The following is a 575,676-nucleotide window of genomic DNA, read 5'->3' as shown; positions in this document are numbered from 1 at the left end:
CAAAGCGGAAGCAGTGGGGACAGTGGGGTGCTTGAAACCAAGGACCCCATAGATAAGATGAATGCAGCTAAGTCAGCTGAAAGCCTAAACCAGCATGTTTGAAAGCCATCTATCTTTTATATCTGTAGTAGCAATTCTCTCACAAGCAGCAGAATAGGACTTTTTATAAGTTCAGTACTTACTGCTATAGTCACCATATCCATAGTAGTTGTTGTAACCAGTGTAGTCATAGCCTCCATAACCTCCATACCCTTGGCTGTTGTAGCCATAGTTCCCATACCCCTGATTCCAGTAGTTGCTGTATCCCTGGTTCCAGTTTTGACTGGGGCCTGCAATACAACGTGCCAAAACTCAGAGCTGCAGGAGACTTGCCTTCTTCATTCAGCTGAGCCCCTCACCTTCCGATACCACGGCAGCGCAAGCTTACCTCCACCTCTTCCTCGAGCTCTTCCCACAAATCCTCCTCGACTCCCCCACTGCTGCTGCTGCTGGTACTGTTCCTTTGACATGGCTACTTTTATTTCACACTGGAAACGTAAAGTCAAATCCAATTAGCAAAGATAACCCCCACAAACCATTCTTAAACTCACAGAACACTAGCAGAAAATACAATTTGGTCATCCTAGTGCTTTTCCTGAAAAAAAAACGGGCAGCTTACTCTCTCCAATGTGAAAAACCGTTCTAAGACACTGGCATTACAAAACATTTTAAGTTTCCTAATTTTCCACCAGTAGAACCAATTCTGATACGAATGCTTGTTTCTTTGCACGTCTTTCTGTTTTCCCTTTGAAACAGACCTCCAAGGTCTATTTATCTGGGAAAAGTGAAATCAGATCTGAGTTACAATAGTATGGTCAACATTTTTACTCAACTCTGTTTTGAAGCTTCCACTACATATTCATCCAATGAAGAAGAGGCCAGCTACAATTTGAGCTTCTGCTACTAGGTTGAATTTCAAACAGGTTTCCGAAAGGAACCTAGCTTCCAACAGGAAAGCCTAACTTCCCATTTCATTTCAGTTTTGGAAGCACTCTAAGAGAAACTGACAGTTTGCTTATAACAACAAAATACTTCCATATTAAACACACAAAGATCCAGCTACCAGGAAAACATGGTGCAGGCCGATAGAGTGGGTCAGTGACACACACTGTGACCACACAGTTAGAGCATGTGGGAGCTTCACAACGAACAAATATGCCGTGGCCCAGCCCTCTTCTCTACAGAGGGTGCAGTACAAAACCTCAATGGGAACCCCCTCAGCTCAGAAATTAAGATTACAGGATCCTATTCCTAGCACCTATATAAATACTTCATAGGCTTAATGCCTACATATGAGAAATAATGCTCACAGGTATTTTCAGACTATTAATCCCCAAACAGATGCAACTAATAATGTTACTCCCTCTATTGCCATTGTTCAGTTTCTCTAGGAAAAACTCCACCTACTTTACTAAGCCCAACATTGTGGTATTTCTTTTCCATTATTTTCTTCACCGGTTCCTCCTCCTTGAAAGTAATGAAGCAAAATCCACGCCTCTTGTTAGTTTTGTTGTCCATGGGGAGCTCTATCGATTCAACCTGGTAGAATACAGTGATTTTATCTTTTATCCTGCAATTCATGGCACTTAAAAATGTTAATTCTAGCAGGTCGTATTTGTTAACTGAAATTATTCAGACTTGAATAGGATAACATGCCTCCTTTGTAGCGCTTTACATCACTAGAAACCATCACCATCAGCATCACAAACATCACCTTCCCTAGAAGTAAGTGTTCATAATTGTGTAAAATACTTGTTTCCTCTAACTCATAGTATCATCTGCCCATTCAGGAACTCATACAAAATATGGCGCACACAGAATATTTCAGCTGTGGTGGATAAATAGTCTAACTTTCAGTTTTAAGTTGGTTAAGACTGAAGTAACTAGGCATTTCAAACCCTGAGCAGGCCTAAACCTTCATGTTTCATATGAAAGAGATGTAGCTTTGTCCAAGTGCATAGTTCTGTTCATCCACAACGCTACTAAAATCGTACGTGAAACAGGACAAATCTTACACCTAACTACAAAGGGTAAAGTTCTCCTTACATATGGCACACGAGACTTCAGTCTAGGCAAAGAGTAGTTAAAGTCTATAGTGAACTGTCTGTAAGGTACTAAGATGGCAGGTATTTGACAACCAAATTTCCCAACAACAGGGTTGCCACGACCGATGCTGGCAACATCTGAGAACTAACAGGGAAGCAGCAGCTGTACCAAGCTCATACAAGGCCAGCTTTTAAGGACCGCAGTGATACTTTGTTCATCTGCACCACCAAAAACTGGGGACAGCAAGAGGTAGACTGTAAATTACATAATTCAGGCAAACTGTCTGAACCTGTGCCACAGCAGATCAGCTGGGGTGGCTGAAGAACATCTCACACAACTGACCAAAGCAGCATGCTCAAAAACATTGTCTCCTGTGCCCGTCTCAGTCCAGACTGTCAGACATCCCATGAATCAGTTCCTGACCCTCTGACCTACCCCAGCTCCTCCTTCTATTAACCCAGTTTATGCAACCCAAAGCCTGTAATTAATACCCTTATCATTAAAATTCTGACTACTAAGACACATGGAGCTACACTGGCCATTAAGCTTAGAGTAGCATCCATGCCAGGTTGCTTTTGGGGGCTGATTTTTGTTACTAAATTTGCAAAGACAGAACAAGTTCTACAAATATAAGCAGTTTATTTCATCACGTACCTCACCAAAACCTCCAAAATACTCCCTTATCTTCTCCTCAGGCGTGTCTGGAGATAAGCCCCCAACAAAAATCTTTTTAACAGGTTCTTTTGTTTTCATGGCTTTAGCTCTTTTTGGATCAATGACCTTTCCATTCAGCTTGTGTTCCTTCTGGTCCATGACCTGTAGAAAAATCAAAACATGATCTTAGTTGCAGTCCAAGCTAAATGTTTCACTAATGTTTTGAGCAAGGCCCAGTTATTTTATACTTTGTTTTTGTTAATGCTATCGCTTCAATTCCAATACTTTCATTACAGCAATAATTTCTTGCACAAACCCAAACAGTTCCATGATTTTGATGGCTATCCACTGACACAGACAGTTCTGACAAAGCCTTTCAGGAGTCACCTGGAGCCAAGTATCACCCAAGGGAAGTTAAGAGTGTAATGCTTCTGAGAAAGTAGGCTACAATCCCATCCTCAAACCTGATGAAGAATCCATACTTCAGATACCACCAAAGGTCAACAAAGGTGAAAACTCTTCAGTGTGCTGTGTCAACAGCATTTTAGAAAGGTTAACAGCAAATTTTTGCTTGGATAAAGCCCAAATCTATCAAAGCCACTGGCTCTATTCTAGGGGTTCATGTTGCAGCTCTAGAATGCAAACACTGTAAGTGCTTAGTTTAGACTGTTTTCACAGTAGTAGGCAGCAGACATTTATATACAGTATTTTTGAAGTGCTCAAGTCCAGTGGCTTACAGCGCACTCCCCTCTAAGTAGCCAAAGCCACACTTTGGGAATCATTGCTGGTCCTGGCCACTGCATCACGAGTAAGATGGTTTAGGAAAAAAAAAATTTCAATAAGCATCTTAAATATACTGTATCCCAGAATCATCTTTAACAGATCATATACAAGCAACTAAGCACACAATCATCTGAGTGCTGTATCTTGGCTACCTAAAATTGAACATGTTGTTTCATTACATTAATACTACCTTATCTACGCTCTCCGATTCCTTGAAGAGTACAAAGCCGAAACCTCTTGATCGCCCAGTGATGGGATCTAACTTCAGAGTGCAGTCTACAACTTCACCAAATTTAGAGAAATAGTCCTTCAGATCTTTCTTTGTAGTGTCCCAGCTAAGGCCACCAATAAACATTTTCCTGTTGAGACAAGATGGTTTATCTGTTAATGTGTCTTACCCAAAGTCCTGTACTGTCAAGTTTTATGAGCTCAGTTACCTAATGTAAAGAATAGCAGAATTTTATCAGTGACACTACACATAGGCCTGCACTTTCTGATAACTTGCTTAAATGATCCTGTACAGATTAGATAGAGACTTACATGCACGTAAAAGTTTTGCACCATCTTCCACTGCAGCTGCTTACTCTGCTATCCCAAGAAACTACAAAGAGTGACAAAAAGATATTTTACTACTTCCTTGCATCCCCACCACAGGCTTAATTCCATTTAGTTATCTGCAGAGCCTCCACACAACTGCTTATGAAACAAACACAGGCAGAATAGATTTATAAGGCAGTTGCAGTTAAACAGAAGCATTTGTGTACTAGGTTGGACTACACATATGCCAATATTAATAAACAAATAAAGTTTTGTTAAGTCCCCTTCCCCAGAAAGCAGTAAAAAAAGAGAAGTATTGGATGGTCAAAACTTATCTTTCCCCTCAAACACATGATATAAACACCTGGCATAACTTGATACGATCACGAGAACATCTTCCCAACATACTACCTATAGGAGTAGCGTTGGTGTGCAAACGTGTATAGCAGATAAATCCCATCATGACTTGTATTTTCAAAAGCACACTGGAAGCTTGGAATCAAATCACGACCATCCCATCGCATTAGTAAACACAAAAGAACCAGAAAAATCAAGCAGCACCACGTCTCGAGAGGAAACACTTCATGATTTGCATCAACTAAAAAAATGAGCCAGTATGCACACAAATGAAACATTGCTAGTTATTAGGCAGAGGGCTTATGCATCCATTCAAAAGAGGATTTGATTTGAGATCATCTCTTCTAATACTGATGAAGAAGATTTTACAGCCGGCTCAAAACAAAAGGTATGATCCATTACAATCTATAAAAATGCTTTCTACAAAGCTTTGTCCATTTTCACCGTACCAGCTTACTCCACAATCACAGGCAGAGTTATCAGAAAACCGGAAAAAAACACTGTAGCACGTTTCCAACTCCTTCACTTTCCACACACAAATATTTCTGCCAATCATGTACAATCATGTTGTACTTCCACAAGTCAAACTCTCTCAAATCAAAAGCTGCTCATGTGCACTAACTCTGTTGAATTAGCTGTGCTCTTACAGAATTAAGGAGCGCACTCAGCTTCTGACAAAGATATCCAACCTCCATACAGGTTCAGGAGCTTCAGATGTTTCTGTAGTAAGTCTTGAAGTCTATAAACAGGAGTACCAATTCCCCATCCCTTTATCCACTTTTCCCATTAGTTCCAGATCTCTCTTCAACAAAACACCAAAAGCCCTTTCTAGCGTGACATCCTATTGTCTTCAGGATCAATATGGAAAAAATGGTCCATCCTGGTAAACCATCAGCCTCATACCAGTATGGATAGTTTTTCAAAGGATGCTTTGTGCCCTTGCGTTCATCCATCTTTTTTGTTTTGTGGGTTTTAAGCAGCAAAACGGAACACATACAAAGGATGCAGCATTGTATTTCTAACACATGGGGAATAATGAAACTGTAGCAGTTACTACCGAATGTATACTTGCTACATGACATATAAAACACCTGATTTACAGTTATCAGCAAACCATTAACATAAACATAGAAAACCTGGTTTACAGTTCTAACAAACAATCAACATTAACATACAAAACCCTGCTTTTTATCACTAAGCACATGACAGACCAAGAACAGGTCTGAAAACTGACAGCCCTCCGAAGGATTTTCTTCCCACCATGCAATAATTGCATCTGAGTCCAGTTACAGAGCGGCAAAGCACAACTGCTTCAGCTTGCCACCACAGAAGTTGACAAACTACTGCTCCACTGCAAACCTGAGGTCAGATCAAGGATACAACACAAATGTGAACACAACAAACAATTAAAGTGCAACCTCACAGTGCTGTCAAAAGCTTGTAAAATACGTACATTTCCCAAACCACAGCCTGCCTGGTGTAAGTCACATCAGTATATAGTTTTCTAAAATAAGTTACCAGAAGTATACTGGGAAAGTTGTCAAACTTCAGACTTAGCTAAACAGAGTACAGACACTACCATGACTAGTGGCTTTGGTCTTCCTCCAACAGACTAGTCAGGAAGTTGACATGACAACACATGGATTTCTCAAGTCTACAGTTCCAACTGAGGAGATCTGAGGATACGAGAACCTGCACACTGTTTTTCCTGAAGACATTGTCTCTAATTCCTAATGCAAAGGAAACACCAATGTACCTGCATCCAGCGGCTACCAAGGATGTGCTATTTTCCCTCTACTACCACGAGAGCTGTGAAAACACTTTGTTTCCGTACAGCATCACCCATAAGAACTGACAGGTCAAAAAAACAATTGAACTAAACTAAAAGTCAATGTATGCTACATGTAATCAATGCCCAATGTCACTGCGCCACTCAGTGACGACTTTTTCTAGGCTGTGTTGACTCAAAAGAAGGTGTGCTTCCTCCTGAAAACTCTTTAATAGGTGTGTATTCACGGGCAAAAAGTAAAACAAATATGCAAACTGCAAAGGTACTTAAAGCCATTAAGAGCAGGCACAAAGTAACAAAAACATTCTAAATTTTCACTAACACTAGCAAAACACTCAAAAAAGGTTCCTGTTCTCTCTCCCTGCTCTCAGTAATATCCCTGGTTATTACAGGAGGAGGAAGACACTCAGGAAGGTTTTGCAGCAAGTCTCTACAGGACACAGTAGCTAGTGTTCCTTTATCCAGTTTATTTTTTATCTTGATCAAAAACAGACCTGCAGCTTGAGTTTCTTATTGGCCTGACAGGAGACAGCATACAGCAGCAGCCCATCTTGTAACTGGATTTATTGTAAGTGAATTTTACCTACTATATGAAAGCAACGCTGTCCCACGCCAAGCATTAGGCAGAGACCCTTCAAAAATTAAAAGCAGCCTTCATTCTTAAGCTGCCACCTAAAGCAATCTTTCTCGCAGCAAGTTTCATGAGGAGGAATGGTTTAGGATGGGAAGAAGTCAACGCTTCTTGCGGACACACAACTGACATACCGTTTGTTTGCCACACAGAGCAACACTGAGCGACCGCAACCTGAGCGTTCTGCTATATTGAGTTATGGTCCTTGACACACACACTGCATGCTAACTTTTAGAAAAGACACCCTCAAAACCAATAAAAAAGTTTGTAGTTTATTACGCGTCACACCAGATGTCCCCCTCAGGACCTGTCACTGCCAACTGCCATGGGATTGAGGTTGACAGGGGCATGAAACTTTCCCCGCTTGACAGCAGCCTTCGGAACCCCATGACAGAGCTACTCCCGCTGATTTCGAAACCGAACCAGGGCACAAAATCCCCCCCGACTCCCTACAATGCTGAAGAGCAAACCAGCTACCGCCCCGGCTTGCACCTTCCAAGCGCACGCCAGGCCCCTAGGCCGCGTTGAGGCTTGCAGCTCCGCTACGGGGCGACCAGCGGCCCGGCTCGCCTCCCTCCCTACCGCGCCGCGGGGGCCCCTCTCCCGCTCCTCACGCCCCGCTGCTGCCGGCGAAGAGGGAGGCGGAGGTGCCCCAGCAGCAGCGGCGCCGCCCGCCCGACCCCCGCCGGCGGCCCGCCCCCGCCGGCCCGGCCCGGTACGTGACGTCGCCGCGGCGCCAAGTAAACAAACAGGGCGGCGAGCGGGGCCGCGCCGGGCCAGGCCGAGCCGGAGGAGACAACCGCCGCCAAGGAGACAAAAGCCGCGGGGCGCCCGCGCCGCCCCCACTGCTCACCCCTCGTCCTCCTCGTTCTTGCTGGCGTCGATCTTGGCTCCCTCCGACTCGATCCCGCCGCTGCAGCCGCCTCCCCCGTCAGCGCCCCCCGCCCCAGCCCCCGCCAGCCCCTCAGGCTGCTCCGCCGGCTCCGCCGAGCTGCCTCCGGCGCCCGCCGCCGCCGAGTCTATGGCGAACTGCTGCTCCGACATGGCGCCGCTGCAGCTGGTCCCGCTGCCGCTTACCCCGCCGAGGCCCCGGCCCCGGCGACGGCACAAACGCACCGAGCCCTCCCCTCCCTGCGCTCGCTTGTTTTAATGGCGCCGCCACCGACCCAACCTAAAATGGCGGACGGAAGGAGGGCGGCGGGCACGGTCATGTGACTCGGCTGCCCGGGGAGGCCGCGCGGCGGGGCGCGCCCCGCTGCCTGCTCCCGCCGGTCGGGGCCCGGGGCCGCAGCGCTGGCGGGGGGGCTGGCGGGTGGCCGCAGGTACCTCACACCCTGTGCCCACCGCCCGGAGCATCCGGGGCCTGAGAGTGCCGACAGAAAGCTTTCACCAAAAAAAAAAAAAAAGCCGCTTTTAAATTTAAAACAAATTTCTACAGATTGAAGTAAAACTTGACTTTTAAACAAGTGAGTTTTTGTATATTAACAAAAAAGTGCAACAGCAAAGCCCTGTCCTAGTGGCTTTACTGTGCTCACAGCCATCTGGAGGCACTGCTCACTACTGGCTCCTGCATCCGGCTGCACTTGGAAAAGTTGGGAATAAAGTCACATACATACCGCTGCAGCTTCTCCACGGCCAGGCACCGGTCTCTTTAGTTTGTAGCCAGCGATGTCAGAGTCTTCTCTCATCCAACCTAATTGCTAAGGTGACAGGAACCTCTCCAGGTCTAGGAACTGCTTAACCCATAGCAGTTTTGGCATGTAGCACTCCTGTACAACAGGAGAACAAAATAAAATACCCAGCTGCCTGAGAGAGAAATAAACACCAAAATTACACTTTGGAAACTTTCAGAGAAACCCCTACCCAGACTACTCCCTTCAAGTTTGCAAGGCATCTCCCCTGTGAAGTAGCTCCCCACATTTCACTTTTCTAACAAGCCAGGTTTATTTCAGATGCACATCTAGATACTTGTGCTGAGAAAAAAACCCAACAAACTTAAGTCTTTTGGCCTCAGACAGAATGTGTATGTCCACTTACCCACTGCAACTGTTCTCTTCAGGAGACAACCTGCTGGTTAGTTTCCCTTCAACAATCATTTGTTCACATTTTTGTTACATTGCTTATCAGTATACACAACATGGGAAAGCTGTTTTCTGATTCAGTTGTCCAGCACAGAATCCAACTTGAAGGAATAGATCCCAACTTGTACAGAAACTAGGTGCTGACCCTGAAGTTCAGGAACTTGTAATCTCCTGCTTGGAATTGGAATAGATGGGGAGCAATTGCTCTAGGGAAGTAGTTAAGTTATAGCCTTGAGTATTCTAGAACCTACATGCTTGAAAAAACCTAGAAATGCAATATAGATCTCACCCTCCAACCCCTCAAACACTGCTATCAGCATTAAAACAGTGCTGCTGTAGTTTTAGGTCCCTCCCTTGAGATGCAGGAAATGGGTATTGTGCCACACACACACACCCCCCTCCTCTTTTCTGCAGACTTTGTCATCTTCCACAGTGCTGTTAACTCAAGGCACTATAGTGTGCTCTTAGGACAGGTCAGGAGGAGGGCGTTGTACTGACCTGCATACGCAGCAACCTTGTCTTGAGTCATTTATGATCTCCAGAAAGGTACCTGCCCTTCTATACAAGTAAAAGTATAGTTATACCGCTGAACTGACAGCAAACAGCAGGACTACACATTCACTTAAGTAAGCATTTATTAGAGAATCCTTTAACATGAAATTATACAAATAAATTTTGTATAAACACAAGTCCACATTGTCTCATAACATGAATGGCAAAAAGAAAAAGTAAAAACCATAAAAGAAAACTAGTCAGCCGCTATGTACAGTTGGACACAGTTGTGTCATACACTAAAAGTCTTTTACAAAATAGCCATTTCCTCTCATGAAGACCACCATTCACGATGCGCTGCAAGATGGCTTTGTTGCAGTATCTCTACCTAAAAATCAAGACAAAATATATGTCAGGTCTGTGCAAGTTACTACAAGAATCGTTAAAAGGTCCATTTTCATGAACTGCTTTAAGTCTTCTATATATTCCTTTCTTCACTGTTAAAGATCATATGCATATTTATGAAGGTAACACAAGAGGTTTTGTTACCCATCAGTAATTTTGACTTCCCAAATATATCCATTCAGCCCATTTAGGAAGCTGCTCCAGAACACAACACACATCCAATTTAGACTATTAATCAGGCTCTGGATCAGTTTTTTTCCCCCACTGGAAACACTGCCAAAAGGGTTTCTGATTATTTATCCCATTTAAATGACTGCTGTGCAAACACAAGGCAGGTTGATTTAGTTCAAACAGTCCACATGCGTATGATCTTTAATGTTTTTCCAGATTTAAAAGTTCGTTTTGGTTTGCAGATTTCACTATTAGCTATAAAAAGAAAAAAGCAAGCATTAAATCTTAAAGAATGCACACTTAAAATGAGGTTCCACAATTGAAATACAACACTAAACAGAAGACCAAATGATTAAGCTGTAAAGGCATTTATGTACTTTAACTCCTGTAAAAAACCATTTAAGTTAAGACACTTAATCTCCAAAAAGATTAAAAAAAAGAAGCCAAAGTCTGAAGTTTTCCACTTTAATCTTTACGCTGGTACATGAAGTTGGAAGAGACCATACCACAGGACAGCGTTTTCTGGTGTATGCCTTGCGCTCTGCCTGCAACGTGCGACCCCAGAGATAGACGTGGTCAGGGTGACACACGGCCTGCAATGAAGTTCCCGCTGGCGGGTACAAACAAGGTATAATGTCAGAGTTAGAAGACAACATTCTTGTTTTCCTTAAGTTGTACCCATTTCAGTACTTTACCTGTTAATACTTCTAATAAGTTTAATTATTCCTCTAGACCACCTGGTACACAACGCAAAACAGAAAAACTCTTATGTTTTTCTGAAGTACTAAAGAAGATAAAGTCACATTTTTACAAAGTTAAAGATCTATAGACACTGTAGGCAAAGCTGGTTTTAAAAAAAAGTATTTTTTTAAGTTAACAAAAGCTTAATTAAAGGAAAAGTCATGCTACACAAGTTTTTACTCTTCATTTGTCTATTGATCTTTAAATTAGATTAGACATACTCAGAGTGGACCTTGCACTCATGTACACACCTGTTTCCTCAAGTACTAGGTACTGCTTTAGTACGGCTGGTAGTTGTTTTGGTGATTGCCGCCACCACGGGATGCCTTTCCATATGTGCTTTGTTGACCTGCAGATAACACAGGGTGGGGGGAAAAAGCAAAAGCATTAACATCCAACACTCTGAAGGAGATTGTTCCCATACAGTACACCAACAGGACTACTCTTTAGAGCCGTGTATTAGGAGTAAGAGGTGTTACAGAACAAGTTACTAAGGGCATCCCCTGTTTAAAGATGCATGCTATTCTTATCTGGAATGAGATCAAAACCACTTACCACTGTAATCTGTGTATCCTGGCCCATATCCGTAATTGGGATAGTTGTACCCAGAGTAGTCATATCCTCCATAGCCACTGTAGCTTTGATCACTGTAAGCACTATTGTAGTTTCCGTATCCTTGATCATAGTAGTTATTAAATCCTTGATTCCAGTTTTGTCCCTGACCTGAAACCAAGTAGAGCATTTATAAGTTACAGAACATTATTTCACTCCTCTCCTGTGCCACTTGATCTAACTTTCTACAGCAATTTTTCTATGCCAGAACTATTACCTGGAAGAATCCTCTTACCTTCCCAAGAATCTAAGAAAAATAATAGTCTAAAAACAACTGAGGAATCTCATTTGGATATGAGTCATAAGATCCTATTACCCACAACAATGTTAGAGAAAGATAGCAGGTAGTTCTGGTCATAAAACAGTCAGGAAAAACAAAACACAACACTGAAGGCATGCACTACAGCAGCTCCTGCTGTTTTCCTTTAACTTCCATTTTGGATCATTAATTGTCTGAAAACCAAGTTACAGCACAGGATCAGTTTTACTGCTTTGTGTTGGTTCTGACTGCTTGACTTTAAGACTGAGATGCATTAACCTGTAACACGACAGCTGCCTGCTTTTCATCTATTTGCAAGGTGTAGCAAAGTGACTGTCTTCCTCTTCAGTGAGCAGCTTGTGGCTTCTCAACCACGAGCCAAATAGCAGTGTATCCCTTCACGTGGAAGATTAACTGCCCTATACATGTAGCTATGCTGTCAGCTGTGGGTATACAGAAGCACCCTACACCCAGCTTGCCACTTCACCACTTGAATGCAAGCAGAGATTCTGAAGCTTCCACAAGCAGTCACAACCACCAAAATACCATTTACTAACAGGCTACTTTCCATGTTCAATTTAAACATGAGATTTGCACACAGCTCAAAACTTGAGAGTATCAACCAAGACCTCAGTGTTTGGTACAGACACTTAAGCGTTTAGATTAATTTCAACATCCAAAACACTCACCCCGTCCACGCCCCCTTCCGCCTCCTCGTCCACCAGCTGCATTGTTTTTTCCTCCTTTCTGCTGCTGCTGCTGTTGCCTGTATACCTCTTTCGGCTGTGCTACTTTGATCTCACACTGTAAAGAGAGAGAGAATTGTTAACTCGCCAAAATTTCAAGACCATTTTCTGAGTTGCTTTCACAGAAGTCTACAGAAATAGTCTATTTCACATGCCAAGAACAAGAGCCTCCATACCTTGCCTGAACCAATTTGATGGTATCTGCTCTCTAATAACTTCTTTACTGGCTCTTCATCTGTGTAAGTGATAAAACAGAAGCCCCTCCTTTCATTCGTCTTTGTGTCCATGGGAAGCTCAATGTTTTCAATCTGAAATCAAAAGTAACTATAATGCATGAAATCCGTAAGCAATTTTTAATGCTACCAGAACTACTCAGCAGCCCAACATCTTTGCCGACTGCAAATCAGCCCATTGCAACGCTACGGAATCATCAATACACCTACAGTTTCAACAATCCCTAGTTTTATGTAAGTCTGACCCAGCTCTCTCCTCAAAAATTATTCCATCTTAAGACAGAGGCAACACTGCACTTGAAAACCAGAACTGTTCTTATATGCCATTATACTATACCTCGCCAAAAGCTCCAAAGTACTCTTTAATCTGTTCTTCAGATGTATCTGGACTCAGCCCACCAACAAACACTTTTTTTGGTGGCTCCTTCCCTTTTAGGGCTTTTGCCCTTTTAGGATCTATTAGCTTCCCATCCAGTTTGTGTTCCTTCAGTTCCAACACCTAAGAAGCACACAAGGAAACAAAGTCTCAGATCGCTACGGTGACACAGGCAGGCTCTGTGCCATCGATCCAGCAGAAATCCACCCACCTTCTCCACACTGGCAGCATCCTTGAAGAGCACGAACCCAAACCCCCTCGACCTCCCAGTGACCGGGTCTGTTTTAATCGTACAGTCCACAACCTCGCCAAAACGAGAGAGGTACTCTGTCAAGTCTTTCTTGCTAGTGTCCCAGCTGAGGCCTCCAATAAACATTTTCCTGGAACGCAAGAAGTACATACGAATACATGTAAACACACGTGTGTACACACGCAGATAGGTGCAAATGCTCGCGGGGAGCATGGAGCAAGCCCGCTCGCGGCCGCCGCAAGCCAAAGGCGATCGGGAAGCCGCCACCGCCCGGCTCGCCTCGCAGAGGCAACCAGCCGCCGCAGGGGCAGCCCCGGGGAGCTGCTGCCGCTGGCCCGGCCTCACCGTTACAGGCTGTCCGAGCAGCGCAGGCCCACAGAGCCTGCCGGTGACGTCACGCCCCGGATCGGCAGCCCTCCCCCCCTCCCCTCCCCGCCCCGCCCGACGGAAACTGGGTCACCAGCCCGGGACACAAAAGCGGGCTGGGCTACCGGCGTGGGAAGGGGGAGGGCCCGGCCCGCCCGGCCCCGCCTCCCCCGAGCCGCCCCCTTCCCCCCTCCCCCGGCGCGGCCCAAGACTGAGAGAGATGGAGGCGCGGCCCCCCCCCCCCCCCCCCCCCCTCCCCTCCCCCTCCCCAGCCATACCCGTCGTCCTGCTGGTTCTTGCTCGCATTGATCTTGGAGCCCTCGGCGAACTCCTCCGGGCCGCCGCTCATCTCGGTCGCGTCCTCCATGGCGGGGCGAGGGCAGCGGGGCTGCTCCGAGCGAGCGGCGGAGACCTACGCGGCAGAGAAAATGGCGGCGGAAGAGATCCGGGCACCGCCTGCGCCGCCCTTATATATGCGCACCGGCAGCCAATCAGCGCCTCGCTCTCGCCCGCCGCCGCAGCGCCCCTGGCGGCCGCCGCCGGGACTGCAGCACCCGCCCGCCGCCGGGCCGCTGCCGCGCCCCCCCCCCCCCGGCCCCGAGCCCCCGGGCCGCGGCGCCGGTCGGTCCAGCCGGGCCGGTCCAGCCGGGCCCCGCCGAGGGGCCCGGAGCGCGGCCGCCGTCCCCGCACGCCTCGGCCCTCCGCGGTGCTCAGCGCTCCCCGCCGCGGGCCCTGGGGCGAGGCGGCGGCGGTATGTGGGGGGTGTCGCTGCCCTGGGTGGGGACAGCGACCGGGGGACCGGGACAGGCGGGCGCTGGGGGGGGTGGGGGGTGACGTCCGACCCAGCAGCCCCGTTCAGGGGGCGGTGGGGCGGGGCGGGCGCTCCGAGGGCGGGCACAGCCGGCGCGGCACTCCCGCCGCCGGGGTCCTGCCGTCGCCGCACTCGCCTGCCGTGATCCGCGGCGGCTCGGCCCGGCCCGGCGCGGCCCGGCCCGGCCCCCCGCGCAGCCGCAGGGCGGAGCGCCCGCCGCCGCCGCCGCCGCACTCCTCCGGTGTGCCCCGCGCCCCACGTGCCGCTGCCGCCATGGGCGTGCTGCCGGTGCCGGCAGAGGTGCGCGCCATCCTGCTGGACATCGAGGGCACCATCACCCCCATCGCCTTCGTCCAGGTGAGACCCGGCGGGGCGGGCGGCAGCGAACTACCCCCCCCCCCCCCCCCCCCCGCGGCCGGGACCCCGCTGGCACTGCCGGGGGCTCCGCTACCATCGCCGTTATTATCGTCATACCCCGCCCCAGCCCGGGCAGCCGGCGGACGGGGAAGAGCCTCTCCCAGGGCTGCAGCTTCACCGAGGGCGGGCCTGAGTTTCCTCCAGAACCGTAAAACCGTGACACATTTTCTGCCTTTTTTTCTTTTTTTTTTTTTTCTGAATAATGCTCACGAGAAAACACGCCTAGTTTTACCGATCGCCTGCCTCTTTTGTGGGCAGGAGAACAGGGAATTATTCAGATCAAGGGCAGTTCAGTAAATTATTTTTTTCATGAATATGGGGCACTTGAAGCCTCATTTAGGAAAAGCCCTCAAGCGTCAGTGTTGCTCGGAGCTGCAGCACCCCACCCGAATTTGCAGAGAGCCTCAAATACTATCTTGGGGTTGCTCGCTGCCTTTTCCCTTCAAAAGGGTGGGACAGTCAGATGCCTCCAGTGTCACCAGAGCTGTAGTGTGGCTTTTAGACTGGCTCTTAGGAAGTATTTCTGTCCAGAAGGGGTTGTTGGGCGTTGGAATGGGCTGCCCAGGGCAGGCGGGGAGTCCCCATCCCTGGAGGGGTTGAAGAGTCGGGTTGACCCTGCGCTGAGGGATCTGGTGCAGTTGGGAACGGTCAGGGTGAGGTTCATGGTTGGACTAGAGGAGCTTCAAGGGTTTTTCCAACCGAGATGGTTCTGTGATTCTGTGTATCCTTCCTCCAGCATGCACAGGACCAGTCCAGGGGAAGGACAGCAGAGAGATCGTGTCAAGCGTACATGAGGAAGACTGTACTAACAGCAAATGTGTACGAGTGGCTTCCCTTGCCTAGGAGAAAGCTTGAGGCTATTGAAAATGTTGGTCTAGGTGCAGAAGCTGGGGCACTGGGAAGTCTGGGAGGCCAGCAGGAGGCGTCGGGACAAAAGCCATAAATATGCTATTAAAATTTTCAGGACCCTCCTCTCTGAGAGGTTTTGGTCCCCAATCAAGCTCGTGTCCTCACAGGAGGGAGCAATTTCCTTGTATTTAAGACACAAAACGGAATTATCCCTGCTCCTGCCATTAGCCTGTATTTCTCCACGAGACATTATAGGATTTGGTGGATGTTTTTTGCTGGTAGTTTATGAAGGTGCTTTGTGACCCACACAGTGCGTGGAGGGGTGAATGAAGGCTCTTGTCAGGCTTTCTAGGTGTTTCTGCTAACACAGTTTAACAGATGAACGTGACCTACATCTTTCCTGTCACTGTTCTTCCAGTGCTCTTGAAGAAACATCAGGTCTAGATGACATTACAGCTGCCTCCCTCGCCTCGATATCTTTCAATTTAAATAGATTTTTTACTAAACATCTAACAGAGCAATGAAGTTGACTATATCCACCTTGAATCCATTTTGCTGTTGTGCGAATAACATGCAATACACCTGAGATGGTTTCCTACCCAAAGTCTTTCTGTTGCAGGAAAGCCGAATAAGTTACGGTTTTCAATTAAAAGTTTGCTGGATATCCTGAAAATGCTTGAAACAGGTTATTTCACTTGGACTTCCACTTAACCTCCATAATTTCTATTTCCCTTTAAAAGGTCCACTGCTGGTTTTGCAGGCCTTTTATTCTTTAATATTGAAGGATTTTATTTAATCCTTTCTTTAGTATTAGAATTACTGAATACACGAAGTAAGGAAATAGTATAAGCCGGTTGATGGGTGGATTAAGGAAAGATACCGGAAAAGAGAATATTTGGTGGCCCTGTGTTAGAGGTCACCAAGTTTTCTGTTTTGCTGAGTCCACCCTGGCAGAGAAGAGTAGATGGCAGGGGAGAGAGGTAATTTGTTAGACTACATCCTCTGGGATTTGTCAGATCTCCTGTAAAAGAGCAGATTGTCACTGAACTTTGTGACAGCTTGCATGGACATCGAGAGGAAAATTGACCCTGGTTGCTCGAAATCCTGCAAGCGCTAATTACAGCGTGCTACGTGGGTGTCTACTGACGGTAAAAATACCGTCCTTTCTATACTGGGTTTAACATTGCTGTGAACCCCTCTTAAATCACAGACGGATGCGTTTGCCAGTGGGCCAAGGCTTCTACCCTTTTAAAACCCACTGAATCACTGAATACACCATGCTTTCAGAGCCTATTTGGAAGTTTTTATTTGCAAGCACTGCTTTTGGAAAGCAGTTAGGACCTTTTGACATCTGAGTTGTAAGGGAAGTTAAACCAAGTCAGCAGGTCAGTTGCATTTCCCAGTGGATACTCATTAATTTCCTCCATGATTTAAAAGATAGTTTGAAAGCAGCTAAGCTCAAATAAAGGAGAAGAGAGAGTAACTGGGGGTATTACAAGGCTGTTAATTTTCCTAGACAAGTTTGTGGTAATTTTCTACGCATTTAAGAGATTTTCCTTTCCCCTAAATGTACACTGTTTTTAAAATATACAACGTGGAAAACACCATATTGGAGCAATAGAAAACCCTGCAGTTCTGCTGCCACATCATGCTCTCAGGGCCACCATTTTCTTAATTCAGTAACAACTTAAAGGTGACATACAGTGAGGAGAAAAATATCACTGGCCGTTTTTTGAGGAGAGATGAGCTCAGGCTGGTTTCCTCCCATCTCCTCCCCATCCCAAATTTTCCCCCATTAGGAAAAGCTCAGTTCTGTACCTGAAGGAAGAAGCTCCCTGCCCTCCCCTTGTCCTGAGGCTCTTCCCGCACCCAGAGATGCTGTCGCGGTGGCTGCTTGTGGCTTCTCACTTGCGAAATTCCACTGATGAGAGCGATTTGTAATTATTTATGGTTGCCCTTGGGATCTCTGGGAAGGTTTGTAATTCTCCTGTGGCACTTTTCCCTAACCCTGTTTCATTTCATTTGCAAGACTGTCCTGTAGAGCTCAGTGTCACTGGACTAGACTTTTCTTTTTAAAAAAGTCTTCTAGCTCTGGTGAGAAGTTGAGATGTGTTTTCGGAACAACCTTCATTAGGACAAGAGCCCCATTAAAAATAGAGTAGTATAACTTCTCAGTTCACAGTACAGTCAGTCTTGTACTCCTCAGCTGATGGGAATTTGGGGTCATATATGCCATTTGAGACATTTTTTGGCAAGCCCAGAAGAAGTTATCACCCACCTTACCATCCTGGGATTTAAGTTGCAGCAACATAAGCATTTGTGCAAAAAATCCGCCTGTGCTAATCTTGGCCCGAGGTTGGCTCTGGCCTGTGACCAGGCAGCCCACCCTTGGCAGGCAGTTTCACAAGCTGCAGTACTGTAGGGAAAGCTGGAGCGGGGAAAATAACTGTACACACCAGCATGTGCACACAGTTGCTTTAAAAACAAGTCAGCCTTACCTCTGCCAGGTTCAAGGAGCTGCCTGTTTTTCTTGTGTGCTGCCAGGAGACCTTGTTCCCTTACATCAAAGACAACGTGAAGGAGTATCTGCGCGCTCACTGGGAGGAGGAGGAGTGCCAGCGGGACGTCGGGCTTCTGAGGAAACAGGTTAAGTAATGGAGCTACACTGTCTCTGGGTTTTCACGGCATGCCAGAGACTTTAGGCCACTGGGACTCCCCCAGTCACCCAACATGAGCCCATACCTCTCTTTGGCCCCCGCAGAGGCTGGTTGTCTTGATGGGCAAAAGCCTGGGGTTGTGCTCAGGAAGGGCTGGTGCTTGGTAGGCAGCAGCTCAGCTGCTTCCCTCAGCTTGCCTTGGTCTTCATGGCCCCTGAGCAGGTGTCGAACCACAGCTTTCCAGCTTTGTGCCTGCATTGTGCCCTTCTCTTGCCGAATCTGCCACCTTTGGCTTCCAGGTGCCTGTTTGGGAAGCAGCACGGAGGGGTGGCAGAGTACTTGTCCTGCACAGGGCAGCGTATTCTGCCTCCGTACAGGGACACAGCATCAGTTGGAGACCTGTGGCTGTCTAAAGCCAACAGATGCATTTGCTTCCTTGCCTTAATTTCAATAATTAAATACTTAAGCAAGTATAATTCTCATTAGAGTATTTACAGTACACCTACAATAGTGCTAATTGTTGGGTTTGGAAAGTACAATCCAAGCAAGTGTTTCTAAGCACTACTGAAGTCTGAATTTCCCATTGAGAAAAGCATTCAAACAGTGTTGTAACCCTTCACGTCAAGAGCAGTTCAAGCTGTGTCCTGCACAGAGGTGTGTGGATGCAGGTGTTAGACCCCTTTCCTAAACTGAGATGTTGAGACCGCTCCACCTCTTCCCTCACCTCTTTTTATCACGGATGATTCCCAGGCTCAGGAGGACTCGAGCTTGGATGGGGCTGTGCCAATCCCTTTGGAGAGCGGCAGCGGGGAAGAGGAGCTGGAGCAGGTCATCCAGGCTGTCGTAGACAACGTGCACTGGCAGATGTCTTTGGACAGGAAGACCACGGCACTGAAGCAGCTGCAGGGCCACATGTGGAGGGCAGCCTATGCAACTGGACACATCAAAGGAGAGTGAGTAATTGGGGGTGTGAGTAATTGTGTGCCCCTTTCCCTGGGGCGGGTACGGGGTGCATCTTTCCTAGACTTCTGTTAGCAGAATAGCTGCATAAGCTATTCCTGGAAGCAGCCCCACGTACAAGTGCAAATAGGATTACTACCTTGGTGGAGAAGACAATGTATTTACGCTCAGTCATGGCTTAAGCCAGGCCGCTGCTGTTGTGGAACCAACGGCAGACACTTCATTTCAAACTTGATCATGCAGTGAAACACAACTCCATTGAGCTTAATCTTTGAATCGGGGGACCCAAAAGCTTACGGTAAACTTGGGACTGACCAAGTTGTCTCAGTCCCCACTGGGAAGATGACAAGTGGGTGAGAGTGTTTCTCCTTAAGGAATAATCGGCAGGTACATGCTGGGGAACAGCCAGTTCTCTGGCCACCTGGACAGAGTCTGTAAAGGAGACAAGGTCTGAGAAACAGAATGAGGTAATGGAGGTGTCACACAGGGCGGTTCTGCTCCCACGACTGGTAGAACATTCATCTGGGACAACTATCTTTTACATTAAAAATTCAGAAAATGTCTCAATATTTCTCTATAGAGATTTCTTGGTAAACCAAGAGACTGAGGCAGAAATATGAACTTCTTACAGTTCTCCATTTTGCATTTTTTATCCCTGAATTGCACTCACGTTTTGGAACAAGGCTAAACAAGCCGGGGTTGCAGGGTCAGGTCCTTTCAGTTGTTTCCTCCTGTGTTGTCTCTTTACGTGAGCGTTTCCTGCCTTTCCACTTCTTTTTGTCTTCAGGCTCCTCTTCAGCTACAATGCGAGTGTGCATAAGTAGGAACGACTGGAGTTAAGCCTGATTTTCTTACTTAGGTCAAGAGATACTTGGTTAAACTATGCATTTCAAGTTTCTAAGGAAGTAAAACAAACCCTAAGTTCACGAAGTGTTTTGCCAAAGGAAGAATGAGGAAGAAGAAAAAGAACTCACAGAAAAATGTAAACATCCACTAGAGAAAGCAACAAAACCCAAAAGCAAAGCAAGAGGGACAACCATCCTGTTGGTTTTCTTTTTAAAAACAGGGCTAATTGTCTTATAGTGGCCCAAAAACTGTGGAGCTAGCCTTGCTGCTTGGCAGCATTCAAGGAGTGAGATCTTCAAAGTCACCCCCTTGCCCAACTGTACCTGGCACATCCGTGTCTGAAATCCAGGCACTGAACTCAGCATGTGAAAACACGGGGGTGGCTGGGAGTTTCTGCAGGTGCTGTACAACCTCAAAGTCTTTTCATCTGACACCAGAGACATTTAATAAATAACCATGAAAAAAAGTGAACTTTTTTTTTTTTGTAAATACATAACGAGGCCCTGAGCAGATAGCCAAGAAACTGGAGATGAAGAAAGGGCCAACTGATGGCTACAAGTCTGCAAAATTCAGTCTAACACCTCCTTTTGCATCTATTTGGAGTCCTCTTTCTTCAGGTGTTCAGGGGCTCAGATCCCCTTTTCAGGGCAGTACCTCTGGGCCTTGGCCCAAGTGGCCACGCAGAGCTGGTACATGGTGGGAAGGCTGCAATTTGGACTGGGATGAAAACTTGGTTCCCTGGGGATCACGTCTTCTCCAGCTCCTCTCTCCATCCTTTTGCCATATCAAACTCAAACCCCCTCCCTGCCCTTCTGAGACTGTTTGTGGCCTTACCTTATCAACCATCACATGTATTACTGAGGGACTTAATGTCAGCCTCACTTTGTCCCTCTTGAGCATCCTCTAGTCTTCGGTTTCCCCCACTACATGGGTAATCTTGTAAATGTCCTTTGCATACAAAGAGCTTTTACATACATGTAAGTGCAGCACTGGAGAGGACACGTGGTACAAATGAGAAGGCTATGAGGGAACTGACAGACATGTCCATTAGCAGTTACACAGCAGTTGCCTTGGCTTTGGTCTTCCTTCCGTCTCTCACAGCTTTACTCCCTGCTGCCGGGCTTGTCTTTACGCAGCTACTACCCAGGAGTTAGATGGAGCTCACATTTTGAGACTCATCAGCTCGTTGCTAGACTGGTATCTTGTCTTTGCAGCGCTCTTCAAGGCTGGAAGAATAAGGGGAGAGACTGCTGCCTAGTGAACAGGAACTGGTTCACCCTTTGCAGTGCAGTTAAGCCAGGGATGCATCTGGCCCACGGGTAGTACTGTATAACCTGACTGAGTCACTGAATAGAGTAGCTCTGACCTCAGTCCCTTAGGGGACACTCCTTTCCCGAGTAGTTGTCTGGCTTCAAACACAGAATTACAGAATCATCCAGGGTGGAAAAGCCCTTGAAGCTCCTCCAGTCCAACCATGAACCTCACCCTGACCGTTCCCAACTCCACCAGATCCCTCAGCGCTGGGTCAACCTGACTCTTCAACCCCTCCAGGGATGGGGACTCCCCGCCTGCCCTGGGCAGCCCATTCCAACGCCCAACAACCCCTTCTGGAAAGAAATACTTCCTGATATCCAGTCTAATAAACAGTTCGTACAGTGCTGCTCGTTTAGCTCCTGCGGGCTGCAGCCTCCTCTCAGCTCCTCCCTACACACAGTCAGAGCCTGAGCCTGCGGGCTGCGTTTGCCCCGTGTGGGTGCAGCTTACAGCCGTAGCTCTTAGCAACAGGGGAACCTTAGTAGCTTGCAAGACAGGGGGGACTCAGGATGCAAGAGCCTGTGCTCCCCTTATTCTTCCATCTCAGAGGAAAGTGGCAGGATGCCATCTTCCCTAACCTTTCCTCCCGTCTCTAAATTGATGGGGCTGGAGAAACTCCTGGAGAAACGTAGCACTGAGGGATCTGGTGGAGTTGAGAACTGTCAGTATGAGGTTAATGGTTGGACTGGAGGATCTTCAAGGTCTTTTCCAACTGAGATGATTCTGTGATTCCTGCCAAATGTCTGAGACAGCTCATTAGAGCTGCTGTCCGTGACTGCATAGCAGTCAGTGAGCTGCTTGGTTGGCTGGAGCTAAGGATATATCACCCACTGCTGAAATAGACTCCCCAGCTGCAGAAGCCCTGAGCAGATTGAGAACAAAGTCCTCTTGCAAACTAATGGGACAGTTGTTACAGTGCCTGGCTAAAGGTGTCCTGGCTCAGGTGCCTCTGGCTTTGCCCTTACCTGCTGCCCTGTTTTGCTCCAGAATCTTCGAGGACGTGGTTCCAGCCATCCGGAAGTGGCGGGAAGCGGGGATGAAGGTCTATATCTACTCCTCAGGCAGCATTGAGGCCCAGAAGCTTCTGTTCGGATATTCTACAGAAGGTGATATCCTAGAGGTAGATAACCTTATCACCTTCCTTACAGCTCCTCCCTCTGCAGAGCACTTCCCTCCCACAACTGCCTTTGCCTTAATGCGTTGTGAATAGAGTCTGGGACAGGAAGGTGGGGCGGTGGGTTTGGCCCTCGGGAGTTAAGCTCAGCCAGTGGCGTATGCTAGCATGGCTGCATCAGCCCCCCGTTACTGTGGGAGAAAGGAAAGGGGATGTCTTGCATGGGAGCGAAGTTTAGCCCTGCTCTTCAGGTGGCACTGAGCAACTGCCTTTGCTTTTCTCTCTCTTTCAGCTCTTTGATGGCCACTTTGATACCAAAATAGGCCCCAAGGTAGAAAGTGAGAGCTACAGAAGGATTGCTGCCAGTATCGGGTGCACCACCACCAACATCCTCTTCCTGACGGATGTCCCTCGAGGTAGGTGGCCTGCCAGTCCTGCTGGCTCTCACCTGTGCTCTTTGAACACGTGCTGCTGACTTGTCACAAGCACCCCAGAAATGCTGCAGACCACCTTGCTTCAGTGGCATCCCCCTAACTGCTGCCACGCTTCTTCCCTACACATCCAGGCTCTCACACAGCGGTGGGATATCTGTGAGCAGTGCTGCCATGAGGGAAAGTAGGTCAAGTAGAAAACCTGCCCTTGCTCCAGCAAGCAAGGAGACTGTTAAAGCAGAGTGGAGTGTTTGCTGAAGCGGTTGGCGTGCCCCATTTACAAACAGGGTCAGTGGTTTTCATGACCCGTGCTCAGGGGAACAGACAATGTCCGCTGTGCACATGCGGTGGCTGGTTCTTTGTGCCACTTGCTCTTAGGTTGTGTTCAGCAGCAGGAAAACATTGCTCCTGGTCACCAGGACTTGACCCCTGGAAAGCCAGGCTCAGGAAGCTAATTTAATTGCCTGCCATTGCTGGGAACATCTTTCTGGCAGAAATGACACCGGGTTGTGATCTCAATCTAAGCCAGCTCAGTCCCCAGGAGTTAGGCCTTACCTCCTCCCCAGCCCTGGCAGCAGAGCTGGTGGGAACTTGCAGTTTTCCCTGTGTTGTCTTCCTGTAGCCTCCTGCTGTGCTTGGGGAGCGAAGGAAGCTGGTGAGAAGGGACTCCTGGCAGGGGGTGTTGGACTCGCTAATGCCACAGTCCGACCACAGCCCAGCTTCTTTGTGACAGGAGCTGGTCCCTCTCTAGAGCCCTGCACTGCTCTCTCAGTCTCAACGTTTAAAAGCACTTCAGTGTTTTGGGGCACCTTCAAGCCAAGAAGACCCTCATGTGGGGAGGTCAGTAATCACATCTCATCTCCATTCTCCCTGCCTGTTTCAGAAGCCAACGCGGCCGAGGAAGCAGATACTCACGTGGCTGTGGTGATCAGACCGGGCAATGCAGGACTGACAGATGATGAGAAATCATATTACAGCCTCATCTCATCTTTCACCGAACTTTTCCTGCCTTCCTCCACTTAGGGAAAGTGGTGCATGCACGAAAGACACTGCTTCATCTGAATTGTCCTTGTGTAACATTAGGTAACTTTGTCCATAATCAGAATTGAAAACCAAACCCGCATCATGTCTTGGACCCGTGACTAGTGCAGGCAGGTATGGATGGAGCGTGTGGTGTGGGGTCCCTCGTGCAGTAGGACAGAGGACCGCAGCAGCCAGCTGGAGCTGGGAACAGCGTGAGGAGCAGCACCCGTAAGCCCTGCTGTTCCTCTCCTTTCCCGGCTAGCAATGAGCTCAGGGGATACTTCCTTCAGACACACCCATTGAAATCTGGGGCTGAGACGCCCCACCACCAGCTCCGTCATTTTTAGAAACAGTCTGCAAACAAGGTGTATGATGTCCCCCTGTCCCAGAGGGACCTCCAGGGACCATTAGGGGATAGGAGCTTCTTTCTGCAGACAGGGTTGCCGGCTAAGTCAAAACTTTTGAAGTTAAGAGGGGTTAGGATGCCCTCAGGAAAGTGCTGAATGGGGGCTATAATACAGTAGGTTTGGACTGCCACAGAAAAAGCCAGCCCTTGCTGCAGGCAAGCTCTTTAGACCAGGAACAACTTAAATCTTGGTTGTATCCACTGCAGGTGTAGGTACCAAACAGTACAACTTGCAGATGGAAGCTGCTTAGAGCTACACAGCCAGCCTACCACAATGAAGTAGAATATATATAAATATAGCTTTAAAAATTAAATTCTAGACCCACCTCACTGCTGCATCGTGGTGCTGGGCTATGGGATCCAACTGACTGATCACCAAAGTCAGCTTGACCGCATTTCTGAAGTATCTCCCTTAGCACTAACCCGTGGAGCTCCTTCTTGGTAGCCAACATCAGTCACCCTGTCACACGTTCGTAGCACTGGTCAGCTGACAAACAACTGCTCCCGAGGGACACATCCTGCTGCATTTAAGGAGAATTAAAACCCTGATCTTTTCACCCACCCTACCTAAATTGTGCCAATTTCTATCAGATGGTCATGGAACTTTTCCTAATGTAGTAAATAAAAACACAACTTTGCTTTCATGTGTTCACTCCATCCCACTATTTAGCTTTCCTGTCTATCACCAGTGATCCCAGCACCTAAAGGCAAAAGTCTTTTTTTTGAACCCGTGCACACTTTATTTTCCTGCTTTCGCCCTCCCCGGTCCTTTCTTTAAGGCAGACAACCCTGTCCTGCCAAGGAAGCTGTATTACCTCCCTGACCGTCTTATGATTTCAGTATGGGTGCAGGAGGGAGAGCCACAGCTAGGTTATACCTAGTAATAGTGGAGGCAGAGGCAGTTTGACACCCCAGTTCCCTGCCTTCGTGCATGAGTGTCACTTGCTCCTTAAGCATTCCTGCGTGGCTGCGCTTGAGCTTGCCCTCACGGCCAGCCAACGTAGAATACTAACGTGCGTGTTGCCTTCCTGAGCTCTGATCTACAGCTGTCCCTGATGAGGGAGGCTGCTGTGTAGAGAAGAAGGAAGAGACGGGCATTTTGAGAGCACACCACATCATGCCAGCATTGCCCTTCTAAAACTTTGATGGTAGCAGGTAAGGCTGTGAGGCAGCTAGTCTGGATGCCTTTCTGAGCTGCATAATTAGTCTGATCCTAGAAAGAACCTGCACTGTTAGAATAAGTGTATCTGCATGGCTGAATAGTCCCTGGCTTCCTTAAGTGTTAATTTTAATCATGACACTGTAAATACTCACCTTTTGTTTTGCCTTTGCCATCAGAAAGCTATGCATGGGGTAGGGGACAAAAATAAAACTCACTTTCTCCATAAAAGCACTTTATTTAGTGGTCGTGTTTCAGTGTTTATCAGTTGTCATTTAGTTGTACTGAAATGTGTTGTTAGAAATACTCTAAGAAATGTACAAAGTTATCACCAAAACCTGAAGTTCAGTTTGGATTGCATATAGGAAAAGGAGAGAAAGAAAAAAAAAATCACAAACATCTTTTTTTTTCCTTTCGCAAAATTACAAACTATAAAATGATAAACTGAAAGTACTAACTGATTTTTAAAAAGTCACATTGGACTATTTACAGTAAAACACCCTTAAAACAAGTTGCTGTTTTGTGCTCCATATGTACTGAGCGTGCGTGCCCGTGTAAGAGGATCCCCACCTGCATCTTCTCCCGGCTGTCCCCTCCTGCCCTTGCCCAGGAGCTCCCCAGAGGGGCTGCTGGGGAGCCCTGAGCCTTACGCTGCGGTGCCTTTGGGCCACCTGCAGCACAGCCCTCTGGGGAAGCTTCCTACTAATGTCACAGCTACAAAGGAGGCCTTCAGCAGTTCAGCGACAACCCTCCGTTGGCTGGAGATGCTCTGGATTTGTAGCAGCTGCCTGAGAACAAATACTGGCCCAAAGAAGATAAAGGGCTGGCTGAAAGCTTTCAACTTACACTAGTTTTGACAGAAGTTTTTCTCAACTTTTTCTTCTTTCAGGAGAGGCCTCTGACCTTTACAGAAGACTGAATACCATACCCTCATGCCTTTTCCCTCACTGTCAGAAATGCCACAGCACAATACAAGTTCCCCTTCACCGTGCCTTTTGCCACCATTTTCATTTCTGTTTATTTTCCTGCAGCTCAGACAAGATGCAAATCTAAGCTGAGCCTGACCCATGGAGGACAACAGGAGCCATGTCCGTGAGACAACTGCCCAGCCAATACATCACCCTTCCCAAAATCATTTTCAAACGGGGTTTGAGCTCCTGCTTTTTCTCTGAAAACAGACCTGTTTGAAAACCTCCCATCAGGGAGGACAAGCCCTTCTGGTTTTGCTATTTCCTTCCTGCACCTCCAGCCCTCAGGCCACATCACCCAACCTCTGGGGCTGAACTGCCTCCCCGCACCTTGGAAGGCCACTTAAACCTGTAACAGACAGGACAACAAGCCACACTGAGGGGTCTGGAGCTCAGGCCTAGTGTCAGAGTGTCTAAAGTTTGACTTCTAAGTGCCCAAGGAACAAAACCAAACCCTATGCCCAGAACCACCTGCATCAGTTCTGTTCTCATGGCAGGCAAGCCCAATGTCTCTAACACAATGTCTTCCCCCTCAGTGAACAAAAAAAAGCTTCTGAAATATTACACACAATAATGTGGTGGAAGCACTACACACATACGAAGAGCAGCCTTTCCTGGGTCATCTTCAGAGCACACAGGCATTCCCATCCTCATGCAGCACCTCGCTTCCACCAGTCCCTACCACTGAGTCTGAAACACGAAGCTGAGCAAGCACCCCACTGTGCCATCTCCTCTGACCTGGGGACAGCCTGCCCAGACACAAGGCAGCATCAGCAAAGTCTCCCTTCCTGATCACAGCAGTTTCTCCCAAACCCAGCTTTATCGTCAGCTGCTTTCCAGGCTGGAAGAAATGCTTGCCTGCTTGCCATAAAACCCAGTCAGTTGGAGCCTTCCACGGCTCGATTCCAAGTCCAGAAGAAAGAGACGCTCTTTCTCACCCTACCAAGGTACACCAGTTGGCAGCAAAGAAAACAACACAAGTAACACACAGAAGATGCAGTCTGGTGACACGGGAACCTCCTGAAGACTCTTGGTGCCCAAAGAATTCTGATTTCTTCATCTCCTCCTCTGCAGAACAGGCTGAGGAGTGCCTGTGTTGAAGGGGCATGGCGAGGACTGGCTGTTGAATGTTTTGAACAACAGGAGTGTGACAGAGCCACTCAGAAAGAGTCACTGGTAGCACAAGCTAAACAGCTTGTGCTCTCATGCTGCTGCTGAGAACAATCCACTCCTCTTCCAGCAGACAGCTATTTTTGTTTGGCTCTTAATGAGACAGCCACCCCCAGAGCCCTTTGGCAATACGGTCATGATTGCACATGAAAACAAACTCATCAAAAAAGTGTAAATGAGGTCATGTTTAACCCATGAGACCACACCTGTCCCCTTCCTACCCGTCCCTCCCCCCCCTGCCCCCGCCAGAGGACAAGCTACACCTGATCTGTCTGGTACTCAGAGGCTTCCGATAAGCTTTCGGAAAAGCTCAGAAAATTTTCTTGGTACTCAGAGCAAACGATCTCAAATCTGTAGTGCCTGAACTCCACTGCAAAGGTGCCAAAGTAGCACAGGAAGCACATCACCAGGCCCCACTGGATTCTGGAAGCATGCATGTGAATGCCCTGTGCCATGAGGATGAAATCTGGAAGAGGAAAGTCAAGGAGAACTAGTGGGAGCAGAGACACCGACCAGGACGAGAGAAAGCCAACAGGGAAGACAATAAAATCCTAACAATCAAAGTCACCCGGATGACAGTCAACTCAGCCAGCCATCATCAGGAAAGCGTGAACGTGGTGCCAGTGCCAGAGATGTAAGGTATCCAGTGATGTCCACGGAGCACAGCAGGTCTCCTGTACAGACCAGAGCTTCCTGACCCCAAGTCAGGCTGATAAACACGTAGAGAGGGAAAGATTTAGGTGCGGAGAAGTCCACAACTTGCTTGAACATCCGACTAGGCAGTGACAGAGCCTGCAAGCTGGGGATCTGGCTGTGGGCTCCTACCTGCCAGGAGCCTCCCAGCAGGAACTGGATCAGATCTCTGCACCACGGGCAATGGGAACACCTTTCAACCTACACTGTGCAATCTTTCATTCTCTTTAGATCACCTGCAAAATCATTGCTTTCTGTGAAATCTGGAAACATCAGGCTATGCAGTACGGCATGTTATACTGAAAGGAAAAAGAATGTTGTCAGAGCCAGGAAACTGTCCTCCAGGCTCATGTACCCACGTGCTTGGACTGCATATTGCCTGGCGTTGGGGTCTCACTGCTGTGCCTCAGGTTGTGCTGGGGTACTCCATAAAAGCCATTCTCAGCTCCCCTAAAGCAGAGGGCACCCTCCTGAGCTGGGGACCTGCCCTAGCCCAGTGTACACCTCTAAACCTACTGGCTCTCCTGTCTTTCAGGATGTCTTCTGCACTCCAGGAACGCAGGATCACAGATCTTCACAGGTAAAACAAACAAACAAGCAGCCTCTCCCATGCTTTAACTACCCAAAGCAGGTAATCAGAAACACTTCATCTTGGGCTTAGTGTAAGCAACCACAGCTTCACTCAGCAAACAGCATTCTGTGTCTGGCTTTAAGGATCTTCTACTTTCCCTGTAGTGCAAGGGTTATGCATAAGCTGCATGGGATGGGGTGCCAGCCCCAAACCTTTGCAAAGCTGGGGAGGGGGGTGGTGGAGGGGAATGGGACTTCTGCCTCAGCCTGCTCCCCTTCACAGAGGGCCCAAGCAGCGCCAAGCAGCAGGCTGGGGCAGACTGGGCTGGGAGCACCCAGCGTGTCACTACAGGAGCAGCTACACCCTGGCTTACCCGGCTGCTCCTGCTTCCAGATGGGCAGAAACCTCCAAAGGTGGCAGCACAGCAGGAGCTCAGCGGGCCCAGCTCCTCGCAGGCAGCCCTGCCCCAGACACCTTGCGGGAGCTACGAGCTGGTGGCAAGGCAAGGCGGGGAGCACAAGAACCGGGCAAACTCCCGGACTGTGTACACCAAAGCGTTGTGCTCAGCTACAAATTTTTCCAGGGAAGCTTAAGAGGGGACTGACAATACATCTCCAATCTGTTATTCCACTGGACACTGGCTGAAATGTTCAAAACCAGCCAAGTGACTAAAGAATTGTTTAGTCCCCCTCCGAAGAGGGGGATTAGTTTATTCCTCGCCAATTATTCCTGCTCTCTTGCTTACCCCAGCACTAACATTGATGCAGCCATGCAGTGAATGGATCCACCCTAAATACCAAGAGCGCTGGTGTGAACAGAAGGGCTGGAGTGGGGCTGACAGACATGAGGTGGAGAGAAAGGCACATGGACATCCAGTCTGAGTGACCACAGATCCCACAGCCCAAATCCCATATGTAAAGTACCTAGTCTTACTCGAAGTTCACATGACCCATCAGCTCTTGACTGTAATAACTGTCTTAAAAGGCAGAGCTGGATGTAGCACCCTGGAGCATTTCAACAAACACATTGAAATCTCCTCAACTTCAGAAACCCGATTTCTTCCTTTGTTCCTTTGTTCTCCTGAGAACTTTTATCTCAATATTTTGCATAATCTTAAATGCTACTGTGTAGGTAACCAGTGGTGTCATTAAACCACACAGATACTATTCAATATTGCAACCACTTTGAATACCACTGAGAAGTTTTAGAAACATTTATGAAGTAGGTGAGCCCATCTGTGAAGCAGTGCATCCTGGCAGATCACAAAATGAGCCAATCATACGATCATGCCATGAAGACAAGCTGAGTTGTATTTCTAAATGCTTTGAGATCCTAGGACAGCGTTCCCTGCTGCAGAGAGTGTCAGGCATGGATGATACCTGGCTTCCCAAGGAGCAGGACAAAAGGATACAGAGCACCACGCAGAGGGTGATGCTGGCTGACAGGGTGACTCGTGGAATCCCAACTTTCCGTCCCTCATTCTTCAGGTTGATCTTGAGAGTGAGGGCAGACTGGATCCAGCACGCCAAGGTCCCAAACCCAAAGGTCAGCGACGTGCCCACATTGTGGATCTCTTCATCACTGGAAAGCTAGGAACAAACAAAACAGTGATTGTTTGGATGCAACAGGAATTATCTGCTATACCTTGGATTGCTGCTGGGGTGGGATAGAAGAGAGTGGGAATCACTGGGGTGTGAGACAGAAATGCTGTACCATTTCTTCTGGCAGAGGTGTAAGGTGTAACATAACCAAGGTGAGTGACAGCTGTCACAGACAAGCAGATCTCGTGCCCAAAGCCCAAGCACAGTGGAAAATGCAGGTGCTTGGGGACTGTCCTCCCTCACAAGACACACCAACGCAGAGCTCAGAAATCAATCCTTTCCTGGCTCGATGTGATGGCCAGGGCCGGCAAGGACAACCTGCTGGGTACGGCTCCCTCCAATGGAAGCAAGCTGTGCAACCTTCAGTGCCAGCTTCATGGAGCAGTGCTGCCAGAGCCCTGACACCTCCACTGAGCTAGCGCAAGCCAAAAGACAGACACATGCTCCTGGTTTGGCAAGTTTCTCCCACCAAAAAGCTTGACTGCCTGTTCCCTCTTCTGCCCATCCTCGAGGTCTGAGGCAATACGGACCCCTCTCTGGAGTGCAAGTGCTTCTCTGCTCCCTGGGCTGCCCTGTCTCACGGGGCTCAGGGACTGTGCAATCCTGCAAGGCAAAAGGGTAGCCAGGTTCAATGAGCAAGAATCTGCAAAGAAACCTTGAGGCTGCAAATCCATCCAGAAAGCCCAGCATGGACAAGACTTAAGACAAACAATTTCCCTTTTCCCTCTGCCTCCCAGGCTTTTCTAGAAAAGAAACCAGCAGTCTGTAACTCCTCCCTGCAGCTCCGATTCCTGTTCAGTGATTTAACCAATTCCCATCAAACAAGATGCAATCTACAAGGTAACAGTCTAGTTACTGTGTCTCCATTGATCTCTCCCCTCTCCACTCCCTACCTTGAGGGTTTTTTTCAAGGGTAGGTCCAAATCATAGTACAGGCAAAAACGGGATTGAGTTGCCTTTCTCAAGGTAGCCTGCACTGCAAGGGACTCACAGCCATAATGTCCCTCTAATACAGTTAATCTGTAATTTTCCAGAAATACTATTTAATGCCACATTCAGTTTAGCAGGCAGGCAGGGAAAAGCATGGTCTCACTACCCCATGCTTTCATGGTTTGGCAAAAGATCTAAGCGAGGATACAGGTAACTAACAAGGAGTGGATAATTGGCTCAGAATTTATAACTAGGCATGATTCAAAGTATCCACTTCTAAATAACAAGCATTTGCTTTGAGGAGCAAAGGAAGGAGAGGTTGAAACTACTTCCTAGTGCCTGCCCTGTACTAGCAATACTCACACCTAGACGAGGCTGTTACAAAAGCCTCATATTTCCTAGCTGGGAAGCTCTCATGAAAAAACAAGACTCAAAAAAAATGTGTTTTGCTTGGAGTTAGAAGACCAGGTCCAAAACAGTCAAATTACCTCATACCTCATTCAAAAAAAACCAAAACCTCCAAACAAAAAAACAAACAAAAAACAACAAAAACCCCCAACTGTAAAGGACACAAAGTTCCTGCAATTGCTCCACAACCCAAACAGGTGCTCACCCTTTACAAAACAAGTACCTTGTCTATATTGGAAAAGCAGCTCCTTGCCTACAAAGCCAAGAAAGAAGCCAGCCTACACTGACCTTCTCAGTTCCTGCCATTATAGGGGGTCATCACTTGCACCCCAGTGAGAGACAGAGCATCAGAGACTGCAAAGGGATGGGAAAACCCAAGTGCCACTGACTCTAATGCCTTGATTTTCACTGCAGGCCTAACAGACACACTCGTGATCACAGTGGACACCCAACCCTACAGAGCAATGTTGTGACACTGAAAAAAGTTTCTTGTTTGTATAATGTTGCAGAACAGATGGAGAATCGGAGGGACCTCATCCAGGCACCCGTCCCATCAGGAGAAGTCGTGGCACTCCTCTGCTGCATCCCTCTTGGGCCCAGTCGGAGGACAAGCAGGAGGTAGATCTGAACAACATATGTTTTAAACGAAGGACACTGAATTGTCTGCTAAATCTGTTCACACAGATGTGTACATGAACTTCCAGCTCAATCCTTTTATCCAGGACCATCTGTGCCAACCCCCGAGGCTCAAGAGAATCAGTAGGTTCCTGGCTCTGTCTCTCGGCAGGTCAAGTGTAAGCACGCAGGTGCAAATCCTGCTAGGAATATGCAAAAAATGATTGAGGCCCTTCATCTCAGCATGTCACTGGAACCACGGCAGCAGCAGATAGAAGTGGCAGAGCAGGTACAAGGAGGGCTGGGGCACAGCCAGACGCGTTATCTCCTGAGCTCACATCACAGGTGGTTCAAAGACCTAAGCAGATCTGCTAGAAAAGCAGGAACCTGACAGCAGAGACACGGTGGTCCAAGCCTGGAGTCCAGTACCTGAAAGTTGCCAAGTAGGGTCATCCCAAAAGAGGCCAAGCATAATGCCACCAGGCCGCTGACATTCAGCCAAGGGTTTAGCACCTTGGGCTTCAGCTGAATGAAGCGCAGGACAGCCACAACAAGCGCTGAGAAGAAAACAGAATGCAAGGTGCATCATTAGGTAGAACATGCTGCAGCAACCACCTGGCTAGGGGCTCAGGGACCCCTCACCCCCTTTCCACCCAGAGGGGAGAGCTCACTGCAGGCTGGCTAGCTTAGAACTTCTGCATGGCTCCCTCCCACTTAGTCATCGACGAGAGTAAGCACAGGAAGCATTTTTCTTTAATCCAGTTACACTGAGCTCCCACACTCCCTCTTCTCATGATGCCTTGTCTAGGAGCTGGGTTGCAAATTTTTGGTGGGAAAGAAGAGCACCTTCCTATTTGCCCATGAAGCTCCCAGCACACAGTCTATCACATACACACCATGCGTTCACATCGTGGCAGCTGGGCTTGCAGCAAGTTTCACTCCACTCACGAGCACTGAGCTCTCTTGGAGGAGGTATGTCAAACCCTACCTGTGTTAGAAAATGTATGAACAGCACAAAAATATTTCTGCAGCTTTTACCGTAATGCCTGCTGCCTCTTCTCCTCCTCTGGAACAAGTTGCTGGTGCCACAAACATGAGCCAAAATATTGCACTATTTTCTGCAAAGACTGGAAGAGCAGTCCTTCCAAGCTTACAATCATCCCAAGCGCTATGCTATATGATACATGATATATATATATATATATCATATGATATAACATAACCACAGGAGATATGCACATCGTATATTCTTGCCCTCCCTAGGGAATCAATTGGCCTTCAAGGTGGGGTTCAAACCAGACCACTAAAAAGCAATTTAGTTGAACAGGGAAATTTGCTGGTTGCTGCTGAACACCTTCTTATGCTTATGCCCAAACTGATAGCATGCAGGTCATATGGATCTGCATTAGCAAATCAGATCTATATTTTCCACAAAATGCCTGGTATAATACCAAAAACATTGTTTAGAAAAATAAGGGCATTGTAAGTGAAAAATATCCACTTTTATCCAAACTGCAAAATATGTTTGAATTTACTCTCTCACAATTTGCTTTAGTGAATCAATCCACTCCAAATCCTTGAAGAAAAGAGAATTTTGTTCCCCCAAAAAAGAAAATTTCTGTTTTCCATCCCCAGGTAATTGTTTGGGACAGCCACCCTGTGACTACTTGAGCTCACATGAAGGAACTTTTTCATTTCTATTTCTACAGGACAGGACCCTGCAATTATGTGATCTTTTCCTAAAACACTGATGGGAATGACAAAAGGGAATTAAAAGGTCACCTTTCAGCATTACATGCAAAACAATGTAATTTTCAGCATTTGGTAATGCCTATGTTTCTAGCAGGTTGTTGTAGTTTTCTTCCACTATAGCAAAAGCTTTGGCACAACTAAGGTGGCCAGAGGTACGAGCTAAAAGCAGTTCTCAGAAACACCCAATACAGCAGAGGAAAGCTTGGCTTTATCCACAAAACAGAGATAGGATAGGATAGGATAGGATAGGATAGGATAGGATAGGATAGGATAGGATAGGATAGGATAGGGCAGGGCAGGCTAGGCTAGGCTAGGCTAGGCTAGGCTAGGCTAGGCTAGGGCAGGGCAGGGCAGGATAGGCTAGGCTAGGGTAGGCTAAGATAGGATAGGATAGGATAGGATAGGATAGGATAGGATAGGATAGGATAGGATAGGATAGGATAGGATAGGATAGGATAGGATAGGATAGGATAGGATAGGATAGGATAGGATAGGATAGGATCATTTCATTTGGAAGGGACCTACAACAATCCTCTAGTCCAACTGTCTGACCACTTCAGGGCTGACCAAAAGTTAAAGCATATTGTTAATGGCATTGTCCAAATGCCTCTTGAACACTGACAGGCTTGGGCCATCAACCACCTCTCTCGGAAGCCTGTCTCAGTGTTTGACCACCCTCTTGGTAAAGAAATGCTTCCTAATGTCCAGTCTAAACCTCGCTTGGAGCAGCTTTGAACCATTCCCACACGTCCTATCCCTGGATACCAGGGTGAAGAGCTCAGCACCTCCCTCTCCACCTCTCCTCCTCAGATCGCCCCTTGGCCTCCTTTTTTCCGAACTACACAAACCAAAAGTCCTCAGCCACTCCCCACAGGACACGCCTTCCAGCCCTTTCACCAGCTTTGCTGTCCTCTGGACACATTCAAGGACCTTCACATCCTTCTTAAATTATGGGGCCCAGAACTGCACACAATATTCAGGGTGAGGCCGCACCAGCGCTGAACGCCTCTCTTGCCCGGTTGTTCTGCTGTGCTGGATGCACCCCAGGAGGTGCTTTGCCCTCCTGGCCGCCGGGGCACACACTGCTGACTGCTATTGAGCTGCTGCCAACCAGCACCCCCAGAGCCCTTCTGCAGGGCTGCCCTCCAGCCACTCCTCTCCCAGTTTATACTTGTGCCCAGCGTTACCCCATCCCAGGTGCAGAATCCGGCACTTGCGCTTGTTAAATTTCATGACTGCCCAATGCTCCAAATCAATCTAGATCCCGCTGCAAGGCCTCTCATCCCTCAAAAGCATCAACAGCACCTCCCAGTTCGGTATGATCAGCAAACTTGCTAATGGTGCATTCAACTCCTGCATCCAGACTGTTGATAAATATATTGAACAGCACTGGCCCTAGAATTGAACCCTGAGGAACACCACTGGTGACTGCTCACCAGCCAGATGTAGCCCCATTCACTACAACCCTTTGAACCCTGCCCTTCTTCAGCCAGTTCTTCATCCAGCACACCATGAATCCGCTCAGCCCACAGTTGGACAAAATGCCAGTAAACTTCCACAGGTTTAGTAATGGAGTTTAGGAAAAGGTGGGGTAGGGGGACTTCAGCACAGATGATATTTTGCATAATCAGTTGCTGCATTTGCCAATATTCCCATGCAATTATCTCACATTTACAGCATATATCCCACCATACATTGAAAAAGAGTCACACAGATTCAAGGCTAAGATGAGACAATTAAAAACATGAGAATAAATCAGAAACCAATAAAGTTCAAATGCATCCAGCTTCATTCCATCTTTCTACAAATGAAGACAAAATAATACTGTCTTAATCAGCAGCAATCACAGTTTAAATGATTTCACACCATCAGATTCAAGAACAACACGTATGGGGTATTACTTACGCTTCAGTGACTTCTTAAAACAAATTATGAGAGAGAAAGAAACATTCCCCTCACGTTTCCTACCTAGAAATGCCGCCATGTTCATGACTTGGCTAAACACGCAGCTTGCAGGAGGTGCATCACCTGCAATACTTGGAAAATATAAAGTGTATCACTGTAACTCTGAGGTGGCAAAGACACATAAATAACAACCATTAATCAGAACAGTAGTTGGAAGAAAAGCATTCACTTACCTTATATAAGGTGGTCTTTTGGAACCAGGTGTCCTAAGAGACATAAATGCATAGGAATAAAGATTCAAGAGTTTCTTTCCCATTTAGCTTTCACCGTTTTATTATTTTAAAGAAACAAGTGATTGAACGTAAAGCCTGCAACCAGCTCTTACCTATCTGGCACATTTAGTGGGAGAATTTTGTTATCTTCCACTGCTATAAAGTACCTGTCAAAAAAACCCAAACAAACATGAAAATGGTGTAAAACCTCATCCTGGCTTCAATTCCAAGTATCACTCAAACAACGCATTAAGTGTCTCAAAGGTCGCTGGCAGGATCTGCTGGAGGCAACCTGTGTTTCTCTCTGCTCAAGCAGGCAGTTTTGCTCACTTCCCGGCCTAACTATTTGCCTTCCTTTGTGTGGCATGGTCAGGTAGACAGACAGGGTCAGTGAATTGAGCTGCCTTAAAAATAACCAACTGGGGCAATATTTTAATTTTTAATCTGAATAATTTGATTCATCTGGTTTACCATGGTCCCACCTTTGCAAAAGCTGTTCTAATACAAACAGAGTGGATAGGACAAGAAGAACCACAAGCAATAGGGGTCAGACAAAGGACTTAAGCTGCCTCTGCTGCTGAGAAACAACATCCACAGACCATGGCCAAAGCCATATCCTACAATATAACTGCTTCTCAGGCTGAGCATGGCTGCTGATCACACATTTATTGCTCAAAAATTCATGCTGCAGTCATCTGCCTGCATGCTTGGAGAAAGCCCAGCTCAGGGAAATGCATGTCCCATGTACGTTTTGGTAAGAATTTAGTGAGAAAGTGAGGTGTCAGCATTAAACCACTGGCAGGTTGTCAGTGTGGTGCTGGATGCTGCAGATTTTGAGTCTGCACCCCAAAACAGGGCCTAAGTGCTTCTCCAAGAGCTCTGCTGAGTCACTCGAAGAAAATGTAACGAAAGGGAATTTTTGCATTTTTGTCTGTCTCTTTTCAGGCAGCTCCCAGTAACACGTACCAGGAAGAAGGCAAGGTCAGAAACTCGGCCTGGGGAGCGCATAAACTCAGGGATAAAAATGTGATCCTCCAAGTCATGAACTGGCACGGACTGGCCCCTGCCCCTACCATGTGCCTTCCCAGCCCCACGGTAACTCAAGGACAGAGCATCTCCAAAAGACTCTCTGGACTAAGATGCAGCCCACACCACAGCGGTACTTCCAACTTCCCCAGCCTAACCTGCCCTCCCGAGTAACCAGCAAGAGATAACTTACACTATCCATAATCCAGCTGATGTAAACAGGGTAAACACAAGAGGTAAAAACATCCACACGCTGCATTTCTTCCCATCCATACCTGCTAGAAACAAAGAACAAAGTAAAAACAAAAGAAAGAGGGCAGAGGTACCCACCTGCCTCGGCCCCCCTCTTTCGAAAGCATGAAGAGCATTCACACAGAGGTGCTGAAGCACCCCAGGATCAAGCTCCTAATGGCCAGGCAGCAGGCGCTGCAAACCTTTCATACTGTCATCACTGGCATAAGGGGTTAAGCTGCTGCACAGAGGCAGCATCATCCACAATGTGAATAAAAAACAAGGCACAAAGAGCCTGGAGTTGTAGAGGGGGAGACTCTTCAGACATACCTACAGAATTTGAGCAGTTTTCAAAGTATTTTTCTCAAGCGTTTTGCACAAGGTGACACCGCAAGACCTGCAGCCCTAATTCCCTGCTCCTGCCCATAGGCACAAAGCAAGGTAGCCTCCTTCCCAGGATCATTACCAATTCCACACATGCTGCCTCAGCAAAGCCTGCAGCACTAAGGGAGAAGGATGCACAGGCTGTCTCCTCCTCTCCACAAAGCACACAACCATCTCCCATCCTGGCCGCAGCAATCAGCTAAAAATAGCATTCGGCCGCACCCAGAGCAGAGCCCAGCTCAAGTGCCCACACCCAGAGTACTGTCAGGATGAGGCGTTACAAACGGGATCAGCTCTTGACGTGTAGGCACTGTGAGATCCTGCACGGGGTGTAAGGATGCTGCGTGCACCACCTCCTAAGGAAGCATTTGTCCTCCAGGCAAGATCATGCTGGATGAGCATCTGAGATGTTGGGGCTGTTCCTGTAACACACACAGTTCAGAAACGCTGCCGTGTTGCTGGGCTCTGGAGATAGTCCTATGTCTCCCCGTGAGTCCGTTGACAACAGATCAAATATTTCCTCATGCTCTGTCCTCCTCCAGAAATGTTCCTCCAGGCGCCAGCGCAGCTGAGAGCCCCAGAGTGCAAACAACACGAGGCTCACAGCTCCAGCACCTGCCTTACTTTCACCAGGGCAGCGGCACCTGCACCCCTGCTCTCTGCCTCCTCCTCCTCCTGCCTCCTCCAGCCTGCTGCAGGGCAGCATTTCCTGGGGTCACGGAGGTTCCTACGGGACAGGGCAGCTCGGTTGTGATGGCCTTTCACTAGAGCCTGCTGGCATTTGCAGCTCAGTCACCTCATCTATATCCTTAAAGCAATGACTCTTCCCTTTGCTCCAGAGAAGAAAGCACTCACGTTGTCATCCTCCTCCTCTCAGCTCCCCTGACCTTCCTACATCTGCAGCACAGGAGCCATGGTCTCTCTGGGCTGCTGCCCTGCTCTCCCTCCTCTGTAAGGATCCACAGAGCAGAGCAAGCACCCTCACTGTGTCACAGCCAGCCCCCAGCTCACCCATCCCACAAGAGGGGTCCGAAGGCAACAGTGGCCAGACACTGCTTGAGGCCCCAGCCACTGACTCCCACCCTGTGGCAGAGGCTGAAGGAATTGAGGTGAGGCTCCCCAGACCCTGCAAGAAGGCATAGCAGCCTCATACGTGCCTCTGCAGGTCAGCTGTCCTGTCTTCCCTGCACGTCGCCTGGCAGGGGTACAAAACAACACCCTGGCGGTACCCTGAGCCATGCCACACTTGCACAAAACCACGAGGCTCTGCTTTGGTGCTGTCTGTACAGACAGCCTTGAGCGAGGCTGAACTGCAAACCTTAAAAGACAGAAAAGCAATCAGATAAGGTCTCTTCCCTGACCTGGGAGCAGAGAGAACTACAGACAGGGAGCATGAAGCAATCTACGTATTAAGTATGTCAATTTAAAAGGCAGTCAGCTCCAGCACATATACAGATCTTTAGCATGGTGTATTTCAGAAGAAATCGTCAATGAGGGTGGACTAGATTTCCCCACCCATCTCATCTCTATTCCTCCTGCACAGGAGACACCAAGCGTTTGACGGCTCTGCTCCCCGCACAGCCCCTGCTGTAGTGGTTGCAACTGTTCTGTGAAGCCCTGCCCTTGCCTTTTCCTCCTGCAGCTCACCAACACGCAGCAGCATCCCTTAGCCGGTGCTGGCCGTGGCTCCGGTGCTGGCAGACCCATACCAACAATGTCAGGGACCGCTTCCAGGTGGCAGCTGCCTGTCCCTGCCAGGCCCTGGCAGCACAGTGCCCAAGTGATCACTGCTGTAGCTGAGGTACCCGCTCCTGCCCTGGTTGAAGGGAAGCAGGCAGGTAATGTCACCTCCTGTCCTCTGCAAGGTAGTTGCACAGTGCTTGACTCTCCTCTTTTCTCTGGTGGTGGCTGGACTAAGCCAAGGTAACACAATTCTTTCAGGTCAGGGGATGGCAGATCTTATTATTTACCCTTCCCCTTTGGAAAGGTATAAAGAATTCATTTACACAATAAAAGCAATACTAGCCATAACACTTGTCTTCATTAATGGGGTTGCCACAGCTCCTCCACCTTCTGGCATGTCGCCCAGCCAAGAAAGAGCAGCCTTCACAAGCTGTGTCAGCATTGTCTGTCATGCAGAGAGGGAGGTGGCACTGGGCTTCTCCCCCAGGCAGAGCAGCGAGGCAGCACACAGGGACGGGGACTCCCGGCCCAGATGAGGTGGGGAAATATGAAAATGCTGTCAGGATAACCATAACTCTGTGCTGAGCTCTGCAACAGAGCCGGGGCAGGACTGGTGCCCAGCCTCATCAAAGTCAGCGTGACATGGCTACAGATTCGCTCCCTTGGAAAACAGCCCTGTGTTTAATATTTACTGTGCCAGAGTCCCCTTCTATCCACCACTAACAGAAAACGACATCCAAAATCACTGCACATTAAATGAACAACCAGCTAGAGTACAGTGTCCCAATGGGAAGATAGGCCCATTGTTCAGAGGAACATGCTCATTTCAGCTGGATAAAAAGAAACACCTAGAGAACATAGCTCCCGCACACCTCTCATCATGGCTGGTTGGGTTCACAATGAGGAGGAAGGACAATGCTCCCACAGAGTACAACAACGACCTGCACGGGGTCAGGTCTTCACCAGAGCTCAGTGCAGCCAGGGCTGGACCTTTTGGAAAGTAAAGCTGCCAGTCAGAGAGGGACCTGGGGGTGTTGATTGACAGCTGGCTGAACAGGAGCCAGCAGTGTGCCCAGGTGGCCAAGAAGGCCAATGGCATCCTGGCTTGTATTAGCAATAGGGTGGCCAGCAGGGACAGGGAAGGGATCTTACCCCTGGACTCGGCACTGGTGAGGCTGCCCCTCAATGACTGTGTTCAGTTTTGGGCCCCTCACTCCAAAAAGGCCATTGAATGACTCGAGCGTGTCCAGAGAAGGGCAACAAAGCTGGTGCAGGGTCTGGAGCACAGGTCTGATGGGGAGCGGCTGAGGGAACTGGGGGAGTTTAGTCTGGAGAAGAGGAGGCTGAGGGGAGACCTCATCGCCCTCTACAACTCCCTGAAAGGAGGGTGCAGAGAGGGGGGATGAGTCTCTTGACCCAAGGAACCAGCACCAGGACAAGAGGGAATGGCCTCAAGCTGCACCAGGGCAGGGTCAGACTGGCTCTTAGGGAGTATTTCTTTGCAGAAGGGGTTGTTGGGCGTTGGAATGGGCTGCCCAGGGCAGGGGGGGAGTCCCCATCCCTGGAAGGGTTGAAGAGTCAGGTTGACCCAGCGCTGAGGGATCTGGTGGAGTTGGGAACGGTCAGTGTGAGGTTCATGGTTGGACTGGAGGAGCTTCAAGGGCTTTTCCAACCGAGATGATTCTGTGATTCTGTAAGCACCCCACATCAGACTGGCCAGCCTCACAGGGTGCGAAGCTCTGTGTCAGCTTGCCTCTCAGGGCAGGCAGCAAGAATTGACCAGGAAAGGATGTTGCCACTGTGCACCTTCCTCTGACAGGCTCCACACCGAGGCATGGGTGTGGGACAGCAGGAGCAAGTACTCTCTAGCACACCCTTGGAATGAGAGCAGGGGGCAATGGCTGGACCAGCAGTGTTGGTGGCCCCTGCCAGCCCACACAGGAGGAGTGAGCTGCCTGTGTCTGACACATGAAATACCAAAAGCAGGAAAGAATGGTCCCTTTCCCCAAAGTCCCCACATGGCAACACCTTTTAATGCTGTCCATTGGCACATCCCACACGTGCTTGAAGATGTTTCAGCATCCCCATGTGTGCAGAGGATGGTTTAAAACCAGGACTCAGCTCCTGCACATTCCTCATTTACTCCCTGCTGTGTTATTTGGGTGCCAGGAACAAAATTACATGTAACCTCACTTCCTCCCAAAGGAGAAACCCCAAGCATGTGCGAGGCTGCCTAGCTTTGCTGTAGTGTTCAGCAGATATCCCTCTCAGCAGCTGCCTCTAGGTTAGCCTGTCCTCTTCAGGGATGGCCCCAGTGCTTGTGCCTTCAAGCTGGGAAACTTCTGTGCACCCTAAGACTTCAGCAGCAGCCAGAACAAGAGAACAAGGAACCCAAATGACTTACCCAAAATAAAATGGCAAGAGTGATAGGAACAATAACCTAAATTCTCTGTGGAAAATGTAGAAATGATTTCTTTGACAGCTAATTGCTCCACAGGGATGACATAAAGCCAACCTTCCTCTCCACAGCTCTGTTCTGTACCACTGCCGTGACCAGTGATGCCAAACTCAAGCAGTCGACTCCACCTGGCGACAGCAGCCATCTCCGCTGGCCCTTATTTTCCCAAATAAACACACTGCATCCATGAGGCAGCTGATAATTGCACACACCTGGTTGCCTTCCATTTTTAAGGCTTGCACAGGAAGGCCTTCAGCGACAGAAAGCCCTCACGCTGCAATGGATTCACAAGGCTAGTAACAACATGTTTTCAGCTTTGCAGCTGACCCCAGCTGGAGTCAGCCCACCTTCCCAAAACCACACGCTGTGGTTTTCCACTCCCTTGACTCACGGTCTCACACCAGCACCATAAAACCCCATCAAGGTGTGCTCCTGCCACCAGCTACCATGGCTCAGGGTTCAGAACTGCAAAGGGTTTCACAGTAGCACTGCCACAGGGTGTGGGTTACTCCCTTATCTCCATTCCCATTTTTATGTCTAATCTACTAAGACTGTCAGCTGTTTGCTCTGCTTTTATTACGATTGCCCCACTCTACCCTCTCAACCAATTAAGCTCCCATTCCTCTAATGTACACACTTCAATTCCAGCAGACTGCTGTAATATATACTGCTGCTTGCTCAAGGTTCATTTAATGTGGCCATCTTAATTTCATCTGCCAAACAAAGTTACAGGCTCTTCCTGAAGTTGCTTTTGCCAGATAACATGAATGCAAGAAAGGAAAATATTAGCATGTTAACAGAGTTGTACATCTTTTTTAAGACTGGAGCATGCAGATGCATTTCAAGGGCCCATACACAAGCCGCATAATAAGCCAGAGCAACGCTCCTGCGTTTCACAGCACCAGGCCATCGAGTCACGTCGGAGAATAAGTACAGAGCCAGAAGCACTGGGAGAAGGAGGACACAGTTCAAAACATATGGCAAGTCATAAAGAATTGCTGCCAGTCAGCAACAATCAAAGGAGAAAAAACCACAATTTGTCTTTTAGGGGAGCCCACTATAACTCTCGGTCACTTTTAAAAGAAAAACTAACCACAGTCACTTGATACCTAATCACTGTAACTGAGCTGATACAAACCAGCACATTACACAACCTGCCACCTGCAAGTCACAAAGGCCAACATAAAAAGCAGAGTGTTTTCAGGCTTATCTCAAGGTTCCCAGCCTGAGTGCACAATCAGAGAGATAAGGCACGCCAGAGATTTGTAAATACATAACAAAATAGTGGGGTAACAGGAAAAGAAGCCATCCCCTTCCTCAACAGGCTATGATGCTCTTCTTGCTCCAGGTACCTACCTACCATCTCAAGGGTGTGCAGAAACACCATTTTCATTTATTTATATAAGAGAGGAATGTGAAAAGGTAAAGACATCTCCAGGTTGCACGTGGGGGAAGTGGGAGATGCTTCGGTAACCCTACAATGATGTTGAGAGTCAATGCTTTCATCCACAGAAACATCTGTACATGTTTCTTGTCTCCTTTCAGCCTGTAAATGCATTCAGCATGCTAACGAAATGCTCTGGCCAGCACAAACCTAACAGAGATGGGTGAAGCACACCAAAGGAATGAAACCTTCTAGTCACCAAAAAACAGGGGCAGAAATTAGTATTAGTATCTGCTTGTCCACACCATCCCTCCAAGTTTCCCCAGGAAGCTGTCTCCTGGGATTGTGTAAAGTTAATTTGTTATCAGTTCTGCAAAAATACATATATATATATATATGAATATATATATGGAAAAAAATATATATGTATTCAGTCTTTTCTGAGTGCCTTGGGAAGAAGATCATGCAACCGACAGCATGTCCTACCCAGAGATACTCCTGCAGCACCACTGGGTCCCGAGGCCAGCATCACCCCTCTGCACCCTACTGTCTTTCAAAGGGTGCCCTTGGTATGCTGCTTCCTGCTGCTGCACAGCCTTCACCCTCAATTGCACATGAGTACTTACAGGCCATTTAGGAACCAGTGTTGAGCTGCTGTGTTACGGCCAGAGACGTCGACTGTCAAAGCTTCTGGGCTGTGTCTGCCTTCCTCACATTTGGCGTTGTACAAACGAGGCGCGTCCTGCTTCAAGACCAGGTTCCTGGATCTTATAAAAGAAAAAATAATGTAATTTGACACATTAGGACCAAAGAGGTATTTTGCGGGCTTTGACAGCACAGAATCACAGAATCATCTCGGTTGGAAAAGCCCTTGAAGCTCCTCCAGTCCAACCATGAACCTCACACTGACTGTTCCCAACTCCACCAGATCCCTCAGCGCTGGGTCAACCTGACTCTTCAACCCCTCCAGGGATGGGGACTCCCCCCCTGCCCTGGGCAGCCCATTCCAACGCCCAACAGCCCCTTCTGCAAAGAAATACTTCCTAAGAGTCAGTCTGACCCTGCCCTGGTGCAGCCTGAGGCCATTCCCTCTTGTCCTGGCGCTTGTTCCTTGGGTCAAGAGACTCATCCCCCCTCTCTGCACCCTCCTTTCAGGGAGTTGTAGAGGGCGATGAGGTCTCCCCTCAGTCTCCTCTTCTCCAGACTAAACCCACCCAGTTCCCTCAGCCGCTCCCCATCAGACCTGTGCTCCAGACCCTGCACCAGCTGTGCTCTGATCTGTGCACCTACATTGGCCCGCAGTGACTTCCATGAGGTCCCACTCGTACTCCAAGCAGGGCTTGGGCAGTCATGGCCCTCAGCCTGCAGTAGGCAGAGGGGGATCAGGCAGAGGCAGGAGCGGGGTCAGGCAGAAGGTACACATCCAGTTCAGAGAAAAAGAGCTGGGTCAGCAGGCAGTGAAACCAGCTGGGAGCAGCCAGGGCTTAGAGCAACCCTCACAGTGAGCATTTAGCAGGTGCTATGTGCTTGTTTGCCCCGAGGACCCCATTCTGCTTGGGAGCACCCATTGCAAGATTCAGCCCTCCTGGCTCCTCGCAACCTCAGGAGCTGCGCGAGCCAGGCAGCAACCAGCCCCCAGCGAGAGCATTGGACTGCCCACACCCCAGAACAGATGGGTTACCATCTCTCCAAGAGCAGAGGAGCTCAAGACTGAGGCCACTTCAGCCAGACCTCTCCTGAGATGCAAGGGACATCTCTAGCAGAGAGTCTCAACACAGACCCAGCCCCAGAGTCCCATCCCATTGCCACAAGGGCGTATTTTCCCCTTCCACAATCAGCCAACCCTTTGGTCTGGGATGCTTGTGAGAATGGCACTTCCCCCAAGTCTCAGCCAAACCCCAAAAGCGAAGAGTTGCTGGAGAATTACGAGGGCTGTTTTTCTCCTCATAAAATAAAAGACAGCAAAGCTCTCCCTGCTTCAGCTATGCTGTGAGGAAAGAGTCTCGGAAACCATCTCCTTGCTCTGCAAGCAATACACAGACGCAGGCTGATGTTCTGGCAAAGCCCAGAAAGTCTGAGGCACTGCGCAGACAGCCTGTCCGGTGATCATCCTCCACCTTAACCACCCCAACCTAATGACCATGGCCTGAACCAGCAACGAGCATAGTGGGTGTTTCTCCTCCCGTAAGGTATAGTGACAGTGTATTAATAGACTGATAGAGGTCTGCGGAGCTGTTTTATTTGCTCCTCAGTTCCAAAACCACGAATGCCTTCAAGCATTTCCAATGTGCGTAAGCAGCAAAGCCAAGAAAAACATTACAACGGAAGGGGGTAGGAAGCCTGCCCGAAAGGTTTGTCCCTTTATCGGGAAAACAATGTAAGTGTTGGGAGTGGCAAAGAACAGGCAAGGGAGGTGAAACCTGGCAAAGAAAGAGGCAGATATGTCACGTTGACTTACAGATAGCTTTGAAGGTAAGGAAACAGATTAAGCCCAAAGGAGCAGACTTTGCAGAGCAGTTATTCCTGGTTATATTGTCTCCTTCTGTTGGTTATGGATGGCAGAGTGCCTGCTCTGGAAGGCCAGAACAGTTCCAGGTTTCCCTCCCTTTGCTACCTTGCCGCAGTTTTTTTCCCAACAAACACAAAACCTACACTCAAGCTACAGAGCTTCCCACGCAGTGTAAGCAGGGCTTTCCCCACCCATTCACCTCGTCTTTCACCTCTCTTGTCCCTTCTACCCCTCTTTTATTCACTATTTGGAAGCACAAGCTCCTTTTCTCACTGCACTTCGCAGCTCTACAGTTTTGAAGAGATGTGCGCTGCCCCAAAGCAGCATTTCCTTCGGTTACACCAGTGGGCACCATCACCAGAAGCATAAATACCGAGCAGTCTGTCAGCCATGGGGAAAACACGCAAGGCCCGTGAGCTTTTAGGGAGTGTGGTATAGCACACTGAGCTTTCTCGGGACATTTTTGCCTCACCAACCTCTTCAGCCTGAGGACTTAGGCCACCTCCACTACTCACGTGGAAAACTGAGGTCCTTTTCCCCTCTTATTAACCACCAAAGCCCCAGAGAAGCAGCAATGAGATGATGGGCCAGATGACAGGCTACAAGGAATGGACATTCAGTACTCATGACTTGGCTTTCGTCATTGCTCTAAGGTAGCCCTCTCTGGCATGGAGATTGTCAAGGGTACAAACTATCATATCAGTCTTTTAGCTTTGTTTAGACCTGTGGAAATCATTTTTCCTGAGACAATTACAAGGTAAGCAACTGTACATAGGCATTTCTGTGGTGTTCATCACTGCCTTGCCAGCGTTCCATCTTCTGGAGGAACTTACTTGTTTATTTACCAGTCCCCCAGGCTGCTGCAACCATAAATTGCTGTTTGCAGGGTGCTCAGGTGAGCCACAGGAGGAAGGTACCACACAGCATTTCACTTCATGCAAACCAACACAATGGACAGACGGGACCAGGGAACAGCCTCCTCCTGTTAAAGCCTGCGAGCCTGCTGTGAGCAGCCTCTCCATCACATCTGGAGGGCTTAAAACTTTTGCTCCTTTTTGAAGTATTTTCAAAGACAGACTTTTCTGTGGTGCAAGAGACCACATTAAACCACCCTCTAAGAGCATTCAGCTGGGCCAAGACCACACTGGGGAAGCTCTCCCTGGCAAAGCTGTGGCCATCTCCAGTGGCTTGACCAGGCAAAATCCACTCCCGCAGTCCTGTGGTGCCAAAGCTGACAGGCCACTGGCTCTCCTGGCTCAGGTAGCCACACAGCGATTCCTCATGGGGAGCAGGAAATCAGACCAGGAGGGCAGAAGTTCACTCCCCAACTACCTGGATCTGCCCCAGCTCAGAAAATCGAGCGGAGGATGCTGAGCACCTGCCCCCCATTGCAAGTCCCCCGGGCTTTTTCTCCCTTCCTGCTGTTTCTCACATTCTCCTACCAGCACCAGGCAGCACCCCAACCTCCCCTCCCACCAGACTTGCAGAACATGCCCCCTGTTCCACAGGGGAGCACAGCTCACCAGCTCCCGGGTGCTGGGGAGGAGGCCTCTGCTTTTCTGTGTAGCAGGCAGGGTGGAGAGGGGGCTTCCCTCCTGCCCCACACATGGGACCAGCCCTCCCTGAGAGAGCCAGGTCTGCACGCCTGCCAAAGGCAAACACTTCTCCACTGAGCAAACAGCAACCTGACAGAGAGACTGCTGCTCTAGTAAGCACCTCTCCCTTGCAGGCACAACCATCCAGAGGCAACCTCAGCATTAAAAATTTGCGTTAAACACCATGCAAGGTATAGCTGTTTTAACAGCTGCTTTCATAGCTTTTGAAGCTTCATCAGTCTTCTTGTCCTTTCTGCCCTCCCACTGTTCACTCCACCCTTCTCTCTTCACCTGTTCCCAAGGCACTTTGCTTCCCTTTCACCCCTCTCATCCCACTTTCAGGTGACTGCTTCTGCAACCTGCGGGGACCCAAGGTGAGGGGACCGAGGCACCTAGAGACCTTTGCAAGTCTTCTCAAGACAGCAAAAAATATCATTATTCCCATTTTAGACAACGGGGCCAGTAAGCTGATCTCTGAGAGGTCACACGGGAAATCGGTGGCACAGAGGAGTGTGCATTCAGAGTCCTGGTCCAAGCCTTCTACCACAGCAGCAGCCTCCTCAGCTGCCAGCCTTCCCCCCTCACAGTTTATTCCTCCCAATATACTGCTTAAGATCATCTCTCTCATTTCCCACATACCTTTCTCTGCCTCTTCGCTCCCACTTATCCTGCAGAGCTCATTGTTTCAGCTTGGACTGCAGGATTGGGACCTTAAAGGGTCTCTGTTGGGCCAAACCGCAACCTTGTGATCCCAGGCTGCTCAGAAATGGCTGGGGGAGGAGAGGAAATCGCGGACATGGCGTTTCTTCCAAGAAAAAACAATCGAAAATGTTGGTGTTCATACAAGCACACATCCCTGCTCTGCATCTGAAAAGCAAACACTGCAGCACAAGGAATCTTAAAAAGGGAAATGAAACAACTGCACTGACTTCCACCGCCCTGGCTCAGAAAATGCTGATGGCTGGGCATGAGGAGCAGCACAAGAAAATAATTTGACTTTTAACAGTACAACAGTGAAAACAGGAGCCAGATGTTTGTCAAGCAAATATGAGTCCCCATTCTTTACCCTGCTACCCAAAGACACAAAGTCACCAAGAATCAAGTCCCCTTCTTTTAGGCAGTTTTATCCATTTGAGCAAGACACAAGAGGCAGTCAGTGTGCTGCGATATACCTTTCACACGCTTCCCTCCTCCATATTGAGTTGCTATTCATAATTAAGCATACATGTGTACATTGTTATGGCGTAAGGACTGTGTGAACATTCACAGAATCCCAGAATCATCTCGGTTGGGAAAGACCTTGAAGATCCTCCAGTCCAACCATGAACTTCACCCTGACCGTTCTCAACTCCACCAGATCCCTCAGCGCTGGGTCAACCCGAAGATTGTCCTTAAGGTCACTTTTCCGAGAAGCTTTGTTTAAAAAGAGAAGATGAAAAAGCAGAAGGGAAGATTAGCTCAGAATTTCTCCAACCTTTACAGCCTGAGCGCTCTGAACCAAAGGTCTGGCACAAGCCTGCTGCTGTAAGAAAAAGCCAAGGCTGAGATCGCGAGTGACCCCGTCAGCATCCCGGGAGATCAGCACCCAGCTCGGCTCAGAGGCAGAACCTTGCCCTTCCTTCCCTGAGGGTCCCCAGCAGAGCCGAATGCGGGCCCTTTCTGGAAAGCTCTTGCCCTCCCGGGGATGTAGCCGGACCCGCATGCCAGGCACCCTGAGAGCATCTGGGGAAGGCAGGACCTGTCCCACCCCACAGCCCCTGTGCCCAGAGGTGCCGGCAGCGGTCTGGCAGAGGGCCCTACCGAGTTCTGTCACCATCGCACCCCTCAGCCCCCCCAGGGTACCACGGAGGGGCAGGAGGATGCCGGCAGGACCGCCTGGGGCATCTCCCCCAGAGCTCGGTCCGCCGGGCCCCGGGCCGAGCGCGGTGCCTACCTGCCGCGGATCGGGCGGCGCTGGGGTCTCGGCTCCTCCCGGGGAGAGCGGGATGCCCTCGGGGAGGGGGCAGCGCCCGCCGCCCGCAGCCCCCCCGCACGCCGCCACGGGGCCCGGAGCCCCAGACCGCGGCCGGGCAGGGAAGCGACTGCGCGGGGGGGGGGAAGGGGGGGATCGACGAGTCGCAGGGCGGTGCGACAGGGCGGCGACAGCGCGACAGGAGGGGCCGGAGGGTTTGGCGCTCCCAGCGGGGGCGGCTCCTACCTGCGGGCGGCTCCGGCGGCGCCTCCGCCCCCGGCCCCGGCGGCGGCGAGCGGCGGGCGGGCGGCGGGGCCGAGGGGGCCGGGCCGGGCCGGGGAGGTGCCCTGGCATCGGCCCCCGCCCCGGACGGGCGGGGATTACGCCGGGAGAACGCGCTCTGCGGCCTGAGCGCCGGCTTTGGGTTGGTGGGGGGCGAGCACAGCCCCACCGGGAACCCAGAGCACCCCCCGGCCGCGGCTGGGCCGTGGCGAACAAAAACAAGCCCCCGTGGTCAGCGCCAGCACCGGGCATGGACCCTCTGGCGGCACCTCCACAGCCACCAGCTGGGCTGTGAACCGGCTGGAAAGGGGGTCTCCTACTCTGTCCCCTCCCTGCCCAGGCCCACAGCACCTGCCCGGCGTGCGGCTCTGGGTCACACCTGCTGCTCCAGAGCCCCCAGGAGCACTGAAGGGGGGGCACCACCCAAAACGGGCCGTGACATCTTCACAGTCACACAGAATCACACAGAATCATCTCGGTTGGAAAAGCCCTTGAAGCTCCTCCAGTCCAACCATGAACCTCACCCTGACCGTTCCCAACTCCACCAGATCCTTCAGTGCCAGGTCAACCCGACTCTTCAACCCCTCCAGGGATGGGGACTCCCCCCCTGCCCTGGGCAGCCCATTCCAACGCCCAACAGCCCCTTCTGCAAAGAAATACTTCCTAAGAGCCAGTCTGACCCTGCCCTGGTGCAGCTTGAGGCCATTCCCTCTTGTCCTGGCGCTTGTTCCTTGGGTCAAGAGACTCATCCCCAGCTCTCTGCAACCTCCTTTCAGGTCCTCCTGGGGTGTCAGGCCCATTCACTAAGTGCTTCAGCAGACCTGAAAGAAGCAGCGACCCAGCAAGAGACCCCAGCGACAGCCCCTTTCCACCCCCTTTCCCTTACTGGATGGTGGGCTTTGAGTCTCCATAAAGCATCAACTATGTTTGGGAATTTGAGACATTCCCAGCAAAACAGCTCGTCGATAACCATTTGGGAATGTTTCCTGGGGTGGAAACATCCCTTCGCTCTTTTGACCTTTGTGGGATTAAGTCAGCATGAACGCTACCACTTCTGTCTCCCGTCCCTCCCCTCTCTCTCTGCCAGGATGCAGTATGACCGATGTTATTCATTGACTGTCTTGTTTCTTCTCCTAAAACCCAAATAAGGTGGCACTTATCCAAAGTTTTGCCCTGGTGCTATGACTTATGAGCCAACACAAGACCTGCCTAAACCCACGCCAGCCCCACAACTGAGCCGAGTTATACATCAGCAGTTTATCAGTATTTTATGCACTGTCTTTCTAATCATCAGGCAACACCCCGCCCTGCAGCTTTAGCCCTCGTGGCACACCCTGGAGAGATTTCATCACTTCCACCCCCGGGGATTACGAACCCCTCAAAGCACAGGTCCTCAGAGCAGGCACAGCACCAGCAGGTCCCCTGAGCCCTCACCAAAGTGGCTGCATCTCTGCGGCGGCAGCGCTGCCGAGGGAGAGGGCAGCCACTCTCGCAGAAAGGCAACTGCTACGTACACTTCTCGCTCTTCTAAAGGCTGAGGGAGCTATTTTTAGTGCTGAAATAACGTTCTTCCTGCTCTGGTATTTCAAATCTTGTGTCATCCTGGACTAAGAAACAGCTCCTCGCAGCATTTTCTTTTTGCAGCCCCACAAAATCCAGAGATCTTGGCCAGGTTTTCCTTCTGTGCGCACCTGATGCTGCCCCATGGCGCTGCCACACTATGGAGCTGCAGGCCAAGACAGGTGACTGCTGGGCATGGCTTTCCTTGGGCAAGGAGTTGCTATTGCCCCCATGTCACCAAGACAGGCTGCAAAATCAGGTGCCTGGAAAAAAGTATGCCTGAAGTATCAGAATTAACCCCAACCCTGACTGCAAGGCTTCCTGCGATAGCAGAAGTCAAGCAAGCTCACTTCAAAAATAACAGAGGGGAGATCTTTGAGTTCAGTAACCTCTGGCTTTCAGCAGCAGAGCCTGAAGAAAACCTTCTGACAAACAGGTGGGAAGTGACAGCACTCAGCCCCAGTGATTTTGGCCAGAAAAGAAAACACAGTGACTAATCAGAAACTGCCTTAGACACTTCACCTCTGCTGTCAGCCCAAGCTGGAAAGAAAACAATGCAGCATATGGGATTTTAAAGCAACTTCATTTTTGGTAAACTCTGAGCATCTGAGACATTTTGTTCACAGCTCTTTTTTGAGCAGATGGTGTCCCTTTGAGTGCTGGAAAATGCACGATGCTGACAGGCCCACCAAAGACCTCTCATAAATTAAAAAATCATGGCTTAAAAGAAAGAGTGCAGCCTGGGGACAGCAAGCATGTGCTGGAGCCCACCCAGTGTAGGATATAACAGAGGTGCAGGGAGGCACCAGCCATCAAGGGGTGGTGTTATGTGGGCCCGCGGGGGTATTTCCCACAATCTTTTCTGCACAGGACACCAGTCCCATGGAGGAGCAGCCCCTCTCCCGTGAACCTTGTCCTGCAGCATTCCTCTGCCAAGGGGGTGTAAGGAACTGAAGGAGAAATGCCTCAAACATTCATCAACACAGAAAACCTCAAGGACAGGCTGTGGCCTTTGTCTTAGTCTAAGGAATGTCACCCAAGGAAGTGGGAGTGTATTGAAGGCTGCCCCCACCGCCCCCCACCCCCCACCCCCCCCCCACCCGCGCTCCCTTGCAGTTGCATTGACAAACTCCTTAGATAAGCCCCAGAGGGGGAGACATGGACTGAGGGAAACCAGGTTGTTTCCCCTCAAGCACAAGTACCGCTAAGTCCGATACTATGTGGCTCTGTTGTGCAACCCAGACACCATGCTTGCCTTGCCTAATGACATGTTAATTACTAACGGCCCCTTCGCCATTGAGGTGGTAACAAGAACTGCTAAGAGGGGATCATTTCTGGGACGACTGATAAGGTCTCTGGGAACAGAGGAGAAACCAAAGCTGGGCAGCGACCACCAGCTCAACTGGAACCCATGCTCCACCTTTTTCCTCGTCTCTCATGGAAATGAATTTGTGGAATACCTGCCCCTCCTCGTCTAGTATGCTAATCAGCTAATAAGATGAACTTAAAAGGGCAACAGAAACTTTGCTGAACCACATCCCACAATAACACATCCCTCGCAGTGATGCTGCGCATCCCAAAGCCTGCTGCAAACTCACCTTGACCTGTGGAAAGAGCCTTTCCTCTCACATCTGTGCCAACGCTGCCTTGGCAAAGAGGAGTAGCCACAGGTACATTCCCCCAACTGGCTTCCCCAGGGGTGGGTGTGCCAGAGGCTGACACTGAGGTCTCTCCCCACTCAGCCCACGTCTTCAAATTGCAACGACACTGGTGCCCAGACATGGCAATGCTCCTGGGATGCTGAGAGCAGCGCGTGACTTCCCTGCCCCAGTCCTCACTGAGTTTTCCTGCTGGGCCACTGGGACCCACTGGGGATCTGCCTGGCAGTTCAACTGGCCTGGAAAGCGGACCTGCTCCAAAGCAAGCAAATATTCAAAATGATGGCTTTGCTTTGCTGTCTGTTAATTCGTATTTCCTCCACCTGATGTCTTACAGCACGTGCATGTTCCCTCTCCAAATTTCACCACTTCGGTGCTCTTCGTGGGGCCCACACTGCACACCATCTCCACATCTGCTTTCTTCCAGCAACAGAGAAGTGGGAAAGCTGGGCCCCGGTGTCCTGACATGAAGTAGCAGGATCAGGCCTCGAAGGTATTTTATTTGTCATGTAAAAGAGAGGACTACCACAGAGCTAACCCTTGCCCTTGCAGACCTCACTTGTGGCTCAGGAAGAAACAAAGCAAACTGATTTCCCTCTAATTACAGTCGTCTCCAGGCTGACATTACCACCTAAGAGTGGCTAAGGGTTTACTGGGCTGTTTTTTTTTGCGGGGGGGAAGGTATACAGAGGCGAGGAAAACAGAAAAGGGAATTGCTTTGGGTTTGCTTTCATTCCTGGGAAATATATATCTTCTGTAAATAGATTTACCACCTGGTTTTCCTGTTCTGCTCCTTTCTGCTCCAAAGCTGGAGCAAGGCCTGGCAAGGAACGTCACCCAGCCAGAAATGGGAGCAGCGGGGGAAAGGGGCCAGGGATCGCTCAATGGCAGCCAGCAGAGCTGCTCCATACCCCGTGCATGGGCTAAATACAGCACCCAAGCAACTGTTTCTCAGCTTAAGCGTTAACCCTCATTTCATTAGCCAAATCATCTCTCGTCAAAGCCATCTGTTCTTTTATCCAGCTTTTAAAATATTGTGATAGACTTCGTTCCTCCAAATGCCCCACTGCTAAACAGACACCATCTGAGCGTGCGCACCCTTGGCTCGGCATTAACATTTGTGCTCAGAATTTGCTGGAGAGGCAGTCACCTGCAAAGTGCTCTCTCTCACCCTAAGAAATATCCCCAGATCCGGCCCTCTGAGATGAGGCACTCCTTCTTCCTATCTCACCCACGTGATGCCAGCTGAGAAAAATTCACCTGGATTTGGGATTGGAGCAGCAAATTGAAGTGACCCGCCCCATCTCTCTGCAAGAAAGTGACACCATTTACGTGGTAGTAAAGGAAATGAAGAAAATGGATATAAAACCTCATTTTTTTTTCCATAAAAAGAGAAATCCAAAAAATTCCATGAGATAAACAGCACTTGCCTGCGAGATGGTCAGGGTCCAGACTCTGGGAAGGAAACCCTTAAGTGCTGGTGTGTGCGGATGAGAGCTGCAGGCTGGTGTGCCCTGGCCCCGATGGGCGTGTGTTCTGGCCTGGCAGGAGGACAGGCCTATATGAAGCACTGAAAACACTGTAAAAAAGACTTTTTTTTTTTTTTCTGAGAATAATGAGATTTAGTAAAATAATAATTTCCTATTATTATGCTATAAATGCTAATGGAATTATGTCAGCCACTGAGGTTAGGCATTACTGCACAGGGATGGCAAGCACCATTTCACCTACAGTTTTTATCTGTGCTGCTCACTGGAGCTTTTCTCCTGGGCATCTTCCAAGACCTGCAAAAGGGGATTTTTTTGGTTTTTTTGTCCTGCTTGAAGGGTTTGCTGCTTATCTGCTTCTCTTGGGCAGTAGATTTATCTTTACAGATGCATCTGGTGGGGGGCAGGGCCCCACTTTTACCTTTTACCTTTGCTCCCTGCCCTTTTGGCTTTAATCCCAGCTTGGCCATGGTGGGTGCAAGAAGCGGGGTGGGCCAGCAGCACCACTCCCGGTGCAGGGCTGCAAACCGTTCACCTCCCTGGGACTCGCTACGGCTGCCACCAAAGCCAGCAGGACAGGATGGGTATGGTGGCAGCCAGGGCACAGAGCAGCTGGACAGGCCTACTGGGGTCAGCTGGCTGCAGATTTGCAAAACCAGGGTGGGAATTCTGCTATTATTTTCTCAGAAAAAGCCTATATCAGGGTTTAACTCTCCAGGAAGCGGGACAGCAGGAGATGCACTCAGTAAACACAACGCGTCCCATATGCGAGGGGTGGTTTAAACAGCAAAAGCCTCCAAACCATCCAGTGAGCAGCTCTGCCCATGTGAGGGCACCCCTGGCTCCTCCACAGACTCAGCACTTTGCTGGGTTTCACAGAATCATCTCGGTTGGAAAAGACCCTGAAGCTCCTGCAGTCCAACCATGAACCTCACCCTGACCGTTCTCAACTCCACCAGATCCCTCAGCGCTGGGTCAACCTGACTCTTCAACCCCTCCAGGGATGGGGACTCCCCCTCTGCTCTGGGCAGCCCATTCCAACGCCCAACAACCCCTTCTGGACAGAAATACTTCCTAAGAGCCAGCCTAAATGCTCCCTGGAAAGGGAAGTTTCAGGGCGTTTGTTTCCCCCCGCTCCTCATTCGCCCCTGTCTAGTGGGGCTGGTGTTGCTGGATATGCGCCCCTGGATGTCCGAGGTTTCAGCTCCCAGACTGGGCACCACCGAAGCAGAGCCACTGTGGGAGCTGTGGCACACGGGCCGTGTTAGCAAATGCCTCCTTTCCGTCTGGGCTCTGCTTTCTGTTTTCCTTTTCATTCTTCATTTAAGAGAAGATCTTAAAGGAAGTTGTACCTTGATTCACAGAAGCTATGCCTGCCCTGGGACTTGGCACAATCACTAAAGGAGGATTTCAACTGGAAAGCTGGTGGCAGTCGTCACATGCAAATACCTCTTGTTCTCAGTCTTACGTGGTGTTATTCCTGAGTTCAACTTGCTGAGAACAGGGTTAGACACAACAGATCAGGCACTGTCAGACCATCAGGTCTCTGCGAAGCTTGACAGTCACTGTATCCTTGGTTTAGCCTACTTGCAATCTGTGAAGGGAGATAAGGATGCATACATCACCCAGGGTCACCAAGCACCTCTTCTACATCCCTGTAGCCCCCCAGAAATCCCCCACTTTCACCAGGTATTTTTAAACTGGCCCAAAGCTGACCACACACCCTTTTCCCATCGCAGGCCCCATGCTAAAGCTCTGCATCAGAGTGCCAAAGGGCTGAGTGAAGTTTTAGTGCTGCCATGCAGGACCCCAGCACAGAACTCTGCCCGACAGCACAGAGCAGAACTGCCACCAGCTCTGGGGAGCACAGCAGTGGGGCTGCCGGGCAGGAGGTGGCACAGGAGATGTCTGCTCCACTTTGCTGCTTTTCAGGCACTGCAAATCCTGACACATTTCTTTAGAGCCAGCACTCACCCTCTCACTGCAGCCCCTTTCTCGAGTCATAACTCCAGCACCAGCAGGTTTTGCTCATGCTTACCCTCCGCTCTGGGGGATTACCCAAATGCAGCCCAACCCAGAGATGGGTTAGATGGAGCCTGGAATCTCCTCTGTAGTTAGCTATCACAACCTTGGCCTCAAACCGCACCCTGACATTGTGTTTATACACAGCCCTGATGGGGTTTTGTCAATGTTTGCATAGCCATGTACACGCTATAGCTTACAGCTGGAATCCTCCTCTAGTGATTGTGCCAGGTCCCAGGACAGGCGTAGCGTTTCTTCAAGCCACCCCACTACCAAAAGCAGGGGACCTGCTCGGGGGTTTCTGCTGTGGAAGGAGCACACGACTCCTGAGCCAACATTGCATTTCCTAAGGACCCCACCAGTTCTGTGAAAGGCATCAAAAAAGATCCAGTCCCTGCTCTGTGCCAAAGCTGAGAGCCTGGAAACACTCAGTGCAACACTGCATGAGACAGCGTACAAATACCTCTTCTTCCCAGTCCTATGTGGGCAACAGAGCTGGTGCAGGGTCTGGAGCACAGGTCTGATGGGGAGCGGCTGAGGGAGCTGGCGGGGTTTAGTCTGGAGAAGAGGAGGCTGAGGGGAGACCTCATCGCCCTCTACAACTCCCTGAAAGGAGGGTGCAGAGAGGGGGGATGAGTCTCTTGACCCAAGGAACAAGCGCCAGGACAAGAGGGAATGGCCTCAAGCTGCGCCAGGGCAGGGTCAGACTGGCTCTTAGGAAGTATTTCTTTGCAGAAGGGGCTGCTGGGCGTTGGAATGGGCTGCCCAGGGCAGGGGGGGAGTCCCCATCCCTGGAGGGGTTGAAGAGTCAGGTTGACCCGGCGCTGAAGGATCTGGTGGAGTTGGGAACGGTCAGGGTGAGGTTCATGGTTGGACTGGAGGAGCTTCAAGGGCTTTTCCAACCAAGATGATTCTGTGAAGCAACAGTGCAGTCTTTCTAACCAGCAGATCAGAAACTTCCAGCCCATTTCCACCCCCTCCCGCAGGCACTGTAGGGGATGGGGGGTAGATGTCTCCTACTCCCGTGCGTGTAATTCCCATCTCTGTCAAACAGCCCCAAGTCCGGATCAATGCACATCAAGACACAACTTCTGGCTCGCCCAGGTCTTCAGGCACATCTCAGCAGAAACAAGGAGAACTTACAGCAAAATCTTAACAAAATAATTAATATTTACAGTCAAAGTATTGTCCTGCAGTCACACTGGGTATTTTTCTATTAAAGTGGGATTTTCACATGCGAGGACTTGCCCCGGTCTCCTTTCAAGCTTACGTCAGCTTGAATTTCCTTTTCCCCCCCTATCAGCTTGGCCAGTAAGCCTGAAGTTATGAAATCTCTTGACGCCCTTCCGTTTGACAACATTCCTCTTCCACTGATGAGGAAGCCAGAAATGCTGAGGGAGTAGGTGTTTTGGAAACACCGCGCAAAACACCGCTGTAATTCTGGTGTGTGATGCACAAAGCCTTTTGCTTTGGGAGACGTTTCAAAATAAAACACAGCAGCCAGTCTAACTCATAACTGTTTATTGTAAATCACTCAAGAGTTTACACATCATTAATGGCAAAGTAACACTGTTAAAACACCTGCTGGATGAAATACAGAATAAAGACAACTCTTTTATATTATATGGCATCATTTAAAAAACAAGAAACAGAACAAAGAAGAAACCATTTTAGTTTGTTTTTTGTTTTTTTTTTTTTTCCAGTTCTACATCTTTGCTGAAAATATCTGGGCCTGAGTCTCAGTTATCTCAAGATCCCTGCCTTGCCCAGGTTATGGGGCTGCACAGCTGGAAAACGGGCACTCCTTCGCCAAGGGGCAAGGTGGTGATCTTCTTTATAAATGAAAGTCATGCCCTCTATCTTCAAAAGTGCTCCAGTGCTGACAGTACAAAGCCTCTCTCATGCACTGGCTAACATCTAACACAAACAGCTATATGACCCATTAATTCCACATGCTTTTTTTTTTTTTCTTTCTTCATATTTTTGCTTTTTTTTTGTATTTTTTTTTAAACAAGGCAACTGTTAAAATTCAGACGCTACGTAACTGTCTTTATATTTTGCTCAGAAATCAATGGATGTTGCATGCAGCTGAAATACTGGTAGAGACTCTGACTTTGATAAAGATCAGTTTTCTAAGATACGCTAGTCAAAGGCAGAAAAAGAAATTAAGAGGCCTCTTGTGCAAAAGGAGCTAAAATATGCATGCATTGATGGCCATGACCAATTAGAATATAACTCAGGTCTCCAAATATCGAAACTGAAGCTTTATTTGGCTTAAGACATGGTTGAGCTCTGTACCTTTACAATTTACAATGCGACAATAAAGGAATCATCTCAACACAGCATCAGTTGGTGTTTTGGCCTGTATAGAGACTAATCTTCAACACAAAAGCCTGCTCAGCAATAAATGGTTTTCGTATGTAGCAAAGACAGCAGCGCACTGGGCTGGCTAACAGGGCTAACGAAAAGAAGAAAGCAGGTTTTCAAACTAACATCTAACTGAATTTAGGCCAATTTTTCCCCTTGGACATCCTGTTTTTCATCAGGGCTGTTACTGTCCTTTCCATTAGTCTGTAGTTGAAACAGCACATTGGGCCGTGCCCCATCCCCTCCAAGAGAGGCATCTCAAAAGCGTTATTTGATTAACAGTAGAAACAAAAATCTCCCCTAACTGCACTTGGAAAGGATAGTTAGTTCCTCCAACCTGCCAACATTTACCATGAACAAGCAAATTCCAATGTATTTCAGACATGAACTACAGTGACTAAAATCAAGTCTCTCTTCTGTTTAACTATAATATTAAATAATATGTAACATTTTTACACTTAATAGTCTGAAGTTTGGACATAAGACAGCTAATAAGGAAAAAAAGCTGGGGCCAAATCTGTTCCTGGGGAAATAATTTGGCCCCACTGATCTGAAAAGAAAAAAAAAAAAAAAAATCTAGTTTTACCCAGAGGAAAATAAATCCTCCACCACAGGCATGGGGGTGTGCACACACCCACCCACCCCCAGGTACGACAGCGCTGGCCCAGCAAAGCGTTACTTTTCAAGCACTGCCATCTCCAGTCCTTTCCTTGCGAGACTGGATCACCTCCTTTGGAACCTGCCTGCGGTCAGTGACCAACCCCAACCAAAACATGAAGTCAATGAACCAGGTGGTCGGGTTGAACTTCAGGCCCAGCTCGCTGGCCGAGTAGTCGAATGGGAAGGTGTGGTGGTAGTTGTGGAAACCCTCACCTGAAAAACAGAGAGCGAGTTTCAAGACCATGCAGCCAGCATATTTATGAACTTAGGAACACGCTCGGGTGGGGCACCCCAATGCCCATTTCCCCAGTCCTGAATCCAGTGCAGGTTGTGGTCCACCCCTGGCTATAGGAAACCTCTGGGGCAGACCCACACAGACTCCATTTCAGTGCTCTGGATTTTCCTCCTCAGTAGGAAAGGGCATGTCCCACCCCTTATGCTCATGGAAGAAAACCATAAGTGCTTCAAGAGGGGAGAGGCACAGCCAAGTAAGAAGCAGAAGCACTTACTTCTGCTGCACTGTCCCCAGCTGACTGCTGAGAAGAGAGGATTGCTACTGTGAACATGTCTCTGCCCAGAGACTACATGGCGTTATTTCAACGTGGGCACCATCAGTGGAACAAGGGAGCCTTCCTCTAGGATGCGCAAGCTCCGGCCTCCTCCAAGCCCTGGCTCCGAGTGGTGTCCAGTTGTAGGTACCCAAAGTCCCAACCGGGGTGAAACAGGCTGTGATGTCACTCTGAATTTGCGAAGCTCTACCTGGGGCTACAGCACTTACCGATGGCTCCCACAGTGACAAGGGTGTTCTGCCTGGGGCTGATGTACTTGTCGTAAGGGCGGTTGCCGTACATGTGAGCGGCGCTGTTGACCAGCCAGGCGACGTTGAGGGAGATGGTGTACCTTAGGATGGAGGCAAGGAAGTAGGCGTTCCACAGGCTCTCGCCCCAGACGTACCACGGCACAAAGGTAGGGATCACAAAGCACATCAGCACAACTGAACTCTTGTAATACCTGTGGGGAAAGAAAAGGACACCATTACCATGGTGGGAATGGCAACTGGGGTGAAATGGGGTTGGATCTCTGGAGACACAGCTCTGCTAGAAAGCACTGGCATAACCTGGGCTGGCCCCATCACTGGGGCAGCAGGGAACATTTCAGACATCCACAATCCCAGAACCATCTCGGTTGGAAAAGCCCTTGAAGATCCTCCAGTCCAACCATGAACCTCACACTGACCATTCCCAACTCCACCAGATCCCTCAGCGCTGGGTCAACCCGGCTCTTCAACCCCTCCAGGGATGGGGACTCCACCCCTGCCCTGGGCAGCCCATTCCAATGCCCAACAACCCCTTCTGCAAAGAAATACTTCCTAAGAGCCAGTCTGACCCTGCCCTGGGGCGGCTTGAGGCCATTCCCTCTTGTCCTGGCACTTGTTCCTTGGCTTAAGAGACTCATCCCCCCTCTCTGCACCCTCCTTTCAGGGAGTTGTAGAGGGCAATGAGGTCTCCCCTCAGCCTCCTCTTCTCCAGACTAAACCCCCCCAGTTCCCTCAGCCGCTCCTTGTAAGACATGTGCATGACATAATTTTGCCAAGTGCAATTCAAAATGCCAAGACAACTCGAAACCCCGAAGCAGCAGGTAACGCTGGAGCTGAACTGATGAGACCCAGTCCCAAAGCAAACCTCCCAAGCTGAGCACCTTTAAACCCAGGGAGGCGTAGAGTTGGCTGCACACCCTGCACCTAGGGTCCAGCTCTGGGACTGGAAAAGCTCAGGGTTTGGTGTGGCACTGGTGATGCTGTGTCTGAAACACATTCACTGCTAAGAGCTGGCAAAGATTTCCCCCGTGCTCAGATCAGAAGGGAACCTGCAACATAGGGTAGGAGCAGCTCCTTTCTGTACCACTGCTGCTGCGTGAGCTCCAACAGTGGCAGCAGACCATGGGCACCCCTCCAAGGGTAAGAAATATGCATCCTGGCCTAGGGGCCAGGGTTACTGCTTCTCTCACAGCCCACTGGCTGGCTCGAGCCTTGCCACATACCGGAGAAAATCAGCGTTAAGTGCAAAATGGGGAAGGAGGAAGCCAAACAGTCTGAGAACAAACAGAAACGCTTTATAGTACAGCTAAAGCCACATGCCCAGGAAAGGCAGGGAAGAGAGAGTGTAGGATGCAGGGAGCACAGAAGTGAAAAGCAGAGACCACAGCGGAATTAAAAAAAGAGAAAAGTCATGCTGGGGCAATTAATCCAAGGCAAGTGGAGAAAGGGAGCAGCTCAGCAAGAAGTGGGGAGACAAAGCCAAAAGTGAGATAGGAAATAAATGACTAAATGGAGAACGGGCTGGCTAATGGCGCTCAGAAGCAGAGAGCGGCAAGACAGTGCAGCTCGGGAGCCACCCATGGTGTGTCCCCAGCTCGAGAGGAAACAAGGCCCCATGTTCCCCGTGGAGCCCTTCCACCTCCCCAAAGCCCAGATTTACTACAGCCCACAGTGATCCCCGGGTATCATCATCAAAGCAAGCTGACACATGAAAGTGGAGCGGTAGGCTGAGGTGACAGGATTTTGAAGGGTGCAGAAAGAAAAAGAAACACGAAGTAAGACCCATCTTATTTGTGCCCATACGACAGGTTTAAAATAGACCCCTGCTTCTGTCGAGTTTTCTGGAAGGGATGAGGAAGAACAGAGTCTGGATTTATTAAACAGTTATTAAAACTTTCCATTTGCTGAAAGTTTTTCAGATAGGAAGAATGGTCAATTTGGTTTGACAAAAACAAACAAACAATCAATTTTCAATTCAAACCCCCAGAGGATTAGAAAAACGTTAATATTAGCAGTATTTTTGGAAGGAAGAAAGTTTCCATGAGCATAGTTCTCATCTATAGCACACCAGCTAGTTTTTATCATCTTGTATATGAAATAAATTAGGCTGCAAGTTCTTTGTTTGATATTTTTTGTTGTTGTTTGGAGGGTGTGCCTCACACGCTGGGCTCCAGAAGGAGATCTGCAGCAATCCAGCAACACCAACCATGGTGACAACAGAGCATCTCCTCAGCTCTCTCACAGAACTCTACCTTCACTTACCTGAGCCAAGGCTCTCCAAAGGAAACAGTCCCCATTCTTTGTTCCACCAAAGATAACAGATAATTTCCCACTCATCTGTCTGAGCTCTGAATCAGGCTGTGGATAAGGTTTGCAAACCTCATCAATTCAAGGCCAGGATTTAAGTAGAGCTGGAGGAGAAAAATATTTTCCAGTCCAGAAAACTCCTTCAAAGTTCAAAGCCTCTCCTGCTTCAGGAAAATAAAATATGAAAACAGCTTAGCAGGCACCAGTTAAAACCATTCTGTGAGATGCAAGCAGCCCAGACTGAAGTCTTTGATGGAGACAGGCTATCTTACATTCAGACAAGTACCCGACTAAGTTTTCTCCATCTCCCATTGACTGAAACATCCACCCTGGAATGAGAAACCTCCTTACCTGGAGTTCAGGGGAACCAGTGCCTCAGTACATGCTTGGGGAACACAGTGCTGCCTTCACCACATGAACACTTTGTCATGAAGAGAGCGCACCTGCGTGCCCCTCTCACATCACATGCAGGATTATTGCTCTGTCATTCACAATTCTGCTGTCCATCATGCCTGGAGCAGTACTGTGATTTCAGCTAAAGTGATGTGGTTGGATTGAGTGGTACCTCATCCACAGCTCACCAGCACCACTAAACTCAGCAAAGCTAACAGCCTGGCCTTAAAACAAAACATGACAAAGAAGGGTTTATTATGATTCTTACTGATCTGACCTGCCAGGTTTCCTATGCTGTCAAAAAACCCAACACTTCAACCTTATAGAAAGGAGAAACCTGAATTTTTCTTCCCAGATAAGGGAAGGTAAAGCCCAACGTTCTAAATTCAAATCCAGAGCACTTTTGCTAAGATATAACTTCCCTGAAGAAAACATACTTCTTCACCACACAACATTTGCAGCATAACAAAAGCAGCAGAGCCTCTTTCTCATGGGATGCTATTGTCTTGGAAAAGGTAGTAACACAACCAAGAGGAGCTGCAGCAAACTGAAAGGGAGCCTTTGCGAACAGGCCCTGCCAACTGAGGAACCAATAAAAGCAACAATATGCATGTCCTCGTTTTGGCTGGGACAGAGTTAATTTTTCTTCTTAGTATCTAGAATAGGGCTGTGTTTTGGATTTAGTGTGGGATTTGGTATGAGAAGAATGTTGATAATACACTGGTATTTTCAGCTGTTGATGACAGATCAAGAACTCTCCAACTCCCCACGTCCTGTCTGTGCGCAGGGGTACAAGAAGCTGGGAGGGAGCACAGCCAGAGCACCAGACCCAAACTGGCCAATTCCATATCCTGTAACATCATGCCCAGTATATAAAGGAGGGGTGGCTGGGAAGGAGGTGGGTTCTTTCTTGCTTCTGGGATTGCAATTGCGGGATCTTGGTATTTCGGGATTACTGGCCCGGAGCGGGCTGGGTATCGGTCAATGGATGGTGAGCAATCGCATTGTGCATTACCCATTTATACTTTCTATTATTGCTATTGCTTTATTTTATTACAATTATTAAACTGTTTTTATCTCAAACTACCAGTCTCCTTACCTTTACCCCTCCAATTCAGCGAGCAGCTGCGCGGTGTTTGGCTGCCACCTGGGTTTAAACCACGACAAGGTGGAAGGCACTGAACTCCTCACTCCTGGATGCAGGGCTAATTCTGCTAGTGCATGGATTTCTCTAATGCAAAAAAAGCAACTGATTTCTGGACTCAACTGACTGCTCCCCTCACCCAGCTTATGTGGTTTGCTGAAGTACCTGGATGAAATGCTTGCAGACAGAGACAGTCCCCTTGTGCCTAAAATACATGTACTTATATAGAGGACAAAGCACGTTGCTCGGTTTCCACCTCTTGCAGAGTGTATAGCAAACAAAACTAGGTCTGTGCTAATTCTCAAGGGAGATAATTAATCCTGTGGAGAACGGCAGTCTTGAGAGAGGAAGCGCTTGGTTTGGCTGGCCCACAGGTGCCAAAGATGAGTTTATAGAGTGAAATGTGCACTTCTGCATTAAGGCCGTTAGTGATGACAGCATGTGCTTCAGTGACCAGAGGAGAAGGCCACGATCCCAGCAACTTCTGCTGGGGCTGTTTTAACAGCCAGCCCTGGCATTTTGGAAAAGCAGAGGGACAAGGACAGGGCTCACTGCTTATGCAGCAGAGCCTGCAAGAACAGTCAGCAAGTGTCAGCCACGTGGCAATAGTGAGGGCCAGAGGGATGGCAGTCCTGATGCCTGCAATCAGGGTGGCAGAGATATCTTGGGGGAGAAAAGGGAGCTGGGAGCTTGTTTTTGTCTTAAATAAGGAAAGAACCACAACTAGGCAAGCAGGCAGAGGGATCCCTCCGCCCTGCCTCGCACAAGGGCCCAGCGTTCCCACTTACTTTCTTTGGAATCGGACGACGGGGTCATCCAGCAGGTCAGTGAAATCCAGTTTCCTCCCCTTCTCTATGACATCCCGGTGCTTGCGCATGAAGAGCCAGCCAATGTGGGCGAAGAAGAAGCCACGGCGGGCGTTGTGTGGGTCCGCATCTGTCTCGGAGTACTTGTGGTGAACACGGTGGTCTCTGCTCCACTCGTAGATGTCGTTCTGCACAGAAAGCACGGTGGGGTGAGAGGAGAGAAGGCTGGGCGCTGCCCCAGCAGTACTACCTTCAGCTCCTTCCCCACACAGTAGCAGCAACAAGCCCCTCTCTGACGCTTCTCAAAAAAGGTTATGGACTGAAGACATCCTGAGGGACCTCAGCTTTGCAGCAGCCAGCCCATCAGGCTGCTTCTGTCAGTGCCCACACAGAACGGGATGTGCTCAGAGAACCGGTGACACAGACCGGACACATCTCAGGGCTGGGGATGGCTGGAAGCCAACAGCCTCTTGGGAGTTACCATCATCAGTCTGACCTGGTCTTGTGTCCTCTCTGGGTGTTTGCTATCTGAGGATGGACACTGGGCTGGAGGGACCACATACATACATGTTTACTTTGTTATTTTATGACCCTGTCACAGGGGAAATTGCATATTTATTTTCAGGGTACTGCTGTGCAGAGGCACTCAGTTCTGGCATCCTTTTTCTAAGCTGGTTGCAGCTGGTTACCACTGATGCTCTCCAGGCACAAATGCGGCGCTGAAAATGGGACAGAGCTTGTGAAACACTACACGTGCCTTTTCCTGACCTGAACAGGAGCTGAACTTGCTCAGCACCTCCATTTAAATTACCGTTCTGTCTGAGGGGATGTGTACAAGACCATGGCCTTCCAGTGCTTCAAGGGGGCTGACAGGAGAGATGGGGAGTGACTCTTGATCAGGAGGTGTAGGGATAGGATGAAGGGTAACAGTTTTAAACTGAAAGAGGGCAGAGTTAGATTAGATATCAGGAAGAAATTCTTCCCTGTGAGGGTGGTGAGGCCCTGGCACAGGTTGCCCAGAGAAGCTGTGGCTGCCCCCTCCCTGGAAGGGTTCAAGGCCAAGTTGGACGGGGCTTTGGGCAACCTGGGCTAGTGGAAGGTGTCCCTGCCCAGGGCAGGGGGGTGGGACTTTAAGGTCACTTCCAACCCAAACCATTCTATGATTCTGTGATTAAGATATCAAAAGGAGACGTGCCTATTTTATGGGCAATCAAGACTTGCATTTGTGGCCAGGCTGGAATAAAAGTCTCAGACCCATAACATCAGCTCAGCATTGGATGCAGATCAGATACACAGCAAGTTCAGTCCTGTCTCTGCTCAGGCTGTCAGCAGATATGGGTCACTGGAACGCCTTATGGATGTAAACGGGATTATGGGGATTGCAGGGAGGAAGGGATGGCCCAAAATTTCAGACTTGGCTCTGTAAAGTGAGAGTTTCTGAGTTTGCTCAGCCAAAGGAATACTCAGCCTCCCAGTTTGCTCTGCAGGACACATGGGCTATTGGACCAAACCAGTGATTTTTGCAGTGGTGCTGAGCTATTAGTGCAGGGCACTGTAAGCATGTACAACACTTGCAAAACTCAAGCCACACACTCATCTATGAATTAAATTGCCCAACACCAGCACCAAAACAGAAATGTTAGTTAATGCCCAGATCCACAACACTGCAAACTTTAATCAGAAAATGCTTAGTGGAGTGTGCTTTCCTCTGCTATTTCCATCTTTGCACAGCCAGGGAGGTACCCAAACAGTAATACCCAAAGGAAGGACAGGCTTGGGTTACTTTTAGGAAGAGGAGTAGCACCCACAAACACAGCAGCTCTGTGCCCAGCAGAACTGAGCAAACCATTTGCAGTGTCTGGGAAGTAACCTCCGCGCAGCAGCCATCATGGTGCTGAATATGCTGCAGGACACAGTAAGCACAGGCTGATGACAACTGTGTATATCTACAGCCTGTGAGACAAAAGCCCTATGTCGAAAGCATCGTGGAAATTATTGCTCTTTCTCTCAGCTGCCAACATTTGAGATAAAGCACTGAGGCTGTCTGTGCTGCTGAGGGGACCCCAAGAACAACTGCAAAGAGCAACTAAAGAATCCAGCTCAAATGCCTCCATGTTTGATTTCAGCCTTGCAGAGATGCTCTCCGTTTGCAAGAGCCCACAAGGGACAAGTGAAGAACAAAAGCCTCAGAAAGCCTCAGCTCCGCGGCTGTCAGCCGCACTCAGCCCTGTGCTGTTGTCACGCTGTGGCCACAGTGACCCTGGGAGCGGGCCAGGGAGGAGGGGAACGTTTTCCTGCAGCACTAACTCATCGAAGCCATTGAGACGAGGCAGCAAATATCAGCCCCTTACTAGCGCTCCAGTACGTTACATCTTAACTATCCTATTGCACAAAAGAACAAAGTCAATGGAGTGAAGCAAAGGAAGTCACCAAACTCCTCAGTGAGAACAAGGGGAGATCTTTACCTTGCTGCCATTTTTTTCCTGCAGAGAAATCAAAGGGAATGAAAGCCTCTCCACTGCTTCAATTGGTTTCAGCAGGAATTTCCAGAAGACTGGAAAATGCCAAGACTAAGTCATTTAAAAATAAAACGGGTTATGCAAGAAGCACACCTAGGAAAGGTCCTCTTTCTTAACCAGAAATAACTTTTCAATTGAGACTATTGATCAGTTTGTCACTAGAGCTTTTGATAAAATTATTTGTGGGACAGCAGATAACCAGGTCAAAGCAATGGTACTGTGAGAAATTAACTTGGCTTTTCATACCACAGCAAACACCTGCAGGGCTGGCAAAAAAACCTAAGATTCCCCAGATGAACAGGTTAGGAAGCTGTGAAACAAGTGAATTGCATCTAATTAAAACCCACAAAGGCTAAGAGGAAATAAAGGCCAGAACTGTTGGCAATAAATATACCAAGAACCAGAGTACAGCACGTGTAAATATGCTCCAAGCATATTATTAATAGCAACCATTTTTCAGGAATGCATCACTTTTGATCAAATTTCAGGTAAACACAGAAGCGAAATCCCTTCCACAGCAGAGTGATGGCATCATGCTGTGACAGTGATGCAGACATGAGGTTTCCTGCAGCCCAAAACAACTGTGGCAACAAACTGGGCTATGTAACAACATCAGTATGCTGACATGAATATCCATACAGCTACAACCGCAGCGGAACAACACCGCTTGTTTCACTGAGATGGCCAGGAGCAACAGTAAAGGCAGTAAAGGCAGAGAAGAGCACGTCCCAACTGAGATGCAGAAACAAACACTAGGAGATCAGGTAGACATAAGCCAGGTATTACCTATTTCTCAAACAGACATGTGACAGCAAGCAGCACAGTCTTTCAAAATTGTGAGAGCTTCACTCTCAATGGAGAGAAGAAACATTGCTCAGCCTGCTCCGATCATAAAAAATGCACTGGGCAACAGGGCAAAAATAGCTACATCTGATGGTATTTCAGAGGAAGTGCAGCATGTCACAGCCTGTGCAACATCAAGTTAAAACTCTTTAGCAGAGCCTTCCCTGCCCTTCGAGAAGTCTGAATATTCCCTCAGTATTCAGCATCCAGGGAGGTTGTAGGTATCTCCAATCTACCTCTTTCTCCCAAAGCCAACATGAGGGACATAGACCTGAAAACTCATTCACTGTCTGCTTGTGGTGGTGAAAAAAGCCTCTAGCAGGCAATCGATGTCACAGTAATTAGGGGCAGGCTTCAGACTACTTAAAGTTTAGAGTGGGTGATCTGGCCTTTCATTTTCTTTCCAACACAAAGGACACAAAGGTGGCTTGAAGCTACTTTGAAGTACTTCCCTGCCTCAGAATCACACCATGTCCTCAGCCAAAAGCAGTGATGAGGCCAACGCAGCTGAGAGCAAAATCCATAGCAACAGCAATGAAATCCCACCGTGCGGGCTCACTAGAACCAGCTCGACACATTCATTTAAATTACTTGTGAAAGATAAGATCAGCTGTAAAACAGGAGGACAGTACCAGGGGGTTCTCAAAATTCAAACTGGTTGTTTAACAGGCTGAGCAAAGAGCTTGTAAAGCTCTGCAAGGAACCAGGCAGCACAAAGCAGCTGGAATATGGTTCACAAGAAAGGAAGGTTATAGTCAAAATGGACACATTCCCACATTCAAGCAAAAGCATTGTGTTCTTTGTAATGTCTAGAGGGATTAACAAGATTAATTCTTTCCACCTTAGAAAAAAAAAAGATAAATTGGTGATGATAAATGAATAGTAGAGAAGCAGATAAAGGGACTCTTTTCATCCTCCGTCAAGGTACATGAATGAGAAGTCAATCAAACAGACTTAAGGGAAAAAGCTGAAAACTCAAGGCACAACACACATGTGGTGCCACAAGGGCTTATAGTAGCCAAGCTCGGTAAGTTTAGTGTTAGTACAAGTTCGTATCTCTATTTTGAACAGCCAAATGAATAACTAAATTCACACCAAGAAGATCCTGGTTCTGGGCTAACTCCTACCACCAGTTGGGTGTTACACAAACATAGGAGGTCTAAGATTGCCTATCAGTAAGCACAGAGCTAGTAATACGCTTCTTGCAAATGTATTTTAATTTTATTGGTGAAAAATGCTGCATAAAACAGAGATAAATTAAGATTGTGAAAGGATGCCTGCTCTCCTTTCTGGGCACATCAAAATCTCCAACTGCCTGGATGGACAAAGAGACTTGATTACGCAGACATACTTGCACCAAGCTGGCCCTTACAAAAGTTTCCATGTGAAGCGTGGGGCCCAATCTGTGGCACAGGTAGGTTGCTGAGCCCCTGATTTGGGCATGTTCAACCTGGTCCTTAAGTAATTCTTGCTCCTGGACTGTCTAATGCATACTGTTATGTGGGTGGTGAGAGGGGCTCTGCATCCCCTGAGCCAGCAGAGTATGTTATCAGCAAATGTCTTTCTGACAGTACTTTTTTTTTCTTTTGCTGTCTCTAAGTTGAGGGGATCCCTGCACAGGAGAGAAAGCTGCCTGGAGGCCAAGAATCTAGACAGGCAACCACAATCCAACCTGGAAAGCCATGGAGTTAGCTGTAGCCAGAAAGATCCGCAAAGGCAGCTTGGCTTTGTAGGAACGGTGGCTCCACAGGCGATGCGCACCAGCTGTCACACCCAGAGCCGACATCAGGAAGCAGAAATACGCTGAAAGACACAAAAACAGAACACACAGGATGTGCCAGGGGCCAACTGCCATTTTTGCTTTCTTTGACGTAAAGATGATCCTTGCCCCTGCCCGCTGACGCCTGCAGGATCACTCGGAAGGTGAGGCTGGGCAGACAGGAGGTGAGTTCTCAGCCCCCCCTTTGCCCTGTGGCCCCAGGGACATGTCGTTCCACTTCCCACCCCTCCCCATTTAGCCAGGGCGTTGCTCAGGAGAGTCTGTCAGCACTGAAGCACCATGTCATGACATGTCTACGCAGCGTGCCTTCACCAAGTACAGTGGAGTTAAAGCTCATCACTGTGTCAGAACAGCAGCAACAACTCTTCTAACAGGACACTGTCAGCCTCCTCCAGACAGGTCTTTGCTTGAGTCCAATCAGTCAGCAATGTCCCAGCCCTCGAGATATGAGCTGTGTCAGAGTTTCCACAATCAAAACTTCTCTTATCATCGGGAGCTCGTGACTCGGTAATAAAAACGTGCCAGGAAGCAGAGCATTCACCATCTCCCTCAGTTTCAGGAACTGCTTTTCCCTCCCTTAAGTAAAAAATTGGCCAAGTGAACTCGTTTTGAGAATTTTTTCAGGTGGCCAACATGGCACGCGGGCAGGTCTGGAGAAAGACTGAAGGGAAAATGTGAACAAGTATTATATAAGTACCAAATAAACTGGACCACTTCAAACCACTCACATTCAAGCTACCCAGTTGTCATGATATAGACTCTTATGTCTCCCTCCCATAGGTGTTCATTTCTCATACTGTGCCTAAAGAGTACAGGCTCATTTTACAAGTGTGAAATTAAAACAAGAGTGGATTCAAACAATAAGAATATTACAGGACAACCTCAAATGAGTTTGTACAGTCTGAGCGATGTGCTGTTTATCCTGCCACCATACACACACAGAAGCATGTTTTGGTTAAAACAGCATATTTCAAATTCCTAAACGAGTTACTGGCACAAAAAGGGAAAACCCCACGCCCAAAAGAGAGTTTTCCACTTGTGTCTGTCTCTGCACAACAGTCTGTCCAGCAGGGAACCCTGTTAGACATGCAGTGGCTAGAAAGGAATTCACAATCAGCTTTTCCCAGTATGTAATATCTATCTTTTCAAACAGAAAACAAAAATATGTATATGTAGGTGGGTGTCTGTGTGTCTCCATCAACTCCCAACTCACAGTGCTTGGAATTACAGCATGTAACAGAAAATATATAGGAAGATATTTGGTAAAATAACAGCAACCCTATTTCATGTTGATTGTCACCTCTGTGGACTGAAGGAGTAAATGAACCTTATCCGCTCCACTGGTGGATCCATCAAAACCAGATTTACCCAGACTGTTTCCTTTATGTACATGGCCCAAATTCCTGTCATCTCCTGCACAGCAAACCAAAGCCTTTCGCACAAAATGCAACAGACAAACGGAGTCAGAATGGTCCTAGTAAAGACGACGAATCTCTAAAACCCTCTTTGGACACCATCACTACAGAGGCATCTCTCCTTTTCAGCAGGCTGCAGCGTTCAAGCTACTCCCAGAAAAGGCTCATCTGTGCAGTTACGTCCAGTGCTCTGATGTCTGTCGCCAAATTCAGACTTCCGCCTGCTTCCCGAAAGGATGTACAGAAATGAACTGAACATCATGCATCCTCTCTGCACGTTATTTTCAGTTGTTGTTGAATTTACAGATTACTCTCAGATCAGTAAAAATGATGACACCACAACTCACACTCCAGTCTCCACTGTTGCTGTTCTTGCACATGCCTTGTCAGTGCACGGACTTGGACTTCTGTGAAATTAGGGAAAACCCATCCTGTCATTTTCTGTACGTGATAGTGATGTTTCTGCACAGCTCAACAAGTAAGGTCTTCCAAATCACTCAAATGACTGTAATTGTGAAAACAGATCTGTGACAGACAGAATGCTGGCATTGCTCAGCTAACAAAAATATTAAGGTTAAAGTCCTGAATCATTACAAGAACATATTGCCTGTGGGCTTTATGACTAGTTAACCTCACGCTAGTCACGAGGGCTAAAATCTCCCATCTTCACCAGTCTCTTTGCCTCCTTAAAGCATAAAGAGGGGCCTTTCTCCCACTTCAAAGCAACAGGTCACTTAGTTGACCAAGCGCTTCCCAAGCCATCCATCCATCCTTAATCATGATCAATTGCTTAAAACCAGAATTCAAGATCAATGGGTAGAATGAGACACATGCAACATTAAGGTTGATTTTGCTTTCCTTCTCTGTCCAGCGCAAGAAAGAGGTGAGCGGTAGGTAACATACAGACCACATGGAATAGCTGCACTGAACAGAAGGGATCTGTGCCACTTGATGATTCAGCTCTTACAGAGCTCAGCTTAACAGAGAGCCTTTCATTCAGCCCGCTCCACACCACCAGCATTGCAGCAGAATAAACAACAGTACCTTGGGAGTCTGGGGGCTGCTCTAGGGTCTACATGCCACACTGTGCACCTACACGCACCTCCCTGCGTCATTCCCGATTCACACTTGCTGGGAAGCCCCGGACTACAAATGGGAGGAGGATTTAGCGGAAACAAGCCGGCTCTCACCTGTGTGGCTCAGCAAGGGGAGAGGCAAGAAAGGCCAACCGACAACAAGCGCCAGGCTGAGGAAATACCCTCAGAGACTCCCAGAAACATGCTGCCCTGACCAAACGGGGCTTCCCTGGGCCATGCCCACAAGCTCCATCCTCCTGCCCTCTCCAGCCTTCCAGGGACTTGCCAGCTCCAGCCACTACTGCATTATCAAGCTAAAATGGCTGGGGCTTATACCCATGGAACACACGTATTTTTTGACTTTACAGAGGAGGAATCCTAACAGCAGGAATCTTCCCAATATAAATCCTGAGGGCTGAAACATCCCCAGAAACAAACAAACAAAAATTACTCAGGATTTTGGTGACCAGAGCAGAAACAAATTATGTCAGACAAATGCACTGTACAGTGATATCAACTGTTTGTGGTTCTTACAGGAATTAGGGTGCCTGAAAATATTATTTGGATACTAATTCCCAATGTATAAATAGCCAAGATGATAAATATTTGCTGTGTAAAGATAGGTCTCAAGCCTTCCTTTTCAGAATAAATTATGAACTCAAAAAAAAAAATCAGACTATAAACTGTTTGATTTGACATTAATTATGCACAGCTACAGTAACTACATGAGAAGAGAGCCACTACTTACCTACCTGGCTCATTTCTGGGGAGTGTGGAGTGTGTGTGTGGGGTGAACATCTCCATACAAAACCACAAAAGGACTACACTGTGAAGCAAAGCAGCTCAGTTAATAGCAACTTCCCCTTATACTGAAAACTCCCTCTTAGACCTGTAACTAAACAGGTCTCCTAAGTTATACAGAGTAAAAAACATAGTTATTGCAGAAAAAGGGGAAAAAAGGAAAAACACAAGAAAAGTACCCATAAACAACCTGGAAACAGTTAACGATACAGTTCTTTTTAATTTAGTGAGGTGCTTAATGTACAAAGAAGTTGCTAAATTAGCCACATGAGTCTTCTTCATGTTTCATGAGCTAACTCTGCAACCAGGACATCCCAGAGCCATCACAGAATCACCTCGGTTGGAAAAGACCTTGGAGATCATCTAGTCCAACCATGAACCTAACACACAGTTCCATGGGGCTGTCCTCACCAGGAGGCCAAGCTGGCCTCAGCACTAACTGCACAGCGAGGGCTGCTTGTGAAATGAGAGGTGCTTGAGGGATAAGGAAGAGAAAGGGCTGGGAGAGAGGATTTGCTAGCCACAAGTCTGGGGATAGAGCACAGAGAGCTGCTGGGCAGTCAGGGCCAGTGTCTAAGAGAGCCAGGGCATGGGAGTTCTGCCAACAGCACCGCAGGCTGAGAAGGAGCTCTGTAGCCACCTAACAAAAGGTTGTCATGCTAATACCAAAGTAAAAGAAAGAAGAAAAAAAAAAGTGGAATGAGGACTTCAAGAGGAAAAAAAAAAAAGAAAAAGCAAAGCTAACACAGCAGAAAAAAAACTGTCTTGAGAGACCTGAGATGAGAGAGGAGAGCAGCCAAAGAACAGATCTGTGAAAGACAGTGGGTTTAAGGCTGGTATTTCTGGTGTCCTGAAAAGCAAGCTAGAGCTGCGCAGTTCAGTTTCATACTAAAGCCAGAGGGAGAGGAGGAAGACCCTTTCAAGCCATTTTCTGACTGTTTATTCAGTTCTGCCTTACTCAGTGACTGAAGGGAACGTGGACTGTCTGCTTCACAGAGCCACTGGCAGGGAGCCATCTGCCTGGCATGGAGCTGAAGTGTGCCACTGGGCTGGGAAAACATCCCAGCACTGACTCCACGGCTATATATCCCAGTGCTGATGGACTCCACGGGTCCGACTCCTGCAGTAGGGTTCTTCTGCCACATGCGGACCCAAAAGCAGCTCCTTCTCAGCATCAGTTCCCAATTACCATGCTCAGTGTGAGAGTTCAGATCTACTCTGTTAATGCAGATACCCGTGTCAGTCACGTGTCATCCTCACATCCCTCTGCACCTTCTGGATACCGTGGCATTGCATGGCAAGGAGCTCCACAGGTCTGCAGGGCCCTCTTGGGCCTTTACTCCTGCTTCTCCTATTGTAAAATTGTTTCTTTTGAAAATTTACTCAGAACAAGAGCTGAATTATCTTCCTTCAACCCTAGGATGGTGCGGGAATGCTGTGTGCCACGCCTGCTGCTCCCCAGAACAATAGCTATCTTGGCCTAGACAGGTGGTGAAGCCCCAGGTTTACAGTTTTAGAGGATTTCATTCAGCTGTGGTTTGCTTTGAATTGCTGTCTGCTCAAAGCAATGATTACAGGAGCTTTAGCTTTCTGTAAGCTCACTTTTCTCCCCTTTATCTGAACATGCTGGCTTCAGGACAATTCCCTAGAAATGTGGCCTCTGGACCTCCTTTTACAGTAGTGGTCACAGACATGCCCCCAACTGTCCTCAGCTATGCCTGTCGCAGCCAGGAGGGAGCCCGTCGCTGTGCAGAAAGGCCCAGGCACTTGCTCTGATCTCACTGCCCCACCAGATGGATGCTGGAGCACTGGCCAGAGCCCTCTGCCAGGGCCAGAGCTCTACCCCCAACACCTACAAAACAAGTGTCCCCAGCTAACAGCTCTAGCTGCCATCCCAACTAGGACCCAAACCTCCGCAGGGAGGGTTAGGGCTTGCTGCCAGTCCGGGAGAAGTCTGAGACCTGAGTGCAAGTACCTGAAACAGCAGAGCTGTGCCAAGAGCTCTGGGCTCTGCACAACTCAAACACCAAGCCCAGAGCTGCCTTTGACTGGATGGTAAACCAGGATCTGTTTCAAAGAAGGATGATTTAATCTGGCAGAGCAGAGGTTTTAAGAGGGTTCCTCCTTGTTTCTCCCTACTTCTCAAGACCTGAAGGCAGAATTACTCTCAAACATAGGAATTTTACTTCCTCCTTCTCCCTCACCCTGCAAGCTCTGCAATACACAAACCACGCTTAATGGAGTAAGGTGGTGTGAAATGCCTCCACGGTGAGCAAGACCCCAACGCATCACTCCCTTGGACAGGTAGCACACTGTCCCCCCTAAAGCCCTGCAGAAGAACAAGGTCTGACAGGAGCATTTCCAACCGCGAGCTCACTTGATAGAGCACAGCAAAGTACTTCTGAACGGGAGCAGTGGGAGAAGCATTTAAGAGAGGGAACAGAAAACAACAAGTAAGCCTGTGTAAAAGGACAAAAAGAGAGAACCAGTGCACGGGGACAAAGAGAGGATGCAAGAGAGACCAGATACATGAGGTTAAACTACTGTACAAACGAGGAGCCGGCGGGTTGCTAGGCTTCCAAGTACACTGTGCCTGCGCACAGATGCTATTTATGGGAACATGCCAGAATCAATAGGCAGATGATCTTTATTCAACATCCTTATTAATGACCTGAAACAAAGGCAAGCAGCATATTAATTACAACTGCAGATGATGCTAAATTTGGAGCAGCAGTAAGAGAGCTAAGAAACACAAAACGATCTATGCAGAAACAGGGAAAGTAAGGTTCAAAATAAAGATCTGCCTAGATAGAAAAAGCAAAGTAATGTAGTTCAGGGGGCGATAACTGCAGACAGGGATCTGCAGTGAGGATGAAATGCCTGGGGAAGCACGAGCCTGCAAGGAAGATCACTGACAGCTCATAAAATATTCTCAGTGTGCAATATGATAAGGCAGCAAGACATCGGTGTGATTTTGAACTGCAGGCACAAAGGTATCATCTCACTGCCAGAGAGAAGCAATGAAAACTATACCTGGCAAACCATTTAAAAATGGATGGGATGGGAGATCAACAGCATAAAACATCTGAGCCATCTTTTTCAGAACAGCTCATTACTCCCATGGCTGGATTTGCAGAAAACCTTTGTTATGTCCAGTGCCAAGCTCTTCTGAAAACCTGAGTGTCCAGGGGACCGACCTCTTACGATGATATGGAGAGATATTGCCACAACCTGTAGCTACTTCACAGGCATTGGGAAACCATCCTCTGCTCTACATAGTTGCTTAAATTGGAGCAGGTATTCCCCCCCCCCCCCAAACATTTCAACTCTGTTGTTATGCTGAATATCAAAATTAGAAACTCTTCAGTTTCTGAAACCTGGGACCACATTAGAAACATTGTACTACTGTTTGTGAATCCAGCAGATTCCAGATTGCTTTTGACTTTTATCTGGTTATTAAAAAAACCCAAATCAACCAAAACAAGTCCAACAAGCACTGGGTTCATTCTGCACATCTGACCAGACAATGCTGGCTGCTGAAAGAGACTGACATCCTTCTTAGGCACAGATTACAAGGAGACACTGTGTCTGATAGCAACTATCCACACATTAACAATGTCAAACATAACCTAGTTACATGGAGCAAATCACAATTATCCGCGAGGAACAAAACATGAAACACAAAAATAGTAGTGGTGAAACAAAATCAATTGCACATTCACAATGGCACTACTGTCAATACATAAAACATGAAGATGTTTTATACAGAATAACGTCATGACTGTTCCCGTGGGGTGACGACAGGCGGAGCCTGGCACCGACTCACACTCCGTGCCTGCAATCCCTGCCTGCACAGGGGTGGTGAGGGAGAGGAGGGCCGAAGGCAGAGAAAGGAATAACCGCTTGCCAGTTTCACTGCTGGCATCTCTCATACATGACTAAAAACCTCACGGTCCCTTGCAGAAATAAGGGATTTGGACACTAGTCAACCGGTTGTTGGACGTTGGAATGGGCTGCCCAGGGCAGGGGGGGAGTCCCCATCCCTGGAGGGATTGAAGAGTCGGGTTGACCCAGCACTGAGGGATCTGGTGGAGTTGAGAACGGTCAGTGTGAGGTTCATGGTTGGACTGGAGGAGCTTCAAGGGCTTTTCCAACCCAGATGATTCTGGGATTCTGTAGCAAGGTGACTACTTTGAACCTGACACAAGCCTGGAGAGCCATTATCCTCACAGTTTGATCTAGGTGAGTTGTACCAAACAGATCCCACCACACCCCCATTTTCCAAACAGACCTTGGGACTAGGCAAGTTTTGTGAACATTTGAGCTTTTTTTGCGTGTTACAAAATGCAACAAATGTTTTTCTGGTCCTGATGTAGCAAATCACTGACTGGGTTTTAAGTCAAGTGTTTACAAATCCTAGGTCAGCCACCATGGGGTTGTACTACATCAAGTGCCAGGAAGCAGGGCAGGAACTCCCAGACCACCTCTGTCTCAGCAGTACCAATGATGGGGAAAAAACACATGGGAGAAAGAGCTAGCTACTCCAAACAAGACATGATAGAATCCCAGAATCATCTTGGTTGGAAAAGACCTTAAATATCCTCCAGTCCAACCATGAACCTCACACTGACTGTTCCCAACTCCACCACATCCCTCAGCGCTGGGTCAACCCGGCTCTTCAACCCCTCCAGGGATGGGGACTCCCCCCCTGCCCTGGGCAGCCCATTCCAATGCCCAACAACCCCTTCTGCAAAGAAATACTTCCTAAGAGTCAGTCTGACCCTGCCCTGGCGCAGCTTGAGGCCATTCCCTCTTGTCCTGGCGCTTGTTCCTTGGGTCAAGAGACTCATCCCCCCTCTCTGCACCCTCCTCTCAGGGAGTTGTAGAGGGCAATGAGGTCTCCCCTCAGCCTCCTCTTCTCCAGACTAAATCCCCCCAATTCCCTCATAAGACATGTGCTCCAGACTCTGCACCAACTTCATTGCCAAGCCTTATGACACCAGAACAGTGGCTTACCTAGCCAAATACTTTTTCCCAACAGGGGTCAGAGGAGTTGCTATTCAGAGGAGACAAAAGGAAAAAAAAAAAAAATTTAAAAGGGAGGAAAAAAGATGACACAGCCCAGTAACTGTTGCACTAGCAGCACCTGCACACTGGTGGACTTCAAGATGTGGCATTTCACAGAGTATGTGGAAAGTAATTACCAAGGCTGGAGGCTGTCCCAGAGTTGTTATCACACTTGCTCTTACCAGAATGGTGACAGATCTTGGATCAAGATAGCCACCAAGGGTCAGGGCCTTGGTTTTATGTCTCATTCTGATGACGTCAGCCTCATTTAGTCCCGAGCTGGTGCAAAGCCCAGTGCAGAGAGCTCAGAACAAGCTGCATGAGCTCTGCTCTCTCCTAGGACTAGCCACAACCACTGACAGCTATAGCCCTATAGCTCAGGTGAGCAGGTAGGGGACCCCCAGCTGGGGCTGCCAGATCTCTCTTCGGGCTGCTGAGCGCTTCCTCTGTCTCCCCACAGCATCCCACTCAGTGGAGATGGAGACTCTGGCAGAAGGAAAGATCACAAGCCAGCAAAGAAAGCCAGGAGCACCAACAATGAAACACAGACCAGAAAAAACATCCAGCGCACTCATTGTGGTGAGAAACACAGGGGAAGAAATCTGCATACTCCAGCCACAAAACCAGACCCTGTTTGAACCTCTTGTTGGAGTCCATTTGATTTCTGGTTGCGGGGGCCTTTCTCCCAAACTCTGTGTCACAGCCTCTACCCACAGCCACTCCCTGCCAGCCCCACAGTGCAAAACCCCACTCACAACTGCCATGCAGCTTTATTTTGTATCTGCTCAGGGAGCTGTTCCTCAAGTGGCATCTTCAGCTTTCAGTTGCTATCCTGGAGAAACCTTAGCTCTCCTACTGCTATCATTCTGAGAACAGTTTCAGAACCCTATAGCACCCTGGTTCTGCTGGAGGTCTCACTGCTGGGCAACAACGTTGCCAACACTGCTTAAAAGCCTACAAGGTCTGATGGGTTCCTAGCCCCAGGTGGGAGTGCTTGAAGTGACATTCAGCAAAGGTTTATAGATTTTGGCACACACACACAGTGTCTCTGGCAGTTCAAGGGTCAGAAGGCAAGATCCCATGGATACAGGAGGGAGTAATTTCTTAAGACAACGTGAATTCTAGTGACACTAATGATCAAGAAAGCACATCTTTTGCTTTGGAAAGAAAAATTAACCAACCTAAGGGCTGTGCTTCACCCGTAGACATATGTTACCTCTTCAACAATAGGGCAGCTGAACATAACTGACCTTAAAAAATGCTGTTGCATGATGAAGACATCTTGCAAAAGGATACCATTTGGTGGAAATACTCTCTCCACTGCTGGAATAGCCAGCAAAGTCTCACGCAAACCTCTGTAACAAAGCCTAGCAACAAATTTCCACCTCAGCACAGGCCTTTCTTTTTTTTTTTTTCATCCCTGTATATAAAGGGATACCACAACTTGACTTATTTGTCTAAATAACAATTTGAGGATTAAAAATAACAGGGATGGACACACAACATTTGTCCATTTCCACACCAGCATTTTACCTCTGCTTATTCAGCCAGATCAAAATTGCCTGCTAGGGAATTTTAATAACTGAACGCATAAAACACAAGGTCTTCCATCAGGCTACAAGAACTGAATGAGAAATACAGACTCAAGTACAAAGCGAGCATTGCAAAGCTGACTGACTGCCATAAATATGTAACACTTCTGTATTTTATGGTTCAGATCTTTTCCTTTCTAAAAATTAAATTACATCTGCATATCCTGTATCTGCCTTCTCTTCCTCAACTTGTAGGTTTTTGCTGTTATTCAGTGGCAGATTTAGGACTAAACAACCACATCAGCTAATCTGACCAAAGCAGGGAAAGCACTTCCAGTAGCCTTGAGTGGTGCCTAACTCCATTCCCACTGAAATTAAGGGCAGCACTGCCATCCATTTCAGTAGCTGCACCATGCTTGGCCTCTTCTGAACACCTCAGAGATCCTCCACTTCACTATGCACACAGATAGCAGTAGAAGATTCTCTCCTGATTCAACATCAAGGCTCAGACCAGAAATACAGCCAATAATTTCATGATGCCTGGTACAACAACACTTTTTTGCACTATCATTAGAAACACCAAGTTTGGGGATATATTTTCTTAAAATGCCATGTCTGCCCTCAGAAAGGAAAGTTTTCCCATGCCAAATTAGACCAACACTTGGTCTATCCAAATATCTCATTTAAAAACACTGGTTGCTGTCATGCACTGCATTAACAAGAGGGCCAGAGCCAACACGCAGCATTATTAGATCTGGATTAGATACCAAGTCTCCAGTACACGTCTCTACTTCTGTCACCCTCCAAGGCAACCTTGGAGATCTCCTCCTCCACACCGGAGAGATGTGAACAGTAACACAGCACTTAATCCACATCATTCTACCAAAAAAGTCTTATTTCCTGACCTGGAACTACGTTTACTAAGGAGGGAGAAATTTTCCACCTTAGTCCCTAAATTGCTGCCAGGAAATGCTGAATTAGTGCTCTGGCCCTGGGATCTCTGGGAAGGAAAAACTTCTCTGCTAGCAGACGGAGTCAATTGGCCAACGCACTGTTCGCTGAGCCCTGCTAACTACCAAAGGCTGGCATCAGAAGCACCTTGGGCTGGAGTCAAACTAGCAACTGAGAATTAAAAAGCACCAGTGGAGAATTAAAAAGTAGCACCAATTCCCTGAGCTGCCCACTGTATAGCTCATGACAGCTCTCACGGGAAGCCATGCATTCCTGTGAAGAACCAAACATGTGAAATCTCAGGCCAGAAGCAGGTTCATCTAAAATTAGATCTACACCTTCTCTGAGCTACTCTAAATTGAACCAAGAGAGAAAGAGATAAGAGGAAGCACATCAAAGGCAAAGGGAAAGTGGAGTTTTAGAGCTGCAGAGAAGATGAGTTCAGACGAGGCCCTTCTCCTGCCCCTCTGTAGTGTAGTGAAGGAGCCCCAGGAAGAGCCATCTGTCACATTTTCTTGGCCCTGCCATCACCAGTTCATGAAATCCAGGTTGTCTCTGCCTGGATGCACATGCCTGCGTACACATTTTCAGGAACATTCCCCAGAGCCACCCTTTTGGCTGAGTATACAAAAGACTTTATTCCGGCTGGAATAGCAGAAACTTTCATATTGACAACTGCAGCCAATGTGACATAAGTAAAGCCAAGAGAGCAATGGAAATCATGGCTGACAGCAAGGATTCCAGTGAATGCCAAAATTCCCCTAGGAAGCAAATACAGATTCCCTGAACTCACCAGCAACTGAAGATTGCCTTAAGATGCTGAACAGTTTATACATATTTTTAGATCAAAAGAGAAGGCTGGAAGATGCTCTGGTTTCTCTGAAATTTTTGATGCTTGTGTGTAGCTTCTCTCAGCTCAGCCAAACCCTGCATTATACAAAACCACAGGCAGATTTCAATTCTCTCCCAGTGACCTCGCCGCTGTCCTCAATGTACACACCAGCTAGGGCTCTGGTGGTTTTTAAGTGCTCTATAAATGCCGAGAAAGAATTCATGACAATTTTGTCTTTTTTTTTTTTTCCCAAGGATGGAGCAAAGAAATAGTGCGTTTAAGCCATTAGCACGGCACTCCAGAGCCCTTCATTCAGCAGGCAGCTCTGCCCCAGCGAAGGACTGGTTATTTAGCAGCCCTGCCCATCACTGCCCAAAGCCTGCCCCTTAGGCAGCTGGGTACCTGGCAGGGGAATGGCTTCAGCCTGCCGCTCACACTGTGCACACTGGCAAGACCACCCAAAGCACAGAGCCAGGGAACAGCAGGTTCTCAGCTATTAGAAACAAAGAAGTGTTGTGCTACATACTTGTGATCTGGGCAAACTGAAAGCTTTGACCTTTTATGAACTCCAGGCATGGGGCACAGGAAAGGAGCAGGGATCAGCAGGAAGCAATCCCCTTCTGAACTGCTGGGCGTCCAGGCACGATTTATGGCCTCAAGTTGCACCAGGGAAGGTTTAGACTGGCTCTGAGGAAGTATTTCTTTCCAGAAGGGGTTGTTGGGCGTTGGAATGGGCTGCCCAGGGCAGGGGTGGAGTCCCCATCCCTGGAGGGGTTGAAGAGTCAGGTTGACCCAGTGCTGAGGGATCTGGTGGAGTTGGGAATGGTCAGTGTGAGGTTCATGGTTGGACTGGAGGATCTTCAAGGTCTTTTCCAACCTTGATGATTCTGTGATTCCCTGGGGAGGCAGCAGCACCCCTGTGTCCCAGGTCCCTGCTGAACGAGATCCACCAGATCACAGGATCCATGCACAGGACAGACCCTGCTCCAACCCGGTGCCCTCCCAGGCCAGCTAGCAGTTGCCAAAGCAGAGCTCTGATGGTTTTGGCTTCTCAGGACTTCAGACTCTGGGCGACATTACCATCCCTCTGTATCACCGCATCTTGCCCAGATGCTTTGGGCCTACTTCACTTGTATGCTGTCAGCTCCTACACCTTTTCCTCCCTTTTCCAAAGCCAAACAGAGCTCAGAGAAAAACCTGTTGCAAAAAACCAGCCTCTACCAGTTTTCTCTCCTTCTGGCAGTTTGAGCCTCAGAGATGGGCTATAAGCGCTCACCTCATTAAAGTCAGAAGGCATGGGGGTCTCTTGCATCCAGCTGAACACGTGGGCAGTTGCCCAGAGCCATCAGGTTAGAGGATGGTGCCAGGGGAGAGGAGGACACCTTTGCCTGCAGTGCAGTGAGCAGGCTGATGCTGCCAGCTCTCCGGGGGCACTCGCTGGATGACTGCTCACCACGCTCCCTGAACAACTACCCACTGCGCCCAGCCAGCCCAAACAGCCCTAGCCAAGCCCCCACAGCGAGCTCTGGCACAGGGAGAAGGCCCACACACTGGGTCTCTGCCGCCAGCAGGATGTTTTTTGTATTTCCCCCCTCCCCACTTCCCCAGCACCACCTGTGTTTACACTGCACAAGGAGACCGGCTTTCATCTGCCTGCTGTATAGTGGCCAGGCAGTTTTCGGCCAACTCAAGCACACAAGTCTATCCCTGTGCATCAAAGGTAGGAGCCAAAGCCAACGGAAAACAAGGAGAGCCTTGCTATGGCTCCTGCGAGGAAGTCTGGCCACACTTGCATGCCTGCCTCACTGCGGCCAAGTCCAACTGACTGCAGCAGAGGAAGAAGCGGCTCAGAATGAAAATAATCATCTATGACTATTCCAACTGATTGCTTCAGTTGACCATAAAGGTCCTATTTTCCACACCTACAACCAAACGCTCCTGGAAAGGAGTTATAACTTCAGGGTGCTGGCCAAAAAAATTATTAAAAGGCAAACCCCCTTTTTATACCCTCAATCCCCTATAAAATACAGAGTTTCTGACATGTTCACAAGACATGCTGCCATTTCCAACCTGCGCTGTTCCCACACCCATACATTTCCCTTCTCCAGTGCCCTGGTAGTGGCCCTGCCTGAAGGATCACCCAAAGAGAGCAAGCAATAGGCACCAAGTGGGAGCCCAGGACTGCTCTCCCTCCACCCCATGTGCTGCCAGGGCTCAGAGCACCTATTTCCAGACTTTCCCACCAGGATCTGCTTTTACTGCTCTGCCCAAGCACTTCTCTACAAGAGCTGCAGCCCTTCTGCATCCCCATTCCTCTCCCTCCATTTATGAAGAACATGAAATAAGCCTCAGAAACACCTTGTCTTACCTTGGCCTCCAGTTTCACTCCAAGCTCACGGGTGTCCACGAGGACACAGCAAGCTTCTATGTCCACTCCAGCCCTGGACTGCAGCAACTGCTGCTGGTTAGAGCAGCACAAACCCCTTCCAGGTGCCTTCTCCCTTGCTTCTGCAATGCCACCTAAGGGCCCAGGCAGAAGTCTCTTCGCAGATTCAGCTGTGTGGCCGTGATAGGAGACATCCTAGGAACTACTCCAGATGCAGAGGGCAAGGTAGGAGCAGCCAAACACTGCAACCCCTTCCACTGACACAGCAGGATCCCACAGGCACAGGGAAGGCTGGATTGGGGAGGATATGAAACACTCAAAAATACAAAGTCAGCCAAAGAACAGAGCTGAAGAGCCAGGCGAAGAAAGAGTCCAGTCAAGAAGAGCTCCCCCAATTGCCAAGGCCAGGTTATTTTATTCCGAGCTGCTCAGAACATCATCTGAGGAGCCTGTGGCCAAAAATGGGTCAAGAAAGATCCTCACTTCAGTCTCCCTCCAGAAATTTCCATCCTGGTGCTGAGGTTCCTGCACAAGAGGGATGGCACGCAGGATTCCAGATGTCAGCATGTGACAAACAGCCCTCCCCTCTCTTTTATATCAGCCTTGCTTTCCTTAGCATAGTAATTGTCAATGTTTCAGCTCTCCAGTGGGGCAGGACATTTTATTGTTAGCCTACGTGGCAAAAAAAATCCGATTGCAATAAATTGCTTGGTTTCAATTATAACATCAGTGTTAATTACAAGTGCAACTGTAATTGTAGGGAGGGAAGGCAGAGTGGCAGTGATGAGGATGCATACTAAATTCTGGTGGGCGAGCCGACATTTTCCAGCCCAGCCCTCCCAGGGGAGAGCAAGGCTTTTGCCTCCTTGACAGCAGTTGCAGCAGTCCCAGACAAGCAGGTCTGCACGGCTCACACCATTCTGCCTGGAAGCACCTCCTGGAGAAGAGGCATCTGATCTGCTCCCAGCCCCAGAGAATTCGATGCTGACACACCTCTGACATGCATTCCCTCTACCTGGAGCAAAGTCCATCCCGACTTATCCACAGAAGCTCCTCAGAGCCTGTATACTGCCATCCCCACCTCTGCATGTAACCAGAGACCAAAAGCTAGAGCCACCAACCTCTGTTGCCTCCCCAGAGCCTGCCTGCACACTCTCAAGAGCTGGGGGCCAGGGTCACAGAGGGCTGCTGCAGCCCTTGGCTGGGCTTCTACGTGTTTGACACAGCCAGCTCTGGGGGTGCTGAGAAACCTCCCCTGCTCTTTCCTTCACAGGGCTGCTTCAAAGGGATGCTTCTCCCAGGTCCCCAATGTTGGGGGCAGCCTGGAAGCCAACAATCCCTGTCAGATTCAGTAGGAGTAGAGATGGGGATTTCTACCTTTCCTGGATCCAGCTCTCCTCTCCGTCCTCATCACACAGGTCAAACGGAAAGAGTATTTCATATATATATTCTGGTTTGCCTGGAGCATGGCTCAGAGCAGCCAAGGGCCTGGCAGTGCTTTATGTGGGGGGAACATCCTAGCGTCTAAACATGAACAGCTTCACTACTCACTCACACATTCATGCTGCCCAACTTGCAAGAACTCGTTAGCAGTGACTTGAACCCACCTCCTGAGAACAACAGGACCGAAAGGCCATCACACGCATCCAGGGCTCAGCACACACACACTCCGCACCCACATGGCCATTAGGGGTTTTTTCCTCCATTTCTTTATCGTGCTCATGGTGACCACGTGACACACAGCATGCAAGCAAGAAGGAAACAAAACAGAGCGCCACCAATGCACTGGGGAGTAAATGAAGACAGGGAACAAAAATATGTACTTACAGCAGAACAACGTGAAGTTCACAGACAAGACCTTAAGGAATCATCTCCAGCAGCAGATAAAACAAGAGAGGCTTCAATGCTAGGGAAGGGAGAACATCTGACAGGCAGGAGTGTCCTCTATAGCACAGCATCTCCGAGCAGGATCTGGAACAGGCCCAAGACCGCTCTCATGTGTGTGCATCGCTAGGAGGAGGGTATGTTCCCCAGCTCTGCAGCGGACACAGGGCTCAGACCATTCCCAGACGCAAAAGGCCGGGAAACAGAACCTTACAGCCACAGCCAGCTCCAGGGCACTTAATATTTTTAAGGAGAGAAGTACTGTTTGAGAAAAGACTCTGTTCTGGTCAGAGATGATGGGAGTTCAGCTCTTGATGCTAGCAGGGAAGGAACAAGCCAAGAACTTGTCTATTAAGACAGACAGCTGTAAAACAACGCTTTCAAACAGGGCAGGGGAGGAAAAGCCAGTCCAAACCCACTCTGGGGATAAGCAGGGCTATTCCCCGATGCTGATGTGCATCTCAGAGATGCAGTTCCTGTTCTGAAGGTCAGCCTGTTCTCCACTCATCTAGTGGTCCAGCTGCTAGCTTGAACTGCTGAAAGCACAACGGAGCTAGGGGTTGATGGACAACAAGGCTGGCCTCCTGCATGCCACAGAAACCTCCCAGAGCTGCTCACAGACAAGAAGGACCGTTCTGTGAGCTGGCAGATGGGAGATCTCTCGTGGGAGTAAGGCAAGGGAAGGTCCTTCTGCTCATTAAGCCCCTCCCACCAAGATGGCCAGACACCTCTGTAGAGGTATCCAAGAGGAAAAGATTCACTACCTGTTTCCTGACCCAAAACCTTGCCTACAGAAACCACCTGAGCATAACCACTTTGCAGGACCCAGAGGGTGCTCCTGCCAGTGGCAGCAGGAGTGACAGTAAGAGAAGTTTCATTTCCACTCTCCTTCATCTACAGAGGTCTCAGAGGCACTGAGTAGAACTTCCTCAGAGCTAGGACTTTTTATTGACAGCTACCTGTGCAGTTTCTAACACTGCGTGTAGAAAAGGTTAATGAATAAAACCAGTTAATAACCAAAAAGCCAGCAGATGGCACTCAAGAATATACAAGACTTCCAAAATGTGCAAGACCAGTAAAACTTGCATCTGCGGTGCACAACAGCAACATGTGCCTCATTACAAAGACATGCTACCAGAAAGGCTGAGAAAGATGATGATCTCAGCGATGGCCTCCAGGCACCACAGTAACCCGAAGTGCTAAAACCACAACTGCTTTAATCTCTTATCTAAGGGATCCAGGCAGCAGGATTTGGATCTAGAGCCGTGCCTGGGAGCAGCTTGCGTTTTGGCAGGGATGCAGCTGGGCAGCACCGCCACTCCGTCTGTGCTCTCAGCCAGCCAGCACTCAAGCACAGGGGAAAGCCGTGGGTAAAGCGTGGCATGGGGCCCACCACGGCTGAACATGATCAATCTGGCATTCTCAAGAGTACTAAAACGTCTCCTAAACACTGCAAAATAACAGCAACGAGCCTCCCCTCCCATATAAACACCATTAGAGCAAGGCCATCCTCCTCCCCAACCCCAGGCTCTGGCACGGCGTATCAGCAAGTGAACCGACATCTGCTCAGCTCTCAGGCGAAGCACATCCCAATGATACAGGGTTTCTGGGTGGCCATGCCTGTGCCGGTTTTTAAAGTTGTTAGTATTAGTAATGCTTGGCAGCCTGGAAAAAAAGGTTTTAAAACAGGTAAACAGCTTAATCTTTCGTGGGGTTTTTCTATATCCTATAATGCATTTGGCTACTTTAAGTGCTTCCTCACAAGCCCCCTGTGAAGGCTAAAAAGCATCTTTTTCCAAACAGAATTTGAGATCCTTATGCATCATGTGATCCCCCAGAATGGTGTCTTTAAGAAAAAGTCTTCATCAAAAAAGCCTGTTAGCTGTGGAAATGTTAGATCCTGTAGTGAAACGTGCTGGTAATTTTCTCTGTACAGGGATTTCAGAGTTTTTAGCTTTGCTTTCCTAACCCAAACAGATAATCTCGCTGGGACTGCAACTGGCTGGAGCAAAGAGGTTTGTGCTTAAGAAGCATCAATTTAATGGACAAACTTATACGGGTGAGCTGCACACAGTTTCCTACCAAGTGGTCTGTGAAAGGAGGTGCAGCCAGTCCGGCCCAAAAGAGGCCACAGGCGAACCACAGCCACATCCACAGTCCCAGCTTGCCACAAAGACCCCTTTGCACGAGTTCATTCCTGGGGAACCTCCGTGCCCCACCCAGCTGGCAGACCCATCACGCCACTGCCTGGTTTCTGGCCCCACTAATAGCAAGGTGCTCCCACCCTGCTTCGGTTCCCGAGGCGAGTCTGCAGAGAATTATGATCCCTCCCCTCAAACCTCTCTACAGGGGCTGCTAAGCACCAGGAGCCCAAAGCCCTGCAAAAGTAGGAGGACCAAAAATAGACCTGAAGGGGAAATCCCACATCCTTGGGACCTGGGCTGCGCCATGCTCTGGGCTTTGCTGAGTGCCTACTGGTGGGACTGGGGGCAGACAAGCCTCGAAGCACATTTCCTCAACAGTTCCCATCCCTTTCCAATGCTGGGAACCTGGAGCGCAGGGATGCCCCAAAGCAGCAAGTGTCAGCTACAGAACGGCACGAACATGGACAGTAAAGCACCACAGGGAAGGAGGGACCATGTATCGCAAGCTGTCTGGCTGTGGATCAGGGGGAAAAAAGGGAAGGTGACTGGGTCTTCACACCCTCCTGCACCAAACCACAGGTCAGGCTGGCAAACAGAAAGGCAAGAGGGCTCCCTGTGAGTGCGGTCAGGCTGGTGGAGCAAGAGACATTTCAAAGGCACATTGCTGGCTACACGGCTGTCCCATGGGCACAGCCCAGGGCTGCTCAATGCCTCGCACATACCATCTGCTGCCTCTTGGGTCAAGGCAGTTCCCAGCTCATGGAAAATTCTGACATGAGCAATTTTATTGGTTTTGTTCAGCTTGGACTGAAACCAAATTCCACCAAGGCATGGGGATGGCCCCGAAAGCCTATATTTTTAAACAGTTTATCTGTACATCCCTTGAAAGATAACTCAATTCCCAGTGGTCCCTGGGTGAGGTGGTTGCACCACCCAGAATGCTGTTTGGGGATCCCTTGTGCAACTCCGGCTCCTTGTGGGGTGTGGGAAGCTGTAACATGGGCCTCAAGGTGCTGGTGCGGGAGGCGATGGGAACAGGATAGCTCAGATAATCCTGAGTAAACAACCAGCTGAGCCTTCACTTGGCAGCATTTTTCCATTGTCTATTATGTACAGCTGGACAAATGTCAATAAATTACCAATGGAAATGAGCCCTGCTGAGCTGGCAGTTTCGCTTTATCAGCTGTTTTTGAGGTGGCACAGTGGCATTTCAGCTCTAAGCTTAACAAGCGGCAGTGAATCAGGGATTACCAACTGCCTTCAGGGGTGGGAAGGAGGAAAGCAAACCCTGCGCGGAGGGAGGGAAGCACCCAGTCAGCCCTGGCCAAGAACCCACCAACCGAACTGAGAGATGTTCATATCTCCGGTGAAAGAGAAAGTAAAAAGCCAAGCAGGCAGTGGTGAGTCATAAGAAGCTGCCCGCTTCCTGCCAGACCCCACGGCGGTCACACCCAGCACCACAAGCCAACCTCCACACACTTGCTCCTGCAGCTTCTCCACAGGGGAGCACGGGACAGAGCAAGGCAAGGGCTTGCATAAGATCACTGGGAAGCTTCCCAAGCCCCAGGCAAGCTTGAGAAGAAAAAGCAGACCACGGATGAATGCAACGAGGGCTGCAGCTCCTCCATCCGCACCCTTCAGCGTACCTGTGTCTCTGCACTACCCAACACTACACTGTTACCTGCCACCCAACTTCCATGCTGTGCCAGCCCTGCTCCAGAGGCTGGCTGGCAGCCACGGCCCCCAGAAAGGCAGTCCCACAGCTGGTCTGTGCAGGGAAGATGATGTGGAAAACTGGAGAGGGCAAGGGACACCTCTGATGGACGTTTCTTCCTTCCACCATTCCACTGGTTGGCCCCTTCCAGAGCGGAGCAAGGTGGGTTTGTTAACTTCAGCAACAGCAACCCCAAGAGAGTCTCTCAGAGGGACCCTGGACACGGGTCTCCAGCATGACAGCAAGCTACTTTTGTCTTGACATACTCTGCAGGAGATCCTGTGTTTTTGCCTTGCCCACCATCTCTGAGGGTGGACAGACCTCGCAGCAGGCAGCTGCAAGAGTGGCCCGTAGTGTCCAGCTGGCCAGGGCAGTCGGAGCCCACGCACTCACCCCCTGCAAAAACCACCAGGCAAACTCCTGGGAAAAATTTGCGGTCTGTTAAAAATAACGATGTTGAGAAATGGAAGGCTCTCACTCTCAGAAAGAAAGGCATTAAAGTTGCAAAGTCGTTGAGACCCGTTTACTATTTAGCATCTGTTTAATCTCGACTAGGAAAAAATACCTTGGAGGATGGAGGGCTGAATTGGTAATTCAACCCTTCGGCTCCCAGCCTTAGGGAGTTGTGTAATTAAGACACAGTGAAATCAGAGATGATTTCAATTTGTCTTCTTGGAAAGGCAAAACAGATAAGAACAAAGCCCACCTGCCCACAAGCTACAGGACCTAAAAGGGTTGAAAACAGACTGCAGGCTATGTGTTCTGGTCATGCAGCTCCCACAGGCTCTCCTGGTCTCCCCAGTCATCAAGCTACAGCCAAGGTAAACTATGAAATCAGCCTAAACTGGACCAGGAATAGGCAGGGGAGAGAAGTAGTGCTCACAGAAGGAAACTAGGCAAAACACGACCACCCTCCAAACCTCAAACCTTTTCTGGTCACAAGCAAGGCAGGTAATGGCTTGTGCAAACCAGCCAGCCAGTCAAATATCAGGTCCCCAGCAACAGAACTTGTCAGAGGATGCTGACAGAAGGGTTCCTTTCCCAAGGGTTCATTTCCCAACTGCAAACAGCAATGGTGGCTATTTCAAAGACAGAGTGAGTATCAAAAGCTGAAACAGTGAAAAAACAGATTTAGGAATTCCTCAAACAGAAGAAATAAACGTGATTTCTAAAGCATTTGGCTGGGGCTGAGAGTCACCTCAACGCTACTGATGGCATCCTAACAACTCAAATTCCCTGCGAGTTCCACGCAGCATCCTTCTTTCCTCTATTTGTATAAAAGATTGCCAGGCCATCACATTCTCCATTCACTGAAAAACTCCCCAAAGTAGGTCTTTTACCCAAGAAATTGCATTACTGTAGGTAGCATTCAAGTTTTTATCCTCTTGGCCACCCACATTTACATGACTCAAGACACCATTCTGCCCAGCGAGGGATGATACTGATGTCCACCATCCATCAGTCTCACAAACCCCGAGAAACCTTGCACGATGCTGCAGCGCTTCTACATGGCTCTCCTCCCAGCATTGTTCTCTTGTGAAGAAATGGAGGACTTCACCACAGATTGGAAGCAAAGATGCTGTATTTCACATTCTCTTTCCCAAACCGCATCCTCAGCTTTTCACAGCGAGCAAGGAGACAGCCGCAGCAAGCCACCTCACCTCGGAAAGCACCGCTGGACTTATTTTCTCCTTCCCAAGTCTTACAGCTCATCCTCGACTTTTAAATATTCCCTAACAAGAAGAGGTATCGCCTTCCCCAAGAGACAAAGGACGGGGTGATTTCCTACTCCCAACCGGAGCAGAAAGACGCGTGTGTTCACAAAGTAACACGAGGAAGCAGCAAAGGGAAGACAAACGCGTTCGCTATCAGACTTTTAAACCGAAGTATCAGCTGCTTGACTGTTTCAACCGAAAATCCTGATCAATGGAACAGGAGAGTGCCTCCTGTTTCTACAGCAACGGAGGGCCCGGCGCGGCGCTGGCAGTGGCGCCTCGGGCGGGGCACGGGAACAAAAGCGGCGGAGGCTGCCTGGCCTCGCCGGGGGTCCGCCCGCCCCCCCGGGGGTCCGCCCGTACCCCCGTCCCCCCGTCCCGGCGCTCGGCCCACGCCTGCCCGCCGCCCCGCCAGACACGGCGGAACGACCGCACAAAGAAACGGCGGAGAAAGACACAGAAACCAAGGCGCGGCTCGCACCCCCACCGCCAGCCCCGGGCGGGGGGCACCCTCCGCGCTGAGCCGAGCCGAGCCGAGCCGAGCCAAGCCAAGCCGAGCGGGGACTGCGCCGTGGTCCCGGCCGCCGGGAAGCCGCCGCCGCCGCCCCGCACTCACCCCAGAGGAGGGTGAGGAGCTGCGCCCTCGGCACCAGGCTGAGCGCGTAGACGGCGCCGAGGTGAAGCAGCCCCATCAGCACCACGTTGCGCCAGACGATAGCCTGCCTGCAGCCCGCCGGGCCGCTCGCCACCCGCCGGGCTGCCGCCATCCCGCCGGCGGGGCGCTGCGCGGCCAAAGGAGCGGCCGGGCCGGGCCAGGCCGCGCCGCCGCTACTGCCCCCACAGAGCTCCCGCGCCGCCGGCTACGCCCCGCACCGCGGTGGGGGAGGGGCGGGGCGAGGCAGCGGCCGCCGGCCCTGCGTGGCGACAGCCAATGGCGGCCACGGCCTGAGCGGAGACAGCCAATGGCGGCCAGGGCCTGCACTGCCCCGGCTCCGCCCCCGCCCCCGGCTCCGCCCAGCGGCCGCGCGGGAGCTCGCGGCGGTCTCCAACAGCGGTCACGGAACCCCAGAAGCATCCAGGTTGGAAAAGCCCTTGAAGCACCTCCAGTCCAACCATGAACCTCACACTGACCGTTGCCAACTCCACCACATCCCTCAGCGCTGGGTCAACCTGACTCTTCAACCCCTCCAGGGATGGGGACTCCCCCCCTGCCCTGGGCAGCCCATTCCAACGCCCAACAACCCCTTCTGGAAAGAAATACTTCCTAAGAGCCAGTCTGACCCTGCCCTGGCACAGCTTGAGGCCATTCCCTCTTGTCCTGGCGCTGGTTCCTTGGGTCAAGAGACTCATCCCCCCTCTCTGCACCCTCCTCTCAGGGAGTTGTAGAGGGCGATGAGGTCTCCCCTCAGCCTCCTCTTCTCCAGACTAAACCCCCCCAGTTCCCTCAGCCGCTCCCCATCAGACCTGTGCTCCAGACCCTGCACCAGCTTCGTTGCCCTTCTCTGGACACGCTCGAGTCATTCAATGGCCTTTTTGTAGTGAGGGGCCCAAAACTGAACCCAGTCATCGAGGTGCGGCCTCACCAGTGCCGAGTCCAGGGGTAAGATCCCTTCCCTGTCCCTGCTGGCCACGCTATTGCTGATACAAGCCAGGAGGCCATTGGCCTTCTTGGCCACCTGGGCACACTGCTGGCTCATGTTCAGCCGGCTGTCAATCAACCCTCCCAGGTCCCTCTCTGACTGGCAGCTCTCCAGCCAGTCCTCCCCAAGCCTGTAGGCTGCTGGGGGTTGTTGTGGCCAAAGTGCAGCACCCGATATGTGGCCTTAGTGAAACCCCTACAGTTTACTTGTCCTTCCTTAGTTATTCGACCTGAAAGCGTTACCCCTTTCAGCCTTCAGAAAGCCGCACAAAGTTGTTCAGAGTGAGGCTCTTGCCAGAGTCTCAGAGCGGCGTGGTGGGGGGTGGCAGGCAGACACCAACTCACCTCCGCCCCGAAGAGCTCCCAGTGCAGCACTGGCCACCACTCCTGGATGCAGGGGAGAGCAGCTCTATGAGTGATGTTGGTGCAAAGTGCATCAGTCTGATGGGCTAATTAATTACTAACTACACCTCCTGAGGCAAGTGAATTAGCAGAGAGTATATAATTAAACCCAAGACTGGTTTTGATATATTTGAAACATTTTTTTAGAATTCTTCACCTGGAAGAAAGAAAGAGGGCAGTGACAGTGAAAGGTAGAGAATAGCTCATGAGAATACAGTATCATTTTAATGTTACTGCTGCCTGCTACCATCATTTCAGCACAGAGCTATTTAAAATGTTGGCAAGAGTGGCCTTTTTTTTCTTGTCTCTTGCCATGAAAAATGAAGTAATGACCCCAAAGCATTGTTCAAATGGAGGCCTTAAGTGGTAAAGAAGGAAACAAAGCCTAAAACATCAGAGGGACAAGAAATATGTGCTAAATGTTTATGTATTGAAGTGCTTCTTGTGCACCCGGCAAAGAAGTTGAGCAACAGGTTCCCAAGAAGTGTCCCTTGTGCTGTCCAGGCAGGCACAGACTTACTGGTGAGGTCAGCTGCAGTTGCCTTTTTAGGGTGCTCCTTAATAAATCCTCTGTTAATTAGACTCTTCTGCCTAACTTGCAGCTCTAAAGCTGGTAGGAATTTTAATCGGTTTAGCTTCTTTTGAGTGGGGGTTGCATGAAATGTATCCATATGTCCAGCTTGGCCATTTGGTGATGTGTCTGTCTGATCTGCAGGACTGACAGAGGAAACATGGGAATGACTGGCTCAGCATGCAGCAAGTCAAGGCTGGGAGATTACCCTGAGCTTCTGCATTTAAGATTGGGCACGTTGAAAGCGTTCGTGGTATCAGTACATTATTTATTACACTCCTCTGTATAACCTGACAGTGGTCTTGGCTCCTCAGCTTGACACCAGGCACCCTGGTGGGATTCTCAGCATCCCCTGCAGGGTAGGCACAATCAGTTAGCAGCAGACATTTGGCCATATGAAACCTGTTTTTCCCTTTAGTTTTGAGCCATGCCTGGCTCTATACATGCTGCCCTGACTTTGCAATGGGTGCTTAATGCAGCTCTGAACAGTGAATGAACCCTTACGGGTTTGCAGATATGGTGGGGAGGACAGAGGAGGGAAATATCTGCCCCAGGGACGCCTTTTTTTTCCCCTCTCAGGCATAACAGAGTGTCCAGCCAGGCTAATGACACGGTGGGATTTGTGCTGCTGAAGCAAAGGACCAGCATGATGGAGAGGGTGAGCATGGAGCTGAGGGGAGTCTGCAGGACTCTGCGGAATGGTGCCACTGCTCTGCACGCTGTCCCTGCCATGCTTCCCAAAACACGCCCTCTCCCCTCCGTAGTTTTGGGGAGAAACGTCCATAGCAGCAAGAACTCCCTCCCTTCCCTCTCAGTAGCCCAGTCAATCTAGCATACGCTCCTTCCTGTTGGAGAAAACATGGTTACTAAACAGTAAACCCATATTCCCAATCTGTACGTCAGGGAACTATGTTATCTGAAAGGCACAACACAGAACAAATTTGATTCAAACATTGCACAGGCTAGAAACGCTGCAGTGATTAAAAGACGCTGAACTTGGACTTCTGCCAGCAAAACCAAGGTAAATCCATTACAGAGCCTTACAGGCAGAAAAAGGGTTTCACTCAAGTACTTAAGTTAGAGGTTCTGCGCATAGCCAGCCTGCTGTGCAGTACTGCCCCCATTACACCCCCTCTGCAGCAGGACAGAACTGCATTACCCCAGCCCTTTCCCACAAACTCTCCTGCTGGTGCTCTTGCCTGGATGGCAATAGCTGAGGTAGTGAGACGCCTCCTCGTGTCACCTGCCATTGGACAACACCCATGCTGCCACAGCTTACATCTTAGAATTTCCTTCCATCCCTTTCTCTTATAATCCCACAGCCTTGGGAGCCCGCAAAGAGGAGTAGCTCAGTTGGTGCTAATGTCATGGCATAAATCTCTTTTTGCTCAGTGAGATCAAAATTAGGCTATTTGGGGCCAAATTCCTTTACCAGCGTAAATTGGCAGGGCTTCGTTGCCTTCTGTAAATGAAGATGGCCATTTGTATTTATAACATCAGATGGGTGGCTAATTGCTTGGCATTCCTTGAAGATATGAACAGACGGCAGCATAACTAATTAGCTTTTATTATTCATCTTGGCCACTGTCAGGAGAGAAGTAGCAGATTTTCGCATCCACTCCTGTTATGTGCTTGGGCAGTGCAGTTTGCCAGTCCTGAGCTCCTGAGGATGGCTGAGGTGGAGGACAGCTTTCATAGAATCACAGCATCCCAGAACCATCTCAGTTGGAAAAGCCCTTGAAGCTCCTCTAGTCCAACCATGAACCTCACACTGACCGTTCCCAACTCCACCAGATCCCTCAGTGCTGGGTCAACCCGACTCTTCAACCCCTCCAGGGATGGGGACTCCCCCCCTGCTCTGGGCAGCCCATTCCAACGCCCGACAACCCCTTCTGCAAAGAAATACTTCCTAATACTTTCTTTTCAGCAAGGAGAGCAAGATTACTCCGTTCCTGGCGTACAGTGTCCAGGTTGGTGGTGCAGCATCACAGTACCCAAAGATACTTTCACCTCCAAAAAACCCCAGTGTTTCTCTCTGATCTGGTGGTCTCATTTTTTGAGCACTTCAATTTCCAAACCAAGCTTACTCATGGTCAGCTCATACCACATTTGTTCTCATGCTAACACTGCTCTTTCCAATCAACCTGATTCCCTCGTGCTCTTTACTAGGTGAACAAGCAAAGTTTATTTAGTCTCTTCCAGTTAAACAAACTCCTTGGTCCCTGAAGTCTGCATGTCTTGCTGAGTCCCTTCTCACTTGGCATCCTCTTTTACAAGGACGGCAGTCTCGCAGAGGCTCGTGCAAAGCCAATTAAACATTCCTTGGCTTTTATAAAGCTTCTGCCACCGCTGCCTGTCTGGTTGTTACCTCCAGGAACAGCCAGCTTCACAAACAAACTGCAGACCATCTGCATGTCCATCACGAGTGCCACTTGCCACCGCTCCTGCTTCTTGTCCAGGAGTACTCCCAAAAATGCTCAGGGAGAGCATATGCAAGACCAGCTTCTGAATTCCCCTTCCAGCCTTTTCGCAGCACCTCCCATCCGCCAGTTTGGTCCCAAAGCACTGACATTCTCTTTTACTTTCCGTGCTGAACATCAGGCCAGGCCAGCACACCTGCTTTTCACACTACTAAGGTTTTTTTTATTCCCATTTACCTTTGAATGTGCTCTTTCTTTTAAAACTTGTTCTTTCTCACCTTGACTCAAGACACAGGGGTCTGTGTTTCTCTGGCCAGACTGTGTCGTTTGCTCTGAGTGAGGCATCAATCCTGAAGTTCAGCGCCGCTGTCCTTTCCACATGTGCAGAGATCCTGCGGTGCTAAGCTGTCCGAATTCTGCTTTTGCTGCAGGTGGCAACATTTCTGATTCTGTGCAGCCCCTTTCCTCCTGCCTTCCCCACTGTCAGGGCCCCAGCCTTTCATTCCAAGCTTGCAGAAAGCATTCTCAGGAGAGGAAAGGTGGAGCACACAGAGCTGTTGCCATTCTCATTTGCCTCAGGAAGTGCTGCAAAATATTTACTAAATAGCGTGGGCCCAACAATCAGGAGTGGGGCTGGTGACCTGAATGGTTTTCGCACTGAGGTTGATGGCCATTTCCTTATTACCAGTTTCTGGCAGCCCTAACATACTTCATGTTTTTGATGTGATTCAGTGAATGCCAGAGCCTGCTGGGCAAGGAGTTTTTATTAAGGGCATGGATGGATAAAGGATACCTGCAAACCTTCCAAATGACAGGAGCAGAATACAATCCACTGCTTAGAAACCTGTCACCTAGATCAAGGGGAAGAAAATTACTCCAATTGTTTTTTAAATTCCTGAAACAAAGCAACTCCCAAATTGATGCTTTATGTTCACCAACTATAAAAGCTTATAAGGTCAGAAAATGTTTGAAAGGAAGTAAAATAAAGCTCAATGGAGCTGTTTTGCCTGACTTCTGGCTTTTGAGTGTGTGGCAGAGTTTATGGTAGTGGGCTACAGCGGTGGCCCCTGTGAGAAGCTTCTCGCAGCTCCCTCGCCCCCATGTTGGACCCTCCTCTGGCCAAGGCTGAGCCAGTTAGTGATGGTGGCCATGCCTCTCAGATAACGTATTTAAGAAGGGGAGTTGTGAGAACATCTGTGTGAGCACTGGCGTCAGTTGAAGAAAGGATGAGGAAGCAGGGGAGCAGCGCTGGAGCAACCTCCCCCTTGGATCCTGTGCTGGGAGGGCAGGGGCCCCCCCGCCACCCATGGAGGTCACCAGGGGAGCAGAGACCCACCCACAGCCCGTGGAGGACCCCACACCAGAGCAGGTGTCTGTGCCCAAAGAAAACCAGGCCTGTGAGGGAAGCAGCAGCCCCTGCTGTTGTAGTTCAGCGCTGGGAGGACTGGAACACGGGGGGGTGACCCACATCAGAGCAGCTCAGGAAGGGCTGTGACCCGTGGGAAGGACTCACAGGGCAGGAAGTTCATGGGGGACTGTCTCCTGTGAGAGGGGGACTGCACCGGAGCGGGGGAAGAATGCCTGAGTCATCCTCCCCACCTCCCGAGGTGGAAGAAGCAGCAGGAGTGACCACAGCCCCCATTCCCTGCCCCCTGCACTGCTGGGGGGTGCAGGGAGAGACAGGAGCAAAGCTGAGCCCGGGAAGAAGGGAGGGGTGGGGGGAAGGTGTTTTTCAAGCTGTAGTAATGCTTCGCGCAGCCCTACTCTGTCTGTTAAGTGTTGGTGTTGTTAGTGTCTATTAAATTGATGTTTTTATTCTTGATGTTCTTTTATTCTTCCTCTAACAGGTCTGTCTTTTGCCCATGATTGTAACAGGTGAATCACCCCTCCCTGTCCTTATCCCAATTCCCAAGGCTTTTGCTTTATTTTCCCTTCCCAGCACTAGGCGGGGGGGGAGCGAGCAGCTGCATGGTGCTCAGTTGCCCTCTGAGCTCACACCACGACACTGACAAATCTGTAACTCATCAGCACTGATTTGCCTTGTTATTTATATTCCTTGCACTATGTCGGGCCAAACCTACATTCCACAGGCACCAGTATTAGAGTAGTTCCCAGGCAAAATGCCTTTTTTTTTTTTTTTTTTTTAAATGTGGACATTTCTTCCACCTGCTGTTCTTCTTAGACATACTTGCTATTCATGGCGCACCGCTTCAAATTTTTAAAACTTCAAGACAACTCCAGCTGTGCCCTGGGAAAGGACAGGATGCTGCTGGGAGACTCCCCTGACCCAACCCGCAGTCTCCCAGAGCAGCAGAGGCAACAATCTCCAGGGTCAGGAGAGTGGAAGAAACAATTTGCAACTTGTTTACACACTAAATACCTGTGTCTCTGTGTGGGTGGCTTAAACCACTCTGCATTATTTCTGCTCTTAGCTTGTAAAAATATACACAGATGTGTTCAGAATCCTTGCTAAACTTTTCCTGGAAATGTACATCAATAGAAATGTTTAACAGAGCTTTTAGTGATGAGCATGGAGAAAAAAAACATCCTCACGCCTAGGACACAACAGAAAGCCACCCCACTGTACTCCACTAAGCTGCACTTCATAAAGACACATTTTAATAAATTAACATTTATTGAAAAAAATCACATTAGCCTTTATTTTGCTTATTTGCCCCAGTGCAAAATTAAGCTATTTAACATGTAAATTGTAATAAAAGAACTGCAAGCAGCTTCATAAAATGAAACACCAAATACACTTAAGAGTACGATCAGACTCTTTAATCTGGTGAATAAGGAACAGTGGGGTGGAAGGGAATAATCTGTTTTAGGGTCTGATACACAACCTATCTTGTTGTTTTAATGCATATATCTGTTATTAAAAGCCACCGTTTAGCTGTATAACATGCATCTAAAAATTGACAATATGGGGCATCAACCATTAAATATACTATTTGTAGACAAGAATAATTAGGGATGGGAAAAGGATTAAAATAAAAAGGAAAGCACCAGGGCTCCAGGGCCCTCCTAGAACAAAGTATTTTGCAGGGAGAGTGTAATGCCATTTGTCAGCGCTCTACTGTGACATGCCATCAGGACTAGGATTTGGTCCATTTCCTGCATGTTTGCTGTAGAAATGCACTTCTTTGGAAAAGCAACTGTCAAGGCTTTGCAGAGTGGAGGGTTACGTCAGACACCCAGCTTGTTGGCCTGGGTGAGGACAACTTTCAGAACAGGCATGAAAGCGGAGGTCTCGCTGAAGTTGCTGGTGCTGACGATGTGCGTGTGGATGTTCAGTCCTTCCTGGTAGTTACGGGTTTCGATGCTCTTCACAATGTTGTGCAAACCGCTAATTATGGTTGGGGAGAGCTGCAAGGAAGCCAGGCAAGGTGGGTCAGCAGAAAGAAAAACCAGCACGTACGCTAGTGCTAGAAAAACAGAAATCCTGAGGGTAACACCTGGCTCTCAGGAAGGGGCAGCCGCCCCTGGATGCCGTTCCCCAAGGTGGCAGATCTGCTGTGGCACATGAAAAATGTACCGGGCCTTTATGCCCTTGGGGTAAAGCTAATTGCTCAGCAAAGGTGGCCTGCAACGACAGGACTAGACCACTCTAATCCTGAAGTACTAAGGGATCTAAGCCCAGTCCTTTATTCTGCCACAGACTTCCTGGAAGGCTTTGGAAAAACTGCCAGATCTTCAAAAAGTACTTGCACATCTGCCTTCCAGTGAAGTCAGTGAGCCTCCAACATCTACATCTTCTGGGCTTTTTTGGACCCCAGGCTGCATGTGTCTGGCCTCCTGCTGGGAGTGGGGGAAAGGGACCCTCCTGGTGCTTTCACCCAGCGCCTCTGAACAGCCAAGGCTTGGACAACAGCCCCAAGCCAGAGCTGACCTGTAGATGAACTCTGTATATTTTATAACTGATAACCATTGTGCTAGTGGGTATTGTGCTAAGTTATAACAAGCCACCTATGCTGATGTACAAAGTGCTAAAGTGTTGAAGTATTGAAGCCTGAACAACAGGCCCCGAGCCGAAGCTGCTGACTTGGTATGTAGTCATTAGTGAAGTATGTATGCTCGTTAATGGAAGATGTAGCTTAGATATCATAAAACATGTCTATCCTGAGTATATGTTTATCCTTCTTTGTGTGGGGGCAAGTTAACAAGGCCATGGAGCCAGTTGTCTGGCCTCGGGACCAGATGTGTGACCTTGCTCGTAAATCAATTAGATAAGCAGGGAAACTCCCTTCGCTTCCTCCTTGAGCCCTGGACAGGCTCTGGGAGGAATCTAATGTGAGAGTGAAACCAGATGTTTCAGCTTAAAACAAAGGTGCCAGCTATTCTGGCTTGCTGATTTTTGGTCCATAAGGCTGGACCCTCTTGCAGCGGCTCTGGATGCCTCAGCTACGGGTGGACGCACCGCGTAGGATTTCCCACTCGCCGGGAAAGACTCAACAAATCCTCGCTGTAACCGGGGCTGCCCAGCACCTGCAGGTCTGCATGTTGGAAACGTATGCAAGTGGTGAGGTGTCTTTCTTAATCACTGTTCTCCCCGTCGTGTAGTAATGATTTGATGTATTACTCTGTATTTTCCTATTTGCTTTAAGTGCATTATTCTGTCTTCTCTTACTGTATGTTTTCTGTATTACTCTGGTCCATTATTTAGCTATCCCCAGTAAAATACACCTACTCTTTTCACTCTGGCGTCCGGGTTTAATTGGTATCCCTAATCAGCAAAACAGCCTCCCGCAAGGAGCTCTGCTCTACAGCTCCATGCGGTCCCTGCACAGCACCATAAAACTCATGACACAGCCCCAAAACACTGTAAAGCCCGCACAGGCACTTGGGGCCAAGCACTCTACCCAGCCACTCCTGGGAAATGCCTGCAAACATACAATAAATGGGTTTGAAGCATGCTTTCAAAGAGCAAGCACCTGTTACATATTGCAGGGCCCACACACTGATGGGAGTTCTTGGCCATACCTGCAATATTTGACAGGGGGGAAAAAACCCAGTAAAACAGAACTTACTGTCTGTTCCCTAAGTTTGTCATACAGAAACTCCAGGCGTTTATTTGCATCATCTAGTTTCCTCTTGGTTTGCTGCAAGAGAAACAAATATATTAACACACAATGATTTAAGACGACCATACTGATCTGGTATCATTGGAAAGGAGGTTCACGCAGCACGTGAAATTCCTTTCTCAAGAACATCTTCCTAACACACCATTTGAATTCTTTGCTCTGTACTTTTCTCCTCTGATTTTGCTAGGAAAAACCACGTGGTGTGACTGTAGCTCTCCACATGTAACTGCTTTATTGAGCTACAGAGAGGAGTAAACTGTAGAGGGGCATCCCAAAAGCCACCGGTCATTTGCAAAACCCACTGGTGCAGCTGATACAGAAAGTGACAATCCTGAGTTGCAGCACGATTTTTTTTTTTCTGCAGTTCACTGGCAAAGTATAATGATAACTTTATCCAGCTATTACTGGAATCAAGTATGCAGCAACATCAATGAGAGCTTAAGGGCACACGCAATCACTGAAGTCTAAGTGTGCATCACTCACTCATCATTTATGGCAAGTCCTAACGATATTTTTCATTATGCGATGAGTAAAACCCCAATTGAGTTTGTAAGTTTTTACTGGCAACAGAAAAACTAATAGCCTAACCCAAACTGTCCTTATAGATCCTTTGTGCTTCCATGGTTTTATACAGAGTAAACCACTCACTGATGTGTCTGGAATTATTTTGCCACCAAAGGCTCTTAAAATAACCTCAGTATATTCCACCTGGAGTGCCCACAGTGGCTGCTGGAAAAAAAGCTTGCTTTTTTTTTTTTTTTTAAACAGCTACAGAAAATGAAGATTTTAATCCAGAATAATAAAAGCAGTAATAAAGCATCAAGGTTAAAATTACAGAAGCACAGAAAAGGTGGTGGTCAACAGCAGTAGAAATGGCATCAGTGCACAAGAGTGATGGAACTTCCTCCTAAATCAGTACGCACATCAATCCATCTTCAGTCAGGATAGTGCCATTTCCCCTGACAACTGGAAATGTTTCCCTGGATTAAGTAATTGCCCAGAGAGAAAATAAAAAAGCCTGTGGGAATGCTCTGTCTTACAGGTAAAGACAGAGTGGTGGCTGCCTGCTGTGCTAGAAATTCGGGAAAGCTGCTTAGATGGCAAAGGGCATGAAGAAGAACGTAGCATGTGGATCTCAGGCCACATGTGGAAAACCCCTCAGGAGTAGTTATGTTGTCAAGGAACCGAGACAAGGTAAAAGTACCCCAGGAGGAGCAGATAAGAAACTGGCTAATTCTTTTGGACTGGCTAACACTCTCAGATACATGACTTCAGAACATTTGTTTCCAAGCCTGTGAAAAAGCATACATACTATTTTCATTTTACAGATGGCCAACTAGGGCAAGGAGGAATAAACCGTGTTCAGTAAACAGCAGAACATCTCTCCAGGCAAAGGACATTAGGTGGAAGAGGTGCAAACTGGTTCTCCTCACTCTTTGCTTCCTGTTACTGCATTCTGAAGGGGAAAACAGGAACTGAGTAGTGTCTGTGTTGTTCTGACAATAACTGATGTATACAGTCAGGGTAGTGTCTTAGCACTGTGTGCTGGAAACGCTTGCGCTGCCTAAGAAAATCAGAGAGACTTAAGAAGCAAGCAAAATGTGTTGGCAGAGCAGAAAAGCAATCCCTGGGTGCAGATGTGAACTGAAGGGTTTTGCTTTCTTTGTGTCTGGGAGGGGCACTCAGAGAAAGAAAAGGTCAAGGGGTCTGGGTAGTGTATGACTTCTGTCCCTGCACTCTACAGCCTAACCTTTAAAGAAAGGATTTTGAGCTGACTGAACCTTATGAGGTCTGCCCAAAGAAAGGTCTATGGCCTCGAAAAGCTTCTGTAAAGGAGTGCGTGGGGGAATACATGCAAATGCCAAGTCTAAACTACAGAGCCAGCTGAAATTGTCCAGCAGATGTGAGACAGGAGTGACACCGAACACCCAATATACTCCACAGCCGCTGCCACGGAGCCCTCGGACAGCTCAGCAAACAGTCACTCTAACGGGAGCCCCAGTCTGTGCTGCTGACCAAGCATGTTTAGCACACCAACTCCTCTGCATACTACGTCCTTCACCATCCACCTCTCAGCATGTGGCAGGCACGAGCTGAACAGTCAGCACCTGGGCGTTGGGGTAGCATGTTATTTACCGACCGCTGGAAATAAATGAGAAGCGTTGAGACAGATGGCTCATTTACAAACTACTGACTGCCAGAGGGAATGATCTCCCTGTCCAGCTCCAGCGGTCACGTTAAAGCTCATAACCTTCCACTTCTTTGCTACCTGTTGTTTCCTTTTGAAATGAGCTTCTCATCAGAAATCACAAATAACACATCAAAATCTGAGGCGTGTACTCATGTATGTGAGCTTTGGCTCAGACCCGGCATAATATCAGCTGCTTCCTGCTCTGAATTATAAGTAGTAGTTAAGCAAATATACAGGGCATGCCTCTGCAGCGATGACCTGACAAAAGGAAGGGCAGCCCTTTCCGAAGGTTTCATAAATAAGTGAGCAAAATGAAAAATTCTAAGAATCAACATTAAAACCTCAACTGTAACCAATTCCAACCCTCTTCCTCAGAGAAGAGCAGCAGAGGGGGCTGCAGTGGGTTAATTCCCTGACCATAAACAGCACCATCACAGGGCTGTAGGGACAGACAAGAGTCAAAGCGCTTAGGCAGCTGCGCTCTGGCCCCAGATTGCCACATCCTGTGGCTTTTCTACACGTTGCTGCTCGAAGCAGCCTTTAGGAAGACAAAACTGTGAGGAGAGGCTGTGATGTCTATCCGTGGCTGCAGGTACCAGCGCATCCACCCAAACACGCTCTGGGAACCCCACAGAGCCCTACCGGATCGGAGGCAGACAGCAGGCACCGCTGGATAAGAGCTTCAAACGTAGTCTTCAGAATAAGGTGCTCCTCAGGAATGGGTTTCTTGGTAATCTTCTCTGTTGGTAGTGCCTGCACATGCTGAGAAACAGAGAGTGGATGAGGCTTCTCCAGGTTGCTGTGACCACACCTTGTTTTCAACTAAACCAAGCATCATTATTAGCCAGCTTGACACAACTATTTCTTCCCTGTAGGCATGTGAAGGTGACATGATCAGCATCTGCTGTCACTCCCTCTGGAGAGCTGTGAGGTCGCAGCTCGTTGGTCCATACTGGGTATTAACTGCAAAGAGGCAGCATCTCGCTGGAGGTGACAGTAGCAAAGTGCCATCATGGCGCAAAGCTCGTGACTAAACTCTGCAGTATGCTTTGGAGGTACAAGAAACGTCTGGCCAACAGGATCCCAGCCTGCAAACCAACCCCACATGGCACTGGGGCTACGTTACCTGGATGGCGTTGCCGATTGGGGCCCCAGGAGCCCCCTCCGTGCTGGGTTTGGAGGCAGCGGGTGGCCCGATGCAGGGCCCCAGAGGCTGGGGAGCAGTGGGGTAGCCCCCCTGCAGCACCGGCGGCCCGGCAGGGAGGTGTGGCTGGAAGCTGGGTGCACCCATGGGTGCTGCTGGAGCTGGGGGCTGCTGCACCTGAGACTGCGGGTCCGCCAGCAGGTTCATGATGGGGGAGGTGATGGGAACCGGGGGCAGGAAGTTATCGGGGACCTGGGGAAGAAACAAATGGTGTGTGGAGGCTGTTGTCGCTGCCACAGGCAGAGCACAACACCCAGTTCCTACTCCCCAACCCACATCGACTGAGAGCTCTGGCAAGCAGAGTGCTGAGCCCCCAGGACACCAAAGTAACAGGGGCAGGCAATACAGGATTTCACTCTGCCTAAACAAACCATTCCTCTGGCTGCAGCTACTCATGTGGCAAGAAGTGCCCTGGAGCAGTAATATCCTCCAGGGTTTCCAGCCCAGGGCGCTCTGCCTGTCATCCTGCCTGCACAGGGCAGGAGCAGCCCCTGGCCACAAGTACAGGCACCATCAGAGCAACTCTGCCTCTGCTGAGAGCACAAAACAGAGGTTTGGCAGATCAGCACTAACAGAAGAAGAGTTGCACTAATGAAAACTAACCCATGGCTACATATGCTTACATTATATTTAGACTTTTGTGTCTCACTTTGAAGTGTACATTTTTGTCTATGCAGTATAAAGGTCACAGCAAGCAACACACACCAACAAAGCTCCTGAAAGCCCTTCAAGCTTCTGGCAAACACATTTGTGCTAAAACAGATTATGAGTGCATTTGAGATTCATCCCTAATCATCTGTCAGTCTTTATAAAGGGGCATTTTGGAAACATTTAGTAGAGAGAAGAAACCACAAAATGAGCTACTGGCCTCTGCTACTCATCATACAGGAATCCAAACAAAAGAAAGAGCTCCCTTGGGAACACACACATTTCTTTTGGTGTGCATGGAATAAAGGAAAGATGACAGAACTCTGAATGAATGATGCCAGAATTAAGCTAGTGGTTTGGGACAGCAAGAAAATATATTCCCAATCCAGCACCAAAGTCAGTTATAAAAGCAATGAATCACAATGGTGGGTAAGTTCTTCGGTGGAAAACAGTTGCAAATTATGCCGTGGCTTGAAATGCCACATGGTTCTTCTATTTTATAACAACCCATGTGGTGAGTCATTTTACAATATCCTAAACCACCCCCTCATACAGCGGACATAAGGGAAACAAACATAGAAACATTTCTGACAGATAGATACCTGACTGGGAATGCAACAAACATGACTCCTTGTTTAGAAGGGAGCCAACCCTCAGAGACCTGGCTATGGCAGAAGTTCTGGCTGTGACACACACACAGACTAGTTTTGCAGAAGGTTGCTTCTTGAGCTCTCAGGTCCAGTAGTTAATTCTCACTGACAACTCCTCCTAGTCCAGAGCCTGAAGCCCCAAATGGCAGCACGCCAGCTGCTGTGCAACAAACGCCTCAGCACTGGGGCAGTCAGGAGCAGACAAAGCATCCCCTATCCATCCTCCAAAAGCTTCTCAACCTTGAACTGCAGAGACCAAACCCCAAAGGGTAAGGGAGACTTCTGCCTTCACCTTTACCCCAGACCTTCTCTTGCCTGCTCCAACGTCCCCCCCAGCCCTGCTTTACACACTCCAGACTGACTCTTGCCTCCCAAATGTGCCAGGCTCAGAGAGCAGCGGATGGCACTGACTGCTGAAGAGCCACACGAGGCTACAGCAGTCACAGGGGATGAAAAGGCTCACTGTGCTCTGTGCCAAGTGTCCCCAGTCATTCTGCCTTGCTGCAATTTAAATCCATTCTACAAAACTACGATGTCTCCATCATGAAAATTGTCTTACTCTCAGCAGACCTCTCAGGGTCAGGCCCTTAATCAGGATAAATTGCTTTCAGCTCCAGCAAAGTCAGTAACCTATAACAATTTGCACAGCCTCATCATTTCGCGTAAGTATCATCTCCTGCAAAACTCATCTGCTTTACTGCAGATGAAAATAGTCTGAGGTAGTTTCTTCTCTCAAACCAGGATCAATGTTGTTATTAACAACCACAACTTTAGCAAAAAGTCACTATCTCTTTAGGGGCTTAAAGATTTTGAGAGAGATGATGATATTGGAGAGGCGTAAGGGCCATTTCTGCTCACGAGGTGCAGCTTTTGTTTGCTGCTAACCCTTCTTTTTCCCTTCTCCTGCCAACAAGTTTCCCAGGAGCCACCTAAGTTACTGCTTTTCCAGTGGCCAGCACTCCATGGTGTCGAGACAACATTTCCTAGAGTACCTTCTTCTTCTTGGCAGCTCTGTTCAGGGCAGGAGGGTCATTCCAGCCATTCTGAGGCCCTGGGACAGAAAGAAAACAGAGACTAAGTACCTCAGAAGAGGGCAGCGATGCCTTCTTGAGCTCAGCTGGACCAGCTCCCCGCCATGGCTCTACTGGCAGCGGCTTGGAAGAGCCTGCCCTCGCCTGCCTGCTCCCCTGCCCTTCACTGGAGCCAGGACAGTGCCTGCACCAAGCAGAGCCTCCCAACACCCCAGCCCTCAGACCCTCTGGGCTCTGCACCGGTTTGGAATCTCGACCAACTGTTCTCAAGTTTGACAGAAGTTGATTTTTATTTTTATTTTTACAATTAACTTTTTCTTCTCTCATGAGAAAAAAAAAAAAACCACTGTGCAGACACGCCCTTTGAAAAGGCAGGCAGTTGCCTACTAACCCCAAAGCACAGCTCTGCTACACAGACTATGTGAAGCCAGCTTCGATTACTGGTGAAAGTTTCTCCCATCTGCATCATACAAGAAGAAATGAGAATTTGAGAATTGGTTTTGAACTTCTTTTCCCCCCACGATCACCACAACATTATTATAAACATTAATCAGCAGCAGAGATGTGAGAAACCACGGGTGAATAAGAACACCAGTTAAGCTGCATTCACTTCCCAAGAGCTGCTGCTGCGATTGTGTACTGGGATGGATTTATACATGACAGTCAAGACATGTTCCCCAGCAACACAACACAGAAAGAAGCAGCGTAAGAGGCAACAGGAGCCTTAAACATTTTAGGCCAGATTCACCCAGCCACCCTGGAGACACAAGAGAACCATAAAACCTGGTTTCCACTGCCAGCTACAGCATGTTTTATGGGTGTTTTGTGTGCCAAAAGCAGAGCAGAGCTGCTGGGGCAAGGTGGCAAAATCTAGCTTTTTGCACCAAGGGCAATTTGTTTGAAACTGGAAGCAGCACAGCAGATTCACTCTGAGACTGGGGTGTTGTTCTATACCAAAGCTTCTGCTCTTCCAAGAAAGCACATTCCGCGCAGCTGCAGGATTTGGACACCAAAGCTCACATTAGTGCATTAGAAATCGTTTTCCCATCTCATCACCAGGCGCATATAATCGGGACCACAGCATTATACCTCAGCATTACTGCGGCCTCAGCGAGTAATCAGGATTTATTGCACAAAGCCACAAAAAGCCAACAAAACCAAATCCCTTCTCAATGGACTTTTTCACCACAGTGTTTTTCACTTAGCAGATGATGAATTCACCTTCGACAGCAGAGCTTAACATCACTGCAGAATTCGCGCATTTTATCTGAAATTTCAGTTCCTCCTGAGCTTTTGTTAAACAAGTTTGACATCCAGAGCATGGATGGGGAAGGGGTACAACGAAAACCAATCTAAAACCCCTTTCACATCTGCTTTCTCTTTAACCAAAGATAGTGCCATCTCCTGACAGCCATGTGCCCAAGGGGCTTCTCCATTCCTCCCTATCCAGAAAATCCCAAAGTATTTCTGATATAGGAAGTCCAACTTCTGCAGTGCTGATAGTGGTAACACGTTAAAGAAAATCTTCCAGACTGATACTGCTGTTAATTTCTGGAAATAACTTGCTTTAAAAAAGGAAAACTAGCATTTGTTTCTGTGGTTAAAAACTCCAGATATGTTGTTATTGGTCTTAATCAAGGAATTAAAAATTGATTTAAGTCTAATTGGCAAACAGCATCACACTTAATGCTCTCTGAAGGACATATGCATTATTGATGTCTGTTCAGTTATTTAATGTAGTGGCTGCAATTATTTTCAGGTTAGTTGATACCTAGTTCACCTGCAAGGGGAAAGGCCTGGTCTTGAGTTGGTAGGCTTTCTGCAGATAAAATGCAAAGAGAACTAAAAAAAGATTTTCTTCAAAAATAATAAAACAATTGGTCTGTAATTTTTGATTAGCAATGTAGTTTCAATAAGCATGAGAAATCAGGAGAAAAAAAACGCCTAGTCTAATTACAATGCCAGTTTAGAGACCAGTCATTTATCCAAACCACCCTGTGGAACTGCTTTTGTCTGCCTTCCCTGGAAACAAGGCTGTTGCTCTTTCCCTGCAGTAAATCAGGGTTTCTAGTTGTTTCTAACAAATCTTGCAGAGTCCTGGCCCACTTTCTTATCTCTTCTGGTGTTCTCATTTTCTATTCGTGCCAGCCAGTGCAGCCGACAGACCATTACTCTTAGCAACAGTCTTCTCACCATGGTTTTATTATTCTAGAAAGCTTTTCAGGAGATGCTTAAAGTACTTGATTTCAAGGTGGATGTCAAGCATTTTCCCAAATCAAGGTGTGGTCTCAACTGCATCCAGCCCAGCAAAAATAAAATAAAAGTATGTTCACACAGCAGCTTTACAGCCATGTGAAAGGACACGTTGCCTGCTCAGACTGAGCAACAAATCCAAATGGCAAAACACAGCCAATAAAGCCTTTGCCATTTCAGAGGGAAGAGGAACATTGGGGATAGCTCCTGGCCCTGGGGTTGGTCTTGATGCGCTTCTAGTTCTGGTGCAAACCCTTCCCTTAGCTCAGAATTGCTCTATCGCAATTTCAAACAAGATTCAAGGCTCTGAAAATTAAAACTCCCTTGAAAGCAGGTTCAAAGATCTATCACAGAACAAAGTGAGATAGGTTGAAAATTAAATTAAATGTGGGCTTTCCTTGCTTACTGGAGCTCCCAGCACAGCTTCACACACTGCTGTTACATGCATTTGCAAAAAACCAGAAAATATGTATAGAACTGTTTCTTTAAGTGCATCTTTAAATCCAAGCCAGTTCAAAGGTCAGGTGCTTTTCAAGACTTCAAATTTGAGATGTTTTTTCCTTCCTCCCTTACCCCTGCCTTTAAATGAATCACATTTGCAAAGTGAAACGTGATGTTCCCAGATCAGGTCACCACCACAGACAAAAGCACACCGCTTCAAAGCCAAGACCAGCATCTTTATACGCTCTGCTCTGGAACATTCAGAGTTACAGGTGAGATCTACTCCTGGCTGCAGATTTCTGTGGTTCTGCAGGATTTCATGCCAGGGCATCCTTCACTAAGCAATGCAGCTACTCTGAAAAATATGTTGGTGGTTAAGCATATTAAGCATGTACACTGTCAGTCATTTCCACATTTACAAAGCAAGGTTTTTTTCCTTTTTGTTTATATACTTTTTGAAAGACATAATCTAAAAATTGGAAGAGGACAGAGTGTGCTCTTCAGATACCTATTATCTTTTTTCCTGCAGTTGCATGCTGCAGCCCACACGCAGGAGCCGCTCAGCCTTGGCACCTCACTGTGCCCTGGAGTCTACCTCTGCATTTCAGCCCAAGGCTGGCGTTGATGACGCCCAAGTTTGGGCTCCTGAAGGTTTGACACTTTGTATTGGCTGCCTTCTCACCACAGCTGCTGGGAAAAAACACAAGCAGCACTGACAGTTCTCAGAAAGTTTTATAAAAAGCCTAGTATTGACAACTTTTAATTTTGAAAGGAAATCTGGCAAGGCAATGAAGATAATGACTGCTTCAGTTCCCCTTATATTAAAATGATGTAGGCAAGATGTGTTAGACTACTATGTGAATTACACAATTTTACAAATTGACTGATATTGTCATTAATGTCTCTAATTTCTATTGTTCAGAATACAGAGCTCCACCCACCCTGAGCACACCACACAGACTTCGACACTTCACTGTTAACACCAGAAACTTAGCAAGTGACAGATCTGAAATGCCTGCTAGTGACGCAAGCAGAGTAGTAAATGGATAAGAACAAACAATTTTCTTGTTCCTTGAATTTATTTGGAGGTGTGGAAGCTGTGCTGTCTGCATTATAATGTGCTGCTTCACATCCCAGGCCTAGAACCCAATCCAACACCTCTTCCTCTGTTCAATTTAGTAATTCCTCAGGTTTAGACATAAGTTTGACATGCCCTGTAACGTGGGGTCAGGAGAGGTCACGGTACAGCATCTCCAAGAACAGAGAGGACACCAAATCTGGCTGTAGGATGGAGGGAAAAGGCCTCTTCTCCCCTTGCAGTCCTGACCGCTGCCCTACACCAGTCCTCTCCATTTTCTGACAGAACAAAATACCATTTCTCCCCAAAACAAGTATGTGAAGGTAATGCCATGAGAGGAGCGGGCTCCCAGCCTTACAGATGCCAGGAGCACCTACTCATACGGCTGCTCCTGCCAAGACAAAGGCAACGTGTCTCTTCTGCACCGCATCACCCCTAACAGACTTTTAAAGTGAGAGAGGGAGTCACAGTGGTGTCCTTAAGGCCTGTCAGCAGACTCAGCCTCCCTGGAACATCCCTCAAATCCTGCCTAATATTCCCTCTGCTCCCTGCTTCCCAGATTTGGTCCTTGAGTCTCCAGCTGGACCACCTGGATGTGAAGTATGTTTATGGCCAGGTTTAGAAAAGGACCGCTCATATTTCCCACACAGTCTGATGTATGCAAAGCTGCTAAGTGAAGAGACAGGTTTGTTATCACAAGTGAGGTCACTGTCCCATGGCAAACAGTTAGGTGCGGGCAGTCACAAGGAGACACTGAGCCTCACCTCAGCGCATGCTGTCTCACCATGTGTGCTCAAACATGCTCCTGTGTCAGCCACACACACATGCTTTTAATTAACATTCAGGAAAGAGACATGTAAAAGCATTTCTAAATCACTTCTGATTATCTTTTAAGGTATTCACAGTTCCAGTAAATCCCATCGCACTAAGTGGTTAGGAAGAAAAATAATGGAAGTGAGCTGATGCCCCAGGAAATGCTGCTTGAATTAAATACGCTGCCAATCCCCGGCTTGAAATGCCACTCACAAACCAGGGACACAGGGACAAATTACATTAGCAAAACTGTTCTCCAGCGAGAATTAGGATTGTCGTCTCCGCATCGATTACAAAAACGAGCAAGTTTTCCTATTTTGCTCTCCAGCCACATAGCAGGTTTCGATGCCAGCCTCCCAAAGTTAAAACTCTGCCACCATCCGTCCACAGCATACGACAGTTTTATATCAAGACGATGCTGTAGCACCCTGTCTCGGGCAAGACAAAAGCTCTGTACATCTGACTCGCAGGAGAACGACAACTGCTCGCGCTGCTCAGCAAGTGCTCACTGCAGCAACATAGCTGTATCATCGCCAGGCGCACAGGGAAGATGAGGTGTTTTAGAAATGCTTTGACCTGACCTCTGAGCAAAAGCAAACTTCGTACGGAGCATTCACAAGAAAAAGTTGCCCACTTAACTGAGGAAATAATAAAGCAGAACCCTCCCTCTCCCTGTCTGCCCCCCAATCCGAGCGCAGACCTGTTCTCTGGGATGCAGGAAGGTCACTGGTTGCAGGCAGAGTACCTGTTGGTCCAGTAGGTAATGCATAAGCCACAGAAGTTGCTGGAGGTCCTGGCCTGCCATGCTGAAAGGATGCACCGAGAGGAAGAGGGAAGGAACAGACGGGATTCAGGCTCGTTGGGGAGGGTTGAGGCTGCCCGGGGTACAGCGGGGAGGGAAGGGAGTGGGCAGGGGCAGAGGGCAAGTAGGGAGGGGTGGTGTTAGGGGCAGGGTTTGTGTAAGAGGCTGAAGCAGGAACAGTGATAGGCTGCTGAGGCTGATAGAGAGCTGGTCCCCCTGTTCCACAGGAGTACTGCTGCGTGGCCTGATATGCTACAAACAGGGAGAAAAGACATTCAGTCAGTGAGTTCACCACAGAAGAGCAGGTTTGAGCTGCCTCCTTCTCCACCTGCCTCTTCCCCCTCAAACCACTTACCTGCCCAGCCAAATCCTGGGTCCCACAACTCTGCCTGTGCGTGCAGGACTGCTAAGAACCTCAACCCGACACATCATAGCCAGGGAAAGGACTGCCTTGGACTCCTGTTCTCCTCCTAGACTCTCCTGCCCAGAGCCACCGTGCCATTTGGGGTGGGGCTGGGGCACAGAGATGCTGCTGCTCTGGCTGTTTTCCAGACCACTGCAATCCTCGTGGTGCCTCTCAGGGAAGGGAAACCCTGCCCAAGGTTTGCACAGAGGGAAAGTCTAGGCCAAGGACGAGAACAGCAGCCTCTGGACGTGAATGCAAGCTCTTAGCCTTTCACCGCGGGCCCTGCAGCTTAACTTCACTGCCTCTCCTCTGCCCATCTACGCCCATTTTTTCCTGTACTTTCAGTCCCCTGATTTGAGTGAGTCAGTGCTCTGCCCCCTTCCTCACTCACCTCTACTACTGCCCTTGTCTCCTCCTCCCCTTTCCCATCTTCATGGGGTCCCAATGAGAACTGGATGGTCCAGCTGCACACAAGATGAGTTGGGTCCCTCTTTGTGCTGCTTCTCCAGGACTCACACCTGGGGGGCTTCTGACCCCAGCACACCCTTGGGAAGGGCCAGCTGAGGAGTGAGTCTAAGCGCTGAGGGCAGACACCTCAGCAGAGGAGACAGTGTGTGACAGAGGGTGCCTGATGGCTGGATCCCACTAAGAAATAACAACCTGCAGATGTCATCTCAGAAGGGTGACACTGGCTTGGTCTGAACCCTCCCAACCCCAAGGAGGGAACTGGTTATCCCCAGGTAAATGCTGGCCCACCTGGGAGGGAGAGGGGAGCCGCTGCTACTCACTCTGGGGATATGCTGCCCGGGTCCCTCCTTGTGAGTACATGCTGTAATTGGAAGGTGTGACTTGCTGTGGTGGCATGTTGGGGTTAACGGCACCTGGCATGATAAACCCTGGAGGAGGTGGGTTGTCTCCCTGTAAAAAAAGATTGCAGGAAAAAGGGTAGGGGGAGATAGAATTTAGTCAGCAATGGTAATGCAGTGCTGAAGCAGAAATGTAACAAAACGATCAGTTCACATGGCAAGGCCTGAAACCACATTCCCTGGAAGAGCCACCAGCACAGGGGCAAATGCCTCCAACCACCCCAGTGGCTTAGGGCGCCCAGCGTAACACTGAAAGCACAGCCTGTCTATGCAGTGACTTCGACAGCAGCGGAGCAGCAGGTACCTTCCTGCACAAGTAAGAGGTACTTGACACCGCTGCCAGTTATTCAGGCTGTCCAAGAGCACCCTGACATCCACAGCTTTCAATTAAACAACTTAAACGTTAACTCTGACGCTTCTACTTTCCATGGAAAACAGGGAAAGGAAAAATATCATCACACTTCAAATATTCCAGTGTGGGGGGAAGGGCTGGGGGGGATCAGGTCACACTGAGCTCCCACTCAAAGCTTTCCAGAACCACTCATCTGGGTGTTGGTGAAAAAAAGGTGTAACACGAGATGCAGAGGAGCAAAACCAGAGCACACGTGGATGCTGCTCCTCCTGCCTATCTGTACCAGACTGTGTCAAGCACAGAGACTACACCAGGGGACATAACTGGGGTGGAGCAGGGGCTCAGAGAGGAATAATGAAGGTTATACCTGTGTGTCAGAGGGACAGCCTGCAGGAGGATGGCTGGGAAGGGCAGTAGGAGTTTTGTTACTCCAGGTAGTGACAGTAGGGGCAATTCTAACCTGAATCGAACAAAGAAATACCAATCATGGAAAACAAAACAATAAAAAAGTCTAAAGGGTTTCACAAAACGAGATGCAAAGAAGTGAACATGAAAAGGTTTGCATGCTGGCACTTGTAACGCAGCTGTAAAATCTCAGGAAGAAGGAAAAGTGCATTCCAGACAGATGAAATCACTGTGCACTGGAGCCAAAGTGAATTGCAGCGGAGTGAAGATGAAGCACAGTGGAGACGCAGCTACAATAGGCTGTGGAGCAAGTGCGGTGTTACACATGACAGTGAGCCAGGTCTGTCTCTTCTACCATATTTTCCTACTGCAGAAGCTCCCCCCAGGCTACTGCACAACACCAAGCAGCACTAACCACAGCTGGAAGTCCCAAGTTCCATGTTAAATTCAAACATATCGCCTCACACAAAAGCAGTCTGTTTAAACCGAGCTTAAGATGAATTAAAAGAGGTTAACATCTGATATTCGGCTCTTGCACATGCACAAACACACATCTTAATGCTAACTGCTTCCCAGCCAGTCTCCCACAGCTCCCTTCCTCTATCTTCCTTTGCCACCCTAAAGCTCTTTGGTTCCATATGACCACTACTACCTTTCTGATGGCACAGAAACCCAGAGATAGGCCTGCAATGTCCCTGAGCAAGGAGATGGTGTGCTGCCCAGCAGCGAGATGCACAGCCAGGAGCCCAATGTCCCACTGAGCACAGGCAGAGGGAAAGCCGTGGCCTCGGACTCCTGGCTGGCTCAGTCTGTCGGTCTCTAATCCTGTGCAGTGCTGGGCTAGCGGTGCAGTCAGCCGTACACCCCACTGTTAATGTCTGCATAACTCATCACTGGAGTCATCTAAAAGACTTTTCCATCCCCTTTCATGCATTTTTTTTTTCATACAAAAGAGGGTTCAAAAATCTATGCTGAAAGAAAACCGAGTTTTAAGTATGTGTTCCTATTTGGGATAGCAATCGCACAAAGGTTGCCTCAAGCTTGAACAAGTCCTATGTACAGACTTTCTTAAAAGAAGTCAAACACAACAAGTGTCCTAAGACTGAAATATGTAATTTCTTCCCATTCTGATTCATCAGCACCTTTCTGACATGGCACCCGTTCCCTTCAAACCCTTCCTGCTGAGCACGAGCTCCCTGGAAAGCCAAGAACACAGGGGGTAACTCACTTGCAGTGTGCTCATGGGGTTGTGATACACCCAGCCTTCTATTAATGAGCAGGGCTGGCTTAAATAATACCTTGAGGCACTCTGAAACAGTAGGAGAAAGAGGGAACTTGGGTTTAAAAAGCGTTGCTAAGATCTCGCCATCTAGAGGACAGCTGCTATTTTTGACAGCCAAACGGGAAATACACAACACTGCTTCTCAAGAAATTTCAGTGGTTACACGGAGGAAGGTCAAAGAGACAGGAAAGAATAGTAAAGCTAATTATTGTCAATGATGCATTTCAAATGATCCACAACGGCGTTAGCGAGGTAATCTTGTATGAACAGGATGAAGGCTTTATCCCTTCCAAAATCTACCTTGTTAACACCCTGGAGAGAAGGCGAAGGCACACACAATTGTTGAGCGAGAGAACAAAGCCCAACCCCCTCCCCACTTCTCAGCCCTTTTTCCTTCCTGCCCCCGTTTTTCTGTCAGGCAGCGCCTGAAGGGCAGCATTGACAGAGGCACGCCTCTGCTTGTGTAAACCTCCTCTGTGGAAGTAGAACACCCACAGCACTGACACGGCTCCACTCTCAGAAAAGCCCAGCCCAGAGCCCCGATGTAGAGCAGGGCCAGTGGAGCTCCAGCACCGTGCTGAGGGATTAGGGACTTGGTGATGCTCTTCAAGCATGCACGCAGCCAGGGCTGCCCACCACACCATGCTCTGGGAATGGCTGACGTGGCCTGATGCAGCGTCATCCGCCAGCTAGAGATAAAACCACAGCATCTGCCTCCCCCATTTCTCCTCTTCCTCCCTGCACAGCCCCCAGCTCCATATTAGTCCCATACTCACTGGGTCTTTCTTTTGGCACATTTCACTCTCAGCCCAGACCTGCCTCATACACCCCCTTGCCCATGCTCCCTATGCCCCCTTACGCCCGGCTGGGAGGGTGTTTTCAGAGCAGGCTGTATCCACAACTGCTGAAACAGACCCTCTGTTTGCTATTGCCACTGCTCAGCAACTTCTGCAGCTAACATCAGAGCTGGGGGTGGAAATAATCAGCCCCAGAAGAGGCTGGTGAGCAGCATGAGCAAGCCCCAAGGCCTGCAGGGATGGGATGACATCTTGGACTATGAGAGCAAGCACAGAAAAATCCTGCAGTGCTCTCCCACACAGTCATTTTTGGCACTGAAGCACATTTTCAAAAAGGGGGCAAAACACCTAATCTTCAGAAGCAGGCTACCTGACAAGGTGTTGAACAGATGTTTCCAGACAAGGAGTAAAGGAAGCATCTGTACTGACTGAAAAGCAGCACCAAGGACTTCTACCACAAGGTTCTTGTACGTCATACAGCCCCAACTCAGACCAAGAAAAAGAAAAAAAATTCCTCTATCCATATCCATTACCCTCCAGAACTTAAGCATCACATGTCCCTCCCTGACTGACAAAACCTCCCTGACTGCCGAACCCCTGATTACCAAAACCATTACCTGTTGGTAATACTGCTGAGCTGGAGCCTGGGGCCCTTGCATCTGTTCAGCCACAGGGCCAGCTCGTCCTTTGGGCACGGGCTGTCTCTCATATGGTGCCTTAAGTGCCTCCTGTCCTACTGGGAGCTCCCCTCGGGCTCTGCAAAGCCTGTCCCGTAACAGCATGATGTTGGGCTGCAATCACAAAAGGACAGCGAAGGAAAAGTTAACTGCATGGCCTGTCATCCAGTACATCACACCAAGAGGCTGACTGACCACAGGCTGATGAGTTCAAAAGAAAACCATCAACCAAGTGTCAAGGTACACGTTTCACTGTGTCTGGCTTGCAGGAGGGACAGCTGCCCTTTTGGCAGCCACTGGCTGCAAGGACAAGGATGTGAAAGGAAGAGGGAGAAGAACAAAGCTATGTACTTCTGCCAGCTCAGCGAGGCCAACACAGGGAGAAGGGAAACATCCTGAGGTGCATTTCAAAGGGCAGCTGTGCTGGCTAACTGCAGCAGGCAGAGACCTTTCCTCAGAGTACACCTGTTCACACAGAGAGAGGGAGGAAAAACCCTGAAGGCTCCGTACCTGGTTGGTGTTCGCAGGGAGGAAGGTCAAAGCTGCAGCAATGCTGCCCTGGGCTGCCAGGAGGTTGGCGTACTGGCTCATCTTCTCGGCCAAAAGGGCCCCCACAACATTAGGGTCCACGGTCTGGCTGAGCTGCACGGCTTTGCGCAGGATTACGACTTTCTCTATTAAATCCTGGAAGATCGGGGTAAAAAAAAAAAAAACAACCCACAAATGAGAACAATGGGGTGAAGTAAGCCCTGGCTAATGACTGTCACGGAGGGCTGTTCCTCAGGGCAGCCCTGCAGAACCCCTCGACCCGATGCGAGGCTCAAGCCAAGTGCAGATTTCCCAGGCAGTTAGAGTTGCACCAAAGGCACGACCGTACTAGCACATGAGACAACACAACAGCAACCGCACACCACGTGGCTTCTAACAGCAGAGCCAGCAGCAGCATATCAGGTAGAGTTCAAAGCCAAAAGAACTACTTTTATTAAATGAGATTTCAGGGCCCTATCAGCACTGAGCACATCCACCAAAAGAGTACACTTTCATACAAATATCTGGTGAGAGCCACGACAGCAATCTGAAAACATCACACCCATCACCACTATCAGTGCTGGGGTGCTGCACATTCATTTGCAGCATTTTAGTAAGTCAGTTCTTAACCATCTTAATCAAAAGGGTCTGATAACTCCTTTGGGAGAGTTGTCCATGGTTTTCTCGTTGTTACTGCAAAGATGATATTCACCAGGAATACTCCATATCCTGCCTTCCTTGCACATCCCCAAATACCAGAGCTGGTCTTGGTTGGATTTTCTCCTAGTGCTAAGTTCCAGGAACATTTTCTGGTCAGTTTTCTCATGTTTTTCTTACTGTGCTATACTGGAAGACACTACAAATATTCATTTGCCAATATTAATATGCAACCCCCTTTAAAATCTTATTATAGATTTAATGAGGTTGCCACACACACGATTTCAACCATATATCACTAATAAGGACTACTACTGACTGTTCAATAATACATTTTTGTTTTTCCCAACAAATCAGGACTTCAAAAGAGACAAGGGGGAAAAAAAAAAAAAAAACAAAACCACCAAGAAAACCAACAGCTTCTACAAGTTTCAGCAATTTCACATCATAGTAAACAAGCAGCCTCATTACGACTTCAGCAATATTTTTTAATTTTAGTGTCTGAGAGAGCAAAGCAATGCAATCAAAATGCAAATTTAAACAGAAGGTGAATCTGTAAATGAAGCCCTCACAATCAAGAGACTGGAAAGTAATTCTGATAATTCAAAACTGGAATTATTAGACTTCTTCCCCTGAACATCCAAGCCATGTCTTCCAAAAGCAAACATGTCCAAGTGTTCCCCTATTGCAAGAGATACAAGCATTCAAAGCCCGTTCTTTACCAAAATACTCGAAGCCCTACACCTACCTTCTTAAACAAGCATATTAGCAGGACTGCCCAAGGAACAGAGGAGACACGAGGGCCATAGTGCTTCACAACACACTTCCCAGTATCATATTTGTGTGTTATTTCTATGGAAGCCACCCATTCCAGAAGGAAAAAGCTTGCACCCTGAGATTCATGCAGCTGTCAAGACAGCAAAGCTCTGCACTAGATTATTTAAGTGCCAAATGACTGCAGTGTGTTACTTCCAACGTCTTTAACAGAATCACCAACCTGAAGGGACAAGGGGCTGTTTCCATCCTGAGCTTTGGTCCAACAAGCAATGAGTTTTTCCACGTTGCCAGCACAAATGTAACAGAGACAAGCCTGTGTCTGCAGAAGGCTGTCCCCCTCGCTCTCCAGCCTGTTACCCAGGAGATCTAGAGAAAATATGAACAAAGAAGATGCTGGTGAATCACTTCAGTGATCCCTCCACCACTGCCCAGGCTGGGGAAGCCTGCAACGCCCGTTGTGTCTCTGCTCAGCACAGCGAGAAGGGATATTGCCTCTGGGCTCCGCTGGTAAGGACATACACTGGTGTCCAGCACAGATTGTCTCCTGGGAGCCCAGCGCACTTCAGAGACAGTTAATGTCATAGCAGCAAGGACTTGTCAAATGCCTGCAAACCTGAGACAGGTCAGAGGGGACAGTCCATCTGCCGACATGACAAAAGACAAGAAGCCAGGGCTCGATTCTCCCCTCTGCCACCCGTTTTCTGCAGTCTCTCATTTCAGGAGCATGACCTGAATGTGCAACCAGCCAAGGAACTGTGAGAAACAAAGCTGTGATACTGCTCCAGGCTGTCATTTGCTGAAGTACACCTCCCTACACACCATGGCTGGCATCTGAGCGGCCCAGGGTGTCAGGCACACAGCTGTTAAGAGCGAAGCGTTTCCCTGAAACTTTTCCACTTGTGTCCCATGCACAAACACTCCAAGACACTGGTCCCTTGGCTGAGACACCTGTCACATCATCATCACCATCACCCATCTAGAAATGGTAAAAGACCACCACCTGTGCACTACACAGGTGATGCCAGGACACAGCTGCTCACAAGGGTCTCGGTTCATGTGCCCAGAAAATCAGGGAACAAACTGGGAACACAGCACCCCAGAGGTTCCTCTCCTCTCCTCTGCAACAGGACCAAAGAACTGTATTAACCATCAAAGCAGCTAGCGAGGCATTACAATAGTTTACTGGAAGGAAAACAACTGTGGTAAAGTATAGTTTTGCTGTAAGTGGAATAAATGACATCCAGTCTGTAAAAGTATCCTTACCACAAAGGGCTGCAAACTCATCTGGCCTGGCGTACGTGAGGACAGCAGCCAAAGCCTCTCTCCAATTCTGCAGATCACAAGACTGCACAATCTCTTTCCAGTTCTTTGTTACCACTGCAGTGATGAGCTGGACCAGGAGAGACCACAGTTAAGATCTTGGTAGGATTTCCTCAGGATACAGTATAATTTGTATCTATTCAGGCGTACTCATCCCCGCTGCATCCAGGGTCATGGCAGATACTGCACTGCAATTAAACAGCTCCACAAGAGTACATTTTACTTCAAAAGGAGTTCAGTGAAAAAAATCACAAGACAAGCTCAGATAACACAGACAGGCCAATTATTCTTGCTACAAAACGTGCAAGAAAAGAATGCACAAGAAAAGAATCTGCAAGCTGGGATTGCTGCAGATGGCTTTCAGGACTGTTTTTGCAAAGATAACATACCAAGTGTTTAGCTACAAATCTTCTGCACAATGCCCAGCAAGGGCTATGAATTTTGTTTGTCAAACTGTTTAATTCGGTTTTAAGCTCTTGGCCTCAGGCTGACCAGTGAGGGGCAGCTGAAAAGGCTGCTCAAAGGAAAGAGCAAGTGGCCTGCAGTATCCCTACCCTGTACCCACACACAGGCTGCCTGTCCACAAGCCTTCAGAACGAAATTTAGTGAACAAAGCCTTTGTCATGCTAAGACTTCAAGCTCAGAAACAGCTGAACAAGCAGTAAGCGTGCAGTTTGGGACCAGAAAAGAAAAAACCCACACCTGAACAACAAATGCAAGGTCTTAACAAGGTCAGCACTCACTTGTTAGCACAAACTAACTGTTCATAATAATAACTGGTCAGCTTTCCATAAAAATACCTTTTCCAAAAGGATGAGCTACAGTGAAGAAATTTCCCACGCACTACAAAATTCTCCTTTCTCTGATTAGACCAGAGGCAGAAAAGGAGCTGGGGAAGAAATCCTGCAGTCTTAATACTTCAGGTTTTCCTCTTTTTGCTTGTCCACTACTAGAAATGCAAATTGTTCCTATCTCAAACTGGATCACAGGCAATGACCAGCAAAATCCCACTTACAGATCCTTGCCTGCGGTGCTCATATGCCCCAACTCCCCAGGTGACTGTGCTTTGCAGCCTTCAGCCTTGCTCCAGGAAAGAACATGACCATTTTATAGGCTGCCTCCTGCTACTATATAAAATGCCCTTCTCCGAGCTAAGAAGTGACCATGATCAACTTTCTCCTGTCCCCTAGAAGTGGCCATCCTTGCCAGACTAACTGTCCTGTGCTCTTTTAAGGCCACTTCTTCTGTTTCATCTTCCTGTTGCTACTTTCTCATGTCAGTAGTAAAGAAGAAAGATTTGAATGAGCAGCATCAGCAATCCCTAGCATTGCAAAAACCTGAAAAGAATAACAACCAGCTGGCCATACATGCTGCCTCCTAGACAAAGGATGATTGATCTACCCTGGGCGTACTTCACTCTTCCGTGTGTGCAGTGAAACAAAGCATTGGCAAAATCTGTTAAGACTGATCACAGGCAGAAATCACCATAATGCTGCTGGCACTGAGCATGGGTCATGTGCAACTCCTGAAAAATGTGACGAGATAATAGACTGAAACGTGTGCTGCTTAAGATATTTATCAGTGAGAATCTACTAGTGTATATGCAACTCAGAGACACTGGAGACAAAGTAAAGAATACTTTTCTTGTGTACTGATATCCAAGTAGTGCGCTGTTTCTCTCCTTATCAGTGCATTAAAAAAAGACTAACAGAAATCCTTCTGCTCTGAGATCTTGTGGATGACCTGAATACTTAATAGCTTCTCACAGAAATAAACCTATGAAATGGCAAGAAAACTTTTAAGGTGAAAAAGGGAGTTTGCAAAGGCCTACATGCATGTTGTTTCTTAACGAAAAAACATACCCTGGTAATTTTGCTCTGCATCTTAGCAAAGTACTTTTCCTGTGTCCTAGAAAGCAGCTCTCGTCCGCCTGAGATGGCCAAGATAATGGCGTCAGCCATGCGGTTATCGTGCAAGCAGAGATCTACGGCGCTCTCAAAGTTCCCTGTCAGCAAAGCCTGGGTAATCAAACCGTCCACATCTGCAACGACAGAGGAGTGCATTTTCAAAGGATGGCATAAAAGTCACTTCAACAGGCAACAGCAGGTGATTCTGTCCAAATGTACAACACTGCGCAAAGCTCTCTGCAAACTAGCCTGTTCCAAGCAGGTACTCACAGGAATGGTCAATTGCATCTCCAGCCTCAAACACACTATGGTCATAGCCACATCGGGCTAAACGACCTCTGAAACAAACACCCTGTGTACAGTGCCAGAAACAAAGTCAAACCTAGACAGGAGTCAATGGTTTCTGTGTTATTCAAGAACCCCAGGAGTTTCTGAACAAACAGCGACATTAGCACTTCATTCCCGATCAGGTGTGCTCTTTTATATCAGGAAATCACTCCGAGTAGCTGCATTTCAGCAACGGGGTATACAAGTGCTTCCCTAAAGAAGCTGTATTTTCAAGTGTCTCAAGACTGCTGTGAAATGGATGGAGTTAGAAGCAAGTTATGACAATCCTTCACAAAATGTGCAGAAATTGCCTTCTCACGGGAACACCAGTATCAACATCAGTATTTATAAATATCATCACACACAATGAAATCACTATCAAGGTTACCTCCACTAACAGAGATGTTAAATGTCTTCTTTGCAGATCCTAAATCTTCAGTTTCTTGCTTATGGTCCTTCACCCTCTAAGAGAAAGTAAAAACATAATTTTTGAGGATATGTAAACACTTGGAATATACACATTTAAAAAAAAATGGCTCTCGCATTACAAGTTAAAGATAGACCTTCAACTACCAGTCACCTAAGAGATCATTAACTTAGAAGGAAAGAGTATCTCTGTCATTTAAAACACTGTTTCAGCACAGGATAATCAACCTCCCCTGGCACCTGCACAAAGTCACCTCCTAAGCACACTGAGAAAGGCCTGGGCTTGTCAAAGGATGTCCAGTACATGTAAACACACCATTATTCACACAATTATTCATTGTTCTGGGAGATCAGAGTGGATCATTTTTGAAAATGGACGCCAAGGGGAAAAAGCACTGGAAGCCCCAGATTTCTAACAACCAGGGATCACAAATACCAGCAACCAGGTACCTGGATCCTGGGTACTGACTTGTACACGTACATCCGTGCCTATATACACACAACCCCCTCAGAGCAAAACAGCAGCCACAACCACAAAATCAGAAATCTTCTCCCTTCCGTCCTCTTTCAGCTTCAACCCCTACCAAGAACAGTCTACCATAATGCTACCTAGGTTTCATTTAGCTCCACTTAGACTTTCAGCTCATCTTTGAAACACTCTGTAGCAGGCATACACCCTAGTTTAATTAAGCGAAACATGGGAACACATGCTTAATTTTCAACACAGAAGTCCAGCATGGTCCACACAGACTGAAGCGCTTTGCACTCAGTACAGGAGTGCTCAGCGGACAGAAGCTAAAACTCCCCCAGGAGTTAAAGATAGAGAGCATTTCCTGCAAGCACTTGGATTCTGGGATTTCAAACAAAAAATTTCAATAATAATATCATCAAGAGGGAAGTGTCTCCACCACCCATTTTCACAGCACAGCTTAAGAGCAGCACAGAAATTGTCCCACAAACTGCCTTCTCTGTCATAAGCCAGTGAGCTAGTACATGGAGTTCAAGTGTCTGCTGAGAACACCCTGCTTATATGCTGATCATTGTGAAAGTGTACTTCAGAGGATGAAGAACAAGTACACAGTTGACCAAGAACAGGCATTTGGGATGGGGAGATAAGTCTGAAACAAGCTTTATGTTTGGTTCATGAAAGGAGGCAGTGTCTGGAAACTTATTTTGCTGTCAGATAACGAGTAATGTGCATTTGGTATTTTGGTATCAGTTGAGAGCACATTGTGACTGTCTCAGGAATAATGTGCCCATCCAGTTACTTTATGTATGTGAAAGCACTCCTCAATGCATCATCAGTGGCTTCAGGTCAACCTCACAAATATTTACCACCATGTGGGTAAGCTAAGGTCATGTTTGGCTGTGAATTCTCTTCCAGAAGAGACATTTGTTATGAGACATCTTCATGACTGCATACAGCAAAATCCTTACGCAGTCAGATATATGTGTCTGCCACTACAGCATCTAACAAATTAACAAGCAATCAAGCACCTAACCTAAGGAAAGCTCTCTGTTTTGGTGTTCTTCACAGGCTGTCATATGGAGCCAACAAGTGCACCACTATGACATGCATGAGCCATGAACCACCTTCCTCATCCTCACAGACAACTGCAGACAGGCAGGTCTGAGCACAGGGAGCACAGGCAGTTTTGGGCTAACAGCTCAAATTCTAACCCAAAAGGGAGACTGAGGGAACGGGAGAGAATGAAGCTGGCCTGTTCACACAGCGATACCAGCATTTTCAGTGCTATCACATGGCAGAGGCTGGGTCCTTATATTTAAGACACAGGGATCCAAACAATACTGCTCAAATGGACAGAAATCAATAAAAGTCCCAAAGGCAGATGTGGCAGAGCACAAACTGCCAGCGATAAACCTGCCTGAACTGTTGCAACAGACATTCAGTGAGGCAGCTAGCTGTCAAAGCCCTGATACTCGCTGTTCAGGTGCAAAGGGGAGGGATGGCTCTGATGTTGGTGGGAGCAATGCAGGGAAGAAATGTTCCCCCTTTCCCCCAGCACCACAGCTGCATCTCTGCAAAAGGTGATACCTCGAAACAGGGCAGCAAAAAGCTGACACCTTGGTAGTAATCGAGCAGAGGAAGGGAAGCAAGGAGTGAGGAAACAGAAGGGCGGGGGGTGGGGGAATGGAATGCATTAGAGTTGTGGCAGCAGATCATTTAGTACATGTTAGGGAATTGTCAGAGTGAAAATTATGGCAGAATAAAGTCCTTGAGTCTGGTGCCAACTGGACTGTTACAAAAGAAGCTTGTTCTTCATTGCCACCAAAATCTATTCACATGAAGTCTGAGGCTGATGAGAAAGTCTCAAGCAACTTAACAAGAGCCCACATTTTACTCTTCTAAATAACTTCTTGTATTTCCATATACTCTCAGTGCTAGGAAAAGCCAACATAATAAAATGCTCAATAGTAACAAAGTAAACATGCAGGAGGTCAACAGGGTTAGTCTAGAGGGCAACAGATACCTCTCCCAAGAGCTGCTCCTCTGTAGCCTGGCCTTCATCCCCCTCATTCGGCACAGATTCATCAGATTCTGCGAGAGTCTTCAGCAGAGAGATGTCATTAAAAAAAAAGCCATCAAGAGGAAGAAATACTTTGCAATGTAGAGTATAGCCACCAACAATAGCCAGAATCAGGCTGCAAGTAACAGAAATGCATTGGCAATATGTGCTTGAGTACAACAAACATGGTAGAGGCCCTCCACTTCCTCGCTCTTTGCCATTACACAGTATGTTGTGCTGTTTGCATCTCAGCTGCCTGAAAACATGCTGCAAAACTTCTCTTCCCCATTAGGCAACTACCGATAACATCCGAAATGTCTATGGCACAAAAAGCAATGCAGTTCCCCTCTGTTGTTCAGGCAATGCCTGAACTGTATTTATCACTCTTGCAGGGAAGTGTTATGGGACCATATTCAGCCCTCCTTCCTTTTTTAAAGTCTGGAGAAGGTGCTGCTTTTGAAACCAGCTGCCAGGCAGCAAGGCTCTGGCCTACCTCACAAGCAGCACAAAGTGGCACAGTGGGCAAAGACACAGGCAGCAAAAAGGAAAGGTGGAGGGACATCACCCGACTCTGAATTAAAACATGTGAGTGAGAGCCCTTCAGTGGGAAAGGGGGAGACATTTGAGTGGAAAAAGGTGGTTGTTTTTACAAATAAGTACCTTCATCCTACTGAATGGAGGAACTTGTCATATGCTGGGTTATTTGTGACTTACTTTGGGACAGCTACCAAGCAGAAAGAAAAATTATTCTCACTTTGCACATTACCATGGCATTACAAAACTTAACAATTGTACACATGTGTTTGCTTACCTCTCCCAGGTCACCATCTGCAAGACCCTCTTTATTCAGAGCTGATACAATCTAGAAGACAACCAAGATTTAAGTTAGTGCCCTTTTATTTTGGAGAGGCAGACTTCTCACTGATCTCTTGGATTGCAGAACTGGCACATGTAGCCAATACATTGTTTGCAGAACAGTTAACGTGAAAATAAAGCCATTTCCTTTCCCAGCCTGGCAATGGATTTAGTGCTAAGCCCCCTGCACCCCAAGCTCTGATGGAAACAACAGCTGCTCTATGCCTTTAAACCTTTAATTGTTAACTCAAGAGCCTCAAACCTCACTAGAGCTGCTGGAAGCCACAGTAATAAAAATAGTATCAGAGCATGCAGGACAAAACCATCTCTCTGCTCTGGTTAGGGAAAATGAAGCGGTGACAATCCTTGTGGAGCAGGAAGCTGTGGTTTCAAGCACAGCACGTATATGGCTACAGGCTAGGATTTTCCAGGGTATGGAAGAGTTAAAATGCCCAGTTTTTACTGCTTTGCAAAGCAAATCTGGAGTCATGATTTAATTAGGGCACTTAAAAACACTGATTTAATGTATAGAGTTTAGAATACATTCAGAAAATGTATTAGTCAAGCATCTGGGAGACTGGGTTTCCTAATGCTGCTAATGTTATCTACTGCTTTTATTGCAGTATTTTATTGCAGGCTTGATTTTGTCCTTTAGGCTGGTTTTCACAAAAAGCTGAGCTCAAATTGCTGGAGATAGCCTTCTCTTTCTTTTTTAATCATTAGTTTACAGTAGAAAGGAGAAATCCAGGACTTGACTGGCATATGAGAATCGCAGGTTTTAAGAAGATAAAAACAAACCACCATGCTCTTAACAGCTTATTCCAAGAAGCTGAAATCTGTGACTCTCTTTCACTTTCTTTACCCTATCAGTAACATGAAACCCACGTTGTAATTTAGTGAGTTTATCATCTGGGTATCACAAATTTTCAGACGAGCTGTCCTGTATTGTTTTTTGACACTAAAAAACACAGATTCAACTTCAACATGGAATGCTTTGTTGAGAAACAGCTAGATGAAAACATGGCCTTGCAGCTCCCCTCACCTGTTCCTCAAATACCAAAATAACAGGGTAGGCCCAGCATTTCAGGACACTCAATTCAGCTATGCCCATTTTCCCAGCTTCTCCCCATGCACAGGGCATATCAAGCCCAGAGCAACAGTGGCAGAGGGCTCCAGTCTGCAGGAGGCTGCTCTGCAGGACCACTACTAAATTTTAACTGGATTTTCTAATCAAGATCTGCTTTTCAAAAACAGGATTTCCATTGCTGTGCTTGCCTTTGACTCATGCAACAGAAACTTAGAAGCTGAGGACAGACTTAGCAAAACCATGATTTTTTTGGGTAGTCATAAGGTTGCCCTGGAGGCCATTTAATTTGTAACCATAATGACATTTTTATGGAGCCAGTCTTTGAAAATTAAACGTTAGTTTGATATAATGAAAATGAATCAAACATTTAAGTCCACTGAATCAGAACTGAAGAAATACTAGACAGTTCCTGGGTACAGCACTGAAAGCAACAAAGAGCTAAAACACACAGCAGATATTGCCCTGTAACACTGAGGTAAGAATCTTCTTCCCACTTGGAAGAAAGCTCTATACCTCAGATGTGCAAGTTGCTTCCCAGGAATCCAAATTTTGCCTTTCTAAATGTAACCAGGTTTGATGTTTGCTTTCTTTTTTTTGGTAAAAACAAATGGCATCCTCCACACAAAAAAAGGACCATTCTAGGTTTTCCAAGGTACCCAATGAAACCCTGAAGACTGCTTACATGTTATTCAACCAGAAAGCATAAAATCAGACCAGATTCCATGATGCTTCAATAGAAGGATGGCACAAAGTTACATGAATAGCTTGAACCAACAAATATCAAAGCTTCTTGATGGTTGAGAATTTCAGATCAACACTGGACAGTCAGATGCAGACACGCCTCTGAAGTCTGTTGCCTGCTTTGAAACTTTCATTGAACATCCATATTGCAGGAAGATGACATAGCTAATAGGAAAACCCAACCAAACAAACTGCTTGCTGTAAGAATTTGGAAGTTACTCATGAGTAGTTTATCTAGACAAAATTTAAAGAGCAGAGGAAGATTTCTAGCATCCTTTAGAACAAAGACATTCCTTAAATAACACAACTATTCAAGTCAGCCGTGTTTAAACAGAGGCCCCGGCACGATGGGTAACAGTTGTATTATGGCTATCAGGAGAGCTGCAGCACTGACAAATACTATCTGCTGGGAAACACACCAAAAATAACGTTGTATAAAAATGTTTATTGTATTGAATAGCCTGTGGATACTGGTAATTGCTCTTCCAGTGCCACAGGTGAAGGAGTACTTCAACCATACATGGCATTGTCAACATATTAGGCTGTACTCTGTGGATACATCCATCAGGAAAGCATTTAACACAAGCCCAGCTTCCAGGAACATTTACCTTCTTCCTCAGATCATCTTTCCTGTATCCTAAGAGTTCGAGGTATTTAACACGTGAATCTTCTTCAAAATTCACCTTTAAAAAACAAAAGTTAAAAAATATATCGCAATTCACAATTTTCCATTTTCTCCCTCACTGGCTTTTTACTTGACTGGCACAAATCACCTAGTAAGAGCTACTGACTGTGTAGACTGAGGGTAATAAAAGGGAACTGAAAAGGTCTTCATTGACTTGGGCATCCAAGTAGTTAGGCAAGGCTTCAATCTGGTTATTGCAGGTGAGCATTCTGCTTATCCACTTCACTCGGAAAGCTCTCAATGTTCATAGTGAGCAGTGAAAAGCACATCTAAAGCTATTTCAAAGCTTTATCCCTTCTCACCAGTTCCCTGTACAAAGATGTACTGATGAGGGATATTAAAAAAAAACACCAACCCACAGGATACCTTCCCCCAAGACTTCGCTCTGCCAAGATTTCTCACGAACCCCACAAGCACCCCTGGCCCTAAGGACCCTCTCTCTTCTGGTGAGCCACCTCCAGGGAAGGCTTATGGGCACTATTCCCACAGCCTTTTTGTTCCCAGCACCTCTCCTGCTAAAACACCATCCCGTGCAGAAGGAACCATTTCTGTACTTGCTTTCCAAGTCAGTGGGGGACTCTTGAACCCCTGTTATTCTGTTACCTTTAAGAAGGCCCACACGTTTTTCTCAAAGTCAGCCTGGGCCATGTCGATTTTCGTCTGGCAGTAGCTGACAAAGCCTTCAGACTGCACAGCCTCCTGCAGCTGGTTTGAGCGGGCCAGGAACTCCTTCTCTGTAACAACCTGGCTCACGTAGACATGGTGACGCTGCTGCTCCTGCTGCTGCTGCTGCTGGATGCCTGGCTGCTGCTGAGACTTGGCATTCTCAAAGGTAACCAGCTTGCCTCCAAACTGCAATTGAGGCACACATGTAGCATGCAAAAGTAGAATCATACACTGGAGCGTGTATGGAAAAATATGCACATACACATATGTACGTACATGATTTTATATAGTGCATATATGCTTATGGTCCAAAGGACAAACGTTCCAGACACTGACTCATCGATTTTTTTTTTTTCACCACCCCCTATTTCTATGCACGTAAGGAGCTTGCTGGGTAAGTGGGAGCACATTTAATAAGACTAATGAGAACAGCTACTCCTGTACCTGTTTTTTCTCAGGCAAAAGATCCACTAGAAACTGAGAATTAGAGCTGTGGGTCTGTACAGTGCCCAGCATAAATGGAGCACCTCATGATATCGCAATGTAATTACCACAGAAACCCATGCATCATTAAATAAATGCTCAAGCATGATGCTTGCCCTCCTCTTGGCAGGCTGTTTACCAGTTACAAGCCTACTGATAGATGGGCAGTAAGTTGTGTCATCGTTTGGAGAGAAGTAAAATCAACAGAAGAAAAAAAAAATTAGAAAGGGCTTATAATATTTCATTCTGTAGCTCAGTTAATTTACACAGGCCAGTCCAATAAACAAGAAGGTCAGCATTACAAAAAGCAAGACTGACAAGGACTGACAGGACAAATAAGGGAATAAACACCATTATAAAATGACACATCAGTCAGCGGCTAGGCATCCCATCATTTGTTGGGAGAAAATTACATTTAATTTGTGCATCAGATCATGAGTAAGCAGACAATACAACGCTGAAAACTGAGGAGTATTTTGGCAAATAAATCCATTTCAAGTGGACAGGCTGAAATCTTCAGGAGATCCCAAAAAATGGCCTGTGAGTCTAGAAAATAAGCCAAAGGTGGAGCTAAAAAGCAGGTGACTCTGCTTTCACAAAAAGCAGAGCCTTGCCACCCTCTCACCTGGCTCCTCTGCAAATCAACCAACCATGGAGAGCCTAGCCGTGTGCTGCCACAGCAACTCCTGCGACCTTGATCAGAGCTAACCTGAGTGTTCTCCACCACACCAACTCACGTAATAGCTTCACACTGCACTAAAGTCTCAGATACTTGCCCAGTTTGATCCCATTCCCCCCCTCCCAATGTATATTTATTTACTCCAAAGTAAGCACAGCACATAAAAGCAAAGCCCTAATCCCAAAACAGAAAGAAACAAGTGCCTGCGGCAACACACCACCTCCTTGTTTTTTTCCCCAAGCATTTTTGTTACACTTTTGCTGGCTTGCTGTCCCAGGTGCCTGGTCTGGAAGCTGCTGCAAGCATCTCCTGCCACGATGACAAACAGGGGAAGCTCTTCCAAGTCTGAGCATGACACTGAACTCCCCTCTTCCTAAATTGTTTTGCAGATGCCACCACTACCTCCCTCCCTGCCTGGCCATCCACGCCGAGCCTAGTCTCCTGCTTACCGAGAACGATGCTCCCACAGGCCGCCGGATCCATTTGGGTGGTTTCTTTAGGGGCAAAACAACACTCTGTGGGACAGTCTGCTGGGGAAGCTGCAGGGGTGGGAGGGGCTGTCCTGTACCAAATGGATCGAGGTTCCCAAAAGACGATGAAAGCTGTGATAACAAAAGGGGGAAAAAGCAAAAGTGACATATCTCCAATAAAACTAAACATAAGCATTTATTTGTACCAGATAAGTACTCCTGCAAGCAGGGCTGCAGACAGCCACTGAAAACTTCCCATGAGCCCTATTCCCCCGCCCCCCCCCCCCCCCCCCCCTTTCAGTCCATATTCTTAGCTGAACATTTTTCAAAACCTGGTCAACTTGCTTCTGCCTCAAGCCATCTGTGCTGCCTCCCATGATGGAGTAAATGCTGATCCGCCCATCGAACGAAGCCGCAGACAAGACAGCGGGGTTCCTGGGACACCACTGGATATCGAAGCACCACTGTGTGTTCGTGGGCAACTCATACAGCACCTGGGCAGCAAAAACAAGTCCAATAAATCAGGGCTTTTATGGAGCACCACATCCAACAGCAACAACTCTCCTGCCTGCCCTGAGACTGACATGCTCTTCTTGCTCCCCAGCAGCCTCCACATTACCGTACATACTAACAGTGGAGAAACCCTGACAAATCACCAAACGAGATTATCACACTGCTTAATTTCCTTCTCCTCCTATTATATCTTCTGTTTAATCCACACAGGACAAACTATGCAGGCATATGTCTGTGCTGTTCCACTGGAGGCTGTGAGCTGCCGCTGATATTCATGCTAGCTCAGTGCTAATCTGGGTATCTCTACACACTACATGGAGACATGTTCAGGCTCCAAAGGAAGTCTGTTTTCACAGAAAAACTGGAAAAGTTAAAACCTGCACTCTGGGCAGACAGACTCTCCTGCCCTGGAACAGACAAGCCCACCACTGCAGCAGACATTTAACCATAAACTAGGAGAAGCTCAAAGAGCAAAATGCAAACTGCCTTGCTGTCTCCCAGGAAACTGTTTTTTATTTTTAGTAAAAACATGTAGTATGATTCATTCACATATAAAGTCTTCCTAACAGCACAGGATCCAGCTCAGATAACTAATTTACCACCCCACAGCTTTTTCACTTTTGGGCCAACGTTTGAATTTTACAAACACTACTCAAGTCCTCCAAGATTATTGCCCACTGCAGGCAAGGAGCACCAGGGTGTGCCTGAAGCCCTTCTCATGCTCTAGGGGCAAACACTCAACTTGTCTGAAAAAAGGATCTGCACCTCCTTTGAAAGGTATCCCCAGGCCCAAAAGCGTGGGGTCGGAACACATTTAAGTGCCTATCACTGACCTGTCACTATTGTAGTAACCTACAAAATCCCTCTTGTCTGGATAAAAGTTCTTATGCTTACAGAAGGTAAAAGGCAATTGCAACAGCAATCCAGCCACATCAGGCCCAAAGCAAAAGAGCAGGAAGCAAATACTTAGTTTAAGTGTGGCCGTTTCTATTCCTTTCAATTATCAGGGACTTTACTACTTGGCAGGAGCGAAGCAGTAAGGACAAATGGATAATATCAGCAACACTAGGAAAGAATCCTGCATCACCAGAACAATTTCAGAAGGCACATGTAGCAGCTGCAAGTACATGGGATATGGAGAAACATCCCATAGAAGCATCATTCCTAGGAATGCAAGCACAAAACACCTGCTTTGCCACTGTGCCACCTCTGAACAGAGATTTTAAGCAGTGTGTGTACAATACCTCGCCCGTGTTAGGACTGGAGCACAGAATTTTAGCATCCTTCCCACAGCTAAGCAGCAGCTCCGAATCTGCCATACTCCAAGCAATGGCCAATATACCCCTGTGTGAAAAGTCACAACCAAAACAAGTTTAACGTAAATGCAAAATGCTGAGAAATAAAGCATATTTATAAGCCAAGTTTCTGCATTAGCTGAGCATTCCACCTCTCCACTCCTTCTTATGAAAGAAGAAATTTTTCAGTGTTATCAGCACTTCATTCAAATAGACGCTTTCTATTTTCTGCATGAAGAGGTGAAGCCATCGTATATGAAAATGAAATGCAACAGTCACGCGGGAGAACCTGGACACCAGTGTAACAAAATGGTTTGTTTGCCTGCAGCATCATCAACATACAGTGTGCAAACCTGTAGGAAAGGTCGGTGACTACAAAGTTTGTCAGCTTCTTTTTATTAGCAGGAGGTTCCAGTCAGCAGAACCACTGGCAACAGCTTTGGTAGCAGCTACAACACAGACTTATTGCTGTTCTCTCTCCCCTTAAAACAAGTGGCAGTTTTGGACAATAAGGAAAGTTTCACTAACAACTGAGGAGGGAGAAGAATTTAACAAACTCTTTTCTTGTACCCAAATTTAAGGCATTTAGGGGACTGAGGGGCAGAGAGACTGTCTGCATGTGAGGATGCGCTCAGGCGCACCTTCAGTCCATTATCCAGACAAAATCTACTACTACTACTACTACTACTACTAACTCTTTGCACCTCAGCTACCGCCTCTCAAAAAGCACAGAAACAAACAAGCAACTTCAGTGTTCCAGCAGGATGGGGTTTTTTTTTGGAGGGGTCTTGTTCCCCTCAAACCAGCAGGCCCCAAAAAGGCAAGCCTTTCCGGACACAGGGTTGGCTAGTCAGCAAGCCAGCATATAACACTGTCTGCTGCTGGAATCACCTCCGCCAACTCAGTGAACCCTCACAGGAAACTGAACAACAAGTGAGACATACAAACTGGGATGCAGTCACCAACTGTGTAAACACCATGGAGCAGCAGGTTACATAAGACTCATACCTTGTATGGCTTTCTAGAACACGAAGTGGTGAGGAGGCAAATCTTAGGTCCCACATCTGAATCACAGGCAACCTGTCATCCTCCGAGGCCAAAACCATCTGGGTAGCAACATCAGGGTGCCATGCCAGGCCCGAGCAGTGCATCTGAGGGAAAACATTGTGCCACAGCATAAAATAACTAAGCAGCACCAAAGGACAAAAGACAACTAGCCTAACAGGCTAACAGACAACTAGTACTACAGGCTTGGGGAGGAGTGGCTGGAGAGCTGCCAGTCAGAGAGGGACCTGGGGGGGTTGATTTACAGCCAGCTGAACATGAGCCAGCAGTGTGCCCAGGTGGCCAAAAGGCCAATGGCATCCTGGCTTGTATCAGCAATAGCGTGGCCAGCAGGGACAGGGAAGGGATCTTACCCCTGGACTCGGCACTGGTGAGGCCACCCCTCGATGACTGGGTTCAGTTTTGGGCCCCTCACTACAAAAAGGCCATTGAAGGACTCGAGTGTGTCCAGAGAAGGGCAACAAAGCTGGTGCAGGGTCTGGAGCACAGGTCTGATGGGGAGCGGCTGAGGGAACTGGGGGGGGTTAGTCTGGAGAAGAGGAGGCTGAGGGGAGACCTCATCGCCCTCTACAACTCCCTGAAAGGAGGGTGCAGAGAGGGGGGATGAGTCTCTTGACCCAAGGAACAAGCGCCAGGACAAGAGGGAATGGCCTCAAGCTGCGCCAGGGCAGGGTCAGACTGGCTCTTAGGGAGTATTTCTTTGCAGAAGGGGTTGTTGGGCGTTGGAATGGGCTGCCCAGGGCAGGGGGGGAGTCCCCATCCCTGGAGGGGTTGAAGAGTCAGGTTGACCCAGCGCTGAGGGATCTGGTGGAGTTGGGAACGGTCAGTGTGAGGTTCATGGTTGGACTGGAAGAGCTTCAAGGGCTTTTCCAACCGAGATGGTTCTGGGATTCTGTAAATATGTCTACATGCTGTGACTGTTGTGAGGAAATTTGCAGCTGTGTTTCTGGGACTATTTCTGACTGCATTCAGACTGGGATACTCTCCTCATTTCCATGAGTGAGGAGACTTGCAGTTAGGTTTCCCAAGGTCCTCTCAAAGAGATGACTTTGTGCTGTCTTGTTCACAGTCTTATGTTTTAATGTAAGAAAACTGTAAAGCCCTCTGTACAAACCTTCTTCTCTAACATTTTTATTAATATTTTAATAAAAGCCATCATTAGGCAGAGGTTATTGTCATGTGAACATTGTATCACTCGCCTCCAATCACATCCTGAAGACAGCCTACTGTGCTGCTGTTATGTTAGGCAAGAAATACGAAAAACATTGAGAGTTACAGTTTATCAGAAAAAGAGTGCAGTGACCAAGCAGCTACTTCAGGAGCACCCACCTGTAAATTTTGTTTTGAACTCTTGCCACATCTTCAAAGTTGTTATAAGCAATATTCCATTTAAAATATACAGAATTATACAAATATGTCACTCTCCACCAGTTCAATGGTTTTTTCACATTTTTCACATTTGCACTGCCTGAGGAGCAGGCATGGTGGTTGTAAGTCTACAAGGCAGCGTCCCCTGTAATCTGCTCAACAGCAATGCTCTGTGGTGCGCTCTACCACAGACCCTGCCCTCTCCAAGCTGAGCTGCAGCCTGCTCTCATTTCCACGTCCAGACCAGCAGAAGCACAAGCCCCAGGCTCCACCAGCTGTCAGCGTCCTGCCAGGGTTCAGCCCTTGTGGTCATCCCACCCCGTGACGCTGAGGAGCCTGAGCACTAAGTCATGATGTCACCTGCTCTGAGAAACTAAATGTGCCACACAGAGCACGTGAGCATCAACTTCATCTCTCCAGTACACAAAACATGTTATTTCTGACTAGCTGAATAAAAATCTTTCTGTGGTAGCCCCAAACAGATCAGTAATGGCTTTCTCCAAACTAACTTGTCACTCTGACAGGAAATCTGACTGCCTTGCTTCAATGTGCATCTGCTCATTTTAGTTTAAAATGCTGATAATCCCTCTGCATATACTTTTAAGAGAAAGCATTAGATATTTAGCACGTCATAGAAAACTGGCCCAGGCACCAGTATCTTTCTGTCATGTAAGAAGGGGTGTTATGACCTGTCCCCACATGCCAAGAGGCACCCACACTTCTCCACAAGTGCCCACGCAGCCGCATGAGAGCCAACTCACCCGGTTATTATGGTCACTGACTTTGATGATGGGCTCGTTCTTCCTGAGATCCCACACGGTAGCTCGGCCGCTTGGGCTGGCGGACGCCAGGATGTGCTGGACTTGCCTGTTCCATGCAATACAGCTGATGTCCTCGAGAGGCTGTCGCACACACAGAACAGCCTGTCACAACCTTCCCAAATTGAAGACTCAAAACCTGCTATTTTCAGGACTTGTTAAATGACAGTTGCAAGGAGACTCATCCCAGGTACTCTGTGTGTTCTGGTTTCCTACGTACAGGGGTAGCCTGAAAACCCTGATTTATAAGCTGCTAGTATTTCTCTGTAATATTTGCATTTTCTGCTTTACAATATAATACATTAGTTGCTTAAAGAAGACTAAGTACAACTGTCTTCAGGAACAGAAAATTGCTCCATAAAAGTGTATCCAGGTATATGAACTGCCCTTTTGCCTTGGATTATTACGTTTTGCCTTACAAAAAAAATATGTCTGGTTGGAGGAATTTTGTGGGGTATTTTTATTGCCCCCAACTGCTTATTTTTAGTCCAAGAATTAAAAGCAATGTTATCCCAGTGTTTGTTGCACTATTATTTCCAGCTGTCATTAAGCATATGGACTAAAAAACTTCCCAGCCTAAAAAATTACTATTAGACATAAAAAAATTCTATACAGGGATCTTTAAGGTGAGTGTCCTCCAAAACGCCCACATGATAATAAATGACTCAGACTAAACAAAGTATCTAAACTCAGAGAGTTTAAACTAAAAATCTTGAAACAGAAGATTACTTCTCATCCCATTTCCTCACTCTGTTGTCTCCAAATTATCATGCAGTAATAAACCCATTTTCCAGTAACCACAAACTTCTTGTACAATTTTGTAACAGCTACAGAAATGTACACGCATCGAAACAACTTCCTCCTATTCTATCTCCTTCACAAGGTACCAAGTACTACTTTTTCTTCCCATATATCTTCTTTAAGAGAGACAGGCTAAACACTGGCTCTTAAGTACAGCAATTAAACACTCCCTGAAGCCCATGAAGGTAACTGTCAAACCTACCGCCTCATCTTCTGACTTCTCAGTAGCTGCTTTTTATCTTCCTCCTACTTCCCTCAATCTGCACCCTCACGATCTTCAGATTCACGCATGCAGCGGAAGACCAGAAGACATGCAATGGTTACGGATATTTAAAAAGTGGTGTAACCTGAGAGACTTGGCTTGTTATTATTTGTGGCTTGATAAAATGCAACATTTCTCAAAGACTACGGGGATACTTCAGCTTCCCCTGGCCAAATACAATTTTTTAAAAAATAAAATCCCACCACATGAAGACATGAATCAACTGCTTGTGCAGCCAGTCAAAACCACCAGTCTGTTGTGGATGAACATGGCTGCATATCCAGGGTTGCTGCACAGGAAGCAGAGCAAACTACTCCTCGCGTGGACCTTTGCACTTAAAGGCACAGCCAGGGAACTGCACTCCAGGGGCTAGAAAAGGAGCAGCATCCAGTCACCCTTGTACGGAGCTGGGCAAAAAAATCACAAAGGGTGGCAAAATAGTGCTGTCGTGACTGACTTCATACCACTGAAAGCTACCTACGCTGTCACTCAGACACTTAAGGACACGGGCTCCTGCCACGCGCTTTTGGTCACAGCTACGTCACTGAAGTGCTAAGGCTTGGACACAGGCCCAAGCCAGAGTTGACCTATAGATGAATCCTGTGTATTTTATAACTGATAACCATTGTGCTAGTGGGTATTGCACTAAGTTATAACAAATCACTTATGCTGGTGTAAAAAGTGCTAAAGTGTTGAAGTACTGAAGTCTGAACAACAGGCCCCGAGCTGAAGCTGCTGACTTAGTATGTAATCATTAACAAAGTGTGTATGCTCACTAGTGAAGGATGCAGCTTAGACAGAATATAATCAGTACTGAGGATGAAATGCTGAGAGAATGTATCCAACTTCCCGATTTAGCCTTGTTCAAGGCTGAGAACACAAGTGTTTGGCCTTGTTAGAAACTCCCTTGGTTCTCCCCCCGAGCCCTGGCCAGGCTTTGGGTGGAATCCAACAGGAGGATGAAACCAGATGTTTCCGCTCAAAACAAAGGTGCCAGCTATTCTGGCTTGCTGATTTTTGGTCCATAAGGCTGGACCCGCTCACAGCGACTTTGGAAGCCTCAGCTACGGGTGGACGCACCGCGTAGGATTTCCCACTCGCCGGGAAAGACTCAACAAATCCTCGCTGTAACCAGGGCTGCCCAGCACCTGCAGGTCTGCATGTTGGAAACGTATGCAAGTGGTGAGGTGTCTTTCTTAATCACTGTTCTCCCCGTCGTGTAGTAATGATTTGATGTATTACTCTGTATTTTCCTATTTGCTTTAAGTGCATTATTCTGTCTTCTCTTACTGTATGTTTTCTGTATTACTCTGGTCCATTATTTAGCTATCCCCAGTAAAATACACCTACTCTTTTCACTCTGGCGTCCGGGTTTAATTGGTATCCTTAATCAGCAAAAGTCACGAAGAGAACATTACAAAAATTAAGTGCCAATAGGCGGCCTATTTTTGTTGGCCTTCGGGAAAGCCACTGGAGAACAACATGCAGGAACACGTTTTTCTTTATTTTGATACAGAGAGATACATTGTACCACCCCTTAAGGACTGTATCTAACGTTGCCAGAAATGTGGCTCATGGCTAACTACAATTAACAGCTACCAGAGTTAGACTTCAACTGGGTTTTTTTCCATCCCCTCCTCCTTGAGACAGCTTTAAAACTGTACGTTTCAATGAGCTCTCAACTTAAGTGACATGCATATTTTTTACTAGTCTGCTCTGCAGTATTTAACAAATACAAATCTGGTACCTGCGTCTTCACTCCTGGTGTCATTGGCGTGGCAAAATTGTTCAAGTCCCAGATATAGATTTCAGACTCATTAGCACCAGAGGCCACCAGATTAGTCTGTAAGACACATTAATAGATGCTAAGAGTATTTTCAGCATCAGCTTTCACAGTTTTAGATGCTGGGAGGCATCAGATTCACAGAACTGTGCCAATTTCTCCTATCAGCTCAGCATATAGCCTTTGGCTCACACAGAGCAGCTTTGGGAAAGAAGGAAGTTTTTTTGAGATTGAAAGTAAGACTAAGTCAATGAAAAAAAAAATCCATTTGGTGCACTAGACTGGCGCATGCCAAGACCAAAATTCCTGGTTTGTGGAGTGTTTCTCCACTGCACAGCAAACACCCATGAGGAGGCTGCAGGGGCGCAGCCACGGGCAGGTGAGTTGGGCAGCAGTGACACTTCTGGGAGGGAGCAGACGAAGTGGTGCTGCAGAGCAGACAATGACACGTGGGGTCGGCTGGAAGGAGCGTGGTGTTTGTGCCTCCAGCAGCAGAGAGCACTCGGCCCACAGCAAGTGCAATCATCCAGAGCAATCCTGCGTCCGGGCTGCAAAAGTCCAGGCAGGGTGACACGAGCAGAGGGCACCGAGCATCCTTTGATCACATCCAACAAGCCGGTGACAAGCAAGTCCCGACTTCGTAACAGGCAGAAAGGGAAAGGAAGCTATTCAGAGAAGACACAATGAACACAGGGTGGCCTGGCTGAAAGCAAGTGTGCAGGCACAGAAGCGCTATTTAAGAAACGAATTCAACTGAATTCTCGCACAGCTGGTGGGGACAAGGAAAAATCAACACACTGTATCTAAAAGGAAGTAAATGCTCATTAGTGACGGAGGAAAGCTTGTTGGTTTTGAGAGCTCTTCTGCTAAAGAGGCCATGTCACTGTGTTTCCTGTTCTGTCTCCTCTTTGTGAGTAACAATACTTACAGGTCTTGAGGACGGATCCTACCCAACCCCCAAAGGAGATACCTAAAATCTGATGTCACCAGAAACGTAAGAGCATGTAAATACTCCCTGTGTGATGAGAACAATATTGGCACAGTATGTGGGAGCTAAAAAGGAGACTGGGTAAAAAGACCACAGGAGACCACCTCTACTTTACATGTAAGCTGAGCTAAAATGACCCCCTAAACTGACAACATAAACTGATGAGGGGGAAGGAACGAACCAGGCACTTAAAACTCTTTTATTCCCCATTCTGAAATACCTTCAAGGAATTTCTTTAAATCACAGAAACTTGAGCATAAAATACATACTGCATCAAGCTACACAGAGAGCATACTGGGTGAGAAATACTGTAAAACCCAAGTGCTCTGTCTCCTAGTGCAGTGTTCAGATTACAGTGGGGGTTCACCGAAGAACGATACCACAAACTGAAATTGGTCTGTGATATCAGACAGACCCTTTCCCTGGGTATGGTTTTTATACTTCTGCACCCCAGTAACAGGGTAGGTTCTTCCTATTAAATACACAGACACTCAAACAGCAAATTTAGTTCACGCTTTTCAGGAGAGGCGAAAGGGACAGAAACATTTGAGGTTACAAGTTAAGACAGGCCACTGATGTGATGAAGGACAGCAGAAAACCGACCTGGAACATGTTGACATCGAGTGCTCTTACTGGTCCTGTGTGCTTGTCTTTCTGGGCAATTATTACTTCAGCATCTCCAGCTATGATTTTAGCTGGGTCATACAGAATGACATTTCCGTTTTCACCCCCAGCAATCAGGACTCCAGAGACTCTCTCCTCTGAGGTCATGCTGTGCGGCCCCCAGATCAGCTTGTGGTACCTGTAAGACACAGAGGTCCCTGGGATAGTCCCTCTACAACTATCCACCATTGGTTCCATACACACCGATGCACCTCGTTTTGCTCACCCCAGCTAAAGCCTCCAGACTGCTGCTAACAGACAGAGCAGACACGTCAGAGAAAAGCACTGCCCGCATTTCTCCTTAAGGATGAGTTTTTGCACTTACAACTCCTTCTGTCAGAAAGACAACATGTCCCCGTTCTGCTTGTTATCAAGATGAAGGGTCACAACATCTACAACTGATAACCTGGTGACTGATAACATCTCTCATCTCCTGGCTGCAAAATCAGGGAAGTGCTCCCAACTGCACCCAATTTTGAGCTCACCTTTGCAAAACAATAGAAGTAAAGGACTGTAAGCCCATCCAACCACAGCCTGGAGGTAAGCCTCTGCTGTTTGTGAGCAACTCTTCATACAAGAGAGGAAAAAGGTGGAACTAGAAAAAATTCCAAATCCATTTCCATATCTGTGTTTCTGGGTGAGCAACTGTTTCATCTGCTGTACTGGAGGCTCAGCAAGTAGTTCATTCACATCACAGACACTTGTCTCTTGGACCACAATCTATTTTCCAGGCTAAATCAAGAGGAATTAAACATACTTCCAGAAACGATGTATTTTCACACCACTGTGCCCATCTGCAAATACCCAGATTTCCTTCAACTCAATGAACTTGCTGCACAAGCAAAACAGCATTCCTGTGCTTCAGCCAAACAAGGAATGAATTTCTTCTATATAAAATGACACACTGCCATATATCAGCTCTGAGGCAAGCAGAAAGCAAACCCACATTGACCAAAAGGTGTCAAGGAATTATTTTAGCATTCACTGTGTTATTACTAATCTTTTCGTTATTCCTGGACAAGTAATTTCTTTAAATCACAGAAACTTGAGCATAAAATACATACTGTATCAAGCTACACAAAGAGCATACTGGGTGAGAAATACTGTAAAACCCAAGTGCTCTGTCTCCTAGTGCAGTGTTCAGATTACAGTGGGGGTTCACCGAAGAACAGAACACAAACAGAAATTGGTCTGTGATATCAGACAGACCCTTTCCCTGGGTATGATTGCTTCTGCACCTAACTATGCAAGGTTACGAGAAATGGAGTGACCCACAGGGTTGTTTGGGCACTAGTATTACACCACGAGCAAGATTCAACAGGACTTAAGATAACCCTAAATGAAGGCAGAAAACAGTCAAGAATGAAAACCAGAGTTAACCATGCAATTACTTTCCTCTTGCCCTTTTCTTTTTCCAGGATAAAGAATGGCTCTGTAAAAGCAGTGCAAAACTTTCCTCGGAGGACAATTAACAAAGCCTTTTGCAGGATTTATCTTTTGTGGGTTTAATCACCCAGACATTTTCATTTGCTGCAAACCAAAATAAAACCTGCAGTATATATTGCTAGCCTGGGCACTTCTTGTTATCTTTAATAAAAAACAAACAAACAATCTACCTCCTTTGTAATGCATTTTCTGGAGCCAAGTCAAATTCTTGTGTTGCTCACCAAGGGAAGTACTTTCAAAGAAGCACGGCATCCTGGCTATAATGAGTGTTTTTTGAAATTCAGTAAACAAATGTCACTTGACAAGCCCTGAAAAATTTCAGTCATGGTGAAAACAAGGTAAAACAAGGAAACTGTAAAAGATCAAACACCTCATCCTGCTCTCAGCAGGTCAGCAGGACATGTTAACATCAGCTTTGCTCACAGTGCAGGGCATTAAACAGACTCTGGCTTTCTCACAAGTCCCACGTACTAAAATGTGGACAATTGCAGGGCACAGATCGCAAGCTGCCTGCCAGCACGACTGCTCTGCCAGCCCACGGGTCATTACAGCAAACCTGACATGGCACAAAGCCAGCAGCCTAACACCTTGTACTTCCTCCTGCAAAAGCTACTGCAACTGTTCTTTACTCAAATCAGAAAAGCATTCCCAAGCTACTGTGTGCAAACACACACAGTTTCAACCCCTCTCAAGTTGTTTATAGGCAACACAACCTCTAGGAAGCCAGCAAACGACATTTGATCAAAAACTTTAGGAAAGAGTTGTAGGTCCTTTAGGTCTTGAAGTTACAGCTTTACAACACATAGTGAAGACTCAAATCCAAATATTTTCTACTCATGTCGGAGGTGGTGGTGATGGCAATTACTTCTCTAGAAGTGTCAGATTCTCACTGGAACATACTCCTGAAATGCTGTAATTGCCCCCACCTCCAGTCATGTTGTTTCAGGTCACCAGGGGGAAAAGTGGTTCTGCTGACACTGTAGCCGGTATGAAAAAAATCATGGATCCAATCCAACGGCAACAAAAATTTTCACCTCTTCCTCTACCCACAGCAACATCCTGCACTTCCATCTATGTTTTTTCAGCTCACCCACAACAAGCAGCAGCCACTGGACCAGACACCAGAGAGCCGCTACAAATGCTGCTGAGATGGAAACCGGACGCTCTGACGCTAACAATGTTTCTTTGGACAAGCGCACGGTATGGAACTAAGAATTAAACAGAGTTGTACAGTCCAGAACTGGGCTTCCCAGCTGCGGGGTGAGGTATGATACTACACACACAACATGACCCAGTTTAGCTCTGTTGCAGGACTCTCCCTGAAACACCTAAATGCAAACAGGACGGGGTAATGTGAAAAGCTGACTCGCATTTTCAAAATTTCACATTTCCTTCTGTTGTCTGGAGAATTCCAGAAGCTCCCCAAGATAAATTGTCTGCATGCATATTCAAACCTACCAGCCAATGACAGATTTTTTAGGTTTATGTCAGAGCATGAGCTGCTTGCGACTCCTTGGAGTCCAAGCTCATTGCCTTCACAATGACACCTCACTGTCCCACAACATCACTGGCACTTGCGCCTTCATCCTTCAGTGCTGAATTTCTGCTCCTCTCCTTAACAACTGCAGATAAACCTCACGAAGTGGCCTTTCCACACACACCACGTGCAACACTTCCACAGCCGTTACTTTTCCCTTACAACCTCACTGCTTACCTGTGAGAGGAGGAGAAGGTGGCGCTAGACTTCATATTCAGCGAAGGGTCTGATAAGTCCAACTCAAATATTTCTAGAGAAGCACTTGTACTGAAGGTTGCATCCAGCTGCTGAGCTGATGTACCTGCGAAGAAGCATGCCTGGCAGTGAGAAAGCCACGACATACAGAAGAGCAACTGCAAAAGCAGCACAAGGAGGGGCATAAAAACATCATCCTTGCAAAAAGGACCCCGAGACAGGGTCAGGTTTCTGTTATTTAGATGTATTTCTATGTAATTCTCCTCCCCGTGATTCCCCCTTTGGGGGTTTCTTAACCAAGATGAACAGGAAAAGCTTCGGGCAAGCGCCACTCTCCCTGACAATGCTCAGAAAGTGATCAAAGTTACAAACAAGCAGCAAGGGAAAGTGAACCAGTGGTTAGGATTGCTGTCACTCTACCCCAGCAGAAAGAGGATGCTTGCTGTCACCTGCAGAACGCAAAGTGTGTTTGCACGCACAGCACAACTGGAGATCTCCACCAAAGGGACTACACCATATACCCCGCTCCAGCCTTCAGAACAGGAAATAACTCCTACAACTTTCACAGAATCACAGAATCATCTAGGCTGGAAAAGACCTTGAAGATCATCCAGTCCAACCATGAACCTCACACTGACCGTTCCCAACTCCACCAGATCCCTCAGCGCTGGGTCAACCCGACTCTTCAACCCCTCCAGGGATGGGGACTCCACCCATGCCCTGGGCAGTCCAAAATTATGACTGCTTCACGGCAGCCACCACACACAGCCTGAGGCCTGCTAGCACATGCTTCCCAGAAACTCACCTGTGGCCAGGTAAATGGGGTGCTGCTGGGCAGGGCTCCAGGTCTGCATGGCAGTACGATCAACTTCCTTCAGCTTCATTTTGCTAAAAAATAAAACCAAGAAAGCTAATGCTTAAATGGAGCACGGGGAGACTGCGCTGCCACGGATACAGCAGCTGCATTAGGACTTGGCAAAAGCTGCCAGGGGGATCGTTTTCCTAAAGAAGTCCCACAGATGGACAGACACCTAAGCCATCCTTTCCAGAGCAGACCCAGGGGGAAGAGAAGGAATAATTCTCTGTTGGCAGAATAACATTGACACTTAGAGGAAACTGATAGCTGCTGAACAGACCATAAAACAGGACAACGTGAGCAAAGCTTCAACTGCTCTGAAAAATCGTCTTCTAGCTGCATCGCGGCACACATCGGGCACCCTACGGCAGCTTCCAGTCTTAACCCATAAAACAAACCCATCCTCGAGAAAACCCTCGTTAGACCCCTGCCGCCAAATACCCTCCGCAACCAGCCAGATCAGAGAACGGAAAACGGTTCACGAGCCTCCACCGTCTCCTTTCTGGGTCTTTTTTTCAACACCCTGGGGCTCCCCCCGCCTCGGAAACACCGTGCGCGGCCAGCGCCCGCCGGTCGCCTCGTCAACCAGCGCCTACGCCCTGTTTCCGACAGGAACTGAAGGAAAAAAGGTGTTAAACGACGGTTTCCCTCGCTCCCCCCGCACCTCACCGCCGCGTCCCCGTCCCGTCCCGTTCCAACGTGGCAGCCGCGTCCCCGCCTCCCGCTCGCCGCCGGTTTCCGGGCGCGCCCCGCGTCTTCCGGGCGGCGGGGAGCGGGGCTCCACCTTTCCCTGCGCGGGAAGCGAGGGGGGGGCGGGCCACGAGTGGGGGGAAGTGGTGGGGCAGCGTCCTCCTCCTTCGGGGTCTCCTCGGGGTTTCTCGGGGCAGGAGCAGCGATCGGCCCTAGGGAAGAGGGAAACAGGCATTAGGGGCGGCCGCCCCGCTGGGGTTTAGGGGAACGGGGAGAAAGCGCCGGCAAGGCGGCGGGGGGGGTGTGTGGGGTGTCTGGTGCCGCCTGTCCTCCTCAGCTCAACGGCAGTAATCACGGCGCCATCATGATGTGAACAGCAGTGAGGCTCATCATCGGACAGCGGCCAGACCCACGAGCGGCGGCGGGGCGGGGTGTGCGGGCACCCACACGCGGGAGCTAAAGGGCTCAGCCGCCGCGGCCCGACGGCTTCCACAGCCCGGCTCGGGGGGCGCTTCAGGACGCGGCTCCCCCCACCCACCCACCTCTCAGAGCACAGCCCCACCGCTACCGCCTCCCGCCGCCAGACTCCGCTGCCGCTCAGCAGCGGGCAGACGCTGCGCCTGCGGCGGGCGCTGCCCCAGCCCCATGGTGCGGCTGCGGCTCCCGCCCGGACGAGGCTGCGGGCGAGCAGCGGCCCCGCCACCGGACACCCCTGGGCCGCTGCAGATACCCCTCACGGCGCGGCGGGAAAGACAACCCTGGCTACCCGCCCCACCCCCCCATAGGTACAGGCTGGGAGCGCTGCTCCCATTGGCTGCGAGGATCGCCGCTTGTCATTGGCTGCTTCTCCCCTCATCCCTGCTAGCGGTTGGCTGGGTTCCCTGCCCGTTCCGGCCACGCTTCTCTGCTTACGTCAGCCGAGGCGGAAGTGCAGCACTGCCTCAAGGCCATGGGCGGCCGCCGCGCCCAATGGGGAAGCAGTTCCCAACGGGAAGGCCCGGGAGTGGCAGCTCGCGAGCCAATGGGAAAGGAGGAAGCGAGCGGGCGGTGGTAGCCAATGGGCGGGCGCAGTTCCGGGGCGGGGCGTCGCGGCGGGCCGCGGCGGCGGGGCGGCCATGACGCGGAGCTGCTCGGCCCTGGGCTGCACCGCTCGCGACAACGGGCGGAGCCGGGAGCGTGGTATTTCCTTCCACCAGTGAGTGCGGCCGGCCCCCGCACCCCGCCCGCGCCTCCCGCTCCCGCCTCCCACTCCCTTCTCTCCGCAGGTTCCCGGTGGACGCCGTGCAGCGCCGCGAGTGGATCCGCGCCGTGAACCGCGTAGACCCGCGGAGCCGCCGGGCGTGGCGGCCGGGCCCCGGGGCCATCCTCTGCTCGCGGCACTTCGCCGAGACCGACTTCGAGCGCTACGGGCTGCGGCGGAAGCTGCGCCGGGGGGCCGTGCCCTCCCGCTTCTCCCCCCCGGTGCGTGCGGGGATCACCCTCGCTCCGCCCGACCCCCCCCTCGGCCGGGCCGCGCCGGTGTGCGGTGACCGGCTGCCCCCCGCCTCCCCTTCTCTCTTCCCCGCCAGGAGCCGCTGGGCGCCGGCCGGAGGAGCGGCCCCCCCGGCCGGGCGTTGAAGCAGCCCCTCGCCAGCGCCCCCGCCGGGGACCACAACTACAGCCTGAGGGGACAGCGGGCGGCGGGCGGCGAGGCGCGGCCGGTGCCGGAGGCCGCGCAGCAGCAGCAGCTCCCCGCGGCCGGGCCGTGCTCCCCCGCCGCCCCCCGGCCCAGAACGGTGACGACCGTCCTCCGGGAGCTGGCGGACAAGCAGCAGCTTTCTGAGGAAACCGTGAGTTTGCTGCAGGCCCAGTTCTCAGGTACTGCTGGGGGCGGTTGCTAAGGCAGAGCGCTTCGGGGTGCGTGCTTCCCCCACCCCGTTTTAGGTACTTGTTTGACTTCACGGTACACAGAACCCCTCATTCCTAGGTCTGGGGCTGGAGCGTGGAGGCCGTGTGATTTGAAGCTCTGGGACACAGCAGCCAATTCGGAAAAGAATTAAAATCTCCTTGAAAAAACTCAATTCCTTGAGGCTGGTTATGGTGCTCAGGTCAGACCTGTAACCAAGGCTGTTGAACCAAACCGTGCCACCCTTCAGCTGATAGAGGACTCAAGAAAATATTCCCCTTGTCTTTTGTGCTGTCCAGAAGCAAGCTCTGTTCACATGAGTAATAGAACCCGAAGAAGCCATTTCAAATTGCAGGGTCAACCATAAGTTAATGGCTTCTCTCCTGTCATGTCAATTTTTAAGCAGAACCCCCATCTAAAACACAGTCTTTACTCAAAACTGTGGAATAACATCAGATAGGAAAAGAGGATAGTGTTGAACAGTGATAGTATTGCTGAGCTGTACGCTTTATGCAACTCAGGACTGTGATTCCAGAGCCCACACTGCTGTCTTGTATTCTGCATCCCTCTGGTATCACCTATTTATTTGCTTCACTGAACTGACCTACTTTTTTTTTTTTAAGCAGATTTGCCTTGCGACTTGCACAGGTGGAGGCAGATGACAGAATATTCACCAGAAATGAAGCAATTTGCTTGTATTCTACACCTCTACCATGTTAAGGCCTATGATTATCTACAGAAGATTTTTCCCCTCCCTCATCCTTACAGCCTGACAAAGCAAGTTTTTATTCATTCATTTTGAATGTATTTTTAAGTACTCATGTAAAAATCGGTGTAACGTATGTCCTGAAAACGTTCAGCGTTAGTAGTTTCTCCCTGCTTTGTTTTAGTAACGGAAGCAGAGTGGGAAGCAAATGTCAAGAAATATTGTTACCCCTCATCTCAGAGAGCTGGTATATGTGGGTCACAGCATAAGAATAACACATTCCTCACAGTAACAATTTTAGAGTGAGTGTGGAGTTTGCCAAGTACTGCCATCTTTTTTTGAAAAAAGCTACATTTCAGGGCCTCAGTTGCTGTGTTTTACTGTTTGCTGGAGAGGCAGGGGGAATATAAAAAAGCAGAGGTGCTTTAACCTCCTGGCACATGGTCTTGCCCTGTGTGCAGCATAGACTTGTGAGAGGGGAGGGATGAGACAAATAGTGGAAGGGCGGGCAAATACAAGTACGTCATCTAAAAAGCAGCAGCAGGAAGGCAGGGATAAGGGAGCATCTGCAGTACTCCAGCAGCAGTCTAAATCAAAGGAGGAGAGAGGGGCAGGAATAAGAAGCAGTAGAGGAAATCAAAACCAATAGGACTACACATGGAAAACTTTGGGGCTGTTTTCTGGGAAAGGGAAAAGTCAAGAAGGGAACATGAGAACGTGAAGGACTGCATGAAGCAGAGTAGAGCTTTGGTTTTTCTCACCTTACCTCACAAAGAATCTTGACAAGTGCATGTTTCAAAGTTACGGAAGGGAGATACTTCTGTATCACATAACTCAATTGTGTCACTCACTGCAAGTAGTTACATAGACTCAGAATTTACTACCTGCAGCGCTATCAGACCCATTATCAAGGAGTGAAGTTCTAATAGCACACAGAAGCTGAAGAAAGTCATCCCCCCCTGCCAGGTTTTGAGTCTCAAACTCCTGTAGCGTAGTTGGAGGATGCCCAACAGACACCCACTGTCCATGCCAGCCTGTGGGGTCTTCACACAGCTTCTTCCAAAGGATCTGCTCAAAGGGGTGCAAGAGGTAGTGGATGGAGAGTATGTTCCTCATGGGCTGCCGAGGCTTTCACATCTAAACTGGATTATGATGCGTGGGGCAGAAAAAGCCAGTTGGGAAGGAGAGCAGTCTGGTGTTGGTGGCCCTCTGCATACTCTGATCTGCTCTGCAGCTCCAGACACAGCTGACCACAGGCTAAGTGGTAAAAGGTGCTGACTTGCTTCAGTTTTCTCAGAATCACATGTAATTGTATCCTCCCTTTTTTCCCAGTTGGCTGTCTAATGATGAGGCTGCTGCAGGCTTCAGCAACGACATTTTTCTCCGCCTTCAGGAAAAGGTGGAGAGAGGGGAACAGGCCTACCGCTACTGTGCCCTGATGGTACAGGACATGTCCCTGCAGAAGCAGCGGGAGTGGGACCTGCACACCCAGCACCCGACAGGCTTTATTGACTTGGGAGCAGGCGCGCTCGATGCTGACGAAACTCCGCTGGCCTCGGAAGCCCTAATTCTCATGGCAGTCGGCATTTCGAGTCCCTGGACAGCTCCACTTGGCTACTTCTTTGTGAACAGCACAACTGGCCACTTCCTTGCTCAGCTGCTTCGTCACACCATTAATAAGCTGAACAACATCGGCATCGTGGTGCTGGCTGTGACGTCGGGTGCCACCGGTCGCGGTGCCGAGACTGCCAGAGCTCTGGGGATCAGGATAGATCCCGAAAGGATTCAGTGCACTTTCCAGCATCCGCCTGGCTCTGCTCACAGCATCACGTACTTTTTCGACGTCTGCCACGCGCTCCAGCTGATACGGAATGCTCTGCAGTGCTTCCAGAAGATAGAGTGGCTCAGCGACACCGCGCAGTGGCAGCATGTGGTGGAGCTGGCGGCTTTGCAGGAGCGGAGGGTGTTAGAGCCACGCAGTCCCAAGTCGGGCGGACCTGGGAATAAGGAGAGTTACCACCTGAAGATTAACCTTGCTACCCTGTTGTTCAGCGAGGGTGCTGCTGATGCACTGGAACACCTCCAGAAGCTGGGCCTGGCCTCGTTCCAGAACTGCAGCGGTACCGTCAAGTTTGTGCGCTTGATGAGCCGGCTGTGTGATGTATTTCACAGCGGAGGTCCCTGGAGAAGGGGACTGAAGGGGCCTTTGCTAGCTGGAAATTACACCAAAATAAGCCACCTCTTTAACGAGGCCAAGAGCTTCTTCACCACCTTAACGGACTCTATGGGGAGATATATTATTAAGAGCAAATGCAAGTTAGGATTTCTGAGTTTCTTGCTCAACGCCGAAAGCCTCAAGTGGCTTTACACCAACTATGTGTGTCCAGAAGACGCTCCTTCCCGTCACCTCCTGACCTACGCCCTCAGCCTCAACCCGCTGGAGCTGTTCCTCGGGGCCCTCCAGCAAGCCTGTGAGGGCAGCGGGAGCCCCACCTGCACCGTGTTCCGGGCCGCGTATCACAAACTGCTGGCCAGCTGCAGCCTGGCACCGGCCTCACCCCACAGCTGTGGCTCAGGCAGCACAAACTCCTGGGACGTAGCTCTGTCTCGTAGGAGAGATCTGACCCTCGGCAGCGTGCGTGCTCAGTATAACCCAGCTCGGGGGAGGACCCCGTCCCAGTACCCCTATTGCGCCGGCCTGCTCTTGCGCGGCACCGCGCTGAGTAACGCGCTGACAGACCTCTCGCTGCACGCACAGAGCCTCACCTGCGCCGCGGGCTTCGTTGCTGAGCAATTAGCCTCCGACTTGCAATGCGAGGCTTGTCTTGCTTCCCTTTTTGAGTTAGATGAGAGCAGGCTGAGGTGCAGGTCTGTGCTCTATGTAAAAAAGTTTGGTGGAGTGACTCTGCCCTCGGCAAGTGTACACTACATCACAAGCATTTCGGAGCAAGTCCTAAACCAGTGTGACAAAGTAGGAGATGCCAACAAAAACACTAAGCTGTGGCATTTGTCTCTAGAACAGAAAGTCTTCCAGGAGCTTCTGGGAGAAAGTCCCCTCTTCCCCACCCTCACGAACCATTTGTTTGATGGCGAGTTGTGCGTCAACAACCACTACACCATCTTGGTAAAGGAAATAACACGATGTTACTTAAACATCAGAACAAACCATGCCAAACACCTGAACTTGACCTGCCGTTGTGGAAAGCACAGATTGAAGAAACTGAAGGGAAAACATGGGTTTCCATCACCGCTGGGTAGCTGTCAGTCAAGCCAAACCCACTGGGGTCATGAGTCCTCACTGCTATTCCAAGGATGGCTGGCCCCTGCTGAGGTTCCGTGATGGCCAGATTAGGCGACACGCGTGAGGAAATGATATGTTTTCCCATGATTTGGCCAGCAAAAGTAGTGTTGGTAAGCAGTGATGTGTTGGACTGCTGCAAACAATCCGATCAGAGCTTCACTGAGCAAAGCAAGGGAGTTCATCTGATCCTGCGTTCCATCAGGTGATCCTGCAAAGCGGCCACGTATTTCACGAGAGACATGTGGCAGTCAGGATGAGCAATGGTTGCTCAGGATGTCTGGGGAGGGGTTAGGGGACACTCTGCAGTGTCCCCTGGAGGTGCTGGGTGGCTTAGTGCTGTGAGTGCTCTTGCCAGGAGAAAATTAATGTGTCTTCCACGTGGGTGGGGGGCATGCATGTGTGCTGGCACTTTGTTGTCACCAAAGCAGATACGCTTTCGAAAAGCTGGAGGTAAGAAAGCTTACAGAACTTTTACTTGAAAAGGAAAATAAAGACGTGAAAACAGCACTCAAGTTGTATACAAGCTCTAATCTCCACTCCAACACATCTCATCAAACACATAACAGGCTGTGTAAGTCTAGATCCCTTGAAGGGGGGAGTACAATATCAAACTGTACCCCTAAAGCCCCACATTTTACAGGTGAGGTAGTGGATCCATGGCTGTTGTCCACGAAGGCGAGGGTGCAGCGCTGAGGCTGCGACTGGGCTGTCGTGCCCAGCAGTACCCGTGGGCACTGACACCCTCCTCTCGGGGCAGGAGCCCCAGGGTGTGCTGTGTTCTGGGTCTCATTAGATGGCCCCATGAGGTCACCCACATGCCACATGGCCCCATCCTTGCGGAGCTGGCGTGTGCCCTGCAGCCCAAGGCACGAGGCAGTCTCCTGTTCAGATCTTGTTTCCACCAGTGACGAATCACAGGTTTGATGCCACCGAGTAGGACAGGCTTCTTCAGTCAGTTCACTTTCCCAGCAAGGAAGCTGCCTTGGTGTGCAGTGCTTCAGCTGGAATAGCAAAGTTTGGCATAATTGCTACTAAATGGCTTCCCTCTGCTATGCAGAACAGCAGGTCAAGATGGAAGGCAAGTATTTCCCACAACACTGGCTGTTCAGTTACTTTCGAGCTGCGTTTTGGAGATGGGATGAAAAATGGTGATCCACCATATCCCAGGAAGAACATTCAAGGTGCCATTCTGCCTACCAGTGACTTGACAAAGCTGTCCCTTGTCAGTTTGGGTTCTTTCTCTTCCCCTAGTCCTCACTCATGGTAGGTAAATGGTCAGTGTGAGGTTCACGGGTGGACTGGAGGATCTTCAAGGTCTTTTCCAACCGTGATGATTCTGTGATTCTGTAAAGAGCTGCTGCACTCAATTCCTCAAACTCTGAGAGCAGCAGCACTGCAGAACTTCACGCATTCTCTGCTGGGAGTAGCAAACCAAAACATGTAGACTTTATTTTTCTAGTCCAATTATCTGTGCAAAAAGCCATGTTGAAGCTGTCGCTGCCACGGAGCCATTCCAGCTACAAGAGACTGCGGGAAACGATTTCCCTCCCATATACATGCGAGACATGATTTTTAGGACAACTGGCAAAACGCTGATGAAAATCCCAGTGGTAGGCTGGTTGCACTCACATAATGTAATATTTGCGTTTTCTGAACCTCCAGCCCCAATATGAGCTGAGCCATAGGGAACAGGCACTTCCTCGCTGGGCATTTTTGATGGCTGCGTGTCAGCCTGCTGCAACCTCGTGTTTACACCTGAGGGAGCTTGTCTAGCTCAGGTCTTTCTGAGCCTCCTCCCAAACGGGAAGCTCTTGCACGAAGATGTACGAGGGTTCCTGGCCGCAGCACCAAGCTGTGAACACGGCGGGTGTGCCACGCACAGGGCTTCCCCATCTGAATTTCTCTGAATTTCAGTTGAGCTGTGCAGACAGGCTGGGCTCTGGGTGTTTCTGTGGCTGACCTGCCTGTACCCGTGACCATCACAATTCACACATCCTTTTGTAATTCGCTGAAATACTGGTGACAGGTTTTCAAGAGATGTTGAGGAAACTTTACAGGGCTTGGTAGGATGAGGTTTGAGCAAAAGCACATTATTAGAAGAAAGTGTGGCTGTTATCTAGTTAACAAAGCTATCCAATATTATAAAAAAGCTTGACAGTTGTAATATAGGAACCCTGTACCAATTGCCATTATTTTCCAAAAATACAGTCCTGCTGTGCCCACCACAGATACTGCTGGCTGTACTCACACCACAGGAACTGTCACGTTTCAGTGGAATTTTTCAGCATTCCTAACTCCACAATTGCGACCAAGTGCTTTTCTGCACCACTCCTTTTCCCACAGTGTCTTTTGGACACTGTTTTCCCAGCAACTCCTTGCTCAGACATTCACCTTTTCTCTGAAACAGGCTCCCTCTTGCCCTCCATGAGGTCCATACAGACCCACCCCTAAGTCACTCTGAGCACCTCCTTCCTTCTCTCATCCTCTGTTGCAGCCTCCTCTCACAGCAGCTGGTGTGCTAAGGGGGAAAAGCTCAGTTCAGTAACATCTTTTGTTCACTCAACATCCTAACAACACTCTCAAGACTCCCTGAGCATTGCTCATATACTACCTTTACCAAGCTGCTAAAAAAGCTGAATGTAGAAATTGGATGCACAAATAAAACCAGGTTTTGCTTCATAGAAACAAACCACAAGCTCTCTTAACTGACTTGTATTCCTCAGTGCAACTGAGTAATACAGCTTTGCAAGAGCTGCTCACAAGCCCCCTCCCCAAGAAACATATAAAAAGACACAAACACTGCAAGAAAACAGTGCATTGCATCCTGCTAACAAGCAGTCTAAGGCTCTCAACAAAGCTTTGCCTCAAAGTTCTGCCTGGGGTCCTCAATGAGCTCTGTGTAGCACCCTGCTGTCTTCAAGGGTGCTGCAGAATGGCCTTGAGCATTATGCTGAGCAGGAGGAGGTTCGTCTAGCCACTGCATGTGAAAAAAAAAAAAAAAAAATCTATGCTTTCTCATTAAAGAATTTAAAAGAAATTGAGAAATTAATGTGCTGGCTTGGTTGACACATTTTGGCCCTTTATGAACTCTGCCACAACGTGTCACGAATCGCTACGCAAGACAGCATGCTAGTAACCATGGTTTATCTCTGGTAGGATTTGATCTCATACTGAAAATCCAAGCCAGTACTTGCATCAGAAGTGGGCCTAGTGTTAACAGATTTATTTTGTTATTTCAGTGAAAATCTGTATGTATTTGTCAGTGCTGAAGGAAAGGAGTGCAAAAAAAAAAAATCGTATTTACAGAATAGTATAAATGTTTATTTTTCTTTGTGATTTATCTGACTGTTTTATTTGTACAATATAGAAAAGTGTACTCTTTGAATAGGTCTAGTAAATATAAATTTAATTTTCCTACTTTCCAATGTAAACAGAACTAGAAAATGAATCCTTGCCCCACTCCCAATTATTTTTATGTAACTGGATGAACTTGACTGTGAATCTCGTCCAGCAGTTTGATGCAAATGGCTAAGGAAGTACAAAAACCAATTCACACATTCTACACCAGGGAGAGGGGAGAGAGGAATTCAAGCTTAATATCTGAGAAAGCTTGTTCAAAACAAAATAGAAGAACCAAGAGCATTTGATTGCACCTTCAAAGTCTTTACAAGCAAAATATTCTCAAGCAATGCCATCATACATAATTACAACTGTAATCTAAATTTCACAAGTGTTTTTGCACACTGTATATAAATACACATCACAAAAGGTGCAATTTAGAGTAAGACAGATTATATACAAAATTAACATGGATTGAAGTCTAAACAAAAGAAGGCATATTGCAATCTGTTTGAAAAATACGTAAGTAGGTATTACTTTATTCACTTACTCTAATTTACATTTATACAAATCTTACTGGACATACTATGGTCACTAGAAGTAAACTGAATATCCGCACTATCTACATGTAAAGTTACTGCACTGAGTTTTTAGTAAATCCAAGTCCTAATTATGAAAAAAATGGCATTTACTTACACAAGAGGTGGGTTCCCTTTTCAGAGATCTGCACAAATACACTTGCTATTTATGCTCAAAGAGATGTTAATAGCAGACAGGGCCCTTCAGACAGCGACTGGCAGGTCAGACCTTGTCTGCAGTGGGCACTCAACAGGCCTACCACCACAGCTGGCCACCTCCCAGGCCCTTTTTGCCCCCCTGAGGCATTTTGAGGAGGGTCCAGAGAAGGGTCAGGGAGAAAGGGCCTTCTGCTCGGTGCGCAGGATCACGGGGTGAAGACGAGAGCGGAAGCATCCCCCCATCCTATTGCCATCACGCGTCCAGGCACTTCGCTCTGCTGCCGGCTTGCCTAGCCCCTACCTTTCGCCAGCATCGCCCTGCTAGAAAAGCTGGAGGAAGAGCTCTGCTGCACTTCTCTGTATTTATAGCTTTACAGGAGGAATACAAAACCCCTTTTGGAAAAACCTAGCTAGTTCAGGCTGCAGTGAGACAGGTAATAAAAATGCTTGCGATTAAACACGGTTATTGATGTTCACAGTAGCTTAGTAACCTACCAGGTTAATTGTGCCAACACTATCAAAAATGTGATCTGAGATTGCCCGTAACAAATACTGAAAAAATCTCCTGCCCTAGTCTAATACACAGCTATAGTTGATTCCCCCTGCCCCCCAGCTTTGTATAAAAGGATCCGTGCATCTGTTTTGGTAGCAATCCTGATTCTGTGCTAGCACCCTCTCAGATCATGGCTTTCACAGTCATTCTAAACAACATGAAAAAAAGCGTACACTAATTGCCAACATACAGAGAAGCAGCATCCTGAAGACCCACAACCAGGCTGAACATGATCCCTACCTGTGTTTGCAAGTCAATTTGGATGCAGATTGTCTCGAGTCCTTGTTAAGACAACTGTGGTTCCACCATCTCCCGTGACCTCAGCTTCTCAGACTTTTCCAGGGTGACAACTCCATCCTAGAAAACACAACGGGCTGCACAGCCCTTCCTCCAGTGAGGGATTAGGCTGCTGCAGACCTCTGAAAAACCAAGCTTCACCCAAGCAACAGCATCCACCTGCTGCACGCTTAGGTAACAGTGCACACTGGGCAGACAGTCTGGCATTGTGGCACAGCTGCTCTTCCTCACTTCTGAGAATAGGCCACTGTTTTAGCCTTCAAGTTCCAGCTTAAGAGATATCTGAGCTCTCAGTCACGTTTCTATAAAAAAATTCCCATTAATTCCATTCACCTCTAAACTCCTTGGGCCCTGCTCCAGCGAGATTCTCCACCACTTGCCCAGCGCTGAATCTGCAAGCAACCCCTCTGTATTATTGCCTATGTATTTCACAGTGCTCCGTGCACTAAAGGAACATGCTGTGTCAAGTCCTAAATATGAGTCCTACCTTCCATTTAGATGATCATTTTTACACAATTCCTTTCAGAGCTATCTTGGATACACTGATACTTCCTTATTATTGGCCTGTTGACAAAAGCATCACCTGGCTGTTGACATCACCTGTGTTTTCCTGTATGCACAAAGTGATGCAACTCCATACACTGTAAATAATATATATTATAATAATTTATATATGCCCTTCAGGCAATTATTCTGGGGGAAAGGGGAGAACACATCTAATGTTTAAGAAACCCAACGTAAAAGCTGTACATCAGCAAGAAGATTTGACCTTTAGGCATTGTCTTAAGTAGAAGAGGATTTAGCTAAGATTTAAAAGGCTCTGCATCTTGTTATAAAAGATTTTCTTGTTTCAATCTTATACAAGTCAATTTACAACAAGCACCAAATTAACAAATATTATTAAATCCTCTATGCCAAACAAAAGTGTCCCTGTGCCTTAAGTGTTCTGTTCAGTCCGCTTCATGGTGGCTCATGTGCACGAGTCAGCAGTTCATGGCACAAGGGTCACTTTTGGACTTCCCTGCAGAGTTAATAACTCTCATCAAACAGCGTCCAAACTCCTCCAGGATCATGCGCTCTGCTGCAGCTTTTGACTTGCCCATCTTCTCTGCTTGCTCTGCCTGGGCGAGAAGGCATTCGCAGGTCGCATCGGCTACCTCCTTGGTTACAAACGTAAAGGGCAGCCTGAAACAAAGATAGAGCCACTCACTTTCAGCAAAAACACAGTGCACTGAACTCCAGAGCTGGGCAACTTTTTAGTACAAGGACTGATGAGATTTCATCTGTCCCATTGCTTCCAAGAGCCTTTAGACAACCAGCAGGGAGTGGATAAGCCACAGTTAGTGTCACATGAATTGGTGGGCCGTTGCGCTTTGGGGCCTGCCTCCATCCACGTACATTTTGAAACAGCCTTTGAAATGCCCACATACATAGAACAATTCTCCAGATTTCACTGTAAGGGCAGCTCAAGGATTACATCCTTTAGTAAATGGAACACTTGTACTTCATGCTTTCTGTGAGCACACGGGCAACCATGAGAAGAGAATGCTTAGTGACACGCTGAGGCACAGCTAAGCTTGGCATACCCTAGGTCCCACAGAAAGCACGGTTGTGTGAACATAAAGCTCCATTCACCTGAGCGCTCCTGCTTCTACAGCTTACGCAGATAACATTCAAAGGTGACAGGGACATACCTGTCACATACATCAGAAAAAAAACATGTCAGAAGCAACCGAAACAGGGTGCTGCATTAACTTACTTCCCGCCACCACTGCTGAGCGCTGGTGTTGGCCTTGTCAGCAGATCTGAGATCTGGGAAGATAACTTGGTCTTTGCAGCGGTCTGCTGCTGCACCCTAACTTCTGCAGCGTCTGCTAAATGCATCAGTGTCTTTCGCTCTGGGCTTTCTTCAAAATTTTTACAGCCAATGCATTTGCATATGGAAGAACACATGATTTTTGCCTGAAACAAACAAGCAAAACATGAGAAACCTGTAGCAACCTTGACTCCCTTTAAGACAAACCAGAATGAAAAGGAGATCTTGTTTTAATCTCTTATTAATTAGTCACTAGAAGAAACTCTCAAGTAGTAGTTTTCTCTCCAAATTCTCACCTCAAACTGAGATGCCTTTCCAGAAAGTATACCTGAATCAAATGCAAATCAGTGGTTTCCCACTCATCCCTTTCTTCACCAACCTACTATTAACAGTGGAATTTAGGTGGTTGAACTGTGAGAGAGGTCAGTCTGACATACCTCTATATCCACAGACCCATCAGTTAGCTGACAACAACTTTTGTTTTTGTCTTCCACAGACATGTTCTATCCCAGAACATCTGTGGGATGCTGCTTCAACTCCTCCTAGGGACTTGGTACGGCAGATTTCTTTAGGAAATACCACTCTTCAGTAAAGGACAAATCCAAGCCTAAGTTTGAAGCTGCTACATGGTTTAAAATTAAACTTATAGAAGTGATCAATTCTGCCATATACATGGCTTTCTGTGTGCAAATTGCTGGAAGAAGAGATAGCATTATTGCAATAGAAAAGAATAGAAAACATTATAGCAATCAGTACAAAGAAGAGACAAAGCAAATCAGAGAAGCTACAGCACTAAAAGGGAAAAAGACGGTATCTTCAAGATGAGATAATGCTTCGTACCTCATAACATTCGCAGTAGTTTTTGAGACATCCTGAGCGTTTACAGTTACACCCTTTGCTGTGTCTCCGATCCGATTCTCCTTCCTTTCCTTTCCCTATTTTGGGCTTGAAGGCTTCAGGGTTTCTGTCAAGGCAGGCCTGTCAATGGACACCCAAAGGGTAAGTCACTGCATGCAGGGACCAGAATTTAGAGGTGTGATAAAGAACTTAAGCCTTGCACATGTGGGAGGAGGTCAGGGCATTACACACCCACTCTGCCCCACGCCGTAGCTTCAGAAGACGGAAGCTAAATGGCTTTGATCCCAGGGACAGGGGAAGAGGCCCCTCACCTTTATTGCTTTTTGTCTATCATTTTCATGGTCCAGGTTGTTGTAACAATTTGTACAGTTGCAGTTATTGCAGAATTCACCATTTGCGAAACAATCGCAATACCTGAAACAGAAGATGCAGAAGGCATTTGTAAACACGACCATTACAGTGGTGTTAGTACCGATGGCAGTAGCAGAAGGTCCTAGTCTGACGATACACACACACAGTAGGTGTAAGGGTCACCCTATGCTCAACTCCAGGTGTACGAGTGGTATCAAGCCTCACCGCAAGGCCTAAATCCTCTAGCGCAGGTCTAGTTGCTGTCTAAAGACACAGGTATAGCTCCAGGCTGTCTGTTGGAGCTATGTGTTCACATAGCACAGGTCCCCACAGCAGCAAGAGAAGCTCATGAGACTTATTTCTAGGGTGACTCTGGGGTGGCTGACCCACACATTGAGGGCCATCCTGCCACAGCCACCTCATCGCCAGTTCCTGGCCCAGCCACTTCATCAAGTCAGCCTTCAAGAGCTCTCCTACAGCCAAAACAAAAGGCAAGCCATTGGAGTGCTAATCAACAGGCAAACTGACTAACACAGCAACCAGTCTTTTTTTGTTAATTTTGCCCCTAAACTGTTTACAGCTGTGAACTGAGGCAGAGTTTGCCATAGCAGGGATGGAATAGAAGAGGAACTTGTTAGTGGTACACCTCATAGGCTTTGGAGCACAGGTAAAATAGGAGAGGATCTGGATGAGGATAAAGCTGTAGTTATCTGAGATTTTTTAAAGGGACAAGTGTGTGAATAAAAAGCAGCAAAACATTGACAGGAAAAGCCAATCACATTGCCATGCCTCTTATGTACCTCTGCTACCTCCCACCAAACCAAGATCTCATGACACCATCCCACAGATCTGATACATGGAAGCACCACATTCATTGTCAGCTCAAACATGGCTTTGGGCCACGACAAACTCTGGCATGTTTCAATGCGTCCAGTACCACCTCCACGTATAGCTGATGGAAACTGCTGATCCTCTTCAGTTACCTTTGAAATCCTGGGAGCACATCTTTAGGAGCCTGAACCCCTTGCAAAACTGGCTTCCCGTGGCTAGCCCAGGGTTACACCACAAGAACTAGATTAGGGTTGGCCCAGAGTCCCTTCGTCTGGTTGAACTGCATTTTGGTGATTTTTAGCAACCTGAATGGTCCCAGGGACAAACTATATCAAAAGCTTTTACAATCTGTAATAGCTCTCCTTTCTGTCCTGTATAAAATTCAGTAGTGGAATGGTCCTGGTTTCCAAAACAAACAGCGCCAACATCAACCCAGAGCATCAGTGAGCAAATAACTTCTCTGAGTTTTCTTCTTTCAGGCTATGTGCCTACCTTCAACATTCATTTGGGAAAAAGGAACTCCCCTTCCAGATGGGAAAAAGTTTTACTAGGGAGAAAGCACCTTTGCCGGAGTGAATTAGCCATTTGCTCCACACCTAGCCCTTATATATATATAATGCCATTTTATATATGCCTAGCCATTGTATATATATATAAATTACAGTAACTTACAAGAAAAGTTTGTTTCCAAACAGCATTCTGAAGGTGCAAAGCATCACCAGTGACGCCATTATTCTCCTAGAATTTCTAGAGCATTCAGGTGCCAAAGTGGAAAACCCTAAGCATCTAACATACATTTGGCACTATGAAGCCAGTCACATATGTTGTAAAACATCTGAAAAACCAGCTATGCATCTTCCTGTTTACCATGTCTTCTGTGCAACAGACAATTTTGAGGCTAGGAAGCACAGGGCACACCTCCCCACACAGAGGTAGGGTGTATTACATGAAAAGAAACCCAAGCTGAAAAGTTTAAACACACTTCTTAACTTGGGTTCAGATACTGTTGCATCACTTTCCCTTTGAGTAGCACACCATCAATTTCCTCTTCATCGTCCACGATTCTGGGAACCACAGATTAATTTCACTATCTCCTCCTGCTATTGTCCCAAAACTGTTAAACTGACTTTAACTTGAGACAAAGAAACATAGCATCTCCTCAGCTTAAAATGCTTTTATGTCAAATTCTTACAAAGACACTGAATGGAGTAGCAAAATATCTCATGAGGATGAGCAGGACTCAGACCTATCAGTGAAGAATCACTTGTCTATTCAGTCATTTAAGAAGACACACAGCCCAATTTTTCTGAAGTACTTGATACAACATGGTATCACCAAAGTATAGTAGTTACCCACTGATGATACCAAGGGATGTCATTTCACTCATAGCAACAACAACACAACTACAGCTGCTGAGTGGAATTGCCTTCACCACACCACAAAGCTGCGAAATCAGGAATTTATAAAATGTTAGGGTCTATATAGCTCACAGGAGTTACAAAATTACACAGGCACTGCAACATCTCCACCAATATCAACAGCAACCTTCAATTAGCATCGAGACATAACATTTCTGATATACTTAAAAACATTATATTCCGATACTCAGCATAAATTTGTGATGTCAAAAATAAGGCTTAAAAAACCCCCAAGTTGTACTTACAATTTCAAACATAGAGACTTAGTACAATTGCAAGGCTTCCTGGGACGGTTTGCAGATTCAGAAGGAATTATTCTGGGGGGGGAAAAAAGTGCATTTATATACACGCACACTGTTTTATCAGTTTCTTCCTACTTTAAATTCAAGTAAATCACTCATAAGAAAAACTCAGAAAAGAATCTTTATATTGCCCTTGCATTAGGTTTTTGGCTGACTGCGTTTAAGTAACGCAGTTAGCCTATAGTGCCTTTATATAGTGCCTTTGCAACCCAGAAAGAGATGGGTTATTTGCTGCAAGTCTGGCTGCAGGCCTAAAGTAGAAATGACGCTTAAAGCTAGAGGAAGCATCATAACTGAAAACTAGAATCAGGGAAAACTGCCCCAGAACAGCTATACATGCAAGGGGACTAGATCCAACCCAGGTTCACACAACATGACTGTGTCTCTCCTTTTGTTCTAGTTGGAATTTAAAAAAAACCGAACAAAGCAGCTCCGGAATAATAGGAAAGCAAGCCAAAACATGGTGTTCAGTTTCTAGATAAATTTTATATCAGACACAGTCTTTAATGGCTCTTAAAACTCCGATTTTGTGTCACTAATCGCTTTTGATGAAATTCATTCCATTCCTATCCAGCACTTTCAGCATGTAATGCCAGGGAGATTAAATCAAACCCATTTGTTTGAATAGCTGCATCTAGGTTTTGGATTAGTTTCTATCAGTTGAGGTTGCAAGCAACAAAATGCACCTTGGCCTTCCAGCAAACAATAACACAAAAGGACTGTGCAGAACAGCTGAGCCTGCTGGATTGGCAAAGGGAAGATAATACATGTTAGCTGTTATTTTTATCCTTAAAGAAAAAAATACAAGACTGAAAAAAAATCAAAGCCTCCTATGAGGATTTATTTTGGGCTTTAGTTCCATTTTGCCATTCGGCTGGATTTCTGCACATGCTAAGCATCTAGCTCTTATATTGTCCAGCACCTCTTTCCAGCAATGTCAAGAAATAATTGAGGCTGGTAGCTCCCAGGTGCTGATGCAAAAAGAAGAATGAGCAACAGGAAGCTTTCAGGTCATCTTCCTGCTACATGAGTTTAAAAAACAGAAAGGAAAACACAGCTCTGATGATGAGACCACCTCAATTGTCAGACAGATCCATGTCCTTTAGTCAGAGGTAATAACCATACCACAGTATACTAGATTTTCTTGGAATACCCCCCAAACCAAACTCCAATACCTAAGCTCCCACTCTTCCTTATAATGGGTCTGACAGATGTTAATTCAGCAGCCTATACAGGTTTTTTTGGTTTTTCTTTGCAAAACACTCACCCGTTGAATGGCAGCCGTGCTTGTGACTGGATACTAGATGTCCCTGTAAAGCCAGTGTTGCTTGCTATAGATACATATGATGATTGTTGTAGCTAACAAAACAAAAACGTTAATGTGTAACAAAATAGATTAAAGTATACACAAGAGGAGGTGTAGCTAGGTTTCTTCAATTAGTTTTCCAGATATTGTTATAAAAATAATATGCTTGCACAGTTTTAGACATTTATAGAACTTGGACCAGGTGGCAACCTCCTGTCTCCACACTTAGCATAAAAAAATTATTTTAGAAGGTCTTTTTGTTCTCTATTACAGTTCCTACAGCCATACAGATAACAGACTACACACAAGTGTTCAGAGTACAAACTGTTCCAGCTCCTAAAAACATGGTCATTTTCCCGCTTCTTTTCCTAAGCAAACCTGCCCCTAATAGAGCAGGATTGCTTCCTGCAGAAATTACTTTAGTGACTTCCTTAATATACAAGCCACTTAATATGGAATCAAATAAAAGCAAGTGAAATTATTTCCATTTCAACTTCTCTGCATATCTGGACCCCACGGTTTGTTTTTCACATTAAAAAACCAAAACCTCCTAAAAACCTGCTAAATGACACTGTTTTGGGCTCCCTTCTTTTGTATTACCCATACACAGCCATTTGCTCCCGCTGGGACAGGTTCTGAAGACAGATTGGTACATAACAAGATATGGACCTACTGGGACCAGGCCAAAGGGGACAGATTGGGTTCGGAAGAAAACCTCTGAGAAGAGGTCCAACAAATGGTATTATTTAGTTTAAGGTAAGATTTGTGAAAGTGGACTGGAAGGACACAGCAAGAGTCTTCAGGGTTAAACTGCAGCTGTGACAAAACCAGAAGGGAACCCAAAATGAGGTACCAGTAATGCCATGAGCTGACAGAGTCCTTGTTTGTACAGACTGGCTGGTCAGCCTTCAACAGAATGTTTCATTTATTTTCCTTTTCATTCTGAATGTTGGTCAGATCTTGGCAAAGAGCAAAAAACCTAATCCCTAGACCTGGGTTGGTGTGACCAGTACCCCCTGCTCCTGACTGCTGGTAATGTGGTTAGCATAACGAACACCATTTTATAATGCCAGCACCATTCTCTGTGACCGAGCGGTTGCATATTCATTCCCTTTCTCCTCATTATCTGGCCACGAAGGTCCTGTGAACCTGAAGCAGACAAACCAAACAGATTTCTTCCCCTCACTACTGGCCTCAAGATTCCTGGGCACCAGGCCGATTCCTTACTGTCCATGGAGGTCTGAGGCACCCAGATAACCAGGTGGTGGCGATGACCCTGTCACAGAACGGGGAAGTGTAACAGCACACATTGTACACAGTCTGTACAATCAAGCAGTTACAAGTTCTAAGTGAGGAACCTGGGCCAGAACTGCTGCTGGACAGCAAGACTTGTGATGTCCTGATGGCCAAGGATGCCTCCACTGACATCTGCTTCCCCCAAGGATAGAGTGACTCATAGACTTTTATGTGATTTTTGAGTCTAGATTATGATTGTTATATCGATAAAGCAAACCATGTATTAAGAATCTGACCTGATCTTCAGAGGGTCTAGGCGATTAGAAATTCTAAGTTAAGTTGTATTATAAATTACGTACTACGCTATTTATAAAATTGTATTACACTGATTCTGCTTATAGAAACCCTGTGCTATTCTGGTTATAAATTCTATGCTATGCTAAGCAAAAAATCCTGTTAAGAAAATAAAGTTTTAATTGTAACTACAATTTAGTTCTGTCATCATTGTGCCAAGGATCCCTGAAAGAAACTGTGTCCCCTTATTGTCAGGTAACAGGTGGTGAGCACGAACGTTTAAGAGGAAAGCAGTATGTTCCACAACAGCTCTACTTTCTTATTTATCTCTGGGTTAACACCATACCTGTGTGACATACTGAGCTGGAAGGACTGCATAGCCAACGTTTCCTGTACCCGGTGCTGGTGCCAGCACAGTGCCCGGCGGGAGGTTGGTGAGGTTGGGCTGTATCTGTGGCAGTGGAGTGGCTGGCATAATAAGTCTTTGTTGGGGCTGACTAGTAGTAACTATCTGGGAAGTTGGGTTAATCGGTTTGGGCACCACCTGGAGAGAGAAGAGGTTTTTATGAAATCATTGTTTTGTTGATTCCAAATGCACTTTTATTACTAGAACATTTCATTACAGTGCTGAAACCAGACTTTTTTTTCCCCTATCCAGTCAAAATAAGTCAGGAATATGCCTTTCACATTTAGCTCACCTGTTTCACAGTCTGTGCTGGCACTATGGGAACAGACATCCGCACTGGGGTCGCGTTCACCACCACTGGCTTCGCTAGTATCGAGAAACAACATCGCATTAACACACATTATTCCCTCAAAGCCCACAGTTGAGTCCTCCAGACTTTCACATGCACGTAATGCAAAGGTACTTAATACTGCAACTATGCACTGAGATTAACTGACCAAACTCACAGCACGTAACATTTATGTCTAAAGAACACCTTTGTAAACAGGTACTTGGCACAAGATTGTGTGCACATTTCACAGAAATGGCTTAAAAACCATCTTGGGTACACAGCTCCTCTGGACCTGGATTTCCCTTGGCAAGAGGAGAATACAAACCCCACAGCTTAGTTTGAAATCTTTTATTCCATCACAGCTTTGGAAAGCATGGACAGAAACATCTGGTGCTCCTAAAGCATTTTACATGGAAGGATCTTGACGTTGCAGGGGTTTTGGCAATATGTTGGTGGGCTATCCTGGCTTCATACTTTTCATACAGAGGATCTGGGACTTGCTACATGTCACCCACAACACTGGGAAACTAGGGGAAAGCAACCTCAAATGCTTCAAGGATTCAGACTCCACTATAGAGCAATTTGACAACTAGGAGAGTTTCCACATACAAACCAGAGTAACAATAGAATATGAAATTTATAGGAGTCTACCACAAAACCAAGCACATCTGGCGGTCTTGATAGATCTCTTATGTATTCATTTTAATGCTTACAAAACAAAAACATGAAAAAACCCACGAAAAACTTCAGACAGTACATTAAGCACCAGCACTTACCCTGTTGAAGAGGCTGTGTATTTGTACTGGGATTTTGACTGGCTGATTGGGTTGAACTATTGGCTGTTGTGGCTGTAACAAGTCTGACATAATGGAACTTGCTTCCAGGTACCTGAATCTGCTGAACATTGGGTGCAGTTGCCAAGGGAATAATTGTCTTAAATTGAGATGTACCCACTCCTCCTACAGTAATGGTCTGCACTGCTGATTTCACACCCTGTTAAGCCAACACAGAGGGCACAAAGTTACTTGTACAAAGGCAGAAAGAACATCAGCATGTTTTGTTTACTCAATTTGTCAGTGAGCAACTCTTTAATCCATTCATATCCTTGAAAAGCATGTCAGTTATTCCCATTTTTGCTTTCAAAAGTAAAACGGATGCAAAGAGATTAAATGCCTCTCAACAGCTCAGAGCAAACTCAGTTCCATTTTCAATGCTCTATACCAAACACCAGAGTAAACCAATATTTACATGAGTAGGGTCACTCAGTCCACCTCCCCAGATACAATGTCTGTCAAAACCACTTCAGGTGACTACAGAGAACATTGCTCGATTTGTATTCAAAAAAATCAAGCAACAAACCAACCTAGAAATATTCCTACTAATACAACACATGGTAAAAACTTGCAGAACTGTTTGTGCTGGACCGTGGCATGATTTATCTCCGTGTGTAGAGGTATGTCCTGTTAAGACACTTTGCAATTAATACACAGAAATCACTGCGCAGCCCTTGAGAAGGGAACGGAACAGAGTCCATAAACTGATAGCTAAAGATATAAGAAAGAGGGCACAAGCTGAGACACTAAAGAAGCAACAACAATGAAAAGCAGCAAAACAAATTTATTAGGAAAAAAAAAACAAAAAGGGGAAAGAAAGGGAGTTAGGCAGACCTGTGCTACCTCACAGCTGGAATAATGGTACATCTGGAATTTGCAGGACTTCGTATTTCCAATTTATCTCAAACTACAAACTGGTAACAAGCAAGTATTTATTTTATTTATACACTTCCATAAGTCTACTGGCTTGATAATGATCTCTTTTCCAGTCTCGCTGGCAAACTCAAACCTTGGTTTTCTTTCTCCTTTTTGTCCTTCCATCTAACTTCTTTTGGAGCTCAGCTTTTTATTCTCAGGATTTTTAATTTAAGAATCAATATTAAACGTATCATTGTCCTTGGCATTAAGTTTTAGTATTATATTTGGTTGATAGTATGATGTGGCTTCTTAGAAGACTTTCCCAGCTCCTCAGCTTTCAGCAACCTCACAAATGAAATCTCACTTTGTACATATTTCATTAGAAATAAGTTCAGGCTTTTAAAATAAGATGTTTTCTTGGGATTTTTTTTTTTAAATATACTGAAACATCAACAACCCGGAGTGATTCAAAATAAGAACTATCTGCAAGCACAGTCACAGCCTAGGTGTTATCACAGGGACACCAGCATGGGCAAAGTTGCCGCTAACACACAAATTAGTGGTTTCCATCCAAGGACAACTGGGAAAATTGTAAAATTCAAGTGACGGCTCTTCTAAGGGCATGTTCTTGATCTGAATGAAGACAGGTGAAACCCTTGTGTTGTGTTAGATAGCTCTGGATCAGAACTCAGTACGCATACCACACAGCCAACTCCGTTTTGTCACTTAGGGTGCTTGAGTTAGAGTGACTTGTCTTTTTGAAACAGTTGTTAAAAGGTTAACTTTTCCAGTTTTACTATGAAAAAAAAAGAAATATTCAAATCATGCTGGTGTCCACATCCCCGTATCAGCATTCCAATTATCACCTGTATCAGTAAGATGAGACTGGCAAAATCTGTCCAAGTCTCTGGTCTCCTTGTTGTACATGCAACCGTGTCCACTCCCTGCTATATTACATCCTCTCTGGTTATTTACACTCATACGCACTCCTTCATGTTTACCAAAACAGACGTCAAGATAGAAAAAGATTCACCCAAGATTACAAAAGAGTAAACTAGTTTGTAAGAATGGTCAGTTTTGTCTTGATATTCATTAATGCAAATTTATCAAAGCTATTATAGAAACCCTGATATTTTTCTAGAAATGGGACACAGGAAAGTAGTAATTTCTAATTCTGTAGGTCTCAAGACCACGGTGTCTTGCGTATGCAGACCTCTACCACAAGAACATGAACTCCACTGTTGCAAACCTCAGAAACACCTGGAAAGCAGCCCTAGCCACTGGCACAGAAACACTGGTAGAAGAGATAGAACAACCCAAAAAACTCATCCTTGTGTCAGAGGGAGCCTTTCAGATTTGGGAGATTCAGTATACAGAGACAAGAACTTGGACCAAGTAGGGCTTTCCAGGTTGGAAAGCTGTTTTCTAAAAGCATGCCCTCGTGTATGGGGTTACAATGGCTTGTACCCCTTCACTGAAGAAGCACATGCTCCTCAGGGCAATGCTTTTGTCAATTCTTAAGCAAGCACTACTACAAGAACACCTTGGGACTGACCACTGCCAATTTGCAGTTCAACACTTCAGTTTCCCTCAAGCGATGAGACAGAGACATGCTAGAAGACAAAGGAAAGTCAGTCTGTACCTGGGCAGTTGTGTGGTTGACTATAGCCTTCCCAGGGGAGGAGGGTGCTGACTGCTGCACTGTGAGGATCTGCTGTCCTAACGCTACATTCAGTGGGACACCCACCGTCTTCTGGGGTGAGTTGGGAGGCTGGGAGGCCACTGACACCACTGTTAGCTGCTTGGCAAAACAAAGAAGCAGTTTAAATGTCTGCGCAGGATAGAAGACCCTGTACATATACATTCTCCTCCTCATGAAAGAACAGTCCTCCACCAGTACAAAGAGTTCTTTCTGTCAACAAGGGTGCTGTATTTAATCACAACTCACGTGGGTCCAACGTGCAACAGCAACACATAGACACAGTAGAAACTTCAAGGCATTGCTGGTTTCCAGCATCAAAAGGCCCCTGCAGAAAGCTAGCACAGCTTCTGTTTTTTGGTTTGGTTTTTCCGTTTGTTTTTAGGGAAACTAGCCTACCAAAGCCTGAGCATTGTCAGGATGGATTTTCTGAGTAACAGCTTTACAATCGGTACCATGACTATTTCATCAGAAAATGAAATTTTAAAGGAGAGCTGTGGAAAGGCACAACAAAATAATCTCACCTCATACTACTGATTCAGCCAAAGTACAAGAACAAAAGTATTTTTCAAATCTACTTTCCAGATTCCTGTAAAGATCCAGTCTTCTGACTACATTTCTGCAAAGTGCAGTGTTTGAATACTCTATTCTATATATAGTCACACCCTTCCCAGGGTTGGTTTTCTACTTCTTGTTCTAAACTTCATTTGTTATGTTTTAAGAAAACTCCCAATTTTTGAAACTATTTGCTTTTAAAAGATATTTAGAATTACTTATCTACAGTAAATTCAAGATGCCTAAGGAATCTTTTTACCCCACTCATTGTTAGCTTTGCTTCTAGATTTATATTTTGTTTACTTCTTCCTCATGTTGCTTTCCTAATAATTGTCAAACACAAGTCCTTCACTCCATTTGTTTACATTTACATATGTAAAGCACAGCCAAACTAAGAGAATTCTTTACTCTTATGCTAGTTTTTATACACGATACTTCGTTTGCATGCACTATGCATCTTGCCTCACCCCTTAACTCTTCCTTTCTCCAGCAACATTTCTCTTCTCAAGACAATTTTATGAAGTCTAAAATACAAGCATCACCATGACGCTCGTCTGCAACACAGCTTACGATGGACGAGTTACCTTTTTATTGCCCTCCTGTGCCAATCTCCAGCTCTGGATTTGTCAAGGACCACTGCAAATCTCATTTACTTCAGACATCATTAGGGAAGACTAAATTATCTATGCGGTAGCAGGCAACAGTTAGTAAGTGCTGACCTATTAACATCATTGAGGTCTCCTCATTAAACAACCTGATGACATTTTATGAAGGCATTAAAAAAAATACTGTTTGAGCACTTGGCTAAGAGAGAACAGCCGCTCTCGGAATGGATACTTAGGGAATGGCAAGAAACAGCAGGAATAGGAAACTAATGCAGTAATGCTTATTTACTTAAACCACAGTAAGGGAGCCAATTGGAAAAAATCTAGCTTAGGCCGTTACCGCAGAGCATCACGATGCACAGTGGAGCCTCTGCACTGGCGGGATCATAGACAGCTTGCAGCAAAGGCCGAGAGCGCTCCGTTCAGACCACTGTGCAGGAGGGACAGAAGGTTGCAGCTAGAATCAGGTCCTTACCTTATTAGGGGATTTGAGTGGTGAGATCGCTATTTTATTTGGTGTCTGTTGTGTTGTTGTACTCAGAGATGATCCAATGACTCCACTCTCAGAGATCGTTATTGTCTTTGGTGGTGTTCCTGGAGCAGACTGCGAAAGAACCCTACCTACAAAACGAAGATACCATCAGCTCAAGTTATTCTTGTTTATATTAACTTTTAAAGCAATGTTTTCTCTGCATATCCTGCAATTGATCCCTACTTCTGAGAGTGTATTACCTGGTAGGAAGGACATCAGCATTCTTTAAGTTAGATTTATCAACAAAGAAGAAAATAATTGGCATCATTGCAAACAAAAAGACTTGGGCTTAAAAAAGCTAAAATAGACGTTGAGCATTCCATGACATTCAGCTGAAAGTTTTTTAAAGCCAGGACAGCATCCTGAGGCATGCAGCACTCCAATACACCTGCGCTGAGCACAAACACCCAGCTCGCAGTTTCCCAAGAACTCCCTGGGCTGCTGCAATGTACAGAGAAACTGAGCATCTGTGGGGGACTATTTCCTTTTAAAATCTCAGCCATCAGAAACAAGCGGTGTTACAGTGACTAAGAAAAAGGTCTTTGGTCTGTCTATGTTCAACTCTAAGTTTGTTTGGGTTTTTTTTCCTCTGTGTTGGTGGTGGTTTTTTTCACTGCCTAACAGAATATATGTCAATATGGGTGGTGTAACTCCTCAAACTATCTGCTTTTAGAGTAGCAAAAAAGGTTAAACAGCAAAACCAGCAGCTCCAAATCATGAAACTGGTCTTAGGAATATTGCAAAACTCCTAGAGTGGAAAACAGATTTTTTGGTTTTTTTTTTTTTTTTTTGGTTTTTTTTTTTTTTTTTTTTTCATACTTCTAAGTTTCTTTCCAAAGAGTGCTTGACCACTGAGCTTTCCTCTGCTGCACTTTGGCTCAGACTCATTTCTGTCATCCATTCTCTTGTACTACCTTTATCAAAATAAGAAACAAACACACACCAGAATAACTTTTCCATCCAAAACCAACTAGTGGCATGACAATTAAAGAAACTGGAACTAATAAGAAAAAGCATCATCCTCATGGAAAGCTGCCTTCCTTACACGCTCTAAAATTACCTTCACTTTTGTGCAGCCTAAGTAACAGCGAGCAGCTGCTAAAGCACATTGCAACCTGAAAAATGTCAGAGTCTCTGGGAATTTTACCATCTACAGTATTCAGGGCTTTGAGTTTGTTTTTCCTTGATGACAGCTTTCCCTTTCTCACTACATCCCTTTAGCATCAGCTTCCTAAACAGAAATCTGGCTGCTTGTATTGACAAGTATTCCAAATTTACAACTTCCACCTCAGTTTGCAGAAATTCTCAAGCAATTAAAAATATTTATCAGATTCATAAAAACAGGCATACAAGATCAAAAGACAACACACAAATGTTACACTTTCCCCCAAGTGGTACCAGCCTCTCAAAGCTGTCAAGCTGTAGTGGCTGTTTGGGATGGCAAGAAGAAAGGCAGATGTTTAAAGAGATTTCCATATCAATTAGCATCACCTCCCTGTGATTCTTCTCTCACAGGCTTAGGGACAGGTACTACTGATTTTCCAACACATTGATTTAAAAGCTGGAAGTTTGTTTATTTTGTAACATAGCCGCTTGTCAATATTACGTAGGTATGTTTGGATTTGGACATTTCCCTTCATTCTGGAGGCAGCAAACTTAAAAATTCTTGTATTATTTTTTTTTGGGGCTCCTTACTGATCACTGGTTTTCACGTGTTGCCAGATGAAAATGTATGGCAGCTTGAAGTGGATCGTTTCAGGGATTGTAATGTTTTTGAGTTTTTAAATTTTTTTATTTTTTTTTGTTTAAAACACAAACAGCTAACTCAAATATTTATAAACATAGTGAAGCAATCTTCTTATTCACGGGCCTGTACATTTGGTAGGGAAATGTTTAAGAAAGAGAAAAAACTGGGGACTGGGATGGGGAATCCATCTTTCACACAAAACATGAGTCAGGCTTCAGGGTGCAGGCAGCCTGACAACTCAAGGAAGAGATTATGTTTCAGTTACGTGCCATTCACTTGTATCTATCAAACTTCTGAATACAGGAGACAGTTGCAATCTTTTTAAAACCAGCTCAAGTCCCAGTTCTGTAAAGGCTTAACAAATTCGCTTAAATATGTGGAAAAGATTTTAGGCCGACTTGGGTTGGTCAATTTGGAAGCAGTTGAAAACATCCTTCAAAGCTCTGAAGATGCCTCTGGTTTCCTACATTTGTCCTTTTGAGATAATTTACATGTCTCCGATGTTACTGGCATAAATGCAATAATCCATCAGTCCCACTTCCATAATAAAAAATGATTACAATGCAAGTTTCTTTAATTTTTTTTGGTTTGTTGTTTTCCTTTTCTTAAAAGGACACAAACATAGATTTGTTTTCCAAAGAGACAAACCATTTCTTATGTGCCCTAATTACTTTCTTAGACTCTTCTGTGATGCTTATTTCTGAAGTAGGTGAGCAACAGAAACAACACAGCTTTATTCACTTTTTTCAATCAAACATTCTTCCTGTTATTTGCATCTATTATATTTAAGTCCAACTATAAGCAGATTAAAGTAATACAAGAGCATGTGCCTCCTTTTTGCCCTGTGTATTTATAGAATGCATCTACAAATACCTTGTATTTATCAAGTAGCCTTTTCTCTAGCTGTGAGGTATTTTTTTTCTCCTCCCCAAAATCCAGACAGTAAAAGCATCTTACAGTAAAAGCTAAATGATCAAACTCTGCAGTCCCAAAGATAATTCTAAACGAGCAAAGTGTAAAGGTACCAACAACTGAATTTATCTGCTTCTACCCACAAAATTTTCTGCTGATATTTTGTTTTCAATTGCTTGAGGTACTTCAACAGAAACTACAGTAAAATCGAGACAGACAAATTTCTACTATCACCATCTCTTTGAACAGCCTTTAAGAAAAAGGTAAAGCAAAACAAGTCAAAGTAGTACAACCTGCAATGACTGGTGACACTTGAGTGGTCTGCCCTGTAACTGCTTTGCTATTGATTGGTTTTGCAAAGATCAGCTTGGTGATCACTGGGCCTGAAGTTGGGGTTCGGGTCTTCTTTGCAATCTGAAAGATGAAGGAAAAAAGATCTAATGTAACTTGAGCATTTTGGATCTAAATTACTGTATTGTTAAGTACATTAGAAAATAAAAAGGGCAATACTCACACACATAATTAGAAGAATAGTTGCTTATCTCGCATTTCACCCCCATTTCTCACTATGGAGAGAACTAGGATATCATCCCTGTCACTTCAGAAAACCAGCCACCAGAGCACGACAGCCAAATCCCTTACAGCTTTTTCGTAAGATATTGCTCTGTGTAAATATACTTCATCTTCAAGATGTGAAATTATTTCTTATTGCCATTGGTCTATATAAAAATTAAAATTAAATGCACAACTCTCAATATTTGAAGCTTTAAAAAAGTTTCTTCTTTTTCAGCCAATCATGACAAAACTAGTTCCTTGAGTGATTTGAAAACTACTGCTCTGAAACATCTCTTGACCTATTCTGACATAGCAGCACACTTTTATTCTGCAAATAGGGAAACAGCCTTCTTCAACAGTTCTCAAAAAGTACGTGGACCATCAGTCCCCGAAAGTTTTGGGTACTCACTAGCCAAGAACAATTTAGCTACATCCAGGCACAAGGGAGTCTTTTTTCCTTCCGTGATCCAGTCTCCTGAAACATAACTGGACCAGGAACATGTATGTGCAATCTGATGAGACAGATCACTTGAAATCTTTATAAACAGGGTTTTATAGTCTTCAAAGTCTTAAACAAGACTCTTTCCCCTTTTCCACACTGACAGAAGTTAACTACCAGGTGCTTTTATCCTAATAGTTTCTATACACCAGCATCCAGCTGGTGAATTGTTCAATTAAGAGGTTGACTTCTTTCAAAGACTATTTTAACCTGCTGACTGCAGAGGCTGCCTGCAGATGCGGACTATCACTAGAATCTTCCCCAAGTCCGAGTGAGCACGCTGCAAGGCACTACTCAAGCCCTTACCACCCACCCAACAGCCAGTTGGTGGGCACCAGCCACCAACTCCATCAATATCAGAGGTGCACCACATGGGCATCCATGTGGGGAGCCACCTCTCAAAGGCACAGAGCCACCTTCGTTACTCAAGCAGCTAACTGGAGAAATCTCACTGAGATGCAAAGATACAGAGATGACAGCTACTTTTAACAGCCTGAGAAAGTTGTGAGTGCTTAAATGAAGCAATTGAGTAGGCTGAATATTATGGTTTCCTAGACAAAACACTATTTATAGAATTTGCTGACTGAAAACACCTCCTTTACAGTGCAGTAATGCCAAAACATTCGAAGTGTTCAGTAGCACATAATGAATTCCCCAGCTGCCCCACAAAGAGCACGTGTGAGGCTGTTTCAGCTCCCAGCTGCACACACACAGCACGGCCAGGGAAGCCAGGGCTTCCCACTGCTATGAAACTGGAGCCCTCCAGCCCCCCACGGAAAGCAAACTCTGACTCTGTGTGCCAGAGCGGTGCCCAGCCAAGGGAAGCTGGCAATGAGCAGGTCTGACACCCAGCAGTGCCCAAAACCAGACCTCATTTAAAGGAAGCCATGTGCTGCTCCATAGTTACTGTACAAGTGTTCCTCAGAGACCTTCCCCTCTTGCAGGTGAAGGTCATTTGCCCAAATATGCTGCACCCAGGCCATGGGTAGCTGCTTTATAGGTGGCATACAACAGTCAAGGCTTAAAATGAAACAGAAGAAAAAAAAACCCACCTCCTCTTTTTGGAGATATATTAACTAAAACCTTGAAACATAAGTTGTTTAAAGAAGGAAGCTTTATTCAAAGCTCAGTTTAGAAATTTAACTTAAAGCCATTTTAACATTTCAAGGATTCAGTTGCCTTAGCACATACACAGCTAACAGATGAGCAGGCATTTTATCAGTAAATTTGTTTGCAAATTAGCACACATTTTAATTTCTCTTAAATTCTCCACATTTCATCTACTTGATTTGAGATTTCTGTTCTGCTGAAATTAATCTTATCCTGCCATAAGGTATTACTGTAACTCAACTGCTATTGCTTTTACTCTCTGAAGCGAGGGCAAAGTCTGTCTTAGAACGTGATCAACATCCAGTAGGAACACACAGCTCTAGACAACAACAGTTGTTTCCCAGTAGCGGTCAATAAATATGCTTAAATGACTTACATGAATACACATAAAATACTACCTTCCCTGTTAACAAGAAATATTTCAGAAAAAAAATGTAAAAATCCCAAAACTATAGCTGGTCAACACAAGTTGCCCTGCTTCCCTCAGACTCAATTTGAAACACCCTCCTCAGATAAATTTCTCCCTGCTTTTTGGGTGAACTGTTGGTCTACAAAGAAGGAGGTCTAACAAACAAATGAACCCCCCCAAGGCTTAGGAAACATGGCAAAACTCAAATGTGGTTGGTTATAGGTGAGCAACAGATGTTGGTCCCCAAAGTGCTGGCAGAGTACTCCTGCCCGTACTTGCTGGATTTTGCCATTGGAGCTGATAACCCCAGCCACCTGTGAGAGCCTTCTAGGCAACAGTGGGAAACTCACTACCCATTTCATTAGTGACTGGAGAAGCCAGAGGAAATAATCAAGATGACAGACTGCCTGTTTGATGCTTCAGAAAAAGCAAGCTCTTTGGAGCCCTTGCCATTACTTGTACTAATCACAAGAAGCTTAACATTGTTCCTCTGCCTACGTGGGCTAAGCATGCTCCCTGCAAGTTACTTTGAATTAGACTGCAAAAATATTTCCTGGGGCAACAAGCTCTTCCATAAGAAAATTATTGTATTTAGAAGGACACACCAACCACCTTCCCCCTACAGAAGTAAAGAGATTTATCTGCCAGCATCTTTATTTAAAGGGTCAGTTTGTGTCTTCCTAAGCACTCTCCACTAAACAAGATGAACTAGCAAGTTTCTGAGGCCCAACTTTGCTTTCAGCTGTCAAACTCTGTTCTATTCATACAGAAAAAGGGCACACGCACACCTCGCATTTACTGCTGGACTGCATACTCCCATAGTCAGCTACCACAAAGGAGCTAACATACTACATATACAATCCACTCTCTAGATAAACTCATGGGAGCCTGTCCAGGTAGCCAAGCTCTATGTAATTTTTATTTGATATAGTATGAAAAATCAGGGACTCTAGAAATAGAAGAAGAGAACAGTGTACTTCAGAGGAGATGAAGAAACTGAGCTAGGAATGGGAGCTTGCTCTGAGGTTCGGGAGTGCACAAGGGCACTTTTCCATTATGAGATGAAGTCACAATGATGGCTTCGCAGTTGTCTTGCCGTGGTAGCAATGATGCTATGGACACATAGATTTAACTGCTGAAATGCAGAACCAGTTACCACATCAAGACAAGCTTAGCGACAGCAATGGTGATGTTTCTGGACATCTGGCTGAGAGTCATCTGCAAGGCCAAACTCCTGCTTAACACACTTAGACTAAAGTAGTACACCAGCAGACACAGCGGGGAGCTAGATTCCAAGGAACATTTTGCTCAACTCTATCAATTATGCCTTTTCTCAAGTGCTGAGATTTCAAATGTCACAACTGGATTACAGCAAGGTTAATTGAGTTTCTCTGATGACCTGCAAAGCCCCTATGACAGTGAGAATGTAAGGAGAACTGAAGAGAGCTCTTTGTCAACTAATCTTTTATCAATTCACTTTTCAGTACCAAACTGCTGTGCTGCCTTGCATGTGAAATACTCGGTTCACAAGCCCAGAAAGAGATAAGTTACACAAGACCGTTGGGAGGCAGGGAGGCATTCACAGCTTCCTTTTCTCTTACTGAAAGGTTAAGAGGCTTGTTCAGGATAATGGGGTAAATGCATGACTTCATTTTCTAAGCTAGGGACTCAAGGCATGGGCTGCCTCCTATTCAGGATAGGGTAGACCATGAATATCTTGCCTAGCCTCATATACCCCTCTGATACTTCACTGATTTCCTACAGGGAAAAGCACTGTCTGGGAAGTGCTAATGTAATTATCTTCCTTGCAGTACCAGGTACTTAGAACCACTAAATGCTGCCTTCTTGCTTTGCATTTCTATTTCCTCCTCTCCTTATAGGAAAAAAGGAATGCCAAGTATTAACAATTCAATCTGTTGTGCAAATAAAAGCAAAGGTTTAATAAAGAGACCACAACAAAACAAATTTACTCAAACTGCAATTAACTAGATTTACAAATGGATGCAAGTCCGTTTGTAACAGCTTCTATTAAGGAACCTGTAGAATTCCTAATGACAAACGGCAAAGGTCAATTGCCAAGTCACTGTATTTCAGTCATTGAAGGCACAGGTCATCTCATTCAAGAAAAAGCAAATCACAGCTAAGTAATTCTCCTCAGTTTCCAGTATCTGTCACTTGGCAGTAAGTGACTGAAGCCAATTAACAGGAACTGATACACTCTTAAAACATTTCTGTTCCGAGTCAAGAGCAAAGGCTTTTTTTGAAAGCTATAATGACAACCATATCATTAATGATCAAGGCACAAAAATAAAAGTCACTTAAGAAAATTGGCATGTTTCAAACAGCTATTATTAAACACATTTTCCACTGGTATGACATAGCAACAAAAAAGGAGAAAGAAATCAGTGCAGGGATCATCTGCAGCTTTAAAACATCTTGAGAGTAGCTCACATTTGCTTGCCACGAAATACTAGTTGGGAAACTTACCATTCAGCTAAGTTTGTCATTTTTCACATGCAGCAAATTATTTTTTATAAGCATACTTAAATTTCTCATTTTGTTTAGACTGTAAAATAAACACCCTGCATTGAGTTCTACTTTTCCTTCACTGTCATGAGGTCTTATTTCTGCCTCACTGCCAACTAGCACAAAATCACTCACATTTAGTTCTGCCATATACCAGATGAAAATCAGACCCTTTGGGTCATAACCCAAGTCTTTTCAACACATTTTCAGATCCCAGTAGATTCTCTATGGGTTCAAATATCTTGAGATTCACGCCAGAGATTGGGAACAAGACCTTCAAGCGTCCAGCTTACGATAGCGTCTAGTCTATCAGTATCTATTAACAAGCTTAATTATATTTGAGGCACATAAGATATACCTTTCTGTTCTTTTTGAAATGATGGAAGGTTTTTTTCAGAGAGTTTATTTTAATAGCTCACTTTCTCTGAGGCAAATCCCAAGTTTCTAGACAGTAGCTAGAGGTAAAGGGCATAAAATGGTAAATGCATCCACAGGTGAAAGCATGGGCTAAGAGCAGCGTTGTATTTTTAATCCAAGGAATAAATGCAAAGGCTAAAAGCAACCGTGTGTCAATCAGTGAAGGAAATGGACAACAGTTGAAGCAACAAAATTGTTTTTAAGATGTCTCATCAGTATAACTCACTTTACCTGTACTGCTTTTAATTGCTGGGTCTGCAAAACAGAAGGTTGAGCCGCAGTGTTTATCAGCTGACTTCCTTGTGTCAAAGCTGAGACACCAACAACAGGTTTCACTTCTGACCGACCTCCAATAACAACTTTGATCTGCTGGCCTTGTACCTTGGAGTCTCCACCTTGGGCTTGGGATGTGGCCTTCTGCGCCTGCGGGAGTTGGCTGTGGGGTAACGCTAAAACAATAGGTTGGCCAGACTTGCCCAAAGTTGTCACAATTAGCTTTTGCCCATCCGGTTTAATACTCTGATTGCCTATTTTAATATCGGCGGTCTTGTTCAGAATAATCTGATTGGCTGATATAGTGACAGGGGTCTGAGCACCAAGTTTATGGAGGCCGCTTGGAAAGGTAGGCTTTACTACTGCATTCACATCAGCTTTTGGGGTTGTGGCGTTCACTGTTGCGTCGTCTGAGTGATTGCTGGGTGCCGTAACCGATTCTGTGGCGACTGTGACTGTAGTCGTAGCTGAGGAGTCGCTGGTGGAGCTTATGTTCACTATTTCTTCCAGTTCTGTTTCCATGGGAATAGAATCTCCCATAGGCGATGACACGATAACTGCCTCGATGCTGTCGTCTTCCACCAGAGTTATACCGGTGTCCATTATTTCCTCAGGGAGCAAGTTGTTGACTTCTGCTGAAACCACCTCCATTTTAGCAGTTGTGGCAGTGATGATGGGAGCAGGTACTGCAATAATATTTAAAAAAGTTATTGGCTTCCAAAAAAACATAATTTTCAAAGCTTTATGAATAATATTACCAAATAAGAAAATGTAGCTGCAGAAACTTTTTCATACTGAAGGTATTGTGCATGCACAGAAGGGATATAATGAAAAAAACTGTTATCCAAACCTAACACATTAAGTTAAATTTACTCTCAGTAAGAATTTATATCAAACCTCTTCAACACCACCCACTGAAGTCAAATCAAGGCACTGACTTGCTGCTGATTACCAGTCCACTCTTGACAACACAGTACACAAAGCAGTAGTGTTCCCTCCCAAAGATGCAGGCACCTTGTTCACAGACATTTAAGCTTACTGAAATATAAAGCGAGAGTTAAACAGCTTTAAAAATTCAACAGATGATAATGGCTTTTCTCATACATGTCAACATTGATTAGCAGGCTATCTTGCCTCAAGAGGCTTTTTATCCATACCACATGTAACAGGTGTTCATTTTTGCCAAATCCTCATTTTAGAAATCTCAGAAAAACAAACAGCTGTCTAGTAACAGGCAGCTCACAGTTGAGTTAACCCTACAAACTCAATCAACAGCCACTGACCAAGCCAAAGTCTTGCCTTTCCAAGATGAACAGATAGTTCCTCTATGCTGGCCGTGAAAAGAGCAGGTCAATATTTTCTTCCTCAATACTCACAAGAAAATATAATTCATGATTAATTTGAAACTTGTCCTAAACACAAAAGAACAAACACGCCATCTGAAAGAAAACAGAATTTTTTAAGCTGACTAGTAAGAGTGACCAATTTATATAAAAAAAACCTACAATGAGATTCAAAGCCAGAGTCACTTCCCACTTGAGAAACCTTAAAGACATTGGTGGAAATGGTTACGTCTAGCATTCCCATTAAAACTGTATCACTGTCAGAGGAGGAAAACAGATCAGCTTAATAAGGCTTTTTCCCCACTTCCTGACCCCATCAGCATGCTTGGGCACTGGACAGGCAAGCACACTGTGTGGGTATGTGTACACACTCTCGAGTACTCATTATAAGCTCAAGAGGATGGGATCCTTGGAAATTCAGTTTACTGCTTGCTAGGAAAAGCAGAGCTGAGGTATTTGTACTAAGTGACATTCATAATTATGAAACTGTGCCACTAAAAACCACTGACCAAATGCTGAGATGACATTGATTCCTCTGAAGTCACTGTGGTTACACTTTGCAAAGCAGCTAACTACAGAAAAACTGCATTTTGCCCACAAGGTAGGAGGATGGGGAAAAAACCTCTGCTATAATTTACCCAGTTTCCATGCCAAGCTTGACCTGCTCCAGCACAGCCTCCTACAGCCTTCCTGATCATGAAGGGTGCCATCCTGATTCCCCTCACCTCCAGGATACAAGCCATACCAAACTGTCACGATACTCAAGAAGCCCGAGCTGTGAAAGAACTTGTTCAGATGACTGATGGTCAAACTCACACAGAGCTCACTTATTGGCAGGCATTTAAAGATACAACGTTATCTGATGTCACTGCCAGAAATACCTCCTTTGGAAAGCATTTCTTCCAAAGTAATGCCAGTACAGCTTGCAGTGATGCCAGTCCTGGTAACCAGTGCTAGACAAAACAGCTTACCCCTAAGGACACATTAGTAATAGTATCATATTGTTGTCTTAAAGTCAAATTGGTTAACTGCATACGAGATTACACAAAAAGATTACACAAAAATAGGATTAGTAAAAGCAGACTGTTTCGGCATATGCTAAGGCCACTAACTCTCCTGAGTTTTGTTGCTTCATCATCTCCTCAACCACCTCCATGGGCTTGTGTCTTAGATCTTACAACTTTGAACTATTTCAGACAAAAAAAACCCAACAACCACATCATCCTGTTCAATACTGACAAGCACAAGGGGCTTGAATCCAGAAGTTAGACTCCTAAGGTCAACTGTAATCCAAATACTGACTGCCTCCACGTTTGAAAAGGAGGGAATCATCTAAGTCAGACAGTGGAAAAATCAACAGATTCAGTAATGACAAATAATTTTAAATTATTTGCTTCTGGTTTGCATCTGTACATGTTATTCCTGGAAAGAAAGGTCATTCTTAGTATCTTTTAACAGTATTTACATATATTTAAGTAGTTATACTGTTCAACAGTTATTTATATTCTTCATTCTCACACTTGGTTATGTTACAAAGCAGTAAATGGTTATTAAATAGTTGAAATGGTTATTAAATCTAGTTGAAAGGATATTTATATTAAAATGCACAGAGTCAGGGTTTTAAACAGCTTTCTGACTTCAAACAAACCACTTCCAAGTCAGAATGCAGAAGGAATAGAAATACATTACATTGAGTCTGGAGTCAGTAACTGACAAGTTACATTCTGTGGTTACTGGATTAACAGCTTACGGCCACCACATTGGAAGATTTCACAGTTATTAGGTCTCATCATTTTACAGTATTCAGGCTAGTGTCATCAACAACAGCAAGAAAAGAACCACAACACAACCCACTTACTGTATTTCTTCATTGCTTATTGGATATGATTGAAATAGATACATGAAATGCAACAATGAAAGTCTCATCCTAGCTGCTGTCGTCAAAGGCAGGTTCAGCATCCCAGCAGATTTTACTTCTGAGTATTTAGCCAGGATTTCTGAACCATTCAGCTGTTCATTTTTTTCTAATGCTTTTACACCAAACACACAGTTTCCATTTTTCCAGCTCCTCTACTGAAGTGATTTCCAAAAGTAAAAACATGCCAATTTCTTTTAAGATTTTAACAGCTTTGAGGTCTTTGGGACAGGGTAGAGAATTATTTTAACTATTTAAGAAGACTTGAAAGTTTCCTTCACTTCAGCAATTATGCTTTGAGTCACTTGATAATGCAAGAGATGTACTGACAACCCCCCCAAAAAGATGCATCAGTAAGTGTTTACACTTATTTAGCTCAAAACTTTAAGAAAAAGATAATCTAAACCAAGGAAGTGGATAAGCACACTATCAGACTGGGAAACTCCACAAAAATTGTAGGATCGGATTACTAAATAAAATAATTTTAGCCTACAAAATAACATCCAGACAACTAAATTAAAAGCTCAAGAAGAAATTAATTTAATGAAGATTTGTTTATAAAAAGACAGTCCCAGCATAGCTCAGGACACCGGCCCAGACAAACACATATAAAAAACATTAGGGACTAAAGCATATCATCAGCAAAGACTCGGAGCAGCAACTTTGCAAAATGCTGAGTACTGTTAGGAGGACAGGGACAAAAGCGCAGCTTGAGTGAACCACCTCTGATCATCTTATCCATAGCACAGATTTCTATACTTGATATTCACAAAGAATAATATATATATAAAACACGTCATAAAGGGTAAAGGAGATTTATAAGGAAGAGGATAAAGAATGCCATCACTGTTGGCAAAAATACAGAATGGTGCCTGACAGATACCTGTGAACTTTGACCTGTTTTTTCCTTTTCTGTCACTAGTATGTCTGCAGAATCTTGAAGAAACTAATACTGTTAAAGTGTTGAGATCGATTTTGTCCATACCTTTCTTGATAAAACATGCAAAGCAGCCACACTAAACAGCAAAATCAAGAGAATCAATAAAGCACATTAGCCTGCAAACAACTAAACAAAATGCACGACATAACGCCTGTACTTTACAGTAACTAATCTTATTACATCTCCAGAAATGCCTCCATTTCACTAAGATAAGAATAGCTAACCTTCCAGTCTGCAACCATGAGCAGTTCGAGTGCAGCACTTACATGAGCACATGTTACAGTATCACCAGTGCAGCTACATACTGCAAGGAAAACTGTTCAGAAATTCCAATTACTTGAAAATAAGGCTGCTGAGACCACCTTTACAGGATGTCCTGGGATGGTACTGCATGTTAGCAAGATCACCACAGTGAAGCAGTGGACCAAGGGACTCATCACCATTGTGGTCCCCTTCCCCTTCTCAGTACAGCACAAGCTGGTGGTGCTCAGCCATGGGAAGATTGTGGTATAACTTGACAGCTTCAAGAACATTGGCCAGACCTGCCTTAAGTCATCGGTAGTGTGAATTTTAAACTAAACTCTGAAGTGTTACTTTCACCAGAATATAGGGAAATCAAATCAGTAACCGTTTTTGCATGAGGACCTATCTCAAAGTGGAAAAAACCCCACCCCAAAATCAAAAGCTTTGTAAATGCTTTAAGTCCAGCATAGCTCCTAAAAATAGCAGGGATTCTCTTGGGATCACTAAAACTGTTGACGCGTGCTAAGCAAATGCTACCTGAAACCAAGTATCCTTGCCAGATACAGCAACAGGTAGTTCTTTAAAGCTGGGATAGATGCACAAACTTAAGTGTAGCATTATTAAGAGCCAGCAAGGGCAAATAGTTTCAACTTCCTGACTTAGGAACTGCAAAACCCCTTAAAATAAATATGAAGAGGAACAATGAAACACCACAAAAAAATTCCTACCCACAAGAGGTCACCACTGGGGTGACTGTCCAGGAGACAAATCACATGGACATACCTAGCACATGTGAAAGTAGTTACTACATCACTAACCACAAGAAGGTGGAAATATGACCATATATTCATTATTACAATTTTCTTCCTGAGGGATGTAATGCAGAACAGCTTTGCAGCTCCCCAAACCCAGAAAATCATAATCCATGCATTAAGGGACTTAGAAGTGTCTCCACACACCTTTGGTGTTGCAAAAGGCCAAGTCTTTCCCAAAGATCAATAAAGTTAAGATGATGTTATTAGGTTTTAAGAGAATCAAGGCATATGCCTAATAATTTGCGAAGTGTAAGGGAGAACACCAATAGCTGCACCATCTCTCAAGGAATTTATCAAGCTGGGGGGGACAAGGCTGGAAACTAGGGTCAGATGAATGGCAGAAAAGTGATAGTGGACAACATAACAAGGAATTCTTCACTGCAAGTACAATGGACTCTAAGCACAAAGGTGGGGGGAAAGCCCAAAAGAATACAGTATCACCAGTTAGCCAATACAAAAGGGGTAGCAGAGACAAAAATGTGACACCACCATCACTTCTCTTTCAAATAAAGGTGGAGCAGGAGACTGTCGGCAGGCCATGGCTCAGATTTGATGATTTTAAAACTCAAAAATCCCACAATATTCGTAGGATGTTATATTCATAAAACCAGAATATTTCTCTTAACTAGTAAAGGTTTAAAAACAACTTATTTAATTCCTAAATCCACCCATTAGGACAAAGGCAAGAGCAGGAGGAAGTAGGGGAAATATGGAATGGATCCTTGAAGATATCTCTGAGAAGCATGAGATGCTGTCAGCCACATGCAGTCAGTTTAGGCACTTAAATGCTTTACAAATTTTTCAGCTTCTGCTTATCTGCCCTCTCCAACAGTGGCGATATGTAAACTCCTGAAGGCTGCAGAGCTGAAAAAATGAATTTTTTTTTGCCTTAACACTTAGAGATTAAGCAGTTTAAAGTTACCCAGCCTCAAGTTGGTAGCTGCAGCAAAAGAGATCCAAGTACGATCCAGTGGGAACGCTGCAGGAGCAATTCATTCACCTGCTCCCATTCCCTTTGCTAACCTTCCAGCTCTTGGGATGGGCGGAAAAAAGAAAAGCATCCTGCAATTATTCAACCATAGAACAGTCACTAAGCTCTCCATGCAGCTATGATTGATGTTATAACACTACAAAATATTGACAATAAGTCAAAAAAAAAAGGAACAAAAGATGCTTTGTAGACATGCTGTAAACATCTTTTACTTAAGTTTTCAAAAAATTGTGTCCCCTTGTCTTCAAAACAGAATTTTTTTACCAACATATTGATATGAAATACACTGCCTTCACCACAAAAATCTTTAGCTGACCATACACAAAGCTTTAGAAGCGATGCACGCAACATGACCACATCTTCTTCCTTCACCACAACCGCTGTTACAAATATACTTTAAGACTCAGGTATCCTTTGACCTGTAACTGTTTTCTTCACACCAAAATTAATTCTCACATACAAGGAATCACAGCATGCTGCCACAGAAATTAGATTACACACGTCGAGTACAAAATCAATGTTTACAATCAAACTAACCAAGACCTTAGATATAGCAGAGAACCAAAAATCCTTAGTCAGAGAACCTTTCAGGCAAAATGGAAGCTAGAGAGAAAGAGAAAAAAATGCCACAACTAAGTTTTTGATGAAAGCAGCATGTCATACAAATTGTAAATGGTTGAATTACTTTACACGTACATGTGAGTGCACTGCTTGCTGAAAAAACAGCATTTTAAACCACTCAGATATCTAACTCTGGACTCAACAACCCCCTTTTCATCACAAGAAGAAAAATACTACATTGCCAAATGTACCATCAATTACAAAACAAGATTAGTAAGGAAGAACATTCTAGCCATTGTGAGGTACTGAGCAGCGTTACTGAAAAAAACTCAACAAAACTCCAAGCACTTGCCCAGAATCATTAGTATCTAGAAAACTAAACCATTTAAAGGTCAAATTACTCTCCCATGCATGGCTCACAGCTGTTACCTAGCTCTCCCATGCTAGTTAAATGTCCATTAATAGGGGGGTAAAACCATACCATTTTACTAATATTAGTCTGCATTTCAAGCCATGTCTACATTTCAAATTTGCATAGACATCTATCTATCCCATAACCACCAGTTGACACTTTCAGCATTTGCTATTTGTGGCTCACAGCAAGCCGAAAACTTAAGACTTCCATGTCGTTCTGAAGAGGGACCAGGATCAGCAAGCTGATGATAAATTTGCTTCTCAAGAACAACGTAGTGCCTTTAAGGGTCTAATCCTCACCGGTGTTAATTAAATTCCAGAGCGCACTGAAGAGCAAAGGCATTACTATTATGTGAACACCGCTGGCTGATCTAACACTGCAGTGTTCTGCACAAATAAAACAACATCGATACACATAGATTTTTCAAATCACTGGCATGTCCAGCCTAAGAAGGCAGAACTAGAGAAGTAATGAAGATAGCAATTTATGCTTTGACTACCAACAAATGCACACTGTTGACCACGGAAAGATATTCCATACACATCTGTATGTCCTCCTTTTCTCTTAAAAAGGACAAGCTATCATGGTAAGGTTAAAGTCTTAAACACTGCTTGTTTAGCACACACCTTACTTTTAGCAACTTTCCAGGAAAGAATTGGAAATAACATTCATTGCAGCAAAACACTTCAAAGCAGTTCAGTTTGCTTTCTGTAACTGGAAACAACGTTCTACTTTCAAGCAGAGTTTCGTGCAAACTAAAAATAAAATAGAAATCAAAAATCAGAACATTTCCCTTTACCATGCCCTTGGCTTGCATGCCAGTTTCAGTCATTTTCACAACACACTGTAGCACAAAAGCTGAAAAATAAAACTGCACAGGTGTTATGATCATTAAACACATTCTGAAGGTGTTCACTGCCATGAACAATCCAGTATTTGAGTCTGTAGATTCCAGGGCCTTCACATTTAATGAAGCATTTCTGACCTTATGTTCTATGCAAATTTTGTGGTGAGACCAAAAGAAATAACCCCTAAAATAACTTCAAATTATTTTATTTTCTGCAGTGTTTAGGAGACCAAAACTAAAGCATTAAGAATCTGAAGTTAAAATGAATATATATGTAGTGACCTTAGCATGACTGAAAAAAAACCCCCACCTTAATAGATGTGAAGAATACTTATGACCAGGCCCAAGAAATGCAGGTTTCAGTCTTCTAAATATAGCTTGAAATAAAGGTCTTGCTTTCTAAATTCCAGAAGCCTCTTGAATGTGGGGCTACTGAAGAATTCAGAACACACAGCGATATCACACCAAGAACACTCTTAAAACAAGCTTGAAAACTGCCATCATAGGCTTGATATAGAGTTCCCGGCAGACTTTTAACAGGTGTTATCATACTGGGCACCTTTTAAGGTTAGGCTTGCTGCCAGCAATTTCGGGCAAGAGTGCATATTAGTGCTGTATTTATGAGCAAAGGTTCATCACAACAGAATTGTAACCTACCAATTTTATTGAGACTTTGCAAATCAGGAAGCACAATGATTATGCGGTGCATTACACACATACTTCGGCAGCACTGCTCAGTCAGAAGGTACAATACAAAGTTCATTCTAACTGAAACAAAACCACATGCAACACTGATTTCAGTGGGGTATTTAATTTCCAAAAATATGCTAATATGGCACAGAAAAGCATTTTGTCCAGAAAAGTTAATTTCTTACGCATCTTACAGAATCATATGATTCTTTTCAAAGTCAGGAGAACGCAGAGATAAAACCAGATAAAAATCTAAGAGCATAAACTGCACTGCTTTCAGGCTAGTGCTGTTAAGATTTGGATAGCAGTGAACTATGTTATGGCCACTATTGCTTTTTAAGCTTATCCTAGAAGTTTAAATTGGCTTTCTTCATTTTTTAGTCCAATGGAACATTGAAAGAAAAGCAAGAATAGATCAACAGTTATATTGCAGTGATTCACCAGAAAACATGCTTCTAGCTGCAGATCTCAGTAGCCCTACCAGCCTTAAACATCACAACACTTAAGAAGTACAGAATATATTTACTTGCAGAAGGACTGAGTTGAAGATAAATAGCTTGCCTACAGGCAAACCGTGACATGGTTCAGATGCCAAAACACACTATTACTCCCTCCCCCTTTATCTCTAGATAAAGCACCTCCATATTCCTTTTGGGGAAAACTTATTTAAATAACCAGGATTGTACAATAGCTGACTGGCCTTTGTGTAATTAAATTCCACATTAAGATTTTGAGTTAAGAGATCAATTCAATAGAAGAAGTGGGAATTTCAGTGAAATCTTCATCTCTGCTCCAGAACCATGTGGGCCACTTTAAGCGCAGGCTTCTCAGTCCTCTGAAGTCTCACTTATAACAACAAAAAAGGTTGAAGAGCTTCTGAAACACAAACGGGGAAGTTCCATTAGGTGTACATAAGAAAACCAACAGTTAAGCTTTTCGATAAGCACCTCAAAAAAAAAAAAAAAAAAAAAGTCTTACAGACAAGACTAGCCAGAGACACGCCTTTCAGTGATTAGGACCACGAGTTACTCTTACAACCTTTGTTTTCAATATCCCAAAAGAAACATGGAGAGACATTTACTGTATCTTACTCTATCCCTGGAGATGCTTTATTCCAGAGAGCATACCAAGGCCACCTGGACGGAAGAGTTCTTTGTATGCACCCCCTGTGCTGCTCAATATATCCCTTTCTGTCCTTACAGGTTACCCTACCCAGTTTAACTTCCATGACAAACATGCTTTACCACCAGTCAGAAAAATCACCACTACACTGTGTGAGTTGAAATGAATGCAGAAGGTTCTTCTCATTCTCAGAATCAGTAAGAGAAGAAACCATTATATTCAAAGCCTTAATTGTGTTTCTCCACGGAAACAGGGGTGTTTTGGTTTTTTTTTTATGTTGCAAGATCACCTAGCTCATAGATTCCCTCTTTACTACATGTAAGACAACTCTGTATACACAAAGGAAGCTTTTGCTAACTGTCAGTTTATAATTTGGGGGATTGGAGATTAAGAGTGTTGATTTATGATGGGATATTGAAGCTGACTGTAGCCTCAGCAGGTTATCTGCTGCGACTCAGCTGTCCCAGTCTACCGCTACACTGTGTTAAAGCGCCACATATCCCCCAGTGAGATAGACACGCCCAAATCAGAGGGTGTCTCAGCACCTCAGTAAGTTCCCCAAGAATTTGTCTAAGGACATGCACCCAAATAGCTCTGTGTCAAACTGTACAGTCTATCAAAACCAATGGAACATCAGCTATATAACTTATAAGTGACAATGGCATGAGTTGGTGCAAAATTGTATAGCATCTGCATTGTTGAGTGTTCTTATTATCTGGACAACTAAGAGATAACTCTCTTCCAAGGACAAAGCTTATTTTGCAGCCATAAACAAATATTAGAAGCAGAAGCAAGTATCAACTCATGATAACAATGCCATTGAGAATTTTTCTTAAGAATTCAGGACAACCAACTCGTCAAAGCTTTTTATTCAACCTATGTCTTTGTGCTGATACAACACCAAAACTCACCTTCCCATTCAACAAAGAGAATGCGCTCTTATTTTCCCCAGGCATTCCTGTAGCAATGGTAAAAATTCGCTAGTAGCCTCCCTCTTTCATGTTTTCTGCTTCCCTCCTGGGAGAATCTATAGCTCATATGCAATCGTTATTTCTTTTTCTTCACAGGAAACAGAAGTGACAGTCTTTGTAGGTGCTAAGTTGACTACAGCCTTGTTGGTCCCTTTGCTGCAGCCAGCTCGCAGCACTGGCACCAGAACTATTCCTTGCAAGCAGAAAAATACCCACTCTTCATTTAATCTTCTGGATATTAAACAAGAAAAGAGAAGAAACTTCTTTCAAGAAAAGACTGGATAACTACATAAACATACAAGGCTCATAGTTCCCACAGATTCTTGACTGCCTGCTAGCGCAAGCAACATAGAACACCTACCTAGGCAAAGCAGGAACAAGCTACGGTGAAGAAAGTGAAGGTCACTTCTTTGCCTAAGTTGATAACCAGAACAAAATAAAGAACGTGCTAGTTCATCTCCTTGTTTGCTATGTTCTCCTATACCTTTTTGCCAAGTACATACAAGCACACATCAACTATTCCAGGCAACTGAAATTCACAAATATCAATGGCACAAAAATATAGGAAACACAGTTCTTGAGGAACTCTTGACACTGGACATGTTTTCACTCATTTGCTAGAAAAACCTTCACAGAAGCACGTGTATACCCAAGATTTGTCCCATACTGCTGGCATATTATCAAATGAAAGACCACAACTGCGTGTAGGCGATCTTACCATACTGCAATTCTCCTAATTAATTGCCATCCTTCAATTTTGCTACCATATCAATAATGGTTAAAATAGTGTAATTCGTTTTATGCATTCCCTATTTTCATACTCTTGACACTCTACGTTTTGTCTCTAAAATGGAAAGGTTTGTCGTAAAGCAAAGAGTTACAAAATCACTCAGCACTACATTTTTTCAACAGTCTTTTGTTTAAGCTTACTGAGCTACAGATTGTCTTAAGAAATACATGTCATGAAACCAAAAAAAGATTAATCTGTAAGAAAGCTACGATTAACACCGGTAAGTGGAAAAATTAATCATCTAAGACTGCAAACTCACCATGTTTGCATATGTAACAGCAGAGTGAAAGCATATAATACAGTAACAAAATATGTACGTGGAACACAGTCAAAATAATTTCCATCCTCTTTTCTATTCTCTACAGAGGGGACAAGATGTGGAGGCAGTTTGTCTGCATGGTTCCCAGAGGATCATGGTTTGAGATTTATCAAATACAATACCAAAGGCAGACTATAGCAAGGAAAAAACCCCAACCTTACTCCTTATCAAATGTTGTAAGTATCCAGTCTTTTTGCATCGGTCACAAGGAATACTAAGAAAGTATCAGGTGTTCTTCACCACAAATTTAACCGCCTGTAGTTTCAAAATTCAAAATAATAGTTCCCAAGGCAACCATAATTCACTCAACCAATGCATACCACTCCCTTCCCATTACTCTGCATTCTGTCAGGTGAACACTCCGTATGTGACACACCATACATACAACTGTGTGCAGCATATCAGAGGAAGAGGCAAGGTACACAAATTAGCAACTCCTATGTGTTTAAAGCAACAGTTATCAAGTGATATGGACATTATATTACACAGTTAAGGTTTTTTGGGGTTTGGTTTTGGCTTTTTTCATGGGAAGAAAGATTAAGCTTATGTCACCACTGACATGTTTATAATAGAGGTGCTAGTTATTTCCTTTTTAAGAATGGCTGGAAGAAAAAAACACCAAACAAACCAACCACTTGCCCACATACCAGTTATGAGGAGATCCTTCTTCCCTTGGCAAGTTCTGGGTAATTTAAGCTTCCATTATAATTTAAAAAGGAAAACCAACAGCTAAAAAACCTTATCTGTCAACAAAGTGGTAATTAAATACTAATAAAACAAGCACCTTCTACAACTCTTTAGGATTTACTGTGAAAAACATCATAGTAGTATCTTTATTGCACTGTTATTTCAGATAGCATCCTTTGCTACTCTGACCACTGTGTGGACGTCATCAGCGGCCTTACTTTCGTTACATTCCAATTCCCTGCGCATACTAAGCCAGCACTACTGCTAAATCTCTCCTGTGCTCCTTTAGCATCTGCCTATTCATTTCTATACAAACATTTTCCCTCCTCCGTCTGCTAGCAAACGTTTATGTAGCTGCAAGGGCAGCCCAGATGAAGGAACCAAGCCGGGTTACAGCTAGCCACCCAAACCAAACCGTGGCCCTGTCACAGTCCCCCTTTCTCCACGCTGCTGACGCTGCTGTTCAACCCAAGAAGAAAACTACTCCACAGAGTAGTGAACAAATTCTGGTGGGTCAGTGTGCTGAGACAGCTCAGTTCAAAGCCTGTGAGCACCAGAACAGCACCAACAATCCAGTTGGGTCAGGGGGCTGTGGAAACCCAGGAACCCCCCTCCCCTCCCAGCTTGGCATCTATACTCCCTGCACAGAGGGAAAGAGAAGAGTATAACCAACTCCTTCAGTGGTGGCAGAATACTAGACTACAGCAGGCCACGTAGCTGCTTAAGTGCTTACAAAGCACAAAAAACCGGGAAAGCATAGAAGAGAAAGAAGCTGCCAAGGAAGAGCAGAGCCATCTTCCCTGCCAGCAAAGCAGCAACAAGCACTCATAGGATTATAGCAGTGCATAGCCACATCTCCCAAATAAATGGAAAAAAACACTGAAAGGAAGTACGAAATTACAAAAGCCATTAGGAAAGTTCTGCCCAGACACTACAATATTAACAATTAACTAGATTTTAAACCAGAAAGCTTTCACCTGTTTGCAGATTGTGTCTCCTGTTTCATTCAAATATTTGGGGGGGAGAACAGATTTAGCAATGTAGGCAGACCTGAGACCACTGGGAACTTTCTGATAAAAATAATATAGAAAAAAAGCGAACCCTGAAAAACTTTTCACAGGAACAACAGATTCATCTAAAGAAGTTTCTAAATCATTCTTCAGATAGGCTTCTCAAGTCCATAGCAGAAACTGCTGTTACCCCAAAGAAAGAAAAAACAACCCACAAAAACCAAACAGCCAGACTATAGAGATAGATGGAGATTGGGTATGTGCCTGGTACTCACAGGACAGATCAGAGCAGAGCCCAAAACTAAGGATATAACCCTCACGTGGCTAGCAACATGTTTGATTGCAGAAGTACAGCTTGTGAAGAGGAACAACACACAAGCTGGAAGAGTGAAGTAGCCACTAATCTACATCCTGATCAGGAATATGAGAAACTTGAATCTCTTGCATCATGTAGCTATGCACCCCATCACTGATCAAGGGATTATTCCAGCATTCTCATTCTTTCTTCTGCAAGAAAATCTTTCATGTTTTCTAACGCTGTCAAGTGAGCAAGCCTAGTCATGGGCTGTACTGAAAGTCACACGCTGCTTACCGGTTTTCTAAGCAACTGAGGAAACCAAGCTACTTAAGGCCTGGCAAAATACAAACCCTTGAATCAAGAGTTCAGGAAACGTTTTCCACTTCTTACTGGGAGCTCCTGCAGATAAGAATAAAAAAAACCCAAACCAACCATGAGTTTGCCTCCTAAGTACTCGTTATGAATACCACCATTGTAGCATACAAATTCTGGAGGACATTAAGATGCGCTTCTAACAGCATGTGAAATAAAAAAGCGCTACTCCTGTAGCACAGGAAGGGAAGAGAAGCACAAGCAGACCAAGTGAGAGATAACCAAGCACAGTTTGTTACTGAAGCAGAAATCAAAACACACACCCCAATCTACCTTACTTCCCTCCCCCAAATATTTTTCAAACAAGTGTAAGGGAAAAGAATCTAAGGGGCTTTGACTGCTTTTCAAAACCTAAGATAAAAGATATGCCAATGTATGAGATAATGTCTCTAAGGCTGAAATCTGACAGCACTCTTCATTGCCATAACTTCAAATTTACCTGTGGTTAGCAGATACTCAACCTGAAACCACTAAAGCTTTTCGAGAATTCTAGCTGAACAAACTTTTGAACCTTACCACATTACAACAAGCATTAAGCACCTTTTAAACCCACTCCAGAAGCTGGGCTGTATTTTCTAACATACTCTCCAAGCTAGCCTTTAAGAGTGCTCAGCCTACAGAGCAATACAGTCGTACATATCTCTGTAGGTTGATACATGTCTGTGCGAGGCATGTAACCAACAGTTACTCCTTGCTGACGCATATGTAAACTGGATGTCTTGGGGGAAAAAAAAAAAGGACTAGTCTAACGCATTTTATTTTACAAAAGGATTCCCCTGACAGAAGAAATATTCTCAGCTGATAACCCACTATTCTTCTTGCCTCCAATAAGCCAAAAAGCTATTGTGCATCAGCTAACCACATGCACAAGGCAATTGCCTGTTATTGCCAGCTTTATGTAAACATTGTAAAGAATATTCCAAACTATTTTGCATATTCAGTCTTTTCTACAAGAACTGTAATAGATTTCAAGCAACTGTTCAGAAGGATGAACCTAATGAAAGACCATTTAAATACCTGTTCTTTCTTCACTTGAAATCTGAAGTCTGAGAGCTTTCCTCCTGTTCACACTATGTTCCAGTAGATAATTTCACATGCTCAATGCCTCAGTGCTTTCCAGAACTCAAAACTTCCACACCAAACATTACTTAATTAGTACACGATGTGCTTCAAAGTCAAAGCCACAAATAATTAATAACACATTCTGACTGCCAATATAACAAGCGAGAGCGATGGAGAGAAGCTGGGACTGTACTGAAGGATGGTCCAGTTAAACTGCCGTCGAGCTCGGAGCTGCCCGCAGCCGCGCAGCAGCACGCTGACAGCCCAGATACACCCTCGCACTTGGGGGAGTTTAAGGAGCACGGAAAACACTCTCCGCCGTTTCCACCGCCCCCCACTCCGCAGGGCAGAGCCCAGCGAACATCCCCGCAAACAAAGGCAGAACGTCCTCAGGCCGGCCCCAGCCCGGCGCGGCCCCTGCGGGTCCGCAGGGGCCAGCCCGGTCCCCTCCGCCGGCCCACGCCGGCCACTTTGGCGAGCAGGGCGTCCCCGGGCCTAACCCACCCGCCGCTGCCTCCTGCCGCCGCCACGGCCGGGGACCCGGCACCGGCCGACCCCGAGGGCTCCAACCACCGATGCGGTGTCCCGCGGACCGGAGGAGCCGGGCCCCGCCGGCTCCAGGCCCAGCGAGGCGAGCCCCGGCGGCCACGACCGTTAGCATGGAGCGACGCCGGCAACGGCGGCCCCCGCCCACCCCCCGGCGACCGTTCCCCCCGCGCGCCCCCCGGGGCCTCACCTCACCGGCGGGCGGCGCGAGGGCGGCCGGGAGCCGCCGGGCTCCGTCAGCGGCCGCCACCGTATTTCGAAAGATCCGCCATTTTCACCCCGTCACCGCCACCCCCCGCGGCCCGCCCCCGCCGCACCTGCCCCCGCCCGCGGGGCGCCCCCCACCCCCGAGCCGCCCCGCCGCCAAACCCCAACTGCTTCCGGACCGGCAGCGAAGGGGACGGCGGCGGGGGCCCGCGCAGCCCCCGCCCCGGCCTGCGGAGGAAGCCTCCCCGCCGCTCCCCGGGTCCGTTTGAACCCCGCCGCTCCGCTGCGGCTCGGGGCGGCACTGATCCCGGCGAGCAGCGGCGATAAGCCGCGCCGAGAGGACATCCCCGGCGGCGGACGGGCGACCGGGACGGCTAACCCCCGCAAGCCCGGGGAGGTCGGCGGGGCCGCCCGGGAGCCCGCCCCACCGCGGGGAGAGCGCCCAGCGGGGCCGGGCCTGTGCCTTCGCAGCGGGAGGCGACTGTCAGCGTTCCGCCGCTCCCTCCCGGCTTCCGCCACTGCCTCCCCGCCAGCGGGGCCGTGCCCGCACCCCTTTCTGCGTCCTCCCGCCGCCGTTTTCCCGCCCCTCGCACTCACCGGGCGGGTGGGCGCTCTTGCTCTTCCTCCTCCTCCTCCGCAGCTCCCGATGCCTCTCTCCGCCGGCGTCACCGAACGCTCTCCACGCCTCGCTCCGCCGCCGGCCCCCTTCCCTCCGTTACCGCGCCCGGCGGCCGCGGCAGCGGCAGCGCCCGCGACGAAGCCGCCGTGTTTGTTCAAAATCACGCGCCCCGCGCCATTCCCCCGCCGCATCCCATAATACTGAGCCGCGCCGCCCTGGCAACGGCCGGCGCAGCGCCCCTCGCGCGCGCGCGCCGCCCCGCCCCGCGCTTCCGGGACCGCCCCCCGCCCGCTTCCGGGGCCGCCCGCTTCCGGGGCCGCGCGCGCCGCTCGACCGGGATCTGGCCCTGGGCCGGGGGGAGGCCGCCGCCGCGCGCGCGCGCCCGCACGTGATTTTACACGTATATAATTCTATACGTGCCGCCCTTGGGGGGGGGGCGGTGTATGTCGGGCCCGCCCGAGAGTGATGCCCTCGGCCGGGCTCTGCCCGCGGCGACGCTCGCCGTCACGTGACCCTGCGGCGCGGCGGCCCCTCTAGCCCGCTGGGGGCGCGGCTCTATGGTAGGAGGTCCGCCCCGCGCGCCAGGGACACGGCGGCGGATTGGCGAAGATGGCGGCCGCGGTGAGGCAGGACCTGGCGCAGCTGATGAACTCCAGCGGCTCTCACAAGGACCTGGCGGGCAAGTGAGTGCCGATGCCGGCCTCCCCGTAGCGGGGCGAGGAGGGGAAGCGGCCTTTGGGTTTACGGCCGTTGAGGGAGGCGGGGAGCGATAGGAGGCTGCCGGGCCTGGGCAGGGGAGGCGGCTCTTGCTTAACGGCCGCGCTTCTTTAAATAAAAAGAAGAAAGAGTTCACCTCACGATTCTGTCTTTTTTATTTTGGTTTGGGTTTTTTTTGTTTCAAACGACGGCTTGCTCTGTGCTGGTGGTGCCCTAGCATCTCAGTGGGGCCTTAGCCCTTCGCCGTAGCTCCCTCGTGTCTGCCTGCCGCCCCTCAGAGGTCGGCTGCGCCAGACTGATAAGTCGGGGAATTTATTTTTCTCCACTGCTATCGCTAACGTAACTCCGTTGTTATTATTTTCCTTAGTTGGATATTTTGGATGGCAAACCTTGGGGTTTGAGCTACGCACAGTGCAGTGTGTCACATAGATTTTTCTCTCCCCGAGGGTTCAGTCAAATGTAAATTCTTTGAGTCCCAGTAGAGTTGCTTATTTTTTAGAGGAATTGCTTCACTTTTAGGACTTTCATGTACAACTTGGAAACGTTCCCCTCAAAATGTGACTTCAGTGTGAACGTAGTACTTCATCACTATTACAGACACTGAGGTTTTGGCCCAGGCAAAATTTAATTAGCTTTGTGAAGCACAAAACCTGGAATTTCTGTTTTTGCAGGAATAAACGCCTAAAAATGCATAGTCGGTGCCAGTGCTAATGTCAAATGACCGTAACATACTATTTGCCTCCCACTCCCAACGCTGTTTCTCATTGAATATGGCATTTTGAACATTTTACTAACTTTATTAACTTCAATCCATGAGCATTACAGTTTTCGTTACTTTTTCTGTGCGCTATCCTAGGGGTGTAATTTTTTTTTTTTTTTTTTTTACCTTCAGAATTGCGCATATGTTCTCAGATAACAACATGGTAAGCTGTATTATCTGAGAATCTAGTCCTGGGCTTTAAAAAGAGCCAGATACCAATTCTAGATGAATGTTCCTGATGTTTGAGCACAAACACTTTGGAAAATTGTCACCTGAAAGGTGTAGAAAATACAAGCAAAAGCAAGGCTCTGACATTGAAAATAAGCAGAGAAACAGAGTATGTTAGTGAAAAAATGTGCCCTATGAGTGATTTTTTTTTTTTTTTTTTTTTTTAATCTGTGGACAGATATCGTCAAATATTGGAAAAAGCCATTCAGCTGTCGGGTGTAGAACAACTTGAAGCTTTGAAAGCTTTTGTAGAAGCAAGTAAGTGCATCTGGCATAATTGGTTGCACGCTGAGTGAAGGCCAGAGGTCTGTGGGACTGCATGTTGGTTAGGGGTGCGTGAGGCTACATAAATACATGTTATTGTGGTCCTGTTGGATCTCAAACACAGCTAGAAGAGGGATCATCATCGCCACGTTCAAAAGTTACGGGAGAATAGACTTGTAAGCTTTGTAAGTTGTTTTAACTTTCCAGCCTGTCAGTGTGACAGTGTTGGAAGGTGAAAACAAAGTAGCATCTGTTGTATGCTAAAATTGATGCTGGATGCCCAGTGGTATTTAAACTAACAATCCCCTTCTTCCCCTGTCTCAAGTTTGAAAAACTGTCAAGAAGAGACGGTTAGGGTTTTTTTGTGTTACGTTTACCTCTATAAATTACACCTATTTTAATTTTTTTAAGTTGAGAATAAACTTAGTGAAATTTAGCCTAAAGGTTTACTTTGTCCAAAATATTTCAGCAAATGAGAACAGTGATTCATAATGAAACTGTAAATCAAAGTGAGAAATTCATTATTATCTCTCAGGGGTTAGAACTCGGGTGACCTCTAGTGTAAACAAACTTTCTGAGAGGAAAAAAAATTCACCTTTTAAAAACAAAGAAAAAAAACCCCTTCACTTGGATACGGTTTTAAAAACGTGAACTATTCAAATTTACTACAAAAGCAAATTATCACTTACAGTGAAGGCACTGACGAGCACTGCATCCATCTTGTGTTTTTCTTCCATGCGTAACTGAACCAGTGGTGAACGAGAATGTCAGTCTAGTGATCTCACGTCAGCTACTGACAGATTTCTGTACCCATCTTCCAAGTCTTCCTGACAGCACAGCCAAAGAAATTTACCACTTCACCTTGGAAAAGATACAACCTAGAGTTATTTCATTTGAAGAGCAGGTGAGCGATCAATGACAAGGGGTTTTGGTTTGCAGGCTTGGCTTTGGGGTTTTTTTCCCTTATCTGCTGAGTATTTTAAGTCTTTAAAAAGCTGTTCAAAACATGTACCTGCTCAGAGTCCAATTTTGCATTCCTGTACATGCAAAACCAGAGCTAAATGCAGAGGGTATTTAGGACCATGCAAAGAATACAGACTCTGTCTCGTCATCAAGATTCTGGGCATGTAATTCCTCCGCTACCAGAAAATGGCTTCTTACAATGAAACAATACTTGTGCTACTGGAGGTAATGTTGAGAGACAGACTGGTACTCATTGTATTGCATTTTACCCAATTACTGAAACAGGCAGGTGATGTAAAGAGCATCTTGACAAATAGCTTTTGTTTCAGAATAAATACCTCTGTGTTTGTATTTTAGCCATAATCATTTTAGCAGGATAAAAAAAGTTTTTTTGAAATCACAATTCTACTTAACTACTGAATGTGCTGCAGTCCTTTTTCAGTTCAGTTCTTGGTTTTGTTGTATGAGTATTCAACATTATCTGAGAGTTCTTATAGAAGATGTTTATATAAAAAGCCTTTAGGATCTAGTATTTGAGAAGAAAAGCAAGGCAGTTTCTGTCATGATTTGTATTTGCTTCTTTTTGTCTTTTTAAGCAGCTTTTACTCTATGGCTTAACCAAACATGCTTGCCTATATGTAATAATAATTATGCATGAATTAAATCCAAGACATCAGATAATTTCTTTTTTTACCCACACTTCTGCTTATAAAACCCAGATTGTAAGCACTGGTATTTTACCTGCTGACAGCTGCTCTACAAAGTAGAAGTTTCTGCATTAGGCTCTATTCATAGTTCACCTCACTCCTATCTCACAGGCATGATGTGAGGTACAACTGTAGGAAATGGCTTGTGAATCTCGGTGCTCCAGTTCTTGAAAGTCTTGTTTCATGTTTTTAAAAGCTTTATAAAAGGTTGCTACTTAATCGTTCCCTGAAGATAAACTCCTTTTATCTTGTCACAAGCTTAAGTGGAAATGCTTCAAATCAGCACTGGTATTTAAGAAGCTTGATAGTAAAGCTTGACCCAGGAGTCCCACGTGGGACTCCTGACATGGGAAGAGTTGCGTGCATGCACGTTACTGTGTTTGTGAAGCTGGGGTATCAGTTGAGGGGGTTCATGAACAAGAACAAGTATTGTGAAAGTTAATACAGAACCATTCATCTTTTATAGTGTTTGCTATTGATTTTATTATTGTTTAGGTTGCTTCAATAAGGCAACATCTTGCATCAATCTATGAGAAAGAAGAAGACTGGAGAAATGCAGCACAAGTACTGGTGGGGATCCCTTTGGAAACGGGGCAAAAGTAAGTACTGTGCTAGATACAGTTATGTGTTGTTGAATATACTTGCTCCCTTTGTATTTGACTAGACCAGTGAGTGAGAATTTTGAGGTTGCATATTTTCCCAGAGTTTCAGTAGTTTAGGCCAGAACTACTGCCAGATGACAGAAGTATAGTTTGATGACTACACATTACAGTAAACAGTTTAGTGGGTCAAAATACTGCACCAGGAGTTTTGCAGTATTTTTTAGTCTTGTTGATAAAGCAGCCTTTTTGATAATATTTTACAAAAGTGCTCCTAAGGTTATTGAAAGGTTCTTGTAAGGTGGCAGTTCTTCCATGTGTTCACCTTTACAGTTCAAAATGAAGACGTAGTTTGAAATTGAATATTAACAAATACAGCTGAGGGTTTTTTTGTGGGGTTTTATTTGTTTGTGTTTTTTTAATTCTAGAACCCTTGCTGTTACTTTTCTCTGGCTGCCCTTTCTATCCTCTTTCTCTGTATGCACGTAGAAGGAATTGCTGTAGGTTTTGCTTATTTAGCATCTATTTGTTCCTCTGCAAGTTTGCTGCTTAACTCAACTGGCTCACCACTTATGGCAAACTTCCAATCCACTAAAACCAGATCATTAGAGTGTACATTTGTGTCTTGGTGGACAGCATTGTTTCTACCGGTGTTTGTAGGAGCCAGTTCTGTATTGGCATTCATCTCAAATTTCCTTGCCCTGAGCAGAGAACACAAATTTTGGTGTAAGGAAGAAAAAAGCAGGGTAAAGCAAACATTGACAAGTGCTTAAGAATCATAATACATGTTTAGAACAACTAGAGCAAGGGTAGTTGTGGAGCAACTCTGAGCACTTGCTTTTCTGTTTCTCTACAGGCAATACAATGTAGATTATAAACTGGAGACCTACCTGAAAATTGCCAGGCTGTATCTGGAGGATGATGACCCAGTTCAAGCAGAAGCTTATATTAATCGAGCTTCCCTGCTTCAGAATGAATCAACTAATGAACAGCTGCAAATCCATTACAAGGTTGCCTAACTTGCTGTATCGTTTTCTCTTTCTGAAGGGAGATGATTCCACACTGAGATGTTTTTATTCAATGCTACTAAAAAATTCAAAGTGAGAAAAGTGACAAAGGGAAAAGCTTCTAAATGATTTTGGGAGCTTGAGAGCCACATCTTAGCAATAATTAAACAGCTCCTTCCTTATGATTTGGAGATAAGTCTGTAAAGGTTCCTTAAATGCCAGCTTTACTGATTGAAAATAAAACTCAGGCTTCAAAGCTTCTGAAATATTGAAAATATTGCCTCCACCTTTGTCTGTAAATCTAAGAGGGGAAAAAAATTCACATCCAATCTTAGGGACAATGGAAGCCCCTGCCTCCAGTAATTAAATAGTAAAAGTAGCTTTAAGCCTCAAGTAGTAAAGTAACTGCTGATATTTCCACTTATTTGTGGGTTTACTGTGTACATAGTTCGTACACTAATTAGTCAAATTGTTTAATAATTGGGACAAATTATGATAACTGTAGTGTGACTATCAATCAAGTGTGGCGGTGTTTAAAATTCACCAACACAAAGCAGATGTGCCATGAGCTGCAACTCAGGGTATGGTGGTTTTGGTTTGTTGGTTTTCCCTTTTCTTTTTTTCTTCCTCCATGCGATGTTTTAAAGTGTGCACTCAGTTGGAAGTGTACATATTTTCTGTAAGCGTTAGAAAAGCACAAAGAAAGGGAGAGAAGAAATATCAGATGCTGTTACAGTGCTGAAAGGGAAAAGCAAACACTTGAAAGGTATAAATTGCTACATAAGAGCTAGTTGTCAATGTCAGTAGTGAAGGGGAAGCTTACATAAGTACAATATCAGCTGTACAATATGTCATTTACTTAGCTTCTGGCATTTAGACATTTGCAGTGTTTAACATATGAATAGTGCTAGGAAATGCTCTTTCAGTTGCTTTCCATTATATTTTAGCAAGGGCTTTACAAGTCAAGCTAATCCTTTGAGGACACGTAGAGCAATATTTAGGGGAGCTGTCATCTGATAATGTGGCAATTTATAAACACCTTTATTATGCAGCCACCCCAGTTAGTTTTCTTTTTCTGACATGTACTTTCGTTCTAGGTTTGCTATGCTCGAGTTCTTGATTACAGAAGAAAGTTCATTGAGGCTGCCCAAAGATACAACGAGCTCTCCTATAAGAGCATAGTCCATGAAACTGAGCGATTGGAGGCGCTGAAGCATGCTTTGCATTGTACTATTTTGGCATCAGCAGGTAAAATACACGTTACATTTTTGTATAGAAGACCCGACATGGGTATTTCATATCCCCTGAAGCAAGTCAACTTGTGCATTACTTGTGGGGAGGGATCCAAAATTGTGAACTCCGTGACAAAATTACCTGTTGGCATGCTGTTAATTCAGAGTTGGGTTACTTCTGTGTCTTTGCCAGTGGTAAGGTGGCATCTTGGCTAAAGATGCAAAAGATAGTCAGTGGCAAACAGTGTTTTGGAACTGAACACAACCAAGTTCCTTCTTTGGTAGAGCTTTGTTGGTTAATTGCATGTCTTGAGAAAAAAGATTCTGTTTATTTCTGTTTACCTCTTTACCTTATCTTTGGTGATCATTTATGAGGATTCTTCTTGACTCCTAGGGCAACAGCGTTCTCGCATGCTTGCTACACTCTTCAAAGATGAGAGATGCCAGCAGCTTGCAGCCTATGGGATCTTGGAGAAAATGTATCTCGACAGAATTATCCGTGGAAATCAACTGCAAGAGTTTGCAGCTATGCTGATGCCTCACCAGAAAGCAACTACAGCCGACGGTGCGTATTTCTCTAAAGCCTTGTGATGCTAAGTGTTCATCCACAGGAGTTAGACTTGCCCAGGGCAGTCAAGGAGTGTGATGAAAAAGAATTTAGGATTGCTTATATGATTATTGTAAAATTATTTCCCAGCATGTTATCCTCATGAGTATAGTTTAATAGCAAAGCTTCTTAAGCCATAGTTCATCTTTCTGATGGGCTATTAAGGTTTTGAAATATTCTTGTAGAAGATAACTTGTAAAAACCTTGTTTCTCTGTCCATGCAGTGTCCTCTTCACTGACAGCCTCCCAGTATTTCTAACCTTGCCTCGTACATTGAGCCTCTGGCCTTTTGAACTTCTCCAGTCCCTAAGTCACTGTTATAAATAGGATACCTAGAAACATGTGACATGCATGTAGGCTGTAAATGGTTTGTGTGGATGATTAATTTATTTGAACTGCTTTGTGACTTGACAGGAAGATGACAGATAGTGAGGGGATGACTTGGACCAACTCACACTGTCTCCAAATTGTTTTCTGATCCATCTCACTGACATCTTATTAGCTCTCTTCTTCCTGGAACTGCTGAACAGTGAGAAATAATGTGAAGTAACGAATATAGAACTGGAATCCTAAACACACTCATCTCAATTTTCTGTATTAGAAGAATATTGAAGTGGAAAAATACATAAGCATGAAATACCTCTTAATCAGGAAAACCTTCCTAGTGAACAATGCTTGTTGATTAAGGACAAATAAACAACTGTGTAATCACAGAGGTGAAAACTGGTTAAAGATACTTTGCTAACAGTAAGCTGCAGTCCTTTCCTTGGGTCAATTGTTGTTTATTTATAACCTGTACTGTTTGTCCGTGTAAATTAAAGAATGCAGGTTAGTTGGTATTTAATAATGTGCTTATCTTCAACTAGAGGTTAACGGGCAAATGAGTTAAATTGTTAAGAAGAGAGAAATTAGATGAGGGTTTATCACTGTACAAGCACAGTAAGAGAGAGGTTAATTGTACTAAGAGCTATAATGAATAATAATAAAAAGCAATGGTCTTTCCATTTGGCAAGCTGGGAACTGATCGCAGGAGGTCAATCTCCCTCAATTCAGATGTTGAGTCTTGTAGCAAAATGAAAGGCTCCACTTGATTATTCTAGAAATCAAATAAAAGGGTTTAAGCTACCTGTCTTAAACCATGTGCCATCCGTTTCTTTTTGTTTGCTTTCTTCTGTGTATCATAACACTGATGCAAGGCAGATGCATCTGGACCTTCTGCACATGTAACCCATGGGGAAAAAAGCATTACTTATCTGCTCTACAATATAAACCAAGTATTTCAGTCTTACAGCAATGGATTTTTTTTTCTCATCTGACCCCTAAGGTTCAAGTATCCTGGACAGAGCTGTTATTGAACACAACTTACTATCTGCAAGCAAACTTTACAACAACATTACTTTTGAAGAGCTTGGAGCGTTACTAGAGATCCCTGCAGCTAAGGTATCAGTTTTCTACATCTTTTGTGAAAACAAGGAACATCAGAGACATGAAGAAAATAGCTGTGGTAAATATTAGAAAAATTAGGTCAATATTAAGAAATAATTAAATATTCCATATTATGAGGAAGGTTAAATATCTAGCACATCTTTTGAGAAGGAAGGGTACACAGTGTGGAATGAACAATAATGGAATTACATGCCACTGATACTGTGTCTAATCATTTCATAATTAGTGTTGTCTGTAGGTTCCTCCCCCCAGTGGGTGGAGATGTTGAAAAACCCATAAGGAGTATAAAGTCTTAATAATTTTTAACTTCTTTCAGAATGGAAGAAGTTTGTAACATCTTTCTCTCTTCGTTATTTCAGGCAGAAAAGATAGCTTCTCAGATGATAACTGAGGGTCGCATGAATGGATTCATTGATCAGATTGACGGAATTGTTCATTTTGAGAGTAAGTTCGACCACAGTAATTTTTTTTTTTTTAGCACCATTCAGAGTGAGCTTTTTGAGTTGCCTTACACGATAAGGAAATGAAGTTTCTTAATGTGTTCCGTCTGAAGTGAGCTTGCTGCCTCTTGCTGTGGCCAGGAGGTGGCAGAGTTTGCCGCAATGGGGGACCACACTTCACGCACCCTCCCTATCACCGGGAAAGCCTCTGTTCATTTCTACTTTGCAGTGCGGGAGTTAGGCTTGTAACAGACAAAATCATTGTAGCTTCTGAATGAGCATGATGTAGCTGCAAGGAAGGCTTCCTCTGTGAGGTGGGTGAGGGCAGTGGCAGAAGAAAAGATTGCAGTTGAAAAGGCAAGGGAATTGCTAAGACTCACTTTGTTTTGTATTGGTTTTTTTTTTTTTGTGTGTGGTTGTGTTTTTTGCAGCTCGTGAAGCTTTGCCAACTTGGGACAAGCAGATTCAGTCGCTGTGTTTCCAGGTTAACAACCTGCTGGAGAAGATAAGTCAGACAGCCCCAGAATGGACAGCGCAGGCCATGGAGGCCCAGATGGCTCAGTGACTGTGCAGCCATTGTCTGAGTGGAGACAATCAACTGCCTGCTGTGCTGGAAGAAGGGAACTGAGTAGGACTGTGAGCCAAATGAATAACCCACCTTCATTTCCCCACCTTCTGCTTTCACTCTGGCTTAGGGCACAGTTAGGTGATACCCTGTTTGGTGTGACAGTTCCCCAGTTCTCTGAGCATAGAATGATGCTGTTGCTGCCTCTGCGTTGCACCCTGCTATCCTGAGAGGTGTGGTTTCTACGTAGAAAAAGCTGCAATGTCTGCAGCAAGTTTTGGTTTTGATTTATTTAATTTTATTTTTTTTCCATTGTATTGCTATAGCTTTGTAGCACATTACTTGCTATGGTGCTTGTCCTGCTGTGAAAATATAAGTGCCATGTTTCTTTTAGTTGTAATTATTCTAATAAAGGCTGGAATGAGCCACTTGATTTAAGTGTTGCGAAGACCTGTTCGTTTTTTCTCTTGGGCAGTAACTTGAAATAATTTGAATTTTTGGAATTGCCAATTTCAGCCCCTGAAAATGTTGAATGAAAACCAGCTTTTTTCCTTCTCTGTTTATAAAACGCAAGTTTGAAATCTTAACTGAAGGAAATACTGACCCTTCTCCTGGGTTGGTACAGCAGAGCACAGAGTTGGCTGTGCTGAGAGATGGTGGTAAAGACCGGTGTTCCCAAGAGCGTTTGTTGCAGTGGTATGCTAAGTGATGAGAACATAGCACATGCCAAGTCAGGTAAGCCAAGCACTCTCTTTGTTTTATTTTCTAGGTCAGCATGAATTGGTAATTTTACAAAAGTATCCATAGTGGTTTTTTGGAACTGGAGGTGTAACAAGAGACTGTGACAGGTAGGGATTCTGCACTACAAAAGATTAAACGCCTTTTGAAACGAGTGGCTGGAGAATACTGTGCAAATTACTTACATAATGAGATAAAAGGGCTAAGTAGAGGTGTCATGTGATAAGCAGGACTAACTTGAAATGGTTATGCACAGCAATGAGGTATTGAAGAATATTGAAGTATTCGGTGCCCGGGAAGCTGATGGAGCAGCTCATCCTGAGTACCATCATACAACATGTGCGGGACAACCAGATGATCAGGCCCAGTCAGCATGGGTTTATGAAAGGCAGGTCCTGCTTGACAAACCTGATCTCCTTCTACGACAGGGCGACCTGCTTATTGGATGAGGGAAAGGCTGTGGATGTTCTTTACCTTGACTTCAGTAAGGCCTTTGACACCGTTTCCCACAGCATTCTCCTGGCGAAAATGGCTGCTTGCGGCTTAGATGGGCACACGCTTTGCTGGGTAAAGAACTGGCTGGATGGCTGGGCCCAAAGAGTGGTGGTGAACGGAGTTAAATCCAGTTGGCAGCCGGTCACGAGTGGTGTCCCCCAGGGCTCTGTTTTGGGGCCACTCCTGTTTAACATTTTTATTGATGATCTAGACGAGGGGATCGAGTGCACCCTCATTAAGTTTGCAGATGACACCAAGTTGGGTGGGAGTGTTGATCTGCTCGAGGGTAGGGAGGCTCTGCAGAGAGAGCTGGACAGGCTGGAGCGATGGGCTGAGGCCAACTGGAGGAGTTTAAATAAGGCCAAATGCCGGGTGCTGCACTTGGGCCACAACAACCCCCAGCAGCACTACAGGCTTGGGGAGGAGTGGCTGGAGAGCTGCCAGTCAGAGAGGGACCTGGGGGCGTGGATTGACAGCCGGCTGAACATGAGCCAGCAGTGTGCCCAGGTGGCCAAGAAGGCCAATGGCATCCTGGCTTGTATCAGCAATAGGGTGGCCAGCAGGGACAGGCAAGTGATCTTACCCCTGTACTCAGCACTGGTGAGGCTGCCCCTCGATGACTGGGTTCACTTTTGGGCCCCTCACTACAAAAAGAATGACTCGAGTGTGTCCAGAGAAGGGCAACGAAGCTGGTGCAGGGTCTGGAGCACAGGTCTGATGGGGAGCGGCTGAGGGAACTGGGGGGGTTTAGTCTGGAGAAGAGGAGGCTGAGGGGAGACCTCATCGCCCTCTACAACTCCCTGAAAGGAGGGTGCAGAGAGGGGGGATGAGTCTCTTGAACCAAGGAACAAGCGCCAGGACAAGAGGGAATGGCCTCAAGCTGCACCAGGGCAGGGTTAGACTGGCTCTTAGGGAGTATTTCTTTGCAGAAGGGGTTGTTGGGCGTTGGAATGGGCTGCCCAGGGCAGGGGGGGAGTCCCCACCCCTGGAGGGGTTGAAGAGTTGGGTTGACCCAGTGCTGAGGGATGTGGTGGAGTTGGGAACAGTCAGTGTGAGGTTCATGGTTGGACTGGAGGAGCTTCAAGGTCTTTTCCAACCAAGATGGTTCTGGGATTCTGTGAAGTGGACCTTCTGATGTTTATCACTGGAGTTGTGTTCTCTTCTTACAGTCTGCCAGATGCACAAGTCTTTCTGTGCGATTTGCTGCAGAGGTTTTCAGAGAGAGGTCTTTTGGTGATGGAGAGCCAAGGTGGAGTTTCATCAATAGCTGTTTCTGACCAGAGGTTGTGTTTTAATTTGAGGTGTTCTCATTCAGGTTGTTCCAGCTTTGATATGGATTGTCTTGGCTCCTTTTTCATTTCAGTCAGGTAGTAATACTATTAATGAGTTTTCAGTCTATGTTCATCCTAGTCTTTTTGTCTTAAAATCTTGAGGATGTTGATGTCTTCTTGAGTCAAATATTTTGACTTAATCCACAACTCTAATGCGTTGATTTTTGTTTTGGCTTTCTTTTTAAATGTGTTTCTGTGTTTAGATTTGTAGTGCTGTTACATTTTTAGAAAAGCCAGGAGTCTAGTGAAGGGTGGTTCATCCATAAATAGGGTGGACTTTGTCAACCTGGTAGATAATATTTCTGAGCCTCAAAACAACTGGCCAAGTGGCAGCAGAGAAGCTGTGGAAGCAGGAGGGAGCTGACTACCTCTTGACAAGTTTACTGTAAAAGAGCAGAAGTGGAAGGTTTTCCAGGTCCTTGTTACAGATAGAGCTTGGGCTGTCCTTCAGTGTGGGCTGCCGTGCTCCAGTAGAAGGGTTTCTGTCTACCAAGGGTGTCTGGCACTCTGGATGCTCATCTCCAATACCCACAAGGGTCTCACTAAATAACCTCCTGCATTACCCTCTAACACAGCAGATGTAAAGAATTTACTGGCTGCAGGAGAGGTTCTGATGTTCCTGTACACGTCAGTAAAAGCTGTGCTGACCATGAGCAAGTCCTGAGTGCACTGTATACATCTTTGCTGTACTGCTTTTTCCAAGTTGACAGTGTCAGAACTCAGAGCTGGCTTTGACTATTCATTGGATAGCTTCTTGTAGTTCCAGATAACCTTTTTTCCTCTCAACTCTCCCTGTTACTTTAAAGGCAGCTATAGTGTCAAAAAATGTATGTAGACAGTGTAAGACAGTTACACAGTATTGGTAATTACTTGAGTAGTAATCTAGTATCAGCAGAAAAAAGCCATTCAAAATTTGTGATGAGGCTTTTGATAGTGCATTGAAGTGCAGGGACTTCATAATTAAAATAGAAACTTAAGTGATGTGGTAAATTCACTCAACCAGTCATACCATTACAGCTTGAGGTTTGCAGTGTAACCTTGGTTAATGGCTGTTCTACAGAGGATCAGACATTCGGTCTCATTTCTTTAGAGCAACTTCATTGTTGGCCTGGCTTATCCAGAAATTCCCTCTTACATTTTGACTTCTTTTATATTCTCTTTTGCCCTGGAATGCTTCTGTGACCCCTGAAACTTGTGTTACTTAGGGATTTGGGATTAAGCTGGATGCCCAAAGCTCTTATCTGTTGAATCCTACAAGAAGTTGAATTTGTGGTTTTGCAGTAACAAAACTTTAGCCCTATTGCAACAAAATATTCACTGCTAAGATTTTACTCATTTCACTGTTCCAATCTGGGAGAAAAAACTATTTCAGAACCATCTAGATATGAAAACAATAGTTGTAGAGAAAGCTACCATTTCCCCAAAACAACAAGGGTTTGCCTAGTACTGGAACTGACATAGGCAATCTGAAAATTGTATTTGCTATTGGTAAATATCTTATGTAACTTGCTTTAAAAAAAAAAAAAAAAAAGCCACATTTGGTGATATTGGCCTTCACAGAATTCTAACACTTAGCTACTCTTTTTCCATTTCTGCTGTTGATGTTTAGAAAGGATGACGAGCATTTGAGTCTTCAGAGGCTTTTACGCTTTATCTCCATTCCTTTGGAAACGTCATTCACTCTAGCTGCATGCCTAGGATCCAAGCAACTTCATACTTTCCAATTCTTTAACTGCTTACAGAAACAAAACAGAGCTGCGTGACAAGGCAAACGTCCCTCAAGAAAAGAATTCACAAGGTTTCAGGAGGTCAAGCTCAGGGTGACAGCACATCACTGCTCTTTCAAATTTTACAGCAGCAAGTACTTGCTATCAAATCAAATTCCCTAATACAGGAAAGAACATAGAGAGCATGCACGCTTGTTGTACTTATTACACGTTTCTAGATTCATAAAGCGGTGTCTTGTTTCAAGGCATATTGCCACTACTACTCAGTAAGAAACTGTCACGTGAGTTTAGACCCAGTTACAACGTTATTCACTACGCAGGTATTCTTGCACATCTTATCCAACAGCATCAGAAAAGGAAGAGCAAAACGGTGACATAAATGGTGTTCGTGTTCAAGGCTGAAGAGTATTTTGACCACATATTTTCAAGCAAAATTACTTGTAACTTGTTCAAAGTGGCTGAGAATTTTGTCTCACTTCAAAAGAAATGTGGGCAGTTGCTTTTAGTCTGGAGCCTGTTGGTTTTCTTACTTGTCTTACAGATTATTTTTTTTATGTTGAAAAGTCAACTCACAATGACTTCTGCACAGAGCTCTTTTCTTGGGAACATGCCTTTTGCAGATTAAGGTGTGCTATGTATGCTGTTCATATCCATCCCCAATTCAGGGCATTTCCTGCTTCCCTCTGCTACCTAGGGAGAAGACAGTTCTAAAAAAGCTGTAACAGGATGTGTTCACAGCTGCTTTGTGGAGCATCTTTTCTCCCCGTGAGCCAGGAGTAACTGATCCAGTAAACGGATCTACTTCACCCTCAGTAAGTTTGCAGATGACACCAAGTTGGGTGGGAGTGTTGATCTGCTCGAGGGTAGGGAGGCTCTGCAGAGAGAGCTGGACAGGCTGGAGCGATGGGCTGAAGCCAGCTGGAGAAGTTTAAATAAGTCCAAAAATGCCGGGTGCTGCACTTGGGCCACAACAACCCCCAGCAGCACTACAGGCTTGGGGAGGAGTGGCTGGAGAGCTGCTAGTCAGAGAGGGACCTGGGGGCGTGGATTGACAGCCGGCTGAACATGAGCCAGCAGTGTGCCCAGGTGGCCAAGAAGGCCAATGGCATCCTGGCTTGTATCAGCAATAGGGTGGCCAGCAGGGACAGGCAAGTGATCTTACCCCTGTACTCAGCACTGGTGAGGCCGCCCCTCGATGACTGGGTTCACTTTTGGGCCCCTCACTACAAAAAGGACATTGAATGACTCGAGTGTGTCCAGAGAAGGGCAACGAAGCTGGTGCAGGGTCTGGAGCACAGGTCTGATGGGGAGCGGCTGAGGGAACTGGGGGGGTTTAGTCTGGAGAAGAGGAGGCTGAGGGGAGACCTCATCGCCCTCTACAACTCCCTGAAAGGAGGGTGCAGAGAGGGGGGATGAGTCTCTTGAACCAAGGAACAAGCGCCAGGACAAGAGGGAATGGCCTCAAGCTGCACCAGGGCAGGGTTAGACTGGCTCTTAGGAAGTATTTCTTTGCAGAAGGGGTTGTTGGGCGTTGGAATGGGCTGCCCAGGGCAGGGGGGGAGTCCCCACCCCTGGAGGGGTTGAAGAGTTGGGTTGACCCAGTGCTGAGGGATGTGGTGGAGTTGGGAACAGTCAGTGTGAGGTTCATGGTTGGACTGGAGGAGCTTCAAGGTCTTTTCCAACCGAGATGATTCTGGAATTTCTGAGAGGAGAAATCCAAGTGGCCAACTCTAGCCTCAAAACCAAGATGATCTTTGGTGATCAGATGCTAAGCCCTCTGAGCCCAGGCCCCGCTGCCGGCCCGGGTATTCCTCTCCACTTCAGCCAGCGCCTGCCCTCATCCAGGAGCCAACACCAGTTTCCCACTAGATGGAGAGCGAAGCACATGTAACCAATCTAGAGGCCTGGGCTCTTGTGGAAGACTTACCAGTACATTCCCAGTTCTATTTTGTGATTGAATGTGTTCACCTGTAGCGTGCACAGAAGAACAAATTAATCAGCCACTGAGGTTTTTAGATTTCTGAGCCTTTGCCTGCACTCAAACCATGTTACAAAACTTGCTTACCATGTGCATGGCTTAGGTTGTACTTCTGTACTGCAACTAAAGCATCTCTTGGTACCTGAAAGTTTTCTCTCCACCAGAGGAAAAAAATTACAATAGGACTTAACTCAGACTAAGGGAGTAAACACTACCACTAGGCTTTGCAGACTGATTGAAAACAATATATAATATGTTTTTAAGTTCAGCGTGGGACTGAACTTGGGATTCATGACATCTTGGTGGTTTTACAATTTTTTTCAATAGTTAGTACCCTGATTTTCTAGTATCTAGTAAAAAGGACTTCTATGAAGAAACCTGGAAACAGTGTAAGTCATTGTTAGGGAGACAACACCCGTGCAAAATCCTCTCCATTTTTTTTAAAGCTTGGAGATTTTGCTTTACACAGGATAAATGACTTCTATGTGAAATTATGTTTTTATTCTTTGCAGTAGTTACTACTCAAACTTCGTTATTCATTACAAAACAATCTAAAAGCAAAGTAAAACAATTTATCTGACTAAGAATATTAGACTAAAAAATAAGTAGTCAGCCTTGATTGATTCTTAATAAGTGTACAGCATTCATTTTATTAGGACAGCATAAACTTGAAATTATGATTGTTTATTAAATAAAAACAAAACCGGGACACTTCCAGAAAACAGCTTGTATGTTTGGTTTTTTTACCACAGTGCTAAAAACCAACCTGGACAGCTAATCTAATAGTAAGGCGCTCTGTGCTGTTTTGCTAAAAAGTTTTTACTGCCTGAGTAACTAGGCATATTCCTGTCACACTTAAAATATTTTATTCAATAGAAAAATAAAAAGATATATTCAAGTAGCCTAGAGTTTCACTGCCAGCTGTGAATGTTTTTTTGTTACTTCAAATCTTCTTAACAATCTCAGACACCTAATATAAAATCCAAAACATATAAACTGAGAAACAAAGTTGAGTATTTACCTAGAACATGCTACTTTTATGTGCTGCATACTAATAAAACAACAATATTCATATTTACATTCTTTCTCCCTGTTCTACTATTTATAAATCTAAATCAAATATCTGTAAATGAATTCTTCCTCTTATAACAAGATTGAGTTTTTATCCACTGTATCAAAAAAACCCAACCTCACACATCGTAACAACCTTAGCAATAGTTGACTACTTGAATAAACTGTAGCTTTGTTCAAATTTTATCATAGGTTAAACTATAACAACATATCACTCACCTCTTTAAAACCTGTAAAATCATAACATGACCTAAGCATTTGCTTTTCAAACAACTTATTTGGGTCTTTCTCCATCTGCTTTTAACTGAAGTGCTCCTCCTGTTAATCAGCGCCTTGGCTTTGGGCCAAATTTCTCTTAAGTTTATGTAAGTTTGCAGCGTAGGCTAGGTAGAGTTTTTCTTAGATTGGTTAGTATATTGTTCTTTTTTCTGTTTTAGAAAGAGGATAACTGGTATTTTTTGAAGTATTTTTTCGTTGTTTTTTTAGGGTTTTCTATGTCACCTTAAGCTACTTAGTCATTTTTCCTAAAACTCTAGGAAGAAGATTTTTTTCCTAGTTCTCTCTGTACATTGTTTCTTATATTGCTAAGTGCTGGATTTTTTAAGAGAGGGGAACTTCTGAGTCTGGAGCGTTTTATGGTGGAGCTTCAATGTAGAGTAGAGTGCTGAATAGCTTTAGGCTTGCTTTTAGTTACCAGCATCTTTATCAGTGCATTCATTCTGTTTGTGGGAGAACTGATAACATGTGACTGATGTATTTGTCCATGATAAGGGGAGGTCTGAAAGATGACTTTGCACATAGTGAGGGAAGGTCTAAGGTATTCAACCTATTTCACTCTTGTTTTTATTTAAGGAACAGTTTCTTTTATCAACTGTGCTGAGTTGATTCAAGCGCGTTTTAATTACATTGTTTGGCAGAAATGATGCAGTAAGCTGACTGACCACGTGTTGTCACAAGCTTGGTGGCTTCTGCTAAACTTTGATGTTAAAGAGCGAAGAAAGCTGTCCTTTTTTTTATATATGCAGCATTTGCTGTTTCTTGCTTTCATTAATGCAAAATTTGTTTAGTTTCATTTTTTTGTTAAATGGAAAGAGAAATTTTTTGCTCTAATATTACTACCATGGCACTCTCAATTCCCATTTTTCCAGGACAGCTAGTCTGCCAGTGTGTTTATTCTGGGCTAAATCAGAAGTGCTTCAGAATTTCCTTTTTGCTTGTTACCATGCTCTAAAGCAAGCAATTGATAAAATATTTTACAGCATAGCCTGTGTGGAATGTTTTTGGGAATGGTCGAGGAAAACCTGTCTTAACAGTTACCACATAACGTGGGGTGAGGCGTCGTGTGGTTATCAACAAAATGTTGGCTTTCAAACGTTGCTATCGTTGTTGCAACTTCTACACTTGAGGGTACATACATGCTTCCATTTTTGTCTGTATGGGACTTCAGAGAATGATATCGGGGTACCTGATCATTTCTGGATACAAAACACTACACTGCTGCTGTGATTTTCCTTTCAAAACATGCACTGCGGTTACACACCTGAGCACCATGAAAGCATCATGTCATGATTTGCAGTAGTTGTTACTGAGTGTTTTCAAAAGTGAGGAAGCATGAAGACTGCATTCTCCTGCACATTCTGCCTAGCTGGATCCCACTACATAGGGACAGTCCCAAGTTACTGCACGAACTATAAAATTAGAGGGAAATGGTAAGGTGTAGTATTCAGTAACTGTTTCATATGCTCAAAATCTGTTACCAGGTATAATTCTCTGCTCTGAAGAATGGGGGAGTAGTCACTTTCTATAGTTACTACTGCCTTGTGTAGCTATGCTGGGTATGGCATTTCATTGTGACTGCTCATAGCCTCCAGCATTGTAGGCAATAATACGACTAGGTTTTTGTTCTTTGAACTAGTGTATTAATTATCTGGAAACAGATAATTGTGGTTATGTATTTTTGCTTTACAATAATGGATAAAAGCAGGACCAACTGGCGTTTTTTTTCAAGTACTACAGTCTTTGTAAGATGTCTTGTCACTTGAATGTGCTCCAAATCTGTGCTGTTTCCTTTTTTGTCATCTCTTCTTCGAAACTGAAGTATATCCTAAGACAGAAGTCCCGTCAATCCCCCGGTGAGGTGCCAGGCCTCTTGTAAAGCCTATACTTGCAAAAGTATATACATTGAGTAGTCATAGAGACTCAGAATAAGATTTAGAAAAATGGTGGATTAAAAATGGAAAAAGGTAGTGCTTGTCTGTTCTCACCTGTGTTGTATTACTCTGTTCACATCCATTTTGCAGCACTGTGGGAACATAAAGCCCTGACATGGTGTGATACAGTTTTAGGTTTAAATGAAGACGAGTATAGAAATAAGAGGAGGCAACAACATTCAAGAGTATATTGTAGCGGGAGGCTGGATGCTGAAACACAATTCAAAGTCTTCCATATAAAGAAGATCTTAGAGCTCTTTTTCAAAGCTTGAGTTCAGATTTTTTCTGTGCTAAAAAGTTTAAAATCTTCAAAACCAAACATAGCCAAACTTGATCCTTTTTCATAAGTCTTGTTTTGTACAGAGAAAAGATGATTACAAAAACGTGTGTGTGTATAGAATAAAGAGTTACTGAATGTAACCCTTCACTAAACGCTTTTTTCCAAAATTTTAAGAACAGAAGTTATATATATAACTGAGCTGTAGCTTGATATAAGACTTGTGCTTAAAGCAGTGCTGAGAGATGGGGCTGGAAATCTAGCCCTACCTTTGTAAGCCTCCTTTACCAGCTGCTGACTAATAGCTTTGACCTATGGGGTTTTGCTAATGGAGCTCCATACCTGTTCCCCTAACTTGAGGGCATCTTCTCTGATCAGACCCTTTTTCCTTCCATGCAGAATAAAGATTAACAGACAGGAGAGGATTAGCAGAGAGGAGAAGATGATGACTTCCCTGAAGGCTCTGTGTAGGTAGAGGCTGGTTGGGAATTCAGGATGCACACCCAGCCAGTGGGGCTAATACAATATGCATGGCCTGAGAAGGTACGTTTGTACTGTAGGGGCAACTGAAGACCCAAAACAGGATCACAAAGACACTTGCTGGTCGGTGCAAAAGGTGCTACAACTTCTACAGCAAAAAACCTTGTTATCTATTCCAGGTTTGATTTGTTTTTTGTAAGTATTGTTTTTAGCTAAAATTTGGATCGTAAGTGATGTTTCGTTTCTCCTCTTTGTGGCATATGTGAAGAGCCAAGCGGAATTGATCACTGGGCTAGGAGCTGATATGAGTTTAGGGCTCATCAGCAGGCTTGCTATCCTGTTAGTAGTTCCAGGGAAAATATATCAAAAGTGAAATGAGATTCACTCAAAGTATTACAGGATAGGAATGTATTAGTGTAAGAATGGCTTAAAGGAAAACAGATGCTAGCAAACAAGCCACGTGGTGATTCTCGACTAGAAGCCCTAGGGTTGGAAAAAGTAACTGTGCAAGTGTAGTAGATTTGCAGGACAAGAGGTAGTGAACTTCACAGGAGTTTGTGATTTGCAAGTTAGCTGTTCAGAGCTGATAGAATAAGAGTTCGTGAACTGATCTCATTCTAGCTATTGATTAAGCCCTATCTGCTGAGGGCTTTTGTTAGAAACAGCCACAACTCAGCATTTCTATTTACAGTCTGCAAGTAAATAGGTAGTAGAATGATATTTGTGCATGCTGCATTACAGTGAGAACAGACAGATAAGGCAAGACATTCTGGATGGAGGGGAGTCATTAATGCAAAATAGACCTTGAAATGGCTGCATGCAAATTAGATATAGGTATGTTAGTATTTTATTGCTTTTTAACTTGCATATTGACACTGGCAAAACCATTAAGAGAAATAAGCCTGAAATGTCGATACACGTGTTTTAAAAGAGGTGTTAAAGCATTGGGGTAATACAGCAAAGCATTGTCAGACTGATTTTAAAAAAGGCAAATGCCATGCTGGAGGTTTTAATTATTTTTATTCTGTGGTGCTTGTATTTGAGGCAGAGCAGCATCAGAAATTTATGGTCAGACAACAAAGCAAGCAAGCCCATCAAGTAATATCTGCGTTGACTTCTGGGTCTGAGTGGAAGGTTACATTTCATTTTCCAATCAGGTAATCATACTTTATCTGAAAGTTTGAATTTAACTAATGATTACATGTTTAAATTCCTTGATCAAAAAGTGAGCTGCTAGAGTACATATTGCCACATGTGAAACACTTTTTTTTTTTTTTTTTCCTGTTGTTGTTTGCTATAGTAGAGTGAGGAAAATGTTTCCCACCTCTGGATAGCTTTATGCCCCGTGCTTGCTTAGAAGTGATCTTACAGTTTCTAGTTTTTCACTAGTTGAGGAAGTCTGTGGGCCTGGGCAAAAAGAGGTACCTGGCTTCTCAGTGGGGCTGTTGGTGTATGATTTTCTGTGGGAAGATGTGGACTATCCCAAATACATGGGGCATTGCAGGCAATGTGGAGGTTGGGCTTTCTGGAAAGAAGCTATTCTTGTGAAGAACAGACATAGTTTCAAGCACTGGCATTGCAAGGAGTTAAGCAGCCTTGGTGAACACAGGTCCCAGGTGATGCCCTGGGAGGGTTATGCTGTATTAAGCCACTGTCAAGTACAAATGAACAAACAGAAGCAATGTGGCACTTGCATTAGGTTCCAGGCTAAGGAGAGAAAATGAAAGGGGAGCCAGAATAAAGCTTGTGGTGTGCTTGTGCCAGAAGCTTGGCAAATAGAATCCTAGAATGGTTTGGTCTGGAAGGGACCATCTAGTTCCAACTCCCCTGCCATGGGCAGGGACACCTTCCACTAGCCCAGGTTGCCCAAAGCCCCGTCCAGCCTGGCCTTGAACCCTTCCAGGGAGGGGGCAGCCACAGCTTCTCTGCGCAACCTGTGCCAGGGCCTCACCACCCTCAGATTAAAAGATTTCTTCCTCATATCTAATCTAAATCTCCCCTCTTTCAGTTTAAAACTGTTCCCCCTCATCCTATCTCTACACCCCCTGATCAAGAGTCCCTCCCCATCTTTCCTGTAGCCCCTTTCAGTACTGGGAGGCTGCTCCAAGGTCTCCCCGGAGCCTTCTCTTCTCCAGCTGAACCCCCCCAACTCTCTCAGCCTGTCCTCACAGGGGACATGCTCCAGCGCCCCGATCATCTTTGTGGCCTCCTCTGGCCCCACTCGAGCAGGTCCATGTCCTTCTGATGTTGGTGCCCCCAGAGCTGGACACAGCACTTCAGAGAGGGTCTCACAGGAGCGAAGTGGAGGGGGAGAATTCTGTCCCTTGACCTGCTGGCCACACTTCTCTGGATGCAGCCCAGCACACGATTTGCTTTCTGGGCTGCGAGCGCACATTTCTGGCTCACAGTCAGTTTTCCATCCACCAACACCCCCCAAGTCCTTCTCCTTGGGGCTGCTCTCAATCCACTCCTTGCCCAGCCTGTATTTGTGCTTGGGATTGCCCCGACTCATGTGCAGGACCTTGCACTTGGCCTTGTTAAATTTCATGAGGTTTGCACAGGCCCACCTCTCAAACCTTCCATCCTCCAGCGGCAGTGGGATGTGTTCCTCTAGTTGGAGATGGGATCATCCCTGTTGTTTTCACTTTACTCCACTGATAGTTGGAGAGTGGTGTTAGCTAAATCTGTAGGAGTTTGGCCTCAGCAAATAATTAATTTCTTGCTGGGTGTATGGTCTCTTGGTTTCAAAGCCCTTTCAGGATGGCCAAGCCTTTGGCTGAAGCTGTAGGGCTGTCATCAAATGACTGGGCACCTCTGGACGTGCTTTCAGACACTAGCCGTGGCTAACCATGGAGTGCAGGTACCTTTGGGCGGGTTGGGCAATAGCTGAATGATGGCACTCAGGGTGTCAGTGGTTTCTGGCTGCTGACCTTGGATACCTGAAGAGGCAGAATAACTTGAAGAATTAAATGTGTCAGATGAGGAGACTCATGTAGCTATAGGAGCCTTTGAATCTTCTAATCACCTGGCTTTTTGGTTTTTTCATTTCCTGAGTTGCCTCTTGGAAGAGAATTATCAAAGATAGGTGAGAAGCTAATAATAATTGTGCCTTGCCTGCTAGTGAGGACTAGTGAGTGACACTGGCATCTTAGTGCGGATGAGTGACGGAGCTGGGTACTTGGGGAGAAGGAAAAGGCAGGTGGCTGATTTTTCAAATCAGTCTTCCCTACCTTGCATGTGTGGGGGCTGTTGCTAGCAGAATGGTGGGGTTGTTGGGAAATGCCTTCTGCTGTCAGCTAGAGCCTGTGGCATTGGGCTTACTCTTAACATAATTTACAGATAGTGATGCCGGTCATGAAACTGTGCAGCTGCTTTTTGAAATCCTGACAGTCTACGGCCTCCTGGCATGAATATGGATAGCCTTTGGGAGCCAGATTGGTAAAAGACCACTGAAAGAGAGAAATTGGATTATCACTTGTAATACTTCATCAGGCTGGACTCTTGTGTACTTCTCAATTAAAAAAAAGGTGACTGACAATTCAATTACATGTCCTGATGTGCAGATAGTCAATTTTATAGCTGATTGTTCCGCCTCTCTCTGCCCAAGGGCTGACCTGTTTTTACTCTGATCTTGCTTTTGATGCCTTGTGACCATTAATCTCTCGGAGACAATCTACTGCGTGGACCAGCCTGTGTTGAGGAATCCTACTGCAGCTCATGGGGCAGTCAGCTTGGAGCTGCTGCTGGTAGGAAGAGGTCTGGCAGAAAACTGTCTGGCTTGTGCTGAAGGGTTATTACGAGCCCACCACCTGTCCATCCTGTGCTCACACCAGGCATTGGGGATGTTTAGGTGTGTTTATGCATGCAGGTAACTGGGAGGAAAGTAAGGTCGTGGGCAGAATTGCATGAGATTAAAGAGAAAGTTGGGTTTGCTTTGCATATATACTGTATTTAATGGTTTTAGGTAAGGCTGTTGAGGACAGATTCTGTACTCTAGTGTGCACTGAGTAGATGGCTTGATTCCCACAGGTGGCAATTTCTGGGCTTTTCTTTCACTAATGTTGGTTTCTGATGACTTATTTTTGCTCAAATGTCTCTGTAGGAGACAGGTACCAGCCAGCTGCTACCTGTTCCTGAGGGTCTAAAACAATTATAATAGTTAAAGGAGAAGATGGTTAAAGATGTTCCATGTGCTGCTCCAAGCTAGTTATTTTGGTTTTGTTTTCCACACTTGTAGAGTTGGCAGCTGTCTTCTTCCTTTGTTGACATATTGCGGTTGCTTCTTGCCGCTATCAGCCTCAATTGTGGTATTACCTTGCATTACAATAGGAGAGAATCTATGCAAATGGTTGGCTCTTCTTTCTCACCAATACATAACAATCAATTCCTAAGCTGCTGGGGCAGCAGAACAAATGATTGCATTCTCACAAATTGAGATATATTCAGTTTTGGTGGGAAGCCCCTTGCACTTAGCTGCATTGATTTTCCTGAGAACACCACAAAGTTGACTTAGGATTTCTGCAAGGTAGATGCGGTACATGGGAAGGGAGCCTGTTGCCTCCCATTTTAAGGGCTTCAGAAATTAAACATTGATTCTGTCTCACAGCAAGTATAACTAGGTTGTAGTGGGTGTACGGGCCTTCTGTTAGCACCTGCACATCTCAGGCAGGTAACCAGTCTTACTGTTCTTCTACACTAAGCATGGACACTTCATGCAATTTGAAGTCAGTGTTGTTCAGTAAATTTAATACAAATCATAATTGCTTTCTGAGCAGTTGTTGCAGACTTTGCCCTTAAAGAAATGTATCTGGGGGAGCTGAAGAGTGACCCTCATCTTCTGACTGGAAGGTAATCTTTTAAGCTAATTCTTTGATATACAGAATCACAGAATCATCTAGGTTGGAAAGGACCTTGAAGATCATCTAGTCCAACCGTTAACCTAGCACTGACAGTTCCCAACTACACCAGATCCCTCAGCGCTATGTCGACCCTACTCTTAAACACCTCCAGGGATGGAGACTCCACCACCTCCCTGGGCACCCCATTCCAACGCCCAACAACCCCTTCTGCAAAGAAATACTTCCTAAGAGCCAGTCTAAACCTTCCCTGGCGCAGCTTGAGGCCATTCCCTCTTGTCCTGGCGCTTGTTCCTTGGTTCAAGAGACTCATCCCCCCTCTCTGCACCCTCCTTTCAGGGAGTTGTAGAGGGCGATGAGGTCTCCCCTCAGCCTCCTCTTCTCCAGACTAAACCCCCCCAGTTCCCTCAGCCGCTCCCCATCAGACCTGTGCTCCAGACCCTGCACCAGCTTCGTTGCCCTTCTCTGGACACTCTTGAGTCATTCCATGTGCTTTTTGTAGTGAGGGGCCCAAAACTGAAGCCAGTCATCAAGGGGCGGCCTCACCAGTGCTGAGTACAGGGGTAAGATCACTTCCCTGTACCTTCCAAAGTGGACAATTGATTAAAAAAACCTGAGAACAATGAAAATGAGGTCATCTGGGACTGTACAGTGACTGTACAGTGCAAGAGTTTTTCTGTAATTGACTATTTGTTCTCCTGGTGGTGACTAGAGGTTTTCACAAAGGGTAGCTCTGCTTTACAGGCAGTTTGATCTTCTGTGCTAGCCTCATGGCAGACAGAAAACTGGTTCGGGTCCACTGGTGCTGGACACAGATGACAATTGCTGGACTCAGACTGTTTCAGCCAGGTGAATAGCCTTTTGTGAAAACAGCATGTTCTCAGTTGCTAGTTTTGGGTGTTCGCCAACCGTTTTGTATGCTAGGTACAGTTATAAACTGTCCTTCCTGTTAAACGGAGTCTGGTGAGCTGCACGTGGCTGGGACACGTGCCCTGAACGGGCTGGAGTTACAGCTCCGGCAGCTCAGTGTGCTGCGTTTTCCCCAGTAACAGTCATAGAATTGTAAAGATGTCCTAAAGTGCTACAGATGTGCAAGAGTAGCTTAGCCTTTGTTTCCAAGAGGTAGCCCATGAAGAGGAGAGAGCCCAGCTTGAGTTAGCAGAACTGTACTTCTGAAAGCTTGCATAAAAAGGGGGCATATTCTGGCACTATTTCCACAGAAGTATGTCGGCATGGACCGAATTCTGAGCAAGTGAATAATCTCTGAATGAAATGGATCACAAGATTAAAGCACGTGTGGCAGAAGCTAGTTAGGAAACCAAGTGAAAATATCCCATCAGATTACCTAGTAGTACAAATGGCTGATGTGAAATGGCATCGGTCTCAGTACCAAAAATGTTATCTGATCCCATTAAAAAGTTACTCTTTAAACCACTTAGTTGTTTTGGGGGCATGTCTTAAAGAATCAATCATGTGCAGCGTTGTTTTAGCTTGTGATAAAGGCTTTTCTTTACTGCTGTGTGCAGGATATGTTTTGTTCATGTTTTCCATACAGTTGTTTTTTTGTTCCCTGGAGATGACTGCTATGCGTGGTGACCTGGAGAGCCACTGAAGGTCTAAACAGTGTCTCCACACCTGTGAGGGTGAAATAACTGGTTAATTTTCCTTAATGAGCAGCTGAGTCCCACAGCAGAAGTTTCCACTGCAAGGTGAAGGATGCAGCAAGCTGCTCTTGCACTTTATTCTTGTCCATCAGACAGTGACTCCCATGGGACCTGCAAGTGGAAGAGCAAGAGAGGGCCAACCCTCGCTGCAAGGCACTTTCTTTGGGTTTTGCCTTACGGAAGTTGGGTGGCAGAATGTGGATTTCTGTTTCAAGCTCACGTTCACCTGCTGTGTCCATTCTGCAAAGGGTTTGTAGCACAGACACGTCCAAGCTACTTAACGAAGACAAGCAGGACAAGCCAGACTGCCCTGAGTTCTGAGCTTTTGTACCTAACCTCTTGTAGGCTCTCAGTTCAGCTCAGTCTCTAGATTGTGCTATGCTATAATTAGTCTGTGCATGGTTAACAGGGGCTTTAGTTGCTTTAAAATGTATGAGCTGCCACCTTCAAAGATAGTTGTGGCCTTATGGCAGTTGGCTAGTAAAAGCCTGAATGAGATCAGCACAAGTGGTTCTAAAAGCAGAAAGAACAGCACCCAGCACAGGGGAATATGCTAAAGAGTATATGAAAATTTATCTAGAGAACATCCTGTGGTTAAGACCTTTTAAAAATTGCCTTCAGATTCTCATATGACTGCATTGCTTCCTGCTACCAGCAGTTTGTGTGCTTTGCAGGAGCTAAACTCCTTTCTCATTAGTGACAGTAGGAATCTGTTCAAGAAAGGGTTCTCTCCAGGACATCCCTCCTCTTGAAATCCTTTTTGTGTTCCTACAACACTGAACAACTTACCTGCTGCCGTAAAAACCTGAGTGCTAGCCGTATATTTGGTTAATTCTCAAACACTTGCCACTTTGTCACATGGATCATTCTTGATGTACTCTGCAGCTGGTCTCCTTTGCTGCTCCTAATCTCTGCTGAAACATTTTAAGCTCCTAAGGACACACAGTGATTCACAGTGGTGTCATGGTTTATTTTCAGTATTAACATAGAGGAAGCACCATCTCACTGAACCCAAGAGCCTCCAGGCTAGTGCATTAGGGAATCTCCAGAAAAGCCTAACAATTGCTGAGCTGAGACTATAAAAATCCTTTCTTAAACACAGTAAATTAAGAACTTTTTTAAAAAACCTGATTTCTCCTCTATCAGAGGTTTTGCTGGTGGCTTGTGTAAATGTCTGCATATAACATGTTAGCCAGGGATTTATTTTTGTTAGATGAAAAATGCCCTACAGGGATTTCTCTAGCATTTGGAGGGCAAAGTGTTGAATTATGCTGGTCCCTGGTGGCACCTTCTAGATTTAAAATTCCTCAGAAGAAGGCTTGAGAGCAGGCTCAGCCAGATCACTTTTGTTCTAATACCTGGAGGCAGAAATTAGTCTTTGCTCTTCCATTGGCTACTCTCTAGGAAAGAATAAGCAGCAGTGTATTTCTAAGATCTGTTTAGACAAGGAAAATTACCAAATGCAGCCAAGAGTTATGTAAAAGTTTAGGATCCCTTGGGGGTTTGAATTTTTCAGGTTCACTAGGTTTGGAGATGAATCTTGGAAGAAGTAGCCTGAAGCTGTGATGGGAGGCCACACAAAGCCCTTGCGTGTCCAGGCAAATGAGTCCCATAGTATTTCTCGGAGGGAAAATGCAACTCCATCCGAAACTCCCTTAATGCCAGTGGTTCAGGTAAGGGAGGACATGGACCCTTGTCCCGTACCTTTAATTTACAAACAAGCTAATACTAGCCTACCTGAATTAGGGTTTCTGAGTACCAGAGAGGACAGCCAAATGTGAGTTGTCCCAAACTATCTTAGTGTGGCCCGCAAGGTGGTCAGGGAGTAAAGGACACTTCTCATGCAGTGTTACATGTTGCACTCGGTGGATAACTAATCATCCAGCCTCCCCTAGTTGAGAGACACCAGAGGAGAGTGGTTTACCTTTTAAGATAAACGTCTCATGCCCAGGAGAGCACTGTTTTTCCCGCTTGCCTATGTAGGGAGCCAGCATGCCTTGGATGTTACATGCCTACACCACCTTTAGACAACATTCATTGGGCAGGACAAATGGTATTCAGAACACTCTCTCTGTTACCATGACTGTTTAGCTGCATGATCCACCCCAACTGGCTAACCGCTTCTGTAGAGATCAAAATGAGCCACAGGTAAGATCACATGAATGGAAAAGATGCTTATGTTGATGGTAACAGAATCAGTGTAACTAATGTGACAGTATGTTAGTGTTGTCACTTCAAACTGAAAGGGAAAAAAACCTAGGTTATATATGTCAAGACAGAGGTAAAGGGACTATTCTCCTCTTGACTGAGTATGTTTCTGTGTGTGATTTTCTGGGGTTGTCCCAGTCATTCCTTTAACTTGTGAGTGATAACAATTTTCTTGACAATGCTTCCCTTGTTATCCGAGCTTGCACTTGGAAGGATGGAGAACTGCCATTTCAGCTTTTACAGCCAGCTGACCTACTGGAATAAATGCACTTTAGCCAATTAGTCATGGTGGTTTTTTCCTCTTAATTGACATCACAGAATCATTGAGGTTGGAAAAGCCCTTGAAGCTCCTCCAGTCCAACCATGAACCTCACACTGACCGTTCCCAACTCCACCACATCCCTCAGCACTGGGTCAACCCGACTCTTCAACCCCTCCAGGGATGGGGACTCCCCCCCTGCCCTGGGCAGCCCATTCCAACGCCAACAACCCCTTCTGCAAAGAAATACTTCCTAAGAGCCAGTCTAACCCTGCCCTGGCGCAGCTTGAGGCCATTCCCTCTTGTCCTGGCGCTTGTTCCTTGGGTCAAGAGACTCATCCCCCCTCTCTGCACCCTCCTTTCAGGGAGTTGTAGAGGGTGATGAGGTCTCCCCTCAGCCTCCTCTTCTCCAGACTAAACCCTCCCAGTTCCCTCAGCCGCTCCCCATCAGACCTGTGCTCCAGACCCTGCACCAGCTTCGTTGCCCTTCTCTGGACACTCTTGAGTCATTCCATGTGCTTTTTGTAGTGAGGGGCCCAAAACTGAAGCCAGTCATCGAGGTGCGGCCTCACCAGTGCTGAGTCCAGGGATGAGATCCCTTCCCTGTCCCTGCTGGCCATGCTATTGCTGATACAAGCCAGGATAGATGGCTGATAGATGGCAGGGGAGATGGCTGGCTGTTTGGAGCAGTCTTACCTTCTACTATGCAATGCATTTAGTAAAAAGCAGTTAAATGTTACTACGTTTGGTGCTGTCTTCTAAGAAAGAGTGCAGCAAGGGAAGCTAGCTTCTGTTGATGTGTATATGCCCTCTTGACTGCACAGGTGTGGAAGCAGCTGCGTTGCAAGATGCTGATTCTTGAATTGGGATTGCTTCATGTTCAGTCCTTATTTCTCAGTTAGTTTCCTGTGGCTGCATGAACATCCAGTAGATTGTTAATCCTAAGGGGGAAGTGGAAGAAATGCCTTCTCTTCAGTGCATACAATCTCATAAATCATGTGCATGATAGCTTCATATTCATCTAGAGAAGTTACTTTGGCTCCTGTCTGCAATAAACACTTTATTGAGAAAGCAGAGCCACCGGTGCTCAGTGATTCCCAGGACTGTGCTTTAGTGCAAATAAGTTTTGCTAAAGGACTATTGGTCCTTCCAGATGACATAAATATCCCTCCTCCCCTCACATGTTTGGTGATAGAACGTGACAAGAGTGCTGACAGTGTCAGAGCTGAAAAGTCCTTCTCTGTAAGGAGATCTTTGAGGTAGCAATATAGAAAATCTACAAAATCTAGCCTGAAGCAAGTGCTCGTTTTCAGCTGAAATCTTCCCAGTAGCTCCTTGTCAAAGGGAAGATGAAAGATGTATAACAGGCTCTAACCCCTGGCTGTGAGCTGAGCTGTCTTGGGTTTGTGGGGGCAACGTTAATACAAATATTGTCACACAGGAACAATAGGAAAATATCTTCTCTTCTTACTGTAATACAGACTTTCCTCAAGTCATGGAGTAGCAGGTAATAGGCAGTGCTGAGGGCAGCTGTAATGAAGATGATGACGGGATATTTTGGGATTACAGTTTTCTTTTCTTTGCAGAAACTATCTCAGTGCTTGTAGTTGGAGAAACTCTTGTGTTATTCTTTCAAAATGTGCCACAATGAGCATCGCCTGTGATTGAGGAAAGTAGAACAGAGTGGTTCTGGCTATGGTGGAATGGGAGCCACAGAAAAGGGGTGAAGATGTGCAGAGACTATTCCCCCTTGTCTTGTACCTTCCATCAAATGCACTGGCTTAATTATGTAGCTATAGGATAATGGATGGAATTGGCACTGCTAGAGTTGAGGTGGTACGGAATGATTCAGTGTGCCTTCAACATTTATGCTGTCTAAATCGGATGGGTGGAGCAAGGAAATAAACTCACAGGGGAGTAGAAAGTGAGCCAGATAGTTTAGTGATGCCTCTGAAATTCTGTGAGTTTGAGGGGAGGATTTGTGTTGGTGGGGTGTATGATTGCGTGTACATACTTGAGACACAGATCAGCAACGTTATGGATATGTCTGGTAATCCCACCTGGTACAAAACCCTGTGCTTACAAGGGTCAGGGTTGTTGGGCTTCTCATTTCGATGTTAACTATCAAACTTGCTCTGTTAACACCATGTTGACCCTGAGCGCAGGAGTTTTCAGTCACAGGTTGGAATGGAGTAATTCAAACAAGGTAAAGGCTGTTTCTTAATGAGATGGTGCTAATGAAGTGTCCTGCTGGTCTCTGCTACACTTCTGTTTACACAAATGCCATTTACTATCATGTTTTCTTGACTTGCCTGTGTGAAAGTTGAGTAGGGACTGTCTGTGCCCCTTAAGACTGCTACAGATCTGTTAAGACTGTACACATGATGTATCTAAATATACATTTAGGTAAATTATATAATGCAGCTGCTAGGCAGTTTATTTTCACCAATGGAAAGACTATATTTCAAGACAGTGGTGAAATGTCAAGTGAATTATGGGGTTTGCCATCTTACTTGTGAAAATAAATTGTATATTCTATAATCTGAACCAGACTAGTTTTTAATTATGCGCTGTTTTGCTTTGATTTACTAGGCAGGTTATCTAGAGGCCAAAACACTAGCAGATTTACCGTAGTCAGTCTGGAATGACTTAAAGGGCAAACATTAGACCAAGTATTTCATTTTTAACAAGGTACCATAGTTTTTTGCTAGGCTTTCTTTCATCTTTTGCCTACAAGATTAACTGTTTTGTGGATTAATATCAGCTCTCCTTTCTGTTTTATGTTTTGACTATTAATTATCAACGCCGTAGATTTTGCATATAGCTTATGTCCTTATGTTTCTGGAGAAATAGATGTAACTTGAACTTGTCTATGCAGGGCTTTTAGCTAATTGACTGCTCTTTCTTGTGGAGATCTGAGACTGGAAATATAAGATAGAGGCACTTGGTGGTTCAGGGAGATGTGTACGTCTTTGTGCTTGGGCAGTGGTCCTCTGTCTGTGGCTGTCGGTCCTGCACCTGGGACCTTGGGCAAGACCTGGAGCTGCAGGAAATTAAAGCAGAAACCGACACAGCTGCTGCTGCTATGGAGCAGGTTGTCTGGGAGAGCAAAGAGTGGTGCTGCGGGTAGGCCTTAATTTCTTGGTACTACTGCCCAGAGATAAGCAAAGCTTGGGAGCCACAGTCAGTGCTGCTGTTAGACCCCTGCCAATGGTTTCTGAGGGGTAAGGGTGTCCAGTCTGGTGAAGCACTGGAGTGCACCCCACTGCTGGGATGCCTGTGCACAGCCACCTGGGTGCTGGGTAGCTTGGGGAGGATAGATAGGTGCTGTGCAGTTTGGGCATGGTCGGAGAAAGGCACCTGGGATGCAGAAGCAGCCAGGACCCAATGGCATCTGGTTAACTGGAGCCTTGTGGAACTCTTGGAGCAGCTCTGGTTAGCAGCGCGCGATGGGAGATGATATCCCTACATGCTCCCTACAGTCCCGCGCTACTGATAGCAGCACTGATGTCCAATCTTCCTAAACGTATGGCGGTCCAGATAAAAACCAGTGAGATTTTACCCTCTTGCTCTGGTCTGATGCTTGAATTTTGTGTTCAAATCAAATGCTAAAAGTTTCTGCAGAGAGGAGTTTTGAGTCAGACAAGCATTTCTTATCAATGGGTTGAGTGCTTGGTCAGCAATATAAATCCAACATAAAAGTCTTTGACTTTTTCCTGTGTGCTGGTCATGGATAAGTCTGTTCTGACAGCACATTGAGAGGTGCGGTGGGTAGACTTCCAATGTTACAGTAATGTGTCAGCCTCTACAACAGCCAATTGAAATGGTTACTTTGGATTTGTAAAGATAAGAGCTGAGAAAAGCTAATTACAAGGACCATGTGTTAACATCCCAGTCTGCACGTGATTCATCTAGTAGATTTGATAAAACTCATAATATACTGAGGCTGCAAAACTGTCATTAGGCCCTGTGTAAAGTACCTAGTAAGTTTACCTAGTGTAAAGTAACCCAATAGCAACATGAGACTGTTTTGGTCTGCTGTTGTCTTGGAAGTTTTTTTGAAGGGCCGTTATGTGAAAATAAGGAGATGCTAACCTTTAGTTGAAAGTATTTTAGAGAAAATGTTACATGAATAATTTGGCAGCAGGAGTTCAAAAGGGACACTGCAGGCAGGCCAACTGACAAAAGTCAGTGAGCGCTGATATTGTACTGGAAGAATGACTGCTGTTTTCATACCTACTGATGCTCTAGCCTGACCCTGCTTCCTTCTGGGATCTTAAGTTCTTTAGCCTCTTTGATGCCTTAGATAACTCAGCTATAAAATGGACATGTGGGCATTCAACTTATGTGATGGGAAGTGATTCCTTGACATGTGATCAAGTGTTGCAAAGCAAGCTGGTATTTGTGAGTGAGCAGTGGAATTGTATTTGTTCACTTGGATTTGTAATACTAGTTACTTAAGTTAGATTTTGAGTTGCTTTTAGGCTATTCTTATATCAGTACAAAATTTATAAAAAGGCAACAAATCTATCTGAAGAATTATGTGAGTAGAAAGACAGCTATTCAGTAGCCATATTCTATACTCTGTATAATTGCTCCCAAAGTGTATAGTGCCCATTACTAGTTGTTTACAATAGGGGATAGAACAGCATCTGCCTCTCACATAGCCATGACTGTGGTTTCTAAATTAAGTTGGGGAAGAAAATTTGGCCCAACTCCACAAATAGCCTTTTTCTTTTTTACAGTTTTAAAGAAACTCCATAACCAGCAAAACTGGGTGGAACACTTCATTCAGCAGCTTTGCCTAACAGTAAGTACTGAATGTATGTATTGACCAGAGCCTACTCTGACCAGCCCAAAGCAAAGACCGTGTTTTTTTCATCATGCAGTTAGCATGCACTGGCAAGGTTATGGAGAGCTAGGTGAATTCCTTGATGTATATTGGAAGCCAGGTAGTGTCTCAAACGGAATTCTCCCCAGAGCTAGAGCTGCACTTGATTATTTTTAAACAGTAAGTTTTTAATTATTTTGTCACTTACGTACACCAAATTGACAGGCAGGCTTCAGTGAGTCTGCATATTGCAGTACAGCTACAACATGGATGATGTGCTTTATCTGGTAGGTCTGTCAAGGGTTTTTTAATTCTTTGTATTAATATCAAGTTATTATATAGACAACTTCACAGGTGTGCATTTTTTATTTTTTTCTCTTGTAAAACATCTTTAGGAAAAAGAAAAACTACCAGTTAAGAAACACCTTTTAGCATCAAGAAGCAATGCTGTGTTCACTGCCTCTTAGTGTCAGGGTAGCTTCATAAAATTTTTTTGCTCTTGTGGTGGATGTTTGCTGCTAGAACCATGTGACTAACTGCAGCTTAGGCAAATTACAGACAGATATAGAAGGAATGGTTGCACTTCTCAGAAAAGCAGGAAACAGCAGCAGGGTAGCTAATTAAAGTGATGATCTTGTCAAGGGAAAGACATTGAAAGCTGAAGTACAAAGAAGTGGTTATGGGAAACAGGAGAAAAGCAATACAGCCTCGTGATGCAGTTGCCTTCTGCCTGGTGACTAAAAAATTATCTGCAGTTGTCTGTGTAATACTACCCTGGCTGAGGTCTGACAATCACCATTTGTTCCCAAGCAATCTATTTTTCTCATGGAATTTGTTCTCCTGAAGTAAATCTGAGAGAATATTTATATATCTGTCTACATCATGAATTGATTTTCATGCCATAAACAAGTATCTAAGGCAAACTTGTAGACAGTGTTAAAGCACAGCAATTGAACAGGAAGTAGAAATTCACTCTGTAGAGAGAGCTATCTTATAAAGAAACAATTTATAAGTTGTAAACACTTCAGCTGTAATTTGCACTTCCTTTTTTGCTTCCCATGTCTGTGCCCACTACTTTTTCCTGGACATAATTTTATACATTAAAAAACAGCATAAGGTTTTCACAGCAAATGGCATTTCTTAACTACACTTGTTAAACTTTAAGGTCAGTGAAGCTCCTCTGGATCACAGCAGAATCAGATCCTGCACAGTACACCACCGAGGTTTGCTCTTTGCTTGAGACTAGATATGAAGGAGTAAACCAGGTAGTGAGTGCAAATGGTAATTCTGTGCTTCTGGCGATACTTTGCCTGTTGTTGGCATGTGGGAGGTCAGGTGACATGATCAGATTTGTTCCTTTTAGATTTGAAATCAAGGAATTCATAAACTGGAGGAAATGGAAACATTTTACCTGCCCATCAAGATCTATATTTCAAATGTGCGTATTGAAATGTAGCCATTGAAATTCTCCTTTTTGTGGTCGTGGTTTCAGAGAATGAAATATTTAACACCTGTTAACTTGAATGCAAGTTAAGCCTCTGCACAGCTGGGGATCAAGCCATATATGAAACTTGGGTGTAATCTTGAAGAAAAGAAAGCAGATAATCTCCACAAAAAAAAAAATAATCCTATTTTCAGTACTTGTGTAGTATATTTCCAAGTGTTGCTAGGTTGTTGGATGTGTGGCTGTTCCTTGGATCCCTTTATAGATGGCTGAGTTGTATGCTCCTGAACACATCTATTAACCTTCATCTGATAGAATAACTAAATAAAGTATTAAAAAGCTGTATTACAAAAATAGATATCTGTATAGGCTGGTTGCTTCATGTTCTGGTTTACTTGAACACTTCTGGATAACACCAATATAGTGTTACTTGTGGCTTATCTGAATAGGATTATCAGGGTTTTCCAGAAATTGCTTCTAGCTGTTTCAAAGATAAGTGTGAGAAATGGAAGGTGTTGTGGAGAAGGGCTGTGTGCAGATAGGCAAACTCTTCAGACCCGCTGTGATAAATAACATGTGAATATAAACAGTGCTGTTTTGATGATGTGTAACAAAGATTTTGGGGATGGTGCCATGTGACAGATATACTGAGCGCAGACATGGAAAAGATTAATTATCTCATGTAAAAGTAATAATAACAGTATCAGAAAAAATAGTTGTAGCACTTTGTAATTGTAAGATTTCCTGATGATTTGGTAATGCATGGTAGAGTGACACACAGAATCCAATTTCTCATTTGCTGTTGCATTTCCTAAGGATAGAAAAAGTATTTCATCACTTTTTGCAAGTAATACTTTCCTGTCTAAAGCAATTGGTTGGGCTGGATGTTTCACTGAGTCCCTGTCTTGATCCCTGATAGGTGGGAACTAAGCCATGGATACTACCAAAAGTGAAGTGAAGTAGTAGTGAGCACCACTCATACAGCCAGGGACAGCATCTTTACAGAATCATTGAGGTTGGAAAAGCCCTTGAAGCTCCTCCAGTCCAACCATGAACCTCACCCTGACCGTTCCCAACTCCAGCAGATCCCTCAGCGCTGGGTCAACCCAACTCTTCAACCCCTCCAGGGATGGGGACTCCCCCCCTGCCCTGGGCAGCCCATTCCAATGCCCAACAACCCCTTCTGCAAAGAAATACTTCCTAAGAGTCAGTCTAACCCTGCCCTGGCGCGGCTTGAGGCCATTCTTTCTTGTCCTGGCGCTTGTTCCTTGGTTCAAGAGACTCATCCCCCCTCTCTGCACCCTCCTTTCAGGTAGCTGTAGAGGGCGATGAGGTCTCCCCTCAGCTTCCTCTTCTCCAGACTAAACCCCCCCAGTTCCCTCAGCCGCTCCCCATCAGACCTGTGCTCCAGACTCTGCACCAGCTTCGTTGCCCTTCTCTGGACATTCTTGAGTCATTCCATGTGCTTTTTGTAGTGAGGGGCCCAAAATTGAACCCAGTAATCAAGGTGCGGCCTCACCAGTGTCAAGTCCAGGGGTAAAAAATGTTTTTCACAATAGGTAAAAAAAAAAAAAAATTCAGAATAAATATATATTATTGATAGACTAATAGCTAAGTTTGTACCTTCTGTATGCTCATGTGCTAAATTACAAATGTCTTCACAAATGACTTGGCCATAGAGATTTCATAAAATACCTCCTCTGCACTCAGTCAAGTTCATAAAATATGGTAAGCAGAAGTAGTTCTTATTTAAATGAAAAACATTTGATGTCAAACGGGGGCATGGCTAAGGGTGTGTGCTTCAGACAATTTTTTTACTATTCTGCTTGACTGAGATGTCTGAAGCAAAATTATGGTTTTCCCACATAAAAAAAGCTTTGAGCAACCTTTCAAGTGGTGATTTTCTGTGGAAATGCTATAGTATAGCAAAAGGATGCACTGGTCTGCAATATCATCTGCAGTTCTAATGTCAATTCAGCTGTAAGCTATGGAGTCGTAACTGTAGGTTCCCATGGCTTTAATGACCACATTCCTGATTCCAGGAAATGCTGATTGGTATTTTTCCCTACACTTTTCCTTACCCAACAAGGCAATTAAACAAATACTTGTGCTTCCCTTCCCTCTCCTAGAACGTAAGGTTATTTCTAGGAGGTTTAAATGTTTGTAAAGGCAGGTATGAATATATGGATTTTCCATCAGAATGATATATCTGCTCCCACTAGAATGGTCAGGTGATCAGGGAAACAGTTAAATTTGTGTCAGATTTCATTCTGTTTGTAAGATTTCCTCACTGCGTATCTTTGAGCTTCACTTGATTGATGCAGGCTTAATGCAGCAAATGTAAGTTAATAAAGGATTAAGCACTTTGATCTATCACTAGCATGTGACAGCAACTGCCTTGTGTTGATGAATGTACAATAATTGATAGAGTGCTCTGGGGTGTCTTTAGTATAGCAAAGCCAGAGAAGTTTGAATGCTGGCACCGGTTGCACTCAGATGACACTCCTTCTGCAGGGCTGCATTGCACTCTGTTAAAACATATGCATTTTTATCTCATTTTTCACTGCAAGTGACAGGGAAATAATCTATCTGACATTTGCGTTCTACCAACTGCATTGCTCATCAGCTACACTCCTCCTTTTGGTACTGGAGTTTTCACTTCAAGCCCCTTAAAGATGGTCTCTATGACTTCAGGCACTGCTGTTAAGACTAGGTGCCACAGATGGGCTTGGTGATGGAGGAGATCTGTGGCATGGTGGTAGTTGGGGTCATTCCCTCTTTGCTCTGTCACCTTCCATCTAAGGAGGCACTTGGATGCCAGGCCATTGCCACTAATGTACAATCCTAGTGAAGGAAAGCAAGGATTTTGGTATAAAACAGTTGGCCAGGACACAGCCACAGATGCCTCTTCAGTGGCTGGACATGGCTGTGTAAGTGCTTAGCCATGGAAATTACTCAGTAATTTATACAAAGCATCATCTCAGACTTGATTTTGTAGTATGATCATGGGCCAGTGTTTGTGCCAGATGATAAAGTCTGGCTGAGTGCTATGGTGAATGAGCCTTAAATTCTCCCATTAATTGTCAGCAGTAATTAATCCCTTCAGCCCCTTCGCTCCCATTCGTATTTTGGATGCTTCACAGCACTTCAGAACAGAGCTCTTGAATAAGGGGTGTATAGGCACAGGGAAAACTGAATCTAAACTGTTCTGTGCTAGATCTAGGAGGGGACCTACAGGTATCAAGACCTGAGGAGATTCTCTGCCAGCCTTGATAGGAAAAAATTTGACACATCCTCCTTTATCTGGGGCTGAGGTATCTCAGGCATTTATTTATTCAGACTGAGGTAGGATTTTGATTACTGCTGCTTTATCTGTTTGATGTCCAAGTACTCTCACGTTTAAATGCTGTGTGCTTTCCCTGTGCTCTTCAGATGTCTCCAAGACTCTAGCTGAGACAAATACTTGACCTGAATCATAGGCCTGGAGAAAGTTGTTGGCTTTCAGGTGGGTTAAATAAAAAAAGTGCTCCTAAATGTCAAAGGAATGCAATAGTTGCTAGGCAGGATTACCAACTATATCTTCGTGTCCTGTTAACTTGTTGGTGCCCCAGACACTGTAGCAGTAGAGCAACATGAGTAGTGCAGTGCTGGAACTGGACTGAGGCTGCCTGGGCAATGGTGTGCAGAGCCAGCACAAGGTTTCTGTACTGTTCAAGCAAAATTTATTGTCTCTGTCTCTAGAACAAGCATGAAGAGAAAAGAGGGAGAGGGTGAGGATCCTTGCTACTTCTCAAACTACAGACCCCTGATCTGAAATGCCAATTAGAGAAAGCTGTAGGTTTCTGGACAGTAGAAACTGCTTCACAATTGAAGTTGAAACTGACTTTTTTATAAACCCCTCCTTTATCCCACCTTACAGGAATTTTCGCAAGAGAAACCACTGTGTTTGCCTTCAGGTGTGACAGGTTAATGCTTAGATTTCCTTTCCCCACCTCTGGTGCCAATGTGGTTTCCCAGCCAAAAAGGAGGTCCTGCCAGCACCATGCTGCTGAGCACCCTTGTCTCAGCTTTTGTGCAGTAGTGAACTTCATAAGGAGAAGTTAAAAGTGGAGTAAAAATGTAATGGAGACAAAAAAATGAAATAAAACAGGAGAGATGAGTTCTTAGGTCAGATGCAGCACTTTGACAAATGGTTGCCTCTGTGCAGAAGAGGCGGGGTGGGCGAGAGCTAAAATTTGAAGGTCAGACCATCTCTTTTACTTTGGTACAGGCCTAAACTGATGATGAAAACATAGCTCAAGTTTGGTCAGCTCAGCCTGTGCAGATAAGTTGAAGGAGCTGAATTGTGAGAAGGGCCACATGGTTTATTGACATACATTTTTCCCTTAAGTCTTGCTTTTCCAGATTATTAAAATAAGATGCATGCTGCTTTTAAAGCCAGAGTTTGAAGCTGCAAAATGCCTAGTGTTGTAGGTATGTGACATAGCAAGGAAAAATCTGACACCAATATGTGTCTGTGTGTGGAGCAGTGATCCAAGGCCCCGAGCTTCATCTCTCCAAAACAGATTTTCTAAACGAAGGCATGCATCTCAGTTACTGACCAGTCTCAAGGCTGTAAGAAATGTCTAACCTGTAGAGTCAGATGCTGTGTGCTCATCCTTGGTTTTGCTAATGCTGAATGCAAGCACTGAGTTTGAGAGGGTGCTGACATTTAGTGGTGGATGAAATGAGTGCTAAAGCTGTTCATGTAATCAGCGGTCCCCAAGGATGAGCATGATTTGTCCTGCAGAAGCCACTGATCCTGTGGTCATGCCTCAGCTGAACGATGGTCAGAATGGCTTGCAAAAGGAGAAGGGGTTATCTATGCAAAGGGCTCATGCCTTGCTCCCTGCTGTGGAAAGGTGGGTCAGATGATTTTGGAAATTCAAGGTATTTGCAAAGAGAACAGATGAAAAAAGGAATATACTTGAGAAGGGAACAGTCACACAGTTCATGTTCCTGCTAGGACAAATTTGTATTGTTCTGTTAATAAAAGTCATTTCTTAAGAGGGCTGGGAAAGCAGACAGGCAAAAATGTTGACACCTAAGAATATTTGCCCAAGTTTTTTTCCTTAGAGGTTATCTTTTATGAGACTGATTCTGATAAAGGAAAACCTTTGTGCGTTGTTCAAAGTAGGAAGTGACCTAGCAGTTAAACCAACTTTGACTTTTGTTACTCACTCAGATCTCTGTTGCATGGCTTAGTATTTTAGAAAGTTGGCTAATCAACTGTAGTATTTATGTAAGCTTTTTTGTCCTGTTTGGCTATTCTTCTGCTTGGAGAGACTTGCTGTTTTTTCACTAAGTATTGGCTGGAATACACTTAAAGGGCTTTGTTGTTCATAAAGGACTTTAATCAGTTTGGAACAAGATATGTGTAGAGAGGTTGGTGCTGGTCTCTTCTCACAGGTAATTAGTGACAGAACAAGAGGGAACGGCTTTAAACTGCAACAGGGGAGGTTCAGATTGGACATTAGGGAAAAATGTTTCCCAGAAAGAGTGATCAGACAGTGGAATAGGCTGCCCAGGGACGGGGTGGACTCACCATCCCTGGATGTGTTTAAGGGTCGTTTGGATGAGATGTTGGGGGATGTGGTGTAGGGGAGAACTTTGTAGAGTAGGGCTGATGGTTGGACTCGATGATCCCAAGGGTCTTTTCCAACCTGAATGATTCTGTGATTCTGTGATCTGTGAGGCATGCTTGTATCCAACAGGAAGAGTACCGTAAGAGAGTGTCTTGTGTGTATGTTCCCAACAATGCCCCGTGTATGTCAGTTTTGCTGTTGACACAATTGTGTACGAAAGAGGGCTCTGGTGATCTAAGTTAATCTGACACACTCTTATAGCTTAGGAGAGCTTATTTTACATGAAAATCAAGTGTTTGAAAATGAAGGTTTTACTCTTCAGCACGATCAGGAAAGGGAGACATTGTGGTGGTCAATGAATATAAAGCATCACTCTGATATTGTGTGGTCTAGTGATAGTGCCAGCTCTTCTACTGACTGGCCACACCACCCAAAGCAAATCGTGTGCCAAGCCTGTCTCAGTTCTGCTACCTAACAGGGAGAGTCGCTGCTTGCCTTCTAATACTTTCACATCTGTGGGGGAGAGCATGGTGTAAATACTAGCAATAAAAATATTTTTCTCTTGAGTCTCAAAACTGCTGTTGTCACAGTCCTTAGAAACTTGAAAGTTTGCTATATGTGGAAATAAGCAGATCTGCACTCTGGTTAAGGTTTCTGGCCTGTGAAGAACAAAAGTTAGCACTAATTCTGTTTTTTACTGGGAAGAAATCTTTCCCCTTTTCTTTGCAGGAGGCTACGTTCACTTGTGGAGACAATGGACAAAAATGACTGCTGTGGTGCTAAAGTGAATTTGAAATTTCAAACTATTTCTTTTCAGAGTTGGTATCATTCATCTGAGCAGAGCAGTTCTGAAATTGGAACCTGTTCAGGGAGCACCTGGCTTCGACTCAAGAAATAATAAAGGAGAAGAAGAATAAAAAGAATAATTTGTATAATATATGGAGCAATGGCACTTTGAGATGCTTCAGTAGACTTCTGTATCTTGAGTGCAGCCTTCCATGTTACCTTTGGCCGCACTTGCATAGCTGCAGCCTCTACCTCTTCATCTTGTTTGGCTATTCTTCTCTTTGAAAGGATTTAATATTTTTTTTTCCCTGTATGAATTGGCTGGAATCCACTTCAAGGGCTTATTGATCATGATGGAGTTTACTTGCTTTGGAACAAGCCTCTGATGAGGCATGCTTGTAAGGTGCTTCCTACAGTTTACGGTCTATAGATCATAACTTTCTTTAATCTGCTTCCTCTGTAAACTTGCTGTGGCCAGGTTTTTCCCAGTCTCAGCTTGCTCCTACACCTCCAGTGAAGTGTGAGGATGCAGTGAACCCTGTCCCCTCTTGAAGGTGACTGATGAGCGAGGCTTGTTTAAAAAGGAGTTGTGCCAAGTTCCCCAAGATGTGTGAGTTTTGGAAACTATGCAGAAATGCCTCTTGCGACTTAGTACTGTGCCAGTACTAAGCTCAAATCAGTTCAAGATTTTTTTTTTTCCTGCTAAAGAACATGGAAAGACAAGTTTCTGCTCATCCGTTGCCTCTTGTTGAATTTCTGAGAGATTTCACTAACTTCGCAATTAAGAGAAAGCTGTTTGGTAATTTATTGAGCATTTAAAGAAATGTGACATGCGGTGGTGGATCCCAACCTTGGAGTCGTGCAATTTCTTGTTAGAAGGAAAACAGGTTTCACAGTAAATATTCAGAGGCTGATAGATCCCAAACCTAAACTTCCGAGCTCCAGTTCATAACTGTGCCCCGGCTGGGCTGCGGCACAACCTCCGTGCCATGGGGAGGACGGAGGCACCCTTCCTGTCACAACCCATCTTGGAAGCCACCAGTGAGGCTGGGTGAGGGCATTTGTGGGACCAAGGGCGCTTTTGGGGATCCCTGCCACTGCCCAGGAGCAGACAGGACGGGGCCAGGTTGAGGAAGAGAGTCCCCAACCAAATGAATACATCCCTGCTGTTTGAGTGGCTCCTTTTTAGGCTCCCTACCATTCATGGCCTTTGAAGGTTGAGAGACAATTTCACAGTATAGAGCTGGAGGTGGACGAGCAGTCTGGCACCTCAGAAAGATTTCTGTGGTTGATTTCCTTACAATGAGCACGTATTTTATATGTTGCTCGTTATTGAACTTCTGAAAGAAGTTATAATTAATATATGTGTATGATAAAGGTAGTTAAACAAGGAATAATAGTATTTCTGTCGCATTGTTATTTCTGGTATTGATAAGCAACTTAGGAAGTCTGCTAAGCTTGTCCTAATTCCCTTTTTACAATAGGATAAACAGCTTCTTGGGGTGGTTTAATTCATCACCATTTTCATGACTAAAATACATAAAATGCTACTGTATAGTAGGGAAACGTGGATGACTGTGGGCATGCTGGCTGACCTTAGAACAATTCCATCAGTTGAAGGTCCTACTTAAGCTTTTGTTCTCTGTGACTAACAATGTTTGGGTCTCAGAGGCGCAAATAATAAGTTCTTTGGTTGTGATTTGCAGAGGATGACTCATTTGTGATCAGTCGAGAAGGCATGGGTAAATATGTACTCTGTTATGTTGCACTACTGCGATCTTATCTGACATGCCTGAGCGACATGTGCCAGATGGAAAAATCTGATGCTATAAGAGATGAGTTCATCCCTTTCTTGCTGTTGCTCACACTTTGCTACTGAAATACAATATTCAGAGTTTTTCTCATCACTAATCTACAACTTTTCTTTTTTGCATCACTTTACATATTGAAGAAAATTAGCTGTTACCTAAAAAATGTCTTCAAATATTTCTGCTTCTTAAATACTTGAGTTCTTGCCATTCATTTTTTCACTGGTACTAAGCCTGTTCAATGGGAATTCAACAATTTCTGTACCATCTGGAAAATTCAATTTCTTTGGCTAACCAGAATTGAGCTTTATTACTCTCCTTATGTTTATACATGCGTTAGTTTGAAGCATCAATATTCGTAATGGTTTGGCTGAAAGTCACTTCTGTACCTTCTGGGAACAGAAGACAGTTGATCTTCATAAACACCACCAGCAGCTGCTGGTGTCTTATTACTGAGCTTGCCTGTACAGTTTTTCTTCCCTTGGATAACAGAATTGGTATTTCTTACCTCACTGAACTGTCCTTAAGTTTTGGATCTTAGGCTGCAATGCTGGTTGTGCCCTGCTGAGTTACTCATATTTTTGCTGTGAGGTGACATTGTCTAATCAGGACTTATCAGGATCAGGGGGTTACTGACTTCTGGAGGACAAGTAGTATTTTGTGGGGTTTTCACTTGTTTTTTTTAAAAAAATATGTTTATGGCAATATTGTGACACAGCATTGTGGCAGTTGTTTGGGAGACAGGGGGAGGTCCCTAGTGTTCCAGTCACCAATTTTGCTTTGCCACCTTTATCTCAAGCTGTACCTGCATGAATTGAGCCAAAACGTTTTTGGTACTTGCACTTATTGCAAAGATTTCCTGTCCTGGAAGTCTGGATGCTTAGCTGATGTTCTGTGCAGCTGCTCACCAATCTGATTTCAGCTTTGTGGCTTCCGTTATGTCTAATTATCACTGATCTGGTCAGAGGTTGTTGGGAAAACCTCCGACAGCTGTTGCCTAGCCAGTGGCTACTGTTGGTGTGGAGAAGACTGATCTTCCTGGCAGCGTGAAGGTCCTTGAGGAATCCTACACCGTGACATGCTCTTGCCTTGACTTCTGCTGTGTGTGTGTTTTAGCTGTTAGCACAGCACTAAGGGAGAGTAGAATAACAGAGATGGCTCATGCACACGGGGTATGTGCAGCGTAGTGGAAAAGGGAAAGTAGCAGGAGGGGAAAAAGCGTGGAAAACTTGAGTAAGGCAGGGCTTCTGGCCTGGGCATCTGGGCACCTTGTCTTTAGTGTATAGGTGTGTTGTAGCTTTCTCTGAGTCTAGAAGAAAGTAAATTTTTAACATAAACCACCATCTTGTCCTCTGTGTAATGGAATTTTCCTGAAAATGTTGCGCTCATCACCATTGTGCACTCTCCCATTTCCAACCTCTGGACTTGGAAGTTTCAATGTACCTCACATACTGAAGAACAAATAGATCAGGAAAGACTAATTGAACTGATATATTTTTATTTCTTTACATGTATATTTTACCAGTGTAATAAATGAAGTATTGCAAATAGACGCTTCAGATCTTTGCTTCATTAATACCGTAACTTTATCTCTTGGTCCCTAATGTCAGGCTACTTTGAGAGAGTGCAGACAAGAATGGAGAACCTTCATCCCACTATGCCTCCAACATGTTCACAACAGAACACACTTGTGTTTTGGGAATCTAGGTTTGGGGATATTAATCTTCAGTGTGTCTCTGCAGTACTTAACATGCTTTAGGTGGTCCACTTCGGAACGTTCTGTTATTTTTCAATATCATGTTAGAGTTAAAGATATTTTATTACTCAATTGACTTGGTCACCTGAGCAATATCAAACCCAAGTTAGCTTTACCTGTCTGCACTATAAATAATCTTAATACCATATATTTTACATATATAAAAAAAGCATTTCTGTTAGTGTCATAGCATCTACATCTACAGTCATCTACAGGAGGTAGATAGTTGACTTCAAAGCTAAATTATAGAAAATTTAATTGATGAAAAACACAGCTATTGTCAGTAATTCATATAGTAAGGCAACTGTTTGATACCTTTTTTTTTTTTTTCTGCAAAGCAGAAGTTATATGTATGATGGCCAGTGCAAGACTACAAATCCCACTGAGCTCAGAATTGTTTTATTGGCACATTTCATGAATGGAAGTAAGAGATCAGGTGTAATCCTACAATTATATATTTCTTGCAGTAGGCAAACTGATGGGGGGAATATAGGCTGTTTCACAGATAATCAGTTCTTAAGTTTTTACATGTGTAAAATACCAGATAAGCATGGATTTAGTGTGGTGGGTATTTAGCTATATGTAAATATCCTTAATACCTGTGCAATGGTCATATCAGTAGGAGGAAATCATTCTGCAAAACTCAGTGACATCTAGAACTGTCCTTAAAGCCCCAATCTGGCTAAAGGGTCTCTGTGTAAAAAGTCTTTCAGCTATGTGGAGAATGAGTTATCAAATCACCCATGTGTTATAAGAGCAGAATCATGACTGAACTCTTTTCAGATGAACTGCAATTGTTGTGTGTCCCCTCTAATATTTGTGTGAGTTTGGGCTTCCCCAATATAAATCCTTAATCTGTCTCTAAAAGCACATCTTCAGGTGGATGTGTGGAATTTGAGGGACCTTTGTGTTAAGGCATCAAAACTAGCTGTCTTCTTTGCACATAGTGCATTTATTAATGCAGTTTTGAATTCTCATTGCTTTTTGCCTTGTATTTATGTATATTCAACACTTATCAGAAACTGATCAGCATGTTTTGGGGGCCTTAAACAGGGTTGCACGGAATAACAAAGAAAGTAGATTGAAAAAGCTTTTGTTCTAGAAAAAAGTATGTGAAATAATATCTTTACATGTGTTTTTAAGAGTGCATCAAAAGCCAGAGTGCCATTAGCTCTATTAAATCTGTAAGTGCTAGAAATTAACAGAGCTGAATTTGTCCTTCAGCTCTAACATATGGACAAAAAATTATGACCGAATGAACATTTTTAGATTAAAGGTTTGAGGTATTTTTAGAATTGAAGCAAATCCTTTTAATGGAAATCTTCACATATTAACTGTGACATTTGATTGTTTTTGGCTGTGAGGTCTGCGGAAATGTAAGAGCCTCCTAAAGTTCAAGTGTGGGATTTTTGGTGAAGTCAGAAACCTTTCTCTTCATAGTTAGACGAGCAAAAAAACCCAAAAAGCTTCAAACACTTTACAGACAAAAATGAAATTTTGGAGCATACCTACAACTAAAAATGCTGTTTTACTCAGTATAGCATTTTATACATTTCACCTTAATATAATTTGTTAAGTGATAGTTCTATTTTCCTTGATGTTTTGAAAATTGTCTTAGCATCGTAATATCAGAAGATTTGTTTTGCTTGAAGAAACCAATTTGAATTGGAAAAAACGCATCTTTATCCTGTGGATCTTCTCCAAGGTGGAGGCTTTGTGGCTTGTTCTGCATAGCTGCAGAGTTAGTCAAGCAGGACTTGCCTTTCATAAACCCCTCCTGACTGGGTCTGATCACCTGTTTGTCCTATACATGCCACATGATGGCACTCAAGATGATCTGCTCCGTAACCTTCCCCAGCACTGAGGTCAGACTGACAGGCCTGTAGTTCCCCAGATCCTCCTTCTGACTGTTCTTGTAGATGGGCATCACATTTGCTAACCTTCAGTCAACTGGGATCTCCCCGGTTAGCCAGGACCACTGATAAATAATGGAAAGTGGCTTGGTGAACACTTCCGTCAGCTTCCTCAGTACCCTTGGATGGATCCCATCCAGCCCCATAGACCTGTGTGTGTCTAAGTGGTGTAGCAGGTCACTAACACTTTCCCCTTGGATTATGGGAGCTTCATTCTCCTCCCCATCCCTGTCTCCCAGCACAGGATGCTGGTACCCTGAGAACAATTGGTCTTACCATTAAAAACTGAGGCAAAGAAAGCATTAAGTACCTCAGCCTTTTCCTCATCCTTTGTCACTGTGTTCCCCCCCACATCCAGTAAAGGATGGAGATTCTCCTTAGCCCTCCTTTTGTTGTGAATGTATTTATAGAAACATTTTTTATTGTCTTTTACAGCAATAGCCAGATTAAGTTCTAGCTGGGCTTTGGCCCTTCTAATGTTCTCCCTGCATAACCTCACAACATCCTTGCAGTCCTCCTGAATTGCCTTCCCCTTCTTTCAAAGGTCATAAACTCTCTGTTTTTTCCCGAGTTTCAGCCAAAGCTCTCTGTTCAGCCAGGCCAGTGGTCTTTCCTCGCAGGCTTGTCTTTCAGCACATGGGGACAGGCAGCTCCCGTGCCTTTAAGATTTCCTTCTTGAAGAATGTCCAGCCTTCCTGGACTCCTTTGCCCTTCAGGACTGCCTCCCAAGGGACTCAGGCAACCAGGCTCCTAAACAGGCCAAAATTTGCCCTCCGGAAGTCCAAGGTGGCAGTTCTGCTAATCCCCCTCCTTCTCCAAGAACTGAAAACTTTATCATTTTGTGATCACTATGCCCTGGACATCTTCAAACGGTCACATCACCCACAAGTCCTTCTCTGCTCACAAACAGGAGTTTCAGCGGGGCATCTTCCCTAGTTGGCTCACTCACCAGCTGTGTCAGGAATTTATCTTCCACACACTCTAGGAACCTCCTAGACTGTTTCCTCTCTGCTGTATTTTATTTCCAGCAGACATGGTAAATTGAAATCCCCCATGAGAACAAGGGCTAGCAATCATGAGACTTCTTCCAGTTGCTTATAGAATATTTCATCTGTCTCTTCATCCTGGTTGGGTCGTCTATAACAGACTCCCACCATGCCTTGTTGGCCTTCTCCTGATTCTTACCCATAAACACTTGACCCTTTCATCACCATCATCAAGCTGTTTGACTATGACAGTCAAAACACTCCCTAACATACAGGGCTACCCCACTGCCTCTCCTTCCTTGCCAATCCCTTCTGAAGGGTTTATAGCCACTTGTTGCAGCACTCCAGTTGTGTGAGTCATCCCACTATGTTTCCGTGGTTGCAACTATATCATAGTTTTCCAGCTGCACAATGGCTTCCAGCTCCTCCTGTTTGTTGCCCATGTTGCTTGCGCTGGTGTAGATGCACTTCATTTGGGCTATTGATCCTGTCACCTTTTTGGGGGGAGGAGCCCTAATCCCTGTGTGACCATTCTCAAGCACTTCTGTGATTTCTAACATATAAATAACCCTTGTGTGTTTGCTGCCACGTGGATCTCCATCCCCTACCTCCACTGAGATGGCAGACTGAAGAACACTGCCCCCAGGCTTATCTCCAATGAGCCTGGTTTTATCCCTTTCCCCCTTTAAATCTATTTCAAAGCTCTTCTAATGAGCCCTGCTAACTCCTGTGCAAAGATCTGTTTCCTCCTTTGAGACAAGTGTGCCCCGTCTGTCACCAGCAGGCCTGGTGTCATGTAGACAGACCCATGATCAAAAACCTCAAAATTCTGCCAGTGACACCAGGCTTGGAGCCAGATATTGATCTGCTGTCTTTTAAACCATAACAGAGCATGCTGAAAAAACTGGACTATCATAAAGACAGTGGAAATTTTGGTAGTCTGAGGGTGAGTGGCAACTCTCCGCTTGGGAAGGAGCTTGCAGAACAACCAAGTTAGTGCACACAAAATCATCAAGTAAATGAAAGGTTTCTAAGTTGGACTAGGTTTTAATGGTTGGACTAGATGATCTTCAAGGTATTTTCCAACCTAGATGATTCTGCAATTCTGTAAGTGAGTCTGAATTGGAGTGTGTGCCCAGGAGCTAGGTTGTGCTTCCAAATTGCTGGGGGTGATATGTAAATAAGCTTATCGGGGTGGGGTGGAGAGCAGTGCTGAAGGTGCTGCACCCTGCATTTCTAACTCAGGTTTTGAATTTGCGCTGGGACTATGTGATGTAATTATGCATTAACCTTGCGGTGAAGAAGGCAACAAAACATTGTTTTACCTTGCCTACCAGCCCGTCAGGTTCTTGATGTGCAGGAATTCACCAACTGGTGCATTTCTGAAGTGCTAAGGCTTCATTTTCTAGCCTTTGGAATATAGTTATTGCTTGGAATGAATGAAGCTAATCCTTAATGAGTGAAGATGTTGGAGAGTGATTTGTCTCATTCTCTTGCACGTCCTGTAAAGCATGCTGTTTTCCCAGTGCAGTATGATACTGAAAGTTCAGGTGAAAGGTGCTCATTTCCTGAGTGCAGCTGTCTGCAACTGAGTGTTGTCAGAGATCCCCTGAGAATTCCTGAGCAGTTCATCTCTCAGGATTTAGTACCTTTCTGGGGACATCTGACATGGTGTGCTCTTTTGTCTTCACCTAAAATAATGCCAGAACAGCATCATTCTCTTCTGTTGAACATCAGCTAATGCTGACAGTACTGTGAGAAAGTACAAAGAAGAAACCCAACCCTTTCTTTTGGATTTTACTGTTTTCCATATGACTATGAGTGGAACTGTATATCTGAAGTGTTCTTGTACCTTACAAAAAAATCTACTGCAGCTAGTGAACTATAAATATGAAGAATCATAACCAACTCAACTTTTCCTGGTGGTTGACATATAGTATATACCATTTCTAATAACTTTGTAAAATTGTTCAGACAAAACCAAACCATTCTTTCTGTAGATTATATATACACCTCTCATAGTAGATACTCAGCATTTTGATTGAGATTTGGCTCATAACACCATTATTCTTTTACCAATGTAGCACTTGGTTTAATTTCTTGTTCTGTAGCTTCCAGGAAGCCTTTTTCCCTTTAGTCATCCAGTGCAAGCGTGTCTTAAATAACTCATGGTGTGCGTCTTATGGTAAGAATTAGAAATGGGAGAACTGCTTTGGATGAAATAGGAAATGATCAAGCTTTAATCTCAAAATGGGGTTAAATTTCTGTTAGGTTGTGGACCCCATAACTTCTCATTGCATGTTGCTCTGTAATGTGCTTTACTTTGCCGCTTTCTCTTCTGTTCTAGCTGGTCTAAAATGGACTGAATGGGTAGTAGGACAACAGGACTACTTCGGTTATTTTACTCATCAAATATAAATCAAGTTTAGGAATTCTAGGAAAAATGATGTCCAGGATTGGGATGAGCATCTGACCAAACTGAATCTCTGAGTCCAAGGGTGTGCTCAGTGCTCATCCATACAAGTTGATGGATTCTTCAAATCTGAAAGTTTGAAAGCTGTAGTGAAACCAGAATATTGCATGGAGAGTTTCCATTCAATGGACGTATAGTATTACACATAACATTCCAAAAGAGATTTCTATTAAAATTTCTGCAGAGGTTTCAACAAGCTGCCTGTCAGCTTTGTAGAGTTGTATTTGCAGAAACAGTAGCACCACATGATTTTTTGAAATACCTGCTGGTATAAATAATAAAAAAATCTGTTAGGTGGAAAAGACTTAAGGAGCCATGAGATTTTGGGCACTGGAATTCCATGACTCCTCTTGCCATATGCTTACTTGAGCTTATCTGTTACAGGAGAGGTATTGCTGTGGATCCTGAAGTGCTTGCTAAGTCATATGCTGGCAAAAGTAGATTATTCTCTGGCAGTTGTCATTCATTAATAATTGTGAACCCTGTCAGGAAGAGCTGTGAATTTCGATGCTGCTCTTCCAAGGTAGCGTAGTGAGAATAAAGGAGCAGCAGAGGCCAACAGCTGTGAATGGATTTCCTTAGAGAGCAGCTCAATTTATGCAGAGATAACTTATCTTTGTTCCTTTTATCTGAGCCTACAGGGAAGACTGAAGGTAAGTGCTTTTCTAGGGGAGTTGAGTAAGTGGCAGTAGGAGACTGACTTTTTTTCATATCATCTTTATTCCCTCACCCTTTCCTAGATATGAGAGCTCTACAGAGGCAGGGAACTGAGGAAACAGGAGATAATGTCCACTGGGCAAGAGATCATTTTCAAGAGGAAGAAATAGGAGAGCCTGCACAGAAGGTGCGTTGCACAAATAGAAATAGCTTGTGACATTGGCTTGCTGCTGTGTTTCTTTCCCTTTCTCACAAGGATTGGGTAAGTATGCGTTATGGGTTGGGAGACCAGAAGTTTTTCTAATATGGTTGGTTTGCACTGTCCCTGAAATAATGCTGATAATGTTAAACTTGTAATAACTACACTTCCTTTTTGATTCCTAGAAAACCATACCTTCACTTAAATATTTTGTCTCTCTGACCTTAGCATGTTTGATATGTCAGTAACCTGTTGCAGTAATTTGTGTATTGTAAACCTGTATTTATGTGTAGAAATAGAAATGCATGTCCAGCACCAACAGATGGATGCTGGCCTGTGTTTCTGAACTACGATACCATCTGTTCCACTTGCCATGGTTTGGAAACCAGCGTTCAGTGAGCTACTGGCATGTCCTCTGCTTGCCTGAGGAAGATGCTGAAGACTGCAGATGGGCAATACTTAGAGGTGGCCGTGAACCATTTTAAGGGAGAAAAAGAGGGAAGGAGGGGTATACGAGTCTTGATTCAACAATTCCTTCCCTCCCTGGAGGGAGACAAGTTGCTGAGAAGGATGAGAAGTTTGGGAAACTAGAGGGAAGTAAGAGATGTTGCTGGTTGGTTTTCTTTCTTATTAGCAAGATCCTGGTGCAAGGGGACTGAACACTTGCCACGTGGTTTTTTTTGAGCTGATTGAATGATATAGCACCATCACATGCATTTAGGAGAACAGCAAACCTCTGCAATTGCATGACACTATCTGTCTGAAAGGACTTAATGGAATTGAGTCTTATTGCCCGATATTATGTGGGATTTATGTCACTAGCTTGCACCGAGGCAAACCACAGGTGGACATCCAGGCAGCAGAACCTGTGTCCCAGGTCCTGCGTTTCTAGTCTATCTAGGAGCAAGTCTGTCTTGTGCCTGAATTTGGCTGGCAAAGGTAACTCTGCTCAGAATGTGAGAGTTTGAACACTAAGTGGGATTTCAGAGCTGATTTCAGACGTCATGCCATTGTTAGTACTGGAGCTGGGATGCCTGTGTTCAGTAAGGATAGAAACCCACCAGAACTAATGTGTGGTAAGAACAGTTTGTCCGGCTGATTGCTTGCAGCTATTAAATACTTTCAAAAGTTCTTACATCCTTCATCAGCCACAGTATTTGAGTGTACCAGTGGTCTGCGTCTGGAGTGTGGCTCAACTTGCATCTTACCCTTATGGTCGCTCTTTGTGAGAAAGAAGAATGTTATTCCTGCTTTAGAGATGGGAAACTGAGAGAGAGTAACTGGTCTCTCGAGTCATATAAGAAGCAGCCAGTGGAGACAACTGATTTCTAAGGATGCCAAATATTGGTTTTGCAAGTTGACCATGGGCTGCCTTTCATTTCACAAAGACCGAAGATCTAAGTCATGCTACAGTACTTGAACTGTATGGTTACAGAGCTTCAAGATACACTGATGGTGGTGTTTGGAAATGTGGGACACCAATGGTTTCTAGTAACAGAGCTGGCTGAATTGTCTCTATTTTTGTCAGGCCAAAAGTTTTTTTTTCCTCTTAAAATCCATTTAACACTCAAAAAAAAAGAAAGAAGACCCAAAAAAACCCCAAACACCCCCCCCCTCCTCCAATAAAAACATGATTTAAAAGTGCATTTTAAAAAACTTAATGTGTTAAGGGAGTTAAAAAACCAGCATTCTAAGTGGTGCGCTTGACTCTAAGAATAGCATTGAGAACAAGTGTCATTAGCCACTGTGAAGATGCTGAGTTTATGTGATCCTTGCACACAGAATATGACTCCTTGGACTCTTCTAGCACTTTCTGCTACAGGCAACAGTTTTGCCTGGGAAACTTATTTTTTTGTCCTCTACAGAAGCTTGTGAAAATCAGCGTTACAGGACAAAGACATATCAGTTTCAAAGCTTATTTGAGTTGGGTAGCAAACCACCTGTAAGACATTCAAATATAAGTAGCTATTTGCATGGTTTTGCAGATGCGTATTTGAAAGCTCATTTCCCCACAAACTATTTGTACTTGAAATGATGGAAGTGTATTTATTACTGGCATTGTACTACTGTTAAATTGCATCATTGCCTCTTTTTACGAGCTCTGCTTAAAAAGTTCAGAGCTGATGTGGAGAAAAAAGTTATGATAATTGATGTTTTACCCCCTTTTTTTTTATTAAGCTAGAGAATAATTATAATTTAAAAATAAAATAATTATCTTGGTTTTTAACTAAAATGTGTCTATATTCCATTAAGAAGTGCAACTTGTCACTAGAAATTACACTTTTGATCTACTGCTGTAAAATGTAAAGTTAATAACAAGGAAGATAAATTGGTGACAAAATAAAATTAGGTTATATAACATAAGGGAGGACTGCAAAAACAGAAGGGAGCATGATGGTAAAATAAAATGCAGCATAGGCAAGTTTAGTTTCAATTTTTGCTGATATTGGCACTTTATTTTTGCGAATAATGAAAGGAATCTCCTTAGTGTATACTTAGTATGAAAATTCTGAGATTGCTTTTAATAACACAATACAAGTTCACATGGATATATAAAACTGCGTACTGCTAATACCAAGGAAACCTTTCCGTTTAGTCTAACTTTATGAAGTTTTTGTCATCAAAGAGGAGCAATAAATGCCTTCTAGGCCTGAACAAAATTTTTGTCTTTTGCTATGAGCAAGGTTGGACTGAACATGTGCTGGCAACACTTTTGAATTTCTCCTCTAAAAAGAAGGGAGGGGGGAGTAGCTGTATTCACAAGGTTCCTTGGAAACAGTGTGTGTGTATGTGTTAGTGTCAGAAAACTGTGTCTCGTGATAGTGCTGGCTGGGATGTCTCTCCATGTTTCAAATGACTAGACTTTCACTGAATGTTTCAGTGATGGATGCAGCTTTTCACTGTATCTTGTTTTCTCACCATTGTTTCTGCTTGGTCAAAAGTAGATCAAAGCCTGAGGAGAAATAACATGGAAAATTGGGACATTTGAACAGGAACCACAGAAAAGAGGCAGAAGATTCATGGGAAGTGCCTTGGGGATCATGTCTGGACAGCAAGCTACAGCAAACATTTTGGGGCTGGAACTGAATGTGAAGAATGGGGACAATGGTATTGTTGTCTCCCAGCTACTCCAGGAAGCAGTGGGAGAAGAGGCGTTTAGGGTGTAGAGTACAGCAACCCCTAGTACCAGTCAAACTGTCTCCAGACAGAAGCAGGACTGGAGAGAAGCAAACCACGTCTCCATGGGCTCTGCTTGCTGCTCGGATAGGACAGGCCTGGGAGATTCCAAAGGAGCTCTTGGAGGGAAGGCAGCCTCTCCAGCAAGGAGAGCTTCTCCCAAAACCTGTTCTTGGTGCAGATGCATCCTGGTGGGCTGTGTCCTGGGGTGGGGGACTGTGGGAAGATGAACCCTCCAACTTCATACCCCAAGAGGTATTTAGCCCAGGAGAGCTTGTGTCATGCTGGAACCTGAGACAGCCTGCCCCATGAACTGTCTGCTAAACCGACATTTCTGTTGGTGATAAAGTTTGATAAAGAACAGCAAGAGAAGACAGATCCCTTGAGGGTTTGTATATGTGACAGCTGATATATCTTGTAGCAGAGACTGAGCTGAGTGGTTGTCCTCAGGGCAAAATGATAGACTACTTCAGATGCTCTGTAGCTCATCCTGTGCAATGAATAAGACTTAGAAAATTGAGCTCTCTGCTAGACTAGAACACAAGAGCCCTGGTTATTAAGCTGCTGAAGTCAACTGTACAGCTAAAGCTCTAGCGAATGAGCAGTTTAAAATTATTTTATGCACCTAAAGGTAGAATATAATTCTCCTAGTGGAAGTGGGAGACAGGATTAAAAATAGGCTTGCAAGATTATCAGCAACGTGTTAATTGCTTCTGTTGCCTGCTTTGGGGTGTGGGACACTGACAAATGAACTGCAGACGTCGTTTGTCTGAAGTGCTCAGACTCTGATTTAGTCTGAAAGAGTTTGTCAGTTTAATGTTGTGTGTGATCATAATGGTTGTCAGACATAAATTGAACGGATTGGGTAGAAAAAAAATTTGCTATTTAAATGTGAGTCCTGGCTCTAGGAAGGTACCTTTCTCTAAAGTTTGCAATAATATCTTAACATTTGTAACAGAGATGTTAATTGCATTGCAGTCAAGTGCACCTGATTATTTTCACCTTTGATCTCTGGCATGCTGTTTTGGTGTGGGCTGAAGGTCCAAAATATGACTCAGTCTGGATTTTGTATGCTGCATTTCAGGGACACTGAAGTCTGAGACTTGGCTGTTCAGCAAACAGCGGACACCATTTAATCATTCCTGGTGGTACTTAAGTTTTTGTCCAGTTAGCTGTCCAATTTAATGCGTAGGACCTGACTGCTCCTTCACGCTGACATTTTTGATGGCTCCGTTAGCTCCAAAAGTCATACGTGTGCCACCTAAGCTTGAGGACCCAGGGCACTGTTATCAGTTACAAGGCTGTCTGGTCTGAATACAGGTTGTCACTTAAAATCCTAGCAGACATGGGGTCTCAGTTCAGTCATTCCACCCAGCTGTTCACAAAGGAGGGCTGGTCTTATTTGCTTAAATGTGGAGGGGCAGGGTAGCAAAGAAGGAAATCAATCTGTTGTCTAAAAAATAGCTTGACTTTCATATTTTTAAGGTGCTTCAAGCTGTACTGAGGCAAAGGCAGGATCTCCAGTAATGAATTTCACAAGGACAATTGGGTTCAGTTCACCCTTCTGTCTTAGTTATGTAATTGGTTTTCATTGCTTTGTTTCCTGGGTGCTTGTGGGCTGGTTACTGGTCAGATTAGTGGAAGTGTCCATTCTTTCCAAGTCAAATACAAGGTAAAAGTTCAGACAAAAGGCAGAACTTTTAAGGCAGGTAGGTCCTGTAGGCTGTATTTGCTTCATATTCAAGCAAATGTCCTGTTGATATTCAAGTTTTGCCAAAATAAGTATAATGGGATTTTGGTATTAGGGGTGCCAAATTAAAGAATTGGGAAAAATATTGAATGATATGACCAAGGGAGCAATGTTTTCTCAGAATATGTGACAATAGGCAAAGAAATGTTCCCTCCAGTAGAGCTTACTAATTATCTGTCCAGGAAGCAGAAGCTACTCATCTCAGAAGAACAAAAGAGAAGTAAGTTTGTCAGAAGTTGCTAAGAACCTCATGCTTAAGCTTATTTATTTAGGTAGCTACCTGTCCTACACAGTCATAATATCTACATTAAAACCCTAACATAATTAGGAAATATAATGGGGTTTATATCTTATCCTTCCATCCTATCATGTCCTTCACTTTGCCAGACCATAAATGAATGTTACACAATGTTTTCTTTAGCTTACTCAGTCTAGTTTAAAATGCCCAAGGTGTGGGAGTTTGTGCTAATATACCTGCAGGTAGCATCTGGCAAAGTGCGTGAGAAGATGGTGTGAGTATTTTAGTCTCGTCACTTAATATGACAGTTGAAAAACAATGCTGCTTGCGTTATCTCATGCTTTTCTGTATTAAGTCCCTTGTTGGCTCCTTATTCTTATTCGTAGTGGTATGGTAACATTATGGTACTTGCTGATAATGAGCATGCCTCAACCTGTTGGAATATGTCCATTTTATTCTTAAAAAAAAAAAGCTTTTACTCTCTCTTTTGATGGAAGGATTCGGATTTAGCAATAGAGTAGGGGAGCTGCTAATTGAACAGAGACATATCTAGTTTTCCCTGTCTCCACATCAGAGTTCTGGTTAGTTTCATTAGTGTTTCTAACCCCAGAGTATTCAAATTCAAGTCTTTGGTAAATCCTGTGGTACTAATCCTAAAGTTGTGGCCACACTGTTGAACATTACTAGCTGAGAAATGGGAATTAGCCTAGTTACCAAAATAAAAAGTCTGTCTGGAGTGAGCTTCCATCAGAAGGCAAGAGCTGAAAAGCAAGTTAGGCCAAAAACCTAAAAATTACTTTAATTCTAGATATGCTTCTGGGAATTTCTTTTTCTCTTATGGCCATATCTAGGGCCAGGACTGAAACTTCTTTATACTATGTGATGGTTTAGCCCCTGCCGGGGTCTGAGACCACGCGGCTGCTGCCCCTCCCCCACAAAGGGAGTGAAATACAAAGCCCCAAGACTGAAATAAGGAAAGGTTTAATACAACAATACAATAGCAACACAACCAACAACAACAATAACAATAACAGTAATAGTGATAGCAATGAACAGAGCAAAATAGCTACCAAGTACAGCAGTGGAAAGCACGATGTACAAAACCACGAGTGCACCGCGCTCCGCGCCAGGAAAATGTGACCTGCCAGGATGTGACGTCTGCATGGTATCTGAATAACCCGGCTAGAGCTCCCCCCCACTGCTGGGGAAACTTAACCCTATCCTGGTTAAACCAGGACATAATCCACCCCTTTATTCTATACCATGTGCGTCACATCCAGCTGCCACTTAGCAATTAGCATTGACAAAGAAAAATTAACAAAAGCACAGTATAACTCACGGTGTGTTTTCACCCACAATCAAGTCCCCTTGTGGCACGCATCGGACCTCTCCATCCTTCTGCATCACCCACCAGGTGCACCCAGGTCCTTGAGCAAAAACAATCCCGTGGATGGGTTTGCCTTTGCCCGGCGCAGGACTAACCCAGACCATTTTTCCCAGCAGGTCCCTCATGCGCACCACAGGGACTCTATCCCCGTCCACAACACGTGGAAGTTTTGACTGAGCCGGGCCAGCTCGACTGGCAGATCCTCTTGTGTTGACTAACCAAGTGGCCTTTGTCAGATGTGTGTCCCAGTGTTTGAAGGTTCCACCCCCCATTGCTCTCAATGTAGTTTTTAACAGTCCATTGTAGCGCTCGATCTTCCCGGAGGCTGGTGCGTGGTAGGGGATGTGGTAGACCCACTCGATGCCGTGTTCTTCTGCCCAGGCATCTATGAGGTTATTTCGGAAGTGAGTCCCGTTGTCCGACTCAATCCTCTCTGGGGTGCCGTGTCGCCACAGGACTCGCTCTTCAAGGCCCAGGATGGTATTTCGGGCGGTGGCGTGGGACACTGGATAAGTTTCGAGCCACCCAGTGGTTGCTTCCACCATTGTGAGCACATGGCGCTTGCCTCGGCGGGTCTGTGGCAGTGTGATGTAGTCGATCTGCCAGGCCTCTCCATACTTATATTTCATCCATCGATCTTCATTCCGCTGGGGCTTCACCCGTTTGGCTTGTTTGATTGCAGCACACGTCTCACATCCGTGGATGATCTCTGCGATGGTGTCAATGGTGAGGTCCACCCCTCGATCTCGAGCCCACCTCTATGTTGCATTTCTGCCTTGGTGGCCCGAGGTCTCATGGGCCCACCGGGCTATGAACAGTTCACCTTTACGCTGCCAGTCCAAGTCCACCTGAGCCACCTCAATCTTAGCAGCTTGGTCCGCCTGCTGGTTATGCTGATGTTCATCAGTGGCTCGACTCTTGGGTATATGGGCGTCCACATGGCGCACCTTCACAACGAGGTTCTCCACCCGGGCTGCAATGTCCTGCCATACTTCAGCGGCCCAGATGGGTTTGCCCTTGCGTTGCCAGTTGTTCTGTTTCCATTGCTGCAACCACATCCACAGGGCACTTGCCATCACCCACGAGTCAGTGTAGATATAGAGCCTCGGCCACTTTTCTCGCTCAGCAATCTCCAAAGCCAATTGGATGGCTTTCACCTCTGCGAACTGGCTCGATTCACCTTGTCCCTCAACAGCTTCAGTGGTTTCTCGTGTGGGATGCCACACTGCAGCCTTCCATCGTCGGTGTTTTCCCACAATGCGGCAAGACCCATCAGTGAACAGGGCATATTGTTTTTCTTCCTCTGGCAGCTCGTTATATGGTGGGGCCTCCTCAGCACGTTTCACCTCTTGTTCTGGTGACATCCCAGCATCTTTGCTCTCTGGCCAGTTCATGATCATTTCCACTAATCCTGGGGGGGTCGCGGTTCCCTATTCGAGCCCGTTGTGTTATCAACGCAACCCATTTACTCCACGTGGCATCTGTTGCATGATGTGTGGAGGGAGCCTTTCCTTTGAACATCCATCCCAGCACCGGCAGTCGAGGTGCCAGGAGGAGCTGTGTCTCAGTGCCGACCACTTCTGAGGCAGCTCGAATTCCTTCGTACGCTGCCAGTATCTCCTTCTCAGTCAGGGTATAGTTAGCTTCAGAGCCTTTGTATCCCCGGCTCCAAAAGCCTAGAGGCCGGCCTCGGGATTCCCCATCTGCTCTCTGCCAAAGGCTCCAGGAAGGGCCATTCTCCCCGGCTGTGGTGTAGAGCACGTTCTTAATCTCCTGCCCTGTCCGGACTGGCCCGAGAGCCACTGCCTGGGTAATCTCCTGCTTAATTTGTTCAAAGGCTTGTTGTTGCTCTGGGCCCCATTTAAAATCGTTCTTCTTGCGGGTTACGTGGTAGAGAGGGCTCACAATCAGCCTGTAGTTTGGGATGTGCATCCTCCAGAACCCCACAGCGCCCAGGAAAGACTGAGTCTCTTTTTTGGTGGTTGGTGGGGCCATGGCTGTTATCTTGTTTATCACCTCCATTGGGATGTGGCGACGCCCATCTTGCCATTTTATTCCTAGGAACTGAATCTCCCTTCCAGGCCCCTTAACCTTCTGTTGCTTGATGGCAAAACCAGCCTTCAGAAGGATTTCAATTACCTTCTTTCCTTTCTCAAAGACTTCCTCAGCTGTGTCCCCCCATACAATGATATCATCAATGAACTGCAGGTGTTCCGGAGCCCCACCTTTCTCCAGTGCAGTATGGACCAGTCTATGGCAAATGGTGGAGCTGTGTTTCCACCCCTGGGGCAATCGATTCCAGGTGTACTGGATACCCCTCCAAGTGAACGCAAACTGTGGCCTGCACTCTGGTGATATTGGAATGGAGAAAAACGCGTTAGCGATGTCAATCGTGGCGTACCACTTGGCTGCCTTCGACTCCAGCTCATACTGGAGCTCTAGCATGTCTGGCACTGCAGCACTCATCGCTGGCGTAACTTCATTCAGGCCGCGGTAGTCCACGGTCAGTCTCCATTCGCCATTAGGTTTTCTCACTGGCCATATAGGGCTGTTGAAAGGTGAGTGAGTCTTGCTGATCACCTCCTGGCTTTCTAGTCGACGGATCAGCTGATGGATGGGGACTAGAGAATCTCGGTTAGTACGGTACTGCCGCCGGTGCACCGTCTTGGTAGCAATTGGCACTCGCTGCTCTTCGACCTTAAGCGACCCCACCACCAAGGGGTCCTCTGAGAGGCCGGGTAAAGTGGACAATTGCTCAACCTCCTCCAGGGCAGCTATACCAAAGGCCCACCGGTACCCTTTTGGGTCTTTAAAGTACCCTCTCCTGAGGTAATCTATACCTAGGATGCACGGGGCATCTGGGCCAGTCACAATGGGATGCTTATGCCAGTCCTTCCCAGTTAAGCTTACTTCAGCTTCTAATAGGGTCAGCTGTTGGGACCCCCCTGTCACTCCAGAGATGCAGATGGATTCAACCCCACTGTGGCTTGATGGCATCAAGGTGCACTGTGTGCCAGTGTCTACCAAGGCCTTATATTCTTGTGGTTCTGATGTGCCAGGCCATCGGATCCACACCTTCCAGTAAATCCGATTATCCCTTTCCTCCACCTGGCTGGAGGCAGGGCCCCCTCTAATCCTGCTCACCATCACTCACTTGATCTAAGAGTGACTCCTGCAGGAATGATTTCCTGGTCCCCTCAAGAGGGTCAAGCATACTGTTGGCCATTCTATTCTGTCTGGGGGGTTTCTGACTAGACACTGGAGCTGCATCTCTCTTGGAAGACTCCCCTTTCATGGTGGTCTTCCCTTTCAGTTGCTGTACTCGTGCAGCTAGGGCGGAAGTGGGCTGTCCATGCCACCTTCTCATGTTCTCCCCATTGTCGCGGAGGAAGAACCACAGGGTGCCCCGTGGTGTGTACCTTCTACCGCCCTTCTCTTGGGTGGGGAAACGCCTGCTTCTAATGGCTGAGACATTGGCCTGTGCAGGCGGAACATAGGACATGTCCTGTTCCATTTTTTGGAGCCTCTGAGACAGTTCCTCTATGGCTGAAACCAAAGCATGTTGGGACGAAGGGAGACTTCCCTCATAGTGCCGGAGCTGCATAGTCACTTCATCCACTGTCTGATTGTCTCGCCACCAGGATGCTGCTGCTAATGCTTTGGAATGTCCCTCTGGTCCACTTTGCAGGAACTTCCGCCACATCAGCTGTGTACAAGGGACCTGATCTGGATCCAATGGTGACTGCTCATCATTCAGATCACCATAGATCATATCAAACACAGCCATTTCCCTGAGGTTTTGGATGCCTTTCTCCATGTCGGTCCATTTGCCTAACCGACATAGAGAATCATCCTTGTAGGGGTACCTCTCCCTCACAGCGAGCAGGAGTCGCTTCCAAAGGCTGAGGGTTTGAGCCTGTTTCCCTATTGCCTTGTCAATACCAACCTGCTTGGCTAAATGTCCCACCTGCTTGGCCTCTCTCCCCTCCAATTCCAAACCAGCAGCTCCAGTATCCCAGCACCGGAGCAACCAGGTGCAAATTTGCTCGCCTGCAATGCGGCTGTAATCCTTCCGCATATCTCGCAACTCACTGAGGGATAGAGATCGAATGATTACCTCCGGCTCTTCCTCCTGCTCTCGTGATGGGCCTGGTTCATTATCACCCTGTGCACTGCGAGGGGATTTTTTGGTATATTTGGTTTTCCGTATCGGGGCAACTGATACTGGCACTGCTTGTCCCTCCGGCTCAGCTGCTGTGCTGGTGGAGGCGACCGGTATTGGCGCTGCCTGTCCCCCTGGCCCAGCTGCTGTACCAGCAGGCTCACTTTCAGACCCTGCAGCTCTTTCGCCCCCTTGGGGGCAGTGAACAGTGTTAAAGATGACACGGTAAGCATGGGCAAGCCCCCAGCACATCGCAAGGATTTGTGTCTCCCGGCATTTGTCAGATTGGCAGCACACCTTTTCCAAACACTCCACCAGTTTATCAGGACTCTGCACTTGTTCGACAGTGAGATCCCAAAGCATTGGGGGTGACCACTTACTCAGGCACTTGCCCATCTTCTCCCACACACCTTGCCATTTATAACTATCTGCCCCCGGGGCAGGTTTCCGGGTGGTGCTATTGTTGGAGAAGTACCGCATGGCCCAAAACAAGATCAGGCAGACATTTAGAAAGCATTGTGCCGCGAACACAGTGGCCAGGAGGCTCCAGGGATAGCTAAAACTCTCAAAAACTGAGAGAATCTCCTCCCCTGGCTCACCCATAGAGGGGGTGAGACCCCAAACAAAAGACCAGGCAACAAACAGGTAGCGGTGCACCCCCACAAGCAGCGAAACGAGCCCATTATAAGCAGACAGTAACCAGTAGAGCAAAATACAGCCCTTGCCACATTTTCCACCGACAATAAATGCCACTACTAGGAGCACAGAGTGGACATGAGGATTAATCCAGCCCCACCACGCAAGCAAATTGCCCAGCATTGCAAACATTTCTTATTAAACAATACAAGTAAAACAGAAAAATTACACCTAACAGATTGCTCTAACACACTTCTCCTTTTGTCCTTATTTCAGTCTTCTCCAGCCCCACGTTGGGCGCCAAAGTTGTGATGGTTTAGCTCCTGCTGGGGTCTGAGACCACGCGGCCGCTGCCCCTCCCCCACAAAGGGAGTGAAATACAAAGCCCCAAGACTGAAATAAGGAAAGGTTTAATACAACAGTGCAATAGCAACACAACCAACAACAACAATAACAATAACAGTAATAGTGATAGCAATGAACAGAGCAAAATAGCTACCAAATACAGCAGTTTGAAGCACGATGTACAAAACCACGAGTGCACCGTGCTCCCGCGCCAGGAAAAATGTGACCTGCCAGGATGTGACGTCCGCATGGTATCTGAATAACCCGGCTAGAGCTCCCCCCCACTGCTGGGGAAACTTAACCCTATCCTGGTTAAACCAGGACATACTACAAGAAAGTTTGAAAGAGAAGCCCATGTCTGTGTTGTCTGGATAGCCTGTGAGGCAGACTGCTATCTCCTAGGAATTCACTAAGCTCAGGTTTGCTTTAAGGCTAAACCAGAATTTTGGAGCTTCAGGCTATCTGTTTTCATACCCACTGCTTGGTCTGTGCCTGTTTCTAGCAATTGCAGATTCTCTTTACCTTTATATCAAATGAGTCAATTGTGCAGTTCTTGAAAAGAAGCTAGAAGTGCTGCTTACTCACCCGTGCAAAGACTTTCTGAGCTGAGACTTGCAGAAGTTGAGTCATCTGACTGATCCTGAATTTCACTGACTGATCCTGAATGCCTTAAATACTCTTCCCGCCGCTGTAGCTTGCTTACAGTTGATTGTGGTCAAAAAGAGCTATGCAAACTTTTTTCAAAGCTAAATTTCAGTAGTATTTACACATTTGTTTCATACACCATTCCCCCAGACAGGGAGGAACTGTGCTGTTGGAAGGTGGAAATACTTCTCTCTTTAGCTAACCACTTAGAAGGCAGTGTGGTTTTTAGGGAACTTGTAGGTTCCTTTTGCCTGCTAGACTCTAGTAACAGTGCTTCAATACCTTGCGATATAAGAGTAGCAATGAATCCTCATCGAAGGTGAGATAAAAATAGAGCTTGCTGGAGATTACTGAAGGTCGGCATCAGGTCTGATTGGCTTCAAGACGTAAGAGTGTGCCATGTGCTTTACAGTCAGTCAGCATTACGCTGCTCTGGACATGCCAGGATACCCCTATCTTCATGTTGCCTTCATCTGAAAGACCGACTGATGCTCTACACTATGAGTCATGTTTGTAGTAGCTTGCTCCTGGTCTCTCTTGAAGTGGAGTTTGAGGTTGTGAGGCTTTCACTTACGTAGAGAACTAATGCTTGCTTTTATGAACTATTCAGCCTTTTAAGAAGGAACTATCTTATGTGATGGCAAGAAATAAACCAGATATACATTTCTGTCGCCCTGAGCAAAAAGCAAAATTGTGTAAGAAAATGACTGTTTTATTCAGATGGGGTTTTAATCTACTAGCTTCCTTATTGAGCTTGCCTTCAATTTCAGTCACCGTTTTTTATTTAGGCAGTTAAACTTGGACTCAGTGGCAACTCTTCTGAGTAAAAGAAAACTTGACCATTCACAGGAAGTAAAGATGACAGAGCTCTTGGATTGCTAAGATTGCTGTTAGTCTTACACCAGTGAAAGGGCAAATGGCAATGGCCACAGCCAGAATACCAAGAAACCCTGTTTTAACATAAGAAATATTGCTCCTGTGAAGGTGGTGAAGTGGGATCAGAAATTGCCCGGAGAGGCTGTGAAATCTCCATTCTTGGGGGTATTCAAAACCCAAATGATCCTGGTCCTGGACAGCCAGTTCTAGCTGACCTGTGTTAGATAGGGGCATTGGACTAGATGATTTCCAGAGGTCTCTTCCAATTCAGTCCTCTGGTGGTTTGTGTGCAGGCTAAAACCTTTCCCTCTGTAAGCATCTATGTGAGGCAGAAAGCTGATCATTTTACCACAGTAAGATAAAGAAAAGCTTTGTTCAGCCATGCAAGGAAAAAAAAGACACAGGAGTGCTGCCCTTTTTGCAGAAATTCGTAATAATGAATTTCCTGTTCTAGCCTATAAAATGTGTTGAGGAATTCTAGTCTTTATAGTATTCCCTGTAAAAAAATAATAGGCTGATTTGGTTATTTTCTGCATCTGCATGAAAAAGTCTATTAAGCACTGTTGTGATCTGCCACAGCCAGATTCATGATGCATTTATTTGGTCTTCAGTTTTAAACTTGTATGCTTTTAGCATCTTCTTACACTGACAATCCTCTTAAAATATATATATAAAAGCAGGTGCAACACTTGATTTGATAGTGTTTTAGATGCATGTCTTTGAAATGGCAGCCTCAGCTAAAACCTATGGGTTGCCTTAAGAGAAAGCTGACGCCCTCTAATATCACACCTTTTATCTTTATATAACACATATAATATGCATTAAATTAAGGTACTTTACAGAGGGGGAAAGCCAGACTATTTCAGGGATGCTTTGGGTTACTTTTACAGGCTAGTCATTGTATCTTTTCACCTGTAAAGCCATGTGTCCTGTAGTTCAGAAATCTAACTATGTACACATTGGAGGGAGAAGGAAAAAATAATGTAAAATAGCTTTCTTGGACATGAAAATCTGAGCTCTGTTGTTTTAGAACACACTAATGTTAAAGATCAAATGTTGATAGTTGGAGCACTGGTAGAAACCTTCCAACTTCCAGGAGACTGCATCTCTCTCTGAGCCTTTGCAGGAGTGTAACACATGTCCTTCAGGCATCCCTCTATGAATAGATGTGCTGCCATGGACATGGCCTAGCCTGAACCATGGAGCAGCTTGGGGAAGGGAGGGGGTACTTCACGTACAGTGCTTTTAAGGGAGGAAAACTAGTGTCTGGGAAGTTCTGATAAATGATAGAGGTTGAGTGGGCAGCCTGCAAGCAAACAGAGTACAGTGCAATACTTGCAGTGTTGTGTTTTGTAAATATAAACAATTTGATTTGCATCCGTGGTTAGAATATAATCATACCAGCAAAGCCTGCTGCAGAGTTGATGCCTTTATACCTGAAATTTCCCCTAATGGAGTTAAAATTCCCTTAATGCTGACTTGCAACTTGTTTAACTTGGCCTATCACTAGGCTTTAACTCCAGGGGTTAAAATTAGCATTGATAGGTTTTTTGCTTCATTGGCAACATGTGTTAGAGATACTTAAAATCGTTGCTTCTTTATCAGTGCTATCAGAAGATTGTGTGTTGTAACAGTGATTTTTGTCCTACTGCAAGATGAATTGAGGAGTCTTAGTTTAGTGGCTTATGGAAGCGACAAGCAGACAGTCTACACTTCATGGTTTACTGTGGAGTAGAATTTAAAATACATTGGAATACTATTATTCTCAAAATAGAAAGCTATTGTAATTGTCAGCTGATATGTGCCACTATTATTGGACTGGTATAACAGTGGTATTCCCATATCCTGGAGACAGTTTTCCTTCTGTTCTGCTTGGTTTTGAAAACAGTACAGAAACAGAGAAATTAATGTTTCTCAGAGTTCACAATTGTGTGCCTACTACATGGAAGACTAATACTGCCTATTATGTCAAGTGTAAGTTAAGGGGCTGTGTGGTTTTTAAAATAAGTGAAAAGAACAAAAGTAATTAAAGGTGATACTTTTATATCTTTAGTGCTGCTCCAAGTGAGGTGGGGTGGACATTAAGGTTTGGCTCTGAGTATATTTTTAACAAACTTGGTAAATTAATGTGATAAACACGTGTAAATAATTACTTTTACATGCTTTCTGTTAGGGACCAAGCTATTCCTAAGAATTTTAGGGTCTGAGGGTTGGAGTTGTTTCTTAGTGTGGATAAAGAAAGTTTTTGCCTTTACAGAACACTGCATGGGGCTGTCGTTCTCTATATTAATGCCTCTTGCTAGAGTTCTGCTTTGGCAGAGATCTTGTAATTAATATAATGTGCTACAGTATCAGACTATGGCAAGGTTCAATTAAAGGTCCTCTGGCAGCACTGGCACAAAATGATCTTTTTCTCTGAGTTAATTTTATAACTTCAAAATGTTATTTTTAAGATTGTTGCCTTTGGGATTAAATTACTATGTTGAAGTTGAGTATCTGGGAATGTTTTTAGTAGCCAGCTGCAAGAAATAGTATGATGTCAAAAGCACTCTTCAGCTACTTAGTTTTCAGAAGTCAGTAGACATCTTTTTTGGGAAATGGATGAATTTTATTTTTCTTAGGAAAGCGGCAGAAAGGTGTCACAAACCTGGCCGTAAGCAGTGTCATAGTTATGTGTACACAACCAAGTTATCATGATTTCCAAGGAAAAATCTTGTGGAATTGTTTATAAAGAGGTTTTTTTTTAAGAGATAAACTCAGGACACATAGAATTCTCTTTTGAACTAAGCAAGAGTCTTCAAAATAATTAAATGCTGAATTGTGAATAACTTAAGCAGTGATTTAAAGTTATAAACAGAAAGTGTATTTGCAAGGAAGTTGACTTTATCACATGAGGCAGGTTGAACAAAATGCTACTTAGGCAGGGGTAAGATGAGAGAGAACTGAGATTCTGAGCAACCAGCTGTGTATATTTACTGGTGTTTTGTTTGTTATAGCTACTTCATTCTGTTATGACTTGTCTTAAAGGTATCTTGTCTAATGTTTTCAGAGCCACAGATGTTAGGAGTAAACATGCAACTGATGAAGGCCTGGACTTGTGCAAAAGTTGCCCACAAAAGCAATTTTCAGAAAGCATCATACTGTGTTTCAAAGGGTGTGATCTGGATTTAGTGTTCTGTAAGTCAACATTAAATATTCATAGTTCCATAAAATAAGACTGAAACCAAAATTAGATCACAGCTGTTGCAGCTGTTCTATGTATTCCTAAAGCCTGCAGGATACCTTCTTTTCACTTGGATAGCTGTGGCTGTCAAGAATCCTTGCTGCTCTTTCTGCAGAGTAGAAACACGACTCTATAGGGGGGTTATGCTTCGCCTGTAGGTCTCTACATAAATGGAGTGGTTTTCTTTAAAACTGGGAACACTGAAGTTTCTTTGAATCTGGGCTTTGATATGATTTCCCTTTGGAATATATATAGCATAAGGGGTTTGTACCAGCCATAGTACAAACCTCTCAAACCAGGAATAACACCTGCAAAGAAAATCTAAAGTGGGGTCTTCTGTATTGTTTCTGAATTTCCATCCAGAAAATTAAGCTATTGGTTTTGAACTGCCTAGCAGTGTAGATTTGTAAGCTTGCTGGCACTGAAGAGATGCTCTTCTGTCAGACAACTAGAGAGAAAACATTGTGTAGGAAGAGTTTTCTGTTACCTAAGTCGTCAGTGTTTAGACTCAGAAACTAAACCTTTGAGAACACCCATTCCTTTCCACTCCAGTTCCTCTGGAAGTCTTGATTCTAAAAAGCCTCTGGCTTGGGTGACTGTCAGGGAAGGTGTTAGCTGAAAAGGTTGATGTTTCTCTCAGTCATCTCTTCTAAACCTGTCCGTATCAGTTTGACCTGTCTAGCGCTGGATTGGCAGTTAAAGCAGCTGGAAGGGTGGTTCAAATGAAATTTAGAATAGCAAAATTCCCCAGTAAGCAGAGCCATTATGCTAGTTACTCTGTCACTAAATCCAGCAGTGACAGTTGTACTAGATGGGCTGTAAAAGTAAGCGTCTGTATAGCATAACTTCTACTTTATTGGTCTTTTTCTTCAGTGATATTTTAAGTTTTATGATGGATAAAGAAGTTTATGGCATTGGCTGAAATGAATTATCCTCTTAGCTTTTTCAACTACTTATTCCTTTTTGATGCAAACATGAAGGATAAGGTGTGTTTTGAGCTGATAATTAAAAAAAAGGCACTGAGAAAATTGATAAATGCCTCTTTGCTTTTTTTTTTTTAATCCGTATAATCGCATAGATAGTATATACCATTAAATCGTCTCATTATTTAAAACATGGAATGATGCAAAGATGGAAAGAAAACTTTGCAGGCCTTTTTAGGTCTGGTATTACTCAGATCCATTTTAGGTCAGTAATGACTGAGAGGCATTTTCATATTATGTCCTGATGATTTGTTTTACAGCAGCTTGTGCCAGACGCAGGTGACGATGTCAAAGAGGAGGTATCTTTCAGCCTATTGTGGACAATATAGCCAGACTTTGTCAAAAGGAATAGGAGATATGACAAAAGAAGAAGGTACTTTGCTCCTTCTGTCAAGTAATTTTCCTCAAGCTGCTGTTATGGAACTCGTTTGGATGTCTGTGCCTGCCTTTAGAAGACAGGGTTAGAATCTTGCACATCAACCCTCTTCTGGGGTTGAAGTGGGACAATTAAGAAAACAGTAAGCTAGGGTTCACTGGTGCAGAGCATGTGGGCAGCTGCCTACCTTGAGTGAGAGAAAAGAAACATGGCTTGTGTTTATAAAGCAAATACATGCAGGTGCTATAGAATTCATGGTGTGGTGGGTGATGGATTTCAATGGGATGGAGAGGACTGTTGACATTAGGAGGAGGGTGAAAATGCTGGAGGAGAGATCAGAGAGAGATCAGCTCACTTTATTCCCCCTGTTTGATATTGTTTAAAAGATGACAATCATATCCTTCCTTCGATCCTAAATAAGGATTAGGGACACTTTTTTTTTTTTTTTTTACATTCCAGCACTTGTGACATATTTGAAGTGATCCATCTGACCCATGAGATTGGGGTTTTAGACAGATTTTTCCAGAGAGGGGGCATGATTCACTTGTTGGTTGGTTGGCCTTAGACCAAAGGGCTGAGAAATGAAACTAAAGAACAGTTGCAGTGTTTGATTTACACTGCAAAGACAAGGTTCACCTTTCCAGCTGGAAGTTCCTTTTTTATGTGTCTTAGTAGGTTTTATTTTTTATTTTTCTCAACACAGAGCTAAGCTGCCCCCTCTAGCATCTGTTCTCCAGAGGTCTTCCTGTTGAGAAAACTTGTTTATGTTAAGTCATTACCTCTGAGAATGGAAATTCTGTGTTCCCATTAGTATTCATGTTTCTTGTGTGTGTCAATGTATATATAAGAAGCGAGCAAATGTTCCCTTTATACTGTTGGTTTTAATTGTTGCCCGTTCATACTTTTCAATGCTCTAGGTTAAGTAGTTGAATGATCTGGTGTTCTTCATTGTCTGTTAAAGAGCCCTAACATCAAATATTACTCTTTCACAGCACTTTACCAATGATCTTGAGATATATATAAAAAAAATAATCTCTTGAGATCTAGAAAAAAACCCTTGAGAAATGAAGCCTGTGTACTTCATAATGTGATATGCTCTCCCAGAAACATATTTCCAGTCTTAGAAGTCATACTAATTTAAGAGTTTGGCATCTGTAGTACTAGATTCTGAGGCTGTAAAATCCACAGATTCAGCTTAGTCCAGGCCCAGCTCTCTGAGGAACTTGAATAACAGGCCGTTATGTCTGCAGATTGTTGCTTATCTACTTGGCTTGTGTCAGAACTGATGGTTCACTGATTCAGGTGGTGCGAACTGAACCTGCTCAGAAAACATTTTGTATGATCTTGCATTACTAGTTCAAATGATTGAGTTGCTAGCTGTTCAATTTTGTGGCGGTAGTACGTTTATTAGTCTTAAGTTTCAAACACTTTGAATTCAACTACAAATAGGAGCTATTTGTTTTTAAATGCCTTCATTAGCTAATTACTTTCAGTTATTTTAAGCTTCTTGCATAAAATTCAGTTAGTTGAATGCCTGGCAAAATCAACACTTCTGCATACAGTTATTTGCTCACTAAATGTGCTGCTCAGTGGATTTTTTTTGTCTGCTCTTTGGGTTGGTATTTCAGCCCTGCAAGGTCAGTTTTGTCTTACCAGGATTCACCAAAGCAGTAATAAATCAGGGAAAAGCCCGGTCCAGGAGTTAAAGCACAGGACTGCTGAATTCCAGGCTGCAGTGCAGCACAGGTGTTCTTCCCATGGTAACTTTTTTAAAATCAAAAATATATGTGGGTGCACAAATTTCCCCAACAGAAACTTGGGAGACAATTAGTTCTGTCCATGTGAGATACAGGCTCTAAGCTGTATTGCAACTGGACTTCTCACTGAAAGCCAGGAGAATTAGGGGCTAAATGAGCATTTGAAAAGTTAATTCATTAATAACACTTATGTTCTGAGCAGTTACCTGCAAGTGGATTGAATAGTATGTGTAAGGGTGACATGATCTGTTCTTAACTAAAATAACAGTGGGCAAAGCAATTATTTAGGGGCATGACCTGAGGGTTTAATTGTTCAATTGCCTCTGTATTCCAAGTTATTTCTATTCCAAACATATTTCTTGAAAACTTCCTGAAGTGACAGCTGTTAAGGGAGGAGTGAATGTTTCCAAACCTATGCTATGGAGGAGATTTGTGGGCTACCCAGGCTGGCTTTCAGTCTGTTTTCACTGTGGTGTCAAGCAGACTTGACAGAGGATGTGGATGGCTGATGGGATGGGGCAGCACATCTGTCTTCTGCTGACTTTAACCCTGTAAACTGTTTGTTTCTAGAGCAATATGAGACTCCTGGCAGATCAAACTTGTGTTTGCTTTCCCAGAACACAGGAAAGCTGGCTCCCTGGTAACTGCTATGGTTTCATTAAGATTTGAGATTTTTATGGGGTAGAACATTTTGTACCAGTTTCACTGTCACTTGACACCCTGGTGATGAGACTGATGAAATCCAATTCTATTTGTATGTACGTACATCCTGTCCTAAACTGAGATTGCGAGGATTATTTCCTTCAATGTAGCAGCTGGCTGTTAAGAAACTCTTTTCAAAGAGACCACTTCTGTAAATGTTCCCACAGGCCTTCTCATGTGCCCTCCCCATGCAGTGCTCCCCAAAGGCACTCTCTAAAGCAAGCATAGCTGGTGTTGGAATAATACCTAGGCTTTTCACTGGTACTTGAAAGAGGATTTACTGTAGTCTCCCTCCTAAACAGAGGTCAGAACAAGTGAAATCCATAGAGGGATTATTAATGACACTTGCTAGGAGAGAGCAGAAGAGGAGAACAGAGGAGACAAAAGGACACAAAGTCCCCTTACATGAACTATCTGTCAGGCCAATGAATGCAAATGGTCAGTGATGTGTCAGGAGGCTGAGTAATAAATGGTATGTTTTCAGTTGTTCCATCCTTCTAGAACAGCCACATGAAACTGCCACTGTAGAAACAACCTCTGTCCAGACACCCAGAGAGACCAATACAAATTAGTCACAAGTCAGAAGTTACCTCTGCAAACCCCATGGGAGAGGCTTTATAGTACTTCGGGCTGGTGAGCTCATCAGGTGAACTGGAGATGGCTGTCGCTCGCTGTTTGCTGGTCACCTCTAGTACATCCTCCAACCCTTCCCCTTCCCCTTCAAGACTCCCACATCAAATATCAAGGGAGCACTTTACAGCTCAGAGCTTTTTTTGACTATGCTGATGCAAAATTGTTGTGTATTGAAATCTGCTGCGTACTGGTCCCGGGACTTGATTTTTGCCTTGAGTTCCGGATCTGGTTGCTTGCAAGTGACACAAACTCTGAAACAAAGAAAATGAAATGATGCGCAGTGTCTTTAAGGCACTGATACCTTTTTAGGGTATGTAAGAAGAGGTTATAGAAGAGAAGAAACAGATTTAAGGCTAGGGTATTTCAGGTTATATAGCCAGCTCTAGATTAAGACTCTTATGCATGTTTTGGTAAAAGATTCAAGCATTGCTGTTCCTTTATTAATTACCATCTGAGTTCTCTATACCAGTTCTGTGTACTTTATTTCAAGTGTCAGTTCACAGATAAGGTTTGTTTGCATTCATACTCATGCTTGCTCTGTGTCATAATTTTCATACAGTTATAAGAATGAACTTGTTTGGACATTCCTAGTGAAAAAAAAAAGAAATCCCACGAATACCATCTTTTTGGCAAACATTTATGCAAAAAGGACCTGCTGTAGAAACTGTTTTGTGGTCTTGGAAGATCTTACTTTGAAATCCCTTCATGTTGCTGAAAAGAAAGTTTCAGTATCAGTCATTGCACAGAAGGCCTGCAGAAATACAAATTTCATTCCACTGTCTGTGATATCGATAAAGAACACTGTAGTCCCTAAAAGATTCTTGGGGATGGAGCTAAAGTTAAGGGCCACATTTTCAACAGTATCTGAGGAAACCTTACACCCTGTTTAAGCAATCAGGACATGCTTCTTGTTTTCGCATGTGCAAGTTGCATCTTGTGTTGCGAGGATTTAGTAACTGGGAAAATTTCATATTGATTTCTTGGGATAGAAACAATTCTGACAGGCTAAATTTTTATATGCTAATTTTGTTATGTGACCACTGTTTTAATGATACTCTAAGTGTGTGATGCTGTGCCTGTATCTGAAAACTTCTAGCATATTATGTTCTTGATTTGTTTTCAGTTTGTCAGGTAACACCATTATACTGAGGGAGAACTGCATTTTGTCTGGGTTCCCGAATGCAGTTCTCTCCTCTTTGTTTTTGGTCTGAGGTCTGTCGGAGGTCACTGGAGATGATAGCTGGGAACAAATGAAAGTGTGCTAGTACAGAAAGCTACAATGCCATAATCGAGCATCTGTTGCTATAATGCGTGTATGTTTGGCATTCTGGGAGCTGGGACACGGATTGTTAGTAGCTCCTTTCTGAGGTTATTTCAGAAGCACATAGACCAGCTGGCAAGGTCTGGGGCAGGTTTAACTCACTAGTGGCTTCCGAGTGCATGCTGCATTAAAAGTTAAGCATGCATCAAGAAGCAGCTTTTCTCAGCATAAGTTCTCTCCTGTAACTTATTCTTGACCTCAATACTAAACCCCTTGTTTACCATCCAAATGAATTACATAGTGTAGGACATGTAAAAACAAAAAATAGAAACCTGCAATAGGTTTTGATGTTGGGTGATTGTTTTTGAAACTGAAGGGCTGAGCAGAACTGAGAAAAATAATGATCTGTTTCTTGGGAGCTGACATTACAGTATAGCCAGACATTAACTGCCCTAGTATGACCTGTAGGATGTAAGGACACATTCTTTCATTAGTCATCACTGTGCTATCCGACTAGGTAACTGAGGTTACAGTTTGCCATTCTTCCTACAAAAGGTTTACTGCACAACTGGACACTGGCAGCTAATAAATTGTAGACTGTAACATCTTTCTTCTTTCACATTTGATCTGAGCTTCTTAGTTGTTTGGTAAAAGAGTTTAGACTCAGTATAGTGAAATAATAGCAGGAGAAAGTACTATTCATATCACAGAATCCCAGAATCATCTGGTTGGGAAAGCCCTTGAAGCTCCTCCAGTCCAACCATTAACCTCACCCTGACCATTCCCAACTCCACCAGATCCCTCAGCGCTGGGTCAACCCAACTCTTCAACCCCTCCAGGGATGGGGACTCCCCCCCTGCCCTGGGCAGCCCATTCCAACGCCCAACAACCCCTTCTGGAAAGAAATACTTCCTAAGAGCCAGTCTGACCCTGCCCTGGTGCAGCTTGAGGCCATTAAATATGGGAAATGAAGTTCCATTGCTACTCAATGTGCTACTACACCTAGCTTGTTCCTCTACAATTCAAATGTGGTTGTAGGATTAGTTTTGGAAAACCTATAATGTGAAGTCATGGAGACAGATGAGCAAGTCAAGTGAAATGCAAAAAGGAATCATGACAGTATTTTTCTTGGCGTCTTAAGACCTTATACTTCATAGCATCTTTGAAACTTGAAATTGATCACTTTTAAAAAGATGTTTTGCAAATAGTTAAAGAATATACTCACTGTGTGATCATGCTTTACTTCCCTGAATGTACATTGATTGAATGCCTGTTCATTCTTGAGCTGTCACAAAAAAAGATTTTTTTAGTGATTTAAGCAATGAATCATTTGAGTTTTGAAGGTTTGGGGGGGACCTGTTTCTTTTGTTTTGGACTTTTTACAATGACTTAAGATTTAACATACTTAAGATATAATCTTCTTTAATCTTAAAATAATCAAAGTGTATTCAGAAAAATGGTGTTTCCCAGTTTTGAGGCATGTTATTATCAAGGCAGTGAAAAATGGATGAGTACTTGGTGGTGCACTAAGGCTGCTTGCTGTGCCCAACAAAGAAGTTTCTCAAGGATGTCCTCACTTTGTTGCCCTCTCAGATGGCTTGTAATGGTTAGTGTGCACGGAGTGGTCATTAGGTTATAAAAAAACCTAAACAGGTGAGCAAATCAAGGCATCCAGGTATATACAGCAGCTGAGAGTCACTATATAAAAGAGGTAAGGCAGTCTTTCAGCACTGTCAGGGGGTGAGTGGTTTTTATCAGTGCTTATTACATGGCATCTTCTATTGTTTAATTTGGTTTGAGGTGCTTCAGTATGGTTTACAAGGGAAAATGTGGGAAAGCTTCTGAGGCATATCTGTTACAGAAACTGCATTGTAGTCTTCAGTTTGTAATAAATTGCTATTTAATTCACTGTACAAAAGTGCTGTTTACACTGTTCATCTTCTAGTCTAATATTGAATATGATCTTACTTGCAATGTGATTTTTTTAAAATTTTTTTTTTAATCCTTAGATAAGTTTCCTGTCTTCTGATAGTAGCTGTTTGAAATGTTGCTTGAGGGAATGGAATGAATCTTGGCTGGTAATTAATCTGTTAGCTGTGGGTCTTGTACCTCTTACAGCAATCAAGACTGATTTCCTCTACAGATGTTCCATAAACAACACTGGCCACAGCAGAGCTCAATTTCCCCATGACCTACTTCATTCTACTTGTCCTGGAGGCATTCCTGTATCTGATGGAAGGGCTTAGATCCCACTATTCTTCATTTCCCTTGTGTCTCCATTGAGATTGGTGGTGTCCGATAAGAAGTGTGAGAATAGCGTAGCACTGCGAATACTTTTGTAGTAGCACTGCTTATTTTGTACTCTTTCTATCTCTAGAAGACTAAGTTCCTTTCAATGCTGTATATAGAAGTGTCATATGTTCATTTTATGTCAAGAGATTTTTCTTTCCTAGGTACCTGTCCTTGACTTGTAGACATAAGGAATTAGAGCCCCACATGAGGAATGAGTTGAAAGCATAAATCAAATTGTTCAGTCAATCCAGGCTATGATTTCTAAAGCAACCTGAAACATGGTGATGGTTCTCTGGTGGTTGATGAAGGTTTGTTTGCATGTTTGTTTTGCTGTTGTAGAGTCTATTTCTCCCTGCTTTCCCTGTTCTTAAAGATTGTCCACAAGTGTTTTTCCATGAATAAATTGTAGGTTTGGGGAAAAAAAAAAAAGAAACATAGTTCCTGTTGGTTTTCACGCTGCCTCTGCCACAAGGGAAATATAAGCAAAACACACATTTTCAGGTCACAGAGATGTGGAAATTGTTGGCATGTGGTGTCCAGCACCTCCTGTAATGAGCAACTCTGCTTCTTTGGCCTTCCATTTCTCCTCAGGGAGTCTCAGGTCTCCCTTGCCAAACACTGAAAACTGTTAGGTGCACGTGTGATATGTAAACATTTTGTATCAATATTCTTCCATAAATCTGGAACTAAAACAAATGCTGTATTATTGACATGTCTCAGAAGAAATTCCTATTTTGACTTCATGCCTTGCTTATTGATGTAGAAATATTTCCATAATCTTCCATAATTTAGAAATGATGTGAAACTCTATACTTGATTTCTTTCCGTATGAACGTGATAGAAGAGGAGAGTTTTTGTTTGCTAGAGGACAGATTATATGAAAAGGTTATGCTGTTTTGGGGAGATTCTTCTTGCACATATGCATGTTTACTGGGTCAGATGTGGGTGGCCTGCTCCAATAAAATCTAATATCCGAGTAAGCTGCTTGTGGACTGCTCAGTGAACAGCTTAAGTACTGTGTCTAGAAGTGTCTTAAAAGGCAGTCACGTATTCTGCTCAGTATATTGCAAAATCTATGGGAGTTCCTTTTCAATAATCCGCTTGCATTTACCATACTGTTACATCTCTGAAGCGTTATTGGAACTAGTAACACCTAAAGTATTTCTTGTCTCTTGATTGACTTTTCCTTTCATCTTGTGTATCAAAAACCGTGACCCATCTTCACCTTAAAGGGCTAGCATAAGCCAGGTTACCAGGCTATTAATGCAGTGCTCCCCCCTATACTATCTGCTTCACATACATAATTTTCCTTTCAGCATTCCCTGCACGCGTACAGAATGTTGCAAGCAACGGAGAGATGTATTTTCAGATGCTGAAAGGCTTCACTGTTTACACATCTTTGGTGATTGACATGATGATAATTTCATGGTTTCAGGATAGGTCATAACACAGGTAACTTGGTAAGCACCTTTTTTAGTGACGGAGGTGAGTACAAAGATGGTGTTTCATGAAACTCTGTGAGAACACCTGAAATTACTTTTATATGTATTGGGCATGTCTCTTCTGTGTTGATAAACCCATGGGCAGGGTTTGCCTACACTGTGTTTGACTCACCTTTGCCAAGCTACGTGGGTTGGTTCAGATCTCAGGATTTTGGGGACGTGGCTTGGGTTTGAACTGTAAATGTCTGAATATGACTTAGATGCAGAAATTACAGAAGGCCGCCATAGCTCCCCAAGCTTATGGGATGCTCTTTGAGAGGGTTGCCAAACCTTTCTCAGTGAGTTGGCTGGATAAATTGGAGTCTTTACCTTCTGTGGGTCTCGTTGTTGATTTGTTCCATAGATAGTTTGTTCTCTTCTGGTGTCCTGGCAAGGAGGTCTGTTATATTTTTCTGGCTAAGTTTGCCTGTAGCTCCTGTCCTGCATTCCTTTTCTTCAGCCTTCTTTTCCTAAAAAGAGCCTTCTGAAAAAGTTCTTGTGCAGGTGTTCCTTGTGGGTTGTTTGGTTTTTTTGTTTTTTTTTTTTTTTTAAAGGCACCTGGAGTTCATAAAACAGGGCTGAAATGTGACTTTTAGCTCTGTGTATTTGACAAGCTGCTCCTCCATAGTGATATTAACATGCTGGTGAAGAAAGGAAGCAGAACTTTTCCTTCCTGGTACATCAGTCCAGTCCAGATTGCCAGAACTTTTTTTTGCCTGCCACAATTTGGCACCTCAGTTAATACTGGGTGTGGGGGAGAACTGTTGCTTGTTGTTACATGTTATCAAGTTTAATATTTAATGAATTAACTTGATAGCTTACCTGCTTTTTCTGCACACCTACAACTGAGATGTTTGATTATGAAGTATTACCACAAAACTGAAATAAAATATTCATATCTAGTTGGTGAAGAATAATCTGTGTGAATCCCTGGTTGCTAGCAGACCTGATGATGGCTTCCTTGTGCATGAGAGATATGGTCTTCCAAAACTGCAGCGTGTAGGTTCTGCTCCACTTCAGCACGTTCTCTCATACAGCTTGGGGTATCAGGATGTCCCAGTGTCCAGCTGGTCCTCAAACAGCCAAATAAGGGGTGGAGCTGGTTCACCCAGCAGTTAAGGTAGGAGGTCTGATGTTTGTGTAGCTACAGGGTAAAAATGATGCCTCTTGCTGGGTCTTCTACTGCATGGCTCCTTGCCATGACTTTTTTTGGTACACTGTCTGGGGCAGGCAGATGGAAGACTAAAAGCAGGTGTAAAGTTTGATGCAGAGTTTTGAGGCAACAGGTGGGAGGGAACCTCCCAAACTGTGTTCAGTGTCTTTCCCTTTGGGCCTCATCTCTCTGCTGCCTTGTAGGCACTGCAGTTACTTACCCGTGTTCTGGCTGAAGATCAAGTGCTCAGTTTTGTTTCCTGGTACAACTCTAAACAGTGACACAACGATAGGAGTAGAAAGTTGGGACTGAAAGGAAAGTTCTGTATTCCAGCAGTGTAAGCCATGTGACAGCCAGGTGAGAGAAACTAAATACAAACCAAAAGCTGTTCTGTGAGAAAACAGATGCAGATCATATCAATTTAATGGTACCAGCTGAAAATTGTTTTAAACCAATGCAGTTTAAACTGATTTTCAATGGATTTAAGCATACTGATTATAAGCGGAGATCAAAACGCTCTATGTCACACTATGGTAAAGTTGGAACAGTTTATCTAGGTGCTTTTTTGTTTGGTCAGCACGGTGTTTCCAGCTGTTCTTGCTTTGCTTTATTTTATAAGAAGACTTGTATCCAGGCTACTGTAACAAACTGTCATTTTTTCAGTGCTGGTTTTCACCTTTTCTTTCGTTCACACTGGTCTTATGATTGCCTCAGAAGCCTGGGTCAACTGGGGCTGTCCAGAAGATGCTGTGAGCCACCAAGCCTGCACAGGCAGGGGGAGCCTCTAAGAGGCAGGTGAAAAAACAAAAATTGAATTTTTTGAGTTTAAAAAGCTCATGGGAGGCAAAAGTTTGGACTGAGCATGAAGCTCTGTCTGGTCCAGGATCACATCACATTTTGAACACATTTAATCTGTCATTCATTGAAAACTCCTTTCAGAGAGAAAAAAGTTTGTTAATAAAAAGAAGGTTTCGGGAGATGTACCCTGGAGCTACCACGTGTTAAAGATTTAAAAGGCCCCGGCAAAAACCCAAACCAATTTGCAGGTACTTCTGGAATAAAAGCAATGAAACCAAACCAAACCCATTCTCTTTGAGGTAAAGTTATCTGAGGCTTAGGTATGGTATGGCTTAGTATCATTCATGGAAATAAATAGGAACTATACCTGTTTACATCATTTGGGAAGTGGATGTTATCATCTCTGATTTTTCAGATTTCTTGCTCATCAAACACTGAGGCAGGAGCCAGGATTAAAATCTAACTTACTGCTTACAGCAGCAATAAGCCTCCCCATAGCTGTAATAACAAAGTTCTTTTTTGATTTAAAACAACAGCATGTTGAAACATTAGAGCATATGAAACACTTCCAGATGAAGGAAATAAATGAAACTAACTTAGAAGCTTCTGATTTATAGTACCAGTGCATACAAAGCTTTACAAGATTGTCTCATTCAGAAGCTTATAATTAGAGTATCAGTTTTCTTGTGGGAAAATGTTTCTTTGTCTAACTGAAAGGACAAATTCCTTACTAGTTCTATCATCTATTTTTTATTTATTTTTCATGTTATGATTCAGAAAGAAGTATTTTTCAAAGGTTAAAGAGTCAGCAATTCATATTTGACAATCTGTGACTCAAATCCATTAAACAAATCATACATTAAATGAGAAATAGCACTTTAGACAGTCTTTATTGCACAGAAGTCTTAAGAATTGTTTTTTTGAAATACCTTAACCCTGAAATTAAGTTGACTGAATCTGTTTTAAAGACTGATCTGTCTAAGCTGTCTAGTGAAGAAGAGGAGAGATTGTCAGTCATTTGCCTAAGGACATGGTGCTGTTGAATACCTGGATAGGATCCTGTGGCTCTTTCTTTAGCCTCGTTGGCATAGCAAATGGGAATGATAACCTAATTAAGAGTCATAGGCTTCGCAACAAAAACATGTACATGCTCTGTCACTGTTCTGCCTGAACCTTTTGTAGGTATATCAAGAACAAGTGGTGATTTCTTCACAGCTGAGAGATTATAGAGCTCCTATAGCCTTCGGTTATCTCCCGTTTCTAAACGTCTGATTTGTTTTGCTATTTGTTCAAGGTTTCTTCCTGTAGTCAAAAAGTCTCCAGTTTAGAAGCTTTTGAAAGTCAGGTGTTTAATTAACTGACAATATTAAGTATTGCCACGCCTCCAAAAATCTACAGGATTGTTCAGTAGCCAGAATGAGAAAATACCAGACAAAAAGAGTAGGTGTTAAGAATTATAACTTGATGAAAAATAGTTTTCCCACTTGAACTGCAGGATAATGGAAAAGAGCTTTAGTACTAAGGAAAAGGAGCTATTGAAGGTTTGGACACACATGAAGATTTATCAGCTGGTATTTGCTGCTGCCTTCCTTCCAAGCCTTACTGCTCCCCAGGTGGGTGCCAATGAGAGGGAACCTCTGAGTGCTCCAGGACTGTTCTACACTGAAGTCCTGGGCCTGAGCTAAAGCTGTGTCCTCTGTGCTTGAGTGTGGCAAGAGGGCTTGGATTAACTTTTCCCACAAAAAAGAGTTGTGGGGCGGTAGGGCCTGCCTTAGTGCTAGGAAGGGTGTTGTCAGTCTTTTACTAAGTAAATGCGTGTTTAAACCTTGGCACGTTTGCAAAGGGATCTATAGGAAACGTACAGCACCTATTAATGGTATTTAGCAATAACTGCTTTCTAAAGAAATTTTCAAATTAATTTTCCCCTGCAATCAGTTTCTCCATTGTACTTGTTAGTAACATATCTGATTGCTTTGAATGAAACAGTAACCATGTTTTCTTCCATTTATGATATAGAGTTCATAGTATTTTGTTAGTGAGTAGTTTACCATTTCCCTCCAAAAGGAATCATATTTTCCTTGTCCCTTTATTCATGTGGGTTTGCTACCATAAAAAAAAGAGGGGATGGAGGTTGTTTTTTTTTAACTGGAACAGCTGATGCTACACAAGACCAATTATAAATGTAATTTGGTGATATCTGAAATGGCTAACAATCTTTTAACAGAAGTTCTAACAAGATGTTTGAACATTTGCGGTTGCATTAGGGTACTGTAACTCTACGCAGCATCATTTGTCACTTAGATTTTAGGTAACTTTGAGTGATAATGAAGTTGACATACAATATTTGGTAATATTGCTCAGTATCTAGAATTAAATTTAAAGGTATTTGATATGCTGGATTCCCTGGCATGCAAATTTCTGTGTAATGGAAATAAGGTTAAATATTTTCTTTAGTAAAGGACAACTGAGTAGTTGCATGTGTTTTACAAACAAACCTATTCAATTCCACTGACATAGAGATTGCACTGCTGCAGCATAATTAATTCTCCTGTGTTGAACGTTGCTGGAATTTAGCCTGTAGAGGTTTAAGTGGGATTTCAGATAAGTTGTGTGATCTCACCAGCATTGTGCTTACACTGGAAAGTGTAATTTTGTTTATTTCAAAATAATGTGCAATTTTAAAATCTAAAAATATTAGTTGGGATGCAAAATACCACTTTTAATTTTTAAAAGAATTTACACCTCTGAGCTGTTTTGGTCAGGCCTCATCTACATTTTCTTCACTTCTATTTGTACAGGTAAAATGACAATATTAAAAGTCTAAGGAAAAAAAACTTGATAAATTTCCTTTGTAAAGGTAAGGTGACTTAAGTAATTGGAAAACAGAAAATAAATATTCTGCCTAGTTTGTGATGAGTCCAAATGTACAACTTAAATATTTAAAACTCAGCATTATTTGATGACAGTGATGTATACTTACAAAGTCTGCATACCTATTAGAAATAACGGAGTGCAGAGCTCTTTATATCCTTTCTGAGTTGTTTCAGAAATTGAGGCAGCTCTGGGATCACAGTATAACTCAGGATGTAAATTAGTAATTAATCAAAGTATAGTTCAAACGTTTCCCTAGATTAAGTAGAGAGTGAATATTGTCCCATCTTGGCATACCCAGAGAACGTTCCTGAGTTGAGTGCTTCAGTACCTGAGGGTGGATTGCTGAGGTGTCACAGGAGAAGGTTTTTAGCAGAAATGCCAGCTTTGTGCCTGTTCCCAGCTTGACTTGTGACCCTTTGTCTTCTGCATTCTCCTCTTTCTGTCTTATACCTGGAGAGTGCTTTGTTTGTCTGTACTTACCAGGATGTCTTATTTGGTGCAGATGTTTCATGTCTGAAAGTCAATTTTGTAGAAAAGTTTGACTGAGAAAGGGGTTGAGGAGAGTCTGCTTGAGTTTATGGCTGAGTTAGGTCAGTTGTCACACATTTGGGAGCACAAGCGCTAGCCAAGAGGAGTAAACAGTCTTTTTTTGCTACCTTGCCACTCTGATAAACTTAAGTACCTCCCACTGAACTTCAGTTAACTCTTGCATCTTACTTATCTGCCCCCTGTGAGTTTGGCTAAGTCAAGACTGCCCTTTCTATAACAGCTTGTGATCTAAGCTCCAGACACTGCAGTAAAAAGAAAAACAACTGGACAAGCGGATGATGGATCCTGAGATGAGATCATTGTGCGAAATAATGAACAACTGCTTTCAGAGAGGAAATACTACTGTAATTCCAGCTATGTTCTGGCTATCATAGTAGCGTTACTCTTGCCCTGGAGGTTTTCTAATCAGTCTACTGGAGTGCAGTCTCATGTCTGCTAAAACACTCCAGTTAAGTGACCATACTGATTCAGTTATGCTCATTTATTACGCGCTTACATTCACCGTATGCAGAGACATAAGAGGGCAATCTTCTTAGAGGAGACCAATAAATGTGGAAGGGCCAAAACTAGTTTCTTATGAGAGTCTGGCTGAGCAGCAGTGCAGGACATGAGAAGGGGCTCACTGCTGAGGCCTCAGTTTTCCCTGTGCCAAGAATGTGCCTGCTTACAGTTCTGCATGAACCAAAGTTCTGGCAGACCAGGCTCTCAAAGCATGCTATGGTTATATTGTTTTAACTACTATTTCTTCTGTGATAACTCAGAAGATAATAAACATGAGGTTATTCCTGTCAAGTGTTTTCAGAAGTTTGGTTGGAAACCTGAACAAGGTGTGGGCTTCCCAGTTCCTGGGTTTGGCCTTGCTCAGATGACTACCTTCTGTATTTTGGAAGGAAAAGCACAGGTTTTGCAACAGTGAGTATCTTTTGTACACTTTGTGCCTTAGCATAGAGCCTGATTTGTGGGTCTGAAACAACAGCAACATGCCAAGTTGGCACTGCTGCACATACCCGAGGGCTTAGCAAAGCAACATCTTGAGAAAAGTAAAAGGTCCTCTGAGGGTAGTAGGTGAGTGAAACAGATTGTCTGCAGGGATGAAGTTGGTCCTGGGCCCTGATACTGTTCTTCATTGAAAAGCTGAGTGATCTGACAGATTCTCTCTTGCATAGAGTAGCAAAGGGACTTGAGTTGGTGGGAGAACAGGTGGTGGTGTGTCCCCCTTGGCCTCGCAGCATCGAGCACCTGCCACAATCCCTCTTACTTGGCCAACAGCTGGTCTTGTAATAGTTCACTTGGAAAGAAGATGTTTCCTAAATACAGCTGTAATTCATACAGATGTGTCTGCTCACTTAATGACTGTTTTTCAAGAAATACTGGACACCTGTCTGGTCTTGTGAAATCCATTAAAGCTGCAGGTGCTATGCATCAGTGAAAATCTGTGAGCCTGTGCATGAAATACTCATTTTTCCTCACCTAAAAAACCAATGTTTTATATATGGTTTTGTACTCATCTTATGTTTTGTACTTGTGCTTTGGTACTGTGGGATGCTCTAACTGTAGCCCTCATTAACTCTAAAGCAGCAACCATTATCTGTATATATGCTCACATAAGATTAAGAAAGTCAGACTACTAATCTAGAAAAGGTTGAGAAAGAATAATTTGAAAATAACCTTGTTAACTAGTGAAGTTGCTGCTTTTTTCTGTGCATTTTGGGATGAAGGACAAACAGTGCTTGGTAGGGCCAGACCAGACCTGTAATAGAATCATAGAATATCTCAAGTTGGAAGGGACCCATAAGGATCATCAAGTCCAACTCCCTGCTCCTCACAGGACTGCCTAAAACTAAACCATATGACTAAGAGCGTTGTCCAGATGCTCCTCGAACTCTGACAGGCTTGGTGACCTGACCACTTCCCTGGGGAGTCTGTTCCAGTGACCGACCACTCTCTCAGAACCTTTTCCCAATGTCCAATCGGAACTTCCCATGATGCTTCTTCATTCCATTCCCTCGTGTTCTGTCGCTTGTCACCAGAGAGGAGATCAGCATCTCCCACTCTGCTGCCCTGCTTGAGGAAGTTGTAGACTGCGATGAGGTCACCCCTCACTCAGCCTTCTCTTCTCCAAGCTGAACAAACCACATGACCTCAGCTGCTCCTCATCAGTCTTGCCTTTGAGGCCTTTCACCATCTTGGTCACCCTCCTCTGGACATACTTCAGTAGTTCAATGTCCTTCTTACGTTGAGGCACCCAAAACTGCACACAGTACTAGAGGTGGGGCTGCACCAGTGCAGCGTAGACTGGGACAATCACCTCCCTCAACCAGCTAGCTGTGCTGTGCTTGATGGTGGTACATTTAAAGGGACTCTTCTAGCAAGCTTCCAAAGCAGCATGTTGTTCTTTGGCATGGCAATCCCTTCCCCAGTGAGATGCAAATGGCTGACAACCAACCCTTTTTCTCTGAATAAGATACTTCCACTCTAGTGAAAAACAGTCAACTTTTAAGCTATGTTGCCCAGTGTTCAGCAGGCAAGATAGGCTTGGCTAGTGTTTGAGCAAAACAACTGTTAAGACACGGCTTCTACCTAATTTAAAACACTCCTGTGGGTAGCATACACACCTGTTGGGTTGCAGGAATTTGTCTAGTTATACTTGATAAGTCTGTCTTGTCTTCATGAAACACTACCAGTTGCTGCAAGCTTCTTGGTAAATATTTTCTCTGATGAAATAGTTTAGTCTTGACTGGATGTTGCTTAGTGTTTCTGCTCAGCATGCTTTACCGAACATGTTTCAGCTATACATTGTCTCCACTGCATTCTATTATTAATATAATTCTTGTGTGAGATGGTATTTTTTTTGCCAGCAAGTTGCTGACCCTTTTTCCATTATTTTCTGGTCTTATTTCTCTCATAGGCTGTACTTTAGAGACTGCAAGAAATTCCTAATTACAGTTTGACATAGCATGGAGTAGTTCTTTGGAAGCTTCCAGAGACAGCTTGGATGACTTTCAGCCATGCTCTGAAACATTTTCTACATTTTCAGGCTTCACTTCCTTTACCAGTTACTTATACTTGCTTTATTTTGTAGATTTAATCCAAAGATTACCATGAATGAAAGAGCAGTGACAGACTTCTGTCATAGGAATGGGACGAGCAACAATGTGAGGTGAGCAGTTCAGATATTCACAATGCAGGTTTACCTAAAACTATTTGCTTGTGTGAATACCAGTCTTAGTGTAGCATTTTGTAAAGGATAAATCAAAAGGAAATAATTCAACATACTTCAGCAAATTCTAATATCTGCATTTTACTGTCACCTTTCAGAACTGTGGATGATCTGGCCTCTATCTGGCTGATGTATTGGCACAAATGTGCTACCAACTACTGAGGAAAATGAATGTCAGTGCATTGTCATGATACTGGTTGTCTTGCACCACAGGCTAGCAAGGCTTTCAGAAGTAAAGCTTTGAACTATAGGTTCTTTTAAAAAGATTCGGCTTACCCTTCTCTTTTTTTTTAAAGCTGAGGTCAAATTTTACCTGTTTGGAGACTGATACAAAGCAAAATCAAGCTGTAACTCTGATATTGATGTTTTGTCAGTCTTGCAGTGAAAATTGCAGTAGAGATAATACTCAATACAGGTAAAAAGAGAATTTCCAAAATTTTACACAGAAGATGGTTGAATGCTGGCTTTGCAGGCCACTGTTGCTGTACAGCTTAAGATGTGTTTCACTGTCCCGCTCTCTTTGTGCTGGTTTCCTTTCTTGGTCTGTCTGCCCTCCTGATGTTACTCAGCATAAAATGGTCAGCCTGATTGTGAATCTGCCAATTGATTCTGTTAGTGAGGTCATTGTAAAGCAGATGAATGGCAGTATCACATCCATACGTGTGCCAGCAGCTCAGCTGAAATACCAGGCATCAGTGACAGCTCTTAAAAGCAGAGCTCTGGAGATGCTCTGTGTGATGGTGGCAATGGAGGGAGGCTTTCTCATTGTAGAAATAGTGGATCATAAAAATTACACATGACAGCTAGTAGGGAAACTTAGCTACTGCAGAGGCCCTGTGCAAGGCTGAGTAATGCTACGCAACACTGGTGAAATATTGCTGCTGCTAAAAACAAGAGGCTTGGAGGCTGATCCTGCTGCTATTTGTATATTCTTTCTAATGTGAAAAGTCATTTATCAACAGGAGTAGCTGCAAACATAGCTAGGAGACCTCTGCCACAAATGACTCAGAATTGGTGTACTGATGTGAATGTATGCATGGAGTTTGATTTAATTAGCAAATACACAGTGTAGCGTGTTAGTGCAATTATTGCATGTAAAGGAAACCATGGCCATGGAACTTGGTTTTTCACCCTCTGGAAGGCGAAGTCATAACTCGATCTATTGTTTTGCTAATACCTGTGAAAGCTAAGACAAAACAGAAAAGAGTTTGTGGGAGTCTTGCCAATGGTTTCTGTCCTTTGGAAAAGGGCAAAGAAGAGTCTGTTTACTTTTTTGGTAAGGCACTTTGGGCTGGGAGGAGCTGTAATTTTCCATTAAACATGACTTGAAGTGGAAGAGCAAAGAAAATGGAGAGTCCTAACATGAAGGAATGCCCAGATCATACCATGAAAACAGTAAAGCCAGAGGTATTTTTATTCTACATTGCATAGAAATGTTTTGTTTTCATGCAAGCATTTGTTGATGAACCGAAGAAAATGTTAGTCAATTTTACTAAGCTGCCCTACTTTTAATGATTTCTGACAAGTATTTGTATGCCTCATCAGAACATGCTTGGCTTGACAAAAGCACCTGAGGAGGAAAGAAACTTTAAGCATTAATTCTCTTTAGAGGTTTGGAGGGTTATTATAAGTACATAAAAATATGTTCTAGGTAAACCATCGACATTGTCTGTTGAACAGGCTACTGCTGTGTTCCCACTGATGGGGTAATTTCCATTGTAGGAATCCATATTAATTAAAGGTGAAAGGAGCTCTGTAACATACTGTGTTTGGAAGGGAGCTTACATGTGGTAGATTAGAGATCACTTAGAAGAACTCCAAGTAAGATGATACTGATGGATCTAGAAATATGCTGATGAAGAATGAAGAACAGGTGGAAATAAACTTCCAGGGATATTTTTTGATGGATGTCTGAAACATTAGATCATAGTTGTAAAAAAAAAAAAAAAGGGGGGGGGGGGCAGGGGGGAAATGCATATTGAAGAAATCTTTTATTCATCTAAAATAAAAATGTGTACGTTGGAGTGGGCAAAATTTGGAGTGTTGGCTTTTCATCCTAGCTGTAAGTTAGATGAAAGGCCAAGTTTGAAATTGCTGTCAGTGCTATCAGAACTGTGAATTTTTGGCCCATCAGTGAAAGACTGTGTTGAATGCTCCTCCTGACTATCCCAGACATACCTTGATGTTTGGCAGAGAAGAGCTTGCACGCTGCCCCAGTTGCACAGTGGCCCTGGGCTCTGGGAAAAGACTAAGATCCAGGTTGCATTTTCTTCAAGCAACACTGCATGTTTAGAGTGAACAAGAGTGATGAACCCTTTGTCACTGAGTAAACGGGCAACAAAATTATGTGCAGAATATAATTACATTGTTATAAAATATGCTTTTATTTCAATAATGGCCTTTTACCTGTGCTGCTCTTGCCATAACTCACAGAATCACAGAATCACAGAATCAACTAGGTTGGAAAGGACCTTGAAGATCATCTAGTCCAACCATTAACCTAACACTGACCGTTCCCATCTACACCATATCTCTCAGCGCTATGTCGACCCTACTCTTAAACACCTCCAGGGAAGAGGACTCTACCACCTCCCTGGGCAATCCATTCCACTGCCTAATAACCCGTTCTGTAAAGAAATACTTCCTGACATCTAGTCTAAACCTTCCCTGGTGCAACTTGAGGCCATTCCCTCTTGTCCTATCGCTTGTTACTTGATTAAAGAGGCTCATCCCCAGCTCTCTGCACCCTCCTTTCAGACAGCTGTAGAGGGCGATGAGGTCTCCCCTCAGCCTCCTCTTCTCCAGACTAAACAACCCCAGTTCCCTCAGCCGCTCCCCATCAGACCTGTGCTCCAGACCCTGCACCAGCTTCGTTGCCCTTCTCTGGACACTCTCGAGTCATTCCATGTGCTTTTTGTAGTGAGGGGCCCAAAAGTGAACCCAGTCATCGAGGGGCGGCCTCACCAGTGCTGAGTACAGGGGTAAGATCACTTCCCTGTCCCTGCTGGCCACCCTATTGCTGATACAGGCCAGGATGCCATTGGCCTTCTTGGCCACCTGGGCACACTGCTGGCTCATGTTCAGCCGGCTGTCAATCAACTCAAGCAGTAGTGAAATTTATCTGAAAAGTAAGTCCAGAAAGTCTATTTGCTGCACTGAATTGTTTAACCCATTTTAGAGTAAGGGCAGAATTGTTGTGTAGAGCATTATTTCAGCATGTTGCACAGAGCGTATGTATTGTCTTTATAGTTTCTGTTGTAAGCATTTTGCTTGTTTGTACGTTGTCGCAGGGTGGCATGTGGGTAAGAGGGCAATATACATGTCTAGGAAATAATCATTTCCTATTTCCAAAAATCCAAAAAGCAGAAAACTGAAATAGTCTTTACTGAAAAATCATAGTCACATTTGTATTGGATTTTAAAGTTGACTTTTGTGTGTGTCTCTAACAAAATAAATACATCGCCTCTGTTGACAAGGTGGCTATAGCATTCAGGAGGAATGCTGGGCCACTATATTGTGTGAGTGAGTAATGGCTTGCAACAGTTGGCCTTGACAGTCTCATGCTTTCTTAAGCGGATTTATAATCATCTAATATTTGCACAACTTTTGCATCACCATTAATCTAGGGCTACTCTTTCAAGGAGGCAGTTTCTATCCAGTGTGACAATTTTCCCCCAAATAATTTCAGTCTTCTGGAATGCTAAGTAAGATGGCTGCCGCTTTAATGAGAGGGACATTTCTTAGTTCATCACTGCTTCTGTCATAAGAGGACGTTTGCACTCTTGTTTGGCCACCAAGAGTCTCACTATAACATTTTTTCAGATAGAAAAGAGTTGAATGCTGAAGCTCAGCTTTAATTAAGTGTGCTATATATAGCTTAGCTTATTTAAAAGGCTTAGATGATGAAATACCAAATAATTAAAAGGATAATGTAGACTAATGACTAGGAGCTGTAACAAAGAACCAAGTCCGGTTTCTTTTAATCATGAAATGGTTTTTTTGTGGACTTGAACATCTCAGCCCTCATGACTCAGTTCACCTAGCTGAAGGAAGAAATGATTATAATGCTCCTGAAAAAGTTGTTAGTGAAAAATAGTTGACAGCAACCTTACAAGAGCTGTTACTTCTCTAGGTATTGCCACAGAGGAAAACATGACAGTGTGATGGGTATGGATGAACTCTTCAGACAATTAGCACTTTGGCTGCTGCAAAGACAATTACAGTTACTGTGGCTTTGGTCAGACACGTTAGCTTTGCTTGGTCGTGATGTACTGGTGCTTTTTAAAACAAGCAAAAAACCCACTAGTACTAGTATCTCAGACCTGTTGTCTGAGTTGGCTGAGTAAACAGTGAAGCTTATCTGATAGTTTACAACACTGAGGCTATTCTTGTGAGCAAAGAATTGCTGGATTTAGAAAATAAGGAGCGCTGATGTTCTGGATACGTTGTGATATTTTTGTTGAAGTGTGGCAGAATTTGAAGAGCATTTTGCCAGTACTGCTATCTTTTAGGACAGAGTTACATTAAGAATAATATTCATGATCCTTTAAATCTGGAAATTTGTTAAGTTCTGTGATTTGCTATTTGTATTGTCAAAGGCTGTAGCAAAGTTTCCCTTTTCACCGTGTTTCATGAAAAAAATCTGTTTTCTGTGCATTTTACTTTGGACGTACACTTTGAAGTTAGCTGTCACAGTAGAACCTGGACATAACTTAAGAAAGTTAAAACCATACAGTATTTCTGTATCAATACTGCAGCAATTTTTTGATGTTGTTTATTAAAGCTATTAATCAAAATGAGCAGATCTTAACCACACTTTGTTTTTTTTTTCCTTTTAAGGAGACCTCTTTCTCTGCGTATGAGTAGCAAAATATTGTAGTTTGTGGAAAATGTGTAAGAAACAGTTGCCATATCTGATAAGATGATGATTTTTATTATTTTGGCATGAGTCTTCCTATATTCTGTGACATAATCTTTTAAATGATAGTGCTGATGCTGTTATTTCAGAAGGCTAAGTTTACTACAAATTACATGTAGTAAAAAAAAGTGGGGTTCATGAAAAATGACATCTCTTGGAAGCAGCCATTTTGTGAGATACAATCTCTCCTTTTTTTTTTTTTTAATTGTATGGAAGTTTTCCTTCCAAGAGGTTCCCAGGAAAGCCTCAGAAGGGTGGAAAGACACTTTGCTGTTTCTAGGACAGTGTTTCACAGATGGGTCTTTCTCATCTCCTACAACCACAGCAGATCTAATATTCTCCACAAAAATTTTCATGCCAGTATTGTCTGTGCTTTCCTAACCAATGAAGAAGCTAAAGATGATGTTAAGGAATGGAAGGTATGAACAGTCCATGGTGAGAGATCAATTTTCAAGATCAGAGTGGGGGTGCTTTTTGGTAGGTAACTAACCCTTTCCCTTTTTGTATAAATAGCTAAGTTTCAGGAGGTGTTCAGAGGGCAGGGAAACACCAAATATTCATAAAGCTGAGCTTGTTGAACTCAACCAAAGTATGCTCAAGACTTGCTGAAAAGAGCAAGTCCAGAAAACAAAACCAAATTTTATTTTGAACATGTATAAAAAGTAAAAATTGCTATAGCTTGGATGGAACAAATTCCATGGAAGATACTCTAGTCCTTTTTTCCATCAAATTAAGTTCTTACAAGGAACACATCCTCATGTTATTGCTCACATTGTATTATTGTATTCTTAGAAAAAAATTCCCAAAGGCAAGCCACACTTTGAAGAAGCTGAGCAAGGGAGTTGAAACACAGATGCTATTGTAGGACAAGAGTTCATTGAAGAAAAGAGAACACCACCATCAAGAGAAGTTCAGCAGTGTGGATTCAGACTTTCTCTTAGTTTTCCATTCTCCTGGTAGTGAAATAATTGTCGTAGCTATTTAGGTCTGCACATGTCCTGAGGAAATTGGAAAAGGGTAAGAAACAGAGAGGGATAGTCCAGAGGAAAATGAATGATGGGAATAGCCCAGAGGAAAGTCACTGTCTACTTAATTCCACCCTGCTACAAACTGTTGAGAGCTTCATAGTTTGACAATGATGCCAGAGTTGTGATCAGTCCCCACTGTCAAACTTTAGACTTGTGTTTTAGTTAGTTCACCTCTGGCAACATAAACTGGAGGACGTGATCAGGCAATAAGTTATGCATTGTGGTGAAGCTAAGGTACGCAGATCAGCACTGAGCGTAGGCCTTCCAGAAGAGAGAATTCATAACATGTGCTAGGCAGAGAATACTTTGCAATTGTACAAAGAAACATTAAAATATAAAGAAAAGGATCCCAGATGAAAACAAGGCCATACATTTTTATTTGCCTGGAATCTAACTGTGGTCTGGACTTTTGCATATGACTGAATTTAAATGCCCTTAAACACCAGCAATTTGCTCAATTTATGGATCTGGGAAATTTACCTGTGTGTGGAGTTTGGTGCAACCTATTTAGGTTAGCAATAGGAAGGGAAACTGCAGTCTGAGGTTTTTCAGTGCCTCAGGCTGTAACTGTCACTGGTGTGTATTCTCAGTTAATGAGGCCTTCAGTACTTTATCACAGAAATGGAAGACTCATAGTTTGCACAACTGAAATAATTCTCAAACATGTTCGTGCTCGGCAGCTGAATACTAGTGGTGACCTGTCCTGATGAAGCAAACAGCTGGCTTTGCTTGAGATTCTGGAAAAGAATATTTTATTTTCTTTCACAGGTTCAGAAATACCAGCTAAGTGTTGGAAACATGCTCGAGGCTATGAAATGGTCACTTTGATCCAAGATTGCTTGGTGTTTGGACTTGTTTAAATGTTAGAGTTTGGTTTGGTCACTTGTAGGAATATTCCAAGCAGAAAATAACTGTATTTTAGATAACAATTACTATTTGCTGCAGTGCACCTGATCATGGAGGCACAGGTTTTTGCTTAAGTTCATTTCAGTGCTTGTCCTTCTTGCTTAATCACATTTTGTGAGGCAGAAATGGTAAAATACTTCTAGAAGGTGATGTTACAAGAAGTTTTGGCCAAACTGAAAGCATGAGTTGCGTGAAAAAAGGCAGGACCTGATTCCAAGTTGGCCTATGAATGTTTGGTTTGGTGGAGGGAGGGTGATGAGAGTTGGGCAACCTCAAGCCTTGGAAGAAATGGTGTCTAGGTCATTAAGATTTCTGCAGAAGGGCACAACACTGCAGTTTTTCTTCCTATATTTGAAGAATAACATAACCCTACTATTTGGCTTCCCTTTCTGCCTAAAAATACTAGCATGAGCATAGGTTGGTGTGTAGTGCTGCCCCAGCAGGCACCCTTGTCATCCATCACCACATGGAGAAATGTTAGTCATGCCTTAATATGTTTATTTTTCAGGGTGGGAGGTAGGCATAATGCTTTTTCTTTGTTTGCCTAAAAGTGCCTATAGCATATGCTGTTCATTCATGTGTGGACTGTGAGTGCATTCAGTGCTGAAGGAGCTGGTCTCTTTACATCTGAAGTTAAGATTTGCTTAAGACATGCTGACACATAAGTTTGGGACCAGCTGATAGGCCTGAATGATTTTCATGCAATTTGGGAGACTGTAGGTACATGAGTTCTACCAATGAATTATATGATTTCCTGGAATTGCTGCTTCTCTAATGCAGCAAACTTGTAATTTCAGGAGAGAATAATGGTATTTAGAGAGAATAACGAACAGGACTGCAGTGAGGTGTGAAGGGAAAAAACACTAAAATGGTCCTGGTGACATTATAAACCATAAGAGTATGGTCTGAGTGCTTTATCATGTCACTAAAAACTCCCCCTTTCTAGATTACTGTTTATATGCTTAATGGAAACAACAAATTTGTCTTTAAAAGTTTTTTAGAAATATTTCAGGATTTCTTGTCCAACATTACAGTAATGTTTTTTTTCCTGGGCTTGACAAACGCCTCCAAAAAAACCCCCAAACTACCAACCCCCAAACCACTGGAGTCTTTCCATCATGTTCTTGTCAGTGAAATAAAATCCATTTATTTGATGGAAAAGCCGCTAAGTAAAATGCCCAAAGCAAATAAATTCTTCCTAAAAATTCTGGAAACAAAATGGAATTGGATATAAAGGCACTGCTTATTATTGAATTGTGGCCATCCTGAACATATTAGAAAATCAGTTACAGCTTTTCAGGAGGCACTCTATTTAGAAGTGAATTAAATGAAGTTGTTCACTTTTCTATCCAGGTGATCTTTTTTCTGTCCATTGCATTCTGTCGCAGTTATGACTGGTTGCACCTCATTCACCCCATGCTTATCCCAAAATATGCCATACACTTCCTCATACACAAAATGTTAGGATTTTTGGTTAAAACTGAATAGCCACTATAAACCAACGTAAATGCTTGCCTTCAGCCTGTAAAGGATATAAACGTTTACTATTTGACAATAATATTCACAAAAGCAGCCACGCAAAATTACTGATTTCTCAGCCTGTGCCATCAAGGGACACCTGCAAAATACTTGCAAAATAAGACTGTGAACTAAAATTCCATAATGGTAAACTGAAAAGACAAGACTCAATCAGCTTATTTTATGATCTGTTACAGTTTTCCTGTTGACTGCTCCTGGTAACATGAATGCTAATGGCTGTTTTTTTACCTTTGAGATGGACAAAAGCTTCCCCTCATTCCGCTAACAAGATTTTTCTACTCTGTGATGATACTGTGGCTTGTTTGTTGGTTTTTTGGTTTTGTTTTTTTTTTCCCCCCAGGAAATGTCCAACTGATTAATGTAATTACATTTTACTAAACCCAACTGTGATTCACTTGTATTAGATTTTTGCTTTGCTACTGCATCATATGAAGTCAAAGCTTATAATTCACCCTCTTGGTTATTCTCTTCACAAGTCCTGTATTTCTTAATCCTGGTGATGACACATGTTAACAGTGTAATTCATAGAAAGATTTCCTGCTACACAGAAAGGTCTTCAGCTGGTGTACAAGAGCATTTAACCTTTTGACTTCACTGAAGCCACAATGATGGATAAAGTGATCTAAAATATTTGTAAAAACAGTATTTAAAGCAGCAACAGTGAAGTGCAGTTTGGCAGGAGACACAGCAGTCCTATCTAGCACTATGTATCTGACTACAGTACTGTTCCACAGTAATAGGAGTGCAGAAATAATAGGCATAATATGAGAAACAAAGTGGTTAGCACTGTGTACTTGAGTCAAATGCCAGAAGAAATCCTCCCATTTCTCGTCTGCACTCCCGTGGAGTGTGTAAATACCCACTGAGATCTGCTGTAGAGCAGACACGGTCATCAGGTGTAGCAATGTAGTGGGGAATAGGTAGAGAAGGTGGTATGTGAGGAGGGTATGTCTGAGCTTCAGGAATAGTCAGAAAAGGCATTTCAGTCTGTCCTCTCATCCTCTGTCTTGAAAAATGATCTAAACAGCTCAAAGGTACAGATGATAGACGGCAGTCTGCATAGTGCAGTCCTCTCAGAAGGTAAGTTACACTTATCAGTGGTGGCAATGGAGTGCCCATGATAGTTAAAGCTGAGACCCTCTGTGCACTAGGGTGTAACGGGCACCTTCAAATCGTGTTGTGGACTTCAGCAATTAACATGCTAATGTGCTTTTGTCTCTTCTTTAGTGCATCTTAAAGCTGGTTTTGCCCAATGGATAGATTTATCTTGGGCCTGTCTGTGTGTTATGCACAATTTGGTATAGATCTAACTTGGATCCTTAACTTCCCAATGTCCTTATTAATTTTTTCGTTCTCTTATTTCTTGAGGGTGCTTTGGCCACATACAGTGAGTCTAACTTACTGAAATGGAAGGTATTCTAGAATTTCTTATGTAACTAATATCTTCTTGGATGTTGCTTGGGTTGAGTGACTTAGACTGTGTTATAAATGTGTTTTTCCTCTTTGTCTTTCCCAGTAACAGTGGGATGTAGTGGCTGGTTGGCAGAGGTGATGGCTTCATGAGTGCAGTACAATGCAGATGGCTTTGGGGAGGAATTGAGCAGAAGTATCAGCACTGGGATATTACCATCAAAGCACCTGTGAAATGGAATGTTTCTTGCCTTTAGCTAAATTCTGAAAGGTATTTAATGTATGCGACTGAGTAGTAGTAAAAATGGTTCTAGTTTCTCCTCTAAACCATGGTCTGTGTTGTGCATATCTGTTCCTCCTTTGGGAGCCCCTTGCCACGTCCCAGTTGTCAGTATCATTTTAGTAATCAGGATGTTGCTGCAGGTAGATGCCCACAAAGAGGTCAGTATAACAGCAGTGTGTCTGCTTGGGATTTTCTGTCCTGCTGCAAGATATAGCTGGCCCTGCGTGTGCGAGATTTGGAGAAGCTAAATTATTGAGTCCTGGTATTCATATTAGTGCGTGTCTCAAAACAAGAGACGTGTCTAAAGGTGGTTTATTTTACTGAAGCAATTTCCAGCCCATGGTTCATACAAGCAAAATGATGCCCATTTCTCACTTGCTCTTTTGAGACTGTTTACCCCTCTCAGTGGGACCAATACTGGGCTACTTTTCCCTCCCCTCTTCCAGGTCATCTACATACCACCCAATATGGAAAAAATTGAGGGCCTGCCCAGAATTTTCATGTGCCAGAAAAAGTCCTAGAATCAGTGAGTTCTCTCTGATTTTTAGGGTTTGTGTAAAAATTGTCAAGGCATTATTTACTCATGCTCTATACAGTTACTTGAAGTGATATTAGATGTGTTTCCTGACCCGTTGAGATGGGATTCACAATCCAAATTCCTCTTTACTTTGCTTGCAGTGCAATGAGTGGGTGACTTCATCCTGTTCCTCTGCAGCAGAGAATACAGAAAAAGAAAATCTTGTGCCAGAATCTTTGGCAACTGAGCCTGGGTATCCAACAGTCACCTTATGCATATAAGGTTTTTGTTGCTTCCTAATGGAAGCACAGCATGTTGGGCATTGTAGCAACAGAGAGTCATTGTCCTGGAGAGCTTAAGTTGAAACAGATGTGTTTGAAGTGGGGGAGAAAGACAGACATAGAAAAGCAGCATGGGTTGCCCAGATTTGCTTGGCTGGCAGAGACTTGGGCTAGAACACAAATCTCATGGCCCCTAGCTCATTGCTTTTTTTGGGCTGGATCCTGTTCACTGTTTATATCACTCATGACATCTGTCTCATTTCTGAGACTTGCCAGGTAAGTTGAAGAGAAGTTAACAAGACATTACCACGGCAGTATGGATTTCCAGAAGTTCCCAATATCACAATTACATTTTTGGAAGGGGGAAAGTAATACTGACAGGGGTGGGGTTTAGCATCCAGATTTGCTGAAATACTCCATTTACAAGACTGAGTTGTGCATGATTTCTATGCAAGGATCAGTAGGAATGGTTTTACAGTCTGGGACGCATTTTCCTACTCTGAATTTTTTAGCTCCATTGTCATATTAGCAGGGTAGCAACTTGCTGCTGTATGGGGAACTGGCATGGCTATGCCAAACATTCATGCCATTGTAATTCTGCAGATGGGCCAGGGATGATTGTGGCTTTTTTTTTTTTTTTTTTCTGGTTTTGAGCAGGGAGTGGTGGGGAAGCTAGTCAGAGACTATTGCATTTTCTCTTGCATCTGGTCCCCAAGGTCTGGCACGTAGGAAGGCCTGGGTTGCTATAAAGCTCTGGTCTGTGTTTGACAGCTAGGTTCTGGCTGAGAACTGGCAAGGTTTCTGGCAGCCTCTCTGAAAGGGATTTGAGTCCCACTGTGGGCTTAGGGCTTAATGGTAGATGCAGTGTGATCTGGTTCCACAGAAAGTTTCATTTCTTGTGTAGCCAGTTACATTCTCCTCCTGCTCTACAGTCTGTATTGTATGGTCACAACTAGATGGGTGAGGGGGGGCTTGGGTGGGCAAGGCAAGCTTGGATGAAGTAGACATCAATAAGTATTATCATCACACAGATTCTCTGTCAGTTACAGAAAGAAGGTTGTCATTTTTTGCCTGATAGCAAAAGTTTTACCTCAAAAAGTCAAAGAGATTCACAAAATAAATGTATTGGAGCATCAGGTTGAGACTTCCTAGCCTGGGGTAAGGGGAGGAAAGTCACTTATCAGGAACAAGAGTTAAAAAGAGAGAAGCTTTTAACTTGTTAGGGCTTGGAACTTCCTGTGAAACACTTGGTGGAGATGAGCCAGATGAAGTTATTCCTCTATCAGCCACTATATGCACTGCAGATGATCCTTGCTGGTCTCCTGGTAAGTGGAGAATTTCTGGTTATTTGGTGTTGCCTTAAAGTCTTTCAGAACTGCTTCTCTGTAAATGGAGATAAGCAGATCTCTAGCAGCAAAGATAGAGTGTCAGAAGGGACAATGTGAGACTGTGGAGATGGTCAGGTGCATAACAGACCCTGAGGGAAACCTGGTATCAAATGATGGGAAGCCTGTAATTTGTGTTTTGGTATATCACAGAATCATAGAATAGTTTGGGTTGGAAGGTACCTTAAAGACCATCTAGTTCCACCCCTCCTGCCACAAGCAGGGACCCCTTCCAAAGCCCCGTCCTGCCCAAAGCCCCGTCCAACCTGGCCTTGAACCCTCCCAGGGAGGGGACAGCCACAGCTTCTCTGGGCAACCTGTGCCAGTGTCTCACACTACCTTCACATTAAAAGATTTCTTCCTCATATCTAATCTAAATCTCCCCTCTTTCAGTTTAAAACCGTTACCCCTCATCCTATCCCTACACCCCTGATCAAGAGTCCCTCCCCATCTCTCCTGTAGCCCCTTTCAGTACTGGGAGGCCGCTCTAAGGTCTCCCCGGAGCCTTCTCTTCTCCAGCTGAACCCCCCCAACTCTCTCAGCCTGTCCTCACAGGGGAGGTGCTCCAGCCCCCCGATCATCTTCGTGGCCTCCTCTGGCCCCACTCGAGCAGGTCCATGTCCTTCTGATGTTGGTGCCCCCAGAGCTGGACACAGCACTGCAGGGGGGGTCTCAGAGCGAAGTGGAGGGGGAGAATTCTGTCCCTTGACCTGCTGGTCACGCTTCTCTGGATGCAGCCCAGCACACGGTTGGCTTTCTGGGTTGCGAGCGCACATTGCTGGGTCACAGTCAGTTTTCCATCCACTAGTACCCCCAAGTCCCTTCTCCTTGGGGAGAATCTCAATCCACTCCTCGCCCAGCCTGTATTTGTGCTTGGGATTGCCCTGACCCATGTGTGGGACCTTGCACTTGGCCTTGTTGAACTCCATGAGGTTTGCATGGTCCCACCTCTCCAGTCTGTCCAGGTCCCTCTGGATGGCACATCCCTTCCCTCCAGCCTGTCGGCTGCACCACAGACCTTGGTGTTGGTGACAAACTTGCTGAGGGTGCACTCGATCCCACTGCCCATGTCGCCAACAAAGATGTGAAACAGCACTGGTCCCAACATTAACCCTTGAGGAACGCCACTCATCAATTCTCTCCACTCAGACATCGAGCTGTGACTGCAAGTCTTTGAGTGCAACCAGCCAGTCAATTCCTTATCCACCGAGTGGTCCATCCATCAAATCCATGTCTCTCCAATTTAGAGACAAGGGTGTTGTGCAGGACAGTGTCAAAAGCTTTGCACAAGTCCAGGTAGATGACATAATTTGCTCTTCCCTTATCCACCAATGCTGTAACCCCATCAGAGAAGGCCACCAAATTCATCAGGCACGATCTGTCCCTAGTGAAGCCATGTTGGCTGTCACCAATCACCTTCTTATTTTCCATGTGCATAGTTTCCAGGAGGATCCGCTCCATAATCTTGCTGGGCACAGAGGTGAGACTGACTGGCCTGTAGTTCCTCGAGTCTTCCTTCTTTCCCTTTTTAAAAATGGGGGTTGTTTTTCCCCTTTTCCAGTTAGTGGGAACTTCACTGGACTGCCACGACTTCTCAAATATGGTGGACAGTGGCTTGGCCACTTCATTTGCCAGTTCCTTCAGGACCTGCAGATGCATCTCATCAGGTCCCATGGACTTGTGCACCTTCACGTTCCTTAGATGCTCTCGAACCGGATCTTCTCCTACAGTGGGTGGTTCTTCCGTCTCCCAGTCCCTGCCTTTGCCTTCTGTGACTTGAACGGTGTGGCTGGAGCCCGGGTTGGTGAAGACTGAGGCAAAAAGGTTGTTGAGTACCTCAGCCTTCTCTATATCCTGGGTGACCAGGTCTCCCATTTCCTTCCAGAGAGGGCCCGCGTTTTCCGTAGTCTTCCTTTATCACCGATCTGCCTGTAGAAACTTTTTTTGTTGCCCTTGATGTCCCTGGCCAGATTTAATTCTGTCAGGGCTTTGGCCTTCCTAACTTGATCCCTGGCTGCTTGGACAGTTTCTCTATACTCCTCCGGCTACCTGTCCTTGCTTCCACCCTCCATAGGCTTCCCTTTTGTGTTTGAGCTTGTCCAGGAGCTCCTTGTTCATCCCTGCAGGCCTCCTGGCAGATTTATTGACTTCCTCTTTGACGGGATGCATCGCTCCTGAGCTTGGAGGAGCTGACCCTTGAATATTAACCAGCTTTCTTGGTCCTCTCTTCCCTCCAGGGCTTTATCCCATCTTACCCTGCCAAGCAGACCCCTGAAGAGGCCAAAGTCTGCTCTCCTGAAGTCCAGGGTAGCGAGCCTGTATCCTTCCATTCCAAAACTCCAGTCATAGAAGCCATCCCACCATGTCTCTGTGATGCCAACCACCTCAAAGTTTTAAAGAGTTCCAGTGATGGAGAGTCAAGCACAACTGTTGGAAAGTTATCCCACGGATAGTTACCCATAAAGGTAAATATTATTTCTAATCTGAAGTTTTTAGGTTTTTAGTCTCAATGGCTAGCTGCTGAGATTTAGTATACATTTTTATTCACTAGTTTCTGTTCCCTGATGCAGTGATGCACAGTGTGAGGCAGGTGTGAATCACAGGTAGCCTCTGTCAGATCACTCCCTTGGTTTTCAGCATTTGTTGTAGAGTCGGAATGCTGGAATTGTGTACTGACTTAGAAACGCTCCTGTCTACAAAGGATGAAAGGTGGCAGCTTCCACCGTGATGAGGAAAACTGCATGACCAAGGCCTTCCAGGGAGCAGCTGGTGAGGTTCGTAATTCTGGAAATACCAGGTGCAGTCTTAGTTTCTCCATCTTTGGATCTGGATGTCTGTCACAGGAGGCTTCTTCCACAGCCTTGAAGAAGCTGGGGAGCAGTGACTATTGATTCCCATGCATAGCCTGCCTGTGAGGGGCAACTGATAATCTCTGTGTTTGCAGTATGTACTGCAAAAATGAGACTGTATTTAAAAAAAACCAAACCACACAACACAACCTGTACGCCACGTCCTTTATATATGCATTTAATACAAATTTTACCAGCTCTGGCTAAATTGCTTGATGAAATAGTGGGGTCGAAAACTGAGAGGTCTGTATGTCATCCATGCTGGATTATACTTCACAAAGTAATAATCCCCACCGTTTTACTTTGATGACTTGAAGGCATTACTCAGAGTACATAAGGAAGGGAAGCTTTTTTTCTTCTTGAAGTAATAGCTGTAATTATCTCATTTTTGCAAGAAGTGACCCTTTTCATTTCTGTGGCTGCTTGCCTAGAGGAGGAGGTCATTTGCCATGGCACCTCGATAAAATCTCTGGAATTAAAAACTTTGACTACACAGGTCATCAGACATACATTAGGTTCTGGAAAATACTCGTAAACTAAATGAGGCATGTGGAGATGAGTGCAGCAGCCTTTATTGCCATGATTAAGGTATCCAATTATGTTGCTTCATTTGAATATCCGATCCCATGCAGCTTCCGCTCATGGCATCACCTCTGCACACTGCATCTGTTTTGCGTAATGTTGGGGAAACTGTGACAGGGGCTTGAGATATTATGCTTGTGTCAAGCATAATAGAGATGCTATAAAATACTCAGATGTAAAAATCCTGTTCTTGTGGACAGGGTTCTTCTGGGGTAAAGGGTCTTGATGAAGAGTGGAGTATTCATTGACAGCTCTAAGGGGAGGAAGAACAGATGACAATGACACTGCAAGAGAAAAACCCAGGAGCTAGTTGAAATTTTTTCTGTTGAAAGATTTTTATTAAGCTCCTGGAAGGCATAAAATACGTAGTGGAAGTATGAGTCAGTTGAGTGGCCTTGAAAACAGCTTGTATGTGGGAGAAAAATGGACAGATGCTGGAGTGGCATTCATGTATGAGATAGGAGGAAGAGGTCCCTATTCATGTTTGATTAAAAGGAAGTATGCAGAGTGGCAAATGGGGCTTTTGGACTATGCAGATAAAAGCCTTATTTTGCTGTACCATTAAAATTAAATGACTCAAGAGCTCTCTAGTATTTTGAAGTAGGTGCCACTGTTTGAGATGGAGGATTGTCTGTCAGCCATGCCTCAGGATGCATCCAAAAGAATGGAAGAGAAAGGACCTTGGACTGCTGTGTTTTGTTTTAACATTGAATCTGTTGCTAGAACTATCTGTCACTTGAATCCCCTGTTGGAATTTGAAGAGCTTAATTGGGAGATCCTGAAAGCTCCTGAAGCAAATAGTGAAGCAGAGTAAATGTTAGGCAGCTGTCAGTTAGTGCTTAAAAACTCAACCGGCTCTCCAGATGAAGCAGGGAGCTGTAGCTGTGTTTGTTCTAGCTCTCAGCTCTGTTCTACAGTGCAGCAAATAGTTCGTGCTTATCCCCAAAATCTCTGGTCATGCTTTAAGAGCTCCTAGGTGACTTAGTGCAGAGTGATACCGAGGACTGCATGCCATCTGTCTTTAAATTCATGTGATTTCACGTTGTTCTCGATGCCTTTCTGAATGCTGTTTTTAGAGAAAGAGGGACAAACATAGCAGGGCAAACATGGCTGGAGAAAGTCTTGTAGAAAGATGCTATGCTAATGAGTTTGGGAAATGATGGATATCTTACTACTTAACTGTCTGCTTTCATAGTGTCCTCATAGTGTCCAAACATGAGAAGGTTTTCTCTTGGAGTCAGGCAGAGCTTTACAATGACCCATCAGACAGCTGTACTGCACCACTGCTGGACTGAAGTAGCACTCAGGTTTTCCTTATCTCCAGTTCATGTGAAATGCATGATGGAGAATGGCAAACACCGCTGCAGGTTTGAGTGCTCAGGTTCTTACTGCTACTCAAGGTGTAACCACGCTTACAATGAAGATGTGATGAAAGTAGTTGGGATTAGCAATCAGCAAATATGAGTGGGATTGCATCTCATCTTTTCTGATTTTGTTTTTTGGCTTTACTCCGCTAATGTAAATCATCATATAATGGACACAGTAGGACCTGATTTACAGAACTGAGAAATAATGCATCATGCATTAATGCTGAAGTGCAGCAAGAACTGTTAGTGAGACTTGGTGGAAAGCAAACACTCCACTAGCAAAAGGCATCTGAGCTTTAACGGTCTGAACTTTTCTTTCAGTTTCATCTAGTCAGGACCACAGTTGAAGGGAAGCAGTAGATAACCAAGACCAAGTGATCCGTAATGTTGGTGAGGCACTGAACAGTTCTTAACCGTTTTTGACCTGGGGTGTCTTAAGTAGACTAACTGCAGAGATACACCTTCATATGTGGTTGAAAGAAGCCCAGTCATTTAGTGCTATCACCAATAAAAATTTTAAAAAGCAAAATGAAAGAAAGCAACAGTAGCCTTAATAAAAGCATTTTCAGTGCTAGGTTAATAGGAATGCATTCATAAGATTAACAAAAAGATGGTGAGTCTCCTACAAGGATTTCGAGGAAATGAACAAATACTGTCTCCACTGTAGATGCAAATCAGTAGTATTAATACACCTTGATATATTAGTCATTGGCACCCCGACAGGGTAAGCTATTCAGAGGGGTAGGAAACAATAACATATTTGGAAATATTTCTCGAAGTAGTAAGATGGCGGATGTTATCAGCCCCTGATGTAGCCTACATGCATCTGTCCTTGAAGGAGGTGGTGATGCATATTCCAGGAATGCACTTAAATTATTGCAATATAGATTTTGCAGGCAACATCCTGCAAGCAGATTGTCTGTGGCTTTACCAAAGCTCTTTGAAAATGACTGAGGTTCCCCTAGCATACAATGTGTTGGTGATAGTAGGTCCAGATTTCATGCAAGTATTATATATTCATGGCACCTAATGTGTGACAATTGCTACCATGATGATGTAATGAGATAAGACTACAAAGGATACTTGCATGTGGAAGAATATTTGTGAAAAGATGAGATTTGCACAACCTGGGAAACGGTGTGCTTAATTTGTAAGGCATTGTGCAAGTCCTGATAGTAGTAGTCTTGACACAGTAACTTTACTGGATGAATTCAAGGCATTTTAGTGGTTCTCTTTGACACACTCTTTAAAATAATCCTTCAGTAATACAGAACTGAGTCGTTTGTTTCCATCACGCTTGCTCACTAATGAAAGCTGACCAAGAAACACTATACGTGGGTTTTTGACTGCCCTATGCAAGTCTTCAGAACCAAAAGTTCTGATTTGTTCTTGGTGACTAAGTCTGCTGTCTTGTGCAGGAGAGTGTTTTGTGGACAAATTGTGTAACAGATCTGTTTAGTTTTTGTTCTCTTGTTTTTTGTTGTGATCTGGTCATGTTTGTCTTACCTCTGTTTCCCTTTGCATCTTAATTTATGTAGTTCCTGTGATAAGGCTTGTCACTCTTCAGAGCTGCAGTCCAACAGGTCGGGTCTGTCCTTGGGGAATCTGTGTCGATGTTAAACATTGGTTCTGTTAGATCCCTCCTTTTCATGTGCCACCAGGGTAAAATACAATGCAATGGTTGTGTTTGTTTTCTCAACTAAAAAATACAGACATTTCTTAATGAAAGCTGTTTGAGACACTGACTTCCCACCCCTCTATGCTTGTTCTTTACTGATGTAACTCTAGCAGCGACTGACTCAGAAGGTGATGTTTTGCTGCACATGTCAGCAGAAGTCATTCCTGTGATAGATTTGGACTTGGGGATTTTTAAATTGTGCCTCGTGCAATAACTGTACCTGTACACTTGCTGTAAAAGCTTTCTGCTACAAGAAATCATAGGAAGAAGTACAATATCACCCCAGGAGGATGTTCTCTGTGGTGTTTTCATATTTCTCCTCAGAGATGAGTCTTGACAGTTAGGTGAATGAGTGCCCTCTGGACAGGGTGTGCAAGACAGCTCAGTAGAAGTCCCAGGGATTGTGAAATATAGACACAGTGACACATAGCTTAATTGTTGAGGGTTTTCTGAATTCTTTACCTGTTGACTTAATTGTGTTAAATTCATCACATCTGATGCATTTATTCCTGCAGTCAGGATCACTGTGGGGTGCTGCTTTTTCCTTGTAAATTTACTGCTGCTTTATGGGGTGGACGTTTCCATTTTTCCATCCAGCCTGCTGAGAAGCAATGTAAACTGGACATCTTGTTTACTGTTGATGAATAACATTCCTCTCCTAGTGACTGGAGATGATTGCTTGGCTAGTGGTGAGATCCTCTGAGGTCTTACAGCTTGGGTTTTCTCTATTGCCTAAGCTTGTACGATGCTTATGAAAGTGGAGTTACTCAGAGTCTCCATCTATGAGAAGAAGGTGAGACTATGCATTTAAACACCAGTTAGCAGGAACATAACTATACTATTAAGTTCTGCTTGCGTTCTTGTATATATACGTTTTAAGTGTATCACCAAAATAAATCCTGACACATTATATTTTTGGTTTTGCTAATTTCAACTAGGCTGCTGCAGCTGCTAAATGGACAACTGAGGGATTTTATGTAATGTATGGCAGAATATAAGCATCGATGTTAATTTTTAAGGGGAAGAAATCTTTTTTTGCAATGTCAGTGTTCCCAAGAGGGATGGGCTAAAAAGCTTTTTTTCCATGTGAATTTCAGCTTCTAGGAAGATCCTGTTCTTTGGTGTTTTTAATGTATTTTAACCCCCCCTCCCCCCCAACATTATTTTTCCATGGCACTAAGGACTCTGTGAAATGTCCATTATTAAACTGGATAGAAACCCCATGCTATCTGTATATTTGAAGGTTTTACTCTCTATATAGAAAGGAACAGAAGTAAAACTTTCTGTTCTAAGCTGTCCTGTGCAAACAGGATTCAGAATTTGCTGGTTTGAGCTTTGATTTATAATAGTAAATGAAGATTCACTGTTGAAATGGCCACATCAGAAAGGGGATTTTTATTTTTATTCCTTCCTACCTGATGCCATTCCTTGTAGGGATGCATATGCTTGTGTTCTGTGCTTCTGACCAAAGACAAGGTCAGTTACCTTCCACCTGTAGACTCCAAATGAAATTTGCTTTATGTCTGGGAAAAAATAGTATGTTTATGCTAGTAAATCCCAAAGTAATCATGGAGCAATACCGGAAGTTGTTTAGGAAATTGAAGCCAAGTGGTATAAAACCAGATCTAATCTGAGATCCTGGCAACAGGCATGTGAAAGAGTCAAATTTTGTAGTTACTGAATGCTTAAACAAAAACATTAGTTTTAAAGCTTTCTGTTGATGTTCCTGATCTTGGTTGTCTTCTTTCTACATTTCTGCATTGATTTGTCACACTATAAGCAATCACTATTTCTACTGAAGATCTTTCTGTGTCTTCTGACACTTTTTCAGTTCTAAGGAATTGGTATAATTTGAAGCATATATTACATGGGTGGCCATGTTTTCCTCAGTCAGAACACAGTTGAATTGGCTTCCTTCTGTGTGCCCAGGATAACCAAGTTTTGTTTTTCATAATGTTTTTTAGTACAACTCTAGACTCAATAATCTGGACTTGAAGGAAGTAGACCAGATAAAATTGTTTGGACTTTTATAAGAGGAGTAGAAATTCTGTGCTGAATACTGACATCCAACCTAAACACTGGGTTATTCTGTGCACTTGCACAGAAAGGAAGAGGGAAGTGATGCAAACCCTTTTTTTATAAATTGAATATTATGGTTCTCCCATGTGACTTGATGTATGACATTTGCCCACTTTGCTTACCAGGCTGCAGTGATACCTGCAGAGAAGCCCTGTTCCAAAGATTGTGTGTGTATATACATACATGAACACACAGAGGAAGAGCGAGTCTTGCTAGATCAGAAAATGCCTGTAAAATAAGTCTGACTTTATGAGTGAATTTTTTTTTTTTTTTTTCTGTTTGGGTTCCTGTGGGTCAGAACTCTTTAGCATATATCTTCAGGTGTTAACAGCCGCACAGTTAACTTAGTTAACACAGTTAGCAGTAGATTTAGAACAATTAACCTGTTATACCTTCTGCAGTGACCAGGTGGGGAGGTGAGGCTCTGTACAGAGTAACAAAGTCAATTTGCCACTTCCACTGGTATAAAAGGCTTTAAGGGCAGGAGGCTTAGTAGTGGACTCAGAGTAGTTCAGTCGTGGTAGTAATCACAGATCCATTTCTGCATAAGATGAGCAAGGAAGAGGGAACTTGACTAAGGTACTTTGTGACCCCTAACTAAGTGACCCCACTTGCCAAAGGCGCACATTTGCCCAGAGGGGCAGAATTACCTTTGGAACTGCCTGCACTTGGCCATTGGTATTCCATGCTTGAGCAGGCCCAAACTGTCCCATCCAAATACAGATTTCATCCTTCCCCTTTGTTTGATGTCTTGGCAAAGTGTTTCTGGTTTGTCCCATTAGATGTTTTGTAAAAAAAACAATGTTTTTCGTCCAGAGGGAAAGATTAAAAATCTTAGTTCCCTGCCAGGCAAAGGTCAAATCTTTGAAGCATTTTAACCTGCTCAGGTTTGGCTGGTATCCAGAGAGCTAGATAGGAGCAGTCTTGGCATGGAAAACTAGCTGGGTACCTACCAGCACCAAACCAGGCTTTTCTTAGCCTTAATTGTGTAAGTTGGATAAACTGTTTCCAGTTATAGACCTGTTCCTACTGGCCTTTCCCTACTGTAGCTAATGAAAGACTGGATATTGGTGACACACACGTAGAAAAGACAACTCAGGCTGAAGGATTTCAATGTGTCTTACAAATGAGCCCATAAAGCTGCAAATATGAATTGTTTTACAGTCTGAAACTCAGCTTTAGAAGGGTATCAGCTAGCAAACCATAACAGCCGCAGAGAGAAAGAGCAATAGCAAAGGGCCACCACTGAGCGAAGTAAGGAAGGAAAACTGACTACAAAGGGTCTTCTCGTTGTTCTTGTTGTAATTATGTATTAACAGACAGACTTCAAATGCGCAGTTCTTCAAGGATGTGAAGGGTTTTTTCGCTGGGTTTTTGAAAGCACCTGCGTTGCGGGCACAAGGCTGTGTGAGCTTTGTACTGCTGGTGAGCTGGCCTGGCACGGGCCCGGGGGTCTGTACGTACCCACTGCCGCAGCCGGCAGCTCCAGCCTGCCCTGCAGCTCGCTTCCTGGGTCTTGCCGCTCTTAGGAAGTACATTGTACCCCTCTCCTTTCTCTCTGCTAGCTGGAAATTCCCCTGGGGTTACTTCTGTCTTAAGAGAACAGTACAGTAACAGAACAGTAATTTCCTATAATTTAAACAAGAGATCTTGTGTGTTAATATGGCTGTTGTTCAAATAAAGGCGCAGAGCTGCAGAGATGAAAGTTACAGAAGTGCCTGAGTTAAGTTTTTATATAATGTCGATTACTGTGGTGCATAAAGTGAGGCTCCCATATGTACAGGCACCTCATCAGAGCAGGCACAGTCCTTGATGGTGAAAGGCTTTCCAGCCCATTAAAAAATGTTTTTTCTAGTATGTCATTCTGGCTGTTCTCCCTGTGAGCCTGCATTTGGCAGCTAACCAAACTGAAGGCCAGCACAGGTATCCTGCTGTGTGTGTGTTTAATTCTGTCCTCCTCCACGCCGTCTAAAGCTTTTGCATGTTTACTTTCTCTTCTTGAGCAGCCATGTATCTGTATACCCTGTTTACTCTTTGAAAAAAAAAAAAAATTACAATGGCGTGGTGTCAGCAAGACTGAGCGGTTTTTTCAAACCGGTGTGGTTGTTGGGACAAGCTGCATTTTGGTGGGGTGCAGCATGCTGTCCCTGATGCTGATGACCTCTGTTGGCCTCATCTCTGAATTTGGCAGAGAGATGATAGGAATGGCTTTGCTCTGCTTCCTCCTTGTTTTATCTCTCTGGACTTTTTCTCCAGTGACAGGATCAGGGACCAGCCCTCATGCTGAGTGGCTTGCTTAGTTCTCTTCTCTGGCTGGCTATCCCACGACAAGCTGGGAAGGTGAGGAAAGCCTCTTGGGTATTCCCCTCATTCATGCACTGGTGACTGGGCACAAGGCTGCTGCATTTCTCAACCTTCTTGCAGCATCAGTGAGAGGCAGAGTTCAGAGATTTGATTCAGTATGGATAACAGGGCGGCTGGATGACTTTTTTTCTGTTAAAAGTAGAAGCTGCTTCAGTGCAGTCAGTGATATCCCATCATCACTTCTGCAGATTATAACATGTCATTATGTTACAGTATGTAAATGTTCTTCAGACCTCATCTACTGAAAAAGCTTCATAGATCTCATGAATTTGTTAGAAAACTGGTTGCTTTCAAAAGGCTGTAACTAATTCTTGTAGTACTGAGGATTTTTTAGCGCTGTCACATTGGGTGGAGCTGGAACCAGCAAACGCAGAATTGTGAGAAATGGGTCATGGGAGGGAAGTTGGTGGGAGTGTGTCTAGGTCTGTCCAAGCCGCACACTCATCAGATGCTGAGATTCTGGGTCATGCAAAGCACTTTTCCAGCTTCTACAGATTTGCCGGCTCCAGCCATTAGAGGAACACCACGTGCCTGGTACATGTAGCTGAAAATGGGCAGGATTTTGTTAGTGTGTACGGTGTGCAGAACTCTGCTTGGGCTTTAAAGTGTAGTGCTGTGCTGTTTCCAACTATTATCAGTAGTAATTTTTTCTTATGATCTCATTGTTGTATAGTATCAGAAACTGCTTTTTGTCTCCCGACGGGAATCTGGAAGAAGAGACCAGTAACACATAGATATTGGATTTTCCAAGAGCGGTTGTGTTTCCACCTAAAACCAGTACTGTGGGGTCTGGTGTGGTGGGAAGGAGGATGGAGGTTACACGTCATTCATTGCCCTCTCTGCGTTTGGGGAAAAGAAAGAGTGCAGCCTCGCGCTCACTGAGTCACCCAGGAGCAGTCGACAGTCGTGCCATTCAGAGAGGGAAGGGCAGCTCCTCAAACCCAATTACAGCTGCAGTTTCCATCATAATTCCCATTCTGATTTCTGCTGGGCTACTTGAGTCAGCGCAGGGCCTGCAGAGAGGGCACGCAGCCCTCCCTGGGCGGGTCCCATGGAGACCCCCAGCACCTCCACACGAGGTAAAACCCTTTGTCCTCCTTGTGCGAAGTTGCGGGGATGCAGGCAACAGCAAGGAGATGAGTCAGGACCGCTCTGAGTGTGTTTAGCTGCCTAAAGGGGCAAAAATAGAGAAGGGGAAGGGGGGGGGGGTGGCCAGCACTTGCGCTGGGTGACAGGGTGTGTGTCGGTGGGGGTGTGCAGCAGGAGAGGAGCCCCTTGCCCCCAGGGCAGGACGAGGGTGCTGCTGGGTGCCGGGTGGGAGACATCACCCCTCCGCGGGCGCGGGCCCGCCTCGGTAGCACCTAACGGCGGCCAGGCAAGGTGACACACTCCCCGGAGGCTTTCCAGGCGCTGCCGGGGCGGCGGGTGCCGTGGCGCTGGGATTTGCAGAGGGGGCTGGGAATTCCGGGAGCCCGGATTCCGCCCCGCCGCCGTGCTCCGGAGCCGCCGCTGAAACCCGAAACCCGGCGCTGCGGCTGAGGGCTGGCCCTGGGCGGCCCCGCACGGTTTTTCCTACCCTGCATTGGCACATCTCGAGGCTCCGAGCGGCTCTTCCCCACTTCTGGGGCGGCGGGAGCGCGGCCGGGCTGCGGGAGCGCGGCGGGGGCAGCGCCGGGTGCGCGCAGGGCGGGGGGGGGTGGGGGGGGTGGGGGCGGAGGAAAAGAAACTTCGAAGTGCAGTCAAGCTGCAACAAGCTGTCACTGGTTCCGAATTTGGGGTGAGAAGCCGCTGCTTTATGGGTGAGAACCCCGGCCGGGCTCGTGGAGGGTAGGAGCGCCGGCCCGGGGCCGCTCCGCAGCTCCCAGCGGATCGGGGCAGCCTGAGCACCAGGTGAGGTGGCATCCATGCGGGTTTTATCCGGGGGACAAAACCGGCTGGTTTTTCGCCGGACAAATAATTGCAGCCGACCAGGGAGCAGCGGCAGCAGCTGTCTGTGTGTGTTAGGGCTGTTCTTGTCTGCCGGGGGTGTGTGGAGGCATCTGTTATTTCTTAACAGTGTTAAATAATGTATAACAAGATTCCTTTTCGTTGGTTTTTCAGGCGTACAAAGCAGGGTATGTGTCATCTGACTACTTGTGGCTTAAATATAAGTAAAAGCCCTTTGTGTTTTCTGCAGTCTCCATGTTAATGTTCATCTTTGGATTTGTGGTCTCAAAATCTTCCTTCCACACAAATACCTGTAGCAGGCTTTCAGAGAGAGGGTCCTCCCTGGGACAGATTCTACAGTAAGGACTTTGATTGTAATCACAAGAGTTAGGGAACCTTCAGTGGATTTTTAGCGCTACTGAGTGATTTCTTTTTGAGATAAGGAAGTAATTGTCTTTTCTTTTTATCCTCCATTGGGCTCGTATGGAATATTTAACTACCTCTCTTAGCAGTAACATGCATGTATGTTGTCAGTTTGGGGGTTTTCTTCTTTCAGCAGAGTGGAGAGTAGTAAATAATCCATGTTGGATGATTTTAGAAGCGTCTTTACTACAGATGATTGGAAATAAGCAGCAGGGTTTTTTTAGATAGGTACCCTTGTCCTTTATAAGCAGAAATAAGAAACCAAATGAATTCCCTGTGTAGCACAGTGACTTCATAACACTGAATTTATCTAATATTAATCTGCATTCTGTTTGTCTGTGTTAGGTAGCATGGTTGCTGGGAGAGGGTGATAACTCTTTCTAGATCAGCAGGTATTAAGATGCTGTTAGTTTAAGTTTTTCTGTTGTGGAGTAGTTCTATACCTGGAAGGTGGCAATAACTTCTGTATGTTCAGGGGAAAAGGATTCCCCGTGAGGTAAGAATTAAGGGAGAGTGGTTTATCAATGCAAGGGGCAAAGTCTCTTGTCCTAGCTAAAAATCATTTAATTGTCATCTCATTCTCACAGGAGGCATGCAGAGTTACAAGCAGAGATAGAGAGAAGGAAGGACTGAGAGTCAAGTGCTTGTTTCCAGCCCCATGAAATTTTCATGTTGTGGCAGGTTTTGTTATTGCAAAAGGCATCTTCTAGTACGTGATACAGAGACTTGGATTAAAAATAAATGTGCTTAGAACTCGTGCTTCTTTGTGCATGTTGTCTAAAGTTATTTGTCTGCCTCTTCTTTGATGATTGTCCTGTCTCTCAGCTGCTTTTTTCTTCTCTCGTTCTTTACTTGGCTTGCTTTCTTTAATGAAATTAGATAGATTTAGTTTGCAATAAATAGTGTGCCCACCCAAAAAGAAAAAATAAAGCCCCACAGTAAGTAAAAATTGTAAAGCCATGTAGAAAATTCAGCTAATGACATGAATCTGTGTGGAAGGCATGGCTTCTCACTGTATGGCAATGCGCTTCTGGGCACAAGTGAGAGGGAGGCTGTGGGTTATTATTCCTCTAAGACACGTGCGTCTCCTGTATTTGCAGGCTGATGAAGATCGCTTTTATTAGTGGTCCTATAGCTAGGTTCAGTTTTCTGAAGATGGAGTTTAGAAAGCTAGAAATTAAGATCCCTTAAAGGAAATTGCCTCACAACTAACAGTTTGAACTCCTGATAAGGTCATGTCTTCAGAAGAAACTAGAATAGAAAACCCCTGTGAGCTCCGTGTGCAGCTGTAGCACACAGGCATCTCTCAGGACCTTTACATCTCTTCCTGCTTGATTTAATATCTGATGTTTTTAACACAGGGGGTGGAAAAAAAAGGAAAAGGGAGTTGAAATTTGTGGTGAGTAGTTTGAAGTGACTTGCATCCTATTACCTTTAGTTGTCTTCTCTGCAGGCTGTTTGGTGTTTATTGTGACCTACTGGCCTTTGGAAGTACGCTTTATTCCTGGAGCTATTACTTACTGGCTTTATCTATATTGGGCAGAGGGAATGCTTGACATGATTTTCTTAACTTTTTTTAAATAACCTCCTGGAACAGAGTGTGACACTTTATCATATTAGGGTGACATTTGTGTTGTAAACTGTCTTGCGGGTGAACAAAGTATATGTTAGCTTTCCCCCAGGAAGAAGAAAAGGTTGTCTTCTCTTGGCATTCTAAAACAAGAAAAACACTGAAGGAGAATACCTGGTATAGGTTTTCATTGTTCATCATCTGGAACTTGGCTTTCTGTACTGCTAAGGACTCCAGGTAAGATGAGTGGCTGAGATTGTTGAACGATAAGGAAACACACTGCTTTTTATGAAACTTGTTACTCCACTGCCAGTCTTGAGAGGAATAGAAGCTTAAAAAGACAACAGAGGCTGAATTTCCAGTTTAGGTTCTCTTCTTACATGTAAGACTGCAGAAAGTGCTTGTGTTAACATTTGGTCTATGTTAGTTTCTATTATTATGCTGAAAGCAAAGATTTCAAGTTAGAATTGTCTTTTATAGTTGTTGCCTGCATTTCTTTAGAAAACCTTGATTAGGTTGCTTTTTTTTTTTTTTTTTTAAATTGGGGGAGAGAAGGTGGTTCAGTTCTTTAGAAATCAAAAGTGAAAATACCAGACGTCTCAAGGATGGGTGTACTTTAGCTTCAGCAGTAGCAGACGTCGGCAAGCCTTGATAAAGACTCTTTACCTGCAGAGATGTAACCAAATGCTGCTGAAATCCCAGCCTTATAGCAGCAGGGAGGGCACACGGCCTTCGGTGTCAGCGGTACGGTACTGTGGGAGCCAGGAGAGGCTGCCTTGCTGGAGCACTGTGCCTGAGCTCCCAGGAGCAGCGGAATGGTGTTGGGAAGCAGTTTGTTTTGGTCCCTGCGGTGTCCCAACCTCATGAGGACAGCCAGGAGCTGATTTGTCATTTTCACTTTCAAGAGGGACCCCCAGGATGCCACTGCAAGCCACCTGTGGCAGCCAGGCTGTAGGTGGCTTATCCTGGTGTGAGGAATAGCTTGATGAGAAACTTCCTCCTATTCTGCAGCTTCTTGACATTTCCTGACTCTTTCCTTCTACTTCACCATTTTGCCAGTGGCATTTATTATGTCCTGGTTTAACCAGGATAGGGTTAAGTTTCCCCAGCAGTGGGGGGGAGCTCTAGCCGGGTTATTCAGATACCATGCAGACGTCACATCCTGGCAGGTCACATTTTCCTGGCGCGGGAGCAGGGTGCACTCGTGGTTTTGTACATCGTGCTTCAAACTGCTGTATTTGGTAGCTATTTTGCTCTGTTCATTGCTATCACTATTACTGTTATTGTTATTGTTGTTGTTGGTTGTGTTGCTATTGCACTGTTGTATTAAACCTTTCCTTATTTCAGTCTTGGGGCTTTGTATTTTCACTCCCTTTGTGGAGGAGGGGTAACGGCCGCATGGTCTCAGACCCCGGCAGGGGCTAAACCACCACAGGGTGATCACAGAATCACAGAATCAACTAGGTTGGAAAGGACCTTGAAGATCATCTAGTCCAACCATTAACCTAACACTGCCAGTTCCCATCTACACCATATCTCTCAGTGCTATGTCGACCCTACTCTTAAACACTCCAGGGATGGGGACTCCACCACCTCCCTGGGCAATCCATTCCACTGTTCTGTAAAGAAATACTTCCTGACATCTAGTCTAAACCTTCCCTGGCGCAACTTGAGGCCATTCCCTCTTGTCCTATCGCTTGTTACTTGGTTAAAGAGGCTCATCCCCAGCTCTCTGCACCCTCCTTTCAGACAGCTGTAGAGGGCGATGAGGTCTCCCCTCAGCCTCCTCTTCTCCAGACTAAACAACCCCAGTTCCCTCAGCCGCTCCTCGTATGACATGTGCTCCAGACCCTTCACCAGCTTCATTGCCCTTTTCTGGACATGCTCGAGTAATTCAATGTCCTTTTTGTGGTGAGGGGCCCAAAACTGAACACAGTAATCGAGGTGCGGCCTCACCAGTGCCGAGTACAGGGGTAAGATCACTTCCCTGTCCCTGCTGGCCACGCTATTGCTGATACAGGCCAGGATGCCATTGGCCTTCTTGGCCACCTGGGCACACTGCTGGCTCATGTTCAGCCGGCTGTCAATCAACACCCCCAGGTCCCTCTCTGACTGGCAACTCTCCAGCCAGTCCTCCCCAAGCCTGTAGTACTGCTGGGGGTTGTTTTGACCCAAGTGCAGCACCCGGCATTTAGCCCTATTGAACCTCATACAGTTGGCCTTAGCTCATTCCTCCAGCCTGTCCAGATCTCTCTGCAGAGCCTCCCTACCCTCGAGCAGATCAACACTCCCACCCAGCTTGGTGTCGTCTGCAAACTTACAGAGGGTGCATTCGATCCCCTCGTCTAGATCATCAATAAAGATGTTAAACAAGAGTGGCCCCAAAACCGAGCCCTGGGGGACACCACTCGTGACCGGCCGCCAACTGGATTTAACTCCATTCACCACAACTCTTTGGGCCCAGCCATCCAGCCAGTTTTTTACCCAGCAAAGCGTGCGATCATCTAAGCCTCGAGCAGCCAGTTTTGCCAGGAGGATGTTGTGGGAAACGGTGTCAAAGGCCTTACTAAAGTCAAGGTAAACTACATCCACAGTCTTTCCCTCATCCAATAAGCAGGTCACTCTGTCGTAGAAGGAGATCAGGTTTGTCAAGCATGACCTGCCTTTCATAAACCCATGCTGACTGGGCCTGATCCCCTGGTTGTCCTGGATGTGTTGTGTGATGGTACTCTGGATGAGCTGCTCCATCAGCTTCCCGGGTACCGAAGTCAAGCTGACAGGCCTGTAATTTCCTGGATCATCCTTCCGACCCTTCTTATAGATGGGCGTCACATTGGCCAATTTCCCATTTGTCGGGACCTCCCTGGTCAGCCAGGACTGCTGGTAAATGATGGAAAGTGGCTTGGCGAGCACCCCAGCCAGCTTCTTCAGCACTCTTGAGTGTATCCCATCCGGTCCCATAGACTTGTGTGTGTCTACATCAAAGTGTGGATGATAAGGACTGGAGTGAAGCTGTAAATTTATTTTGTATTTAACTGATTATGAGTCCAAAATGAGCTATAAGGGTCCTTCATTTAGTTCCCATGATAAACTAGATCATTTATTTTCAAAAAATATCCCATTTTCCTAACAGAAAGTCACTTGATACGCTCACTCTCAATAGTCTGCAATATATTCACTTTGTGTAATTATCATCAGTCTTTGATTATGTGCTTTACTGATTGTTTTATTTGACTGTCTTTAACTACCAGCTTTGTTAGCTCTGGTTCTTACTAGCTCTTTGTATGTTTAATAGCATTCTCTATCCAAATTTCTGCTCCATCTAGAGTTACTATCTTATTCTTTACCTTCTCTTTGTAAAAGTGGAAAGTAGAGTTCCTTCATTACGTTCTGTTCTTTAATTATTCCAACCTTTTAAAAACTGTTTCCAGTTTTTCAAAATGCTTCTAGTTGTTTGAATACCAGCACTGGAGATAATACTTAGGGTGCAGTCCTGTGAAATCCAGAGACACAGTGATCTTTATACTTTCTTTTTCCTGGTTAAATAGTTTTGTGACAACAGTAGACAACACCACTGTTGTGGTGAACAGGAATCTCATTTTTTCCTTCAGGAGGATGCTCTCAGGTACTGTCAGTTCTTCACAACTTGTGCATCTGCTGAGCAAAAACCACACAGGCTGGTGGAAAAACACACAGGCTGGTGCACAGACGGCTGTCTGTCTGTCAGTTGCCTTTCCTCTTTGTAATTAAGGGCTTCCTTGGTACTTGTCACCTGCACAGTTTTTCAGTCACAATCTTTTTTTTTCTCTTTTTTCTTCCAAGTCATTGGCTAAACTGCAAAGTAAGATAGTTCTGCTGAGACTAGAAACCACCTGCAGCATGATGCTTTTTTTGTTTATGGTCATGGTTTTTGACTTACCTGTTAATACTTTGAATTAATTTTGTCTGCCTGGCTCAGCTCTTGTTTCATTGGGGTTTCGTAATGAAAATTTCATGCCTCCACCAAGCCAGAGGCCTTGAAGGAGCATACAAGTTTAGTGCTTTTAACTTTAACAAACTGCTGCTGTACTGGTTAGTTTGGAGGGGCTTTCACGCTCTATGGCTCAATGAGACAAACTTCAGCAACATGTGTTGAATTCCTTGGCAGTGTTTATATAGTTTCTTGTAATGAAATACCTTTCATTTTCCTATAGTTCTGTGCAGTTTTGTGTAATAACAATTATCATTAGTAGCTCTTTAGTGAAGATGTTTTTCATGACTCTTACTTCCAAGAAGTAACTGGTGGTTCCTGTCATCTTTTTCCCACATCTGCCTTTGCTTTCAGAGCAGCTTAAATTTTAACTGGACTGGTGTTCTTGGCCTGCCAAATTGAACAATCATGAGGTGTTATAAAAAGTAAAATGCAAAAACACAGCAATTTGCCTGTATCTGGGAGGCAGTAAGATCCCTCTAGATGTCACTAATTGGGAGAACCAAATGTGCTTTTTCCTGGGTTAGTGTGGTCTGGTCCAAAATGTGTTGGCTATTTCTATATTTTGAGCTATTTTCCTGTTTTGCCAGGAGGTAAAGTGCTCCTTCAGTAGGAGAGAAAGTAGCCTTCCAGTTAATTCTTACTCATATGGCCTGACCTCGACTCCAGCAGAAAATCATGCATTTTTCGTAAGCTGCCTTTCTAGCTGTTTCTTTAACCTCCCCCAGGTATACATCCTCTGTTGTGAGAAGAAAATGTGAAGCAGGACAGAGGTGACACCAGGGGAGTTCCTTGCTGCCCGAAAATGTTAGTAGTTTGCAGCTTAAGCTAGAAAAGGTTTTAAAAAGGACGACGAGAATGGTCAAGGACACAGCACAGCTTCTGTCCAGCAAACAGTGAAGCAGGAAGGAACTTCTCAGCCTGCTGATGAGGAGGTGACTGAGAAAACTGCATTAATGAGTGGCAGGGAAAGGAGAAGCAGAGTCCAACTCTTCCCTTATTTTCCAGTACCGGAATCCCAGGGTGTATCCAGGAGTGATGACAGGCTCAAAACAAATGAAAGGAGGTAGTGCTGTGCACAAGATGTAAATAAGGTTTAATTAAGATGCATAAGTACTTGCCAGAAAATGTTGTGGTTAGTAAAGGGAAAACCCAGTTTTAAGGGGTAGCTAGCTGAAAGGATTGTGTGCTTGTCTTAGTTATCCTGCTTGTCCCTGAGGTTTTACTTTAGTCACAGTTGGAGATGGGAGATGCTGGGCTGGGTGGACTCTTTCCATTCCACTGTAGACATCTGTTCAGTTTTGTCCCTCTTTTCTTTGGATGCTACTTATGTAGGGGAAAAAAGCCCATCTCACTCTGTTTGTGGCTTGGCGGAAAGGAGCTGCATGACCACAGCAGACCATTGCTATACATAACAGCTTTCCTTCTTCAGTTGGAAATGTGTGGGCATGAGGAAGGGAAAGAGCAAAGCAAGTTGTGATGAATCTTTGTGCTTTTGTTTTTTAAAGATCACAACCTTGTTTCCAAGTAGTGCTGTGGGGATGTGTGGGCACAGTCTTACGGGATGAGTATTTAGAAAATGAATCACGAGAGTGGATCACATGAATTCAAGCAGAGCAGACACTCTGAAGCATGCCGGAGCTTACTCAAGTAGGGAGTCCTTTTCTACATACCCTGCTTGACAGATGAAAGCACTGTAGAGGTGGAAAAAGAAGAAGCTGAAGTGCAACTGTGCTCCAACAGTCCCAGCGTGCTAAATGACTGTTTATCAAATGGGAAAACACTACAGTCAAGAGTGACTTCACGTATGCTTAAGGTCCCTCTTGAGTTGCTTGAGAAAGAAAAATGAAGCAGAGTCTGCAGACAATTAGCTTTGCTTCTCATTCTTCAAATCCTCCTCTGTGGATCAGCTCGATGTGGCGACTGCCCCCCACAGCCAAAATGGCTGATAATTCTTTCACTATTTTGGAAAGAAAAATAGTGTCAGTAAACCCCTAAACCTTGAGGAACTCTGCATTCTACAATAGCTCCAAGATCTTGTTGCCATGGTGGCGGTGTGTATTTAGAACTGGCTACTTTAATTTAGTTGATTATTACTGTAATGGAGTGCCAGTCATGTCCACCTTACCTACTTGGGCTTGGACTGGGAAATAAGAATTGCAGTAATCAATATATAGCACAGAGCCTGATAAAAGTCATTCTTAATGCTTCCTGTTGGAGCATAACAGATCATTGCAATTTGAATACAAGTATGTGAATGCAGACATGTATCGAGGAGATGAAGGCAGACTTCTGGAAATCTATTTATTTAATGATATCATTGCCTAATTATCAAAGTAGTGTCTTGGAAAGTGTGCTGAATAATTTGGGGTCTTAGTGTTGTTGTTACATGTGAGATCATGATGAAGGAAAAAGCCGTACTGTACATCTGCTTATAATCATAAACTACTTCCCATGGTATTTTGATTGTCCACAAGAAGCCAGAGCAAGCAGCCTATTTGCTGTATAAGCTTTTATATGGTGGAGCCTCTAGACACTTTCTACAAGGGTTTGGGTTCCTGGTTGTTTTCTCTGGGTGTGTGTTTGTGTGTCTCTATGGTGGGTTTGTGTTGAGCTTTTACTTCTTATCTGTGATTGAGATCAAAATTGCATGTCGGATGCATGGATGGTCACTGTGGCTATCCATTACTCAGTGGTCTTGCAAAACACAAAACAAGAAATTCTGGATGCTGGAAAGAAATCTTATCTCTGGCAGACACAGTATTTGTGCAGCTGTTCCCACAGATGTTTCTTTTTTCTTATTTTTTTTTTAAATTTCTCCTAAGAAGCAAGCAAACTGATGGAGAAATGTTAAAGGGCCTGCCTGGAGAAAGAGAAAACTTGCAATGCCTTTTAGTTTGGAGATAGTGATGTACCTTGTTTTAAAACAACTGTGAGTTCTTACTTGATGTCGGTAAGTACAAAGCCTGCTTAGGCTATGTACTCGGTAGAGCTAAATGAAAGTGTCCTAAAATGTGAGCTTTGCAAATAGGCTTTGAGAGTCAGGATCTGGATGTAGTAATTGTGGATCTTAATAGCATTGCTGGAACCCAAATGGATTCGATCTCAGCAACTTCAATGTAAAATTTGCTGAGTTTAGAAGTGAATAGGAAAAGTCCTGGTCAAGAAGCTTGTTCTGACAGGGTTCTTCAGTGTGGCTAGAGGTTTCAGAATGAAAGCATACTAGCAACCACTCCCTCTCCCCCAATCAATAACTGGTTTCAAGGTTGTGGACTAGTTTTGTTCATATGGATTGCAAAATATCATTCAGCATCCCCTGTAAGACAGGTTTATTCACCATTTTTTTTAAAAAAAAGCAAATATAATTCTCTTATATGGCAATGGGAAGTCTTGAAGGTGCCATTTTAAATACAGTTGGAGTAAAAATTCATCAGAAGTCAATAAATTAATTGTAGTGTAAAACATTATTAACATTTGATGCATGATGCTGAAACCCCTTCTTGTAGGAGGAGAGTACAGGGCTCAAACTGGAGTCAATTAACTTAATCCTCCAGAAATGTATAATAAATGATCTGTAGAAAAGCATACATTTGTATAAATAGGGGTCCATGTCTTGATGCAGCAGGCTTTCTGAGGTTGTTTCTTTCTCTCGGTGGACACAACTAAGTAAGCAGCAAGAAGCTGTAAGAAGGCATGTTGTAAGTAGTGGTTTTGAGTATTGAAAGTTTATAGAAAACAATATATATCTGTCCATAAGCAAAAGAGAACTGATGCTTCTGTGTTGTTTAGTTTTCCGTGTAACCTGGTATGTGTGTGATGTCTGCTGCCTAGACTTAATCAGCCATGCTTTAGTCTTCTTTAAGAGAAAAATCAGACCTGGCTTTGTGTATTCTAGTGAAAATGAGAGAGCAGCCTTAATCTCTGCACATAAATATATCAGGTGGGTAAACACCAGGGAGGGAGCAGAACTATTTTGGGTGATAACGCAGGACTAAATTGGTGTAGACTGTCCCTGAGTGTGCTGGGATGAAAAAGAAATTTCTGACAGAGTTCTTGGCTAGCATTGGGACTGCTGGGTTGGTGGTGAGGGGAAATATTAAAATAGCTGTTTTGATGATGCTTTTTCACTATCTGAGAGTAACTTTGTTGCTGGCTGAAGCCCCATAGGGCTTCAGGAGCTGGGTTTAATGATGAATTGGGAGGTCCTTTCCTGTCCTGCCTGTTTGTCATGTGTGAACAGTTGTAAAAGAATAGTCTAGCCCCTAACCATAGGAATATTTTACATGTACTATAAGACGTGCCAGGGCAAAAATATAATCAACAGCAAATCAACATGCGCACAGTAGGACCCTTATTATTTTCACTGTGATGATTCTGTCCTGTAAGGAGCTGACAATTAATTTTTGTTAACTTCACTGATTTTGGAGAATTTACTAGGTTTTAGCATTGATGTTACAAACAATTTTGGTTACTTGACATGGGGATTTGACCCCTGATTTGGTCAGCTGTTACTAGTAGCCTTTACCACATTTAGAAACAGTTGTTGACTCTGCCCTTTGCAGTGGTCTGTGGGTCTTTGTATGGGAGTAGCCTCGTTAGTCCCTTCAAATGCTGCCTTCTGCCAGGCATGAGGGGACAGGGAAACTTCTGGGAAGGAGCAGGGGACAACTGTGATGATGACTGTAAACTGGGGAGCTTGGCACAGTTTCTTACGCACAGCACTTGTGTCTTGCGGTTGGCTGTCGAGTCCTCTCCTGTTGAATATGTGCTGAATTTCCATGTGTACCTCTTGCGATCCTGCTGTCAGCCTGGGCTCACAGAGCTCGCAGTGCTCTCAGCTGACATAAGGAAAGGACTAAAGCAGACGGTTGAGTGTGCACCACATGGCACATTCAGTGTCAAGACTATTTATCATGTAACGAGATTAAGCCATCCTGCAGCACTGCCGTACAATGCAGGCTCACACAGCTCCTGATACCTTTCTTTGGCAGCTGGAAAAGTGCAGAACAGGAGTTATGCGTAGGGGTGATCCTCTGCTAGCCTTAGAAATAAACCCTTAAATGCTGAGACTCCCTTCAGATGTTTGCATTTGGTTTGATGGTGTCACTCCTGGGACACTGCTTCAGAGATCTTCATCTCCCAGCATGAACAAGAAGGCTGTGAAACGTGAGTTTTACCATTTCTTACTTCCACAGGGACCAATAGAAAATGGTATCTTAGCCAAAAGAACATATTAATTATTGTTAGTCTATATATGACTATGCAGTAAGTATTTTGCACCTTACTTAGGTATCCAGTAAGTAATGATAAATTACTGTGCAATAGCTGGTGGAAATACGCAGTGAAGAAAATAATTTCTAGTCTGTGCTGTTACACCAAACGCTGAATGAACCCAGGACAGTGAAACAACAAAGAAAAGGTCACGCTACTACAGTGCTGGGGGAAAAACTGGAATAATGACATAGAAGCAGTGCTACTGAGAGATTTCAGAGGGACATGCCTTTGTGGTATTTCAGTTTCTTTTCTGAGGATGTGGAAAAAGAGGCAGTTATTACTGAGGTATTGTTGTGGACAGGTAGGTGTGACAGGGAGTAGATCTGTTTTCACTTGCAGACTGATTGTCTGATAGTGTTGCTGGAGTGCTAAATTGTAGACGGAGCAATTGGGATGTGTTGATAGATGTGGAAATGTGTCATGAGGAGCTAATTATTTCTCAAATGACTAGTCAGAAAATTTGTGCTTCTTTTTGCCTCAGAGTTCATAAAAAACTTTCACCTGCCATTCAGCTCTCCCTTGTAAATCATTATTACCTTGAGACAAGAAGGATCCTTAGGTGGTTTCTTCGTAAAAACAGCTGCTTATGCCTCCTCTGACAAGGGCAGGTCTGTGCTGCTGGGCTATGTGCTGAACCTCCAGCCTTGTTGGAGGGGAAAGGAAGGGTCTGTGTGGAAGCACTGGTAGTTCGTGACAGATGTTTTGTAGGAGGTGATGCTGCTCAAAGCGTACAGCGGGGCTGCAAGCCCATGGTGTCCCATGAACTTAGACTTCTGAGGAAAAGTTAAATTTGGTAACTTTGCTCAGCATTGTGCCACTACGACATACATTGTTAAGGAGCTGAATACCTTCCTCTGCTTTAGGCTGATGGGATTGTCTGGGTATAGACAAAACCGAGTGTCTGCAACTTGCGATACCACTCAGTTATGAAGATATTTTAAGTTGGGTCATACTTATTTTCTAATGCCATAAAATATCTAACACATCTCCATACAACGTGGCTCTCTGGAGAAAAAGAGTATGGTAGCTGTCATAACATTTTTTCACTCAGTGGTTTGATTTTTGAGCTGCAGGAACATTGCTCTTCTTTTTGTACTTTCTTCTTGGAGACAACGTTGAGCATTTTTTCTTCTGAATCTTGGAGGTGCCCCATGATGGACTACTGTGTGTGTAACAAGTCAGTGGGCTGTTCGGTTTCCTCTGTTGCATGCCTTAAGTAGAAAGCTCTGATGTGAATACAGTGTCACGTACCTTACTGATTCATAGCCTCATTGCTTCTTTCATCCCTAGCTGGGGATCAGAGGTTCATCACGAGATACGGTGTGTACGCATCTTATTCAAAGTAGTCTTGAAGTACTCAAAAAGTCCCATCATACTTCTGTTAAATCTACACCTTTCTCTCATGGAAAAACTTCTCTTTGCATGTTACTGAGCTTTATGAAGTCCTGTTCTTTAATATGTGTGATGTGCACCTCCTCTACATCTTTATGTATTGAAAGACAGTGTTTGTTTTCCATTTTCAGTTCTCTAACTTATTAAGTCTGGGATGGGAAGGCAGGCAAGACAAAGAAGAAACCTATTTTTCTTGAAGAATGGTCCCTGTCTGCCCATTTTTACTGTTACAGCATGCTCGCATAAAAGAAAGGGTGGGCCATTAGCCAGATCTTCTACCGAAGGAATATTTAGCAATATCAGCAAGGTGAGGTAGTCTGGGATTTCCAGAAATAACTGCTCTTCTGCCCATCTCTTCTACCTATGTAGATTTTCTGATATTTAGAGATGGTGACTTGTGGTGCCTATAGCTGAAGATCTTGCGTTTACCCACCCCAGTGCTTTTGAGAATAAGTAAGCAGGATATAGTAGGTTTTCTTTTATATCCATAGATAAGATTTATTCTTGCCTTTGATCCACCCTTTAATGATTTCAAGCAGTAAAGAGGTAATGTTGCCCTGGAGAATAACCAAAGGTATTAGGGAATTGCCTAGAAAACATGGAAACTAAATAGCAAGCATGTCTAAAATCTCTCTGTATGGGGAGGTTACTGATAACTTTCAACCAGTATGTGTTGAATATTGGCTGTGAAATGACAGTTCAGCTGAAAGGATACATGTAGCCTTATGGATGCTAATTTGTGTGGAGCTGGTAGTAGCAAGGTCCTTTTTAGATTAGTGTGAAGTTAATGTCTCTGGTTAAAAAACAGGATGAAAACCTGAGCTCAGAAACGAGCTGTGTGCGCTGCTGGAGGTCTGGAAAAAGTAGATTGTGTGTGTGTGTGTGTGTTTTCAGAAGCATGCAGAAGCACAGCTTTTTGGCATCATTGTAGATGACTAGCAATGAAAAGATTGAGGTCTTATTGCAAAAACAAAAAGATGATTTATTGGAAACGTCAAGAAATAAATCACAGAGCCTAATAGGCCTGTTAAACAAGCTTCTTGGTTTGGGTATGTTTAAAAGCAAGGAGGTTTGAATGGTTCTTCTAGTTTATAAACTTGGATGCCTAGACAGATTGCTTGGAAACTGATATGAGCAAATAGTTTGCTCTGAGACTCATTGGAAGTGGAACAAAAAGAAACCGTGTTTTTTTAGCTAGTCTGTCATTTGCAGAATTTTTGAGGCTAATAAGCTAGGAAAAAGTAAAGTAGTGTGAAAATCGTGACATGATCCTGTAATTTCTCCTCCTTTAACCAGCCTATTAAAATTTTACAGAGCTCTTCAGAGAGTGTTTTTAAGTTGCAACTTGTCATACTTGTGGTGGTGGTGGTGCTGAAACACCTCTGCAGAAGGACTGGGTGTTTTAGCTGAAAGCTTATGTGAAAATATATTAGTTTTGACCAAGTTGTCATCAAAAGGTCACTGAATTCCAAGATGGCATAGGCAAGAGAAAAGATATTCATTTGCCATACTGGGACAAAAGAGCACAGCGTAGAATTGATGTTTGGTTAGAATATATTTTTTATTACAGGATTTTTACTGACCCTGTTTAGTATATATATGTTAAGTCATATAGTATAATAAAACTGTCAGTTCCATTGGTTTAAATTACATTTGGAATGAAAAACAAATAATGCTTTACTATTAAGTAGTATCTCTCATTAAGGCCTTGGTGCTCCATTGCAGCATTAGAATGGCTGATTGTTTTGGTTATGACTTTTGTGAAACAGTAAAAGAAGGTGCAGAGGTTGAAAAAATTTCTCATGGTAGGTGTTGCAGAGATGGGAGAATAATGCTAAAACCTCTGAAGTTGGGAAATGGGGAAGAAAGTCTTGATCTTAACACTAGTACGCTTAGGACAGGTTGAATTGACTTGATAATCAGCTGGTGTTCAGACGAGTCCATGGTCAAAGAGGCAGTGAGTTTTCTTGCATGTTTTGTGTCTTTGTAGATATATCCAAGCTACTTTGTCTTAGAGATCCTGAAAACATAGTCCTAAATCCATTGCTGCCAGTTTCTGCTAGTGGCATCTAGGCTTAAATTTGACCTTGTGAGTGAATTACAACTTTTTTGTTTGACTTGGCAACATTTCAACAACTAACAAATTAAATTCAAATGTGTGTGATTGATTCTTGATGCCACATTGCTATTTTTTAGCATTACATATTTCATTATGGACTGTCTAAAAGCGCTTAATTTTCTAGTTGTAGTGTTTCTATTGTTTTGTCTTTTGTCTTTCATATGCTATCCTAGTTTACTCTGAGAAAATCTTGTAGTATTACCTTGATTTGCAGGGAGATAAGTGAAGCTGGTTGTCTGTAAAATGATGTGTAGAGTGGAGATCAACAAAATTCTCTGCTGAAAATTGTGGAATCTGGATTGTGGAATCTGGAAAGCATGTTACAGGACAAATAAGACACTTCAGCCTGTCTTCTGAGAAGTGCCATTGAATTGTTATAAACATTGTTATTCTTGTTGTCCATTCAGATGAGAAATCTAAGTGTAATGGTATCATTCACAGAGCTGGGGATAAAAAATCTCTGTGGTAGAAAATCAATAATTGCCATGGCTCTCCTGGCTTTTGCACTGCTTCACTTTACCCAAGCTGGCACTTACTCAGTGTATTTGCCTCTTGTTAATAGTCATGCTTTATGTCATTTAGTAGCACAAATCTGTGCCTCTACACAGCTGTTAAACTAAGGCATTTGTGAAGAGGAAATACTAAACGTGAACAGTTTGCAAGTGTTCCACTGCAAGAAATAAATTCTTTCCATCAGTCAGGACACAGACACTGTGTCGTGTTATTGATCACAAACATCAAGCACAACCAAGCAAAATACTGGGTTTTGTCTTGCTGTAGAATTCAGGAAAACTTTGAATAGTTTAGGGTGGCATTTTACAAAAATGCTGCATAAATTTGGGCATTTGAGATGGGGGAACAAAAAGTTAGATTAAGTGATTACAAATGATTTTAAGTGTTTTAGTGCCTTGAGAATTGTTCTAAATCTAATGGTGGACTTGAAACTGCTGCTTTTTTTGTGCAGTGATGAAAACAAATCCCCCATCATTTCAGTTAGCTGTCCCTAATTTCATGTTCTCACTTAGGATATGTTGCAACGTTTTAAAAGCCACATAAATAGGCTTAAGCATCAGAAAATTATAAAGGATGTTATGAATGATTCAATCATTTCCCCATAATTAATTTAGAGCAAAGGTCTTCAGGATAACTTATATTTTTATTTGCATAGTTACGCTGATTTTGCTGTGGGTTTTTTTGCAGTTAAAATGGAGAAGCTGTTTATCAGAAAAGTTTTAGTTGTTACAATGAACTCTTCTAAGTTTGTATGATGGCTGAGTACAAATATGCTATAATAAGAGCAAATTTTAATCATTCTTCTTGACAGCCAGATTTTGACTGGCCCCTTTGTGGGTGCGCAGGGCTGGCAAATTAATAAAAAAGTGCTCTGGAGACAACAGAAGACAAGCTTCCAAGTGTCTTTGTGTTTGTAACCTACCTGAGAGCTGGCTGTAATTGCAGCCTCTGTGTACAGTGAACCAGAAGGAATAATATTTTATTACTGTGTGCATTTGTTCAGGTAACGTACATGGCACATGTGTAACACAGGAGAGGGCTCTGAGAATTTCACGGACAGGTTTAGGGTGAATATGTTCCTCATATGTGGTGAATTTGTGGGTCATTTCCACTGAGCATCTCCTGTCCTCTTGACATAGCAGGATAATTTGCAGTTTGCCATGTTTGCTTTCAGACAGGTTCTTAAAAATTGCCAGAGACCTTAGAAAACCCAGCAACTGCTGTGCAGGAAGCTGGGAACAGTTAGGTGTGGATACTAATGTGCCTTCAGTGCTTTTTGGACTTACTGTTGTATGTCAACCTGCTGTAGAGGTTAGTGTCGGCAGCTTCACGATCCACACTATTTTACCAATATAGTTTGACACACCTTTCTTTCAAAAAAAGCTATTACCATTGGACGTAGCACTGTTGTTGTTACCTGAAGCATTGCTGACAATATCTTGGCATTCTGTTTGCATGAGGTATCTCAAGATACATCTGCTGTGAGCTTTTGACAGCTGACGTAATTTTTCCCCAAACAAAGGCTTCCATTTATATTGTGTTCAGTATCTCCTGAAACGCAGTAAAAAGGGCAGAAAAAGTATTGCTGAGAATAATGCAACACATACCAATAAATCAAGAATCAGGTAAACATAGTATAAGAAACAAATATAAAGCCAGCATTGAGTTGAAAAATGTGGAATGTAGTTTCATGGTTATTCCAGTTGTTTGTGTCAATATACAAACTGAAACAGGAAAACCTCCTGCAAACAAAGTCGTGTAGTTCATGGAATAAAAATTACTTTAATTGTTCACAGGTAAAAATGTTTCATCATTGATATTGTTTTGCCCATCACACATCCACAGGTTTGTTCATATGCTTAAATCCTTCGTTTTGACCTGTACAGGGTAGATGCTGTCATAATACAAAACACTGTAAAAATGGGATGATTTCTTCACATATGGTGGAAATAATTAGCAGTGAGGGATCCTAAGGTGTGTTTTCCTGAACTGCTGTATTTTCATAAACTCAGAACCGCATTTAACATTTTGAGCTTGATGTGAAATCATGCAAACCTCAAAACATGGAAAAATCTGAAACAATTGGTGGTAGCAATACTGAGAAATCTTTTGGCTAAACACTAAAATAAGAATGTCTTCAGTATATACGTTTTGTGTTTATGTATAAGGTCCTCATGAACAGCTTCTGGTTTGTGGAATCAGAGTCATTGGGATGATGAAGACGTTTGAATACTCTTTAGCGGATCTTTTTTCAGTACGAATTTGGAGGGAGGTGTAGAGCATGGAAAAACTGGACTTGTACCAAATGGTGTAGATGCATTTCTGTCTCTGAAGAAACGGTTTGATACAGGAGTAGCCTTCACTGAACACTTGAAGGCTTTTGCTGGGCAGTGGAAAGGTGGTGCTTGTCTTTGTTCTCCAAACAAGGGACCATTTACTTACTTGAGTGTGCCTGCGGGAAGGTGACCTTGATGGTTTATGTTGCTGCTCGTGGATATTGCTTATGTACTTCCCCAGCCACCGATTTGCTTGCCTTAGTGAGCCAATATTTATCATCTTCCCTGTTAAGTTGTTTTTCTCCTTGGTGTTTGCACCCTTCAAACATTTGTGGAATGTTTTGTGTTGTTTTCTTGGCTGTCACAGGTCAGTCCAACCAAATGCTCATCTTCGTTCCTTTGCTCCGAATGTCTTGCAAGTTGTCTTTGTTGTTTCCAGTGGAGAAAAATCGAACTTGGTAAACAAGCTGATGATATGTTGATATGATGTATTATTTTCCATATTGAATTGGAAGTCAAGCTTGCAAATAATTTGTTATATATGACCACTGTTAGGGAGCTGTGATGAAGAAAGAGATCTAGTTTACTCTGTATTCCTTTCAGGCTATTTTAATCAGGAAAGGCAAATTGTATTTTTCAAATGTGAATCTTGCAAGAAATAGGCCAGAGTTGCAGTGTCTTCTCTGTTCTTTGTCCATCAAATGTGATTCTTGCCGTTCTCATGAGGATCAAATCATCTTATAAATCTTAAAGGCAGGTTTCTGTCCAAGAGCAACCACTTCATTGCCTTAGGATAGGAAGCAAAAATTCAGAATAGCTTTAAAACTGAGCTGTGTACATTGTTCCGTCACTTCCAAATTACCACTATCTAAACCTTTTTTTCAGGGATGCTAGGACTGCGTGCTAAGGTCTTGCTTTGCAGATTCAAGCTTTAAATACTTCTTTGGGAGAAGGTTTGTCTCAGGGCTGATTGAATGGTAGGTTCTTAGGAAAATCTGGACCATGAGGTGAATTATGCCAGAACGCTCCCTAAGTCCCAGATATGAGATATCATTTGGGGTACCCCAGATTCCTCAGAAGTCTCTCAGGAGATGTCACACTGCTATGACAGCTGCTTTATGTCCTTCCTTCCTTAACAGTAAACATGAAGTAAAATTCCCCAGTGAACCATAATAAAGATGATAAAGTAGCTTTGTTCTGGAAGACTTTGTTGAAATCCGTTCCTCTTAGAATTGATTTTGATTTTTTCATTCCATTGTGTGCTATGCTGCTTACTGGCTTTTTGGGTTTGCCAGCAGAAATTTGCTCCTTCTGTTTTTTTTTTTCGTTGTTTTTTTTGTTGTATTTCTAAACTGCAATTCAACCTCAGCTTGGGGTTAGAGTTTAGCATATCTAATGCATATTTGTCAGAGAGATCTGGAAGTCTTGTTTAAAATACTTTGCTTTCATAATATCCAGATGTGTCTGGACTTCCTTTGTCTGTCAGTTGTGGTGATGACATCTCAGTTTTCTTCTTTTCCTTTCACTTTTTGTTCTTCACAACTGAGTAATTCAAAGGATAAACTGTGGCTTAGTCCTCCATGTAAAGTGTGACACAGGAGTGTGATCAGGTTCCCCCTCAGCATCTGTTCTGAATTGAAGTCGTGTTCTGTCTGCACAGAAGAGCTTTTGTTAAGTGTGTGCGTGTCACCTTTTCATACTACTGGATTCCTATTTCTAGGAGTTGTGCAACACTTCAGTCGGGTATTGTTTTCAACAGGGCTGGTCAACAACTTCCCAAAACACTTTCCCACCAGAAAGCACTCATTCACGTAATTGTAACCATTAGTGGGAGCTTATCACTTGCATGGTTTTTTTTTAAATTGAAATACTGCTTTGCTTGATTTTGAGAGCATATTGTAAACTAGCGTCTAATATAACAAATCATATACTGTGTATTGACTTTTAAGATATTAGGATATTTCTGAAATGTTGAGTTTCAATGAAAAGTAGGGCTCAGATTCAAGTTTGAGATGAGAAAATGTTTAGAAAGGTGTGGGGGGGTTCTTGAAAATATGAAGTCTAAGGTTCAGTACTGTCTGGTAGGAGTGTGGTCATAATTGCACTTTTAACAATCTTAAAATGATGCTATTCATCTTCTTAGGAGCCATTATGCATACTTGAGCTTGTACATGGATTTGGCAGTAAATCACATACAAAGATTGATTACTAGGTATCAACTTAGTGATCACCATGATAAATGTCTACTTCTTTGTTTATATTGTTTTTCATTTAAAATTCTATATAAATCTTACCTCTGTAATGCTGTTAAAGGGCTGTCATCTGACAACTCTTTTTTTTTTTTTTTTTTTTCCTACCAGTATCTAATTATCTTCTAGATGCAAAGATCTGGTTGCGATGTTTTCTTCAGACTTTGAATTGTTTCTTGTAATTTCTGTGTGAGGGCACAATAGCCGTAGGCCCTGGATATACAGCATCATATATAGTGATATGTTGGTCACTAGGTTCATTTGTCCCCCTGACAAAAAGAGATTTCTTTGGAGATGGTCTCATCCTTGCTTTATGATGGATTTGGGATTGAAAAGATTATAATTGGACCCTAAAGTTAGCACTCAGGTTTTGGTTCCCAGTTCCTTTTCTGTCCTCGTACTCTGGTTATATCTTGCTGAATTAGTTGTCTGGAACAGATATCACTGGGAGAGTTAGATGCTTCTCTTGAATGCCTTTTTCAGACTCCTTCGACAGAGTAGTTGGTAAATGTTTCAGGGTTGCAAAACCAAGTAAAATAGAGAGGTTATGGCTGTACTGCTTTGTGTGATCTGTTCTCCTCCTTCTGTGCACTGTTTTTTGGTGAAAACTCCTTCACAAAATACTCTGATGTGGACCTCTGTTGTGCAATTTTCTGCAAAGATTTGTGTACCCATGGCTGTGGTAGATACTGTCAGTTTTCTTTCAGGACTGGCAAATCAAAATGCCCCGTTGGTACAGCGGATGGGTCTTTTTTGGTTGCCAAAAATGTGCATTTTTAGCACATTACCCTTCTTGGGAAAAAATGAACCCTTTAGTATGGACAGGAGCATTTTCTCACTGTTCTTTACAGTGTACAGGTCTGTGTAGGAAATGAAGGGGCAGTAGGTGGAGACTGGTTTTAGCTTCGCTGCCATTTTAGAGAGGCAAGTGGAGTTTTTCATGACTGCCTATGCCCTACCTCCCTTACATTTCTCAACTGTTGAACCAGGTGTGGAGCTGTTAAAGGCTCAGCACAGCTGCACAGCTGTGCTAGTGTTATGCTTGGATCACCTGTACAGGTGTTTGTGCAGGAAAAGCTCTGTGACTGAGCTGGATAAAAGTAGTAGTGACTAAATCATTGCCTAGTAAATTCCTGGGAAAGTATTTTGGTTGTCCCAAAATATTTACAGAGGGAATGTTCATTTGCCAATTTTGAGCAGAAGAAAATAAATTGTGGTGAATTTACAAAAGTACTGTTTAAGGAGGAGGCAGGAGGAAAGGAGATGGTTTAAAATCAATGGTTTTAGCATACACACTCCTCCACCTGCAGTTTTTTGGATCCAGAAAATGAACCCAGGCCTCTTTCCCATTCATACTGGTTATTCAAAATAAGAAGCTTTCTACGTTGTTCAAAAAGCTTTAAAGAACAATGTGAATTGTTGCAAGTGGAATTTTTCAGTTATTTGCTTAGTAAGTAACAGTAAAAGGCATGTCAGAGTCTTTTTTAAAAAAGTAAAACTACTTACTAGATCTTGTCCCATTCTGCCAAAAGAAAACGTTGGTTGGTGTCATCCTTAGGGATAACTTTGGTGCAATCTACAGTGATCTGATAATAGTGATGAAAATTAAGTAGAAGTAGTTCTCTTGGTGATTTAGCTCTACGTGTCTTGCACTTAGGTTTAAAACTGTATTCTGTATTCTTCAGCCAGTCACAGTAATTAATAATTTTGAAAAATATGGGCTGTACAGGTTTTTGGATGCTCAGATGCTGAAAAGAATCTCATCTGCTCAGTTTTAGTGAAAGATTAGCCAGATCCTTAACTTGTTACTGGGGTGGGGGAGGATTTCAAGGTCAAAGAGGTGGTGTGTCTCAAGAACTTGTTTCTCTTTAAGATTTTGTCAGGAATGGATTCCTGTATTTCCCTGTCTTACCAACTAGTAAAGCAGCTTGCACAGTTGCAAGCCAGGTTAGCTACAAATACCTGTTTGTAATTTGTCATCTGAGCCATGAATTCCCTATAAGGGCAAACCTGAAAAAGTGAAATGATTGACCTTGTTTTGATTCAGACCAGTTCTGTATGAAAATTAATTTATCTAAAATGTATGAATGAAACAAGTTATAGGTTAGCTGAGCTGTATTTCCTGCACAAACAGTAACATTGTACTGGACCAATTAATTAACAAATTTACTTGCTGAATGCATCCTAATCTGCCCAACCTGAAGGCATTACTTGATAGACAAACTATTTTAAAGTATGGTTTCTGACACCATCTGACAATCCTATAATCCTTGATCGGGTCTTATTGTTACTTTTTTATTTTATCCATTGCAAAGTTATGTAGGGCTGAGCATTGCTTTTTAATGCATTGTCATGGTTTAAGCCCAAACGGCAACTGCTTGCTCATTCCTTTCCCCTCAGGGATGGGGAGTAGAAATTAAAACAAAAGGCTCAGGAATCGAGATAAGGATAGGGAGAGATGACTCACCTGTTAACAGTCATGGGCAAAAGACAGACTTATTGGGGGAAGAAAAAGAACTTCAATTTAGTTTAAACACCACCACCACCACCATTTAATCTAACAGTCAAACAGAGTAGGACAGTGAGAAGTATTACCTTATCTTAAAAACACCTTCCCCCCACCCCTCCCTTCGTCCCGGGCTCAGCTTTGCTCCCGATTTCTCTCCCTTCTCCCCCCACAGTGGCACAATGGGGCAGGGAATGGGGGTTGTCTCTGCTGCTCCTTCCTCCTCACATCCTTCCCCTGCTCCAGCGTGGGGTCCCTCCCACAGTAGACAGTCCTCCAGGAACTTCCTCCTATGTGAGTCCTTCCCTTGGGCTGCAGCTCTTCAAGAACCACTCAAGCGTGGGTCCCTGCCGCATGTTGCAGCCCTCCCAGTGACGAATTGCCCCAGTGTGGGCTGCCCTCAGAGTCTTGGCCTTCTCCAGGCACAGCCCCCTGCTCCAGCGTGGGGTCCCCCATGGGCTGCAGGTGGCATCTGCTCCCCCGGTGACCTCCATGGGTGCAGGGCACAGCCGGCCTTCTCACCACAGGCTGCAGGGGGGATCTCTGCTCTGGCACACCTCCCTGTCCTCCTCCTTTCTTCCACTGACCTCGGTGTTTGCAGAGGTGTCTCCCTCACAACTCCTTCTCCTCTCCAGTTCCCCTTCTTAAACACGTTATCGCAGAGGTGCAGCCACCGTCGCTAATTGGCTCATCCTTGGCCAGAGGTGGGTCCGACTTGGAGCCGGGGGAGCTTCGAGAAGCTTCTCACAGGGGCCACCTCTGTAGCCCCTCCCCTGCTACCAAAACCCCACCACACACACACAAACCCAACATATGCACTTGTAAGTTGTAGTTCGCACCTGCTTTATAGACCAAGGAATGTTATAAAGTTCATGTGTCTGTTTGAAAACAGAGTATTCCCGAAACAGAGATGTAAAGCAATAACTTTTTGACCATAAGTGAAAAATTCACCTGTAGTAAAATTTATGCTACTATGAAGCATAGTCTTGAAACTCTTTTGTAAAAACTCATCTTAGAGCAACTTTCTGCTTCCACCCCAAAAGGCTAAAGCTTACCTGGGCTTAAATTGAACTTAACTTCTCACAGTACCTTGCAGGCTGGCTATCTTCTCAGAGTTTGTATTTTTGCTGTTACATGCACAAGCTTGAGCATGTGTGAATTTCCACCACAGCAGCTGGGTGTGCTGTCATTTGGAGCAGTAAATACTGACAGTTAAGATAGATACACTATTGATAGGACAATGCTTCAGTCATGTTCAATACTATAGACGACGTAAGAGTGGAACAGATATACAATGGATTTGTGGTTTTCTTTTTCTGAAGCCAGCCAATACTGGTTGTACTCACTGCCTTCATAGCAAATTTATTTCAGAACATGTTCATAATAGAGATAGTTGCAAGAACCCACCTTCCCTGCATAGGCAAAATCTCAAAAAAAAAAAAAAATCCAGTGGAAATGGTGAGTTTTGGTGAAGGTTCCAGCTGAATTCATTCATATGTGTCTTGCAACTGCAGTTGCAAGAAAAGGAGGAAGAATTGACAATGGGCAGATAAGTTTTCAACAGTAGTAGAACTGAAGGATTTTGGAAATATAACTTCTTTGGTACCTATACAGAATCTCTATCAATGTGAACAGGGTATCTGTATGGCTAGATCAGTAATACTAGCCATACGATGTGTTTTACTCATGTGAATAGTCCCAGTGAAGTGTATATATGTCTGAAATATTTGACACTACTTCAACACCAAAGTGTGTATGCTTGGAAATGCAGCAGTAATGGTTGAACTTTTAGGCTCTTCACATAATTTTTGCAGCACCTACGCCAGAAATATCTGCTCTTTTGGAGGAGTTTCACACATATTCTGTGTAAAGACTAAAGCATCAACTTGTAGCATGGATAGACAATTTTCTGAATAATCAGCAAGTTATTAGAGAAAGGTATCGTGAAAAATTTACATCCTACTCCCAAATGTTAAAACTACTTACTTCAGAGTTTACAGATCAAACTAATTCCTGTCAAACTATGTACCAAAGAATGGAGCTTTGGAAGAAGAATTCGTTCACCATTAAATAACTTTTAATGTGCAGAAATATTTTGAGAATGGGAAAAAACCCTGGGAAGTTGGGATTTAACTGCGTGCTTTTAATGTTTTGGATTCAGTCACTGTTATGTTAATATTTGAGGACAAACTAAACATTGAGGAAGCTAAACGTATACCATGGTTAAACTTGTATTTGCTGCCTGCAACGCCGATTAAAAGAACAAAACCACCTACACATGACAGAGGGAATGGCTTCTTTTCACAGCAAACCCCAGAAGTTATATTAGCAATGAATGCACAGAAATGTTCTTTCTGAAAGATATTTCAAATGTTCATTTGAATGTGACTATTCAAATAATAAAATGAGCAAAGTTTATATACTGGTGGTTGAGATGGAGGCCTGCAAGTGCTTGTGCTTTCAATTTCTCTCTCGGTGAAATATCTTGTAGGCTTTGGTCTATCTTGGGGGTGTTGGGAAAGTGATGCATTTAATCCTTTGCTCTTGGGTTTCCTGGGGCTGCCAGTACTGAGAGGTGTACATTCTTTCCCCTTTTGTCTAATTTCCTCCCTTTGAAGTGGAGATCAGACTTCCATTGAAAGCAGAGGTTGTCCAGATACATGACACGTGAACATCTGACTTTATTTGAGGGTACATGAAAGGCTTTTATTACTTTTTTTTAACCTTTCTGTCTCATAATATCATCCTAAATCACACTATGAAATAAAATCATAGTAATTATGACCTATATACCCTGTGTGTTGTAGAAAGCTTAATGCTTTATGTACAGGATCTTTCAATGCCTAGCTGAGATTTCAGCTGCATTGTCTTCCATATGTTTGGAAAAAACCCTTCATCATCTGCATCTAATTTAGCAGAGAGCTGGAATGCCGGAAAAATATTTTTGTTCCTGATGAAATATAACTGCAAGTACTTTGTGAGTGAAAGCATCAAATTGGAGTTGTTCCTCTATTTGTGTGAAGCGGAGAGGATTTCTAATTTCTAGCTGCTTTTACCTATTTATAGGTTATGGTCCATATCTCTTTGGTGTGGCTTGAGCCTAGAGGGCTGCAATGAGCCAATGACAAAGTCATTAGGTCAGCTGTGGTTTGACTTAGCTCTTGGTGTAGGGTAGACGAGCCCTGCTGCTGCTCAGCTCTTGCTGCATGTCTTTGTGTGATGATCTAAAGCCCTCAGTGAGCTGGCTGTCTCTGTAGGTTTCTCACACATCCTAACAAAAGACTCTTGTTGATGTTTGATATCTTAACATCTTGGACTTAGACCCTTCCGCTGGCCTTGATGCAGAAGGTAGGTAGCTGATACTGCTCTATTACAATGCCTGCTCACAAATAGCAACTGAATTAACAATTTTATTTTTTGTTTTGATGAAGTGTGTGGCAAATTTTGTCATCCTAAGAGGCAGAGTGAGTTGGTGCTTCTAAGTATTGGTGTGTTTTGTATGTATTTCATCCAAATTCCTTTACCAGCTTATTGCCGGGGAAGCTGAATGCCTCCCACAAACAAAGTAAGTCTAACATCTGTTAGCTGTGATTGATTGTTCTTCTCTCTGTCGATTCTGAAAATTTTATGTATAAAGCTATTTTTTATTTCTTTGAAACGTCCAGAGCATTTGACTTTTGTTAGGAAACACAGGGTCAAAGAATTGTTTTTGATGAGTCTTGCTGTTTACTCTAACAGTTCTGAAGTGGCACCAACAGTCTTATGTCTTCTGAAAGACAAAAGCCTTAGGAATAATTGAAAACAAAGTGAAGAATTAGAAAAGCTTTTCCAGAGCTAATGTAAAAAGAGAATTCATGTCACAAGACAATAATCAGCACATCTGTTCTGCAAACTCCCTAAGTACGAAGTTCTTTGTGTTTTCTAGAAAACTGAATTGTTGCTGCAATGTCTTCCATTATTTACACTGGCTAATCTGTTTTTTTTTAAAAAAGTTAATTATATTTTTCCATTTGTAAAGGTTGAAATACTGTCTTGAGAACCATTGTATATATTGGAAGATAAGTTGAAAAATCTTACGCAGTCTGCATCTGTTCTAACTTGCTTCCTAAATTTAGTTAAGTGATGAATCAAACTGATATAAAACAGACAAGTTTGAACAGAAGTTACTTCCTATGGGGTTGATATCTAGAAATTTTACCTTCCAACTAGGAAGAACAGAGTTAACTTTCAAATCATTATCTTATCAAGAGTAGATGAAAAAGTAAAAGTGCAGATGCAGAGAAAAGGGAAGTCAGGTATGAAGTTGCTAGAAGAATAGATTAATTGCTTTACATTGGCTTTTCTGCAATGTCTGTTCTAGAGGTTCGTTGTAAGTATAATTCCTTGGGAAAAATTGTATGTAACTGATAGTTTTAAAATAATGTAAGTCACACTCTACTAGCTTGCATATAGAATAAACTCTGGTGCTGATTACTGTATTTTTCTTATCTTACATAATTCACAATTTCTGGAATGCACCTTATTCTGCTCAAACAATCTGTGCTTAGGCAAGTAAGGAGCTGCTTGAATTTGTGAGGCACTGATTTAAACTTCTGTTGGTTTCCTGCACTGATAAAACATGTTGCTTTTGAAAAGCAGGATGGTGTTGGTATAGGTTATAGATAACCTGAAGGTTACAAGTGAGGAAAAAAAGGCATCCCTTCCTTCTTTCTAAGAATTAGTATTTTTGAAATGACTATTTTGACACCTGCTGTAGATGACAGAGGAAAAAAAACTCTGTGGAAGGAATTTGGTTTTGTCCTGTTTTCCTTAACCTGTAGCCACCAAAAAGAAGGGAAAGATTAGAAGACTTGCATATGCATTACTCAGGGCTACTGAAACTCCTGGAAGAGCAAAACTGCAGGAACGTGAGGATGAATTGGTCCTTGAACAAAGCTTGAACAGGATATGGTAAGTACTGTGTACAAGTTGCATGAAATACAAGAAAGGAACTAAACAGTTCAGCTAGTAATAAAAGATTAATAATATGGGTAGGAATTCTTGTGAGATAGCGCTTGGGAATCCTGACATCTCTCTTCATGAGGGCAATAGTGTATAGAAGTGCAAGGAGTTACATTGCATTGTATTTCTGTTACTCTTCTCCCTTTTTTTGTCTATTCAAGTCCTGGACTGGAGTATGAATTAGATCAGTGCAATTTTATTTTCTGTCCTTTTAAAATATGAATCCTTGTTCATACCGTTTGATTAGTGATCAAGCTTCCTTAATTTTTATTGTTACAGGCATTGCAGAGCAAGTATGTCCCTCCCAGCTTTATAGTGAGTTTATTAGGCTGGGAAGGCCCTGTTCATTCTGATGTAGAAGTGATGTTGTACATGTTGGAAGGCCTTTCCGTTGTATTTCCTTCTTTATTATTTTGTGTTGTTTACTTATTAACATTGGCTGGCTGATTGTATGTATCACAGAGCTGTTGTGGTTTCTCATCTCATGATGACAATTTTTAAAGGACTGGTGTCAGCGAAGGGGTGAAGATTAAAGAGCCCAAAGGAGAGTTACTGGGAGAGGAATGCCTGTTTGTCATGTCGCATGAAACTACTTTTCCACTTGAGGTGCAGAAGGACGAGCAGTCTGCATCGAGACCAAGAATGTACTTTCCTGCTAGTCAGGAACAAGCTAACCCTGTGCTACCACAGAGGCAAGGACCTCAACCGGCAGCTTTGGTAGAGCCATTACCACAGCAAAATGAGCAGATCAGGCTGGTGATCTTAGTCCTCAAACCATGCCTGCTTGGCAAGTCGAGGACTGTTGTCTGCTGTTAACTTGTATCTGTAATATCCATGTGAACGTGGTTACTTTCTCCTGTCCTGTAAGTTACTGCTTCTGATGGCATGCTGCAAATGGGGATGAGTTCTATTCAGTCATGATTGAGGATGTAATTTGGATGGAGGCAGGGGCCAGGGATGGCGATGACATACTGTTATTAGCTAGCTGAGCAAACTAGTAGGTAATTTACAGAGACTGTCTTGACATTAAGAGCGCAATATTATGTAACTTGGTCACCAAGCATGTTGATGTGTTAGCATGATGACTGGTGGCTTTTGGCAACTCCCCAAGAAACTAGTATTGTTCAAGAGTTATCCTAGCATTGATTAGTTACAATCGGCACATTTTTGAAAGATGAAAATAAAGCTGAAGTGTGACGAGTAACCCACATCATCACAAAAAGCAAATGTGTATCTTGGAGATAAGCTGGCATTGTTTTCAGAGCTAGTGCAGATAACATTTCAGAGTTAAGCACCAGGTGTTGTAAGTATAGGTGTGAAGAAAAGGAAGCCTGTCTTAACTGAGGAAGAAACATGCTTTGTTTAATACAGCGCTGTATCTTTCTGGTAGTGCTACAGAGGTGACTCAGATCCGGGTCCTTGAGACTTCATGCTGGAAGGGATGAGCTCAGTTAAAATAAGTGGTAACATGAGTCACGCTGAAGTAAATTCTGCACGTTTAGGTTTGTAAAAAGAAAAGCCCCAACAATGAAGGTTTGTTTTGTTTTTTTTTTCCCCGTTCACACACAAGCTAGAGAAATCTGTTCATGGGGTTCACGTTTCAAGGTATACTTCTCCAAGGCAGTAGTTGCAACCATTTAAATGGGGAGAGAAAGAAAAATCAGGAAAGCAGCAGTGCAGAGTAATGATGTCCATATAGAGGGATGGGCTATTTTCTGGGGGAGGGCAGCAAGGCTTCTCTGTTGCTTTGAGTACAGTAACATGAAAAAGTAAGGCCCTCTGCATGTAGGTGATAGGCTCTTTTTCCTTGGGCATATGGATATTCAGCTCTGCAGATACTGACTTACATAAAACACACTCTCCTTACTGTGAAGGGATTTAATAAGAGAAGGTAGATCTTGCTGCTTTGTTCTTAACATTATTTTATGCTGTTAATGAGCTGTCATTCATAGCAGGAGGAATTTATATTCTCAGGATACCTTGCCCCTCTTGAAGGAGATGCTGAATAAACTGAACTATGTAAACATGAACATAGCACAGTTTCAAAGTGGCTGCAGATTCAGGACCTGCCATCTTTGGATTGTTTCTCTTCTGCTTTTGTGGCTGTTTCTCTGAAGTGTTAATCTTAGTTAATGCAACTGTCTCTCTTTTTGTAGACTACTTAAAACCTGGAGAGTGCCTGATGTTGCTTTGCTACTAGCTGGTACTTTCTTTTAAGTAAACAAAACAAGAAATGTTTACCTTAAGTTTTGTGTAGGCAAGTAACATGTGCATGTCTCCTGTTTCTGAATCATTTACTGGGTGAATAACTTAACTTGGTTTACAGTTTTTAAATTTTTTTTTGGGTGCAGCAATGCCAGAAACAGATGTTTACATGGTTTTAGCTAGCTTTCAGGTTGCTGCAGATAATCAGTTGCTTCCTAAAGTGCTCTTGACTTTAGTTCAGCTTCTCACTCAATTGACATAGCAGACAAGTGTGAGGAGAAAGCCTACCCACTGTGGCAGCATGCAGTTATGTTGTGCGGATTTCAAATGCATTTTATGTCATGACCAGAAAGACACGTGTGAACACAGAATGCTTTTAAAGAAGGTGTGTTCACCTTTTAACTGTGGATTATAGTAACAGAGCCTGAAGACAGTGGGTGCAATGCAGTAGATAGTTGCATCTTTGGCTTTAATGGTTCCTTCAGTACAAACTGGTTGACCTTTTAAAAGATAAGGACCACATGAATTTATACCATGCCTCCATATGAATTAATGTCAGAGTCAAGGGGTAGCGTCTTGGTGCTGGTTTAGGAACTTGGGAACAGTATTTGCTTAGAGCTTTACTGCAAAGGGCAGTGCCACAATGGCTTTATTGGCATAGTATAGCATAGTTTTTCATTTAATAAAACAATTTAGATGGCATAACATACTATAGCTTTCTGAAATATATAGGAAGGATTGTGGACTCTCTTTTTCTGATGCAAACTTGGTTTTAAAACAGTGAAATGTTAAGTCCATAAGTATGAATTAATACTTTTTCTGGGCAGAAGATGGAAATGTCAACTACAAAGTAATAGGGCTTATTTTGAGTTGGCTTTTTCCATGGAAAGACACACATCTGCTTTTAAAAATTTTGACTATATCGTCTCCAGGATTCTGACATGGAAATTTATGTCAGTATGGTTAATGTTTTTAAGTGACAGAGGCAATTACCATTTATATAAAACATTTCTGAACAGCATTAAAACTACACTGATTTCTTTTTAGAAGTAGATCTATTTTAAGTTTAGGTCCTGCTGGGGTTGGCATGCAGAGAGGACACAAGTCTGGGCTCTAGTGCTGAGTTTAGTAGGAGTGGAAGTGGATGCACCCTTGAGTATGCCAAGTTTAAGTCTTTGGTTCTGACTTGCCTGTGTTTATTTCAGTTGGGATGGTGCCAGGATACTCGCTGAAGCTGGGTGGCTGCTCACTACCCGTGTACAGTACGTGCCTACCTGTTTACTATCCCTGTGCCCATTTGGATGCATACAGTACATGTGTAACATGAACACCCACACCATTACAGTTACCCCCAGTGCTGCACTGGCCACGAGCCTCTGGAGCGGCTAAGAAATGGACGTGGTAAATCTGAATTTCACTGCAGGCAGGTGCTGTAATTCAGTCAGTTTGTCGAGACACTGGGGTGGGATGCTCCCAAGTACATATTTCTGTGATGCCGTGGTCCTTCTGGGGAACACATTTCCAAGTGTGAGATGTCTGCTTCAGAGGATCTCTCAGCAGAATACCAAATGCTGCTGTTACTTGAACTTCTTTGAACTGAAAAGGAAACACATTACATTGTACTTAACAAAGCAGAAGGAAGTAATTTTTCATGAAATGTTAATATTAAATATGTAAAAATTAACTCCATGGACTTCTCTTTATCAAATGTGAATTACTGTAAGACTTAAAAGGTAGTTATGGGGTGGCTAGAGGTGGGTTGAACCTTCCTTTGTTTCCACTGTGGCTTCTACAGAGGCACTCAGAAATAAGGTTCCTGCTGCTCTGAACATATCAAGAGAGATGTTGCCAGCCAGTACTTGCTGTGCTTGCCTCTTGTTGCCGGAGTTGGGACTTTGCTGGGGCCGTACTTGCTCTGAGCAACAGATGAATTTGAAGTGCGGTGCAGGCAGCAAATGTTCCTCTTCCTTCCTCCCACTCTCCAACAACCACAAGCCCTTTGTGCAGAACCCATGTGTTTCTTTGATTTACAAGAATTGCAGAAGGTTTGGAAGGAGGCTTTTGCTGCCATAGGCAAACTAGAATGTATTTTTCCTGCCTGTCAGCATACATATTAGTGAATGTAACTTGTAACATCTTAATTCTCTTGGTCAGTTTTACAAAGAATGTGGAATGCCTGAACTGCTGTGAACAGGACAACGTGGAAAGTTCTGTTGTGTTGGATTTCCTAAGGAGCATGCAGCCTCGTTCCATTCTCAGTGATTCACTGTCAGAGAGCTGCTGACATCCCTACTTGGGTGCCTTTTGCCATCAGTCTTTGAGAACAAAGAGTAGTGCCAGAGATTATTTTTATACTTTGAGAGGTCATCTGTTGAGATCATGCTTGGATACAACTCTTAATCAATTTTTTTTGTAAATGAAGCCAGTAAGTGCTGAAGTATTCACCACTCATGTGTGGGAATTATTTAGAAAATACTTCTATTTATTTATCTATCTAATTATTTAGAAAATACTTCTAGTTACTTTTAAGCTGTCCTTACGATCACTGTTCTTCATGTAAAATATGAAGCTGTAAATGGGATTTGAGATTTTTCAGTCATATATTCAGAAGCAGCATAACCCATTGGTTGAGAGAGACATCTGGGACTTGGAATATCTTTTTGCTGTTCCAGATGCTGCTTTTGACTCGCTCCCTGACCTTTTCACTGCTCAGTATTTCAGCTTGTGAGACTTGCCAGCTGTTCTGCCTTTCCTTGTCCATCTTGCATCACTTGACCCTTCAGCTACCAGAGGCTCTTTTCTGTCTTGTCTGCAGTTTTGTGTGCTTCTCCAGATAGTTACTGCTGATTTTCTGCTGCATGCAATTTCTCTCTAGCATTGCCAGTTTTACAGAATAAGACACTTGAAGTGGAAGCCTGGGCATAAACCTGGAAGATGAGGGACAGTTCCGTTCTAATCACATCTTCACTTTTCCAGTCGCATTGGTAGCAGCAACCTTGTCTTGCAACCGTGTGCTACCATGTCAGGAAAAAGCTGACATGTGCATAATAAGTAATATGCAAAAGCCTAACAGTCTTATCCTTTTAAGTTGCTCCTTAAGCCTTCAAACCCTTTTTTCGCAGTGTGATAGTTCGTAGTTGCTGCTAAATCAGACGTGGTATATCTGCACTTGAGACAAGATAGCCAGAAGGATTGTCTGTACATGTCTATCAGTTACACAGGTCTTCTACAGTTGGAATCCATTTTGACTCAGAACAGGCCGAGGGATTAGGAAATGATGGAGAGAACAAAGGGTCATTTCTAGGTTTCAGATGAGAGTCTGTAATGGACAAAGTTCTCTTAGCTGTGCAACTTCATTGTGCCTCCTGCTGCCGCGACACAGTAGTGGAAGTACGAGAAAGGGTTTGTCTGAATGTTGCTGCATGGATTTAAGCAGAGTAGGACCTAATGGCAAAGGCAGCAAAAGTTAGCCTGTGACAATCACCCAAAATACTGATCTGACAGCATGATGCTGTAGTCACAGAACTGCTGCAGTTGCTTCGCTTTACACAAGAGCAGCTGACAGATATGGGGGACACTTTGAAATACTTTGTTACTCAGCTATCTCTACCAAGGAAGCCAATATGATTTTGTTGCTCTATGAAGAAGAAACAAGTTCGAGCAAGTAGAGGAATGATGTGTTTAGGACTAACTCTGAGCTCCTTTCAGTGCTGAGTGCAGAAAGGACAAAAGGGAGGCAAGAGGTTCTGACACTGCGGTCCCCCCATCTGCCAGCGTTTTGTACCAAAGACCACACTAAATATGGAGGCACTGCTGTTCCATTACTAGTTCAAGAGCAATTGCAAAGCGTCTGGCAGACTTCTGCTTCCTGTTTGCCAGTTTGGGCTGAGTGCTGTCCTGAATGTAATAGGACAGAAGTTTTTTGAGAGACTAGTCCATTACGTGAGTCCTAAAAGGTAGGTCTGATGCCTGTCAGTGATCCTTAGACCATGGGCAGATTCCTCCTGGAACAAATGCAGCTGGTGCTGTGGGATTATGGTGAGGGGAAGTGAACTAGTGTCCAGACCTCATCTAATGGGTTTAAACTGTGCACATGTATACTAACACTAGTCACAACCACAGAAGATAAATATGCACACACAAAAGTTGATGTTTTCAAAGCTGCCTGACAGAATTTGTTAACTGATTTCCATTGTAATTCACAAGAAGTTGAATACCTTCTTATTCTTTATAAATTCTCTAGTTTCATTTTATTTGGTCTACTTACCACTGTGCTTGAATTCCTGTAAGCGAACAGTAGGCTTGTAAAAGTCTGGCTAGTGTAGGAAAATCTGTAGGATGCTTCTGGCATGGAAATGCAAATCATGTACTAAAGAGTTATATTTGACCAAGACCTCAATTTTCTGGCAAAATTATTTGGTCTTGGCTTTGAAACTGGTCCCAAAACGCACTGAAAAGTAATGGAAGTCTTTCCCATAGCTTCAGTGGATCAGACCTTCTACAATCTGACTGGCTGATAACAGCTCTCACAACTTTTTATTGCCTAGGTAGGAATTGTTTAGGCCTTGGAAGTGAAATTCTTTCAAGTAAAATATCCAGGCTGTCCCTGATAGACAAAAATGAGAGTGGGGAATGCAGAACAGCCAGATGTTATCTGTGGTTAGGGGTGTTACTGCCAGTAGTACAAAAGGTTTCTCGGATGTCTCAGAAACCTTCTGGATAAAAGTGTAATGTCTGTTCTAAAGGTTTGTGGAAGAAAGCTACTGGCAAGTGCACTGCCACAGCTTTTGAAAAGGAACAAGACAGGAATGCTTTAAAATCTGTCCTTGCAATGACAGAACTCGAGGCATGCTCCTTGCAATGTGCATCTTTCAAAAATGGTTGCTAAGCACTAGCAGAAAGTCAACTCTCTTTTAAAGTATTCTTTTACCTCGTGGACATGTTTTTTCCTTCCATGTACAATATCCTGTTGACACGGCAGATGAGTAGCAACTGATTTGAAGCACCCTGATGGTGAGAAATAGGCCAGACTTTTGCTTCCTGCAGTAGTTGCTCACAAAATCTGTTGTAGCAGAGATTCAGGTGTCTTGAGACATATTACGAGTAAGATAAACGCAGACAGTGTTTTCACATACATGGTTTTACGAAGTTGTTATTCAGCTGTAAAAACAACTAAATCAAGAAAAATCAAAAGGAAACTCAATAGTCAGAGGCAGCACTCTGTACCTGAAAGATACTGATAACCTTAAACTTAGGCACTTATGCTCTATGCAGCTCATGGGAAGTAAGTAGGAAGGAACCCAAAATGAGACATCACTTGGAAAGTCAGTTTTATCGCTTCGTGTAAGTGTTGCAGTATTGAAGTAATATAATTCTATACAGAATTGTTGTGTCACGAAGATTTTTATGAATTTTACATGTGTATATGTGCGTATATATATTTGACAGATGTGTTCATCAGTGAACAATTCAATTGTTGCTGCAAAATTGCAGCCTTTCACTGGATATTTGTTAATGTGTCTGACATGGAGAAGTCATCTCCAGGCAGTGTTGCATTGCTTGCCCTTTTGGGAGACCAAGGGGGTTAGACCTTGTGACAGGCTGGAGGAGTACGGTTCTGGGGCAGGCGCTTTGGTGGCTTCTCATCTTTATCCATTTTGTGCCAGGCTGACATTGGGCTGCAAAGGACAAAATAAAGCATCTGAGCAATGGCAAAGATGTAGAAGAGTTGCTGAAAGTGAACGCTGATGATGTTTTGCATGCTTGAAATGTGCTATCTTGGCCATGAGAAATTTCAGTGAGAATAAAAACATACTGCAAACCATCAGGGTTTTTTGCCAAATGGGTCATCTTGGTGCAATCTTGTGACTATTCATTGTAACTGGATTTGCTGTGTTTTAATGACTTTGACTATTTCCTGGCAAAGTGCTGGGATCTGGGGGAGCTGCCCGATTCCATATTTCAAGCATCGAGTGAGTGGTAGCTGGGGAGAAACACTTCCCTGTTTTCTGTTCGCGGCACCAGCACGACCCTTCCTCAGTGGTGAGAAGAACGTAAGGGCAGTTATTTGCCTTCTAGACAGACTAGTGAGAGAGGCAGATGCCCTTATGGGAACAGCAAAAGGATGAATTGGGGCCAGCAGTGGTCGATGGGCTCTGTGGACCAGGAGATGTTGATGCAGAGCCAGTGCATGAGGGAACATTTCTCATTTTGTTTACTTTGCATTCCCAATGTCCAGACAAGCCCAGGACAGTTAGCCCACAGCCAGCCCCAAACGAATAAACCATGTAGCATTTGCTCAGTTCTGGTCATTACCTAAACTGGAGGTTGGCCAACTCAGTAGAGTTGACTCTGGCAGCAAGTACAAGTTGTGTTTCCTGTTCAGAAGATGGGTTTGAGGAATATGCTCAGTTAGTGCTTGAAAAGGCATGGCTTTCTGCCTTGTCTTATGAGAGCGAGAGGAGTTGGAGTATGTTGATGTAATTCCACACTTTGTCATGTGTTATTTACATACTGTTTGCACCTTGCTGTTCTCTGCATCAGTGCCAGCACCCTGATATTTCTGCAATTTATTTTTATGATCTTGGTGTTGAAACAGCTGTAAAAACAACTAGTGAAAGTGAGCCAGCTGCTGGAATTTCTGATTCCAAGTCTGGTTTGTAGTAGGCAGATTCTGAAAGGGAAGGAGAGATGGAAAACAACAGATAAACTTAATGTCATTACTAAATACAAGTCCTTTTAACAAAAACAAATTAGGTGGCTGGATTTTAACTGATGAAGATAATGAAATAATAAATGAAATAATACAACTGTTTTGTACAGACAGTGTCCAAGGATATACTACTGCTTTAAAGGAGATCTTATGCTTGCCTGTGAGGACTTGGGTGCAGTAGAATGTCATCTCTCCTACACCTCATTTGTTTTAGTATTGCAGAAATAGTTTAAGATATAAATTTTACTAGACAAAGAGATGTAGATCAATTAACATTTTCTCTGGCTCCAAGCACTTTGTATACTGGTATCAACGCCAGTGATATGTGACTTTGTGGCATGAAATTAAAAATAGCCTTTCATCCAAGTAGTTAATTACTTTTGACTTTGGTATTTAGATTCTTGTTTGTGGTCCAAGTGTAATAGGGACCTGGTGTCCTTAACACTGAAATGATACACGTAATTACTGTATTTAAACTCTTCCTTTGTTCCTGCCTTGAGGCTGGCCCAAGCAGCAGAGATAAACTGATTAGGTTAGCTGAAGCTGAGAGCCATGATTTTCTGCTCTTGTGCAGCAAGGAGCAAGGGGTAGCCTATGGGTAATGATTTTGTTCCTTACTTTTTTCAGTTGCAATAGCTTACCTTCTGTTTACGATGCTTTCCTTAAAATATTTGCTAATTCACTTTCTAAGGATGTGAGATGGAGGGCTGTTTCTTTGCATCTACTTTGCCCCAGCCAAAACCCAGCAGCATCTAAGAGATTTCTGCTGTATTCAAAAAATGGCAATTATGAGTTGGGTGCATTTCCTTTTGGAGAGAAACATAGAATGGTTTGGGTTGGAAGGGACCTTAAAGATCACCTAGTTCCAACCCCCTGTCACGGGCAGGGACACCTTCCACTAGCCCAGGTTGCCCAAAGCCCCGTCCAACCTGGCCTTGAACCCTTCCAGGGAGGGGGCAGCCACAGATCCTCTGCGCAACCTGTGCCAGGGCCTCACCACCCTCACAGGGAAGAATTTCTTCCTCATATCTAATCTAAACCTCCCCTCTTTCAGTTTAAAACCGTTACCCCTCATCCTATCTCTACACCCCCAATCAAGAGTCCCTCCCCCCTTTCCTTGTAGCCCCTTTAAGTCCTGGGAGGCTGCTCTAAGGTCTCCCTGGAGCCTTCTCTTCTCCAGCTGAACCCCCCCAACTCTCTCAGCCTGTCCTCACAGGGGAGGTGCTCCAGCCCCCTGATCATCTTCGTGGCCTCCTCTGGACCTGCTCGAGCAGGTCCGTGTCCTTCTGATGTTGGTGCCCCCAGAGCTGGACACAGCACTGCAGGGGGGTCTCACAGGAGTGGAGTGGCCACGCTTGCTGGCGACACTGCTCTGGATGCAGCCCAGCACATGGTTGGCTTTCTGGGCTGCGAGCGCACATTGCTGGGTCACAGTCAGTTTTCCATCCACTAGTACCCGCAAGTCCCTTCTCAGGGCTGCTCTCAATCCACTCCTCGCCCAGCCTGGATTTGTGCTTGGGATTGCCCCAACCCATGGGCAGAACCTTGCACTTGGCCTTGTTGAACTCCATGAGGTTTGCACAGGCCCACCTCTCCAGCCTGTCAAGGTCCCTCGAATGGCATCCCTTTCCTTCCAAAATGATCTCATATAGCACAGATAAGTCTGTTCTCATTCCTGACACATTTTCACCACACATGTTGGTAAGCAGAGGCAGTGTACAATTCAGTTTAATGAAGCCTGTACTGTATGGTTGAAGTCGGTTCTTGGAGATTATCTGATCATTGCTTATTGCAAATAATTTCACTTAACCTCTTTTCCTCCTTCTAAAGAGCTAAGGTAACAAATGAGAGAGCTTGGGCATCCAGGGGATAAAGCTGTAGGCGTTTCAGGGTCTGCTTGGCTCTTGCTTTGTTGCATTCATAGTTAATTGTTACAGTGCAAAGTGAATAACATATACTACAAGAGCCCTGACCACCTTGAAGTGTGAACAAACGTTTATGAACAAAGCACTGAGAAAGCAAGCCATTAATTTTTCTAGTGGTAGTTGAATCTCCATTTGCAGCTCCAGTTTGGAAGGAGGCAAGGTTCAGTTCAGAAACTCACTGCAACTTCTAATATACTCTGCAGCCCCAGAGCTGCAGTTTTCAGAGCATGTACACTGATGGTATGTAACCCTCACAGAAACCCTCTGTCAGCGTAGCCTGAGGGTTTATCAGCTGTTTTATTCTTGTTAGGATGTAATTGTAACCCCAGGCACAAAAAAAATCTTTGTCTGCTCTGCTGAGAGCCAGACATGTTTGTAGGTTTAGCAGGGACGCTTTGCTAAAGTAAATGTAACCGTACAAGTGTTCTGAGTGACTCTTAAGTAAACCCTAAAGAGGCAGGAGAAATATTTTCTTTTCCTTTTTCTGAGAATAATGCCAAGTGTTTTAAGTCTTGATCCTGCAATTTGTACTTTGCAATGAAACCTCTGTGCTCGTGTTGAGGCCTGTTAACCTCAGCGGCACAGGGCAGTTAGGGGTTTTATCCACGGAGGTCGGATTCCAGGATCCAGCCCAAAGCAAGGACAAGGACAACAGACTGTGTGTGGGTATTAAAAACAAGAGGTGTAAATGAACAGCAGAGATGGCAGCTGGAGAAGTTGTTCCAAAGGAGGGTAAGTGTGAACGGTAGGAAGAAAGGAGAAAGGAAAAATGGTCTGAAAACCACTCCTGACTGGAATCTATTCAGCTATTCATTTCTTCTTGCTTGATTATATTGCAATTTATTTTACAATGGTGTAACACTGTCCAGACAAAGTACTTGTATTAATTGTCAGAGGGATGGCTTTGTCTATCAAATGAACGTGTATCTCCATTTCTTATCTGCTTTATAAGTTGGGTGCGTACCTTTGCCATGCTGATGTCTGTTGCTGTGTTCAGTAACAATGGTGTTGCTGTGTAGAGGACTGGAGCAGGAGTGCCAAGCTTGGACTCACCAATCTACTTTGCCTAAGTCAGAACAGGAGGTTTTGGTCTAGATACTCTTAGTCAGAGGTGTCTCCTGCCTGCATAGTCTAGAATATTTTATTCTTTTCCCACTCTGATGTTTAGAAACAATAAATACATTATCTGTGAAGCCAGCTTCCCCAGGCCCTAACAGCTGTGCAAGTTCCTGACTAGGCCAGAAAGGCTGCCAGTGGTAGTCCAGAAAGAAAAGAAACATGTTCTTCAAGCACTTACACACAGCAAAATGTCACTGTTAATTTTGCACACTGTTGTGTTTGTGGTTATAGTCAGATTTTATTCTAAGTATGCGCTATTTGCGCATGTAGGTCTCGGTTTGATTTGTATTTCAACTGAAAATGTCAGAACTTGCACCTCAAAATCCTGAGTTTGTTGAGCTCTAGACTTAAAAGGGGAACAGGAGGAGCCTTTTGATCATGAAGGTTAAGCACATGAATGCATGATTGTATGTACAAAATCCATCAAGATTTGTGACTGTCCAGAGATGGTTAAAAAGTATAGTTTTAACGAGGCCAAAAAGCCACATGAAACTTTCTTAAGTTTAATGCCACACTTCAGCTCTGGTTTTGACACACTTCTGGTGCCTTGAGTTGATGTGCCAAAATTCTGCGTGATTTGCAAGATGTCTGTAGTAAGTGTGGCAGGACACACACCCACTTTAGTCAGGGGATTGCTTGTATGAGGGGATAAGCAGCTGTTGTATTTACTGTCACCATGCCATTAAATGGACTTTAGTAAAACAAAACCAAAAAAAGCCTGCTTGTCTGGTGGGGTATATTAAGTCCCAAAGAAGCAGAGGCTTCTTTAATATTCCCTGAAAGTCCCAAGCCTGTCAGGAAGTATTAAATGGGGAGGTCTGCTAGTGAGAAACATACTGCTTTCCTTAGTCTGAAGACGTACTGTAAGTTCATTCCTTGTTACTGCCTGCAGTCCAGCAGAACTCACCTCAAGAAACATCTGATGTCTTCCTCAGTGCTGGTAGAAATATCTTACGCTGAACTTGAACCAATCTTTTGTCTCTTGCCTTCGTTTTAGCAACTCAGTTTATTATTATTATTGTCTTTTGTAGGCAAGTAATATTCTCTCAGCTGATGGGGTGCTGGTATGAGAATAAGCAGGCAGATGGTAAATGCTTTTCTAGAATACCTTCATAGTCAGGGCGTGTTTCTTTTCCAGCTGTGTTGAAAGGAGCAAGTTACTGCTTGGATAATAATCTAATTATTTTACCTTTTGCTCTCATTTTCTCGACAGGAGAGTTGTCCAGTCCCAGTATGGAAGAGCACAATGGCTCTGCAGAGACTCCTCTGCCGAGCCAAGGGCGGCACAGTGCCATTAAGTGTGGATGGCTGCGGAAGCAAGGAGGCTTTGTCAAGACCTGGCACACACGCTGGTTTGTTCTCAAGGGTGACCAGCTTTACTATTTCAAAGATGAAGATGAAACCAAACCCTTGGTAAGTGAAAGGAGGAGATGGGGTGGGTGGTGAGGGAGGAGAAGAAGTTAATGCAAGCAGAATTGTCTGCTGGTTAAAGAACCAAACCTCTCCATCTCTGTCACTGACTCAGTACGACTTGGGATTTTGATTAATGTGAACACAAAACTGTGTCGGGCCTTGGCAGTTAGTGTGGTTTCCCTGTCAGGCTTATTTCTAAAACTTCCAGGTCTGGTTTTCTTATTGCAGCATTTGAAAGGGAGTGAAGTGTACATGAAGTTCAAGTAGCAAAATCCAGTCAGATGAACTTGATTGGGGCAGATGAATAAGCTGATTTTGAAAAGGTACCACTTATTTTTCTGCTGTTTCAAATGTGGTGTGTCCCTGCTTTGTGTCTTCCCAAATAGAAAATGCCATAGACTATAGCCTGAGTACATTGCCATCTGTAATGTGGAACAGACTGCTGTCTGCTGCCTGGTTCTGTTTTGGTGATTTATTGCTCCCTAATGCTCACCTATTTTCCTATTTATTTAGCTTTTTCACCAGCATGCTTTAGGGCCTCCTATCTCTAGAGTGCCATAAGAGTAGAGTAAATAATGCTGCCTCTCAGGTCAGAGCAGGCCTGAGCCTCTGTGATAAGGAGATCTTGTGCTAGCACCTACAGGAGTATGATGATCCTATGTATTAATCATTTCCTAGATGCCTGTGACTTCAGAAAAAGCTCTGGCATCTGAGAATTATCTCTGTGCAGATATTAAAATATAAATGCATTCATACTCTTTATGGCCACTAAATTTTTGATGGTGTACCTTTATGTGGAATTTCACAGGGAGTTCTCAGAGATATAAAGTACATCTAATGTAGCTTCCTGTATGGAACAGGTTGTGACACTTTGTCAAGCTTTACAGCTTGCATTATGGCGCACGTGTTGAGGTCTTGAGGTAATTGTTCCCAAAGAAGGTTCTTGTACGAGTTGATTTCCAAGTACCAATTTCATAGCCTTGGTAGCTGTTTGCCCTTAAAATTATCCCAGATGGTATAGGTTAATTAAATAACATGCTACATATTTACAAATTATATTTTAGTATGACTGCTTAAATACGAAATAGCTAATAATTTATGGGAAACCAAATGTATCTTTCACTTTATATATTTTGCTAATTGAGAGTGTAAAAAGCAGCCATCAAAATAAAAATGTTTATGGGTCAGAGCCTGGGTTTCCAGAATACAACTCTGCTTCCTATCACTTGATGTCTCCCACTATGTCTGCATGCAAGGACTTAATTGCTTTTTGAGATGTGACACAATGCTGTATTGCATGGAGCTTTGCACAGCACTATGGAGACCAAACTATCATCTTGTCCGTCTGCCTGACCTGTGGGATGACTTCAGAAGATCCTGTGACTTTGCTGCTTCCCTTTTGTCAAATGGAGGTGGTGATTCTGATCTTCTGATACCTTTGATAGGTTAGGCCGCAGTTGATTAAATAACTGAAAGTTTGTTTGAGATTTCCACTTAAGTCTCAAGTAGGTTCATAAAGACACTAGAGATACAAAGTGTGGGGGGAGAAGTGCCAAAAGAAGGGTAATAGGTTAGGAAAATGAATGGGCCTGTCCAAATCAGGAGCAGTCAATATCTCATCTTGGTGCAGCTTTGGAATGTTTCTGAAACAAACTGCACAAGTATCAGTTCCTGAAATATGTCCCACGTTCAATGCCATGTACAGAAATGTTTGTTTCCCATTTAACTACATTGGAGGGTTTGCTGCATTAACTTTGACAAGAAAATCACTTTGACCTTCTGAGAGCCCTGTTCTTCCCGCAGAGAGCTAAAGCAAAGAACGCTACTGATACCATGAATTTTCAGTGTGTAGAGATATCATTAGGAAATGGTGAGCAGTATTTTGTTATATTATTATATTAGCCATGTAGTATTGGCTCTGTATTTAGGATAAACACCTGTTTCTTCGCTACTGGATCGAATAGTCAGCAAAATGTGCAACTGTACAATACTTTTTTAGACAGTAATATAATGGAAAAGAGTTAATGAGGGTTTTTTTCCAAATCGGATTGTAGTTTTTATTTTGCGTACCGTTTGGTTGTGTTTGGAAGGAGTTAGAGAGCGGTGGGTGATTAATTGTCCTGAGTAATGCTTTAATTGCACACCTTGTACAATTATAGAAGGTGGAAGAACTATAGTAGGAGAGGACAAGCCAAGCCAATGAGTTTATGTTCATAGCCCTAATGTGAATTAGAGAAAAGCAGAATCCGGTTTCTGGTGTGAATTCAACAGGTATTCTGAGCACCAGTCTGCTTAACATTTGGGCTTGGGTTCTGTCCAGTCCGTACGAGAAATTACTCCATGAGATTTGTGTTTTTTAAAGTGATAGAGATGTGAATGGAACTGAATTTCAGAAGGATATTATTATCTGTTGGATTTTATTCTACAAGTGACTGTGTATAATGGGAGTGAAGAAAGGAAGTAACATTTTGTGTCTAAACCATCAGTAAATGCTTTAGTATTCCTTAAGCATGCTCACTTCCTGCTAGTAATATAGGTAGCTACCACATACATTTTAGTCACTATGTGTCCATCTCCTCCGAGTCAGACTATTAAATTTAAAAGTCGTTAACTATCAGCATGGGGAAATGTCTCTGCCAACCTGTGTCAGATGCCCAGAGGCAAACAGAGCTATTGAAGAACAACAGAAGAAAAAGCAGTACACAGCTGTTAATCTTATAGCCAAGGTCAGCGAATTGTCATTGATTCTTTATCATCATCAAACACAAGAATCTTTCCCTTGCAATGCTTTATTGGTAAGAATAGCAGCTGTCTTTTGCTCTCATATCCTTGAAATGTCTCTGGGGATCTGGCTAAGATGGCATTTCTGTTTACTGAAGATATGGATAGCAATAATCTAGTTAATTCCAGACAAAAAACCTAACAAATAAGTGAGCAAGCCATGTAAAGAAATAAAAGCAGATTTCTGATAATTCTTTGTAATTTTTACTTCTTGGAAGTGATACTGGATTTTGCCTTGTTAATTCTTTTTAGTGTCTTGGTAAGTCACCTTACTCCCGACAGCTTGTTGTGCTTTGGAAAGCTAGTGTTGTGCTAGATCTGAAGGTCAGCTATCCAAGCTTGAAATGTGGCCAGCTGAAAGAAATCAGCATTTAGCATTCCCCCTTTCACAGTAGAGCTGTTGTTTAAATGCAGCCCAAGAAAATGTATTTCTTGCTTTCTTCTCTGGCTATAGTTAACTTCTTCAGCCGTGTCTAGGTTGTCATGGTCTTAATTGAAGATAGGGGGAGGAAGTCAGTGCCTCTTAGTGAGACAGCGTCCTTTTTCTGTGGTTTTGTGAGCAGCAGGAGGGAGCTTCCAGGCATCATCTCCTTGTTGCAGCTTTGCTGTCATACTCTCCTGGTGTTACCGAGGAAGCAGGTTTATGGGAGCAAAGCTAGGTAACCTGTATTGATGGAGCATCATTGATATGAGGTTGTAAATGAACAAAAATGGGCAAGATCAACCAGTCAAAACAGTGTTTTAGGCTTAGGCACCTATTTAATGTAATTGCCGCTCCACTTGGTTATGGACTTGAATTTGAGGTGTGTACGGTAGAGAGATCTTAAAGAACTGTGAACTAGCCTTCAAGAAATACTTTGTTGGTATATGCCTGAAAGCAGACGATGGTCTCCTATTTCAGTTTATATCCCATCCTGAACACTTTGGCGTGCAGTTTTTATCCTCTAGATCTTGTTAAGCTCTTAACTGTTTGGCGTAAGTAATGCTAAACAGTATATAGTGGCTCACAGGATCGAAGATGAGCTCTGGGAAGGGAAGCAGATTTGAATGCTAAGGTGTAAATCTTAAATGTGGAATTTGAATCGGTCTTTGATTGAAACAGAGTAAGAGGCAGCCAGAGTCTTAAGTACAGGTCACTGTTTGTCTGTAAGGGAAAGACTGTCTTTGATATACAATCAGAATATATTTTGAAGTATTGCTTTCTGGCAAAATACACGCTTCCTATTTAATTCGTGTAAAAATTACATTGACAGGAAAATCCATTTAATGGCATTAATAGGAAATATGACAAATTTCAGTTGCATTTTTAAATTGAAATATAGCTTCTAATGAATGTGTTAAATAGAAATTAATATGATAATTGCATAATTTGAAACTTAGCCTGTCCGTAGGGGAATTTTTTCAGTATTAGTATTGAATAATATTAAAGATTGAGCATCGTGCTTTTTTATAAGTTAAAAGGGAGTGGCTAACATTTCTGGGTGGAGGGAAAAAACCTAATTGTACATGCACTTTAGAACTGCATCACAAGAAATGGCCCTCTTTGTTGCCTAGAGGATTTTCAGTAAGGGACATCAGAGTTACCAAGTAATCAGTGATAGGACAAGAGGGAATGGCCTCAAGCTGCACCAGGGCAGGGTCAGACTGGCTCTTAGGAAGTATTTCTTTGCAGAAGGGGTTGTTGGGCGTTGGAATGGGCTGCCCAGGGCAGGGGGGGAGTCCCCATCCCTGGAGGGGTTGAAGAGTCGGGTTGACCCAGCGCTGAGGGATGTGGTGGAGTTGGGAACGGTCAGTGTGAGGTTCATGGTTGGACTGGAGGAGCTTCAGGGTCTTTTCCAACCGAGATGATTCTGTGAATCTGTATTATTCACTCTGATCCTTGTCTTTGGGAAGCCACTGGAAGTAGCTTTTGTGTAAATACTGAAGAGCAGCATAGCAAGCGAAATAGCTTCTTACAGATACTGCTTTGACTTGTAAGAGCAACTCCCTCGGTCTTGCATAGTGGAGGATGTGAAGCACCAAGTCTCTGCACACTTGGCTTCGTGGACCTTGCTCAAAACTCTACCTTTCATGGAGCAAATTCAGGAACTTGATGTGAAAACAGCAAGGAGTGTCCAGACCACTGATGATTCATTTTTTTCATTTCTGGGCAGAACACTTCCTATTAGTCTAGGAAACAGAAACGGTCTTGGGCTGAACATGTGCTACTGGGTGAACCCTCACCTGTGTAGGAGCAGTGCTTTGAAATATTGAGTTACCTAAAACCTATTGCAAACTGTAAGGGAGAAATTAATCAAATACAATTATGCAGGTGTCACAAGAAATGGGAGGGGGGTTTGATAGAAAAATTCCTGTTTCTCAGGAATTTCCCTGGAAACTCAATACGCTGGATGAATGTATATAGGATTTTCTTTAGATCAGTAATGATGTTTGCTATTAATGAAAGGATTTACCAGCAAGCCTTCCTGTTATTGGCTGTTGGATACAGTTTGTTGAGGGTGGTGAATATGGAACTTCAAAACCAAACAAAGGAAAAGCCTCCACAAAAAATCCATCAAAAACCATACCTTAAACAGTTCATGTGAATGCAGTGGAACGAAAGGATGTCCAACACACCTAAGATGAAGGTTTTAAAAAAGTCAAATGGTATTCTGCAAAGGCAGTCATCTGCCAATGACTTCCTGAAATAGTAACATGCTCTGGAGCAGTCCTGATAAAGGTTTCCAGCTGGTCTTGCTGAGCTTTGTCCAAAAAAAATATGAAGTAGACAAGAAATAGTGGCCCCATTTTTCAGATGTCTAAATGGAGCCTCATTGTGACTGACTGTACACCCCTTCTAATAATTTCTGCTTGTGGAGTGCTTGTTGTTGGGTAAACTTGCACTGCAGATTGCAGCAGAGCAGTTGGCTCGCACTGAGCTCGGCGCAGTTGTGGCCTGGTGGTTGTTGCTATCCCATTGTCATTCGGCAGTCTGGAGTGTGACCTCTCCTTTAATTTATTTCCCTTCATGGCTTTTGACTTTGCATAAGCTCACTAAAGGAAGGTACTGTTGTTGCAGTTTTGCACACGTCGTGCAAACTAGAAACAGATTTTGGATTAGCCATGTGTTCCTGGTGTAATGATATTTCCTGTTTCTTGAAACACTTAGTTGAAGGAAGAGAAGCCTCTGTGTAACATACCTTTCTATTTATGACAAGTGCATTTTTTTCCTTTCTGATCGTTCTTGATTTCCATCCACTGGACATAAGGTCTCTCAAGTTTTAAACTGAAAATTAACTTATTAACTCTTATCACTGATGGAGTTCCTGATGAGCCAAGAAGAGTTGTATCCTGTCTGATGTGAGTAGCAGAATACCATGCTTTTCTCCTATGTGAGACAGAAACAGATACAACCTGGCATGGCAAAAGGCAAAGCAATCTTAAATCTGGTATTTCTCATGTAGTGAACTGCTACAGTGGTAGCTGTTCAGTGCAGAAAGTGAAGTGAAAGCCCCAAAACTGCTTTGGCCCTTTTTTATAGGTTTTCAGGGAATGGGTCCTCAAGTATATGAATATAATCAGGCTTTTGCAACTCAAGTAGTGAAATTTCTGGAATACAAGAATGGTTACTGAAGGATAGGTTTTAGCTTTTACACGAGTAGAAAGTTCTGCTGTTTCTAATACCTCTGTGCCTTTGTAAGTTTTAAAGTCACTTACTGCTGCATGTTTCAGCAACTTATTCATAGAGATGCATTTTTTTACTGCAATTACTTATGTCAGTGCTATTAAAGGTGTAATACACTTTGGTCGGTAGATACCCATGGTAATTTTGTACAAAAGAGACTAGTGTGAGAAGGCTAAGTTTATTTGAAACCAGGGTGTTTCTAATGCCATTATTCTGTTGCTTGGGAAAGGTTTCTCAAATTTGCAGGACTGAATTTCTGTTCTCAACCTGAGACAAATAGTCACAAGGTCAGTCACTAAGGTGCTCAACTTGGAGGTGATCAAATTCCAACTTTAATCCCCCTTTCTGCTTCAGACCAAAAATGTAAACTTGAATTTTCAGTAATTGTTCTTTGTTTTGTTCCTTTGAATAACTTTGGAGGGCTTGGGCTTGGCTCAGTAGGAGTCTTAAAAATTTTCACAGGAAGAAAGAAGGTTTCTCCTCCAGCATTGACTGCCACGTTAACTACAGGAGTGTCATTGAACACTGTGGAAGGTTATGGGTACTGTGCCAAAATCGGGCAATTACTGCGTAGTGATTTGCCCCAGCTTATGCTGTTGGAAATTAAGTTCGCCCATGAAGATGGATTTTAGGTTTCAGTGCAGTGCAAGGAGTACTCGGTGTCTCTCTTGGTCAGTTTTGCATGTAGCGGTTGTGTCATTGTCTGTGACTGTGCTGATAACATCTACAAACTACTATCCTGCTATTGTACCAATTCTTTTAAATCTGTGCATACTTCATTCCTGAGGGCTTGTAGTTTTCATTCTCCCTGAACTTGAATGAATTTTCAAAACACCTCTCAGGTGCAGTCTTTGTCCTTTCTTGCATTGCTGCTGTTCTCTCTCTTCAGACGCAGCTCTGACCCCAACTTCACCTGGGTTTTCCTTTGCCTTCAGATATATTGGCTGGTGAAATAACTGCCCCCCCTCCTCTCCCAGTATCTATGGCATTCATAAAGGGCCAGCTGTATGGTTGTTGCTCACTGACATGGTTCAGTGTCTCCATCCCAGTTGATGACTTGGAAAATAACAGATTAAAGGTTTACCTTCCTACTCCTTATGCCCCAGCAGTTCCACTACCTGCCTGAGTAGATCTTCAGTTTAAATGAAAACTACAAGTTTATAAGTATTTTCCACAATCAGTCTCTTTGATGCATTTTGACACCCACTTGCCCCAAAATGAAAAAAGCAATAGTGGGATTAGAGACTGTGAAAATCTGAGAATGTATCTATCTCCTTTTAGGCTTCAGAAAACTGGTCTGGGGACGAAAGTACAAAATTCCCTGAGTTGAGATAGTTTTGTAGGTGGGAAACGTGAACCTTTCATGGTGTTTGGAGTTGTGTATTCCACTGGGACTTTTTGTTGTTATAACCAAACTTGGAAAGTCAGGATGGTAAAGAAAAGATGATCCCACCAGAGTCTGCCTGTTTATGTGGCAGGCCTTACTGCCCCAGGTCCTCTTCCAAAGCCGTTTGGAAACAACAAATACATGTTTCCAGGCTTCTGTATCTTTAATCAAGCTGAACTGGGAAATTAATTTTCATAAATATTTTTATAATAGACCAAAGCAAAAATGCCTCATGCATTGGTTGGAAATTCTAACACTGTTGACCCATGTGTGCATTCAGAGCTAAAGCTCTCCAGTATGCTACCATGTGTTGTGTAAACTGTGTGTATAATTAGACTCAGCCAACAGCTGCTGTTAGATTGGAAAAGATAGGCGCTCTAACAAGATGTAAACTAGCCAACAGCTTTATTTCGGTTCTTGGTGGCCAATGCATCTGCTTAGTCCAAATGTTCAGAGAACTGTCCCCACCTTTTGCTTTGTGGGACCAGGGAAGTAGCTTGTTTGTAACAGCTTGCTAACTCAAAGGTAAACCCTTAGTATGCTTCACTGCATTTCATGGATAAGCAATACTTCCAGATGTAAGAAGCCACTACATGGTACAACTGCTTTTCCAAGGTGGTGGGGCTGCCCAGTCTGTAACTGTCTTGAGTCTTGCATTTCTTTTTATGGTTGTACCATCTTTCCCTTCTTCCTTTCCTCTCCATTTCTGACTCATGCCGTTTGACAGGGTTTAGGGCAGGGAGGAGAGGGGAGATACGCTCTTTCTGCTTTTCTCTGTTGCCTGTCAGATGAAAAGTGTGTTTCTGGTGGATGCTAATGAATGTATATTTAACAGGTTAATGAAGTTGTGTGGAGAGGAGTAAGGATAGTGTCAGACTGCTGCTGGTTAAAAAATATACTTGATGTTACGTTGTGATGGTTGTCATTGATTGTCTTCTTACTGCTACCTGGTCTGAAAGACTGTTGATCTAAATTCCTGATCATGCCAATGGTTTTGTATTATCAGCTCCAACGCAGTGCAATGCCTTTTGTCATATTCAGTCGGACAGCAATGGTCTGCTCTAGATGTTTCTCTCTAGCTTTCCTTGCTTAATACCTGTTGTACCCATCAAGCAACTAACATGAACACTGCTACACAACATGTGTGAGGGTATAAGGTGAAATTCTGTGGAAATCAATCTCCAAATTCATCTTTAAGTAAATTTAATGCTTTCTCTTTCAAGTGTATGTGGAGCCTTAACCATTATAAAAGTAAATTTTTTTTTGCACTCCATTAATTTGGGCAGTAGAGCTATATGATAAGTTTGTCTGTCTAAGGGCAAACACTTGAGATAATTAATAGATACGGATGTTGTGGTTTGGAGCCTGACTGATCAAATTCAGTGACATTTGATCAACTCATAAGCTGGAGCTGCTGCAGGTAGCTTCTAACTGAGAGTGTGCTATTAAGAGAATGCTTGAGATGTGGAAAAGTTCAGTTGGTGCTGCCTTATCTTGTGTAGGCCATTGTTAATGTCCCTGTTTAAAGAAATCCTAGGTGTGCTTGCTTATTTCCTTGCATATTTCTAAGGGACTTATTTAATGTTGCTGTAGTAACTGAGGATCAATTCTAGTAATAATTTTTAACAGCATTTATACAAGTCCACAAGTCCGATTTCAGCTTCATTCAGCTGGACTGCATAAATGCCCTTCTGTGTGAGCTTAGGCTCATCACATTAAAAATGACCCGAATCCCGTGCAAGTTCAAATACAGTGAAACGGTGAAGACGTGCTATGTAACACAGACATTGTGGACAAAAAAAAACCCCTTCCTTGGTGTCTTGGTTATTAGAGCCTTTGGGTTGCCATGTGTTCCCTGACAAGCTGAGCCAGACATTTCAAATCCCTTTGTACAGAACAAGTTTATGAGAATGGCCATCACAGGTGGTATTTGTGTTGGCAGCCTCAGAACAGAGGCCAAGGATAGACTGGTAACAGAAGCAGCTAAATTAACTTCTAATGCTGGAGGGACGTCCTTTTCAGCAGACTTGCAGCATAAAAGTTGAGCTAACAGAAGCTTTCTCTGTTACTGCTTGGGCTGCAGAATAAAACCCATTAAAAGCCTATGCAGCTACCTGTAAAGAGCTCCTGCTCTGAGAGTGTAGTTGTAGCATCTCCAAGGAAAAGCAAATGCTCTTAGCTCTTGAATAATGACCACAAGCAGTTGAAGAGTACTAAGGACTTCCATTGACGCAGGCATGTGTTTTGGAAGCCTGTTGGCACGAACCAAGTATTACTGTAATGATCTGGTCATGCAGGTGATAGAAAACAGACACAAGGCTGTGATTTAAGTAATGAGCTGATGCTTTGGTAAGCCACTACATGTGCATTTGCCAGAATACAGTGGGGATCTCACAAGAATCTTCTTCTATGATGGCGCAGCAGCATAGACCTTCCTCACCTGATCCATAGGCTTCAGCTCTGTTTTAGGGCTACTCGCCTGCCCCTTTTCCTTCCGTGTTTCCATAATGTCTGTTGCTTCAAATTTAAGTTTTCCTTTTTTCCCATAAGCAAAGGCAAAATCACAGGTCTTCTTTACTTTGGAGGGATCACTATTTCAGCCTTGAAGTAGTGCTAGACTTGTGAAGGATGGGGAGTGATGAAAAGCCTGCATGCCATGGTCCTATATCTATTAGTAATTAGTGTGTTTCCGTCCGTATGCTGTGGGAGTATAGAGGCCACCGCTCAGTCTGCCCACTTGGTCTTCGGTGAGAACCAACTCCTTTGTTTGCCTGTTTAATCAGAGCTTTAGTATCTTAGAAATGCATTTTAAAAAGCATGAACACTCTAGCAGGATGCACACACACACCCCTCAAAAAAGTGAACAGCTTGAAAAAACATGGACGTATTTAGATATTTTGGAGCCCAATGAGAATGAGACACACTTGCAGTTTTTTTTCCTCTTCCTTCTTTGCATTTTCCTCACTTGAAGAACAATAAATAATGCTCCACATCTGAAGAAGAGGTTTGGTATTTGTGCAGAGAAAGGATATTGTTATAAACTTCAACCTGTCATTCTTATTAAAGTTACTATTTGCCACATACTGTCTAGTGTTAAGGTGCCAGATTCCTCCCTGGGCTTAGAAGTGATACCTATCCCATTGTGTACCAGCAACGACTGAAACTCTTTTTAGCTTTTGCAAGCTGAAAGTATATTTACCAATTTATTTATATGTTGTGTTTCTCTTGATACTTTTTCTGCAAATGTTGTTGCTCAGTATGCTTTATTATGAAACCTTTTGTTTCTAATACAGAATCACTAACCATGGAATATCTGGGAACGAGCTTCACAGCTTTTCTTGGTATCTTTTGCTGAATGCAGTATTACCTCTTCATCTGCATGGTCTTAGATCTAACATAATGATTTAGTTTCCTGTAAGTGAGACAGATGATGTGCTATATAAACCAACTTTTATGTGTTACAGAAATAATCCTTTTCAACAGGGGAAAGATTGCCTGGAGGAACTTTTTGAGAAAACACCTCATGAGAAATGCTAGCATGATTGGTATTAGTTACAACTCCTGTTAGCACTTCTCTGAAAAGGCAGACTGAGATCAATCTGCTTTCACAGTTCCTTACATAAATGTTTAAGAGCAGAGAGATTGGCCATGGGTAGAGCTTGGATGAGATGTACGGTGGTGTCAGAAAAGAAAAGGATACGTAGTAACATGAAGTTTACTGTGCTGCAACCTTCTGTGTGCCTCTCAGGAATGCTAAATCAGTCTCATGAGCATCAAACCTGCTTCATTTCCTTTAAATGAAGGTATGTTAAATTCCATACAGTATCAAAACTCTCTGTCCCCAAGTATCTTGCCAGGAGTGAAAAGATACCTAGGGATGAGGCTTAGCAAGATATGTGTAGTAGTGGGCTCCTGAAGGTATGCTGTTTGGTATGAGAATTCAGAGATTAGTCTGGAAGAAGTTCAGTCTTAAATTTCATTCACAGTCTAGGCTGTAATACCTATATGTTGCATTTAACTAACTTCAGGTTAACAGAAGATATTTTTCCTCTTGCTTCCTGAGTTTGATTGTTATTCCAGGTGTGTTTCTTAATTTTCTTTCTGTATTTGTATAATGTAATTTATATAACCAACACTATCTGGGAAAAAGAAGTACGAGTCACAGCTGAAGGATAAAACATAGAGAGCCTTGTCAACCTTTTTGATGTACTGGAGTTTTTGGCTTTTGATTTTCTGGCCATTTGCCTAATTTTTGCATAGGTTAACCTGAGCTGAGGTGGAGGGTACAGAGAAAAATGACTCGGTATTTTATAATGTGACAATAAGAAGAAATGCATAAAATAAGTTTCTACCCTCTGGCTCATACCAAGGTGAAGGTAAAATCTAGTATTTTATGAGTAATCAAGCTGTTCTCAGCCAGTTGCAGACAAGGATTCACATATCTTATGTTGAGGAGATGCTAGAGAGGAAATGGGGAGCTTTTTTCCTTAAAATAGTCTCCAAGTTCTAATAAAGCACTTGTTCCAATAAAAAGACTAAGTCTGGCAAATATCAGTGCTATCACTGGCTCTTGCAAGCTGTGGAGCAGTCTTCACTGGAAAGAGAAGGCCCAGTCCTTCTTGCTTGTCCTCTGCAAGCAGGAGCTTTTACATTTTCCAAGGCACTTGTGACTTTGGGGCATGAAAACCCAGCCTCTACTCAAGTGTGACATCGGGATTTTAGGACCAATGGTTAGGAACCTTGGTTTTAGGCGGTGTTTCTCACAAGGCCTGTGGATGTGTTTGTGATTGCAAGAAACAGATTACATCCAATTTTGAAAACAAATGTGTGTATGATGGCATTTTTTTTAACCTGTTTAGAATAATAGCTAGTCTAGTAAACACAGTGATTATTTTGGTGTCCCTTTGCTACACTGGAAAGAAGTGTCCAATTAACTGAGTGAGGAAAACACATCTTCTGCTCTGAATGCACAGAAGGCTGATCTAATGTCTAAATCTGAGAGTATCAAACACTGTGAGTAGAGCTCATTGAGCTATTAAGATGACATGAAGAAAACACAAAGTAAAACCAAGATACCCATTCTTGGCTTGCATTTGCAACACAGCTGTATTCTTGCACTTTTTTTATATGATAACTCATACATAAGTACAGTAGTATTTCTAATGAAATGTTTAATTAAGCAGAAGAAAGGTCTGCTAGGTTAAATTGTTCACAGAATCACAGAATCATCTAGGTTGGAAAAGACCTTGAAGATCATCCAGTCCAACCATTAGCCTAACATTGACAGTTCTCAACTACACCATATCCCTCAGCGCTATGTCAACCCGACTCTTAAACACCTCCAGGGATGGGGACTCCACCACCTCCCTGGGCAGTTGCTGCTTTTCTTGGTATCCCAAAAGATGACAGCATTGGGACTTCTCACTGTCATTTGTGTCCTGCTGGAAATACCAATAGAATGTTCCCAGGAGCATTCCCGATATGTGATCTGTTGTTCTTTGAATCATTGAAGCAATTTTGTCCTAACTAAAGCAGTGTTGTGTATGGAGTCTGTACTACAGATGTGTCTCTCAATGTCTTTGCCGTTGCTGGGGGTCCTGCTCAGTTTGCTGCTTCTGCATATTTCTGGGTAACATGGGGTTTCAGTTACAAACCAGCAGTAGTACTACTGCTGTTAAAAGACACCAGGTTTCAGAAGGTAAAAGGGTTTCATTAGTCGAATGATGCATATTCACTGTATTTACAAAAAACCCCATTCCAATATTTCTCAAATACTTCCCTTCCTGAATATGTTTAAACGTCAGACATTTAGTACAGCTCTCAAAAGCAGTGCGTGATAATTCAGTGGTGTGGTGTTCTCTGTAATGGAAGCCGTATGATTTGCATCCAGAATCACAGAATCATCTAGGTTGGAAAAGACCTTGAAGATCATCTAGTCCAACCATTAAAGTTGCAGTGCAGTGATCAACAGCTGTATGTCTCCAGTATGCTGCAGGACCCTAGAAATGCAGGATGCTTTTCAGACCCTCTTCTCTTACTTTGAAAGGCTTGTGTCCCGAAGCAGGTTTTCCTTCATAAGCTTTCAGGTTGCCCTGTTGTCCAAAAGAAAGTATTACCATTGAAGAGAAGAGCAAGCTTGTGTATTTGACTGGGATGGAGTCTGCCAGAAAGAGTCCATTCTTTACTTTGGTTTTAATTTATATTGTAAATGTCCACAGCGTCCTCCTCCTCCTTTCCTGTCCCATTGTGCTGTGCTTTGGGAGAGGAGCAGAGCTGGGAAAGTAGGAGGAGACAGGCAAGGGTGAAAGGCCCTTAAGTACTGTTCGCACTTGGCTTCCACTAACAGCACCCATGTGTCAGGACTGAGACCGTCTGCAGGGCATGGAGGATAAATTTCCATCATTCCTGTCCCACCATCTCTTTGCTGCTGGAATGGGAGTACTGGTGGAAAAACAAGAGGGGCTGGATGCTGCCCAGTACTGGGATCCCAGTGAAAAAGTGCTTTGTGGATCTAGTAGCTCAAACGTGAACGAGTTCAGCTGACGTTTGTAGGTTGCGGAGTGTAATTTGAGCTGGCAGTGTTGAGAGGGTGCAAGCAAGGAGAATTTCAGAGAGAGGTTAAATATGTGCATGCAGAGCTGTGCAGTCTTTTTCAGATGAGGGGCTTGAATGTGGTGCTGTGGGAGTTTGGATGCAAATGTAAGCATTTGACCTTGGCAGGGAGGGCGAAGTGGTCAGAGGGGCTTGTATGAGAAAATTTAGCTGTGTTGTGTAGGCTCAAAGAATGTAACCTGAGATGGAGGGAAGAGCACGTTAAATGAGCGACTAGAGAACAGGACCAGGGTTTCACAGCAGGTGTGGGGACGAAGAGCTGGACTTCCAGACCTAAAGAGCTGGTAAGACTTTCATTAATCTGTTAAACACCATTCTTCACATTCTCTCAGTTTTCTTCAGAGGATAATTATTTGCTTGCATTGTTCTGTTTGGCTCAGCTCATGAGACACAGTGTGCATCTGCAAATGGCATTAGCTTCAGTATTTGGCTTGTAGTGCTTTCTCATAAAAGACTTCAGCCACTATTGTTTTTAAAACCTTAGGCAGCTCACAGTAGAGTTCATGAAGGTATGCTCTGTGGATGATACAGGAACAAAGGGTTTTTTTTACAGAATATGCTCTTAAGTCTCAGTGTGTAGACAGTTTTAAATTAAGGTTTGACAATAGAATTATAATGTTAAACAAACCACACAGTAAAATGCCAAGGTGTTTCTGAGATGTTAGAACAGTACATATGCTTCTTTCAAATTGGTGGTAATGCCAGCAATGGGACAAATGGCTGCCAAAGAATGAAACCAGCCAAAGGCACCCCCCAGCTCCATTATCCTGTGAACCATGTCCAGCAGGTCCCCAGTGTGTTGCAAACATTCAGAAAGAGCATAAAGCCTTTTCATGTAGGGTTGCTGTGAATAATAGATACTATCCAGAAAAGAAATGCTGCACATTGTGGAGTTCGTTAACGCGTGTGTTGGCAAGAAGGTTGAATGACAGATTTCTCTATTGACTGTTTACACAAGCTGACAATTTGGCCACTGTGTGTCCAGCAGGAGTGGGGTGGTAGAGAGCCCCTCTGGAGAGGAAAACTGTGATCATCTGCTTTGAGAGATGCAATGCTCAGGATTGGGAGGGGAGAGAAAGGGATCTCTGCAAGTCCTGGGAGAAGGCCTTCTCACTTGACCCAAAAGGTGATGTTGCAGTAAGGTAGGGTTTGTTCTATCTAAATCATTTCAGGAAGAGATTTCCTAAGGGATATGATTATCTGTGTGAAATTTTGGAAAGCCCACAGAAATTTTTCTCATGGGCATTGCTGGTCCAGATCTCTTAAATAGTAGCAGTGTCACCAGGAGCCATTACCTCCTGCCCTCTTCACAGCTGTATGTGCAGGAGAAGGGGAAGGAAGGTTTCAAGAAGGGTTGCTGAGCTTAGGCTGGCTGTGTGTGTCTGGCTGGATTTTGGGCTCTGGTGGAGTTGAAATGGGGAGGATGCAAAAAAGCTGTGCTTCTCTAAGAGAAGAGCTAACATGTTAAAGACCGTCTGAAAGGAAAATGCTGAAGATAGTTTTTTGATAGAAGTGTTGGAGATGAGTCTTTTGACTTCTTATGTGAAGTGTAAGTGCTCCTGCGTGATGCTTTGAAGCTCCTAGTTCATGTTACTTTCCAAATGAATACAATGTTTTTCTATGAGCTCTTTCTAAGGAAACCAAAATTTCTGGGACAAGGCGTTTTACCTGTAGAGCCTGGATTAGAAATAATTGTAGAACAGAGGCTCTGGGAACCGGACAGATCAGAGCGATGCTTTGGGCTTTGGCCTTGCTGGTTTGCATAAAAGCAAAGGGAAGGACTAAGCAGAATTTTGGATAGGTACACACATGCAGACTGTGTGTATGCATCTCACACTTGTTCTTGTTGGGGGTGAAAAATGTGCACCGTCTAGCTGTCAGTGTTGAGTGAATTTTAAAAGTAGGTCATTCGGTTAGCACCATTTCTTCTGTTATTGCAAGGTTTGTTTTCTTTTGGGTATCCCATCTTTACTTTACTGTAGACTTCTGCTTGAGTCTCATATCCCTTAATGACTGTTGTAGCATTGAGTATCTGTATCTAGTTAAAAAGTAGGACTGGTGTAACGGGGGCTAACATCACCATTATGTTAACAAGCAGAGACTACATTCCATTTGACAGGTGCCTTACTAGATCAGAAGTGTCTCTGTTTTCACGTAGAAGTAGAAAATATTTTAGGTTTTGTATCCAGCTTGACTGACATAGCACTTGATAAGTACTGTGAAAAGCATTGTCTGTGCACAATACAAAAAAAAAATGCAGGTGCTGACAGGGGTATGAACCTGAAGCCAGCCATGTAAAAGCAACCTGTACCTTTGCTATTGCAGCGACCTGGTAGCTTTGTGTGTCTGAGTGGAGGTGTCACTTGGGGGCTTATGAATATTGTAGCAGTTCAGGAGTTAAATTTACTTTTTTTTTTTTTTTTCCTGAGACACAACAGATGTTCTATCATTTTAATGACTCTAGATACAGTTTCATTTACTTAAACTTTATTACACAAATTTTCCAAATCTGTGTAAGTACCTTACTCCATATCTGCTGAAACAGCTAATATTTTTTGTGTGTGTGTGTGGTGGTGATGGTGACTTTTTTTCTTTTGCTATCTTTTCAGTTTAGGGCTATTTAGGCTGTAATAGTTAAAGTACTGTTACTGAGAAATGCCTTAAATCCTGTTATATATCCTGGCTTTCTACTTTATTTAATTAAAAAAAAAAAAAACAAACACCACAACAACAAAAAAACCCCAAACACCACAACAACAAAAAAACCCCAAACCAACAACAAAAACCAAAACTCCAAACCAATAACACCCACTAACGTTGCTACTAGACTAATACACAATAATGATTATTCTAGACTTCTGACTGGAATAAATGGTTTGGAATAGACCGTGATATTACCTTCCAAGAGGGCAGCACTTCTGTGGGGCTCCTAAATTTAAATGGTGTCACTGAAATGGGTGCCTGGGCAAGTTTTCATTGGCATGAAAATGGAGTAAGATCTGAAAAGACTTCAATTTTTTTTATTACTCTGGGCAACAGTAGTTACAGCTGGAGGGATGACAAAAACAGATTCTATAGTGGTTGGGGTGAGTTCCTGAGCAGCAGTGTGTGCCAGGCAGAGCGCTGATTATGGCTAGCTTTTTTTTGGATTTCTACAAACACTTTTCTGAAAAACACAGTCACAGGATGGGCATGAGTTTGATCTAAGTAAGTGATGTGGAGACACAAGTAAATACAGGGAGAATGTCAAAATAGATCACTACAACTTTTTCTGTGTACTAGCCAAGGGGCAAGAAGACTGCTAGCAACCAGGAGAAGTAGTTTTGGGTGCAGAAGACAACGCTTAGTTATGAATCAGGAATGTCAGGTGTTGTTACTTGCCTTGCCAGGGATAATTATTTAGACAGCTAACTTGCTTCAGCCGTGTGCTAGCAATCTCCTTGCCCTGAGTTGGGCAGGTAATGCAATGCAGCTGTTGCACAACTTCTTTTAATGATTGGGTTCTCGGGCAGCATCTGTGTCACCTAGCGCAGCTTAAAAGCATACTGTGGGCTATACTTATATATATATATATATCTAACTGCTGGGGGTACAGGTTTTGCCCTGACTGATTTGCTCAAGAAGTCTGTATTGACTAGTGTTCAGGCCTGAGCATTTCTTCTTTCTGTCTTCAAAGTAATTAGTTGTTGCTCAGGTGTGCATACATCCTTCTGGACTAGCTTGGTCATGAAGAAGAAATAACCACTGGAAAAATGAATGCTTCAGGTGAGGAGAGTTGTGCTCTGTGTATGCCTGTATTTGTCTTGAGTGGTAGAAACATGAATGCTTTTGCCATTTATCTCTGGTGACAAGTCCCATTTTGCATCTTGCGCTCTGATGCAAAGCATGCTCAGTGTGCAGTTGTGTTTTGAAGTAATGTTACTCTAGGTAATACCATTTCACATTCTCCCCACCATTGTGTTGGTTAAGTGGAGTGGGAGGAATAAATGCCAAAAATGTCTTGGGGGTGGGACGGTATTGGGAATGTTTGGAAGGACCAAATGTGAGGCTGGGGTGTTGGGGAAGAGAAGGACAGGAGGCCTAAGGGCATAGATCTGGACAAATGTTCATCCTTAAATGATCATTTGCCTTACCTAGTGTGGCAGGTATACGAATGAACAGAGAGTTTCTGAACTGTAATTTCAGAAAGTGTTACCTATTATGTGGCTTGCAAAATATATGAAGGCTTGTGCAATCTTCTGTGGGGCGAAATTTAGTATCCCAAAAGGAAAAGGCTAGGTTTGTGGTTTTCAGGTATTTTCAGTTATCCACAGTTAGTTGTAGTGTATGGATAATTTAATAAATGCTTTTTAACTTAAAAATATTGCAAAATGTGAGTGAAAGCAGGTAGAGATAATATTTTTAATAGGATTTGAAAAGAAGATTCAATTGTAGTTAATATTTTGAAATGATACAGACCTTATGTTGTGGGGGGCTTGTAGCATATTGAATAAGAATCAGATGGAATTGATGAGCATTAATTTAGTGTCTTTTGTGGGTTAAGTCCACAATAGGATGCACATTTTTGTTCACTGAGTGTGACAGATTTTTGTCTAAGATAAAACTCTGGAGTCTGTCAGGGACCTGAAGTGGCATGCTGAAACTATCTTAATTAAGGTAAGACCTTTTCAAAACTGTTAGCTGCATACGTACAAAAAAAAATCAAGTAAATTAAGTCACCAGTGTTATAATAGTTGAGGCACTGACTTTTAACATAGGTTAGGATTGTCATTTCAGGAGCAATTGCCAATGATAGGCTCTGTCGTCAGCAAGATGGACAAATAAATATCCCATTTATTTTTTTCCTGCAGAATTTTATAGTGAGTTCTAGGAATTACATTTGTTGATGTTGTTGTCTGACCAAGGCCTGCCTTTTAATGGAAAATAGAGAAGAAGGGATGACAAGTTTCATGCAATCAGCACTTGCGTGCACAAGCAACCCCAACAATCCTGTGAAAATGAGCAGAGGAATGAGATTTTCTGTTCACCTGAAAGAACTTGTTGAAACTACAAAGTTAGGTTCCTGAAAGAAAAATGTTCTTTCAAACCCATGGAGTAGATTTTTGTAAGGGACAAAGAGAGTTGAGCTCCCTGTGGCTGCAGAGAATGGGGGCAGCATGTCATAAAGACTCCATGAAAATGTCAATTGTTCACTGCTGCCTGGCTCTTATTATTCAGGAACACAATGGTGGAAACAGCCTTTTTAAACTTGCTTAAGAACACACAGATCTGACTGTGTTTAGAGCTTGGATGCCCTTGGTTGAATTGCATAGATGTTGCCTTCGGTGTGTTCATGATGGGTTGGTGAAAGCATGCCAGAGCTAGGGAATACGAGTACGGGGGCTGGTGCTTTGGGATAACACCCTCTCCCACCGTGGGGCATCTGAAGGCTGTGTTGTGGCTGCTGGTGGTGACAGTTTGGTGCCAGTCACCTATAAGAAGAGTTGTAACCTTTTTAAAGGCAAGTAAAATGGCTTTTGTATTATCTCTAAATTAACAGTAAGTTGAATCTGGCAGGAATCTGCAAATCTGCGTTTGAAATTTTGCGGCTCTTCACTAGAAAATTTTTTTGTGTGCTGATAGTTTCTTTGCTCTGCATTGCTGATGTCACTTACCTGCAGGAGGGAACCATAAGCCTTGTGTGGGGTAAACTGAAAAGAAAACTTACTGCAATGTAATTTCTAATTTTTTACAAGAGATAATAGCTGCCCTGTCTTGAAAAAATGAAGCAAGGGCCATGTACCTTCAGCTGTGGAGAAGTAAAAAGGGAGGGACTTTTTATAGCTTCCTATGAGACTGGAAGTACATTATTACTACAGAGTGTAATGGTAAAGTACACTGGAGCTTGCACACTGTCCATGACCTGTGCAGAGATGGTGACACAGTGAAATAGTATGTGTAGCAAGTGTTTGCATATGGACAATTGTGTTAAGTGTTTTCCTAAGAGATGAGGTCTGTAGGAATGGCATAATAATACTGGGATTAATGGTCACTTAGCATCAGAGGAGGCCCAGGCAGCTCCACTCCATCTGCTCTGGTTTTGCCTGCTAAGTTTATTGGTGGGTGGGTGACTGACTCTCCCAGTGTCACATAAGCTCAAGGTCAAGGAAGAATCTCATGTATGTGATGGAGTAGTGCCAAATCCCTTTCTTTGCCAAATTTATCCAGTCAACTCTGGAAATATGCATTCTTCTAGTCCTAGCTTAGGTCATAAATGAAAACAGGCCTCTTCTCATGTGCATGCTTTTATAGATATTAGCACTGTGATATTAGAGACTGGGTATTGTTCCTGTAGTTATTCCCAGCTAGGCAAGTACAGAGAATAATGAGCATTATGCAAAGTTGTCTTTCATGTGGTCCTAAAGTAAAAGACATGGCTTTGGGATGTTAAGACGTTTGGTGCAGGAACCCACCCGCTTCTTGTTTTCTTGAGTTGTATTGAAATACAAATCTTGTAAAAAATACTTTATCTTAACCGTGTCATTTTGCTGCTTGCTGTGTGAATACTTTCCGCTGATGAGTCTTATTACTTGTTAATTATTTAATGTAAACACCAGATGTAAAGAAGGACCACCATGCTTTCTCGCTCTATTTGATACCGTTGTAAAATAGACCACATGGTTCTGTTGTTTATACACTCTTGTAGGATGATAATGTCTACCTCTTTTTCAAGGAGCAATTTTACAGTCAGACACTGTTAAGAGGTTAATATATTGGGTTTTTTTCTCACTACTGGATTTTGGCTAGGTTTTTAAGATTACTGAGAGAGATTTTTAAACAATACTGTGTTACGCTTATCTACACAAAAAGAGTGAACAGTCTTGTGATGCTAACTGCGCTATTTTATTGGATTGTGAAACAGAGGGCTGGTTTCTACTTAAAAGGAGGAACAAAAGAGTTTAACATTCAGACTTATTAACTGTTTATTCCAGCCTTAAAATTCTTTATCACCTTTATGGAAATGATGTGTATCACTTAAAATGAAAAGGGTGGAACAGAAATTTCACTCTTGGTTTATACTGGAGGTTCTTCTAAAATAGTAAAGTGTTTGATGACCTCCAAATATTTCTGTAAGGATAAGGAATATATCATTCGCTGTTGAATTCTACAGGATCATGTTGTTAAACCATAAACTACAGGTTTTTTTACTAACTCCTGTGTGAGTTTTTTCAGAAGTGTCTCCCCTGTCCCGTATCACTAAAACGCAGAAGGTGAGTGAGCAGGGGTGACAGCTCCCATCATCTGCAGTATAAAGAAGAGCTTGCAGGAGTAGAAGGGGTGTCCTTGATTGTGGTGATGAGGCTCGTGGTGGGGTGCTGCAGATAACATAGTGGCAATGGGAGGAAAGTCTTAAAAGCGAGGGGAATGTTCTGCGTGAGCAGCTGCCCTACATGGAGGCAGTTGTCCAGGAGGTCAGATAACTTTTGGTGAAGCAGCCTGAGGTGAGACTGTGGTTTTCAGCCATTACTCATAGTCTGCGGACTGAAGGGTGACCACTGGTGTTGCCAGATAAATTTCAGCAGGCAACTGCTGTGTTTTATAAAGCAATTTTGATTTTGCTTCTATTTCTACTGCACACCAGAAGCTGATTTTTTTCTCATCAGCTGTAACTCATTTCTTACTACATTTACACTGATTTGTGAAAGACTTCAACTCAGCCTGTGCATTTAGATTGAGAGTCAGATTGCCTTTTGCTTGCTTAAAATTACTTACCTTAATGTGCAAATAAAACTTGAGATAAACTTGTGGAGGCATAATTGGTAAGTTTTCAGTGCTCAGCTGGATACACTGACTTCATGAAAAATCAGGTTCCTTTTGGGAACGAGTAGAATGCCTGAAACTACAGTTCGCTGCTTTCTTATCTCAGCCCTGATGCTGAAGTGGATAATTAAAATACATCAATAAGGCATTAATGATGAAAAAAAAAATTCTTCATTTGAAGAAGGCACATGACCACATGGAAATTATTCTATATTTTAGCAAGGTTCTGAACTGAATTAGAAAACATTCAGTGTGCTGAGCTGCCTGCCATGTTGGCTAGCAGACAGAAAAACTTGAGTCTCAGCAATGGCTTGCATTTGGAGGAGAGTCTTTCAGACACTTGAATTTGCTTTTTACATTTTTCTTAATGAAATGCATGTTTCCAGAAATGGTGACAGTGTTTTGGAGTCTGAGGCCTAAGGACAGTCAGTGAATAGAACTTGGTCTCCTTTTTATTCTTTGGTTCCCCTATGGGTAATGAGCTTGGCCTCATGCAGTGTTTCCTAGGGAATTAATTTGTCTTTGCTTCTGGTTATCAAGTCCTTCAGCTGGTCATTAATCTTCAGGAAATGTTATGGAGCTTGAGCCTTATTACTTAAAGGGAGAGTTCATCTTGTGGCTAGCTTTTCATGCTTAAGATGTTGCTCTTGAATGCTATGTTTCTTAGTAAAGGAAAGTTTCTTTGGGGGTGGGTATTGTGAGTTACATTCTGATCATAAGGGGTTCACATCTTCTGTTGGATACAAAGCTAAAATACTGTAATAGTATTTTATTTGATAGTATTTTGAATACTGTGTTGCTCTACATATATAGGATACCTGCTTCCTGAGTTGTGAATATGTTTAATATTAATATATGGTGAATATTTGGTTATGGATATGTCTGTCTAATTATAAGGAATGAGAAAAGCCTGTCCCATGTCTAATGTTTGTCATTCATTGGTGTGTTGCAGATGTTAAATGGCAAAGAGGAAACGAGCAGAAAATAACAGCCATTTCAAACAAAAATGTTGTGCTACAGGTAGCACCAGGAACTGAACTTTGGATGGTCTGGTCTTGGAGAAGTAAAACAGCTTTTGCAAAGAATTTTATTATAGTTTGTTTTGCTGGAAAGTTGATGGGACTGGGAATGAGATGGAGCAAAAATAGTGGAAAAAGTTGCCCAGGAACGTGTGAAGCAGTTGAGGTGAGATTGGTGGTGCATTGCTACCTCCGGCCATCACTTCTGCTCTCCTGTCTCTTCAGGCATCCTTAACAAACTCACATCTATTGGTTGTGAACAGCCATGGGGGGAAAAAAAAAAATAGTGGCTGAAGGATTTCAGGTGTCATGACTGAGCTAGCAGGAGACTAAATGAGGCATAGATAGCCATTTTGTCATGGTGGCAGAGAGAGGAGGGACCTAGAGGAAAAGGTGCTTTCTGTTGTGGGCTTGGCTAGCACTGCATGAGGAACAGCTGGACAGAGCTAGAGGGGCACAAACCAAATAGCAGTGACTTAGGAAATGGGAAGTTTTATTCTGATGGCAATAGCATGAAGTGCAGCACTCAATAATTGTGTCTTAATTTTCTCTACTTTTTTTCCTGTGTTTTTGCATCACGCTTTCAGTAAAGCATTAAGAAACTTTAGCAGCAGCAGAGGCCATATCATCACTACCTGACTTAGTCAAGAAGCATTAAATATATTTGTTAGGTAGAAGGAATACTAAGAGAATATGGAAAGTGCACAGCTGTTGACAAATAATAGGGTTTCTTTCCCCACACCAGATACATGCTTTCACCTCACTTTCAAACACCAGAAATAACTTTTTGTCCTCCAGTGGGTAGCAACGCCTTTATGTATTTTAAGGTTTTTAAAGGTGTGATCAGAGGCTTGTGGCAGTCGGTCTTGGGTGGCCATAGAGGAAGATAAAGTGGGTAACTTTCACAAGGACTTATTCCCTGAAGTGAAGGTGACAAATTGCTAACAGTGGTTCTGTTCCTTGTAATTTCACATAATCCCTTGATCTTGTCAGAAAGGAGCTCTTGTGCATTAGACTAATCATGATATCAGGTCAATATCGAGTGGTCTGAGAAAACCAGCACTCAAGTGTTTTCCACCCCACACTCAGTCTAAATGCTGAAATGTTGCTGTAAAAATCCCCAAACGATTAGGGATGATAAGCAGTTATGTGATAATTGGTTTTGTCTACAGCTTGACCCTTAACACACTGCTCTATGTACTGTGATGGGCTTTTTGATCATCTTTCCCTTTTCCTGTTTTAAGGGAATTTCAGCACTGTGGGAGGTCTGTGTCCATGAAAAAGGACCTGTCATGATGACTTTTTTTCTCCCTTCCTTTTATTTACTTGGATGTGGTACAAGTGCCGCATGGCTCCTGAAGTAACAAAATGAATAGCTCACAAGAGAGCCTCGTTAGTCTTTAAATGAAAATAATTCAGTTCTTTTAGCCTATTAGTGCTTAAGAATAGCCTTCTCTAAGACCATTACCTCTGGGATAAAAGCCATATTTGCAGCTGAATAAGCAGCATGTACAACATGACTTGTTGCTAGGGAAAGAGGCTTTCTTAGATCTCTGCCAAGCAGAGTGGCTTGTATAGTAGATAAAAACTGAGTGACCTCCAACTGCATTCTTGAAATCCTCTTTACTCTTCAGTTGGCAGTCTGAAAATATTTCTGTCTTTCTGGAGCTGCTCTCATTCCCTTTCCAACCCAGACAGTCAGCGACGTGGGAAAATAAGCCCTTTCTGCATATTGGGGCTAAATCTATGAGGGCAGTGCTCTCTGCAGGCACTTGAGTCATCCCAGTGAAATGCCCAAAGCCCAGCCGCACGTGGCTCCATCGAAGCCTGTGAGATATGAGCAGAATAGTCTGTTAAATTGGCACTTTCCTGTTCTTATCACTGCATCAAAGGGCCAACTTCTTTCCAGTGCAAGAGAACCATGCAGAATATATCCTGGGAAGGCAAAATTTCAGTAGCAAAGCATGTTATAACTGACTGCAGGGAGTAAAATAATTTGGAGCACCTTTGCGAATTCTTTGTTGTAGCCTCATCTCAGACCTTGTAATTGCTGGAGTCCTGAGCTACACCTGGAAAATGTGCCCACGGTGCTGCTCCTGGATCTGGCACCAGTGCTGTGGTCTAACCCAGCAGTCTTAGGTGCTAGTGGTCTTTTCTTGTTTTTAATGGTTGAACCCTGATTTTGGTGGTATTATTGATACTAACCTCCATCAAGAATCATTGCAAGGTTGTAAAACAGACTCTGGTGAGAGTACCTTTAAACAAGACATCTAACTCTTTATCAGCAACGAGGCACATAAAAATGTTTTTTGCTCTTTAACAGCTGAAGTTTGTAACAACTGCACAGAATGCAGTGCAGTGGAGAAGAAACTGAGATGATGCCATACTGATGAGTATAAGAAACTTCAATAGAGCAGGTCCACATCAGTGCCTTTATTCAGCTCAGGTTTATCAGATGGCTCCTTTTCCCCTTGTGGAAATGAGGACAGTTCGTTTTTAGAATTCATCCTTTTCCTTTAAGAATAGCAAGTTCAGGAGTTGATACTGGATGGGTGAAAAAAGGGTAGTTAATAGTTTTTAAAAGTTTATATGCCAAAAAGGGCTTGTTGGTTATTGCTCTGACATCTGCTGTCTTACTTCCAGTGTCTGTTAGTTGCAAAGACATTGCAAGGACAGCAGGGACCATGACAGACTGCAACTCTCTTGATACTAGCATGATATTAATAATAATGAGTGACAGAAGCCCAAAAATCCTGACAGTCTATAATGTGAGGCTGTGTCCTACCCATCCTTTGGATAGATGCTGTAGCTGTCTCAGTTTAATAATAGAGACAAGAATCCCCCAAGGCTGATGGTGGTTGTCATTTTTTTGACTGGCACTCATATTTAAAAGGCCTCTTGGCCAGTAATACCTTAAGTCTTGAATAGATGGTACGAAACAGCTGTGTACCAGTGAAAATGCTCTGAAACTTGGTGACAAGGACTGTGTACTGAATATCTGACAGGAGCATTTGCAGGCTTTGGTACTTGCATTGCTTTCCTAGCTGATAAAGCCATTTGAAAATAATTTTATTTATCCTAAATTATTCTTGGCAATCGAAGCTTTTTTATTCTTTGTGTAAATGGAACTCAAGACTTTATCTTATGCTCGGGAGGAGGTCATTAAGTTGTAGTACAAATTTGTGTTTCAAATGGAAATCTACTCAATCCCCTAGAATGGAATTCTCATCAGTTGATCTTGTTTGCTTTAAAGGCGGAAAAAAAAAAAAAGAAAGAAAGAAAAGTTTCCCTGGAGTGATTGTTGATACAAACTCTTCTTATGAGAGGGAAATGAGGTGATTTAGAGATGGGGGTTTCTAATTCAGAGTTGTGGAAAATAGCCTTTTGTTCCCTAGCACAAACCCCGCTAAAAATAGATGGGTACTTTGCTTCAAATGAACTTGTTACTGTTTGTGTTTGAGTGACTATAATGTTTACCATCTTGCTATTCAAGGGAGCTCTCAGGCTGGAGAGCTTGCTTGTTCTGTTTGTGCTAAGTGTATTCCAGGGGATCCCACTTCTTGACTGGGGCTCTGACAATGGATCGTAGCAGTAGAAATGATGGTAACTTTCTTCATTCTGCATAGCTCCAAGAATCTCTTGAGATATCTCCACTGATGCAGGCAGAAAATGAGTTTGAACCAAAGTCTTCTGTATTTTAGATATAGGCTGTCACTCAGTGGCTCTCTTGGTTGGACTAGTTTTTCCCTGTGTACATCCTTAAATGTTTCTCAGGATAAATAGCAAGCATTGTGAAAGGTTCCTGATGGATGGGATCTGGGATGTGAGGCCCTGGTGTTCTTGCTTTGCAGTGGAAATGTTTAATCTCTTTGTTGTTCCTAGGGGTTGTATGCACCCAGTCTCCCCTGACCTGCCCCCCAGGAGGGACCTCTCCATTGGGTGCTCATTGGAAAAGGTGGTAATTGTGCCTGGCTTTTGTGCAGCCGGTTTGTCCTGGTTTAACCAGGATAGGGTTAAGTTTCCCCAGCAGTGGGGGGGGAGCTCTAGCCGGGTTATTCAGATACCATGTGGAAGTCACATCCTGGCAGGTCACATTTTTCCTGGCATGGGAGCGTGGTGCACTCGTGGTCTTGTACATCGTGCTTCCCACTGCTGTATTTGGTAGCTATTTTGCTCTGTTAATTGCTGTCACTATTACTGTTATTGTTATTGTTATTGTTGGTTGTGTTGCTATTGCATTGTTGTATTAAACCTTTCCTTATTTCAGTCTTGGGGCTTTGTATTTCACTCCCTTTGTGGGGGAGGGGCAGCGGCCGCATGGTCTTAGACCCCGGCAGGGGCTAAACCACCACACGGTTGTATACACAAATAACTGAGTTCCTGAGTAAAAATGGGAAATCATAGCAGCATAATCTCTTTTCCTTTAGACAGATGTTTCCTAGCACAGCTGTTCAGTGAAAAGCCTTAGAATGGATAAAATCTCACTTTTCCATAAAAGCAGCATTTCATATCAACCCCACCTTCCAACTCCAAAATGTGCCTGTGAGTCTAGATGTCTTGTCTTGGATTGCTGTGGGGCACGTTCAGCAGCAGCTCACCTGCAGCTGCGTGCTTTGCTTGGGGTATCCATCCAGTTACATTAAATGAGTTAACCAGTTTGTGTTTGGTATTTCCTTGATGATTGTAGATTTAAAATGTAAAAGTTACCAGAATTGGAATAGGAAACCGATGAAGAGAGCTCCAAAGCTATAAATATAAGATGCTGGTTGTCAAAATTGATGCCAACATCTTTACAACGTGATTTGATTGACGTAACAGTTAAAACAGCAGCCTTAAACAGGATGCTTTTGTGAATAAGATAATTTATCTCAGCAAATGTGTTCACATAAATGTTTTAAAATGAAAGGCATGATAAATCTGTCTAGAGCCTACACGATAGAGCTGCCAAACTTGCCACCTGTTAAACATTTTAATGAACTGTTCTTCATTTAATAGAAAAAGTCCAATTAATGCTGTCACTTGCCTTTGCTGAGACTTACCTTATCTCAGGCACTCTGTGATATCGTTTAGCAAATGCTTCTAAGTGGAGCAACTCTGGTGTTCCAGTTAGAATTGCATCAAACTGGTGAAGAAGGCCGTTAAATGTGGCTTTCATGCAGCTCAGCCATGAGGATGGGCTTTTTGTTCAAAGCCACTGGGACCCAGTGTTTTGTTGTGAGCCAAAGGATGCCCAAGCTCATGCTGTGCCATGTGATCAATGGGAAATTAGTTCCTCTGGATTTTCTAAATGGAAGATGATGCGTTTCTCGGAGTAAACCAAAAATGTACTAGGACATTATACTTCTGTCTATGAAAGAGAGAGAGAGAAAGCCTTTGAGTGCATTAAGCCCTGTAAGACAGGGCTTTGTGGAGGTTTTTTTGCAGTAGTGGGAGAAGGGTTCATGCAAGTCTCCTTTCTGCAGCCTGTTTTCAGGGGGGAGTTAGGACATGTGAAATATTGAACTTGAAACATCTGCATGAGGATAAGTGCCATCCTCTAAGAGTCTGCAGAAAACTTGTGTGCTGTTTTTTTACCACTGATGAGATAAGTGGTCACTTAAGGGCCTGTGGCTGGGAGTGGTTTGGACAATGACAACTTACTAGGATCCTTTTTCCTATGCTCTTCAATGAATCACCACTCTTGTTTTCCATCCAGGAGAATGGTGGATGCTTGTTATGTAGTTCCTTGATTGTCCTTCCCTTACTGTGGGTATAGAAAACATTTCTCACTGACTAAACAATACTCAACTTCTAGTTAAGCTATGCAATGACCAGACTGAAGCTCTCTGATTTTGTAGAAGGGATGTAGAAGGTAGAAAGGAACTAGAAAAAGTAGAAGCAGCAGATAAGGAGGTAGCATAGCAAGCGAAGAAGCCATGAAGAGATTTGTGAGGTACATAGGCAAAGTAATGGGCACGATCAATAATAGCCATTGGTAGCAGCACAGGAGTTGTAAAATTAAATCCTTAAAAAAAATTTAAAAACATCATTAATTACCGTCATTGTCTGTTCTGACTTCAACAGGCTTTGAAGCAGCCTTGAGCCAATGGCTCAAATGTGAGATTGAAATTCAGGAGCTTTTCTGTTTTTCTTTTGGCTGAACTACATTTTGTCCCGTGAGACAAAATGATGTGATGGCTTTCACAAGCAACTCGAAATTTGAGACACCTCCTCCCTTTTTCTTGCTGTGTCCTAGTCGGTACCTTGGTTTCCCATGATGATCCCCGCCTCCAGCTGTAGTCTGTGTGCTCTGTAGCTGTGAGCATGCCAGAAGAATGGGGCCATTTCTGGTTAGGCTCCAAAGTAAACATTTTTACTTGCAGGTTGGTGGACTAACGTATTTGATGTCTTTGCCCTGTGTTTTCACTTTGAAGAAAATAAATGTGCAACAGAAATAAAATGTGCCTCTAAAAATGCTTAAAACTTCAGGAGCTATCTGTCTTTCAAAAAAGCAGATTCCAAAGTGTTGACAGCAGATGACTGGTATGAACTCTTTTTTTCTTGGTAGTTGAAGGAGAGGCCCCTTTTCAACAATAACTCCAGACAGGAAGCAGTCCGGTGGCCAGAGTATTAGTGTGTTTGCCAGAAAACCTGGAGTTTTGTTTCTGTTCACCTGCTGTGTGAACTTTGTCTTGGTTTCTCCTCTTGCATAAATTGCAGTTCATCCTCTGGTTTTGTAAGGGATACTGCGGTCTCTCCTGCAGACCAGGAAGACCTTCATGGACATTTATATTTTGGTAATCTATTAAAATAGAAACATGGAATCTAAACTATTTATATTAATATGGTGTGGAACAGAGCAGCTGCTACAGTGCAGTTAATAATGTTGGCCTCCAGTCACCCTGAATCCAATTTTACCCTAGACTGTCTGGCACTCTGCAAGACACCACTCCAAGAGGTCTGCAGAAAGCTTGTCACACTGTTTTATGGAAAAGTGTATAAATGATGATTTGGTACTTAAATATGAAAACCCATAAAAAGCTGTAATAAACCTAAGTACACTCAGTTATTCTTGCTGTACCTTTACAGAATGTTGTAAAATACCTTCAGCATTATTAGAAGTGAGTAAAAATCTAGATTCATACTCATAGTATGGTTTGAGTTGGAAGGGACCTTAAAGATCATCTAGTTCCAACCCCCCTGCCATGGGTAGGGACACCTTCCGCCAGATCAGGTAGCTCAAAGCCCCGTCCAACCTGGCCTTGAACCCTTCCAGGGAGGGGGCAGCCACAGCTTCTCTGGGCAACCTGTGCCAGTGTCTCACCACCCTCACAGTAAAGCCTTCACCTTCCTCATATCTAATCTAAACCTCCCCTCTTTCAGTTTAAAACCGTTACCCCTCATCCTATCCCTACACCCCCTGATCAAGAGTCCCTCCCCCCTTTCCTGTAGCCCCTTTAAGTCCTGGGAGGCTGCTCTAAGGTCTCCCTGGAGCCTTCTCTTCTCCAGCTGAACCCCCCCAACTCTCTCAGCCTGTCCTCACAGGGGAGGTGCTCCAGCCCCCTGATCATTTTCATGGCCTCCTCTGGCCCAGCTCAAGTAGATCCGTGTCCTTCTGATGTTGGTGCCCCCAGAGCCGGACCCAGCACTGAAGGGGGGGGGGGTGTCTCCCGAGAGCGGAGCAGAGGAGGAGAATCCCCTCCCTCAACCTGTTGGTCACACTGCTCTGGATGCAGCCCAGGACATGGTTGGCTTTCTGAGCTGCAAGTGCACATTTCTGGCTCACAGTCAGTTTTCCATTCACCAACACCCCCCAAGTCCTTCTCTGCAGGGCTGCTTCTCCATCCACTCCTCGCCCAGCCTGTGTTTGTGCTTGGGATTGCCCCGACCCATGTGTGGGACCTTGCACTTGGCCTTGTTGAGTTTCATGAGGTTTGCATGGTCCCACCTTTCCAGCCTGTCCAGGTCCCTCTGGATGGCACATCCCTGCCCTCCAGTGTGTGACTGCACCACACAGCTCGGTGGTGTCAGCAAACTTGCTGAGGGTGCACTCGATCCATGTTGCTGACAAAGATGTGTAACAGCACTGGTCCCAACCCTGACCCCTGAGGACACTACTTGTCACTGCTCTCGACTGGGACATTGAGCCGTTGACCACAACTCTTTGAGCACGACCATCCAGCCAATTCCTTATCCACTGAGTGGTCCATCCATCAGATCCACGTCTCTCCAATTTAGACACAAGGATGTCATGCGGGACAGGGTCAAATGCTTTGCACAAGTCCAGGTAGATGATGTCTGTTGCTCTTCCCTTATCCACCAGCACTGTAACTCCATTGTGGAAGGCCACCATATTTGTCAGACATGATTTGCTCTTAGTGAAGCTATGTTGGCTGTCACCAGTCACCTCTTTATTTATCACCTGCCTTAGCTTAGTTACCAGGAGGATCCACTCCACGATTTTACCAGGCACAGTGGTGAGACTGACTAAGATCATGAGAGATTATGAAAGTTTTATTTATTCTCACTGAAGTAAATGCTGCTTTGAGAAAGCATAATCTTGAAACATACTGGCTATTTTTAAAAGACATCTTTAATTCAAAAGGTCAGTCTCCCTGCAGTCCCTGGTCAGGTCCAGCAGCAAGTCCTTCTGGGGACTTTTGGATAGAGAGGGAGCAGCTGTAGAGCTCAGCTTTGTCAATGCTTTGGATGTGATCTCCCATAGTGTCCTTATAGCCAAACTGCTGAGATAAAGGCTGGAAAAGTGGATTTTTTTGCCATGGTTACCTTTTGACTATAGCCCCTTCCAGCCTGTGTTAGCTTATGATTTTCATCTTGCACCCTGTAAATTCCTCTTGGAGTAGCAAACTAGCATCCCTGTCCTGGCTGTCAAAGGAGGTAAGTAGGAAAGGAGGGATATCCAAGGAAAAACACTAGGTCAATTAAACTAGCACTGCGAGGATTTGTTTGTGATGGTCCTTGAGTGGTTTTCACATTATCCTATGTTGGTTTTGTGACCCAGATCAGTTCATGGACTTGCCACAACTTGAAAGAGCCCTGAATGCAGGGTCCAAGTTGAGGATTATGAAGAAACCATGTGTACATAAAAAACTGTCACACAAACCTGTGCAAGCAAAATTGCAGAGCTGCATGTGTTCTGCATAACTGAATGTGTCTGGAGGTTTGGGGCTGTTGTCATCCATTGGTACTTGGCTTGACCTAAACCAGCTCCCACTTAACCCTGCCTTAATTTTGTAATTAAATTAGGGGATATCTGGCGCTTTTTTCTTACATACCTATTAATTTAAGCATAGTCCTTGAAAAACGCTTCAAGTATTCAAGTATTCTGAGGAGACTTACATAAATGTAATGGAAAACTTCTATTTTTTTGTACAGTGACACCTGCGAGACCTATATTCTACAAAGCTCTTCTTTCCTTTCTTCCCAGCACATCGGAACGTGCACATGCAGTAACTTCCGAGTGAAAATAACAAGTGTTTCATTTATGTTGTCTCTCCAAAATTCTGCCTCAAGTTGTGGAAGTATGTTTTAATTCATAGATATATTTATGTAGGTATCTACATATGTTTTATGTTTTGCCCAAGACACTAGTTTTTAGAACACCTTCATCTTGCCAAAAGCATCAGCTTTCCATGGCAAACTTGGCATGTTTATAAACAATGTCAGTGTTTTTTATGCTTGCATCCATCAAATATTGAATAGTTCATTTCCTAAGGCAGCTTTTAATCAGCCAGAATTCTCTGCTCAGTAATAAAAATGGTTGCATAATAAAAATATTTAAGGATACTTTTCAACACATTACTAATACTTTGATTAAGAAACAGCTAGATCTCATGCAAAAGCTATAAAAATGTGAAGTTATCAAAATGTGTGATTCAGATCATTTATAAAGATGAGAAACTGAGAAGCCCAGTTTTAAATTGAAAACAGTATCACAGAATGGAAGAAGCAGACTAATACGCTGAAAGTAAAACCTGGAAAAAAAAAATTGTGTATACAAATTGTACTGCTTGAGAAGTAATTTGTGATCAATGAATCAGTTTTTTACTTGTGTTAATTGTTCAGATAGGTCAAAACATGACCCCAGTCTCCCTGAGATAGAATCACTGCTAATTAACGTAATCCCTTAGACAAGGACCAACAGAGTATCTTACACTAGATGCCAGAAAGCTAAATGAGCAATTTAAATTGTGTTGATGTGGTATTTGTAGTCCAGTAGCACTTATAAGCCATGCTCATAAAACATTTACTATATAGGCGAAATATAAACAATGTCTAGATGTTAAAACAACAAGCAATATAGGCATTAAAAAAACTTGAAGAAAGATAACCCTTGCCATTAAGCTCTAAAATTTTTCCATGTGAAACTGATTTTTTTCTTCTTCAATAAAAAAACCTGCAAGATGGTAACTTACATAGGACAGGCAAATTCCACTGGAATATTCTTGCTAGCCACAAGTCAACAGGAATATTTGCACAGGAAAAGAAGAAATTACTTCAGTGGAATTGTATTCCTGCTTCAAAGTTTCTGTCACCTTTCTTTACTTGTGCAGTAAAAATTGCACTGTATGTGTAACTTCTAGGAAATCTGCAGCAACTTCAACCTTTACTACATACTGACCTGGAAATGAATTGTCCTCAGGTGGGATGCTTGGCCATAGATAGTTTTCCTGGAAAAAAGCTGTGTGTGTTGGGGTTGGAAAGGATTTTACTGCTTAAATTCAACATGGAAATCACAAAACAAACAAAACCAAAACCAAACAAACTGATTTGAATCATCCCTTTTCTCAAGTCAGGAACAGTTTTATGTTAATCATTCCTGATAAATACTTGTCTTTATCTGTATTTGAAGTGCTTCAGAGCTGAAGACTTCAGTCTCTCAAGGATGTGCTCCCCAGCTCTTTACTGTTTCTTCTCATGTTCACACTGGACCTAGAGAACAAAGATGATTTTTGTATATTTAAAAATTATTTATCTGGTTTGATTTTCAGTTTAAAAAGCCCTATTTTGTCCTTTTAGTAGGCTTTATAAGAGCAGAGTAGTATTAGGTTGTTATAAGCAAAACTCTTATCATAAGCCAGTAAGAAGTGCTGAAGAAAAGGGGGGGAAAGAAGGATAATGATCCTAGATGAGACGTTTTGAAAGTGGTAGGTTATTTCTGATGAGCAGAAGCAGTCTGACCTCCACTGGGGATACACCTGACCATGGTTTTTAGCCACTACTGTTTTTCTGATTGTGTGTGTTAAGGTAACTGTATTTAAGTGATAGTGAAAGTGAATTTCTTCTGGTGCTAAACCGGAGTGACTGCAGGGTTCCTGCTGGCAGGTGTAGCACAGTCCCCTGTCAACCTGCCTCAGACACCCGAGTAAGCTCCCTCCCCTGCAGAGGCCTCTCTGGGAGGGTTTTTTGGGACTTAAAAATGGTGAAATCCTAACTATTGATTTCATTTGATTATCATTTGTATGGCATTATCTTTTTTTTTTTTAGTCTTTGTTGATGATCTTCAGAAAATGATGACAAGTCACTGCACTGAAGTACGTGGTTATGTTGGAGCAAATTGCTTCAGCTCCTTTTGGCCCACCAACCAGATTTGAGGGAGAGGTTGTGGGATTTATTTTCTGATCACTTGTGTTGGTTTTTTTCCACCTTCTCTGTGCTGGGTCTGCACCCACTTCCCAGCGCTGGGTCCCGTGTTCAGACTGAGGCTGTTTCAGTTCGGAGGCAAATAGACAAGTTATTTGTTGCTCCATCATCTGTGCTTCAGGGTGACATTTGCTCCTTTAAATGTTGTGATATCTATCGCTCATATTAATCTGCTAACAGTTACAGTGGGTCAGGTCTTGACAATCTGCTCTAAAAGTCAACCATAACTATCCAGCTGTATTTTTTCCAACAAGGATGTAATATTGTTAGTGTTTCCACAGATTGTTAGACTGTTTTCCCCCTCAATAAATTCTCCTGAAATGTGAAAGCATAATTCAGAATAAGACGCAACAATGCACTTGATTATCATTAGCAGTTCTGGTAACTATAAATGTTTCTCTTTCCATCGTGGACTGGAGCCCACCAGCTGTCAGAATTAAACCAAATAAAGTGTATAAATGATATCCACTTGACCCTTGGAGATAAGGCAATTGTGTGCAGTGACCGCTGGTTGCCCACCTTTTCAAAATAAGAAAAGAAATAAGAATAAGAAAAGATGGAATAGAAAGTTCAGTTTTAGGGCTTTTTTTTTCCCCCTTTGAATCTTATCTTGAAAAATGTTTAGTTCAGTATTTAATGACTGACTTGATGTAACCTGCTCAATCATACATGCTACATTCTCTCACAGTGTTGCTCTGTCTGTCAAGACTGTTACTGGAGAGCTCTGTATATAAATGAGAGTCCATACTTGAAATTTTCTCCTGCCAAATATCATCCTTTTGGGGAATAATTGCATTGTTTTGGCCTAGACATTCTCAGGACTAGAAGTCAGTAAATTTCCTTAGCAAAAGAGATCTGTAAAGCAAGACTTGGTCCTCTGTGTTCTGATGCTTTGTGCTTTATTGGTTTTTTCCTTGGAAAAATAGTTTTGTCTAATAATAAGCTAAGTTTCTTATTGTCCAGAGCTATTGGAAGTAAGATTTTTCATACCTGCCTTTCTCTTCTATAGTAACTAAGTAATGCCCAGTCCCATTCTTGTCTATTGATCAAATTTTGTCAAAACTTCCATGCATGCATCTAATAATGGGCTTAGCTCGTACCCATGAGTCCTTAAACTCAGTGCAGTCTCTGAATTTATTTATACATGTCTCCTTTTACTTTATCTTCAGAAAATACCAAGGGGTCTCTTCTGTAAGCAACATGGCTATTGTAGTGTGGGTTCCCCAGGAAGGCACCTTATATTGTAGAGCTCCCACAATGTCTTCCAGCTGTTGGACCCTGTGTCCTGTCCTGTTCAGTTAACTGAGCTCAGTCCCGTCACACCTGTCTCCCCTCTCCCAAATCACAGTCCTAATTGCTCCTGGGAGTGCTTGTGTTGGAGCAGAGGCACACCATGCCTTCATGCCCAAGGTAACTCATGAATTGGGTCACCCCCTATAACTATTTCCCCAGGTCCTTATAGCCCCCTGTGACAAACTTGGGAAAGAAAAGCAAAATCTCTCCAGGAGGCACAGTGTTTCTCACAGAAGCTGGCAACATATAATTCAATAAGCTCATTCTTCAGGGAGAAGCCAGGAGAGGGTGGGTAAAATAGAGATGTTGAAGCTTCTCCAGATACCACAGAAAATCTGCTGTAGAAAGGAAAGCTGCTTCATACTAACCCAAGATCTGTCTGAATCTCTTTAAAATAGCAGGCAGGATTTAGAGAAGGAAGAGAGCATGTCAAGTTTTATTTTCAACTGTAACATAGGGGTTGGTGCTGGGAAGCATTCAGAATGAGAAAAAGCTTTTAATAATTTCAGAGAGTGTCTCAGACATGGTCAGGAGTGTTCACTCTTCTCTCTTGCTGTTACTAGAGAATGAAAACTGTAGGCATGCAATATGCCTGTATCTACCTCTGGTTTTAGGGAAACTTAATTTTTTGTGGTGTAATAGTTTAACTTGGTATGAGCTTTCTTCCTCTTGTGGAACAAAAAAAAGGAGTTCTTTTTCTAGTGGCTGCTCAAGCCAAGATTGCTTCATTCTTGAGGAAAGAAGTTTCTCTGAAGCAGAGACAGAGAGGCACTCAACCATTAAGTGAAATGTGTGGCAGAAGAGAAGGATAGAAAACTATTTAAAGAAACTGTAATCACGTACTAATAAAATTGCCAGCTTTGTGTCTCATGTCAGAATAAATGCTTTGACGCTCGTGGCCAAGCGAACAGTACATGTGGTATTCACCCACCACAAAGGTGAATTTACTTCTTGTTTGGAAAATTAAGCTATGAGGTAGATTTGAACATTTCCTTAGGTAAAGGAAAAATCCCCTTTAAACTCCCGTTTGTGGAATTTCTGGGAACTAAATGACGATTCTCATTCTTCAACAGAAACAAACTGGAGTAATGTGTTAATGCAGTGGGATGAGAAAATGTCAAATGCGATGGAATTGATGCCAGAGAAATGTATGTCGGATTGACTGAATTTTATCCAGCCAACCCTATTTGTTTTGTAATTTTGTAATTTCTATGTCCTCCTCTGTCTTCGTTCCTGGCATGTTACATACCCCCTAAAATCTGAATAGCCCCCCTCCCCCAGATGCCTTAAATATGATAGCACTTCTTGTTCTCTCCCTGTGCATACTGCAAAACTGTAAATGGCTGCAATAACTGCATGACAAAGACTGCATCACCTCCTGCAGTAATTGTACTTCTTCCAGAGCTTTGGTTGCTTAAGTGGTATAAAAATCCACTCATAATAAAAATTAAAAAAATCGCATTCTCTTGTAATAAATTATTATAAGAGAATATCTGATTCCTTCATTCTCTTATAATTATAGCATGTATTAACTTTTTTATTGTTGTCCTACTATTGTAACACATGCTAGAAAACATGGCATTGCATATATATAACAGTGAGAATTCAGTCAAATCAGGTAAAACTTGTTTTCTTTATGTAGTGTTTACTAGTAAGCTAAGTATCCCACCCCCTAAGGTACATGGGGGATAAGAGATTTCTGGACAAAAATACCTCCTGTTTAAATTGAAGAAGAGCAATTATGTCGCTTCACAATATCAGTGGATGTTAGGTGTCAGAGCATTTACACTGCTTGAGTCACAGTTACAACCTTTTAGGCTTGCTTGTAGTAACTACCCATTTATAGATTTGTTGCTAAGTAATCACACCAAATTACTTGATAGGTTATAACTGTAGGACAGCAACAGGAATGACTGAAATGTTTTGAAATCAGCCATTGTTACTTAATTGGATAGAGAGGCCAGTGAATTTGAAACAAAGAGCTGGCCTCTGGCAGAGGATGCTTTTTTTGCAGACTAAGGCTCTTGAAGTAAGTTTGCTTTCATAATATACAGTAATAGCAAACACCAGAGCTGCACAAGGGCCAAGTGCGTTCGGGATCCCCCGAGCTTTGCCCAACTAGGGCATATGTATCAGGTGTATTATTTAATCTGGATTGATTAACAGGCTGTACTGTGAAGTACCTTTGAGGCTGCAACCTTGTAAATACTAGTGATGTTGAGGGTATTATCCACTAAATGGAGTATTTTTCAGTTTAAGATGCCATCCAAGTTGAAATGCACTGTTGTTCTTAAGTATGACACTCAAGACTTTCCAGAAATGGCAACAGTGACAAAAGAAACCACACAACAGCACTACACTCTACATGGCTGTGGGTCATAACAGACCCATGTACTCAAAGATCTTTTCTGCCTCTTAATCCTCTCCATCAGCTGCCTCCTCCTTGGCTGATGACCCTCCTACCTCTCTGAGAGCTGGTTCTTTTTTTTCCCAGAAACAGAGGAAGGGGTAAACCTTTTCTAAGAGCTGTGGAGTTGTTTAATCTGTCACCACCTAGGCAGGGAGAGGGCTTGGCATGGGAAATAGCAGTTGATTGCAGGCTGCAGACCTTCTTAGCACTATTTCTGAGGACTGTTTTTTTTTCTGAGGAACACAGTCCAGCATATTTGGGAGCCACCTTGCAGAGAGGCATGAGTAGCTGGGCTGCCTTTGTTCAGGGGCTGCACTCTGGCAGGGATAAAACCCTGGCAGCCTTTGCTGCCAAACCCATGCAGCCACTTCTGTGTTGTTGTGGTTAACTGGTTAACCAACCTCTAGCAACAGACAAAGAGGAAGCAACTATGTGAAGATCCTTTTAAGTTAACTGAAACTATACAAAAGTACCAGAAAAATATTCCTGGGAAGAGTTTCCCATGAAACAAGAAAAACATATAGATAAATGCAGTGCTTATCTTGAAAGCCGAAGTAGAATTCATTGATCTTTGGTAAACCATTGAAGTTGGAAGGGCAAGAGGAACATGTGATATAACTGCTGATACTGTGGACTTCTGAAATACCTTTTTTAAGGAGTGGCAGGACAAACTAGGAGCAAGCAAATAGGCCAGTTCAGCCTTGGGGAACTGTATTAGAATAAATACTGAAGACACTGTTTTGGCAAGAAAGCCAATTTCCTTATGTGTCTACATGCATTTTGAGTAAAATCCATCCAGAGGTACTGAAACTCATGTATTTGTGTTTGTAATTGCCAGTCAGCATCTTAAAGGCGTGGGAATTCCTCGTACTGTAAGCTTCGTGGGGAAAACCTGGTATCTCTTGAACACAGGTGTTAAGTCTGCATCAGAAAATAAAGTTCAAACAAGCCTGGGTAAGTGTACCTAGAGAAGAGTAATGGTAAAGAAAGAAGAGGCACAGGGTTGCTTCACTGTTCAAGTGTTACAGAATGTGCAAAAGGGAAATAACCTCCAGTCAGCTGGCTGTCACGAAGCACTGGTGTGGTGGCCGTCCTGTCTGCTCTTCCGTGCTTCCTCATGAAGCTCATCTTCTGAATGGTGCTCCAAGTGTGGCAGTTTGCCAGGGATCAAACAGCTCTTTGAGGAAGACTATAATGCTGTGGCTAATCCAAAGCCATTCTTGCTGCACTGCAGTATTCTATCAGGCACTTTGTTCACCGAGTAGTAATTTTCTTCAGTTAAAGGCTTCATATACGTAGATCTTTGATTTTTACAAAAATGTTGTTCTGCTATTTAGGTGATCTTTGGTTTGAAGCAACAATGTACTGTAGTAAAAGCAGTGTGTGAGAGAAGCTCCTTTGGAAGTGGCCTTGATACTTGCTTAGGGAAAAGGCCAGCGCTTCTTGAGCAACCCAGACTTCTGCATCCCGTGAGTCACCCTCAGCACTCAGCTAGAGAAGGAGAACTGCCCTGGTAAGGACAGAAATGTTGGAAATTTAAAAACAACCCAGGTTTACCACAGCAGGAGCTCTGCAAAACATTGCTGACCTGGTGGAGGCACAGCCTGCAAACAGAATGGCAATGGGATCGAGGAGGGACTTGGGTCAGGGCCACATTTTTCTCCCACTCCCTTTTTGTATGTTTCTACAGACTGTATGTCTTATTCCCTGCTGGCAACATGATTTTTTCTTTTTTGAAAGCAGAATATTAATCTGGTCCAATCTGTAGTCTTGGGTTGAGATTTTTTTTAAACAATTTTGATTGTTTTGTGGAGTTTGATATGAAGCAATATGAAGTTTTCTAATTATGGAACATTTACATGCACTGATACCCAAGTCAAAACATATATTTCCTCTGGAAATCACCTTCATCTTTTATGTGCAAATTACTATCTTCTTAGGTGTCTAAGACCATATAGTGGGGTTTTTTGTTTTTTTTTTTTTCTTTTTCCCCCTGGAATTAGATACTCAAGGGGAAAAAACAGAGCTGTGACTTATTGAACCTTTGCAACTCTCAGATAGTCTGTACTCTTGGGATTATCCAAGCTGTAAGGATGGGCCAGATGTTGCACCTTAAGGATCCAGAAAAATAACTGAGCAAGGACACCAGCAGTGACATGGGGACTGGGGTCCCCCTGCTCCTACCAAATACCTGGCAGCCAGGGCTGTGCCACATGAGGGGCTTCAGGGGTTTTGTTGCAGTACAGATGTGCTCCCTGGCTGTCGGCATGCTCATGTGAAACATGCCGTCAGCTGCTGAGAAACTGAGCAAAGGGACACTCCAGATAGCCTTGGTACCGTTTGCAGATAGCTACAAAACTTACTGAAGGGGAAGTGTTGCCATATGGTGAAGGCAGACAGGTGGGTGTGAAAGCAGACAGAATGGGAAGTGAAAGAGCTGCAATGGCTCTCTTAGGCTTTCCCTGCTGGTCTGGAGCATCCAGGTGCATGTTGCACAAACAAAGCTGTTTTCTTATTTAAAAAAAATGCACATATGTATATATTTTTAAGTATTTCATATGCGCTGATGTCTTCAGTAATAGTTCTGAAAATCATAAAATAAAATTACCATTTGAGGACATGTTTTTTTAAACCACAGCAATATTCTGTACGGTGTTGCTGTCTGGATTCTCTTCATGTTACCTTAGCTGTCACGTGTGGCTGTAGGCTTCATGTTTTAGTAGATGAAATAGGTTTCATCTATGAAATGAAGGTGCTAAGGTTATAAATATTATGACTATTTTGTTTTTATGTTCTCAAAAATCTGTCATTAGGGCAGCTCACTGTAAAGTAAACACTAAAAGGGTTTTGCATCAAAGAATCGGAATGCATCACATTGTAATGAGACTGCAGCATGTCTGTTGCTAATGAGTTGACAGCAAAGTTGAATGCAGTTTTCATTTACTGTCTTGTAAATTGATTTTAGTTTATAGTGCTGTAGGCTAGGTCTCCTTAGTTTTGTATTTTTGTTTAATTGAATAGCAAGGCGTATAATTAACTTAAATATGTTGTATGCCTTCACTGGCACCAGCTCCTGACCTGTGACATGTACTCCAGCGTGAAGACTCTGATCCCATCCTGTGTGCTGGGTGGAACTTTTTTTAGGTAAAACCCGCTCAAGCTGAAAGTTAAAGTGGGCAAGAAAATTATACCAGTCTTAATAGTCTATTACATGTGACATAAAATACATGTAGTTAAAAATGTTTTTTAGAGATTCTTATTCCTGGTCTCCCATAATTCTCAGAAAAATTTATTCCTTCTATTTGCTGTTTTTTCTCCAGTTGTTACATGAGAAGCTGAGCTATTTTGTGACCTACCTTTTCCTGTTCATATACTTTTTTTTGTGTATGATACTGTTCTTGTCTAATAAGGTATTTCACAGAAGGCTTTGGAGTGTGACAACTATTAACAGTTGCTGCTTGTAGCCAAATGAAGGAAAATAGCTTCTAGTAGAGCTATGGGACTAAGGCGCTTAATGCTCATAATATGTCTGTGTATGCAGTGAGTGGGGAAAGCTGCCCACAACTGCTAGTGTTTGCTGCTAATACCACCTCAGTGGAACACTGTTCTGTTTCATCTGTTTTCAATAAAAAGTATCCTAGCCTTTAATGGAAGTGATTTTGTATGATCTGATAAAATATCTGCGCACCCTGTTTTTGGCTTCCTGTGACACACTGTACCCGCTGGCAGACAGCAATATACTGACAAGTCAGTGTAGAGCTCAGTCATCAGCTGGTACAAATACTGATTTCGTGACACATTTGTTGCCTGTTTCTTCAGGTGGCTTCTCCTGTCAATTTGTAAGGTATCCATTGCAAGGAGACTATAGCATTCTGCTTGTCTTGCCTTCCCAATAATTGTAAATGCTTCTGCTTGTAAGGAAGGTTACAGGCTGTACCAACAACTACTGGATATCAGAATTAACGTTTTTCCTGCACAGGAATATCTTTACTGCTGTTTAGATGAGGGGTCTGACAGATACTTAGAAGCAGTGTTTGGTGAAATAGCTGTGGAAAATGGTGTTCCATGTTGGACTTAATGATCCTTGTGGAGACCTTCCAACTTGAGATACTCTATGATTAAGCCGTGTAAGTTATAAGTTGTTTACTTTGGAGACAGGTATGTTATGTGGTAATTTGAGAGTATTGGTAAGTAGGTATTATCTCCCATTAGCAGTGATGGAGAGCTTGTACTAACACAGTTCCTAGGATGCCACTCTGAAAATTTACCCCTGGACAGCCATCCCAGCATAATTTCATTAAGGACTGCCTGCTAACGGAGGAGGAAATGATACTAGGAAGAGCTGTAATATCTGAAAATTAAAAAGAGCTCTCAAAGGGGCAGTCTATCCATCCCGTGTGACAGCAGGGCAAAGAGGGAGGGGATGGGGGAAAAAAAAAGTTGTGTCTTCACTCCACTGCAGCCCCAGAAATGTTTTGAGGGTTTCAGGCATTGTTTTTGGTAACCATTGTAACCAAATAACGCACACCTAAAATTCCCCATCTGCCTTCTCAAGGTAGTAAAGGGGTTCAGTGCCCGTCACAAAGATTATCCCACATCTGTCTACCTGTAGCAAATTTGTCTTTGAACAGGACCCTCACTGTGCCTGCTGTGGCTTTGCGGTGTGCCCGTCTGCTCATGCTGCCAGTGGGTGGAAGTGGGATGTTTTCTCTGTACTGCTTCCCTGGGATGGTATGGCAAAAGGGCACAGAGCAGGAACTGGGAATACACCCCACAAATTCAGGTTACTCTTCTGTCCGCATATCCTTTGGCTTTAGCCAAGAAGCCTAGCTGGTAAGTTCATCTGCCTCATGCATGCAGCTTCATAGTTTTTCACTGACAGGGTCAAACTAACCCTTTCTTTTAGTCTCAAATTTTCCCTGCAGCACAGTGGGATTAGTACAAGAATCTGCATGGTATCAAAAACCCAAGAGATGAAAAAAAACTAAAGCCATTACTGAATGCCCTAGTTAATTAAGGGGATCTATGATGCTGGCTTTTGGGATAATCCCTCCTCAAGTCTCACTCTGGAAGTCAGCTGCCCAGGCACAACACCATGAATTCATGTATATCGCAGTTCAAAAAGAAGAAGCGTTAGTCTGTCAGAAGCATGGTAGCAGTTTTAATCCCATGTTCGTTGTTATTTTTTTTCTTTAGGGTATCATCTTTCTGCCTGGCAACAGAGTAATTGAGCATCCCTGCAATGAAGAAAGTCCAGGAAAGTTCCTTTTTGAAGTTGTTCCAGGTAGGATATTCTACTCCACGTAAAAAGTCTTTGCAGTTTTGTTCTCAGTGACAAATGGCCACATCTATTCTGCCAGAACAGAAGCTGAAGGTGACTAATGATTCAATCTAATGAAAAAAGAATTGGTTAATTTGTTAATAATTTGTTCATAATTTTATCATTCACCTCCAGGCAGCGTAGGAAAAGGATGTGTCAATGTAAAGCATGATTGTTCATGGCAAGAGGCTGCACTGCTGAGTGACATAGTGACAGTACAAGTGTATTTGGTAATGATTTTAGATTATATTGGGCATGCTGAAGTGATGTGTCCTGTGGTAACAAAGGAATCTGTAATTTAGCATCAACAGTTTATCAGTATAGCACATGGGCTTGATGACATCGGTACCATCACTTAAAAACGCTCACTTGAGTGGATAAACAGATTGTAACAACAGCAAGCATTGCTGCTTTGAAACCCTGAACTTGTTTTTAGTTGGTTTTTTTTTTGATTGGGTGGTTGTTTTTCCTGGGGGTACATTTATCTAAAGAACGTTACCCTGTCAATGGAGCGATACTTCTGGCTGCATGTATTACATAAGTGATTTGCTAGCCTTCTCCTTGCCACCTTGGACTTCTGGAGGGCAGACTTTGGCCTGTTTAGGAGCCTGGTTGCCAGAGTCCCTTGGGAGGAAGTCCTGAAGGGCAAAGGAGTCCAGGAAGGCTGGACATTCTTCAAGAAGGAAATCTTAAAGGCACGGGAGCTGCCTGTCCCCATGTGCCAAAAGATAAGCCTGCGAGGAAAGACCACTGGCCTGGCTGAACAGAGAGCTTTGGCTGGAACTCAGGAAAAAACAGCGAGTCTATGACCTTTGAAAGAAGGGGAAGGCAATTCAGGAGGACTGCAAGGATGTTGTGAGGTTATGCAGGGAGAACATTAGAAGGGCCAACTAGAACTTAATCTGGCTATTGCTGTAAAAGACAATAAAAAATGTTTCTATAAATACATTCACAACAAAAGGAGGGCTAAGAAGAATCTCCATCCTTTACTGGATGTGGGGGGGAACACAGTGACAAAGGATGAGGAAAAGGCTGAGGTACTTAATGCTTTCTTTGCCTCAGTCTTTAATAGTAAGACCAAATGTTTTTGGGGTACCCAGGCCGCTGAGCTGAAAGACAGGGAGCAGAATGAAGGCAATCCAGGGGGAAACCTGCTACCACCTAGACACACACAAGTCTATGGGGCCGGATGGGATCCATCCAAGGGTACTGAGGGAGCTGGTGGAATTGCTTACCAAGCCACTTTCCATTATTTATCAGTGGTCCTGGCTAACCAGGGAGATCCCAGTTGACTGGAGGTTAGCAGATGTGATCCCTATCTACAAGAAGGGCCAGAAGCAGGATGTGGGGAATTATAAGCCTGTCAGTCTGACCTCAGTGCTGGGGAAGGTTACGGAGCAGATCATCTTGAGTGCCATCATGTGGCATGTATAGGACAACCAGGTGATCAGACCCAGTCAGGAGGGGTTTATGAAAGGCAAGTCCTGCTTGACTAACCTGATCTCCTTCTATAACAAGGTGACCTGCTTAGTGGATGAGGGAGAGGCTGTGGGTGTTGTTTACCTGGACTTTCATAAAGCCTTTGACACTGTTTCCCACAGCATTCTCCTGGAGAAACTGGCTGCTCATGGCTTGGACGGGTGTACTCTTCAACTGGGTAAAAAACTGGCTGGATGGCTGGGCCCAAAGAACTGTAAATACAGTTTCAACAAGGCACAGTGCCAGGTCCTGCACTTGGGTCACAACAACCCCATTCAACACTACAGGCTTGGGGAAGAGTGGCTGAAAAGTGGCCTGGTGGAAAAGAACCTGGGGGTGTTGGTTGACAGCCAGCTGAATATGAGCTGGCAGTGTGCCCAGGTGGCCAAGAAAGCCAATGGTATCCTGGCTTGTATCAGAAATAGTGTGGCCAGCAGAAGTAGCATACCCCTGTACTTGGCACTGGTGCTCAGTTTTGGGCCCCACAGTACAACAAAGACATTGAGGTGCTGAGCGTGTCCAAAGAAGGGCAGCAAAGCTGGTGAAGGGTCTAGACAACAAGTTCTATGAGGAGTGGCTGAGGAAACAGGGGTTCTTTAGTCTGGAGAAAAGGAGGCCGAGGACCTTATCACTCCCTACAACTACCTGAGAGGAGGCTGTAGCAAGGTGGGTGTCAGGCTCTTCTCCCAAGGAACAAGTGATGTGACGAGGGGAAATGGCCTGAAGTTGTGGCAGGGAAGGTTTAGATAGGATATTAGGAAAAATGTCTTCACTGAAAATGTTATCAGGCATTGGAACAGGCTGCCCAGGGAAGTGGCTGGGTCACCATCCCTGGAGGTATTTAGGAGACATGTAGAGGTGGTGCTTAGGGACATGGTTTAGTGGTGGACTTGGCAATGTTAGGTTTACAGTTGGACTTGATGATCTTAAGGGTCTTTTCCAACCTAAATGATTCTGTGTTTCAACATCCAGTTAGCCCACTGTTTTTGTTCAATATATTCTGTTGATCCCCATATTACTCTTAAATTTACTTTCCCATTATGGTTATTTAAAAGGATAAGTGGAGGATAATGTGTATTGAAACTCATCTCCATGTTCTTGCTCTTAAACCATCTTGGTGTCAAGGCACAAATGTAGTTGTCTTGACTGATGCATGGAGATTTTGATGTGTTGAAGTGTAAGAAATATGAAGTAGATTTCAAAACTAAGGAAGCAGGTCACTCATTGGAATTTGCAGATGCAGTTCAGCACACTGCAGCTTTATTTTTGCTTTTATACGTGACAAAGAATTTGATTATGAAAGCTATATGCAGTAAGGGCTTAGTATGCAAAGAAAACACGTGTAGTGTAGGTGAGGTTTACTTAACACTGACCTCAGCTTGAATCTGTCACATTTTGAGAAGTTTCTCACTGTGGTCTGTGTCTTTTCACGTGTTCAGAATATTGAAAGAAACCTGTTATTAACACTGCACGTCTGGGGTTGGCTAAAATCTTCATTCCATTGAAAATCAAGAGAGTTCAACTGAAAATTTTTTCTTTTTTCCAGAACACACAGAATGCTTTCTGACCTAAAATTTCCAGGTAAAACGGGACTTCCCATCACTCATTTCATAAATGAAGGCTGTATTTCTTCCGGATGTTGTAGATGGAAAAGAGAGAAGATGAGCTCCTGTAGCTGTTGCTGTTATTGCAGTAGGGTCCGTGCCCTGCAGCAGCAGGTGTGAGGGGATAAGATGAGCCAACAGAAGTGGGCAGATTTCCGTGATGATGCTCTTTCTCCTCCTGATAGATGTGACCATGGGAGAAGCAGCTTTAGTTCCTGCTGCAGGTTAAACTAGAAGGTGCTGCTGAGAAAGTGCACAAAATTGGGGTGTTCCCATCTCAGAATGGCTGTGATGCCACCTTTACTGTCACATAACATGTGAAGACATTGATATAAAGGATTTTGCTGATGCTGTGGTGCTCCATATGTCACGATTCATATGATCCCTTAATGTGTCTGATGATGCTCACCCTGGGTGTGCTGCTTATGCTTCTGGTCTATGTGAATTTGGCATCAAGCGTGGAATATTGAGTTGTAGGCCTGAGATGTGTGTGAGGTGCAGGCACGAAAACCTCCCTGTGCAACCATGCAGGCAGCTGTATGGCATCAGAGGGTCACTGCCTGCATGGGATCTGCCACAGATGAGCTGCAGAAATCTCCCTCAGATACAGCTTGTAATTTTCCCCAACAGGAAGAAATCTGGCTAATAACAGGATAGTAGGAAATTGTAATGGAGTAAGGCTTAAACAGTCAAACATTTACATTTTGAAGGCATGCCCTTCTGTCCATGTTCAAGCACCTTCCTCAGAGATGACTCATTTTCTGTGTATGATGCTATCCCAAATATCAGTGATGCCTTTGGGATGTGTACAGCATGTTTGGAGGTCAGACTGTATTTTGCTGCTGAGTTTGAATGCTTTTAGCACAGTACCTGGCTGTTGCCTAAATTGTAGAAAGCCTCCAGAAAACGCAATGTTTCACCCTGGTTTTGAGTTACCAGTATGCTGTTAAGTCTCAGCCGCCATCTGTGTTGCTTCTGCTCTCATAATTCCCAAAATATTTGTTATGCCATCTTTCTATGCAGTCCAGTTATAAAGTAATTTGCAGTTAGTTTTTGGCCTGCCGTTAATGTTTATCTGGAGCCTCCCTGAGAATCAGGTAGGGGTTTTTGCTTTGTTTTGTTTGCCTGTTCTTAATTCTGAGTATGGGGTTTTGAATGTGTTTAGGATAGCACCAATATATTTATTTTCCCCACCTTGCTAACAAGCATGCAGCTGTAGTGACTTCATACTGGAGCAGTTTTCCTGGTGAGATATTATGCTATGGATTCATGACCCAAAAAAAGGTTTTGGGAAATCAGATGGGACGTTTCATGCCACAGAACTGGTCTTTGGGGGATGAAATTAAAATCGAGACTCAGCCTGACTGTGGAGGCATCACAATGCCTGTAGCAGTGTTGTCAGCTGTATGTTAAGCAGAGATGAAGTGAGCTTTGCCACCGTCGTGTTACTGTTGCTTCTCAAGGCAAGTATTGTCAGTCTTTCGTAACGGAGCTGTTTGTCATCTGTATCCTCTTAGTGACTCAGTATAAAAGTCAGTTTTACAGGCTGACAGCAACAAAACTGAGCTCATTGAGTATAACAGAGAAAAACATATTGTAGCCAAGGTTCTGTTTAGCCTTTGTTAGCTTTCATATAAGAAAACAGCTACATAGCAACAGGATCTATTTGCAGGCCCTTTATTTATTTATTTATTTATTTTATCGGCTTAAATGACCATTGTGTTAAATGTATGGCACTGAAGCTCACGCTGTTCTTGGATTCTGTTTTCCCTGTATTGAAAGTTGAAGTAATTTTAGTTATAATCCCAAAGGCAATAGTGACAAATCCTCTTTTTGTCTATCATGTCTGTGGGCGGCCTGAAAATTTGTGTGTGTGTTTGTTTATTGGTAATACATGCAAATTATTTTGGGAATGTATGTGGGAGTAGGTTTATACTATGAAACTAATTCTCTGTACATAGCCATCTCTGGAGATGAATGAAAGAAATGTGTGTGGAAACAAGCATCTTGCAGTTTTGATCCTGTAATTAAAATACAGATGCCTTATATTTGCATTTTGAAAACATTCTGTTCATTCCTTAAGTCATGACATGGTTTAATACTTAAAATGGTTCCTTTTTTTGTTTTTTCTTTTGCTGTGCTGATAAATTTACAGGAGTGAAACTGTCTGCTGTACAGCATGAGGCCCATGCCACGCTTCTGTGCAGGAGTTTTCTGTACTGGAGTCAGCGTGGCCACGGGGTGATTAGTGATGTCTGTGGTTATTAACAGCTTCTCTTGCACTCGGAGGAATGTTTCACACTCAACAGAAATCAGAAGCAGAGTTTAAATAAATGGCTTTTTAATGGGAAATATGCACATATAGCAAAGTTGTGTGATTAGGTTTGTTCAAGTGATTGTGTTTTATTTGCTGATTGTTACTACTTTTATTTAGAAGATAAAATGTTATTCGATGTATTTGTTCCTTTCTAAAGGAAACCTGAGGTTTTTATCTTGGTATGCAGGTGTAATGGGGGAAGGTGTTTGTGTTCACACAGAACTGAATGGGGTGAGCTACGTGTCACCCATGGGTACGGAGGTTCAGAATAGAGGCACATGAAAGTGCCGTGTGGTGGTTTGCAGATTGGGGAATTGACTCCTGCTTCAGTCGAGTTGCTGCACCCCATTTGCACCAGGAGAAGCTGAGCACAGAGATTTGGGAAGCTCAGGTTTGTCCACTGTTCTTCACACAAGTCTCGAGCATCTTTTTGGGGGTCCCCTGGCCTTTCCAAGGATTGCTGCCTGAAGGCATTTTCAGCGAGGGCAGTATGGAAAGCCTTGCAGTAGGAGCCTGTGGCTTTCCTAGGGATGTCCGGATGCTTGTAGGAGCTCCCAGAACTTGAATCCTCGTCTCCTGATGCACTCAGGAAGCACCCCAGCTCAAAATAAGCTGGAACTACATAGGTAGTTGCCAGAAGAGATGATGGTCCTTATGCAGTGGCTGATGTCTTGCACTATGGGAGTGATAAATCGTTTTATAGCTTCGTCTCATGGGTGTAAAAAGCCAGATCACCACTCCAGTGGTATTTCACCATTTGAATGTTATCATATCATGTATTTCTCTGTCCCTGTCCTGTATTACATGCAGGTTTCATGAGAAAACAGCACTGAAGACAAGCTTACTTGCAGGACCATGTTCACTAGCATGTGATCTGCTTGAGTGTTCTGTTCCCCTAGAGAAACAAACATCCCAAAGATTTCTCCGAGTTGTTCTGTTCCATGGGTGTTAATGTTTAATTAGTACTGTTTAAACTGAAACATATATTTCCAAATGTTGATCTTCAATATTCCTTGTGGGATCTTCTGCTTGTAAACTTTGTATATGTGTGCTGTATTTTTCACCACTGGCGAAGTATCGTAGTCCAGCATGTGTATCTGCGTAGATGAATTTGTACTTTGGTAGTAGTGAGTTACTGAAGTCTGTTCATTCCCCTGAAAGCATTCTTAGTGCAGCCCCAAGGTATGCATCTGCAGCTTAAGGCATGATTTCATTCTTAGGGGTTATTCAGACTGTTACGAAATAACTGCAATATTTCAGAGAAGTTACTTGTAGTCTCTGCTGCCGCAGAGTGTCTGCTGATTTCTTGTGGGTATGGCTCCTGGGCTGTCTCCCTTCCCATCAGGGAAGACGAGATCTTTCTTGAGTCATGGATGGCAGAGACTGCAGAAGGCAGGAATTATCATCAGCACCGTACACTGTCATTTGTTTGAGGTCGGTTTGTCAGACCTGAGAGCTGTAGTCCAGAACAAGCCCAAACATACTGCTGAGGAAAATGGCACCATTTTAATTCTGGTTTAGATGAGCTTTCTCTGTGCATGATTTTTCTGTAGGTACATCTTTTCAGAAAGCATTTTTTCAGTGATGCTGTGCAACAGAAGTGTTGGTTCTCTTTGTGGTACTAATTGAAAACAGGCCAAGCAGATTGCCACAATGAGACAACTTACTACTACTTGAAGTACAAGTACAGGATAGAAATCAAAATCTGACATATACTTAAAATACTTAAGCTACCTTCCCAAATGCTTCAGCTGGATAGGATGTGAAACAAAAGCCGCTTCACTGGAATGCCATCTACAAGCCTGCCTCAGGACTAGGTTTTGATACTCTGGCAGTCTTTTCTTCTGTGATACTGTTCAAACATTTGGCTGCTTTTGCATCTCGGCTTTTCTCGTAAGAATTATTTTCAGGTGATTTAGAAGTCTGCAGTAGGAGATGTTAGGAGAGTGCTCCCCAACACTGCTGTGGAGAGCACGAAGTATTTTTATATTAGTTTGGAGGACTTGAGTTTTTACTGTTCACAGCATGTTTGAATCTCATTTTTCTGTCATGAAATTCTTATGCTGTGCTTTCTCAGAACAGTGAGCAGTATTTCATTAGATTTCTAGGCTGACTTTATGGACTTGGGAAGTCTTTGACTACAGAGCATTTCCCAAAAGTCCATGGCTTTAGAGAATCTCTGCAAGGGAGTGAAATACTAATTGCCAGAACTTTGAAATTTTTAGAATTATTTTTTCATTAGTCAGAAAAAAAGAGGTGTCCACAGGCCTTTTTCTTTATTTCTTTATGTCTTTAATTGCATACCATATGGAAAATGAAGTTTTCTGCGGATTAACTGTTCTGGTAGGGACCATGAGGTGGGTTTGAGGGTTTTTTTTAAGCTTTCTTTACATAAAAGGTTGGATAGTAAACTATTTTTCTTCTCCTGCTGCAGTAGGCTTTCACTCCTCAAAGCTTAATGAATTTTTTAGTTCCAAAGGACAATGTTGTTTTATTTCTGCAGGATAGCTATCTTATATGTAAGTCAACTTAGATTTGCTTAGGTTTGTGCACCCACGGCTGAGAGGAAGGATCTGTTTTGCATATGTGTATGTCACACTGATTTCACTGTCGGTAAACAGGCCCTTCAGCCTTCACAAGTGTGTTGTGAGGTTTGAGAAGATAAATGGCTGCCAGTGTTGTAAAGTTATTAACAACTCTCCCGTTCCCTGTTGATACAGTGTTTAGCAGATTAAGCCCTTCGAGACTTTCACCATGAGTTCTCAAATGTCTGAAATGGGAAGGGCACAGTAGGTGATAAGAATTATCACCTACTGATTGGCAGCATTTTTAGTTAAGGGTCCATGAAGATCTGGAAAATGTGGATTTGATAAGTTCACTTGCATTTTTTTTCCCTAAGGGAAACAAGTAAGACAAAATGGGAATTACAGATCTTATTTGGCCAAACAAGCAATTTTCTTTGTAGTGCTCCCATGTACCTTAACAGGTTGGATATTGGTTAATTACCGTAGCTTCTATTTCAATATTCTTCTCTTCTGATAACAATACTTTGCAGTTGTAGAAGTCATATGGCAGCAGGACTTCTGTGGGATGGGAAAGGTTGGACTCTACAGTAGTGAGGCACCGAACAGGGCAGATGATCAGCTGACATGTTTGACTGTGATTTGGTGTGATGTCTTGGGGGTGGAAATGTTTTAGAAGGTTTCGACCTCTGTTGTTTTGAAGTAGAGCTGTTTGCTTTCTCTAAGGATGTAGCCTTGTGAGAAATAACAGGCGAGAGTTCCCTGCCTTATCTTCTCAGGAGTAATTGGCATGTCCAAGGTGAGGATAGACCCACATGCATGGCAAGTAGTTTTCCTTGAAGGCTTAGCAGAGTGTTAGGAACACAATGCACTAAGCAAATTCCCATCTCTTCACTTCAGGACAAAATTGTGTATTAAGAGGTTTCCTGCCCTGCTGCAAAAAATGCCTTTTCCATAGTGCACATGTGCACACACCTGAGCACTGAGGTACTCTCCCTGCCTCTGCTGTTATGCAGATGCTCTGCATCAGCATGGCTAGCACAAAATTGTTTCCCTTTTCTCCATGATATAAATCCCCAAAATGAAGTGTTAAACCAGTCAGCTACTTTGACTTGTTCCCTGTGCTGAATTCCGATCCCCTCCTGGTGTGACCCCGGTGGATTTAATTGGTGCTGCCACAAAGATGAATGCCTCCCCCTGCACACGCTGACAGCCAGCAGTGCCTCTTCATTAGTTGTCAGGAGCACAGGACCTCAAGGGCATTGCTGATACTGCTGACTGAATTAATTGTACCTCTGATATCTTCTGGAGGGGAGCAGGCAGGCTGTTTAATCAAACAGGCACCAGCCTTACCACACATTGATATCTCCGTTTAATGGCATATTGTGTTAAAGCAGCTTTGAGCGCTGCTTGTTTCCTATTGAAGATCTCCTGAACACATTGCCATCCCCATTAACAGAGTGATTTCCCAAAAATCTATTTGGTAGGGAGCCACCTCTCTGCATGTGGACATACTGGTACCCTCTGTCTCGTTCTTGTCCTTCAAAGGAAGCTGTAACAACTCTAAACTGCATTTTTTTAAGTGACCCCTGGAAATGCATGGAGTCAGCGAGCCAGAGCAACGTAGCTGGCTGAAGCTTTGCTGCTTGTTTCTCACAAGGTTAATGGTGAGGGCTCAGTGGGAATGAACTCTTTTACATCTCAAGCAGCAGCTCTCGTGATGTGCAAATATTTGACATGCCCATAGGAGGTTTTCCTCCTTCATAGTTTTTAGGAAGGCAAAATGCAAACCGTTCCCAGTCCTACATCCCTGTGAAATGAGATGGCAGGTCATGCCACCAAGTTGTTGTGCTGGCACCATAAAATCTGCTAATTTCAAGCTCAGTTCCCTACAGGTCAATGCATATAACATCCCTCTTAACCATGTTTTTCGTGCCTTTGTCATGGCTACTGAAAAACAGCGGGGGAAGGCACCAAGTTCAAGATACCTACTTTTTGTTCTAGTTCCAGCAGTGACTCCTTCCGTGACATTGGACCAAGTAGTACCCCTCTGTGCCCTCGTGTCCACGTGTGTTTGTTTAAGATGATACCTGCATCCTTGTGAGAGATACAAGCCTTTCAAATTAATGTTGTTAAGGCAAGGTAAATCTGAGCTAGTGATAGCCAACAAGAAGATTTTATAACCTTTATACTGGGGGCATGGGGGAGACAGGCAAGACTAGGATTGTGGCACATAGTTGTGGAGTCATATGAGTAGTTTTGCCTCCTCTCCTTCATATGGAAGATCCCCTCATGAAATCGCATCTGTTTAAAGATCAAGACTGGTGTGACTCAGTCTTGGGCTACTAAAGAACTACCAGAAAATGTCCTTTTATCCTGCAAGAAGAGATGAGGCACCTTTTCCCATTCAGAAGATATGGTCCCTTTTCTTGTAGAACTCCAGCACTTGTATCTAACATAGAAGGGCCTGCAATACCTGATTTAAACATAATTTCTTTAAATATATAAATATTCATTCATAGATTTTTTTTTAACCTAAAAACAATCCGATAGCAATTATAGCAGTTTAGGCCATTTGCTTTTAAAGCTGAAGAAATTAAATCGAGATGCAAGAACTATTTAAAAGAAAAATAAAAAAAGAGCCCTTTCTGAATGTCTTCTCTGAGGTATGTAGCATGTGCAGAATGGAAAATTATCCTCATACAGCTCAGGTGTGTAACTTTGAAGTTAGGGAAACATGAACTATCGCTATTTTCATATATAAACCCTGCTATCTTGAATCCCTTCTATCTTTGTGAACAAGTACAGGTTATAGGTTAAAAGTGTGTGTATTTATATTAGAAGTAGTAGTAATATTGCCTGCTTTCTGAATGCCATTTCCTAGTTACAGTCTGTTTTGAAGATAGGTGACCGATGAAGCACTTCGGAAAACTCCTGAATACTTGTAGCTTTTATTTTCTTTCCTGTAAAGTAATTCTACTTACTTCTCAATCATCTGGTCTCAGTGGCATAAATTTCATGTGGCAGAAGACTGCACAGACTCTGTAAAAATTCTGAATGAGTGCAGTTTCTTTGCCTGCCTTTACCATTTCTCAAGCATGGTATATAAAGCTGAAGTTAAAAAGTTATTTTTCACTTGTGTCTTTTAATTTAGAAGCAGACTGCTTTTATTGGCCCTGCTTAACATGTGGTGCCTGTGATTTGATGTGTGCTTGCTCTGTAGGTTAAGTTCACACTGTTGAGCTTCTCTGTGTGACCCACTGGTGTCACTCTGGAAGTCATATGCTACATACAAAGGTTTGGAACACAATGGTGGTAGCCTCTTTAAAAACTTACGTGGCATAAAAGCAAACTTAGAGGTTGAGTTTGTGGTGAACATTTTCCACCATCGGTGTATGTGTACACCAGATTTGCTCTTAGTGAGGATGTAGCTCATGTCATGAAAATTACATTTGGGGACATGGTTTATTCCCACCCTACTTTAAATGTCATCGGTTGTAATCACAGCAATGGTGAGATTTTTTTTTTTTTCTCTGCCTCGGCACTGCAGCTAGCACTGGCGCTTGATGATCAATGCTGACGTTGGCAAATGGCTTGGGTAGTCCCAGACATGCAGAGATAGTTCCCACGAAGCCAAGTGGTCCATGACAGCTTGTTGCTCTGATAATTTTTGACAGTGATTTGGGGACAGGGAAGCAATATTGGCTTTTTCCATTATACTGTTAAGGCGTGAGGAATTTCCTGAATTTTGATAGTGCAGACTCTGTGGGGCTGAAGAGAAATCACACCCCAACTGTATGGCTTTGAGTGGGTTGTGAAGCGGATGTCTGTGTCACGTCCATTAAACTATATGCCACGGACACACCATTTTGTTTGCCAGTACAAAGTCATGTGTGTTGATACTTTTGGTATTCTCTGGTGTGTAAATACAAACCTTGTCTCAAAAGAAACAAAATGCCTTTTATCTTCCTAACTAGAATAGCGGTCTGAACGGTATCTTTGACAGCTATGAGCTTCATGCGACATCTAAAAGTCCAGTGAAGTAATAGCTGGAATTCTGTGTTGGGGACCCTGTTCAGGGCTTCAGCTTTTAGCTTGCTTCATGTCAGCAGTATCCTTGGCATATCATGAAGCACAGCTTGAAACTTTGATTCCCAAACAAATTCTGTAAAGTGGGAAGAATCAGAGACTGTGGTAACTGAAGCTTTTTGAGAAAAGATTCTCCTAAATATCCATATTGCTGACATTATTTTGATGAACTGTGATAGTGATTACTTCGCTGTCTACCTCTGCTCACAGAATTGAGGATCCATCAGCTTTAGTCAACATGCAAAGGTTTATAATAAGACGATAATGTTTTTATTACAATTGCCTGTGTGCACTTTCTGTATTTCAGTTGTTAAAAGATGATCTGTACTTGATTATGCTAAGTAATGAAAATAGCATTGTAGGAAGAAGTGAAGCAGAAATGTTATGAAGGGATGCTCCAAAGTATAGACATGCGAGATGTCATTACCTGGTGGGGTGTTCTGTAGTACAGATGTCTGCCAGTCTTCTGCAATTATAATAATAATGGAATTCCCATGCTTGTTGCCATTTTCAGCAAGAACTTCTGCAGATGCAAAAATTAAATCAATTAAAATGCATATACCTCCTCTGTCAAATAGCTGGTGGTATCCCACTTAAAACGGCAGGTAAGACAGAGAGTAGGTGGCTTGCCTGAAGCTGTCTGGAAAGCCAGTGGTTGAGTGTAAAGGCATACTCACCTCCTTGGTGCACTGAAGAGGTTGTGCCTCCTATGCAGGAGGCAAAAGTATGCAGGCAGTGAGCTTGTGAATGAAGCCCTCTCATCTCTGAAAGTAGAGGCAAATGTGAGCTCCATTTGGGTTAAAGGATGGTTTAGCCAAACATCCTCAAAATATGGTATGTCCTAGTGTCTAGGTCATCTGAATAGAAATTGGATTATTTTCCTAAAGTTTACAGAGTTTAAGTCAGATAGGCTTTGTGTTTTCTCATGTGTTTGGGTGTTGCTGCCTGACCTAATCCTCTGCCCTGTGGTTGTGGTGGTAAGAGGCTCACAAACCCTTTGCTCATCATCCAGTCCTCCTGCAGACTCTTTCACCTTCCCCGATTTCCATTACTGGTGCTAGGGGAACATTGATCCTTATTTTAAATGAAGTGCCATCTTTCTTCTTTTTCAGCCTTGTATTAGAGGAGTGGGACAAAAACTTCTTAAGCCCATGGTGAATGTGAGGACCTCGCTTGTCTTTGTTTCTTCAGCACAAGTGTCAAATTTAAGGCTGAAAAGCAGAATTTCTACCTCACATCTGCCAGCTTCACAGTCATATCATGTACTAGTACATGGTGCTTATCTTTTATTCACCGTGGTAAAAGCTGGAGTAGCCTGACTCCTTCCCTTTGCCGGGAAAGAAAAACCTTTCTGTGGGATGTGAATGTCTTTGCCCAGGGCAACATCGTCTCATCTCTCATTCAGTCCTAACTTGTACTGCTACTTTTGGAGGGGGGAAATCTCTGCTAATTAAATTGTATGTCATTTATAAAGCTAATGGGCATAGCTGGTTGTGAAGTCTTGATCTTCTGTGCTGTATTTCAGATCCCTGCTATATTCTGAACTTCAGTGAGCGGTTAGCTTTTGTTTTCTGGAAGAAATAACAAGGACGAAGGTGTGATTGATGTATGTTTGTGAAGAGATAACTTCAAACTACAAGTGCAGGGTTGGCTGTCAGGTCTTAATGAAGCTGGTCTACAATTTAAGTGATGATTAATGATGGAATAATGTCAAGTAGCAGTATTATGTTGACTTCTGCGGCAGACCAAACAGTCTCTTCTGTGGGAGGAAGACTGCTGCTCTGGGTTGAAACCAGCTGTACCCAGCAGCCAGCGTTCCTTCTCTGTGGTGTGTGTTGCAGCGGGCGCGTGTCTGGGGGCAGCCTGCCCTTCCGTCCACATGCTGCCTGCGGGCAGCCACGGCCAGCGGGAGGATCTGCTCTGCAAAGGCCTTCCTTCAGGGCGATGACGGAAAACGTGAAAACGTGACAGCCTTATCAGCCAGCCTGCTGCATGCCAGCATGGAGTGGGGGAGAAGACCCAGGGAAGGGTGATCTTTGCAGCTTGCCAACTGCAGCGCTGCAGCTAAGGTCTGAGGGGAAGACACCATCTGCTACCATTTGGCATGACTTGGTCCCGAGAGCACAGAGCGTGTTATTGTCCTTGACCTTGGCAGAAGGAGCTGGCAGCATGCCTGCTGGGCTGCTCTCTTCAGCAAGAGATAGGAGCAGGAGCGATGCGGTGGTAAAATAGCAACCGCCTCTGTGGCTGGCGTGCTGCAGCAGTGTGAGTGCTGGGGGAGAGGGACATGGTGCCTTGGACTCTGTGTGCCCCTCTGCTCCTGCCACGAAAGGACACGCCGCACCAGGAGCGAGCGGGTTCTGCTCACCCATGGGGCCAGCAAGGGGCTCCCAAACCGTGGTGGAATAATGTGCCTGTCAAGGACAATAACACCATTAAAGCTGTTGGTAATCTTAGAGGAGTAATAACAGGAGGTTTGCACAGGCTGATGAGAGAACGGGCTGGCTCAGTGGAGACTTTGCTGAACTTGAATAAACATCCCCAAACAAGATTAGCCATGCCAGGGACTGGTTTCTTTCAGAAGGACAGGGCACCTGCAACTTCATGCCTTTCCATTTGTGTTGTGGCTTAATCTCATTGCCTAGCATGGACCTCATTTCCTAGGGACAGAGAGAAGAGAGCAGGGGCTTAAGGGAAAACTTCAGACAAACTGCCTAAACTACCAGGTACATCTTTTCTCAGAGAACAAATACTAACATCTCAGCTATGGGAATAAAATGGCGCAGAGGTGGGAGAGCGTACTTTTAGCAGCAGGCAAGACAAACGTTAAAAACAAGGTATGGGAGACAATAACAGTTGAAGCCAAGGAGAATGAATGATGAAATTAAACAGTGGGCTACCAAAAAGGTATATAAAGGGGGGAGTGTTTATATCAGGGGAACGTGAAATAATTTGGGTCATACACTTATTATTTTGTTGTCAATGGGAAGTCAAGTTGAGCTATGGTAAAGGCAAAAGAATAGTCATAGTATAAAACTTATTCATGCAAGGCATGCATGCATGTGTGTGCTGTCTTTGCATTTGCAGTACTGCAGAGGAGCACTTCCAAAATGGTGAAAGAGAATCCAGGCAGGGAGAGCAGCCTGCGGTTTGTTATGGCCCTGTGATGGATAAGAGCATGTTTAGCTTCCATCTGTTCTGTTTTGGACAATGCCAACAGAAGAGTCATAGCTTTGGCAGTGATGGATATTTGAAACCATTGCCATTTTTAGCAGTTCTAAAATTTTTCCAATTCTGTTTATTAGCTGTCTGTTTTTCTGTTTGACGTGTATTGCCAGATACACCGCAGGTGGTGATTAGCTACAAGTGTCAGATAAAGTGAGGCTGTCCTTGCTGTCTCTCCCTCTTCCACTGCTGTTCTTGGTGCAGAAACGATGGGGAATGGGAATAGTTAGCGATATGTTTTGGCACATTCCAGATAACTGTAATTTTGTTTTCCTGGAATTATATGCATAAATACCTTACAGTTTATGTTTATGAAATATTATTGCAGCATGAGTGTAGCTTGAAAGTAATAAAGAACCTAGATGTTCAACTATAGTGCAATACAAGAAATGGATTACTTGCCAAATACAGTATTTTCCATGATTATTGAAATGTAAACATTTATCTCTTTTTTTTTTTTTACATCTGTGCTGCCTCATGCTTAAAAAAGGCATTGAGGTGTGCCTTACATAATTCTGCTTTAATTAAAAATGAAAATATATTGGGAATATGTAAACTAGTGCATCACACGCAATTACAGCACTCGGTAGTTCTTCCTGGAAAAGGGCAAGTCACCACCAGGCCCGGGATGCCACTTTAGAAAGTTGTCGCTGTGGCAGGAGCTGGGCCCTGGACAAGAGTGTCTTCCCTCCAGAGGTCTGTTCTTTCTGCATATCTCTAGAGGTAATCCATATGGATCAAAGAGCAGTATTTTGCCACAAATGATTGCAAATCCATTTATTGTGGTTCCATATTATTGATCTTTGCAAATTTTGGTGATACCTAACCAGCCTTTATTTAAAGGTTTGTTGACTCCAAACGCATATTTGGGATTGTCATTTAAAAGCCTTGTCAAAGGCAAGTTAGACTTCAGTACACTAAAACCCATTTAAAGAATCCCCAAAGGTTTTTTAAGTGTTAATCTTTTTAAAGCCACATAGATTTGTGGAGAAGTGGGCTCTTTTACAGAAGGTCCTGTAATAGGTGTACATGTATATGTTGATTTATTGTGTTTTGAGTACAGCTTTGTCCACACATGCAGATGATGGGAGAAGAAAAATGTGAAAGTGATTTTCCACTTGAAAGTGCTTTCGATCTCTTGGGACTCCTATGCACCTCAGTGATAAAACCACAATTCAGATTTGTTTGGCAGAGAGTGTCAACACTGGAGCTGGGATACCCAAGATTTACATTCTCAGAGTACCATTAAGTACCACTGGATCTGCAACTGGTTTTTTAATGCATCAGCTCTCTTTTAATTTTTTTTCTGGTTTAACAGCATCAACTATATATCAACATGTCATTTAAAATAAATAGACGGAGAATACTCCTCTGGAAATGCCCTGAAGATTCTGTTACTTTCATAAATTGCATTGCACCAACAAAGGCTGGGGAAGAGATTTAATAAGGCTTTTATTCCATGCTAATTAAATGTCTGAGTGATGACACCGTAACTCAACAGATTAAATTGCTGTGTGAAAAGATATAATCTGTCATGCAGAGATGCACATTAGTAATTAATCAGTGCTGGATGGCATGTGGGACACCCGCTCAAACCATGTTAGCCCTTGGTTGAGTCCCCACATCTGAAATAGAGGCAGTAATGCATAATGCTTTTTCTAAGGTGTTTTGTGCTTCTTAGTCTGTGAGTGAAATGGAGGCAAGTGTAATGCTACTGAGTTATGTGAGTTTGAACTTAAAACTGTCATTTTAATTGGTGACCATCCCTATTCCTTGATGGTTTTTGATTATTGTTTGTTTTAATATCAATGTTGTTATTATTTTCTAAAGCGGGTAATTCATGCAGTTCAGACTCCAACTAAAACCTCTACCAAAAGCATTTGGACAATTTCAGCCTTGATGTAGCTGGAGTACATCCATGGAGGTCTACTGTACTTAATCTGCTTCTGTTTCTGAAGAGAATAGGTACAGAATAAATACTATGCTTAGCTCATCTTGCTCTTTTCTCCTTCAGCAGCGTGGCTTGCTGCAAATTAAAATACAAAGGTTTTGCGCACCCCTACTGCTCAGTAGAGTTCACGTTACCTCTAACAGTAATGTGAAAATTGCTTATTGTGAATTGATGGTGAGATCAATGTTATGTGGAGTGTGTGGCAGTTCTTTTAGAGGTTGATTTGCTAATTTACATACTTAATCTTGGCCAGCTCTTGAAACAAAAATGAGGTTTAAATCTAAGCTGGATTTTTGTGCCTCTGGGGCAGTGATGCCTGACGTCTGCCTGTGCTCTGCAGCAATATTTTGTTCTGCAGCGTGACAGAGAACCCCTCTCCTAATTTCTGCTACTGAACAGTTTGTCTGTGCTTAAAATTAATCTAAATACTCTCAGATCCGCTTCTCCAAATCCATTTATTCCTTCTGCTGAGGTGAGTGATGAAGTAGTATATAAAGACCTCTCGAATGTAAAGAACTTGTAAACAGGCTGAACTCTGCCCTGATACAGTGCCAGGAAATTAGCTGAGAGCACCACTTGTTTGCTGCTGCTTCCAATTTACTTCAGATTTTGCATCCTGTGGCAGTAAGTAGTGGTGTTCTAGCCAGGCCTTTGGCTGTTCCTGTATTCAGAGGCTTTTTCCAGCTCTCTCTTTGCCCTGCTAAGCGAAAGAATTGCAGTCCCCTTTTCATCCGTGATGAGCCTTTGCTTCCTCTCTCCTACGTCTTCCTGCCTTGGAGCTAGCTGTGTTTCTGCCGTCGCTGTGGTCTTTGAGGTTTGGCAGTGCCACTCCATGTCCCCGTTATCCTTTGCAAGCCACTCTGGTCTTATTGACCAAAGCCTTCATGCAGCCTCACAAAAAAATCTCACTCCTGAAAGTCTCTAGATGGGGGTACATGTGCAAGACTGGAAAGGGTGTTGTTGCAGATTTTGTTGTCGAGGGCCAGTTACGTTGTCAGCATGTACAAAGTCTGATACCTTTAAGAGTCCACTGGTTTTCAGGGAGACCTTAAAATCAAGGAAATTTTATGATCCATGCAACCATGAGGTTAATAAAGTTAATGTTTCATTTTTATTGCCGGTGATGTACTGCGCTGGGTGATGCAAGCCAAGCGCGTGGCAGTGCTGCCCTCTGCAGCCTCCCGTTCTGGTGGCCAGAGTGGTTGTGGGAAGCTGGTTTAGGGCAGCTCTACTTGTGTAAGGCTGGAAAGCTACCCACCCTCATCAAGGGCATCTTAATGCTCTCTCTCCTTCTGTTCTCACCCTGATAATGTGCTTTTCAACAGGAGGCTGTTGTACACCCCAGTCAGCCTTTCCTGTTGCTGTTAAGCGAGCTGGACTTTTCAAGTTTTCATGGGATGCTCTAAGCCTTAGCCCATGGTAATGATGCTACAAAAGTCAGTGTAAGACTTTCAAGCTGGGGAATTCAGTTTTAATCTATCTGGCAGCTCCTCACTGCATCCTTCTCAGCAGAGCCCTATTCTTGACTTTATTATTGTAATTTTTTTTTCCTGTGTGACTAATTTCTGTCCAGACACTGAACATGAACAATGATAATCTTTTCGTGAAGCCAGTAGGGAAACTCCAGAAAGATCTGTTAAATTTAGCTGGTTGAAATGATCCAGCCATGAAGCTTGTGGAGCCAACGCAGGATGCTGACTATGATTTTAATATTGACTTTATTATTCTATAGTATGAGTTGTGAGTAGTGCCCAGCTGACAGAGGCAGAGAAACGTGTCATTTGGTAGCCAGAATAAAACCATGATGCTGTGTGCTGCAAAGAAAGGAGGGATTGATCCCATGTATTATCAGCTGTGTAAAACTTTGTGTGTCTCAGCTCTTCCAGCAGTTTACCTACCAAGGTGAATTATCCCATGGAAAAGCCTCCACTGAGTATGAAGCAGCCTGAACAGATGGAGGGTTTTTCATAGGCATCCTTAGATGGAAGCAAAATGGACAAGAAAGTAAAGGCAATGAATGCTCAATAGAATTTCGTACTAGTGTAATCTCAAAGCTGACAGGCAGCAGGTGAATGTATACCTGAGGATAGATCGTTTTGCCTCTCTCTTGACAAGCATATAAATCTGTCTTCAATTAACATATATATATTATATATATAATCTAAGAAGAGGAAGTAAATATGTAAACTTTCTTCAATTTGCATTTAAATCACAAATTATTTTGAATCTAAAAAAACCCACTGATTTGTGCAAGCAAAAAGTTTTCATATATGAATGTAAGTTTTCATGTTTCAGTGGGCTGCTTGCTTTCTCCTCACTTGATTTATATAAAATGCTTTCCAGTTGCTTACATGGTAGGTTCCAAAATGCTCTATATGCTCTCTGGTAACTAAAAAGAATAGCTTAGTGATACCCTGCTAATGACACTGTAGGCATCTTGTTGTCCAGGGCTACTTGAAAATTGGAGAGCATTTGAAGTATTTTTGTGTGATGAACAACTAGAGTTTTAAAAATGTCAGTTCTGGCTGCTAGACCGAACTTTCAGGAAGTATTGGCAGACAACAGGTATAAAGACCAATTAATCCCTATGTACAAGAAAAAAATCAAGGTAACCAGAAAAAAAACACCTATCTGGAAGGTGCCAGTAGTTCAGCCATATAACAGATGGAATAGCCATATAACAGATAATAGCAGCAAGAATTAAAAAATGTACTAAGAAAATTATAGAATCAGATGGTATTAAAGTGGATTCTTGAAAATCATACATATAAATGCATAAAAACACTAAATTAATTCAAATTCTTTTTCTATGTTTGTGCACATGTATTTATAGGCTGAACTACCCCATTGTATTGTGAACAGTAGTCGAAGGTAAATTAGGTGTGTTCTTCACGTTGTGTTTTCATAAATCATGATCACCCTTTGCACCCCTTGGAAAGTAACTGTTGTTTCTAAAATTGAATAGGCTGTATCTGCTCTCGAGGGAAAGGTCTTCCTGTCCTTGAAGGCTCTCAGAGTTTTGAAAATGAGCCTTTAAAGCTGTGGTGTTAGAAAAATTCACCTGGAGTACAATACACTTCAGATTTTTCTTTCCATCTGTGACATGTCCTGACAAGGAGTGTTTTCTTAAGGGGGTTGTCCTGCTTGTGTCGCTGCTCAACAGATTGTCTTCTGAAATTGCTCTCAGCCTCAACGTGCAGCTCTCCTATCTCTACCTCTGCATTGAGGATGAGTGCAGAAGAGCACAGAGGCTTCCAAACAGTAACATAAATAGTGCTTCATAATTGCTGTAGAGTTTAGGCTAATGATCAGCAGCGGGAATGAAACCAACACTGGCTCACAACACATGAGTTGCTATGCCAAAGCAGAGTGCCAAAACAGACTTTCCGTTACCTTCTACATCTGTGTCTTGTAGGACTTTCTACATCTAAGTCCTTCTAGAAGATCCTGGAGATAGGATTTCTCAGCTCCTAGCCGTGTCAGAGCAGCCATTCTGGTGTCTTCAGAAGCAAGGTCTCTGACAAATGCCAAATGCTCTAGGCTTCTGGTCCTCTGCTCAGCACTAATGTGTCTTAATTCTGGAGCTGGCAGTGGCCTGCTCACTTCAGGGAGTCCTGGCAAGCCAAGATGCAGCAGTGTCTGCGAGAGTCACAGCAATTATCTGCCAGCAGGGTAAAGGGTAAATTTGAAACGGTATTTTTGACTGGATTAGCAATACCCATTCTCAGTCCTGAAACGCTGCTTATAGCTCATTGCCATAATCCTTCTCTTAATGCTGGGAAAAAGCTGGACTTGGTGTTTTGCACGGAAATGTGCATGCATGAGAGATGCTGCACACTGTGGTTACAGCATTTCTGTGACTAACTGCACTATAGGAATACAGATTCCTTTCCCGGGCTGTGTTTTGGCACATGCAGCTCTTTAAGAAAAGCCTTGAATACCCATGTATTAAATTTTTAATAATAAATAAGAATGAAATGTTCCATCTTGTATTTACATATTTCAAATCTAGCTTATGTTGAAGAGGGATGATTCACTCTTCTTTTCGAAGGGAAGTGTGCCCACACAGTTACTGAAGACAAGTGTTTGTTGTGACACTTGACCTTAATCTCTCTAATTCTGTGAATATTTGGAAGTCTGGCCCCAAATGGCCTCTGGACACCTAGGAAGTTGTTTTGATTTTTGTTCTTTTCCCATGTCACTATTAAACTTTAAATATTCAGTAGTTAGAGTAAAATGTTCCAGATGTTACGCTAACTAGTATTTCACCTATGTGATGTAAGGAAAAAACCCCCATAATTCTTAAACTGAGGTTAAATTAATCATCTTTTGCAAGTGTTTTACCACTTGTAGGTGAAACTTCAAAACTTGTGGGTTTTGGTTTTGTTGTTTTATTGTTTTAATGTTCTGATTAATAATGCTGTCTCAGGAAAATTAGAGAACGCTCTAGTTGGGCTTGTCTCTCACTGACTCCATTGCACAGACGACTTCAATTCATAACAGAGAATCCAAAGCAGAAATGCAAACTTGGAGTGGGAGAATTTCCTCATGGGAGGGAGAAGAGGATGCAGCTCCACAGGTCAAGACGCGAGCTTGTCAGGAGAAGCTTGGGGTGCCACTTCGCCCATGCGCTCTGATGGGCAGGACTTGATCCTGTGTTCGGCAGGGCAGATGGGATTGAAATCTACTTCAGACATATTGCTAAAGATAAAAATAAGCAGAGCGGATGGTAGAGCTGGAGGGAGAATGCCAGTTGTCTGGGGACTCTGGGCACTGGGATCAGATTGCAGCCTGCAGTGCCAGGTCTGGCCCCAGCATCAGCTGGAGCTATTGTCTCATTCTCTGATGTATTTTCAGTGTAAATAATACGATGTTGGGTTTGGGTTTTTTTGGGGTTCGGTTGTGGGGTTTTTTTGTGTGTGTTTTTTTTGTTTGTTTGTTTTTTTGTGGGGGTTTTTGTTTGGTTTTTTTTTTGTTTTGGTTTTTTTTTGTTTGTTTGTTTGGTTTTTTTTGTTGTTTTTTTTTTTCATAAAAAAGCATGCACTCCACTGCCTGGGATAAAGAAATGTATGCACTCAGAATTCTAAAAGGTGAGCTTGATTTGAAATTTCCTGGTTGCCTCCAGCTTCAGGCTATAGAGGGATAGGAATATGACTTGAATGAACATGGGGATGGTGTTGTGACACCTTTACGGACTTTGAACCACTTCTGTGTAGCTCCATAATAAGTGGACAGACTTACAGGGGCTTGTTCTGGAAAGTCAGTGTTTATGATCTGAGAAGCTGCAGGTGTGTTGGTCTGTGCTGCTACACCTCATCTTTCAAATACATCAAAATGTTTGGCAAAACTGACCTCTCAGTGAAGATGAATCTGCATTTTTATCAGTACTGCAAAGCTTCTGCATATTATTTTTGAAATAAATTTGCCCCAGAAAACAACAGACATTTGTAACAAATCAGAATCCTGTCACAAAGTAGTTTAGTGCTTTAGCACCTTGCAAGAGAGTATATGGCCTGCTTGTTCTTATTTTTAGCTGGCAGTATTTTAATATTTATGTAAGAGGCAATGTTATAACTACAATATATGGTTTCATTAATGCAGAGTGGACAGAACTTAGTTAAATGCTTGTGTGTTGATCCTACTTGTGACTGGCTTACAGATTCCAGTAATGTTTTGCAAGAAGCAAGCTCCCAAATACTTTAAAAATCTTATAATGTATTTTCTCTATTTTTTGATCTAATGGAAACATTTAATGACCTCTGTCTGGGAAACCACCACTTAGAATTTTGCAGCATTACATCTGACTCCTGATGCTGGTGGCAAAATTCCCAGTAACTTCAATATAAACAAGATCGCAGCCTAGCTATGACATTGATAGGATAATATGGAAAATACCATAATACATTGAAATGGGAAAGAGGATTTTAGATTAAAAACTGGCAAATACCAAATTTGAGCCATAATAGCTACATTTAAACATTCTCTCTCCCCCATTCCCCCACGTGAATGTTCTGGGGGGTAGAGTCATTATAAGGACTTGAATAACTGCATGTGGTTGGGAAGTCAGTTCCAGATTGCATCCAAAAGCCTTGTATGTAATAAGATACACTGCAGCTCTGCGAGTGTGTTCTGAAGTGGAAAATCAAGCAATAACATTGAAAATTATTCTGTTGTTCTTTGTGGCTCTTATTGCATTCTAGAACTACATGAAAGGAATTAGAAGAAACCCACATAGCCATGCCCTCTCTAAACTGTTCCTTGCCTTTAATTTATTGTAGTAAAAGAAAAAAAAAAGAAGAAAAGTAGGACCGTGAGGTTGAGTTACCTCTGAAATGTGTTGACCTTTAAATAAAACCAATATCTAAAATTTCACTTGTGCTGGCCAGACACTAATTCTCTTAAATTGACTTAGAACAATGTTTGCAAAGATCAGGTAATATTTCACTAATAAGCAACACAATTTTAATAATGAAAACATCTACGGGGTATGTTTATACTCAGCAGAGGGATGTGTGTGTATAAATACAAGTATGTATGTATACTTGGTGGTGTTTATATAAATGAGGACATGTTTAAAAACAAACAACTTTCTCCTTCGTGAGGTCAGAATTTATGCCAAATATTGATAAAATTGCATGGTGATGGTTTTCAGAAACTTCAAACAAATGGTGCAGCTTTAGAACTATTCCACCCCCGCCCCCATCTTCTACACAGACGTCCTCCTGGGAAGCTCTTTTGCCTATAATGTATACGTACCTAACAATTCAGAGTTGTACATAGTATAAGATTTTTATTCCATACACAGGAATGTTTTTTTTTTTTCCCCTAAAAGATGAATTTTTACATACTTATTATTAGATAGAAGAACATCATATTTTAAAATGAGGAAACAAGTGTAGTTCCATCTTTATAAAGCATTTGTCAGTTGTAGAAATGCCACTTCAAAGATAGCATGTAGCTATTCTTTACCTTTTTCACTTGTACCCAAAATTTGACAACATTCTGGCTTTGGGAGTATTTGGTTTTTGGGGGTTGTGTGTGGGGGGAGGGGGATTGCAGGTTTTCCTTTGATGCTGTTGACATTTTTCAGGGCGGTTAATATGAAAATACAGATAATCTTGTCCTGTCCTGTATCTAACCAGCCAGCATGTTTGGCAGTGTTCTGCACATTATGAAATCGTGTCAGTATGTCCCACGAGGCTCAGCCAAAGATGAACTTTACTTTCCTTTAATGACAGGAAGCAGAAGAAAAAGGGCATTCATGTACAAATACTTCCCACTCCAGGCTGACTCTTTTTTTTTTTTTTTCCCCAGATGATTTAGTGGTGTAGCTACTTAATGACTTCAAATAGCACTAAAATAAACAGCTGCTCCCAGTACTTCCTAGCTAATGTAGCTCAATGATTCATGGCAGAGTGATAAGATTCACTTCATTACTGATGGGGTAACTGGGAGACTGTAGGCAAAGGTTTTTCCGAGAATAGCAGGCAGCTCATGTCAGTCTGATGTCTTGGAAATCTTGGATGCTTTTCAGCGTCCATCTGTTTTGGGAATCAGAGGGAATAAAGTTTGGGAGTATTCATAGCTTCTGAGAAGTGCAGGCAGTAAATTAGGTGATGCCGTTCTGAGTTTTTACAGTACTCTAGATCTTGGTCACCTTCAGAAGCTGCATTCTAGAGGGACCAAGTGAAGCTGACACTATTTCAACTGAGGAGGTGTCCTAGTGAATAAGGGCTAGCAATTAGACAGCTTCAGGATCTTCCCTCTCCCTGATCTGCACTGCCTGGGAAGAAAGGTTGCTCAAGGTTTGGGAGAAAAATGGTAAAGAAATCTTTAGTAGATGCCTGTGCCTGTTCTCAGCACTCATGAATGTTGGAACCAATGCTCAGTTGGTGACATATGGAATCCTAGAAGCATACATTTTGGCCTTTAAATGATTGCTGTTGGATACTAAATGAACAAAACAGGCAGTCAATAAACTGGTGGTTCTCTCTCCAGTCCTACAAGCAGGAAGGCCTTTCTCTCACTGAGATGCATCAAGAGCTGGGGATGCTGTCCCTCATGGCACTGCCTTTTGGCTGCCCTTCATTGGGGTTCTCTGCTGCCTGGAATGGTCGCCCTGGGCTAGCTGCTTGTCATGGACCTTCTTCCCCCTTGCTCTTAATTTTTTGTTGGGAACACCAGTGCAGCTCAGCCATCGCCACTGGTGGCTGTGGGGTGCTCAGCTCTTCTCGTGCAGTATGTGTGATTGCTATGCGTCTCATTTAAATTGCCTTCATGCTGTCACTGAAACTTACTGTCAGGCAGCTACCTACTTGTGCAGCCCTCGTGGATCTACTTGCGTTTGCAGGCGTTCCCTGCTGAAGCACTTTGTATGTGCCAAGCAGTGAAAGGGGCAGGCGCCCACTAAGGACAGTTTCCACCATTGGTGGAGTGCTACTGGAAGGAGTACTGACAGCCAGGCCATTTACACCTTTTTACCTTGTAGTGAGATGGCCCTTGCTGATACCACTCACCAGATAAAGCCATGGTTTGAGTTGCTCAGTGTTTCAGTTCTGTAGTATTAACTGGGAGTAAAAGGCAGAATTACTGTAGGTGCCAAAGTGTTGAGATGGCTTACCACTATAGTTCTCCATCATCAGCAGGTGAGGAGTCCTGGAGGCTGTCCAGCTCTCTTTAGCTGACTTGTGTTGGCCAAACACCGCTGCCTTCTGATGCTGAGTGGCCCTCCTGCAGCTGTATCGGGACCGTGTGTTCCATTTCAGCTCACACAGGCTCATAAGAAGCAAAAACCAAATGTTTTCTCCCTCGGGAGAGGATGTTTGTTGGAGTGAAGTAGTGTTGGCTAGATAAACGTAAGAAAAATTTTGGTTTTGCTTGCAAGTTGCTACCGCTAATGCTCTTCACTTTCTGTGTTTGTCATCTCCTATTTTTTTTCTCCTTTTTCTCCATGTGGTGATACTCTTCCAAGTGCTTAGGCCATGTCATTGCTTTCTTGGTGGTGGTGTAAAGCGTGTGATGGTTGTGGTGAGTTCATGGCTTACAATGGCTGCAGTTTGAGTGCGACACCTTCCTCTCAGGGGTTAGCTTGGGAGCCATGAGAGTGTCATATATTAATTTTAAGCCTCTAAAGAGAAAGAAGAAGATGGTGGATTGAAAGGAAATTCTAAAACCACAAAGTAGTTTTAGTTCCAGTTGTAAGGAAGCCCCTAGTTTTTCTAAGTGCTGCTTCTGCTTCACGTGTGTTTTCTGGTATGTTTTGAAACTGGATGCAATTCCGCTCAACTTTGGCACTGAAAATCAGAAAGTATAACCAAAACACACTGGAGTTCCTGTGCACCGTGACTGCTTTCAGTGATTCCTAGTGTAGCTCTGAGTTGTGGGACAAGCTCCCAGAAACAGTGCTTCAAGCTGTCTGCTGGTCGTTTCGTGTTGTGGAATTGTTGTGGTCTTAAAATCTTTGTTGAATTAGCCAAATTTAAGTAGTGCTGTTTGTTGCAGAAACAACACACAAACAAAGCCCAGGCTAGTGTATTTTTTGTGGCCACCAACAGAAAATCAAATGCGAAGCACTCACTGACAAGCCATGTCAGAGTGGGTCTCCAGTCTGCATCTGATCTGGATGGTTATTTGCTTACTTCATGGTAGGAAATGGCTTGACCTTCTAAATAATTATTAGCCCTATTATTCAGACCTGCAAAAACATAACAGCAGCTGAAAAACTTCCACCTCCAATGTGTTCTTCGTAGCATAATTATTGTTAGGGTCATTATCTGGTTTTTAGATCCTTTCAACTGTCTCTGCTTGTTATTTCTCCCTAGGAGACAGATACAAGGCAATATTTTATTTCTGGGAGTAAGATTGTAGCCTAAAGATCTAGCATTTGTCTTCAGCGTCCCAAAATGTTCGCTTGATCCCTCCCAAGATAAATGTTTCTTGACAAATTAAAGTAGTAATGCTGTAGTACGGGAGGTTTTCCTAAGGAAGTTTAGGTTTATGAAAAGAAGCTTTATTTTCTAGGGAAGAAAGTCAGTATCTGCAAACCGTAGTGCCAGATGGACACTTGTATTTCACCAAAGCTGAAATTTTTGGAGGACATTTCAAGGTTTTACCTTAACTCAGTAAATAAATGAGAAATTCAACTAGCATCACTAGCTGGAAAGTTAATTCCTTCTAAGTTTTATTGTCTGACTGTGAGCCAAGTTGCATTCATGGGATATTTGCACTCATAACTGTGATATCTCTTTGATATATCTACGGATAGTAGTTTCACGATACAGGCGGAAGCTTGGATGTTTGAGTGACTGGTGTTGTAAGCACACAAGCAAAACAATCATCCTGTGGCTTAGTCTTTCAATTTTTCATTGATAAAGCACAGTAGTAAAAAACTTTTATACAAGATAGCTAATCCCAGTTTATGCTGTATTATTAAGATGACAAATATGAATGAGTTTTTACAATTTGATTTATTAATACTGTTTTTTACTTTAAGAACTAAATTCTGAGGGATTTTATCATACCATGTTTATTAATTCTATTCAATGAAAGAGTCAAACTGGTGTTACAAGGAAAGTAAGGCATACGCCTCACAGCTGTCTTTCTGTAACAGTCTGGAATTGTTCCTTTGAGGCCATTAACATTTGTATGTGAATGTGCATCCAGTTTTTGAGATTATTTCATGGACTATTATGCATGGCATGAATTTTGTTATCAAAACCACTGAAATACCTGTTAGACCCATGTGGCATTCGTCACACATGAAGGAACAGGTATGTGTAATTGTGAGTTCCCAGTGTAGCCTTGGCAGGGAGGTTGCTCTGTGCCCACCTTTGGAGAAAGGAGAGCTGTGCCTTCTCCATTAGTGCTTAAAAACTCAGTTCTATGAAACACGAAGGTCATTGAATGTCCCCAGACTAAGACAGGGATAAATTGGTAAATAAAAGCACTTTTTCTGACTGTGAGTCATACCTATTAGCTGTCTTACAGTGGTGGTATATGCAGTGGCCAGCTAAGCCTGTTGTAAGCCTGGAATTAAATTATTTGATCCGTATTTCCCTGCCTCCTAACGTGCATGCAACAAGTCCTTCCTTTCTGACACAATGCTTTCCTTCAGCATAGCTGCGTGTTAAGCGTAAACTATGCCCTAAGATACTAGGATGTGAAGCCCTTAAGATTGGTGTACGTGCGTGATGCCATGTGTAGTGAAGCCCTAGCACCAGTCAGGGCATTAGGCACCCTGAACAGTAAAGGGTTTGCTATAAGGTGTGGAAGAGAGGAAATCACGATAGAAGCTGGGATTTTCCAGTCTGCTGAGCCTTGTACTTCCAGACTTAATCATTAAGAGATTTATTATAAAGGAGCTCAAAAGATTTATTGAAGCTTTATTAAAGATTTATTAAAAGAGAGGGAGAAATATCCTTCAGAGACACTTATTCACGGTCTCTTCCCCTTCCCTGTGCTGACTCTAAGGCACTGTTGTAAATAGCCAAGTGCATGATCGAGCAGTGTTTTGAAGAAGCCCTGTACTGGGCCCAAAACTGTCTGGCAATTTTAAGGCTAGAATTGTTGAGGTGTATGTAGGAGGTTTCTGCAGAGAACAAGGTTGGGACTCTGGGTGCAACATGAACTTTCGTTTCCACCCCAGGTGGGCCTCTTGTCCTGCAAAGGGTGCAGTTGAGCCTAATGTGCATGACTGGTAGTTGGGCAGGATTTGGTTACTAAGCCTTAGGAGAGAAGCATTATAAATCACGCTTCTCCTGGAAAAAAACTTGGATATGCTCACTTTTGTCTTTGGGTAGGTGCCAGCATGCAGAGAGAGAGAGATTATTACTTGTTGAGAAAAATGAATGGCTTTACATGTAAAACATGGGAACCCTCCAAAACTCTATGCGTGTTTGCACTGGAAAACTACACACTTATCAGTCGTACCCTGGTGTCCCTGGCACTTCTCAAAGCAATTCTTTGTGGTAACCTGTTATGCTCCTTCTTTAAATGGCAATTCTGTATGACAGACGCTATCTATTTTTTTTATGCATCCAGATAAATTCTAGATGTTAAAATAATTATATTTCCAGGGAGCTTCAGACTGGCTGAGAGTTAGAGCTAGATGGGAAGAAAAGAGTGAGCTTGACTGATTCTAGTTTGGGGATGGAAACAGGGACCTTGGGAACAAGAATAGTCTCAGTCTTCACCCACCACTGCTCTTTTTCAGAATTCTGTGTTAAATGAGTAGAAATATGAAGAAAGTGTTGCCTACTTGTATAACATCAGTTGCGAGAGATACCGTGAGCATGTGCCTTAATGCCGTTTTAATCTGGTAAAACAGCTTAGCTATCGTTACACTGCGTATAGCACAGGAGGCTGAAGTCGTCCTCCTGGCAGTGTGTGCCAGGGCAAGGTGTAGTCTGGGGAGTATTTCAGGGTAATGATCTTTACACTTAGGTTTTTATGGGTCTGTGTTACAGGATATGTGGATGTGGTGTTTGTGTGTGTAAGTCTTTGATAAGTTCAAAGTGTAAGTGCTCTTAGACCAGGCTGTGTGCTGGTTACTCCTGCAGAAACCCCTAAATGCATGTGCCTGAGCAGACACACAATCCAGGAACCAGATGGAGACTGAAAGACAACTAGAATAGAGTTAATACATCTGGTGGAAAAATCTGTTTGAGAAGGGTCAGCATGGAATGGGCACTTCTTCCCAGAAAAAGCTAGGAAATTGTGAAAGCCAGAAAAAGCCCACTCTTGTAATTGGAGCCCTGGGACCTAAAACCTGGGAGGTAATGGTAAGTTGTAGCTTGCTGAAGAACTCAGAGTCAACATAGAGCAAGCCAAGATGGGAGACTGAATTATCTATAAAACTGCCTGTGCAAAATTATTTACTTTCTCCTTCCAAAAATGTAATAAACATATGTTAAAAATACTTTTTTTTAATTCTTGAAATATCAGCAACTGAAACAAAAATTCTCAGTAATGAGGAGACAGTATCGTCATAGGTCTGCTATTTCAATTAGTTGAACTTGTTCTGTTCAAGAAAACAGTGAAGCCGGGAAGCTTGGGAAATAAATGTTAAGCCAGAATCCTCTTAGTTCCTGTTTAGAGAAATGGTTGCTCTCTTAGGCTATTAAAAAGTGTTCAGAACATCAACTGTGCATTAACCGTCTGAAGAGGTTGGCAGTTAATAACTTGTGAGCTTGAACTTAGAAGAGGTGAAGAGATAAAATTGTCCATCTGTGTTGATAGTGTTATGTCTTCTGATTTGTGTTCACAGTTCAGGCTTCCTGTAGTGTATGAGGATAGAATTGGTTCACATGCATTTCTAAAGACATCAAAGTATCCATGCACTGGAATGCAAAAGATTATTAAAATATCATGGTTTTCTACTTACTATAACTAATCAGTCCAGTCCGCTCCATATTTCTGAATATTCACTGACACTTCTGGATTCCTTCTAATGAGGTTTTTAGTGAAAATGCTGAGATTGAGAATAAAAATTAAATATTTCATTAATGTACATGTTTTAAAGTCAGGTCATAATCAGAAAGAGAATGATGTACCGCATTTCTTTGAAAGACTGACAGAGCTTTTTAAAAAATGTTTTCATAATGCTTGATACTCTTGTTCTGCTAGTGCTCTCAGTGGAGAAAGACAAGAATTTGAAACTGTTCCTCTGTCCTCTGTTATTTTGCCCACTGAAACCCAAGAGGTACTGTTGGTCTGCATTTCCTGGATGAATAATTAAGAAAAATAGTGCCCGTCTGTTGTTTATGAATAATTTGGATGGGAAAATGCTGATTTACACATGGTCAGAGAATGGATAGACTTTGTTTTGCAAGGGACTTCAAAGAGCAGTGCACCCTTGGGTCTGCAGCTGCCCAAGGACGCTTTGCACCCCAGCTAGTACTCGCCAGCAGCAAGTTGATGTTTTGCTGCTTGGCTGTTGCAATCCCTGCCATCCGGCAGACAGCAGCAAAACTCAATAGCAGGCCCGGGCAGGTGGGTGGCTTGCTCAGATTGTGCATGAAAAAGTTTTGCATGTGGGACCCCTTTAAGATGCTGGCAAGGGACAGTGATTCTGTTTTGCTCGTCTGGCAGGAAACATGGTACAGCCTCGGTCTCTGGCAGAGGAGGTTTGCTGAAGAGTTGTATAGAACCTACAGCGCCTCCAATATTGAGGTGTCTCCATTTTTTTCCAGCACTTTGCTTCCATGCCATTCAATAAAGTGCAGTTATTTCTGTTATTTTTATTACTTCACATGCACAGTCTGGGAGCGGCTATTAAGGAGTCTCAAACTCTTGTCATGACGCTAGAGCTTTGTGCCATGACTGGAACAGCAAAAAGTGATTCTTGGTGCCTGTGCTGAGATAACTGTTGAAATTAAATGGGAAGGTACTTCGTGTTTTCAAATTGCTATTAAAGACGGCCAAATATTAGCAACCTGGGGCTGCCTAACAGCTGGGAGATGCCAGTGTTCTGAGACTTGATCACCTCTCCTCTATTTGGACTGTTTGTGAAAGGCTATGGAAAAGGCTTGGAAGCAGTGCTGACATTCACTGGCATTAGTTTTGAAAATTTAAGATTATTCTGGGCATACAGCATACTTGTTAGGCCTGGCTTGCGCCAGGTGGCATGAAGAGATGCAATTCAATGAGCCTGTACTGTGAAAAGGTCACAGAACCAGCATGCGCTTTCACTGCATACTTAAAGAAGCAGGACAACCTGAAGCACTGCCAAACTGTTGCCCACCTGCATCCTTGGTACGTGGTGGTATTGGTGCTGCTCACGTTCGTTAGATACGGTTCCTGGGGGCATTTCTGCAGGTTTTGAACCTTAAAATATTTGTCCAAGATCACAGTTTCCCCAGGACCTCAAGCAAATGTTCTGTTTCTCTGAGCAACTAGGAATCGGATGTAGCGTAAGTTTGACAATCCTTTTGCTCAAGGAGTTAACTTTGAAGGTGCTACCAGTTGTCTCTCTTATGGGGATTGCTTTTATGCTTAAAGAAAACACAATTTAGATTTATTGGTATCTTGAAGTATTTCAAATGCACTGTGGCATCCTCTGCTTTTATACGTAGTTGAAGGCAAAAAGCTGAAGTACTATTTTCAAGAGACAATAGTAATAAATTACAGAATTACAAAAATACAGCATTTTTAGGAATCGGGAAATAACAGGGCATTATATAGAAAGAAGCAGCAGAAATGTGGGTTACCTAGTCTGTCACAACATTGTTCACATCAGACAACCACTTTGAATCTTTTACATTAATTCCTTAGCAAACAGTGCACATGGGCATTTTCCCACTGATTTTTGAAAGTGGATTGATATCACTTCAGGCACTACTGTTGTGTACTCCTGGCTGCTCAAAGCCATTTTACACCAAAGTTTAGGTGGAAATTCTTGCCTTTCCTCTGGTGCCAAAGGTTTTCAACTAGTCATTTTAGCTTTTGAAATATTTATTCAGTATTACACACACAAGATCTCCTAAAGACTTGTGCTTCCTAGCGTGAACGTACAACCAGCCGAGCTGGTGCTGGCTGGGTGAGCACAGTTTGGAGTCTGCACGGGTATCACTTGTTCCGCTAGAGTTTCTGTGGAGCTCTGCATTTCTCACTTGAATTGGCAACTGTTGTCTGCATGAACAAATCCACCTCTCCTTTCCCAGACCACGGTCCTACTGGCATCCTGACAGCAGAAAGCTAACAAAATGAAACATTATACAGACTACCTCATTTTCTGTGTGCTCTGAGAGTTAGGGATTTTACACAAACTCCAAATTTATTTCCTGAATTCTTCTTGCGGTAAAGAAAATTAAGGCCAGATTTATGTCGAGGAATCTTGACCCCCTGGAAGGAGACCTGGTGGTCATGGTGGGCAAGGAGCTGAAGAGGTGTCAGCTGGACATCCTGGGGCGAGGGAGGCCAACTGCAGTGCAGGCTGTGTTAGCAGTGGGGTGAAAGGAGGGTGCCTGGTCCAGTTTGGGCTCCCCAGCACAAGGAAGACCCGTATTAAATGTTAGGGGGATGGCTGGAGCAGTGATAGAGGAGGAGAAGCTGAGGGAGGTGGCTCTTTTCAGCCTTGAGAAGGTGAAGGGGAGTCGGTGTTGCTGTCTGTAGCTACATGATGGAGGAGGGCCCAGGGAAAGGGGAGAGAGAGATACAGAAATGCTTTCCCCCAGTGAGCATTAGTATATTGTTGGCTGTTTACATCGGGCTTTTGATACCATGGGTAGTAGAATAAAAGGCAAAGGAGTTGCACGCACTATTTTTTGCTCCAATAGAATTGCTGAGGTTTATTTTGCTCCCTTCAAAGTAAGGTGCCCTAAATCCCACAGCATCACAGCACCTTCCTCTCTTCTAGTCTGACTTTCCCTTCCACGTAAGAGAGCTAATTTCCATTTGCATTCAGGGGGACAGCCCGCTGGGCTTCAGTGCTTCCAGGGATCCTTCTGGGTATGTGCTGTGTCTGGGCTGGGGCTAGCTAGCAACAGGCATCCATACGGGAGGAGTTTATATTGTCTGAGAAGCCTGAACACTGAAGTACTGTAAATGGGGTTTTCACACATTGCAGCTAATTCCCACAGTTTCCATTGCTTTAGGCTGTTGCTTCTGATGAAAAACAGAATGGTCTGGGAGCTGAGGAATATTACTCTGAAGCACAGTCAGTGCAAGGCCTTCGCCAGGGTGTACAGCTGGAGTCAGAAAGGGAGCTGTGGAATGCCTGTACTAAAGGGGGGTGTCCACGTACAGCACTCAGCGCTCCCTCAGTGTCAAGGATGCAATTCTCAGAGGCTTTTGGAGCTCAAAGGGCCCAGCAGGGTAATCCACTTCAATGACTGGATGCTCTACCCTGGCAGCAAATTAAAGTGATTTCTTGAAGACATGCTCAGAGCAAGTTTCAACACTCAACCTGTAGTCTGTAAAGCAGTTTTCCAGTCATGAGTGAGTAAATGGAAATATCTGCTATTGGGGAGTGTTTCCCAGATTTCTTACTGAAGAAGAAAATAACTCTGGTAGGGGACGGTGACCTTCTGGAAGTACACTGAGCAAGCACAGTGAGCGTATCACATGGCTTTGTTTTCTCTTAGGATGACCATGTACGTAATAATGCTGCAGCTCCTCCTTCGTACTGCTGTCTGCCTTTTGCTCAGGCCCTCACCTTCCTCTCTCTATACCTGCTCTTTCCTGTAGTCTGTTGCTTGACAATTTGCATGCTGCATTTTCTCGTGAAGTGAAATGTATGCCAAAAAAAAAAAAAAGTCTGGTTTGGACACTACTTAATAATTCTTCTAGTGTGCATGATGCGTGGTTCCAAATGCTGATATTGATGATTAGCACATGTTTATCACACCCACAAATAATTCTCTGATTCTCACACTGGACAAACTCAGTGTTTTTTGAGGCTGCCCTTACTCAGCAAAGTACCTTGCCATGTGCACTATCTAGGAATTTTTCCTTGGCTAATTCTGCCAAACCTGTGGAATTACCCTCTTTATTCTGCAATCTATCAAACAGACTTACTGTGGTTTAACATAAAAACTAAGTGAATATTTTTTTCCATGAGCTGCTGGTGAACATCAGCCATCATTCTCATAGTATCCAGTCACCTGTTGTGAAGCATTAACAGTGGGTTGTTGTTTGTTTTTTTTTTTTAAGAAACCCTTTCATATTTTACTTAGGTGCAAAAATAACTTTGTGCACTAAGAGGTTGTGGCCAGTGCTATTAAGGACCTTTCCATTCTTCCCTGTGTAAAAATGAAGACAATCAAATGAAACATTAGAAGAGCAAACTGTATTGTTAGTGGAACTTTAAACAGCGCACATCTGCCTTTGGTTATTTGAGTGCTGGGAAACACAGGTAAACCTGCCTTACTACGTACAATATCACACAAGGACCAGATATTGTTGGGAAGTGAGTCGTCAAGGTTTAGTTGAGTTCTCACGATCAGGGTTGTCCAGTACCTGATCATCAGTGGCAATAGCTTTTTGAGACCCACAGATGCCCAAAGACCTGTAGAATCTTGCTGATAGGTATTACCAATGTACCTGCACAGCCTTGCAGAAGGCTGCTTGTAGGCAAATGCCACAGACTTGCCTAGATCGTACAGCTTGAGCTGAGACGTGTGAGTCAGCCCTGGACCCCAGAAGGAAACCAGTTTCTGGGTAATAATGTGACGAATGTTTCTGAGCTATCTGGGAATGCCGCAGGCAGCGCTCTCCCTTCGCTCCCTCCGGGAAATGCCATAGCTGTGTGCATGCGTGTCTGCCGTAGAGGTCAGGAGAAAGGAGTGTGTGTGGTTTTGACTTCTTTTCCTCCTCTTGACTGCATTTTGGGAGAAGAAGAGGGGATATTTTGGTCGTATTAACCAGATGACATGTTACAGCTTAGTATTACCACCAACGCACAGACTTTGTGAATGCGACCTGAGCTCCCAGCAGGACTGCATGGGCTTATATGACAAGGAATCCCTGGGGACAGAGTATTCAGTGCTCAGTATGTTTAGGAGTATTTCCCTTGTGACTTGTAGCGCTTCTCTTTTTGGTCATGGTATTTGGAAACTTCATTTGAGGTCACAGAGGTTCCCGAGCGTTGTCTGCTTGGTAGGGCGCAGCAGGCTATCCTGCTGTCCTTTTGTAGGGAAGAACAGCAGAACCAGAAAACAAGAGTTTGTGCTTTATACTATACTGTCGCTGTATATGCATCTATAAAATCCCATTCTAATTCGGACATGAGTAGAAAAGGGGATTCTGAAGAGGAGTAATGCCTTGCGCATGTCCAGGAGGTTGAGTCAGTAATAATTACACTTACGAAGTTGTTAATTTTTTCAGTTGGTAAGTTCCTTCTCAGGAAAAGAGGATCCTGGTTTCCAAGCTCTTTGTTAGGGCTACACCTGGCTGCAAACTTAGTAGGTATACAGGGAAATTGGGGTAGGGAATGTGCAGTCTGGAAATCTCTGCTGAGAAAGCAGCTGGCTGCACCAATGGAGCTGCAAAGTGCATGAACCTCTATTTGTGATGGCATTACAGAGCATGAGACAGAAAGGCTGTTACCAAAAACCTGAGTATATCTTCTTGTATGTGCATGAAATAAATACTGTAGTTTTTGGAAGTTAATGAAGGCACAGAGCAGATCAGTGACAGTGGTGTGCTCTACCCTCTGGCAGGTCTGTTCCCAGAACTGCTTCAGCTCTGGAGTTGTCATGGATGCAGCCACGGCAGGCCATACTAAAGTGGTCCAAAAAAAAAAAGAAGCTCTCCACTTGGAGACACATTCTTCCCATAAGCCCTAGACCTTTAATCCTAATAACTGTAAACAAACCCTGACCTGGAAAAATTTTTTAATTTTCTTTTCTTCCTCTTTAAGTGTGGGAAGAGAAGTCCCACTTCTTAACCTTTGCACAACCCCATACTAATCTAATTTCCTACTTATCGTGACCTAGTGATTTGGAAATTGCATCTATGCTTTATTTGATTTTTCTTCCTATGTTTTTATGTTATGTTTTTTGTTTTTTCCCTTATTCTTGTTTTTGGTTCAGTGCTAGTTCATTAAACTTCAGTCACAAATACCAACTGGAGGACACACAGCTTGTTGCCATTTCAGCTAACCAGACATTTGTAGATCAGAAGGGGTTATTGCATACGCACATGAAAACTAGGGTGCTCTCCTATTACTCCTTCCCCTACCTGGGAGGCTTTGGCCGATCACTGTTTTCTCATTATGTTGGCCCACCAGGATACATACTCTTTAGAAAGCTTAGCATAATAATACTCTCTTTTTCTAGCTGATTCAAAAATCTGTGCCATCCTCTGTTCCCTGCTGCTGCTGTTGTCCTTGCGCAGTATTGTGAAAGTTAGCACTAACATGTTAGAAGGCGCCTTATGTTTTGCTGGGTTTTCAGACAGCATGTGTAATCCAACTATTGCATTTGAGAGATGAGAGCGCCAGCAGATCCATGCTTAGCCATATACTTATTTTTTGTAGCCATATATTTATTTTTTTGTCTTTTATCACTCAATTGAGAAAAATAAGCTAGAATTAAATTGGTGTGAGAAGAAAATCATGTTTTCTGTTCCTGTAAGAAATGCTGTAAATTGCAGTAAAGCTTTTAGGCAAAGTGGCAGTAGTTTGAGTGATCAGCAGCTGCCACTAGCTTTGCTTTAAATCATTGAGAGCAAATATTCAGATGTGATCTTAAGAGATGTTTTAACCTTCCCTTAGCAGAAATGTTGTGGGAAAATCAGAAACTTATGCTGCTTTAAATTAAAAAATAATAACAAATTGAGTTATGGGTTACGACAGACATATTTTTTCTAGGCACAAAACTCTAAAGGTGCACACCTCTCCAAAGAGGGAAGGAGGTGGCTTTTTTTTCTCAAATGTCTTTCATTTGCTAGCAGGCCCACAAAAAATGTTTGGTTTAAGTGTAATATTAGCAAGACTTGGATTAGCACAATACTTTGAACTCCCTGTCACTGCACAGCATAACATCTTTTCCCATGCTTATGTTTAATTGCTGCAAATCCAGCAGTTCCCACAACTTGTTATGAATTCCTTCCACTAAAATTGCTGAATCTTGGAATTCAAGCTATCAAAAATTGCATCTGTGGAAGTAATGAATCTTACATCATAATAAATCCTGAATGATTTGAGATCGCTTCCTTAACTGTTTTCCATCTTCTACCTTCCCTTGCAAGTTTTCTGTTTTTATTTTTTTGACTTTTTTTAGGAACTATCTCATCTGTGAGCAATATTATTTTTCTGAAGACTTTATCACTTAGATTGGAAGGACAATGTCATCTCAAATGCAGTTGGTGTTTTGTTACTTTATTTGCAATAGAAGTGGTGAACACTTTGCATGAGTAAAAACATTTCTGTAGGCCTTTCAAAAGTGGTAGTGGAGAAATTTACAATTTTGAAATTCTCATGACCAGCGTGTGCAACCTGAGCGTGTTGACACTGTGCTGTAAGGGAGCAGACTGCCTTCAGTGGCTACATTCAAAGAAAAGCAAGTGTAAGTGACAACAGAAATTGTGAACAGCTAAATGATACTTCAAGGATTTTTTTTTTTTTTTATAATCATACCAGACACTATTTTTAATAGAAAAGGTAACTTTGCAGGGGGGTATTTTAATAACGTGATAGATGGTAATTTAGATTATCTATTCACATTCACATTGCTGCATATAGATATATATATATATATACTGAAAATTCAGTAGCCTAGTGGCTGTTCTTTCTATGAAGTAAAACAAGATGTCCCTGGGAGTTTATTCTGTATCAATTTCTTTTCCTTCCTTTTTTTTTTCTTTTTCTTTCTTCTCTGTGAAAGTAAATGAGATCAGCTTGAGCTTTTTAAAACTCTTATTGGAAATCTTTTTCCCAGAGGTGAAGAAAGTGTTTGAATGAGTTTCCAGTTAACAAAAAAGCCCCTTACTAATATCAAGTAATTAAACACCTGCTGAAGTAGTGAAAAAAACAAATGTCAATCCTGTGAATGTGTTCTATTTCCTTCCCTTGTCCAGCACAAAGCAGGTGGTAGTTTAGATGCCTTGGTAAGTGCAGGCCTGGGAGGGATCTCCAGCAGCAGGTCAGTTCGTTGCGTTGCGAAGCAGAACCAGCTGTGTGGATCGCTCCGCCGAGAAGCACAAGATAACAGTGGAGAAGTACACGTGTGCGCCTGTACTCCTTATCCACAAGATAACAGTGGAGAAGTATTGAGGGTGTATTGAGGGCAGAGTCGGGGTACATGAACTGATGCTGGAGTACCTCGTTGACTATTCTCTGCTCAACAAGGTGCTTTTCCTCTCCCACCTTTGGGAGCAGAGCCTGAGGTCTCTCCTTGCACGTGCATTTGGGGCACATGCCCTTGCCTGGCTCCTTCATGAGGCTCAGCCCTCCTTGCACCAACAGTGGTGTGTGCGTCTCCTGCACCTGGGAGTATTTTGGGGGAAGAAACAGATTGTTTTTAGAGCTATATATGTTAGAACCCTTTCACGAGGCGCTTGCTTATCCTGTACAAGATCAAAACAATGCAATGATGATCTGAGTTCATTTTACTTACAGCTGCATTTGAGGAGTGCACTGTAACATATGCTTCTCTACACTCACATCTTCCTTTATCACTCCCAGTTATGTACTCTATACAGTATCAAAAGAAATCACTGCTCAGCTATTTCCCAGCAAGGGGAATTCCTCTCTTAACAGACATTGATTCAGACAGTCATCCCTCCATCAAAGCTAGGACGACAAGACACACATCTACTTAGAAGAATTATCTTTAACTCTGCTATTAAATTAGCAAACAAATAATAGCTATAGAATGTTTCTGAAAGAACAGACTATACAGGGAGCAAAACTGGGTACCATGCCAGTTATTGCACATGCATAATGTTTCAAGTGATCCATCTGCCCTTAGTGCAAATAGATGTCATATTAAAATGGAAGATTACATTTGTAATTGCTCAACATTTATCTTTTTCTTGAAACATTTATGGTTCATGAAACATACCCATTTATGATAAGAAGCAAGTAGAAAATAAGTGATTGCACAGGGTCTTAGTTTTCTGAGACAGAAGTACAGAGTTCTGTTCAGTAAACTTGAAAATGAAGGAATAATTTACCATCTGTCTTTGAGAGATGTGGGCATCTCAACATTACCTCCTAATCTTCTGCAGAAAGGTACTCTATTTTCTCTTAAGAGCTGAGTGCAGTTGGATTTTGTCATAAAGTAGCTAAGACTAAGTGCTTAGTAAGGAAGGAATTACTGCTGGTGAAAGTATACATAGACAATAACCAGTCCCTAATTCATCAGGGAATTTACTCCATGTTCATTTCAATTATATTTGCCCTTAGTGTTTTAGCTTTGAGCAAAAAAAAAAAAAAAAATTTACCGTGCCTTCGGGACACAATTAGGGGATCCATGATGGCAGAGTAACTAGTGGTCTGTGAATCCCCCAGGCTGTGTCTGTAGCACTGACTTGCTCCCTTATGGCAACAGAGCAGGGTTGGACCAGCATTTTAGTCCTGCCCTTTTATGTTTTAATACATTTGCCTATGAACTGCTCATCTCCAGGCTTCCTCAAGATGAAACTCTTTCCTAGGCTGAAAACAAATCTTTTCTAGCTCCTGAAGACATCCGTTATGTGTCTCCTTGTATGAACTAATAGTTAATTTCCTCTTTTGTTGTGTTGGGGGCATGGCAAACCCCACCTGCTGAAGTGAAGAGAGGCTAGGGCCAAGCCAAGGCAGCTCTGATGATAAGCAGCATCTTAAAACCCAAGTGTGAGAGAACCTTCAGAAGGAAGCTGCTCATTTGGCAGTTCTGTGTAAGTGCATGCTTAGATAATATCAAATGACTTGGCATTTGCTGGTTTCCAGCTAAGTATGAGCAATGGGATGCTCCAAGGTGGGTGTAAAAAGAAAAAGAGAGGTTGTACGGTAATTTTGTTAATGGGTTTTGCAGGATCAATGACGTTAAAAGATGGTGAAGATCCTTTCAGATCCTTTTAAGGAAGGTTTTGTTTCTCTTCTTTTTGCACCTTCCCTAGTGCTATGAAGTGTAACTATATTTACAGCTTGTGAATCACCTGATGGTGGACCCAGGTTGTTTTTCAGCCTCCTCTTATCTTTTAATATTCACTTGATTTCAAGTGAGCCACTTTATGCAAATTAAAGCAATTAGGCAGTCTGATAAACTGAAGGGATGGTAACTGAGTTTGAAAAGCTCTCTGAGCAATTCTTATGGAAGAGAGGTAATATCTCGACACTGCTTTCATAAACTATAACTGTTCTCATTGTCTTGGAGCATCTCAGATTTAAAGAGCTTTTGCAGAGAATCACAGAAATTAGAAAATTTGCTTACTCAGCCTGGAATGGTCTTTGTTCAAACAGGCAGGTCTCTGGTAGGATAGGATTGCACTTCTTCACGGCGCCTCCTTTGCAACTTGACAGCCATGACTGCTTCTTTTGAAAGCCCCTTGCCCTTCTTCATTGTGTGGCTGACCCTGCAATTCTTTGGAAGTGTAACTTTCCTAGCTAGAAAAGAAAATGTTACCCTTTTAAAATGTAGTATTTTCTTACACCATTTCAGATGACCTGCTCCGTAAACAGAGTGTAGGGTTGCATTTGCTTTAAACAGTTGTGTCCTCCCTTTGACATTGCTGGCAATTATTTTGGCCTCATTGGTAACTGGATTGCTTTTGTAATGCAAACATTTCAAGAGCATTTCATTAATGTGGTTCAGTCCCTGGGGCAAAAGCTTGCTGGCACCTCTGCCCTACGTACCTTGTCCGGATCTGCTCTGCACAGAATGGGTTGATCATGCATGGGTTGCACCTCTGGTTTGGACACCAGGGTACGTGGTGAGACTCTTCTGTGCACCTGCAGATTTCCCTTTGCCATGGACGCTCTTAATGCCACCAAAAATTGGATTATGACACAGGCCTTCCCTTGTCTTAGCCAAGCCAATCTCCAAGTTCTTTTTTTCCTGTTTTAGCTCATGACTGCAGTTTTTCACGGGAATCCTGAACAGCTAAGATGAAAGAAAAAATGGAGAAAGCCCTATTTAAAATTAAAGCATGCTTTTCATCATTAAAAGTTTCTGTCCTGAAATCTTAAAAAAGGCTGCCTATAAGCATATGGTGTTTTCTCAAAGCAAATTACTTTCACCAAGGAACTTGGCTTGTGCTGTCCTGTAGAGTAGCCAAAGGAAAGGTAATATTTACCAGCTTTGACATGAGAGATCAGTAGAAATGTAAATAGAGTAGTCCTTCAAAAGACACCGTAGTAAAAGCAATCATCCTGCAGCTCTGACAAATTTATGAACATCTGTTCTGGTGCCATTTCTGCTGTACAGACCTTCCATTAACCATGGAGAGGAAAGGGTTTTAATTAAATGAGCAGACTGACACATTAAACTTTGATAAGATTGTGCCATCTGGGTAGGTTATATTTGCAATTTTCTCCACAGCTTCTTAGATTTAGGGTATACTTCAGCGATGCCCCAGTTATTCTCAGGAAGATGCACCGAGCCTTAGGGCATTTGGTTTACTAAACAAAAGCATCAGGCTGTTAAGTATTTGTAACAAGATGTATATTGCAGCATCTCATTTCTGAGCTGCATCATTTTTCTTTTACAATTTTAATTTTTGCTATTAGGTCTTGTTTTACTAATGCACCACTGCTTAGTGGTAGCCACAACTGCTACTGTAGATTTCAGGCAATTACAAGGTACGTAAAAATTATTTATTCGCCATAACTAAACATCAGTCAATAGATAGTCTGTATGGACCACAGATTAAGAAACGTTTAAGACCTGCCTTAACCAAGGCCCTGTTGCTGAAGCTGTGTCTTAGCTCCCATTCCTTGAGGTGGAAGAACAGTGGGGCTGGTGGAGGAGGCAAAGTTTGATGCTGGGGAGCTACTGCCAACGAGAGAATGCATTTTAACTGGCAGGGTAGTATGGGAGGCTGTGCGGGGACTGCCTCTGCAGCTGCTGCTGTGCAGACAGATACAGTCCGCTGGTACAGTCACTATTGTTGAGGGTTTCAGATAGGCCAGAACAGCCATGAAACGGAGATTAATAAAAAACCACATTGTTCATCTATTCCCTGCTAGCAGTGTGTCACTGGGTATGTACAAAATAGTTAGCTCAAGAGAATATTGCTCTTAATTCTGATGGAAATTGATAAGTAAAATTTTGCAGTGCTTTAAATGCAAATTTAGTATTTGTCATCCCTTCAACTTCTAATAGGTTAGAGCAGGGTGTTTGATATGATGAGATGCAGCTATAAATAAAAAGCTTTTATAGCTTCAGAGAAAATCATTATACAGTTTAATTGTTTAGACAGATTCAATTCCCAGAAAGGCCAAGAGGGAAATCAATTGATAATTTTAATCCAGCATCAATTTTATTTAAGTTTTCGAAATGTGCTGACCCAACTTTGTCATGCAGCAGTCTGTGTCTGCTGAAGTAGCACACACATTGTGGCTGGTGTATTACCTGAATTGGGTTCCTCCTTGCACAGAGCGAAGTAGCTGGTGAAAAGATGAAGTCTCTTGGGAGCTGGTACTGCTACACTGGTATTTTGACCTATTGTCTGCCAACATTTTTATCTTTGAGTGAGATCGTCGTCTTTCTGCTGCAACGTATGAGCTGATGCTAAACAGTGCTGTTGCAAAATGCTGCCTGCTTCCTGCCTTTTCAGCTGCAGGATGGTGTCTCAAATGTTGCAGGAACCTGAAGGAAAGGATTTGTCAGGACTTGAAGAGATTTAAACGTCTGAAAAGGTCTGAATGACTGTATGGGAGGCCATGGATAAAATCTAGTACTCTGGGTAGAGGCACGGGAAAAGAGCTTCAGACTCTCTCTCTTCCCTGATGATGGCACTTGATAAAAATAGTAACTTGTACTTTAGTTTTTATGTATCCTGTTTCTTCAAAATACAAGAACTAGGTTGTCTTTGACCAGCTAGGCCATCTTTGATCCAAGAGATAGCAAGCTTCCTGGCAAACGCCCACAACTTGCACTGTTTTTCATCTCAGTTTTGTGTAATCACTGTAACCGCAGGAATTTGATGAGCTGTTTCAGTTTGTTGGAAGGAAGGACGTCAGCTAAGACAGGTGTGTTTCTAAAGCCTGACAATACCAGACTGTAGTTCATCTAGTACATGGAAGGACACTGGGGTTTTCTAAGTGCTGTTAGTCTGGCTGTAATACCGTGCCTGTGTACTCATTTTGTCTGGACAGGCTTTAAAAAGAAAGCAATATGAGCATCAAAAAAAAAGTCCTGTGCTACCTGCTGTAGGTATAAAGCCAAGGAATAAAGGTATAAAGAGAAGGACATGCAAAATAAGGGAAACTTACGCTTCTGATAGCGACTGCACATCTGCAGTTTGGAACATGCTGCATTTGTAGTATTAATGAGAAATTTATGTATGCTTTTGAAGTACTCTTACTCCGGATGAAATTATTTAAAGGATTTTTTTCAGGACATAATATAGCCTGTGCGTTGCACTGTGTCTGAAGGTTGCCCCTCACTGTACAACTGTACCTGTTGGAAAAGTTTCTGTTATTTATCCTTCAGTAAATAGTGCTGTTTCCAAATGTTATTGAACAGTTATGTCTCCTGGTGTGATAATGTGTAAGATATAGATACATATGGAATATCTGGGCCAAGGCTTTGTGGGTGCTTGTGGATTGTGTGTGTGTGTCACATGGGGAGAATGATCCTCCTTAACACAGAATTGGGTTTGATTTTGCCTAGTTCCTCAAAGTTCCCACCATGCTTGTAATAGACACTGATGCACGCAGGATATAGCAGCCTTCAGGGTGTTTCAGATTCTTGGCGCTCCGTAAGGATTGCATGTTTGGGGTGAAAGGGAAAAGAAATTGTGCTTTATCTCCTTGGAAAAGTGAGTAATTGAGAGAAGTATAGGAAAAGGTTCTCCAAACAGTGTAAGACCATGTTGAGCGTGGAAGTATATTGGATTGGTTCAGGGGTGATTATTAAAAAGTCACGTTCTTGTTTCCCAGAGGAGGAACTAAAACTGCATCTTGTGTTCGTGATCACAGGCATTAGGGTTGCAGTGAACCTGCTGCACAGGTCAGGGAAGCACAGCATGGTGGAAGGCTCTAACAAGCCCTGTCAAAAATAAAAAGCTCATAAATCAAAAAGCTCATTGGAGCTGTGAATCTATCCCCAAGCCTCTGCTTGTGTGTAAAACGGATTGTTCATGGAGTGCTGGCAACAAGCCTAGATGTTTTCTGACAGGGCTCTGCTCTGAGCACGTTTTGATCCTGCCCTTTGGAAGATACTTGTAACTTCTTTCTTCTGGACTTCTTAGTCTGGACTGACCAAGAAGTTAGAGTTTTTTGAGTAGTTGCTAAAAGTTGTGCAGGGAGTGTGACAGCTCAGCTTCCAACAGCCAGCAAACGCGGGCCGTTCGGGTAGGAGGCTCTTTGGAGTGCTAAATTCTGGGACTCCTCAGGGATGCCCACCCCGTACTGCAACTGAGCAAGCCAAATTGGAAATAAGGTCACGGCTGTCCCCTGCGTTCACTGCAGAACAGGGGTGTGTCTGCTGAGGGCATCTCTACCCTGGGCAAAGCAAATGTGTAATTTATTATTTTTAGCCTAGGCAGTGATGGAGCAGCAGTGCTGGAGTGAGTAGTGGCAACAGCAAGGGAATGAATACATTACATTTCTGTTGTTGGAGCTGCCTCTATCAGGTCTGTTATAGATATTTCACTGTTGCCTCGTTACATTAGTTTTGCTATCTGTGGAAAGGGGATAAAAATATTTATCTGCTTACTGCAGCCTAGAGGAATAATCTGTTTATGTTCATGTAACTCCTTTCTCAAACGTATTTTATGAGCAGTAGCCGTAGGAATAACTGTTCTCTTGGCAGTCCCTGGGCCAGACAGTAGTTAATACCCAGTAGATACTTATTATTTTAGGATTTACCTATGAGAGATATGGAAAATGAGTATTCACTACTCTTGTCTCTGCTTATAAACTGCATAAAAGCACTTTTGTGGACAGAAGCAAGATTTCTGCCTTCTTACTGTGTTTTCCCTTGACCCCTTCTCAAAGTTAGAGCAATGCAAAGTACAGAATATAGTTTTACCTTCCAGCTTGCTGTTCAGTCCCTGTTTTTGGAATAACCTGCTGATCCTAGCTGTCGTGTCTGTGTGTGACTTGGGAAATGGTGGTGCAGAGCTGACTCTTGCCCCGTTACTGCTCTCCTCTCCTGAAAGCTTTGGAATAAATAGAATGCTATTCCATGCCCTAATGGGAAAGGAACAGTGTCTGATCTGACAGAGACCAAGTTGCAGAGGATAAGAAAGGTCTCTTCTGGCATCGATGCTGTACTTTAGGAAAACTACCGGGGTCCATATGTGTACTCTGCACTGGTGAGGCCACACCTGGAGTATTGTGTCCAGTTTTGGGCACCTCAATATGAGAGAGATCTTGAGGTGCTGGAGCGAGCGCAGAGGAGGGCAACGAAGCTGGTGAAGGGCCTGGAGAATAAATCCTGTGAGGAGAGATTGAGGGAGCTGGGACTGTTTAGTGTGAGGAGGAGAAGGCTGAGGGGAGACCTCATCACTCTCTACAGCTCCCTGAAAGGACATTGTAGAGAGATTGGTGCTGGTCTCTTCTCACAGGTGATTAGTGACAGAACAAGGGGGAATGGCTTTAAACTACAACAAGGGAGGTTCAGACTGGACATTAGGGAAAAATTTTTCACAGACAGAGTGGTCAGACAGTGGAATAGGCTGCCCAGGGAGGGGGTGGAGTCACCATCCCTGGATGTGTTTAAGGGTCATTTGGATGAGATGTTGGGGGATATGGTGTAGGGGAGAACTTTGTAGAGTAGGGCTGATGGTTGGACTCGATGATCCCAAGGGTCTTTTCCAACCTGAATGACTCTGTGATGTCTTTTCCAACCTGAATGACTCTGTGATTCTGTGCAATTTGTGTCTTAATATTTTATAAATTAGCTGTAAGTCACAGTTTTCTGTAGGACCTTTGAAGGTCCCACAGATGATATAAAAAGACAAAGCACTTTTGAGAAAGCGTGTTTTCACCCTCTCAGCAAAACAGTGGTTATCAGCATCTAATTTAGCATAGCCCAGCAGAAATGATAGTATTGCCAAATGTGTCTGAGAGTTGGCAGGTAACAGAAAGAACACCCAGAAGTTTTAAGAGAGCAGAGACCTAGTGTGTCTCTTTTGTAAGCCTTTCTGTCCAGATCAAGAGGAAATCACAGGACAAAGTCAGAGTCCATCCTCCACACGTGCCCTACACTTGTGTTTTATTGAGCTGGGTATCAGAGGTGCTACTGATTACACTCATTTTTACAGTGATGCTTCTCCAGCAGCAATGGGAGTGAAACCACCGTCTTGTTTCATTGGAGCTGCTTCGCAGGTGTGAGGCTATGGCAGCAGGTTTCAATCATTTCAGACCAGGGTTGCGTTCGAACTGATGACGCAGGAGGAAACAGCCGTAAAGAGTTGGGTTCGTAACTGTGGTATTGCAGACAAACTTTACCACCCTGATGGCACATGTCACTGAGCTGTTGGAAAGATTGCTGGGAAACAAACCCTGTGACTCACAGGATGTGCTGTCTGTGTTTCCCAAAGGCGCAAAGAGTTTGAGAAGTTTTGTTTTCCATGTAAGAGCAAGTAATGTTCTTTTCTGGCTCACCTAGAGGGTTATTTTTCATAGTCAAATCTTAAAACCATGTTCATCTTCAGAACCTCAGCTTCTTATCTGATTTCCTATCTGGATTTGAAACCAAGACAGTACTGTCACCAGCATTTCACTGTGATGCAGAGGGAGGCACAGGTGGAACAAGCATATGGCCACTTCCCAGCATATATATGACTTGATTTTGCTAAGCACATGAGATACCAAAGTCCATACTTGGTTATGTCAGATAAGATGTTAATGGCGCATGTAAATAAAGTGCCAAGTTACTACTACAGAGAGTATACTGGAGTATCCATCTTGTCTCATGTGCTCTGCTTGACTCAAAGTTGACACGATTGTGTAATAAGTTTTGAATCCACATCTAAACTTTATGAATTCCCCATTTAATTAATAAACTTTTGTTTACTCTTTTTTTTAAACCAAGCAAATAACAGCTGGTGTTTGCTTATGTCATGAAGATAGGCGCATCACACAAACATCCCAGCATCAAAACTGAAAGTGAGTTAGTCTGAAGAGCAATTTGAGTATAAATTTGTCTTCACGAACCTGTGCATTTCAAATGTAACAAACAGATGTAGGAGGAAGACAGAAAAGATGTTGTCCTTACGGATTGAAACAGCACAGTAACTTTTTTCTGATTTCTTCTTCCAGACCTGCTATAATATTTCTCATGTCTCCCATTCCCCTTAGGACTCAGCTCTGTGAAAAGTAGCATATTTTGGCAATTCCTTCTTGTGACTTAGCTTCTGGAGAGGGTTTCTCTAAGCTGCGAGGCAGAAGAGCAGCCAAAAATGTAAGTGGTCAAGTTAAATAGCTGTGCAGCTGAGAGCCCTTCACATGGTACAGCTGACAGAAGCTTCCATGAGAAGATAATCAGCATGGTCATGTTCAGAGTTATTTGGGCATCCCTGCAGACTGTGTGAATATAACCAACTCAAACCCCAAATACACAAACATGTGGAGAAGGACTCATTTGTTACGGATCAGCTAAATTGGATTTGAACTGCAGTGAAGTTGGAAGGAAATGGAGAAAACCACTCAGGAAGATTTATTCCTCTGTTAGAATGTACAAAACCAGATGCTGTATCTGTATCTCATAGGAAATATTTTTTGTGCCTGATTCTCATTTTCTGTGATTTTAATCTCCTCTCCCTCTTCATATGTCCTTTAGTTTGCAGTTATGGTTGTGCATGTGACTGACTTTTCACCTACCCATGGAACGTGTATAGCACGGTTTTATCCAGCAGAGCAATTAAAAGAGCCATTCAGCTTCTCGTAGGAACATCTAGAAATGCCTATCACCGTAATGCTGCTTTTAGTAATTTTGAGGGCCAAGCTGACTGCTTTACTTTTGATAGAGATAATTTAATTAACAACGAGAGACTTGCTGATAATGCAGAGGGCAGTCCCAAACCTGGGCATCGCTATGTTTTCTAGGAGATTTTAACAAAGAACCCAAAGTGTTCCCGTCACACCAAATTCCCTAAGCATTTCAGGATTGATGGGTATTTTAAAGATTCCTCTCAGTATTATTCTATGAGTAATCACACTACTTAGCTGTCTTCCTTCATACCTCATTCTTTAATACATATGTGATCATATTATTAAACATGTCATAAAACACAAGGGATATGCTGGACAGCCAAATTTACATTAGCAAATAATCCTTACAATTCACATTTCTGGGTGTTGCTGCCTTTTTGCATGGCTGTATCCCAGCTGGCACCTCTGAAAATGTTCCTGCCTTAAGCTACTAAAACTGAAGGGAGGAAGAGGCTCGAGTCCCATTTAAGCATGCACTATGGAAAAAAAAAAAATGCTTTCTGAAGTCACATGAAGTATTAAAAGTAATCCCAATGTGCTCAGTTACAGTCTCTCCAGTAATAACGAAGGATCTTTTCATTGGGATGTTGGGATACTTTAAGCTGCAGACCCTGGACCTTCGAGGCAGAGCAGAATTTACTAAGCAGTTTGTTTCATGAGGTAAGAAATGTTAATTTATTGCTGGTGAACGAGGGAAGAAAGCAAAATGTCCAGCAAAACAGTCCCCCTCATCTTGGCCAGCCAGCAGGAGAGGGGAACTTGTTAAACAGTCTGGATGCAGGGAGCCACTGCTGGGATCGTGACATTTGCAGGCAGCAAAGTTGGTGTGTTTCCTATCTTCCTGTTCCACCCCTTGTTCCCTGCCCACCTACACACACAGCTGCTCCCTTCCCTGGGCGGCCCTGGTGTCAACTGACATCCAAAAACTTCAGGAACGCAACCCCACACTGCTGGGTCAGACACAGAAACATGTGCTGTTTACAAAAGATTGCTCTAAATATTCCCTGATGCAACAGGGAGCAAAGTGTGAGACAGCAAAGGGAACAGAGAGAGATTCCTTGCCTTTTCCATGAACTTCAGGTAAGCTGGAAGACTATTTATAGTGTAATTTTCATTGAGGGAATTCAGAAGTTGAGAGCCTGATCTTCAATGTAGTGCACCTTGTGAGGCTGTTGACTTGCTTAGGCGAAATGTATAATTTATCATTCACACACAGAAATGGTGTTTATCTTCTTGAATTGCTGTGCTTGATCAGGAGCCATGACTCCTGTGCTTTAGAAACTATTTTTAAAAAGCCCTACCTTCCAAAAAGGCTAAGGTAGCCTGAATGTAACTCACTCTTTTGTTTTTACGCAGTGTGAAGACTCAGGGTTGTGATTTTGACACTGAATAAGTTTTAAGCATTAGTTGTGCACTTGGGTTTTTTTTGAGTTACCAGACCAGTCCTTCAGAATCTGGAATTATGTTCAGTATCATGCTTTACACTTTTCACCAGTGATAATCTTCATTTTTTTGGTGGTGTTACCTTCCGTAAGTCATGCTCCCACAGTACCTACCCTATTCCCTATGTGTAAGGTGTGAATACACACACCCAATTAGAAACCTGTTGGGGAACAAAGGCAGCATTGCAGAGCCACCCACAGCAAATTGCAGAGTGAACTTACCTAAGAATTCAAATATGACTTTGTGATGTTAATGATCCTTTCTGTTGCTTTTGATAGTTTTGCAGGTGAGCAAATAGAAGTAATAACTTCTAAGTTTGTACTGGGAGCGGTGATTTATCTAAATGGTGATCACTTTCATTCGGAGTCTTCACCTTTGAGCCCTGGGCAGAGCAAGTGGTTGGGGACCTCTGCAGGCTCACAGCACAGCTTTTCCCTGGGCTTCTTCAGCGCTCTTCCAAGCCCAGCTAATTCACTTAGGTGCAGTAACCAGACATGATTCATCAGCCTAACCCTCACTTGTAATGAGGAATCCTACAGCACAAAGCTTTAGAGGTTTTGTCTCAAACAGTTAAAAAACAACTACTGTTTTCCAGGGTATATTCTTGGGCCCAGGAGGTAATTGTTTTTCTCGCTCATAAGCTTTTGACCAAACTGTGCAGTAGACTTACAGGCTGGCTCTGAACCTAATTCACCTTGTGGTCTGTCCCACCACTATATGGAAACACCATACTCTGAAAGGTTTATGTGGATATTCAGAAGGAATTTTCTCAGGAGGACAGAGAGGATTAACCTCAGCATTTCCAATGACAGATGCTGCATACTTGCTGTGATGTGGTTCAGCTGTCTGTAGGGCAGTGACAGTAGCAATCTCATTGCGAGTTCAGTAGTGAACTCCTCTAAATCTTGGCAACCGTGGTCCTGTATTTCTATTCTTTCCCTGCGTAGTGTCAGCCAACATCTGACTCCTTGGGCAGCAGCTGCCTGGTGAATACTTACATCACTGTCCCACTGTTCAACAGGAGGGGTGAATTAGTCACCAACAACGCTGAAAAGGCAGAGGTTCTCAACACTTTCTTCACCTCTGTGTTTACCAGCACTGTTTGCCCCAGGCCTTGGGAACAAAAATCCAGGTTGATGCAAACACAGACCCACCATCAGTGATGGAGGAGTTGGTATGTGAACTATTACAGGAGCTTGACCCCTACAAATTGATGGGCTCTGACAATATCTACCTGAGGGTATTAAGAGAGCTGGCTGACATCATTGCAAGGCTGCTTTCCATCATCTTTGAGAAGTTATGGAGATCAGGGGACATCCCAGAAGACTGGAAGAAGGCTAATGTCACCCCATCTACAAGAAGGGCTTAAAGGAGGATCCAGGAAATTACAGGCCCATCAGTCTTATTTCAGTCCCTGGGAGAGTTATGGAAGGAACCTTCCTGGGGGCTGTTGCAAGTCAATTGAAGCCTGTGACTGGGAAAAGCCAGCACGGATTCACCAAGGGCAAATCATGCCTGACAAACCTGATTGCCTTCTATGACAAAGCAACCTGCTTGGTTGATGTGGGCAAGCGGTGGACATTGTCTACCTGGGTTCCTCCAAGGCTTTTGATACAGTTCTCCAGAGCCTCCTCCTAGAGAAATTGGTGTGTTATGGTCTGGACAAGGGGTCTGTGTGGTGGGCGGGGAACTGGCTGCCAGGCCCCACCCAGAGGGTGGTGGGAAATGGCTCCTCTTCAAACTGGCAACGTGTCACAAGTGGGGTCCCCCAGGGATCGATATTGGGCCCAACGTTGTTTAATCCCTTCATAAGTGATGTGGATGATAGGATTAAGTGTTCCCTGATGAAGTCTGCTGATGATACCAAACTGAGTGGGGAGGCAGGCACTTCCAAAGGGAGAGCCACCCTGCAAGAAGACCTGGATAGTCTGGAAGAGTGGGCTAGCAAGAACCTTATGAAGTACAACAAAGACAAATGTAAGGTCTTGCACCTAGGAAAGCATAATCCAGGAGTGCAGCACAGGCTGGGATCTACCTGGCTGGGGAACAGCTCTGTGGAAAGGGACCTGGGGGTCCTGGTGGACAAGAAGCTCAACATGAGTGAACAGTGACCTGCTGCGGCAAAGAAAGCCAAGGGGATGCTGGGTTGCATATCAAGAAGGGCATCCCCAGCAGAGATAAAGAAGATGTTATCCCACTCAGCGCTCGTCAGGCTACACCTGGAATCCTGTGTTCAGTTTTGGTCCCTGCTACACAAAACAGCTGTGGCCAGGCTGGAGAGGGTCCAGAGAAGGGCCACAAAGATGACCAAAGGACCGGGCAGCCTGCCAGGTGAGGAGAGGCTGAGAGAACTGGGTTTGTTCAGCCTGGAGAAAAGAAGGCTTGGAGCAGACCTCATCACCACGTTCCAGTATTTAAAGAGTGGCTACAAAGAAGATGGAGATTCCCTTTTTACAAGGAGTCACTTGGAAAAGACGAGGGGTGGTGGGTCAAGTTACTCCTGGGGACATTCCAACTGGACAGAAGAGGAAAATTTTTCACAAGAACAACCAGCCATTGGAATAAACTCCCCAGGGAAGTGGTGGATTGGACACTTTTGAGATTCGGCTGGACAGGGTGCTGGGCCATCTGGTCTAGATGATGCTTTTGCCAAGGAAGGTTGGACCAGATGATCCTTGAGGTCCCTTCCAAACTGGGATTCTGTGATTCTGTGATGACTCCATAGATGAACGCACTGCAGGAGAAGCAGCTGCAGAAAGCTGGCTCCTCAGACCTGGGGGGCAGGTAGCGTTTGTAGCTCTCTCATTGCCCCTCTGACTGGGCAGAGAGTTGTGAATTATTGAGAAAAACAATATTGAGTGGGAAACTTGCTCAACATGGCTGCAAGAGGGTGTGACCCAGGTCTGTGTTCATATTAATGGTAGCGTTCCCCTTGATTTTGGTAGGGGAGGGAGCTGCTAAGTAGCTTTGGAGTATGATGTATTGGGAGGGGAATATTCCCCTCCTCTGATGACTTCATTGGATGCAGCGGGTCCTCAAATGTGTTTTGAAGTCGTTTCTCATTGGGATCAACTCATGGGAAGCAACAGATGGCAAAGTGAGGCTTAATTAGTGAGAACTTTGTGCTTTGTTAATGCCCTTTCTCTCTATAAATAATAGCTGGGGAGTGGAGCAGGAATGAAGATGCTGTTATGTTTGTGGCTACCTCTGCTTCTATGTAGATGTTACATGCTGCCTTGCAGCATGTTTTGACAGCAACAGAAAGGAGTAGGAGGAATTTGCCAGCCCTTTCACAAGGGCAAAAATATTGCAGTTCTACTGCAAAACAAATGAATTGAATCAATTTTCAAAGACATATGAGGGGAAAAAAAAATCTGGGAGACAATTTTACATTAGCAGCCAAACAGGCCACATAACCACCTTGGTCTTTTTGTTTTCAACAGCTTCTTATGCAAATCAGCGAAAGAAACAAAAACCAGTGTCTCTCCTCTGATATTCCCAGTAACTCTCCAACTTTTCAGTGTTTACTTCCATCCTAAAATCTTCCTTTAAAATGTATGTATGTATAGGTTTCTCTTTCCCTGTGTGTGTGTATGTAAATACACTACCGCTCTAGCCTGGAGAGCTACTTCTGGAAAGCTTCCCTGGTGGTGGCTGTTTATTTGTTGAGCTGAAGAAATAACTTCCTTGAAAATTTATCCCGACTTACAAAGCTACAAAGTATAGCAATATAGTGACTCGATGTAGCACAGATGCCACCTTCTCACTGGTGTATATTACATGATCAAGTCTGGATTTCTAGATGCTTTTACAGAGTAATGGCCACCGGTAGCAGTGAGGCTTAACTCTCTGTGGTTCAGACACCCTGGCTTGCTGTCAGGCATACTCTGGTGCTTGCTTCACACCTGAATGATTCACTCACTCCACAGGAGAATTATTGTGGCTTTACCAGCCTTTTAAAATGCCACAAGTGGTTGTTGTCAGCCATCACCTGCACCTTCTCATTTCTTGGCTGATCCACCTGTGTACTACAGTGTGAAAGTGTGTGTCTGGTATGTGCTGACTGGAAGTTTTGCATCTAAATCTGCTTCTGGGATCCCAGCTTGGACACTGGTAGCAGCACTGGCATCTGTGTCTTGAATAACATTTTTTGCAACCTTTGTTTTCAATGATTGTTTTCAGGCCACAGAAATGAAGCTTTGCAAAAATAATTCCCTCTGAGAGTTGTTTTTTTTTTTTTTTTTTCCTGGACTTGTCAACCTATGGGATAAATTTTCATATGCAGTGTTCTTATGGGTCACTTTGTACTCTTTTTTGTGGACCTTATTAACAGCCTTGCAGGACAGACGCTTCTGTTAATCACCCTCTTGAGGTGTTAGCTAGTATGAAATCCTGCTCTGTTTCTCACGCTAAGCACTAACTCTGCAGTGGAAACAGGTGTTCAAAGTATTTAAAACAAACAACACAAAACTAAAAAAACCAACAATGTGAAACTTTGTTTTTCAGGGGGACATATGGATCTCTGACCAGCTCGGAGACTACTAAGGAGATATACTTCCTCTAGGGATCTTTTATCATAAAAGCAGCTTAAGTGACTCACTCTTTCCCTGAGGATATTCTTAAAGCAGCTCCACTCATTACATCTTTTAGTGGTCAGAAACGGGATTTATTTTGTGCTGTCTTAAAAAAAAAAAAAAGCACATTTTGAAAAAAGTCAACGGCCATATTTCCAGGAGGAACTGGGCTATATTTAATATTATAGGTCTGTGCAGCTCACGAACACATGGGCTGACTGGCACTATGTTCACTCAAGCAAGTGCTCTGGTGAAAGATTCAGCACTATTTTTAGTTCTCTTACAACAAACCACTTGATTGTAAGGCCTGGGGAACTGTGACATTGTGATTGCGAGGGGTCTGCTGGAAAAGGCAGGAAGACGAGACAGGACAGCATGCTAGCTATGCCAAGGACTCCTCGCTGATGGCAGAGAAGCACACATCACCAGCAGGTATTTTAAGTCATCTTGTAACCCTTGATCTACCCACAAAAGAAATTGCTGGTCAGAGACAGGGCATGAAAGCGTTAGCTGGCTGGCTCTATCTGCTCCTGCCCTTAAAGGTTTCATTCCATAAATTCCTGTCCTGACCGTCAGCTTTTAAATAATCTCTTCTTGTTTCCTAGCCTTTTCTGGGATTTTACAGGATCTTGGGCAAGTTAAGAAATAACAATAGCAAAACAGAAATAAGTTTCCCAAAGCGAAGGCATTCTGCTTTTAAAGAAACACAGCCATTTCAGTGCCTGGGTGAGTAGCCTGTAACAAGTACTACAATCCATTCCTCTCTGCTAACTGTATTAACTTGTAAAAGAAAATAGCCTGCCTTTGACCGGCCAGCTGGCTGCAGAGGATTTGATCAGACCCGACGGGGGGGGGGTGGAAGGTTTGCTAGCAAACCCTGCGCGCGTGTGGCTGAGCGTACGGGAATGCAGACGCGGTGCCTGGCACCAGTTGGCTCTGCCCCAGGTTGGTGGTCTCTCCCCCTGGCAGCCCTCCTGACCTCCGTTTGTCCCTGCCGTGCTCCCTTCCTGCGCGTTGGTCCCACACCAAAGAAGCTGGTTTAGGGTCTGCTCCTGGTGTGTTTCGTCCCCACGTTCGCGGGCCGCTGAGGGGTGAGGTGGTTGCCGTTCCTGGGTGATGGAGTCATGGGCGAGGCTGCTGCTAGCGAGCAGATAGCAGGGCTGGTGGCAGCCCCAACAGCACTGACCGTCCCACCAGCGCTGGCTCTGCTGCCAGCTTGTGCTTGTGCCAGGTGAGAGCTCGAAGCTTCAGATTTATTTCCTAGATGGACGCTAGTGTGTGTTGTGTCACAGCCTGTTGTGATACTGCCGGGGAACTGTGTTGTCCAATTTCGGCAGCATCCTGTCCTCCTCCTCGTTGGTTCACAAGAGTTGATGCTGTGTAACAGCTTCTTCAAGTGTGCTTTGTTTTAAGAGAGAAGATTTCAGCCTTCTGGTCACACAAGAGCTCCCAGCTGGGTGCTGGAGCAGCAGCTGGACTTAGGCAAGGAAACTTTTGCATATGTAATATACCTGGGATAGCTGTCCAGTACTTTACTATCTCACATTTTCACCCTTTTGTTTTAACTCAGTTGTGTAATGTTTTCAAGTTCCTTGTTTCAGAGTCAGACCCAGACTTCGGGGCAAGCCTTGATGCAGTTTAGCTGCATTGTGTGTTTTAAAATAAGTATTATACCCTTAATGATACCATTATCTTAAAATAGCATGACATGCTGCCTCTTTTGAGTTACTTGGCAGAGAATGGGAGGAAGGGAAACTGTTGAATTCTCATGAACTCTCCATTTAAAGATCCTGCCTGGCTTTCAGCATGCTGAGCTGCTGCAGCCTCCTCTGTGTACTAGAAATGGGTATTACCAAAACGCAGTGTTCTTGCACCGCTCTCTGCGCTGCTGTGTTCTTTGCTTCAGCTGTGCTTTAGGTGCATTTGAAAAAACAGGTGAAGTGGCAGTTTCATAATCAAGTTTTTCGGTGTATTCCTGCACCGGTGTATGTAAACAGTGCAGATGGTGCAAGCAGAGTAGCTATAGCATGTGTTGGCTTATGTTTGTGTGAACTGAGTTCAGATAATTAGCTAATAATCAGTCATGTTTATGTGACATTAGATAATTAATGTTTCGGGGCTTATTAAAAGAAATATTAAAATATTAAAATGTAAATACCCTGTTTTGTTCTCACTGATTCTGGCCAATCCAGATTTTTATCCTCCAGAAATAGTCTTCAATGCTGATTGCTGAGTTGCGAGTCTCAACACTAATTACTAAAATGAAGGCAAGTGGAGTGAAGAGTCACTTACTTCATGACCTGAATTTAGGCAACAGTCTGTGTGGTCTGGAACTCCTTGAACTTTCTGACTAATTAAGATGAATTAGTTGGGTTTTCTTCTGGAAAAAGAGGTAGTGAATGAGATTTCATTAAAACTTCATTAACAAATGTTTTAGTGCGATGGCAAATAGCACTCCTCTGGGAGATACTGTACATGTCTGTGTAGATTAAAGCTGTACATCTGCTTATGGTGATCAAATACATGAACTTTATCAAACTGCTGGAAGGGTCGAGTGGATGTGTCTTAATCAGCATTGTATCTTCCCATTTTCCTCATCCTGTTATCCTGAGTGTTTCATGGGCAGGTACCAAACAAACCACTCCTGGAAATACTCACCGGTATGTTTTAGTAGCATATGTGCATTTGCACAAAGGGTACTTACGCACAGTGCAGTCCTGATACCTTCTAGCTAAGCAATACAGTTCTTGGCTGGTGTGTGCTAGAATCACCCTGGCATGGGAGATGGTCAGTGTGACTGAATCATTTAGTCTTGATATTCTTGTACCTCTGTATTGGAAAGACACATGACCCTCAAAGCAAAAGAAAGACTGCATTACCCCAGAGTTACTGCAGTTATTCTCAACTACCTACAGTTATTGTCAACTACCCTGCTTGAAAACAGCCCAAAATAGCAGCGGTTGAGACAGTTTTTGGTAGTGCGGATTGTGCAATAGGAAAGGTAAGAGGAAGGGAGTTGTGTTGCTCCTGAGAGCTGTTCTGAAGCAAGCATGTGCTTACACAGTATTTGGATATAAAATCCCTTCTTTCTCTTCCCCAGACCCTTAAGCCTTTTAATTAGGTCAGTGGGTGAGATGCTGTGCTGCCAGTCACCTGTCGTGCCCTGAGCACAGCTGGAGAAGGTGGTACCGCAGGCTGTGTTGTAGCACCCCTATTCTGGAGCTGCTTATGGATATTGCAGAGCTCCCCTCCCCTGGCCTGCCACTGCCTCTTGCCTTCTCTTTCCAAAACGGGGTTACACTTGTGCTTTAACATCTGTGCAGGCTCAGATACAGGGCAGAAATCAGTTCAAGAAGATACAGTATCTTCTGGTTTTATTGTTCCGATTGGGATGAAAAAGTGATGGATTGCATATAAGCTCTGCACCTGGTATCTCTTGCAGGCTATAAATCCAAGTGATGCAGCTCAAAAGCAGTCTGTGAAGTCCAGACTGAGTTTGTCATTTAAATGTCAATTCAAAGAAATACTGGTTTCTGAGCTATTGGTGAAGATGAGCAAATTCACCGTTTGTCAAATTCATTCTCTTTTCACATCCTGTAAATGCAAAGCTGTAAATCACAGTTATGTAGTCTGGTTTACAATTGCTTTCTGGTGGGTTTTTTTTGTTTGTTGTTTTTTTTGTTTGTTTTGGGTGTGGTTTTTTTTTTTCTGAACTTCATTAACTAATTTTAACTAGAAGTAGATTATTAATTAAACGTCATTTTCTAATGAATCCAGCTCATCCTTCTTAAAGCCAAGTCTGATACAAAACCAAGCTCACTCTAATTCTTAAATCATTAAATTAAGTCATTGACTTTTCTGTCTGTGAATGTCAGATGGTGGCAGATTACTGAAGTACTTAACCTGAACATTATCGGTAGACCACAGCTCCCTCTTATTCCAATAGACATAGTTATGAAGTGCTTTAATACAGTGGATGTAAAAAGTTTCAAGTTCTCAGAATTCATTCCTTCTGTCAGAGGAGCAGTTATAATCTGTGCTTGGGAACAGATCTTGTGAAAAATACATTTTTGATTTAATAATGACAGTAAGTGGCAGACTTTCAAAATGACCAGGAACATATTGGGGTCATTCAGGTCATTCAGAGCTGCTCTGTCTATGATGCTTCTGAGAACCTTCCCCTTTTCCAGGTATGCAAATAGATTATTAACTCCTTGCGGAAACCTGACCCCAGCAGTGGGAACGGCACTCTTGAAAACACGGCCATGAATTTTGCTGTCAATGAAAAAGTAATGGCGTTTTCAGACTCCCAGAGATTTTCCTGTCTGATGGTGGGTGCCAGAGTGCTGCAGATCTCCAGGCTGTGTGTTATGGGCATCTAACCTCAGGAAAAAGAAGTGGGCTCCTGACTCGGGAGTAGGAGCAGCGCATGTTCCCCAAGGGCCAGCAGTGCTCGCCAGTGGGGTGCAGGTTTCCTCACCCAAAGGTGTCCCCTGTTGTGACAGCTCTCTGCTTGGCCAGGGCAAGGCTTGTCTCTGCAGGTAACATCCTAACGACCCCATGGGTCACCCGCGCAATGCAATTGCTAGGAGGGATGTCAGACTGGGAGAGATCACTTCTCAATTCTCACTCAATTCTCATATGCTCAGGACTAGGATAGAATAGAATAATTTTTTTTGAAAGGGACCTACAACAATCATCCAGTCCAGTTGCCTGACCACTTCAGGGCTGACCAAAACTTAAAGCATATGATTAATGGCATTGTCCAAATGCCTCTTGAACACTGACAGGCTTGGGGCATCTACCACCTCTCTTGGAAACCTGTCCTAGTATTTGACCACCCTCTCGATAAAGAAAGGCGTGTCCAGTCTAAACCTGCCCTGGCACAGCTTTGAACCGTTCCTATGTGGGATAATACTCATCTATGTACTTAAGAGTGTTTCCTGAAAACATGTGGAAGAGCTAACAACATCCATCAGTTGTTTAAACTTCCTTGTTTACATTCTGCTTCAGGCTTTGCTTGGTTCACTTTATTCTCCCCATGGGATATCTCCATTGCAAATGAGCTGTATTTGTAATGAGAAAGTACTAAGTTTCCAATATTAAGTGGGCAAAGCCCCCAAATGTTTCCTCTAACAGTAAAAACGCACCGTGCTTGTCTGTGGATTTTGAACATCTGCCACTTGAGGAGCCGAATGATGCTGTTGTGTTACCAGAAGAAAGAGATGGTGTGTTTTGGCACCATTTGTTCATGTCCTCCTGTGGCCTGCCATTGAGATCTTTGCTTCAGTATAGAAGAAAAGAAGGGTTAGTGGCTTTGGAGATCTCTGTTACTTCACACTCCTAACATGAAAACTAATGAAATGATAGGATGAAGGTGTAAAACGTAGGCCCAGCGTGACTTAAAATATGGGAGAGATGGTCATGCGGTTGGAGTTTGCAATAAATGGTCAAAGATAAAACAGAAATATCTATCCTTAATAGAAGTGGTGTGTGCAATATATTTATTTAGACACTCAGAATCAGAAGAGCTATGGCTGCTTTGAATGAGAAATGTGTGTTCAGGAAGTAATTTTTTTATTTAAACTTAATTTGAGGAGGTTTGAAAGTAGAATTCATTCTTGTGGAATCGGATTATGTCTTGATTGTTTTATTTCCCTCTTTTACATCATCTTTTCTTTCTCAGATCTGCAAATACCTTTCCATCCTGGTTGCTACTGGCAAAAGCCTGTAAATCTGATTTTTGAGCACATATGAGTGAATCAGAAATGGAAGTTTTGCAGTCATGAGGAGGAGACCCTGGAGCAATACAAGATTGATCAGTCAGGTCGACAGTATCATGAGCCTTTCTGCAGCCTGTGTAAGCTGTACTGCACACTCTGCAGAAATTAGGTTGCACACCTTACCCACATCACATGTGTATTGTCTGATGTGACCGTTGCTGGCAGGAATGAATCTTGAACCACAACCTAGTGCATTTAAGGACTGACATCCTTAGGGGAACAAATGAACTTGAGCTTATCTTTGCGTTTTTTGCGCGTCTCCAAAAGATGTGATGATAGACTGGGAAATACGCAGCTCGCTTTGCCTTTCCCCTGGAGCCACAGGCTCTGCCATGTGTCAGGGGGAGGTGAGGGGGAGGCAGCTGCTCAAGAGCAGAGGAAGCTGTCAGGTGGAGCAGTGGGAAGAAGATGCTGAGATCCTTCATCATAGAAGCTCTTACCTTAAGTAGTCACTGTCTGGTCCTGAAAGTGTGAGGCCACTGCTGAGATCCGCTTTGTAAGGGGCTTTGGATACCCTGAATAGTGTCTTGTTCACCAGGCGAAATGGGAAGGGTGACTGCTTAAGTGCTTTGTCCTTACTCCTGTGCTCATTCCTACCTTATGAAACCTGATGTAACACCCTGAGGTTCACATGTGGTAGAGGGAGGACTTTTTTGGAGAAAAGAAACAACATCGTGGGGATTTGGGGCAGAGAAGGTGACAAATTACATAAACTTTTGGTAGCATTAAGGGCACCCTTAACTGTCAAACTGTCAAAAACGTTGGCTTGGCCAGCTTTCCAGCAGGAGTACAGGTGCTCGCTGTGGCTGTTGTTCTCCGATTGAAACATAAGGTACCCCGGCTCTCCTGGGAGGGTTGCTCTCACCGGCCAGCCTTCACTGTCTGGAGAAGTTGTGGTCCCGAATGCATTTGCATCCTCCCTCTTAGGAGAAGGGTCCTGAATCAGCAGTGAGTTCTTGTGAAATGGTGCAGTCACCGCGGTGTAATTATTACATCAAGGACTGTAAAGTATTTGCCCTGATCTGTGACACGACTTGTGATGCTGGCTGGTCAGACTGGCAGCTGGCAAGTTTGTAAACCAGTACATGGTTCTTGCTTTACAGTGGTATATCTGAAATGCCCTGGGGTCAAAATCTACCGCTAACCTTGCAGATTGCTGCGGTAGCAGCAGCAGCCTGTCCCCTGCCCTTGCAGACACCTTCTGTCCCTTGTCTGCATGTTGTTTGCTCCCCGTGCAGCTCAGGAGATCCTGTCCTTCAACCCTGTAAGAGCCTGGTCACTGCCAGATTTCAGGTTCTGAAGTATTGAAGGGAGCTGATTTCTTATTTTAACATCAGAACTTAGAGGCTTTGGCTTAAAGCTAGTGATAAGTAGTAGCGAGAGGCATTTTTCCTTGTGCTCGTGTGGGCCCTCACTCTGTCTTTTTATAGCTTAAAGCAGATAATATACCAACATTTATAGTTAGTAGTTTCTGACAGGTATCTCTGCAGATCACCTTTAAATACATTCCTTCCAGTTCACCAAGTAGCATGTGAAACTATTACCTCTCTGATTACTGTGTTGTAAAATCTCAGCTAAGGTACAGTGGGAAAGCACATTGTAATAATTTAAATTACAACTTTTTTCTTTAAATCTAAACAGGATCTTTATTTGACACACTTCACTTAAGATATGACCTTTGTGCCTCTGCTGGGTCATTTTCTGAGTTTATGACGCACTTTGCATTCCTATAAAGCCTTTCACTGGATGATCTTAAAGTCTTTACAAGCTTTAATTAACTGAAGTGCTATGTCTCCCCTGTGAGGTCAGTAAATATTATTAATTGCTTTTTGCAGAAAGAGGAAAGCGTGGCTGAGAAATTTTAAAGGAATTCACCAATGCTGAGCAAAAAGCTACTGAAGAGGCAGGAGCAGAGGCTGCAATTCCTGAAACCCTTTTGATGCGCACCATTTCTCTTTATTGAATAAGCATGCACAGGAAAGATGTAACCTGGCATAGTGAAGCAAGATGTAGGTTAGATTTCCTTTGTCAGTACATCTTCAGCTTTTTGACCTGTAAGTTGCTGAAAGCAGCAAAAGCCTATGGATGAGGGAGTCTTTTCAAAACCAGTTAAAAAAGAAACAGGCAAACCCTGAAAGCCTCATTCCTCTCTAAAGAGGTATTTTTGCACCTCTTGCTAAAGCAAAGAAGAATACCCTGAGGGGTCTGTACGAAAAGTTTCTGTCTGGCTGCCTTTGGATAGCTTAAGTAAGTTTTAATGCACTTGTCGGGCGTCGCCATTTGTGCCTGGTGAAAAGCAGGGCCCAGGCAGAGCGGGCTGTGCTGATCCTCCATCCAGGCTGCTGGTGCAGAGCCTGTTAGCTGGAGGTTTTGTGAAGAGGCAACGTGGAGTGTTGAGATGGCCCTCACTCCTAGTTTGATCACAGGATGTTGTTAACTCTGTTGTGAGCAAAAGGGAAAAAGATTTCAACTGTATTGTTGCTGGCTACTTTGTCAGAAAAATGGCAGTGTGTAGAGCATGAGCAGAAGGTACCATATTTATTGATAGCAACAATGCAATACCTAGTTTTAAGGACCACCAAGGAAGGAGGCTTAACAGGGTATCATTGTTGTCCTTCCACAGCTGTGGAAATCAGTTAGTTGTCTGTCACTTCAACCATGCTCCATCACAAGTGGAAATTCTTTTTTATCCTTGAGTACCTGGTTGTTTACTTTTGCTGAAGGTAGAATGACTCTAATGACAGTGTTGGAAGGACTTTGAGGCTTTATTTTGCATTTGAATGTTCTGAATGCAGGATGTGGTCTTCTGATTCAGGGGCAAGAGGGGACAGCACAACCTGCTCTGTTGTTGAGAGAAAAGGGGAAAAAAGTACTCTCACTATGTAAGAGTTGCAGCGCAGCAGAAGTGCAGTGGGAAGGTGTGTTGGGTTTGTGTGTGGCAAGGTTTTTGGTAGCAGGGGAGGGGCTACAGCAGTGGCCCCTGTGAGAAGCTTCCTGAAGCTCCCCCGGCTCCAAGTCGGACCCACCTCTGGCCGAGACCGAGCCAATTGGTGATGGTGGCCATGCCTGTCAGATAACATATTTAAGAAGGGGAACACGGGAGGAGGAGTGGGAGTTGTGAGGAGGAGTTGCAAGGAGAACATCTGTGTGAACACTGAGGTCAGTGGAAGAAAGAAGGAGGAGGAGGGGGAGATGTACTGGAGCAGAGACCCCACTGCAGCCCATGGAAGTCACTGGTGGAGCAGATGCCACCTGCAGCCCGTGGAGGACCCCACGACAGCACCTGGAGAAGGCCGGGACTCTGAGGGAAGAAGCCCCTGCTGTTGTAGTTCAGCACTGGGAGAATTGGAATACATGGGGGTGACCCACACCTGAGCAGCTTGGGAAGAGCTGCAGCCCGTGGGAAGGACTCAAGTCAGGGAAAGTTCGTGGAGGACTGTGTCCTGTGAGAGGACCCCATGCTGGAGCAGGGGAAGAATGCTAGGAGTCCTCCCCCTGAGGAGGAAGAAGCGGCAGGACTGACCATACCCCCCCATCCCCTGACCTCCTGTGCCACTGGGGGGAGGAGATAAAGAAATCAGGAGCAGAGCTGAGCCCGGGAAGAAGGGAGGGAGGTGTTTTTAAGATGTGGTAATGCTTCTCACTGGCCCACTCTGTTAAGTGGTGGTGGTGTTAGTGTTTGAATTAAATTGATGTTCTTTTTCTTCCCCTAAGAGTCTGTCTTTTGCCCATGACCATAATGGGTAAGTCATCCTTCCCTGTCCTTGTCTCGATTCCCAAAGCTTTTGCTTTACTTTCTCCTCCCCATCCCTGAGGGGGAAGGGGTGAGCCAGCTGCATGGTTCTCAGTTGTCCTCTGGGCTTAAGTCACAACAAAAGGCAGTCCTCGCTGCTGGTGCTCTGCAACACTTGTACAAAGCCAGTGATTCAGCTCTTGATTATAAAAGTTGCAAAAAAGCAGAGAGCAACTGGGGCAAGGAAGGCAAAACCTTCATTTACTGAAATCTTTGGCAGTGGTTGTACCATTTTCTTTTACCCAGCACATGGTAAGTAGATATAATAGTAAGTGCAGTCGTGCAACAACAAAATTGGATGAGCTGATTTAGGTGAAATGAGAATCGATGAGGTGTTAACTCTAGATTATTATTGCTTTGACGTTTGTGGCTCACATATTTTCTTCCTCTGCTATTCTTCCTAGAAAATAAACCCTTTTTTTTTCTACAGGGACACTATAAGGAAGTCTTAGGCACAGCTGATTTTCATTTCAGCTTGCCAGATCAGTAATAAAAGCATGTCCCTCTCATGAGAGCAGAGCTGCTCCTCCCACTCCAGGAAAGCCTCATTAAAGTAGAGAGGGCTGGAGACGTTACAGGAACAGATTCCTGTGGCCTTGAACTCTGCTGCCACAGGTTAGTTGTTCAGTTTTGAAACAGCAGTTATCATTTTATCATTTTAAATTTGTTACCATTTTAAAATTGTTTTGAATTGCCTTGAGACTTTAACTGGGGAGTTGATATGGAATTGGCTGGTAGAGAAGGACTCATGAGGTGAGTTACGACACTATAAACTACAACAAGAGCAGGTGATGATAACACTCATTTAAAAACAGACAAATATAGCATCAAAATGAAGAGAGGCAGACCCACAATCTGTTAAGTAAATGCTGGGAACCACTTTATTGGCAAACGGACCAACCCAGTCAGCCATCTGAACTGAAGGGAAGCTTGAGGGGGAAGTGTATTACCTAAGGCATGGGAAGATACTGCAAGGTGAAGCCTCTCAATTCACAGGCACCAACACAGGGCATAAGTTTGGTAGGTATTGTTTGGTATAACAAATTGGAGTTGTGATTTGGCATTAAGGATGCTTTGCCTTATCTCCTGTGGTTATTGCTGTTAAATTTGGAATGTGAGACCAATTTAGTAGGTTAAATAAAAGTTAAACTGATACAGCTGAAGTGACTTTTTGTCTGCTGTAAGGTTGTGCATCCATAGTTATCTGATGATTTGTAGATCTAAAAGATTGGTTTGTAGCATGTTTTAGGGATGTCGGTGTGTGAGTGTTGGATACTCAGTACTTATAGGTAAGTTCACAGCTGTGGTTCAGTGTTTAAAGCTTGTTAGCCCCTCGTAACAGATACCAGGCAGCAGTCCTGTATTAATGAATCCATGTTCACATTCAGTTACAAAAAACTCTTGTCTGCTGACACGATGCTCTCAGAGGGCACAGCTGCCTGAGAGCAGCCTGGAATGGCAGCATGGTACTTCTCATTGTGGGGCACGGAGCTGTGGGAGGGGGTGTCAGCTGCTTGCCCTGCCGCTGCCCACCCTCCAGGTCACAGCAAACCCCAAAGGAGGCCCTGCTGCAACCAGGAAAGGCCTTTCAAGCTGGCACCTCACACCTGGCAATGCCTTCATTGGATGTTAAGCCTATAGAAAATAATTTATTGTTAGCAAGTTAAATGCCTGGATGTTTTTCAGCCAATTCCAGGTATTGACTATTTTGAAAATACCAGGTTTGAAATTCCCTTAATTGTGACAGCAGGTAGTACTAATACTGGCAGGGGACTTCAGTGTTAGAACTCTTCCAATTTGGAAAAATTTGCTTTCTTTTGGTGGGAGGAGGCCCCACAAACCCTTCTGTTTCTTATCCTTTCTTCCTGTTGTCTGCCTTTGCTGTGTCTGCTGTGTTGCAGATGGAACCAATGTTTCCCCTGCATCTTATTATGAATTAGGGTAAGGCTGTTCCCTTAAACAGACAGGGTTGGGAGGACAGAGTAGACCTGACCTTTATTTTTGACAGCCTGTCTTCAGAGTTCATGGTAGGAATTGCAGTGATGGAGCACCTACATAGGGAAGAGAATCTTTCCCTCTTACATTTTTCTCTAACATGACTAAAGTCACTTAGCAGCCAAAGTCTGGATCGGGAAGTGCTTTTTGACCATAAGCAGGCAAGATGCAGCACTGCACAGCTAATTAATTATTGGATCTGGAAGAGGAAATGCTGAGATATCACTGCTTAAAATTTTCTTTGCTGCTCTGTTAGCTGCAAGTTTGGGGAGAACTGACAGCTTGAGAATAAAACTGTCGCTTTGTTCTAGAACATGTAACATACTGAATAACAAACACCCTGTTGGTGGTAGGTACCTGGGCTTTTTCAGGACTGAGATTCAAGCATCGCAAAAACAGATGACAGGCATATTCTTTTTCTGTAATCCGTAGGATCGATGTCACTTGTCATCATTGCAAAATCACTGCCGTGCTGTCCATCCCTTTTGTTACACGCTCCTTTGAGTTTTGTAACTATTTAACCTATTTTCAGCACCTCCTAGCTCATTGATATATTGGATCAGTATTTTGGCTGATTCTGAGTGCATTGTATACATTCAGAATATGCAAAATACTCTCCTAGTGCAGCTGAAACCATGCTTTGATCTGAATTGCATGACTAAACTGAAAGAATCCCCTTAGATTCATTTTTTGCACTTAATATCCAGAGAACAAGGTTGTTGTGTACTCATACAGTATAAGAGAAATAAGTGAGTATACCCAGACCTGTATAATACTGTGGATTTAAGTTGTCCACTCTCCTCCTCTTCACCACCGCACCTTGCAGGCCACTTTTATATCTGGAAAATCAAAACTGAATTTTCTACAGTGGGCTTTTTAAAAAGCCTTAAAGAGCAACCCCAAAGGAGAGGTTGTTCTCTGATGGTTGGCAGCCAGCTGACTTGAAGGCAGCTCCATCTTGCTCCCCTTGCCAACTTCAGGTCACAGGGTTGCGCGGAGCAGCTTCACACTGCTACAGGCATGACAGGCATTAACAAGAAATGGCTCTTCCATGTAGAAACTGCTGTGGCAGCGTAATCTTTGTCCGGGGCTGTTTAGGCAGCAGACCGAGCTGCCTGAGTGAGAATAAAACATACATTGGACCAGTGGTGGAGAGCTGCGTGGATACGGCCTGTTAGCAGCTGAGGGTGGGGGCTGTGCCGGGACAAACCAGCATATCTCGCTATCCTGAAAAAACTGGAAAAGAGGTTGGGAATTGAAAGGAGCAGCAGCAGTAATAAACAGAGGTACTCCGTGTGCTCTTTGGTTTTGTACTGGGCGAGTAAAAGGAGCAACAGCGGTTAGAGGGACGTTGTGTTTGTAGTGAAGTGGACAAGTCCCTTTTTCAAAATACTACACTGAAAGCTGCGAGTTGTCCCAGGGTAAATATCATCAGATGAAGTTTTTGCATTTCTGCTTGAATGTGTTTGCCAACACTGTGATCTGTAATCATATGAAGACATCTACATCAGTGCAGCATATAACTGGAATCTGTTTGCAGAAGCCTCCATCTGCTGAAACTTTCTGTAATGTGGAAATTTCAACTTATGTCAGTTCCTCAGAACGAGCACGTAGGAGCTGTGGCTATAATGCACCTCAAGCTGGGGGGCAGAGCAGTGCTTCCTGATGAGAGATTTCCATTGTGTCTGTACTGGAAAAGCCTGCATATGTGTCAGCGTGAACTAAGAATAATTCACAGTGCTCCTGACAGCAGAGAAATCTTGTTTAGGAGTTTCACAGTTTTTAGACAATAGAAATAAAAATTATTTTTCTCTCCTGGAGAGAACCGCTTCAGTAAGTCCTACAACAAGGCAGGATTATTCGTGGCTATTTTTTTTTCCCACCAAAAATTAATCATGAGACTAAGGAAGAAACCTCTGGACTTCTCAAACTAAGACCAGAATTAGAACAAATCAAGAATGTGTTAAATCTGTGCTGCAGCTGTGCCAACAGTATAATTGTAGCTGTTACACACCACAGTGGCATAGAATTGTGGTAGTTTGGAAAGTTGTCAGCAAACAGCAACATTAATGTAATTCTCACACTTCATATATAATACCAGCTTCTTGTGTCAGAGGTTTTCAAAAAATCGCTACTTTTTTTAACAAAAGCCTGCTATGACAAAAAAAGAAATGCAGCAGAAATAGAGATGCTCAGATTTAAAACTAAGGAAGTGAAAAGATTTGTAGCATAAAGTGTTGTTCTTGTAAATATGCAAGGGAAATAATATACTAAAGTATGTATGTACTCAAGGGTATTCTGAATTACAGCTCTGAGGAAAATGCTAGCAGTGTAATTCCAGAAAGAAATTTGTATTTATTGTGATTGTCTCTCAGAGGATGACCTGTGAAATATTGAAAGGTATATTTGTGGCGCCTCTTCCTTACAGTGCTATACTTCAGCTGTCAACCTTTTTATCTGACTAGAGCAGCTGATGAGATGGGAGCTGTTAGAGAAGGAAGCACAGGAGAATAACCTGGAAGGGTGGGCAGCATCTGTATCACCTCTGTAGCCTGTCTGTACCAAAGGCCAGGAGGAGTCAGTTGCCTGAGGTGCAGGAGTTGCCTGAAAGCAGAGCTCCTGGGGGGATGAGCTGCTAGTGACAGGCTACAGATGTGATATTTCATATCATTTCAGCAAAATTTGTAAGCTGCAGGCAGGGTGAAGTAAGAGGTAGTACTCATTCAGTGTTCAGTGGTAACTTTTTAGATCTGGATAGAAAAGACTCCTTACTCTGATGGTCAAATGGTTTATTTTTTTTACCCTCCCGATTTTCAGTCGTCCTTCTGCTGGCTTTGGTATTAAACTGCATGTAAGCTTTTATTTCATCCTCTTTTCTACCACTGAGTTGGAAGGAACTGGCTCTTCCCATCTGTTCAGCCAGCTGTGCTCATAAAGGACTTTGCTTCTAACCAAGATGCTGAGGAAAGCAGTTATGCTCATAGGTCAGCTCCCTTGACACACTCATCTACTGGGACTTTGCCCGTGTAACTCCTTTGGTATCTCATTTTCAGGGGCTGGGCTGATATCAGCATCTCACACCTGCCCTCTCCTTAGCGCTGTTGCCACATCTGCACTGAGGATACACCGAGTGTGAATGCTAAAACGGGATCCGGATTGGCTGAGGCTGGTCCCTCTGAAGAAAGCAAGATCCCAAGATGTGTAAAAACCGTGCGAGCACAGCTAACCTGAATGTTTATCTTGCTGTTAGTACAGGTTCCTGCTCTGTTATTAGGATAGTTCTGCTGGGAGCTAGAGGGAGGTGGTGGAGTCCCCATCCCTGGAGGTGTTTAAGAGTTGGGTGGACTTAGCACTGAGGGATCTGGTGTAGTTGGGACCTGTTAATGCTGCGTTGATGGTTGGACTGGATGATCTTCAAGGTCTTTTCCAACCTAGACGATTCTGTGACTCTGATTTCCCCAAGGTAACTGTGCCTTAGGTTACCTAAAGGTCATCTTCTAAAAAATTTGTAACTGTTACGAAGCTCAGCTTAAATGTGTGTGATACAGGGGGCAACAAATGTCCTGCTTTGCTCTAGTGTTGCTCACAAAAGCGTGTTTCTCTTCCCATTTATTAGGCCTTTCAAGCCTTAGTATTATATAAACCACATGTCCACCAAATCCATGCGTTAAAGGCTTAGAAAAATTAATGGTTCATTTTTGTCATAGCTTGATAGCACGATATGGGGAACATATGGGATGCCTGGGAAAAATGAGGTCCTTTCTAGAACCTGCACACTGTACTTTTCCTGCGCCTTTGCCAGCACCTGGAAATTCATATTCCTTAGTTCATGTTCGTTTGACTGTGAGCAGAGGCTCATACTTAGAAACTTGCTGTTCAGCATGGCTTTCAGGGAGAAATGTGGACTTGATGAGTGTCCCTGACCTTTCTGCCCTTGGCCATAAAAAATCTTTCCATTGTGTGCAGCTGCATGTAGGGCAGGTTGGTGTTTGCCTCCTCAAAACGTGTCAGGGATTAACCTTTCGCAAAAGCTAATTGCAGTGCAGACTGCCCATTGCCATCTCTCCCCTTACTAGGGCATATGGTTGCCCCTGGCCTGGGACTCCATTTGGCTTTCTGCAAATAAAAACATCTGCCTTGCCTTAGTGAAAGGAGCATTTTAATGAGGTTCTTGGATACCTTCTGCATTTTCTCTTGAAATCTGAATTTACGCAGGGACGGAGATTATTTTGGAAGATCAGAAGCAGGAAAATGATGTCTTTGTTGTAAAGATTGAGAAAGCAGCCTGGTGGTTGTGTTAAAATGCCTGTGCCTTTAATATTGACTGAGACCGCTCAGGAGAGAATGATTATACTATGTGCTGTGTTTGAGGGGATGTTGAAATACAGACAGGAGTTACCAGGCAGGTTTCAGTCAGGGCTGTCCTTGCAGTTGTGTTTCTCTTTCACTTTTAAATCCTTTCCCTGTTTGTTAACAGAGCAATTCACAGAACAACTTTCCTTGTGAGAGCTTGTTTTATTGTCCTAGGATCTGGCTTTCTGTTCCCAGCTGAAGAATTTAGGGAAAAGACATAAGACTGCAAGAATAACAAAGTGTAAATGAGTTGGAAATAAATGTTTTGCATACCCGTCTGTGGGCTGGGACACAGTCTCCCTGTGGTGGAGAGTGGTGGACGCATTCCTGAAAAAATCAGAATGAGGTTGCTATGGGGGGAATGGGTAGAAGAGAGGGAGAGGAGAAATGAGGCCAGGAGAAGCTGTTACTGCCCAAAGGTGCCTTGGGCAGGCAAGTGTGGATGATGAGGGAGAGCAGAGGGGAAGGGGCCACGCTGTGGGTTGCCTGCATTAGCTCTGAAGGCCAGATTTGAGGGCCTGGGTGCTGCAGAGTTTTGGCTTCTGTGGCTGAAGGCGATCTCCAAGAAATGCCCCCCAGACAAAAAGCATGCTAATGCTGGCCCCTGGAGCTCAGCTAGCAAGAGATGCTGAAGTAAAGGTAAGGGAATGATGTTGGTGTCTGCTAAATTGACAAATTGTCATTTTTATGCCTTTCTGTATAACTTTTTAAGCAAGACCAACTCAGCACATGGAGTGTGAAAAGCAGACGTGCTTTGTTATTTTCTCCAGTGTAAGGAACCCAGGGATAACGGTGTTACAGATGGGGCAACTCAGGACAGTGCAGGGAGTGCCAGGGGTTGGGATCAAAACACCTGCATTAGGGCTGCCTCACTGAGTACCAAAAAAAAAGAAGAGGTCTTTGCACAGGGGTGCTGCTCAGTGGCAGAAGCCAGGTGAAGGCCTGACTGCTGACTGGCAACATGCAAGGGATGGAATGCGTTACAGTCTGGGTAACATTTCAGAACATATCTTGCTTGTTTTCTAAATGTTTTTCCTGAATGCAACAATGAAATGTCATGGTTGAAAGGTGCCTGCAAATGGGTAACAACTAGGGGAGAGGCACTACCTCAGAAGTATCCTAATATAAGACTTCCAACCAAAAGTAACCAGTTTGGGATATTAAACAGTAGTTTGAGATTATTCATTTTCCACGTCAGCAATTATGCATTTCTTTTCAATTTGGCTGTTGAGTATACATTGAGATGGAAGTGGTGAGGGCAGAAACATTTGTTTGCATTAGGAACATTAAGATTTTAAATCATCATTTGGGAGCATTGAGAATTCACATCAGCTTTCATGCCAACAGTTAGCTGCTTGACCTGGGTCAAGAAACTTGGCTGCATTTTATGGGCTTCAACCCAGGCTGGACCTGTTAGCCCAGGGAGCCAGATGCCATCCCCTTGCTGCTCAGATTCTTCTCTTAAACCAGACAACACAAACACATCTGCCTGGGTCTGTGCAGCGACAGACCAAAGAAATTGCTCCTGCTCTTTGTTCCTTATGTTTAATTCCCCATATTATTTATTTAGTTGCCCATCTTAACGGTTTGATACTAGAAATACAAAGTGCTAGCTTGCATGCAAAATAAGCAAAATACTGTAGTTTGCAGCCTGATCCCAGGTAGTGTGTTGCCATGGTGTCGAACCAAACTGGCAATGATCAGTGTGCCCATAGACAAGTTATCAGTGCGATAGTGAATGTATAAGTGTTTATGCTCATTTTACTCTAGTCAGTCAGACTGGTGTCCATGGAGGAGAGCAGAGAGGAGCTGAACAGATGGTGGCTGGAGTTGATGCCTGGTGCCACAGGGAGCTGCGCCCAGGCCATGAGCGCTGCCCACAGCCGCAGAGAGGCTCGGCCATTGCCCATGACTGCACAGTAGCTGCAAGCAGTGTTTTATTTATTCAAGACCAAATTTCTGAGACTAGAAAGGGAGAAAAAAATATTTTCTGTTAACCAGAGCTTGGGTGCTGGGTAAAAGAGGGCTGGAAAACTTGCTTGGTATTCTTGGTTGACTGAAACTATACATGAAGTTGACTTCCCCAGACGGGTCAGGTAAAAAAATATGAGTAGATTTTGTTTGATGTTTTCAACAAATAATGGGTGTGGAGGTGTTTTTTCTTTTTGAAGAACCTTATCTTGCTTTTGAAATGATCAAGATTGCTGTTAAGAGGTGGCATAAAATGGACAAATTACTTTCATATTGGATTACCATATTTTTTTATTGCTCTGAAATGAGCATTTTCAGTTTTGTTTTACCAAGGAAGCCAAAAAGCTTGTCATCTTGAGTCAGTGAAGTGACTGGTTTTCTTTGGCCAGCACTCCACAAACTCACTTATTCACATAGCTATAAATAAGGATATCTTAATATTTTCGTATCTACGCATTTTGATTTATAGCAGCAGCAGCTAAAGAAAATAACTGGTTTCTCAGTCTACAGCAAACTCCTGAAAAATATGGTCACATATGTGTCTTTTCCTTCATTAATTGAGTTATACACATGACAGAAAAATCCTGAAGATATGAAAATGTGTGTTGCCTTTGGGCCACAGCCCATGATAGATATCAAAAAAAAAGATTTATGTGGGTATCAAATGTATTTGTTGAGAGGGATTTTCATAAGCAGCAGTAACAAAAGCAGAGGTCCCTCAGACTCCCCGGTGACACAGAGCAGACCGAACCTTGAGTTGTGGGGTGAGTTAATGAAATACTGACTTTCCCACCCTGAGAGGGAGGGAGGGAGGAGAGAGTGTGTGAGAGTGAGTGACACACAGAACCTGAAGGACGGGGGAGTGCGTCCTCTCGTAAAGGCTCCTTTTATATTGCTTTTCTCAGCAGGGTGTTACAGGAGTCTCAATGACTGTGTTTACCCTTCTACCTCGCAGCCTCATTGAAGGAGCCTGTTGCTTTTTGCTGGCTGGACTGGAAAAGCATTTCAGAAAATAAAAACATAATAATCTTGTGCGTCACAGGTCACGTCTTTCCTGTGGAGAGTTAATTTGCAGAGCCTGGGGCAGGCTGTTGACATCAGGCTGGAGAGAGGATGGGGAAAAAGACATGCTCATGCTCTTAAATGTAATCTAAAAGAGGCCTTTGCTTGGGATGGAGCCATTTGTTTTATCTTCTGATTATTTTTTTTTTTTTTTGGAGAAGCAGGGGTTTGTTTCTTGACTTCTCTTCTGAAGCAGCAGGTGCTGTGATTTGATGAAAATGAAGTGGCAGTGTTTCAAGGACAACACAGATGTGATGTATTCTTTTAATCTTTGCAGCCCTAGGGGAACAAACAGCTACCTGAGTGGGTGTAAGGCTGTCTGTCTGGGCAGCACTGCTGCAGGGTGAGGGCTTCTGTCATTCAGAAATAGCTGTATCTGCTTCTGGTGCATCCCCTCCTGTAGCTCCAAGAGAGCCAGCCCCGATGACATCTGCTGAGGCTGTTTGTTGCTCACGCCCTGGCTCTGGTTTCGTCTTTGTGGGGTCATTAGCAACTTGGCATCTGCTAGCAGCTAGAGTCCTCACCTTCTCATAACTGGCTTTCATTATCCTTACACAGTTATAATGGCTCCTTGTAAAGGGGAGCTCCATGTGTGCATTACAAAAAGTCATAGCTGTGAGCCAAAGCTGTGCTTTGTAGGAGTTGTCACCCCGAGAGCTGAGAGTTAAGTCTTTATATTTCCTTCTCCTCCATGATGCTTGCAACACAAACCTTACATCAAGTGTTACATGAAAAATAGCATGGACTCAAGGCACGAAGTCGTGATTCAGATCTCAGTTCTACTACCCAAGTGTTTCTAGGGGAAGGGGCACAGATGCTGTGTTCTGGTCCAGGGCAGTCACTAATGAAAATTTCCCTTGGGTAGTTACTGCGTTTCTGTCTCTGATGTTGTCTGCCTCGATGCTCTGTTGTTATTTGGGTTGCTATGGTTGTGCCAGCATGAAGCCAGCTCCCCTGAAGGAAATCATGAAAAGAAGCGGCTATCTTTATGCTCTCTTATTAAAATATGCCGGGGGTGCTCAGCAACCTGGAAGGCCTGTGTTTTTTTAATAAATCCATGGCTGTAGTAGCCGGTTGTTCAGCACCTCTCCATACATTTTCACTATAGTAATTGTGGTGGTTATTAACGCCTTTTGCAGGTGCTGAGAACAGAGTAGAGCTGCTGTTGCTCAGCAGCTCATCAGGCGTAATCCCTGTGTGAGGCAGCCTTGGTTACTTAACCTGCTTTAGGGGTCCTTATTTAGGAAGAACGGCTTGGGTGAAAGCCCATCAAGCTGCAGAAAATAGCACTGCTGATGGCAGCAGCAGTCTGCCTGCTTCACCTGTTGTGACTGGATGTATTTTCTTGGAGTATCACCAAGAATGCAAGGTGCCATTATAGCTGCTGTTTTTATGGCAGGATGAGAACATCTTCTTTCTATAAAAACTGTTGCTACAGTAGCTATGGGCTTTAAGAATGGCTTCTTAATACAATCTAGGTGTTTAAAGTATGTCATCAGGGTTAAATGCAGTACAAAACAATTGGCTTAAGAGCCAACGCAGTTGAGTCTTATGCTAAACCACAAGCATAAGTGGAGTCCAGCCTTTGGGGCCAACTCTCCTTATACAAGCATCTCCATGCCCATCACATCAGCAGTACGTAGGCATGTCCTGTTCAGAATTGCTTGTTGTAAGCTGTCTTACCTACCTGTGTTAAAATAACACCGCAGGCTAATCTTACTGCAGCCTAGGGGAGTGTGCGAGTCTGCACTTGTTTTCCATGACTAGGCAGATTTTAACCATAACAAGAACTTTAAAAAGTTTTAATGATACAACTAGACCAAGTTTAAGAATGAGTCACCTGAGTCTACAGAAATGATGGTACCAGAAATGGGGCTGTGGAAGCCAAGACAGAGGCTGGTTTGCATGTTTTTCCTCTGCACATATATGAAAAGACATACTCAAAAAGAAGGTTCAAGCTGCAAATGTCAGGCTGCAGCATGGTTAACTTCCTGACTGACTTTTTTTTTTTTTTTTTTAATGCTATATCATGTCTGATAACAAATTTCTACCTACTGGGAGAAGGAATTTCAGTGTAAATAGTTTTCATTCTTCTCTTGCCACATTGGCATGGAAAATGGTAAAATGTAATTTGTTTATGTAAATACATTCTAATTTTTCATACATATTGTCTAAGCAAATGAAAATTCCTTAGGATTGCAATAGCCTAATTTTACTGAGATCCTTTTGTGAATCTGGTAATGAGAGGTTAAATGAGCAGAGGGGAAATAGAGTTTTGTCAGGTGCTTGCAGTACTTGGCATAAACCACCAAATACAAGCTCAGGACCATAAATCCCACCGGTACCTGAGTGTCATTTGGAGTCCAACGGCTGGGTGCAGTGCAGGGTTACACTCTGAGTAAAATCCTTGTCAAAATAAAAAAGTCATCTGTAGCTGACTAATGGAGCAGAGTGCTCCTTTACGTGCCTGGTCCAGCTTTGGGCTGGGGCTCACACGCACTGTCTCCAGTTAGCCTTAGTTGTCATGAATAAGACTAGACATCACCCCGCACGTGCACGTGTTTCTAGACTGGTTGCTTTCTTCCCCTGGTTTCTGTGCTGTAGTCAGTAGGCTTTGGAGACTTCCTTCAGTAAGCAAGCTGAACTGTAACCATTGAAGCACCACAGCTGAAACAGGACCGGGTCAGAAATGTGCCACCGTCGGCTGTTTGTGGAGTCCTCTGATGCTTGCGTGGCAGGGCGGAGAGGTGCTTTCTGTGACCCTGTTCGGAGCAGATGCTCTCCCACCAGAGCAGGTAACAGGCCAAGTGTTCACTTAGCCCCGAGACAGGCTCCTGCCCCCCACCGAGCTACAGCCTGCTTCCCCACCACAGCTCTGTGCTGTCTTTAGGGGACCCATCTGCAATCATTATGGCTGCACATATTTATTCATATTATTTAAAGCACCTGGTAGAAATTGCAGCTGCCAGTTAATGTTTGTCTGCAATATCTTTAATACAGAAAATGAGGGAAACACCCTTCTCCTTTAGTCTCCTTCCTCTCCTTACCATTAATTTTCACTTTGCAGGCAAATACATTATGTACGGCCCCTGTGAAAAGTGCCAGAGGAAGAGTCCGTGCATGTGGGCCTAGGCACTCTCCTAGTGGTCAGCAGTGGATAAACTGCTTTGCCGCCATGGTCACTGGGTGACTTAGAGCCCGAGGAGTCCCTCTATGCCTCTGATCCTCTCTGCTCCAGCTTAATTTGTGCAGACCGCTTGCAGGTTTGGACTAGGAGCTGTGAGATGATGTACATTATTACATTTCCAGCCCCAGGCTCACAATCTCTACTCCTTTGATCACACAATTCACCAACTGTACATTTTTTCAAATATGTCAGGGTAAATTAAATGTGTAATTCCACGTCATTTTTCATTATTAATTATACCACTGTACGCTCAAGGTTGTGTGTTACCAAGTCCCACTCTTGAATTACAGACGCACTATGTCAAGTTGGAAGAAGTATCATCCTCAATGGGTATTGCAGTCAGTGTGCAATAATGATATACCTGTCACATGAGTATGTAGGGAAGCCTAACAGCATGGTTGAAAGCCTTTCTAACTGTGTTCTTTCTACCAGATCTTAGTGTGGTAATTATATGAATAAAAACGGAGGTAAAATGTCTATTAATGTAAAGCCTAGAAGACAACTGCACTCCAACTTGAACTGCCATCTTGGTATGTTTTGACACGCGCTTTATGTGGAGAAGAATTGCTGCTGAAAGAATGAGCTCTGAATGAGTGTCAGAGGCAAGGTCCTTTTTAATAAATGATCACCTAAATTCTGCTTTCTTCCTTTCACAGCTGCGGATGTTAGCGCTGTCTCCATAGTTGAATCCCTGCTGCCCTCTAGGAATTTTTATAATGAAATATTGTCAGCAGTACCACTATACCTGTATAGTAAGCTGTGGATTCCTTTATTAATGTTCAGTCATAATGTTATTGAAAATATTTCACATTTCTACAGGGACTGCTGAATTATCATATCCTATTTTTGTAAGACCTCAGGAGTTCTGCAAAGCCTCTCCGTTACTGCTGAGATCTTTAAGGCATTGGCACAGAAAGCAGAAAGTTACTTGTAATTTAAATAAACTAAGAATTAAATCAGCTTTTCATTTTGGCTTACCCTTGTCTGTCAGCAGAATAGAGGTTGTAGCATTGAACGACACTCAGTTTCAGGTTTTCAGTAGAGAGACAGTATGCAGCAAATCTAATAGAAATGTAATTTCTACCATTAGAAAGGTCTTCGACTCTAAATAGCCCTTAGCAGGATATTTAGCAGGAGGCGAGCACACCAGCTCCCTATGTTGTAATGAGAAGTAGATTCAAAGCAAATACCAACCGTGAAGAAAGTTTTATTGCAAACTGGCATGTTGTAACTGGCAATTAGGACCAATTTACATCTCCACTCATAGGAAGGAATAAGTGGTATGACAACATTGTGTTGGATCTGGCCCCTGTTACGATAATAGTGGACTAACTAATTGTCTGTGGTTAATGAATGAAGCTTGATTAGCTAGGATTAGGCCAGAGATAAATGCAATGAAAATGCCTAACCCTGGACAATGGGGTATCCCGAAAGGTCCTTTTTAAAGGATTACAAATTTCAGTTTAAATTAATAAATGTTTGAATATATTTCAGGATAGATAATTAACTGGTTATTTAAGAAAATGTTGTAGTTAGTATTCAGCAAATGGGAGAAACCCTAGTACACTCAGTTGACATGTGGCATTTAGAAGCGCCCAGTATCCAAGGTTAGACTGACCACCCTGAATTCCGTGTTCAGAAATGGCCTGTGAACAGCAAGGCCCGTCGTGTGGGTACCTCCAGGCTGGTCAGGGCAGCAGGAAACAGCAGAGGGATCGGAGGGTTGAGTTTGTGCGGTGCAAAGCTGAGAGATGGACCAGTTGCCTGGTTTCCAGCCCAGATTGTCTGGGATTCTTGCACTGAAATAAGCTCGGTGATACACAGGCACTTCACAGCAGTAAGGGCTTTCTTGAGCACGTCCCGACGCAGCCTGTGTGTGCAGCATAATGGCAAGAACTGGCTGCGGTGTTGTTTGTGACTGCTGGATTCGTTTTCACAGGCCTGTTCAGCAGCGTGGGCTTAGCAGACAGAAAGGAAATAGGATTTTCTGACTGCTGTGATGAAGTGGTGAAACAGAAGAGTCTCTGTCCTTCTGCACTATCCTTAACTGTGTCGCAGTGTTCAGTGGGCTGTTACTTTTTTTTCTGAATAGTTTCCCTGATAAAGTTTGTTTAAAGGCATAATTAGGTAGTAAAATTCATTTTTACAGCTGATTAAAAAAAAAAAAATTCATCATTTATGAAGGCCAAATGAGAAAGACTGCAGTGTTTTCCGTAAAATGGAAAATGAAAGATTTTTTGGAGTAATATTTTTGGCTCCATTATATTCAGTTGTGCATTCTTTCATGACGTGATGACCATTGATATTAACAGGTGTTTGAGAGAGAAACAGGAGAGAAATTTTTATTTAGCTTGCAAAAGCCTGCTGCTAATATGTGTGGACTAGTTTAACCCTATTGTCCTCAGTGGAAATATTCCCAGCTTGCACCTTGTATTGGAGTTAGAATTGGCTGGTTGCTTGTTGTATAGTACCGTAATATATCTGTCATTGTATGAGATACAGAAGAAGTGTTGATCCAGAAACATGTGTTTCTGTATGTCGTAATCATTTAAACAGTGATGTCTGAGGTGAAATAGGTAGCTTTGATTTTAAGTTTAAGTTGGTGGAAGCTAATACAAATCCCTGTAGTGAAATTTGGGATTTAATTTGCTATAGACTGATTTACACGAGGGAAAATGCTATCACCCAGAGTTGGTAAAACACGTAATGGGTATATGCTTATTGCTGTTAATGGATGTCCCTGAAAGCTGTTTGTCTTGCATCTCACTTCTGTCAGGTGATGCAGTCTGGCAGGGGGAAGGTTGTTACAGGGAGGGAATTTGTTCATTGAGGAGCAGGTTAATCCTCAGCACCTTTTTGAGCAGCTGGTCCGTGTTCTTGGCAAGTCTTGAATTGAAGGAGGAGCAGCCAGGGCAGTCTCTGGGGTGGAGCACAGCATGGGGAATGGGTCTCAGGGTTACTTCAGCCACTGACCCTCCTGTAGTGGTAAGGTCTGTGCCCCAGTGGTTGTATACTTTGGGATTTCTATCCCTGACTTCCCCCATTACAGCATACCATCACTGCAGTCTCTGGTTCCTGGAGGCATGGATAGATTTGGGTGCGCAGTTCTGTCTCTCTTTTTTGTTTGTTTTGTTTTTGTTTTTTTTTTTTTCCTGCTCACCCCCCCTCCTTGAAATAACCCCAGTACATGGCATTTCACACAACTCAGTGGTTCTCAACCCAGAGAGGTTCTCTGTGCCCAGCTTTCTGTTTCACAGCCTTCACATGCACACATCACTTGGGACCTGCCCTTCCTTTGTGTTTGAGGCTTGTGGATGGTGCTACCACATCTTGCATGTGATCAGTGATTTTGAAAACCTCAGATGCCTGCCTCCTGTGCTCTGCTACTGCTGTGTTTCAGTTATGTTCATGCTTTCAAGGGGTGAGCAAGGACCTTTTTCTAGCTCTGGTTAAGGGTAAAGAAGCAAGTCTCAGCCCATTGCTGCTAGGCAGGTACAGCCTGCTGGAGTGCTTGTGTGTCCTTCAGGAAGCACTGGGGGTCTAAACGTCATTTATTCCCAGGGCAGAAGGAGCCAGATGCTTATCTTTTTGTGGCCCATACCTGAGGCTTTTGTTCTTGCAGAAGCGGTTAATGCTGCTTCTGATAACTGGTGTTCTCCTGTTGTGTGGCTGGTGCATCTCACCAGCCAGGGAGAGGAGACAGGAGGCACAGAGCTCTCGGCTGCTGTTGATTCAGTAGCACCAGCTTTCCTGTGGAAACGATCCTGAAACTCGGAATGCGGCAGAGGTTCCCAATGGGCAGCTGAGCTTGAAATGCCTCCACTGTAAACAATGGTCAGAAGGCTCAAGGAAGACATGGAAAAATGCTGAGTTGGTTCTTTGGGTAATTTGCAATGATTTTTATGACTCTATAATTGCAATAATTTCTCTGATGGAGAAGTTATGCTTTGGGTTTACTTAGGGTTTCTGTTGTTGGTTGGGACTTTTTTTTCTATTTTTATGAATCAAATACTTAATTTTTTACTTTAAGTTTCAAGTGCTGTTTGTGTTGTATATTTACAGTATTCTCAGCAGAGGATTTAGACTGAGAATAGCTCCATGACTGCATGTAATATATGGTCCATTCAGAAGGCAGCTTTTTCATATCAGTAACTATCATATGCCTTGAAAACCGGTGTGTCAGTAAATTTCTGTTCTTGTGGTAGGCCAGTGGAAAGTCTGTGTATACTCAGTGGGGCTGAATTCTGCTTGTCTCTATCTCTGTAACCACTCAGACCACTCGTGGAGCTTACTTTGATCAGGAGTTGGAGTAGCCCATTATTTTCTAAGTCATCACAAACACTGAAAGCTTCACACAGACCTTATAATTAAATATTTCTGACTATCTTTGACCATTTGCAGATCACATGATAGAAGAAGCTATTGAAATCGAGTGCAAAGGTAGATAAAGGACTTGCCATCAGCCCGTATTGCAGATCTGTATAGCAGCCTCCTTGTTTTTCCAATACCTTGAACTTTTGGTGATGCCACTGGGAGAAACTGTACTGCATGCAGCAGTGTGTTCAGCATGCTGGGTATGGAAAGGAGAGTGTATTTCTTGGCTGAATGTACCCAAATGTCATCACCCGGTGCACAGGACGGTGATAAACTTACTATTCATTAATTGCTGTTTCCAAATACATTGTTGTCTGAAATTTTATTAATCTAATTTTCTGTGTTTTGATGAGTCTCTCATAAATTCCTAATGCAGTGTAGCTTTCAGATCCTGGCCTTCACAAATGAACAATTAAATTGCTGGTTCCCAGAAGATGGCTGTGAGACTTAGCAATTTCTGTGGTATCTCTGCCAAAAGCAGCTTTCTGAATATTATTTGCTCTATGGAGTCCATGGTCAGGATCAAGGGTAAAACTCCTTTACCCTTAAATAAACAGCTCAGGGACTAAATACGGAGGAAGTGGATTGGGGTATAGAAAACATGTTTGGCTATTTTGTTTGTTTGTTTTTTAAATAAAGCCTCTCTACGCTTGCCCAGGTTATAAAATGCAAGGTTTTCTTTCAGAACTTGAGCCAGTATACGTGCTCTTCCTCCCTTCCCCGACTGCAGCCTGGGAACAACTTCAGCGTGGTTTGTCCTCAGAGAGGATTTGCTTTTTTAAAATGGTTGGCTGCTGCAAATCCCAAGGTCTTTCTCAACTTGCTCCTTTTTACCAGTTGGGGTTTTGGCTTCAGAGGAAGTTTGTTATATACCTGATACTGCACGCACTGGGGTAACTTATACAGATAGCATTTCATTCCTTTAAAACAAACAAATGGACACACAAACAAAATACCCAGCAAAGATGTTTTAGATGATAACTACATTTCATTTTCCAGACCAAATCTTAACCCCAAAATGAAGTTCCTCATTTTATTCAGCTAGCTGAACTGCTTCACCTCTCCCTCTTACTATGGAGAAACAGCTTGACCTGTGTAGTTTGTGGTGCAAATGACACAAACCTCCCAGTTTCTTTTCTAACCCTGCATATCAGATAGGATTAGCAGTTTTTCCCAAGCGTAGTTCACCAGTGTAACTCTGCTCCAATGGAATTGCATATTGCTAGCCCAGCACTGGAATCGGTCTCCCCCCTTTACCTCCCAGTGTGGTTCCTGCACCTCCATGCACACACTAGAAACTTCCTTTCACGCTTGAGAAATACCTTCAACTATTCCATCCTTCCTCATCATTGTCCAAGGAATAATTATGTTTTCAAGGGCTAACATTACCTCTCAAAATATTGTATATGCAAGGACACTGAATTCTAAGGCTGGAATGGCAAGTGACCTAATCCCTAGTGATAGGATGGCATCCAGGCAGCTGACTTTGAGGAACCAGCCGCCTCCTTTCATAAAGTAACTGTTCTGACTTTACTCTTGTGAGTTTACTGTTGGGTTGGTTTGTTGTATGCAGGCAAGATTTTCCTGTGTGTACTGAGGATACTTCTTTCTTGCCGTAGTAAGTGTCCTTCCGGCTAATCAGATACCCATGCTGGGAATGAGATAAGATGTAATTTTGTTTTGACTGCTTCCAAGGTCAGAGCTGTTGTTTGCATGGCTTCGAGCAGATTTGGTAGGCTGCTGATATCCTTGTCTCTCTTCTTTTGATCGTAAGCCTTCTTTGCCCCTTGCAGGGAGGGGAGACAGGCAGACTGGGAAGAAACACGTTTTGCAAGAAATTACTGGTGAATTCTGTGGCTATCGGAGCAAAAAGCTGTAGAGCTGGCTTGAAGGTTGCTTATGACCTGAGCTACAGGGAGCACACAGTATTAGCACATTTCAAGCAGTGTTTCCTTGTTCTCACTTGTAAAATAGTCAGGGGCTCGGTGAGAACCACACAATTAGATTTAACAAGAGCAAGGGCCAAGGTGAGCTGGTTTGCAAGGTATTCAAAGCTTCTAGTGGTGTTCTGGGGTTTTGGTAAGCCATGATGTGATGGTGGTCGTAAGTGGTTGGAACAGTCCATCTTCTGGACAAAGAAAGTCCAGTTAGGGACCCGTAGCTAGGACTCCTGGCAAGTGGCAACAGGGGTTCTGTCCCATTGCTGAAGCTAACACAGGTGACACGTATCTCTGGCCTCTACAATAGTGTGGGTAGCAGTAAAAGGGTTCTCTTGGTTCATGCCAGTACTAGTTACCAAAGGGCTGTATTAACTGAGGTGGGTGAGCACAGCCTGCTCTAGGATGGCTCTGAAGTGCAGTGCTCTGTAGATATGTACAATAACATCCTTTTCAGTGCCTTTAGAGAGTCCACCTGCATGGAAGTCAGCTGAGAATTACTATCTGCAAAAGGTGCAAGCCTGGCACCTTCCTAGAGCAGTCTTTGAGGGAAGTCTAGCACAACAGCACTTAAGCTCTGACACAACAGTCTTGGTGTCCGGCTGTGGTTTTTTTCCCAGTTGTGTGCTTAAACACTAATAGAGAGACTCGAGTGGTTCTGTTGCCATCTCTGAGAGAGAACAGATGTGCTGTCTGGGACATTCAGTTTTGTTTGGTAGTGTCCCAGAGATATTTAGTTTCTATTGCAAACAAACTCTTGTTCAGCTTGCAGCTGCTTCAGTAGGCTTGAAGCCTTGTTTCAAAGCTTAGCAAAAAAAGATAAGCGGACACGTTTGTCAAACGTGTCAGTGTTGGAGCTGTCTCACACCAGCAGACAGTGAAATGGAAGATTTCATACAGTGCACGTACAAGCCTGGCCTTTGGATAACCATTTTGGTACCTGTGGTACATTCAAGATGGGTTAGGAGGGGTGGTGGGTTAATGAAGCAGTGGGACCCCTGGATTAAGGGATTGGAGTTGACACTGTTTGTCCAAAATGTAGAGAAAAGAGAAGCTAGAAGAGCGTGTCTTAGATAATTATTATACCCGCTGTTTGCTTTCCATCTGTACCTCATCAGAATATAACCATTTTCTAATGCATTATTTACTAAATTCATCCAACACCTCATTACTTCAGGAGGGGATTACTGTAATGAGCTTTGCATGGTGCTACATCTTAAGACCAATCGTAAACTGAAATGGGTGCAAGAGGCCATGATTTGCTTGTTAAGTAGAGTTGGATGAGGCTAATTTGACCACAGCACTTTGGGATGTGCAGTAGGCGATAGCATTATACCTTTTACAGTCAGGGTGGCAGTTAACTGATGAGCAGATCTCTCCTTGTGCCAGTGTGTTTTATGGAGCTGTAAGGGAGGTTGTCTGTGCTGCTGTGAGGAGGGGATTGCCTGGAGGAGATAGTCTTCTCTAGTTGCGGTACGGTGTGTCTCTCTCCTGATGCAGCATGACTGGGCTGTGTGGATCTGTTGGTCCTTGCACAAGACGTGTTTTTTCATCATGTAATGGAAGGATGAGTGAAGCTATTCCACGTGCTGCGGTTGGTTGTTAGGCTTCAACATGCTTGTTTTAGCCTGGGAAAAGTAATACAGTAGCAAAGTTAAGTGAGTATTGCACATGGTTGGGTTTATGGAGTACCTGAGTTAAAGCAAGTAATGGAGCAAAGCCAGTTGTTCAGTATTAGTTGACATAAGCACATATATGTACGTGGAGTGTTGATCCAGAGTCATCCTGAGGGTCAGGTTTGCTGGATGGGGAATCCCAAGTGCTTTAGACATCTGGAGCCTAAACAGAAAGAGCCCAGGCATTGCTGTCACCCTCCCCTCCTCTGGTTTTTCTGGGGCATGTGTGTCCTTATCCAGTAACTCATCCTTGGAGCTGAAACTTGCACCCATTATTCCGTTGCCACAGGTCACTCCTGAGATCCTGTCTTAGCACAAACACAGCCTTTTGTGGGTTCTCTCTACAGGTGATAGCCTTGCAATTTATGGGTTAGTTCTTCAGACCCATGAGGTCAGGAGCTTCAATCACATTTAAAAAAGAAAAAAGAAAAGGTGGCTAGACCTTGTGTGGAGTCACTAAATGAACAGTTGTGTTTACCTGGGGATAAAGCACAAGAGGTTAGTAATCACCTGAAATCAGTAGCATTCCTAAATGTACTGGGGCTTGTTTGGTCTGTCCTTCACCTACAAACTCTTTGCACATCAGAGTCTGGGATGGCAGGTGGGCAGGCTGCTCAGGGTGAACCTTCTCTGCCTCTGCCGAGGTAAGAGCTGCTCGTTGCTGTCTGAGACTGTGTCTCCTGCAGGCACCACTTTCCCTCTTGCCTGAAGGCCTGTTCCTACATCTCTCTCTGACAACTCCTGAAACCTTCCTTTGTCACTTGTCTTTATCATATGGATGTAGCTTTTCCTTCTTCTTTATTTTTGCATGCTCCCCCTTTGCAAGGGTGGGAAATACTTTCTTCTTGCTCGAGCTACCATGTAGTCCAAGGAAATTCCCAAAGAAGAAGCAGCTGCTGAGTGTAATGACTCATGCAATGAATGTAATGGCTCATGATCATTTGTGGTCTGGCACGGACGGGTCCCAGTCCTGGCGGTCTCAGGTGGATACACAAATGGAGGCATTTGATGAGAAAACAGCTTTGAGATTAGCTATTCATATTCCCAGACATTTCAGAAAGTCCACCAGTGGATTTGGTGTGGACCTACTCCTGAGAAGGAAAACAAGGCAGGATGATGGATGAAAGAAAAGCAGGAATGAAGGATCAGGGCTTTATGGCTTGAGACACTAAAGCACACAGAAAAAGGGAGAAAATAAGAAGTTAAATGGAAGGTGAAATGAGACTTTGATTATGTTTATCTGCCACTAGATTAACATTGTTTGATAAGCCCTAGCTGTTTTCTTAGCTTCTTACTGAAATGTTAATTGGTCAGTCTGGTTTTTTAAGCATTAAGCTATTTGCAAACTGAACTGTAACAAGTTAATGGTATTTCATGAACATTTTGTCTTCTACTCCATTGCTGTGTATGTAAATGTTGAATTAAAACAAGTTTGAGCACCTGTGGCTTATTTTCTCATGGTCTAGCATTCCTTGGCAGAGGTTTAGAACTCTCTTTGTGCTGTAAACAGCCCTTTGCTTGCAGCAGAGGGTTGCAAACAAGGCCAGTCATGTGCTAGCTAACACGAAAGCTGAGCACCCCAAACTGTGCTGGAGTAGACTTGATAGGTCCAGGGGAGACCCCCAAGCTTACAGTTCTTCTGAGCTGTGTCTCAGGATGCCTTTTAACCTTATCACCAATGGAACCTTCTCATGCCTGGTCACTTGAGGTCTATAAATTAAAAAAAAAAGTAAATTGCCATTGAGAATGCATCTTCTCCAACATGTAGTTTGGATTCAAATAAATAATTATTTTGTGTTGTAGCTAAAACCCTCTTCTAAACATGACAATTTTAGCTGAGTTAGATTTTTTGCATGAGGACTTAGGCTTCAAGAGCACCATGAGATAGAAGACTTTTCCTTATTTCTGGGAGTCTTTGCTTTGGAAGCCTCAAGTTTTGATGCCTAGATAGGTCTGTTGGGATTTCACCCCACAAACAGGGTTCCATTCCTATCCACCCATTTGTGTGTAGATAAACAACTTTGTTTTATTACTGCACACCAGAGAAGAGGGACATCATACCTGAGTCTTGCTGAGAAGCAGTTACTGAAAGAATGAACCTTTCAGTGGCCCAGCCTCTGTGGTGACAAATCTGTCTCCCAGACATAGGAGCGTGGGGTATATTTTAGTACAGTCATGGAAGTTGCCCTAGACAGCTGAGAGCAGAGATCTGTGAGCTTAGTTACATGGCTAAGTAAAATCTATTTTAGGGAGAAAAGCTATTAAACTGCAGAAATCTTATTAGCAGTCCTGAATGGTAGACTTTGCTATTAGTTTTTTAAATTGCAATCTTGATGCGTTTGAGTTCATCAGAGTTATTTAAGGCATTCTTGCGAGAACTATGCCTACACAGTAAGAATGAATAGTGACATTTAGTTTAATATAGTGATTCATTACCTCTAGATTTATTTACCACTCTAATTGTATCATTATATTTCCACCATAGTTTTGAATTAACCTATACTCTCCCTTCAGATCTTGCTGCCTTTTTAATTTTCTCTTCCATGGGATGGGGTCTCAGTTATAGTTATTTTATCAGCATTTAAACAGACTGTTTCATCTCAAAATAATGAGCAGAGTAAGGCACAGGCATCTGTCCCCATTTTGCTACCAGAGTATCTGAAGCTCAGGAAAATGGCACGACTTCTCCGAGATTCCTGGGTAGGTCAATAGCAAAGAGCTATGGGACTGTGGAAAACAAGAGGTCGTTCTCTCTCCTCTCCTGTGCCTGACTATTGGAAAACTTACGTGGTGATTCAGGAATACACAGCATAACTATTACAGTAACTGGCTAGTGGAGAAAAGGAGTGACCTGGTCACTGGGGTACAGGGCTGGATCTATGGGCCTTTGGACTCTGTTAATCCATTTGCTGATCTGTCAGCATACTGTCAGCTGGAATAAAAGTTATTTCTGTAGTAGTCCAGCCCCTCAAGAAGGAAGACTTGCAAATTGCTGTGGCCAGATGCCTTTCCAAGGCATTGATAGTCCTTCATTGGAGGAGAAATCAATAAGTTCTTTTGTGTAAATTAAGTTTATTTACTCTGCGTATACCAGTTATAGAACAGATGAATCTGAATATTGAACAGGCCATTTTCCCTCACAGAAGTCTCTGTCCAAGGGCTAAAACCTAATTCTGCAGGAGTGATCCTGCATGAAAAGTGAATCTAGTCAGAGACTGTGAAGAGAGAGAAATTGTGGCAGAAAACAAACTCCCCTGCCAAAGCTGGCTCAGGCAGAAACTCTGTCCTACAGCAGGGCAGCGCAGTATTTCTCATAGGCTGACTAGGACATATACATGAAGGGCTTTTTCTTAAGTGTCATCCCTGAAGAGTCACACAGGTTTACCCAGGTGCAATTTGACTTGGCTCGCTCAGGTGTGACTAGCAGGCTGGCCAGAGCCAGCACAGATCTCGCTTCAGCCTGGTTCTTGTATTATGTACCCAGCTTCCCAGGTGGGGATTTTCAGCCTCATTTGAATTGCTTCTTCCCATTGCCAGGTCACTCCTTTCTCCATCTGTGGGTACTGTAGCAGCTCTGGACAGATGTGGAGTAATGTACCTTCTTGTCTTTTTAGCAGGGTGCCCTTTGGTCATTCAGCTTCCTTCTTGTGCAGTTCATTTTGCACAAGTCTTTTCTGCTCAGAAAAAACCCAGCTACTGGGCAGTCAGGTGTAATTCTCTCCAGTGCTGTGTACTCACAGAGTTATTTGTAATGCTGGACATCAGCTGATGTATTTGATATATAAGGAACCCGGTGAGATTAACTGGATATTGACCATCTGTCCATGGCAAGAAGATTTCTTACATGGATCTGCGAAAATGAAGTTGTTGTAAATTTTAGTCTCTTCCCCTATTTAATTAGCTGTAATCAACTTGGGCTTTTCTTTTCTTTGTGAGATTTCAATAGGAAATAAAGAATTACCCTGTAGTTCTTTCGCAAATGTTTGTGCTTAAAACTTCAAAATGTAGCATGTGATGGAAATGTGTTCCTGTTTACCCTATTATCAGTAAATGTTTTGACAGTAGAATACTTACAGAAAGAAACAAAGAGAACACAGTTCCAGGGAATTTGCTTAAAAACCTGAACATTCAAAGCACTTTGTATCCAATTTATTTTCTTCAGGGTTCCAAAAGTGACAGGGGGAAGTGTGCTTGCAAAGGAAATACAGCCCTAGAGATTAGATCATGCTGCTTTTCCAGAGCTGTATGATAGATTATTTTTTTCTATAAAGCTTTGAACTTTGATTTACTTTTCAGGTGCTTTTATTATTTTATTCATAATTTAAAGATGCTATATCTCTGTATCTGACCACAGAGATGTTTTGAAGATTAATTCTTTGAAAAGTAGTGAAAATTGCGCTGCAAGTGCAACACGTGGTTGGGTCACATCTAAACATTGTCTTTCAAGTGTTTTTATTTGCTCTCTTTCATTTTTCATTTCGAAAACCTAAGCAGACACTCGTATGTAGGAAAGCACTTCTCCTCCTGCATCTCCCGGCACAGGCTGAGCAGCTCTTCAGAGAAGGGTTCGGTGAGACTGATTGCACTCAAATCTCCACGTAGGAGCGGGGGGACCCCCAAACTGCAGCTATTCCCACAGACTGCTCTAAGGCTGCTGTACTGCCTGCTGTTGTTGGCTTTGGGCTAGGTAGCAAACTTACAATTTAGCTCTGTGTGAGTGCATAAAACAATGCTAAACTGAATGCTTCATTTTAGAGAGAAAGCTGCAAGGGAGGAAATTATTTCAAACTGGGAGCTAATCGTGTTGTGTCTGATAGATTGATCACAGCTCCAGTAAAGTCTGAGGCTCTTCTGTGGCACATGGGAGAAGTGACTCAGCTTTCATGATGATAGAGAACTTCTTGTTGTCTGGCGGCTCCTGACTATAACATAAAATATGTGGAGAAATAATTTTAAAGTGCTGTGTCAGGCTTACCTGGGATTTCTGCTCAGCTCTTGGGAGCGCAGCTGTGCCCCTACATTGGGTGTGCCATTAAAAAACACCCTGCTCTTGAGGACAGCCTCCCTCTCTCCGCATCGTGAGCACCTCAGCAGACTCCAGAAGGGCTCAGCAGTTCAGCTTGGATAAGTATCAGAGAGTTTGTGTTCCTGTCAGAAAACTTAATTTTTAGAGATTATGTGGGAAACCTTACAAGAGCCAGCTCTCTCACAAGCTTTCTGATGCTTGCCAGTTCAAGCTGTGCCACTGATATTGAGAGTCTTTCGAAGATACCAGAGTCACCTTTCCAAAAAATTGCTCGGGTTTTGGCAACTTCCATGCACAGCGTAATATGGGATCCTGCAGTTCCCACTATATTTGGAATTGGAGGGCTTGGTGATGAATTTAGTCATCTTACTGGCAAATATTTAGCTCTTAGACTTATATATATTATTATATATATGATATTATTATATCTTATAATATAATTTTTATTCCTGTTCTTATAAAAATATCTTCTGCCATAGATGCTGCATGGTTTAGGGACAGTTTCTTGCTATGTCTGTCTTCAGCACACATAACAAAAAAATATTCCATACCCTCCGCATGGAAATAACATCCTTGGTGAATAGTAACCTGTCAGTGAATGAGTTTTATTGAATTTATAAACTTAGTGTAAGCATAAGGCAAAATTTTAAAGAATCCATCAAAAGAACATAACTTACTATTCAATAATTTTGTAGCTTTCAACATAGCTAAAGAACCTTGTTAAACTTCAGTGAAATCTTTTTGGCTAACTTCCAGCTAACATTGGCACGCTCTTCTGTTATTCTCTGAGGACATCAGAAGGTTGTATCAACTTCTATATAGAGGCCTCAGTTTACAGTGCATGTGGTGGTTATGACCAGTGAATTTTTCAAAGGAACCAACAACAGTTAAATTCCTCTCTCCTGTTGTGTTAGCAACAAGTATTTGCATGTCATCATTAGGTCTTTATCCCAAGCTTATAACTTTCCTGGTTCAGGCTTTGTGCTTCTTGAGAGGATCAGTGATTATGTGAAAGATAGATGCTGTCTTTTTTAATATTAGCCAGTGTCTGCTGAGTGTGTGGTTTTGTTGGCTAATATGCGGTTGGTGTCCAGGTTGTCACTGATGGATTTTGTCACCTTTCCCATTGGCAGAGTTTGAATCCTTCCACTGATGCACAGAAATCTGCCAAAAATCATGTGCCAAAATCAGAAATGCCTACTGGTTACCTCTCATGTTTGTAATGCACTGTCATGACTTTATTATATGAAGTTTTCCTTTCCTAGTAGGAAAAGCAAGTGTCTTGAATAACTTTTTCTGCTTAATTACAGAGTATTTACTTTGTACATTTACTGATATTTTTTAATAAGTAAATGGTTTGTAGATACTTCAGGGATATGTTTTCAACCACCAGCCATTTAAGAAATGTTAATAATTCTTTGAGTCCTCACATCATATATACCTGTGCATGTCTAAAAGTTGGTATGCAGTGCCAGGAAGACTAATGTTCGCATGTAGAAATGGACCCTTAAAGCATGCAAGCACACAGACACATCCACGTGTCCATAAACTCACAAAGCAAGCTATTGCGAATGTGCCTGCAATCACTGCTCAGAAGAGAAGTGGTATCTCCATAGCATGATTCATCTCATCCTAGAAGAGGCTCCAAAGATAGCTCAGATGAATCACCCTTTGGGAGTTCTTCTTCCTTTCCATAAAAAGAGTGTACGGTGACTAGTTCAGATTTAACTATCCAACTGCTTTCTTGAAGTGTATCATAGGAGCACATCTGTGAGTTGTTCTCAGATGGAATGAGGATCTGGGTATGAGGAGTTGAAGCTCCATTGGTTCACAGTGCCCCTGAAACCACTTAAGCCTATGACTAGCCAAGCCTAAAATCTTTGATAGACTCTCTGACTAGCCCGGTGACATACTTGCGTGTGAGAAGACATAAGAGGCAGTAAACAATTTCCGTTTAAGCTAAAGAGCTACTGTTGGAGTTATGCATAGTATTATTCCTCCTTGCCACACCTGCCTGATGAAGGGCGCTGATGTCTGCTGTTCCCTTGTTCATACAGATGGCATCAGTCCTCAAGTGTTGTTTAATTTCTTGGGACTGAAGAATTCCTGGTACTTCTCCTAAGAAGGAGTAGACCCGTGATGAGCGTTCCCCATGTTGTGCATGCTGCTGCCAAACAGGTTTTGAGTTTGTTATGTATGTCAGGGTTTCCGTGGATTTCTTCTGTGTGGTAAGTTAACCAAGTGTAAGCATTGAGGGAAGGAGGGGGCCGTCTCCAGCTGTCGGAGACAGGTCTGTGGCTGGCAGGAGTCTCACCTCATCGGTGGTCCTCTTCCACCGTTTCAAAGAAATGGCAAGTAGGCACAAGACAATCTTTTCTTTGTACAAGATCTATTTGTGAAAATGTGTGAATATTACTATTTTAGATTTTTTCTGTACTGTGAACCAAGTTAGCATTTCATCCCATACAATGTCCTTTAAAAAGCAGTACTTCAAAATATACTGGGTTTCTCCTTGTAAGTACTTTCTGTTAGTGTACACTGCCAGAAATGAGACCCAAGTGATCTATGTTGGAAAAAGACATCCTGTGGTATATAGGCTCCAGCTGTCAAGGCGAAAGTGTAGACCTACCCCAGTTAAAAGTAAATGCACTCTGGGATCATTCTGTGCTCATGAATGAGAAGGGGAAATGTGGACCGTATTATCAACATGGGTCTGTCTGTGACATATATATAACAAAACAAAGCTGACATGAGGTATCTGCTCTATTGCAAGCTGTGGAGATTTACAAGACACTAAGTGCTGTGCTCTTTCCTGAGGAAAGCTGCACTTGAATTAGAAATTTCAGAGACATTTAAAGGACTGGAGAGTCGAGCTGATAATTCATTAAGTGGCACGCTTCTGTCTGAGTTAATACTGAACTGATATCCCAAAATGGTGCTAAGAGACACAATGTTCCTGGAGATGATTGATTTCAGACGAGCTGTGTAACAAATGTCCTGAACTGATGACTAAAATCTCCTGCCACTTTAGATAAGCAAGATTGTCTTATGCTGAGACTTAACTCTGTATTAGGTAATTGTCTTTTGCATATGTCAATTAGCCCACATTTTATTGAGTAACGTATTCTTGATTTATTTTCTAAGCTGCTAAAACATGACTTTGCATTATTAAACAAGTGATGTTACAATGAAATGAGGTGTATGCATAATGCATACTTGCTCTGTTAGGATATTTGCAGCCTTTTTTATATCTATGCCACAAAGATCTATTATTTTTATCTGTGATTAAATTTGAAGTCAGATATGAGCTGAAATAACTGTTTGCTCTCTGAAGAAATGAAGTATTTGTATGTTTGGGTGTAATTCAGTGCAGAGTTCATGTCCAGAAGTTGGGAGAGATTGGTCAGCTCCTGTTGGAGAAGGGAAACTGCTTTTCTTGGAAGCTGTTAGAAACACAGTATCTTTTCTGTCTGTTTACAAAATAATTGTCTGTAAAACTAGAAGAAATACAACATTTTCTGTGTTTGGCAGATCAGTTTTATTACATGAAAATTAATAAACAATAGTATTGTCTGCTTGTCTGTAAGCAGCACTGGCCACAGGCCACTGTATTCATTCAGAATTTCAAAGACTGACTGAAGTTATGGTGTAGCCACAATTTGTTGTCTGGGGATACCAGATGGTTGCCTCCTGACCAAAGCTCTTCTTTTTGGCTGACCTCTTTCTAAAGAAATATCACAAGAATTTAGCTGTTCAACTTTGGTTTTGTACTGAGTGAATTCCTCCCCCTTGTGTTGTGCACACAGGAGCATGTTTAGACTGATAAAAGATCATCTGAATTTGTGCCTGCTGAATGCTCAGGATATTCCATATTCATGAGGAACAGAGAGCTTAATGAGTAGATGTTGAGAGGTGAAGTGAGCACATGCTTTGAATGTTGTTCTTGTTAGACTTTGAGGACAACCTAGGTCTGGCATCTTGGTGTGCTGGCTTTGCAGTTTCAGGTTCACATGCCAATGTGCATAGGTAAATCTTCCCAGTCCCTGAGTGAATTTATGCTTGAGGACTTCGATTCAGGTATTGATCCTTCCTTACTTAAAATCATCAGAAGTTTTAATTTCCTGCTAGGTCAAATGCCATACAAATATGTGCTGTGGAACTGACCTTTCAAAACAATCCATTTCAAGTTGAGTCTTTGCACTTCAGTGCAATTCATGATGTGAGGCTGAAAAGCAAAGAAAGCATTTGGTAGCATAGGACAGCCATCTCTCCAGCAGCAACAGCTCCAGGATCTTGTTTTTTGCCAAAACACTCTCTTGCAACCAGCTTCTTCTAAAGCATCTTTCTACATCGTTGACTACGTCTACACCAGCAAATGCATGGAGCTCTTTCCCCCATCTCCTTAGAAGTAGAGATGGATATAATTTGCAGAGACTTTCTCTAAAATAAACTTAGAAATCAGCCAAATTTCAAGTAACGTGATGGTCATTTTGGGTGTCCAACTCGAGACACTTCAGAGAAGGTTCTTACAGTCAAATGACAGGAGTGCAGTAATTTCTCTTTAAGGTGTGTCACGCAGGACAGAGAAATTAAGTTTGTTATAATAATTTGTATTTATGTTTTTCTCTTAGAATAAATCCGTTACAACAGGTAACAGTGAAGTCATCCACTAAGTCTTGCACCACCACTAATGTTTGACATTGTGACCCTCACACTCCTTCCCAGCTGCATAAATACATTGATTGCCTCTTGGCAAGTCATGTGACAAGCCATATTTTTCCACAGATTTTAACTGTTACTGGAAGGAGCAAGTAAAAGAGTAATTTCAGGGAGTGAGAACTGTTAAATTTGAGAAACTATAGGCACTGCAGCAATATTGCAACAGTCAGATGGCAACCAATGGGCAGGTGAAACCGTGAAATGTCGAGCCATTTCTGTAGTTCTGCACTCCCCCATTTCGAACCAATACACATAACAGTATTTGAAAAGGTTTCAATTGCGTAGTGAAGCCTTCTTATTAAAGACAGTAGGTCTTCTTGGTGGAAATACTCAGTGCTGAGGACATTTAGTATCTGATTGATCAATGTCTGTTTGCCTGGAGGTCTTCTGCATCCCTCCTTAAAATCACCTACCTTGTAGGCATCAAATACAACCTTGTATAGTCAGTGGAAGGGTAAAATGCTGTGCCACAGAGCTGAGACCTGGCTGCAGCAATCCACTCCTCTCTTGGTTATTGCAGTCCAGGTGTAGAAGTGATATAGTCTGATGTGAAGGTAGTAAAAATAAAGCAGTAAAACATTTGAGCATCAGAGGTCATTGAAAAACCCATGTTCTTCTCTCTGTTGTTTCTTCTGGGAGGTCATGAGCGAGTTCTGCTGTCTGTTAGCATCCAAGCTGTAGTTCAGAAAGCAAATCTCTCTTGTCTCTGTCCCCAGGAAACTATGGACCAATGTCAGAAAAATAGCAGAAAAAAACTCACAGAGATGGACTTAGTCTACTTTCTTTGTCAAAAAAAAAAAAAAAAAAGCCTTGACAATTTGATTTTATACTTTCTGTGTGTACAAGTTTTAAATAAAAAAGCCACAGTATTTTTTTAATAGTTTATGGCATTAGACAAGACTCTGTTTTATATTTACTTTCTCGAACTCATAATTTCAGAGGAAAGCTCTTTGAGGTTGAAATTTTGAAAATAGGGCACTGTGGTGGCACTGTACATGTACATAGATGAGTGTGGCTTGCGATGTTTTTTCTATAACTGGATCAATACTGTATATGTCTCAAATCCTAGTAGTAATGAAGGACACACAGAGGAGTGGATTTCTTATGGCCAATCTCTGTTTTTTTGTTTATTTATATTTTCCACATCTTCCTATCAAAAAAGCCCACGTGAGATTCCATTGCAAGAGATAAGGAGTGAGAAGCCTTTTGAGAAGTGATACTGAGTGTGTCTTTTGTGGGTCCACCAAATTATTTCTCTGCTTCCCTGCACTAAGTGTAATAGTCTGTCAAGACCAGGTAAAATTATAATATGTGCTTTGTTAGAATGTTTGCTAAGTTTTATGTTAGTGCCAGAGTGTGTGTTTAGGATATCTACAGTCAACTGCACTGAAGCAATTTCTTTTCTATAAAGGTGTAACTTGCATACTGTAAATCTGACCTTTTTTTTCCCCTAATCCATCAACTACTGTGAGTTCATTGCCAGTCTTCACTATACAGGCAGAAGAATGTGATTTCATCTCAGTTAGTATGGCTGAAAAAAAAGGTAGAAAAATATTTTTTTGCTGTTGTGTGGTTTCACAGAACTTCAACATAAATAAGAAAGTGGAATTATTAATGGATGTAGAAAATGTTATCAGCAACTCTGAAAACAGCTGAAAGTCACAACAATAGAACAGCAAACATGACAGTTCAGACTGCATTTCATATCACAGTGACGCTGACAACACTGAAAAAATCTGGAAAGCTGAAAACTATCAACAGCAGTGCAAAAGAAACATGCCTCTGACTTCCATGTGGTACTGATTAAGTGGGAAGGCAGCGAAGTGCAGAGCTGTGATGGGGTCCACAGTTTGATGGCCTTTTAATGCCACCTGTAAACAAAATGTTCTGGGCAGTGTGCCTTGAGCAAAAAGAGAGATGAGATTTTTTTCAAGTGGGAGTGGCACTGGGGAAGGGCAAGATATAAAAGTTAACCGTGCTGGTACCAGCATCTTAGTGACAGGGAAGGGTAGGATGAACAGACTCTACAAAATAGGTAGCACTTGGGATCTGTGTCTGAGGATGAGGAGGATAACTGTGAAATCTGTTTGAATCATAGCAGAAGTTCAAACTAGGAGTAAAGGAAGGGCAACAAAAGCAGGGGAGAAGAAGAATGAGACGTGCCTGAAAAGATTAAGTGCTCTGAAAAAATAAGAGCTCTCACATTACACAAGGGATGATTTGAATTCACATCTCTCTTTTCCTAATTAATGACATCTTTCTAACACAATAGATATATTTTGATTATATTATCTATATATCATATAGATTATAACTGCTGGTGAGCAAACATCACAGTTCTTTGCTCAGGTATTTAAGCAATAATTATGATGTTAGCAGAAGGACTTGGTAGCTGTGCAATACACAAAATGCTTAAATATGGCACTGATTTATGCTTTTATTGTGCAAGACACTATTATAGACAGATGTGCTGCAGTTGTATCCCTGCAGCACAGAAGAAAGCTATCTGTACAGAGCCTGATTTTAGGTATCCAACCGCAGCTGGTTCAGAGCTTCTTGAAAACTCTTTCTGTTTAAAAAGCCCTGCTGTCTTGCAGGCATTCTGAAAGTGGGGAAATTGTGATAGAGCACAATGCCCACCAGGAAATGTACTTGTGTTAGCAGTCTTTTGCCATTTAGTACTTAAATTAGGCTTCAGCCTCTATGTTAAAAAGCCCCCCCAAAATAGACCCTTAGTGCAGAGAACTGCTGTTCAAGGTTATTAATGCAAAAGATCGGCTTGGATACTAGCAGCAGAAAATTATACTTGTACTGAAGTACGTAAAAAACAGTATCGTCATTACTGACTTGTTTGCAGTTACTTAATTTCCCTCTTTAGGAAAATGTGTTAGTTCTTTGTGAAGAGAGAAACTAAACAGTGGACCTGATATGGTTTGGTTATAAAACAGTGGTGAGTTTGATAACTCTGTATTTCAAAGCTGAGGTTTCTCAGCAGTGATAGTATGTTGTTTAAAACACATAGGTGAGGTAACTGTATCTTCCAGCCATCTCTGTCTCCTTTCAGAACGCAGAACAGCATAGAGCCAGACAAGAACAGAGGATATAACAGGACAGTCCTGGGTAAAAGAATTGAAATTGTAATTTGTATATCTTCCTCAACCCAGTCTATTACCTGTCATCAAGGCTTTAGAGGTAATGCAGCTCTGTAATGGAACTCAAAACAATTCATTAATTGCATCTGTTACCTGCTCTGGTTTTAACAGAACAACAGAGGGTATTCTTCAAGTTTTATGGAACACCTTTTGAAAATTCTTAGGAGTTAAATTCTAATGGTAGCCACTCATCTGTTGTAACATCTAGCCATCTAGATGGATTTATCTGTCTAAACATGCATGGAAAACCAGCCAACATTATTCTACCTCATACACTTATGACTTTTAAAGTACGTAGGAGTTTCCTCTTAGTACCTTTATGATCTTTTGAATCTGGTTTGTCATATATTACATAACAGGACCAGTGAGAAGTTCCTTGTTTCAATTATTGGTACGTCTCAATTGTTTTTTATTTTCATATGTGAAATGTTTCAGCTTCTTTTTCACGTCTCTTATGATGGGATAGTAAGAAATGCTACAGTAGTGACAACTTGTTAATTTATTACCTTAAATATTTTTCCTAGAAGCAAGTTTCTGCACTCAGTTTTGTCATGCAGGTCTTCAAAACGCAGATCACAAATTCACAGGAATCATCAAATAATAAGCTAAGATACATGATTGCCCAAATCTTTTTGATTTTAAGATGGGCAGTGTTTTTTGTGGATCTGAATGAAATGCTAAGAGTTGACAGGTTGTACATTCAATTTAGTAGGAAGCCTACAGAGGGTGGAAGTAAGGACAGGTAGCTTGAGAGGAACATAGAGAAATTGTCTGAGCAGTCAGGGATCAGGTTAGGAAAGCTAAACCCCTGATAGAATTAAATCTGGCCAGGGATGTCAAGGGCAACAAGAAAAGCTTCTGTAAGTATGTCAGTGATAAAAGGAAGACAGGAGGATGTGGGCCCTCTCTGGAAGGAAACAGGAGACCTGGTCATCTGGGATATGGAGAAGGCTGAGGTACTCAACAACCTTTTTGCCTCAGTCTTCACCAACCAGGGCTCCAGCCACACTGTTCAAGATGCAGAAGGCAAAGGCAGGGACTGGGAGAAGGAAGAACCTCCCACTGTAGGAGAAGATCCGGTTGGAGAGCATCTGTGGAACGTGAAGGTGCACAAGTCCATGGGACCTGATGAGATGCATCCGTGGGTCTTGAGGGAACTGGCGGATCAAGTGGCCAAGCCACTGTCCATCATATTTGAGAAGTCGTGGCAGTCCAGTGAAGTTCCTGCTGACTGGAAAAGGGGAAATATAACCCCCATTTTTAAAAAGGGGAAAAAAGGAAGACTCGAGGAACTACAGGCCAGTCAGTCTCACCTCTGTGCCCAGCAAGATTATGGAGCAGATCCTCCTGGAAACTATGCACATGGAAAATAAGGAGGGGATTGGTGACAGCCAACATGGCTTCATTAAGGGCAAATCGTGCCTGACAATTTGGTGGCCTTCTACAGAAGGAGTTACAGCGTTGGTGGATAAGGGAAGAGCAAATTATGTCATCGACCTGGACTTGTGCAAAGCTTTTGACACTGTCCTGCACAACACCCTTGTCTCTAAATTGGAGAGACATGGATTTGATGGATGGACCACTCGGTGGATAAGGAATTGACTGGCTGGTTGCACTCAAAGACTTGCAGTCACAGCTCGATGTCCGAGTGGAGAGAATTGATGAGTGGCATTCCTCAGGGGTTGATGTTGGGACCAGTGCTGTTTCACATCTTTGTTGGCGACATGGGCAGTGGGATTGAGTGCACCATCAGCAAGTTTGCTGACAACACTGAGCTGTGTGGTGCGGTTGACACGCTGGAGGGAAGGGATGTGCCATCCAGAGGGACCTTGACAGGCTTGAGACGTGGGTCCATACAGACTTCATGAAGCTCAGCAAGGCCAAGTGCAAGGTCTTGCACACAGGTCAAGGCAATCCCAAGCACAAATACAGGCTGGGTGATGAGTGGATTAAGAGCAGCCCTGTGGAGAAGGACTTGGGGGTGTTGGTGGATGGAAAACTGACAATGAGCCAGCAATATGTGCTCGCAGCCCAGAAAGCCAACTGTGTCCTGGGTTGCCTCAAGAGAGGAGTGACCAGCAGGTCGAGGGAGGGGATTTTCCCCCTCTACTCTGTTCTTGTGAGACCCCACCTGGAATGCTGTGTCCAGCTCTGGGGGCACCAACTTAAGAAGGACATGGACATGTTTGAGCAGGTCCAGAGGGGGCCACAAAGATGCTCAGGGGGCTGGAGCACCTCCCCTGTGAGGACAGGCTGAGAGAGTTGGGGTTGTTCAGCCTGGACAAGAGAAGCCTCTGGGGAGACCTTCTAGCGGCCTTCTAGAACTTAAAGGGGCTACAGGAAAGTTGGGGAGGGACTCTTGATCAGGGGTGTAGAGATGGGATGAGGGGTAATGGTTTTAAAGTGAAAGAGGGGAGATTTAGATTAGATATAAGGAAGAGATTCTTTACTGTGAGGCCCTGGCACAGGTTGCCCAGAGAAGCTGTGGCTGCCCCCTCCCTGGAAGGGTTCAAGGCCAGGTTGGATGGGGCTTTGGGCAACCTGGTCTACTGGAAGGTGTCCCTGCCTGTGGCAGGGGGTCGGAACTAGATGGTTTTTAAGGTCCCTTCCAACCCAAACCATGCCATGTTTCTATGATCTGGGGGGCTCAGTGCAAGCTGAAACAATTGGGTGTTTTATGATTTGATTGTTTAGCATGCAAGGAGCCTGTAATTTCCTCAGTGCAGCGTAGCTTAGTGCTAGTTTTTTGTTTCCCTTGGCTTTTGGTGTTTCCATCACTGATGGCTCTGATAATGCCTCTTAACTAGAGACTTTTCCAGGGTGCTCTCTTTTATATTCCACGTTCAAGCTATTCTCCCTCCACCTACCTTGGTCTTAACCTCCCTGGTTGATTTTCAGCTTCACAAAGTCCAACATCACATCTTTGGTTCATGGACATCTTTCCTCCTTCATGATACAGAGATATTTTAGACAAGCTGTGTCGTGAAAGATGTGAGTTGAGAAAATACAGTGTTCTATGTAGCTTCCACGGAGCAGGTCTATTCTGATGAGAAGATACAGCATATATTCTGTAACAGTCATTTCAGAAGTAATGCTGAAACTACTGTAAATACAGAGTCTCTGATAATCATACAGTGGGAGTTGTTCTTTTTGACATGAGTTTTTGCATGATCACTAAGAATCTGGTTCTCCAGACTACCTTAATTTTGTGGTAAAAGAAAAAGGTGGCAGTGACTTGAACTTAGGCCATGTACTCCTTTTTTCATTCTAGTTGAGCTAAGAGGGTGCTGTAAATTCTTGGTAAAGTTTTACGCAGGAAGTGCAGGAGCAATACCAGCCATGTGCAGAATAAAGAAGCTTTTAAGTATTATAAACAATCAAAACGACAGAAAAACCCAAACCCAACCCAGCCCCCCAGCTCTTGTCTGCAAGCTCTGTGTTTTAGCTGCATCATCAGAAATAAGTCCCCTGCTGATATGCAGAAATTCATTGTCCCTATTTCCTCTCCACCAACGCATCTGTAAGAACATAAGCTTGTCTGCTTAGCAGGTGGGATGTGCAGTTCCAAAATGTTACAGGTTTCAGCTAGCTGTGTCTCTTTCTGTTCTTTAAATTGGCCACATGAGATGAAGCAGTTGCTGAGCCTTCAACACAGATTCTCACTTGCTATGAAGAAAGGTTTCTCAACAAATCCCAGAGCCAATAACACATTAAAATCTTAATAAAATACAGTTGCATCCCAGAGTTTAGCTCCTTCATTTTGCTTTGCAAATTTCAACCTATGTTCTGACCAAGCTTTTTGCAGTTAGGTTTTTCCACTGGCCCAGTTGGTGTGAACATACAATGTTTTAGTGCTCAAACTGGTCTAACGAGCAGTTTGAATGACAAATTGTCCCATATCACAGTGCAGGAACCTGAATCATTCTTGAAAGACACCTACGCGTGGTTTTCATCAGACTCAGGATTAGCACAGGCGGTGGCCAGCAGAAGACTTCTATGCTTAAAGCAGCAGTGGTTAGTGTTGAGTTAATATCAGGTTTGGGTGATCATAATTTCTGTTTTGTTCTTAAACAAGGAATTTCATTAGAAAAAAAAAAAAAAAGGAGAATGAGGTGGTCGTCTTGGTTTCTGATATTCTAGTATCCTATACAACTTGCAGAGATGATTGCTATTTAGGATTAAAAAGTCTGAATACAAATGCTGTAAAATAAATGTTGATGAAGGAAATGCAGGTGGGTTATTTACAGAGAAATAGGTCAATTGTGTCACTTAATGGGCAGTTCATTTGCAGAATAGGGGAAAATTTAAGAACACAAAGCGTAGCATAAGAGTCATGAATTTTATCATAATTATTGGTGTTTTGCTTGTGAAGAAATACTAATTGGAGTCCTACCAGGAACTGCAAATTATAGTCTTATACATCTGAACAGAGAAGAGTGTGCTTGCTTCATTGCACACAATGATGGCACTTCTACATTGGGCCACACTTGGAAGATTTATGCAAAACACAGATGTGTACATTTCTGAGCTGCAAACTTTGTATGCAATATCAGTTGTACAAAGATCAGCTCTTCTACCTTAAAAGCTGGTACAACTATGAGGCTTCAGGGGATATAGGGTCATGTGGTAGAAGCATTGTTCAATGCACATATGCAGAAACGTGGTGATGGACAGTAGTAGCTGGAAGAGAATTCCAAACCATACAACGACGAGAACTATTTGAAGGACAAGCTAAAAAAAATAAGAAAATAGAGTGAAAACGGGGTGCAGTAGAAAGAAAACAAAGGACGACTCAGGCAAGATTTTCAGAAATTAATGTCTGAATATCAGTTCCTAAATCTTTCTGTAAGTATGTGAGCTTGATTTTTTTGTGAGGTGATAAGTAGCCAGGAGTTCCTATTTGAATAAACCATATGGAGGTGCATTTAGTGTATTGATCTGAAACATTAGAAGGCTAAAATGTTACTATTTAACATTTTCCTGAGAAATTAAAAATTTGGGAAACAAATGTGACGCATCCAAACAGGAGGATGTTTCTAAAGAAAACCTGGTGGGTTCTATTGTAATGCCAGTCTGTCTTTCACCGTCTTTCAGTTCCCAAGCTGAGAGCGAGGGTTTCAGAAACTGTGGCAAAGAGAAATGCACAAGGGAGTCGGGAACTGTTTCATTTCAAAATTGTCCCTCATTTTTTTTTTTTTTGTTGGTATGTGAATATTCTTTTGAGGTTGGCCATGACTTCTCAGCTCAGAAAAATCAGATTAATCCTAGTTTTTGATGTCCCTCCTGTGAGAAAATTCTCTTTTAAACAGTTGGTATGAATTTAATCCCTTCGCATTCCATTCTCAAGAATGCTGTAACTACTGTTTGCAAGAAATCCAAGATGCTTTTGAAAGGACAAGGAAATATTTCATTCAGAGTTCAGCCTGGGTACATTCAGGTAAGAGAAAGATGTTGGGTAGACAAGAGGAGACTACAAATTAAAAAACAACTTTGTGTGACTGCCCCCCGCAGCTGAATGCAGGTCTGTGTGTTCACATTTAATTGATGGACGATTAAAAGCAGGAGAGCTATTGAGCCTGGTGTTTCAGGAAAGAAATCACCCTTAAATTCAGTCACCACCTCTTCATGCTTTTCCGAGTGTGTGGTGTGGTGCTGCATGAGCAAGCGCAGGCTGTTCCCCTTCTTTCTCCCTGTGGGATTGGCCTCTCCGGATTTTAATTTTTTTTTTTTTTTTTTTCTGGTTGCTGTTAAGAGTTCTTAAAATCCCTCGTCTCGCTTGTATCAAAGCGGCACTGGTTCGGTGCACAATGCTGCACCCAGCATGGCGCTGAGTGGTCACAAGCTGTCCCGATCTTGAGGCCCAGCAGCAGCCAGGATTTACTGGTTCCTGAGCCCCCGAACCCCCGAAGGAGGCAGGGAGGAGCACCTGGGAACCTGTGAGTCATTCCTAGTGCCAAAGGGGGCTGGGGGAGAAGTCTGACCCATTCCAAGTGGAAGATTCATCATGGTATTGTGCTATTTCACTGTTTCCACTCCAAATGGATGTTATGGATAGATTTTTTTTCAATAAATAAGAATTAATTTTTGACACTGCCAAGAAAATAAAACAGATTAGGGATTGGTTAGGGCTGCAAGAATGAAAACATGTGATATTACATTGTAGTGTTGAGAAACAGCATATATCCAATTACTTTTGGCCATCACCAGAGGCTGGAAGAAACAGGATATATGCATCAGTTGTGTAAACAACAGCTTTTCATCTTGAATATGCCAGAGTCAACTTCTTTGGTCAGATAGACTGGCTTCTGCTCTGTTCAGGTTCTGTGATACCTGCAAAGTAACAAGGGGATACAAGCGATAGGACAAGAGGGAATGGCCTCAAGCTGCACCAGGGCAGGGTCAGACTGGCTCTTAGGAAGTATTTCTTTGCAGAAGGGGTTGTTGGGCGTTGGAATGGGCTGCCCAGGGCAGGGGGGGAGTCCCCATCCCTGGAGGGGTTGAAGAGTTGGGTTGACCCAGCGCTGAGGGATCTGGTGGAGTTGGGAATGGTCAGTGTGAGGTTCATGGTTGGACTGGAGGAGCTTCAAGGGCTTTTCCAACCCAGATGATTCTGTAGGAAAAAATGAAAAAAAAAAAAAACCAAAAAAACAAAAAACCAAACTGGAGTTCATATTCCAGCCCCTCAAGTCAGCTATTCACAAGCAGGCCACAACACACAGGATTAGGTATTTCTTGTACTTGGACTGCAAATACAGGAAAGAAAATTTGAGAAGGCATAATCTGGAGCTATACAACAATACAGGTAAAATACATTATGATTGGCATGCCCACAGGAGAGGAATAAGGATGCATTCACATCCATAATGGACTTCATGCTGGGCACCGTTTTCAAATGATGACCTTGATGCGGTATCTGTGTTATGAATAGATGTCTGATTTTTGGAGACTGTGATCTGCTCATGTTTCATTATAATCATAACGATAATATTATAAGGAGAAAAAAAAAGTGGAGATTCTAAACAGCGTCTTTCAGAAGTGTCCTGGGGACCTATTGGAGATTCAGAAAGGGCCTTCTAATTCTGTTTCTGTTTATCTGATATTACTTACCTGGGATGACTCTTTCCTGAATCATGGTAATTTGTGCTTGTCTGTCCCCCTGATCTTGTTAATTTTGTATTTAAAATATAGTCCCACTAAAAATTAACATTTGCAGTAAAAGACAAATCCAACATGTGCTATTGTATCCCCAAAAATCTTTTAGTGGGCTTCAGTTCTTGAGTAATAACTAAATTAATGCACAAGTAGAAGAATCCTGCAAGGTCAGGTATTGTGGTGTGAAAGAAAGGAGTTGGATTGCAAAGTAGACAGATCCAGAATTGTTATAAAATGGTGAAGCTCCTTTTGTTAGGAAAGCTTTTCTTTCTCATACCAAAAGATAACATAATCAAATGTAACGTTTTCCTTCTCTGCAAAATTAAACACATTAATTGTGTATTAGCTGAGTGGGTGTTTACCTGAGTTAGTTGTTTAGAGTACTGCTCTGGAGTCCATGCTGTAAATGAACTGTCTAGACTGCTGGGATTAATCCAGTTTATCTGGAGAACACCCTCCAATTTGTCATAACGTGATAACTGAGTAAATCTCACATAATCTGCTGAATTTGAATATGCAGGCTATTGAAAGAATAGGGAGCAATCTGACAGATACCTGGGAGGAGGACCATCACTTGGCTGTGGCTGTCATCTTTTTTGTTGTCTCTTTAGTAAGAAAATCAGGTCACCTCTTGTTTTATTCCTGGATCTGATATGTATTTTGCATGAACGCATCTTTTTGTTCAGCACCTTACAGGATCCTGATTCATTTAAAAAAAAAAAAAAGAAGCTACAGTACTGTATGATAGTATAAATAATTTTATTCAGTTTCTATCAGCCACAAAAAGGGTGCAGCTGTGTTGCATGTTTTTTTCTCTAGACTATATTTATTACTGTTTGATTTAATAGCCGTGACAATATATTGAGGCTTTCAGTTTGTATCTTTATTTTTGGATCTTTTCAGGATGAGACCTCTGGATGATATGTAAAATATGCCAGTTTAAGTAGACTGTAGACAGTATCATGTCTACTCTTCATGCTTGAGTGAAAAAGATCTGTCCTCCTTCTGGTCAAGATGGCTATGTAAAAGGTAGAGGTGGGGAGTAAATTTCCAAGGCCTGACAATGTGCTTTCTGCTGGGCAGGTTGAATGCCACCATTTGGGATGCCAATGCTTCCTGATCCCCATACCCTCATCTTCCGCTTCGTGAAAGGTAGAAATGATGGAACATAGCATAGAAGGAAGACCCATTCTCAATGCTAGTCACTGAAAAGATTCCAAAAAAATACAATGCAGTTTAGCTCACCCTGGTATTTCTCCAGTGTTGGCGCTTAAAATAGGTTCATCCCCAACTTTTAACTATGTCTTAGAAAAAAAAGTGGTGTTCTTCAGACTTTTGAACTGTGTCTAAAATGTATTGTACTTCAGGTTGTTGCATTACTTCTTTGAATGCCTTTTTGGGGAACATATGGTATGTGAATGGCTGTATTTTGACTGTAGAAAACCAGAGTCTCTCTTTACCTCCACGTTCAAATTTAAGTTTTGGATAATGATGTAAACCTTAAGCCTTCAGTAGAATGTGCTCAGGTCTGGGAAAATCGGGCTTTTGTGTTCACCAAGTTTCACTTAAGTACCTTTTATAGTTGTGTGTCCTCATTCTGTAAAGCGTGGATTATATGAGTAGGTTCATTTAGAATGGTTGTGCCAGGAAGTCATGGTTGGATTGTCCAGCCCTTAAGAACTTTCTCTTTAGAAACCTAGCTGTTCCGATGCCCAGCACTGAGCATGGCACTCTTCAGAAGACCTCCCAGGAGCAGTATTCCTGCAGTAATGAACAGAGGTAGTTACTTTAGATATGACTAGATTCAAAAACAGGAATGGAAGAATCTGGGAAGAGATGAACACAGAACTCACGGGAATTCTGGGTGCCTTGTGTTTGTGTGTGAAGTATACATGCATGCCCTTGGCTCGATGAAAGGGCTTCAAAATGTCTGGTGCTATCTTTCTGGAAGGGTTTGCTCCTTCTGCAGTGCTGGGAAGGTGGTTTGAATCCCCACATGCTCGTGGACTAACGCAGTACCCATTAGGATGGAGGTGAAGCAGTACTACAAGTGAAAACCTGGAGCTGTGGCAAGCCAAATTCTGGTTTTGACCGTTTTAGTGTTGGCTCATCCTTTAAATAAAGGATAATAAGGCACTGTGTTTCCTCTTAATCTAATCCTCATCAGACCCATCCAAGGCAGGGGGTTGTACCATGTCAGCTGCTAGTGTTGGCTGCCACCTTCTTAGAGATTCACAGCAACACTTGGGTATACCAAATGTCGTTGCCGTGAATGTGAAACATTGTGTTCCTGAAAATAAAAATGGAGTCTTCCCCACTTGTTCAAAGCACACTTATCTCCCCCTGCATTTCTTCTCTCTGTCATGATACAATAACTGCTGCAAGATTTCCAGTGTGTATATCAAGTTACAGATTAGTGCAGGCCCCTGTGGTTCTTGGAACAGCATGGGGCTGTTTTTGTTTACCGATGACATTTATCCTCTCATTTCCTTTTGGAAGCATGACAGCTTCTAGCTGTCTGATGGGAAATGTACTTACAGGACCTTCTTTTCATGCTGTGTCTGACGATAAACACTGCACTGCATAGTATTCGTGTCTGCTTGCTATGGAGCCGCTATTACTACTTTCAGCAGTCAGTCTGGCAGGAACTTGGCTGGAAAGCAAAAGGGTTGCTAAGTGCAATTATCTTCTCTTGCAGGAGGAGACCGAGAGCGGATGACGGCTAATCATGAGACGTACCTTCTTATGGCGAGCACGCAGAATGACATGGAGGATTGGGTGAAATCCATTCGCAGGGTTATATGGGCGCCATTTGGAGGAGGTGAGTCAGTGAGGAAACGTGCAAAACTCCCAGGTACTTAAAGACATGTAAGGGTTCTGCTGTTGTCTCTCAGTCATAGCCAGAGTTTTGAAGTGGAGGAGAATGGTCTAGATCTTTCAAAAAAAGTGGAGTAAACCCTTTGTTTTCACTTGCAATGCAGGTATCGGGCATGTTCTCATGCAGAGGGCTCAGTTAAAAGGCTTTAATCTGTCTGGAACCACTTCACTTGATGGGGATAGCACATGATAGTGCATTACCAAGGCAAGGGGAAGTTTTCACAGAAGGTTGGTCTTCTATGAAATCAGCTTTCCTGCCGGGAGAAACAGGGTAATCCCTTTGATCACCAGCTAAAAAACCATCCATGTGTTTCATAAACGCCTGCTACAAGAAGCTGTCAGTGATTCTCCTGCAAGTGAGAACTAAGACCAGTAATAGTTTTATATAAAGCTATGCACTGCAATATAAGCCTCACAATATTGGCACTAGCAGTATAGGATTTTTTTTTCTTTTGATCAGCATACCCAATAATTTCAGTAGTACTGGATCAAAATTTATTGCTGAATGTCTAGTTGTCATTTTAAAAAGCTCTCTTATGTTGAAGGGGCTGCAAATTATTATCATCATTCTCATCATTATTATTCTGGTGATAATGTCTTGCCCTGGTTTGAGCCCAGAGGGCAATTGAGCACCATGCAGCCATTCACTCACCCCTTCCTCCCCAGTGCTGAGAAGGAGAAAAATTAATCAAAAGGCTCAGGAATCGAGATAAGGACAGAGAGGGGTTGCTCACCCATTATGGTCACAGGCAAAAGACAGGCTCCTTAGGGGAAGAAAAGAAGGACATTAATTCGAAACACTAACAGTGACACTTAACAGACAGAATGGGACAGTGAGAAGCTTTACCATATCTTTAAAAAACACACCTCCTCCAACCCCTCCCTTCTTCCTGGGCTCAGTTTTGTTCCTGATATCTCTACCTTCTCTCTACCTCCTCCCTTCAGAGGGGCAGGGGATGGGGCTGCAGTCAGTCCGCTGCTTCTTCCTCCAGGGTGATGGGAAGCACTCTTCTGCATTCTTCCCCCTGCTCCACATGACGTTCCTCTCACGGGAGACAGTCCTTCACAAACTTTTTCTGTCGTGAGTCCTCCTCACGGGATGCATTCTTCTCAAGATGCTCCGGTATGGGTCATCTTCACGTGTTCCAGTCCTCCCAGCGCCGGAGTACAACAGCGGGGGCTGCTTCTTCCCACAGAGTCGTTGGGGGTCCTCCCCAGGCCACGGGCAGATCTCTGCTCCTCTGGTGACCTCCATGGGTGCAAGGGGGTGGCCCTGCTCTTTCACCACAGGATACAGGGGGGCTGTCTGCTCTGGAGCACCTCTGCCCCTTCCTCCTTCTTCCTTCAACTGACGTCAGTGTTCACACAGGTGTCCTTCTCGTAACGCCTCCTCACAAGCCCCCTCCTCCCAGGTTTCCCTTCTTAAATACGTTATCGCAGAGGCACAGCCACCATCGCTAATTGGCTCTGTTTCTAGCCCAAGTCCATGCACAGAGCTACAAATAGAAACCAAATCTCCCGAGTCCTGACCCTGTGCTTTCTTCACCAGCCCCTCATTTGCTTTTATAGGGCAAGAGCTATTTCTAGCTTCCAGCTGGGAATCCTTCCAGCCACCATGAAAATTCTCAGGACATCATCATTGTTGTAGGAGTGTTTAATGCCAGTTACTGAGGGAAGAATCTCACTGAAGACTCCCCTGTTTTCTTAAGCAAATATACTGACTCAGGATTATTTTTATTGGGAAGCAAACAGTTAACTCCCTGGAAAACATGAGAATAGATGGAACATGCTTTTGGGTTTAGTCTTCACGGAGAAGATTTGACCGTGATAGTAAGGCAAAGGCAGTGTCGTGGGAGGTGTCACCATTAAGAACTGTGTTTCTAGCATGTCCCCCATTTTATTAACTACTCATTACTTAAGTTGATAGTCTGAGCTATCTTAACATGTCTTAATAAGCTCTGTAATTATGTATGGCCAAACACACTCCTATTTTTATTATCCCTTGCTACATGGATGTTGCTACAGCTGCTGCAACAGTATGACCCTTCTAAAGAAGGGCACTTCTTGCTTAAGTTGTCTAAAAGCCTGACTTTATGAGCTGTAGCCACCAGAGTTAAAAATCTTTTTATCTATTACATTAGCTATAAACAAGATACTGAAAAGTTGTAGTCACATGATGATGACCAGCCAGTAACAAGTAATTACTTGTAACACAAAATTATTTCAGACAGCTAATTAATCAAAACCCCATCTTCCTAAATTTCAGTACTAGCTGGTAAACCACAACAGTCTGGTGTCATACAAGTCAAGTGCCACTTTGAGTAACATACTTGAATTTTCTGGTTCCTTTAAGCACTGTAAGCAAGCTGTGTGTGTGCATATGCAACGGATGTGTCTTGGTGAGCCAGTAATATTTAAAGTTTGTCTAGCAGTGGGAAAGGACTCCTGGTACCAGAGCAAGGAGCTCTGTAAATGATTAACCATATCATTAAATTGTTATTTGTTAACCTGTGCTAGAAAGAGAAGGTGGGAGGGGGCAAGTGGGAATCTGCTAAGGTGATCAGAAACAGCTTGGGTTTTGCACCAAAAGAATAAGGTGACTGGAAAAAAATCTGAAAGGGAAAAGAAATGTAAATGAGTCAGGGCATGCAATGCCTGTTTGCACATGAAATTCCTTTCCTGATTAGATTAAAAAGGCAATTTTTTACAGGAGGGAAAGGCCTGAGCATTAACTGCAGAGCTTGCAACTAAGGGGGAGGGAGGAGGCGAGAAGAAGGAGCATGAGCATTTTAGCAGGGATAGTAGCAGTGTAAGGTCTCCTGTGGGAGCCAGACACAGCCTGCTTGCTTTCCAAGCTGCCGCACACCACAGCCGCCTGAAGTCAACTCAAAGTCACCCGGAGGAGCAGACAAATCTGCGTTGCAGCGGCTGCCTCCTCTCTGTCCTTCCCCTGCACCTGCTGCGTGCGAGGGGCTGGCGCGGATGGCAGCAGCAGCAGCCGTGGCTGCCATTGCCAGGCGTGGGACCAGAGGGACCGAGCAGGCTGAGCATCCCTGCGTGGAGGCACGTATTTCTCAGCAGCTCCCCGGGATCCTGCCGGCAAAGATGCGCTGCTGCCGCATCTGACGTGCCTCTCCCGTGAGAGCTCCTGGTAGTTCGAAGGCAATAAAACAAGCAAGAAACCCATGAGAACATCAGACTGGGTGCTGGGTGTAGAAAAAGCCTTTTGAAAGGAATCTGTGATGGACAGAGAGCCTTCTAGGCGAAGGGGCTGTTGTTCTTGCTTCACGATTGCAGAGATAAAGGGAGCCAGCAAGGAGTATCGTATCTCGGAGGATTCTTCAGTGGCCTTTTTGGTATTGTTCTTCTCGTTACCCTTGTGCACTGTGAAGCACTGACCTTTTCCTGTGGAATTGGAGTCTCTGCCACTCAACCCCGTGTTCCAGCTGGGAGGAAGAGGTCTTTCTCCCCCTCTGTGCAGGCACTTCTGTTTGAATGGAAGATACATTTTTTTGCTGAAACTCTTTTGTTGTGACATTACATAATAAACAGTTGTCTTGCCACAGGAAATAAAAGAACCGAAAGGAAATAGAGACGGAAGGAAATTGTTCCCCAAAGCAAAACTGAAGCAGGGAAGAGAACATTAAAATTACTTTAAGCCCTACCCAAGATCTAGAAGACCACAAATCTCCTAGCTCCAGAGGAAAAATACACTATTATAAAAACTCCTCAGCAGTCAGTGATGATGAGCAGTCATAGTGTTTCGTCTGGATGCAGCTGGTGAAGGAAAGCTTTGGAGGGACGTGGGGACTCTGGCCTGTATGATGCCTGAAGACAGAAATGCTGGAGTCCGCAGCCCAGGTGCCTTAGCAGCAGCTCCTTTCCTTCCTAAAACTACTTATAGGAGAATTAAACGGTGTTTTAGTTTCCGTAAAGGTAGGTCCATTCTGTCGCTGTGTTCTGCTTTGCTAGTGAAGCCATGATTTCTGAGAAGTCACGGGGGCTGTGTGTGCAGGGGCAAATGAGAGTACCAAAACAAAAGGCATTAAACAATGCAGATGCCAACATTCCACAAATGATTTATTTACTTCTTTGTTCATTTGTTTGTAGCTGGCCAGCTGATGCTGTGTCCTCTACATAATAGTCTGTGAATGGGCTGCCTGAATGAGGTAGCTTGAGACAAGGTTATTGCAGAGCCTCTAAGGAAAGAATCAGTGCGAGCAGTGGGGGAATCAGACCTGTGATGCTCTGAGTCACCTATTTGTCTGGCAGAACATCAGGAAGAAGAGTTTGGGTTTGTATTTTGTCTGTGAGTGAGGAGGGGGGAGAAGAGAGAAAGCAAAGCAACATGATAAATGTGCATCTGTGCAGAAGACTAAGTCCTTGGATTCAGAGATTTCTGATGGATTGAGGTGTAGCCCTACAATACACTGTCCTGTTGCAAGTGCTGCATTGCCACTTCATCCTGCTGCCCTGCAGCCTGCATTTGCCTTTCCACCTGCTGCATAGAGATGTTTAAAGCTAGTTTTCTTCTGCATTGCACATGCTCCTGTTGAAGCAGAGCATGGCAGTACTGGGGGGAGGAGGGCAAAGAGGAGGCTGGCTCTCAAGATATGTTAGCTGGAAGCACTGGAAGGGAGATGCATGTCTGAGAAAGAAATATGAGTGATGTCAAGGTGCTTGGGATGAGTGGGGAGAAACTGCCTCCATGATGAGGACACAAACTTTGTCTGTGGGAAGAGGGGAATATTGGTGCTGCCTTAAAAACTATGCTGGACAGAAAAATCCAAGTAAAAGGGCTAAATTGTCATGTTGTTCTCAAGTGTGAGAAATGATCTTACACAGGACTTATACAAATATAATCATCTTCATCTCCTGTTCTTCCCTAAAGTGTTCCTCCATGCTGCCATTTGTCCTTTTGCAAGACCATGCAGCTCTTTGCTCACAAGACTCAGTGGTGAGGCAGTAGCATCATTGCTTTTGAGGGTTGTGTGTGCACAGGCAGTCAGGGGCAATGCCTTGAAATGAGGGATCACAACTGGTGAGCGACTCGCCGCAGAACTACAGCAGAGATCCACCATCACCTGCAGCTGAGATAGCCTTGAAAGCTATTTGCCCCCTGTACCCCCACTCCCCAGGGCCAGCATTGCCCTTGGCTGCTGGAGTTCAGTCCTTCTGGAGACTGGCTAGGAGGATGTGGCTGTATCCGTATGAAGTGTGCTAGTGCGTTTCAAGGTATCGGTGTAAATTAGAGCCGCCTTGTGCCCCATGTATATACTTAACTATTTGAGAAATGTTTGGAAGTTGAATAAAGGATGAACTGATAGTTTTGCAGACAGCTGCCTTTGTGCCTGGGGTGCAGCCTTAGCTGCTCTAAGAAGAGCTTCAGCTGTTGCTTCTTTCTCCATATGTTCTGACACAGAAACTCTTCATGTCTAAAACTCCCAAGTGAAGATGCAGCCCTTGGGGCAGAGGACAGAATAATGGAGGCCATGCTGCTAATTTGCTTTCCTCTACATATAATTTGTTTGAGTTGCTTTCTCATACACGTTTTCTGTCAACAACGTTGTCACAAGGCCCCTAGATCAGAGCTGGAGATTGCTGGGTGCACATGTTTAACTAGATCCATGTCCCACTAAAGTCAACAGAAAGATGAACATTAACTGGACTTTCAGTCAAGTCTTTACCAGGGTTGTACAGGCAAATTAGGCTAACTAATTTGTCTTATTAATTGGCATACTGAATTCTTATAACTTCATCTGCAGATTGTATGCGTAAGTATAAAAAAAGGCAAAACTAGCCTTCTGCAAACCTAGTCCATACTTGTGTAAAGCAGATCAGTTAGTTCTAAGCTGTGCAACACGATGTGGAAAATAAAATTAGCAGGGAAAACCACTGGCTAGTCATTGAAAGAACTGCAAGGGAATCATGACATTGTATGCTTAGGCAGAGATACATCATCATCTTCACTGATGGTACAAGGTGTGGAACCCTTCTTGGAAATCAGATCAAAGCTGCATTGTGATAGGCACCGAAAAATTAAATGTCAGACCTGTTTGGAGGTCATGTCATAGAAGTCAGTGCTCAGAGGGCAGCATCTGAAGAGGGTCACAGCCAAGTGTCTTTAAAAATCTGATTTAGAGAAGATGCTCTCTGTTTAAGTACACCCCAGGAATCTTCTGAAAGCACATGCAGGGTAAGTGGGGAAAGCAATAACTGAGGGTAACTTTGCTGGCATGCAGTGGTGAGAACATTCAATAGCATGGTGAATTTGGGTGAGCAGAGTTTTGGAGGAGGAGTTGGCATTGGCCACGGCCAGAGAAACAGTGCAGGTCCTGATGTGATGGACCGTGGTAAGTTCCTGGTGATGTTTTTAAAATTGCCTCCATTCCTTTCTGTCCTGTAGCTAGTTCTGCTCTTATTTCAGAGTTGTTTTTTCTAAGCAGTAACTGCTGGTGTGCAGCTGTGCTAAACTCCAGGGCAGGATTTTATCTTACCTTATCTACTGCTGGCATCACACTGACTGTGGGGTAGGAGAAGGCTTGAAGAATAGAAAATGAGTCAGGCGGGAACAAAATTCTGCCACTGCTATTTTTGGTGAGATTTTTCCTCTCCTGTACATTACAAAATTCTGTAGAAAAGAGGAAAATACTGCCTGCCTTTGATCCACCTAAACCAGCACTTAATGCTGGGGAACACCAGAGCAGAAAGCTGATAAGAAATAATAATTTAAAACTCCATATTAAGTGTTATGTGGCCATGACAGCCACTTCTGTGTGTTATTCCAGGACCTTTGTTCCCAGTCCCGCTGTTTAAAGCTGTTCACCTGATCTGTTATTTTCACTGTCGATACTGATGTAGAATTGAGAGCTGCTTAAAATTCTCATCCAGATCAATTCCTGAGATCAATTCCTTTGACCTTAACTGACCCTTTCTGATGAGTATAGCCAATAAACTCAGAACTTGCTTTGGAAGGACAGAGATCTGCTGCTGCATATTGAGAGAACACATGTACAGGTGTGGGCCCTCTGTTGAAAGGATCAGCCCTCTGTAATTTATGCTGTCTGAAAATTATGCTATCATCTGAATTGCTGAGGGGTGCTTTGGGAAAGGCAGAAACCTTCTGGCTCGCTGAGTGCGTATACTGTGGTAGAGCTAGAGTGGCAGGTGGGCTTTTTAAAGCTATTCCTTATAAAGCAAGGACACAGAATTGCCACCTAGATCTTTCTTCTTTTTTCTTACTGAATCTAAAGCTTAGAGTCAATAGACTTGAGATGTGACCCCTACCTGTGTTCAGTAGCTAAGGAAATAATTGACTAATAGCATTCTTAGATTTTTAAAAAACATACTCAAACTGTGAATATATACCATTGAAAATAGCACAGTGCTTTCACAACTCCTGACATATGTAGAATTTGGATATAGCACTGTAGTGTCTTTCATAAGCTTTATGGGTATCTGTTAGGTTTGGAAATGCAGTTTCTCAAAATGTTTACAAAACTTCTGCCACGGGAATGTCCTAGTTAATGAATAACTGCTCAGCATGCCTTTTACTAACATGTGATTTTTCTCTTTGATGTTATGCGTGATCTTGGCTTAATTGGATATAGCTTTAAAGACCTACAAGGGCCTCTCTGAAAAAGCAGTTCTGCTGATTAAATCTAATGACTGGTCAGAACTGGAATTCTGTACATTTTGCTGCCTTCCTCCAGTGGTGGGGAAGCCAAGCTGCTGCCAATCTCAAGGTTTTTTGTTGGTTTTGTTTGTTTGTTTCCCTTCTGGCACCCTATCCCCAGGATAAACCAAACCACAGGTCATCATTTTGTGCATCTGTGCATTTCTGGATTTTGGAGACATTGAGATTTAGGAGGAGAACTTGGGTTTGGATTACAACATGAGTTATGAGGGCTCTCTTTTATTTCTTTCTTCACAGAGGTGTTCTTGTTTAGTTACTATAGTAGAAATTTACTTTTGAAAAACAGCATGTGGAATAATCTGTGATTTTGGTTCTGTTGTGGTCTCCATAACTTGGACTGTCATTTCCTTGCTTCTCTGTAAAGGAGATGTTAGCAGTTATGAGGTATAGCTGATAGGGTTCTCCATTGTCTGCCTCTGCCAACTACTAAGGCAACTGTGTTTGCAACCACAATTCTTCACAGCATTGCTGTTGCTTCATAATAGTCAACGTCTTAGTCGTCATAAACTATTAATCTGCAGTATCTCTGTTGTAGTTAGTTGTGATGTAAGAGTGGATAACGGCGTTAGAAAGGGACAGTGGAAGAAGGTGCACCTTACAGGCTGTCATGGCTTTTCCAAAACAGTGAAAAACCCAACTGACACCAGAAAGGTGATGAACAAGGTAAAAGCTGTGGTAACATGATGTGGAAGCAGAGTTGTCGTTGTTTCTGTGACTTCTGCCCCTGCAACAGAGTGCTTTTTCCATAAGGCATCAGCAAGTCTGTAACTCCAAGTCAATATTTATGTAGGTTTATCATGACTGATTCCTTTCATGGCCAAGTGCTGCCTGGTGCCGTGTTCTGCACGTCAGGTGAAGGAAATATTTCCTTTGGAGAAGTTCAGCCTAGACTTTGAAACAAAGCCAAGCCTGCCTGAGATGAGTTCCAAACCCAAACAAATTGGGTAGTAGATGGTGACTTCAGACGCACTTCAAGGTGTGATGTGGTGATTTTCCATGAGACTTTGGTCTTAACTTTAGGTTATTGCATGGTTGTCGGAATTACCATGCTAGCTATGACTTCTCAAAGCTGAGTGTGGAGCTCCTCGTACCTGTGAGATAGATATGGTATTATCACCATTCATGTAGATGGGGAGCCAAGTCCCTGAAGCTTTATGTGATATGTGAGGATGATGAGGCACACACCTACTCCTCTGGCCGTGAAGTATATATGTGGCCAGACTCAATGTAACTGTGTTCTGAGGACTGTGGAGGATCTGAATCCAGCCTGTCAGATCTGAGACAACTGCTGTAGTTATTCTTTATCTCCTTCAGGCATTCCTAGCTATGTGTATTTTAAGTGTCTCAATGAAACTCACTTCATTTATGGTATACCCTATTGCAGTTAGTATTAGAAACAATTCAATATTTACACTTAAGGGATCAGAACTGGGAAATTTAGGCTCCGATTTGGATTTTTTTTTTTTTCTCTTGGCACTGGTTACCTCTCCATTCCATCAGGTTTTATTTTTCCTCTCATATAGGTTTTTTAAGGTTTTCTTCATTCAGTACCTATGAATCACCTACAGTGATTACAAAGATGCTGTGAGGCTATGCAGGGCAGAAATCAGGAGGTCTAAAGCCCAGCTGAAAATTACCCTGGCTTCAGCAATCAAGGATAACAAGAAATGTTTCTATAAGTATGTCAGTAGCAAAAGAAAGACCAGGGAGAGTATCCATCCCCTGCTGGATGCAGGAGGAAACATGGTAACAAGTGATGAGGAGAAGGCTGAGGTGCTTAATGCATTCTTTGCCTCAGTCTTTAATAAAAAGACTAGTTGTTCTGAGGGAATCCAGCCTCCTCAGCCAGAGGACAGAGACTGGGAGAACGAGCCCCCCGCAATCCAGGAGATAGTCAGTGACCTATTGCATCACATAGACACACACAAGTCTATGGGACCGGATGGGATACACCCGAGGGTGCTGAAGGAGCTGGCTGGAGTGCTCGCCAAGCCGCTTTCCATCATTTACCAGAAGTCCTGGCTGACCGGGGAGGTCCCGACAGATTGGAAATTGGCCAATGTGACGCCCATATATGAGAAGGGTTGGAGGGATGATCCAGGAAATTACAGGCCTGTCAGCTTGACGTCGGTGCCCGGGAAGCTGAGGAGCAGCTCATCCAGAGTACCATCACACAACACATGCGGGACAACCAGATGATCAGGCCCAGTCAGCATGGCTTTATGAAAGGCAGGTCCTGCTTGACAAACCTGATCTCCTTCTACGACAGGGCGACCTGCTTATTGGATGAGGGAAAGGCTGTGGATGTTGTTTACCTTGACTTCAGTAAGGCCTTTGACACCGTTTCCCACAGCATTCTCCTAGCAAAACTGGCTGCTCGAGGCTTGGATGGGCACACACTTTGCTGGGTAAAAAACTGGCTGGATGGCTGGGCCCAAAGAGTTGTGGTGAACGGAGTTAAATCCAGTTGGCGGCCGGTCACGAGTGGTGTCCCCCAGGGCTCTGTTTTGGGGCCACTCCTGTTTAACATCTTTATTGATGATCTAGACGAGGGGATCGAGTCTAGACAGATGACACCCAGTTGGGTGGGAGTGTTGATCTGCTTGAGGGTAGGGAGGCTCTGCAGAGAGATCTGGACAGGCTGGAGCGATGGGCTGAGGCCAACTGTATGAGCTTCAATAAGGCCAAATGCCGGGTGCTGCACTTGGGCCACAACAACCCCCAGCAGCGCTACAGGCTTGGGGAGGAGTGGCTGGAGAGCTGCCAGTCAGAGAGGGACCTGGGGGTGTGGATTGACAGCCGGCTGAACATGAGCCAGCAGTGTGCCCAGGTGGCCAAGAAGGCCAATGGTATCCTGGCTTGTATCAGAAATAGGGTGGCCAGCAGGGACAGGGAAGTGATCTTACCCCTGTAGTCGGCACTGGTGAGGCCGCCCCTCGATGACTGTGTTCAGTTTTGGGCCCCTCACTACAAAAAGGACATTGAATGACTCGAGTGTGTCCAGAGAAGGGCAACAAAGCTGGTGAAGGTTCTGGAGCACAGGTCTGATAGGGAGCGGCTGAGGGAACTGTGGGGGGGGTTTATTCTGGAGAAGAGGAGGCTGAGGGGAGACCTCATCGCCCTCTACAGCTGTCTGAAAGGAGGTTGCAGAGAACTGAGGATGAGTCTTTAACCAAGTAATGAGCGATAAGACAAGAGGTAATGGCCTCAAGTTGTGCCAGGGAAGGTTTAGACCAGATATTAGGAAGTATTTCTTTGCAGAAGGGGTTGTTGGGCGTTGGAATGGGCTGCCCAGGAAGGTGGTGGAGTCCCCATCCCTGGAGGTGTTTAAGAGTAGGGTCGACATAGCGCTGAGGGATATGGTGTAGTTGGAAACTGCCAGTGTTAGGTTAATGGTTGGACTAGATGATCTTCAAGGTCCTTTCCAACCTAGATGATTCTGTGATTTGCTGCTACAATACAGAACCAGGTTTGTTATATCCATCTAATGTCACCTTTTGTACATGAATCGCTTGTTACTTTCTATTTGTCTTTATAAATACTGGTTGACACTAGTTACAGACACCTTAATGCTTTATAGTTGCCACCTGTTTTCAGTACATGTTGTGTTGTGGTGCATCAGCAATTTATAATAATATAGGAATGATTTTTTCTCCCACTGCACGAAAACCCCTTATTCTGATTTTATTTGTTATGTATCTGACATGCTTTGAAAGCCAATTCTAAAATGAAGGAAAGAAGGAGAAAAAGGCAGCATCTCAAAAAATGTATTAATAGGAAGTGATGTGTTTTGACTGCAGTGTCATTACGAATAGGAGATTCAAAGCAGTCTGGTAGGTTTGAGAACTTACTCTTTCCTCTGCAAATGTAAGCTTCAATGTGCACATTACTGATTAAAAAATGTTAGCATGGAGAGAAGAAAGTATAGCCAACAGGACAAAGCTTTTTCATACTAATTGTACTGGCAGTGGGCATGAGATGTAATTGTACATCATATAATTGGAATATCCTCTCTTAAACTGATTGATTTTGTTTGAAAAGAGGCAAAACCTCTTGTCTTTAAAACCAAGAGATCTCACGGGCTCTTGAAGGAAAGCTCAGACTGTGTGTGCCTAGGACAAACTGGAGTAGGATGGCCAAGTCCTACACCTAAGAAGGTATAACCCCAGGGAAACAGCTCTGCGGAAAGGACCTGGGTGCCCTGGGGGACAGTAAACTGTAAGTGGACCTGGCAGCGAGTAGGGTTTGGCTAAGTAAGCAGTCTGGGCAGTATCAGCAGGACCAGAGCCAGCAGAGGGAGGGAAGTGATTAACCCCCTCTGCTCAGCATTTTTTGGACCATATTCCAAATACTGTGTCCATTAGAAAGAAAAAAGAGCGGGGGAGGTAAAACTGGAGGAAGTTGAGCAAAGGGCCACCAAGATGCTTGGGAGCTAGAACACATTCCCTTTGAGGAGAGGCAGAGGAATCAGCCAGGAGAAGGGACAATTTGGGGGGCACTGAACAGCAGCCTTCTTGTGTATAAAGAAGGACTTTGGAATCCCCAAACTCCTACAATCACACAGATTCTTTCACTGAAAGTCAGTTGACCTTCCTCCTTAATTCCACTGTTTTCAGAAAGAGGGTCTAGAAAATGGAGGGACTTGAGGATTTCCTCTGTGTTGACCAGCAGCAACCCTTAACTCAGACAAATACAGGAAACCTGTGTTCATTTAATACTCCTGCCATCCCCGTGGGCAGTTTGCAAGAGGTTAGGAAGGTATGTAAGAATTAAGAAGACATACTTTAACTCCTCTGCCAGCATGAAGAGGCTGAACTTTGCAGACACCAAATATTCCACATCAGTCAGTATTCTTCTAAGCTTGACTCACTCTGAAATTTAAAAAATTCCTTCTTTAATTGTCAATTGTTGGGTTTTGGGTTTTGTACAACATGAAAAAAAGTGAGCTAATAAAGAGTGACTGTGTGATGTTCAGTCCCCTTACCTATTGCTGGTTTTGGCATCCACAAGTGTGAGTACCATCAAAATCACCAAATACGCTGCTCTGCATCGTGAAATACTTTCTGGATGTCTTAGCTGGACATCAGTTACTCCCTCCAGTTACTTCCTGTGCTACAGTAAAAACGATTGCATTTAAATACAAACCCCAGATCTTCAGTATGGGTGACTGACAGCTTACTACCCTACCTTGCCATAACATCCCGCAGCGTATGCAAGGCAACTTTCCCCCCTACAACTGAGATGTTGATTATCTTTCTTTTGTTGGAGGAAAAATGTACACATTGAAGGTTGCCCTGAAGGATGCTCCAATCTGGATGCTACCTTAGCTTGTGGTTATTTGTTCATGTAGTTGTAGTTTATGGGTAAAGTTTTTGGTCCAAAAGCAAAATCTGACTGGCTTAACTTTGGGCTTTTGTTAGAAAAAGCAAACCAAAACAACTCTGTTCTCCTTGCTGAATATTTTTAAACCAGTAGGAACTGTGCACTTAGTGAAGGGCATAATTTGACTTACTGCCCTTTTTTTTTTTTTTTTTTTTTTTTTCCAAATTCCAGTGTATGTAATTGGAAAAGGAGCCTATTATTTGGTCTTTAGTTTCTGATCACGGTTGCCTTAGAACCATTCTTTGTCTTGCTATAGAAATATACATATAGAAATCGAGTTGCCTTCCCTCAGCCCCAATACCGTTCAACAAATGGTGGTTTGAACAGTTGATGGAGAGAGCTTCCATCACAGATGATGTGCCTGAACATTAGTGTGATGCTGGCTATGATGGCTGGCTCTGCAGTTTGAAAGGGAGAGGCAAAATAGGTTATGAAGAGTAGCTGTCTTTTCAGTGGTAGCGATAATATCCTCAGATCAGGATTGAAGTTAATTCTGTCAAAAAACCTTCATGTTCTTCTGAGGTTAAGTATGAATGCAGGTTTCCTGCAGTTTGTCTGACATATTTCACCTTTAATGTCAGGATCTTTTTTCATGCACAAAGCTTATTGTTGCTAAAGCAGACAATGATAATGCAATTGGTAATACATTATAGGAATTGTCTTTGTTTATGTGGGAGAACTTAATAATTTGGTTTGGGAGGAATGAAATCCTGCATTATATTTATAAATCTTTTTCCCTCCATGTGTAAAGGTAATGTTTAGATGCTGTTGAAACTGATACAGGAGCTACTTATTTTTTTATAGATAACCAGGCATGAAGCAAAGAGGGTGGAGATGTGTATCACTTTTGAGTTGTGGAAGCTTTGTGACAGAAAATCCTATCTGTATTATTTCTATGTTTTCTGTGCTTATGGTCTGAAAAATCATTTACAGTATTTTATTTTAAATAATGTTTCTGAGCATTGTTGTAAAATATGTCAGCATTATATCTCCATGAGAATATCAAAGGTGAAATTGAGCATTTTATCCTTAAGAAAGGAGTACGTTAATTGTCCATGCATTTAAATGACTTGTAAATTGCATGGGTTGTAATAGAAGACATGGGTTCCTCAAATGTTTTTACGAATCTCAGCCAAGTCAGATCTCTCTTTTTCATGCAGGTATTTTTGGGCAGAAGCTGGAAGATACTGTCAGATATGAAAAGCGATATGGGAACCGTCTGGCTCCTATGTTGGTGGAGCAGTGTGTGGATTTTATCCGGCAGCGGGGGCTAAAGGAAGAAGGCCTTTTTCGATTGCCTGGGCAGGCTAATCTTGTCAAGGAGTTACAGGATGCATTTGACTGTGGAGAGAAGCCTTCTTTTGACAGGTAAAACCCTCCAGCTGTCCCCCACTCCCTGAAGCCTAGACGGGACATGATCTGCTCTGCTGGCTGACCCACAGTGCTGTAAAACACGTGGCAGCAATAGATTGACATTTTTTTTACAGGTTTTTCAGTATGTTTCCTATTATCACTCTAAAATGTCTTTTTTTTTTTTTTTTTTTTCTTTCTGACTTTGATGTTTGATTTCAAAGCATTTCTAAAGAATTTCCATTTGTGAAAAGCTGGTTAGGAAAAGTATTGCTAATGGTTTGGCTTAGTCAAAAATATCTTCCACAAAGGAAGAATCTCTCCTATCACCAATTTCAGTATGTTCTGTTACCTATAAAACTGACTGGAAGGGAAGTCTTTTATGTATTCCTTTATAATTTTTGGCCCTTGCTCTTAAAATAAAAGTCACTGTGACTGTTATAACAAACCTACATGATTTTGAGGGTCCAGGTCCAATTTGTATTGCAATATTTATACAGTTTTGCAAAGCTAACGGGAATTTTCTGGGCCAAGGAAGAACTCAGACCTGTTCACACAGCTGAGTATGACGTCAGCCGTTTGTAAGATTAATTTTTTTGTGCAAGTTCAGCTCTCCTCCTATAAGCATTGACAGTGGTGGCCCACATATTCAGAGTGTGCAATCAGAGAAACAGAACCAGTGGATTATGAATGCCACATAGCCTTTTTAACTCTAATCAGAATTAATACGAGAATTAATGAAAATCCAGTTTAAGAGACTGTTAAACAGTGGTTGTCCTCAGTGTGTGTCCTAAGTGACATCTGTAACACACCTCCAAAATGGAATAGGGATCCTTCACTCCAGTTGAGGGTCTCATGTGAATTAAGAGGAAGAGGCAGTTTACATTTATTTTGTGGGACCTTTGACTGATAGCAATGCAAGTAACAGGAAGGAAAGCGTAGCTTTATCTTTTAGTGCAAAAACATCCCATGATATGAACCTGATTGCTGGATATCATTTACCTCCCTTCCCTGTTCCTATGAGGTGAGCAAATTTGTTATGCATGAAGGTATGCGTATCACAGATACACAGAAGGCAGACATCTGTAATGCTGTTTTATCTCTAACAGTTTCCTCAGTCCTGACCCTCACTTTAAGAAATGTCAAACATTTATAATGCTCTGGAAAAGAAAAGTGAATTGTCTTCCTATGAGGTTTATTAGTTTTTCGTTGGATGGTGAGAGTTAGGATAATTAACCAGAAAATAGCTTTAAGGAGCCAGAGGACTGTGGAAAGTGACAGTGTTTGTAGGATACTCACTGACTGTTCAAATACTGTGTAACTTAAAAACAGTAAAGAAGCACACATTGAGTATGTTTTCCTTACTTGGACATTAAGAGAAATATTACTGGTCATGTGTCTGGGACAACCTCTACCAGAGATACGGGTACAAAAGGTTATTTTTTCCATGCCTGTAAACCAAATAATTGTGAAGGACATGCTTAAGTAAAGAAGCCACCCCCAAACTCCAGGAAGATGATGAACACCCCACAAAGAGGTACACCTTGAAAGAGGTGCAGAAGTTCTATCTATTCAAAACAAATGAGACCAGGGCTCAGCTGCATAATTTTTTTTTTTTTTTTTTGCAAGGTTATCTAGCAACATCTGTAGCACACACTAATGAGCCCCAGGAACAGGCATGGAAGCTGAGCTTTAGCAGATGAAATGGAGAAGAGATTTTACATGCTACTGCTGTGAAGAAGGCACATAATCCCTACTACAGCAATTAGAAACATCAGCAGGAGTTGCCTATAAATCGCTGGTCCTGCAGTTCTGCTTCTGAAGCTGAGAATTTATAGAACACTGACCTTGTATGTCTGCATGTCTCATTGTGAAGGATACTTTTTCTATTTACTTTTTCTCATTTGAGCTTGGAGCGGTGTGATTTAGGTGCAGTAATGGTCCAGAAGTCCGGCAGACGTAAATTCTGTTCTGATCTCTGCCATTGTTTCCAAGTCGGAGCGTGGCAAAAACCTTCATGTATTTATTTGATCTTGATCTTATAATTGGATAAGATGTTGCTGAAAAATCATGAGCTATGTGTATAAGAATAGAACCAGCATTTGAAATTTCTCAGACTCACAGAATGAGAAAACCCAGTAGCTGATCTGAAACATCCAACACCCCAGCCCCCTGAGTATGAAAACTGGAACATCAGCATTTCTCGCAGTCTTGGAAAGGGGAGTTACAGCTGCTACAACTGAAAACTGCTGAGGCCTTTTATGTGAAGAAAAAAAAAACAAATTTAAATGTCAGTTTCAAAACAAAAATCAATAAATACCTCGCTCCCTCTGTATGTATCTGCACATATTATGAAATGTGCTTTAAGGAGCTAACAGTGCAATTGGGCAGTCGTTCATGCTTGCTGCTATTTGAGATGTCCTTGGTATTTCCCGTACAGCTCCACCTCTGTGTAAAATCGTCCCCTCCAGGGAATCCATTTTGCTTGCCCTTAGGGTATTTGTTTCTCTCTGCTTGTGTGGCTTTTATTTTAAATTTAAAGTCCCTCGGCTCCTTTACAAATAATACATTTGTAATGATACAAAGTGGATTATGACTATTCGTTCTGTAAAATTAGCATAGTGAATATGGCACTGGATAAGGAAAATAAGGTGTTGATTCTACAATTTTTACCTAGAAGGAGTACAAAATTGCTTTTCTCTTTCTATATTACCTCTTTCCATCTGTTGTTCATCACAATTACTACAAGATGACATGAGAGTTAAGATTGCTCAGGGACAAAAAAACACTTGAAATATCACTGAAACAAATATTAATACTCATGTGATTGATCGATGTATGTGGCTTGGATTTTCATAACTCCTATGACTGATGTCCAGTAGTTCAGAGAGTTTAAAGTTACATAGCTTACCTGCCTGCATTTGTGTGTGTGCACAAGAGAGAAGGAAAGCACATGAACGCATATTTAGTGAAACAAAATCCCTATTACATTTTCTCAGGGGTATGAATTCCTCTAAAGAAGAACGCAGTACGTTACGGAAAAAATATTACTTACTGCTCTAGTCACCATCACAATCAGTTGAGAAAAGGGTATGTAAGTGGCAGTATGTGATAGCTGGCAAAGGCTAACTATTATTTACTGGAGCCAAGTAGTCCAGAATGTAGAAGTGGTATGTTCCTGTGCATTTAATCACTGGGATTTTTGAAGCAAAATAAGACAATGACAAGGATGGTACCACTGTAATATCCTCAAGGTGAGAAGGACCACATTCACAATTGTTCTCCTCCAGAGACAAAGAATGTTTCAAAACTTTGGTGAATGCAAGAAATTGGACGTGTCTTAGCGGGGCTGCAGTCTGCACTGGCACTGTACAGACTGCAACTAGACATTGACTTGGAAATCTCTGGTTATGTAAGTTATTCTTTTATTTTCCAAATACAAGCCTGTACATAAGAATTTGTTTAGAAGCAGATAGTTGCCCACAAGGAAGGGGCTTTATTCCCTTCCTAGTGGGGAAAATGCAGTAATTGCTAAACAAAATATTTTTATGTGAAATGAAGTCTTTACTATAGAAAGCTGGTTCCTGCCAAACAAAAATGGCCTTAGGCCTGTGAAAATTCCTGTTTGTTTCTGCCTGTTCCAGGCTTCCTTCCCTGATTCTCACAATCTGCTCATCAGTTGTGCCTCTGGAGCCCCTTCCACATCCTTTCTAATTCCAGTCCTCTTTCCAGCTAGCAGAAATAACCTCTGCATATGGCACAACTTAAAGAGCTAGTCTAGCAATTCAATACACATTAGGAGACACATTTCTACTGTGATGCGGGGGTCATTAAATCAGTTTAATTGGTGTCCTGCTGTAGGAGAGTGGTTTTAGCTATTGGCAGTGAATGAGTATTTGTAGTTGCTTTGCATGAATTTCAGTTTCAGAAATGGTGTGTCAGCTGTGTTTTAAAAAAAAAATTTAAGAAGGGAGCCATGTACTTCACTTGCCAATGACAAATGAGATGACAAATGACTTCTTAGATGGCCATGGTCACTTTTAAGAAAGGATGATGTTTTGTTACTCTGTGGAAGGTCTGAGAGTGTGTTTTTTAAAGCATCCTTCCTTAGGGTTGCAACATTTGTGGCCTTCTTTTCCAGTAAACAAGAACAGGTTGTTTATTTGTGGTGTTTCTCCGTGTCTTATATATGCTTGCAACCCCTGCAAAATCTGCAGAAACTTAACAGCCTTTGTGAACAACCTATCAAATGATAAAATAATTTAGCAGCGTATTCACTGGACCGGGTTGATTTTTTTCCTGATGGGAACCCATCTGTTTCTTAGGCCTCTGCTCACCTTACCTGAAAACACTTGTGTCTCTCTTTTTTTCTATATTTTTCTAAGTAATTTTTAATGTCCTTCCATGGAGTTTGTCTTTTCATTTGTCTGTCCTAAGTTGCTGTCTTCATTGCTGCTTTTAAAGCATGACTCTCTAACCTGAGTGAATTGGCTGCTGTTATAATTACTGAAGCGTGTGTCTAACTTGGAGTCTGTCAATCTTCTGTATTCCTTCCAGGTTTACTCCCCTCGAAGGCAGTATGGATTGTAAAAATATGAGCACAGGGACAAAGGAGCAGAACGTGTTTGGTTTTTTTCTCTGTCTAAACAGAAAAATAAGAATTGAGATGAGTGTTAACTTAATGCAGTGTTGAGGCTCTTGTAGCAGCAAGGAGAGGAGGACAGACAGCTTAGGGCTTAAAATGGTAAATCTTTCATATATATTTCACAAGTTCTAGGCAAAATTTCAACAGGTACTTAGATTAGACACGGTGCTGCTTGTACTAGGTATGCATTATATAGGAAAATGATATGGAGAGTAATGCTGTGAAGATACCTACACAGGGGAACAAAAATCACGTAGGTCATTCAACCAGTTACGTTACGCATTTGACCTGACCTTTGAATTTCTGGACCAAAGCCTGACTCCCAAAATCAGTTGAACCCGTCCTGATTCACTGTAACATTCCTGAGCACAGGCTTTGCCCTCCTAGCCTCTGGGCACTGGCTTCTCAGCAGTAACAGTGCTCTGATTCTTTCTATAAGTAGTTACGCACATTTGTAATACTCCCTTGATGTTGCTTACTCAGAGTTTCATCACTGGTTTATCATGGGCATCTTGCTTAAGCTATCTGCAGGCTGGCAGCAAAGGTACACACTGGGCAGCCAGTTAGGAACTCATCCTCCCACGACAGGAAAACATCTCTACTGGTCTGAGAGCTGCTCTACGGACCTGAATGCCACTCAGCAGGGACAGTCAGCGGATGTTGTGGTGGGTACAGGGTATCTTTGGCGGTGAGGCAGTCTCTCTGTTTCCAGGATTGTGATCTGTGACACGTCTGAAATGATGGAGCTGTAATTCTAGTAAATCCAGGAGGAAGGAATACACAAACTGAACTGTACTGTTCTACTTCATTTTATTACCAGAACTCCTAAATTGAATTATAGCCTCACAGCTTGTTGTTCCCTACTGTTTGTTCTTTATGGAAACTGTTTATGTGTCATCGTGATCTAGAGCTATTTTTGGCACAGCATTAATCTTTCTGTAATGTGACCTTGCCCTGTTAATTCTTCCTCTGTGAGAGTTTATGAGGAGCTTGTTGGCTTTGTGCTCTGAAGCGCTGACTCTGCACACACTGTCTGCTTGCCCGAGTGTGAGGGTTATGTGTGGATTTTTGGTGACCTGCTGGGCTTCAGTAATTTTTGTTGATGGTAGAGAGGGTGAAAAACTCCAGGTGGTGTAATTGGTCTGACAGCCACGTCCGCAGTGTCTGTGGTATCACAAAGGAAAGTGCTGTCAAAACAGCAATGCCATCAGGGATATCAATGACAAAGTTCAGATGAATTGAGGCTGTGAAAATGTGTAGTGTGATGACTAAGGAGAGGCTGTGGTGCATTTGCATTTGTAATGCCTCTTCATGGACAGTGGTGAAGTGGGGGATGCTCTTTTGGAAACATATCAACAGTAAAGCAGTACTGATGTTTTAGTGAGGTAAGTAATCTTTCTCAGACTTTCCAGCGCAACGTGCCGAAAGAGACTGTTTCTCAGCTTGCTGATGCTTTCTGTGTTGAAATTTTCTGCTTTGTGCTTTGTCATTCCCATTTCAAGCTTGTAATTATTCATTGTGCACTTGGAGAAAGTCTGCCTCAATTAATGAGTGTTGTTCCACCTTAGATAACAGAGGATCTTCTGCTGGAATTGACATACTCTACTTTAATACTTGTTAATGAACACTTTTAGTCATGTTAATTATGAATGTGTAATCATGGAGCACTTTGATATTACACTGTCAGATAGCAAAAGAAATACCAAGATCAGTGTATTCATTAAGTTTCTGTAGCTGTAATGGTCCTAGCATATAAGCAAGGCCGGCTTTGAAGGGAGAAATACTGCCTTGTCTTAAACTGATCAGTTGTAGCTGGAAAAAGTCCATGAGGAAAATGTCCTCTGCAGGCCCTGGAAAGATCCATGCCTTACAAACCACACAAATACCCTCAAGGCAGAGATACGGCTGTTGGTTGACTTAGACTGTGGATAGAACACTTCCCGAAAGGGAAATAAATGCTCCCAATCCTCAAGAGAGCTTGCAGTTCTGCACTCCTTTGAAACTCACAGCTGTCCTCTGTGGCTGAAATGCACTTAATGGTATTTTTGGATTGAAACACCAAAAATACAGATGGATTAAAACTAGAGTCTGCCATTTCTAAATTCTCCTCTGTACTTAAAAAAAAAAAAAAGGTGGAAAAAATAATACTAGACTGCAAGGTCTAAACAGGTCTCAGATTTTATGAAACAATTTTAGTTACGCTATTATAAAAATATTGACATATTTTATAATATTTACACTGAAAGAAGAAAACGTCTAGCTTTTGTCTAACTGTTGCTAAATAAATTTTTGAAATCCAATTCTTAGAGATTTGCAGGCTGTGTGTGTTTATGTTTGTTTATGCTGCCAAAATCTGTATGGTAATTTCTGTATACCTAGATTAAATCCTAAACAGTGCTCCAGTACAGTTTAGGAAAAAAAAAAGGTAACAAACCAAATTTTCCAAAATCTTGCTTTGTAATCCTACCATCTTGTGGCAGTCTGCGGTATTGCCTTAGCATTCGGTCAGCAGAAGGAAAGTAAAAACACCCCCCAAATTAGTTTTAAAAATTGTGAATGTGTCCCTGTCTACTAATTGGGACCTGGGTTTCTAACCCCAGCCCAGAAAGCACCTTTCTGTAGCCTTGTATACAGCATGTACTTCAGGACGTTAGTTTGAGAACATAAGACTTCTTATTGTTTCCTTGCTTCTCAGCATCCTGCCTTCCCATTTCTCTCTCAGTTCTTCCAGCAGTCTTGAGCACTCAACTCTTGGCAGTGATAGCCTATCAGTACTTCACATTGAAAGGAGAAGGTTTATAAATTGCATCAGTTTTCAGGGCTTTTGTCCCCTTCAGCCTTTTTATCCTCCATTTGCTGTGCCCTCAAGGAGTAAGTATTCCACTTCACACCAAGGAACTGGTATAAAATTATTCTTATGTTCTACATGAAGCATGATCCTGGCAGTACAAAGAAGGAAAGATGATATTGCTTAATCCCCTCACTGGGAGACCCATGTGTTAACTTTTAATTGTTCTTTATAATTTCTCACACTCAACCTGTTTGAATCTTGTATTTTGGAAAGGCCTCTCTAGTTTTATGCAAATAGTCTCTGGAAAAATGTGGTTCAGTCCTTCAGTAAGGTCTGGGGAGTTTCTCTGTTTAAATAATAAAAGTAGCAATAATAAAATCTTCAGAAAGATCATCAGTGCTGAGTAATCAGAGTTAAATTCTCTGCAGATTGATGGCCTGTGCTCCCTTTCATGCTGCAATGTAGGGCACTGTCCAGTTCACATCTGCTCTCTGTGGCTGCTGCTCTCCTTCAGAGTCTGACTAGCAAAAGTCTTTCCCTCTGTATTTGCTTTTTGCTTTCCTGATGGACCCACAATTTAGGAAACTGAAGATCTCTGAAAAATTTGCTTCCTGGATAAGGCTGAATAGTGGCAACAACCTGGTCATGCATGGCATGGTTGCGCTCTAAAAACTACCACAAACAGCAACAAGACATAAAAGCAACTACCTGAGAGATTGTTGGAGTCTGGGTTTGAAGCCCTTGGGTTGTACAATCTGTAAGGAGTTTTGTTAGCCAGGATGTCAAGAAGAGGTGCAGTTCACTTAGTTTGCATCTGGATTGGGAATAGAGAGAAGGCAAAGGTTAGAGGCCAAATCTGAGCTAGCACTTGAAATCTGATAAAGCAGTACAACTATATCTAGTTTTGTGTATAGTACTGTTCCTTACATATGCTATGTACGCATCTGAGGAGTGGGACGGGGTAAACACAGGATTCCTGGTTTGGATCCAAGCCAGTCTACAAGTAGAGGGTTGCATTCAAGAGACTGGAATTTGAACCTTCCTTAAAAACATGGATTTGCATTACTGCTTTGTTTATAGAATTTCTCTAGAAAACACTTTTTGGAATTTTGGCTGGGAATTATTAGTGATTGAAATAGAAATGTTTTCTGGGAATTTATTTCAAGGAGGGTGGTGATGGTTAACATTTAAATATATACAGTGCTTTATCGTTTCTCTTCTGTTTTGACTTGAATTGCTGATACCATACTACATTAATCTAAGGTTGTTCCCATCATTCTTGTTAAGGTTTAACTTAGTAAAAGCTATTATTGTTTTAACAGATCAATCCAAAATAATAATTAACATACCTCTAGCAAAACTTAAATACATCAAATACCAGTGGTTCCCTTTGAGAGACTGTGAGTTTAAAAAATGTTCCAAGTGTGAAGTCTTCAAAGAAAAAGAAAATACACAGTAATGCACATTGTGGAAATGTCTGTGCATTTTCTGTTTCTTTTGAATGAAATCAGCATAATTTAGGATCTATTTTTTTGATTTTTCAGAACTCAGAGGGAAAGATCCCAGCTTGCAGTGCAACTCTTTATCTGAACTAGGTAAAGCATGCAGAACATTCCAGTAAGGATTTGAATAAATGCCTGAGTAGCTAAACAGAGAGGTGGAGCCAGAAGTAACACAAGAGAGATTTCTTCATGCTAACTTTTAGTTTTTATCTATTTCTATTTATTTCTTTTCAGGGAAGTACTCCTAAATTACCACAAGGTAAATTTACACACCACAGAAACATTTAAGCAAGTTTTATTGCATACTCTGAACTTGCGATTTTGATCTTTCTCCCCATCTTCTTATTTTTAGTATAGCTGATAAACAGTCTAGGCTTATACTAGCTGTATGCAAAAAACCCTTAAGTTTCTGCAAATGTAATTATGAGAAAGCATGTGTCATACCAGGTCTTTGACTGTCAGCCCTATAATGTTACCTGTTGTGCTAGCACTCCGGCATTTTCTGAGTTTGGTGACTTGAAGTGCCTTACCTTACTCGGACAGGATAGAACTAAAACTCATTTCCCATGGATTTATGGTTCTGTGTGTAAAGTATATCCATGTTTTCAGTGTAACCGTACAGCTAAAAGGCACAGTAGTCATTTTGTGGGAGCCCGTAGGAAAAAGATGCATTCCAGGGAAAGAACTGTAATTCAGATGGAGAAGTTTCAGCTAAACAACTGTGGAATGTATGGTCTCCTTTAAAACTTGCTTACTTAATACTGATACCAGAGGATATGGTGGTACAATGGAATTGAGACATGCTGGGTGTGTTTTGGGAGCTGGGCCATCTCTGGCAGGAGAATAATCCTCACTGTGCAAACATAATGCCTGGTTTCTGGCTCAGGCGAAAATGAGAAGCATCAGTCAAAATGGATTTTGCATGCCTGTTGTTAGATGCCTGTCAGTGAGGGCCAGGATCTTCTCAATTACTTGTCCCTGAAAATAGGGCCTTATGTGTAATTATTTATAGTAACAAATCAACAGAGTTGACAGGCTCTTGCTTGCAGGTATCCTAAATTCTTTATAGGACAAAAAAAGGAAAGACAAAACCCAGATTATAGATACAATCTATAAATGTATATACTGCTGAAGAGTAAAATCTGGGGTGACAATGGAAAAGTTAAGTGGCAGTTTTTAGCCTGTCAATCTCACAGCATTATTCCAATTCACAGTACTGACTTCTTGTATTCCAACCCAACAGCAATACAGATGTGCACACGGTGGCATCACTGCTTAAACTGTACCTAAGGGAGCTCCCAGAACCAGTCATACCATATGCAAAATACGAAGATTTTCTTTCCTGTGCCAAAATGCTCAGCAAGGAGGAAGAAACGGTGAGTTGGCAACTTGAGTAAGATGAAATAAAAGGCTGGCCTGTTATAATCTGGTCCAATTTTGAGGAGGAGAGAACCTGGTGATTACCTATCCTAATTTAAGATGTGCATCTAGTAATTGAGGCTGGTTTTATATGAAAATTGTTGCCACCTAGGTCATTTGGAAGTTTAAATAAAGGCACATGGCATGACCTTAGCTGTATTTATTACATGTCACTGAATCCAGTTCAAGTAAACATCATTGTGGTCAGTAGCTTCCGTTTTGCATGAAGGAGATTTATATTTTCGTGGATTATCATTCTGAAGTGTAAAAGGAAGGGTCTTAGTTATTGCTGTCCAACTCTTGCCATTAATCAGGGGGCATTTTCTTCTAAGTGCCAACTTTTACTGACTTTTGGTTGAAGGCCAACTGACTCTATTCATTGCCTATCATTGAATCAGAAAGCCTCAAAAAGATGGAAGCAGGCGACTGGAAGCAGGCCACCTTCCAGACTCTTTTAAAACAGCATAACACAGATGAGCAAAGTAAGGATTCTGACTCATAATATGTGCAGTGCAGTGGCATGACCCTACTATGTATTAGTCTGAAGACATAAGAAACTGAGTGCTTGTTTTTACATTGTTCTGCTTATGGGTAATGAGGTCAACCCTGATATTTGCTTTTCATAGGCTCATTCTGTTGATTTCAGTCTACTCCCCTAACTTTCTAAGGTGGTTATTTCTGTTTAGTTTCTTTTTGACATTTCAAATCCTGTTAGAACTGGAACCCCTCTTACTTAATTTCCTAATTAATTGAGTTCCTATTCATCTTTTCTAACTGAGAAACATCCCCTCTTTTCTAACTGAGAGACCATGTCCTTTCTGAGCCTTCACTTGATGACTACCAACAGTGGAGGTGGTAGTTGTTCCCATGTGATGGAATGCAGGGGGAAGGAAGATCTGTGGCCAACTGTCTTTTATAGTCATAATCTCTTAGACCCGCTGAAATCAGACTGGTTTCTTCACTGTCCTTTACAGCTTGCTACAAGGTGCAAATTTTTGTCAGCTGTTTGCAAAAGGTGGGAGTGGGCTGTTCATCTGGTTTAATTTGAGCTGCTCCTCAGAGCTAAGGCTGAAGCTATTTGCTTGTTCATGTTGCATATGTCTCTGACCATTGATAGCTCCAATGTAAAGCCACCTGACAGCTCCACAGTTAGTCATCATGCAGGTTATACTTGCAGTGATACTCATTTTCAGATTAAATTTTTGGTCATTTTATATTGGCTTAGTCTAGAATGTATTTATGTAGTTCCTCTGCAACTATGCCATGAAGCACTTAATTAAATTAATTTTGAAAGCAAGATTCAAATTGCAGTGGCCTGTTGGTGCTGGCAGTTTGTGAAAAATCAGTACTATAGGTGATGAGCCGCTTCAGTCCTCTTTATGGTGGCTTAGCAGTCCAACTATAAGGCTAACTAGACTTTCAGTTGATCTTTCTCCATGCAGAAGTTAAAAGTGCTAAGGGAGAGAGCTGTGCATCTTGTTCCTTTTCTTAGCCCACAGCCAGCAAACCTGTGCACTATCATGGTCCACCCATTTTGATTTGTGTTTTCATAACATATTGTAATCCAAACCCCACTGATGCTGGCAAAGTACCAAAACCCCGTACTGAAAAAGAGTCTAAAGGGACTGGTTGGTGAGGAGCATAGCTGGGGTCTGTTTCCACAGGGCACGGAAATTAGTGCGTGATGTTCTGCTTGTCCCATTCCCAGGGTAGGCACAAACTGAAATAACCATTTATGACCTGAATCTAGTATGGACCAAAACTGGGTAAAATACCCAAATAGTCTGTCATATGAAAATGCCAACTAGTTCAAACCAGGACTGATCCTGGAAACCTCAGCCTTATTATCAGCAGGAGGAGGAACAGAGCTGCTGGTCAAAAAAGGAAAGAGTAAAAGAGAAGGGAAAGACAGGATGAAACCAAGTTTTCTATTTACTTGTTTATTTTTATCCAGAGCTAATCCTGGTTAGACAGATATAGCTTCCTCCATCCAAAATGGGTTCTACAAGCTGTTCCTGATGGTAACTTGTATATAGCATTTAACGCTGCAGTTTCAGTGATGTGTTTATTGTCTTGTAATTAGAATTGCTGACATTTTTTTGAATCTCTGGTAAAATACTAAGCAACTGTGTCTCACAACTCTTTCTTTTTTTTTCTTTTTTTTCCTTTTTTTTCTTAAACCACTTAAAGGGCCTGAAAGAACTGGTGAAGCAGGTGAAGAGCCTGCCAGCTGTCAATTATAATCTGCTGAAATACATTTGTAGGTAAGTGCTCTTGCAAGAATATCACAATGGTATTTATAACTGTGAGCTGGCAGACAAACCTATCTGTGTATGTGCCCTGAAGGAAAAGCATTATTCACAGTCAGAGGATTGGTGAACTTAAGTAAATGCACTAAAAATAAAGGTTTACTGCATGAGTAATTACTAATTTGCTCTATCAAGGTGCGCTTTCATAAGCAGGCCACACTCAACAAGAAACACAAGAAAGTAGAAGTGAGTATGTTCTGTCCTCTTTATAGGACTCTGGTTTTCCCATTTCTAACTGCAGTTACAGGCCTCGGCTGTGCACTCCTGAAGCATGGTATCCTTGAAAACTGTGTATGTCTTGTAGTATTTAGAATAGTTTCGTGGATACATCTAAGATCTTAAAAAACATGTCTTATACAGTTGCAATTTGTGAACTTACAGAAAATTCCCAGCATAAAAAAACATTTTTAAAAGAATATAAACTTTTATTTTTTCAATTGACAGTTGCATTTTGAGGCTGTTTTGAGCCAAGTAGTTGATTAATTATGCTGCAGTAAGTTACCATCTTCAACAGAGTTATCTTGTAGTCAGTCCAGATTGAGATTTAAATTTTGTTGTCAATGTATCCTTTTGAAGAAAATCTGAAGAAGTTGAGGAGAATAGCCTTGACCTTTCAACGTGTTCCGTGAGGATTTGGAATGTAATACTTGAACTGTGTTAAGAAACCATCACATGCTTTGACTTTTTTTTTTTTTAATTTCCTTTTTACATGTTCCTTAAAGGCCTCTTTTTTTCCCACAGATTCCTTGATGAAGTCCAGTCTTATTCGGGCATAAACAAAATGAGCGTGCAAAATCTGGCTACTGTTTTTGGCCCCAACATCCTTCGCCCCAAAGTGGAAGATCCCCTGACTATCATGGAGGGTGAGCTTACTGTACATAACTTGCAGTAGAAAGAAGGAATATCTTCAGGTTTATTAACAGTACAATACCAGTCCATGTAGTATTTGCAGTAAGTTCCATATAGGTTTATAGACACAGAATTCTTCAGCCTGTATGAACTTCTGGGTTAAATCTTACAGGTTACTCTAAAGTGCAACATTGCAAACAGACTTTGCGTGAGATTGTGATGCCTTGGCAACTTCACTAAAAATGTACTTTTTCTCTCAAAACTTGCAGCTAATATGGCATGTTCTTATTCAGCAATATGGTTGGAGTGCAGTTAATATTTTACCTGCGGTTCTTAAGGATGAGAAGTTAGTACAGGTTCATACTGCAGTGACCCATGTAGAATTGCTCACAAGGCAGTGGTATATGACATGCCTTCTTGCACAACAGTGATCAGATTGCCAGCTGCATTCTCTTATTTACAGCAGTGTTTCAGCTGTAGCATTTTGCTGTGATTAAGACAAAAATATGGCCATGACAATCTCCTCCTATAATTTCCTTGTAGGCTTAATCTTTGTGACTTTAATTTTCCATAAAGTACATGACACCTTTTCTCCCTCCAAACACTTTTTTCTTAATATGCAGGATTTACTTAACTTTCTCAGAAATTAGGCCTGTACACAGACCCTGCACTGCAGATTTTACCAAAACTCAAAAACGCCGTGTTTGTAGTTCGGTCTTTTCCTGTGAGTTTGATGCTTTTTCTCTTTCCCCAGAGACAACAATTCCCCATATACTTTGTTCATTTCTGTGTTTTTCTGGAGTCTTATGTGTCTTAACATAACAGCTATGTTCTTGTGAACAGAAACATGACATTTCCAAATCATGTATGAAAGCAGCGAATATCCAGGGTTAGCTGTCTGAACAGTAGCTCAGACAAGCCAGAAAACCTTCTAATGTGGAAAGGGTTTCTAATCATCATGTTCACTTTAATGTCTGGATCCTTGTTGAAACAGAGAATGGTTTGATCCTGCATTTGACTAAAAAGGGTTTGCAAGACCAGGTGTCCAATTTATGTGCATGTTTATTATGACTGTACATAAGTATCATCAAACCTGTGGCTTCGAATACCCTTAAATCTGCATTTGTGGCTTCCCCCTGGTTTCTGTACGTACTTGTCTCAAATGTCCAGTTATGAATGCTAGTGTCTAAATTACAGTGCAGTCAAGTGGTACGCACACCAAGGGGGTTGTTCTTTAAGAGGAAAGGTAGCCATTTATTACAGCAAGTAGCAAGCTGTGGTCCTGCATCAGTTCTGTACTGTGCTATAATGTGGCATAGTTTCCTGGTTGCATATAGTCTCACCACAGAGAAGTTAAAGGCATTCACATTAAATTAATTCTGTCATATTACTGCGCTGTTTTGCTTCAGAAGACTAAAATGTCTGTGTCCCAGCGATGCAGATCCCTTGCCTGCCCATTTTTCTCTTAAACTACTAAATACAAGCACTGTGCCAGAATAAAACTTCAGTTTTAAAAGCGATCGCCACATTGAGTTGAAACGCATCACTTACAATTATGTTATCCTTTGCTACTCATTATCTCTTCTGTAGTCTTTGTTGTGGAGGCTCTCAAGATAAACAGATAATAAAATAAAGTTTATTTTTAATACAATCAGTTGGCTCTCCAGCAAACATCCAAATGGCAGATCCGAATGTCCATGAGAGGAGAACAAAGAACTATTACTACCGAGACTCCTAGGATTTAATGACAATCCAGATTGCTCGGTCACTCACCTAAAAAGTGAGGGCTCTCAACCTTGAGGAATTTCCTTGGGCAGCATCCTGGCCCATAGGGAAAACCTCAAGGAGTTTCCTTGGGTGGCATCCCGACTCAAGGGGAGAGTCTTCGAACGCCGGGTGCTGCTCCAGGAGGGACTAGCTCAAAATGGCTCCCCCAGGGGACTCCATTTATACCAGAGCCAAATCTGACCTGTGGTCAATATCAGCCCTTGTTGGTTGAGGGCCCAAATTACCATAAAGCCCTGAGAATAAAGGCATAAAAAAAAAAAAAATCAGTGGCCACTACATTTCAGCAGCCAGGAAGCCCCATTTTCATCGAGTGGGTGCACCTTCCACAGCCTTCCTGGGATGCAGTTACTGTCATGGTAATTCACAAAAGCTTCTTCACAAAAGTTCCTGTTCTTAGGGTGTCTGTGAGGCCTACTGGCTTGGTTTGATGGAAGGAAGAGGTGGTGCTAATCTGGCCCGGTAGCCAGAGGCACTTCAGGCGTGTTAAACGTTCAGGATGTTACACAGATGGATGCACTGCGTAAATGTTAGTATAAGCTGAATGTTTGCTAAGTATTTCTGGAATCTGATGGATAAAGTATATTTATGCCCTAAACAGAACAGGCCATTAATGACCATGTGCCTGGTGTCTCCTTTCAGGTACGGTAGTAGTCCAGCAGCTAATGTCAGTGATGATTAGCAAACACGAAGAGCTGTTTCCCAAGGATGCAGATCCTCAGATGGGACCGGAGGTATGGAACAACAACAATGAAATGCCAAAGAAAGCAACTGCAGGGCAGCTACAGAACAAAGAGAACAACAACACCAAGGAGACAGCAGTGAGGCGCTGCTCTTGGGACAAATCTGAGTCTCCCCAAAGGGGAAGCATGGACAATGAGTCTCCGACTGCTCTGCCAGGCAGCAAGACAAATAGCCCCAGGAACAGCATCCAGAAACTAGATGTCACCAGAAGCCCACCACTCACTGTGAAAAAAAATCCTGCTTTTAATAAAGGCAGTGGCATCGTCACCAATGGGTCCTTCAGCAGCTCTGTGGAAAGCCCTGAGAAGAGCCAGACCTTACCAAACTGTACCCTGCAAACCAGGAGAACGTCATCCCTGAAAGGGCCGGTGACTAAGATGGGCACACACAGCATGCAGAACGGAGGTGTGCGGATGGGTGTTTCTAGCACAGACGGGCACAGCAACACCCTCAACAGCCGGATGCCAGGCTGGGTGCCCAACGGCTATGTCACACTGAGGGACAACAAGCAGAAGGAATCGGTGAGTGAGTCAGGCCAGCACAACAGGCTTTCCACCTACGACAACGTCCACCAGCAGTTCTCCATGGTGAACTCTGATGACAAACAGAGTGTGGACAGTGCCACCTGGTCAACGTCCTCTTGTGAAATATCCCTCCCTGAGCACTCCAACTCCTGTCGTTCATCCACCACCACCTGCCCTGAGCAGGACTTTTATGTGGGTAACTTTGAAGACTCTGTGCTGGATGGACCACCACATGAAGACCTCTCTAACCTGGGTGATTATGAGAACAAAAGTGACAGAAGGAGTGTGGGGGGCCACAGCAGCCGAGCCACCAGCAGCAGCGATAACAGTGAAACGTTTGTGGCCAGCAGTACTAACAATCACAGTGCTTTGCACAGCCTGGTGTCCAGCTTGAAGCAAGAGATGGCCAAACAAAAACTAGAGTATGAGACAAGGATAAAAAGGTAAGACTGTTTGGCTCTGCCATCTGACTGCCTTTCACAAAGTAAATCCAAGAAGTTTTCCTTCTCATGACTTGCTAGCAATCTGCACTAGCTGCAGTCACTGGGTGCTTGCCACTTGAGTTTCCCATCTTTCAGTGTTGACATACTCTGACATTGCTTTTGTGATATCATGATCCAAAGGGTTTGTTTCAGAGCAATACATGCTATCCTATTGGCATCAAAAATAAAGCTAGAACCTTGTGCGTTTCTGTAGAATCTAATTAATAAAATCAGTAGGCTCTCACAATGTTTTCATGAGTTGATGCCTGTTCTCCAGAGACTGAGAAAGGCAACTGGGCATCACCTTTCACAGAATCACACAGAATCATCTCGGTTGGAAAAGTCCTTGAAGCTCCTCCAGTCCAACCATGAACCTCACACTGACCGTTCCCAACTCCACCAGATCCCTCAGCGCTGGGTCAACCCAACTCTTCAACCCCTCCAGGGATGGGGACACCACCCATGCCCTGGGCAGCCCATTCCAACGCCCAACAACCCCTTCTGCAAAGAAATACTCCCTAAGAGCCAGTCTAACCCTGCCCTGGCGCAGCTTGAGGCCATTCCCTCTTGTCCTGGCACTTGTTCCTTGGGTCAAGAGACTCATCCCCCCTCTCTGCACCCTCCTTTCAGGGAGTTGTAGAGGGCGATGAGGTCTCCCCTCAGTCTCCTCTTCTCCAGACTAAACCCCTCCAGTTCCCTCAGCTGCTCCTCATCAGACCTGTGCTCCAGACCCTGCACCAGCTTCGTTGCCCTTCTCTGGACACGCTCGAGTCATTCAATGGCCTTTTTGGAGTGAGGGGCCCAAAACTGAACACAGTCATCGAGATGCGGCCTCAATTACTGTCAGTGAAAGCAGTGCTGTGGCTTATTCCACCTGTAGTTTTTGGGACTGGGAGACTGCTGGAATTCCTTTCCAGAGTCCTCGTTCCTCTTGAGACTGCATCTGGGAGTTACCTCTGCTCACAGTCCTATCTCCAGACTGCTGCTCTGTCTGAGCCTTTCCTTCACAGCTCAGACCTGTTAGAGAAGGCAAGGGAGAGCCGTGTATTTGCCTGCAGATAGTGCAGACACTTCTCGCACACAGTGAGGTTGCTAGTGTGAATGGCCAGTGAATAACCTCAAAGTCTGGGCTTAGCATTAACTAGTGCACACAGCAGTGCATGGCCGAATGCACTCTTACTGTAAGAAAGGTTCTTCAGTAAAGCTGTTCAGGACTTGTGTTCTGTTCTCACCTCTGTTGGACAGTAGCCCTTTGCATTGGTACCTCTGGCACTGCAGGTCATAGCTGGATCACAACATGGGAGAGCTACTGGCAACAGCAGCTGCCGGCGGAAGTGCAGCGTACAGAATATTGTACTCTTTCGCCCACATCACTGTTTTCAGTGTAGTATGCAGTGTTATAGGACACTTCTTATAATGTATGAGGACTGTGTACCACTAGGATTTTTAATACTTTCCATTGGAAAGCTAAATCTTAAATAGTTTCAGCTTTTTAGACAAAAACCATGATGATTGTAGTTTTTTTAAGTTGTCTATCCATAGATAGAGCAGATAGATCAGCTGAAGAAAGGAGATTAGCAGTGAAACAAAGGCATTCAGAGCATTATTCTGACCTCGTAAGTGACAGTAGTGCAACTACAGCAGGAGCCAGGTGACAGCACTTCTAGAAGTAAAAGGAATACTTAACCTGTTCCTGAAAAATTAGATGGAGCTATTTGCTACTATGCACCTTGCCAGTGGCTGTTACTAGACATTTTCTAAGTGAGGTACCAAAGAGATTGCCATATGAGGATGGTTCATTGATGAATCTGTGGTTTTTGAGATATACCTCTCAAAAATTCAGTCTAAGCATTGTAAATCAAAAGACATGTATGAATTTGGTGGTAGTGTGCATTTTTACTTGAGGGAGTGAGGAGCGCTGCTCAGGAGTTGTCTGCTTGTATTTTGTTTTTTGCAGCTTGGAGCAGAGAAATCTCGCCCTGGAGATGGAAATGATGGCCCTGCATGAAGAACTGGATCAAGAGCGGAAGAAGTTCACAATGGTAGAAATCAAAATGCGTAATGCAGAACGGGCCAAGGAAGATGCAGAGAAGAGGAATGATATGTTGCAGAAGGAAATGGAGCAGTTTTTCTCCACTTTTGGAGAACTGACAGTGGAGTCTCGCAGACCAGAAAGAGGCAACACCATCTGGATTCAGTGAGCATTGGAAACATAGACTGTGGGACTTTGGGGAAGGGCTTGGGGGTATTATACTATATCAGGTGGCTGGTCACCTGTCTGAGGCTAGTACTCAACATGATGTTATTAAACCCTTGAAGGAAGAAATCATACAGACATTAACCACTCATATCTACAGTGTGTACTTATCAAGTTATACTCTTTGAATGCTTCATGAGACTACTGTCAAGTGTTACAACTGGATACATGTATATAAATTTTTTAAAAATCACCTTAGAGAGCAAGAGATGTATCTGGAGAAATATTTTAATGCAAGTCTTGTATTTAAACTGGTAAATTGAAATGTTGTTGCAATCAAGCTTTATATCAAGGCTTTTCTCCCTTGCACTTAATGTAATAAGCTATTTTTGGCATCGTGTTACCATCAGCTTATTTTGTATATCAAATGTTTTTTGGTTTTGTTTCATTACCCCTCTTGCTGGGGAGTGAAGATAAACAGACATGTTAAGGTATATGTGCCAGTGGTTAACCCTGATTTGCGTCACTTCTGAAAAGGCAGCAGGATGAGGAACAGTAGCATGCTATGGGCAAAATAAGGCGGTACTAATTTAACGGAATTGATGGCCAGGGTAGAAGGTACCAGGGCACCCATATCATAAAAACCAGGTGAGGATGTCAAGTCAGCAAAACTGGGGACAATGGCAAAAGAGTAAACAGCTGCTTGTTTGGGAGAAAATATGGGTGGCAGAGTAAGAAGTTGGGAGAGGGGAAAGGGGAAATTAAGGGGAAGTCAATCACATGACCAGAGCTTTTTTGGGTACTGTAAAGAAGCCCTGTGGCTGATCACTGCAGCTCAGAGCAGGAATATAAATGTTCTGACCATATTTGCATCTGATTTACCTCTGTACTCTGCATGAGAGTGAGTCCTTTTTGTAATGCTGGTGAAGGAAGGGACACACAGAGGGGATGAACCAGACATCCTGATAGCCTTGTCAGTGTGATGGGTGCTGAAAAAAATAACAAAAAAATTACGTCCAGAGCAGAAATTACCAGAGCAACTGTGTAACAAAGAGCAAATAAGGAAGAAAACACTGACATATTCACCACCCATATTTACAGTGTATATTAGCAAGTTATCATACTGTCTGAAAGCTGCATGAGTTTACTGTCAAGTGTTACAACTGTGAAAGTTCCCAGGCTCACAGCATCACCAAGGGAACACCTAGAGGGAACAGCCTGGAGCCTAACAGCATGCAGAGTACCAGTGAAAAAGAAACAGCAAACCCATGCTGTAAATTAATATACTAAGTATAACTGGTATTTTCTACACCGTATTAAGGATTTTTTGGTTTTAACTTTGCATTTATGACTGCAAGCTGTATTATTAGAGAGGGTTGTTGAGACCTCTTGGCTTCCCTCTAGTGTCCCTTAAATATATTGCAATTATTTCTTAATTCCAGTTGAGAAAGAATGAAGGTAGCCTCAAAGAACATTCTTGGTTATAGCATGTATATTAGGCAAGTATTAATTAGATGTGTGAATTATACTGGGAAGCAAACATGAGGTCTACATTTCAGAAATACTAACTTACACATGGTGCTTGTGGATGCACTATTTGTGTCTGGTGAAGTTCAGAGTCCCCGGTCAGGGCACCTATTGTAGTAACTACTGTGAACATGTCTAGTGCACATCTAGTCTGTGTGTAAATCAGAAAAAGTCAGACAGGAAGAGATCAAGGTAATAGGAAGGAGCATGTTTTATATCAGGTAGCAGCAATCACAAGATGTCCCTACAGTGGTAATAGAATTCTGATTTTTAAATTGAATGAGAGACACCTTGATATCTGATGCAGCAGACCTCAAAGTCGACTCACAATTTAAGCAGTATCTGAAATCTGTTGGTGTGACAGTAGAGTCTCTGAGAGAAGTATTTTCTTAACTGGAATTCATTTTTTTACACTATATGTATACAGTAGTCCCTGCAGCAGTACCCTGTGGTGGAGAAAGTCTGATTTTGATTTCCTCTAGCAGTCCCTATGTCATTCAGGCACTGTTGCTCTCTTAAAATTTAAAGGAATACACAATTCCTAAGACTTGTTCAAGGACCTGTGTAAATGAGGACCTAAAGTTTAGTCAACACAGGTGTGGCAGAAGGTGGACAGTGAGGCAGTGGGGAAAGGTGCTGCTCCAAAGTTATCAGCTGATGCAATGGCAAAAATGACAGCTACTTGATAAATTTTTATTTCCGATACTTGCTCAAAATTGACGAGGAATAGGAATTTTGTTTCATGTCCATATCTGCCTCCAGTGCCCTAGGCCATACAGTATGCGGGAAGGAGGGAAGGTATTTATCATCCACGTACTTAGCGTTCTGTGTTCAATTCATTTATGCTCCATCTTCACAGGAACTGACTGGAGGCTTCCGGTGATTTTTATGTGCTACATGTTTTCCGTATTTGTTTGGACAGGCTTCTTTGTACACATCTGTTTCTGAACTCAGATTATTTCTGAGGGTTAATTCTTGGTCTACCCCCAAGTCAAGCCCCAAACTACAAGAATGCAGTTCAGAGTGGTTTTTTGCTTATCTTCAGGTCTTTGTATTCACCATGCCTGAGATGGTTTATAAGACAAACTGTTTCAGTGAAAAATCTATGTAGATCCTCCTCATTTTTATATTGTTCTTTATGAGGATTGCCATTAAACACTTTTGACTGAGACTGAATGGTGCTACTGCAGTGATTTCTTTAGGGCGTGATCCTTGGTAAAAACAAGAAAAAATCTTTTTGCAGGGACTCTGGGAAGGTGGTTCTCGATGTGAATTTTATGTAGGTCTTAGACTGGAGTAGACCTGGCTCCTCCTGACTGATGCCAGGCTGAGAAATCAGAATTTCTATTTTGTTTACGTATCAGAAGGATCTTGACCCGCTTTGAAATTAGGACTTAGTCTTGGATGCAAATATAAACCATCCACACAATTATAGTTGTTAAAACTAGCTAGCATTTTTTAGTCTCCTGGACACAGAAGCAAAATTCCTTAGTCAGAATATCTTCTAGGAAAGTCTTTGTTATTCTGGGAGCAGCTCAGCAGCTGAGGTTTCTGTCTGTTTGGCCCAGCTCATTTTGGCTCTGATTTCTTGATGGGTTTAAAACCATTCTTGGTGCTGCTGTCACCTTCCAGCTGTCTACTCCTGTACCCTACTTGTTAGTGCTCTTGTCACTCAGCTCATCCCATAGTGGTCTGTTTCCTGGAGCTGAACCTGTACAAAACTATTCTTTGGGTTAGCTTTCCGGTGGTTGAGGTCTGGGTGCTGGCTCAGTAAAATATCAGTCAAGTTCACTGTAGCTGTGCCATTTGGAGTCATCTTAAGCAGTCATAGGATCACACTGTTTAAGTATCTTTGAATACTTTTTTGGAAGCTTGTGTTAGGCAGGATTTGTCTGTTTGTTTGAAGCTTGTCTTTGTCTGGATTTGAAGCTTGTCTTCATATTTGAAAAAGTATTCCAGTCAGTTCCTCAAAGAATGTTCCAATTCCAGTTTATATGGCTGATATCTCAAATTCCATGCTTTGCAGTCCAGGACAAGACTTCACCTCATTGTCTCTGCAGAAATCATCTAGACAGACGGGGAAACATGAGCAGGCACAGCGAACTTAGAAAAATACTACCAACAACATACATCGAGTTCCACCATGATCCATCCAAAGTATCCCACTCCTCTTGTGAGGCATCACTGGCATTTAGGCTGTGGTGATAAAGTTTATTTACATCCTTCATGGTCATCTTCATGCTCCTATTATTGTCTTACTCCTTTAAATTAAAAGCACAAAATTCTCCATGTTTCTTACATTCAGAATCAAATAACAAAATGCTATTCTTCTAACATTTGTAACTTCTCGGCTGTACGATACCGTTTCCACGTGGTCCACAACCGATTTGTTGCTTTGTTCCCTTCTGCATGTCCAGCCTGTGTGTGACATGGGGTTGACATAGCACTTAGGGGTATGGCGTAGTTGAGAATGGCCAATGTTAGGTTAATGGTTGGACTGGATGATCTTCAAGGTCTTTTCCAACCTAGATGATTCTGTGATTCTGTGAATTGACCTGGTTGGCAGAAGCAATGTTGCAGGGACATGCTGATGAATCTAAGTGGCCAAAGGATAAAACCATGCTCCCTCTCCTGCAGTGGAGTGGAAAGGGGCATTCATGAGATTAAGGTCAAAGCAGGCTCTGAAAGGCTCTGAAAAAAACTATAAGGATTTCATGCAGTGTACTTGTTGATCATTGGATATCTCATGAAGGTAGTTTTTTCAGGAATCTTGCTGTTAAGGTATTGAATGAAACTGAAGCTTTAGCCAAGACAACTGGTTTTATCCCCAGTCTGTGTAATGGAATTGGGTCATGTTCTAAGGCCAAGTTGACAGTGTTACCTGCTATGAAAGGACACTAAGAAAATTCCAAGTATCTATTAAATAGTATAAATTTGCTTTCAGCTCTTCCTCACAGGTGTTTCTGTGAACTCCCAAAATCTATTGTGGGAATTCACTGGCCAGCTCCAAGCTGAGAACAGCAGTTAACAGCTCAGCCCTTCTAGCGCACAAGAGACAATGCTTTTACAATCCATCAGTACACATGGCAGAAAAAATCCTCTCGGAGCTAATAACCAATCACAGGGTATGATTCCATTCCATTCAGAAGTGGAAGTTCGGGACCACACACACACTTAGAAGCAGGCTGTCAGAATGCTACAGTCGAGATTCAGTGAGAGAGGGAGGCACAGTTACCGCTGTTAATCCCATCTCTGGCCACGTCATCATCCGGCACTGTGGTGGGTGATGATGCCCTACATGCCTTTGCACAGTAGACTGGAATAGTGACAGACACTCACCGTACTCTTCAGTGGTAGATTCTGATGTTTTGTTCAGGAAAGCTTCTGTTTTCCTTTCTGTTTGTGAGAACCCTGCTACACATTTGGAGTGTGCTCTGGTGCAGCAGAATAATTGAATTTACTACACTTTTTTTCTATGTTTTTCTTTCTGCATCTCATAGAGCAAGTTTCCCAAATATAAAAATTGATAAGTAAAATGTTATGTTAAATGATACCCAAAACTTGTATGTTAGGTTTGCATAATAATGAGGAGGAAAGAAGCTTGCTAAGATTACCACTTTAAGATCTGTAAGCAGTACTTGATTCAGTAGTTAAAGTGATGGTCCAGAAATTTTTGAGAAAGATCCAATTTGCTGAAAAGAATATTTAACAAATATTTATTGTATAGCATCCCCAGAGGGATGGAACAGAGACGGGGTAAGGAGACACTGAATAAACAGGTACACTGATTTACATGTTTTGATACCCAGTCAAAACAGTGAGTTGCCTCCGGTTGCTGTACACTTGAACCCTTCCTGCCTGAGTGAAACTCCTAATTAATTTTCCTTCTTTTTCTGAATTCCCTCTGGAGTCTGTCCTTTGAAGAGGAGAGTGTCTGCAGACTCTGTGCCCCTGGCAAATCTGCAAGGAAGCAGGAGAAGGGGAGATAGGAGAAGAGAAATTAACACATATTTGGGATGTGGGCATGCAAAAATAGAGGAAACAGATGGGAGAGATGAGGAAAACAAGGAAATGAATATACCTGAAATTGCCACGTGTAGGTGGTAGTAATTTGCCTCAGTTAAGAGCATTCTTTCTGAAAGCTTTTCTCTACAAAAAGGTTACTATGGTTAATGTTGCACTATTCTTTCAGAGCTTTTTCAGCTCTGAATTACTTTCTGGGCAGACACCAGTAGCTAGGTCAACTGTTTCACAGGCTGCCTTCCTTGCTTTTATCAGTCCCATGTGCTAACGGCGAGAATTTCATGTGGAGAAATACCTGGCAAGGCCGTTGCTGTAAGAGCTGAACGCGAGGCCAGGAGCCCCAGGAGGTCAGATGGTTCTCAGTGGATGGAACTAACGGCCCCCAGACCATTGTTCTGCACCTCCAGAGCAGTGCTTCTCAGGAAATGAAATTATAGATGGCAGATGCCCTGCGGGTAAAAGTTGCCATAGCTCTACAGAGATTTAGGAAGTGGTGAGAGAAGCTGAGGAGCTTTCCCTGCTAGGCTTTTAGGAGCTGTCATAGTGTGTGTGTGTTCACAATTAGCATTGGTCATCTAGTTTTGCTGGAGAAATGCTTGTCAGCAATAAAACAAGTTTCTTTAGTATGCCAATAATAATGGAGAGTGCAAAAAATTTTTGAGGCCGGAAAAATGAGCATGATGCAAATATATTCCTCCCTTTTTCCCAAAGGGATCCAGGGTAATGAGCTTTATATACAATACAATTCCATTTCTGAATCTCCTAAATGCAAGAATGGAAAATCCTCTCTACCTCTGTGTGTATGACTCTCTTCATGCGAAAGGTTTAAAACGATTCATGTTCAGCAGGACTTTATTGTGATGTTTAAAATACTATTATGAGCTGTTTAAAGTGCTATTATGAACATGGCTGTAATTTTTTAACCGTACAGTATTTAGGAGGTGACTTGACTTGAGACCAGTTTTGAGCACCAGTATTTTCTGTTCAAGTCACAAAGGCGTACTCTTTATTTTCCAACCTTAACAGTTAACCTTAAAAATTAGACAGAAGGATGTTTCTTAGTTCGAAGGGGTTTTTTTAGGTTTTAATTTCTGAAATGTAGCCTACAGTTCAGTCAAAATGACAGTGATTGTGGCACTAGTTGCAAATCAGTTTCCCACACTTTGTAACAGAAAGTGCTCTCCAAGTCTTTATCACTGCTAAGCTGTGCCAGTAACCGGTATTTTTAATTGCACATTCTTTATATCAAGCTGAACTACAGCACCCGGATCTTGGCAGAGCAGGATGACTGATGTAGCACTAGCTCTTCCTGTACCCGCTTTTAACCTAGACTGAGCACTCTGGTGAGGTTTTGCTTAATTCACTCTTGCAGATGCACACTTTGTATAACAGTGAGATCTTATTTGTGTGAAAAAGTTACAAATTCACACCTACCTAATTCCATAATAGCTCCATATTCCATGTGTAGACATGCCCTAATACTAATAATGCATGTGGATAATCGAGATATTTGTATAATTTAGTATTAACAGTGAGTTTATCACAATTGACTTAATTGATACTCTTCTGTCTGACTACAGGGACCAACATCAAAGGAGGGTGTGATGGAAAGTGAGCAGGGTATGAACCACGACAGAAATGAAGCATCTCTGGAGGCAATTCCAAAGGCCATTAAGAGAACGGTTCATGAACTATTAATATATTTCTGTGCTGCCAGCCAGGCCTCTTTTTTCCAAGGCCAGAACCTAAGATCAAAACCACACTAAGCTGTTAAAAACCTTGCCTAATAAGGAAAGAAGTGGAGAGCTGCTAGTATCAACTCAGGAGGACATGCCGAGTAAAGAGGGGTAGCTTTCAATGCTAGCAGGGGCTGGGTAAATTTGCAGGACTTTGCAGGATGGGCACACTTATCAGCTTAGGTTCTTAGTCCATTCGGTGTTCCCGTAGTGCTGCAGTCCAGACAATATGCCATGTGGCAAAGCAGGCTTTACTGGCTGAGGCACACAGCAGTGTACAAGTATTGCTATGCTAATTCTGGAGGTGGCTCAGTCCATGCAGAACCAGCTCCAGGCATTGTCAAGCTCCTCAGCATTTCAAGCTACAGTGTCTTTCATTCACAGTGTAGACATTCTCCAAACTGTTCAGCTACAGCCCGAGTGCTTCTCCTCCTCTGCGTCTCTCTCCTTACTCTACGGCCGTAGAAGTAAAGCAGAGGCAGCTGAGTTTCAGTGTCCTTTGAAAGAGGTAGTGGGTGGAGAAGGGAGCAATCCACCTGCTCACTTTAGGTTTATGTAGCTGTATCAGTAGCTTGCCACAGGCATGAAGAGATGAGTCCCTAGCAGTTCCCAGCTGTAGTAGGGCCTGCTATGTTAATGCAGTTGGAAAGGACTGCCAACTCCCAACCTTGGGATCCATGCCAACAGCTTCAGGTCTCATTCAGACAAAAATGAAGATAATGGCTCAGGAGAATGCCTTCCCTGTGACTGTGGCTGGCAGGTGAGAACAGGTTCACGGTAGGTTGACAGCCCCATTTAGTTCTATCCTGGGAAATACTTAGTGAGAGCTGGTCCCTTGGGAAGTGTGCCCACAAGGGAGAGGGAGATCATAGCTGAGGTTCACTTCTGAGCTATAATGACACTATGGCCTGTAATTGAAGTTTGAGGGGAAGCAATTGTGGAAGTCAACTACGAGGTATACGTGTGTATAGACTGGTAGAGACGTGGAAGAAACTCCAAACAAATTTAGTATTGACAACAGAGCTTTAGCTGTTGAAGTTTGCATTCTGAGTCTGAATTTCACATTGATGAAAGGAGCTGGGTTGGCAGATCTAAAGATGTGTCTTCTGTTTGTTCAGGCAATGACTACATGGCATGTGGTAGTCCTAAAACTATTGCCTATGCAGCGCAACAGTGCATTTCGATCTTTTCTGGAACTTCTGCAGAGAAAAGTGACCTATGCTTGCCTATAGTGACTGCACTCTTTCTGTTCATTCTGCCCACACATCTGTAATTTAAGTCAATTGAGTGGATGTCCTCAGTCACACAGCTGTGCCTGCATCCTGAGTCAAGAATGTGTGGTACCTGGGGGATCACTTTCATGTTTGTTTTTAGGTGCTGCTGAATTTGAGCCCATGCTCTGAAGGTAAACAGTGAAAAGGATTGGTCAGAATTACCAGGTTACTTATTCTGAGACCTAACACTTTTAAAATGTGGGGCTTAATTATCTTAATATTAAAGTTGACGCAATTTTTGCTATCACAGCAGGGAGAAGGACTAGGCTACGTCAAAATAATTTACATGAGAATTATAACTATATTGCTACCGTGGGTCAGAAATTATTGTTGTCATCACATCAGAGGAACTGAGGAGAAATATTTCTTAATTTTTTTACTATATATTTTAGGGATAGTTGTTCAGAAGAACTTTAATCTTGATTATATACTCATTAGAGATAAGTGGTGTATGGTGCTGTAGATTTATGATGTGACAGGTTTTTGTTTCCTAACAAGTAGTTTTGGGGCAATTTTTAAGAAAATTTAAACAAATTACTTGCATTCTATTTCTCTGCTATTCAAGTTCTACTGTCAAGGCAAACAGGGGGAAAAAAAAAAAAAAGGAAAACCCAGCTACAGTTATAGTGCCTGTTTTGTTGTTCAAACCTTATTAATCTTAGTGGGCTTATATATACACTATTCTTTTTAAACTTTTAATTCCAATACACTATAGTAGTAGCATAATTACACACTGAAACACGCCTCAGGTAAGCCATGCTTTCTGATACTTTAGTCATGCTTTGCGATACTTCAGTTAACCTAGCTGTTACTGTGAGGAGCCAAATACACTGCAATGCAACAAAGGCAATAAAAAAACGGTGGGTTGACAGAAGACTAATGTCCATGCTGATGAACACAAAATCAAAATACTTACTGCAAACATTGATTTCCTGTGTAAGAGGTAAAATAATAGGAAAGAATTAGTTGTGAACATTAGGTATAAATTTTGCATTTATTTTGTGTGTTGGGTTTGTGTGTGTGGCAGGGGTTTTTGTAGCGGAGGAGGTGGGGGGGCGACAGAAGTGGTGTAAGGAACTGAAGGAGAAATGCCTCAAACGTTCATCGACAGAAAGCATCAAGGACAAGCTGTGGTCTTTGGATTAGTCCGAGGAATGTCACCCAAGGAAGTGGGAGTGTATTGAAGGCTGCACCCCCCCCCCCCCCCCCCCCCCCCTGCTCCCTTGCAGTTGCATTGACAAATTCCTTAGATAAGCCCCAGAGGGGGAGACATGGACTGAGGGAAACCAGGTTGTTTCCCCTCAAGAACAAGTACCGCTAAGTCCGATACTATGTGGCTCTGTTGTGCAACCCAGACACCATGCTTGCCTTGCCTAATGACATGTTAATTACTAACGGCCCCTTCGCCATTGAGGTGGTAACAAGAACTGCTAAGAGGGGATCATTTCTGGGACGACTGATAAGGTCTCTGGGAACAGAGGAGAAACCAAAGCTGGGCAGCGACCACCAGCTCAACTGGAACCCATGCTCCACCTTTTTCCTCGTCTCTCATGGAAATGAATTTGTGGAATACCTGCCCCTCCTCTTCTAGTATGCTAATCAGCTAATAAGATGAACTTAAAAGGGCAACAGAAACTTTGCTGAGTGTGCACCCACCACCCAGGATTACCGGACCTGAGACAACGCTGGATCCAGGGGTGGTGATGCAGATTGCTTTGACTCTCTTTCTCTCCTTTCTTTTTCTTTCTTTTCCTTTCTTTTCTTTCTTATGGATTTATAAGAGACCACAATGCTTACCCTTTTCCAAGTTTAAATTGTTCTCTACGGCAAGTAAAACATTTTAACTGGTCGCTTGGTGTCATTTCACCTTAATTTAACCTGAGGGGATCACAGAACTATTGCAACTCTCTGGGCTTCCAGTCCAGGTCGTGACAGGTTGCCCCTGTGAGAAGCTTCTCGCAGCTTCCCTGACTCCAAGTTGGACCCACCTCTGGCCAAGGCCGAGCCAATTAGCGATGGTGGCTGCGCCTCTGTGATAAGATATTTAAGAAGGGGAACCTGGAAGGAGGAGTGGGAGTTGTGAGGAGGAGACGTGAGTGAGACACCTTTGTGAACGGTGAGGTCAGTGGAAGAAAGGAGGAGGACGGGGAGGTATGCCGGAGCAGAGACCCTCCCTGCAGCCCCTGGTGAGAGGGCCGGCTGTGCCCTGCACCCATGGAGGTCACCGGGGGAGAAGATGCCACCTGCAGCCCATGGGGGACCCCACGCTGGAGCAGGGGGCTGCGCCCAGAGAAGGGCGGGACTCTGAGGGCAGCCCGTGCTGGGGCAATTCCTCACTGGGAGGGCTGCAACATGTGGCAAGGACCCACACTGGAGCCATTTGTGAAGAACTGCAGCCTGTGGGAAGGACTCACATAGGAAGAAGTTCCTGGAGGACTGTCTCCTGTGCGAGGGACCCCACGCTGGAGCAGGGGAAGGATACGAGTCCTCCTCCCTCTGAGGAGAAAGGAGCAGCAGAGATAACAGGTGACGAAGTGACCACAATCTCCATCCCCTGCCCCTGCACTGCTCGGGGAAAGGAGGTAGAGAAATCAGGAGCAAAGCTGAGCCCGAGAATAAGGGAGGGGTGGGGGGAAGGTGTTTTTAAGAGGTGGTTATACTTCTCACTGTCCTACTCTGATTGTCAGATTAAGTGGTGGTGGTGTTTGATTTAAATTGGTTTTTTTCTTCCCCTAAGGAGTCTGTCTTCTGCCTGTAATCATAATGGGTGATTCATCCCTCCCTGTCCTTATCTTGATTCCCAAGCCTTTTTCTTCATTTTCTCCTTCCCATTCTTGGGAGGGAAGGAGTGAGCGAGTGGCTGTGTGCTGCTCAGTTGCCCTGTAGGCTCAAGCCATGACATTTTGAAATAAAATATTCATGTACAAAAGAGGGATAGATAGTAAATAGGTGTGTATTGAACACAGAAATACAAGTCAGCAGAGTGACTGTGATTTGGACTGAGAAGGTGGAGTCACACTAGTAGCCCTTCTAAGGAAAACAATAACATATCATGTTCATATGATGGCTAGAACTGAGAGCAGTAATGTTTAACTGGATGTCCGTGATGCTACAGCAATACACATCTGCTATTGTCTTCTATCCTTGGCTGCAGTGGCTTAAACATAAATGATGGACACTCTTGACCCTACATGTGAAAAAAAAATAAATTATCTGCTCATTTGAGGCAAGTCAAAGTCTCCCTGACAGGTATGCGAGCATAATCTGTAGCAATCCTAATATAGTAAATGACATTGCTTCAGACTGGTGTAACTAGTACAGTTACAAGGTTTTGTTCAAGCAGCAAATATCTGCTAGTAAATTATGGTGGGCTTTGGATATGAAAAAGTAGATGTGACATTAAAGGAAAACACAGAGTCTCACCTAATTCAAACAAGGCCTGATCCAATTCTTAAAGAGTGTCTTGGGTCAAATGTCGCCTACAGTCAACAGAAGAACTTTCCTTTATAGGGAAAATAGGATTTCAGTCAGGCAACAACATGAAAACCTGCAAGAATATTGTATTTCTGTTTCATTGCCTGCAAGCCAAATTTAATTAATTCAGTCTAACCAATGTGATTTAATCAACAGATGCGCACTGACAATGAAACATCATTAAAAAAAAACCCCAAAACACAACTCCTACGAAGAAGGATTTTTAAAGAAGGTGTTGCATACATTTAGCCTAGAGGGCAGCAATGAAAGGCCAGCACACACTGCTGTAGTAGAGAAGAGAAGGCAATAAAACAATCCATGCAGCCCACTTCTGTGCCATTTTATATGCAGCATCTCTATATAACTCTCTTAAATTTACATAGGCCTCATACCAAGCCAAGAGATAACACATAAAGTTGTAGCTTCTGTGGCTTCTCACACTTTGTATTACAGGCTCTCCACCGTTAAATGTGGCTGTTTGTGAGTGAAAACAGCTGGGTTATGCTTAAGCTTTTTCATAAATTAACTGAAGCCCTGCAATGCATATGGACACCCATGCTGACCACTGCCATCAGTGTGTGCTATATCCTATTACTCAACAGGAATATTTGCCTTTTAAGCAGTGACGTGGTCCTGTGATTTATGACAAGAATTACTGTTGCAACCTCTTTTCAATGTTCGTGTCCCCATGCTGACTGTGCAAGGACCAGGCAATGCTGCTCTGCCAGCTTTCTAGCTTTGTTCTGACAGCATAGCCTCCTGCTGGTACCAGCCCCTTTGATAGCACGCTCTGCTGTGTTTCTAGGAAGAATGATACTCTCACTTTTCTTCAACAAATTACTGACAGTGTACATGGATAACCAGGATAACTTACTGAACCTAACTCTCTTACTAATAGTCCTTCTCCTCCCTCCTTTTCTTTTTTTTTTTTTTTTTTTTTCCCCTTGGTTAAACTTTCTACCTTCTTAGGCAAGACCCAGAAAACATCTTGCCACAAGTAACAAGCGTTATCGTTTGAGTTTTCGATCCTTGCAGAAACAGAGGGGTTAGTAAAACTGCCACCTTAGACTTTTGGAGAGCTAACTTTGACCTGTTCAAAAAACTGATTAACAAAATCCCTTGGGAGGCTGCCCTGAAGGATATGGGAGTCCAGGAAGACTGGACATACTTCAAGAGCAAAGTCTTAAAGGCACAGGAGCAGGCTGTTCCCATGTGCCAGGAAACAAGCAGGTGGGGAAGGAGACCAGCCTGGCTAAACAGGGACCTTTGGCTGGATCTCAAGAACAAAAGGAGAATCTATGACCTGTGGAAGAGGGGCCAGGTCTCTCATGATGACAATAAAGATGTAGTGAAGCTATGCAGGGAGAACATTAGGAGAGCCGAAGCACAGCTAGAGCTCAGCCTGGCTACAGCTGTTAAAGATAATAAAAGATGTTTCTATAAATTCATTAACAGCAAAAGGAGGATTAGGGAAAATCTCCCTCCTTTATTGGATGCAGAGGAAAACATGGTAACTAAGGATGAGGAAAAGGCTGAGGTGCTCAATGCCTACTTTGCCTCAGTCTTTAGCAGTGGAACTGGCTGTTCCCTGGACACCCAGCCTCATGAGCTGGGAGATGGGGAGGGGAAGCAGATTGAGGTAGCACAGTTGAAGAGGAGGTGGTCAGAGACCTGCTACACCACTTGGATGCACACAAGTCTGTGGGACCGGATGGGTTACACCCAAGGGTGCTGAAAGTGTTGGCAGATGTGCTCACCAAGCTGCTTTCCATGATTTACCTGAAGTTGTGTCTAACTGGGGAGGTCCCATTGGACTGGAGGGTGGCAAATGTGACACCCATCTACAAGAGAGGCAGAAAGGAGGATCCAGGAAACTGTAGACCTGTCAGTCTGACCTCAGTGCCAGGGAAGGTTGTGGAGCAGGTCATCTCGAGTGCCATTGAAAGTCATATAATGGACAACCATGGGATCAGGCCTAGTCAGCATGGGTTTATGAAAGGTAGGTCCTGCCTGACAAACCTGATTTCCTTCTATGACAAGATGACCCGACTATTGGACAAGGGAAAAGCTGTGGATATTGTCTACCTGGATTTTCAAAAAGCATTCAACACAGTTCCCCATAGGATTCTCATAGAAAAACTGGCTGCCCATGGCCTGGATGAGCGAACGGTCTGCTGGGTCAAGCACTGGCTGGATGGACAGTCCCAGAGAGTGGTGGTCAATGGAGCTAAATCCAGCTGGAGGCCGGTCACAAGTGGTGTTCCTCAGGGCTCGGTGTTGGGACCATTTCTGTTCAACATCTTTATTGATGATCTTGATAAGGACACAGAGTATATCATCAGTAAGTTCACAGATGACACCAAGTTAAGCGGGAGTGTCGATCTGCACGAGGATAGGGAGGCACTACAGAGAGACTTGGATAGATTGGATCAGTGGGCCAACATCAACGGGATGAGCTTCAACAAGGCCAAGTGCCAGGTCCTGCACTTGGGCCACAACAACCCCCTGCATGGCTACAGGCTTGGGGAGGTGTGGCTGGAGCTGTCTGGAAGAGAAGGATCTGGGGGTTCTAATTGACAAGCAGCTGAACATGAGCCAGAAGTGTGCCCAGGTGGCCAAGAAAGCCAACGGCATCCTGGCTTGTATCAGAAATAGTGTGACCAGCAGAAGTAGGGAGGTGATAGTCCCCCTGTACTCTGTGCTGGTGAGGCCACACCTGGAGTATTGTGTCCAGTTTTGGGCACCTCAATACAAGAGAGATCTCGAGGTGCTGGAGCGAGTGCAGAGGAGGGCAACGAAGCTGGTGAAGGGCCTGGAGAATAAATCCTGTGAGGAGCAATTGAGGGAGCTGGGACTGTTTAGTGTGAGGAGGAGAAGGCTGAGGGGAGACCTCATCACTCTCTACAGCTCCCTTCAAGGACATTGTAGAGAGGTTGGTGCTGGTCTCTTCTCATAGGTGATTAGTGACAGAACAAGGGGTAATGGCTTTAAACTGCAACAGGGGAGGTTCAGACTGGACATTAGGAAAAAATGTTTCCCAGAAAGAGTGGTCAGACAGTGGAATAGGCTGCCCAGGGAGGGGGTGGAGTCACCATCCCTGGATGTGTTTAAGGGTCGTTTGGATGAGATGTTGGGAGATATGGTGTAGGGGAGAACTTTGTAGAGTAGGGCTGATGGGTTGGACTCGATGATCCAAAAGGTCTTTTCCAACCTGAATGATTCTGTGATTCTATCCAAGTAACAAGCAATAGGACAAGAGGGAATGGCCTCAAGTTGCACCAGGGAAGGTTTAGACTAGATATTAGGAAGCATTTCTTTCCAGAAGGGCTTGTTGGGCATTGGAATGGGCTGCCCAGGGAGGTGTTGGAGTCCCCATCCCTGGAGGGGTTGAAGAGTCAGGTTGACCCAGCGCTGAGGGATCTGGTGGAGTTGAGAACAGTCAGTGTGAGGTTAATGGTTGGACTGGAGGATATTCAAGGTCTTTTCCAACCAAGACGATTCTGTGATTTTGTGACCCAAGTGCAGCAGCATATCAACTGGCACACTGGCAGTGAAAGATTTAATGATATTTCTCGAAAAAAAGTACAAAATTTCTTATAAATCCTGTGTAAAGATACAATTTTAAAGAGGTTAATAAAGAAGTGTTATACCATCCAAAACAAAAATAGCTACCAAGAAAGGATATAATCCACATGGTTGCCAACACCACCTTTCAGAGCTGAACAGCCAGCCACTGGCAACTGCTGACCAGATGGTAACTGCACTAGCCCAGGAAATAGAGTTGAGTTTTTTGCTTTCCAAATCCCTCACTGCTGTTAAAGTTTGTTCAACACAGCATGGCCACTATAAAGTGGCCTTCCTGTAATTGTGCAGTGTGGATTTGCAGAGTTTTGAGGACTCTTAGTTACTCAGCTATAACGACAAGTTGTGGGGATATGTGCCAACTGTGAGTTCGATCACAGGGGCACTGTTGAGACTCTTGCCTCCATGGAACACCAAGATCTTATAAAAAAGCAATATGGCAGATACTGCTCCCAACACTGTATGGAGCTCCACTGAAAGAAACGAAGCTGCACTTAGTAATTATCCCCAGACAAATTCTTTCTGGTTTTACTACATATTCTGTCCAGTAGAGTTGTGTAGTATTTGGTGACTGCAATATAGCACACAGATATTCAGAGACGTTTTAGACTATTAACACAGCTATGGCAGCAAGAAGTCTATTTCAGTCTGCTCTTGGTACAGTAATTTATCTTTTGGCCATCCAAAACTGAAAAAAACACTGGAAACCTGAGAAGAATAAGAGAAGCAATGGCAGCACATGGTGTGTGTGAGACAGAGAAATGGTAAGGCGGCAAGAGAGATGTCATTCTACTAGAAGCAATGTAGTCATCAAATCCTATTCTTAACTTCTCTGTGTACTCTGTGTGGACAGACATACTGTCACAACCTTGACAGTGCTGTGCAGACCAGCATGAAAAATAAGCATGTCTTATTTTTTGCAGACCATTCAATGCTGAATTGGCTGGTGTGGTGAAGCAGGGAGTGCCAACGCATCACAGGATACAGGGCTTGTAGCTCAAATAGTCAAAGAGCTCACTGACTCAGAGGGGGATTGTTCAGGAATTTAGGCTTAAATACCAAACTCTTTTTTTACTAGCAGTTCATACAGTGTCTGGCCTAACTCCTCCCTAGGAAACAGAGGGGTAGAGAATACGTAAAGCAAGAACAGAGCTGAAAGCTCTGCACTGGATCCTCAAAGTTGGCTTTGTTCCCACTGCTTTATTTAGTTCTGAGTGTTTTATTGAGCTATATGGAGCTTGTGTAGACATGCTCTTCTTGTGGAAATAAAACCAAAAAAACCTTATAACTTCTTTTTCAAAGCACAAATATCAATAAAGCTCTCAGAAAAAAAAAGGTTGAGAGAGATGCTATCCTTGAAAATATCTGACATGCTTCCAGTTGCAATAGCAGGGTATGACCTTCTTGCTTCAATACGATGAACCCCCCCTCACAAGTATTTATCATACTTACATATCATACATACATCATACGTATTTAGCATACTACAGTGTATTTAAATTGTTTCTAAAATATAGTATAGTGCTCAGAGATGAGCATTTTTTTCAAGTAAACATCATTGTGTAACTGCCTATCAAGTCTTCAGTCTCCCATACAGCAGCCTTAATTTTTTGCATTACTTAGAAGAGTTTACTAAATCATCCACCTAACTATTTAATTGTTTAAAGTGTCTTTCTTTGATAAATTCATGTTCACAGGGGTGGCAGCTATATAGACAATACAGAAGATATCTTCTTACCTCTCTTCAGCATAAGATATGTTCTACTATTAATTGTAATTCAAGTCATCAGGAATGAAAACACAAACCCCAAGCCTTCTACACTATGAAACCAAGTCCATTTTCTGGATCCTCTGGAAATCTCCTAGCTTTTTCTGTCTACCTATACAGGAAATGAGTTAGTTGTGGAAAAAAAAAAAAAAACAAAAAAGATAATGCCAGGTTCTGCTTTGTAACCCCCTTAACTGAAGGTAATTGAATCCTTTCTCTCACTCCCACTTTTTTTTTTTCTTTGGGGGGGGGGGTGGGGAGCAATTGAAAGGCTATAAAGTAAAAGAAAGATAAAAAGTTAACTGTATTGAGACTTGAGTGTCTGAGTTGATACAGTGTTGGGAAATTTCTGTGTACTGAGTTGTACAGTCTGGTAAAACAGACCATTTAAATGCTACCTGCAAGATAGCTATTCCAGTTGTAGGTGCATACAGGGTTGTCCCACAAAAACAAAACTCAGGTAATTGCTTTGTAGTGCCCAGAAATGCAGAGGGGAAAAGAATCAGTTGAACCATGGACTGTTTCACTTTGTCCAGAAGTTGTGCAGAAGCACTGCGCAACTGAATGTCAGGGAAACTTTCTTCCTACCTTGGGAATATGCATTGCACTTGGTCATACAGCAGAACTTTCTTCCTCTTGATTAAAAATGCCTGGCAAGAACAAATACCATCTTCAAGGTAGACTCCAAACCTGCTAATTGTTTTGGCTTCAGAAAAGGAAGGGTATCTTGGAGGTCTTCTTTGGTGCTTGATTTCACTCTTGGCAGTGACCCTTTTACCCTTATAAAATTTCCTCTTGGGCAATTGTGAATATCCTTCCCCACAGAGTCCTGATAGAAACTGATAAAATGTTTCTGGGCTTCTTTTCACTTACTAACTCCTAATAACTCAGACCAAGAACCTGCACTGACAAAATCATATTGCAGAAAATGACCAATACTGAAAGAAAAGTAGCTGCATAATAAACCTTGCAAATATAAATAGCTGTGATCCAAATCCAGGAAATGCATGTTTGAATAAAACCTGAAACCCTGATCTCTTTGTATGTATACAAATTTCAGCAAGAATTGACCCACCCTATTGAAATTATGCGAGTATATTAAAAGACCAAGAATAACTTTTTTTAAAAAAAAACAAACAAGCAAACAAACAAACCACAAAACCAAAACTCACATCTATCTTTAAATGCTTTCTTACATGCAATTCAAGTGTTTGATCATAACACTGAATGCCATTACTTGGCACATGAAACGTTAAATGTGAATTACTAGGGTTTTTTAACTGATGTACTGGAAGAAAAGGCTGGCCTCACCATCTACAGTCTCAGTGAGAATCATGCTTTCAAAATAATCATGAAGGACAGAAATGGTTTCAAGCTTCAAAGGTTTTTTTTTTAGAAGAGTAATAGAAAAATACACAACGACATGAAAACAGAGAGTACTCCAACTGTGTCTGAAAAGACAAATGAGGCTTCCTGAGAGCTGTATAGCAAGGCACTGTATTACTTCCTATTTGCCTCCAATAACCACAGTATTTCTTCTCTGGAACTACCTATTCTTGCTAAGTGGCAAAGGTTGGCTGTAGCAGCCACAGTAACGTAAATGATACTATCAATGAGGAAGTTCATCTGAGTAGTGATACAACACTAAGAAGAACTAAACCCTCACAGCCTGTAATGCACATTAGGAAGTCATTTTAGGTAGTAAGTGGGAGAATGTATTGTTGCATCTCATAAATACAGACAAGAGTAATCACATTGTACTTTTTATGCAGAGGTGGAATCCAGTTGTGCAGGCTCAAAGCAAAATTACAAGGTTTAGAGTGACTAACAATGTCACTTTGCTCACTGAGCAATTGGTTCATTTGCTCTGATCACAGAGATTTCTTTTCTCATCGGAGTTGCTCAGGTGCCCAATTTAGATGTGTAGTATGTTGTCTGTGGTCTGTGCAACACAAACAATCCAGTAAAAGGAAAGGTAGAGTAAATAAATTCAAAGCTGTCCAAAAGTGTGAAAATAGCGGGAGAGGGGAGCTAAAGAAACATGAAGGAAAAATTTCTATAAGCAACTATTTCTTCCTTGCTATGGTAAATTCCAAACAGTTTCTCAAGAATGATTTGTGCCTGCAAATTAATTCTACTTTTCCTTTAGTTCCCAGCATAACCTGCGAGGCTTATTGGTTTTCCAGAGCAAAACCCAACAGCTTGGCAAACTAACATACATGAGAAAAAAATGAGGTTCAGGGGAAGGCATGGGTCTTACCTTGGGCTGTGTGCCTCTTACTCCAAGTCTTCAATCAGTGCTTACACACCTGTTCTTAGAGTGCTTTGTTGGTCCTTTATTTACTGTGTAAATATGGAATGTTATGTTTATCTGAAGCTACTGCAGTCTATAAATATTCAAGTATCAGCTGCCAGTTTTATGAATGTAAGACTCATGTTGCACTAATGGCAATTCAATCACAAATGAGGATGTTTGAGAGACACTTAAGAGCACTGAAGTATTAGATATCTAACAACTAAATGTCCTGATAAGTAAAGAAGGAAAATAACTGTGGCTTTCCAGTGGAACTTCACAGACAGCTTGTTCTGCAAATATCCTTCCTCTGCACAAGAATCTCAGTAAGTCTGAGACTTCTCTAAAAAAAGCAAAAATACTCCATTCTATAATGTTTTGTGAAATGTGATTATTTAGTTCTGCCACCATGTACATACCACTGTGTGTTCAGAGAAAGGGGTGTTTCTTAAATGATTCCTTCAATCTCTTCATAAAGCAAGGCAGCTCTCCTCTGTGTGCAGAAAATCAGAAAAAAATGGGGTGGAACCCTGTGTAAGAGTTTGCTGCCTAAGGCCTGATCCATGCCTTAGCATCCTCTCCTGAGAAATCCAATCTTACATTCTCATTCAATCCTACTCAGTTTTTGATTGCCTGATTACTTTATTCTTAACTTTGTTAGGTCTCCTTGTGCCTTCCAGCTATTAGGAGAGGTGGGATTCAACCATATTCCTGCCTTATCATCTGTGCCAAGAGATTTTTCTGCATCAGTGCATATGCTTTTGCAAGAGGTGTGGGATTTCTTTCTGCTACCTATCAAGTGCAGCATTAGCTGTTTGTAATACAATGTGTTGCATAATAGTATGATTTGCTCATCCTCCTACATCTTGCCTGACAACTTCTCAATAGTTTTCTATAACATCATCCTCTTTATTCTAGAAAGACTGCAATTAAATGTGGAGGGTTGTTTTACATTTATTTAAATAACTAATTAGATCGTGATCAGAAAAGTAAGAAAATTCTCTTTTCTGCATGTGCAGACTAATAGTTGTAATACAGCAGGTCTTCCTAGAAAAATCTGGGCATAGAAACTGATAGACTGGCGTGATGATCCTGATCGGAAGGCCTTGTACATCGAGGAGCTAGTGATCCACAAACAGTGAACATGAGTAGATGCAGGCCCATGCTGTGCTGCACAGTGCTGTGCGTATAGCTTAGCCTTCAAGCCTGCGTTGTGCTCGGCACATCTGTTGGCTGCTGCATGGACTGAGATGGTTGATGATATCCGAGGAGCCTGCAGGCAGCTCCCACCTGATATCAGCAACTATGCCACCTGCACAGCCTCGCCTCTCTCTAAACTGCAGCAATAAATTCTCATCTGAACATCGTTTTTAATTTGACAGTAGAAAGAATGAAGAGGTTTGGTTACTTTTAAGAAAAGTGTACAGTAGCTTCAATGATGAAAACAAGGTAACCTTTCAAAGGATGGGATCTGCATCATCTGCTTTGTCTCGACAGGGGTGGCCCATTTGATACCGCACATGCATTTGATATTCCGCATTTCCAGCATCTGAAGGGACTTACAATTACCTATACAATTCGCCTCTTCTTTATAGAGTTAGCTCCAATAAACGGCATTTTAAGCGATACTCTACAGAGTGTGAGTGCCTTTCTTACTGGGATCCTAAGGAACCACCACCACTACCTGGTGCAAAACAACTGGTTAACCTTGGCTAAGGTTAACCTTTAGACTGGGTCTTAGGAAGTATTTTTTTCCAGAAGGGGTTGCTGGGCGTTGGAATGGGCTGCCCAGAGCAGGGGGGGAGTCCCCATCCCTGGAGGGGTTGAAGAGTCGGGTTGACCCAGCGCTGAGGGATCTGGTGGAGTTGGGAACGGTCAGTGTGAGGTTCATGGTTGGACTGGAGGATATTCAAGGTCTTTTCCAACCAAGATGATTCTGTGATTCTGTGAAGGTTACAAAAGCATGTTGTAAAACAAGTTTTTAATCTGAGTACCAGTATCAGTGAAGGGAAACTACAGCTTCCACAATGTATATCTTCCTGAGACTAAAATGTTCTCTCAACACAGGTTCCCTTTTGCACAGCATAGTTATGTGCCGATAAAGTTAACAGTCATTAAGTACATACTTAAGAGTGCTGCTGAATGAAGGCTTATATGACTGTATGTAAGCACATATGATAAGGACTATATCTAATCTTCTTGACTTGATGGGTGCTGACCACAGACACTTCAAGATTGCCATGCTGACACGGGAGTTAAGGAAGCATATTTTTATTTGGAAATAATTCCAATATATCCTAGGCAACATTTGGGATCTGCTGGGCACCCAGAGAAGGTTTATTGTTCTTACATGTTGAAGATTCTCCAGATTAATCTGTTGGGTTTTTTATTGAGGACCAGGAACTGAGAAAATTCTGTTTTTTCAAATACATCTAATCCCTTTGTGGGGGAAAAAAAAAAAAAAGTCTTTTGTTGTTATTAAAAAAGTGAACAATAACTTGTGATTATATTCACATCCATAAAGTTTTTCACTAACGTGATGCATTTCAGAGTGTACTCCTCAACAATTGTCACATTTATCAAATTCATTGATAATCACTAAGCACGTGTTAGCATTTGGCATTTAAGAAGCACGCCACGTTGTGAACTTCCAGGTTTCCACCATCTATGGAAAGTCAAGTCATAAGTAAAGTTTGAAATTTCTAGAGGCAACACTCCAAGTAAGTGTTTTTACCGACTGCCTCTTTTTAGGGCCCTGTTAACTTTGTACTTTTCCTTCTAGAGAAGATATCAACCCTATTTGAGTATTAAACCATTTCCAAGGGAAAAAAAATAAAATCAATCATAACTGATAGAGAGTGTCAGAGCAGGGGAAGGTGAGAATGGATACACTGATTTACAAGTTCCGAAGGAGTTCAAATTAAAGAGAGTTTATTAACCTGCATTAGGACTCAGAGTATACTTTCCAGCAGAGTCCAGATTTTAAACTACTGAAAAGCCCAAACCCTGCAATTGCCTAATTCCAGTTGAACTATAAATCTTCAGGGCATTACTACTTATCATTTTAAGGGACATGGCTTGCAATGTCACATTATTTCTAATATAAATTTAAATTCGAATTTGCAGTAGGACAGTGATTGAGTTAAGGTGAAGTGCATACTTCTTCCTGTTGTTTCAACATTTGCCAATCTGATATGGCTTTTCTATGCAAAAATTTACTGGATTGGAACAATATTGCTGTAAGACATCCCCCTTTGCAGATTCTTTTACTTCATCTTTGCAGGAAGTTTTCCAGTAAGTCACACTACAGCTCCTATCATCAGAAGCATTTTGAGACCTCTGTACTGGAGCCAACAGTCTTTATGTGGTGTTAATAAGAGAAAGGAACAATACAGTACAAAATGCCATGCAGAGCATCTTCCCTGGCTTGCTGCAAATGCCTTTCACTATTACTAGGGAAGGTGTTTACCGATGAGCTCAGAAATTCATCTACTGGATTGTGAGGAGGAAATACCGCTGTGTTTTTGTTCAGAAGAAAGGAAATTGTGTTTCCTATTACAATATCTAACAATGACCACTGTCTGAGATAAAATTTGGAGCTTCTCACATAGAAATGAAAATTGTAATGCCAAACTGAGCCCCCCCCGGCTAAATCTCTTTGATGTATTTGTAATCAATTATACACAGCTGAAGAAGATTAGAACAGGGTTCAAAACTGATGAATATACAAAGGAAAATGCTGTATTAGACAATAAAAATAGCTGTAAAAGATCTAGGCCAATTTATTAGGGTCTTGCTCTTAGGAACATTCCACCAGCAGTTCTGAGTAAAGCTTCATTTTCGCTAGAATTCTGGTTCTTGAAAGTACTGGGGTCTCAGATGTATGTTAATTGTGCCACTCAAAACATGTGCTAACACAGCTAATTTAGTAGAGCCTCCTGGAATTTATTTGTAGACAAACATACTTTTGAAGGGTTGGGGTAGAAAGTCAGAACTGAAGCTTTAGGGAGACTAAAAGAAGTCCTGGAGCTTGTCTTTCCTTCTGGGAGGTTCTGGATGTATAAAGCTGTTATGATGAATTTAACTGGTCTGAGAGACAATAAGGAAATGTCACTTAAATTTAATTCTCTCTGCAACCCGTACAACCAGGACAGTCCCCAAGCTTCTAGGAGAAGCTGCGCTGGTTGTTGGGTTGATATATTATCACTTAACCTATTTGTACTAAATTTCCCAGAATCACAGCAATGTTAGCTGGAAGGGATCTCTGGTCAGCAGTGGCTTTGTGTAGCAAAGTCTTGACAGCTCACAAGGATGGGGATTTCCCAATCACATAGATAACCCTTCCTAGTAAATCAGTGTTTCCTAATGTCCATCCTGAACATCCTTTTCTATATAACTTGCCACTCTCTTCACAAAACATCATCTGCACTGAAAGAAAAAGGGAATGACAGGGAGAAGAGCTGGAGGGTGGCCCCACAGGATTCACGATTCAGGGAAAGAGAAAGAAAGCAACTTGAAGCAGATGAGTGTCAGAAGTGTATGACTGAAGGAAGCAGACAAAAGAACCTCATCTTAACTACCAGTCTCTGAAACATCAAAAAATACATTCACCAAATAAAACTGTATGCTTGAAAAGAAGGATGTTAGTAAAGAACTGGCATAGGAGCCATGTAACCACAGTCTTAGCTTCCTGGAAGTGGACTACAGGAATTTGGGACAACATACAGGTAATTCAGAGTAATTCAGAGTAATTAAGATATTAATATTTTCATCTGGGATACAGTAATTTCTGGTAACTGCAGGTGAAGAAGAAATATATAAGGAAAGATGGACTACAATAAAAACCCCACAGCTCAGCCTTTTATAATATTTTCATCTTGCCAAAGGAAAGATGATTAAGCAACAAAAACTAGTAGTGAAGTTGCAGACAGATATATAATGGGTTTTTGAATCATGAATGGCTTTAGTCTTCCCATTCAAGATTAGCAAATAGGAATCACAGAATCACAGAATCATCTAGGTTGGAAAAGACCTTGAAGATCATCCAGTCCAACCATCAACCTAACATTGACAGTTCCCAACTACACCATATCCCTAAGAGCTATGTCAATGAATAGAGGAGGTGGAAGATCTCTAAAGCACATGTGGAAGCTTGGGTACAGAGCAGTCAGGCAACATGATCATGAAAACAAAGGAATAAATCTTTTTTTTTAATATATGTATCAGAATAACCAACTACTGTCAGAGTTCAAACAAACAACATGAATGTAGTTAAATCAGAGTAAATCTGAGGGTGAAATACAAAGCAGGTCAGGTGGGTTCAATTCTGTTAGTAACCAATATTACAAAAGAAGTCTAGGCACAAGATGTCTGGAGTCACTATGCTCCGGAGGTCAGATGTTATAATTCAGCTCCTCTATCCCTGAATAATTACATTGGGTTCCAAATCAGGAGGCTTACTAACCAACCAAAACCTATTAAAATCAGATTTCACCACTGTGGAGTGGGGAGCCACTTTGTAAGCTATATGATTCATTAAAGGTGATCTTCAGTGTATGCATACACGAATAAGATACAGATGCCACTTATCTTGCCTTTCTTCTAAACGAAAGGTGTTGAATCATGCTTGCAACTGTTGAATTCACCTGAATTATTTTTACTTCAGCTGTGGCATTTCCCAGACTCCTCTTTCCTGAGTCTTAACGGTCTGGGGGAGTGGCTACTAATTTACAGGCTAAAGGAAATTAAGGAAGTCTAAAAAGGGCGTTAGAGAAGTAGTACAACCAGTAAGTGGTCCTGATCTGATACAGGCTTTTTTCCTTCCATGTCTCCTGCAACACTATTTCCTTACAGCCTAAGGTGAATTCAGTAGTGAAAGTAGGAGTGTGTTGGCTTGAAAGTCAGACAGAGCAAAAGACTGTCTTAACTGCTTGCAAGAGTGCTTACTACAAGGTTAGAAATGCTGTGACTCATGAACCTTCCAGAGCTACTATTAGGTATCCTACTACAATCTACTAATTAGGTATCCTACTACTAATCCTATTACAAGATAGGATTAAACAGAAGGAAGTTTCAGAGTGTTTCCTGGCATCATGAAAAGATACAGTAAATATTTGACTAAAATTCTGAGACCACTGGAATTAGAATTTGGGGTGCTGGGTTTTTTTATGAGAAGACTTTAGTTCCCATCCAGAGTGAAGGCTTCAGCAACTGGAAAAACTCCAAAGACCAATGAGTACTAAATGGTTTGAAAATGGTTCCTAAAGAAGACTGTGTCAGCTGGGATGTGAGAGGAAGAAAGGCTGTATTCTGAGTGGGAATTCATGCCTTCCTGTTTGTGGAAAGGCAAAGGTAGACTGAAAAGAGGTGTGGAATGGAATCTGTGCTGGCTCTTCCTGATTAATGGTCCTATGGCACTACGGACACAGGCACACGTACAGAGGTAGTTCTGCAGGGCTCCTGTTCTGCACACTTTTAAAGGTGGTTGGTGCTTCAAGGGAGAGAATAGGAGAGAGTTATGGTTAGTTCTTAAAAGCTTCAACAGTACACTGTTTGAAAGATAATCATAGCTCGGGGCGGGGGGTGTGGAGGTTGAAAGAATAGAAAGTTAGTACTGTGAAATACATCTCCAGTGAAGTAATACTACCTGAAAGTAGATACTGAATTAAAAAGCTAGCCCAGGTAGAAGAAAATTGAGACCAGGGCCACAGATGAGCTACTGTATCCTTGCAGATAATGGAGTGTGGACATAAAGCTGAACTAACTGACTGGAATCTGAATACAGTTTTTTAAGGACATAATATATATACATGGCTTATAGATCTTCTTAAATCAAGATATAAACCTTACTCAGGTAGCTGAGACTATGTATTTCAAGGAATGGAAGTGTTGTGGTTTGAGCCCAGAGAGAAACTGAGCACCACACAGCCACTCACTCACCCCTTCACCTTCAGGAATGGGAAGGAGAAAACAAAACAAAAGGCTCAGGAATCGAGATAAGGATAGAGAGGGATGACTCACCCATTATGGTTACAGGCAAAAGACAGACTCCTTCAGGGAAGAAAAAGAATCAATTTAAATCAAATACTAATAACAGCAACATTTAACAGACAGAGTAGAACGGTGGGAAGCATTACCACATCATCTTAAAAACACCTCCCCCACACCCCTCCCTTATTCCTGGGCTCATTTGGGTTCCCAATTTCTCTACCTCCTCCCCTCCAGTGGTGCAGGGGGACAAGGAACGGGGGTGTGTTGTCAGTCCTGCTGCTCCTTCCTCCTCAGGGAGAGGACTCCTTGCATTCTCCCCTACTCTGGTGTGGTGTCCCTCTCACAGGCGACAGTCCTCCATGAACTTTCTCCAGTGTGAGTCCTTCCCACAGGCTGCTCTGGTGTGGGTCACCCCCATGTGCTGCAGTCCTTCCAGTGCCGAACGACAACACTGGAGGCTTCCCATAGAGTCCCGGCCTTCTTTGGGCACAGCCGCCTGCTGTGGCATAGGGTCCTCCATGGGCTGCAGGAGGATCTGTGCTCCACTGTGGACTTCCATGGGTGCAGGGGGGAGGCCTGCTATCTCACCATGGGATACAGGGAGGCTCTCTGCTCCAGTGCACCTCCCCCCCTTCCTCCTCCTTCCTTCCACTGACCTTGGGGTTTGTATAGGTGTCCTTCTCATAACTCCTCCTCACAAGTCCCAAATCCCTCTCCAGTTTCCCTTCTTAAATACTTTATCACAGAGGTGCAGCCACCATCGCTAATTGGCTCATGCTTGGCCAGAGGTGGGTCTGACTTGGAGCTGGGGCAGCTTCTCACCGGGGCCACTGCTGTAGCCCCCTCCCCTGCTGCCAAAAACCCTGCCACACAAACCCAGCACAGGAATTTTAAACTTCATATGTATTTCTAGGAGCTGTGCATTATGTCTTTATCACTTCTATACCAATAGAGAAAAATTTGTCACGTACCCATTTTTTCCTAGCCCTTTTAACAAAGGTTCTCTGAAGAGTGGAAGTGTGTTTTTGCTATGATTGTTTGCTAAGAAATTGTATTTTACAGTAGTTGCAAGCTCATCTTAATTTAGGTTGTGTAGGTGAACGAAAATATGAAGGACTTGTTTCTAACAACTCATAGGCACATCTTACTGACAACTCACTGACAACTCACTAATGATATTGCAAGCAAAATTAATTGTCCTATAATGAATTTTTTGTGTGTGTTAGAAGAAATATGTACTCCTTGGTACTAATGCATAATATGCTATGAACAGCCAATGAAAAATAGCAAGAACTGAGGTTAAAGCAGTTAATCAGGTTCAGAGTCAAAACCTGAAGTCCATGTTCTAAAAGTCCCGTTGATTTACCTGGAAACTGTCATTACTTACTCAAGGAGTGCACTTTATAGGATTGTTTACCATAGTCTTTCAAACCAAGTACTGAATATATTAAGGAAGTAAAGTGCTCCTGAAAAGTGCTTCCTGAGATGTAGCACAGCAAATTCAGCAGCTGCAATTTATGCCCAAATGCAGCGGCAATACCATAGAATGAATATGAAGTTTAATATATTTTTAAGTTATGTTCACTGGTTCTTCTGATGGAAATAATAAATCTTTAACTGAGTCCAGGTTTATAAACCGCACTATAATACAAATGACTCTTAAAAGAGGTCAGAGACTTCTCTTGAAGCTACTTAAATATTAAAAAAACAACCAAACAAACAAAAAACCCCAAGTGTTTATTTTACCTGTGTATGAGAGTCTTGGACACATGTTTTCCACTCCAGAGTGTAGAAACGGTTAATTCAGGGCGGTGAGTTACAGCATCCCTAAAGTGCCACGGGATGGCAGCCTTTCAGAGTTGTGCATTGTTATTCTGTGGAAAATCCTGTAGTCCATTTTCTGCTTGAGAATTGAAGAGCATACTATTTTTGTGGCTTACTTCTTTGCTACAGAAACGATTGTGCAGTTACATTACACTTATTTTGTCTGGATGGCCATGAAGCTTAAAAGGCTGTTCTCTATGGTGCAGTCTACATTTTAAGGTTGAAGCTGGGATTATAAAACAAGGGCAATCAAATATGATTGTTGAGTGCTAGTTCTGGCTTTCTGCTTTATTCTACACTATGCTTAATGGAGTCTGCAGAGTTAATTTCTTTTTCCTCTTGCATGTGGTTGGTTGGCTTTGTGTGTCCTCCCACCCCTTCAAGCACTTTCAATGACATCTTGTTTAAATAGGGATTACAACTTTGAAAAATACTTTGAATGTGGAAAGCCATTATTACTGTTGGTGTATGAAAAGCAATTATTACTGTTGGTTGTTGCAAAAGAGATCCATGCATATGTGAAAGTCTCTAAGATTACCATAGCCAGTGAAGGAATTGTGTTCAGGGGGAGCCGACTGCCTACATAAACTGTGCAGGACTGTGTGACCTCAAAATCGATACAACATTAATACTGATAGAAAGACTTAATTAAGCAGTTCCACACAAGTTTGAAGCTGTGTTCCCAGGATAAAAATTGCAAACAAACCATTTTAGTAAGATCAGGATCAAAAAAGATTCCTTAATACATGATTGTGATGTAAGACAACAGCTTTGAGACTACATTGGAGCTGATGATTCTGTTAATTGTGAAAACTCGGTCCTTATGAAATTAAAACACTAAATACTTCCACATAAACCAACAGATGTTACTTGATTGCTTGCTGCATATTCTTGCTTCCCCTGGAAAAGCTTTGCTGACATGCAGTACTTTTTCTCAGAAAGTCTGCTGGTTTACAACTAACCAAGTCTTGTTAAAAGCACATAATTATGAAGCTCCCAAGAGAAGCCCTTCAGCCAAGCAGGCACATGCAGGTGGCTTCCATCTCAGGCTGACCAGCAGGTGACAGCTTCCTTCCAAATTTGTTTTATTCTAGGTTATTCTAAGGAACACCAGAAACAGACCTGTAATTCACAGTGCTGGAAATACTAGATTCAGATGCTGTGTTGATCATTTAGGCTAAAAGGACTGTCCTTAACATGAAAGGTTAACAAGGTATAGTGTCATGACTGTAGTATTTTTAAAGAACCCTCAGTCTTATTCACTGTAGCCTGTTGTCACTTAGGGGCAATGAGAGCAAAATGAATGCTAAGAAAGGCCAAAGCCATCAGCAAGGGAAAACATCCCAAATCCTAAGAAGTTTTCAATTAACTAAGACGGTAACAATACAAAAGATGAGAAGAATTAAAAACAAAAGAGTACCAGGACATGAATTCTCTTTTCCTTAAACTCCAGTTAAGTTCTTTGCTCACCCTGGCTTCATGAGAACGTAGTGCACAATACAACTGGTGTTTTTAAAATATTTTTGGAGGTCTTGTAAGCCTTAGCTGGCTTTGTATATCAGCCTGCAGAAGACCTCATTATTTATTTCTAACACTATAGCACCTGAAGGTCTGTCAAAGAGCAGGACTACACTGAGCTAGGTTATGGACAGACACAATTAATTAAGGTGCAAATTAAGCTCAAAGAGTATGATAGTTTATACTGATTGCTTTTGCAGATTTGTCTACAGTAGTATATTAGACATTGGAACTGCCTCAAGTGAAGTTAATCTTAGAAAAGACTGGTAATATATTAGTAGTCAATGACAGATGTAGACAAATTCTCCACTGTGAATTGAAATGTGGTGGTGTTTTTTCTTGAGAACAAATCTGAACAGAAAAAAAAAAAAAATCACACAATCTTTGCTAGTTTCATTACTTGAAGCCAAATAATGTAGCACATACTGGACACACCAATAAAGCCAAAGCATGCATTTCCATGCAGCTCCAAGAATGTAATTTCACACCTACACATAAAACTGAATTTTGTTTTTTCAATTGACATTGTTATTTCTGCAGGCTAGACGGGAACATAGGTTGTAACATGAGTGACATGAGGGAGAAGAACAGAGGTTGGAATGGTGAGCAGAGGGTGAGCAAGGCAGGAAAGAGAGGCTGTAGCAGACCTGAAGCTCTACCGTTCCTGACAGTGCAGCTATTGACCACGTAAGATCATGCCTGAGAAGAGAGTCATTTGTTAATACACGTGGCTAAAATCAAACTTGGGAAAAGCAAACTATCTGCATGACTACTAAGAATTTTTGAAGGTGATATTCTTGTGCAGAGTATTATTCGTTATCCTAAACCTCTGTTAAATGTATATTTGCATGTATTTGCCCTCTAAAATTATTTTGATAGGCTAATTATATTCCAGACACAATATACTTGTAATGCTGTGGATAACTTCTCCAGAGCTTAAAGGCTGCATTGGGGGTGCCTTTTTTCTCCACCAATCTACAAATCTCACAGGAAGTAAGTTAGGCTCTCCAATTTCTGCCCACCAGGTAACACTATGTCACTTAGGAATTAGAGTAGTCTAATGCCAACAACTTGATCCTAAATAAGACAGTGACATTTCTTTGTAATTCCAAGCTCTCAGAAGAGAAAGAGAAACAGGGAACTGCTGCCCTGTGAGAAATTTGTTTTCAGATCATTCTGCTCAAAGCTTAAACGAAGAGGTAAAATCCACTAGTAAAGAAATACAGAGCTATTTATCAATCTACTTATACAAGCCATTTTCTTAAAGTAAGAAAGAAGTATGTGATTATCTTTTTTTGATAAGCCTAAATTAGATTAATATCAATACCCATTTATCTGACCACCTGGAGAACTCAATCTCTACTTCATTCAGGTTTCTTACAATACATATACCAGGACATCCCTCAAAGTAATCAAACGTCCACTTACTTGTTTCTTTTCTTAAGAGACTGGAGAGGAAAGTATTATATAACCAGTCACTGAGGGGAAAAAAAACAACTCAGTATTATCTTGTAGGATAGACTGTGTCACCCATCATTACATGGAAATTCTTTAGAAACAGGAAAATGAAAGCAGTGATTCTGACAGCTTCTTTCTAGCTTTTCTAATATGCTCTTTTCAAACTCCCTCACATTATGAAACAATCCTAACCACTGAATTCTTCTATCCCTCTTCTTTTTCTTTCGTCTGTCCACAGAGCGTAATAGCTATACTACCGCTAGGACAGCAGGAAGTCTTTTATTTTCTCGTTCTCTTGATCATGTAAGCCGAGAGCAGAACTAGTCCTTCACAATCTGTTTAAACTATTTGGAAAGAACCAATCCAGTTATGTTAAGAATTGTGCTATTCCTATAATATAATCAGTGCTCAAAGGGAGTGCAGTATCTGGGTTTATGGGGCAGTACCTGGGGGATGTGGGAGCCAGAAACACCCGTGTCTCAGAGAGAATATTCCTCATCTGAGAAACCAACACTTTCTTTCTTTAGGAAGTCAGGAAGCTAGGAGGTAGGAAATCCTGCCTTTATCGTTAGCTCTCGGCTGACCCATGAGCGCATTCAGAAAGCAACTAATGCACATTTGGCACTTATTCCAGCATATGCAGAAACAAGAGCACACGGGAGAGACTAGTGCAACCGTGCAAACAGTTAGGAGCATGCCTAAGACACGTACTGGGCCTTGGAAGCTGAGAACGGTTTGTGGTTTGTTGGTAATTGAGGTGTAACATGTAAATTGTGAACCACCTTCCTATGTGGCTGGTAGCTGTGATGGAGGAGGCAGAGCAGCTGCCTCACACTTTTAAAAGGTCCTGCTTATCTGTGTGGCAGAAGCTGTAGGATCACAGAACTGTGCTGAAGCATAGGCTTCATCCTGTTTTGGTTAAGTGCTGCATCTTCTTAGAGTCTTCTTAGTCTTAGCGACTTCTGGGTGGAACACCTTCCACCCAGCTGTGGTGATAGTCTCTCCTCAAAACTCAAGAACGAACCCAAAAACAAAAAAACAAATTCTGGTATGGCATGTCACTGCATGCTGTCCCACTTCAACAGCTGCCTATGAATGTTTACTCTATTTTCTTCTTCAAATTGCAGATCTCTTGAAAATAAATCACAAAGTAATGAACGGAAAGAAACACATCCTAATTAATACAAATAGCAGTCATAACAATAAGAAATGACTTCTAAAATTAGCATAACGGAGTTGGCAGAGAATAAAAGGAGTCATCTCATTTTGAGAGAGATTCTTCACTGAAAATGATAATAATGGGAGAAATTGAGAGGTTTTTTTTATGTCCTTATTTTAATAAAACTTTGGTTGTTTGCTGTGAACCTAGATATTTATTTTATGACTGCAAGTCTATGCTTGTAGAGTGTGCCTGTTATAAACATGAGCATAATTTGCACCCTTTAGTGCACCAAAGCAAAACGAGACTTTAGCTCATAAATTGTGGTTAGACTAGCTCAATCAAAATAGTCCATGAAAACTTTCTATATTACAGTGGTACATTTGGCACCATTTCTTCTTTGATCCTTATTAACATAAACAATTGTCTTATTTTAGCATCCACAGCAAACAGGTTCCACCACAGATGAATTGGCTGTGGGCAACAAGTTGCTTCTGAATATACATGCACTAATTACGTTGTCCTGCGTACTTATGTTGGAGTGCTCAAGATGGCCTTGTGAAGAAAGCTAGACTAGATAGGACAGTGACCTTCTGGAACAAATGTAAGCAGCTAGCTATATTCTGTCATGGTCTATAATAGGGAAAAAAAAAAAAAAAAAGGTTTGTTTCTAAGATGACCCTCTGTTATGTATCAAGTAGACCCAATATATATAAGACTTTGAGAAAGACAAGATCAGTATATCTTGCTGCCCTGAAGCAAGACGGTCTTGTCTTAAGTCCAACATGAATAATCCAAGCTAGTGCTGCAGCAATATTGCAGAGGTGTTGGGCAGCCAGCGCGAGTCACAGGAATTTGTGGCATAGGAAACGAGGACTTTTGCCTGTTGAAGCTCTTTTTCATTTGTTTTGCTTTTTGCTTATGACTTCTGCTGCTGCTTTAGCCAACTTCTTGCTGCTGTACAAGGTTATCACCATCAAGCATCAGTAGGGGCATGCATGTCCTGAATTTGTTCATACTGAGGAAAAAGGAACATACGGATTAACATTTTGTTATCATGGGTTCTCAAATTAGTCATTGCAGACAATTTTTTATGGTGTTTGGGGCAGAGTCCCACGGATGCTACTCATTTTGTGAGCAGGCAGCCTGGATTAATGTTAGGACTTCTGGAAGCATCTGGTTCACGTTCAGACATTTAATGTTTTCTTGCTACTGGTATTTACTAGTGACGTATATAACCTGCTTTGTGCTTAGGTCTGGACTTGCTGAGTCATGTAAAGAAGCATGACTGTATCTTTTAATGCTCATGAGCAGAGCTATTGGTTTGTAATGCCATCATTTAGGCAACGGCTTTCACAGAATCACAGAATCACAGAATCGTCTAGGTTGGAAAAGACCTTGAAGATCATCTAGTCCAACCATTAGCCTAACATTGACAGTTCTCAACTACACCACATCCCTATTATATCATTCCGTTTCTGGGAATGATCATCGGTTTAAGGTGCTACGCAAACATGCGCTAGGACAAGGATAACGCAAACTCAATGAGAAACACTCTTCAAAGACAGCACACAAAAGATCACGTATCTAACTTTTATCCATCATACAAATTTTACAACTCAATTGCTACTCATAATCTTTTTGTTTCTTGGAACTTGCTGGTATAGATTTACTATTGCTAAATCCACAAATTGAAGGAGCGGAAAACTTAATTACTAGGCTGTAGTCAGTTTTATGAGAAAGTGGTTCTTACGATTTTGAATTCCTTAACATTAGGTGGTTTTCACTATGTTGGTTATAAAACACATTGAATTTAAATTGTCATTTATTATTCCAACTCTGCACAGTGACTGCAGGTATTTTTTATTTGTCCAGAGGTGGTTTAAGGTAATCATATTCTCCAGTGAGCTGAGGGCATTTACGAACAACTCAGTTTTTTCTGATACTGTGGCCAGCAAAGGCTTTTTCTTCATTTTTAAATACTCCTTAAATACCCAGTAATTCTGATAAAATCACTGCTAACACAAACTGAGAAACAGCATTTGAGTAACTGAATCTAGTTTGGAGCATCCAAACAACCACTGAAGATGGCATACAGAGAGCGCTCTACTTTGGTTCTCTTTTTCTGTTTAGATCCATCAACACCTAAACCCCTTGCATTATAACTGCCTTCTTTTAAGTAACACAACTGCTTGGTTACAGTTAGAGCTCAAGCTAGCTTGCTGAGTTGGCGTTACGGGATGGTAACAGAAGCTTCAGTTATTAAAAGTACAAGTATTAACTTACAATTATTTAGTTTCAGTCTACTAAAATAAGTCACCTGAGATGGAAATTACTTTAATGCACTTATTTTCCTAAAGATATTTTATCTAACAAATTCGTTACCAAGGAAAATTAAAAAATGACAGAGCCACAGAAAGTTAGGGTACTCATGCTGGGAATTTTCAGCTATGTTAGGACAGATGAATTATAAGGAAGCTGAATTATTATTTCCAGTTTGAAAACTTGCTTATCTATCTGTGTTCGATATGTAGTGGATAAATTTTAGCTTGTTTACAGTATACTCTGGCAATTTGGGAGTGGGGGGTGATATCAGTCACAAATTTAAAGAGAAGTCTCCATAATTGACACTTCAACTTTCAAAATGAATGTACAAACTTAGTTTAAAAAAATTTGCAAGGTTTTTTTTCAAGCTCCTGTTGAAATATGAGGTTACAGTGCCAGAAGTGATTTCCCAAGTTGAAAACCAGCAAAGTTATAGAACACCTTGATATTTGCATTGTTCTCTTCTTGCATTGAAGTATATAACATTGTAGACAAAGGATTCTAAAACTGCATCCTTACAATGATTTGTACACCAGTAAGGAAAAAAACATTATATTTTTAAACTACTATAAACATACACATGTCCCAGTCTACTTCTTACACATGTGTGATATCTGTAGTCCAGAATAACGTGTTCTGTAAAACTGAAGATCAAGATAAACTATGGAACTGCAGGTGGCAATTCAGAAGCACATCCAGGATTTGAACTATGTAAATCAGTGGATGTTAAAGAAACACATATTAGAAACTCATAGGTATGACCCAGACTTGCAGACTCTTAGGAGACCACTTTTATCATCTAGTTAAGTCTTTAAGAATTCACTGTGTTTCATATAGATTACCTGTAAGAGAAAAAGGCTACTAACAGCAGCTTATAACATCACATTTTTAACTTTATCAAGTATCATGTAATTCAAATAACAAATTAACTCATGAGCTCCTAGTTTCTTGCTTCTCACTCTTTCACAAAGCCAGTACCTTCTTGGACAGCATTACAATTTCCATCTGGAAGAAGGTAGCAAAACAAAGTATGTTTTCAGTGCTTACTTTCTTTACTATCTCAACTCTTGTAGGTATTTCTTGGCAGTAGCTTACTTCTCAGATTGCTGTAGCAGGTAAGAGCTTGTATGCTCATCCTGTATGATCATACATTGCCTAGTTATGTTGACCTTTGAGTTGAGTCCAGAAATGTTTTACTGGCTTCATGCACTGTGAGTAGAAAACAGAATTTTTTACTATTTGTTATTATTAGTTTGGCATCACCATTTTTTAAAATTTCAGTTCAATGTGGAAGTCAAAACAGCAAGCAGGCTGAAAATCACCTCCTCAAGCATTTGTGTACATGCACAACATGGACAAAGCATATACAATATACACAGTTTAAAAAAAAATCATAAGGTGTTCATGGTACTGAAGTCACCACAGCTGTACTGCCATTGCATGAAAAGGCATTTCCTTGTATTATTTCCTCTGGTGAGTGAACATAATGAATTTCTCAGGCATTTTGCACTCAGACATGCATTACATTTTTATTATTTGCAGGCTGAAATGACTTTGTGAAACATGGGCATGTATACACAACATTTTCTCAATTTTTCCACTGAAGGCGGGAGGTCATCGCTGCCCAGCCCCATCCCACCCCGCTGGGAACCCCAGCTCTGTACCAACCCTCGAGCAACAGCAGCTAAACATGTCCTCAGGTTTCAGTATTTTAGGAAGGAAAAGGGCTGAAAAGGGCCCTGTCCCCAATGTCTTTTTGGAGGTTTTCAGGGTGTGATGTCTCCATCTGAGTCCAGCAACAGCACAGGTGTGATGGGTGCCAGGGGGAAAGGGAGGAAGTTCTGGGCTTTAACCTCCTTTTTTTTTTTTTTTTTTTTCCTTGCTAACCATCCCTTACACAACATGACTTGAAGAAGCACACATATTATTCTGACTTTAAGCATCTTGGTGCCTGATGTTAAAACCCAAGCCTGTCAGAAAAGGGCCTGAGGAGGTGGCCCAGTCATCATTACAGGGAGCCTGGTGCCACCTGTGACCTTGAGGCCTCACGGTTTTACTTCTTTAGGTCTAAAATGCTGCTTTTTCTCTGCATCCTTTTCTGGCCTGTGCCTCCCCTAGGCTGCTGGTTACGGCAGCAAGTGGGGGTCTTGATTTTCAGTTTGGAAAGAGCTGGTAGGTTTTATGGGTTGTTTCTGTCAGTGTCAGCCAGGTCAAATATAGATGTGTTTTGTTTCTTCCATTGCCTTGACTTTTTTTTTTTTCTTTTACCCCCAAACAGTTTATGTGTTTGTATCACATATTAAAATAGATTGGTTTGATCATTCCATGGTGCTCCTCTGGCATATTAACTTTTGTGGAAATGTGCCTCACAGTTAGAATAAATACGCATTTTGGGTTTTTTTAATGTTAGGTTCTCTACTACAAGCAGTTTATGTTGCTATAAAAGTATGCATGTGTAGCTTTGCCATCATGGTACATGTAGTTGAGACCATGGCATCCCATACCCTGAGTTAGATGGAAGTCTTTGAGAAGGAGCATACTTTTCTTTTTCCCCCTTCTGTATTATATCAGATACTTCTGAGTTTTCACTAGTTTCCCCTGTTCATATTGTTGTGCTAAACCATACAGTTGTAGTTGAGAAAACATTTGCATTTCAGAGGACTTGTCAGTACTGGATATACAACAGATTTGCGGTTGTCTCTTGTTATGACTGGTTTCTTAGAAAAAACCCAGAAATCTGACTTTCTTTAGACACTGACTGCACTGTGAATGATGACTGTTGTTTTATTAGGTGTTACAAACACATGTAGAACAGAACTGGCTGTTAACTTTGTTTCTGCAGTAATATTCTCTGACAGCATTCTTCCAGGTCCTGTGTTCTCTGTGTGCTGGATACCTACAAACAGAAATTTCTTCAATGGTTTGATGAATTCCTTGATGCATGCTCTTTTATACACCATGTTGCAAAGGTAATACAAACTTCATAGCATGATTCAGCATCCCTTTGTAGTGCCCTTCATTATCTATAGTTTTAGAGGGTAGCATATCTGTAAATGGCTGCAGTCTGTACCCCATTTTCACGTGGCTGGTTTAATAGTTAGGCTAGATGCTTAATTCTGAATTTGCCTAAACTGAAGGCCTGGTCTTCTAGCCCTCTGTGAATTTGGTGCAGCCTTTCACAAAGTTCCTCTGTAACTATGGCCATATCAAGTTGCCATCACTGTGTAATGTACTTTCAGCTTCTTCAACCTGTTTTTTTTGCATTCAAATCATTTTAGGAAAGGAAAAAGAACATTCAGTGTTACTGACCCTCAAACTTTGGATAAAGGCTTAATGAAAAAGACACTCAAGGGGTTGAAACTAGAGGCTATGAACGGAGAAGACGTCAAGGATAACTTGAGGGCAACTACACCAGAGCAAGTTACTTTCTGAAGCCCTTTAAGGAAATACAATGTCTGGGGGAGCGTTGCTTCTGAGATCCTGTTCTATCAAACTGTTCTCAAAACCTGATGTTACATTTCTGTGTCATACTGCCTCTTCAGGGCAGCACCAAGTTGCTTTTCTTGGGGTACTGGGAGTTCAGCCTAGCAATAAAGCATTTCATTTTGCCTTCTCTTACAGATACTTTTTAGTATTCTTTGTCTATATGCCTTCAACAATCAAATTATATAAAATAATTTATTTCCTGGTTTTGAAGTTTTCAAGCATGGTTCTTTCTTCCTTTGGCAAATTGTTATGTTTTCTGTTTGTGGGATTGTTTTTGTCTGTTGCTTCCATAGTCCCAATACATTCTAATAAAGATAGGTATCTGCTGCTATCTATTTTGTATGGAGAAGGCTGTTATAACATAAACTTGTTTTATGAGTCTTATTTCAAGAGTTTGGGTCCTGGACTTTTGCAAAGCTATTAAGAATTCTCTCGTGAAGGATTTCTACTTGGAGTTAGTAAGATTTATTGTTGTAAGAAAACATTTTTTGAGGGAAGATTTAAACATCTTGGGTGTTTGTTCTAAACAATCGTAAAAAACCATTACCATTTGTTTTACTGAAACAACATTTGCAATGTGTTTTGAGGTACTTGACACCAAAACCTACTAAAACATATGAGTCTTACAGCCCACAGCAATTTTTTTAAAAAAGGTATACTCAGTATATATATGAAAATCTTTTTCCTTTAAAGGTTTCCAAATTATTGTGGGGACTTCTAATGGTAACATCAGTATATTTTTGAAAAGAATTCTTTATGTTCTTATTTGTTGGAGGTAATTTAAATGATAGTTTAAGTGAAGACCAGACTAAAACCTTTTTTTTTTCTTCTTCTCTTTAAATTTTCTCCATATAAAATGAGTTAGAGGGTTCTAATTGAAGTCAGAATACTCATATATATAAGTACACAGTTTTTCAAACAGGTATTCTTGCTCTTATTTCAAAATAAGTCCCATGAGGGGAATAAAAAACTGAAGAAAACAGCCACCAGTATCTCATTCCTGTTGAACAAAATTTGTGCAATTTTCAAAGGCTTAGTTTAGTTTATGTTCTCATTTTCAAACTATTAAAGTCAGTAGCTGATTTCATGCACGTATCCAAATATGAAGGCTTGGCATCGCATAAACCTCTAGACTCAGAGTTACAATTTTGCATTTTGAACAATCTGACCCTGTGGTTTCCCTGTGAATTTGTCAGATTTGAACTCTATTCAGTCTCAGCATTTAGTTTTGCAGTAGTCACTGTAGATTCTCTTTAGCCCATGATCTGATTTTTCCCAGACTGATTTTAATAGTTCATTTTTGAAACAAAGGGGTTTTTTTTCAGAGTAACTGTCAGTTATACATAAGGAAAGCAACTGTCTGCAGTTGTTTTGTCTTCAGCTAGCTTTTCCAGGGCTCTCACAGGGCAAGCTAGTATGTGATGGGATCCTTTTAAGATCTAGTCCATACACTGAAGGGAAGCTGTGCTAAATAAATTATTTTTGACAGTGACTGACCGGTGATGAAATGCAGGTGAATCTTGAATGCAAATGAGTTATCTTCTGACAAAAAAGTAGACTTATTTCAGGAGATCTAGTTAAGCTATGTCATTTAGGGGGGAATTCAGGTGCCAGAGATGGAAGGGATTTCCTATTCAGAATTTTAAGATACTGTCCACTTTTATCGAGAGGCAGCTGTTTGCAAAACAGTATTTTCTGTAACACATTTCTGTTTGTGTGCTGTGGTTTTTAAAATTGTTTTCTTGTTTCAGAGGCAGTACAGCAGTTAATTTAGGCAGTCCTAATAATAGAGTTTTGTTATTCCTGCGTAATACTGCAATGTTGACAAGCTATAGCATTACTATTATTCTGAGATGTGTGTTTATTTTTAATCCTGTTACTATTATCCTCGAATTTTCAGGTTTCTAGCCCACTTACCAGTTTCCTTAGAATGGTTTTGGGAGTCTCCAGGTTTTGAAAGAAGTCTGTCTCATAATTTGTCTTTTTATCCTGCTCAGTAGCAATTCAAATGCATGAAGAAGCGATGCTTACAGCCAGGCACCACAAATATGATTTAGTAAAGAAATCCAGAAATAAGGTATTAATCTGAGAAAACTATGAAAGAAACATGCTGAAAACATGACTGGGATATTAAGTTTTGCTGCTTTATAGTTGGGATAGAAATTTAACCAAGTATACTGATTCTTTGCAATCTGGAAATGAAGACCCTTGACTTAAAGGGTTACACTATGAAAACATGATTTGTGTAACATGATATCTATTCTCTCCTTTGTGACTGGTCCTGGTCTTTGTGAGCCTGTATTCTATTTTTACTTTAAAAATTGCTTGCTTGAGGAGCACCTTGGTTTTTACATCAAAGAGCAGAAAGAGGACCAGATAATCACGTGCAAGTAAAATCCACCAAGAATCTTGCATCCCTGCTATTTGCATAGGTCTGTAAACACAACTCTCTTTTTGGTTGTTACTTGTTTCAGGATAAAGTAAGTTGGATCAAAGAGATTATTCTTTTGATGATATGGATTTGCCTTTTATCTTCATTAGAAAATAAATGTGAATACTTAGCATATCAGTAGTTACTTGTTTTCACTTATGTTGCATGTGTTATGCACACTTCTCAGAAAAAAACACAGACTTCTGTGGTGTCCGTAACACCTGGACAATTCGGTCTTGAGGCTGACCTCTCTGAAATGGGGTGGTGATGAATGTAGGGTTGGGTATTCATCTTCAATGATATCGTGCTCGGCACATCGAGGACAAATCAGTCAGAGCTTCCCCTAGAGGCTGTCAAATTCTGGAGATATGTAGTAGAGCGGAATGCAGTGACTGCCGTGTCATCCATACATGTTGAGATTTGACAGTGCTACACCTTCGCCCACCACAGACTGTCGTGTGAGGCATTCTGCTGCTTCTGCGAGAATGCTGATTCATATATAGATGGCTGTAAATCCCTTTGGCAAAAATGAATTTAAGCAGAGTTGAAGAACTGGCCCCTTGTTGATAATGCCTTTATTAAAAGTTTATCTTACCAGTTCATTCAAATAAATAAATATTGTTGGACACGAAGAGTAAACCAAGAAAAAAAATCATTGCTGTTCACCCATGAAACAAAGAATTTTAATTCAAAGTTCTCGGTAGATGTGGTACTATTGGCTGTACTCCCTGTTCCCCATAGAAGGCTTTTGCACTCAAAAAATGGAAATGGCGATGTGCCATATACCACATATTAAAATTGCACTGTTATAAAAGCAAGGGAAAAAGCACTTTGCAGTGCTTTCACTTATCATTCAGTGCCAGCTGGCAGTGTGGAATTGGAAAGGCTATTGGTTAGTCTTTTATATCTGCTTTTGCTTGCTGAGTAATAAATAATGGGTCTATCTTCCCTGGCACATTTTATCATAGGATCTTGAACTGTTTCAGCTCTGCCTGTGAATGGGAAGGGTTTAATTAAATAAGCCCATTGCAGGTGTTGTCAAGCAGGCTTGTATTATACTGTTTCTATACATGACTCTGCTGATACACACACACACACACAGAGGTGTTAATGTCAGTGAATCTGTGGAATTCTGCTTGCAGTCTGTACCCCATTCTGTTGATCATAATTGAAATGAGATTAAAAGATGAAGCCTCACTTGCTCTAGAAATGCAGACCCCAGACTATGTGAAGGGAGGGATTTTTTTAAATAGCTCAATTCTTTAAAACAGATGCCTTGAAGTTTTCATCACATTCAAGAT

General features: G+C 43.6%; 10 protein-coding genes and 1 long non-coding RNA gene across 43 annotated transcripts in view; 4 read left to right on the top strand and 7 right to left on the bottom strand.

Annotated features, from left to right (window-relative positions):
- Positions 1-9,435, bottom strand: part of HNRNPD (heterogeneous nuclear ribonucleoprotein D) — an 11,771-nt gene extending 2,336 nt beyond the window's left edge. For 2 of the 5 annotated variants that reach the window (XR_012623235.1, XM_074823925.1), the window contains exons 1-6: positions 7,690-8,007; positions 3,713-3,881; positions 2,740-2,901; positions 1,447-1,578; positions 428-527; positions 183-329 (exon numbers count right to left, since the gene is read on the bottom strand). Coding sequence is in view for 4 of the 5 variants with exons in the window: in XM_074823925.1 (XP_074680026.1) it covers positions 183-329; positions 428-527; positions 1,447-1,578; positions 2,740-2,901; positions 3,713-3,881; positions 7,690-7,880 (901 nt within the window). In the remaining variant the exon portion in view is untranslated. Of the gene's footprint in view, positions 1-182; positions 330-427; positions 528-1,446; positions 1,579-2,739; positions 2,902-3,712; positions 3,882-4,062; positions 4,124-7,689; positions 8,013-8,452 lie in introns of those variants that run through there. The other 3 variants (XM_074823927.1, XM_074823928.1, XM_074823924.1) reach the window with 3 other exon arrangements.
- A 99-nt stretch (positions 9,436-9,534) lies between these two features.
- Positions 9,535-14,030, bottom strand: HNRNPDL (heterogeneous nuclear ribonucleoprotein D like). Of its 2 annotated transcripts, XR_012623236.1 has the most exons (9): positions 13,847-14,030; positions 13,164-13,332; positions 12,914-13,075; positions 12,520-12,651; positions 12,287-12,401; positions 11,282-11,449; positions 10,978-11,075; positions 10,492-10,595; positions 9,535-9,797 (listed from the first exon to the last, which is right to left on the bottom strand). XR_012623236.1 is itself a non-coding variant. In XM_074823929.1 (8 exons), exons 1-7 carry the CDS (start codon positions 13,933-13,935, stop codon positions 11,005-11,007), a joined length of 906 nt encoding a protein of 301 aa, XP_074680030.1. In that variant the 5' UTR covers positions 13,936-14,030; the 3' UTR covers positions 9,535-9,797; positions 10,978-11,004. The 2 variants fall into 2 exon arrangements, 1 of the variants encoding a protein (XP_074680030.1); XM_074823929.1 differs by lacking the exon at positions 10,492-10,595.
- Positions 14,031-14,370: 340 nt separating this feature from the next.
- On the top strand, positions 14,371-25,789 carry ENOPH1 (enolase-phosphatase 1). Its single transcript, XM_074823919.1, has 6 exons — positions 14,371-14,736; positions 18,190-18,291; positions 19,053-19,255; positions 22,410-22,542; positions 22,829-22,952; positions 23,851-25,789. The coding sequence occupies exons 1-6, from the start codon at positions 14,653-14,655 to the stop codon at positions 23,988-23,990; spliced, it is 786 nt and encodes a 261-aa protein (XP_074680020.1). The 5' UTR covers positions 14,371-14,652; the 3' UTR covers positions 23,991-25,789.
- Positions 25,774-49,974, bottom strand: TMEM150C (transmembrane protein 150C). 4 transcript variants are annotated; one of them, XM_074823921.1, is made up of 10 exons: positions 49,050-49,117; positions 48,350-48,480; positions 44,233-44,373; positions 37,660-37,744; positions 36,554-36,607; positions 36,402-36,434; positions 36,232-36,299; positions 32,941-33,068; positions 30,369-30,546; positions 25,774-28,159 (listed from the first exon to the last, which is right to left on the bottom strand). In XM_074823921.1, exons 3-10 carry the CDS (start codon positions 44,237-44,239, stop codon positions 27,951-27,953), a joined length of 762 nt encoding a protein of 253 aa, XP_074680022.1. In that variant the 5' UTR covers positions 44,240-44,373; positions 48,350-48,480; positions 49,050-49,117; the 3' UTR covers positions 25,774-27,950. The 4 variants fall into 4 exon arrangements, with proteins under 4 accessions (XP_074680022.1, XP_074680023.1, XP_074680021.1 ...); XM_074823922.1 differs by lacking the exons at positions 48,350-48,480; positions 49,050-49,117 and adding an exon at positions 49,908-49,974; XM_074823920.1 differs by lacking the exons at positions 48,350-48,480; positions 49,050-49,117 and adding an exon at positions 49,644-49,836.
- An 8,202-nt stretch (positions 49,975-58,176) lies between these two features.
- SCD5 (stearoyl-CoA desaturase 5) lies at positions 58,177-92,688 on the bottom strand. The gene is made up of 5 exons (XM_074823918.1): positions 92,440-92,688; positions 70,199-70,329; positions 65,147-65,352; positions 60,476-60,708; positions 58,177-59,910 (listed from the first exon to the last, which is right to left on the bottom strand). Exons 1-5 carry the CDS (start codon positions 92,588-92,590, stop codon positions 59,720-59,722), a joined length of 912 nt encoding a protein of 303 aa, XP_074680019.1. The 5' UTR covers positions 92,591-92,688; the 3' UTR covers positions 58,177-59,719.
- Positions 92,689-99,621: 6,933 nt separating this feature from the next.
- SEC31A (SEC31 homolog A, COPII coat complex component) lies at positions 99,622-147,020 on the bottom strand. 9 transcript variants are annotated; one of them, XM_074823914.1, is made up of 30 exons: positions 146,794-147,020; positions 146,226-146,463; positions 145,511-145,593; positions 144,688-144,811; positions 141,468-141,666; positions 139,841-139,936; positions 136,974-137,114; positions 134,788-134,930; positions 133,729-133,828; positions 132,304-132,465; positions 131,951-132,103; positions 130,277-130,525; positions 129,597-129,671; positions 127,117-127,167; positions 126,270-126,347; positions 123,740-123,815; positions 122,980-123,158; positions 121,061-121,187; positions 120,018-120,163; positions 118,346-118,519; positions 117,776-117,949; positions 115,042-115,134; positions 114,245-114,374; positions 112,949-113,302; positions 109,435-109,482; positions 107,625-107,683; positions 105,257-105,526; positions 104,773-104,892; positions 101,886-101,957; positions 99,622-100,224 (listed from the first exon to the last, which is right to left on the bottom strand). In XM_074823914.1, exons 3-30 carry the CDS (start codon positions 145,587-145,589, stop codon positions 100,045-100,047), a joined length of 3,852 nt encoding a protein of 1,283 aa, XP_074680015.1. In that variant the 5' UTR covers positions 145,590-145,593; positions 146,226-146,463; positions 146,794-147,020; the 3' UTR covers positions 99,622-100,044. The 9 variants fall into 9 exon arrangements, with proteins under 9 accessions (XP_074680015.1, XP_074680016.1, XP_074680009.1 ...); XM_074823915.1 differs by having other exon boundaries at positions 146,231-146,463; XM_074823908.1 differs by having other exon boundaries at positions 112,994-113,302; positions 146,820-147,000.
- Positions 147,021-147,323: 303 nt separating this feature from the next.
- On the top strand, positions 147,324-152,650 carry THAP9 (THAP domain containing 9). Of its 2 annotated transcripts, none has more exons than XM_074823901.1 (5): positions 147,324-147,446; positions 147,539-147,712; positions 147,820-148,108; positions 148,763-148,913; positions 150,175-152,650. In XM_074823901.1, the coding sequence occupies exons 4-5, from the start codon at positions 148,795-148,797 to the stop codon at positions 152,180-152,182; spliced, it is 2,127 nt and encodes a 708-aa protein (XP_074680002.1). In that variant the 5' UTR covers positions 147,324-147,446; positions 147,539-147,712; positions 147,820-148,108; positions 148,763-148,794; the 3' UTR covers positions 152,183-152,650. The 2 variants fall into 2 exon arrangements, with proteins under 2 accessions (XP_074680002.1, XP_074680001.1); XM_074823900.1 differs by having other exon boundaries at positions 147,517-147,712.
- A 2,792-nt stretch (positions 152,651-155,442) lies between these two features.
- Positions 155,443-196,751, bottom strand: LIN54 (lin-54 DREAM MuvB core complex component). Of its 6 annotated transcripts, none has more exons than XM_074823902.1 (14): positions 196,490-196,751; positions 179,707-180,434; positions 174,253-174,373; positions 171,244-171,389; positions 169,552-169,707; positions 166,995-167,211; positions 166,180-166,253; positions 165,828-166,025; positions 163,913-164,004; positions 162,589-162,660; positions 160,055-160,157; positions 159,726-159,863; positions 158,829-159,031; positions 155,443-158,254 (listed from the first exon to the last, which is right to left on the bottom strand). In XM_074823902.1, the coding sequence occupies exons 2-14, from the start codon at positions 180,397-180,399 to the stop codon at positions 158,053-158,055; spliced, it is 2,415 nt and encodes an 804-aa protein (XP_074680003.1). In that variant the 5' UTR covers positions 180,400-180,434; positions 196,490-196,751; the 3' UTR covers positions 155,443-158,052. The 6 variants fall into 6 exon arrangements, with proteins under 6 accessions (XP_074680003.1, XP_074680007.1, XP_074680004.1 ...); XM_074823906.1 differs by lacking the exon at positions 196,490-196,751 and adding an exon at positions 194,056-194,104; XM_074823903.1 differs by lacking the exon at positions 196,490-196,751 and adding an exon at positions 188,129-188,279.
- Positions 196,752-196,851: 100 nt separating this feature from the next.
- On the top strand, positions 196,852-206,484 carry COPS4 (COP9 signalosome subunit 4). Its single transcript, XM_074823898.1, has 10 exons — positions 196,852-197,194; positions 198,395-198,474; positions 199,233-199,384; positions 200,646-200,749; positions 201,606-201,759; positions 202,854-203,004; positions 203,383-203,553; positions 204,920-205,035; positions 205,401-205,485; positions 205,913-206,484. The coding sequence occupies exons 1-10, from the start codon at positions 197,121-197,123 to the stop codon at positions 206,044-206,046; spliced, it is 1,221 nt and encodes a 406-aa protein (XP_074679999.1). The 5' UTR covers positions 196,852-197,120; the 3' UTR covers positions 206,047-206,484.
- Positions 206,485-307,265: 100,781 nt separating this feature from the next.
- On the top strand, positions 307,266-536,205 carry ARHGAP24 (Rho GTPase activating protein 24). Of its 9 annotated transcripts, XM_074823888.1 has the most exons (10): positions 307,266-307,411; positions 347,915-348,114; positions 391,920-392,007; positions 499,654-499,776; positions 514,071-514,278; positions 524,442-524,574; positions 526,808-526,881; positions 527,668-527,789; positions 530,203-531,271; positions 533,268-536,205. In XM_074823888.1, the coding sequence occupies exons 2-10, from the start codon at positions 347,935-347,937 to the stop codon at positions 533,509-533,511; spliced, it is 2,241 nt and encodes a 746-aa protein (XP_074679989.1). In that variant the 5' UTR covers positions 307,266-307,411; positions 347,915-347,934; the 3' UTR covers positions 533,512-536,205. The 9 variants fall into 9 exon arrangements, with proteins under 9 accessions (XP_074679989.1, XP_074679995.1, XP_074679994.1 ...); XM_074823894.1 differs by lacking the exons at positions 307,266-307,411; positions 347,915-348,114; positions 391,920-392,007 and adding an exon at positions 441,400-441,418; XM_074823893.1 differs by lacking the exons at positions 307,266-307,411; positions 347,915-348,114; positions 391,920-392,007 and adding an exon at positions 441,739-441,838.
- LOC141923212 (uncharacterized) lies at positions 497,698-501,348 on the bottom strand. 3 transcript variants are annotated; one of them, XR_012623234.1, is made up of 4 exons: positions 499,695-501,348; positions 499,494-499,608; positions 498,529-498,716; positions 497,698-498,160 (listed from the first exon to the last, which is right to left on the bottom strand). It is a non-coding gene; the product is annotated as an uncharacterized LOC141923212 (long non-coding RNA). The 3 variants fall into 3 exon arrangements; XR_012623233.1 differs by having other exon boundaries at positions 497,698-498,716; positions 499,695-500,596; positions 500,700-501,348; XR_012623232.1 differs by having other exon boundaries at positions 497,698-498,716.
- Positions 536,206-575,676: the final 39,471 nt, after the last annotated feature.

The sequence above is a fragment of the Strix aluco genome, chromosome 4 (assembly GCF_031877795.1).
Source record: "Strix aluco isolate bStrAlu1 chromosome 4, bStrAlu1.hap1, whole genome shotgun sequence".
NCBI classification, from domain to species: domain Eukaryota; kingdom Metazoa; phylum Chordata; class Aves; order Strigiformes; family Strigidae; genus Strix; species Strix aluco.
This window is presented reverse-complemented; position numbering and strand designations above follow the sequence as displayed.

Coding starts and splice junctions, on each gene's coding strand:
- HNRNPDL (XM_074823929.1), bottom strand. CDS start 13,935: ATGGAGGACGCGACCGAGATGAGCGGCGGCCCGGAGGAGTTCGCCGAG. Junction 13,333..13,846: donor AAGAACCAGCAGGACGACGG/GTATGGCTGGGG, acceptor CTTGCGTTCCAG/GAAAATGTTTATTGGAGGCC. Junction 12,402..12,519: donor ATCAAATTGGTTCAGGCAAG/GTATGGAGGCTC, acceptor CTCTCTTTACAG/TGTGAGATCAAAGTAGCACA.
- ENOPH1 (XM_074823919.1), top strand. CDS start 14,653: ATGGGCGTGCTGCCGGTGCCGGCAGAGGTGCGCGCCATCCTGCTGGAC. Junction 19,256..22,409: donor ACTGGACACATCAAAGGAGA/GTGAGTAATTGG, acceptor GTTTTGCTCCAG/AATCTTCGAGGACGTGGTTC. Junction 22,953..23,850: donor CCTGACGGATGTCCCTCGAG/GTAGGTGGCCTG, acceptor TGCCTGTTTCAG/AAGCCAACGCGGCCGAGGAA.
- TMEM150C (XM_074823922.1), bottom strand. Junction 36,608..37,659: donor TCAGCTGGATTATGGATAGT/GTAAGTTATCTC, acceptor TTTTTTTGACAG/GTACTTTATAGCAGTGGAAG. Junction 33,069..36,231: donor GAACATGGCGGCATTTCTAG/GTAGGAAACGTG, acceptor TTTTCTTCTCAG/CGCTTGTTGTGGCTGTCCTG.
- SCD5 (XM_074823918.1), bottom strand. CDS start 92,590: ATGGCGGCAGCCCGGCGGGTGGCGAGCGGCCCGGCGGGCTGCAGGCAG. Junction 65,353..70,198: donor CTAACTCCATGGCTTTCCAG/GTTGGATTGTGG, acceptor CTTTCTGTGCAG/AACGACATCTACGAGTGGAG. Junction 59,911..60,475: donor TGTCACTGTGGGAGCCATCG/GTAAGTGCTGTA, acceptor TCTGTTTTTCAG/GTGAGGGTTTCCACAACTAC.
- SEC31A (XM_074823908.1), bottom strand. CDS start 146,898: ATGGGGCTGGGGCAGCGCCCGCCGCAGGCGCAGCGTCTGCCCGCTGCT. Junction 132,104..132,303: donor GGCAGAAGCAAGTTGACCAG/GTTTTGAAAAAT, acceptor TTGTTATCACAG/CTTTCATCGTCTTTTGGGAA. Junction 117,950..118,345: donor TCCCTGCGAACACCAACCAG/GTACGGAGCCTT, acceptor TTGTGATTGCAG/CCCAACATCATGCTGTTACG.
- THAP9 (XM_074823900.1), top strand. CDS start 147,367: ATGACGCGGAGCTGCTCGGCCCTGGGCTGCACCGCTCGCGACAACGGG. Junction 147,713..147,819: donor CCTCCCGCTTCTCCCCCCCG/GTGCGTGCGGGG, acceptor CTTCCCCGCCAG/GAGCCGCTGGGCGCCGGCCG. Junction 148,109..148,762: donor GCTGCAGGCCCAGTTCTCAG/GTACTGCTGGGG, acceptor TTTTTTAAGCAG/ATTTGCCTTGCGACTTGCAC.
- LIN54 (XM_074823902.1), bottom strand. CDS start 180,399: ATGGAGGTGGTTTCAGCAGAAGTCAACAACTTGCTCCCTGAGGAAATA. Junction 167,212..169,551: donor TCAACCACACAACTGCCCAG/GTACAGACTGAC, acceptor TTGGCTTAACAG/GGTGTGAAATCAGCAGTGCA. Junction 166,254..166,994: donor TACACAGCCTCTTCAACAGG/GTAAGTGCTGGT, acceptor TCTCGATACTAG/CGAAGCCAGTGGTGGTGAAC.
- COPS4 (XM_074823898.1), top strand. CDS start 197,121: ATGGCGGCCGCGGTGAGGCAGGACCTGGCGCAGCTGATGAACTCCAGC. Junction 203,005..203,382: donor TACTATTTTGGCATCAGCAG/GTAAAATACACG, acceptor CTTGACTCCTAG/GGCAACAGCGTTCTCGCATG. Junction 203,554..204,919: donor GAAAGCAACTACAGCCGACG/GTGCGTATTTCT, acceptor CTGACCCCTAAG/GTTCAAGTATCCTGGACAGA.
- ARHGAP24 (XM_074823888.1), top strand. CDS start 347,935: ATGGAAGAGCACAATGGCTCTGCAGAGACTCCTCTGCCGAGCCAAGGG. Junction 499,777..514,070: donor ATGGGCGCCATTTGGAGGAG/GTGAGTCAGTGA, acceptor TTTTTCATGCAG/GTATTTTTGGGCAGAAGCTG. Junction 524,575..526,807: donor TCAGCAAGGAGGAAGAAACG/GTGAGTTGGCAA, acceptor AACCACTTAAAG/GGCCTGAAAGAACTGGTGAA.